The following is a 452,459-nucleotide window of genomic DNA, read 5'->3' as shown; positions in this document are numbered from 1 at the left end:
CATCACCTTTTCTTGTTGCTCTTCCTGTATCTTTCCTACAGAAGGAAACTTAAGTATTGGTTTTCTTCAGTATTTCCATTCCTAGCCCTCTTCTCCGGAGAAGGCAATGGCACCCCATTCCAGTACTCTTGCCTGGAAAATCCCATGGACGGAGGAGCCTGGTAGGCTGCAGTCCATGGGGTTGCGAAGAGTCGGACACGACTGAGCGGTTTCACTTTCACTTTTCACTTTCATGCATTGGAGAAGGCAATGGCAACCCACTCCAGTGTTCTTGCCTGGAGAATCCCAGGGACGGCGGAGCCTGGTGGGCTGCCGTCTATGGGGTCGCACAGAGTTGGACACGACTGAAGCGACTTAGCAGCAGCAGCAGCCCTTTTCTCATCTTACTGCTCACCTGTTTTCCCTAGGGCACTTACTTAAAAATACAGACTTGCTTAAAAACACTTGATAAACTCTATCATGACAGCTCTCTCTTCTGAGCCCCAGGTCTCTATTGTAGTATATAACCCCAGTTAGATGTTCAATGTCATAGTGGGTCCTAAACTCAAGTCCAAAACGCAACTTTGTTCAAGACTATTCTTGCCAATTTTCTGTTCATTTGTTCTATCAAGTATTGAAAGGACACTAACATTTCCAAACATAATTGTGATTTTATCAGATTCTTATAGTTCTATCAGTTTTTGTTTTATGTATTTTGAAGTTCTGTTTTTAGGGTCATAAATGTTTGTGTGCGTACTGAGTTACTTCAGTCATGTCCAACTCTGTGACCCCATGGACTGTAGACCATCAGGCTCTTCTGTCTGTGGTATTTTTCAGGCAAGAATACTACAGTGGGTAGCCGTTCCCTTCTCCAGGGGATCTTCCTGATCCAGGGATCAAACCCCAATCTCCTGCATAGCATGCAGATTTTTAACCATCTGAGCCACCAAAGCCCCATAAATGTTTAGGGTCGTTATTGATCCCTTTATAGTTATAGGATGATATTTTTTAGGTCCCCAGTAATATTCTTCACTCTGAAATTTACTTTGTCCAGTATTAAAATATTGCACATTGCTTTCTTGATTGGTTCTTGGCATGATATATTTTTTGCAACCATTTATACTGTTCGTGTCTTTATGCTTAAACAAGTGTTTCTTATAGACAGCATACAATTGGGTCTTGCTTTAATTCGAGTGTTTGTATCATTTACAATTAAATGTGTTTATTGATATGGTTAACTTTATTTCTTTAATCTGGAGATTTTCAAGGCAGTAAGCTGGGGCAATTGAAGGGCTCATCTCTTTTGTGTCCTGTCTCTCAGAAATCACTGTCCTTTATTGCTCAATACCCAGTATCTTGAAACCATTGTTGCATACATTTTGTTGTTGCCAGAAGGGCACATCCAGTTCCTTACTCAATTTTTGGCAGAAATGAGTCTTTTAATGGTTAATTGAAGTATCTCAAACCTATAAGGTCTTCCTTCTGTTACTGGTCCTATCATACTGTTACATGATTATTAAGCTTAAGAGTGAAGATTGCCCTGAATTCAGAGCAACTTAGGCAACATAGAGTAGTGATGCTGATTCTTACAAGTGTAATTGTGTGGTTTCTGGGACCAACACATTTTTTGTATTTGAGTGTTCTTAATTTTATTTTTAATTGGAGGCTAATTGCTTTACAATGCTGTGTTGGTTTCCTGCTGTACAACAACGTGAGTCAGCCATAAGTATACATATTTCCCCACCCTCATGAGCCTCCCTCCCACTGGAACCAACACATTTTAAAATAAACATTTCAGAAAATCCACAGAGAGAAAATTTATATGACTTTTCAGATCTGGTGAGTATCATAAAATATTTATTTCAAATATAATCCATGGTCATCCCACTTCATCTTTCAAACATTTAATATTTTTCAATCTTCTATTAACAAAAAAATTAACTTTTAAGTTTATGAAGAATATTAGGTATAAGATTAAAATGTGGCAGGAAGTACATAGGTTTTTAAAACCCTTTTAGGATGGTTGTTGTTGAGTCGATAAATCACGTCCGACTCTTTGCAACCCCATGGACTATAGCAAGGAATTTGATCAAATTCATGTCCGTTGAGTTAGTAATACCATCGATGCATCTCATCCTCTCCCCGCCCCCCCTTCTCCTGCCTTCAATCTTTCCCAGCATCAAGGTCTTTTCCAGTGAGTCAGCTCTTTGAATCAGATGGCCAAAGCATTGGACCTTCAACTTCAGCATCAGTCATTCCAATGAATAGTCAGGGTTGATTTCCTTTAAGATAGACTGGTTTGATCTCCTTGCAGTCCAAGGGACTCTTAAGAGTCTTCTCCACAGTTAGAAAGCATCAATTCTTTGGCACTCAGCCTTCTTTCTGTCCAGCTCTCACATCCATATGACTACTGGAAAAACTATAGCTTTGACTAGACGGACCTTTGTCAGCAAAGTGATTTCTCTGCTTTTTTAATAAGCAGTCCAGGCCTGTCACAGCTTTCCCTCCAAGGAGCAAGTGTCCTTTAATTTCACAGCTGCAGTCACCATCCGCAGCGATTCTGGAGCCCAAGAAAATAAAATCTGTCACTACTTCCACTTTTCCCCCTCTATCTGCCATGAAGTTATGGGACTGGATGCCATGATCTTATTCTTACCAATGTTGAGTTTCAAGCTAGCTTCTCCATTCTCCACTTTCACCCTTATCAAGAGGCTCTTTACTTCCTCTTCACTTTCTGCCAGTTAGAGTGGTATCATCTGCATATCTGAGATTGTTGGTATTTCTCCCAGCAGTCTTGATTGTAGCTTGTGACTCATCCAGCCCAGCATTTCTCATGATGTACTCTCCATATAAGTCAAATAAGCAGGGTGACAGTATACAGCCTTGTGGTAGTCCTTTCCCAATTTTGAACCAGTCAGTTGTTCCACGTCCAGTTCCAACCATTGCTTCTTGACCTGCACACGGGTTTCTCAAGAGGCAGGTAAGGTGGTCTGGTATTCCCATCTCTTTAAGAATTTTCCAGTTTGTTGTGATTGACAGAGTTAAAGGTTTTAGTGTAGTCAGTGAAGCAGAAGTAGATGTTTTTCTGGAATTCCCTTGCTTTCTCCATAATCCAAATAATGTTGGCAGTTTGTGAGTTAATAAAAAAAAATTCTGAAAACAGCTGTACTAAATCTGATCATAAATTTTTTGTCCAAAATCTTCTTAATAGCTCCCCATTGCTCTTGGGATAAATTCCAGACTTCTAGCATTTCTTGCTTGTACTTGGAGACTTGGCCGGTCCCTGTTTACTTTGTAGCCTGCTCTGATCACTGCCCCTCTCACTCGACTCTCTAGCCATATTGAACTGCCTTCATTCCTTAAATGTGACACGTTCTGTCTTGACTTGGGCCTTTTGCACATAAATATCTCTTGTCTAGAATATTTCTGTTCCCCTCCCCACAACTCTGAAGTCTTGAGTTAGATATCTCTTCCTCTGTCTTGCTCTGGTAACCCTTTCTCCTTCATTATTACTCACCACCCCCTACAATGTTTACCGTCCACTTGTTTCTGTCCACAGAAAAGCCCTGGAAACAATATCAACCCAGTAGCAACAAGCAAGCCTAACACCCAGACTCTAGTTTCTAAATAGCAGTCTCCAGCAAGAGGAATCAGGACTTCTTGGAAAAATAGCTAATTTCAGGATGGAGGCATGGACAAAGTGACCAGGAATATCTTTTTGTGCAGGGAAGTTAGGAAGTGCTCAGAGAATGATAGGAACATTTCAGAGGGACACAGAATTCACTTAGAAAGAATTTTACTGGCCAAATCTGGAACAGTGTAGTGAAATAGCGATGATAAACAGCGTATATTCTCTGAATAAATTAAGAACCCATCCGTCTATAATGATATAGATAAATGAATGAGTAAATGGAGAAAAAACATTCTTAAATATGTCAACTAATAAAATTCAAAGGATTAATTGAGTTAGATAATCATTATTTGTACACTCTACTATATATAAAATAGTCAACAAGAACCTACTGTACAGGGAATTCTATATAATATTCTGTAATAACCTATATGGGAAAAGAATCTGAAAAATGTGGATATATGTATATGTATAACTGAATCATTTTGCTATCCTCCTGAAACTAACACAACATTGTAAATCAACTATCCACCAACTAAAAATTAAATTTAGAAAAATCCTCATTTGGCAAACACCATAGAAATAATAGATTCAGACAAGAAACATCACTGGATGGTAAAATTCATGGATGAAAATGGAGGATCAAGAGCAGGTTTTATTTATATTGTCTCAAAATAATAATTATACAAGGAAAATAGTAACTTTACAGTGGAGAAACTTGAGGAACCTCTTACTCAAGTGATAGAAGTTAGCATCAATAGTAGTGGAAAAATCAATGTGTATCATCTGATGGATGCAGTAAGCCAACCATAGTATTACTTCAGTAGTGTTTGCCTAAAATGTGTTATCTAAGGATGAGTAAACATCAGGCAAAACCAAATGGAGGCACATTTCAAAAACTATCATTGGTCCATTACCTTTCCTTTGCAACAAATACCCTAAAACCTAGTGGTTTAAAATAACATTATTTGTTGCTGTTGTTCAGTTGCTCAGTCATATCCAACTCTTTGCACCCCCATGAACTGCAGCATGGTTTAAGATAACATTATTTACTTTATTACAGTTTGGGCAGGGCAAGTGGCTCAAACGGTAAAGAATCTGCCTGCCATGTAGGAGAAATGGGTTTGATCCTTGGGTTGGGAAGGTCCCGTGGAGAAGGGAATGGCAGCCCACTCCAGTATTCTTGTCTGAAGAATCCCATGGACAGAGGAGCCTAGCAGTCTACAGTCTGTGGGGTCGCAAAGAGCCGGACGTGACTGAGGGACTAACACTTTCACTTTTCACCTTCAGCAGGAGCAGCTCTTTTCTGCCCTAATATGTCCGCAGCTCCACTGGACCTCAGCTAGAGGTGGTCAAAGGCTGGGAGCTAGAACCATGTGAAGGCTTTCACACATCTCTAACACCTAAACTGAGAGGCTCAAACAGCCGAGAGCCAGGAAAGTTACAGCCCATCTGGCATCTCTCTCTGTGTGTAGTCTCCCCATTACCACAGTTCATGGTACCTGGATTTCCTATGAGTCAGCTCAGGATTCCCAGGGACTATGAGTGTGTCTATGAAAGAGACACACACAGAGACAGAAAGAACTGGTGAGAGCCAAGTAGAAGCTGTGTGACCTTTTCTGTCTAGAAAGTTACAGTTTATTTCTCTGCACTGTATTCATGGAATAAGTTCCAGGTTCTGAAAGAACATGAGAACTGCAAATGTGGTACAATGCTTGGAAAATATAATCAGCTAGTGATCTTAGAAAATGAAGGTCAGTCTGAGGAACTGTTCTAGGTTGAAGGAAAATAAAGAGACATGACAGTTGAGTGAAATATACACACCTAGATCTTTTGCTATAGGGTATTACTGGGTCAGTTGGCAAACTTTGAATACTCCAAGTGAATGGTTTATGGGAGCTCTTTGTACTGTTATTGCAACTTTGCTATACGTTTAAAATAATAAATGAAAAAATAAAATATTCCATAAAATTTGTTGTTTAAAAATCTTTCATGAAGCAACAGATGACGGTGTAATGAAATAACCACCCACATTTGATACAGGTATATTTTTGAATGTCACGTTTTATTAAAGCAGATCACTGAATGCTATTATCATAACTATATTTTTATTGATTACCCCTGCCATGCTCTCTGTCTCAACTATTCTCTCAAATTTTCATTCCTTTCTCTTAGAGTTGAACTGACAGTCTCCTGGTGAGAATTGATTCAGCCAAATCCTGTCTCTTTTTCATCTCTAGGAAAAGGAGGAATACAACTTTTGCCTTTGAAAAGTTTTTAAAATTTCTAATGACGAAAACCTGTAACAATAGTAGTGTCAACTTTAAAAAAAATGCACAACATGAGAGTTGCGAGTTAAGTTTTATTTGAAGCATAATGAGGACTGCAGCCCCAGGAGACAGCACCTCAGAGAGCTCTAAGAAACTGTCCCAAAGAGACTGGGGGGAAGGTCAGTGTATATGTGATTTTGGTGAATAGGGAATACATGCCATCAAGCATATATTTCTTCAGGTGGTTTCTGCTAGTGTTGTGAAGCTTTTGGTCATGAGGAAAAGTCATCACCACGAAGGATTTCAGTGCCTTTGCATATATGAGGAGATGAAAGAATTGGACTCATAAAATTGGCTCCTGAAAATATCTGTCTGAAGACCTGTGCTGCCAGTTTTCACCACCGCCCCTTGCCAGCAGCACGTGACTTAAATATTATAGAGGTAGATGGCAAGTGCCAATTTGTAGTTGACAGTAGTAGTAGTAAATCTTACATAGCACTTTATATGCCAAAGCACTGTTCTAAATTTCTTACATATATCAACTAATTTAATCCTCATAACAGTCCTATGAGATGGATACTATTATCATCAGCTTGTTGCCCTTTTATGACTGAGAAAACAGAGACAGACTAAGGTTATACAGCCAGTAAACCACAGAACTGAGATTCAAACCAGGCCAGCTAGCTGTAATCTTTTATTGTTTATTAAACATTCAAAATATACACTGCCAGACAATCCTCAAAACACACATACCACTTGGCACTTTTTAAAACAGAACAATGGCCCTCTTACCACTGTTTCTTTCAGCAGTTTGCAGTGCGGCACAAATTCACTGGGTGCTTATATATTTGTGTGCATGCGTGTGGCCTCAGTTGCTCAGTCGTGTCCAACTCTTTGCGACCTTATGTACTATAGCCCACCAGGTGCCTTTGTCCATGAGATTATCTTGGCAGGAATACTGGAGTAAGTTGCCATTTCCTCCTCCAGGGGATCTTCCCCACCCAGGGATGGAACCCATGTCTACTGCATTGGCAGGCAGATTCTTTACCACTGAGCACCCGGGAAGCCTTTGTTTATGTATTTAATTGTGGTTTTAAAGGGCTTCCCAGGTAGCTCACCTGGTAAAGAATCCTTGGCTGGTAAAGAATGTTTAGCTGGTAAAGAATCCGCCTGCAATGCAGGAGACCCGTGTTCTACCCGTGTTCTACCCGTGTTCTATTCTTCCATCAGGAATTTCTCCTGGAAAAGGAATAGGCTACCTACTCCAGTATTCTTGGGCTTCCCTGGTGGCTCAGATGGTAAAGGATCAGCCTGCCATGCAGGAGACCTGGCTTCAATCCTTGGGTTGAGAAAATCCCTTGGAGGAGGGCATGGCAAACCACTCCAGTATTCTTGCCTGGAGAACCCCATGGACAGAAAAGCCTGGCAGGCTACAGTCTGTGGGGTCACAAAGAGTTGGACACGACTGAGTGACTAAGCACAGCACAATGGTTTTAAAAACTACATAACATAAAATTTACCATCTTAACCATCTTTAAATGTACAATTCAGTAGTGCTAAGCATATTCACATTGTTGTGCAACAGAGAGACCTCCATAACTTTTTCATTTTGCAAAAACCAACATCCCATTTCTTCCCCGTCTCAGCCTCTGAAAGGCACCATTGCATTTTTTGTTTCTATGAATGTGACTACTTTAAATACCTCATATAAGTGAAATCATACAGTATTTGTCTTTTTGTGACCAGCTTATTTCACTTAGCATAATGTCCTCAAGTTTCAACCATGTTGTAGCATGTGAAAGAATTTCCTTCCTTTTTAAGACTGAATAAAATTATATTTTATATGAAAAATATATATGTATAACTGTTTATCCATTTAACTGTCCATGGGCATTTGGGTTGCTTCCACATCTTGGCTATTGTGAATAATGCTGTTGTTGGAGTGTTCATATATTAAAAACTGAAAATATAAGGATGAAACACGGTAACTCAGAAAATAGCTCACAGTGAGGGTGAAGAAAATGAAGCTCTTCAGGTTTTGGAATGTAGTATGCTTTCGTACTTATACTTTTTGTATAACTGATGATAACACTTTACATGGAATTTTAAAATTTAGGACTTTAAGCTGTTTAAGTATATAAAAATCACCTTTTATAATGTCCATGAATTTAGAGTTCTGGCAATAGGCATCATAATACTTATACAAGTACATGTGTTACTGAACTTGGGGCTACTCACCTGCCACACAGTAGGGGCAATTTATAACACTGAGTTATGGTAAAGGAAAGTACAGTGTTTATTGCAGACGCCATCCAAAGAAAACAGGAAACGCATGCTCAAAGCCTGGAGAAGGAAATGGCAACCCACTCCAGTATTCTTGCTGGAAAATCCCATGGACAGAGAAGCCTGGCAGGCTACAGTCCATGGGGTCACCAAGAGTCATACACCACTTAGGGACTGAACCACCACCACCATGCTCAAAGAACCCGAACTTCCCTATGGCTTTCAGGGAAGATTATTAAAGGCCACATTTAGGGTGAGAGCTGCAGAGTACATGCCTTTCTTCTGATTGGTTGGTGGTAACAGGTGTTTTCAGGAATCTGGATCATCAACTTTCTGGTTCCACCAGTCTGGGGTCTGGTTCTTGTGCTCAAAAGGTAATCACAATCCTCTGCCTTGGTAGGGGTCTTAGTTCCTGCAGAACAACTGAAAATATGTGTCAGATTGTTACCTAAAACAGCTTTATTGCTGAACATTGTTTCTTGATTGCTTTTCCTTTGTTTCCTTCACTTCCTTAATTAGTAACTGCTTGAGTCTGCTCTTTGGAATTCAGGGAAGGCCTAGGAGGACAAAGCTTTTTTTTTTTCCTACAAGAAAGAACTGGGGACATGAAGGGACTTTGTACCATACTTGGGAGGGCCCCCAGGATCCTGCTCAGTTTCAACCCCTCCTTTTCTTTAATACTCCTCAATCTTGAAGGGGATCAGGAATGGGACAAGAAAGGGAATCAAGTTTTGGGTAGAGAGGTTAATCATAAATTTGGCAGGGGAACTTGGTTTTAAAGGATCTCAGTTTCACATATATTATGGGCTTAATTTGTAACCAATAGTTTGCTGTTTTTAAATTCCTACATTTTCTTAATAACAAGCTCTACATTCAGAGCCTGAATCTGAAACAGGACAAAAGAGAGCAGGGTACAACCTTTAGAAGAATGACATAGCCATAGGACATGACAAAACCGAGTAAAACCAACTAGGTCCCAGATGGCAGATTTGACTTCCAATGGAGCTTGAGCCTCATTATATGCTCATTGTGATACATTTAGTTCAGTTCAGTCGCTCAGTCATGTCCGAATCTTTGCGACCCCATGGACTGTAGCACGCCAGGCTTCCCTGTCCATCACCAACTCCCAGAGCTTACTCAAAATCATATCCATCCAGTTAGTGATGCCATCCAACCATCTCATTCTCTGTCGTCCCCTTCTCCTCCTGCCCTCAATCTCTCCCAGCATTAGAATCTTTTCCAATGAGTCAGTTCTTCACATCAGGTGGCCAAAGTATTGGAGTTTCAGCTTCAGCATCAGTCCCTCCAATGAATATTCAGGACTGATTTCCTTTAGGATTGACTGGTTGGATCTCCTTGCAGTCCAAGAGACTCTCAAGAGTCTTCTCCAACACCACAGTTCAAAAGCATCAATTCTTCTACCTTGCTGGCATGTGAAATGAGCATAATTGTGCAGTAGTTTGAACATTCTTTGGCATTGCCCTTCTTTGGGATTGGAATGAAAGCTGACTTTTTCCGGTCCTGTGGCCTTTGCTGAGGTTTCCAAATTTGCTGGCATATTGAGTGCAGCACTTTCACAGCATCATCTTTTAGGATTTGAAATAGCTCAGCTGGAATTTCATCACTTCCACTGCCTAGCAAATTGTGGGTACCCAACTAATAAAGACTCTGTCTGCAATGTGGGGGACCTGGGTTCAAATCCTGGGTTGGAAAAATCCCCTGGAGAAGGGAATGGCAACCCACTCCAGTATTCTTGCCTGGATAATTCCATGGACAGAGGAGCCTGACTGGTTACAGTCCTTGGGGTCATAAAGAGTCAGACACGACTGAGTGGCTAGCACTTTGACTTTTCACTATATTCTCTGTCCTAATTTTTAAAACCATGTACATTAGAACATGACAACAAGTAGGAAAATTTTAACAGCAGAGAACAGGTATATTAATTTCTAAAATATATGCAGCACATTATAATAAATAAAATAAAAATTACCAAGACCTGAGTGAGAAAGGTGCAGACAAAATTCACAAAATAGACAGTTGTTGTTGTTTGATAAGTTGTGTCCAACACTTTTGCGACCCCATGGACTGTAGCCTGCCAGGCTCCTCTGTCTGTGGGCTTTTCCAGGCAAGAATACTGGAGGGGGTAGCCATTTCCTTCTCCAGGGTATCTTCCTGATCCAGGGATGGAACCCTGCATTGACACATGGATTCTTTACCACTGGGCCACCTGGGAAGCCCAAAATAGGCAGTATAGATAGTTAATAAACATGATATGCTATTTTAAATATTTTGGTGTCATTTCCCCAACCTTCTGAAATTCCATAAAATGAGAGAAGAAAAAATTTTAAGTAAAGTATGGCAATATTGGATAAATAGGTAGAAGGTAATAAGCAGAGAAAAAATGTTTCTGACAGGAGTGCAAAGTGACACAACTACTTTAAAAACACTGGCAGTTTCTTGTAAAGTTAAATATACACATCGCATGCTGTGCTATGCTTAGTTGCTCAGTCAGGTCTAACTCTTTGCAACCCCATGGACTGCAGCCTGCCAGGCTCCACTATCCATGGGGATTCTCCAGGCAAGAATACTGGAGTGAGTTGCCATGCCTTCCTCCAGGGGATCTTCCCCACCCAGGAATCGAACCTAGTTCTCCCGCATTGTAGGTGTATTCTTTACAATCTGAGCCACCAAGGAAGCCCATACACATAGCATGCTGCTGCTGCTAAGTCACCTCAGTCGTGTCTGACTCTGTGCAACCCCATAGATGGCAGCCCAGCAAGCTCCGCCGTCCCTGGGATTCTCCAGGCAAGAAGACTGGAGTGGGTTGCCATTTCCTTCTCCAGTGCATGAAAGGGAAAAGTGAAAGTGAAGTCGCTCAGTCATGTCCGACTCTTAGAGACCCCATGGACTGCAGCCTTCCAGGCTCCTCCGTCCATGGGATTTTCCAGGCAAGAGTACTGGAGTGGGGTGCCATTGCCCTCTCCATACACATAGCATACAACTCAGCAATCCTATCCTAGGTAATTGCCCACAAGAAATGAAAACTTTATTTACATAAGAACATGTATGCAAGGGTTTATAGTGACTTTATTGCCAAAATCTGAAAATAATCCAAATGTTTTCGAACTAGTGAATGGATAAACACATACTGGTACATTCATACAGTGAAATGTTACTCAGAAAAAAAAAAAAGCGGGGGTAGGGGGAGGTACACAGAAAGGAACTATAATACAGGCAACAACATGGATGAATCCCAGTGCATTATGTGGATTGAAAGAAATCAGACTTAAAGGCTACATATGGTATGATTCCATTTAATTGACATTTTGGAAAAGTGAAACTATAGGGATTAAAAACATATCAGAGGATCTTCCCTGGTGGTAAAGAATCCTCCTGCCAGTTCAGGAGATGTGAGTTCCATCCCTGATGAGGAAAATCCCACATGTCTCAGAGCAACTAAGCACCACAACTATTGAACCTGTGCTCTAGGGACCAGGAGCCACAACTACTGAAGCCCATGTGCTCTGGAGCCCATGCTCTGCAACAAGAGAAACCACCGCAACAAGAAGCCTGCCCACCACAACTAGAGAGTAGCCCCCACTCGCTACAACTAAAGAAAATCCTGCACAGCAATGAAGACCCAGTGCAGCCAAAAGTAAATATATACATTAAAAAATATTTCTTTCTTTATGGCTATGCTGGGTCTTCATTGCTGTGTGGGCTTTCTCTAGTTGCGGAGAGTGGGGGAATACTCTCTAGTTGTGGTGCGCTGGCTTCTCATTGTGCTGACTTCTCTTGTTGTGGAGCACTGGCTCTAGGCGTGTGAGCATCACTAGTTGTGGCACGTGGGCTCTCCAGCACATGATCAACAGGCCAGGCACATGGGCTTAGTTGCTCCATTGCATGTGGGATCGTGCAGGATCAGGGATCAAACTCGTGTCCCCTGCATTGGCAGGCAGATTCTTTACCACTGAGCCACCAGGGAAGCCCAAAAATAAATAAATAAAATTATTAAAAGCAAACAAACAAACACATCGATGTTTTCCAGGGGCTAGGGGCTGGGTGGGGAGGCTGATTTCAAATGAGCCCAGAGAAGTTTTCAGAGTGATAAAACTATTCCATGTCTTGATGGTGGTTGTGGTTATCCAACTATTTGTGGAAAATGGCTCATATTTGTCAAGACTCATAGAACTGTCCACTAAAATTTTACTCCTCCCCGTCCCCGCCAAAAAAAGCAATTAAAAATTCTGAGGAAACAACAAAAAAAAAAATTCTGAGGAAGATACAGAAGACTCCAGTTCACTATCATATGAATGAAAAGGTAAGAAATCTGCAACCACACACAGTTTTAGGAAGAGACCACTAGATGGCGGTATTAATTTCTTAATAGAACCCAGGAAAAATTTGAAGCTCAAAGACCAAAGGCCTGGGAGTGGAGCAGTTTTTTGAAAACTTTCCTGAAAATCCATAGCTATAAATCCTGTTGTCCAACACTGCAGTGGTTTCTGTGTTTTTCCTCAGGTCGGTCTCCCAGTCTTCCATTGATTCTGCAAGGCCATCAATATCCTTCTAGTAAAGTTCTTTCTCAGTTCGTTTTTGTTTTCTGAAACAGACCAAATAGCAGAACACTTGTTGCTGTCCAACCCTTTGGACAGTCATGTCCAACCCTTTGAGACCCCATGGACCACAGCACGGCAGGCTTCCCTGTCCTTCACTAATTCCCAGAGTTTGCTCAAACTCATGTCGATTAAGTTGGTGATGCCATCCAACCATCTCATCCTCTGTCGCCCCCTTCTCCTCCTGCCCTCAATCTTTCCCAGCACTAGAATCTTTTCCAATGAGTTGGCTCTTTGCATCCGGTGGCCAAAGTATTGGAGCTTCAGCACCAGTCCTTCGAATGAATATTCAGGGTTGATTTCCTTTAGGACTGACTGGTTTGAATCTCCTGGTAGTCCAAGGGATTCTTGAGTCTTCTCCAGCACCATAGTTCAAAAGCATCAGTTCTTCAGTGCTCAGCCTTCTTTATGATTAATTCTCACATCTGTAAATGACTACTGGGAAAACCATAGCTTTGATTAGGTAGACCTTTGTTGGCAAAGTGATTTTCAATACGCTGTCTAGGTTTGTCAGCTTTTTTTCCTAGCAGCAAGTGTCTTTTAATTTCATGGCTGTCTTCACTGTCTGCAGTGATTTTGGAGCAGAACATTAGTTAACCAATGTTTTCTTTGTTTTGTTTTTCTTACTTTTCATTACATAGAATCTTGAACATGTATGAAATAAACAGAATGGTATAATGAATTTCAGTATTACCAAACATCAGTAGTTATTGGTAATCTACCATTCTTAATTTATCAAACCTTCATCCTTCCCAATCCCCATGCAAATAGCTTTTTATAGTCATTTTCCTAATGAGATAAGTTTACATCATTTTGAAATGCACAGTTTTTTAAAACAGGCTTACTTTTTCACAGCTAAATTGAGCAGAACACAAATATATTTCCTACATGCCCCTGCCCCACACATGCATAGTATCCCCCATAATCAACATTGCCCACAGAGTGGTACATTTGTGACATATCACTGTCACCCACAGTTCATAGTTCATGTTGGTGTCACACATTCTATGGGTTTGGGCAAATACATAGTGACATATAACTATTATTACACTATCATACAGAGTAGTTTCACTCTACCAAGCATCATCTGTGCTCCCCTTATTCATTCCTCCCTCTCCCTAATCCCTGGCAAAATGCACACATTTTGATTATATAATTCCCTTTTGTTTTGGATAGACCTAGTTTGGAAGTTTCTAGTAACATAAAGCAAAAAGAAAAGGGAACATTGTGGGAGAATGAAATGGAGCAGGACCCTATGGTCCTTGCTGCCCCCACCCCCATGCATGTCCTCTGCTTGCCTTTGGTCTGTGGAAAAACTTTAGCCAAAGAATAAATTTAATCAGAGAAGTGAGAAAATGCAAAAGCAAAGAAAACCAGTCAGATAGGACAAAACAATAATAGTTTAGTCAATAAGCAAGATCAAGGACCTTTAGTTCTTTCTCAAGGGCTGCAGATAATATTCTGAGCCATATCCCATGAGCTGTCTTATCGATACTGAAAACCTCCACCAAGTGAGATGTTAACTACATGATGACCAGACTGTAGCCACGATATAAGCTGCCACAATTCCAAGAATCGACCACAAAGAAATGGAAACAAACTGACCCTGAACTGAAGAGTAACTGTACTTAAAATTATCAAGACAACTCTGGTCAGACCACGAATGACCAATTGTAAGGTGACTGTCTGAGCTGACTGTGCTGTTTCTGCCTGGAGCCCCCTCCCTCTGTCTGTAACAGCTCTTGTCCCGATTGTTGAGGACAGGCAGAGTCGGCCTTTGGACAGACATGTGTCTCCTCCCCGACCACTACCCTGGTTGTCTGAAAGAAAGCAAATTTTTCTTTTCACCAATCTGGCTTCTTTACTGGCTTTCGAGCAGCGAGCACCCAGACTCTACTTTCAGTAACAAGAAGGCTAAAGAGATAAATCCAGTAGACAACTGGATTTCCAGGAGGAGTTAATGAAGAGGAAAGAAAGAAAGGAAAAATCAAATACATTATAAAAGAAAATTTCCCTAAACTCATGAAAAATTCTAAACTTTGTTCAAAAAGACCTAATAAATGTTGAATAAGATTAATAGAAAAACATACATGGTGAAAATTCTGAACTCCAAAAACAAAGGAAAACTCCACAAGCTTCCAAATGGAAAAACAGGATACCAGCAAAGGAATAAAAATTGATAGTGTCAACTGAAAAAATAAAGAAAGCATAATGTGAGAGCTGTGAGTTCAGTTCTATTTGGGAACTTATTGAAGACTAGAGCCCAGGAGACAGTCGCTCAGAGTTCTGATGAACCACACTAGGAAGAGGTAAGGGAGAGATCAGTGTATATGTGATTTTGGCAAAGTATATGCAATCGAGTAAACATCCGAGTAGAAGGTTGCTGCTAGTCAGGAGGAGCTGATGTTTCCTTTAATGATTTTAGTGCTTTTCTAGATATGAGAACATGCAAGAAATTTGGGTCATAAAATCTTCTCCTGAAAATAGCTTACTATGAGAAGGTCTGTTCTGCCCGTTTTCCCGAGCATAGAGTGCCTCATTCTTGATCTTCACCCTGAACTCCTTTCAGGGTGTGTCAAAGGTCAGCAACTGCAGTGGCTAGGGACTTCATTCTTGTAGAATCAGATGGTGAGTAACATTTTTTTTGTTGGCAAAAGTAAATAACAGGGAATTTCCCTGGTGGTCCAGTGGCTAAGACTCCTCACTCCCAATATAAGGGGCTGGGTTCAATCCCTGGTCAGGGAACAAGATCCCACATGCTACAACTAAATAAATAATTTTTAAAAGTAAATATCAGTAATATAATAATGTTATAAGTAACTTTTTTGGTGTAATTAATATCTTGTTTTTGAGAACTTCAGCCCCAAGTTATAGGAAAAAAGAAATAAAATTTTTTAAAAATCGATATAAAAATATGTTTTTTTGTTGTCCTTTGCTTTTGGATTCCTCGACCATGGATTGAACCCTGACCTTTGGGGGGTTCAATTCACTAGATAGCCAGGGAGTTCCCAAGGTGAACATATGTTTTATGATTAATAGAAAACAATTAAAATAGCATCACATTTTGGTGCTCTCATATTGGTGTACACTGACAAGTTTGAAATACAAAGGTTGATGAGGGGCAAACAGATGCAATTAATCACAGCTAAACATTATGCATTAGTATAAACTTTTTGGGGGACTATTTGGCAATATATTACATTTTAAATATTTATTTTGACCCAGAAATTTAACTTGTAAAATATATGTGTTTTATATTTACATATTTATACCCATTGATAATATTGATATATATTTTACATTTTACATATGTATTTGGGGGAGTTTTGGGAAAACAAATCATCAAACCAGAAGGCTAAATGGTCATCAGTGTTATAAATATGAGCCTGGTTGGTAAATTTTAGCAAATCCACACAACAGACTCTGACAGGCCTAGTGTAGACCCTGTGTTCACACTTAAGATTATTCAACTGTAAGTAATGGAGGATGGAGTGGGGCAATTGAAGGCAATAAAGGATTATGGCTACCTTCAGGAGGGTTTTACATTGGCAGTTTTACTAGCTTTATCAGAACATACCAATCAAGGAAGGCCAGTTTCCCAAAGAAAAGGGAGTTTTACTCCCTTTTACTCTCTACTCACTTAACAGAAGTGAGTAAGGGGCCCTCAGTATGTAAAAAGAGCAGCTGCTCTCGATAGTATTGGCTGAAAGTCCCCCGCAGTAGTGGCCTTATTTTCATAGTAGTGGTGACAGTTGCTCCACATTTGCTGAGCCTGGTGGGGGAGTGCTCCCAGATGTGTAGGAAAATGTCTCAGTTTGTCAGGCAGGAAGACTACCACAAGGCCTTATGATGAGTAAACAACAATTTGGGCATGACTTAGCTGTGGACATCCCTGGTGGCTCAGACATTAAAGAATCCACCCGCAATGCAGGAGATGCAGGTTACAGTCCATGGGGTCGCAAAGAGTCAAAACGACTGAGCAACTAACTGCTGCTGCTGCTGCAACTAACACTTCCACTTGTTTCACTTTAGCGGGGAAGACTTGCCTCTGTTCCATGTGATGGCAGCAAGGGCAGCTCAACCTGGGGCTGGAAGATTCACTTTCAAGATGGCTCACACACAGGGCTGGCAAGTTGATGCTGTTGAGTGGGAGCTCAGCCAAAACTGAGAGCCATGAGCCTTAGTTCCCTTCCAGGTGGTCCTTCCCTTAGTGCATGGAATTCAATTCTAAGAGTGATTATCTCAAGAGACAGAAAGTAAAAACTACCAGTTCCTTAAGACTTGAGCCTGGAAATTATTCCAGCATCACTTAACCTGTATTCTATTGTTCACAGAGCATAGATTCAAGGAAAGGGACATAGATTCTACTTCTCAAAGGGAGAAGTGATAAAGAATTTGGAAGCTATGTTTTAAAACTGCCATATCAAGTTGAGGGAAGACAATAAATGTTTTTAAGATTAGGGTTGGAACCTCTAAAAAGCCTCAAGAGTTTAGATACTTAACGTGAAGTATACATTATGTATGACCAGCTGGCTTACTATACATAATATCTGGCATTATATTACACCTTACTTACACCAAAATTGCACCATATTCTATATCAGAATTTCCTGACCCATCCCTCACCCTCAACATGCTTTTGGTCAGAATTCAGCTTCTAAATGAAAGGAATTGACCAAGACGGCTTTGGACTCTTTGATTCAGTATTATCATTTGAATGTCAGATCTGGATAGCCATGCTATAACGTTTAAACCTCTGGCAGATTGTGGAAAATGGAATAATGAGGACAATCATAAATATCATGAGATGTTTAGAAACTATTTTGTATTTAATTTTTTAGCTAGCCTGTACCTAATCAGGGGACTAAGTATCAAAGATCAGTTTGATCAACTTTAGGTAACCAAGTGGCCTTAAAAAAAAGAGTAATCATTTCATCTTTTCTTTTTGATGGGTTCAAGATGTATTAGCTATTGTATGGCTCTATTGGTTGCCTGAAAATAGTCAGGAGCAATTGTATTATTTTGGATTATTTTAGACAACAAATTAATATTAGTTGTTGGACTTCTTGGTTTGTGCTTCTGTGTGCCTGTGAGTCACAGTCAGTATGACCACATGTTTTAGAATAGAAACTTCTAGTCAGTGTAGACACCTATGTCTGGATCCCTCCTGGTAAGTTTACTGGACTTTAAAAAACAATATGTTACTAAGAGATTTGTTTTGACTACTTAGAAATGCAGGATGACTTGTCCACACTACAGGTCACAGTTGATGTAATAAGTACACGAAGGCCATCTGTACACACAAGAATAGTTCTGAGGGCTTACATTAACAAGACACAAATTTTTTGTTTATAATAATCTACTAGTACTGATTGCTATTGAATTTCTTGGCCTAATGGACTTCAGTATATTTTGTTATGGCATCTGAATATCTAAGAAAATAATTGGTCTATAGCATATTTCAGTAGTCTATGTTTTTTACCCTTGACGTTCCTGGAGTTTCTTTGAGGCTCTAGGAAACATCAGTAACAGTAACAATATCGGTATCAGAGGTACTGAATACAGTATCAGAGTAGGTGTAGGTATTACAGAGTTGGTATGTTGAGGTTAGTTATATTAACAATGATAATATAAGTAGAGTTATAAATTAATATATAACTACTTAATATATGTAACTACAGTTAATATTAACTCTGCAACCTATAGGATTTAGGGGGTAGATGACAAATACAACAGCAAATTATAATTCAAATGATTTATAATACATCAAAGTCCTTCTATTGGTACCTACACCTGAATTAAGCCCAAATTGCACCTTTCCTTCATGAGAATGTCTCAATTTTTAAAACACTTAAAAATCTACAGATAAATTATTACATGTCATTTGTTTTTAATAATACAAGAAAACATCACTGAACTGGAAGATTTTTATCTTCAGATTGAAATGATTTACTGATTCCCAGTGTGACAGATTAAACTATGTTTACAAATCCTTTGACATGCTTCCCTTCAAGAACACTTTACCGCCTGAGCCCCAGGGAAGTCTCCCTTCAAGAGGTGGAGCTTTATTCTCCTTCCCTTGAGTGTTGGCTGGACTTTATGACTTGCTTCTGATGAATGGAATTTAGTAGAGATTTAAAAACAAGTGACAGTAGGTGACATTTGAGACTGAGTCATAAAAGTATTGTAACTTCTTCCTTCCTCTTTCTCTTAGACCACCTGCTCTGCAGGAGACGAACCACCATGTTGGAAAACTATCTCATCAGTGTTACAGGGAGCTTCACATGGCAAGGAACTGGGGCCTCCTTCCAACGGCCATATGAGCGTGCCATCTCGGAAATGGATTCTCCAGCCCCAGTCAAGTGTTCAGATGACTGAAGGCCCAGCTGACATCTCACTGCAACCCCGTGAGAGATACCAAGCTGGAAGCACCCAGCTAAACCATTTCTGAACTCCTAGCCAACAACTGTGAGATAAAATGTTTACTCTTTTAAAGTGCTAAGTTTTGCAGTAATATGTTACTCATCAATAGATAATGAATATAACCAGAAAAGATTATGATTTAGTTTTTAAAAGACAGATCTAGAAATTAGGAAAAAAATCTTAAGTATCAGACAGAAAGAACAAGCTATTTACAAAAGAAATAAAATCAGGTGACTATTTCTTCCTTATCAGTAATAGTAGAAGTTGGAAGTCAACAACTACATTTTTTGAACATGCAAGGATTCGGTTTACCTATACATCCTGTTTCTTAAAAATAATGAAGGAAATTCTCTAACCATATAAAAACTGAATAGAATTTAATCATGATTGTACCAAGAACTTATGGGCAAGATAAAAAGCACACACACACAGACAGCTATTCTGCAATATGTAAATCTAAATGGATGCTGACAATATGAATGGGAATTTGTAATATGTTATAAAATTAGTCTCGAAATAGAAATTATTTCCATTACATACTTACTAGCTTAGTATTAAACTTTCTATTACATAATTCACTATTCAGCAAGTATTTACTTTTAATATGCCTAAGTACTTTAAAAAAAATCCTCAGCAAGTACATAGACCTTTGATGCTCACAAATGGAATTTCGCCTAAGAACTATCATCTCTGCCAAAACTTTCCCAAAACATTACAGAATGTCAGTCTTCAGAAATGCATTATTTGTATAGCTTGGTTTCATGTGTAAACTCTAGGTTACATTTAATAAATGTGTAACTTTTTAATTCAAATTTAACGTCCATCTTCAGGAATCCAAACTTTTTTCCCTGAATAATTTTGAGATAAAGTTATCAAAATTTCAACATTTGTATATGGAAGAGGCCAACAATAAGATGCTCTAAGGTTTGGTATGTTTATCTTGAATTATACATTTTTCTTTCTGGCCAAGCCATGGGGCTTACCAGATCTTAGTTCCCAGCCCAGGGAACAAACCTGGGTCACTCAAGTGAAAGTCCAGAGCCCTAACCACTAGACCACCAGGGAAATCCCTCTTTAATTTTAGGATTTAAGTTTTGTGGGTTTTTTTTATATGTAACCTACTTTTTTATTGGAGTATAATTGCTTTACAACATTAAGTTACCACTGTAGGAAGAAATGAATCGGCTATATGTATACGTATATCCTCTCTCTCTTGGACCTCCTCCCCTCGCCACCCGACCCCATCCTACCCACTTTAGTCTTCAGGGAGCACAGAGCAGAGTTCCCTGTACTATACACCAAGTTCCTACTTCACATGATAGAGTATTTATGTAAAACTTAATCTCCCAATTCATCCCCCCTCCCCTTGCCCCCTGTGGCTACCACCGGTGTTCCACGTCTGCGTTTCTCTTCCTGCCCTGCAAATAGGCGCTACAGGTTGCTCAAGATTAAGTTCTCCGTGATCATTTCAATAACGCACACCTGTTAACAAGAAACAAAATTTTAATATTTGGTTTTTACTAGATCTTTTACAGTAACTAAAAAATAGAACGATAAGGAAATCTTATCATTCCAGTATATCCAATTTAATTAGTTATCCAGACACCAGTTCCCCTAAACTTCTTCCTCCACTTTGAAAAACAGACTACGAAGAAAGCTAGCGCGCCTTGAGCAGTTTCATTCATTCCAGGAATAAGGAGGTAGGTACTGTAAGGAAGCGCTTAGACTTTTAGCCAGGACTCTTTTTTTATCCTTTGGAGGGCACAAAGCGTCTCTGCCTGCTAAGCAAATTCCATAAACTCAGTCCTCCTCCTCACTGTTTCTATCCGGCCCACGAAAGCAGGAGCATCACAAAATACCCAGCCATTGTTTGGACTTTGCCCACCTCCAGCCTAGTGACTAAATCAGTCCTGAATATTCATTGGAAGGACTGATGCTTAAGCTGAAGCTCCAATACTTTGGCCACCTGATGCGAAGAACTGGTTCATTGGAAGAGACCCTGATGCTGGGAAAGGTTGAAGGCAGAAGGGGACGACAGAGGATGAGATGGTTGGCTCGCGTAACCGACTGGATGGACAGGAGTTTGAGCAAGCCCCGGGAGTTAGTGACGGACAGAGGCCTGGCGTTCTGCAGTCCATGGGGTCGCAAAGAGTCGGACACGACTGAGCGACTAAACTGAACTGAGCTTAGTGACAAACCCTCTCTGAGTCGCCCTCTCTGAATCAGAGGTTGCACCGTAGAAACCTTTGGCTATCGGCAAAGGCCTAGCTGAATCCGCCCTCACGTGCCTGCAGGGGCCCAATGACCGAGAACCACGCTTTCCATACCGTCGCATGCGCTCACAGTTCCGGAGCTCAAGCGATGCCCCGCCCCGGCTGCACGGTGCGTTCGCGTTAATCCTCCCAAGAGGTCTCGGCCACTGGGGCTTCAGGTTCCTACTGAGCATTGTTTCCGAACTCGGCCACGAGAGCGTGTCTTGATTGGCTTGCCCTGGAGGCGGGTTCAGGACTTATTTGAGACTAGGACCACTTCCTGAAGCTCTAGACAGGAAGTTATCAGATGTCTATGGTGTCCGGTGGAGAAAGTGCTGTTTGCTGCTTTGGTGACGGCGAGAGAGGCCCGTGGGTCGGCGGGACTGGCCGTTTGGCCTCGCCGCAGCCAGGGGCCCGTTTCCATAGCAGCACCACGGCCCCGTCCTCAAGCCCAGACCCCGGCGCGGCTGCTCTGGGGGCTTCTTCAGGCTCCTTGACGCCGCTCCAAGGGGCACCTACCTGGGTTTTGCCTGGGCCTCCAGCCAACGGACTGGCTCCTGGCTTCAGCTCTGCGGGCCACAGTAAGAAGTGCCCTTATCAACCCGCGCCCTGCCCCGCTCCCTGAGCCATAGAGACCCCGGTCCAGAGCGACAGCCTTGGACCTGGGACTAGACGGATCCAAGACGCTCAGCCCCGGCCCCCCTCAAACGGGGCTCTGCATCGTTTCTGATATGTCACCCCCCGTCTCCCACAAGGACAACAGTCGGCAACGACGGCCAGGGACTTTTAACCACTCTCTAGATTTGAAGAGTGGTCCTCTGCCGCCGGGCTCCTGGGATGATAATCTTCCGGAGGTGGTGGGCGGGGAAGGGGACAAAGAAGCTCTTCTTCGGGATATCAGCACTGTTGATTTCTCAAAAACCCCACGGAGCTGCCGGGCGGAATTGAGCAGCATTTTGTTGTTGCTCTTTCTTTACGTACTTCAGGGCATTCCACTGGGCTTGGCGGGAAGCATCCCACTCATTTTGCAGAGCAAAAATGTTAGCTATACAGATCAAGCGTTCTTCAGTTTTGTCTTTTGGCCCTTCAGTCTCAAATTGCTCTGGGCCCCGTTGGTTGATGCGGTTTACTTTAAGAACTTTGGTCGTCGCAAATCTTGGCTTGTCCCAACACAGTATATATTGGGATTCTTCATGATATATCTCTCCACTCAAGTGGACCATTTGCTCGGAAATACAGATGGCAGAACCCCCGACGTGGTTGCTCTCACTGTGACTTTCTTTTTGTTTGAATTCCTGGCAGCCACCCAGGACATCGCTGTGGATGGTTGGGCGTTAACTATGTTATCCCGGGAAAACGTGGGTTATGCTTCTACTTGCAATTCAGTGGGCCAAACAGCCGGCTACTTTTTGGGCAATGTTTTGTTTTTGGCCCTTGAATCTGCCGACTTTTGTAACAAATACTTGCGGTTTGAGCCTCAACCCAGGGGAATCGTCACTCTTTCAGGTAGTGTATTTATTATGCTGTTAGGTTTATTGTACGCTTATAAATCCTTTCGACAGTGTGTGTTGGAACCATTATTTAATGAACTGGAAATCATATTATGGGAGATGATCCGAGGTAAGTTATCTGTTCTGCTAACATGAGCCTCAGCCAGAATGATTACATTAAAGCAGTCATAATTGATCAGTATTCTGAAGTGAGCAGGGAAAGGCAACTCATCCAATAAACATTGTTGTGTAAGAGCAAACAAAACTCTGAGTCTAGGGATACCTTGGTGCTTGCATAATAATACTCAGGTGCACATTTTTTAAAAGTCTGGCTGGTGTGAACACATGAACCCAGCCTGACTCTATGATTTTCCTTTTGTCTTTTGTTAGATTGAGATTTCTAGCTCCATGTTTTCTAGTCCATTCCTACCCTTACTCTTATACCAAGACCCACTTTCTATCTCATCTACTCTTCTGATGAATGGAACAGGGTTAATCCATTCAAACATTAGTGAGTGGGCTAAGTGACAGTTCAAAGGGCCTTCTGTGACTGAAGCCAGTTCCAGTCCTCAAAAAGTACTTATGAGAGTCAGGCTTTACATTTGCCCTTGTTGAATAAGATTTCATGATGTGGGTAAGTAAAGCTCCAGAAGCCGCCAAACAACCAGCTGAAAATGCAGTGAAGCAGGAAAGTACCAAAAGATACAGGACAGTACATACAGTGTTCCAAATATCTGAAGCAATGGTTTGTGGCATCTAATTTTGGGAAATGGTGCTGAAAGAAAGGTTGTGACCAAATTAAAGGTTGTTGACCAAATTGTTTAGTTGCTACCAGTAAGAGTTTAAAGTTTGTCCTGTATGAAATTGTGAATCCTGTAGGTTTCTCCCCCTTTCTACATGAGCATAATACATGGCCCTGTACTGTTTTCTGGTTTTTTGTTTTTGTTTAACTTTCCTAAAAACTAAGAAACAGTGTAAAATTACCAATATCAAGAACAACACTGGGACTGTAATAGAGTTCTTAATTCTGGTAATGATGATGAATTTAGGATGAATTTAGGATGATTGTCTTTTGAAGTTTAAACAGCTACTTTCTCTCATCTTCCTAGCATTAGGAGATTCCCAAAAGGTAAATGTCAGGTTATGGTGTGTGGTGGGGGCTTCCCTGGTGGCTCAGTGGTAAAGAATCTGCCTACCAATGCAGGAGATGAGGGTTCAATCTCTGGGTCAGGATGATCCCCTTGAGAAGGAAATGGCAACCCATTCCAGTATTCTTGCCTGGGAATGGGCAGAGGAGCCTGGCAGGCTACAGTCCATGGGGCACAAAAGAGTTTGACACGACTTAGTGAACAACAACAAGGTGAGTGGTGAGGGACTTTTAAGGGTTATGACATTCAGGAAAGGGAGGAAGGGATTCACAACTGTGTTTCTGGAATCGTATACACCCCCTCCACCCCCTGTAAGGGACCCCCTTTCTACTTCTTCAAACTGCTAGTGAGCCACCATTACTGATGAAATAATATTAATAGTTATACTTTTCCTCAGTTGGTTTAAGGCTGAACATAGTTGAGTGATACTGCTATGCACCTAGACGGATTTGTCTTTTAGTGTTCTGGGGTAGCATTCCTGCTCTGTGGATAATTTTCTGCTCAGAGATACTTTGTGAATGTGTCATATCAGCACCTTGTTGCTTTTTATATGTTTTGCTTTTTGTTCTTTATTGGGACTGTTCATATCACCAAAAAGGGCTAATAGGATGATGTGTTCCTTATTATGGGAAAGCCTCAGTAGAGAAATCAAGATTGAAGAGGCTATGGAAGCTTAATTACTGAGTAAATTAGAGCTTTCTTGTGTGTTAAATAAGTGACTAATACAATATCATTCCAGAGAATGCTGTTATCCATTCAAGAACCATTATAGCTATATCCTCCCTCGGCCACAACCGTGCCCCTTTGCGAAAATCAGAAATGTACCACTGGATTTTTCTTTACACTGGTTTATTATTTTGAATAGCTGTTTTTTTGGAATTTGAACTGTGTTCTCCAGGAAACTATAAAAATAGCTTACTTTTTAATAGAACTTTTATATCCGTAGTATATTGCTGTTTTGGGTTCAAGCATTTTAATAAGAGTTGAAGAGTTCCTGCTTTTTTCATTCTTCTTTGTACAACTGTACATCCCACATTTATAGTTTTTTTTTTTTTTTTTTTTGCAGAGGTGGGGTAACTTAGAAGAACCATTGGCTTTGAGGAATTTAGAGAGCACAGAGAGACTCATGGAGGAAATACAGTTGCTTAGGTAACAGGAGAGGCAAACACTGAGGTGACTGTTTACAAAGTGAGAAACTTTAAAAGAAGCATAATTTTTTTTTAATTCTGGAGTATATTTTGTGATTAGCACTTTGTTTTGAGCTACAGATACATGGAGATAGAATACATTCGGAAAGAACAGTTTTTACATCAAGCAAGCAGTAATCTAAATAGGAAATTTAGAATGGAAGGATAGGATGAAAATATTTAATAGAATCCCTTAGAAAGAAAAAGTTATGCTGAGATTGGCTTTTGGTACCTTCAGGAATACAGAACAGTCCTTAACCCAGAGGTAACCTTTTGGTCCTGCTCCGTTGGTTTTCAAGGATCTTTAGTAGCAAAACGAGACAGCCTTTTAAGCTTCAAGAAATGTGAGAGTAACCCAGAAGAACACAGAGATTAAAACATAAAGTTTTATGACTTGAAAAGATAAATTTCAGTCCTTTCATTCTTTCAGATGAGGAAACTGGTAAGGAAACTCTTAACTGGCTAGTTAGAGATAGAGATTTACTTATGGCTTAGATTTCCTGACTCTTTATTTGTTGTTTTTCCTTCAGTTGTCAGAAAATTAGGAAAAACTTCAAGGAAAGCTTCAAAACCTAGATATAATATATGCTGATTGGGCTTTTCTGCCAGAGAAATCAGCACTCTGACTGCTGATGTCTAAAAAATCCATCAGCGTGCTCCCAGAATGCCAGATGCCCAGAAGTGACAGATTAAGGGTTTTTTGTTATTTTGTTTTTAAAGCGACCCACATCTTTTTATTTACTCAGCATTGACTCCCTTTTTGATACTGGTCATATGACAGGTATTAAGATTTGATGACTAAAACCTGGCCATTCTCTCCCCACAAGTAATTTGTAGCCTATACTGGAGTTTCAGAGAAGGCAATGGCACCCCACTCCAGTACTCTTGCCTGGAGAATCCCATGGATGGAGGAGCCTGGTAGGCTACAGTCCATGGGGTCGCTAACAGTTGGAGACGACTGAGTGACTTCACTTTCACTTTTCCCTTTCATGCACTGGAGAAGGAAATGGCAACCCACTCCAGTATTCTTGCCTGGAGAATCCCAGAGATGGCGGAGCCCGGTGGGCTGCTGTCTGTGGGGTCGCACAGAGTCGGACACAACTGAAGCGACTTAGCAGCAGCAGCATACTGGAGTTTTGTCAACTAAAATGAGTTGGTGCAGGACTGTAGTTATTGGAGAGGACAATGATGACCTGAAGAACTCATGCCCTTTTAAAGGCAGGTAGGTAGCCTCGGGTCTGGGCTTCTCAGGAGGCACTAGTGGTAAAGAACCTGCCAGTGCAGGAGACGCAAGAGACACAGGTTCAATCCCTGGGTCAGGAAGATCTCCTGGAGAAGGAAATGGCAACCCACTCCAGTATTCTTGCCTGGGAAATCCCATGGACAGAGAAGGCTGGTGGGCTACAGCCCATGGCGTTGCAAAAGAGTCCAACATGATGTGGTGACTAAACAACAACAACAACTGGGGCTACTAGAGTCAGGAGAGATTAAATATTAAAAGCTGGAGACTATACCCCAGAAAGGAGGTCTGAAGCCTTTTTCCTTTTTTAAAACAAAGCAAAGGAGAAATGGTACTAGAAGCTTTCTTTGTCCAGTAAAGAACTGTGGAATTGCTTTTGTGGATGGGGTGCATAAAAGCCAATTTACAAAATACACTGTAAACTAAAAACACATTTGATTTTATTTGGTATATGTCTTATTTGGTATATGTTGAATTTCACTTCTAATTTCATTGAAATATACTTAGAGGCCAGTTGAATTAGCCTTTAGTATGTAAATTTATCAATAAAAGAATTATAGAGCCTCACTAATTACAGTCTCCTACTTTCATTTATAGTATTCCTAAAAACTCTTTATTGGAGAAAGCAAAATAGACTGAGTTAATACAAGATACTCTCCTAGAAAATTAAAAATGAAAAATATAAAACCCCTGATTTCATCTGTTCTTTTAAATACAATTTGGGATAAATCTTGCATTTTACTCATGTTCTTTTCATTATTTTATATTTTTTACTGTGGATTTTATATCTTACACTGTATATATACATATATACATATATATACATATATGCATGTGCATGCATGCCATGTTGCTTTAGTCGTATCCGACTCTTTGGGACTCTATGGACTGTAGCCCACCAGGCTTCTCTGTCCATGGGATTTTCCAGGCAAGAATACTGGAGTGGGTTGCCTTGGATCTCCCATACTCATATCTTGGTATGCTGCTGCTAAGTCGCTTCAGTCGTCTCTGACTGTGCGACCCCTAGACAGCAGCCCACCAGGCTCCCCCGTCCCTGGGATTCTCCAGGCAAGAACACTGGAGTGGGTTGCCATTTCCTTCTCAAATGCGTGAAAGTGAAGTTGCTCAATCATGTCCGACTCTTCGCCACCCCATGGGCTGTAGCCTACCAGGCTCCTCTGTCCATGGAATTTTCCAGGCAAGAGTCCTGGAGTGGGGTGCCATCGCCTTCTCCGATATCTTGGTATTCAGTTCAGTTCAGTTCAGTCGCTCAGTCGTGTCCGACTCTGCGACCCCATGAATTGCAGCACACCAGGCCTCTCTGTCCATCACCAACTCCCGGAGTCTACCCAAACCCATGTCCATCGAGTCTGTGATGCCATCCAACCATCTCATCCTCTGTCGTCCCCTTCTCCTCCCGCCCCCAATCCTACCCAGCATTAGGGTCTTTTCCAATGAGTCAACCCTTCGCATGAGGTGCCCAAAGTATTGGAGTTTCAGCTTCAACATCAGACCTTCCAATGAACACCCAGGATTGATCTCTTTTAGGATGGATTGATTGGATCTCCTTGCAGTCCAAGGGACTCTCAAGAGTCTTCTCCAACACCACAGTTCAAAAGCATCAATTCTTCGGCGCTCAGCTTTCTTCACCGTCCACCTCTCACATCCATACATGACCACTGGAAAAACCATAGCCTTGACTAGACGGACTTTTGTTGGCAAAGTAATGTCTCTGCTTTTAAATATGCTATCTAGGTTGGCCATAACCTTCCTTCCAAGGAGTAATCGTCTTTTAATTTCATGGCTGCAGTCACCATCAGCAGTGATTTTGGAGCCCCCCAAAATAAAGTCTGACACTGTTTCCACTGTTTCCCCATCTATTTCCCATGAAGTGATGGGACCAGATGCCATGATCTTAGTTTTCTGAACGTTGAGCTTTTATCTTGGTATGGGAGATCACAATATGTATTTTATATGTCAGTGTGCATGCTGAAATATTTATTAAGAATAGGGTGCATATTCAGAAAGCAAGATGTTTGTTACCTTCTAGAATTTCTACTTCTTGGTTTGGTGTTAAGTAAGAAAAACTTTTTAAATTTCACTTTTTTCCCTTTACTTTTGAACATGATAGCTGAATTTCAGTTGTTATCAGTTAAAGCCATAGAATACATGATTTCAGCACATCTAAGGATTTCTTTCCTTTTAGATGTTTTATATTGTCTTATGTTTGAGACCTACATTTCTTTTATTTACTTTTAAAATTTTTATTGGAGTATAGTTGATTTACAGTGTTGTGTTGAGACCTGTATTTCTTATTCTTAGCACAGTCATAGAACTTTTGGTAGAACTTTTTCTTGCTTAAATTTCCCACTAGTTTTTAAAAACTTTATTTTAAAATAATTATAGATTCACAGGAGGTTGCAGAGAAATGTTTAGGGAAGTCCTATGTACCGTTTCCCTAGCCTCCACTGTTAAAATCTTATATAACTATAGTACAGTATCAAAACCAAGAAAGTGACATTGGTGCAATGCATAGAGTTTATTCAGATTTCAACAGTTACACATATACTCATTTATTTGTGTATTGTTATATGCAATTTTATCATGTTTAAGCTTATATAACCTCCAAAACCACTATCAAAATACTCAACTGTACCTACACCACAATACACTTTTCTGTTGTTTCTTTACAGCTATGCCCATTTCCTCCTCTCCATCCCTAATCCCTGTCAGCCCCTAATCTGTTTTCCATCTTTATAATTATGTTATTTCAGAAATGTTACATAAGTGAAATCATTCAGCGTATATCCTTTGGTGATTGGCTCTTCTCACTTAGAATAATTTCTTTGAGGTTTGTCCAAGTTGTTACATGGATCAGTGATTTGTTCTGTTTTGTTGCTGAGAAATATTCCATTTTTTATTGACATACCACACTTCGTTTTACCACTCATTTGTTGAGGGTGATTTGAGTAGTTTCTAGTTTTTTGATAATTATTATGTGAAAATAAGTCTTCATTTCTCTCAGATAAGTGCCCAGGAGTACAAATGCTGGTTTATTTGTAAGTGCATTTTTAGTTTTGAAAGGAACTGACCAAATTTTTTCTGGAGTGACTATATCATTTTATCTCCTTACCAGCAATATATGAGCGATTCAGTTTCTCTGCATCCTCGCCAGCATTTCATGTTATCATTATTTTTCATTTTAGCTATTCTGGTGTACCCTGCATCTTCATGTGATAGTTTGGAATGCTTACTGTCAACTCTTTTATAAAAGTCAGAATTCAGCTTTCATCTTACAAAAAGTGATTTTGGGGTGTCAGGATATAGGTTGTACAAAAACTGAATGCAAGAACCTCCTATCATAGCATCAGAGTAGAGATATATATGTATGTTTAATTAATATGGATTTTGTGCTTGACCTGGACATATTTTAAAACATGGAAAAGTAAAAGTGAAAGTTGCTCAGTTGTGTCCAACTCTTTGTGACCCCATGGACTATACAGTCTGTGGAATTCTCCAGGCCAGAATACTGGAGTGGGTAGCCTTTCCCTTCTCCAGGGGATCTTCCCAACCCAGGGATCGAACCCAGGTCTCCCACATTGCAGGCGGACTCTTTACCAGCTGAGCCACAAGGGAAGCTCTTAAAACATGGAAAGAGTGGTTCATTTCCTTCTATTCAGTGATACATGCTCTAGAGTTAGCATGAGATGGGAGCATTGCATCTATTGGTCTCTCAGCTTCAGTTTTGCATCCTGGGCTGAGTTTAATGTTTTGGGACAGTTGCTGCTAAGTCACTTCAGTCGTGTCCAACTCTGTGCAACCCCATAGACAGCAGCCCACCAGGCTCTGCCGTCCCTGGGATTCTCCAGGCAAGAACACTGGAGTGGGTTGCCATTTCCTTCTCCAGTGCATGAAAGTGAAAAGTGAAAGTGAAGTCGCTCAGTTGGGTCCGACCCTCCCCGACCCCATGGACTGCAGGCTACCAGTAGGTCTCTTGATAACCAGACAGCTGCTTATTCTGGTGCTTGATTGAAGAAACCATTTCTTCTACCCCAGAGGAGAACCTAACATTGCTGGAGTTAATGAGAAAGTATGTGATCTCAAACATGGCACCTCTCTAAGGGGTTAGGAAAACTAAAGGATTATGAAGATTTCAAAATTAGCTTTGTGTTTAGTCAATTTTCTATTGCATGCTGTCTTTCAAAAATTCTAATCCTCAAGTGAGATATACTGTATGTATAATCAAAACAGCATTTTCTGAGAGTGTTCTTTGGGATAGATGTTTTGAGCAAATGCTTAAGGGAGTGGTTTGTGACATAGAAGAAAGTTCTGTTTCCTGTTGACACTTAGCTGGTGAGCCAGGGCCAGATACATAGTATTTCTATTTCAGTTTCCTCCATGGTGAAAGTGAGAGCAGTGGACTGATGATAGCTGTCCAAAGTCCCTTCATACTCTGACTTGTGAAGCAGAGAAAGCTGTGCTGAAAGCAAGATAAAAGGAAGGCCTGATGGTAATGTAAAACAGAAACTGAAAGTTTATTTTCCTGCCACTGACTTCTGAAGGACTGAAGTTAATTCCCATAGTGTGAGAGTTAGAGAGAAGCTGTTCTGATACAAGGATGGTTGTTATCAGAATGTGCTTAATTTTTCTACCTTTTCCGATGGTGGAATAGAATGAACCTACACCGCAAAGGGTCTGGAGGCCTGGTCCAAAGCCTTGAAGGTTGACATTTTTTGGAAATCTAATGTTTTATCTTAAAAATTCTTAGAAATTTTACCTTTTCTTTAAAATACATTTTTCATGAAAATATTTCTAAGTTATTGAGTAAATGAACTGTTTAGGAAGATGTACCATGTTTGGTCTACGTACCTTATAATATACCACCCATATGGGGAGATGAAGGTGGGTAGGGGTGAATACAAGTAACCAGTTTAAAAGAGGTTTGCTCAAGTATCTATGTCCCAGACTTCATAATTGGAGCTAAAATAAGTACCTTTTTCCTCAATCCTATTGGTTTGATCGGAAGAGAGGTTACTTGCAGTAGGTGTATCTGAGCATCTGGGTAGTATAATGGGACACATTCTTGTTTCAGAATCAGATCTGAGTTTGAATCCCCTCTCTGGTACTTTCTGGTTTGTGATTCTCTTTCACTGAGTATAAAGTAGGAATAATAATGCTTATCTTAGTGATTTTGAGATTTATTGCACTGTCCTGTTTTGCCCTGGCATAATAGACACTTAGGAGTTGACTGTTATATCCTTTTTGAATACTGGTGAATTGTTGCATAATCTTATCTGCAAACAATACTGAAACCTGTTTAACTTGTTCTTATTAATTTTTTTTCTCTCTCTGCAGTGGGATCAAAGAGTTTAAATTTAGATGAAGATTTTGTTCGCTAAAACTGGGAGAATATACTAAACAAAAATACTATACTAAAAATTTTTGCTGAAAGTAGTATATAACTTAAAACTTTAAATTTTCTCTTAGCATTTTTATAAAGACCATTAATTGAAATTTCTGGTGGCAGTGAAAGTTTTTTTTTCAGGATTTCTTGAATAGCTAATTTAAATCAAATAATGAACAAGAACTTTACCGATGAGAATAAATATTATAGATGACATTCCATAAATGTCATTATTTGTCAGTTTCACAAATGAAATTAAGAATGCAAAAATAATGAACATTAGCCTCACTTAACTATAAGAATAATCTTAAATTGTTGTTCATTGTTTTTGAACTAGGTTTCAAAACTCTATTAATACAAACTAGAAGTTATGTTATGATGTTATTTTAATGAACTTTAATCATAAGATGTGTATTTATTAGTGCATTTTAAAGTGAATACCTTTGCATTTAAGAATCTCAGTTTTTCCTGTTTCCTGTTTTTCTTCTGATACCTAAAATTGATGACAGATCCTTCTCAACTTTTGATGGGGTTATGTCTAGTAAGCCCAGTATAAGCTGAAAATGTTTAAGTCAAAAATGCATTTAACTTATTCTTGCCTACCTTAAACGTGCTCAGAACACTTACATTAGCCCACAGTGAGGCAAAATCATCTAACACAAATCCTGTCTTATAGTAAGGTGTTGAATATCATGTAATTATTGAAACTGTACTGAAAGTGAAAAACATAATGGTTGTCTGGGTACAGAATGGTTGTGCGTTTACCATTGTGATTGTGTAGCTGACTGGGAGCTATAACTTTTGGGTGCTGCCCAACTTCACAGCAGAGGATCATAATGAATATTGCTAGCCTGGGAAAAGATCAAAATTTGAAGTGCAGTTTCTACTGAATGTATATTGCTTTCACACTATCATAAAATTGAAAAATCTCAAGTGAGATCTTCATAAGTTGGGGTCCGTCTGTGTAAATTCCTGTTATGGAGAGAAGAATTCACCTCAGAATACAAATTTCCATGTACGTTTGAGAAGATTTAGCTTTTTTATTTGCGTAATTTGAATAGCGGAGCCTCATTTTTGGTTACGCTTCTGGAGACTAATTAGCCAATTCTAATAGATTCTTTTTTATTTTTTAAAGTTTATTTATTTATTTCATTTTGGCTGTGCTGGGGCTTTGTTGCTGCGCTGTCTAGTTGCAGTGAGCAGGGGCTGCTCTCTAGTAGTGGTACATGGGCTTCTCATTGCTGTGGCTTCTCTGGTTGCAGAGCACAGACTCTAGGGCATGTGCGCTTCAGTAGTTGTGATGCACAGGCTTAGTTGTCCCACTGCATGTGGAAGCTTCCCAGACCAGGGATCAAACCCGTGTTGCCTGCATTGGTAGGCAGATTCTTAACCACTGGACCACCAGGAAGTCCTAGTAGATTCTTAATTCAACAGTATATTAAAAAAAAAAACTTTATGTAAGCAGTACGAAATAATGGAACCCAAATCAGAAGATTTAGGTTCTGCCTCTTAATTGGACCTATGGCAAAGATTTAAATATTCTGAGCTTTTCCTTGTCTCTTATAGTAATAATGCCTGCTTTGCTTGTCTCACATGTTAACTACAAAAGTCAAATGAAATAGGGGGCTTGCCTGATGGTCCAGTGGCTAAGACTCCATGTTCCCAATGCAGGGGCCCAGGTTCAATCCCTAATCAGGGAACTAGATCCACATGCAACAACTAAGACCTGGTACAGTCAAATAAATAAACAAGAATATATATTATTTTTTAAAAAATCAAATGAAATAACATATAAGAAAGGATAATTTTTAAATACTAAGGTGAATTTGGTCTATACCACGAGTTAAGTTGATCTAAATAAGTGATGCTGTCTGCCTTCATCATAAGTGAGGTTTAAACTGTAGTGGTTACCTTCACCGGAGAAGGCAATGGCACCCCACTCCAGTATTCTTGCCTGGAGAATCCCAGGGACGGGGGAGCCTGGTGGGCTGCCATCTATGGGGTCGCACAGAGTCGGACACGACTGAAGCGACTTAGCAGCAGCAGCAGCAGCAGTTACCTTCACCTAGCACAGCAGAGCAAGACTGAATAGAGGAAAACCTTGACTTAAGGAAGGTCTACTGTTTTTGAAAAAAATGGCTAGACTTCATGAACAGTTAGTTGATTGTGTTGCATTAGCAGTAAACTAAAAAGCAAACACATGTGAAGTTGAATACAATTCCAGAATGTTAGAGCTAGAAAACACCTGGGATTTTCTAGGCAAGTCTTCTTACTTTACAAATGAAGGAACTGAGAGAGAGAGTTATACATTAAGTTTCATAGAGATAAAATAAGATGCATTCTCAGGGTAGTTAAGGAGATGCAGGTTTTAAAATGGGTTGTATGAGGCACTGACTTCAAATGTAACTTCAGGCAATGTTTCAGCCTTCTCTCAGCCTGTTTCATCATCTGAAAATTGGGACTGGTAATAACTTCATCTATTGTGTTGTAGTAAAGGGAACGATATGTGTAAAATGCTTAGCACATTTATAGCACATGATATGCACTCAAGAAATAGTGCCTCTATTATTACTATTATTTTTAGCTATTATGCAGAATCTTTCAGAACGTTATTCACTCTCTCTGCTTGTTTGAAATATTGACCAATGGCCCAGCTCTCTTCCACTGAAACAACCAAAAGAATGTGTCACGTTTATGTATCACAGTATTGAAAGAGAATATTATTCTTAAACAGATTAAAAACAAAGTTTAAAAACAAGGCAGAAAGAAAAGGCAGAAAAGAAAGGCAAAAGGAAAAAAGAAAGAAAAGGCAGAAAATTTAATGTAAATGATCATCTGTTTGTTGTCTAAGTTGTCAAAATTTAATGAAGAACTGAAATGATTTAGGTGCTTAAGAAGTATGACTGATAGATCTTATGGGATATGAAAATCATCTCCTGCCCTTAAATAAAATGACACAATAGACTTTTATTTCATTCAACCCACTAAACCCTTCCCTTTTTCCTTGTTAAGTATCGCTGTCTATTCAAAACATTTTAAATTTCAGATTTCCTTTTCTTCTGGGGAACTGTATTTTTGATAACAACAACTTTAGTTGCCCTTCTGAAAAAAGAAAACAAAGAAGTATCAGTAGGAAAAGAAGAAACTCAAGGGATCACGGATACTTACAAGCTGCTTTTTGCAATTGTAAAAATGCCCGCAGTTCTGACATTTTGTCTTCTGATTCTAACTGCAAAGGTAAGAGATTTATAAAGCAAATCCCCCATTCTGGTACAAGTACCAATATCGTGGAATACTTCTGTTGCCTTTTCATAAGTACCTTTCTACTAATACTAGAATTTAACAATAATAACTAATATACTTTATTTATTTACTAAATGTATTTAAAAAGATATGATGATACCAAATCAAACATAATTGCAAACTAAGCTAAATGTCTTAGGATCTTGAAAAAATTATGCCAATTTGAAGTACTTCTAGTCAATGTGAGTGTTTTTAATGAAAGATATTAATGCTTGGAATGGAAATGAATGGCATGAAAAACTAACAGCACTCTGCTATTAGAATGAGTATATACTTAAAGTCAAAGGTATTGAAATTACTTACATAGAATGTAATTTAAAAAGATACGGAAATGAATATTAGAAGATTATTTAAAAATCAGTTGAACTATTTCAAAATGTTAAAAGGAAATATACCATCAAACAAATGGAGGTTTTAGTGACAATTCTGTATGTTTTCTCTATTAAGATGTCTTAATTTTTTATAGTTCTAAAACATTTTAAAGAGATTATGCTAGAAGAAAGGTAAGTATACTTTGTTATAATGAACTGTTGGAATTCGTATTCCTAAAATATGAAATTGGTTACAGGATTTTTGGATTATATATTTAAACCTATCTACATAAACACTTTTATAGCTATATTTTGATAACACTAAAGTAAAAATTATAGTCTTATTGTTTTGAAATAGTGAGTTTTCCCTCTCGTGATAGGGAGGTTTAAGTTTTTAGGAAATTTTAGGAAAGTTTAAACTGAAGGTTCAACTTTAGAAAATGCTAAAAGTTCAAGAAAGTTAATACTATTATAATGGTATTATCTAATTACATCATTTAGACATAACCATTGGTAATATTTTTGGTGTATTTCCACTTTCCCCTATATATGTATGTGCATGCACATGTGTATACACACACTTTACATATATAAATATAATTAATACATTAACTATAGTTACTATACTTATATACACACAAATACTTTAAAAGTGAAATTGTATGTAATTTTTATCTTGTTATTGTCTTATTCCATATTCCTGTATCATTAATATTTGATAACATACTTTTTAATAACTATAAATTGTTACAGTATATAAATGTGCTATAATTTACTCATTTTTTATATTATTGTATATTTAATTTGCCATGTGTTTTAATTACAAAAATATACTAGTGAATATATTTGCGTGTAATTCTTTGGTGTTCTGAATATTTCCTTCCAGTTGATTCTTAGGTTCTTTCCTTCCAATAGATTCAATGAATATGATTGTTAAGTTGCTTTTTAGAAGATTTTATAATTTATACTGTCACCAGCAATATATAAGGAGCTGCTTCAAATACAGAGTCTAAAATTCCATGTTCCCCCTTTAAAGTAAACCTCATTAAAAGTAACACCTCTCCTAACTTTTAACATCATAGATTAGTTTTCCCTACTTTCCAGTTTTATATAAGTGGAGTATCCAGTATTTTTTTTTTATTTCTGGCTCTTGTACTCTTTTACTCAACATCATATTTGTATAATTTATCCATATTGTTATTTATAATAATAGTTTGTTCATCTCATTGCTTATAATATTCCTTTGTAGGAATATACCACAATTTATCCCATTCTATCAGCACATGTTTAGGTTATTTCTACTTTTGGACCATTATAAATAGTGCTTCTGTGAACTTTTGTGTACATTACTTTTGGTGAGCATAGGTAAACATTTCTGCTGGGTAAATACCTAGGAGTAGAATTGCTGGGCCATAAGAAATGTATAGTATATACTCTAAACAGTTTTCCAAAGTGATTGTTCCAATTTTCCCTACCACAAGCACTGTGAAAGCATTTCAGTCATTACACAACCTTGAAACTATAATATTGTCGTCTCAATTTTAGCCTTTCTGGTGGGTATGTCATAGCATCTCATTATGATTATAATTTCTCATTTCCCTGATGACTAAAGAAATTGAGCATCTTCTCATATGGTTATTGGACATTTGAATATCCAGAGTTCCCCCTTTCTTTAAATTTGTAGAATTTTTTTTTTTATATGTCCTGGATATGAGGGTTTTTGTTAGATATGTGTATTAGAGGTGTCTCCTACACCACTTTTAAGTTACGAAGAGAAAGTATGAAATATCTTTGACTTTTAATTTTTTTATGTGAAATTTGCTCTTTGGCTTCATTCTGAGAAAGTATTTGAAGTAATATTTAGCATTAAATTTTTTTTATTTGTATGTTTTCACTTACTGAAAATTTACTTGTATAATTGAAGGAATACCCATATGTTTATCCAAATTCTATAATTAATTGTTAATATTTAGTGCTACTTTTTTATTCTGTAAATTGTGTTATTTTACATAATTCTTTTGAAGTATTTGATAGTAATTTGTACATATCATGCCCTTTTATCCATAAATATCTGAAGTATGTAGTATATCTCCTAAGAATAAGGACTTTGTCTTGCAAAGCCACAACTTGATAAAAAATCAGGAAGTTTAAATTGATACGATACCATTTTCCTTTTAAAAAATTATTTATTTATTTTTTGCTATGCTGAATCTTCATTGCTGCATGCAGGCTGTCTCTAGTTGCAGTGAGTGGGGGGCTACTCCTCATTGCAGTGCATTGGCCTCTCATTGCAGTTGGTTCTCTTGTTGTGGAGCATGGGCTTCAGTAGTTGCAGCACATCAGCTCAGGACTTGTGGCTCACGAGCTGTAAAGCACAGGCTCAGTAGTTGTAGTGCATGGACTTTAGTTGCCCTGCAACATGTGGCATCTTCCTGGACCAGGGATTGAACTCCTGTCCCCTACATGGGCAGGTGGATTCCTATCCACTCTACCACCAAGGAAGTCCAACACAATACCATTTTCTAGTCACAGTCCATATCCAGATTTCACCAGTTATCCCCTAGAGCAGCCTTTATAACTTAATTTTTTCCTGGCCAGCAATCAAATTTAGGATCACATACTGCATTTAGCTGGTATGAGTGTTTCTTTGTTCTTCATGACCTGCTGGACACACTTTTTTTTGTTTTTTAAGATTATTTATTTGTTTATATTTGGCTGTGCGGGGTCTTTTATGCTGCATGGGCTTTCCTTATTTGCACCAAGTGAGGGCTATGTTCTAGTTGGAGTACACAGGCTTCTCATTGTGGTGGCTTCTCTTATTGAAGTGCCTGGGCTCTAGGGTGCTGCGCTTCAGTATTGTAGAGCACAGGCTCAGTAGTTGCAGGGCTTACTTGCTCTGTTGCATGTGGAATCTTCCCAGACCAGGGATTGAACCCGTGTCCGCTATATTGGCAGGGGGATTCTTTATCACTGGACCACCAGAGAAGTCCAACCTGGACCTTTTAAAAAATATTTTATTTTTTTATTTTATTGGACCATAATTGATTTACAATGTTGTATTAGTTTCAGATGTACAGCAAATTAATTCAGTTATACATATACATATATTCATTCTGTTTTAGATTCTTTTTTCATATAGGTTGTCAGAATTTTGAATAGAGTTTCCTGTGCTATACTGTAGGTCATTGTTGGTTATCTGTCTATATAGTGGTATGTAGTGACCTAAACACTTATAAAGAAGACAGGCTGGTTATTCTGTAGAAAGGCCTTCTGTTTATGTTTGTCTAATGTTTCTTCATGTTTAGGTCCATCCTGTGAATATATGTCAGAAATATCACAGAAATAATACTGCGAATCTTCAGAGAATTTTATCAGGAGCCATATCATGTTCCTTTAGCCATTAATTATTGTGTTAACTTTGATTACCTTGTTTAATACATTGCAAAATTACTATTTTTCCTTTTGTAATTGAAAATTCATTTATGGGGAAGTACTTTGAGACCATCTAAATATCTTGTTTCACCTCATACTTTTACCCACTACAATATTTTAGCATTCTTACTCTTTTTTTGTTGCTGTTTTTAAGAATTAATCTAAGCATACCTTTTTTTACCCATCATTTAAGTCAACCTTTTAGATATGTTGTCTCAGAAACTTTTGAAAAGCTAGATGACTTTTTGTTGTCAGTCAGAAATCATCAAAAATGTATATTGTATGTGGCAATGATACTTCATTTTAACCAGATTTTTTTGGAGTCAAAAGCTTTTCTTTTAAACTTAAAATATACAGAGCAATAAGTTTGGACTTGAACACTGTTTATTGTAAGACAGAACTTTTTGAAATGGAAATTTAATTGTGATTAAATTAAACGTATACTTGGAGGAAAATATTTCATGTCATAAATTAAAATATTTTTTGTTTTTATATTGCAGATTGGTTTTTCAGCAGCAGATGCAGTAACAGGACTGAAATTGGTAGAAGAGGGAGTACCCAAAGAACATTTAGCCTTATTGGCAGTTCCAATGGTTCCTTTGCAAATAATATTGCCTCTGATTATCAGCAGATACACTGCAGGTCCCCAGCCACTAAACATATTTTACAAAGCCATGCCCTACAGGTAAAAATGAAATGAAATGAAACCTTACTTAATAAGAGAGGTTAAATGAGGAACAATCATCAGTATTGCTAATGTCTATATATAGAGTTTATATGGAAAAAGGCTTGAAAAACATCTTTAACTTCTGTATCATTTATATGCACTTTTATCTCTTTTAAACTTCCTAACAGGTTTTAGATTCAGGCTTCTTTCATATGGTAGGCACACAGATTTCTGTTTCTGTTATTCTTTTTTAACCTAAAATAGAAGTCAACTCCACCTTTCTTTCTTTCTCTGTAGATTATTGTTTGGATTAGAATATGCTCTACTGGTCTGGTGGACTTCTAAAGTAGAACATCAAGGGGGATTCCCTGTGTATTACTATATTGTAGTGCTGCTGAGTTATGCGTTACATCAGGTAAGCTTGCTGTGGTTTTTCCCAGGAAGTAAACTGTCCTGTGTAAAATAAAGATGTTTTTCTGCAGTTGCCTTAAAATAATGATGATAAATTTTAAGATTTATGCATGAATCGGATACTGAAGAAATTAGTGAATTTAAACCTTGTGGATTTAAATATATATACACACACACACACACATATATATTTATTTGGCTGTCTTGGATCTTAGTTGTGGCACTTGGGATCTTCTCTAGTTGTGGCATGGGCAGCAGAGTATGCAAGCTCAGTACTAGTGGCACACGGACTTAGTTGCTCCACGACATGTGGGATCTTAGTTCCCTGACCAGGGATCGAACCCGTGTTTTCATGTTCCTAAATGGAGGGTTAATTCTTGCTGCTTAAGCACTTTTTGCCTCTCCAGGAGATTTTCCTCTTCAGTTTGTCATGTAAATTTTTAATTATATATAAGAAAGTTATATGCCTATAATTGTATATTCATGTTACCTTTGAATATTTGAGTACTTACACATATAATACATATATACACACATATGATATATCTAGGTATAGTATAAATATGAAATCTTGCTTATTACTGTATGCATCCTTCAGTGCCACCTCACTTGTCATTCTCAATTGAGCCTTCCTTGAATACATGTGATAGAATTAATCTATTTATTTAAGCCCTGATAGCATGATGTATGCACTTCCTCTTTTACAGTATTTACTGCATTTAATTGTATTTATTTATTCCCTGTTTTCCCAGCTTAGAATAAATTCTTCAAGAGCACAAAGGGACTGTATCTTATTCATCTTTGTATTACCGTGACCAGACTTAAAGCCTGGCCTGTAGCATGTGCTCAATAAATATTTGTTGATTTGAATTTAATAAGAGTCATGAAAATTAATTTTCAGATTTGTGCTTCCAATGTTCTTAATTAGACCATATCTTTCTAAAGTTTCGTTGTCCTGAAGATGTTTTATGTTTTCCTTGTAGGTTACATTGTACAGCATGTATGTTTCCATAATGGCTTTCAATGCGAAGGTTAGTGATCCACTTATTGGCGGAACATATATGACCCTTTTAAATACTGTATCCAACCTGGGAGGAAACTGGCCTTCTACGGTAGCTCTTTGGCTGGTAGATCCCCTCACAGTAAAAGAGTGTGTAGGAGCATCAAACCAGAATTGCCGGACACCTGATGCTGTTGAGGTAAGTATGTTGCAATTTTAGATAATAGTAAGCGAATAATAAGATACTAATTTCCTCATTTTGCCTCTAGAGGTACTTCATCTTTTTAAAATCATATCTGCCCAGAGTCTCTAATAGTTTTTTTCTTTCCCATCATAACTGAGGGTATAACATACTCAAATCAGTAAAAGTAGCTCCCTTGGAGTTGCTTCTCAGCAAGGAAGAAACATCTCTACCTTGTGTACCACTGTCCTATACAATAGGAATTTAATATTAGTACATGATTAATAGCTAAGTTTTATAATGATAGAAGAAGGGAAATTCCATTGACTGTTCATGTTACAAAGGGAGCTAAAACTGAGTGGTTAGTAGTTTGTTGGCAAATTATTTCAAAGTAACATTAACCCACTTCTAGAGTAAATTCTGGAAAAGGAAATGGCAACCCACTCCCATATTCTTGCCTGGAGAATCCCAGGGACGAAGGAGCCTGGTGGGCTGCCGTCTATGGGGTCGCACAGAGTCGGACACGACTAAAGCGACTTAGCAGCAGCAGCAGCAGCAGAGTAAATTCATTGGAAATTTCTGCACACTTCCAAATATGAAAAGCTGTATCTTGAAAATGAATATTGTTTACAGCAAGAGCTGAAAATTGTCTTTAATACTGTTAGTAGCATTAGACAGATTAAGATACATTAACTTTGGAGAAGGAAATGGCAACCCACTCCAGTATTCTTGCCTGGGAAATCCCATGGACAGAGGGGCCTTGCAGGCTACAATCCATGGGTTGCAAGAGTTGGACACGACTTAGCGACTGAACAACAACAACAAAATTTTACTTAACATTGTGACATGAGCATGACCGTGTATCCTTAAATACTTCTTGAGTGCATACCTTTTTTCTTTTTATAGTTGTTTTACTTAAATTAGGGTCCATATAACTTCCCTTTACTGTGTTTTATTATTTTGCCTATTACATCTCCTTAATTCTGTAACAGTTCCCTGTTTCCCTCTTTTTGGGGGGTAGTAATAAGAAATATATATAACATTTAAAAAAAGATACATTAACTTGTTTTGTCACTTGAATGAAATGTTTGAGCACAAAAATGTTTTGATTACTCCTTTAAATCACAAAGTAGAAACATATAAAGTGCTGAATTCCATTTTGAAATTGTGGAGTATTTATTATAATTTTATTTTTACAGCTTTGCAAAAAACTCGGTGGCTCGTGTGTTACTGCACTGGATGGTTATTATGTGGAATCTGTTATTTGTGTTTTGATTGGATTTGGTTGGTGGTTCTTTCTTGGTCCAAAACTTAAAAAATTACAGGATGAAGGACCATCTTCATGGAAATGCAAAAGAAACACGTAATGCATTCACTACTGGACATTCTAGGAAGGTAACTCTACTTTAGTTTTAACTCAGAGAGTTACGATAATCAGTGTACAGGAGTATAAAATGTTATTTTAAACAGGAAATTATTAATATAAAATGCCAAATGGTTAAAAATATAGACATCTCTCTGTATATTTAAATATTCTGTTTCCTTACCTTGTCAATGTATTTAAAGTTTACTTAAGTTCAGGGAATTGGTACTAAAACAACTTTTCTGGTCTTGTTATTTGATTTATATCTTTTTAATTTACTGACCAAAGCATGTTTTAAGCTGCAGTGCAGTAGTCATGGGTGATAACCATGCAGTCAAGTATTGTTATCAGTACCTATTATTGAGCTATGTTAAAATTTTTGGTAAAATATGATAAATGGAACATAGCTTGATATTCATGTACTATCCACAGCTAGTCTGGCCTTGTTGTCAGTTAAATCTTATTTTGAATTGCAAATTGGTTGAATTTTATGTGGAATTTGCTGAGATGAGAATGTAAACTACTGAAATACCATTTTAGTTGTTAGCTTCTGACCATAACCACATTGTGCTAATGAATCTGTGTTAAAGACTATTTTAAATGTATTTCCTGCTTTTGTAAACATTAAAGATTTATAAGAAGATTATTCAAACTATTTTTTATAAAAGGAAAGCTATGACTTCTAATTTATTGATTCCCCTTCTCCTCCCCCTTTTTGGAAGCTATCTTGATTCCTTTTTAACTCTTATCCTAAAGCAAACATATGTTTTTTGTCATAAGTACTTCATGGCACACAGACAGTTCACAAGGGCATCGAATTTAATGTTGTATGTATGTTCGTGGCAAAGTTTTGAAAATAAAAATTAAGTGTTTTTCTTCAAGTAGTTTGTTTTTGTTATTGATAGGAAAAAAACCAGTAAAACTTACTGATTAAGTAAAATTTAAATTAATAATACTGTAGTTTTAGAAACTAATGTTTTGAAGAGAGAGACAAAGACATTTTGTGCCTTTGACAGGTTATGTATTGGAAAAACTTCCTTAATTAAGCACTTTACAAATGAGAAAAGATGTCACAATTGCTTTATACCAAATCAGGTACTATTTTTCCACTTATTAAAGCACAGCCTTCTGTTTGTAAACTATAGTTTACAGTGGAGAATTGCTTTCCCAGGAGAATTGTTTTGAGTACTTTAGTAATTTCCAGCATATTATATGTACCTGGTGATAAGGTTCTATGCGTGTTTTGTGTTGTATGGTACTTTGACTCTTTAGAGAGTACATAAATCTTTCAAAAGTTTGAGAAAAGGAGATAGTGAGTTGACTCTTATTTAATAACTATTATCTTTGTGGGAAAATACATACTAATGTTTCATTTTGTTAATTTAATGAGATAGATTGAGTTTTAGGGTGGGATTTTCTTAAGTAATGGAAGAGAAAATGGGTGGGAGGAAATGGCATCTGAAGCATCTGAAGAAACGTAGAGGCATTGGCTTCTAGAATTCATGCATTGCCATTGGAAAGCCTGTGTTGGGCATTGATGTCAGATCCTGAAGAATCACCTGAAAAATCATCCTAGAAACACGCCAAACGATAGACTACAGTACTTTATCTCATGGGTTGTCCATTGTCATGTATAATAATCAAAATATTTACTCGAATAAAGAAAACCGACTTAATCCTCATGTGAAATGTATTTTGATTTTTAACTTTTGGATTAAGACACATCGCCATAATTACCTTTATTTTTTCCCCATATTGTTACAAATTATACATAAACGTACTTTAAGTTTACAGATCATTAGGACTTGAAGTTCTAAAGTGTATTTTAAGCCTTAGCTATAAGGTGAAAGCCATTCTTTGCATTTGCTCAATAAATGAACTCATGCTTTGAGTTATAGTCATTTGGGTATTTGGATACATGCTTGTAATATATGTCAGAAATGACTTGTTAATATCAACGTTTATACACTGATCACTGATGGCATCTTACAAATGATCGACCTGAATGTGAGGATCTGTTTGTTGTAAATCTACTAGAAAATACTATTTTTGTGTATAAGTGTTTTTCCTTACTGATATTTCATGGAAAGATGGGCTCGATAAAGGACAGAAATGGTATGGACCTAACAGAAGCAGAAGATATTAAGAAGAGGTGGCAAGAATACACAGAAGAACTGTACAAAAAAGATCTTCACGACCCAGGTCATCACGATGGTGTGATCACTCACCTAGAGCCAGACATCCTGGAATGTGAAGTCAAGTGGGCCTTAGAAAGCATCACTAGGAACAAAGCTAGTGGAGGTGATGGAATTCCAGTTGAGCTATTTCAAATCCTCAAAGGTGATGCTGTGAAAGTGCTGCACTCGATATGCCAGCAAATCTGGAAAACTCAGCAGTGGCCACAGGACTGGAAGAGGTCAGTCTTCATTCCAATCCCAAAGAAAGGCAATGCCAAAGAATGCTCAAACTACCGCACAATTGCACTCATCTCACATGCTAGTAAAGTAATGCTCAAAATTCTCCAAGCCAGGCTTCAGCAATATGTGAACCATGAGCTTCCAGATGTTCAAGCTGGTTTTAGAAAAGGCAGAGGAACCAGAGATCAAATTGCCAATATCCGCTGGATCATCAAAAAAGCAAGAGAGTTCCAGAAAAACATCTATTTCTGCTTTATTGACTATGCCAAAGCCTTTGACTGTGTGGATCACAATAAACTGTGGAAAATTCTGAAAGAGATGGGAATACCAGACCATCTGACCTGTCTCTTGAGAAACCTGTATGCAGGTCAGAAAACAACAGTTAGAACTGGACATGGAACAACAGACTGGTTCCAAATTGGAAAAGGAGTACGTCAAGGCTGTATATTGTCACCCTGCTTATTTAACTTCTATGCAGAGTACATCATGAGAAATGCTGGGCTGGAAGAAACACAAGCTGGAATCAAGATTGCTGGGAGAAATATCAATAACCTCAGATATGCGGATGACACCACCTTATGGCAGAAAGTGAAGAAGAACTAAAGAGCCTCTTGATGAAGGTGAAAGAGGAGAGTGAAAAAGTTGGCTTAAAGCTCAACGTTCAGAAAACTAAGATCATGGCATCTGGTCCCATCACTTCATGGGAAATAGATGGGAAAACAGTGGAAACAGTGTCAGACTTTATTTTTTGGGGCTCCAAAATCACTGCTGATGGTGATTGCAGCCATGAAATTAAAAGACGATTACTCCTTGGAAGGAAGGTTATGGCCAACCTAGATAGCATATTTAAAAGCAGAGACATTACTTTGCCAACAAAAGTCCGTCTAGTCAAGGCTATGGTTTTTCCAGTGGTCATGTATGGATGTGAGAGTTGGACGGTGAAGAAAGCTGAGCGCCGAAGAATTGATGCTTTTGAACTGTGGTGTTGGAGAAGACTCTTGAGAGTCCCTTGGACTGCAAGGAGATCCAATCAATCCATCCTAAAAGAGATCAATCCTGGGTGTTCATTGGAAGGTCTGATGTTGAAGCTGAAACTCCAATACTTTGGGCACCTCATGCGAAGGGTTGACTCATTGGAAAAGACCCTAATGCTGGGTAGGATTGGGGGCGGGAGGAGAAGGGGACGACAGAGGATGAGATGGTTGGATGGCATCACCGACTCGATGGACATGGGTTTGGGTAGACTCCGGGAGTTGGTGATGGACAGGGAGGCCTGGCGTGCTGCAATTCATGGGGTCGCAAAGAGTCGGACACGACTGAGCGACTGAACTGATAAACTGTATCCTCAAGTATGAACATTAACTCCTCCAGTTAATAAATTATATATTTCAGTTCAGTTCAGTTGCTCCGTTGTGTCCGACTGTTTGCGACCCTGTGTACTGCAGCACTCCAGGCTTCCTTGCCCATCACCAACTCCCAGAGCTTACTCAAACTCATGTCTTGAATCGGTGATGCCATCCAACCATCTTATCCTCTGTCGTCCCCTCCTCCTCCCACCTTCAGTCTTTCCCAGCATCAGAGTCTTTTCTAGTGAGTCAGTTCTTCGCATCAGGTGGCCAAAGTATTGGAGTTTCAGCTTCAGCATTAGTACTGCCAATGAATTATATATTTACTGGCTAATATTGGATATAAATACATATATATGTATATAAATACTATATACACATCTGTTTGCACATTGGTTGCAACATGTTTGAATCAAAGATAAGTTTAAAAAGTTCTTATTAGCTAAGACTAAAACTAAAAACTTCCTCCTTTGTAAATAATTAAACCTTTGAGAGAATTCCCTGGTGTTCCAGTAGTTAGGTCTCCACGCTTTCCCTACTGAGACCCTGGGCACAATCCGTGGTCGGGGACTAAGATCCTGCAAGCTATTTGGCTACCAAAAAAAACCCAAAATTTAAACTTTTGAGATCCAAGCCTATTGTTTGATTTCATCCTTTTATGACAAGCGTTTTTTATCCTAAATAGATGACAGTGGGACCTTGAAACTCCTGTACTGCTTGCAAAACTCTGGATATGTAAGTTTTAATTTTTCTAGAGAGAGTTCTTATTAAAATTGTAAATGGTCTGTGATCCAAAAAATGTTAAAGCCATGGCCTTATTGAATATGGGCTATACTATGAATTTTAAACGTATATTTGAGATAATAGTTGTAAAACTAATTATGTAAAGCACTCTGAAGATAATGGTAAAAGAAAAATCTATGATGAAAATGTCAGCTACAAATTGGCACTTACCAAGAGCATTTCCAGTGACTGAGCAACAAAGGCATTTTGCCATCTGCCTATACAGAGGTTGAGCTCCTGCTGCTATAGCCATTGACCTTCAACAACCCCTGAGGGAGTTCAGGGTGGAATGAGGCACTCTGTGTTCCAGGGAATCTTATGGGACAGGTCTTTAGATAGTTGGATGTTTTTAGGAACAGATTTTATGATCTCAATCCTTTCATCTCCCCATAACTAGAGAAGCAGTAAATCCCTTCAGGGTGACATCAGATCCTGATGACTGAAAAACGTTTTGTAAAATGAGTGTTTAATGGTATTGAACTCCCCCTTCACCATAACCTTATAGATTGACCTTCCCCCACTGCTGCTTTGGAGTAGTCTCTCAGAGCTATCTGAGATGTTGCCTCCTGAGCTGCAGTCCTCATTTTGCCCCAAATAAAACTCAACTCTCAAGTTGAGCATCTTTTTTAGATGCACAAAAACTAGAAAGCCTCTGAGTAGTACTGAACTGGAATCTTGAAGGGATTAGAGCAGACAAGATATTACTGGTAGAAGAAGGACATAAGAATGGATGGGATTCCACAAAAGACATATCTTATAATCCTTTTTTTCCTATAAACAATTTTGCCTTGTTAACAGAAATCTCAAAGAAGTATGTTATTTTATATTAAATGGTTGAGATCTTTATTTAATATAACATAAGACCAGACTTGTCTTTCTGTTTTGGGGGATCATGTCTTTTCACATATTTGAAATAATGAGTAATGTTATATGTCAGACCTTGCTAAAAAAAAATAAACCAACCTGTTCAACATTCTATGCAGATTTCCAAAATGTGTTTCAGTTCAGTTCAGTCACTTAGTCATGTCCAACTCTGTGATTCCATGGACTGAACTCCAGGTTTCCCTGTCCTTCACCAACTCCCAGAGCTTGCTCAGACTTATGTCCATTGAGTCAGTGATGCCATGCAGCCATCTCATTCTCTGTGTTGTCCCCTTTCCTCCCTTCAATCTTTCCTAGCATCAGGGTCTTTTCAAATGAGTCAGTTCTTTGCAGCACGTGGCCAAAGTATTGGAGCTTCAGCTTTAGCGTCAGTCCTTCCAATGAACACTCAGGACTGATTTCCTTTAGGATGGACTGGTTGGATCTCCTTGCAGTCCAAGGGACTCTCAAGAGTCTTCTCCAACACCACAGTTCAAAAGCATCAATTCTTTGGTGCTCAGCTTTCTTCAGAGTCCAGCTCTCACAACCATACATGACTACTGAAAAACCATAGCTTTGACTAAAACCTTTGTTGGCAAAGTTATGCCTCTACTTTTTAATATGCTGTCTAGGTTGGTCATAGCTTTTCTACCAAGGAGCAAGCGTCTTTTAATTTTGTGGCTGCAGTCACCATCTGCAGTGATTTTGGAGACCAAGAAAATAAAGTCTCTCACTGTTTCCCCATCTATTTGCCATGAAGTGATGGGACCAGATGCCATGATCTTAGTTTTTTGAATGTTGAGTTTTAAGCCAACTTTTTCACTCTCCTCTTTCACTTTCATCAAGAAGCTCTTTAGTTCTTCACTTTCTGCCATAAGGGTGGTGACATCTGCATATCTGAGGTTATTGATATTTCTCCCGGCAATCTTGATTCCAGCTTGTGCGTCTTCCAGCCTAGCGTTTCTCATGATGTACTACTCTGCATATAAGTTAAATAAGCAGGGTGACAATATACAGCCTTGACATACTCCTTTCTCAATTTGGAACCAGTCCGTTATTCCATGTCCAGTTCTAACTGTTGCTTCCTGACCTGCATACAGATTTCTCAGGAGGCAGATAAGGTGGTCTGGTATTCCCATCTCTTGAAGAGTTTTCCACAGTTTATTGTGATCCACACAGTCAAAGGTTTTGGCGTAGTCAATAAAGCAGAAGGAACTTTCTTGCTTTTTTCATGATCTAACAGATGTTGGCAATTTGATCTCTGATGCCTCTGCCTTTTCTAAATCCAGCTTGAACATCTGGAAGTTCACGGTTCGTGTACTGTTGAAGCCTAGCTTGGAGAATTTTGAGCATTACTTTAGCTTTGCTAAAATGTTTTTACTTTAATATTAAAGAAAGAAAGTAAACTTGAAAAATAGTTCGTAATATTGGATTAATGTATTTAACAGCCATTTTAGTTACAGAACGGAAGATGTTATACTACATTGTAACTACTTTTTTTTAACCAATGTCTTTGGTAGACAGTAAGGTATTTAAAGTATATATGGTAGGTACTTTTCCACTTTAGTTTAACTTTTGCCTAATTTGACAGTGCTAATTTTATAATGTAATTACTATTTAGTCTGAGATGGAGAGCCATTCCATTTTTTCCCTGTTAAAACTACTATTAGAGTCTTCATTTTAGTCCTCTAAATTGTTAGCAAGGTAGAATGGGCATGGAGATTAGCTCTCCATGCTAATATTCCTTCCTGGAATTCTGTTTTGGTAGAAGCAAGTCCTGTATCAGAGCAGAATAGTTAATGTACAGGACTCATGTCCTCTCCTTTAAGCTAAGAGAAACTTTGTTGGATATTGTTTTTAAGGAGGTCTGTTTGTTGTTTTGTTTTTTACGTTGGAGGGGCAGACATTTTTTTTGGAGAAAATAGTTTTATGTAGGAGAAGGCAATGGTACCCCGCTCCAGTACTCTTGCCTGGAAAATCCCATGGACGGAGGAGCCTGGTGGGCTGCAGTCCATGGGGTCACTAAGAGTCGGACACGACTGAGCGACTTCACTTTCACTTTTCACTTTCCTGCATTGGAGAAGGAAATGGCAACCCACTCCAGTGTTCTTGCCTGGAGAATCCCAGGGACGGGGGAGCCTGGTGGGCTGCTGTCTATGGGGTCGCTAAGAGTTGGACACGACTGAAGCGACTTAGCAGCAGCAACAGCAGAATGAAAATTTTATTTATTTAAATTAATTGTATTTGTTTATTATTTATTTTATTTTTTGGCCACACTGTGCAGCGTGTGGTATCTTAGTTTCCCGACCAGGAACAAACAGACTCCCCCTGCAGTGAAAGCATGGAGTTTTAATCACTGGACTACCAGGGAAGTCCCAGAATGAAAATTTTATGATTAATTATAGTTCCTCTTTTTAAAAGATGTTTAAAAGATCATCTTAATATATCAGCAGTATTAATTTGCATAATTTATAAGAAGTCTTGAAGCACTGAGGAAAAGGTTGCTACATTTTAATAGTTTTCTATTATCAATATAGGTATAACTTTTTATAATAATTTTGTGTGAAGAATAATGATTAAATAGCATGTTTGAAATGAACCAGATTTTGGTATAATTCTTAGGGAGTTATCCTAATTATCTAAAATTTAGCACCTTAATTTCAATAAATAAGTCACTATTGTAAAATTATTATTCTATTTTAATAAAAATTATTATTCTATATTGTTATTTCAACTAAATTGAGTCACTATTATAAAATATGAGTATTAAAGTCTAAATTTCATCAAAGTGACTTTAAATGTTGGGGAAAGTTTACTTTTTATAGCCTTATAGTTAATGAAATTGAAATTTTCTATCACAAGCAACTATACAATTAGGAAAATATAAAATTGGGACAAAACTTTGATATTTTAAAAAGTGAAACATATCCAATAAATTGGTAGATTACCATTGTCAAGTTATATTGATAAGTCTGTATCTATTGTCCTCTGATAGTGCCTTTGCAAGGATTAGTGTAAAATTGAAAAAATTACTCAATTTTGTAAACCACCATTGTTGAGGTTGTTATGTAATCATTGCACCTGTTTACAGTTCTGAGTTAAAAATACACAGTCCAAAATCATTTTAATTATCATTTTCGGAAGATCTAGCATTAGTTTTGATAGCTTAGCATTATTTAAGTACACGTAAAATGTTTATTTGGCTTATTTAATAAAAGGTGCATTAAATTTTGATGTTTGTGCAGTATTTAAGTATTTATAGTACATTTGAAATAAATTCTCCGTATTTTTATTTAAAGAATGATTTAATGCTCAAAATGATTGCTTAGCAATCTCTAAAATATAAAACAATGAAAGATTGCTTTCATTTTTATTAAGTAGTAGGTAAGTTTACCTTCAAATCATTCATGTCAAAATTATACTAGCTTGGCATTATATAATTAAAAGCAAATACAGTGATTTCAAGAGATATACACTTATACTACATTTCTTTTTCTCTGTTTATATGAAGTCAGCCTGCAGTGTTGATTGTAGTGTTAGTAACCCAGGCAAAGTGGAAAATAGGTGAAGGCACAACATTTCTCCTTCAAGAGAAGGTAATATATATGGACAGTTTGAAAATATATAGAATTTCCTTTGACACATTTGTGTATGGATGTGGCTTCTGTAGTAGTTATAGTTTTGAAAATTTCTTTATAGGACAGTTTGGGACTGTAGATAAAATGTTTTGTTTCTGCAGAGTTAGAGCTTTCTGAACAAATTTCTTGCCTGGAAAATCCCATGGATGGAGAAGCCTGGTAGGCTGCAGTCCATGGGGTTGCTAAGAGTCGGACATGACTGAGGGACTTCACTTTCACTTTTAACTTTCATGCATTGGAGAAGGAAATGGCAACCCACTTCAGTGTTCTTGCCTGGAGAATCCCAGGGATGGCGGAGCCTGCTGGGCTGCTGTCTATGGGGTCGCACAGAGTCGGACACGACTGAGGTGACTTAGCAGTAGCAGAACAAATTTTACTCAGACTTGCGACCTGGGCTCAAAGAGAAGTCATGAAAGCTAAATTGTGACTGAATAGATAAGTGAGAAACCATCCAGAATATATTAGTTTGCTAGGGCTGCCCTAACAAAATACTGCAGACTACAGGCTTAAACAAAGGAAATTAATTTTCTCAGTTGTGGAGCCTGGAAGTCTAAGATCAAGGTGGTGGTAGGTTTGGCTTCTCTGGTCTCTCCTTGGAAACTGCCACCTTCTTGCTATCTTACATGACCTTTCCTCTGTGTGTAAATATCCCAGATGTCTCTTCCTCTTACAAGGACACCAGTCTGTTGAATAAGACACCCACCCTAATGACTTAACAACCTTATTTACCTCTGTAAAGGCCCAAGCTCTGGGAGCCAGTGATAGACAGGGATGCCTGGTGGCTGCAGTCCACGGGGTCACAAAGAGTCAGACATGACTGAGCGACTGAAGTGAACTTAACTGAATTGAAAGGCCCTGTCTCTAAATATAGTCATATTGGAAGTTAGTACTTAAACATAAGAATTTTGGAAAGATACAATTCAGTCCATAACACAGATGTTTACATCTCTACTAGGCGCAGTTCAAGGGGGTATGAGAATGAAGACGGTGGAGAGAGCTCTGGGCTGTAAATCTGGAGACACAAGTCTTGTCTTCCCACTAAAGACATATTTACATTCCAAAGGATAAGAATCTAGGATCCTTCCCAAAGGAGAATTTGGTTAAATTAAGGAGATAAGATATATCTTCCTTTTTCTGGAAGAGAGGAGAGCTTCCATACAGCTGTCCTTTATAGGGCCCCAAATTCATATTTTGAAGTTCCTCCTCTATAGTACTAAGCCTGTTGTATGTCAACTTTTATAACTGTTATCAGTCTGGCTCTTATCAGTCACTCCACAGGTGAGAATTGAGAATTGGAGTATGGGAAACCGGTGTGGTTATTAAAAGTAATAATTAAGTCCTGCTCCAGAAACTTTGTGTGTACATTCAGTACAATGTGGATAAATATAACTTAACAGACATGTAAGTTTCTTGAAATTGAAACTTACATGTTTCAATTGAAATTGAATTCTGCTTAATCCATATTTTTTGGTTATTTTATGGTCAGAGGCCTGGGGTTATGAAAACCTGTGTCTTAGAAGAAAGGGTTCAGTCTCAAGTGATTAGATGTTTCCTTTTATGTTTTCATCTAGCCTAAATGGGACAAATTATTTAAGAAATTCAATTTAAGGTTATAATAATAAAAAAGTCCAGTCCTTTAAAGGAAAGGAAATTGTAAATTTATAAAAGTATTTCAGTAGTGAAGTATGAATTGAGGCAAAAATTGTAAGGTTTGTGTGGAAGAAATGAGACCCTGTAAGTTGGAAAATAAAACCTACTACAAAAGCAGAAACAACTGACTGAGTTGAAAAAAAAAAAAGAAATTGATGCCGAGCAGGGCCTTGTGGGGCTCCTGGGCACAGAGGCCTTTTTGTCCCCCATTTCTTAGAGGCAAGACTCCACCCTCCATGATCTTCTCTCCATTCCAAATGGCAGAACAGTTGCTAATGCCAATCAAAGGAGGAATAGCAAGGAAACCACCTGAGGCAAGATTAAAGGACCAGAGAGGCTCCTCAAGATTTGGAGACCACCTTAGGCCCTGCACACACCCTGATCTTGTCAGTAAACTGCCCACCCTTTTAAAACTTTTCGGAAGAAAAAATACAATACGGTTACTGCCTTGATCCTTAGCACATACTCCTGACTATTTTGGTGGCACTAGTGGCAAAGAATCCAGTGCAGGAGACGTAAGAAATCTGGGAAGATTCCTTGGAGGAGGACATGGTGATCCACTCCAATATTCTTGCCTAGAGAATCTCATGAACAGAGGAGCCTGGCAGGCCACAGTCCATAGGGTTGCAAAGATCAGACAGGACTGAAGTGACTTAGCATGCCACCCCTGACTATTTAACCTTTCCCTGCTCACCAGAGAAGGGGGCACAGTTCTTGAGGCACTAGCCTACTGTGTTCCTCCTTTGCCTGGCAAAGTAATAAAGCCCCTTTTTCCTTCTCCATAACCGTCTCCGTATTTCTGTTTGGCATTGGTACATAGCCAAGATTTTGGCAGCAAATTGATGAAGTGATTTCAAAATTGTACTTTTAAAGTTTTTTGAACATTTTTGTTTACTAGGCTTCTGATAAAAGAAAAAATGAGTTTTTAAAAAATTTTTATTTTATATTGGCGTGTAGTTGATTTACAGTGTTGTGTTAGTTTCAGGTGTACAGCAAAGTGATATACATATATTAAGTAGAGTTCCCTGTACTACTTAATAGGTACTTGTTGATTATCTATTTTATATATTACTATATAATTAATCCCAGCCTCCTAATTTATCCCTCCCTGCCACCCACCTTTCCTCTTTGATAACTGTAAGTTTATTTTCTAAGTTCATGAGCCTGTGTCTGTTTTTGTAATTAAATTCATTAGTATAATTTTTAAAGATTCCACATGTAAGTGATATATTCATTTTTCTTTGTCTGACAATATGATAATCTCTAGGTCCATCCATGTTGCTGCAAATGGCATTATTTCACTCTTTTTTATGGCTGAGTAATATTCCATTGTATATGTGTACCACATCTTCTTTATCTATTCATCTGTCGATGGACATTGAGGTTGCTTCCATGTCTTGGCTACTGTAAATAGTGCTGCAGTGAACACTGGGGTGCATGTATCTTTTTGAAGTATGTTTTTTTCTGGATATATGCCCAGGAGTGGGATTACATGATTGTATGGTAATTCTATTTTTAGTTTTTTAAGGAAACTCCATACCATTCTCCATAGTGACTAGACCAGTTTACATTCCCACCAACATGTAGAAAAGTTTCCTTTTCTCTACACCAAAAGTGGAGTGATTTTTAAAAATTCATTTCTCTTTCAGTCCTCACATTTTAAAAAAATTGCCAATCAGATACTGCCTATACTGAGACTGACTTATACATGGATCATTAGGTATATACAGTCAGAGAATACAAAAGCTAAGATTTTACAGACTATAAGCATTGGTTTATTAGTGATTACTTTTTCTTTTTTTTTTCGCCAAGTTCTAGTAAAATGAAATTGGAAGAGAGATCAGTTAAAGGCCTTCATGATAGACAGTCTAAACTAGACTAGTAGCATTGGAAAAGAGGAAATGGATTCCAGAGACTGTGAGGGTGAATTGCAAGGATGGCTGGATGCTATTGGAAGCAAGGACATGAGCTTTTGAGTTTAGATGATACAGGAAATGTGGATGGGGGAGCAGCTTTGAAAGAGAAGGCAATTTTAGTCAGAAGATGATGGTATCAGTGTAAATAGGTACTGATTTTGAACTTTTTTCTCTTCAGGAATTGAGACTTGAGCATTCTCTTGAGAAGAAAGGGGGAAAGTTTGTAGGACAAAGTTCTGGAGAAGTCAGGATGAAGATAACATAGTATTCTTTTTAAAAATTAACATTTATTACTGCAAAGAAATGTAATAGTACATCTTCATCATTCCAGTCCCAATCAAAATAAGAAAAGTTAAAAGTTGGAATTTTGTTATTAAAGCTCATACTCCTCATGGTGAATATCAAAAGTATTTTTTGAGGGGCTCACCATCTATCAGCCTAGGATTGGGCCTTAGCCTTCCAATGGTTCTTCTTACTCTCAGTTCCACTATATCTATATTCCTCATTACAGATATTATAGAGTTCTTCCAAAATGCAATCAGAAATTATGGGGGAAAAAAGAAATCATTAACACCTTTCTTTAGAATAATTGCTTCCCTTAAAGTAATAAAATTCATAATCTTCATGATCTTGTTGCATTTTCCAACAGTCTCTGTTCATTGCATAATTTACATACCAGCCGCATTAAGAGAATTCCTGATTTTTAGAACACTGTATACTCAGTCTTCAAGGTATTCTTCCTCTAAAATTAGCATTGGGCTTTCATTCACTCCCTTGTCCCCAGGACCTCAGCTCATTTAATCTCCATAAAAATCCATAATCTTAAAAGGTAGGTATCATTATAATTCCTATTTTATACAAGAGCAAATGGAGACATGGAGAAGGTAAGTGATTCATTCTAGATGAGACTGCTAGGAAGTGGCAGAGTTAGATTCCAACTGTGGTAATCTAGCTGAGTTCACACTCTTAAATCACTTAAGTGCCAAAACTGTGCTACCAATACGAGCTCACCCAGACCACCTCACAGCTTAACATTGTTCTATGCTGAATTTTGCCTCTCAGATGATAACTCATTTCCTCATGAAAGAGTTAGAGCTCCTCATTCTTGAGCCAATATTCCAATTTCCTTTTTATGTTTTTTGGTTTATGTCATCTCTTATTCTTTAAATACTTTTCCTCCTAAAAGTGACCTTTAATGAAGATAATTATTTGACAGGGATAAGAATTGTAGCCAGATGAGACATATCATTCCATAAACTTGGAGAAAAGAAAATATGAGACAAAATTTAGAATCTGTTGGAGTGGGGACATAAGTTGAACTTTTTCCAGGTATTTTGGTATCGTTGACTAAAAAACATGCACAAGTTGAGAGTTGGGAGTTAAGTTTTATTTGGGGCAAAATTAGACTGCAGCCTGGGAGACAGCACCTCAGATCGCTGCTCCAAATAGGCAGTCAGGAAAGGTCAATATGTAAGATTTCAGTGAAGGGGAAGTTCAGTGCAATAAAATACTTTACCAAAGGTTTCCTGCTAGTCACAAGGAGCTGATGTCACCATCAAGGGATTTAGTGATTTTCCAGATATGAAAGGCTTCCCTGGCAGCTCAGATAGTAAAGAATCTGCCTGCAATGTGAGAGACCTCGGTTTGATCCCTGAGTTGGGAAGATCCCCTGGAGAAGGATATGGCAACCCACTCCAGTATTCTTGCCTGGGGAATTCCATGGACAGAGGAGCCTGAAAGGCTACAGTCCATGGAATTGCAAGCAATTGCACACAACTGAGCAACTAACAGATATAAAGAGATACAAGGATTAGGATCATGAAATCAGTTCCTGAAAATATCTAACTATCTAAAGACCTGTTAGAGATACCAAGGGGACATTTCATGCAAAGATGGGCACAATAAAGGACAGAAATGGTATGGACCTAACAGAAGCAGAAGATATTAAGAAGAGGTGGCAGGAATACACAGAAGAACTATACAAAAAAGAACTTCATCATCCAGATAACAATGATGATGTGATCACCCAACTAGAGCCAGACATCTTAGAATGCGAAGTCAAGTGGGACTTAGGAAGCATCACTACGAACAAAGCTAGTGGAGGTGATGGAATTCCAGCTGAGCTATTTCAAATCCTAAAAGATGATGCTGTGAAAGTGCTGCACTCAATACGCCAGCAAATTTGGAAAACTCAGCAGTGTCCATAGGTCTGGAAAAGGTGTTTTCATTCCAATCCCAAAGAAAGACAATGCCAAAGAATGGTCAAACTACCCCACAATTGCACTCATTTCACATGCTAGCAAAGTAATGCTCAAAATTCTCCAGGCTAGGCTTCAACAGTACGTGAACCAAAAACTTCCCGATTTTCAAGCTGGATTTAGAAAAGGCAGAGGAACCAGAGATCAAATTGCCAACATCTGTTGGATGACTGAAAAAGCAACAGGGTTCCAGAAAAGCATCTGCTTTATTGACTTTGCCAAAGCCTTTGACTGTGTGGATCACAACAAACTGGAAAATTCTGAAAGAGATGGGAATACCAGAAAAATAGTCTGTCATTGTTTCCCCATCTATTTGCCATGAAGCAATGAGACCAGATGCCATGATCTTTGTTTTCTGAATGTTGAGTTTTAAGCCAGCTTTTTCACTTTCCTCTTTCACTTTCATGAAGAGGCTCTTTAGTTCTTCTTCACTTTCTGCCATAAGGGTGTGTCATCCGCAAATCTGAGGTTATTGGTATTTCTCCCGGCAGTCTTGATTCCAGCTAGTGATTCATCCAGCCAAGCATTTCACATGATGTACCCTGCATACAAGTTAAATAAGCAGGGTGACAATACACAGTCTTGACGTACTCCTTTCCCAGTTTGAAACCAGTCCATTGTTCCATGTCTGGTTCTAACTGTTGCTTCTTGACCTGCATGCAGATTTCTCAGGAGGCAGATAAGGTGGTCTAGTATTCCCATCTCTTTCCGAATTGTCCACATTCTGTTGTGATCTACACAGTCAACATTCAGAAAACTAAGATCATGGCATCCGGTCCCATCACTTCATGGCAAATAGATGGGGAAACAGTTGAAACAGTGACAGACTTTATTTTTTTGGGCTCCAAAATCACTGCAGATGGTGACTGCAGCCACAAAATTAAAAGATGTGTGCTCCTTGGAAGAAAAGTTATGACCAACCTAGACAGCTTATTAAAAAGCAGAGACATTACTTTGCCAGCAAAGATCTGTCTAGTCAAAACTATGGTTTTTCCAGTAGTCATGTATGGATGTGAGAGTTGGACCATAAAAAAAGCTGACCACCGAAGAATTGATGTTTTTGAACTGTGTTGTTGGAGAAGACTCTTGAGAGTCCCTTGGACTGCAAGGTGATCAAACTAATCAATCCTAAAGGAAATCATTCCTGAATATTCATTGGAAGGACTGATGCTGAAGCTGAAACTCCAGTACTTTCGCCACCTGATGTGAAGAGCTGACTCATTTGAAAAGACCCTGATGCTGGGAAAGATTGAAGGCAGGAGGAGAAGGGAACGACAGAGGATGAAATGGTTGGATGGCATCACGGACTCAATGGACATGAGTTTGAGTAAACTCTGGGAATTGGTGATGGACAGGGAGACCTGGCCTGTTGTAGTCTGTGCGGTCGCAAAGAGTTGGACACAACTGAGTGACTGAACTGAACTGAACACAGTCAAAGGCTTTGGCATAGTCAGTAATGCAGAAATAGATGTTTTTCTGAAACTCTCTTGCTTTTTCTATGATCCATTGCATGTTGGCAATTTGATCTCTGGTTCCTCTGCCTTTTCTAGTTCCTGAAGGGACAGCTTTTAACTTGTCTATTTTCCACTTAACATAGTAACATGTAAGAATAATAACTGACTTCAATTTGAAATTCTGTCCCTGTTCTTTTTGTTTGATGTAATTCATACATATATAGGTGTAACACATGTGCACACACATACAGAGTATTTGGATGTTTATAATTTTGGACAACAAGATCTTGCAGTTTAATTTGCATTTCCCTAATGACTAGTGATGTTTAACATCTATTTTTCTTCCAAGTAGTATCCAGAAAACATACTCAGATTTTGGATTCTCTGGTTTTGTGTAGTAACTCCATTCTAATATTTCAGTCCTTTTTTGAATCCATTCTTCTGCACTCTGCCGAGGCAGTTTAGCATCTCTGCTTCATTTACTATAGGCTGCCATTGTGTCCTTCCTTTAAAGATCCATCCCACTCGTGTAGTAAAATTGGCTCTAGAAGCTTCCCTGGTGGCTCAGAAGTAAAGACTTTGCATGCCAATGTAGGAGATATGGATTAGATCCCTGGTCCAGGAAGATCCCACATGCCGCGGAGCAATTAAGCCCATGTATCACAATTAGAGCTGGTGCTCTAGAGCCCGGGGAGCCACAACTGCTGAACCCATGTACCTCAGCTACTGAACCCCACAAGCCCTAGAGCCTGTACTCTGCAGCAGGAGAAGCCAGCACAATGAGAGGCCCTCGCACTGCAATTGGCGAGTAGCCCCCACTCTGCAACTAGAGGAAAAGTCTGCACCGCAATGAAGACCTAGCACAGCTAAAAGTATATATAAGTAAAATAATAATAATAATTAATAACCTGGCTCTAGATTTCTTCCCCAGGATGCTCACTAACCTTATATTCTGCTTTCCTGGTTCCACACCTGTAAGATTCACTCTCACAAATGTTTTCCCATCCCCTGCTCTACACTAAAGCCTAAGTTATCTAATTTTCTCTGTGAATAACATCTTTCCACCCTGAGCAGGTTTCGTATATTTCCACTCAGACTGTGCTCAGGTTGGCCTTGTTATTGACCTGGAGGCGTTGAATGGAGGCTGTGCACATCCCAGAGACTTGGCTGCAGCAAGTAAGCTGTAGATGCAAGGATACAGAGACTGTGTTAGGTGTAAACTATGAGGCAGGTGATAAGGTTACTTAATTTCCTGTGTTTGTGCAACAATACAAGTTTACACTTGCTGTCCCAGCAAAATTTATTTTTTTATAATTTTATTTATTTTTGACTGCATTGGATCTTCTTTGTTGCATGCAGGGTTTCTCTAGTTGGGGCAAGTGGGAGCTACACTCTAGTTGTGTGCAAGGCTTCTCTTGTTGTGGATCATGGGCTCTAGGTGCTTGGGCTTTAATAGTTGCGGCTCCTGGGCTCTAGAGCACAGGCTCACTGGTTGTGGCACACGGGCTTAGCTGCTCCTTGAGATGTAGGATCTTCCGAGACTAAGGATCGAACCTGTGTCTCCTTCATTGGCAGGTGGATTCTTTAGGACTGAGCCACCAAGGAAGCTGCCAGCAAAATTATTTCTAGAACTTTGTTTTAATACTGAAAAATGTCATGGTTTTGATCGTAAATTGTATGGTCATCCTAGTGATAGAGAAGAGGGTAAGGAAGTCAATTTCATGATGAGAAGGAAAGTGTAAATGGAAGAAGAGAAAACCAAGGTCAGGTAGGTATAGAAGCATTAGCAAAGAGACACAAACCCCTGATGGTGTGATTCTTAAAACTTCACTGGGGCTATTTTCCAGTATCTGAGATTCCTAGTATGATAATTTTGTGAGGTTCCTTTCCCTCTCATTTCTACCTCAAACATTACACTGGGAGGACTGTTTCTCTTATTCGAAGTAGAGAAAGTAAATCTCTCTTCTTAAACAAGAAGTCAATAAAATAAATATGGTCCTACCACAAAGGCTAAACTTGGGGCTATGTATTAATATAATAAAGATTTTATCTGTATGTGATTTGCAATGATCTGCCAGAAATTCCTTCCATAGACTTAATTGCCAGATTAATGCCCAGAAGTGAAAGTAAACAGTGCATGTAAATTTAATAAGAGCTAAGGACTGCAGTGATAACCCCAGGAGGCAAACATTTCAGAGTTTTACTATCTCATTTTCTAAATTAAGCTTATTACATGATAGAGTGGAATGGCAGAACACTGTTCTATAAATAGGAAAATGCTATAAGAATATTTAATTCTTGAGCTTGATGTAATATAAAAATTACAAGTGACATTGCAGAAATGTATTCATAGTGTCCTTGTCATGTTGGTTGTAGTCTTTAATTCTTGTTTATTTTTTAAATAATTTTATTTATTTATTTATTTATTGACTGTACTGGGTCTTCATTTCTGCATGGGCTTTTCTCTAGTTGTGGTGAGTGAGGGCTACTCTCTAGTTGTGGTGCGAGGACTTCTAATTGAGGTAGCTTCTCTTGTTGTGGGGCACAGGCTGTAAAGTGTTCTGCCTTCACTAGTTTCAGCACAAGGTCCCAATAGTTGTGGCTCCCGGTCTCTAGAGCGCAGGCTGACTAGGTGAGGCCCACGGGCTTAGTTGCTCTGCCACATGTGGGCTCTTCAAGGACCAAGGATCAAACCTGTGCCTCCTGCTTTGGCAGGCGGGTTCTTTACACTGAGCCATCAAGGAAGCCCTGATTCTTATTTTGACTCTTACTTTGATTCAGCGAAGTTGCTATCTTTTCTTCAAAATGTACACTGTGGAAAGAATAGAAATTTCTTGACATGTCTTTTCCTTTAGAGGATCATAATTTACTGAGCAAAAAAAGACTATGAAAAAATTGAGCAGACAGTAATTTTGTTTAGGAGAATACTCTGGAGAGGAGGTTTTATCTTTTATATGCTTCCCACGTCCCCTTTTGAAGGCGAATGCTGTGCCAAGAGCCCCAGGCATAGCAAAGCAATTCTGGCTTTTTTCTTAAGCTTAAGTGGCCATGTTTTTAACCACTAAACCTTGTCATACAGACTCCAGCTGAGTGTGCTAGAGAAGTGAGCCTCTGACTGAAAGCCACTTTATAACCAGCTATCAGTCTATTAGGTGGCTTGGCCTGAAAACTTTTCTTGATAGGAATGATAATGCTTGGACCAATTACAGTTGGAGGTTATGTGGGAGAGGTACTGAGTGTGTTCTATTGTTAAGAGAAATACACGATGAGACAGAAACTGAGTTACTAGGGATAGGTTAAACATTCATAGAGACTAATGAACTTCTGATCCTGAGGAGAAGAGAACCATGTTGGTGGCTGACTCAGTAGAGTTGTATAAGTTCTTGCGTGAACAACTTTTTGGTTTCCAAACTGCATTCCAAACATAAGACCTAGCTAGACTACAGTTACTGATCACTGCCTAATAACTGACTTGAGGTTCCAGGGTTCCTAATTTCTACAAGTATTATTATACTATTCAAACTCCTCCCTCCTACCCTATTTTTTTAAAAAATCAAGTTATAATTTACATGTACTAAAGTGCACAATTCAGTCACTATTCTACAGAAACTTTGCTCCAATATAATTCTGTTCCTTCTCCCCTCCTTTGTGCTATTTTTTTTTGTCATAGAAATATCGTTATATATTATAGGCCCTCAATACAGTTTGTATTATTGCTTTATCCAGTTGTATTTTGAATCACACAGGAGAAGGAAAGAATTAGAAACAAAAATATATTTGTACAGTATCTTATATTTACCTATGTAATTACCTTTACTGTTCTTTAATTCTTCAAGTTACTAGTTCTGCTCTCCCTAATGACTGTAGTGCTGAGTTGGTCTGAAAGAGAATGAGAGGGAATGGAAGGAAGGAAGATGAGGACAAAATAGAAGAGGAGAGAAGAGAGGTAGAGATTTTGCTGTGCAGAAAATGGAAGAGATTCTCTCATATGCGATTAATTCTTGGAAGATTCTTCTCTGTATCAGGAAATACACTCAGCACTGGCTATTCAGTCATAGACACACACTAGTAAATAGACATAGGCCCTGACCTGCAGGCTAATGGGGAAGGAAGAGAATAAAATGGGAAGTCTTATCAGTCCATCAAACTACACATTAAATTTTATGTTGTGTATGGTTTGGGCCTATCTGAGGTAGTGTTTAGAAAAGACCTCTTTGTGGATATGATATTTAAACTGAGGCCTGAAGGATAAGGAGCCAGCTTGATGGTGGTGATGGGCCAGGGAGGTGAAGAGGGAAGAGGGATCAGAACATTCTAGACAGAAGGAACAGTATTTGCAGAGGCTATAAGACAGGGATGAACTTGATGTGTGTGAAGACAGATGGTCAGAGAGGGGACTTGCCTGGTGGTCCAGTGGTTAAGACTACATGCTCCCAATGCAGGGGGCCCTGGTTCGATCCCTGAGCAGGGAACTAGATCCCACATGCCATAACAAAGATCAAAGATCCTTTATGCCACAACTAAGACCCTGAACAGCTAAATAAATAACTATTTTTTTTAAAAAAGGCAGCTAGGAAGCTGACTGTGCTTGAGGCATAGTGAGTGAAGTAGGGAGTAAGAAAGAAAAAATAGGCAGGGCCTTGATTATTTAGCACCTTATGTGTGATCCCAAGGAGTTCTGACATTACTTGAAGCATAAGTGAAAGCCATTAAAGCAGAGGTAATAAACTAAAGGTCTGTAGTCTCTGTCTCAAGACATATCTTATACCCAGCACAGTGTGTTGCCAACACTTATTCTTTAAAATTTTTTATTTATTTTTATTTATTTTTTGGCCACACTGGGTCATTGTTACTGCTCTTGGGCTCTTTGCTAGCTGTGGTGAGCATGAGCTCCTCTCTAGTTGAGGAGTGCAGGTTTCTAATTGTGGTGCCTTCTCTTGTTGCACAGCACAGGCTCTAAGGCGCTCGCAGGCTCACTAGTTGCAGTGCATGGGCTTAGCTTCCCCAAGGCACGTGGAATCTTCCTGGACCAGAGATTGAACCCATATCCCCTGAATTGGCAGGCAGGTTCTTAACCACTGGACCACCAGGGAAGTCTGCCAACACTTAATTTTAATTTCAAAGTAGGATGATTTCATATAAATGGTTAGATTTGCAGCTCCTCTTAAAAAAAACTTGAAGACCTCCCTATACCAAACCCCAAGTGTTTGCTTAAGGTTCAGTATAATCCAATGTTGGGGTTTTGCTGACAAGTATAAAGAAGTCAGAGGGGGATTGGAGTTGAGCCACTCTTCAAGAAAATGATTATAATGCTAAATCATATAGTCTAAGCTGGATAAGATAGGAACTGAGGTCTAGAGGTGGCTGATGAATAGGACATGATGATTCAGTGGATTGCTCAAAAAATCATTGCTTTAAGAAGTATTTTCACAAGTTAACCAGAAGAACAGGAGGTTGTATGGGAGAGTGAGGTGTTAAGGGCTATGATGGCAGGCATGGAAATTTCTGGTGAAAATAAGATCCAGGGTATAATCATGGGAGCGGATGACTGACATGGGATAGAAGGAAAAGTCACCAGGCATGAGACAGTCAGCCACCTGAGAGATCAGAATAATGACAGGAATTGAGATGAAGAGAAAGACTTTAAATTGGATGCTGAAGTTTTCAGTGACTAGGAGAACGTGACAGGGAATCAGAGGATGACAGCCTTGATCACTCCTGACAGTCCTGAAGGGGAGTGGGAGGCTGATAGTTTAGGGAGCAAGGAAGTTAGGAGCTCTTTCTTGATCCTGAGGTATACAGGTGCTTTAGTTATCTCAGGCCACTAAGACAAATTACTGTAAACCGGGTGACTTAGTCAACAGACATTTATTACAATTTCCAAGGCTGCAAAGTCCAAGATCAAGATGCTGCCAGATTTGATTCCTGATGAGACCCCTTTTCCTGGCTGGCAGGCTTCCACCTTCTCTGTGTCCTCACATGGCAGGGAGAGAGGGAACTCTGTCCAGTCTTTTCTTCCTCTTCCTATAAAGACATGAATCCCATCATCAGAACTCTACTCTCATGACCTTATCTAAACCTAATTACCTCCCAAAGATCTCATCTCCTAATACTATTGTACCGAGGGTTAGAATTTCAACAAAGAATTTCAGGGAGATGCAAACAGTCCATAACAATGGATGTGTTAGAAAAATGGGATGAGTGAATTTAAAATCAGAAACCAAGGCTAGAAACTAGGGTGTTTTTGTCAGTGGTCCCATTCAATTTGTTTTCCTTTAACTTTGGATTCTAGGAACATTCACTTTAATATCTAGTTGATTTTTTTTTTAATGTAATTGCACCTCGTTAATGACCCAAGACGGATGGGTCATGGTGGAGAGGTCTGACAGAATGTGGTCCACTGGAGAAGGGCATGGCAAACCACTTCAGTATTCTTGCCTTGAGAACCCCATGAACAGTATGAAAAGGCAAAAAGATAGGACACTGAAAGATGAACTCCCCAAGTCAGTAGGTGCCCAATATGCTACTGGAGATCAGTGGAGAAATAACTCCAGAAAGAATGATGGGATGGAGCCAAAGCAAAAACGATACCCAGCTGTGGATGTGACTGGTGATGGAAGCAAAGTCCGATGCTGTAAAGAGCAATATTGCATAGGAACCTGGAATGTTAGGTCCATGAATCAAGGCAAATTGGAAGTGGTCAAACAGGAGATGGCAAGAGTGAACGTCGACATTCTAGGAATCCGCGAACTAAGATGGACTGGAATGGGTGAATTTAACTCAGATGACCATTATATCTACTACTGTGGGCAGGAATCCATTAGAAGAAATGGAGTAGCCATCATGGTCAACAAAAGAGTCCAAAATGCAGTACTTGGATGCAATCTCAAAAACGACAGAATGATCTCTGTTCGTTTCCAAGGCAAACCATTCAATATCATGGTAATCCAAGTCTATGCCCCCACCAGTAATGCTGAAGAAGCTGAAGTTGAACGGTTCTATGAAGACCTACAAGACCTTCTAGAACTAACACCCAAAAAAGATGTCCTTTTCATTATAGGGGACTGGAATGCAAAAGTAGGAAGTCAGGAAACACCTGGAGTAACAGGCAAATTTGGCCTTGGAGTACAGAATGAAGCAGGGCAAAGGCTAATAGAGTTTTGCCAACAGAATGCACTGGTCATAGCAAACACCCTCTTCCAACAACACAGGAGAAGACTCTACACGTGGACATCACCAGATGGTCGACACCGAAATCAGATTGATTATATTCTTTGCAGCGAAAGATGGAGAAGCTCTATACAGTCAGCAAAAACAAGACCAGGAGCAGACTGTGGCTCAGATCATGAACTCCTTATTGCCAAATTCAGACTTAAATTGAAGAAAGTAGGGAAAACCACTAGACCATTCAGGTATGACCTTAATCAAATCCCTTATGATTATATAGTGGAAGTGACAAATAGATTTAAGGGACTAGATCTGGTAGACAGAGTGCCTAATGAACTATGGACAGAGGTTTGTGACATTGTACAGGAGACAGGGATCAAGACCATCCCCATGGAAAATAAATACAAAAAAGCAAAATGGCTGTCTGAGGAGGCCTTACAAAAAGCTGTGAAAAGAAGAGAAGCGAAAAGCAAAGGAGAAAAGGAAAGATATTCCCATCTGAATGCAGAGTCCCAAAGAATAGCAAGGAGAGATAAGAAAGCCTTCCTCAGCGATGAATGCAAAGAAATAGAGGAAGACAACAGAATGGGAAAGACTAGAGATCTCTTCAAGAAAATTAGAGATACCAAGGGAACATTTCATACAAAGGTGGACTCGATAAAGGACAGTAATGGTATGGACCTAACAGAAGCAGAAGATATTAAGAAGAGGTGGCAAGAATACACAGAAGAACTGTACAAAAAAGATCTTCATGACGCAGATAATCACGATGGTGTGATCACTCACCTAGAGCCAGACATCCTGGAATGTGAAGTCAAGTGGGCCTTAGAAAGCATCACTAGGAACAAAGCTAGTGGAGGTGATGGAATTCCAGTTGAGCTATTTCACATCCTCAAAGGTGATGCTGTGAACTGCTGCACTCGATATGCCAGCAAATCTGGAAAACTCAGCAGTGGCCATGGGGCTGGTAAAGGTCAGTTTTCATTCCAATCCCAAAGAAAGGCAATGCCAAAGAATGCTCAAACTACTGCACGATTGCACTCATCTCACGCGCTAGTAAAGTAATGCTCAAAATTCTCCAAGCCAGGCTTCAGCAATATGTGAACCGTGAGCTTCCAGATGTTCAAGCTGGTTTTAGAAAAGGCAGAGGAACCAGAGATCAAATTGCCAATATCTGATGGATCATCGAAAAAGCAAGAGAGTTCCAGAAAAATATCTGCTTCTGCTTTATTGACTATGCCAAAGCCTTTGACTGTGTGGATCACAATAAACTGTGGAAAATTCTGAAAGAGATGGGACTACCAGACCATCTGACCTGTCTCTTGAGAAACCTGTATGCAGGTCAGAAAGCAACAGTTAGAACTGGACATGGAACAACAGACTGGTTCCAAGTAGGAAAAGAAGTATGTCAAGGCTGTATATTGTCACCCTGCTTATTTAACTTCTATGCAGAGTACATCATGAGAAATGCTGGGCTGGAAGAAACACAAGCTGGAATCTAGATTGCCGGGAGAAATATCAATAACCTCAGATATACGGATGACACCACCCTTATGGCAGAAAGCGAAGAAGAACTAAAGAGCCTCTTGATGAAAGTGAAAGAGGAGAGTGAAAAAGTTGGCTTAAAGCTCAACATTCAGAAAACTAAGATCATGGCATCTGGTCCCATCACCTCATAGGAAATAGATGGGGAAACAGTGGAAACAGTCAGACTTTATTTTTTTGGGCTCCGAAATCACTGCTGATGGTGATTGCAGCCATGAAATTAAAAGACGCTTATTCTTTGGAAGGAAGGTTATGGCCAACCTAGATAGCATATTTAAAATCAGAGACATTACCTGCCAACAAAGGTCCATCTAGTCAAGGCTATGGTTTTTCCAGTGGTCATGTATGGATGTGAGAGTTGGACGGTGAAGAAAGCTGAGCGCTGAAGAATTGATGCTTTTGAACTGTGGTGTTGGAGAAGACTCTTGAGAGTCCCTTGGGCTGCAAGGAGATCCAACCAGTCCATCCTAAAGGTGATCAGTCCTGGATGTTCATTGGAAGGATTGATGTTGAAGCTGAAACTCCAATACTTTGTCCACCTCATGGGAAGAGTTGACTCATTGGAAAAGACCCTAATGCTGGGAAGGATTGGGTGCAGGAGGAGAAGGGGACGACAGAGGATGAGATGGTTGGATGGCATCACTGACTCGATGGACATGGGTTTGGGTAAATTCCGGGAGCTGGTGATGGACAGGGAGGCCTGGCGTGCTGCGATTCATGGGGTTGCAAAGAGTCGGACATGACTGAGTGACTGAACTGAACTGAATGTCCAACTTCCCCCAAACCTCTATTAGAGACACAATCCTTGTGTCTATGATATTGTGGGAAATTAAGGGATGGGCAGAGAATCTAAGTATGCTTTTCTGTGCCTACTTTACTGGCATAAGCAACATATCTATGGAGTTCTCAGAGGTCACCAGCAGCAAAATAAGCAGGGTTCCTTGGTGGAGCTACTCCAGAAAAATGTTAAATTTTAGTTAATCTGCAGAAATCCTGGGGCAGGCACTATATTCTCACACCGATGGTTAGTGGAATGATGCTAAAATATTACTGAAAAGACATTTCAGAAATCTAGAGAAGTTAGAGACACCCAGGTGACTGATATCTGGGGTACAGAAAATAGACTTTGGGGTGGAAACTAGGGAGAATGGACTAGTTATCTTCAACTAGGACAGTTAGAGTGGGAGCAGCAAGGATGTAAGAGATATAGGACATTAGAAAAGCAAAGGAAGCAGAATAAGGCACATAATTGCCCATTGTCTTTCTTTTTTTCATTTATTAAATAAAGCTATTCAAAATCTAATATGCAGAGCTTCTGTTTTTACATGACAGAGTGATTAAAGATTTTGGTGGTAGTGTATCTTTTTTTTCTTTGGATTTTCCCTTATATCATTTATGTTTTTCCTTCACTGGAAATGTATAGGGATTTAGGTGATTTAGCTGATTGTCTTTGTTGGGGTCAGTGTTGTGGTTAAGTGCACAGACTGAGCCAGCTGGCTGAGTTGAATCCCAGCACTACAGCTCAGCTCACCACTTCTTGGCTTGGTGACCTTGGCTGCTGGCTTAACACTTTCTAAGTACTTCCTCTTTAAAACTGGGGTTAATAACAGTGCCTATCTCATAAAGTTGCTATGAGGATCAAAAGAGTTACTATATGAAATAAAGTATTTAGGACAGGGCCTGGCACATAGTAAGCAAGATCTAAGTGTTAGCCATTGTATTTACTTTCTATTGGCTACAGTACTCAAGACAGTATATTCCTTGCAGGCAATCCTTATAATATGTGTTATTAGGGATACAGCATACTATTTTGATCTTTAAAGGTAATGATAATATATGCATAAGCTTAAAAAAAGAAAAAAACCTGTCCAATATGGTAGCCACTAGCTAGTTGTGACCATTTAAACAAATTAAAAATTAATAAAATTAAAAATTCAGTTCCTCTGTTACACTAGCTACATCTCAAGCACACAATAGCCACATGTGGCTATTACCTATGAAACTGGATAGTGCGATACAGAACATTTCTGTCATTGCAAAGGGTTCTATTAGAGCTGGTAGATAGTGAAACCTCCCTCCCATTCCTACTACAATCCCTCCACCCAGGGGCCATCCCTGTTACAGCTTTCTTGCACAACTTCTCATGGCTCGGACACAACTTTTTTACACAAATATAATTTGCACTGTACTGTGACTTTTTTTTGTTTTAAAATACACTAACTGTATTGATTTTTTACGGATATATAATTGATATAGCATTTCTTAGTTTTAGGTGTACAATGTAATGCTTTAATATATGCATACTGTATTGCAAAACAATTACCACAGTAAGTTTAGTATGTCGGCTCCCTACATTTAATCATAGATTTAGAGCATCTGATATTTAGCTTAGGAAGCAACTGTGACAACTTGAAAACACAATTCACATATAAGGAATACACATTTTAATATATTTGGGAGCAGGTGTAAGAATGGTCTACTTCAGTTTTCTCTCTTGTGTGGCACAAGCTACCTACACTGCTCTGAGTTAAGCGAGTTGAACTGATCATCTCCCATCAGCATGCCCTGTAATCCTGCAGCTCGCATCCCCGAACGACAGAGATCTCTTGCGCTGTGGGAAAACCTCGCGTAAATACTGGAGAATCACTGTAAAGACGTCTCCTAACGGACCGGGAGGACCGCCTACAGCAACTTCTTGGTTGCTGAGAACCCGCCCCGAAGGTCGGCTCGCGCGGCGCCCCCTCTAGCGCGAGGAGCTTGGATCCCGCCGCCCACCCGCGGAGAGCGGCGCCCCCTGTCGTCCGGTCGAGGAGGCGGCGCCGGCTCCCGGGAGGCCGGGAACATGGCGGGGCAGCCTCCGGCCCCGGCCACACCGCCGCCCAAACGGGACGGAGCAGCGCCCAACGTGGTGGCGCGGATCTCGCAGTGGGCCGACGACCACCTGCGCCTCGTCCGGGTACTGCAGGCCGGGCGGTGGTGGGCGCGGGCCGCTCAGCGCCGGGCTGAGGGAGACGCGTCCTGGGGGAGGCCCGGGCAGCGGCGGAGGGCCGCCGGGTCGGGGCAGCGTGTGCGGGGCGGCGGGGGGCGCGCAGCCTGGCGGGGCTGCCTCGGCCCCATTACTGCCCTGACTGTGCTGGGCCCCGGGATGCCTCCGAGGGGAAGCTGCAGCCCAGCGCGGGGCGCCAGCGGGGCCTTTGGAGCAGTTGGGGAGGGGCGGGCAGTTTGAAAAAGGCGGGGCATCGCAGGCGACCAGGGGAGAGAAGATTGCGACTAAGACCTGGTGTTGATTTCTTTCTTTATAACAAAGAATCAAGGGGGCTGCCTGCTTCGTGGATGTTGTGTAAATTGCTGAAATGGAGGAGTTGGGATAAATGATTTGTTGGGGAAATCTACAGAGCTTTTTGCAAAGTGAAATTGAAGATGCCTATCAGACTTCTACATGGAGATGTGTAAACTTGAAGGTGGTCATTAGACTTCTCAACGTAGCTTAGGTGTTCTAGGCAACTGGATACAGGAGTCATGTCTTGAAGGGAGATTAGAACGGGAATCTGGGAGTGGGCTGCATAAACCTTAAGTATTTAAAGTGTAAATAAACCTTATAGTATTTAAGTATTATTATAGAAAACTTGTAGTATTCAAAGCTTGGATGACGTTTTCGAGCGAGTCAGAAAATCTCCTGAAAAAGCTCTAGGACTGAGACCTGAGAGCCTCGCTAACATTTAGAATTTGGAGAGTGAAAAGGAGGTCAGCAAAGACTCGGAGGGAAGAGACAGAGGGGAAGAGGAGTATCAGGAAAACCAAGTGTGCTAGAAGCCAAATGAAGAGAATGCTTTCAGATGGAAGAATTCTGCTGGGAAGTTGAATTCCCAGCAGTAGGCTCATCAGCTTTGCAAATACTTTGCAGCCAAAGTGCCAGGACCATGTCTATTTTCATTCACCAGGACTGCAGCTCAGGGGTGAGACTGCAGCTCACTCACCTGTAGCTCAGTCCTGAGAACAGTGCCTGCCACTTAGTGCTACATAAATATGTTTAACATTAATGAATTGTATACATATATGTGTGTGTGTGTGTACACAGAAACACAGATGTTAATTGACAAGGCCTTGGTTCTTCCAATTAAGCAGGAAGAGATGCATGGGTTAATTTCAAATAAAAAAATAACCTCATCAGTATTGGGAGAGGAAACAGTATTTAAATTAGTGCATGGATGTTTTATTCCAAATAATCCAATCACAGAATGTATTCTTGTATATATTTTCATCTCTTACATGCTTAGTTGTATTTATTGAAGGAAAGCATTTTAGATTACCACTGTTGGTGAGGGAGTTGCAGGATCCTTATTAATTAAACTCCTTTAGATCGATTTCAGTTTAAATGAAACACTTTAAAAACATCGCTGTGATTTTCCCGACTGTTTGCCATATCTGTTTCCCAAGTGCTGTGTTTTATGGTATTGGTAATAAAGTTTTCTACTAAATACTTTTAATTCCACCTGCAGACTTAGGGTTATGGAGTTCCAATGGGCCTTGCACAAAAAGTGTTAATATTAGACTGATTCATTCAAGGAACTCGTGGTTAAAGCAATACAATCAATAGAAAACAATACAATATTATGTATATAATTACTGTGTGTACCAGATTGTCTGGGAGAAAAAGGGGAATATTAATGGGCTGGTGGGAAGTTGGTCTTTTTTGGAAGAAGTGGGCCTTTAGTTGAAGGATATGCCTTATTTGAGCAGTTAGGTATAAGGGATGAGTTTTTTTCCCACCTTCTATTTAGTACTTTCAGTATTGTGAATAATAATTAGAATTAATCATAAAATCTCTTTCTAAAGAACATCAGCACTGTAATGGCCATAGCTGGAGTACTGTTACTTCTAAGAAGTATTCGACTGGTAAGTTAAAAAATTAAGACATTATGATAAGCACTAGACAGCTAATTTCTCTCACTTCAGATGATTTTTATCTCAACATGGGTATCATTTTGTTATTCATATTAGAAGCTTTTAAATAACATTTTAGAACAGTGAACGTACTTTGAGATGTTGGTTTAAAAGTAACACATCGGCAGGGTTTTATGGAAAGTAATTGCACAACCTGTCTTTCCATAATGACTTTTCTTCATGCTTGAAATAAATAATCACTAAATTTGCATTTCAGATGTTGAAGAATATCTCAAAAGTGTTTTCTGTAGCGGTTTTAGGTTTAAATTGAAATTGAATTATGTCCCTTTGAACTAAGTAATTTATGCTTATTTAGTGTGTTTTTTTGCCCTTTCAAAAGTATTTTAATAGCAGACATTTTGGAAATTCATTTGATAATTCAGGATTTACAAGTACTTTTTAATATACCTGATTGTTGCCATGGGATGTCATTTCATGTTATGAACTGGAATAGATATATTGCTTCTGTATGTATTTATTTCCTATACTTATCTCTATATTGTTTTGTATTATCATTGACTGCACCTTGTTACCATACTACATCTTTTCCAACTGTTGCCTTTACACCCAGACTCCAATTTCAGAACTTTTGTCTTTTTTTCCTTCTTTTTTTTTTAATACCTTGAACTCACTTTTTTTTTAAGCTGAGATGTAATTGTCCTACAGCACTGCCTAGGTTTAAGGTGTCCAGTATAATTTGACTTACATACCTCAGGAAATGATTACCACAGTAAATTCAGTGAACATCCATCATCTCATATAGATACAAAATTAAATAAATAGAAAACAATTTTTTTCCTTATGATGGGAACTCTTAGGATTTACTTTCATGTATAACATACAGTAGTGTTAATTACATTACTCATGTTGTACGTTACACCCCTAGTATTTATTTATCTTATAACTGAAAGTTTGTATCTTTCAAGTTCTCCCTCCCTCCATCTCCTACCTCTCATAACTGCAAATCTGATCTCTTTTTCTATGAGTTTGTTTTTGAAGTAAAATTGACCTACAACACTATGTTACTTCCTGTTAGACAACATAGGGATTTGATCTTTCTATACATTTCAAAATGATCACCACAAGTCTCTCACTCTACAGAGATTCTGCATAATTACTGACTGTATTCCCCATGCTGTACACTTCCTACCTGTGACCCACTTATTTTATAACTAGTCCCATAAAGACTTTATAGTGTACTTGCTAAGAGCAGGAATACTTTCCTCCATAATCACATTAACATTTTCACATTTAATAAATGTAACATTTTTGTAGTAATTTCTAAAATCCAGTTAACATTCATATTTATCTCCTGAAAATATCCTTTGTAGCTGTTTTTTCTCCCAGTCTGAGTTTCAGTCAAGGATCATGCACTGTATTTAGTTGTCATATCTCTTTGGTCTCCTTTAATCTAGACTTTTACGCCCACTTTAATTTTTGTCTCTCATGACACTGTGATTTTGAAGAGGCCAAGTGAGTCTTAGAGAATCTCCCACAGTCTGGATTTGTGTTTCCTCCGTAGATTTAGTGTGAACAAGAAGGTGATGGAGTATGCTGATTCTGTCTGTCCTAGAACATTATCACATCTAACATAATTAACAACCTCTTAGCATCATCTAATATCCAGACAATATTAAGAATTCTTTGATTGTCTCAATGGTGTCTTTTTTTTAAAAAAAAAAGATGATCTGTTCATAGCAGGATTCTAATGGTCCATATATTGTATTTGTTTGTTATATCTGTCTCATTTATTTTATAACAGTCTATACGCCTACTCCCTTTTTTCTCCTCCATAAGCCATTTATTTTTTAGAATAACCAAATCATTTATCCCATTATTAATGTTTCACATTCTGGATTTGTCTGCTATAATATTTTTCTTGTTTGGAAAAAAAATTTTTTAATGTTTAGACCAACTTTACTGTCTTAGGAAGTTGGTTACTAATTTATCTTTCTGCCTGTATGAGGCTCTCACCCAGCCATGCTTATGAATTAAGCTTGTTCCTATAGTACTGTTAATATAAAAGACAGGTATAAAATGTTGAGTAACTCCAAGGTGTTAGGTATTTAAATAAATTCCTAATGTTGGCCTTTTTGGAGGGGCGTTTTTCTCCTATGAGATTGAAAAATAAGGGAAAAAACTTGTTGATTAGTAGTCTAACTTAAATTGCCTCAGTTTTGGCTAGGTTCTCCTAGCAGTTGCTGCTGTTGCTGTTTAGTTGCTAAATTGTGTCCAACTGTTTGCAACCCCATGGACTATAGCCTGCTAGGCTCCTGTGTCCATGGCATTTCCCAGGCAAGAATATTGGAGTGGGTTGCCATTTCCTTCTCCATCTCCCAGAGTACCTGCATGAATAGATGGTACATTTATAGAATGAGATAGTAACTTAATCAGTAAGTTAACCAGTAAGATAGTAAGTTTAACCAGGTTTGTGTAGTGCCAGGCACAGCTGTATACTCACTGCTTCTTGATAAATTGTGTTACATTTTAAGGATGTAAGCTTTTTTAAAAGTGAGGAGTCTGTTTAATGTTCTGTATATAGTAGCCTCAAATAGTAAAATAATGACTAAAGGTTTCTAAATAATGTGCTTATAAACACTTCTGTTAAGTCTTTTAAAAATATTAATATAAAATTAAGAACCAAATTAAAAATGTTCAGTGGTTATTATGTCTTCTTTGAAATGTTTAGAGAATATAACATGCATAATTTTAAAATGAAAATAGTAATAAAATGTTATACTTTTCTCCTTGTAAATCAACAGACATCAAAATTCACCCGTTCTTCAGATATTCCAGGAGAATTTATAAGAAAGAATGTTAAACTACGAGGACGACTACGCCGAATAACTGAGAATGGTTTAGAGATTGAACATATTCCCATTACTTTACCTGTTATATCTTCATGGAAAAGTAAGTAAGGCACAAAAGTAATAGCACTAAATAACTATTTTAAAATTCCTTTATTAGAAGTTATTTATAAAATAGCAAAAAAAAGTCATTTTAATTTTTAATAACTCTTCATTGTCTATGAGAGAAAGTCCAAACTCTTGACTTAAACAAATGAACTATTTGTTTATTAATTAATTAATTAATTAATTAATTTTAATTGGAGGCTAATTATTTTACAATATTGTGGTGGTTTTTGCCATACATTCACATGAATCAGCCATGGGTGTACATATGTTCCCCATCCTGAGCCTCCCTCCCACCTCCCTCCTTACCCCATACCTCAGGGTCATCCCAGTGCACCAGCCCTGAGCACCCTGTCTCATGCATCGGACCTGGACTGGAGATCTATTTCACGTATGATAATATACATGTTTCAATGCTATTCTCTCAAATCATCCCACCCTCACCTTCTCCCACAAAGTCCAAAAGTCTGTTCTTTACATCTGTGTCTCTTTTATTTTCTCACATATAGGGTCATTGTTACCATCTTTCTAAATTGCATATATATGCATTAATATACTGTATTGGTGTTTTTCTTTCTGACTTACTTCGCTCTGTATAATAGGCTCCAGTTTCATCCACCTCATTAGAACTGATTCAAATGCATTCTTTTTAATAGCTGAGTAATATTCCATTGTGTATACGTACCACAGTTTTCTTATCCATTCGTCTGCCAATGGACATCTAGATTGCTTCCATGTCCTGGCTATTGTAAACAGTGCTGCGATGAACATTGGGATACATGTGTCTCTTTCAATTAAATTCCTTGGGGTGTATGCCCAGCAGTGGTATTGCTGGGTCGTATGGCAGTTCTATTTCCAGTTTTTTAAGGAATCTCCACACTGTTCTCCATAGTGGCTGTACTAGTTTGCATTCCCACCACCAGTGTAAGAAGGTTCCTTTTTCTCTGCCCCTCTCCAGCATTTATTGTTTGTAGACTTTTTGATAGCAGCCATTGTGACTGGCGTGAGATGGTACCTCATTGTGGTTTTGATTTGCATTTCTCTGATAATGAGTGATGCTGAGCACCTTTTCATGTGTTTGTTAGCCATCTGTATGTCTTCTTTGGAGAAATGTCTGTTTAGTTCTTTGGCCCATTTTTTGATTGGGTTGCAGCGATCCCCCTGGTGGATGTCAACTGTCCAGGATCCCAGGAAGACTTGGTTAGCAACTGGGAGCCTGCTCGCAGTTTGGTAGAGGATGCTGTCTCTGGGGCCAAGTTTGCCCCTTGCCTTCTGGCTTTGGCTGTCGCTCACCTGCCTCCCTGCCTCCGGCGGGGGATGGGCCTGTCCGCTGCTGGCTAACTCTCCTCTGGTATTCACTCAGTCCTTTGTTTGTGAGCAGGCCCGGCAGTGCCTTAGGTGAGAGCTTTTCACGGGAAAGTTCTCTCTCTCTCTCTCTTTGCTCTTTTTTTTTTCTCTCTCGGGCTATCCCACAGTTTGGGTCGCTATTTCATGTTAGCCCCCTCAAGATTGTCCTCAGGGCATTCAGGCCCGGTCCTTACCCTAAGCATTGCAGCCTGCGCCTCCCTGTTCAGCCCCCGCTTGCTGGTGGCTGATGCAAGTGTCTGGGCTACTTCTCTGCTGGGAGTTGTGGTTAGGCGTGTAATCTGTGGGTTTTATTTATTTTGTTTTTTCTCCCGGTTATGTTGCCCTCTGAGAGTCCAAAACTCCCCACAGACCCACCGGTGAGAGGGTGTCCTGCTGTTTGGAAACTTCTCTTTTATGACTCCCTCCCCAGGACGGGTCTCTGTCCCTAACTCTCTTGTCTCTCTTTTATCTTTTACATTTTGCCCTACCTCCTTTCGAAGACAATGGGCTGCCTTTCTGGGTGCCTGGTGTCCTCCTCCAGCATTCAGAAGTTGTTTTGTGGTATTTGCTCAGCGTTCAAATGATCTTTTGATGAATTTGTGGGGAAGAAAGTGGTCTCCTCGTCCTATTCCTCTGCCATCTTAGGACCACCCCCCACAAACGAACTGTTTAATTTGGTTCCAGATTTCTTTTCTTCCTTCCCTCCTTTCTTCACTCAGCTACTAAGGCATTCAAACATTTATCCCACAAATACTGAACACATATTATGTTCTAGGTCCTAGCTAGCTGTACATGCTGAGTGAAACAAACAAGACCACTCTACCCCTTGGAGCTCACAGTCCAGGTGGAAGATGGGCAACAAAAAAGTGAAAAATTGTCCTAAGGGCTATGAAGAAAAGGATCAGGGTATAGGATGACCATTACTGGAGCTTGTATGAAGAGGGAATCTACATATATGGTGGTCAGAGAAGGCCTCATCAGAGGCCTGGAGAATAGGAAGGAGCTGGCTAGGAAGAACATGCATGGGGGTGAGCCTGGCTCTTTTGGTAAGACACGTGAAGGCTCATGGCTGGAGCATAGGGGAGAAGGGGACAAGAGACACCAAAGAGGTTGGAGCATTGGGCAGAGTCCAGAGCTTGCTGCTGCAATTCCCTTTTCTCCCTGCTTTTCAGCAAAGACCACAGCCACACAGACCTTCCTGCTGCTTCCATGTGTTCTCCTGCCCTGGGCATAGATCTTTGCCCAGAGTGCCTGAGCTTCTGTGGATTCTTTTTGTTTGTTTTTTCTTTTTCTTTACTATGTGGCATGTGTCATCTTAGTTCCCCAACCAGGGTTTGAACCTATACCCCCTCCACTGCAAGCATGGAGTCTTAACCATTGGACCACCAGGGAAGTCCCAATCTGTGGATTCTTTAGGATCTAGCTCAAACGTCAGCTCTTTTGTGAAGCTCTCCTTACCTCCCAAGCAGAACTGGCCTCTTTCTTTCCTATGCCCCAAGCAATTTATACATACTGCAATTACAGTACTAAAACACATTTTCCTGTAATTATGTATCTAGGTTTATATCCTTCTATTGAACTGTGAGCCCCTAGTGGGCAGGGAACTTTTCTTATCTAATTATTCACAGTCCCTAGAAAAATAATTTTTAGCCAACAGAGACTTGGCAAAATTGTCAAATGATTTAACTGAGTCATATTTAAAGATCTCCTTAATATTATTTTAATGTTGTAAAGAAAGTTCTTATTTCTTTACCCTGAGATGAATGAATATCACTGTTCAATTGACATATGAATATAAAGGAATAAGATTGATTGTTTTTCCCTCAAGCACACCTGACATGATTGATTTTATTTCTTAACAAATCAAGCAGAACTTACACAATTTGAATTACTGTTGTTCCCTAAAGAAAGATTACTTGGGATGTTTATTTGTTGGCCATTTTAGCTCTAGGAATTGTTTATACTTCTAAGTTGTTGTAATAATGCAGTAGTAATTTAAATCTCTCCTGTTGGAAATAGTAATGATTTTTTAGTGCTAAGACAGCAAGGCCATCACTTGTGATTGTCCAGGTGGTACACTGCACAACTCCAGGGTTGGTATTCATAGGGTATCTGTCCTGGAAGGTGTGCAATGCCACAGCACTCTAATTGCTATATATACATATTATTATTAGTGTATTATTAGTATATACATCAAATAATAATGTTTATCAATTTGGTACAATCAAAATTTTAAAGCTAAAAGAAAACTTACTTCCCCTACTTATTTTAATATTTTCTATAGAAGTTAAAGGCCATGTATGCAGCCATCTCCCTAACAGTTGATGGAATTAAAGTTAGAAAACAGATTCTTTGCTACCCAGTCCACAATTTTGTGTATTGAGTTGCGAAAATGAAAGAAACAGACACACCGACAGATGCTAACCAGTACAAATGTAATGATAGTGTTAATACTTTTTGTAACTGACATAAATTGTTCATTTAAAAAAATATCTATTTGGCGACGTCACGTCTTAGTTGCAGCATGCAGACTCCAGTTGAGGCACATGGGCTTAGTTATGTGGGATCTTAGTTCCCTGACCAGGTATCAAACCCATGTACCCTGCATTGCAAGGCAGGTTCTTACCAGAGAAGTCCCCAAATTGTTCATGTTAAAGAGATCAATTTGCATTTACATTGGCTAAACCTGTTTACCTATAAAACGGTTATAGAATCTAGAAGTTGCGTTCCAAGGACTATTTTGAATGACAGAGTAAGATGTTGAGCATAATCTTGTTCATTTAAGAATAGCTATTAATTGGAAGCCCCTTATATTCCTTTCACTGTTTTTTGCTACCTAGTCTATAGGATAGAGATGGGCTTTTGATTTTATTGTAAGGAGGGCTAAGATTTAGGCCCCCCAAATTGAGGCCATTCTAACCAAATGGTTCAGCTCAGATAACTGTATCAGAGTAGAGTCTGTGTGGTGTAGTCGAACATGTTTGGTTCACAGAGAGCTTGTGTTCTGTTTCCAGTTCAGCCAATGGTTTCCACCACTATCAAACAAGAGAATCATAACATTTCCAAGACTCCTTCCTCATGAGTATTCTGTGATATCCTTTCCTTCCATGATCATATCTTTGGTGTATATGATGAGGCAAACACACACAGAGCTGAAAATTTTTATGAAGTGAAACTCTTAGAACACTTCATTTCTTTAGTAGATGTTTACTGAACACGTGCTCTTTTGCTGCAGTTTCAGTATACAGTGGCAAACAATGGATGTGAGCCTACAGTAGTCAGAAAACCTGCAGTCTAGTGATATTATTTCAAAGCTTCTCCTATTCCTAATGGTAAAAAATAATCTTTCTGATATATGTGATATACCTATCTCATGAAATTGTCCACTGTCATGAATCCATTTATAATATTTGTTTATTCAGTCATATATTAGTTCTGTTGTGAGGTTGTGGGATCTGAGTTCCCAGACCAGAGACTGAACCCAGGCTTCCATAATGAACGTGCAGAATCCTAACTACTAAACCACCAGTGAACTTCCTGATTTTTAATATTCTATAAATCTAGGGGATGAATCAGTTTTGGGATCAAGTACTATCTTTCTAAAAACCTTAGGAATATTAAGTTGTGAAGTTTCCTACCCATCTGATAGAACATAAATGTAACAAACTCCTTAGTGGTGGTTTGCTTCAGTATTCATCTTATGTCTGCAGCTTTCTCCAGGTACCCATGGTCTTTCCCTTACTTGTGTGTTTACTTCCTATTCCTCCCTGTGCCTCTCTCTGTTCATTCTGCAAAACCCAAGCCAAATACAATATTGTAAAGTTAAAAAATAGATAAATAAACTAATTAAAAAAAAAAACAAAAAACCCAAGCTGTACACTTTTCATGGAGTGCTGTTGGGCTCCTTCACTGGAGCCCATGTTGCTGTACCCTTATAATCCTTGGCATTGTGTCATCCTATCCAGTATGAATTAGGCTTTTTAAAAGTATATATGTAAAAGATTTATTGAAGAGCTGGAAAGACAGGGATTCACACAAAGCTAAAATTAGAAATCATAAATATTAATAGTAATCTCTCCTTTTTCAAGAAAACATCAACTGTTTGGGCAAAAATATTTGATGGATATAACTTAGCTTATTCAGTAGATTAGTTTCTGGAAAATTTATGTTTACATTGGTATTGACCATATCATATTTTAAATGCTTAATGGGGACTTTGCTAATTTTAAAGGAATCCCATGACCTTTGTTGAAGTGAAAAATTAGGGCATTAATACTCAAGGTTGATAGTATTGATGAGATTCATGTTTTTGGTCCTAAAGATTTGGTCTTAAAGACTAGAGGATATTTTATTGAAAGACAATTGGTGTTGATGGCAGCATTAAAGGACTGAAGAGAAACCTCAGAGTCTTTAGGCTTCCCTTCACTCATTGGGTACCAGTGATTTGATTTCATCTAATCTTTATTATGTGTGTTCTGCCTTAACTAATTTGTGAATATACTGTATCACAGAGTTTTCTAAGGACATAATCCTCCTACTTATACCTTTGAAACTTCTCTAACTGAAACTCTAGGACAAGTCTCAAGAAACCCAAGCCTTAAAAAAAATGGTTTTCTATCATCAAATAATATCATGACAAACTTCTAGGATATCTTTCTGAACTCAAGTGTTACTTTTTCCCTAGCAATTAAATGGACTAACTTTATACTTTCAACTACCAATACTTGTATGAGTTTAATATATGTTAAATGTATAATTTCTTTTAAAAAAGGCATTAATATATATATATATATTTTTGCCAGCCATTTTCCCTTTTTGGAAAGTTGTAGACTTTTTCTAAAATAAGATCCTGTTATTAAAGTTTAATTGGTTAACATTTTATCCAGAGTTTGCCCAAACAAACTTTCTTAATGCTATGTTGTTGTTCAGTCATGTCCGACTCTGTGACCCTATGGACTGTAGTATGCCAGGCTCCTCTCAGTTCAGTTCAGTTCAGTTGCTCAGTCGTGTCTGGCTCTTTGTGACCCCTGAAGTCCAGGCTTCAGTCTGTCAGGCTCCTCTGTCCTCCACTGTCTTCCAGAATTTGCTCAAATTCATGTCCATTGAGTCAGTGCTGCTATCTAACCATCTCATCCTCTGCTGCCCCCTTTTCCTGTTGCCCTCAATCTTTCCCAGCATCAGGGTCTTTTCTACTGAGTCAGCTTTTCTTATCAGGTGGCCCAAGTATTGCAGCTTCAGCTTCAGCATCAGTCCTTCCAATGAATATTCAGGGTTGATTTCCTTTAGGATTGACTGGTTTGATCTCCTTGTTATCCAAGGGACTCTTCTCCAGCAACATGATTTGAAAGTATCAATTCTTCAGTGCTCAGCCTTCTTCATGGTCCAACTCTCATATCCATACATGACTACTGGAAAAACCATAGCTTTGACTATATGGACTTTATTACTTGGAATATAAATTGATAAAATCCTATCTGGAAATCAGTTTTATAAACTGTATAAAAATAATATTGATATTAATATTTTTTGAGTTGGGAAAACAGCCTCAGTAAATTAAGTGAAAAAGCAGTTTATATGGTTTTATTGATAGTAGGAGCCTATATTATTGAACTACATGACTTGTAGCATTATGTGTATGTGTACATAGAAATAAATCTGGAAGATTTTTTCTTTTAAAAAAGGTAAATTGGTTAAACCCCACATGCTGTTCTGGAGCTTACTGAAATGAGTTTTTGAAATTATTCCATCTGTTACCTACTTGTATTGTTTTAAAAGACAAGTTGACTATAGAAATAAATGGATCTACATCTAGAGAGTCTGGGTAGTTATAAGTAACATATCCAGTTGTGTTTTGGAGCGCAAATGACTTTGGAATTTGCTTTTGCAATTGTGATATTAAAGGTAAACTCTTTTCTAACCTTTTTAGAAGAGCCGTGTGGTGTTTTGCTGGTTAAATTGGCTGGAGTAGAACTTACTGAAACTGGGAAGATGTGGTTACAAAAAGAGCTAAAACATTCCCAAGTACTATGGTTCCAACTTCTCGGAAAGGAGAATTCAGCACTCTTTTGCTACCTTTTAGTGAATAAGGTAAGTAGTGTGAAGAAATAACTAGCAATATTTTATTCTTATTGTTTATGCATAAGTAAAAAGTGAAAGTGTTAGTCATTCAGTCATGTCTAACTCTTTGTGACCCCATGGACTGAAACAAGGACATGGAAAAATGAAGTAGTTAAAATGTTAATATGACAGAATTTAGAATTGTTTTTCTTATTTACATCATTATGACAGTATTAAGGGTAGTTTTTCTTTTAAAGTTCTTTATTATACTACAAGTGAGAATAATCTGAAGAAAAATAATAATCTCACATTAAAGTGATTAGAATTGTAACCATTTTAATTATTAAAAGCTTTTTGAATTAATAGAACACCTAATGAAATCCATTAATTTTTGCATGTCCAGGTCATATTCAGTTCTTTCAAAATAAGAATTATCCAACCTTGATTGGTTGAAGCATTTGTATTTAATTAAGTTGATAATACAAAATTATATAAAAGATCCCAAAGGCCTTATTCAAATATTAACTTCTCTTTTAAGTTGTGGAGTATGTACTTTTTATCCTCAAACCCCGCTATGGAATCATTTTATTCCCACTTAAAGGTGGGACTCTGAGTAACCAAGTGGAAGAGCTGGTATTGAAGTCCAGCTCCTTGGGGCTCCTGAGCCGGAACTTCACCTTTTCTGTCTTTACTTTATACCAGACTATACGTGTATTTCAGTGATTTACTTCTCCTGTTCAACTTTTCTGTAGTGTGAGGTTGAATTTTAATTATTCTGATTTTAGTTCAGCTCATTAAATTTAAAAAGATTGAGACAAATATGATATACCCTTTAAAACTATATTTATTAGCTGCTTATCATCATGTACCAAAAGTTACTACATTTAAAGGAACAAAAGGTTCCTTTATTTTTTTAGATAATCTTAGAATATGTTTCCTACTTTAAACCTTTAGTTTTCACATTAAAACATTTTAACTGTGAATTACTTGTCTAATGAAGCTATAAAGTTACTAACACCTTGTTAAAATTAATCTTGTTAAGTTAAAATCCCACAGGGACTGTGGAAACAACTAAGCAGGATCTCTTTTACACTGTAAATTAGTAAGGGGAAAAAAGTTCCCATTTATCTGGTTTCACTAGGCAGTGAGGTATAACTAAAATTTCCTGAAGTTTGAAGATTCAAGGGCCAGGGCTATTTTTATGTTCATTATTTTATGGGCCATCTTTTAAAAACATTCTTACATGCCAGGCCTTGCTAAACACTGAAATTCTGAACATAATTTAACAGTTCTGTGATGCTTCAGTTCATTTTGCATTTGTCTACTTTTTAGTTTTGTTAATTTCTTTTGCTGTGGCCTCCTGTCTTTTTTCCTAACTGGTGTGTGCTCCGTTCTCTCTTCAAACATCAACCAAAAAATCAAAAATCTCTCTTCATACTTTATCGTTTCTACACACTTTTGAGTTAGGGGACCAGTGAGCCTGTGGAGAACTATGTGTTATAAAAGAGTCAGTTGTCTTTGAGCAAAGGTATCATCTAGTAATGAAATTCTTGGATTTAACATTAGCTGTTTTAAGCTCTTAAGGACCCCTTTGCATATGTATGTATATGTATGTGTGTGTGTAAATATATATATATGTATATATGTGTATGTATGTATGTATATTTTGTGGCCATACCACATGCCATGTGGGAGCCCTACCAGGGATCAAACCCGTGCCCCCTCCAGTGGAAGCATGGATTCTTAACCTTTGTACCACCGGGGAAGTCCCATCATTTATATTTTTGGCTTTTCTCTGGACGACTCAAATTGCAGATTGACTGATTTTAAAGTAAATAATAGATATATTAGTAATTTTATTAAATAATTGGTTTGTGTTATTTTTTATTCAAGGGTAGATTTTTTAGTGTGAGTCTGAATGAAGAAATCCTGAGAAGAGGTCTTGGCAAAACTGTTCTTGTTAAGGGGTTAAGTCATGATTCTAAAATCTATTGGAGAATTCACAGAAATTTACTTAAAGCTGAATTAACAGCCCTAAAAAAAGGAGAAGGAATATGGAAGGAAGACTCTGAAAAAGAAAGTTATTTGGAAAAATTGAAAGGCTCCTGGAGAGAAATATGGAAAAAAGACAGTTATTTAAAAAAAAACGGATCAGATTTCAACTTGAAAAAAGAAAGTTATTATGACAAATTTAAAAGGTCTTATGAAACATGGAAAGAGAACATGAATAACTCCTCCTTAATACTGAAGTTCAGAGAACTTATGAGTCGTATACACTTTCGTAGAAAAGAGTGAAATATTCCAAGAGGTCTGGAGGTGACATACTCCCAAAAGAATAAAACGTGTAATTATAATGGATATTTTTCATTGAGTTGAAATGGGAAATTTCCCCAGAAGATCAAAGTTGCATTCTAATGGTATTTAAATATTTAAGAGATGATTCTTTGTACATGTATAGTATGGTTTTAAGAAGAATGAAATACTCCATAAAAGTTACAGGTTGGGCTTCCCTGGTGGCTCAGTGGTAAAGAATCCACCTATCAATGCAGAAGAAAACCAAGCCTGTCCCACACAACTACTGAGCCTGTACTCTAAAGCCCAGGAGCTGCAACTGCTGAATCCCTGCACCCTGAGCCTGTGCTCCACAACCGGAGAAGCCACCACAATGAGAAGCCCACACACCACAAATAGAGAAAAGCCCAAGCAGCAATGATGACCCAACAGAGCCAAAAAAAAAAAATTTTATTAGGTTGAAGGAGGTATACATATAATGATAGTATATGAAGAGAAAGTTTAACTATTGGCTGTTGTATTATTTTAGTCATTTGGGGCAGCCATATTTAGCTTTTGTTGAAAGACAGTATTTGTTTATTTTGCCAGTTTTATCAACTTTGATTACTTATAATAAAGGAACTCTTTAGGCAGCATGTCTGAGGCTGCTCTTTCCTCTCCACTGATCTCTAACTGCTTGTGAGTTTGGGGCAAAGCCATAAGAGAAGGTCACTTAGACCATTTCTAGTAATAAAGAGTGGCTTATTTCCACCTGTTGTTAGATGAGGGGGAGAGTCCTGAGAACAAAAGCACAAATGTGCTGAGGATGGCGGCACATAGACGGGAAAGAACAAGGATGCCTTCTGACATTGTCGAGACCCCGAGGACTTGAACTCTCTTGCCTCCCAATTTCTCATTATGCAAGATAATACACTTCTTTATATTTTAGAGCCAGTTTGAGTGGCTTTGAGGATGTGACATACAAAAACACGTACTTGCTGCTAAAATCATCTTGACATTATAAGCTTCTTTCAGAACACTAGCAATGATCCACTCACGGGGTCTCCAGAAGTTTTTCCTAACTGGTTGTAATACTGACAGAGTCAGAGGAATCATCTGGTCCTCTTCATTCTGACTCCTATCAGAACCAGTGATTCAGAATGGGAAGTTTACTGCTGCTGCTGCTGCTGCTCCTGCTGCTAAGTCGCTTCAGTCGTGTCTGACTCTGTGCGACCCCATGGACTGCAGCCTACCAGGCTCCCCCGTCCATGGGATCGTCCAGGCAAGAGTACTGGAGTGGGTTGCCATTGCCTTCTCCGAGTTTACTGCTGTTACCTGATTAAAGCAGGAAACTGCTGCTTCCGGGATAAAATATAGCAAAGTAGCACTTGCCTGCCAATGTGGGGAACGTGGGTCCATCTCTGGTCTGGGAAGATTTCACATGCTGAGGGGCAACTAAGCCCCTGTGCCACAACTACTGAACTTGTGCTCCACAGCCCGGGAGCCGCAACTACTGAAGCCTGCGACTGAAACAAGAGAGGGGCCCTCACTCACCATAACCAGAGAAGGCGCTCACACAGCAATGAAGGCCCAACACAGCCAAACTGAATAAATAAATACGGTTTTTTAAAAATAAATGTAACCTCAAAAAAAATAAAAATAAAAACCACAGCAAAGTAGATTTCCCAACATTTTCTAATTAAACAACATTAATTTTTAGTGAGGTTTCAAATCTTCTAAAGTTCTTTTTGTGTGTGTGACTTTATTTCATCATCTTTGGGGTAGGATAGGAAGTTATGTGGTAGATTTTGTTCCCTGGATCTAATGCCTCAATAGCTTTCTATTTTGTTTTAAGGGAATGTGTTATTTTTATTTACAGAGATGTTAAGATTTTTATTTACAGAGATGTTAAACTAGTTTTGTGGCAAGCTCCTGAGCCTTTTTCCCCCTCAGTTTGCCTCCGAGTGATGTCAGATCTCATCAGAGTTATCACAGGAATTAGTTCTGATGACCTCTGCCAGCTCAGCCAGTCACTGTTATCTTTCCAGTTGAACTGTGTAAAGGCGGGGCTGGTGAAGCCCCTCCTGGGGACTGTGTAACCTCGTCTAATCTTTTCCTTGAAGAGATAGTAGGGAACACTGACTGGACCAGCTTGTTTGGTCCAAGGGCAAGATGAACTAGATAACTGCAGAGAGGCTAGATCTTTGTCATTGGGGATGGTTATAACGGGACTATCTAAAAATGTGAAAAAGTCCATTTAGGCTAAATTTCTGACCAAAGTCCAGGTTCTTTACCTTTTTCAAATAGAGGATTTACTACTACTTTTTAAAAAAATAATTAATTAATTAGTTTTTGATTGTGCTGAGTCTTCGTTGCTGCATTTGGGCTTTCTATAGTTGCAGAAAGTGTGGGCTACTCTCTAGTTGTGGTGCGAGAGCTTCTCGTGCCAGTGGCCTCTTTGTTGCGGAGCACAGGCTATAGAGCGTGTGGGCTTTTAATACTTGTGGCACATGGGCTCAGTGGTTGTAGCTCCTGGGTTCTAGAGCACAGGCTCAGTACTTGTGGCACACAGATTTAGTTGCTCCTTGGCATGTGAGGTCTTCCTGGACCAGGGATTGAGCCTTTGTCTCCTGCATTGGCAGGTGGATTCTTTACCTCTGAACCAACAAGGAAGCCCAAGGATTTACTACTTCTTGGCCTCTTGACGGGCCATGACCACCTTTCCCCTTGGCTTTCTTTCCTTTTGGTATTTTGGGTATGTAGGCCCCTTTACTTTTTAAATATATTTCTATGACATGAATTTAGTTCTTACTGTATTTCTAAAGGATTGGGTTTTTATGGTCCTTTTCAATCTATTTTGTCTTAGATCCACATTTCCTTTTGGGGGTTTTCTTTATTTTTCGTTTTTCAATCATACTTTCTAAAAAATATATATTTATTTATTTATTTGGCTGCATCAGGTCATAGTTGCAGTGCACAGGTTTAGTGGCTCTGTGGCATGTGGCATAGGGGATCTTAGTTCCCCAGCCAGGGATCGGACCTGCATTGTGGATATTTAACCACTAGACCACCAGGGAAGTCCTCATACTTTTTATATATGAAATGTTGATAGTACTACTAGCTTTATCATAATTAACAGTAAACAAAACTTGAGAAAAGAGTGAAAACTATTCCCGTATATATCATTCAGCACTGGTCATTATTGGCAGCTAAAAGCATATTCCAGCAATATCCAGAGGAGGAAAACAGACATCCAAGGGCTCTTTACATGTGGCTTTCTGTTTGTGATGCTAGTATTTCTGTTAGTTCCATCCATGAGACAGACAAGTTCTGACTCTTCTCTAGCACACTGGGTCACAGTTACCGTTCAGTGAGGGGTCTGTAGGGTTTTCTGTCATTGTCCCTAGGCTTGGGAGAATCTTAACTCTTCTTTGCCCACTCACTTGACTCCCAGTGCAGTCTAGTTCACAGCCTTTAACTGCTTGATTCCTACCATCTAGGATGGGAAGGGCATGTGGGTTTGTTTTGGAAGGTGACTGGGCTTAGTCCACTCCCTGTGTGTGTGGGGGGGTGGGGTGGGTGGCGTGAGGGGAGGAGGTACCAGCAAGCCTGATCAGTCCTTCCACTTTCTATGATGTCAGCCCAACTTATAGGAAACTCCTGAAGTCACAAACTGACCCCAAGGCATTTCCTCTTTTGCTTCCCTCCTTAAAAAAAACATACTTATTTTTGCTGTGCTGGGTCTTTGTTGCTGTGTGCAGGCTTTCTCTGGTTGTGGTGAGAGGGGCTACTCTCTAGTTTTGGTGCACAGGCTTCTCATTGCAGTGGCTTCTCTTGTTGCAGAGCATGGACTCCAGGCGTGAAGGCTTCTGTAGTTGTGGATCTTGGGCTTAATTGCTCATGGCAGATGGGATCTTCCCGCACCAGGAATGGAACCTGTGTCCCCTGCATTGGCAGGCAAATTCTTAACCACTGGATGACCAGGGAAGTCCTCTTTTTTGCTTTTTGTTTTGCTTTTTAATCATGCTTCTTTCTCCTTGTCTTAGGAAAAGGAGGTCCAGTAGCTTAATAAATGTTAGGAAAGAGATAATCACTATTTTCCAACTTAGTGAAAACAGGATATATGGCACCTTCAGTCTTGTATAAAGGGGAGTGAAGTACTAACGTGAAGTCTTCCTCCCCTGTGTAAATAGAAGAGGGCAGGGGTAGTTGCTGCCTGACAGACTACCTGCCCAACTCCCCCTTACTCTTAAGACCTCCTGTGTCTCCTGTTCATGGAATCTTCCAAATTAGCTTGGTCTTTCCCACCCTGGGGAAAGCCTGGGCAATCGGCTACCTGAAATGCCATCTTTCAAAAACTTGAGTTGAAGAAAAATTAGGGCCACTGATCCCAACAGTTTTGCTGTCTCTCTTTTCTAATAAATCCAAGTGTGGTGAAGATCCCAGTCAGCACCTCATACCAACCTGGTACTCTTGTAAAACCTGCTTTAGGAGAGTTAGCTGCATCTGAAGCTGGCAGGCAGTGGTATGCCAAGAGTCATGTCCTCTTCTGGATTTCTGCAGCATCATTTGTATCTTTTATCAGATTCTATATTTAAGTGGTATCATATGATATTTGTCTTTCTCTGTCTGACCTTAGTGTGCTAATCTCTAGACCCATCCATGTTGCTGCAAGTGGTGTTATTTCATTCTTTTTTATGGCTGAGTAATATTCCATTATATATGGAACCACATCTTCTTTATCCATTCATCTGCTGATGGACATTTAGGTTGCTTCCATGTCTTGGCTTTTGTAAATAGTGCTGCAGTGAACATGGGAATGCACATATCTTTTTGAATTATTATAGTTTTGTCTGATATATGCCATGGAGTGGGATTGCAGGAGCATATGGTAACTCTGGTTTTTTAGGAACCTCCATACTGTTCTCCAGAGTGGCTTCACCAGTTTACATTCCCACCAACAGTGTAGAAGTGTCTCCAGTATCATTTGATTCCTCACCAACGTGAAGTTTACAGCTTTGAGATATGTGTCTCTCCCTGGAGACATGTAATTCCATGTGTTGCCAAGGGGCATATGTTGACAGTCTATCCTAAACCCAGTGGTTGCAGATGGCATTGATTTGAAGACAGTGACTTTTTTTTTTTCCATAAGAAGAGAACATATTTCAAGAAGCCAAGAAACAGCATGTCAGAAGTTCAGGGCACCACCAGAACTATTATTGCTTGCTGCTGCTAAGTCGCTTCAGTCGTGTCCGACTCTGTGCGACCCCATAGACGGCAGCCCATCAGGCTCCGCCGTCCCTGAGATTCTCCAGGCAAGAATACTGGAGTGGATTGCCATTTCCTTCTCCAGTGCATGAAAGGGAAAAGTGAAAGTGAAGTCACTCAGTCGTGTCTGACTCTTAGCGACCTCATGGACTGTAGCCTACCAGGCTCCTCCATCCATGGGATTTTCTAGGCAAGAGTACTGGAGTGGGATGCCATTGCCTTCTCCATATTATTGCTTAAGTCACCATTAAAAGAGATGGCAGACATACCAAGGAGATGTACCTGCTGCTGGGACAGCTAGGGTAGAGATAGCTTTTCCGGCTCTTTGTGGTGTGAGGAGGCAGAAGTTTTCCTTGACCTTCTGAGGGTCTCTGGCTGGGTTTGAAAATTAAACTGACAAAGATTAACAAGAGAAAAGCACACAAATTTATTTAATACAAGTTTTATGTGAGGAACTAAAGACCCAAAGAAATAGATCTGAGTACTTTATGGTAGGCTTGATAGAAGAGTATGTAGTTGTGGAGGAATATGATGGGAAAGGAGTGAGGTAATTGTAGTACATTTACTGGGGGAAATTAAACAAGTCTGTTTGTTAGGATTCCTCTTGGCATCCCTTTGTGTTTGGAGATAAGGATGCTTCTTTCCTCCAGCTATAGAGAGGGCACTTCTCATGTGAGAATTTAAAAAAAAAAAATTTTTTTTTTTTTACCACATCACTCAGCACGTGGGATTCCCTGGCCACATTACCTGGGCACAGGATTGAACCTGCATCCCTTGCATTGGAAATGTGGAGTCATAACCACTGGACCATCAGGGAAGTTCCATGTGAGGCTTTCATGTCCTGTTCCAGGGAAGAAGGGGGAGGAAAGAAGGTCAGAGTGAACCTCTGCTTCTGCTGCTTTTTCAAACTCCTTCAGCTTAAAATATTCAGTATACTAAGGTACTAAGGTGCCATATTTTGGTGTGTGTGTGTGTGTGTGTGTGTGTGTGTGTGTGTGCGTGTGTGCTCAGTCATGGCCGATTCTTTGTGACCCCATGGACTATAGCCTGCCAGGCTTCCCTGTCCATGGAATTTCCCAGGCAAGAATACTGGACTGGGTTGCCTTTTCCTTCTCCAGAGGATCTTCCTGACCCAGGGATCAAACCTGTGTTTCTTGCATCTTCTGCATTTTCAGGCAGATTCTTTACCACTGTAGCACCTGGGAAGCCCGTATTTTGGGGGTAGCATGTCTTGAACCCCAGCGGTGGTTTGGAACTTTTCTAATATTACCAAGGTAGCTATTTCAATGAAGGCAAACCACAGGAAGAAAGTAATGCAAATTTATGAGAAGACTGAAGAAAATAAAAAGCCCAGGATTAAAAACTAAAACATCAATAGATATTTAAAAGTAAAATAGTAAAAGAACTTAAGAAATGAACCATATTTCTATTCCAAGATGGTTCTTGAGCTCACTCATTTAACTTCTTTTCAAATTATGTCAAAATATCAAACAAAGAATGGAGAAAAATGGTATCAAAGTTGGAAAACTGTATTAAGGCCATTAATTAGCTAGATATTTTGAAGTTTTGCAAACTATGATGGAAAGAGTTTGACTGAGATACTGATGATTCTAGGGTTCATTAATCCTCAGGAAAGAAGGTGAGTTCCCTCTGGGAAGTAAGTCCCTGCCCCAGTTTGGGGTCTCTGAATGATGTGAATTCCTTTTGCTCAGGTCTTGAGGTGGGCTTCCCTGGTGGCTCAGCTGGTAAAGAATCCACCTGCAATGCAGAAAACCTGGGTTAGATCCCTGAGTTGGGAAGATCCCCTGGAGAAGGGAACGGCTACCCACTCCAGTATTCTAGCCTGGAGAATTCCATGGACTGTGTAGTCCATGGGGTCGCAAAGAGTCAGACACGACTGAGCGACTTTCACTGAGGAAGTTCCTCATGATCTGATAGCCTAAGGCCACATGTCAGTTCATCCAGTGTATAACACAGAGGGAAAATAGGATGTCAATAGTTTCTAGCATATGTTCCAACCTGCTGGACAGGGATAACAATGCCTCCCAGTCTTGGCAATGTGGACATTTCTTAGTCAATCTGGGTGCCCAGTTCTGCTCTCTGGAAGACTGCCTTTACCTTTCATAGCTTCTTCACAAGGGGGAGGATCTACCCTTTGAGGGCTGGACAACTTTAGAAGCTCCTTTCTTTTGCTGTGGGTTCATGCTCATGGTTGAGCAATCACATGCCTTTTTTTTTTTCTCCCAGAGGTTTAAATCTTTATGGTTTTGAGATCTATCAGTGTACTGAAAACTACTGCTTTTCCTTCTTTTCATTTAAAAGAAAATTATTTATTTGGCTGCTCTGGGTCTTAGTTGCAACCTGGGGGATCTAGTTCCCTGACCAGGGGTTGAACCTGGTCTTCCTGCATTGAGAGTGCAGAGTCTTAACCACTGGAAGGCTAGGGAAATCCCTTCTTTTCACTTTTAAAGAACATAGCGGAACCACATTTTTCAGCTGTAGGTCATGAACTCTAATTAGTGAGATGGACATCAATTTAATGTGTTGTTACTAGCAATTAAAAAAGATAAAGAAAACAATATATGAGTGCATGGCACATGGCAAAAATAAGTGTTTTCTTTGTGAAGAAAAATTTTGTTTTACAAATATGTTTGAATGTGTGTACTGGCTTGGAATGCAAAAAAAATGGATTACTGAAAGTCACAAGAGAAGCTCTCATTCTCCAACATGCTCTTCTGAAGAATCCTAATCTGTAGATTTATATAACTAAGTTAGGACTACAGCTAATTCAGGCAGAAGTGAGATTTTTAGAAACTGAGGTACTGGGATCATTATTTCTATTTTCTGTTCTGTTTTGTTATTAAAACACAGCTTGTAGAGACCTTGTCAGTGAAATTAAGTAATTAGCGCCCTCTTCTGTTCTTTAACACCACTGTACATATCTATTTCAAAGAATTCCTGGTGATTCAAATGGTAAAGAATCTGCTTGTGGTGTGGCTCAGATGGTAAAGAATCTGCCTGTGATGCTGGAGACTCAGGTTTGATCCTCTGGGTCAGGAAGATCTCCTGGATGAAGGGAATGGCTATCCACTCCAGCATTTTTGCCTGGAAAATTTCATAGACAGAGGAGCCTGGCAGGTTACGGTCCATGGGATCATAAAGAGTTGGACACGACTGGACGACTAACACTTTTTGCACATATTTATTTTAGCACTTGACACATTATATTAATATGTAGGTGATCTACCGGGTCTTCTTTCACATCTGAGGTATAGTGCATCCCGTTATTCAAACCATCCCTTATAAATTTTGGATCATTTCTGCTCCTCCACTGCATTTAGCTTAGTTGCTTATTGGGAACTCTATAAATATTCATTTAAAATAAAAGAACCAAATAAGGAATGAAGTGGACCATTACAGCATTGCCTTCTCATTTTGACCAAAACTTGTTTTTCCAGTCTAATTTCCCCTTGTACCTCTCATGATCTTACACCAAGAAAATTGATTTGCCTTAAATAGTCTGAAGGAACATTTTTTAAGCTAGTCAAATTTGAACATGATATTTTGAACAGATCAAGCCCCCAAGTACATATTTAGTTTAAATATGCAAGTAAATGAAACAAAAACTAACATATGGTCTTTAAAACACAGTTTTTCCTCTCACTATGTTTGTGTGGGAAAACCTAACCATTTGTTGTCTGGTTTAAAAAAAACAACTGTTACTAATAGAGATTGCATGTTTCATTAGGATTCCAGATAGTCCTGGAAATAGAATTTTCCTCGTGGTGTAAATGGCCTTCCCAGCCCCCAGCTTTCAAAGTTTTGGAATTTGTATTGTCTTACCAGTTTTTTCATTTTTCACTCTACAGTATGATTTGCTCCTGTGCCTCAACTTTTGTTCAATGACTATAAAAATGATTCGTGTATTAGATGACTGGTCTGCAATTAGATTTTGATTATATTATGGGATTTTTCTTTTGATTATATTATGGGACTCTGCAGGAATTTGTAATGGTGTGGGAGGGGGAAATCCCAGTATATTCCCTAAGGGAAATATGTAATGTCAAAGTTTCAGTATTATTTCTTAGGCTGTAGGAAGTACTTCAATTATATGTCTGTCCTGCCCAACAGGCTCTGGCCATCTTGAAAAGCCGTCGATATTGGCTCTATGGGAGGTCTTTTTGGAAACAAAACACATAGGGCTGAGTTGTGAAGCTTTAGGAGAAAGGAAAGGGGGCTCTGTCCTTCTCTGACACTATTGTTTCCTCAAAAATACTTCCTTCTGCTCCCCAACTCCCAACAACAACACAAGTTGGGAAGAAGCAGAAGATGGGGAAAGTTCACATTAATTAGCATACTTTCTTCCTTTTACAAAGTATTCATTCTGTCCTGGGAACTGAAACTCTTGAGATGTGTAACTGGTTATAAGAAAATCTTAGTTGAATTGAAGGACTTAGGCAGGCATAACTCGGCTTTTTTACCTTCATCCAGCATTCACAGGATGGATCTCTTTCCCAAGGTATTAAAATAGAGAACCTAGAGTTTAGAATTCAGATATCTAGTCCAGACTCATTCTTGATCTTGATAATTTAACCTATATTTTTTTCCTTATCTGTAAAGTGAAAATTGCATTTGCTTGTAATATTTTTGACATTTCTATATAAAAGGGGAAACAATTATATAGGCTTGTTATAGAAAAAGCATATGAATAGCCTATTTAAAAACGGATCATTTAAAAATGTTATTTACTGTCTGTTGGTAAGGAGTTTGGGGGCTTCCCTCATGGTTCAGACAGTAAAGAATCTGCCTGCAATGCAAGAGACCTGGGTTCGATCCCTGGGTTGGAAAGATCCCCTGGAGAAGGGAATGGCAACCCATTCTAGTACTCTTAATAGGAGAATTCCATTGACAGAGGAGCCTGGCAGGTTACAGTCCATGGGGTTGCAAAGAGTCAGACACAACTAAGCAACTGAACAATAACAACAAGAAGAAGGAGTTAAACCTTAAAACATTTTTTCCTTTTGTAGGCAAAATATGTTTCAGTGTGTAGTTTGTTAGCATTTAAAAACTTGAAATGGGTTGCCAATAATAACAGTAAAGATAACTGACATTTTTGAGATCTAATTTTGTACTAGATCCTTTGCTAAGAGCTTCACATGTATTGGTCTTCAGTTTAGTTATTTTGGAGGCATGCATTTCTTTCATTAACTAACATTGTAGAACAGCAGAAATGTGCTTATTATCAATCTAAGTGTTCCAGTGAATTTTTCACATTCCTGAATAGATAAAAGATTACCAAAATATTAATAATTGTTGAAACTGGATAATACAATACCTAGAGTGTCCTTATACTATTCTACTTTTGGGTACGTATGAAATTTTCCACAGTAGAAAGTGAAAAACACAAACTGAAACCCACAATACAATCCCATCACCCAAGATCATCCATCCTGCTTATGTTCCTGTCTCTCCATCTCCTGCTCCACATGACGGTTGGCCACATATGTGGATACAGGTCTCTCAAGCTGGGGAGGGAAAGACCAGTAACACCCTGGTCTGCCCACTACCCCCAACCCCATCCTTCTTGATGGACTTAGGAAGTTTCTCTTCTCATTTTTCTCCCTGTCATACAGGTATGATTCTGTACAAAACATATGCTGTCTTTCTTTGGTGGCACATTCAGGAGAGGGTACTTAGGGGACACCTGCTCTTTTCATCTTCCAGATTCCCCTCCTAGCCTTGTTTAGGAAGAGCAGCCCCTTTCCTATGGTGAGCAAATCCTCCCCCAAGTTCTGGTGGGGCTGTTCCTCATAATATTCCACCCAGCCCTGGGGAGGCATGGGTAATCTAGTCAGGAGTGGGACACATATATACTCTGTTGATGACCAAAATAATTGATCTATAGATGGACACCTGACTTGAAGCAGGTCAGTTAGAATCCTTTCAATCTTATTTACAGATGGTAAAAGCAGGAAGGCCTCCCTCCCCACCCCTCCGCCCCCCCTGCCCTTCAGGGTGTTAGCTGAGATGGTTGAAGCCTGGAGCTGTCCCTGGCCATGCTCACCCCCACCAGCCTATAGAGGACGCTCATGAGAAGAGAATACAATCAAAACTTTGGGAAAAGGCAGAGAAAGAGTAGCAACAAAAGTGAGAATGAGCATAATGATGACTGAACTCCAGGATCCAGTCATTACTGCAGCCCTTATCCTTTCTCCTGTCTTAAGTTAGGAGTCAGTACATTGCCTTTTGCCCTCAAGCTAGTTTGAGTTGGGATTTTTATCTAAAAGTCTTGATCAATACAGGGAGCAGAGCTGTGACAACTACTGCTATGTATTTCAGGAGTAGTATCTATATTCCAGCTAAGACCTCAGCAACACCTGGTACATGGCAAGTGCTTCAGACATAAGTGTTGAAGGCTCAGTAGGTCCATCTTGATAGTTGTTAAGCTCTTTGGTCATCCTCTTGATTTCTTGGTGCATTGATTAAAATAGAGAGAATATTCATCTCCTTCACTCTCTTGTTTCATGCTGGTAACTTAAAGATTTAATTTGAATCTCTCAAACACAGCTATTTTTGCAACTGAAAGCATGATTTTTTGCACAGCTAGAGAAAGCTATTTCCAACACAGATTTCTAGTTCAGTTTTCTAAGAACTCCTTAAGATTTGCAGCACAGTGGGCCCACCGCAAGGCACATCAATCATCTCCCGTTTATCAGGTGCCTTTTACAGGATTTTCTGTGATCCTGGTGTCAATGCACACTGTGTATCAAGGCAGAGGTGATATGGAGGAGTCTGGCAGCTATTTAGAAGGGAGGCCGGCAGTGCCGTGCCAGTATAATTAATGAGAGTCATCGCTCTGAAAGCCAGAGGAGAGTGGGGGTTGGGAAGGATGTCTTTCACCAGTCAATGGCATTTAAGAAAAATTGGTGCTTTCATAGCCCTTTTACTGCTGTGAGGAGGTTAAGGCAAAGGACTGTTGTAAAGGGCTTTCTGTAACTCCCTGCGAGGATGGAGGTCCCTATGTATGGGGAAGCAGGGAGAATTCAACCCCAGATTTTTCAGCAAGGCTGATTTCAACCTTGAATTGAGCTCCCAGCAGGAGTTCCTTATGCTTCGAAGTCCTTACTAAAAGATTATAGCGTACGTGACCAAGAAACCAGTCAAAAAAGGTACTTTATTGCTATATAGGACTTATGTTTTACCTGCCCAAAGAAGTGTTAACCTAGATCCCATTTTCTCCAATTCCCTTGTAACCAGTGAAGGAAGAATGGGGTGTTATTTGGTTTGTTTTCCTATGGACCGTTCGGTAACCATGGAAGGGTTTGTGTAACCTAGAGAGGCTGTTTACTACCCACTGTCTAATCCCTTTGTAATTGTTCTCCTTGATTGTCACAAGCAGGGAAAAATAGTTCTGTCCTGCTTCTAAAAAGTTAGTGTAACAACCACATTTTCTTGGTTTTAGTTGGTAATTTTTCTCTGATTAATGGTGAAAGAAAGACTCAGAGGGAAAAGCTACATTAAAAGATTTATGGATATATACACTTAAGACCATGATGAAGTATGATTCACACCAACTGCAGAATGATTGCCTTTGAGGAGAAAGGGAGGGAGAAGGGCCACGAGATGGGGTTTTAGCTGTATCTGGAATGCTTTATTTAAAAAACGAAGGGGTGAAGGAATGAGAGTATGATTTCGGTTGTTTGCCTTATTTTTGGTAGGTTTGAAATATTGTATAATTTAAAAAAATGTAATGTTCTCAAAATTATGGTAATTGATTAAAACTATCAAAATAAAGGATGCATAGCAAACGAGTGCCCTTGTTATGAACATTTTTATGCGTTTATTTCACTATTTGTCTTTTTCCTATCTGAAAAACAGCAGATGCAAACACAGGAGGTTGAGGGGGGCATGGATAACTTCTGTGGTTGTGTGAGGAGTTGTCTTGGGTATCTTTCTCCCCCTTTCTTTTTCTTGGGGGAGGGTGCTTCCTAATCACCAGGGAGATTAATAGTCAAACAACCCTCCAAAAAGCGACCTAGGGCTGGAAGGAGTATCTGTGTAATTTATTTTAAGCTGGCAATTTGCAGCTGGGCCTGAAAATTTGGGACAGTGTCTTTCTATGGAGCCAAAGGACCTTCTACATCTTTTCCCAAACTGATTTCTTCCTGGTACTCTTGGCAGGAAGAAATCCAAGTAACTATTCAGGTGGCTTTTTCCTTTTTTCTGAGAGTCCAGGATCGCCTTCGGGGATAAAGTTTCTTCTTGCCCATGGTGCTTTGCTGTGACATTGTAATTGCCTCTGTAGAATTGAATAATACAAATGGGTTGTTTCTATGGTATCGGCTAAGTGGGATGAAAAGGTGAAACCCTAGATCTTGCGCTGGGAGGTCACGGTGCTACCAACCCCCCACACTAACTGTCCGTCAAAGCTGACCGGCAGCCAAGCCCCCAGTTCTCCGAGCTCTGGCGCTCATTTGTAACTTCCTGAGCAAATTCACGCTTGACAAAGAAAATGACTTTAGTTTATGTTGTCACTAAGCCCAGAAAATCCCTGCCAACCCCCAGCTGCCAGCTTTCCTAGGACCTTCTTATTGGTGGAGAATTTTAAACTGAAGGTGAGTGAGGAGCCGCGTCTCCCAGTCCCTCCCAGCCAGGCTTTGAACTAACAATAGGGCAGGTTGAATGAAGGCTGATAAATGCAAATCCCGGAATGCCGACGCCGGATCACAAAGCGACTGCCTGGGTGCCCGCTCCAGCAGCCGCAGCGACCTAGTCACTCGCCACGTCGGGATGCTCAGTAGATTGCATCGTTTCAGCACCATTTGAGTGCCTACTGCTTCCCTCCGCAGGCCCGTGCGCTCATTCTTCGCACGTGGGCCGCTGGAGTCCCCCGGCCACTAAATTGATCTGATTGTATAACTGGCATGTTAACGCTTAGGAGAAGCACCTGGGAGAGGGGGCGGGGAAATAAAAGTGGGCTTAACTACCCTCTGTTGCTCAGTTTTAGCTCCCCTTTACTCAAAGCAGGTTTCCTTGGTTGTAACAGCATAAGAGATGCTATTTTCTTAGAATGGTAAAAAACAAAACGAAAAACAAGAGGGGAGATAAGATGAGCAGGTGGGAATTTTCCTTAAGATGTACTTCTGGCACTTTTTACTTCGGTGCAAACTGCCCATAGTCCCTGCGCCCTTCTTCCCAGCTTCATTTCGCCAGACTCCTTTACTGTCCTACTGCGGACGCTCTTGAGCATCTCAGCCCCGAACTGAGTATCGAGAGGGTTTCCCTAGGTTTGGGACCCTTTGAAACTTGAGGGAGAAAAGAAAACAAAAAGAGTTCATTTCCAGCGCTCCTGGCCCTTGCCTGCCGGGGAACTCCTCAAGGAGGTGTAAGCCCTGGGGTCCGGGCCCAGCGCTCGGGCCCTCGCACCCAGTCCCTGGGTCCCTTGGCGGCGGCGCCAGCTCCAGTCCGCTCTCCGCGGCTCCAGTTCCTGATTTCCGCGGGAGCTGCGGGACTGGCAGGGAGGGGGCTCCGGAGTGAGTATGAGGATTTGAATGAGAAAGCAGGTTGTGGCGGCGGCGACCCATTCTGTCCTGCCCGTCTCTGGGGTTCTACAGGCTGGTGTGCAGAAGTGTCCTTCTGGGGGGCTTTTCTGCTCCTCCACAGGGTTTTGGAGTTGGAGTTACAGGGACCAATAACTCCTCAAGCCAGCACTTCGGACGACTCAGAGGAATCCGCCTCTGGAGCACTCAAAGTTGAGCAGGTCAGTGCTTTGGGGGGAGTCGGGGTGGGGGGCGGGGGACGACAAAGAAGAAGGGACTGGTACTGCAGTCCAGGGGTGCAAGTGAGCGGGTGGCTCGAGCTCCCCTCTCTGCAGTTCCGGCTGGGGCACGCTCTTTAGCACAGTGTGAGGTGTGGTGCGAGTGGGGATCCCTCAAACCCGCTGGCGGAGAACTGGACCACAACTGGTCTTGGGGTCCGGTCATTTAGAAGGATGGGTGTGTGAGCCCGCGCCAGGATTTAACTCTCAGGTCTCTTGTGGTGAGTGGGGGTTTATGCACGGTGAGGTGTAAAGCACCGCTCACTGCATGGAGCTTCACCTCTAGGCGGGACCCCTGTCTGAACCGCAGACGCCGCAAAGAGCAGGTCCGCTTTTCCCAGCAAGGGGAGTGCGGTGTCCATTACATTTGGAGTCTCACGAGCTCTTCCTGCGCCCAGTGACCCCACTCAGGACCCTTTCAGAGAAGACCGGGTGCTCTCAGCGCGGGGAGGATTTACTCCATTGCTCTTTCCTGGAATAAACCCGGGGCACCCGAGCGGCGCAAGGCAGGGCGGTGGAGGCTAGTCTCGGACACACAGCCGCGCGCTCTACGCTTGCGCGGGGTTCCCATGGCGACGGCGCCGCGAGTCCGCAAAGCCACCCGGCATGCCCCAAGCCCTGTTCCCTGTTGAGCGTCTGCGGAGCTCTCTCCCGCTCCCGCAGACTTTATCTTTGTTATTTGTAACTCGGAATAAGTTTATGATCTCATTTTGACGTTAAAAGTTCAGCATTAAAACAATAACCAGGTAAAATTTAAAAGAGCCCTCCCACGTCCTAGGGCAATACCGCTTTGATCATAGACAGAAGAAGAGATGAGAAATTGCTTATTGGGACGGTGTTTCAGTCCCCCCCCCCCTTCTTTTAGCCCATGAAAGTGGACCTGAATAAAATATTCTTACTAGTTAAGCGGTTAAAAAAAATCGGTCAGGTGTTCTTGAGCGTTAAGGGGACAGACCTGTGCCGCTTTTCCGCAGGTGGAGAGGCGGGCGTGTACAAACTAGCAGCACCTGTGTCCTCCTTTTGGCTTGTTTATGAGAACTAAAGGCGATCCGAAATGGACCAACGTAAAATGCCAATGAAAAGAAACAAAGGCTTTCCCAGAAGAAGTGATTGTTTTTCCATTTGCTCAGGCGTTTTGATCACTTCTGGGGTTAATCATCTGCAGGGAATGTTTCAAGAAACTTTGACACGAACCAGTCAGATCCCTCAAGCTTTCTATTGAGAGAGGCACCTTTTCTTAATATTGAGTCTTGACAACTCCATTGTCCTTTAAGGGTTTCAGTTGTTTACGCATAGGTTAGCATTTGGCAAGGGTACACATATTAAGGGTTATGTAGAAGGAGCTGTAGCTTCTTGTAATACACTTCTTCTTAAGTTACATCAGTATTTGGCAGCGTGATTGGTATACTTAGTTGCTATTAAATAAACATTGGTTAGAATTAACTGCTGATAAAAGTATGAAAATGGAATTACTCTTTCTGGGATAACGTACGGCATAAAAAATACCATAAGTGCAGTAATACGTGAGCACTGTCTTGCTATATCCTATTTTTAAGTAATTTGCCTTCAAGAATAGCAAATGTTTATTAGTGGTAGTATTCAGACAATATCCTTCCACCATCAGCAAATGAAGTCAACGGTAATATGACTTTTCAGATGATTAACAAATAACATGCTGTTAAAGTTCTCTTTCCCATCCCATTCATTATGAATGCCGAGACATTATGCAATCCATCTGGCTCAAACGTTTAGAAGTGTCCAATTAAGTTTTTTTTTTATCATTAAAAATATAAAAACTCTTAATTTTCAGGTTCAGATACTTGGTGACCCTATTTGGTGGCTTGTAACTGCCTCCAATTCCCTAATTCTCAGTGACATGTGTTTCTGCTGGTTCCAGGAGGTAAACTGCAGTTTAGCAGATCATGGGATAATGAGACTGGGAGTGCTTGGAGGAAGGCTGGGGAGAGGCGATGGGATGAGACAAAGGGAGGGAAGGTTGATGGGCAGAGCCAGGATTTATAGCTGCACCAGATTATTCATAAAAGCTGTTACAGTCATTGCTTCTGTTTGATACATTTCCCCACATCATCAATTAAACTTATTTTTAGAATCAGTCTTCTGAATAATTATAAAGACAGTTACAGAAATATAATATGATAAAAGTGGTTTATATTAGGGTGCTATAATATACTGGGAAAACTCTTAAATACTTCCTATTTAATTTACTCATTTAGTCAACAGTATTTATTGAAAACCAGTTATATATAAGATATACAACAAAGTGATATATAAGATATAGATAAGTAAACCTAGATTTCTGTTCTCAACTAAGAATTGTGACTTCTGAAATAATTTTAATCCTGTTTCAGGTTTTCAGGACAAAGATGCCATCTGTGGCACTCTTAAGGAGAGCGCTTAAATAAATGCCAAGCAATCAGACATCTAGATTCAGAAACAAAGGCTTAAACTTTGATTTAAAAAATCCTGAACCTTGTTTTTGAGCATTTTAGTTGAGTCATATATACGGTAAGAAACATTATGTGCATCTATCTTTTTACATTTTTGTAATACAGTCTCAACCAAGTCTAAAACCTGTAGTCTTGGCAGGTACAGCTCTGAGTTTGGGAGAAACAGAGAAATGCTGTAATTCTCAGGTTTCTTAGATGAAGATAAGGTGAGTGATTCAGTAGTCCTTTGTTCTGGCTCTGTGTTTCATGACATAATAAACCTCCTGCAATAGTTCTGGTCTGCATGCTTGAAGGATCATGACGATTATTTGTCTGAGAAAAAAAAGATATAAAATTATGGTAGAAGGTTAAAAGGAATACAGTAGGGCGTGTGAACACTTTAACTTTTGAACGGGAATAATTTCTAGGCATTTTTCATGCATTTAGACTCCACTGAATTCCATTAGAGTCATGACAAACCCTGGCATAATAATAACCAAGGTTGACAAACGTTTCCTCTGGTCACTCTTGGGACACAGAAGATGAGGGAGACTGTAGCCTCCTTTTCTTCATCCTCGTGAGTCTACTGAACCTTATCAGCTCAGAGAAGCTTGCTGAAGAGCATCGCCATTTGGTTATTGCTCTTTGTTTCAGAAAATCAGACTCGGCTGTGAACTGTGGCCCAAGTGGTGCAGAACTCATTTCTTTGAACAATGCCTCCTCGGCCTGGGAAGCATGTTCTCTCTCCTCACTAGTAGGGGCTTATTCCAGGCTGGCTTTGCTCACAAGGAAAATCATTTAGACACAGTTCAGTGGACACTCACTCACATCTCTTTGATACCCGTGACCATTTTTGTTTAAGGAGAAATCCATGACTGCTGTGGAAGGGTGTGCTGAATTAGAAGTGCATTTTAAGAAGCCGTGAAGAAGTTTACACAGCTTTGTGTTATTATCCTCAGGGTCTCTGTCTTCTATGCTTCAAAGTAAAAGAGGGCAGGATGGACACAGAAGGGACAGCTAAGAAAACTTTTGCAGCAAAGTTAAAGTCTCATCAAGTTCTGCATTTTCGATGCATTAAACCAAATGCTTGTGCCTCGTGATCTGTCATGTTACAGAGCAGAAAAATATGTCTACTGTGTTTATTGTATGACTCAGGAAGCCAGAGCCCAAGGTTGCCAGAGGATTTCTTAAAGTCCTACAGCTAATAAATGAAAAAACTGGGGTGAAAATGTTGATTGCTAATGATGCTGCTGTTTCTAGGAAATCTAGGAGGGCAGATATGATATCCTTTCTCTAGACTTTGGTGTTTGTAACCATATGAACTTGTAGTTATAAAGTGGTCAAACACCAAGAGTGTTTTATGATTTAGTCTAATTTCACTGAGTGGAATTGACAGTGGGCACCTTCTGATTTAAATATTTGGTTATAAGCAAGTGTATGTCATGAGAATGTGTATGGTTCATGTGCATAAATGAGAAAGAGATCTTTTTTAATATGTATTTTGGCCTGAAGAATTCTGCCATGATTAAGACAATGTAAGGGTGAACGGTGTTTCTGGTTATTATCCAGTAAATATCTTAAACAAGGAGTTCTGGAAGAAAAGGAGGAAATGAACATTGATATAGTCCCATCATGTGCCTGTGCATTTACTTTAGTTCAACTTTAAAATCCATAAAGAGATTCAGGAATTATTATCCCATACTACTTAATGAAACAGACTTGGAGATTAGTTTCTTGCCCCAAATCTAAGTGAGTATGAAAGAGTCTTGGAATTAGAACCCAGGTCTGTCTGCCTCCATGTTCTGTTATGTCATGTTGTCATTTAGAAAAGCAAGGCTAAATTTATGAATAATACTGAGTTTTCATTTCAAACTTAGCATGCCATCCAACATACAGACATTTAGAAGTTTTTCTGATAAGCTTTCTGGTGAGTGGAGACGCTGCATTCCCTGTATGGAGTTTAGGAGGTTATAAATCCAGGTCTGGTTCCAGAAAAACATTCAAGGCTTTGTTTATAAACTGTGTTGGCTATTTGTTTAGAAGTGAGTGGTGTTTAGATTCTCTTGTGCAAATGCTTTTCCACATCAAAGTGGCCCACTTATCACTTTGAGATTGTTGTCAAATTATGCTGGGTCTAAGAGGACCCCTCATGATTTTAATGTGTGTTTTCTGGCATCCCAAGACTTAGATGTTGATTTTTATCTTGTGTAAGCTTTGCTCACTTATTTTTCTTGAAATAATGACTTACTGCTGGATGGGATCAGATGGCATGTTTCTGTAATGTTTTCAAATTGGAGACCTGAATCACCTCGGACAGTTGCTGAAAATTTCTAAACTTTGGCCAGAAGCTGGAGTTTTGATGTTTCTGAAACTACTCTGGCCATGGTGTTGAGACTATACTGAGCTGGTTTCAGATTCGCAGTGTGTTTGAGAGGGTTTACCCAGGAAGAAACTGAGGCTCAGGGATGTCCACCTCAAACAGTTGGGAATTGAACCTTGACTTGCCAGCAGATACCTGGTCTAGTGACCTAATTAGCACACCTCGCCTTAAATGCACCCCTTTCTCTCCTGGGCCTTCTTTTTTTCCCTGTTTCTCTGGCTCCATGGGAGAAGAAAAGGTTGAGGGTTTCGGAAGACTGGATGCCAGACTTCACTTTGGAATTCAGCCCAGCCTCACTTCAGGCAACGCAAAAGACCCTGGGGTGTGTTCTGAGTTTCCCTCTGTTTCTCTGTGTCTTACCCTCCTAGCGGCCTCTTTTCTCTGTGGCTCCGTCTTCAGAATTTAGCAAGGGCTTAAGAACCTGTCCAGCCATTCAGGTGCCCATGCGTTAGCTATTCTGTTGCCACTGGAAGGCAGAAAGATCTAGTTTGGTGCTCTCACTTGTGAGTTACTGATTAACTGATCTAAGGCAATCATGGTTTCTCTTTCATCTGCCTTCGCTTCCTTGTTGCTAGCCCACAAGAACCAAACATTTGAATTCAGCTTCCTACTTCCCTCTTCTCTCCATCTTCAATTTAACTGAAGGAGCCACTGGATCTTGGAACAGGTCTCTGTGGAGTGCTAGCAGAACCTCTGGTGGGAACTTTGAAGACCTGTTTGTTTTTTCCAGGGGTCAAAATCCTGGACCAGAAATTAAGTGAGTGGATTTGCTGTTTGATTGCATGTAATTTAGTTCTCTAGACTTCCTATTTCTTTTTGCCAAACAACTCTCTCTTAACTTTGAGTGATATGGGATTGAAAAGAATTTTTTTAAAAATGATTTCTTTATTAAAAAAAGGAGTTAGGGTTATTAAAAGATCCTTTGATTTTTATTTCAATTCAAAGACTGTTGGTTCCAGACAACCATTTGTGTAAAACAGAAAGAAAGGGAGGGATGGGAAAAGGTTTTCTTCTATGCATATAGAATACCTATGGAAGGGTACACTAGAAACTAATCATGTTGGTTGCTGGGAGACATACCAGAGGTAAACTCTTCACTGTATACCTTCTTATGCCCTTGGATTTTGAAACTTAATGAGTAAAATTAAATTGAAAAACAAACAAACTTGGGTTTCAATATTAAAGAAACAAGTAACTATCTCCTGGGACCTAAATGATAGAAATAGGAAACTGGGAAGCTATTTGAAAGAAAAGAAATTCTTTTTTCAGCTATCTTTTTAAGCCTCACCAGAGTTCACATTTGGTAATTTCTTTTGTATTTAGTAATTTTTAAAAGCAGTGTTTTTCAATACTGGATTTCAATAACAGGGCTTGGGGAAGCTTTTTTTTTTTTTTTAATTTTCATAGTTTTCTTTCCTCTCATAAAGCATCAGCTATTGGCTGCTCTCAGACTCAGTGGGCCAATGAGAATCTGTTCCATTCCTGAGTCACTAAACCTGTCTGTCTTCTGCTGGCAGTGTGTTTATGGGATGAAGCCTAGAAAGCCCTCTCCCCAACCCACTCATCTCCCTGCCCTGTTTTTTTCCCCCATGGAGAAATCCCTGTAACGTGATTATTTTATTTTCCTGATCAGTGTCTAAATGCGAATGTTAGAGGAATCTTTTCTTCTCAAATTGAAAAGGGGGAAAAAAGCTTATACAACTGTTTTATTCTGAACCACAACTTTTCTTTTTGAAATAGGTTGTGAATTGGAAGTAGTTTTCTGTTTACTGGGTAAATCTTGAAAGTTCAATCTTGGAAGAGAGTGAACACAAAACTGTGTACCAACTTCTTTTTCACTCATCAAAAGAGAAGTGTGAAATGTATTATTTAGTGTCCAAGTTTCAATCAAAAGCAAAAAACTCAAGTCAGGGTCAGTTCTCAACACTTTTTGAAAATTCCTCATTGAAAACTGAAGTTAATAAGACATTCTTTCCTCACAGAATTCTTATTACTCTGTTACTTTTGTTAGAAAAGAATAACTGAATAGGTCGTACATTCTCATGTTTAAATTTTTTAAACCTAAAAGGGCATTTAGTGAAAATTGTCTAACCTCTGTCCTTCAGCCATTCAGTTATTTCTTTAATAGACCTATAGTTATTGGTTTCTTCTGTATTAAAAAAAAAAAAATATATATATATAAGCAAATGAATATGGATGCTTTTTGCCTTCTTTCAAAAATCAAATGGTAATGCACCATGCATATGAATCTGCTTTTTTTTTTTTTTACTGTAATATATATTGTATGTCATTCCATATTAGCATATAGGGCTTCTTAATATTTTTTCTTTTTACTTAATTTAAATTATTTTTTGGCCACACCATATGACGTGTGAGATCTTAGTTTCCCCAACTAGGGGTGGAACCCACACACCTGGTGTTGAGAGTGTGGAGTCTTAACCACTGGACCACCAGGGAAGTCCCCTTTTTATTAATAGCATACTTTAAAATAAGCAGTTTTAGGATCACAGCAAAATTGAAGCGAAGGTATAGACTTTCCCATGTATTCCTGCCCCCACCCAGTGCACAGACTCCCCATTACCAACATTCCCTGCCAGAGGGGTACATCTGTTAAGATTGATGAACCTACATTGAGACATCATAGTCATCTAGAGTACATGGATTATATTATAGTTAACTCTTGGTGTTGTGCATTCTGTGGGTTTGGACAAATGTATAATGACCTGTATCCATCACTATGATATCATACACTTGTGTTTTCACTGCCCTAAAAATTTCATGCTCTGCCTGTTCGGCTCTCTCTCACCCTTCAACCCTTACCAGTCACTGACCTTTTCACTGTCTTGCTAGTTTTGCCTTTATCAGGATGTCCTATAGTTGGTATCACAGTATGTAACCTTTTCAGATTGGCCTTTTTTCAGTTAGTAATGTGAAAGGATTCCTCCAAGGCTTGATAGCTCATTTCTTTTTAGTGCCAAATAATATTCTGTTGTCTGCGTGTATCAGTTTATCCATCCATCTATTGCAGAATATCTTGATTACTTCCAAGTTTTGGCAATTATGAATAAAGTTGCTCTACACACTCACGTGCAGGTTTTTGTGTGGACGTAAGTTGTTAACTCCTTTGAGAGTTGACAATACCAAAGAGCACAATTTTTGGATCATATGTAAGAATATGTTTTGTAAGAAACTGCCAAACTGTCTTCCAGGGTGGCTGTACCATTTTTCATTCCCACCAGCAGTGAAGGCGAACTCCTGTTGCTCCACATGCTCACCAACATTTGGTGTGTTAGCTGGATTTTGGCCATTCTCATAGGGGTGTGGCGGTATCTCATTGTTTTAATTTCCTGATGACATATGATGAAAAGAGCATCTTTTCATATGCTTCTTTGCCATCTCTGTATCTTTGGTGAGGTGTCCAGGTTTCTGGTCTGTTTTTTAATTCCAGTTTTGTGTGTAGGTGTTTTAAGAATTCTGTGTATATTTTGAATAAATCTTTTATTAAACATCTTGCAAATATTCTCTCCCAGTCTGTGGCTTGTCTTCTAATTCATTTGGCATTGTTTTAAATTTTAATGAAGTTCTGCTTATCAATTCTTTGTTTCATGTATCATCGCTTTGGTGTTGTATCTAAAAAATCACCACCATGCCCAAGGTCATGTAGATTTTTTTCCCTATGTTATCTGTCAATTTTTTGTGTTTTAAATTTAGGTTTGTGATTCATTTTGAGTTAACTTCTGTGAAGGGTATGGTTAAATTCATTTTTTTGCATAGGGATGTTCAGTTGTTCCAGCACCATTTGTGGAAAACTGTTGTTCCAGAACCATTTGTTGACAATTGTTTCATGGTGTGCCTTTGTTTGTTTGTAAAAGATCAGTTGATTTCCATTTATGGGGTCTGTTTCTGGGCTATCTGTTCTGTTTCACTGATTTATTCATTTATTCTTTCTTCAATACCACAGTCTTGATTACTGTAGCTTTAGAGTAAGTCTTGAGTTGGATTGTTTCAATCTTCCAACTTTGTTGAATATTGTGTTGGCTATTCTAGATTTTTTAAAAAGGCTCCATATTTTCCAATGTATGGATATATTAAATTTAACCAGATTAATGCACAATTAGGTTGTTTCTGAACTTTTGAAAACAGTGATGTAGTAGATAACCCTGTACATACTCTGCATGCTCAATTATGGCTATAGAATATATTTTTGGAAGTGGGATTGCTAAACCAAAAGTATACACATTAGTAACTTTTATGAATAATGTCAAATCAACTTTGATGGAATTTGTACAGTTTTTGTTCTTATCAGAAATGTATCACATGATTTCTCCTCGTGTTCACCAATACAGTTTGTCATCACACTTTTTGATTTTGCTAATCTGATAGGTAAAAAATTACCATCTTGGTATAGATAAAACTTGCTTTTCTCATATTCACTTATGGGTGACTTTGCAAATTTCCATTTTGAGCAGAGTCTCAAAGTAGAAAGTGTCACTTCATTCTATTACAGATGAAAAAAAAATCAATTTTGAAGAAACAAGTGAATAGGTTTCTGATCACTGCCTGATAGAGGATCAGAGTCAGCACACTTACTTTTCTTAAATGATAAGCATTTAGTTGCTTTTCACACTTCCTTCCAAGCCTCAATATTTCACTCCTCTCCCCAGGTCTGGGAGAGTTGATATCTTTGATATCTAAGAGCATCTCCATTCCTGGCAGGATGGTGTCAACAATGGGCTCGGCTGTGGCACTGCTTGTTACCACTCCCTGGTTTGGAAGCTAACTTGAATTCCTTATTGTCATTTGTGGCTGCACAGGTTCTTGTATCCTAGCATTACTGAAGGAAAGAAGAAGTGGTGAACGTTCAAACTTCGGTGGGTTCAGCTGCTGTTTGTTTGGACACTCAAGAGATCCCTGCTCTTCCCTGAACATGGATGAGATGCTGTAGGAATAATGGAGAATTCTGAGGGTGGCAGGGAACAAAGCCCTGGCTACAAGAATATTGTGCCTCACTCTGGTGTCCATGATTTTAGTGTGAACATATTAGATATTCAAGGGAAGGAAACTATGCAGGAGAATATAATAGGAGAAGACAAATAGGCCAGTGACAACCAGGAGTTAGTTGCTGTGTCTAAAATCTTGTTTGTGCTAATTTAAGGAAAAAACACCACACTATAAATTTCATTTGAGGAATTTGTAATACTGTTTGGTTTTATTTGCCTATTTTGTCTTGTTAATGCTTTCTATGACACCTTTCTTCAGATGGCAACTTTGGACAAGCTGTTTATTAGTTAGATTTAAAGAATCAAATACTTATAAGCTTGACCAGGAAGTATGTTAGATGCATTTAACTTGGGCTGACTACATCAGCTTCAGATTTTTTCCTCAGAGCTGCTTAATAATTAAGAATCCAGCACATGAAAAACAAAGCTGAGTTTCCAAAATTTAAAACATTTGGCTAGATTTTTTGATGTTCTTTTGAGCTTGAAAATTTTTATAATCAAATTAGGTTTACTATTCCATCTTGTTCTTAACTGCTTTGAGGACCTTTAACCTTTCCTTTTACAATTTCTGGTGTCCTAGTATTTGCATTGATATAAGTTCTCTATTGAACATCTAGAAGATTAACATCTCTGCTGGCTTTAGAGAAATAAAATTCTAAGTCTTTACCCCCATTATCTTAGGCTGAAATCTTTGCAAAACTGGTCTTCATGATCACTGCTGTCGTATTGCTTAGTCACTAAGTCTTGTCCGACTCTTTTGCAACCCCATGGACTGTAGCCCACTAGGTGCCTCTCTCCATGGGATTTTCTAGGCAAGAATACTGGAGTGGGTTGCCATTTCATTCTCCAGGGTGTCTTCCTCACCCAGGAATCAAACGGCGTCTCCTGAATTTTAGGCAGATTCTTTACCACTAAGCTACCAGGAGGGCCCTTTATGATCACTACTAGCCTTTTAAAGAGAGGTGAGGTCAATCTCAAGATTTAGATTCTGAATAAGTTGTTTAAGCGTTCTTAATGATATGTTATTTTTGCCAGTGTCCTTCTATGTACTTTGTTATATTACATTATATTTAAACAGCATATTAACAATGTACGTGAGTCATTTTTACTTTGGTAACCGAGAGCAGTATTTGGAGCATCTACAGTGCCTTCCCACTAAACTACCCTTCCCATTCCCCTCCCTTCTCATCTTTTTTAAACCTACTGATCTTTTGACATCTAGCTCTATCCTCCCACCCTACAGGAACTCTTTCCTGACACCCTTGGTTTCTTTTCTTTGAACCATTACAGGATGCTTAATTTGCCAGGTATCATGTATTCTGCTTTTTTCTGTGCAAGTTTTATATAAATTTTTTGGGTTTATCTATGCATTATTCTCCCATCTCCATCATTAGTTTATTGATAACTGGGACAGTGTTTAGACATCTCTCCATCCCCTCAATATTTATAGCACCTGTAGTAAGGCTCAGAGCATACTTGTGGGTTATTTGATTCATAAATTGGTTTGACTATAGCTTTTTGCACCTTAAGGGGTCCTGAACTCCTGTTTTTGAGCACAGATCAGGGACCACTTCCCCTACTTACCCTGCTGTGTTGTCAGGAAGGAAAGAAGGTATTAACTGGAGGTTTAATTGCCCAATCAAAGGCAGATCTCTTGTTGGAGCTGCACATATTGCTGAGTGGAAGGGGTAGGGAAAGCAAGCAAAGGTGAGAATCCAATACATCCTCTGTGATAAGCTGTCTTTCTCACTGGTGAGTGGGCAAGTGGATAGGAGAAAGGGTGAGATGAACTTGGGAAAGCTGGGAGATGTGCTTTTCTCCAGGCGTTGCCATTTCTGAGACTGAATTTTGGACATCCTTATCTATGAAAGAATTGGGAGTAGAGCTATTCTGAAGTCCTTCTCTAGTTTTTAAAAACTATGGAAATCACTGGTTTAGAGATAACCAGTATAAATCGAGGGTTTTTTTTTTGATGTTAGACCTGGACAGAAGCAGATGAAATTAGAATTGTGACAAAAAAATGTTTGCTGTTACTGTGTCATCAGGAATAGTCTTCAAATATGATCAAAGGTATTAATATTGGGCTGGATTTTGAGATTGGCGGCCACTGAGAGTTGAAATTTAATTACATAACAGTCATTCCTTTGGGTGTTTTTTTTTTTTAATGTAGTTTTAGTTTCCAGTCTGTATTTTGTGTCTACTTTTAAAATTAAAGAATATGCTTTTAAAAAGATGAAAATATCTCAGCCGTGACATGAGCATAGGGAATTAGGAATGATTGTACATTGAAAAGTCTGGATCCTATTACTCTGCCATACCTAGTAGTGTGTTCTCTCCCTCTCTCTTACTGTCTTTTTTTCTCTTCCTCTTCATTATTTATTAAGTAAAATTACATAGATCTTAAGAGTGTAATCATTGAAGTTTTTATTTGTGCGACATACTAGTGCTGTCACTTAACTATGGGTAATTACCTAAAGGTAATTACTTCTCTGTGCTTCAGGTTCTCTATCTGTAAAATGGGGTAATAATTTTACCTAGCCCTTAGGATCACTGTAAAGATGAAAAAAATAATACTTGTGAAATATTTATCAATATACTTGGCTCATAGAAAGTGCTAAAAGTATCAGCAGATATTACAAAGTAGCAGGTCCTGAGCTAATATGCTTTTGGGTTAGATCAGGTTCTGATTTGGCCATCAGACTGCAAGGTTCTGTGGCGTTGAATGTAAATCTCCAGGGATGAATTCTGTTTCTAACAATATAATTCATCAATACTCCCGATGAAACAATTTGAAAACGTTAGGTACAATAGAAAGATTATTTTCTTAAGTGAAATACTCATAAGAAAGTAATGACTACTCAGGCTAAATGCTAAGTGAAGAGGGGTCTACTGAGCACTGAAGCTGGCTTTTTGCCTTGAGGACAATTGCCAAACCGGGTTAACTTGAACTTCTCCTTTCATGGCCTGAGGGCACAGAGAACAAGAGATAAAGTAAGACATCTGGGAGGGACCCTTTGGTCTTAAACCTAGGACTTCAAGGGGCTTCTCACTCTTTGGAAAGATGAATGAGAATTTTTAAACACTTAAAAATTATCTACCTTCTTTCTTTCTGGTCTTCCCAGATGGCTCAATGATAAAGAACCTGCCTGCCAATGCAGGAAATGTGGGTTTGATCCCTGGGTCAGGAAGATCCCTGGAGAAGGAAATGGCAACACACTCCAGTATTCTTGCCTGGGCAGTCCCATAGACAGAGGAGCCTGGTGGGCTATAGTTCATGGGGTCGCAAAGAGCTGGACATGACTTAGTGACTAAACACAAACCTTCTTTCTAACCCTATAAGTCTGTAAGGAAAATCACTTATCAATAATCTTGGTTCTGAACAGATCCTGATTATTTGGTCCTAAGAATTTGTGATTTTGAGTCAGCTCTGAAACAGATTTGCATCCAGAATCACAGTAACAAAGTGGTCAGAAAAACCTCAAGATGTTTTCTTTCTGGCTTACTTCACTCTGTATAATGGGCTCCAGTTTCATCCATCTCAATAGAACAGTCTTACGAACTCTGAGGGAGAAGGTGAGGATGGGACGTTCTGGGACAATAGCATTGAAACATGTATATTATCATATGTGAAACAGAACACCATTCCATGTTCGATGCATGAGACAAATGCTCAGGGCTGGGGCAATGGGATGACCCAGAGGGATGGGATGGGGAGGGAGGTGGGAGGGGGGTTCAGGATGGGGAACACATGTAAACCCATGGCTGATTCATGTCAATGTATGGCAAAAACTACTACAATATTGTAAAGTAATTAGCCCCCAACTAAAATAAATAAATTTATTAAAAAAAAAAAAAACCTCAAGATGAAAACTTTTAAGGAATTCCTACATTGCAAGTGTCCCTGGTACCGAGGGACCAGTTTCTCCTTTCCTTTGGAGGAATCTATTTTTACCCTAAACTTCAAAGAGTCCCCATCAATGAAATTGGAACGAAAATAAGCATCTCATTTTGGAAAAAAAAGAATCTCTAAACACAAGGTATGAACTGAGAATCAGAAACTCCAAAGACTAACCAAGCTGATTTGAGAAAGGACCAAACAGAACTTGGGAAAAGAAGAGAGGAGACTTCCCTGGTGGCTCAATGGTAAAGAATCTGCCTGCCAATGCAGGAGACACAGATTTGATCCCTGGTCTGGGAGGATTTCACATGCTGTGGGGCAACTAATCCTGTGTGCCACAGCTATTGAGCCTGTGCTATAGAGCAACTACTGAAGCCCATACACCCTAGAGCCCATGCTCCGCAGCTAGAGAAGTCACCGCAATGAGAAGCCTGCTCACCGCAGCTAGAGAATAGACCTTGCTCGCTGCAACACTACAACCAGCCTATGCAGCAATGAAGACCCAGCACAGCCAAAAATAAATAAAATTATTAAAAAAAGAACTCAGTGAATGGATTTAACAACAGATAAATCCAATCTGAACAGGGAAATTGTCAGCTGAATAATAGATCTGAAGATAATTTTCTAGTGGCAACAGAGAGGCAAAGCAATGTAAAACCCAAAAGAAAGGTTAATCAATGTGGAAGATACAGAATTCAGACTTAAGGTAAGTTTAATTATAATTTCAGAAGCAGAAAGACAATGGGGAGAGGCTACATTTAAACAGGTAATGACTGAGTATTCTCAAGGACCGATAAAAAGCATTACTTTAACATATTCATGAAGTCATCTGAATTCCACTCAGGATAAGGAAAAAGAAATCCACACAGAGATAAAATATAATTAAATTGCAGGACACAAAAGATAAAGAGAAGATCTTAAGCAAGGTCAGAGAGAAGAGGCAGCTTATTTTTAAAGACATGACAAATTATCCTGACAGTGTGGCAATAGAAGCCAGAAGACCAGTAGAATATTAAATTTTATGCCCTGATAGATGTTAATTATCAGCCTAGGATTCAGTTTTCATTAAAGATATCTTTAAAAAGCAAAGACAAAGGCTTTCAGACTTAAAAAAAAAAAAATCCTTAGAGTTCTAGCAGATCCTCACAAAAAGAATACGTTTCAGGCAGAAGAAAATTATTACCAGATGGAAGGTCTCAGAAACAAGGAGTGAAGCACAAAGAAAAGGAAAATTTTAAGTAAAACACACATTGACTGTATATAAGGTGATAATGATGTCTTTAGTGGAAACTAGATAAAGGAAGTGACTTAAGTTGAAGAAACAAAAGGAGTCAATGTTTTCCAAAGTTTCTGTATAGTTTGGGAGGAGGTTAAAGATAGATTAAATTTGTACTTTGATAGATCAAGTGTACGTGTTAAAATTTCTAAGGCAACCACTAAAACTTAGTAAAAGAATGAATACCTTTCTAACTAAAGGGGAAATTGAAATGAGAAAACTATTAAATATGAAGGCAAGAAAGTTGAGAGAAGAGATATAGAATAGGCAAGACAAGTAGCAAACACAAAATAAGATGTAGAAGTAAAATGAAATGTATTAGCAACTATGAAGAAATCAAAGATTGTTAGACTAGATGAAAATTTAGCTATTTGCTGTTTATAAAAGACATATCTAAAACATAAGAATATGGAAAGGTAAACAGGTAATTATAAACTAAAAGCTGGCAATTCTGACATCTGATGAAACAGACTGTCAAGAAAGCATTTTTAGAGATAAAAGAATGTGATATTGATTCAAAAGTTTGAACTCTTCAGAAAAAACTTTTCTGCATCTCGTAACGTGGTCTCAATGTATATTATGCATGTTATAGAAAAATTGAGAGAACTGCAATGGGAAACACATATATTCCCAGTGATATTGTAATGTACTTCATCAGTACTCGATAAAGAGGGGAAAAGATCAGCTACCACATACAATATTTGAGCTATACAGTTAGTAAGTTTGAGCTGATAGACATGTGAAGGCATTGCATCTCAAAACCACAGAATGCACATTTTCAAGCACATGAAGAACACTTATAAAAAGTGACCTCAGACTTGGTCATCAAACAAGTCTTAACCGCGAACAACGACTGATTTCATCCAGACCAGATCTGTGACCACAGTATAGTTAAACTAGAAACTGATAATAAACAATGACTATGAATAATTATAGGAATATGTTTCAAAATGACCCTTGGATCAAAGAAATTGCAATGGAAATCAGAACCTATTTTTAACTGGATGATTACAAAAATATAGGTAAAGACTTGGGGTAGGGGTAAGCAGCTAAAGCATGTATAAATGTTAAAATTAGAAAAAAGAAAGCCTGAAAATTAGCTAGACGTTGAAGAGTTAAAAAAGATGCAAAATAGAGAAAACAGATGGAAGGAAATAATTCTGTTATTCAATGGAGAGGATCAAAAATGATACAATTCGGTTCTTAGTAAAAGCTATTAATGTTGATTAACACCTGGTGAGATCAGCTTCAAAAGGAAAGAGAGGCGCAGTATTCCTAAGCAGTATTAGGAGTGGAAAAGCAGATGTTGTAGATATTAAAAAATATTATGAACTACATGATGCTAATACATTTGAAAGCTTAGAGGAAATGAATATATTTTTAGACAAATATAACTTACCCAAACTAGAAAAAATAGGCTGAATAGTTCTTAATTTTTAAATTAAATAAGCTATTCATCAAATATTTCTCCGTAAAGGAAGGTCTAAATTTAGATGGGTTTATGACAAGCACTCAATGAAATAATTTCAAACTTGCATAAATCATTCCAGGGAATAGAAATGCATTTTTGAAGCTATGATAACCTCAACGTAAAAATTTGTCAAGAACAAGAGAAGAAATGGAAATTATAGTACAAACTTACTTAGAAATATACATGTAACAATCATAAAACCTGAGCAGGCCAAATCCAGCAATGTGTTAAAGAGGTAATACATGGTAAACAATATGGTTTTATCTTGGAATTGCAGGGTTGATAAAATATTGGAAGATTCATATTAACAGATTAATGAAGACTTCCCTGATGGCTCAGATGGTAAAGAATATGCTTGCAATGCAGGAGACACAGGGTTGATCCCTGGGTTGGAAATTTCCCCTGTAGAAGGGAATGGCTACCCACTCCAATTTGCTTGCCTGGAGAATTCCATGGACAGAGGAGCCTGTTGGGTTACAGTCCATGGGGTCGCAAAGAATCGGATACAACACATGATATTAAGTAGATAGAAAATGTCTTAAAATGTTTCATATCATATTATGCAAAAGCTGTTCAGAAAATCAGAATAGAAGGAGTTTTCTTAACATAATAAAGAATATTTGCAAATAACATGACAAACATTACACTTAATGGTAAAATATTAAATGTACTTTGTTTCTTGTTAAGATCAAGGTCCATTATTCTATGCAATATTGCTTTTGATGGCTTTATATCATTGTATCTCATTTTTTCACATAGTATCATGAGCATTTTCCATGCTCCCTTACAAAGTTTTTTTGCAAACAGAAGTGTTAATATCTATTCTATATTGACGCTACCCTAATAGCTGGCTATTTAGTGTTCTATCTTTTCTGCATCATGAAAAATGATGCAATGAATATTTTCTCATGTATACATTTTTGTCTGTATTTTTAGTGACTTCTTTTTGATATATTTCCAGCAGCTGAATTACTGAACCAAAAGGTATGAACTCTTTGAAGCACTGGATACATATTATATACTTGAAACCAGTCCTTTCAAATGAAGCATCGCCATGTCTTTGGAGAGTGATTGTATCTCACTGTTCAACTTAGCTCAGAGCATTTGCAGATCCTGATTGCTTTAAAGAAAAGAAAACAGACGGAGAACTTAGGGTTTAGTGATGTCCCCTGTGAGCCTTACAAAATGAACAAAGTACTCTTTTATTCCTTTCCCTGTGTGTACATAGCTGGGAGGGGGCTAGCTATGGAATTAGGCTGTTTGCAGAGCCCTGTAACAACCAGTTTGGCAGTGCTTGGAAACCCGTGGGAAGTGGGGGGAGGGAGCTTATGAGGGGGAGGGGAGGACAGTGACATGCCATCTGTGGAGTGGGGCCGCTCTGACCAAGTCCCTCTGAGCCAGGCGTCTGAGCTGCTTTAGAACCTGTTAGTCTAGGCCTGGCCAGGGGACAGGAGCTGTGGCCCCTCCCACCCCATCCCTTCACTATGTAATTCTTTTGATTTTTTTTTTTTGTCTCAAAATTAGTGGAAAAATGAGAGAAGCAGCAGCTGTCTCTGAAACCTTAGCTTTTAACTGGACTGAGTTTGAATTTTCAACCTTTAGGGAGACCTTGGTGTGGCAATTCCCAAAAGTGTTGTGTCAGAGGCTATGAGGTGCAGGACACAGTTTGGGGACCTTTTTCCTGCTGCCTTCCTGTTTCTCAGTGCTTCTCGGTTTATGAATATTGCTGTCAGAGCCGATTAATTATGTCTTTGTCTCTCAGCAAGGCTTAAGGAGAAGGAAATCATTCCTCCATATGAGTTAAAGGCTATACTAATGGGAATTAACTCTGTGGTTTCTCAGGGCTATTTTAATTTATAATTAAAGCTGTATGGTTGGGGATATTAGTGGGGGGTAGGGGTTGCCGACAGCCCTTATTGAGTAGAATATTAAGTTTGGAAGCTCTGAGAGAGCATCTCACTCATCACCACTCCTGTTTTGTTCCTTAGATGAGGCAGCCCAAGCACAGGGGAGTGAAGAGATTTACCTGACACTGTTTAGTCAGAGGATCAACTAGGTTGGAACCCTGGCCTCTTGACAGCCAGTCAGACATTTTTCCATTGTCTCTCATGTCTTACTACCTCTCATGAACTATTTCCTCCTTTTCCAACAACAGGGTGCGTTTACATATTTTAATCTCTGGCTGTAGCCTTCTTCCCTGTTGTTAGCAATTTGGAAAACACATGAGCCCCTCAGACAGTTTTCACAATGATTTCTGGCTCAAAAATTTGGCCTTGGTGTTTCTGAACTTGGTCCAAGTAGCTCACTCAGATTTCATTGCAAAGAAACCTCCCACTATTTGATTCTCAAAGGACTGACACTTTGCTCTGATCCCCTCCAATCTGTATACTCAAAAGGCTCCTGGATGGAGGGACAAGGTAGGTGTTTTTTTAGTAAGTAATGTTTCATTTAGTCATCTCCCCTTCTCCTGGCTCTTCTGCTTCACTGGCTGGCCCATAGTAGAGTTGGATTGAATGGTGGAGGTGGGAAGAATTAATCTTAATCATGAGTAATGCAACTCTACGCTCTTTCATAGGGAAGCAGAGGTCAGGGAGGAAACACAGCTGGATTCAGTGTAACCTTGGGACTAGGTCAGTGGGTTTGGAGTCAGAAGACATGAATTTGCAACCTACTGTTTCCTATTAAACTCTTTGAACTCATGCTTACCAATACATGACTTACAGGGCTGCCATAAAGATCATTTTTTAAAAAGACAAGATATAAATGGAAATATTGTATAAACCATAAAATGATTTACAAATAATATATTTTTAAGAAAGAAAGAATGTAAAGGAATGGGAGTAGAAGTGTTGGTTTTTATGGAAGAGGGGTGCCAGAGGAGGATGGGCTGTGATGGTGGCAGTCACAGTAGATGAAGAGGTGGAGATAGTCAGTATATAGTAGACAAATCCCTGTATTTAAAATATAAGTATACATAGAAACATAAATACATTCCCTTTCCCCAAAGTTCTCTTTTAACATTCTCTTATTCCTTCTTTTCCTTTGGCACAGTGTTAGAACTCTGTTTACCATATATGAACTTGAATGGTTTGCTTTTTATTAAGCCATTCAAGTGGCTTGAACATGTTTGTTGTGTTCCATAAAACTCATGTTAAAGCAGTAATATAGATTTGCCTCACATGTAAAAATAGCTAAGGAAATGCTAAAGAAAAGATTTCAGGGTTTGCTCTGCTTAAATACACTTCAAGGGGATTGATGGAATCCTTTACTACTGGAAAAAAGAACTTGAATACAGCATATCCTTAGGGAAAGCCCAAGTAAATACAGAGTCATATTTTTGAAACTTAGAGGACCAGCTAAAAAAATTTGCCAAGGTCTCCCCCCTGCCTGTGAGTCAGTTGTTACAGGTGAAACCAGAATAGCGAGCTCATGACTACCAGCCAGGTGTCTCTTGATACTATGCTTTGCTGACATGTTTCATCAGTCAGAACTCTTTGGATGCAAGTGACAGAAAACCAATGTGGCTTAAATAAAAGTAAACATAACATAGAAAGAAATGTACTGGCTCATTTACCTAAAAAGTACAGGAAGAGATCTGACTTCAGGTGTGCCTTAAATGATACCAGTAGGACCAAGTTTCTCTTCATTCCTCTTGGTTGGATCCCGTCTCATAGATTTTTTTTTTTTTTTTTACCCTTGTAGTGGCAAGGAGTTCTAGGTTTCCAGGCTTCACAACTTCATAGCCTCACAACTTTGAGTCCAACAGAAAAGAAAGTTTCTCTTCTCCAACAGTTCAAACAGACTTCCATGACTGACTCTCAGTGGTGCAAACTGGGCAATGTGCACCTCCTGCTTTATGGCCTGAGGGAGGTGGTGCTCTGAGCTGCCAGGCTTTGTTAGGTCCCCACCTGACTTGAGATGGAGCTGACACCAACTGAATCTCATGGACAGAAATTGGGAGAAGGCGTTTCTTAGAGGACAACCAGAGGAAGCAGAGGGACAACCAGCAGATAGCTGTCACTGTGAGCTTTTTCTTAGTGCCTTTCTTTAAAATGAATGGGTGTTGGTGTGAAAACTTTCTCTCTCTTTTTTTGTGGAGTTTTAAAAGCATTGACGGATGCTTCATAATCATGTTTCTGCTTTTCTTAATGAAAAATGTCCTTGAATTTCTAATGTTTCCTTGGGCTTCCTTGGTGGCTTCAACATTAAAAGAAGTCTGCCTGCAATGCAGGAGACACAGGGTTGATCCCTGGGTTGGGAAAATCCCTGGGAGAAGGGAATGGCTACCCGCTCTAGGATTCTTGCCTGGAAAATTATCACAGACAGAGGAGCCTGATAGGCTACAGTCCCTGGGGTTGCAAAAGAGTTGGATATGACTGAGTGACTAACATTTACTTACTTTCTTGGTGGTGTTCTGCTTTCATAGTTTTATGTCTGGCCTGTAGTTTGACACTGGCAATTTCGGTCATGTACCTACACAGAAAAATGGTAAAAATAAATGTATTAATAGAATGATTATAAAAGTTACTAATCATTTATGAAATGAATTTAGGAACATTTTGACTTATTCAGTTCAGTTCAGTTCAGTCACTCAGTTGTGTCCGACTCTTTGCGACCCCATGAATTGCAGCACGCCAGGCCTCTCTATCCATTACCAACTCCCGGAGTCTACCCAAACCCATGTCCATCGAGTCGGTGATGCCATCCAACCATCTCATCCTCTGTCATCCCCTTCTCCTGTGCCCAATCCTACGCAGCATTAGGGTCTTTTCCAATGAGTCAACTCTTCATATAAGGTGGCCAAAGTATTGGAGTTTCAGCTTCAACATCAGTCCTTCCAATGAACACCCAGGATTGATCTCCTTTAGGATGGATTGAATGGATCTCCTTGCAGTCCAAGGGACTCTCAAGAGTCTTCTCCAACACCACAGTTCAAAAGCATCAGTTCTTTGGTGCTCAGCTTTCTTCACCGTCCAACTCTCACATCCATACATGACCACTGGAAAAACCATAGCCTTGACTAGACAGACCTTTGTTGGCAAAGTAACGTCTCTGCTTTTAAATATGCTATCTAGGTTGGCCATAACCTTCCTTCCAAGGAGTAAGCGTCTTTTAATTTCATGGCTGCAATCACCATCAGCAGTGATTTTGGAGCCCCAAAATATCAAGTCAGCCACTGTTTCCCCATCTATTTCCCTTGAAGTGATGGGACCAGATGCCATGATCTTAGTTTTCTGAACGTTGAGCTTTAACCCAACTTTTTCACTCCCCTCTTTCACTTTCATCAAGAGCTCTTTAGTTCTTCTTCACTTTCTGCCATAAGGGTGGTGTCATCTGCATATCTGAGGTTATTGATATTTTTCCCAGCAATCTTGATTCCAGCTTGTGTTTCTTCCAGCCCAGCATTTCTCAGGATGTACTCTGCATACAAGTTAAATAAGCAGGGTGACAATATACAGCCTTGACGTACTGCTTCTCCTATTTGGAACAAGTCTGTTGTTCCATGTCCAGTTCTAACTGTTGCTTCCTGACCTGCATACAGGTTTCTCAAGAGACAGGTCAGATGGTCTGGTATTCCCATCTCTTTCAGAATTTTCCACAGTTTATATAGGCTTTGGCATAGTCAATAAAGCAGAAATAGATGTTTTTCTGGAACTCTCTTGCTTTTTCGATGATCTGGCGGATATTGGCAATTTGATCTCTGGTTCCTCTGCCTTTTCTAAAACCAGCTTGACCATCTGGAAGTTCACGGTTCATGTATTGCTGATGCCTGGCTTGGAGAATTTTGAGCATTACTTTACTAGCATGTGAGATGAGTGCAATTGTGCGGTAGTTTGAGCATTCTTTGGCATTGCCTTTCTTTGGGATTGGAACGAAAACTGACCTTTTCCAGTCCTGTGGCCACTGCTGAGTTTTCCAAATTTGCTGGCATATCGAGTGCAGCACTTTCACAGCATCATCTTTCACGATTTGAAATAGCTCAACTGGAATTCCATCACCTCCACTAGCTTTGTTCATAGTGATGCTTTCTAAGGCCCACTTGACTTCACATTCCAGGATGTCTGGCTCTAGGTGAGTGATCACACCATCGTGATTATCTGGGTCGTGAAGATCTTTTTGTACAGTTCTTCTGTGTATTATACTTTTAATCCATCTCATGAATCCTGTGGTTCTGGGTTCAGTCTGTTTGCCCTCTGATGCCCTCTCTCAGCACCTACCGTCTTACTTGGGTTTCTCTTACCTTGTATGTGGGGTATCTCCTCATGGCCGACGCTCCTGACCTTGGACGTGGGGTGGCTCCTCTCAGCCTCTCCTGCTGTGCTCCTGAATCACGCAGCTGCTGCCTGCACTGCAATCACAGACAAGTAGCCAACCTGATCACATGGACCACAGCCTTGTCTAACTCAATAAAACAAAGCAATGCCATGTGGGGCCACCCAAGACGGATGGGTAATGGTGGAGAGGTCTGACAGAAAGTGGTCCACTAGGGAAGGGAATGGCAAACCACTTCAGTATTCTTGCCTTGAGAACCCCATGAACAGTATGAAAAGACAAAAAGATAGGACACTGAAAGGTGAACTCCCCAGGTCGGTAGGTGCCCAATATGCTACTGGAGATCAGTGGAGAAATAACTCCAGAAAGAATGAAGGGATGGAGCCAAGGCGAAAACACCACCCAGTTGTGGATGTGACTGGGGATAGAAGCATGGTCCGATGCTGTAAAGAGCAATATTGCATAGGAACCTGGAATGTTGGTCCATGAATCAAGGCAAATTGGAAGTGGTCAAACAGGAGATGGCAAGAGTGAATGTAGACATTCTAGGAATCAGTGAACTAAAATGGACTGGAATGGGTGGATTTAACTCAGATGATCATCCCTTATGACTATACAGTGGAAGTGAGAAATACATTTAAGGGACTAGATCTGATAGAGTGCCTGATGAACTATGGACAGAGGTTTGTGACATTGTATAGGAGACAGGGATCAAGACCATCCCCAAGAAAAAGATATGCAAAAAGGCGAAATGGCTGTCAGGGGAGGCCTTACAAATAGCTGAGAAAAGAAGAGAAGGGAAAAGCAAAGGAAAAAAGGAAAGAAATACCCATTTGAATGTAGAGTTCCAAAGAATAGCAAGGAGAGATAAGAAAGCCTTCCTCAGTGATCAGTGCAAAGAAATAGAGGAAAACAACAGAATGGGAAAGACTAGAGATCTCTTCAGAAAATTAGAGATACTAAGGGAACATTTCATGCAAGGATGGGCTCATTAAAGACAGAAATGGCATGGACCTAACAGAAGCAGAAGATATTAAGAAGAGGTGGCAAGAACACACAGAAGAACTGTACAAAAAAGATCTTCATGACCCATATAATCACGATGGTGGGATCACTCACCTAGAGCCAGACATCCTGGAATGTGAAGTCAAGTGGGCCTTAGGAAGTGTCACTACGAACAAAGCTAGTGGAGGTAATGGAATTCCAGTTGAGCTATTTCAAATCCTCAGAGATGATGCTGTGGAAGTGCTGCACTCAATACGTCAGCAAATTTGGAAAACTCAGCAGTGTCTACGGGACTAGAAAAAGTCAGTTTTCATTCCAATCCCAAAGAAAGGCAATGCCAAAGAATGCTCAAACTACCACACAATTGCACTCATCTCACATGCTAGTAAAGTAATGCTCAAAATTCTCCAAGCCAGGCTTCAGCAATACGTGAACTGTGAACTTCCAGATGTTCAAGCTGGTTTTAGAAAAGGCAGAGGAACCAGAGATCAAATTGCCAACATCTGCTGGATCATGGAAAAAGCAAGAGATTCCAGAAAAACATCTATTTCTGCTTTATTGACTATGCCAAAGCCTTTGACTGTGTGGATCACAATAAACTGTGGAAAATTCTGGAAGAGATGGGAATACCAGACCACCTGACCTGTCTCTTGAGAAACCTGTATGCAGGTCAGGAAGCAACAGTTAGAACTGGACATGGAACAACAGACTTGTTCCAAATAGGAAAAGGAGTACATTAAGCCTGTATATTGTCACCCTGCTTATTTAACTTGTATGCAGAGTACATCATGAGAATCATTGGGCTGGAAGAAGAAACACAAGCTGGAATCAAGATTGCCCAGAGAAATATCAATAGTCTCACATATGCAGATGACACCACCCTTATGGCAGAAAGTGAGGAACTAAAGAGCCTCTTGATGAAAGTGAAAGAGGAGAGTGAAAAAGTTGGCTTAAAGCTCAACATTCAGAAAACTAAGGTCATAGCATCTGGTCCCATCATTTCATGGAAAATAGATGGGGAAACAGTGGCTGACTTGATATTTTTGGGCTCCAAAATCACTGCTGATGGTGATTGCAGCCATGAAATTAAAAGACGCTTACTCCTTGGAAGGAAGGTTATGGCCAACCTAGATAGCATATTTAAAAGCAGAGACGTTACTTTGCCAACAAAGGTCCGTCTAGTCAAGGCTATGGTTTTTCCAGTGGTCATGTATGGATGTGAGAGTTGGACGGTGAAGAAAGCTGAGCACCGAAGAATTGATGCTTTTGAACTGTGGTGTTGGAGAAGACTCTTGAGAGTCCCTTGGACTGCTAGGAAATCCATCCAGTCCGTCCTAAAGGTAATCAGTCCTGGGTGTTCATTGGAAGGACTGATGTTGAGGCTGAAACTCCAATACTCTGGCCACCTGAGGTGAAGAACTGACTCATTTGAGAAGACCCTGATGCTGGGAAAGATTGAGGAGAAGGGGACTGCCGAGGATGAGATGGTTGGGTGGCATCACTGACTCAATGGACACAAGTTTGGGTGAACTCTGGGAGTTGGTGATGGACAGGGAGGCCTGATGTGCTGGGGTTCATGGGGTCGAAAAGAGTTGGACATGACTGAGTGACTGAACTGAACTGAATATGAATCCTGTCTGCATACTTACTTGGCTTCTTTTATTTCTTGTTGCTGCTTTAGAGTTTTTGGAGTTGGGAGATTTTGAGTAGAGTTGATTACAATTTCTTATTCAAATTACATACATAATTCTGTGGAAGTATGTTTATTCATATGGCTAGAATGCCACAATATATTAGTAAGTTATCAAGTGAAAAAAAAAGGCTTCAAAAAATAGAATTTAGTTTTTGTTTAAAAAAAAAAGGACCACAGTGTCTTTGGCTGATAAGTGATACTACTATATAAGTTCTTTTTTGGTTTTTCTACTTGCTTCAAGCACTAAAAATGGATAAAAATAAATTGTTAAAGATAAATACACACATATAAATACTTTCTGTGACTTTTCCATCCACTAAAAAAAATTCAGATTAACCGTGTTTCAAAGGTAGAATTTGAAACTAGTTTTAATGAGTTGTTTCTTTACGTGATATTCCTTAGTCACTCTCATTATTAATTTTTTAATAAGGATTGGAGATTTAAATGTTGTATAGAGTTCCAAATGTAACATATATTAAATAGCAAATATTAAATCAATGGAAGTGTATTTTAGTAGCTATTTTCACCCATTATGTTCACACAAATGGGATCACAAAACGCTCAGAAGACTCCTGCTTTGGGACTGCTGAGCCTGGAGTTCCTGCTAGCTTTCTTGAGTAGCTAGCAGTGCCATCTTGCAAGTTACACCTACTTTCCTTCTGGCTACACTGTATGAGATTTGGCTGAGCTGCTTTCTAAGGTCCCTTTCAGAAAGTTACTTCTTTCTCAGTCAGCACCCGGCCCCTGGCTCAGCTAATTCCGGTTGTGGCTAAGGTTGGCTTTGTTGCATAGTGGTTGCTCCCCCTGCTTCTGCCCTACTGATTCCATTCATTACCTCCACCTCCATTACCTCTCAATTTTTAAATCATTTGCTCTGACTCTGGAAGCCAGAGTGGGCACTTCCTCTCTTCAGTCTCAGACTGGAGGGAATTCAGGAAGTGGGGCGTATGACGAAGGCATCACTCGTGTTTACCAAGGGCCTGTAGTGTGTGCACAGCTCAGGCGAAGCTTACTGTCTGCTCTTCAGCAGCAAACAGATGCCAGGGGAGGTAAGACATGCCAGTAATTAACCGAAATAGGGAACACACAGCCTGGAGACCATAGTGTTAAATTACATATCTTTGTGTTCTAGTTTAATCATTTAAACTGAGTCCCCTTCTCTTAAAAACACCTACCCAGCAGAGCTCGTCATCCAAACATACAAGTCCCATTGCTACTCACCCTGGCAGCAGAAGTGAGTCACTTACTCCAAGGTCCTCATCTCTCCTTTCATCTGATTAAAAGGAAGGGCCAAATGAGGGTCATGTAGGTGTGTGTATGTTTTAACTACATACAAATGCACTTTTTTTTTTTCATCATCCCATCCCACTAATCTTGCTGCTGCTGCTAAGTCGCTTCAGTCGTGTCCGACTCTGTGCGATCCCATAGACGGCAGCCCACCAGGCTCCGCCATCCCTGGGATTCTCCAGGCAAGAATACTGGAGTGGGTTGCCATTTCCTTCTCCAGTGCATGAAAGGGAAAAGTGAAAGTGAAGTCGCTCAGTCGTGTCCGACTCTTAGTGACCCCATGGACTGTAGCCCACCAGGCTCCTCCGTCCATGGGATTTTCCAGGCAAGAGTACTGGAGTGGGGTGCCATTGCCTTTTCCACTAATCTTACTTGGATTAAAAATGAACAGAGAGAGCAAAATAAAGAGTGACACACCAAAGCATAAGATCAAGTTAGTAAGGAAAAAATAGCATGAATACAGACAGAGCTCTCCTTAATTCTGGATAACCTAAAATATTTCTAATATAAATCATGAATATACTTTTGTAGGAAATAGTTACTACTGGTATTACTGAAAATTATTTCTAGTTCTTAAAAAAAGGTATTCTTATTAAAAACAATATATACATGTATGCAAAATTGAATACATGGATATATATAGAAATGAATATGCTGTGCTTAGGTGTTCAGTCGTGTCCAAAACTTTGCGACGCCATGAACTGTGCAATGCCAGGCTTCTCTGTCCATGGGGATTCTCCAGGTAAGAATACCGGAATGGGTTGCCATGACCTCCTCCAGGGGACCTTCCCAACTCAGGGATCAAACCCAGGTCACCCTCATAGCAGGCAGATTCTTTACCATCTGAGCCACCAGGGAAGCCCAGAAATGAATATATGTATAAATAAGTAAATGCATAAAAAGACTGGAATGATGCACACCAAGCCAAAGTTATCATTCCAGGAAAGGGACATGAAATGAGGCAAGTGGGGATTTTGGATGAAAATATTTTTGATGTATTTCAGTATTGAGTTTTTTAAAAAAAATTGGTGAGCATATCTAACTATATAACTAGAATACTTAAAAAAAATCTTTGTAGTATGGTGTATTGGGTGGGGAGAGGGCAGGGAGGGTTGTCTCCATAATCATTTGTTTTCTGTCCTATTTTACAGCTGGTTGCATGGGTGAGTTTATCTTGGTGGGATGGGACTCATCTTCAGCCTGAGGGAGTGGGAGAAGCAGCCAGGTTTAGCCAAGTGTCTGCTTAGTCCCTCGGTTGTGCCCGGCTGTTTGTGACCCTTTGGACTGTAGCCCACCAGGCTCTGTCCATGGGATTTTTCAGGCAAGAATACTGGAGTGGCTTGCCATTTTCCTCCTCAGGGGATCTTCCCAACCCAGGAATGGAACTCTTGTCTCCTGTGTCTCTTTCATTGCAGGCAGATTCTTTACCTACTGAGCCTTTGCAGAAGTCAGGTGGGGGTGGGGTAAGAGGCGGTGGGGAGTTAGGCCTGGAGCCAGAGGAAAGGTAGGTGAGCTTGTGGTTAGGGGAGGGAGGAAGAATGAGCATCAGGGAGCCAAGGAGAAGCGCTGGCAAGAGCTTTAGGGACCTCTACTAGCTGTGGTTCCGTTAATGAATAGGCACAGCTCTGATCGTTTATTTTCATCAGCACTCACTGACTGCCTTTACAAAAGTCTAGATTGCTTTAATAGGACAGATGACAAATTGTTTCCCACCTGTGGGTTTTCCTTCAGGCCAGCCTTGCTTGGTTTTCCCTGGCTTTATTTTGCGCTCAGAAAAGAAGTTGGAATTCTCAAAAGTTGCTTTAGCCCAATGCTGGGAACAAAGGGAACCTTGTTATGCACATCAGCTTTTGGAGGGGTTTAATTCATCAGCTCGGATCTCTGCCTTTCAAGTCCTTGCTCTGGTTAGCACTGTGTTTCTGTCCGTGGAGGGGCAAACCTTCTGGAGAAGCCAGACCCACTGCTTGTGTACCCAGCTCTGGTTGCACAAGTAAGCTCAGTCTGGTCAGAGGCAGGCCCTAGTGGTCCTAAGTGGCACCCGTAGTGAGTCCAGAGGAGGGAGACAAGCTTTGTTACTACATTTGCCTGACCCCTGGCTACATGGACGCGTTATGGTTTCTAAGATCTCCATGGACGGATCATAAATGTAGTCCTCCGGAGTGGTGTTGACTTAAAAAAGTCAGGAACTGGAAATAGCAGGTCACCCTTATGTTATCACCTCCCCTCCTGCAATTGAGCTTTCCTGAAAAGCGACCAGCATGGGCTGGTTGGAGTCCTGGCTGAGTGGGCGAGGCCTGGAGCGCAGACACCAGTCTTGAAACTTGTTCTTTGATGGTGGATTGGTTTTCCCCCAGGACAGCGGTAACTTAGAGCTCTGTAAAGCGCTATTAGAAAAAGCTCCAGCAGTGGTGTGTTAAAGGACCTTCTCCTGGGTGGGAAAACTTTTGGGGAATTTCTTGGGGCCTGGGGGGTACCAACTCCCCGTGTGGAGGAAGTGGGAGCCCTGCGTGCTGTCCCCAAATGCTTGGGGACTGAAAGCATCAGGCGGCCAGTGTGGGCATGCGGCTGCCGCTTTCTTCATTTTTTTTGTCTCATTCTGTTTCCCTTGACAGGGCAATTTGGTTTTGATGCTGTGCCAGCAATCTTCTGACAATGAGTTACTGGAACTTGGAGAAAAGGAACTGTGTGCAGTACCGTAGGCATTTTCTGGTGGACAACAGTCCGTTTCATGGTGAGTTGCCTTTTCTACTCCTGTAGTTGGATCTTTTGTTTCTGACAGCACTTTTATTCTAGCACTCCGGATGCAAATGTGGTATAATTATTAGGTTGAACCAAGAGCTTGAGTTAACTTGCTGATGAAAAATCACCCAAGAAGCCCCACAGGACTCCTTGCCCACAACTGGAATTGGCATGCCCCACCTCAACAACCACAACCACATCGTCACTTTCTACCTTGAAAGTTAGTTTATGTCAAGGCCTTTCCTCCTCTTCTATGCTGTCAACTCCAGTCGTACTCCTTCCTTTCTGATGTTTGAAATTTGAGGGGCTAGACCCACAGGTAGTATTCAGTTAATATTGGTGGATCATCAATCAGGGCTTATAACCAGCCTGGTGTGTGCGATCTATCAGGCACCGTACAAAACGGAGCAGGTCACGGCACGTAACCGTAACAGGGTGGATGAGTGCAGCTGTAAATCAGAATGGTCAACATTAGTCATTTTCATGTAACAGGGTGGACGAGTGTGGCTGTAAATCAGAATGGTCAACATTAGTCATTTTCATGACAAGCTAAGATGAATTGCTGTTACCCTGCTGCTGTATTTGTCTTGTGATGGACAGTTAGGAGTAAGCTCTGTCAATCCTGATACCAGGATGCCCTTGGGTGAAATTGACTCAGGAGTCGAGGCGTGCGTGTTGGCAGGATTTGGGGAGTGATCCCCATCAAGAGCTAGTGCAACTGTGGCGAGCAAAGAGATTTCATGAGGAGTGGAGTGCTGCTGAACAGAATCCTTAGCCTAAGCTGCCTTCCACTCTGTCAGTTTGGTTTTTCTTCCTCAAGTTAGTGCAGACGTAATGTTTTTTATTGCTTTAGATTAACTTTAAGATAAACTTAACTCTACTTGGTCAAAGCATGCTTTGCCATGTTTTTTTCACATTCATTATACCACCTTGCTATGGAACTTTGCTAGATAGAGGATGCCTTCATTTACAGGTCAAGAAAGGGAGGAAGAGAGGAAAAGACCAGCCCAAGTTGGCATAACCAGTTATTAGCAAAGTCAGATCTAAAATTTTAGCCTCTGCCCTTCCAGGCTGACTCTCTCTCGGCATTGTATTGGTGATGAAAATATTGTAACTTGACACTTTGGCACTGAGTTCTGCTTTGTTTTCCTGTGAGCCTCATCTAAGGACCCTGTTCCTAGCTTCATCTCTCACACAGTGTTTGCTGTTAAAAATTTACAAATTTGTTTGCTGTTACAAAGTCTGGTGTTTTCTGTTACAAATTTACTTGTAATAAAAAAAATGATAAGGAAACACAGTAGTTAAGAAAATTGCATTCTTTTTCCAAGTTTTGTGCCAGTTTTGAAAAAGTTCAGGTTTTATTCATTCGTTATTTTAGAATACCTTTGTCCAGACATCTAAAGGCTATAACAACTTAAAAACAATTTTCTATGTATTTTTATAGTTGTGTTACCACTTAGTGAATTACTGTATTGCTGGTAGTTATGCTGATGACTTGAGAAACATGGTCCTACCGAATTCTTTTAACACCTTTGCCATAGTTATTATTCATCACATTTTATGGATGGGGAAAGAGGTTTGCGGAGGTTGCAAAGTGGTGATCTAAAATCAAACTCGTATCTGCTTAACTCCAGAACCCCACTGTTTTCTTCCAGGCTCCATCTCCATTTTAATAGAGCAATTAACACTCTGAGAGGTTGAAGCTCTATTCAGCTGTGTTTGCTCGGCTATTAACTAACCATATCTGATCTTGACCAAGTTATATAATCCTTCAGATCTCAGTTTTCTCCTCTGTGAAATGAGTGTGCCACTCTCCATAATTTGTTAGGTTCTCTCCAGTTCTAGTCTCTGAGACTCCATTGAAGTATTTCTGAGGATTACACTCGTATGTGTTTCGTGAGCCGTCTTGTCTCTAAACGTGAGATGCACAAGGGGGCAGCAGAATACTTAAAATATGAGCTGGTTCCTTCTTACGTTGAAGAATTACTCTTTTGAGAGGATTTAGAGATAGCAAATCTTCTCAAGATGAAAAAGATTAAAACCAATCAGAATTATGATTCTCTTCGTTTATAATAAGGCAGTAGCCTTAAGTATTTCTGATAGTATAAAAGATCATTTTGGGTCTCTGTGCCAAAGGCTGTGTAATTCAGGAGAGAATGACATTCTGCTCTTGCTCTGTGTTTACCTCTGCAGAAAAGTGATGCCTCTGAAGACAGGAGTTTGTTTAACTTCATGGAAAATTGTGAGGATTCTTAGTATATTTTAAGCCAAGGGAACACTAGGGATATGATTTTTACAGACAATGTCTGAACATTTCTGAGAAAAGATAGGGGACAGGACGGGTTGAGTTAGAAAAGTCAGATTTCTTTTAGAGGGGCTTCTCCAGGTCCTATGGTAACTCTCCTCACATAACCAAGGAAAACAAAAAGAAACAAAACCCCATTCATTATAAAGAGAAAAGAACCATTTCCTCTGCAAGATAATAGACGATTAGAATATGCATGCTTAAGTAGTATTCCCAGGAGAAAGGAGCCACTTTAGAATGAGGACTAGGTGGGCTGCCCTGGTGGCTCAGTGATAAAGACTCCACCTTGAATGATGGAGATCTGGGTTGGGAAGACCTCCTGGAGGAGGGCATGGCAACCCATTCCAGTATTCTTGCTGGGAAAATCCCATAGACAGAGAAGCCTGGCAGGCTATGGTTCATGGGGTCACAAAGAGTAGGACATGACTAAAGCCACTCAGTTCAGTTCAGTAGCTCAATCATGTCCAACTCTTTGCGACCCGATGGACTGTGGCATGCCAAGGCTTCCTTGTCCATTACCAACTCCTGGAGCTTACTCAAACTCATATCCATCCAGTTAGTGATGCCATCCAACCATCTCATTCTCTGTCATCCCCTTCTCTTCCTGCCCTCAATCTTGCCCAGCATCAGGGTCTTTTTCAGTGAATCAGTTCTTCGCATCAGGTGGCCAAAGTATTGGAGTTTCAGCTTCAGAATCAGTCCTTCCAATGAATATTCAGGACCGATTTCCTTTAGGATTGGCTGGTTTGATCTCCTTGCAGACCAAAGGACCCTCAAGAGTCTTTTCCAACACCATGGTTCAAAAACATCAGCTCTTTGGCACTCAGCTTTCTTCACCATCCAACTCTCACATCCATACATGACTACTGGAAAAACCACAGCCTTGACTATACGGACCTTTGTTGGCAGAGTAATGTCTCTGCTTTTCAATATGCTACATAAGTTGGTCATAACCTTCCTTCCAAGGAGTAAGCGTCTTTTAATATCATGGCTGCAGTCACCATCAGCAGTGATTTTGGAGCCCAAAAAAATAAAGTCTGACACTGTTTGCACTGTTTTCCCATCTATTTCCCATGAAGTGATGGGACCAGATGCCATGATCTTAGTTTTCTGAATGTTGAGCTTTAAGACAACTTTTTCACTCTCCTCTTTCACTTTCATCAAGAGCTCTTTAGTTCTTCTTCGCTTTCTGCCATAAGGGTGGTGTCATCCGCATATCTGAGGTTATTGATATTTCTCCTGGCAATCTTGGTTCCAGCTTGTGTTTCTTCCAGCCCAGCATTTCTCATGATGTACTGTGCATATAAGTTAAATAAGCAGGGTGACAATATACAGCCTTGACGTACTCCTTTTCCTATTTGGAACCAGTCTGTTGTTCCATGTCCAGTTCTAACTGTTGCTTCCTGACCTGCATACAGGTTTCTCAAGAGGCAGGTCAGATGGTCTGTATTCCCATCTCTTTCAGAATTGTCCACAGTTTATTGTGATCCACACAGTCAAAGGCTTTGGCATAGTCAATGCTGCTGCTAAGTCGCTTCAGTCATGTCCAACTCTGTGCGACCCTATTGACGGCAGCCCACCAGGCTCCGCCATCCCTGGAATTCTCCAGGCAAGAATACTGGAGTGGGTTGCCATTTCCTTCTCCAGTGCATGCAAGGGAAAAGTGAAAGTGAAGTCACTCTGTCGTCTGACACTTAGTGACCCGATGGACTGTAGCCTACCAGGCTCCTCCATCCATGGGATTTTCCAGGCAAGAGTACTGGAGTGGGGTGCCATTGCCTTCTCTGTGGCATAGTCAATAGAGCAGAAATAGATGTTTTTCTGGAACTCTCTTGCTTTTTCGATGATCCAGTGGATGTTGGCAATTTGATCTCTGGTTCCTCTGCCTTTTCTAAAACCAGCTTGAACATCTGGAAGTTCATGGTTCACGTATTGCTGAAGCCTGGCTTGGAGAGTTTTGAGCATTACTTTACTAGCATGTGAGATGAGTGCAATTGTGTGGTAGTTTGAGCATTCTTTGGCATTGCCTTTCTTTGGGATTGGAATGAAAACTGACCTTTTCCAGTCCTGTGGCCACTGCTGAGTTTTCCAGATTTGCTGGCATATTGAGTGCAGCACTTTCATAGCATCATCTTTGAGGATTTGAAATAGCTCAACTGGAATTCCATCACCTCCACTAGCTTTGTTCTCAGTGATGCTTTCTAAGGCCCACTTGACTTCACATTCCGGGATGTCTGGCTCTAGGTGAGTGATCACACCATCGTGATTATCTGGGTCGTGAAGATCTTTTTTGTACAGTTCTTCTGTGTATTCTTGCCACCTCTTCTTAATATCTTCTGCTTCTGTTAGGTCCATACCATTTCTGTCCTTTATGGAGCCCATCTTTGCATGAAATGTTCCCTTGGTATCTCTAATTTTCTTGAAGAGATCTCTAGTCTTGCCCATTCTGTTGTTTTCCTCTATTTCTTTGCATTGATCGCTGGGGAAGGCTTCCTTATGTCTCCTTGCTATTCTTTGGCAAATTAGAGTTCGCCATTCAGGCCTTAACAAAAGTAGACACTTGTGTGTAGTTAGATATAAACTTTATTGTGAGCTGGTGAGGCAGACTTACTCTATAACCTTTTGGTCACATGATGTTCTTTCTTCATCTCTTGGAGACAGAGAAAATTCTCAAAGCCTCAGTGAAATGCTTTTTATATCAAAATTAAGAATTCATTATTTTTACTCATCTTCCCCCTTTACTCATCTTCTTTGTTTCTTCATGATGAGCATTCCGTTTATAATCTGTTTATTGAGCATTCTCAATTTACTGTAGCATATACACAAAGTTTTTTTTATTTTTCACCAATTACTAAAAGATAAAACAGCTTCCCTGGTGGCTCAGATGGTAAAGAACCTGCCTGCAATGCAGGAGACCTGGGTTTGGTCTCTGGGTTGGGAAGATCCCCTGAAATGAACGACGACCCACTCCAGTATTCTTGCCTGGGAAATCCCATGGACAGAGGAGCCTGATGGGCTACTGAATCATAATGGAATCTCAACAAGTTGGACATGACTGAGCGACTAATACTAACATACACAGAATTGTTTTATTTTTCACCAATTACTACTTTGAAAAATAATCTTTGCAACATCTTGGGCAAATTCTATTAATACTTTTTGGCTACTTTTGGTTATTGAGGTGCTGTGTGCTTATGCGTGCTTAGTTGTTCCTGACTCTTTGTGACCCTATAGACCCACCAGGACCCTCTGTCTGTGAAATTCTCCAGGCAAGAATACTGGAGTGGGTTCCATTTCCTACTCCAGAGGATCTTTCTGACCCAGGAATTGAACCAAATCTCCTGTATCTCTTGCATTGGCAGGTGAGTTCTTTACCACTGTGCCACCTGGGAAGCCTAGTTGAGGGTCTAATCCAGTTTGAAATGTTGAAGTCAAACTCATTAAATCCTGTCCCCTCCCTTACCCCTGGCTCGGGGCTGAGGGTGGGCATTCTTCTGGCCCTGCTATAGTTCTTCCCCTTGAAGAAGAATTCAAAATCATCAGATTTTGGTACTAGGAAGAGAGATGGGGGAAGCAAAGGCCTTTGAGCCACACCCCAGCCCCTATTTGTTTGTCGTTGGTGGTGAGATGATCAAGACTCTGGTTCCATCTTCTGTGAATATTTGGTTTCACCCTGACCCCTCTGTCACCTAGGATTCTGCACAGAGGACCTGCCGTCTCCCTTCAGCCCCACCCAATGTCCATTTCTAATTCCCTCTGGCTGAGGCCTGGCTTCCCTTGCCCTGAGGACTCTTGGTGAGGGGGAGGGGGTGATTGCCTGGTCCTTGCCCTTTCTCTTATCTCTGTGTTTCTGCACATGGATTTCTGTGAGCTCTGGAGGATGGGCCGGGTATGAAGTAGCTCCTGTCCTCCTCCCAGACCTGCTGACCTCCGTCTCTGTCTCGAGAACACTGTTATGGACTCTACCCCCATAAGCCTTAGGAAGCCTCTGAATTATCTGAATTATTCTTTTATAGAGACATTACCTTGCCAACAAAGGTCCGTCTAGTCAAAGCTATGGTTTTTCCAGTAGTCATGTATGGATGTGAGAGTTGGACTATAAAGAAAGCTGAGCGTCGAAGAATTGATGATTTTGAATTGTGGTGTTGGACTGCAAGGAGATCCAACCAGTCCATCCTAAAGATCAGTCCTGAATATTCATTGGAAGGCCTGATGCTGAAGCTGAAACTCCAATACTTTGGCCACCTGATGAGAAGAACTGACTCACTGGAAAAGACCCTGATGCTGGGAAAGATTGAAGGCAGGAGGAGAAGGGGACGACAGAGGATGAGATGGTTGGATGGCATCACTGACACGGTGGACATGAGTTTGAGTAAGCTCTGGGAGTTGGTGATGGACTGGGAGGCCTGGCGTGCTGCAGTCCGTGGAATAGCAAGGGAGTCGGATACGACTAAGTAACTTAACTGAACTGAAATGAGCTCTTCCCCAGCTTGTCTCTGGGAATGATGTGTGCTCTGATTTTAATCCTCAGAGTATTGTCTGTGCTATTCCATGTGCCTAAGCTGTACACATAATAGGGACTCAGGTCATGTGATTTCAAATAGATGGAATCCCACCCTCCTTACCCCTGGCAGTTCTCCTTGGTCCTCTCTAGAGCCATGTCAGGCCGGTCTGTGTCCACTAACATTTTGGATTCGAGTGATGTCCTTTTCCCAAAGGTACTGATGTTCTTTATTGTGCTTGCTTCTTGCAAGATTGTGTAGCTGGACTAATCAGAACCAAGCAACGATCAGATTTATAAAAATCCATGGTGAGATGTCTCAGCTTCTTTTCCCATTTGGGAATCGGATTCAGTGGGCTTCTGGGGGGTGACTGGACCCACTGTGTTCTCTCTTGTCATGCTTTCCATGTTGAGGTCATTCACATTCTGTAATAATGGAGTGCATGAAAAGACCCAGGTGGAGTGTGTACAAAAATGGAAAATTGAAGATCTGGACACCTGGGAAGCCCTGGTGGATGAGAAGTGAACAGTGTTCAGTCTTTGAGGCTTTAGTTGTTGTCTGCAATGAGCCTGTTGGGTTAAGTGATATCCTTGGCTGGCCTTTCCCAATAATCTCTCAAATTCTCTCAAACCTCTGGTCCCTGGGAGTCCAGCCAAGTGGCAGGCTACTGATTGTTTTATTCCTTTATGCTTGGGAATACCAATTTTCCACTTACTAAGTTAGAAAGAAGAACTATATCTAATAAACAGTCAACTTTTCCTTCTGATTTGCAGACTTCTCACATTTTAAATGGTTACTTATGAGAATTATGTCCCCTTAGACCTCTGTTACAAATTTAAGCCTTTGTTCTTTAAGCTACTTTTCCATAATTATAATTAATTTTCCTCTGCGCTCTCATTTTCCTCATTGTCTTTCCTACTCTGTGCCTAATGTATGTGCAGAGATTGATGGGAGGATGAAATGTCTTTCCACAAGCAGATTCAGCCTTCTTCCAGGGCAGCATAATTATTTAATTTAGTTATACAAAAGATCCAGATATTTTTTCTTTGACCAAAGTGATAATTATTAGTGATTGTATTTATAATCACAAACAAAGATTGAAAATTCCAGTTTGGTCCTTTACTCTGTGTACATGAAAAGTCATCCAACTGAATGGTGATAGTTTATATGTTTTTTAGGGCTCGTTCCTTGAAGCAGGTATGTTTGGGGTTGTTATAAGTGCACACTGTTGATTTCAAAGGGATATTCAGACTTTTTTAAAATTGGAAGCCCATAGCCTAGTGTATTTTTCACCCACTCTTGAAGCTTCAGTTCCCATCTGTACATCCATAGCTCCAATCAGTGTGTCCCTGACTTAGACGGCTCCTCTCTGCACCACGCTCAGATGTCCATCCTCCTACCTAATGGCTCCACTGATGCCTGCCGGTCCTCACACTCAGTATGTCTGGAGGAAAACTGCCTCTTCCCACTGGTACCTGACTGCCTTGCCAGTCTTCTCTTTCTTCCCCTCCTCCTTTGCACCACAGCTATGCTGACTTTCGCATTCCTTGCCCACAAAACTAAACTCCTTCTTTGCTTGGCTGTCTGCCACTCCATCCTTCAGAGCCCAGATAAAGGGTCCCCTCAAGAGACGCTTATACTGACTTCCCAGACCAGATCAGTCCCCCTTTTATGCTACCCTATCACCCTGCATTGCTGCCTCATTGCATTGTCCGTGTTGTAGTAAAACAGTTTTGTGATAACCAGTTTAATTTCTGTCCTCCTTGTATTCTAACTCCCAGGGTAGCAGAGACTGTTGTGACTTGTATCTCCAGTACACACAGAGTGGCATTGTATGTGCATGCTTGTGTGCCAAGTCACTTCAGTCATGTCCAGCTCTTTGTGACCCTATGGACTGTAGCCTGCTAGGCTCCTCTGTCCATGGGATTCTCCAGGCAAGAATACTGGGGTGGGTTGCCATGCCTTCCTCCAGGGGATCTTCCCAACCCAGAATTGAATCCTCATCTCCTGCATTGCAGGATTCTTTACCGCTGAGGTGTTTGTTAAAAGTTGCTGAATGAATTTACTCATTTTAATAGAGAAAATAAGAACCACTTGTTTCATTATTTTTTGCACTCTTAAGTTTGGCCTATAATCTTTGTGCCGTGGAATGCATCAGTTCTCCTGCCGCACGCTCTCTTCTCCCTTTCACCCATGCTTTTGGCTTGGAGAACAAAAGAATACACTTAATACACCTAAACCATTCCTTCTTGGGACTGAGAAGGAAAAGGCCGGTCTGCTGAGAATCTTAGTATGCTCTAGAAAAGATGATTATAAATGTGTAATGCCTCAAAGTGGAAAAGGATGAATCTATTTCTTCAAAAGAATTTCTTAGACATTTTGAATTCATTTACTAATACCCTCCAGAATTTCCCTGTTGGTTATATATACTGTGACAGGAGTAGGTGGACAGCCAAATGGAGGGCGATTTAATCTCTCCTTGGCTTCCCAGTTGGCACAGTTCCAAAGAATCTGTCTGCAATGCAGGAGACGAGGGTTCAATCCCTGCGTCAGGAAGATCCCCTGGAGAAGGAAATGACAACCCACTCCAGTATTCTTGCCTGGAAAATTCCATGGACAGAGGACCCTGGTGGGCTACAGTCCATGGGGTTGCAAAGAGTTGGCCACGACTGAGCATATCAGCATAGTACAACTATGAAAATAGAGATTTAGTCCGTGTAAAAATAACAGTTAATAAAATCTGTTTAATTGCAGTGTTTTACATACTATTAAAATTCTCTGCTGCTTGGGTCTGGAAAGTCTTCAGGCACAGAAGTGAGTGTTATCTGTGGGCTAATTCTTACCCTAGAGAGCCGAGAATAGACCTGCACCAAAACCAAAGCACCAGTGTCCTCAGTAAGGGAGGAGGAAGGAGGCCTGGGGGTGCACGGTGAGAATAATCAAGCACGACAGAACTTCTTTAAAAGTTAAAGAGATGCACTTTTATTTCAGATTTACAAACAAAAATGGTGAGCATCTAGGCCTTTCACCTGAGAATCTCAGGCAACATGAGAGTACGATTCTGACTTCTAGGTAGCAAAGTTATCCCAAGAATAATACCTACTTGGGTAGAATAAATGTAGAATCTGTGAAAACATTTTTTTTGTTGTTGTTGAATTTTGTCTTGTCCACATTCCTTTCTTGGTCAGAATGTGTGACTGACATATAACAGTGATTTCAGAACTTCTTGCGTTTAAATGTGGAATATGGTGACTTATTCCCAATTAAAAAGGAGAACAGTGAACTCATTTATTATTTAGTGTGCTGTTTTATTCCTTGGAAACTTGAAATTGAATATCAATGCATATCCACAGTGACCATTTTTTGAAATTATACCAGTGTCGGAATTTCAAGGTATTGTGCTTTCAAGCCAGTAGAAGCTTATCTCTAGAGACTTGTATTAATTAATTCTTTAAGTCAATGGTTCCCAGCCTTGGTTGCAGGTTGGAATCACCTGGGGATATTAAAAAAAAAAACAAAAACAAAAAACTGTGGGTCCCAGCCCAGAGGTTCTGATTAATTGCTCTGGGTTATGGCCTGGGCCTGGGGGAATTTTTAGAACTCTGCACATAATTCCAGTGGGGGCAACCAATTAGATTCTGGTGGGTTGAAAACCCCAGACTTAAGGTGGCAAATACATATCCTCTCATCGGAACTATAGAATTCATGAATTTGATTATGATTATTTTCTTGGATGATAGCCTATTTTATACTGAATCTTGAAGGTATAGAAAGAGGGGACGTCTCATAAGACTATGGATTCAAGTATGTGTTTGAATATAGAAGCAGAAAATATAAAAGAGTCATTTATGCTTGGTATTTTGTGGTTTTCTATTAATTTTTATTCACAATTTTTTCTGATAGCAATACAGGATCACTGTTGAAAAGCTGGAGAGGACAGGAAAGACTAAAGAAATAGGAAGAAGGAGGCTATAATCTCAGTATGTGATTTAAGTCTGTACTTGCTTAAAGTGATTTAAAAATCAAAGACTAAGTAGTGATTCTCCACTCTAGTTATACATTAGAATCTGCTGAGGTGCTTAAAAGATACTGGTGGTTGGGTTCTACTCAATCCTGGTTAAATCATCTCTGGGAGTGGGATGAGTCCTCCATCTTCATCCTTTCATTCCTTCTGTCTGTATCTTTCCATCTAACTTTGGATGATTTTGATGCATTGTGAAGGGTGATACTCATTGGGCTAAAATTGTTTGTTGTTTTACTTAAAAAAAGGTAATTTTATTTATTTATTTATTTTTGGCTGTGCTGTGTCTTTGTAACTGGGAGGGCTTTTCTCTTCATTGCAGTGGTGGGGGTTGCTTTCTAGTTGTGGTGCCTGGGCTCCCCATTGTGGTGACCTCTGTTGTTGCAGAGCACGGGGTCTAGGCACACTAGCTTCAGTACTTGTGGGCTCCCAGTCTCTAGAGCATAGGCACAATAGTTGTGGTGCCTGGGCTTAGTTGCTTTGAGGCATGTGGGATCTTCCCAGACCAGAGACAGAACCTGTGTCTCCCGCATTAGCTGGTAGTTTACCACTGAGCCACCAAGGAAGCCTTAAGATTGTTGATTTACTAAAATATTGATCTAATCAGTAAACTAAATTAAATTAATTTACTGATTGAGAACAGTGTGTAATTATTTGCTAGTGTGAACAAAAGTGATGCATGAAACTTTTATGCAGAGAAGTGGGAGAGGCAAGTGATATGCTCACCTTCATATGGTCATTTTTTCCTAACAGATTTATTTCATATTCCTTCTAATATTGTGCTTTCTTAGTGCCCTTTTAGTGTGATTTGTCTTAACTTTATAGCTGAGATATTTGTTGCATGATACACATATATTCCCTTTAGTGTTAGCTGACCTCACAAGGTTATCCATAGCCTCCTGATGGTGAACAGAAATACTTTGGGAAGATTCTTAACAACAAGAAGCAGAATGTATAAATGTTTTGCTTTGGTTAATCTATAACGAGGACTGCACAGTTCACAACTGGTTAGTTTAAAGGATGGATGCAGAAATAAATGTGAAGCACAGGCATTGGGAGAACAGTATCATCATTTGGAGTACAGCAGATTAATCTTGAGTATTATTAGAACTGTGTTTATCTACTCTGGAAAACTAAGGGGTACTTAGAGATTGAGAGAGGTGCATGCATTTTGTTGTGGAAAGCAAACTTTTTAGCCCCTGTAGACATTTGTTCTGCCTCACTTCACTGTGAGAAGGCTAATTCTCAAGGTCCCTGTGTTGTTGCTAGAAGTTCAGAGTTGTGAAGGAGAAGAAATCTTGTCTTCTCAGATCATTCTTGTTTTGCATGATAGTTCGTTCTTTGCACATTGGAGTCATATGGGGGGACACAAAGAGGATGTTAAGATATTTAAGTTTAGACCTTGTCAGGAGGAATTGGTGAAGTCTATATTCCACTATTCTTGGGGTATTTCTATATCAGGAGAGGTTAGGGCTGATGCTGAATCAAGGTTGTCATTAGGACTGGTGATGCTGGTTGCTTTACTAGCATTATCTTTTAAAAAAACTTTATTGAAGTATAGTGGATTTGTAATGTTGTATTAATTTCTACAATATAGCGGAGTGACTCCAGTCACACATATATATTCTTTTTCATACTCTTTTCCATTATGGTTATCACAGGATATTGAATATAGTTCCCTGTAGTATACAGTAGGACTTTGTTGTTTATCCATCCTATATATAATCAACAGGACAGTTTTAGAGATGAAACTAAGAGAAGTGAACATTGTGCCCAAAACCACATTGTTAGATTATGGTGTTCAAACCCAGGTTTGTCACCCTAAAATCCAGAGTTTTTCTACTATTGTGACACAATGATGTATTACACATAGTTTTTTTCTTCTAAAGCAGTTGCGGGTTGGGGACAGGTGGGGTGGATTTGAATGTTTTAAAAGAACTTCAGACCTTTTAGAAGTCACTTGAGAATTTCACAGGAACACCATGGTGAGCTGCCCTTGGGCTGAGAAGGGGGCTTAGGGAATTGGGCTGGGGGTTGAGAGGAGGCATCTACTAGAATGGTCCCTCAGAGCTTGTTAGAAATGCTGACTCACAGCCCTGCCTGAACCTGCCAAATTGGAATCTGCATTTTCCCCAGATCTACAGGTGATTTGAGTGCACAGTAAAGATGGGGCAGCACTGCTCTGAGAGAGGTACTGAGCTTGGGTGTACGTCCACATGAGTGAGGGGTTAGTCCTTATTCTTCAAGGAACAGGTTAGAAGAATGGGGTTAGAGGAAGAGAATGACCTCCACCAACCAACACACTAAGAGGATGGAAACGTGTGTGTGTGTGTGTGTGTGTAGTTAAGGACATAAGCAACACCCCAGTCTACAGCATGCATGGCATAGCAGAGCTAGAAAGGATTTGAGAAGCCATCTCATGGGGAATTCTAAGCAGAACCTGTAGCTGGGCTTCAGGACATTGTAAAATCTCTGAAAACTTTATTCCAGACACTCTGTGTTTATATGCATATACATTTGTTCATTGCCCTCCTATGAACAAAGTCCTTAGCTTTCATCATATTTCAAAGTGATCTGTTACTCCTTGCCCCTTCTGAACACTGTAAACTTTTGACTAAAACCACTCTCCTTCGGAGATGAGAAAGCATATTCATATTTAACCATCTAGTAGAAGGGTTAATTCTAAAGCCAACATTCTGCCAATCCAACTCAACTGGCCTTTATGATCTGAACTGAGTATTATGCAACTCTAAGTGGATTTTCTGTGAGATAAATCTTGCAAATCTCTGTAGTTTCTAATTATTGGAAACAGTTACATCTTTTTAACAGCATTGGAATATTGGACATGAAATCAGTTTTACATGAAAACATATTAAAATCTGTGTGTTGGCCAGGTGAGCATGAAGTGTTCATTGCAGGGCTGCTGGAGGAGGGCCTGAGCATTGCCTTGGTTCCTCCATCACTGAGGGCAGCAGGGCTCCGTGAGATAGGCCTCTCCTCATCTGGGGACATCCAACTGACTTTTTTGTGTCTTCATGGCTAATAAATGGTTAGTAACTCTCTGTGGGGAGCCAGGTGCTGAACTTTACAAATAGTCATATAATCCATGTAGCGTTTAGATCAAGTAATGATTTCACTATCTGGTAATTTACTATGTGGTAAAGTGTTGACTCCATGAATCCAAAGGACATTGAGAACATTTTTCATTTCTAGGGATAAAAATTTTCAAACTACCATTTTGTAAAACCACAGATGAATAGCCTTCAGTTGTGGAAGTTAACTCTTTAAAATGGTCCCTCTTTAGTACTTCCCTGGTGGCCCAGTGGTTAAGACTTCACCTTCCAATGCAGGGAGTGCTGGCTTGATTCCTGGTTGGGGAGCTAAGATCCTTCTTGCCTCAGGGTCAAAGAACCCAAACATAAAACAGAAGCAATATTGTAACAAATCAATAAAGACTTTAAAATAGTACACATCAAAAAATCTAAAAAAATAAATAAAAGGTCCCTCTTTGCATCTACCAAGAAATAGTAAGAGTGTCCAGGTCTTTGTGAATTATGTTAGTGGATGGTTGTTTTTCAAGGACAAATACTCAGTCGATGTATGTGCCTATGTTTGCTCCTGAGAACCCATCTGGGAAATAATATTCTCATATGTCCTTACTTTGAGCATTTTGAATCTCATAATTATATTTTTTTATCCTCTATCCCTTCCCATTTCTCCTAAATTATATAAATCAGTGTGGATGTTTAATATCTGGCAACTGTAGGTACCATGCTTCTGATACTAGTAATATAAAAATTTTTCTTGGCTAGATAACAAGTCTGCATAAATCATGGTACTAAATTATTTCTAAATTAGATTAATTTATATAAAGTGATAAAATGTTATTGGTTTCCTATTTTATCATCTTTAGTATTCATGAAGGAGCAATTCTTTCCTCTTTTCTCCAAGGTCCTTAACAAAATTAGCCTTTGTAACCATTTTTGTGCTAGTTGACTGTGAATGAGGAGGACTGATGAAGCAGAAAATTAAAATACTTTTGATGTTGTAATTTTAATACTAATCATTAATCTACACTTCAAAGTTATTTTTCTCATTGATAAATTTATTGCTTTTAAAAATGTATTTCTATCTTTATAATGTTTTTTTCTAGCTACCTTGCCCAGTTAGATTTTTGAAATTCTCGATATTTGTATAACTTGTCAAGGAATGAGAATTTTGGCAACTAAAATCACCTTGATCATTTGCAGAAGGCTTAATTATATATGCTCTCAGGCATTTCCCTGCCTGTGTGTACAGATTTTTAAGTTATGAAACATAGGACATCTTGGGTGTATTTTCACCTTTAAGAGAGCATGCATTTGTTATGAGTTCTTCCGAGAGTGGTTAAATTCATTCCTATTTTTGAAGTAAAAAGCCCCAGAATTTTCGTATAGAATTTTCAGGGTTGGAAAAGACCTCAAGAAGTCATTTAGTGTAGTCAATTGTGAGATTCTTTCCAGAATGAAAGCTTTAGAGAGCAGGGAACATGACTTGAGGGCCTGGCGTATGGGAGACATCCAGTAATTACTTGGTGAATGAGTTAGTAACCTCCCACGTTTTATCAGTGAGGACCCTGAGGCCTAGGAAGGTTAAATGGTGGGCCCAAGGTGAGTCTAAGTGAACTCTTAGTAAGCCAGTAAGCAGTGAGAACCAAGGCCCTGGGCAGTGCAGTGTGTGGTATACACCATGTCACACCTTGTGGCTGTGGTCTCATTCTAAACAGAGGCAGTTCGCTGATTCCGAAGCACTGCTGTAAGCTATCAGTCATTCGTCCTTGCTCTGAGCCCTCATTCCCCATGGGATATTGCCCTTTTCTCCTTCCTGCCTTAAATATTTATTGACCTGGGTTCTGTGCTAGAGATTCAGCAGTTAACAAAGAAGAAATGTGCTGCCATCTAAACAGAGCTTCAGTCTTGCCTCTCTTTGCTGTTACTCTTGTTCCCTCAAAGCTCACATGGGACCTTTACTTTTCCTTTGGAAATAATTTATCCTCATAGAAAAGTTGCAAGAATAAAAGTTCAACAAAGAACCTCCATATATCCTTTACCCAGATTTATTTACTGTTAAATTTTACCCTGTTCGCTTCATCATTGTGTGCTTGCATACCCCCTCTCTATCACCACACACACACACACACACACACACACACACACACACACTTAGTTTTTCTGAATAATTTGAGAATAAGTTGCATACTTAGTTCTTTGTCCCTAAACACCTCAGTGTGAATTTCCTAAGAATAGGAATATTATTCTCTTATATAAGCAGGGTACAATTATCAACCTAAGTAAATTTAACATTGATAAGGCCATTTACTTCTTTTTAAGGTTCTTTATTTTTGAAGAATTTTTTTTTTTAACTGTTATCTACAGGGAAACAGATGTGGGAGATGGAGAATAACAAACATGGAGAAAATGTTATAGCATCATAAAACCTTCCAAGCTCTTAGGGTGAGGGCCAGCTTCACATGCATGTGACCTGTGCCTTAGAAGGGCCCTGTGCTTAGTTTAAAGCTCTGCTATGGCTGTCTTGGTCCACTGGAGAAGGGAATGGCAAACCACTCCAATATTCTTGCCTTGAGAACCCCATGAGCAGTATGAAAAGGCAAAATGATAGGATACTGAAAGAGGAACTCCCCAGATCAGTAGGTGCCCAATATGCTACTGGAGATCAGTGGAGAAATAACTCCAAAAAAACGAAGGGATGGAGCCAAAGCAAAAACAATACCCAGTTGTGGATGTGACTGGTGATAGAAGCAAGGTCTGATGCTGTAAAACGCAATATTGCATACAAACCTGCAATGTTAGGTCCGTGAATCAAGGCAAATTGGAAGTGGTCAAACAGGAGATGGCAAGAGTGAACATTGACAGTCTAGGAATCAGCGAACTAAGATGGACTGGAATGGGTGAATTTAACTCAGATGACCATTCTATCTACTACTGTGGGAAGGAATCCCTTAGAAGAAATGGAGTAGCCATCATGGTCAACAGAAGAGTCCAAAATGCAGTACTTGGATGCAATCTCAAAAACAACAGGATGATCTCTGTTCATTTCCAAGGCAAACCATTCAATATCACGGTAATCCAAGCCTATGCCCCAACCAGTAATGCTGAATAAGCTGAAGTTGAACGGTTCTATGAAGACCTACAAGACCTTTTAGAACTAACACCCAAAAAAGATGTCCTTTTCATTATAGGGGACTGGAATGCAAAAGTAGGAAGTCAGGAAACACTTGGAGTAACAGGCAAATTTGGCCTCGGAGTACAGAATGAAGCAGGGCAAAGGCTAATAGAGTTTTGTCAAAAGAACGTACTGGTCATAGCAAACACCCTCTTCCAACAACACAAGAGAAGACTCTACACATGGACATCGCCAGATGGTTGACACTGGAATCAGATTGATTATATTCTTTGCAGCCAAAGATGGAGAAGCTCTATACAGTCAGCAAAAACAAGACCGGGAGCTGACTGTGGCTCAGATCATGAACTCCTTATTGCCAAATTCAGACTTAAATTGAAGAAAGTAGGGAAACCACTAGGCCACTCAGGTATGACCTTAATCAAATCCCTTATGATTATACAGTGGAAGTGAGAAATAGATTTAAGGGACTAGATCTGATAGACTACATGATGAAGTATGGACAGAGGTTTGTGACATTGTACAGGAGACAGGGATCAAGACCATCCCCATGGAAAAGAAATGCAAAAAAGCAAAATGGCTGTCTGAGAAGGCCTTACAAATAGCTGTGAAAAGAAGAGAAGCGAAAAGCAAAGGAGAAAAGGAAAGCTATTCCCATCTGAATGCAGAGTCCCAAAGAATAACAAGGAGAGATAAGAAAGCCTTCCTCAGCACTCAATGCAAAAAAACATAGGAAAACAACAGAATGGGAAAGACTAGAGATCTCTTCAAGAAAATTAGAGATACCAAGGGAACATTTCTTGCAAAGATCGGCTCGATAAAGGACAGAAATGGTATGGACCTAGCAGAAGCAGAAGATATTAAGAGGTGGCAAGAATACACAGAAGAACTGTACAAAAAAGATCTTCATGATCCAGATAACCACGATGGTGTGATCACTCACCTAGAACCAGACATCCTGGAATGTGAAGTCAAGTGGGCCTTAGAAAGCATCACTACGAACAAAGCTAGTGGAGGTGATGAATTCCAGTTGAGCTATTTCAAATCGTGAAAGATGATGCTGTGAAAGTGCTGCATTCAATATGCCAGCAAATTTGGAAAACTCAGCAGTGGCCACAGGAGTTGAAAAGGTCAGTTTTCTTTCCAATCCCAAAGAAAGGCAATGCCAAAGAATGCTCAAACTACCACACAGTTGCACTCATCTCACGCGCTAGTAAAGTAATGCTCAAAATTCTCCAAGCCAGGCTTCAGCAATACGTGAATTGTGAACTTCCAGATGTTCAAGCTGGTTTTAGAAAAGGCAGAGGAACCAGAGACAAATTACCAACATCCGCTGGATCATTGAAAAAGCAAGAGAGTTCCAGAAAACATCTATTTCTGCTTTATTGACTATTCCAAAGCCTCTGACTGTGTGGATCACAATAAACTGTGGAAAATTCTGAAAGAGATGGGAATACCAGACCACCTGACCTGCCTTTTGGGAAATTTGTATGCAGGTCAGGAAGCAACAGTTAGAACTGGACATGGAACAACAGACTGGTTCCAAATAGGAAAAGAAGTATGTCGAGGCTGTATATTGTCACCCTGCTTATTCAACTTATATGCAGAGTGCATCATGAGAAATGCTGGACCGGATGAAGCACAATCTGGAATCAAGATTTCTGGGAGAAATATCAGTAACCTCAGATATGCAGATGACACCACCCTTATGGCAGAAAGTGAAGAAGAACTAAAAAGACTCTTGATTAAAGCGAGAGAGGAGAGTGAAAATGTTGGCTTAAAGCTCAACATTCAGAAAACTAAGATGGCAACTTGTCCCATCACTTCATGGGAAATAGATGGGGAAACAGTGGAAACAGTGTCAGACTTTATGTTTTTGGGCTCCAAAATCACTGCAGATGGTGATTGCAGCCATGAAAATAAAAGATGCTTACTCCTTGGAAGGAAAGTTATGATCAACCTAGATAGAATATTGAAAAGCAGAGACATCACTTTGCCAACAAAGGTCCGTCTAGTCAAGGCTATGGTTTTTCCAGTAGTCATGTATGGATATGAGAGTTGGACTGTGAAGAAAGCTGAGCACTGAAGAATTGATGCTTTTGAACTGTGGTGTTGGAGAAGACTCTTGAGAGTCCCTTGGACTGCAAGGAGATCCAACCAGTCCATCCTAAAGGAGATCAGTCCTGGGTGTTCATTGGAAGGACTGATGTTGAGGCTGAAACTCCAATACTTTGGCCACCTCATGTGAAGAGTTGACTCATTGGAAAAGACCCTGATGCTGGGTAGGATTGGGGGCAGGAGGAGAAGGGGACAACAGAGGATGAGTTGGACTGACTCATGGACGGTCCATCACCGACTCGATGGACATGAGTTTGGGTAGACTACAGGAGTTGGTGATGGACAGGGAGGCCTGGCCTGCTGTGATTCATGGGGTTGCAAAGAGTCAGACACGACTGAGAGACTTAACTGAACTGAACTGATGGCTGTCTTGAAATTCTTTATTATGGGGGAAAAGCCCCATATTTTCATTTTATACTGAACTTGTAGATTATGTAGCTGGTTGTGTTTAGAGTCCTTCTGTACTGGTCTAGGACCGTTTGTTCTTTCCATTTGTTGTTGTATGTCCTGTTGGAGATGAGGAAACTGAGGCTTAGAGAGGCTCAAAATAACTTGGCTTAGGTTGTTGAGCCACCTGGTGGAACCCAGATTTGACCTCAGGTCTTTTTTTGTAATATTTATTTTTATTTATTTGGCTGTGTCAGATCTTGCTTGTGGCATGGAAACTCTTAGTTGTGGCAAGTGGGAACTAGTTCCTTGACTAGGGATTGAAACCTACATTGGGAGTGCAGTCTTAGCCACTGGACCACCAGGGAAGTTCCATCCTCAGGTCTTTTTGATCCCATATCCAGTGGTCGTCACATTGCTTCCAACCACTCCATGCCTGCAACTCTCCCTGCACGGTGATATTTCTAGATTTGGATTTGACCTGTCCTTTCTGTTTTTCTCCTTAGGTATTCTATTTTCTTTTTGGTACCACAGGCTTGCTCTTTCATGCTAAGTTCCTGGGGAAAGTGTTAACTAGAAGGCCATTTGGGAAACTTAAGTAAGTTGTTAATTTTTGTCTCAAAGGAACTGCCTATGAGTAGTTTCTATATTAATCTTCTGCCATATTTGTAGGAAAAAGGCTGCCTGTGGTCACTTCCTCATTCACCCTCACTGTGTATCACAATTCTGGCAACTGGTTTCCTTCATGCTTCCAGCTTTTGGAGTCCTTCTTGGTGGCTCAGATGGTAAAGAATCTGCCTGCAATACAAGAGACTGGGTTCTCTCTCTGGCTTGGGAAGATCCCCTGCAGAGGGGGATGGCAACCCATTACAGTATTTCTGCCTGGAGAATTCCATGGACAGAGGAGCCTGGTGGGCTACAGTCCATGGGGTCGCAAAGAGTTGGACATGACCGAGCGACTACGCACACACACTGTCATCCTTTACGGTCCAGCTCCTGCGTTATTCCCAGTGTCTGCCTGGGAATTGGAGAGCTGTTTGGAACCTGAGTTCCTATGCTCAGGTGGCTCTTCCTGCTCAGACCTTCTTGGTGTCATTAGGCCTAATCCATTCTAGGCCCAGGGATACATCAGTGAACAAGGCAGACACCATCCCTGCTCTCAAGGAGCCTACATTATGTTCCTCTCCATGCTGTGTCCCGTCTACCTGTCAGGATGGTTATTAGGCAGAAAAATAATGTTAGTATCGTTGTTGAGGAAAATAAGGAAAAAGGCTAAAGAAGTGAAGTTATATGACTTGGGGAAGGGAGACAGCAAAATACGTGTGAAAAATGCACTGCTGAAGTTGAGACCACAGTCACTTTCTATCTCATCAAGAAGGAGACAAAGGAGTCGAGTTTTCATTTCTGTGGAGTCATCTAGGTTAGGAATTTAGACTGTTGTGATAGTACTGTGTGTTGTAACATACTGATTGTTACCAGAGGAGCCAGTGCCATCTCTTACTTTGGTTTTCTTCCAGAAAGAAGGGTGATGTCCCTCTGCTGACAGGTGCTATCACAGTATGTTATGAAAATGCCCTCCCCAGCCATTACAGGGTTAGATTTTCAGGGGAGTGCATCTCCTTTCCTGCCCTTCAAGGGGTTTAATGTCCATCTGGCTCTTTCAGAGACTAGCTTCCTGTTCTGTGGAGAATATGTTCAGTTGCACAAAGGCTGACAGCCCTGAAGCCAGCATGCTGTGCTGAAGGAGCCTTGGCTCTGGCCCCTCCTGAGCCAGGCCTTGGCTTGGGTTGGCCTGTGAGAGACTTTCCAGACATGTGGCTGCTGTCTCTCATGCCTGAGCTTTTGTGGCTAATGACTCTATTCTGGGAACCTGAGTTGCTCTCAACTCTGTGCTAAGAAGAACTTTGTATAGAAGGAGGTGATTTCTTTTCATTTTTTGCTGATCACATTCTTCCTTGTGACAGTGGTCAGTATTTTTTTTTAAGGGTTTGATCTTTTTTAAAAACATTTTTATTGGAGTATAGTTGCTTTACAATATTGTGTTAGTGTCTGCTGGCTGCTGCTGCTAAGTCGCTTCAGTCGTGTCCGACTCTGTGTGACCCCATAGATGACAGCCCACCAGGCTCCTTCGTTTCTGGGATTCTCCAGGCAAGAATATTGGAGTGGGTTGCCATCTCCTTCTCCAGTGCATGAAAGTGAAAAGTGAAAGTGAAGTCGCTCAGTCGTGTCTGACTCTTCGCGACCCCATGGGCTGCAGCCTACCAGGCTCCTCCGTCCGTGGGGTTTCCCAGGCAAGAATACTGGAGTGTCTACTCTACAGCAAAGTGAATCAGTTATACCTATACATATTTGTTGTTGTTGTTTAGTAGCTAAATTGCATCTGACTCTTTTTTTAACCCCATGGACTGTAGCCCACCAGGCTCCTCTGTCCATGGGATTCTCCAGGGAAGAATACTGGAGTGGGCTTCCATTTCCTTCTCCAGAGGATCGTTCCGACGCAGGAATCGTACCCGTGTCTTCTGCATTGGCAGGTGGATTCTTTACCACTGAGCCACCAGGGAAGGCCACATATATGTATATTCCCTCTTTTTTGGATTTCCTTCCCATTTAGGTCACCACAGAGCATTAAGTACAGTTTCCCTGTGGGATATAGTAGGTTCTTATTAGTTATCTATTCTACACATGGTCATGTATATATGTCAATCCCAATCTTCCAATTCATCCCACCTCCCCTTCTCCCCTTGGTAACTGTAATTTCTCTACATCTGTGATTCTATTTCTACTTTACAGATAAATTCATTTCTCCCATTTTTCTAGATTCCACGTATAAGCAATATTATACAGTATTTGTTTTTCTCTTTCTGACTTACTTCACTCTGTGTGACAGTCTCTAGGTCTATCCACACCTGTACAAATGACCCAGTTTTGTTGAAGGAGATTGTTTCTTAATCTAAAATCTCCTTTCCCCCCTTTCCCTGCTCCTCTATCCTCAGAGTTGTCTTTATGTCTGCCTTCTTCATGGGACCAGTCTGTATATATAGAGTTCAGAGGTTCAGTATCACCATATAAGGCAGTTGCATGATGATGACCATGCGTGCCTCCCATTTGAACGCACATATTGTAATCCTTCTTAAACTGGCTATAAGCAAAGCCAGGCCTGGAAGATAATAATATTTACCTTTTATTAGACCCAGAGATGTCAGATTGAAGCATGGCAATATTTCCTTTTTTAAAATATCAAATATGCCCAAGCATGGTCATCATAAAAGAAAACAGTCCTCGCTTAGTTGGAGAGCATAAGCACCTAGTGTTTCTTCTTCTAGACTTTTATACTCCAGGTATCCAGCTCTTCACCCCAAGGGAGAAGGTAAAGGCACTTCTCTGTTCAAGGTACAGGTTCTTTGTGAGTGCTACGGGGGAGGTTGAATATGTCACTACTTCAGTTTTGAGAATTTAATTAACGCGTCAGCCCGCAGGGTAGATATTTGTTTTAATATATGTCACTGTCAACAACCATTAGCGATTCCCATGTGCCTACCTATCTCTGGTTAATTCCCCTCTGTTAATGTTATAATTAGCACTGTTATAATATGATCAGAACTGATGGTTGATATCTAAACTGTTGATGCTGATTTATAAAGTCCTGGTACCTTTATTTATATCGGATATAAGTTTATGAAACCCAAATGTCAATTGAATTTTCACACTTCCTGAGTGTCTACCAAAAGCAGTTCAAGTACTGTACACATGATCACTGGCTGCTTTCTTACAGGGCCTGTGAATAAAATCCTGCCCCCGAGGTCTCAGTTGTTTTCATGGATAGCTCAAGCTCAAATTGAGCTTTAAGCCTACCAGGGATTTTATTCTGAATTATATTGACAGTGTCATCAAACTGACAGTGATGTACTTATAAATTTTTATACTAACCTATAAAATTTAAAGTGACATGACCCATAAAGAGTCAAGTCTCTCAAAAAGAAAATGAGAATTTTCTTTTAAAGCTGAGTCTTTAAGAGGAGATCAATAAATCATCAAGGAAGCATCATTTCAGAGAACTGTTGGCTAAAGGGTGGCTTCTTTCTGGCCTGTGAGACAAAGCAAAATTAAATATGGGTAATACTCTGTTTTGGAATTCAGATGTTTGAAAATGTGTAACAATTGCTTCCTACTGAGGTATGTTAGGATTTTACTGTAGGGCAAGTCCAAATTGGTTTATTTGAAAAGCATGTGTGATCTATAGGACATGTTCTACATCATTAGAATGTATAATTATTCTCTCCAATGATGAATAAACAGCTATGTTAATTAAGCCTGATGTCTAAAACCCTTGTTTCTGCCATTTTCAGTATTAGTTTAATAGGCACTGAATGGAAACCTCCAGGTCTTTCTCTACTCTTAGCTGAAATTTTTGTTGTATACTGTGTTTGCAGTTTAAGTTTTTGGTTACACTGTGTTGTCTAGCAGCTAACGATTGCTGGCAATTGTCTGTTAAGCACATACCCATGGTGTGCAGGAAGAGCACGACATTATTATTGAACCTATAGGTACTTTGTGTACACCTTCGTCTCTGGAGAGCCTTAACTCCTCCCTTGAAAATGAACTCACGGTAGCAGTTCATTTTTTCGGTGGAACTGGAGGCAAAAGTTCTAGCAATTTTTTCATCATAGTCCTGACAGCATTTTCTAAGCCTTACATAAAGGCGAGTCCCTCAAATGCATGGTGATGAATAGGCCACAGGCATGTACTGTGCTGGTTTGTTTGAATTGATGTATGATCTCTACTCTTTTAATCTGTTTAACTCCAAATTTGTAGTACTGCATAAGCTTTAGTCTAGTGAGTTGAGTCCATTGTAAATATGAACTGAGAGCAGGTTTTCCATGCCACCCCCTAGATTAATAGACACTCAGAGGCTAAAGTCTCTACACTTCAGTTGGCTAACTTTTTTTTTTTTTTAAAGTCTCTGTGATTCACATAGGCCAAGTAATGGGATGGTACTGCTTCTACTTCAAAGCCAGACACTGCTCAGGACATCTAGTTGAGTACAGAAGGCCCTGAGTAGTCAGGGGATTTTGACGAAGTACTGGTACCCAGTGTCCCCAGGATGACTGGGAACAACAGTTTGGGGCCAAGCCAGGGGGCTCAGACCGGGTAATGCTGGAGTGGGAGGAATCCTCTGGTTTGTGGAAGCAAATGTGTTTGTTCATCCTGGGAACACCTCTGTAAGACATCTGCTTGGGAGTTTCCCCACGTCTAGCTCTTTTGGTTTGTATGTATGTGTAGAATTCTTGTTTTGAGGTTTCATGTGTTTGTGTGTTTACATATGTGACTTTGCCATATACTTACATTGAAGATTTTAGGTTTCCTGTGTAGTTGAGTGCACAGTGAAATTTCCTGAAAGGAATTAGGCTCCAGTAGCTCTATTTACTGTTCCATGAGGCTTTCAGATGAAAAAACAGACAGCAGGATATAAATGACATTCTTAAGATCTCCATGCTACCTTATCTGGAGAAGAATACTGGCTCTAGAGACAGACTGTGGGCATTCAAATCCTATGTCTATCACTCATCTGCGGTGCCAGCTCAGGAAAGTTGCTTCTCTCTGCCTCAGTCTCCATGTCTGAAGCTAGAGAAAGGATAATACCAAATTCACTCCTAGGGACATTGTAAAGCTCAAATAAGACACTGCTAGGAGCAGTGTTGGAAAGGTAGTAAGTGCTTTAGAAATGTTAGTAATCCTCAAAGTTCTCCATTGTTTAACACACCAGTGAGAAAGGATTATCTCCCCCCAGTTGAGTGCTACTAAATTGGCTGCACTTTAAAAAATGTTATTTTTTTTCTGAATAAAAGAAAGAAATGCTAGCTCTAAAAAATTATAGTTAAATTTTATAAGAAAATAACACCTAGAAATCTTTTTTTTCAATTAATTTATTTATTTTAATTGGAGGCTAATTACTTTACAATATTGTAGTGGTTGTTGCCATACATTGACATGAATCAGCCATGGGTGTACATGTGTCCCTAATCCTGAACCCCCCTCCCACCTCCCTCCCCATCTCATCCCTCAGGGTCATCCCAGTGCACCGGCCCTGAGCGCCCTGTCTCATGCATCTCATGCATCGAATAACACCTGGAAATCTTACTGTTAATCTTTTCCATATAGTTTTTCTAATCTTTTATTCTGTATTTCTATACACATATATCTTACATAATTAAACTCAGATATCTGGGTCCTTTTACCACATGGATTGTCAGGCATTCTCTAGGTAATAGCAGTGTCTTAAAAGTATTGTTAATGGCTAGATAGTATTCCAAAGCATGAATATATATTTAATCATTCCCTTGTTGATAGGCAGAGCTTCCCTGGTGGCTCAGATGGTAAAGCGTCTGCCTGCAATGTGGGAGACCTGGGTTTGATCTCTTGGTTAGGAAGATCCTCTGGAGAAGGGAATGGCAACCCACTCCAGCACTTCTTGCTTGGAAAATTCCATGGATGGAGGAGCCTGGTAGGCTACAGTCCATGGGGTTGCAAAGAGTCAGACAAGACTGAGCAACTTCACTTTCTTTCTCTTTCTTCTTTTGTTGATAGGGATTTAGATTTACTTATTCACTGTTATAACTAATACTAAGGAAATATCCTTGTACATAGGTTTTTATATTTCTAGTGATTGCTTCAAGATTGCTTTACAGCTGTAATGATTATTTATCGGCTGTGCTGGATCTTTGTTGCTCTGTGGGCTATCCTCTAGTTGTGGAGAGTAGGGGCTGTTCTCCAGTTGAGGTGTGCAGCCTTCTGATTGGGATGGTTTCTCTCGTTGTGGAGCACGGGCTGTAGGGCACTCGGGCTTCAGTAGTTGTGGTGCACAAGCTCAAAAGTTGTGGTGCACGGGCCTAGTTGCTCCATGGCATGAGGGGTCTTCCCAGACCAGGGATTGAACCTGTGTCTCCTGCATTGTTGTTGTTCAGTCACTAAGTCGTGTCCTACTCTTTGCGACCCCATGAACTGCAGCACGCCAGGCTTTGCTGTCCGTCCTTCACTATCTCCTGGAGTTTGCTCAAACTCATGTCCATTGAGTCAGTGATGCCATCCAACCATCTCATCCTCTGGCAGGTAGATTCTTTACCAGTGAGCCACCAGGGAAGCTCTATAATGATTATTGGCTAAATAAGTACAAACATTTTTAGGAATCTCGCTGCATCTTGCCTGGTGACTAACTTCGTTTAGTTTGTTACGATTTGTGCTCTCAGCGTACAATCCATCAGCAGTGTGTGACAGTTCTGTGAAATCCCCTTTTCACCAGGTTACCTAGGTGCTTTGAGGGAAGGGCCGGAGGACAGGGCCTGTGGAAGGTCCAGGCTGGTCACCACCTGGAGGCCCTTACACTGTGAAGCCACTTCTGCTCTCCACTTACTTCAGTGCTGCTTTGCATCCTGAAGAAAATTGAATAGGCTTTAAAAATTGAATGGTAATTTGGGATTATTTTGGGCTTCTCTGGTGGCTCAGATAGTAAAGAATCTGCCTGCAATGCGGGAGACCCAGGTTTGATCCCTGGGTTGGAAAGATCCCCTGGTGGAGGGCATGGCAACCCACTCCAGTATTCTTGCCTGGAGAATCCTATGGACAGAGGAGCTTAGTGGGCTCCAGTCCATGGGGTCTCAAAGAGTTAGACATGACCGAATGACTGACACTTTTCATTTTGGGTTTTATAAGGTATTTTCCTTTTTAAGCATCTCTGTGTTCTTAATGCCAGAGGCCCATACAACTCTGGCATTGTGTGGGAATATTCTCTAACCGGGAAAAGCAAGGAATTCTGGGGGTAGGTCTGAAATCTTGCAGGTGGTTGCCATGACCTGAAGCATGGAGCTGGTGGGAAGGGCCTGGGTCTAGAGTTGGCTTGGGTTTGGATTTTTGTTCTAACACATCTTCTCTAACCTGTATATGTTTCCAGGGTCTTATTCTATCTCCCTGCAGAAGTTTCATGTAGATTTAGAGAAGGGCATGTTTGTGTCATGGTCTTTGGTGAACAATAGGTTTTATAATCATTGACTCATGAAGTGACGTGGCTCCCATGTTTGTGTTGGAGCTTTTCTAGTTGGACTTGTGAGTCGCAGGGCAAATACTTGCCATGCTTTTGCCCAGAATTGGTTTAGATTCAGAGTTATATGAACTTGTCAGACTGTGGTGTGGGGAGAGAATACCGTCTGCATGTGACTCGATTAAATGCCATTAGACTAAACCAGTGATTGGAGAGGCCACTTAACTTGTAACTGTTGAATATGTATTTGTTTAGGCATGGGGACTTGGCCCTTGGCCTGTACTAGCTCATCTACTTCATAGAAATGCCCTGTGAGCTGCGTACTATAGTCATCAGAAGAGAATATTTAGGCTCAGAGGCTTAGAGAGGCCCTCTCAGTGGGGTGATCAGATTCTAACAGATAAAATACAGGAAATATTTCATGGGACATACTTATACTAAAAAGTTATTGTTGTTTATCTGAAATTCAGATTTAACTGGTCATGCCCATAACTTCCCCAGGGTCACACAGTGAATAGAGGAGAGAGCTGGGACTTGGACTTCCCTCCACCTGAATTTGAAGCCCAGGCATTAACCTGTTTCTCTGTGATGTTTCTTTAAGAAATCAAAACTCGAATGTGAAGGATGAGGAAAATGCCATCAGATGGGGCTTCAGATCTGTCACTCCTTGTAAATTCAGAAGCTGAACACAGAGGCACTTTTCTTTTTGACCCGATTTGTTAGAGATAATTCTATATTCAGTTGAATGACTTTATACACTATTTATACTACGTATAAAATAGAAAACTAGTGAGAATCTGGCTTCTTAGGTGGCACAGTGGTAAAGAATCCATGTGCCAATGCAGGAGGTGCAAGAGACTTGGGTTTGATCCCTGGGCTGGAAAGATCTGGAATAGGAAATGGCAACTCTCCAGTATTCTTGCCTGAAAAATTCCACAGAGGAGCCTGGTGGGCTGTAGTCCATGGGGTTGCAAAGAGTCAGGCATGACTGAGCACCACACACACACACACAAGAAGAACCTACTCTGTAGCACAGGGAACGTTACTCAGGGCTCTGTGGTGACCTAAATGGGAAGGAAATCCAAAAAAGAGCGAATATATTTATATGTGTAGCTGATTCACTTTGCTGTACAGCAGAAACTAATACAACTTTGTAAAGCAACTATACTCTAATAAAAATTAAATAAAAAGGAGAAAGCTAATGAAAATTTATAACTTACTTACTATATGCCAAGTATTGTGCTAGAACTATTCTGAAATAACCCTGATCTTTTCAAATGAGGGTTTTAGTTAATAAATTAGAGATTCTAAAGCTGTCTGATTGTTGAGGTTGTCCATCAGAGGAAGCATCACTCACTCCCCACTCCCAAGGTGTGTTATCCTAGACTTGACATCATCTGTGACCTTCTGCTAGGAGAATATCTGGGGACTAATCAGGGGTGATGTATTATTCACTCACTGCCCCTGCTGACCTTAGAACAGGTGTTTGTTTTATGATTTTTTGAATGGGCAAATAACAGAAGGTTATTTGCTGCTGCTGATATATTGGATATTTAATAAAGAGTGGATATTTCTGGGCTCTCAAATCCATAAGTGTTCCTTGGTGATCAAATGTTTACTCATGGGCCATGACTGCTTTTTAAAAGCCCATCTACCTGCCTTGTGAAACCTCTGAGCACTCACATTGGTGTCTGGCTTGGCCCTTGAGGACGCCCCAGAGGCATGCAGGATAAACTCAGGGCCCTGCCCTTTGCTGCGGTGTTAGGCTCCATATTTAACATATACCCAAGCTTCTCTAGGGAAAAGCCTAGGGAGCTTTGAGCGTGAGAGGGACAGAGAACTTGTGAGGAGAAAAAGATTCCTTGTGGATGAGGAGGGTGAGGAATAGTTGGCTCCCTCCCCTCTCCTGACCCACCCTTCTCTTGGCATCACAAGAATGCCATGGGAGATTTTGTAAGGAAGAAAAGAAGGAAGGTTTTCCAAGCCTGCCTTGGGACCATTTTGGTATCCATTTCTTTCCTGAATTGAGTAGGAAATTGACCTGAAGATGCTTTTTGCTTTTCGGATAGCTTTGGTTCTAGGGAGCTAAAGGAATTAGAAATCCATCACATGGCGCCAGTTTTGTGTTATGGAAACATCACTGTCTTTTTGTATAAGATTATCTAGGAGTATTGTGCATGTGTGTGTCCTAACTGGCTTTAGTCATGTCTGACTCTTAACGACTGTAGCCCGCCAGGCTCCTCTGTCCATGGGATTCTCCAGGCAAGAATGCTAGAGTGGGTTGCCATGCCCTCCTCCAGGGAATCTTCCCGACCCTGGGATTGAACCCAGGTCTCCTGCATTGGCAGGTGGGTTCTTTACCACTGGCACCACCTGGGAAGCCCATCTAGGAGAATTAATCATTTGAATTATTTGACAGAAGTATTTCTGAGATATCTCAAATTTTGCAGTGGCATTGTGTGTTCAAAGTGCTGGTTAGTTAATATTAAACAATGAAATCCAGTGGTTTACTGGGTTAATGTAAAGGATTTCAAAGACTAATAATAGTAGCATAACAATGATAATATAAAACAGTTGTGAGTCTAAGCATTTTTATGTATGAACATTTTGCAATTAATATTCTATTAATATGCTTATTGTACAAATAAGGAAACTAAGGAGCAGAGAATTTAAGTAACTTGCCCAAGGTCAACAGCTAATTGGTGGCAGAGTCAGGATTTGAACCTAGGTAAACCTATATTCAAACACTTAACTGCTGTTGTGTATAGTTGTATATATATATATATATATGTCAGATAAAATCTTGCCAGAAGGATATTTGAATCCTGTGTATCGCCCCCCACACCTTTGAAATTCAAATTTCTCAAGAGTATCTAAGAGTAAATAGTGTGGGCTTCCCTGGTGGCTCAGATGTAAAGAATCTGCCTGCAATGTGAGGGACCGGGGTTTGATCCCTGGGTTGGGAAGATCCCCTGGAGTGGAGATCCTTCCCACTCCAGTATTCTTGCCTGGAGAACTCCACAGACAGAGGGGGCTGGTGGGCTGTACTTCACGGGGTCGCAAAGAGTCAGACATGACTGAGTGACAGACACTTTCACTTTTAGTGGGGTTTGCAAATTAGCTGCAAGGTATGCCGGTTGGGAAACAGGAGACCAGGTCCTGGGGTAGAGAGTGGCATCTTCAAGGAGGGGCAGTGACCAGGTCCTGGGGTAGAGAGTGGCATCTTAGAGGAGGGGGGTGACCAGGTCCTGGGGTAGAGACTGGCATCTTAGAGGAGGGAGGTGACCAGGTCCTGGGGTAGAGAGTGGCATCTTAGAGGAGGGAGAGTGACCAGGTCCTGGGGTAGAGAGTGGCATCTTAGAAGAAGGGCAGTGACCAGGTCCTGGGGTAGAGAGTGGCATCTTAGAGGAGGGAGGGGTAGGTTAGCAGTCCGGGCTGGGTGGTCCTGATGGGAATGGAGTTAGGGACTGACATTGGCATGGGAGATGCTGGGAATCTCAGGGATCACATCTGAAGGTGGGGACAAGAAAATGGTAAGAGGGGTTGATATTCGATAGAGAATTCTGGGAGTAAGGGGGTTAATCCTCAGGATGGAGAGACCTAGTTGCAAGTTTAAACACAAGACTACAGTAACCTGTTTTTGAAACATCTACCTGTCAGTCTATCTAACTCTGTGAAGAAGTTGATTAAAACATGCAAATGATGCTTTTGTATACTTGAGGGAAAAATGTCCTCTGATAACATGCTGGTTCATTCACTAAAAACTTGCTTTTTCAGACCCATTCATGCTACTTACCTTACCCACAGGGATATGCTTTTTACCTGAGAAGTAGCCCTCATTGCCCCAGTATTTTGTAACTGTAGCCTCATTCAAAGTTGGAAGCATTCCAGTCTCTTCTGTGAAATCAGGACAAAAATCAAGGAAAAGCTTCAACACCGTCAGTACGTATGTGCTTAACCTGAGCAGCGCAAACACAGTGTGCAGTGTAGAGGAACACACATAGCTTGTTGCCAGTGGATTGTGGGGTTTTTTTGCCTCGAGTGGAGTGATGTTTGCTTCTGAGTGTGCGTGTCTGTGTGTGTGCTTCTGTGTGTCTCTGTGTGTTTGCATTCATTTTCTGCATTCAGCCTGCGTCACTACCATGGTAATCAGTGTTTCTCAATGGCCTCTGTAGGTGAGGAGGGTTTCTTTGATGCTTAAAGACCTACACTTCCCAGACATCAAATGTGCATAATGCCTTGAGGGCTTTAAGCGCTGCACTAAGCATGCATATCTCATACCCAAAGTAGCCACAGCGCCTGCATTCCCACAATAGCGGCAGCCCTGAGCAGATGCTTGCAGTGTTCTTATCTGGCTGTGCTTTTCACTTTGGGACAAAGTTCTCTACTCACATCTCATGGATTTATTTTTCCACCTTGTAAAGCCTGAATTGTGAAGATCCACTCATACCATTAAGGGCTGCATGAGTCAAGTTCTTGGGACTGCTAAGGATTTCTTTGCCTTTTTTTTTTTTTGCCTCTTTCCTTTTTGGAGATGTGTATCAGGAAAAGGCTTTGCCTTTAGAGAGAAATTTTACTGCTCTTGCCAATAATGTGTAACAATATTAAATTTAATGGCAGACCTTGAAGTGTATAAAAACTTAAGTCCAGAAAAAGGTAAGTCGTACTACCCATTTTAAGGTAAGCATAATAGTCCTAGTAAAAGATGCTGTACACGTCTTATTTTATTTCGTGTTTAAAGATTCATTTGAACTCTTGACAACATACTTGAGATATTATATTTCAATGTGTGATGAAAAGGTAACAGTATTTTTGAGAAGTCTTTTCTTGACAGTGTGTACTTTTATAATGGTAGAATTTGCATGCTGACAAATTGGAAGTGTATCATTATAATAAAGTGGTCAGTGACAAAATTGTTTGTATTCTTTGGTAATAAGTCAAGGAAACAGACATACTTAAAAATCTCATTTGTCTGATACTTACAAACAATTGGTTTTAATTTAAACATTGTGTAGGCTTCTTCAGTTTGAATAATGATGTCTAAAGCTCTATTTTAACTTTCTACAATAATCTGGACAGAATCATTCCCAATTTGTATCAGTTAAAGCAAGTCATGAATAGTGAAAATAATTAGCTTTCGGAATGAAATGGCATAAGTATTCAGCATGGATAAAATGGAGGCAGAATCCATGTATCATGTTTTCAGAGCCTATTTGTCAGCTCCCTGGCTGAAAGAAACATCTTAAAGTATGAGTTAGGAGATCAGGAATTTGTAATACAAGATTGTTTTTGAATTATAAGAAATGTTCCTGCCTGGTCAGACAGAATAAATGACATGTCAGGAAATGTCTTCTAAACTTATCTTGAAACTGAAATTTATCTGTCATTTAAGATTATTCATGTGCGGCTACTCAAATGTGACTTTATTATGTGAATGCTCCATCTGAGAGCCTGTCTCAAGGTTGTTGCTAGTTGATGGTATCAACTTCAATGTACCATGTTCACAGGGATGCTTGCTTCTTATTCAGAATATGAATTAAACTGTGGCTGAGGTTTTTCTGAGTGGAACTGACTTTTCTAAGACTTAAGAAAGAGCTTTTACACAGAAATAGGGTAAGATTTGGTTTACTCATTATGCAGTTTATCAGAAGCATTTTTCATTGAGAGTTTTATCTTTTAATATGTTTCGAAACTTTCATATGCAGAATGTGGGAGTCAGTTGAATAGCATGGCATACTATCAGAATTGTCTTACTTTATACATCATGAAAGTAAGGATAAAAATGACTTCTATTACTTTTATCACATGAAGTAATCTTTAAGATGAAAGTTAAAGTTAAGCATTAATTCTTAAACATAATGGAAATGTGAATGAATTTTTCTAGTCAGATAAGCTTTTAAAATTGACACATGTAAGGTGTCTGTTTGAAGGTAGATGTAGTCACATACAGATGGTCTTACTAGATGTTATTCTTAATGAGCATATACTTCATATTTTACTTAATAGATTTACAATTATTCATTTTAATGATTTATTTTACTGAGTGAAAAATTTTCTTTATTGACTGTCCGTCTTGGTATTAAAATAATCTTAGTGGGTAACAAGACTTTTTTAGAATAAATCTTTTGAATTTCATATCACTGTTAAGTGGAACCTTTTAAATTATATAGATCAACTCCATTTCCAAGTGTGTGGAAATTAATAGACTCTGAATTCTCATGAAATCTGAGTTGCATTATTAAACAGTAATGTTAGTGGAAGTGATTTCAATTTATGGGGATACAAAGTTGAAAAATATTCATCCAGAGCCAGGAAGACCAGAGAGCAGAAACCTGAGCTTTGATGGCATATCCTTAGTCTTAAAATGTCTAGTAAGTGTAAAACTCATGTTTGCTCCTACATTGCGCATATCCTCAGGGAATTATTATTATTGTTATCCTTTGCCTCATAATTTAATGCCAGGTTATATAAACCTCCAAACTAGAAGACATCTTATTGTTTCTTAAAACAATGCTGAATATGTAAGGGACTTGATTTGCAGCATAAAAACAGAAGTCAGAGCAAGCTTTGGGCATGTAAGGCAAGTGTTTTATATTATGTCTAGGAATTCCAATATCCTCTTTCGTAATAAGAGAGAATACTGCTCTCTTGCTTACTTCACAAAATTGTTATAAGAATTATGGGTATAATGTCTCTGAAAGCATTTCAAAGATGGAAAATGATCACAGGTATGGAAAATGAGATAGTCATGGACATAAAGACAATGCATATTTTGTCAACTTTAGTTGAAAAGCATTTGTATTTGTTCTGGAGTGCAAATCAAAAGCACTTTGACCTAGAACCTTGGTACCATCTGCTACTAATTTTCCCCTTGGCTTAGTGTAACCTACATGCCCACAGTGTTCATGCATTGTATGAATGCCTAATGGAAGGGCTGATGTCAAAGTAGGAGTGAGTCCTAGATTCCTAGAGCAGGAAGAAATTATAGCAATGTTTCTCTTTTTTAAAGAGAAAAAAATAGATTGTACAATTTTTTCTAAGACATGGAGCACATCTCTGTCTAGAATTGGACCCTCCAATTCACAGATGATAATGGCCAAACCCACTCTTTTTAAATACACAGATTTTTGCTTTTAGCAAATGCTAAACATTTAGATACTTGTGATCTCTCTTGTGTCATTTGAATTCTTTGTGTAAGGTCATTTATAAGGAGGGGAAAATTGAGAGTTTCTTGGGTAATTCTTAACTGCTAATAAATAATAACCAAATATACCAAATATATACTTTATATACAAGGTGTTGATTGTGGATATGAAAGTGAATAAAAGTATTAATCTATTTTCCAGTAACTCATGATCTAATGCAAAGACATGCCCATATCACTATAACTAGCTACATAATAGAGGAGCATTCCAGTGGTACCTTGAGCTTGGAGAAGTCAGCAAAGTATTTCTTGAGGTGACGTTTGAACTGAGCCTTGAAGGATAAGAAGGATTATATCAGGTGAATAGGAAAGGATTGAAGATGAAGTAGGCAAGGGCCAGGAAAAACCTCATAATCCAAGTTAAGAAATGTAGGAATTATCCAAGAAAAAAAAGCTATGATTATAAGCTGGGGAGAGATTAATCTGATTTGAATTTCAGATCTCTCTGACAACAGTTTAGAGAAAGCTGGGAGGGATGAGACTAGAGCAAAAGAGACCAGAAGGCTGTTGCAGTAAACAGGTGAGAATACAGTGGACCTTACTCAGGCTTCTTAGCTTAGATGTTCTTTTAGGAGAAATCTCTGGACTCTGATGTCCAAACTGGTGCCTTTGCTCTGGTCATAGCTGTCTTGGAACTCGCACAGCTTCTCCCTCTGCATATGCTGTGTATCTAGTCAGTGTCTTGTAGTTGAGCTAAATTAGCTACAAGTAGGTACTTGCCTTGGAGAAGGCAGTGGCACCCCACTGCAGTACTCTTGCCTGGAAAATCCCATGGACAGAGGAGCCTGGTAGGCTGCAGTCTATGGGGTCGCTAAGAGTCAGTCGCGACTGAGCGACTTCCCTTTCATTTTTCACTTTCATGCATTGGAGAAGGAAATGGCAACCCACTCCAGTGTTCTTGCCTGGAGAATCCCAGGGACGGGGGAGCCTGGTGGGCTGCCGTCTATGGGGTCGCACAGAGTCGGACACGACTGAAGTGACTTAGCAGCAGCAGCAGCAGCAAGTACTTGCCTTATATGAAATCTAACATTTCTGCTATTACTGAGTTTACAATCTCTAGTCCATTAGACAGAATTGTGCCTAATGAAATCTCTGCTCTTCTTTTACAGAGAACAAAAAACTATTTTCCCAAGAATCTCAGAGAACCCCAACTCCACATTTTTTAGGTTGCAGGATATTTGTTTCCGTGTTGTCATGTTGCTTGCATAATCAGTCCAGCTAAAATTAGAGTAGGGAGGTCATTGGTCATTTCTTAGTACTTAATTTTGTTTTTGGAGAAAAGGGCTATTTCCTTATTTAATGAAGAAGATGATGTTCATGATGCTGTGTACTTTATTGTGATCCACAGATCTGTCAATGTTTCTTGAACTATCTGTTAGGGCAAGTTCTCCATCATTATTCTTATTCAAAAAATGTTGACTCTTTTCATATATTTTTCTATTCCTGATAAAGATTAGATGTAGGCTGTCTAGCTCCAAGAGTAATTTTGTTGGGATTTTTTTTTTAAGTGGAATTGCATTGCATTTATAAATTAACTGAGCAGAACCATCACTATTAAGACATTGAGTCCCTCCCTTTTAGGAACACAGTAGAAGGCACCGTATTTAGGTCTTTTATGTCAGTGAAGATTTAAGGTTTTCTTCATGCAGATTGTCCACGTTTCTTGTTAGGTTTATTCTTGTGGTTTTAGTTGGTATTGTGAATAGATCTTTTTCAGTTACGTTATTTTGTTTTTGAAAACAGTTAAAATTTAAACACAATAGTATAGAAGAATTAGTACAAAAAGTGTCGTTCCCTCTCTCAGCCCTCTTTACCTCTTTCTCTTTAACTCCTTTACTATTTTTTTTGTAGAGTTTTAGTATTAGTTTCATATCTCTAAATGATGTACTATATTACTACTTATGGATTTTCCATTTTTGATATTGTCTATTGATTTTATTCTATGGTAGATGAGCAATTAACTCACTTTTACCACCTCTGTCTCTGAGTTACTCCATTGCGTACCTTTGTAACTTTAGCAATTACATAGACTTCCGTGTTTCCTGCTCTGCCAAATAGAAATACTCAATTCAGTGATCATAGCATCCCCTTTTACCAATCCTTTCTCTTGGTTATCCCTCCTAACTTTTCTCACATAAAGTAATTTTTCCATTCTTTTTCTGTATTTATACTCAGTCCGTGCTTTGATAATAGGCTGATTTAAAAAGTTTATTGGGGAAACAGTGGCAGACTTTATTTTTTTGGGCTCCAAAATCACTGCAGATGGTGACTGCAGCCATGAAATTAAAAGATGCTTGCTCCTTGGAAGAAAAGCTATGACCAACCTAGACAGCATATTAAAAAGCAGAGACATTACTTTACCAACAAAGGTTCATCTAGTCAAGGCTATAGTTTTTCCAGTAGTCATGTATGGATGTGAGAATTGGACTATAAAGAATGCTGAGTGCCAAAGAATTGATGCTTTTGACCTGTGGTGTTGGAGAAGACTCTTGAGAGTCCCTTGGACAGCCAGGAGGTCAAACCAGTCCATCCTAAAGGAAATCAGTCCTGAATATTCATTGGAAGGACTGATGCTGAAGCTGAAACTCCAATACTTTGGCCACCTGATGCGAAGAGCTGACTCATTTGAAAAGACTCTGATGCTGGGAAAGACTGAGGAGAAGGGGACGACAAGGATGAGATGGTTGGATGGCATCACTGACTCAATGGACATGGGTTTGAGTGGACTCTGGGAGTTGGTGATGGACAGGGAGGCCTGGTGCGCTGCAGTCCATGGGGTTGCAAAGAGTTGGACATGACTGAGCGACTGAACTGAACTGAAAAAAGTTTATTATCAGTGACAAAGTTTATAAACTCTAGTTACATACATTTACATTATTTTGACTATACTAAATGCTCACCAGAGAGAGGTAATTGCTTAAGTTTAAGGGTACTAATTCAGAGGATGAGCTCCCCAGGTGGCGCAGTGGTAAAGAACTCACCTGCCAGAGCAGGAGATGCAAGAGATGCAGGTTTGAGCCCTGGGTCAGGAAGATCCCCTGGAGGAGGGCATGACAACCCACTTCAGTATTCTTGCCTGGAAAATTCCATGGACAGAGGGGTATGGTGGGCTACAGTCACAAAGAGTCAGTGGGCTGGAGTCACAAAGATTCAAACATGACTGAAGCGACTGAACATACACATTTCACAGAATGGTACCTGAGGAAAAGGACAGATTCTGGAGATTTCTGTGTCACATGATGGCATCAAATTTATTAGAGAAAATTGAATGCCTGATAATTTGACAACTAGCAATCTTGATCATAACTCAGGTGAGTATAGGTATCTCCATTTTGGGGGCGAGGAATTAGAGGTTCAGAGAGAGGAAAATAACTTGCCCTAGGTCACACTGTAATGAGTAGAGCTGACGTTTGAATCCTGTTGGCTGACTTTGGAGCCTGACTTGCAGTCACGTTCCATCTTAGTGATGATATTATTGTCCTGGAGGTGCTGAGATGCTGAGTAAAAGATTCTGTCTACATCTCTACAAACATCTCTACAAACATCTCTACAAACATCTCAGTTTAACTTTGCTTTCTTCAGATGTCTTCCCCCAGCCATCAGTTTGGCCGGACATTCCCTTGAGTAAATGGACCTACAAATGGGTACTTCCTGAGTAAGAGACAAGGAGAAGAATGTGGGTAGATTACATGGGGTTGGTATAGGGAAGCAGTGGGGTAAGAATGAGGGCTTCCCAGGTGGCTCAGTGGTAAAGAATCTGCCTGCCAAGCAGGAGATGCAGGAGATGGTCGTTTGATCTCTGGGTTGGGAAGATCCCCTGGAGAAGGGGATGGCTACCCACACCAGTAGTCTTGCCTGGGAAATCCCATGGATGGAAGAGCCTGGTGGGCTACAGTCCATGGAGTCGCAAAGAGTCAGACATGATTTAGTGACTAAGCAGCGGCAGGGGTAAGAATGGTTACGGTGGGAGCAAGTTACACAAGGTTTTTGATATCCCCATGAGGAGTTTGGGTTGGATTTAATGAAGAAGGGGAGAGGGATGGTAAACGTTGGAGTAAATGATTGATATAAAAGCAGTATCTTAAGAAAAAGGTATGGTATTTTAGGAAAAAATAGAGTATCTAGAGAAAAGAAGTGCTGCAAAGGATGGATTCAACAGGCAAAGGTAAACAGGCCTCCAAACTACTTGAGAAATTGGTTCAGGCATATCAAGGCCATGAACCCTAGTCATTGAGGGTTTGACAAATGATCTGTAACTGTCTCTAATTACTTGTCAACAAAACAGAAGCTACCATGAGTGAGCTAGAGTTACTTCAGCAGTCTCTTTGAAGAAAGGTGAGTGATTGTTTCTATTGATCTGTTTAAAGAATAAGTCACGGTGGTTGATGTGCGTAACATAAGGTTTTCGTCTAATCCAGTGACCTGTTGTTTCTCACTTTTCTTTAAAATCACTGTCAGTGTTGTCTGTTTTTTTCCCCAAGGAGGGTATGAAAAGATAAAATTTTAGAAAATATACAAGCAGGAGTCCGAGACATGTCCCCCTCAAATGTACAAATTCAGGAGAAGAGATAAAAGGGATGATGTAAAAGACAGCTACAAAGGATGATTTTGTTAGTTTCTCTTTTATAGTTTCTCATTGCGCATTCTCCTCTCATGTCTTAGCTTTTCATCATTTGCCCTTTTCTTTATTCTTGGTTTTGAATGTCCGAAGTTATACTCAATGACTGTTTAAAAAAACAAGCAATATCGATTTACATTAAGTACTAAGTGAAATCGCTCCTTGCCTTTCTCACTCCTCAGATATAACTGTGCTTGGTATTTTGGCATCTGGATTGCAGGTTTGCATCCTTCCAGGAGTGTGTGCTATTGTATGCATACATATACAGGAAAGGGTCACATCAGCAGGGAAGATTTCCTAGGGAAGTAAATTTTTATTTACTTTTAGTCAACAAGGAGGATGAAAATGTAAATTGTATGGACCATTCCGAAAATCACCTTCCCATCTCTACGTGTTGTGTCCCAGTGTGAACATGAGATAGGGCCTCAGCTATTACTTATTCAGCTAGTATTACTTAGTTACTAAGCCAGTACTTAGTAACTAAATTCCTCTCATACAGTGAGTCTTCTCTTGATATATAGGTTTTAAGGTCGATTTAGATGATTTCATCCTTATTCTCTCATTTTTATACTTTTTATTTACTCATTTCTTTTCTCAGGTTCATATCAATCATTTGAAAAATGAAAAGGTCAGAAAATTGGGAAAATGAAAGAAGGCAGGCATTAGGAGCATAATAAATAGGAATATACAGATTTTGTTGGTGTGGGGGGAGGGGGAGAATGATGTTCCATATTTCTTATTTACCATTTAATTTTCACCTTATTTAAAAATTTTGATTGACAGGTCTTTTTATCTGATCATGGTGTGCAGTCATTCTGAACTTCAGTTCGTTTTCTTTCACTATTTACTTACCTTTTTTCTGTCTCAAATTTATGCCTGTTTTCCCCTGAAGAAGTGGTAGATGGAAACAAGACAGGCACAAAGGAACAAAGGAAGAGTACAGTGAATGAAGAGCAAAGCCACCCCATCCTTCTCAGGCTTGCATTTCTTTTTCTACTCTGGGCCCTCTTGTTGATTGCAATCTCGCCTCTACAGCATCTTCCTTTTGGTTTTTAAACGTCCCTGCCCTAGTGTTCTAATTTCCTTTTTTTTTTCCATAGAAAAAAATTAAGAATGTATTTGATTTATAAAGTCACATACAAGTCAGTGAAGATAAGAATCAATGGTTGGTATTACTCTGACTCAAACATGCATCAGCTGGAATGTCTTGGAGCAGTAACCTACAGTGTGTGTGAAGCTAGGGGATCTTTCTAAGACACTTTCTGTGATTTCTCTCATTCTAAGCTCAGAAGTATTGTGAAGAACAGAGACAAAGCAGCACAAACATTGGCAGACTTGGCAGAAGCCATGAGGATCTTGGGGAGCAACAAACAGATGCAAGTTCTAAAGTTATCAACTGTTAGTACAAATAGTGTCAACAGGCTGTGACTAAGATTCTCCTGTAATTTTCTGGGTGGATGTGGCCCTTATTTGAAGAGAGAGTTCAATTTTGGTCACTGCATTTAAAAAAGGTGAAAGTTGGCATATCATAATGAATACTAACAGTGGAAAATGGATTCCTTTAGGAACAGGTAAAGATTAAAGGGCTGAACATACTGTTCCTTGGTTGAAAAATTCCGTTTTGTAATTCTGTTATTTCTAGCCATTTATCATTTTATACCTTTAAATTTCTTCACTTGACTAATGTGTTTTTTCTTTCTGTAATCTTACTTAATTTTTTAAACTTAAATTATTTTATATTGGAGTATAGTTGATTTACACGGAGAAGGCAATGGCACCCCACTCCAGTACTCTTGCCTGGAAAATCCCATGGACGGAGGAGCCTGGTAGGCTACAGTCCATGGGGTCACTAAGAGTCGGACACGACTGAGCGACTTCACTTTCACTTTTCCCTTTCATGCACTGGAGAAAGAAATGGCAACCCACTCCAGTATTCTTGCCTGGAGAATCCTAGGGACGGCAGAGCCTGGTGAGCTGCCGCCTATGGGGTTGCACAGAGTCGGACACGACTGAAGCGACTTAGCATTAGCATTAGCATTGATTTACAATGTTGTATTAGTTTCAGGTGTACAGCAAAGTGATTCAGTTATAAATATACATACATCCATTCTTTTTCAGATTCTTTTCTCACATAGATCTTACAGAATGTTGAGTAGAGTTTCCTTTGCTATACAGTAGGTCCTTGTTGAGTATCTGTGTGTGTGTGTGTGTATGCATGCTGAGTAGTGTATATATGTTAATGTGTGCTTTTTATGCCACTGTTTTGTGCTACTTCCTTTATTCTTCTGTAACAATTCCAAGTTTGCACTTTCTTCAATGCCTCATTTATTCATTACATAATTTATTTTCTTTGTTCTTTTATTCATATTTCTGAGACCTTCCCACATTTTCACATGTAGGCTGCTGCCTTTTTACCTTTATCACGCCTTTGTTTCTTTGCGCTCCTCAGTGAAACATGAGGGACACTGGTGGCAGGGAGAGCCCTGGAAGTTCTAATCCAGGATTTTCCCAGTGCTGCGGAACACTGGGGGAGAGTGTGGCATTTTGAAACAAAATAGCAGCAAAAAACCAAAAGTTCTTTTTTTTTTTTTTTAATTATTTATTCTTTATATGTATTTTGCTATTCTGGGTCTTAGTTGCAGCATGCAGGATTTAGTGTCCACACCAGGGATTGAACCTCAGCCGCTAGCACTGGGAGCTTGGAGTCTTAGCCACTGGACTAACCAGGGAAGTCCCCCAAACAACCAGAAGTTCTGGTAGAAATTTCTCTGGCACCCTTTTTCTCATTTAACAAATACGAATTCCGTGCATTTCGAAGAGTTGTGAGGATTAAATGAGAAGATGTGTGTCACAAGGTTTGCCCAGTGGTTGGTACCTAGGCCTTCCGTGTAAGTTGCATCCCTCCCCTGATATTAATAATTCGTGTGTGCTCACTGCAGTACCTGTGCTCTGCACACACCCCTCATCTGTGTCCCTGCCTTCCTTTTTCTTAGTGTTAACAACCTGTATCAGTTTCTTTTTTTAAAATTAATTTTTACTGGAGTATAGTTGACTTACAATATTGTGTCAGTTTCTGCTGTACAGCAAAGTGACTCAGTTGCAAATATACATATATCCACTCTCTTTAAGATTATTTTCCCATATAGGTCAGAGTACTGAGTAGAGTTCCTTGTGCTATACAGTAAGTCCTTATTAGTCATCTATTTTATATATAGTAGTGTATATATGACAATCCCAATCTCCCAATTTATCCCTCCTCTCCCCCTTTCTTCCTTGGTAACCATAAGTTTGTTTTCTACATCTATAATTCTACTTCTGTTTTATAAATGAGTTAATTGGTACCATTTTTTAAAGATTCCACCTATGTTGCTGTCCAGTCGCTAAGTTGTGTCCAACTCTTTGTGACCCTATGGACTGCAGCATACCAGGCTCCTTTGTCCTTCATTATTTCCAGGAGTGTGCTCAAATTCATGTCCATTGAGTCAGTGATGTTATCTAGCCATCTCATCCTCTGCTGCCCCCATCTCCTTTTGACTTTAGTCTTTCCCAGCATCAGGGTCTTTTCCAATGAGTTGGTTCTTTGCAGTTCCCACATGTAAGCAATATCATATAATATTTGTTTTTCTCTGTCTGATTTACTTCACTCAGTATGACAATCTCTGGGTCCTTCCATGTCACTGCAAATGTGTTATTTTGTTCTTTTAAATGGCTGAGTAATATTTTATTGTGTGTATGTACTACATTTTTATCCATTCATCTGTTGATGGACATTTAGTTTGCTTTCATGTCCTGGCTGTCCCCAACAGTGCTACAAGGAACACTGGGGTGCATGTACCTTTTGAAATTATGGTTTTCTTGAGATATATGCTAAGGAATAGAATTGCTGGATCATATGGTAGCTCTATTTTTAATTTCTTAGGGAACTTCCATACTGTTCTCCATTGTGGCTGAACCAATTAAGATTTTCACCAACAATGTAGGAAGGTTCTCTTCTCTCCGCACCCTCTCCAGTATTTAATATTTAAATAAAATATTTATTATTTTTTGATGCTGGCCATTCTGACTGATGTGAGGTGACACCTTTTTGTAATTTTGATTTGTATTTCTCTAATAATTAGTGATGTTGAACATCTTTTCATGTGCTTTTCGGCCATCTGTATGTCTTCTTTGAAGAATTGTCTGTTTAGATCTTCCACCTATTTAGATTGGATTTTTTTTTTTTTTTGATAGTGAGCTGCATGAGCTCTTTGTATATTTTGGAGATTAATCCCTTGTCAGTCAATTCATTTGCAAATATTTTCTCCCATTCTGTGGGTTATCTTCTTTTTTTTTAGATGGTTTCCTTTGCTGTGCAAAAGCTTTTAAGTTTAGTTAGGTCCCATTTATTTATTTTTGTTTATCAGTTTCTATTTGTATTTTCCCTCACATTCGTGGTATTTACCCTTTTTGTTTGTTTAGTCACTAAGTCATGTCTGACTGTTTTGTGACCCCATGGACTGTGTAGCCCACCAGGTTCCTCTGTCCATGTGATTTCCCTGATAAGAAGATCGTAGTGGGTTGTCATTTCCTTCTCCAGGATATCTTCCTGACCCATGGATCAAACCTGTGGCATTGCAGGTAGATTCTTAACTGCTGAGCCACCGGGAGGTTCACAAACTTACCTTTTTACTGAACTACTATGTAACCAAACCCCAAAATAAGTCAAACATTGATAAAAGTGTAAAAGAAAACCCTAAGGAAGCAATAAGTTAAACACATTTTAGTTGCTTTATGTAGCAAAACAGCTTATTATTTAGAAGCAGATTACCCATTCAGTTCTGATAGTCATGGCTCACCTACAATATGCAGATTACTTGAGAGTATACTCTAAGAAGAATTAATATTTGATCATCTTTGCTGGTTTTTTTCATGCTAAGTCTTTCAAATTCAAAATTTGCCCTGCTTCTAGTCACTTAGACCAATTGTATAAATTAAGCAGACTGTCAGCTTGAAGGTAACTCCTCAACATTATGTCCTTAGTATCTCCTACAGATGAAACAGGATTTTTTTTTTAATGCAAGGAAGAGGACTAAAAAAAATTATTTAACTGTGTTCTCAAAAAGTGAATGAGAGGGTTTTTTATTTTTCTAACCTGATTGGTGAAGGATTTTAAGAAAAGATCCAGGTCAGCCCAGGTAGGAAATTGGTCACTTTTATATATGGCTAGTGGGAAACTGAGTTATTATTTTGGGAGGGCATTTTGACAGTGGACAAACCTTTTGGCTTATCAGCTTTACTTCCAGGAACTAGTCCTGAAAAAGAACTTGCACATTTGCACAAAGATGTATCTATCAATAGGAATGTTTGTTGCAGTAATTTTTTGTAACAGCAAGAAAAGGGGAACAACTTAAATGTACACTAGGGGATAACTGTTCTTTTTTTTTTTTTTGAAAAATAACATCTATATCGTGGGGGCAATGCAGCTACTCACAATGATGTGAATATAGTTTGATATGAGAAGATCCCCATTGTTATATTTAATGGAAAATACTGTATTTCCATTTTTCTTAAGGCCTAAATATATGTGCATAAAAAGGCAAAATAAGATCAGAAGTTTATGTATCAGAACTGTAATACTAGTTATTTTCGACTATAAGATCCAGTTCAGTTCAGTTGCTCAGTCATGTCTGACTCTTTGTGACCCCATGGACTGCAGCATGCCAGGCTTCCCTGTCCATCACCAACTCCCGTAGCTTGCTCAAACTTAAGTCCACCAAGTCAGTGATGCCATCCAACCATCTCATCCTCTGTCATCCCCTTCTCCTCCCGCCTTCAATCTTTCCCACCATCAAGGTCTTTTCCAATGAGTCAGCTCTTCACATCAGGCGGCCAAAGTATTGGAGCTTCAGCTTCAGCATCAGTCCTTCCAATGAATATTCAGGACTGATTTCCTTTAGGATGGACTGGTTTGATCTCCTTACAGTCCAAGGGACTCTCAGGAGTCTTCTCCAACACCACTGTTCAAAAGCATCGGTTCTTCGGTGCTCAGCTTTATGGTCCAACTCTCACATCCATACATGACTACTGGAAAAACCATAGCTCTGACTTGACGGGCCTTTGTCGGTAAAGCGATGTCTCTGCTTTTTAGTATGCTGTCTAGGTTGGTCATAGCTTTTCTTCTAAGGAGCAAGCATCTTTTAATTTCATGGCTGCAGTTACCATCTGCAGCGATTTTGGAGCCCCCCAAAATAAAGTCTCTCACTGTTTCCATTGTTTCCCCATCTATTTGCCGTGAAGTTATGGGACTGGATGCCATGATCTTTGTTTTTTGAATGTTGAGTTTTAAGGCAGCTTTTCCATTCGCCTCTTTCACCTTCATCAGGATGCTCTTTAGTTCCTCTTCTCTTTCTGCCATTAGGGTGGTATCATCTGCATATCTGAGATGATTGATATTTCTCCAGGTAATCTTGATTCCAACTTGAGCTTCATTCAGCCTGACATTTTGCATGATGTACTCTGCCTATAAGTTGAATAAGCAGGGTGGGTGACAATATACAGATTTGACGTACTCCTTTCCCTACTTGGAACCAGTCTGTTGTTCTAACTGTTGCTCTTTGACCTGCATACAGGTTTCTCAGGAGACAGGTAAGGTGGTCTGGTATTCCCATCTCTTTCAGAATTTTCCACAGTTTGCTGTGATCCACACAGTCAAAGGCATTAGCGTAGTCAGTGAAACAGAAGTAGATGTTTTTCTGGAATTCTCTTGCTTTTTCTGTGACCCAACTGATATTGGCAATTTGATCTCTTATTCCTCTGCTTTTTTTTCTAAATCCAGCTTGAATATCCAGAAGTTCTTGGTTTACATACTGTTGAATCCTGGCTTGGAGAATTTTGAGCATTACCTTGCTAGCATGTGAGATGAGTGCAGTTGTGTGGTAGTTTGAATATTCTTTGACATTGCCATTCTTGAATGTACCCCTTCCTTATTTTGATATATCTCTTGTCTGAAATCTAGCTGGTAAACACATCCTTTACGTCTTTTCTATAGCTGAGTGCAAACAACACCAAATCTGGACACAGGCTGCATCTGTGGCTCTGCATCTCAGTGGCTTAATGCAAGTTTCTTGCAGCTTTCACAGTCTAATAATGCAGATCTTTATGGTTGGGTGACTTTCTTCCAGGTTGTGCTTCATAGACTCAGGTTCTTTCAATCTCGTGGCTCTGCTTTTGTCAACATGTGACTTACAAGGTTACCCTAGGGATGTCTCCTTTCCAGCCAGCTGAAAGGGGTGGAGGAAATAGAGAATCATGTTTAAGAGTTTTTTATAAGGAAATTTTAAGGGGCAAGGCCTAAAGTCTACTGACCAGAACCCAAGCACATGGCTATGCCCAAAGGCAGAGGAACCTGGGAAATATAGTTTGGTATATGCCCTGGAGGATGAGGAAATTTTGGTGAACACATGGTAATTTCTGCCTATTACACAGAAGCTCATATCTTACCTCCACTCTTAGTTGTATAATGACTTAGAGTTCTTTAATTAAGCTTTAGTTTTCTCATTTATAAAATGAAGATAATAAAACCTATCCACTGTAAAGGGTTGGTGTGAAGATTAAACTTTCAGTCATACATGAAATAGCTTCATTATTTATGAAATGTTTTATGGATGCAAGAGGGAAGTATTCATTAACACAGATACGCTTGTTTTGTATTTTGAAAAAAAAATATATTGACCTGGTTAGATTAGGAATAGCAAATTATATTTTGTAGGCTAAACCTAGCCAACTGCCTTTCTTGGTAAATAAAGCTTTATTGGAACATGACCATGTTCAATAGTGTATATAATTTTCTAAAGTTGCTTTTGCACTACATGCCAAGTTGAGTGATTGCCACAGAGACTGTATGGCCTGCAAAGCCTAAAACATTTACTATATGGCTCTTTATGAAAAAGTTGGCTGACCTGTGGATTAGAGGGGAGTGTTTGAGCTCTTATTCATTTGCTATTCAGTGTAGTGTCTGAGATGTAGCAGATGCTCAAGGAATCTTTACCGAGGGGCTGAAAATCCCTTTTTAGAGCCCCGTAGCTGAGAAATTATGCAGCTGGAAGGCAATTTCAGGAGGAAAGATGCTTCTCCGTCAGAGTAGGTGAGTACCATAGGCTCCTTTGCACTCTTTGAATAGCCAAATAGCCAAGATAATCAGGCACCCTGACTGCAGGCCCCGCTGAATCCTCTCTCCTGTGCAGCCTCGGCTAGGTTCTTTTCTGAACAGAAGCAAATGCCCCCTCTAGTCATTATAATTGGTTCAATCATCACACTGTTTATGGTGCATCACTGTTCATCTCATAATCATTGGCAAATACTAAGTGAATGATTATTGCAGGGAGTAAAAGGCAGAGTAAGGGATAGATGACTGAGGAATGCTTTGATTTCGCAAGTGCACAATCTCGTGAATGTTTGGTTCTGCTTGTTATGCAGCCTGACTTTTGCAAGTTTGGAGACATGACAGCCTGAGTAATAGTAGCGCAAATTTATTTAAAGCTGTTCTCATGATTGGCTAATTAAGAGTATATATCAGCCAGTCAGTACACTTTCAGCACATGGAAATATTAAGCTGGATATTAGAGGGCAAGTTCATTGAGATAATATTTATTGACTGCCTAGTAGCTGTTATGCACACACATTGGACTAAGTGCCAAGAAATAGTAGGATAAATAAGCCGTAGTCCCTGCTTGAGGTACACAGCTTAATGGGAGAAGATATAGAAAGAATTGGTAGATCCCTCCTTACCTTTGAGAGAGAAGGATGGTAAAGAATCTGCCTGCAGTTTGGGAGACATGGGTTTGATCACTGGGTGGGAAAGATCCCTTGGAGAAGGGAATGGCTACCTACTCCAGTATTCTTGCCTGGAGAATTCCATGGACAGAGGAGCTTAGCAGGCTACAGTCCATGGGGTTGCGAAGAGTTGTACACGACTGCATGACTAACACTTTCACTTTTTTTCCCTGGGAGATAATATTTTTATAGACATGAATATCTGGAGCAACAGTCTCTTCAACTGGAATAATCAGGAGGTTGAAATCTTTGGATTATGGAAAGTGAGGGAGAGGGGCAGAAAAGGAAAGAGGAAAAGTATAAGGTTTCATCTGTTGGTGTTAGAACTAGGTCAAGATTTACTTCTCTAGGCATATTCTTAGTTACCCAAATCTAACCAAAGGCACTTGTCTAAATTAATTAAATCACACATTAGAGGTGTTTTTACAGCTATGTTTAGTACATACATTTTTGTAGCTTTCTCTCATTTTTGTTTTGCACAGTTATATTTTATAATATAATCTTTGTAGAACTTAACTGTTAAAAAATACTAGGATATGTTACTCCTAAGAAATTTGCAGAGAAAAGATAGAGTCTCATGTTACTTGGAACCCTAGACTCTGCAATAGTGTCCCACATGGTATAGTGGGGTGTGCGTGTGCTCAGTCGTGTCCAACTCTGCGACCCCATGGACTGTAACCCTACAGGGTCCTCTGTCCATGGAATTCTCCAGGCAAGAATATTGGAGTGGGTTGCCATTTCCTACTCCAGGGGTTCTTCCCAACTTAGGGATCGAATCTACATCTTTTTCGTCTCCTGCATTGGCAGGCGGATTCTTTACCACTGTGCCCCCTGAGAAACCCTGATACGTGTTGGGACCTGATAATTGTTTACTGATAAAATATTAGGAATTTTAATTTAATAATCCTTTTAAAAAGAAATACATAGTCACAGAGGCAAAGATCAACGAGTGAATAATTCAGAGTTCTCATTGGGACTGGGGATATTTGTTTGCAATGCATTTTGTGTTCTCTCTGATCTCTTACTTTCTAGTCTCAGTCTTTTTGTTAAAATATATACATGGTAGTTCCTCTAATTACAGTGCCTGTCCCCATGATAAGCTTATACAAAGCAGTAACTTCAAGACCTTTTGTCAAACTATGTGGTTGATGGGCCCCCAGCCAGGATATGGAGATGACAGCTCCAACTTGGGTCAGTTGTTGGGCTTTCCATATTGATTCTACTGACCTACCAAGGGGATAATACTCTCCTGTTCCTCAATATGCCAGTTTTCCTCTTGGCGTTATATTTGAAAGCCTCAGGTGTGTAGGGATTTGGGATATATGGAATGTTCTGCAGAGCACAGCAGACCTTTGTTATTTGGTAAATTTCATATGAAATTCAATTACCTGTGAAGTCACCCTAGGGGAGCCACTCATCCTAAGTTACATAGGAAAAGGAAATTGTCAATTCATTTTCTAACTAGGGATTTCTTTTCAAAAGGAGCATGTTGATTTTCTTTTAATAATGTGAAATCCAAATGCACAAAAGATGAAGCAAAACTCATGAGACTGATAATGGATAAATGAGTAGAAGAATTATTTGATGCCCCTCTACTCACCACCCCACCATTCCTGCAGTAGTTAAAGTAATTTATCTAAAGTTCAGGTGCAGCTGTAGTTCAGTTCAGTTGCTCAGTTGTGTCCAACTCTTTGCGACCCCATGAATCGCAGCACACCAGGCCTCCCTGTCCATCACCAACTCCCAGAGTTCACCCAAACTCATGTCCATCGAGTCAGTGATGTCATCCAGCCATCTCATCCTCTGTCGTCCCCTTCTCCTCCTGCCCTCAATCCTTCTCAGCATCAGGGTCTTTTCCAATGAGTCAACTCTTCGCATGAGGTGGCCAAAGTATTGGGGTTTCAGCTTCAACATCAGTCCTTCCAATGACCACCCAGGGCTGATCTCCTTTAGGATGGACTGGTTGGATCTCCTTGCAGTCCAAGGGACTCTCAAGAGTCTTCTCCAACACCACAGTTCAAAAGCATCAATTCTTTGGTGCTCAGCTTTCTTCACCGTCCAACTCTCACATCCATACATGACTACTGGAAAAACCATAGCCTTGACTAGACGGACCTTTGTTGGCAAAGGAATGTCTCTGCTTTTTAATATGCTATCTAGGTTGGTCATAACTTTCCTTCCAAGGAGTAAGTGTCTTTTAGCTTCATGGCTGCAATCACCATCTGCAGTGATTTTGGAGCCCCCCAAAAAAGTCTGACACTGATTCGACTGTTTCCCCATCTATTTCCCATAAAGTGATGGGACCACATGCCATGATCCTAGTTTTCTGAATGTTGAGCTTTAAGACAACTTTTTTACTCTCCTCTTTCACTTTCATCAAGAGGCTTTTTAGTTCCTCTTCACTTTCTGCCATAAGGGTGGTGTCATCTGCGTAACTGAGGTTATTGATATTTCTCCCGGCAATCTTGATTCCAGCTTGTGTTTCTTCCAGGTCAGTGTTTCTCATGATGTACTCTGCATATAAGTTAAATAAGCAGGGTGACAATATACAGCCTTGACATACTCCTTTTCCTATTTGGAACCAGTCTATTGTTCCATGTCCAGTTCTAACTGTTGCTTCCTGACTTGCATACTGGTTTCTCAAGAGGCAGGTCAGATGATCTGGTATTCCCATCTCTTTAAGAATTTTCCACAGTTTATTGTGATCCACACAGTCAAAGGCTTTGGCATAGTCAATAAAGCAGAAATAGATGGATCACTTCTAATATTAAGATATTAGGATGGAGTATGTTTCCAGGAGCAGAAACAGTGCTGTTTTCCTTTGTGAATCCCTATACTCTTTAGTATAGGTATTGTGCACATACTGGGTTTCCAAAGGTTACTAACTGTTGAAAACTTATTCTGCAAGACCCACTGTAGCTGGCTGGAAATAGCCTTGGAGTTGCTCTGCTGCTGCAATCCCAATTTCGCCTGCCTTCAGCTTCTGCAGCATTGTTAAGAATTTCAGAATTTGTTCTGAGAGCCACCTTAGAGAGAGAAGAGGCTGGTAAAAGTGGCTGTTGCTTTCTGCAAAGAATACAGTTCCCTTGAAGATTGCATGCACAGGTGGCCAAGGGCTCTGCACTATTAGAAAAAGTCTTTGTGTTCAATCTGTTAGACACTGAAAACTGCTGCACAGAGGCAACAGTGCCTTTATAGTCCAAGTGTGGATGACTTGACTAAAGATCCTTCCTTTCCAGAAGACATCTGGCTCCCCCATTCATGGGTATTGGTAATAAATTTAGAGGTAGAAATACTTTCCATGTGAAGAGAAATCACATAGTAGGCACTTGATACACTAGTGTCAAATGAAGCGGAAAGCCTCATTCTCTGAGGACTGACTGATGTTGGAAGAAGATTAAGGGTGAGTGAACATCTCATCTCTGTTGGGTGGTCAGGAGCAATAAAGTATTCTGCAGTTTTGAGTTAGGGAAGTGTCCTTGGTTGTTGAGACATACCCCTTATCCTGATGGACTAAGAACTTAACTGTCCCATGCCCAGTGTCCTTCGGTATCTTCAGCTCCATTGCTTCTTGATGCTTCAAAGAAAGTGGAGAGGCTTGGTTTCCAGTGACTAGTAGGTTGTAATGGACTCGTGTTATTGTTGTTGTTCAGTCACTAAGTTGTGTACAACTCTTTGTGACCTCATGGACTGCAGCACACCAGGCTTCCCTGTTCTTCACTGTCTCCCGGAGTTTGCTCAGACTCATATCCTTTGAGTTGGTGATGCCTTCCCACCGTCTCATCCTCTGTCACCCTCTTGTCCCATTCTCAATCTTTCCCAGCATCAGGGTCTTTTCCAATGAGTTTGCTCTTTGCATCAGGTGGCCAAAGTACTGGGGCTTCAGCATCAGTCCTTACAATGAATATTCAGGATCGATTTCCTTTAGGATTGACTGGTTTGATCTCCTTGCTGTCCGAGGGACTCTCAAGGGTAATGGGCTCTAGCCACCTCCAGGTGGAGGTGATGGGATAGCTAGAGAGATAGTTTGGGTTCGTCTTTGTGAGTGTGGTACTATTACCTTGACTAGTAGATAAGTTAGTTCTATGGTCTACTGGGTAATTATGTTTTATAAGTAAGATTAACTTCTTAATTACTCCTGAAGGAGAAGCTGTAATATCAAACTGTGATTGTTTTTGGCAGGCAGCCAGGGAAAAAAAAGAACATAATTAAATGTGTGACTACTTCTTTCCAAATATGAAAGGCATACTTCTCAGTAGGATTATTTAACCATTAGATAAAAACAGACTTAAGAATGAATACAGATTAACTATGGAAACAGACTTCTTTAAAAGCAAATTTTATTTTTTAAGTGAAAGTCTACTAAATGACTTGTTTTATACTGTACTAATAAAACTTGAGTAAAAATGAAAAATTATGTGAAATATCTTAGATTTTTCTCAAAAGTATAGTTTCAGATTTTATAATTCAATAAATATTTTTGAAATAATATACTATACCTAAGAAAAATTGTATTTCCTACAGTCCTCCTAGGTTCTCTAGCAGAGGGCCCTGTAAATTGGACTGACAAAAAAAGCATACAAATTTATTAACGTTTTACATGATACAGCCTTCATAAGGAAATGAAGACCTGAAGAAATGGTTACACCTCAGCATTTTTATACTAGGTTTGATGAAGAGTAGAAGAATGTTGGGACAAATGGTATGAGCTGAGGGTGGTAAACTGGGGAGAAATTTAGCAAGACCTGTGTATTTGGATTCTTCTTGGCATCCCTCTGTCTAACCATTCCGTGGAAACCACCATTTTACTCTGTTTCTGTAAGTTCAGCTTTTATAGATTCCACATGTAAATGATATGATATTCATTTTTCTCTGACTGGCTTATTTCACTTAGCATAATGCCCTCAAGATTCATCTGTGTTGTTGCAAATGGCAGGATTTCCTTCTTTCTCACATCCAAATAATATTGCATTGGATATATATGCCACATCTTCTTTATTCATTCATCCATTGTTGGACACTTAGGTTGTTTGCATGTCTTGGCTATTGTGAATAATGCTGCAGCAAATATGGAAGTGCAGATACTTCTCTGAGATACTGTTTTCATTTCCTTTGGGTATATACCCAGAAGTGGGATTGCTGGATCATATGGCAGTTCTGTTTTTAATTTCTTAAACTCCATACTGTTTTTCCTAGTAGCCAATTTTCATTCCCACCAATAGTACATAGGATCCTTCCCCCCCGCCCCCCACATTTTCACCAATACTTTTTATCTTTTGACTTTTTGGTGATAGCATTTTAAATACGTATGAGGCAATATCTCACTGTGTTTTGATTTGCATTTTCCTTATGATTTCATGTACCTGTTGGTCACTGCCTATTTTTTAATCAGATTTTTTTGGGTGGCTATTATGTTGAATGAGTTCTTTATATATTTTGGAGATTAACCCTGTGTCAGATACATTATTTGAAAATATTTTATCCCCTTTTGTAGGTTACCTTTTCACTGGTTTTTCTGTTTTGGCTGTGTTTTCTAGTCTGGTATAGTGCTGCTTACTAATTTTTGCTTTTATTGCTTATGCTTTTAGTGTTAAATCCAAAAAATAGTTGCTTTGCCCCCTAGTTTTGATCTAGGAGTTTCACATTTTCAATTACTATGTTTAAATCTTTATCCATTTTGAGTTAATTTTTGTGAGTGGCATAAGATAGGGGTCTAATTTCTTCTGCATGTGGTTATCCAGTTTTCCCAATACCATTTATTGAAAAATATTCTTTCTCTGTTGAGTATTCTTTGCCACCTTGTCAAATGTTAATTGGCCATATAAGAGAAGATTTATTTCTGGGGTCTCAATTCTATTCCATTGGTTTATGGATCTACTTTTCTGCCAGTACCATGCTATTTTGATTACTATAACTTTGTAATATATTTTGAAATCAGGAAAAGTGATACCTCCAGCTTTGTTGTATTTTCTCAAGACTGCTTTGGCTGTTTTGGTTCTTTTGTGTTTTTATACACATTTTAGGATTGCTTCCCCTAGGTCTGTGAGAAAAAAAATCATTGGACTTTTTAGTCAAAGCTACGGTTTTTCCAGTCATGTACGGATGTGAGAATTGGACTGTAAAGAAAGCTGAGCACTGAAGAATTGATGCTTTTGAACTGTGGTGTTGGAGAAGACCCTTGAGAGTCTCTTGGACAGTAAGGATATCTAACCAGTCACTCCTAAAGGAAATGAGTCCTGAATATTCATTGGAAGGATTGATGCTGAAGCTGAAGCTCCAATACTTTGGCCACGTGATGCGAAGAACTGACTCAATGGAAAAGACCCTGATGCTGGGAAAGATTGAAGGCGGGAGGAGAAGGGGATGACAGAGGATGAGATGGTTGGATGGCATCACCGACTTGATGAACATGAATTTGAGTAAGCTCTGGGAGTTGGTGATGGACAGGGAAGTCGGGTGAGCTGCAGTCCATAGGGTCACAAAGAGTCGGACGCTACTGAGTGACTGAACTGAACTGAGAGATTGAATTGAATCTGTAGACCTTTTTGGGTAATATAGCTATCTTAATAATACAAATTATTCTAATCCGTGAATATGGGATGTCTTTCTATTTGTTTATTTTCCAGTTTATTTCATCAACATTTTATGGTATTCAATGTACAGATTTTTCACTTCCTTTGTTAAATTATTCCTGAATATTTTATTATTTTTGATGATATGGTGAATGGAATTGTTATTAAAGTTTCTTTCTCAAAATTTTTTCCTTGGTGTATAGAAGCACAACTAATTTCTATATGTTGATTTTGTATCCTGCAACTTTACTTAACTCACTGATTAGTTCTAACCACTTTTTGGTGGTGTCTTTAGGACTTTTTTAAGTGTGAGGTCATGTCTGCAAACAGATAGTTTTAGTTCTTCCTTTCTGATTTGGATGTCTTTTATTTCTTGTATGATTGTGCTCATTAGGGCCTATAGAACTGTTCTGAATAGGGGTAGTGAGAGTGTACATTCTTGTCTTTTTCATGGTCTTAGAATAAAAGCTTTCAACATTTTACCATTGAGTTACGATGTTGGCTGTGGGTTTGTCGTATAAGGCTTTCATTGTGTTGAGATTCCTTGTATACCCAATTTGTTGAGCCTTTTTTTTAATCATGAAAGGATCTTGTATTTTATTAATTGCTTTTTCTCCATCTATTGAAATGATCATATTATTTTTTTATTATTCATTCTATTAAATGTGGTGTATCACATTTGTGTATGTTAAATCATCCTTGCATCCTATGGATAAATCCCTCTTTATTGTGGTGTATGATCCTTATAATATGCTGTTGAATTTGGTTTCCTAATTTTTCACTGGGAGTTTTTGTGTTTATATTTATTAGGGATATTGTTCTATAGTTTTATTTTTTATAGTGTCTAGCTTTAGTATCAGGGTAATGCTGGTCTTTTAAAATGAATTTGAAAGTGTTTCCTAAGAAGGACTTTCTGACCTTCCTCTGAAGCAGGTTAATAAAATTTTTATGTACGAGGTGCCCATATAACCAGAGGAAAAGAGTTGCTTTATTTCTAAAGAAAAAGGAGCACAGAAGGATATCGGAACAAGCAGGCCTTGCTAGGTTTCTCCAATTAAACCAATTTACCTCATACTTTGTCCTATCTTCGTATTGCTCCATGACTTTCCATTCTTCATAAAACCTAGCATTAAAAACACTCAGTTTTAACCATTTCTTTGGGGCTTCATTTGCTTATGAAGTCTCCTGTGTCATATAAAATTTACATTAAATAAATGTATATGTTTTTGTCTTGCTAATCTGTTTTTTGATATTGAGTTCCAAGTTGAGAATTTACATGGGTAGAAGAAAAAGATATTTTTCCTCCTTTATGCTAAAGTCTTGAAAACTATTGTTTCATATATTTTGTTCACTTTGTTTTTTAAGGTAGGTTACTCCATCTTGGTCAAAAGCAGAATTCCTTTTTCTGAGCTTCTGCTTGTTTATTTTTCTTTACACTAAGAATCACTTTATTTATCTGCAGAAACACTGAAAAAAGAAGGTTTTTTTTTTGTTTTTGCTTATGTATGGGATTTTCTTTCCCATTTTTATCTTCTAACTGATTACTGTATGACTATATGCAGGTTATTTTATTTTGTTTCTTAATCTCATAAGTTTCTGTTTTACTAAATTATTTAAAAATTTCTCTTTGAATGCTTTGGTTTTATAGGTGTGTTGTTGTTTAGTTGCTAAGTCATGTCCAACTCTTTGTAGCCCCATGGACTCCAGCATGCCAGGCTTCCCTGTTCTTCACTAGCTCCTGGAGTTTGCTCAAATTCATGTCCAACTGCTGCATAATCTACAAATAGAAAGTAAATACAATTATATCTAATTTTCATGTTTTTAGTTGCTTTTCTCTTATCTGATTATGTTGGCTAATGCCTCTTCTAATATAATAGTACATAAAGATAATGAGCATCCTTGCCTCATTTCAGACATTAGTCAAATGATTCCAGTGTTTCCCTATTAAATAAGAGGCTGACTTTGGGACTGAGGGACACACTGCTGCTGCTGCTAAGTCACTTCAGTCGTGTCCAACTCTGTGCGACCCCATAGACGGTAGCCCACCAGGCTCCCCCATCCCTGGGATTCTCCAGGCAAGAATATTGGAGTGGGTTGCCATTTCCTTCTCCAATGCATGAAAGTGAAAAGTGAAAGTGAAGCCGCTCAGTCGTGTCCAACTCTTAGTGACCCCATGGACTGCAGCCTACCAGGCTCCTCCATCCATGGGATTTTCCAGGCAAGAGTACTGGAGTAGGGTGCCATTGTCTTCTCCCACAGCCATAATTTCTGAGTGTTTTTTTCTTTTTTGAAATCAGGAATGGTACTGAATTCTATTGGAGGGTCCTTTTAGTGTTTCTAGAGATAATCATATGGTTTTTCTCCTTAAATCTGTTAAGATGGTGAATTACGTTAATGAATGTGTAATGTCTAAAAGTGAACCATTCTTCATGAAGCCATCACAATATTGTTAACTGACTATACTCCAAAATAAATTGAAAAAAAAAGTGAACCAGTCTTGCATTCCTAGGAAAGAATTCCACTTGTTGAAACAATTTATATATTTTTGTTATTCACTTAATATATATGATTTTATGTCCATATTCATAAGTGAGGTTTATAGCGTTTTGCAGTTTTTTTTAAAAGTTAAATTTAGGTATCAGTATTATATCTTTGTGAACCATGAACTTCCAGATGTTTAAGCTGGTTTTAGAAAAGGCACAGGAACCAGAGATCAAATTGCCAATATCCACTGGATCATCGAAAAAGCAAGAGAGTTCCAGAAAAACATCAATTTCTGCTTTATTGACTATGCCAAAGCCTTTGACTGTGTGGATCACAATAAACTGTGGAAAATTCTGAAAGAGCTGGGAATACCAGACCACCTGACCTGCCTCTTGAGAAACCTGTATGCAAGTCAGGAAGCAACAGTTAGAACTGGACATGGAACAATAGACTGGTTCCAAATAGGAAAAGGAGTCCGTCAAGGCTGTATATTGTCACCCTGCTTATTTAACTTATATGCAGAGTACATCATGAGAAACGCTGGGCTGGAAGAAACACAAGCTGGAATCAAGATTGCCAGGAGAAATATCAATAACCTCAGATATGCAGATGACACCACCCTTATGGCAGAAAGTGAAGAGGAACTAAAAAGCCTCTTGATGAAAGTGAAAGAGGAGAGTGAATAAGTTTGCTTAAAGCTCAACATTCAGAAAACTAAGATCATGGCATCTGGTCAGATCACTTCATGGGAAATAAATGGGGAAACAGTGGAAACAGTGTCAGACTTTATTTTGGGGGGCTCCAAAATCATTGCAGATGGTGATTGCAGCCATGAAATTAAAAGATGCTTACTCCCTGGAAGGTAAGTTATGACCAACCTAGATAGCATATTAAAAAGCAGAGACATTCCTTTGCCAACAAAGGTCCGTCTAGTCAAGGCTATGGTTTTTCCAGTAGTCATGTATGGATGTGAGTTGGACTGTGAAGAAAGCTGAGCACCGAAGAATTCATGCTTTTGAACTATGGTGTTGGAGAAGACTCTTGAGAGTCCCTTGGACTGCAAGGAGATCCAACCAGTCCATCCTAAAGGAGATCAGTCCTGGGTGTTCATTGGAAGGACTGATATTGAGGCTGAAACTCCAATACTTTGGCCACCTCATGCGAGGAGTTGACTCATTGGAAAAGACCCTGATGCTGGGAAGGATTGGGGGCAGGAAGAGAAGGGGACGACAGAGGATGAGATGGCTGGATGACATCACCGACTCTATGGACATGAGTTTGGTTAAACTCCAGGAATTGGTGATGGACAGGGAGGCCTGGCGTGCTGCGATTCATGGGGTCACAAAGAGTTGGACACAACTGAGCAATTGAACTGAACTGAACTGATTATATCTTCTTCATAAAATGAAGTTGACAATTTTTCTTCTTTTTGTTTGCTCTTTATATTAACATAGGAGCAATTTTATTCACATAGGAATTATCCATTCCTTGAAGGTTTGATAGAATTTCCCCCATAAAATCACGTTTCTTTGATGTTTTATTGACAGTAGTTTTTTTTTAATTTATTTATTTTTTTAATTGAAGGATAATTGCTTTACAGAATTTTGTTGTTCTCTGTCAAACCTCAACATGAATCAGCCATAGGTATACATGTATCCTCTCTGTTTTGAACTTCCTTCCCATCTCCCTCCCCATCCCACCCCTCTAGGTTGATATAGAGCCCCTGTTTGAGTTTCCTGAGACACACAGCAAATTCCTATTGGCTATCTATTTTACATATGGTAATGTAAGTTTCCATGTTACTCTCTTCATGTATCTCACCCTCAGCAGTATTTTATTTGGGGGAATAATTCTATTTCTTTTATGAAAATTGATGTTTACTATCTGTATTGGGGTCAATATGCAGAAGGTACATTTTTTAAGAAAATTATCCCTTTTATCCAGGTTTTCAGATTTATTTGCTTTGAGTTGGTAAAAGATTGTTTTTTGACATTTTAAACATAACCTCTGTTTCAATATTCTTTTCCTTTTATAGTTTTTTGTTTATTTATGGCTTCTCATTTTTCTTTTTGTTGAGTGGGTCTGGTCTATTTTGTTGGCATTTTCTACCATGGCATCTGCATTCTTAAATTTATTTAGTAATCTTACTGAAAAATTTTTTTCTTTCCTTTCTTTTCCCTTAGGGTTTGCTAGCCTCTCAGATGGTTCCTTTTCTTTCTGAGAGAGATTTTTGTCTGTTTCCCACCACCTCTAGGTCCCTACTGCTACCCTTTTCTTTTTTTTATGCAATTGATGTCTGATTCTGGGACTGGCTGTGCTATGCTGTGTCATATATTTGATCACTTATATGTAGATTGAAATTTCTATTATCCTCTCTGACTCCTATCTCTGCTCTGAGATTGGGTTATAGATGGTATTATTTGCTCTTCTTTGGATGTGTGGATAGATTCCTTAATCTGCAGAGATTCTGAAAGCACAAGAATGATCCAAGTATCAGAGAGGAATAACTACTAAAAAGGAATGTTTTAGATATAAGGCTCTAAGAAGGCCTTTATAGAGGTGACACTCCTCAAAAAAAGGAGTTGAATTCCATTGGAGGGTCCTTTTAGTGTTTCTTTTTTTGACACAAGAAAGTGACACTTTAGCAGAATCCTGAATAAGGTGAGAAAGTGACCACATAAGAGCCAAAGGAATATTAGGACTTGGAGTCAGAGAAGTAGCCGTGGATCAGACCATGGAGTTTAGATTTTTTTCTAAGAGTAGCTGGAAGCCATTGGAGGATGTTAAGGGAGTAGTAACAGAATTCTCTTTAGAGGGACCTCTTGGACTGTACCTAAGAATATGAATTTAATGAGTTGAGAGAAACTGGGAGACGAATTACAATGTTATTGTATGAGATGATGGTGTCTAAACTGGAGTGATCACTGGACATGTTGTATAAGAAGTGATCAGACTCAGAATATGTTTTAAAGTTTTACTGGATGGGACTTCCCGATTGAGAGGATATGGGATGTGCAAGAGAACTATCCAGGATAAATAGTGTGAACATGATACCATTTTCTGAGATGGAAAGTCTTGACTGAAGAGCAAATAATGGTGGTGGTGGTGGGTGTCAGTAACTCTTCTCCAGACATGTTAAGATTGAGATGTTTGTTAGACCTCTAGGTTGAGATGTTGATAGGTGAGAGGCTGTAGCTTTGTAGATAAATACATTTTTGAAATTGTCCGCAAACTTAAAATCACAGTCACTTTCTAAGCGCTGTCAGGAATGAGTGAAAGAAGAAGGGCACAGACTGAGCCCTGGGTTTCTCTAGATTTAGAGCTTAGAGAAAGGAGGAACCAAGCAACAGACCCCAAGGAGGACTGGCCAGTATGAGATGAAAGCTATTAGGGAAATATGGTGGTGCAGGAACCATGGTGGGGCAGCCTTTCAAGGAGAAGGGTGTGGTCAGTGGGTCAGATGCCACTGTGGAGGTGAGTACAATGAATAGTAAGAAATGGCCATTGGGTTTGGCAACATGGAGGTCATGAGCATGCTTGATTAGCATGGTTTCCATGGAGAGGTAGAAAAGTCTGGTTGGAACAGATTAAGAAAAAAGTGGGAGAGAAAGAAGTGGAGAGAGAGACAGATGACTGTTTTTTTGAGGAGTTCTTTCTTTTACTAAAAATATCTAGAGATATGGAGTGGTCACCAGAGAGGAGTGTGGGCTGAAGGGGTGGAATATTTAGGGGACACTTAATGGTACATTTGAAAACTATTACATATTATCTGGTACAGAGAAAACAAAATGATGCAGGAACGAGAGGAAGCAGTGTGTGGACATTAGATAAAGATGGTGGGTGAAATGGGTAATTTCTCTATTTCCTGCATTGGTGAAATTAGGAGCAAAGATACTAGCTGAGAGTGGGAAAGGTATTGGGGATTTCAAGAGAAGAGTTATATAGAAGTCATTTTGGAGTGTGATAGAATGAACTGAGAAAGGAAGGGAGGGCCCATTTGAAAACTGAGAGAGTTACCTTAAAACTGGACCTTGTTCCTGTATTTTGTTCTTGCCAGTCAAGTGCAAGCACAGACGTGGAGATAGGAGCTCACCTGGGCAAGGGATAGTGGGGTGAAGGAATTCCGTGTGGATGCAGGACCGTCTAACTAATGCTGGGTAAAGAGTGCCATGAGGAAGACTATGGACACCTTACAGACAAAAGCTGAAAACTAATGATGGGGTCAAATAACTGGGATAACAGAGGAAGGGAGGAAACAAAATGAAACAGGACTGGTGATGATAGTCTAAGCGGAAATCTCGAAATGGAGGTTTTAGGAATGAAACAGTGGTAACTGTATAATTAGAAGCCTAGGCTGGGACCGTTGAAATGGGAGGCCGAGGTGGGTGAAGGACAAGATTTTTGCAAGCGAGGAAGTCCAGGAACAAAAATGCCAGTGTTGGGTGTGTCTTCCAATTTTAAGTCAGTGTCAGCAGGAATGATGACAGGAAGTAGAGGTGGAGCTGGGTGCAGAAATTGTCAACAGGGGAAGTGCCCAAACAGGTGGCATACGTGGCTGCAGCCAGATGATGTGGCAGGTGCCATAAGGGGAGGTAAGTGCTTTGCTTTTAAGTGTGAGAGGGGGCGTGGTCTGAAAGCAGCAATGAGAAGTAAATGGGATCAAGTACTTAAAGAGATCTTCCTGTGTATAATAAGTACTCTACAAATGGCTGATGGTGTCTAGTCCTAAATGTTTGGTGAATACACGATCTTGAAAATGTAGTGCCGTGTGCAGAGCAGGCTCAGAAAATGTGAATGTGTTCAACAGGGTCCCAAACCAAAAACGAAACAGAACCTGTTTGCTAACCTGAAGGGAGATTTTGGCCTCCCAGAATTTTGAGTGTGGATTTGTCTTACTGACTGTGCAGAACTCTGGTGGATAATAGTCTGTGTCTAGCCATCTAGGCCCGGAGAAAGCAATGGTACCCCACTCTAGTACTCTTGCCTGGAAAATCCCATGGACGGAGGAGCCTGGTGGGCAGCAGTCCATGGGGTCGCAAAGAGTCAGACACGACTGAGTGACTTCACTTTCACTTTTCACTTTCATGCATTGGAGAAGGAAATGGCAACCCACTCCAGTGTTCTTGCCTGGAGAATCCCAGGGACTGGGGAGCCTGGTGGGCTGCCGTCTATGGGGTCGCACAGAGTCGGACACGACTGAAGCGACTTAGCAGCAGCAGCAGCCATCTAGGCCATGTTGGCTTCTTTGTGTACATTAGATAAATGATGCTGTGCAAATGTAGATTATTAGCAAGCTATAAAATGATCTCATGTAAGAAGTTTAATGTGGGGCCTTTTAAACATTCTAGCTGTTTGAAGGACGGAGCAGCATGAGTGATTAAGCTCACTCGCTTTCGTGGCCTCAGTGCTCCTGGAATGCTTGGAAAAATGAGATCATAGGGTTTGATGTAAAGTCAAATAAACGTGAACATCCCACTTGGACTTTGCTCTGTCTTCCTGCTCGTTTAGAATAATTTGATCATTATGTTTGCCAAGAAAGTCAAATTAATAAGCTTGTTCTGCATGGTTAACTGCATGGATGCACAGGCTCTGAGGCATAATTCACATATTTTTAGAGATTCCTGAAGAGAGGAAAGCTTAGGAAGTTGAGCCTTGAAAAATGGAGGCCAACAGATACTCGGATTCCCTTTTAGTTTATCTTAACTAAGAATTGATAATTTCCGAGGACTGATTTAGAAATAGCAGCAGCAATCTGCTTATCTATAAAAGTGGAGGAAGAAAACAGGGATTTCTTGTTAATGTTTCATGTGAGAACAACAGGTAAGTAATTTCACTGAAATTACTGAACTGAAATCACACTGAAGCAGAAAGTGACCCAGAAGTAAAGAGAAATAAGAACAGAGTATATTTACTTGCTGAAGGACATTAAACTCCAGAGGTTCTTTTCATATTATTCTTACTAGTTTAAAAACTTGGTATATGCTTATTACTGGAAATTCTAGTGATACCAAAGTATATGAACTAAATGGAAAAGTCATTTTTTGAGCTAGGCTACTTTGCTGCCCACTGACTATTCAGCCTTTGTAGGTATTTCCAGTTGACCGTTTTGTGTATACCTGTGCACATGAGAACATACTTCATCTTAACAATAAGATGTATGATCTTATACATTGTTTCACTGGTTTTGTTTTACTTCCTTCTCTCTCCCCCTCCCCCCCGCACATACATATATGTTCATGTTGTTGAATACACATCTACCTCATTCTGTTTAACAACTGTGTTTTCAGTAATGGTGGCTGTAGTATATTTTAAGAAACCAGTTTCCTGTTGATGGGTGTTTAACTTTTTTGTTCTTACAAATAGAGCTATGACAAACGTTCATTTACACATGCCTTTGTACCCTTGTGCAGTGTGTAAACTCTAAGCTTTGAAGTGTCAGGTTTAAAGAACAGGAAAATTTTTAGATGTGGCTCGATTTCCCCAGTCTTAGAGAGTGCCTGCTTACCCAGCACTCTAGCCAACAGAGGATGATATCAGCCAGCAGTGGAATATCATTGTTTTAATGTACATTTCTGGAATCATTAGCATTATTGAGCATCATTTCATGTTTCTTTGTAATTTCCTTTTCTATATGTTGTCTGTCCTATAACCATTTTTGTATTGGTTTATCTTTTTCTTTTTTTTTTAATATATTTTATTTTAAATTTATTTTTAATTGAAGGATAATTTCCTTACAATATTGTGTTGGTCTCTGCCACACATCAACATGAATCAGCCACAGGCATACATATGTCCCCTCCCTCTTGAACCCCCCCTTCCCACTCCCTCGGTTGTCACAGAGCCCCAGTTTGAGTTCCCTGAGTCATACAGCTAACTCCCACTGGCTGTTTTACATATGGTAGTGTATATGTTTTTCTTATTGACTTTCTCACTGAATGAGGCAAATGCAGTATCTGTCACATATGTTGAAAATATATTTACCATCTTCTTTTAAATTCTGACTTCAGTGTGTTTTGCCATATCTTCTGTAGTTTAAAAGAAACATTCTAGTTTGGTGACTTAGGGGATTCCCTGGTGGCTCAGATGGTAAAGCATCTGCCTGTAATGCAGGAGACCCGGGTTTGATCCCTGGGTTGGGAAGATCCCCTGGAGAAGGAAATGACAACCCACTCCAGTATTCTTGCCTGGGAAATCCCATAGATAGAGGAGCCTGGCAGGCTATAGTCTGTGGAGTTGCAAAGAATCAGACATGACTAAGTAACTAACACACACACACATACACTTCAGAGACTTGAGGCTAATTCCAAGCTCCCTAAAGTAGCATTTGATGTGTGAGGTCCCTAGCCTCCTGACCATAGCAGCCCCCGCTGCGGGCTTGCCAGCTTATCTCCTCTGGCAGCCTCTCCGAGATAACAGAAGCCCACTAAGTGCTTGTCTGGGGCACTATTAGATTATTGTATCACTTACAGGCAATGTGCTTTAGTGGCAAGAAGATGGGTTTGGATTCAGTCTCTTGGTTTGGGGTTTTTTTTTTTTTTAACCTATTGTACCTAATTGTGTGATCTTTGAGCTTCACTTTTGAAACAAGGATTAAGCCTGTCATGTCTCACAGGACTGTTGTGAGAGTCACATGATACATCCAAAATAAATTGGTTTAAGTTAAAAAGGGCTCTGTGCAAATTTTTATTAGTCATGCAACAGTTTTTTGTTTTTTGCTAGTAAAGAACTGTTTGAGGGGGACCCTAGGAAGCTGTAAAAGTGTGACTCTTCCCTCTCCCATGCTTCCTTATCCTGTGTCACACAGTCTTGGATTTTATTGATTTTGCTTCCTAATAGACTTTAGAATTGTTCTCTTTGTCTCCATTCCCATACAGTCATCCTAGTCCAGATCAAATCTGGGTTAAAGGTGGGTCAGCAGGGTAGCCCTGTGATACAGGAGTGATATGACTAGAAACATGAGATGGAGAAAATGGGTTGGACAACATTATGGGGTAAGAGGTGAGACTTCCGTCTCCCCCCCACCCCCCGATAGCAGGGCTGCTCTGTTCTGTTGCACAGAATGTGCACTGTGCTATACACAGTCTGCATAGCCAGCACACCACATGTGCTGGGCCTACCTAAAGGGTGTGTGCTCGTCAGATGGTCCCCGTCCTCCCTGTAAGGAGGACAAGGCCTGCTCAGTGGCAGGTTTGTTCTGTTGATCAGGGTATTATTTGGGGGCTCTGGAAGACAGGCTTCTTTGCCTCGCTTTCCTCAAGCAGTTGCAGACATGTCTCTAAATCAGCTTTGGACAAATATGTGAAGATTGCTGGTTGAAGAAGACCCCAAATTATGAGCCCGCATAGCTCAGCTCTGCGCTTGTGTCAGTCACCCCTTGTGTAGCTCTGTTTGTCCTCTCAGCCTCACTCTTGTCCTCCCAAACTGTCCTGATCTTTAGAGAAGAGGAACCTCATCATGTCATCTCCCTACTTAAAAGCCTTCAGTGGATTTCCGTTGCTCTTATTATGAAAACTGAGATCCTTAGTGTGACCTAGGAGACCCAATGAGGTCACCCCTGCTTCCCCTCCCATCACGTTGTCCTGGGGCTCTGCCCGCCTCCGCACCTGTGCTGTTCCCTGTTCCCTGCTGCTCTGTCTGAGCTCAGATGAAAAGCCATCTCCATAGAGAAGCCTTCCCGGCAGCCCAGGCTCCATCAGGTCCTGTTGTTGGCTTTCTCTTTACACCCTGCTCTTTTCATAGCACTTATGACAAATATCTGTTGTCTAATTTGCTGTGTAGTGTCAATCACTCTTGCTTAATTCTGTATGTCGTTTTCATTATTGTATCTTTAGTACCTCACAATACATCTTGTACACAGTGGACACTGTTTATTTGTTGACAGATAGAATGGATGAATAACTGAGGCACTTTGGGAAATTTACATGTGACCAGGACTTTCTCCCTGTTGGAAGCTGACGTCCCCCAGGGAAGGGGGGCCTTTGCAAAGGATGAGTCTCCTTTTTCTGGGAAGGATAGCAAGACCAGAAACCTGTAAACTTACCTAGGCTGTAAGTGGTCCCACCTGCTCTTAAGTTGCCTTTTAGTGACTTCTCTTCCTTTCAAGGTTACCAACATCTTATAATGATGGTTCCTCTGCCTCTTCTTTGTTTGTAATCTGACTTGGTGAATATAAGAGGGATGCAGTTAGATATCAGGAAATCTCCAAGAACACCACCCTTAGAGTTAAATTCCTGAGCTGTGACCCTCTGTATAAAGTCTCCTGAGCCAGTATAGTAGAGCTGTCCTCTACTCCTCAGGCTGGGGGATTTTTAGATGACTGTATCACTGATTTGTTATGCTTTTTCTGTCATTTGACCCAAGAGTCAAATTTTCAAACTTTCTCTTTGAGAACATGTACAAATTCTTCTTTTACTGCCTTTGTGTAAACTTGGCAGATTGAATACACAAACTGCTCCTTCCAAGAACCCTGCCAAAATTCCTCTACTACATGTAGTGAGGATGGTCAGTATTAAGGAAATGAAAGAGATCAGCTTAAGTGACCAGGATTTAAGACTCGACCTCTGACTTAGGCTGAGAAATTCTTAGTACTTGACTAGCTATTCCACAGATACTTAAAACTACTTGCTGAGTGAATAAAATAATTAATATTAATTCTTCGGACAATCATCTCTTACCTCAGGAATTTAAATTTTTTTCTTTTCTATTTTTTTAAAGGCATTCAAAGTTCTCATTAAATTTTAAAGTGCGGGCAAGGGATGAATTAAAGTGTCCGCTGATCAGCAGTTAAAACCTTTTCCATGTCAAAGATCACATAGGCATTGCTTTAATAGAAGCCTTTGGATTCAGTACTTTTTTCCCTAAAACTCTGGGTACATCTTTTTTCTCTCTGATCTCCTAAATTGGCCACTTTGTTGATATGCAAAGAAAATGCAATTTCCTGTTAATTGTGTCCTTTGATCTATCTAAAAGATTCTGCAAGTTTGGGAGAAAGCTCTTTAGGAAATGTGCCTTGGCTGAGAGTGCTGTCCCCAGGAACATTCTCGTTAGAGTACTTTTGCATGAAGCCATCAAGCATCTTTCATCCTGGGACTGTTAAAGTGCGGGCAGGGAGTTATTTAAATTGTTAGGAGCACAAATGCTTGTTGTTATGCTGGATGGAAGAGCACATTCATTTTCCTTATTGACTCTCAGGTTAAGAATACATGCATTTTGTATTAGCTCAGCTTTTATATCTTCAGCCTGCTGAACAGGAAAAGCAAATGGGGTTGGCCCTGCATGATACTGCATTTATATAAAGTTATTTCACTCTCTGGAAAGAGTTGTAAATCAAGAATGAAGGTGATGATTAATTTTGCACAGCTGCAGAAGCGTCTCGGCTCCATATCGGTATTTGTTCTGGTGTTGCATTCTAATTGTCGGATATGAATCACTAAGGTGAGGCCGTATCCAAGAGGTGGGGAGTTGGACTTGATTTCTCAGTGATAGGAGTGATAAAGAATTTATGGCTGTGTCTTAAACCACCATAGATATGTATTGTAATGTCCCCTATACACCATGGTTTCACTGAACTGTTTTATGAAGAGCCAGCCCAGCAAAATCGGGTCAAAGACTACTAGAGGCAAGATGTGTTTACGTTTTCAGTTAGTGGCGTGTCAAGGGTGAACTTGGGGCAGGAGGCAGGCTGTGTGGGAAATGAGAGTGTCTGCTTAGGAGGCCGCTCCAGCAAGGCCTTGATTGAGGGTCTCTGCTTTGGCCTGTGTTTCCTGAATTGTGGCCTTTAACCTCTGGGTCATGAGGCCATGGGTTCGCAAAGAGTTGGACATGACTGAGCAATGAACACTTTCACCCTCTGTGTCATCTGAGGGAGTGTCAGGGCAAAAGGGGCCTTTTCTGAGAAGGCTTTTTTTACTCAAAGATTCTGGGGAACTTTAATTAGGGAGCCGAGGATACAATTTCACATGCTTTTTGTAAAGACAGAACAAAGGTCTTTGAAGGATTTGAGCATGGGAGTGAGGTGGTTGGAGCTGCACGCTGAATTGGTCACTATGGTCAGGACTGAGGGAGGGGTGGGTGAGGTAGGACTGGGACGCTGGCTAGCTTCCAGCATATCACTCAGAAATTGGGTTAGAGATGAGGGACTGAGCAGTGAGAGGACCGAGGAGGGAGAAGAGAAAGTGTGTGGTGTGGGAGAGCGGAGGAATCAGTAGTGACCAGATGTCTGGCTTGGGCCAGTGGGTGGCTGGTGACGCCACCCACTCCTGAGACTGAAATCAGGAGGGGAAACAATGTGTAGGAAGGTGTGTTAACCATTTCCTTTTTGTTTTCTGTATTCTGATGCTTCACATCTGGGACCTGACTGACCCTGGGGGACTGTCCCTCCCAGGGTTAGCTAATTCCTAGAGACAAAAACTCACTTGTGGGCAGTACGGACCAACCAGTTGTCACCCCAACCACCTCCTTTATCAGTCTCTTCTACCCACTGTTCACCTGCCTTAATCACTCAACACACAGGTACCAGATAACTATGGAGAGCCCTTAAGCCTCACGGTCTGCTAAATTACTTCCATTCATTTACCGTGCCTGACCTGATCCTTTCTGTGAAACCACAGTAAAGGCTCTTGCCTGCATTTCACCATTACCCCACTCCCACCCCATCCCTCAGCTTCCTGACCGACCCTGCTTGATCCTTCCTCTGCGCCCCCTGCCCTACACTGCCTCCTATTTCCAGGAAGCTGAATGTGTACAAAGTTTATTCCTCTATGATGATATTTCCATATCTATGTGTCTTACCATACATACTAGAATTTTAAAACCAATTCCAGGAACTCTTAAGACTGTGGGACTGATGGGGAGTTTGGTGTTAGAACCTGTTGAGTTTGAAGGGGTCTGGGGTATTAGAATATTTGGATATAGATATCTAGGAGCTGTTAAACATAGCTCCAGGGGAGGTGGAGAAGGAAATGGCAACCCACTGCAGTACTCTTGCCTGGAGAATTCTGTGGACAGAGGAGCCTGGTGGGCTGCTGTCCATGGGTTCGCACAGAGTCGGACACGACTGAAGCGACTTAGCAGCAGCAGCAGCAGCATGTAGGAGGAGGCCTTTGAAAATTATGAAGTGCTATGTCAATAAAAAGTACTCTTATTTTATCACTTGCCTTTAGAATCTGGAGCTGTATACCTTGCTGAGAATAAATGGAATTTTGCCTTATCCCCTTGTTGGCCAATGTCTATTCAGGCAGAAGCTTTCATAGGAGTTCCCTTAGCAGGATGTTGCTGCCACCATACTGGCTTGGGTTTGATTTTTTTTTTTTTAAAAGAGTAGTCTGACAAAAATAGAAATATAGATCAATGGAACAGGTTATAAACCCCAAAATAAACCCATGCACCTATGGTAAATTAATCTATGACAAAGGAGGCAAGACTTCACAATGTCAGAAAGACAGTCTGTTCAACAAATGGTGCTGGGAAAACTGGAAAGCCGCATGTAAAAAAAAATGAAATTAGATTGTTCTTTAATACCATACACAAAAATAAGCCCCAAATGTGAGACAAAACACTATAAAACTTCTTGGGGAAAACACAGGCAGGACACTCTCTGACATAAATCACAGCAGTGTGTTTTTTGATCTGTATCTAAGAATAATGGAAATAAAAACAAAAATAAACAAATGGACCTACTAACTCAAAAGCTTTTGCACAGCAAAGGAAACAATAAACAAAGAGAAAAGACAGCCCACAGATTGGGAGAATATATTTGCAAATGATGTGACCAATAAGGAATTAGTCTCCAAAATCTACAAACAGCTCATGATGCTTAACAGCATCAAAACAAACAGTCCACTCAAAAAATGAGCAGAAGACCTGAATAGACATTTCTCCAAAGAAGACATACAGATGGCCAATAGGCATGTGAGAAGGTGCTTAACATTGTTGCCTATTAGAGAAATGCAAGTCAAAACTACAATGAGGTATCACCTTATACCAACCAGCATGGCTATCATCAAAAAATCCACAAACAATAAATGCTGGAGAGGGTGTGGAGAGAGAAGAACACTCTTATTAAACTGTTGGTGGGAATGTAAATTGGTACAACCACTATGGAGAACAGTATGGAGGTTCCTTAAAAACTAAAAATAGAGCTACCATATGACTCTGCAATCCCACTCCTAGGCATGTATCCAGAGAAAAACATAATCCAAAAGGATACATGGACCCCAATGTTCATTGCAACACTGTTTACAATAGCCAAGATATGGAAGCAACCTAAATGTCCATCAATAGAGGAATGGATAAAGAAGATGTGGTACATATATATGCAATGGAATATTACTTAGCCATTAAAAAGAGTGAAATAGTGCCATTTGTAACAACATGGATGGACATAGAGTTTGTCATACTTAGTGAAGTAAGTTAGACAGAAAAGGATAAATATTGTATGACATCCCTCATATGTAGAATCTAAAAAAAATGATACAAATGAACTTACAAAACAGAAACAGACTTACAGACTTAGAGAAGAAACTTTTTGTTGGGGGGGAAGGATGGAGAGAAGGGATAGTTAGGGATGGACATACACACACTCTTATATTAAAAATGTATAACCAACAAGGATCTATTGTATTGCACATGAACTCTGCTCAATATTATGTGGCAGCCTGGATAGGAGGGGAGTTTAGGGGAGAATGGATACATGTTTATCTATGGCTGAATCCTTTTGCTGTTCACCTGAAATTATTACAACATTGTTAACTGGCTATACCCCAATACAGAATAAAAAGTTTAAAAAAAGAGCAGCTGTCCTAGCAACAGAAGAGGGGAGTATTTGAAAGTGAATACAGTTGGTCCTTGAACAATATGGGTTTTAGAACAATATGGGTATAAGAATCGACTTATACACAAGATTTTTTCAACAAATGCTAGAAATGATCCTCAGCTGAGTCTGTGGTTGCAAAACCACAAATACAGAGGGTTGGCCAACTATGGTACTTGAACAGCTGCAGATTTTGGTGTCCATTGAGGGACAACTATATTTTCCTTTATTCTAATCTAAGGATAGTAATTGAAGGTATGAAATAAGGATAAAGTAAACATGATTTAGCATAAAATCAAGATTTGAATTTCCTTTCTTGGAGATAGTTTTTCTTCTCCTTCAAAAAACTGTTTCTTCTGTATCTACTTTTTGGAATTAGCACTTTTAGATTTATTTAATTCACCTCAAGTTTTTCTTAAATTGGGGATTAAATAGCTCTGGGCCCCAAAGATCACAGAGAGTGATTAGAGAGATCACAGAGACTCTGGGGAGTGGGACCAGGTAACTCCACCCTTCACATCCCTTCCTCTTCCCATAGCTTTGTGCTTGTCACCTTCTGTGCTACAGGGTACTACCTCTGTGATTATACCTGTCTGTTTACATCCCTGGCTCCATCCCAGTGACTCTGGTTTTTATTTGGAATTCAAAACAAAATGGAATAGAAAGCAATTCAGGATGTGATCTCAAGTTAATTATCTTTTCTGGGCTTGATAACAATCAAGGACTGGACAGGCTCCTTCCTGTACAACATGCCACTGGTCAGACAGGACTAGACAACAAAGAGAGAAGAAAATGAAAATCACTCAACTAAATAAACCTTTGTTTCTGACTACACTGTTCCTTCATTCTTCAGTCATACATTTAGTTGTTCACGTATTCAACAACTACTTATTGAACATGCCAAGTTCTGTGGCATTTGTTGTTGTTCAGTCGCTAAGTTGTGTCTGACTGTTTGTGACCCCATGCGATCCCCTGAAGCACACCAGGCTTCCCTGTCCTTCACTATCTCCCAGAATTTACTCAAACTCATGTCTGTGGCATATATTGGGGAAATTCAATGATGAGCACTGTCAGGCAGCTCCCTAATCTCATAGAGCTTATGTTGGTAGGTCTAATAAAATGATAATGCAGAAATACAGTCAGCCCTCAGTACCAGTAGAGTTTGAGTTAGGATTGGTTGAGTCTGCAGATGTGAGACCCACAGACATGGAGGGCTGACTGTACTACACTATATAAGGGACTTGAGCATCTGTGGATTTTGGTATCCATCAGGGGTCCTGAAACCAATTCCCTGTGAATGCTGAGTATAACTAATGAAATAATTTTGAGCAGTTCAAGGTTAATTTCATGGGCACTAGATTACAATACCAGGGCGTTCTGGAGGATTAATGTCAATAGACAAACATTTTATTGTCCATTGCCAATAACAAATTACCCCCAAATGAATGACCACTTATTACCTTTCATGGTTTCTTTGAGTCTGGAATTTAGGAATGTCTGGTTCTGGCTTGAGGTATCTCATGAGAATACAGTCATCTGAAGGTTTGATTGAGATGGGATGTTACATTTTCAGGGTGTTTTCCTTGTGTGATTCTCAAGTTCTTGCTGAGGGGGACCTCACTTTCTTTTCATGTGGGCATCTCCATAGGGTTGCTTGAATTGCTTTGTGATGTTGGTACTGGTTAACCCCAGAGTGGAATAATCCATGAAACCAAGTTGGAAGCTGCCAGGCCTTTTATGACCTAGCTTTGGAAATCACAGGTCCCTTTTGCCATATGCTACAGACTGCCTAGTTTAGTGTAGGAAGAGAGAATACAGCAATATCAGGAGTCATGGTTACTTTGACTGTCTGGCAGGGTAAGTTCCTGTAAGCTGACTCCCATTAAGCCCGGGTACATAACATGAAATTTAAAAAAACAGCACCTTAAATAAGAATTCATTTTTTTACACGTAAAAATCTTGAGGGGAGGCAGTGTAGAGTTATGTCTGTGTTATGTATCATCCCATCTCAATCAAACCTTCAGATGACTGTATTCTCATGTGACACCTCAAGCCAGAACCAGACATTCCTAAATTCCAGACTCAAAGAAACCATGAAAGGTAATAAGTGGTCATTCACTTTGGGGTAATTTGTTATTGGCAATGGACAATAAAATGTTTGTCTATTGACATTAATCCTCCAGAACGCCCTGGTATTGTAATCTAGTGCCCATGAAATTAACCTTGAACTGCTCAAAATTATTTCATTAGTTATACTCAGCATTCACAGGGAATTGGTTTCAGGACCCCTGATGGATACCAAAATCCACGGATGCTCAAGTTATGTCTGTGCCCTTCCAGGTTTCAGGTGTTTTCTAAGCTTCCCTACATTGTTAGGACTTTCGTAAGTATTACATTGCGTGATACAAGGGAGAAGTGGGAGAGAGAAGGGAGAAGGGAAAGACCTAGGTTTCTTGTTCAAGGAAGTCTTGTAATTATAAGATGACTGCTATAGTTCAAGCCATCATAATTTATTCAGATAGCAGGAAGGATCAAGAACAAAAGGGTACCTGTTAACTGAATTAGTCCCCTGTTAGAATACTTTCCATAGAAATCCACTCATAAACTTGCACTTATATCACACTGGCCAGAAACTAGTAATATGACTGCACAACACTATTTTATATAAGATACTTTAGCATCCATGAATTTTGGTATCCTGTATGTGCAAAGGAGGCTGGGAAATGTTTTTTAAGCTAGGCACATGGCTAAAGTGTGCCTGAATAAGCAATGGGCAGTATCTGCTTGAAGTTAAAATATCATGCTGTTTTTCTTCTTGTGTAGATTGATTGTGGACTATCAAACCCACTTGTTTTCAGTAACAAACAATTTGCAAATGTGTTTCTGATCTCTTGGGCCATTATTTTTAGGAAAATACCTGACAAAGCCAAAATGTATAATTTCATGAATGAGGTGATTTCTAGGGCCTCAATGTTAGAACCATTTTACCAGGAGAGTTTGTTTTCCTAACATGCCCAGGGTGTGTTAGTCCATCAGTCATGTCCAACTCTTTGCAACACCATGGACTATATAACCCTCCAAGCTCCTCTGTCCATGGAGTTCTCCAGGCAAGAATGCTGGACTTGGTTGCCATTCTCTTCTTCAGGAGATCTTCCTGACCCAGGGGTCGAACTTGAGTCGCCCTCATTACAGGCAGAGTCTTTACCATCTGAGACACCAGGGAGGCCCAAATACAAATTCCAGAGAGGAAAGATGTTTCTGCTCGGTTTTAAACTGGGGACCTTTCTTGTGTAAGGCGAACATGATAACCTTAGATGTTGGTGGTGGTGGTGTTCAGTCACTTGGTCATGTACGACTCTGTGCAACCTCATGGACAGCAGCATGTCAGGCATCACTGTCTTCACCATTTCTCAGAGCTTGCTCAAACTCATGTCCATTGAGTCGGTGATGCCATCCAACCATCTCACTTCTGTCATGTTGCCTTCTTCTCCTGCCTTCAGTCTTTCACAGCGTCAGGGTCTTTTCTAATAAATTGTCTCTACACATCAGGTTGTCAAAGTATTGGAGCTTCAGCATCAGTCCTTCCAATGAATATTCAGGACTGATTTTCTTTAGGCTTGACTGGTTTGATCTACTTGCAGTCCAAGGGACTCTCAAGAGTCTTCTTCAACACCACAGTTCAAAAACATCAATTTTTGGTGCTCAGCTTTTTTTATGGTCCAACTCTCACATCCATACATGACTACTCGAAAAACCATAGCTTTGACTAGACCGACCTTTGTTGGCAAAGTAATGTCTCTGCTTTTTAACATGCTGTCTAGGTTGGTCATAGCTTTTCTTCCAAAAAGGAAGTGCCTTTTAATTTCATGGCTGCAGTCACCATCTGCAGTGATTTTGGAGCCCAAGAAAATAAAGTCTCTCACTGTTTCCCCATCTATTTGCCATGAAGTGATGGGACTGGATGCCATGATCTTCATTTATTGAATGTTGAATTTTAAGCCAGCTTTTTCACTCTTCTCTTTCACCTTCATCAAGAGGCTCTTCAGTTCCTCTTCACTTTCTGCCATAAGGGTTGTGTCATCTGCATATCTGAGGTTATTGATATTTGTGCAAGCAATCTTGACTCCAGTTTGTGCTTCATCCAGCCTGTCATTTCGCATGATGTTCTCTGCATATAAGTTAAATAAGCAGGGTGACAATATACAGCCTTGACATACTTCTTTCCCAGTTTTGAACCAGTCTGTTGTTCCATGTCCTAACTGCCATGGGATATTGAATGGTTTGCCTTGGAAATGAACAGACATCATTCTGTTGTTTTTGAGATTGCATCCAAGTACTGCACATTGGACTCTTTCGTTGACTGTGAGGGCTACTCCATTTCTTCCAAGGGATTCTTGCCCACAGTAGTAGATATGATGATCATTTGAATTAAATTCACCCATTCTGATCCATTTTAGTACACTGATTCCTAAAATGTTGATATTCATTCTTACCATCTCCTGTTTTACCACTTCTGTATACCTTGATTCATGAACCTAACATTCCAGGTTCCTATGCAATATTGTTCTTTACAGCGTCAGACTTGACTTCCATCACCAGACACATCCACAGCTGGCCGTTGTTTCCACTTTGGTTCAGGCTCTTCATTCCTTCTAGGGCTATTTTTCCTACTGGAGCTCTTCCCCAGTTAGCATTTTGGGCACCTACAGATCCGGGGAGTTCATCTTTCAGTGTTATATCATTTTGCCTTTTTATACTGTTCATGAGGTTCTCAAGGCAAGAATACTGAAGTGGTTTGCTATTCCCTTCTCCAGTGGACCATGTTTTGTCAGGGATCTCTAGCATGACCCGTCTGTCTTGGGTGGCCCTACACGGCATGGCTTATAGTTTCATTGAGTTAGACAAGGCTGTGATCCATGTAATCGGTTTGGTTAGTTTTCTGTGATTGTAGTTTTCATTCTTTCTGCCCTCTGATGGATGATGATAAGAGGTGTGGAAGCTTCCTGATGGGAGGAACTGGCTGTGGGGAATACGGGTCTTGCTCTGGTGGGCAAGACCTAACCACTACACTACGGAAACTTAGAAATGCCCATAGAAATTAAATGCTATAGATAAAGTTCCTGTATATTAACAGCTTTTCATGCGAATTTTTTGCCATTGTTCATTCAAGTGCCTGACATCATCCAAAATGGACATAAAATACTTGTGCTTTCTGTCTGTATTGTAATTGGGTTAGCTAATTATGTTTTTTTTTTTTTTTTTTTTTTTGCCTATTTGCATAAAGCCTTATCTCCCTAAACCAGAAAATAGGATTGTTTGGTCTTTTTTCTATATTTAGTTCTGGTTCCCTGCTTATTTAAAAAGCTAAACATAAATTTAATGTCTAGAAGAGGTAAGGGAAAAGTCTAAATTTTCTACTAGATAGCATGGCAGGCAGTTATTTAGAATAAATAGATTAATCACAAAGGGTAAGAAGAGCTTTTTAGATCAGTGATTCTTAAACCACAGTCCCATAAAACAAAAATTTTGGTGGGCTAAATTCAAGTTAGTTAACATTTGGTCACTGGAGTTTTCCCCAACCTCCACTACACAAACTAGACGAATCTTGTTAGTGGAAGGATATTCTCGTGCATTAAAAAAAAAAAAGGAATTTCATCTGTTTCCACGTGAATACAGACCATTGATAAATAATGGTCTAACTTGTTATTCTGAAAGGAACAGTAATACTAATGGGGACAGTCCAAATAGTTGACCATACTTGATTGATTTCTTTGACATTTTGGCTGTTTGCTGTGTGATGGTCACTGGTATGTGTGATGGAGTTAAGTGTATGGATATCCTTGAAAAGCCTGGGTCATGTCTTCAAAAGAACTCTGTGACCTGCTATTGACCTCCTGGCTTTGGGGGAGATCCTTACTTGGGAAATGCACTTCACCTCTGGGTGCCCTAGGAATGTTATATTGAATGTAATTTTAATACATAAAGTCTTGAGGTTGCCACGTGTTTATACATTTGTCTCTTTAAAATTGCCTATTTAAAACTGGCTGTAGAAACTACTGCCAAGTGGAGTCCCTTAGGCTTTTTTCAATGAAAGTGATGGTGGAGACAGTGTGGAAAAGTCTGCAATTTATCCTGAATATTTTTTCTTTTTCTTTCTGCTTTCGTTGTAATAAAGAATTCAGTGCCTTTTTTTCTTTTTTTTTTTTTAACCCAAGGTAGTATGTGAGTCTTGGAAAGTGACTCAGTGTGGATGCTGTAATCCTATTCTACCACTTGTTGGTTGTGTGACCTTGGGGAAATTACTTGGTTTATTTATGCCTCAGTATCCTCTGCTGTAATATAGGAATAATGATAGTACTACTCATAGGGTTATTTTGATTACTAAATGACTGGAAGCCATGCCAAGCACTGTGAATAGTGCCCAGTGAGTACATGCTAACTACTCAATAAAGTTTAGCTGTTCTTTTTTATTATTCTATTAATATTTTCACTATTCTTAAAACTGGAAAGAACTACACTTGACCCACTTTTTAATATACTACCCTTGAGTAGCTGGCCTTTGAATTAGTGGTTTTATTAAATTTTTGGCTGATAGTGTTTAATAAATTTTCTGCCAGAATAAAACAGATTTTGGGGGAAGGTTTAGTATAAATTTTCTGTTAGCAGGATTTAGATGTCCTAAACTTCAGATTCGACAAAGATTGCCCCTGCCCCAAATTTTGACTTCAGAATAGATCAAACATAGTTAGGGAGTATTTGGGCTTATTAAACAGGTAGAAATATAAGTCAGTATAACATATCTGACCATTTAACTCTAAACAAAATTCTATAAGGACAAGTTATAGAAAACATTGACTTGAATCCTTAACATTTTTTAATTAAAAAAGATCAATTTTAATGGCAGTGAAAAAATCTTAAATATTTGTTTTTGTGATTTATTTTTTAGGATGAAAGTCAGTTTTTAAAACGTGTTCCATGAGCTGCACCTGCTGTAGGTCTTGAGTTGTAGAAAAAGTGAAGTTCAATTTTATTGCAGAGCCATGATGGTCCCCATTTCAGTATCCCACCTGTGTTCTCCCTCTCTCTAAGCCATCTTAACAATCACTATATTTAGAAGTGTACAAAGCCCCCAGTCTTAAGTGATTTAGAAACAACATGTGAAATTAGTAGAAGTATCTGCCACCAAATATTACTATATGAATTCATGTGTTGAAATTACTTTGAGAGACTTAGGAAAGAGAATAACAACAACATTCAGGAAGAAATGTTAGCGACTGCTAAAAGCAGTAGAGTGATATTCTTCCCGGGCGATTCCAAAATACAGCACTATTAAATAATGGAGACTCTGGTGACTTAATCTCTAATCCTAATGATTTAATTACACACTCATAAAGATTTAGACTAACATTCTAATAACTCATTGTGCTGGGGTGACAAAGAACAAGTTTTGTGTTTAGAGAGAGCTTACATAAAACATGTTCCTTTGAAAAGAAGTAGCCTATCTGTTGAAATTATGCCAGCAGGCAGCATTGCACATTAGCATCAGATACTTCCTCGGTACTATGCACTGTTAAACTATCACAAAACCGTCTTCACTGCAGTCTTGCTCCATTGGAACCCATTCTCAGGGTGGTGTTTGTAAAGATGATTCCCAAATATGAGTCACTCTGCTTAAAGCCTTTAAGTGGCTCCCAGAGCCCTCAAAGGAAGTCCAGACCATCACTGCATCCTTTCTCTTTTTTATTCTTATTCTACCCACCATTTTATTACATAGACATCTTGGCTATTGGGGATTCCCTGGTAAAGAGTCTGCCTGCAATGAGGGAGACCTGGGTTCGATCCCTGGGTCAGGAACATCACCTGGAGAAGGAAATGGCACCCACTCCAGTATGCTTGCCTGGAAAATCCCCCAGATGAAGGAGGCTGGCAGGCTACAGTCCATGGGGTTGTGAAAAGTCGGACACGACTGAGCAACTTAACTCACTTGACTATTGAGTCAGCTCAAGCAACCTCACTGATGGCTAGGTGTCACAGGAGATTGGAGCTAGAGTACAGGCAGTCCTGGAGGTCCAGTTCTCATCTCTGTGGCTTTCCCTACTCCCTATTTCATTCTTTTTTTCTGCAGCCTGCCTTCCTCTGCTTTGACATGGAGGAAATGGCCATCTCACAACTCTTAGTTTAGGTCTTCACTGCAAGTGTTCAGCAGAGATGGAAACTAGTTTCTTGGGCCCTACAGCAAGTTCCTGGGAAAGGGAATCTAAAGGATGAGAGAAAGATGGGCTCAATGGTGCACTGAGCCTGGGGGATGGTCCCAGGGGTAGTAGTGGCTGTGAAAACAGGCTGCCATTTTGCAGGTTGGGAGTGTTCAAAGGGCTCCCAGATAAATACGCAGGGAGCTGTTTGAGATATCCCACCTTTGATTCCCTTCTCCAATTATCCTCAGATGTCTTCAAATAGACTTGGGTTTTTGTTTTTGGTATCGAGGACTGTGATTGCCTTTTATGTAGTTTATTTATGAGAAGCCTAATGCCACCAAGAAGTTGTCTTTTCAACCAGGAGATATATCTTGTGTTTTTGAAAATGTATTCATTTTAATAAATATTTATTAGTTATCTAGATTATTTAAATTGCTATAATATAGAGCTGCATGGGATATAATCGTGTCTAGTTTAAAGGCTATTTTTTGAGGAAATTAACAGTATATATTTAAGCTGCATTTACTTGCATGTCCAGGGTTATAATCCTTTATTCATTAATGTTTTCTCCCAGATCTTGTTCCAGTGTTGTGGCAGGCAGTCAGACTCTTTAATCATTTGCCTGTACAGATGCCTCTGATATATGGGAAGTTTTTTTAAACTCATTCTGGTATGTGTAAGAGAAAAGACATATTGGAAAAACAGAAAATTTCCAACAGCTTTGTTGCAGGACATTATGAGTTTGAGATTAACTCAATAACAAGAGACTTTGTATAATCTGAGAGCCTGGAGGATTTAAGATTATGAACATGGCAAATTGCCCAAATCATTTCTAGAGCTGGAGGTAGTTCAGAGTTGAAGACTTCACAAATAAATACACTCAAAGAGAAAAATCAGAAACATCATTGTCTAAGTCCAAAATGAAGTCACAGTCCTACTGGTGGGAGGACTTGTCCATGGTTGAAGATACAACCTTGTATTTTTAAAGTTCAATATGGGAACTGTTGAGGGGTTATATCATGGGACTATTTCTTAGAATGACAGCGGATGAAAAGTAGGAAACCCTTACAAAGACACATGTTGGTGAACTTATTTGTTAAATATTTGAAATAGCCTTCTCCTGCAGTGAGGGAGGGAGTGTCCTTACTCTTGTGTTCTTAAAATTGAATACCTGAAAAATCCTTTGGAGAGCTGTGCCAGGATCACCAATGGGAAACAAATAGGGAGAAGAAAGTGTAGCCCACTAACATGGCATCAGTAGATGTGCTAAAGCTGAGAATGATCCTTACTCTCAAGCTTCAGTCTGAGAATCAGTTTAGAATTCTTTTTTTATTTTTTTGTCTTCCTTTTTTTTTCTTTTGGCTGCACTTTGCGGCATGCAGGATTTTAAGTTCCCCAGCCAGGAATGGAACCCGTGGCCCCTGCAGTAGTGTGGAATCCCAACCACTGGACTGCCGGGGAGTCCCAGATGAGAGTCCTTAACTGTTGGTTACCTTGTTTCCTTTGTGTGCTGGTTAGTGCCCTCAAAGATGTTGGGGAGCTTTTCCTATGAAGATGGTATGTTAATAATTTCATAAAGATACCATTCAAGAGCCCAATTGGAATACATTTTGAGGTGGAATGTTTTCTCAGCAGTTGGTGATTTTCAAGTACTTTAAATGTACTGCATAACCATACTCAGGTAGCTGGAAAGGAAAATTTACTATTGATATGTACTAATTATGGCAAAGGTAGTCTCCTAACCTTCAGCATTAACTATAGGTCTGTCCTTCATGGAGTGGTGCAAGAATTAATTAATGTGAATTCTGTTTGAGAAAAATAAATAGAAGATGATATATTTACAAGAAGATGACATTTTCCATAGGAGAGGAGCTAAAGTGCTAATTGAATGCAGGTGATGTTCTTGTTTGAAGGAAGGAGTGATATGAACTTTGAAGCCAGTCCTTACTGACAGTGGCATTTTGCTTATCCTAAGGACTTCTTTTCATCTTGTGTTGGGATGGGACATAACAGGTTTTTCCAGTAATACTGACCTGCTCAAATTCATACACAGCTCTCTTCTGCTCCCTTTTTACTTGATGTATCCAGGGGCTGGCCAAAGTTAAAGGTCTCGTCTCTTCTGGAACTGACTAGCCAGCAAAGTAATGGACCACTGACCTAGAGCTCAACAGTCCTAGCCAGTTTTATTTTTTTAATTCAATTTTTACATTCAAGTATATTTTACAATGTTCAGGTCACAAATTTAGCTCTCAAAGTCCTAGACCTTAATCAGCTTGAGAGGAAAAAGCTGCTGAGATTTGTTATGCAATTGAAGGTAAAATTTAACTTGTTCTAGGTATAACACTCAAAGTAAAGTTAGACAAGAATGACTATTTTGGTTATTTTTTTTCAATTTTCAGGCCATCATAGACTCAAAATTTGGTAGAATACAATGAAAATCAATTATTAAAAATAAAAACCAAGGCATAAAAAAGACAAGTTCCAAATTTTCATTAGGCTTAACAGATATAACATCTGCCAAATGTTATAAAAGTGCTAAATTCTTTCCGTTTCTGCACTTATCTCATTTTGGACCCATCACAACCAGTTTACAGACCAGTGTGGGTCCTGGGATTACTTTGAGATATTGAATCTAATTATTTAGTTGAAGTTGAAAAGTTGACATCATGGCTAGATGTTCCTATTTAGGAAATCTCTGAGAATTGTATCTTGACTTAAATTTGTTATATCAATATTGTTGCCTAAAACAACTTCCTTTTTTTCTGATAGAGCCTCAATCAGATTAATCAATCCTATTTAAGTGAAATCTGAGCATCTGCTCAGTCTGGGTGAATCTTGATCATATTTATTACTCCACTTTCCTCTGAATAACTGGTTGTAGGCAGGGACATATGACACAATTCTGGCCAATTAGATGTGAAGAAAATCAGGGCACTTGGGAGAAAGTTTTCGTTCCTATTCAAATGATACGGTGAAATAATAGGAGAGCATGATGCCTGGAGCTGCTATTATACATTTGATAACCTATCAGTTTAGGGAGAAACTTGGATTTTATAGTGAATTATTGAACTGCTTAATGAACTAAACATGTTAGTACCTTTCACACTTCCTATGCAGGATTTTAAAAAAATCCTCTTTATTATTTAAGCAATTTGTAGTTGGTCTTTCTCTAGTTTGCAGCCCAAAGCATCTACACAGAGTAATTTAGGAGTAGTTCAATGCATAGATTTTAATAATGAGCTAATTTTTAAGGAAAAACAAAAATTGATTAATGTTTAAAAAATCAGTTTTCCAAGTAGTGCTCCGCCCCTGGGCCTGTTTTTCCATTAGGTGGACACTCCTAGACTTGCAGGTAAAAAAGCCCCAACAACTAAACTGACCTCTGTCAGATTTGCTCTGCAAGTCAGACATTTCAGCACTAGCACATGTCATAAAAACAAGAGGCACCACAGCTGATGTTTTTGTTTGGTGATATAGGGCATTTCTAATATTTGGGGTCGGATAGGTTAAAAATCAAGTCTTCATCTTTTGCTTGGAGTGTGAAGGAAAGCGCACAGAATACATGGTACTCTCAGAGCAGGCTGGAGGATTTGGATTATCAATAACTGCTGGAAGCTCTGACTGAAGGCTTGCACATTCCTTTCTCTCCCCCACCTCTGGCCCTGGGCGCTCTGCTCTCAGCCTTTAAAGTTTACTGAAATGCCCAGATGGAGGAAGAGAGAAGCTGTGCAGCTGGAGAAATACCTTGTGGTGCAAAAAGAACCATTACCAAGCATTTTGGGAGTTTGAGTGTTTGAGAAGTGGTAATAGAGCTGGGAGATTTTAATTTTTAAAATTAGGAAATAAATGGCACTGTAAAATCTGACATTATGTGGCAGGTATTAGTCCAAGCACTTACTCATTTAATCCTCGCAAGAAGCCCACAAAAACAGATACCATTATTTTTACTCTCTGTTACAACAAAGGAAGGGATTCCAGAGAAGTTAGGTCATTTAGAGACTTACAGACTTTACCGTCCATGCTTTTTCCACTGAATCACGCTTTCTCCATATGGAGTATTTCAGCTATACAGATAAAGACAGAGAATGATTTAAGACTCCCCCAGGTATCCAGTGCTCCACTTTCTCCTTTAGAGAGATTTGACATTACAGATACGGTTGGACCTTGAGCGTTTCTCCCTGCTCCTACCCCTCCCTCTCTTTCTGTGGTCTTTCTTTCTCTGGTATGAAGTTTGGTTCAGTTTTTGGTTAGAGGGGCTGAGTCTACTTTCTCCTACCTCCTGGGTTCTGCTTGCTTAATTAAGCAGCAGTTCTGAAGGCGACTGGAAGTCGTTTTCTTGAGCCTTCTTTCTGTAGCCCAGAGCCCCATCCTAGACAGTAAGCCCAGCTCTGGACCACAAAGGGTAATCTTTTAGCCTTCATTTAGTCCTCATTTCTCTGCTGGTATTCAATAACATCCCACTTCCCGCTGTTGGTCCTGATGACCTGCTGCCCCCAAATTTCAGCCCCTCTTACCACCGTGAGCCTTATAGGAAAACAGAAGGTTTAGGAGAAAAGAAGATATTAATACCTTTTTCAGTGCCATCCTGACGTGTCTATTGCTCACTTGCCGGTTATCAGTAGGTGCCGCAAAGGAGCACCATCTTCCCCTCTACATAGAGCGCAGGCGCACCATCCCAGCACTACACACTGCTAAGTCACCTCAGTCGTGTCCGACTCTGTGCAGCCCCATAGACGGCAGCCCACCAGGCTCCTCCGTCCCTGGGATTCTCCAGGCAAGAACACTGGAGTGGGTTGCCATTTCCTTCTCCAATGCATGAAAGTGAAAGTGAAGTCACTCAGTCGTGTCCGACTCTTAGCTACCCCATGGACTGCAGCCTACCAGGCTCCTCCATCCATGGGATGTTCCAGGCAAGAGTACTGGAGTGGGGTGCCATTGCCACACTACGTGTTTCCAGATTGGAGGGGAGATCGGCCAGGCTCTTTGATTTACTATGCATCCTTTTTTTGGTCAAGAATGTCCCATTTTCTCTGAGCTGTTTTTATTCCAAGAAATTAGGTTGATCATTTTGGAAGGTTGGTGAGATTGGTTTAACAGCTCATTTGATATTGAAAGTTTTCCCTCAACCCTATGGTGATAAGCTGTAGAGTGTTGTAGGTCTGCTTAAGGCTTACTACTGATACCTTAGGCAATTCACAGGAATTTGGAGAAGTCATGGCTTTCAGCCCATAACCCCCCAAATATACATTTCCCTTAAGTTAAAAAAATAAAGTCAGGAATGCACCACCATGGAGACTTTGCTGTAATTTGTCTTTTGATTTATTATTTATAGAGTGTTTACTGGCAGGTATATGGGCTTCCTAGTGGCCCACTCTAGTACTCTTGCATGGAAAATCCCATGGACGGAGGAGCCTGGTAGGCTCCTGTCCATGGGGTCTCAAAGAGTCGGACACAACTGAGCAACTTCACTTTCACTGTTCACTCTCATGCACTGGAGAAGGAAATGGCAACCCACTCCAGTGTTCTTGCCTGGAGAATCCCAGGGACAGAGGAGCCTGGTGGGCTGTCGTCTATGGGATCGCACAGGGTCGGACACGACTGAAGCAACTTAGCAGCAGCAGCAGCAGTGACTCAGTGGTAAAGAATTCGCCTGCCAGTGCAGGAGATACAGGTTTGATCCCTGAGCTGGGAAGATCCTCTGGAGAAGGAAATGGCAATCCACTCAAGTGTTCTTGCCTGGGAAATCCCATGGACAGAGGAGCTTGGTGAGCTACAGTCCATGGAGTCGCAAGAGTTGAACACGAATAGCAACTAAACAACAGTAACAAATGGGGAACATAGCACTAGTAAAACAGATGAAAATTCTTAACTTCATGGAACTTACATTCTAGTGGGAGAGACAGACAATAAGGAAAACAGGAAGATTATGACATTTAAAATATGTAGCCTCTTAGGTCATTTACGTTTTTGGACTATGACACATTTGAGAAGGTTCGCATCCGGACAGTAGGAAACTCTTGGTACCACCACCAAACCCCTCTCAACCCTTAAGAGTGATGTTTTTCATGTTCTACCATCTCTTGCCCTTTCTTTCCTCTGGACCAGTCAGTAGAACTGACCACTGTTTAATAAAAAAAAAAAAGGGAGATACATATGAGCTCTTCACACTCAAGGGAGGGGAGACAAAGGGTCATAAAAAATATTTTATGGTAGCTTTTTGTGGTCACTGGCAGTGTTAGCACTAGATGTGAAAGTGACTTTTCTTTTCCAGGAAAGAATTTTGATGTGCTGTCTTAGTGGCTTAGGGCAATCAGGTCTGCCTATGTATCTAGCAAGTTAGAAAGGAGCTTTATACTAAAATCAAGCTTTACATTAAAATTCAAATGGGGGCTGCTTCCATGAGCATTCTTAATATTACTAATAGTATAATATAGGTCATCCGCTGACTGTCCTTTTCTATTTACAGACGATTCCCATAAATCAGATAAAACTATAAGAAAGTCTTCCTTTCCCTCCTTGCTTCCTCTCTTGATTTCTCCCTCCCTCCTTTCCTGTCTTTCTCACTTTAAGTAAATTGCATCAGGGAGTTTATTTTTCCTTTTGTAAGATCTTCCCTTAAGCAGAGCCCTTAAAAATCTTTTGTGATCAAGCATTTTAAAGTGCCTACATGGGCATGGCTTTATAGAGACACAGTTAGATTGACTTCAGTCTAGTCAGCTCAGAATACAGATGAAAAGCAGAAAATTGTATTGTAAAACTGCAGCTTGGACTGGGAACTATCTAGTCAGCAGTGATACACACTGCTTTATGGCTGGTTTGTTCATGGGTATGATGATGGCTCTAGAAGGTAATAGATACTTGATTCAGTTCCCTTGAATAATTCTGAATTCTGGACTAGACCATGGTAATTGATTTAAAGGAGATGTGACTTTTTTTGTTTGGATAGAGATACCGGGAGTAGTGTGTGCTTCCAGTGGGTTTGAATAGGATACTTGATAAATACAAATCAGCTGGTTTCATGGGGTTTTGACTTGTAGCTTTTTCATAACTGATATGTTTATGCCACCAAAATAGCTCTTTCAAAAAAGAAATTGTCATTTGCTAAGATGGCCCTTGGAAGTCACATCCATCATCTGACAGAGTTTATGGTTGGTATGAAACTACTGAAACCTGCTTTAGATGAATAAACCTGGCTAGAGTGGCCTTTAAACCTCAAATCCCCAATTTCAAGAACAAAAGGAAGGGAGCCTGGTCAGAAATACGATTCCAGTTAAATGAATCTTGTTGATTATTTTTATGTGCCTGAATTGAATATTTAAAAAAGAGTCCTTCTGGTTCTTTTATTTACCTAGAATGCACTTGTTCAAGTGGTCAGTAGTAGTGATGGTTCCTAAATACTGACAGATGCTTTTGCATTATTCATCAAAAGAGTTTTCCATCATTAGAATCACATTGCTTTCACAGTGCTGCAAATGTTTTCTGAGATATAAAGAAGATGTGGGCCTAGTTGGTGCTTTTTTAGCTTTCAGATCTGGATTGTGGGGATAAACTGATGCTTGAATTGCCCTTGTTCTGCTAGAGAAAAAGGATTTCTGATGACAGCACTTATTAGCAGTGGGAATGCTGAGTCAGTTGCAAAATTTTAAAATAGCATGCAGACTGGGACGTGATTGTCCTGTGAAGAGATCTTTAGGGAAGCAGCCTTACAGGATGAGGGTCTACAGGTTGTTGACTTCCATACTGAATGTTGTTTCCTAGGGTACGATGAACAGGTGTCCTGGGGAGGCTTGTGTATCTCCTGGGTGTTGACTTATGCTGCTGCCTCAATGCTTTTTTGTGGACTGAAGTCTTGTTGCTCCTGGTGCATGTGTTATGTTTAATATAGCATACCTAGAGTTCTGCCAATAGAACGCAGTGGTCATAGCAAATACCCTCTTCCAACAACACAAGAGAAGACTCTACACATGGACATCACCAGATGGTCGACACCGAAATCAGATTGATTATATTCTTTGCAGCCAAAGATGGAGAAGCTCTATATAGTCAGCAAAAACAAGACCGGGAGCAGACTGTGGCTCAGATCATGAACTCCTTATTGCCAAATTCAGACTTAAATTGAAGAAAGTAGGGAAAACCACTAGACCACTCAGGTATGACCTAAAGCAAATCCCTTATGATTGTACAGTGAAAGTGAGAAATAGATTTAAGGGACTAGATCTGATAGACAGAGTGCCTGATGAACTACGGACGGAGGTTCGTGACATTGTACAGGAGACAGGAATCAAGACCATCCCCAAGAAAAAGAAATGCAAAAAAGCAAAATGGTTGTCTGAGGAGGCCTTAAAAATAGCTGTGAAAAGAAGGGAAGCAATAAGCAAAGGAGAAAAGGAAAGATATACCCATTTGAATGCAGAGTTCCAAAGAATAGCAAGGAGAGATAAGAAAGCCTTCCTCAGTGATCAATGCAAAGAAATAGAGGAAAACAACAGAATGGGAAAGACTAGAGATCTCATCAAGAAAATTAGAGATACCAAGGGAACATTTCATGCAAAGATGGGCTCGATAAAGGACAGAAATGGTATGGACCTAACAGAAGCAGAGGATATTAAGAAGAGGTGGCAAGAATACACAGAAGAACTGTACAAAAAAGATCTTCATGACCCAGATAATCACTTAGAGCCAGACATTCTGGAATGTGAAGTCAAATAGGCCTTAGGAAGCATCACTGGGAACAAAGCTAGTGGAGGTGATGGAATTCCAGTTGAGTTATTTCAAATCCTGAAAGATGAGGCTGTGAAAGTACTGCACTCAATACACCAGCAAATTTGGAAAACTCGGCAGTGGCCACAGGACTGGAAAATGTCAGTTTTCGTGTGGGATCTTCCCAGACCAGGGATCGAATCCATGTCTCCTGCATTGGCAGGTGGATTCTTTACCACTGAATCACCAGGGAAGCCCCTATTCATGCCCATTTTTAAGATTTAATGTCTTTTACATTTCTCTTAATCCAAATATTTCCCCTTCAGTCCTTTTCTTTCAATACCAAGATTTCTTTTCCTTACAATTTGTGTATTAAAGAACTCAAGCCATCTGACCTATAAAGTTTTTCAGGGTTTGGACTTTGCTGATGGAATACATGAATTTGAATTTGAATACATGAATTTGCTGATAAATAAAGCATCACTACAAACAAAGCTAGTGGAGGTGATGGAATTCCAGTTGAGCTATTTCAAATCCTGAAAGATGATGCTGTGAAAGTGCTGCACTCAATATGCCAGCAAATCTGGAAAACTCAGCAGTGGCCACGGGACTAGAAAAGGTCAGTTTTCATTCAAATCCCAAAGAAAGGCAATGCCAAAGAATGCTCAAACTACCGCACAATTGCACTCATCTCACACGCTAGTAAAGTAATGCTCAAAACTCTCCAAGCCAGGCTTCAGCAATACGTGAACTGTGAACTTCCAGATGTTCAAGCTGGTTTTAGAAAAGGCAGAGGAACCAGAGATCAAATTGCCAACATCCACTGGATCATCGAAAGAGCACGAGAGTTCCAGAAAAACATCTATTTCTGCTTTATTGACTATGCCAAAGCCTTTGACTGTGTGGATCACAATAAACTGTGGAAAATTCTGAAAGAGATGGGAATACCAGACCATCTGACCTGTCTCTTGAGAAACCTGTATGCAGGTCAGGAAGCAACAGTTAGAACTGGACATGGATCAACAGACTGGTTCCAAATAGGAAAAGGAGTACGTCAAGGCTGTATATTGTCACCCTGCTTATTTAACTTATATGCTGTGTACATCATGAGAAACGCTGAGCTGGAGGAAGCAAAAGCTGGAATCAAAATTGCTGGGAGAAATATCAATAACCTCAGATATGCAGATGACACCACCCTTATGGCAGAAAGTGAAGAAGAACTGAAGAGCCTCTTGATGAAAGTGAAAGAGGGGAGTGAAAAAGTTGGCTTAAAGCTCAACATTCAGAAAACTAAGATCATGGCATACGGTCCTATCACTTCATGGCAATAGATGGGGAAACAGTAGAAACAGTGGCTGACATTATTTTTCAGGGCTCCAAAATCATTGCAGATGGTGATTGCAGCCATGAAATTAAAAGACACTTACTCCTTGGAAGGAAAGTTATGACCAACCTAGACAGCATATTAAAAAGCAGAGACATTCCTTTGCCAACAAAGGTCTGTCTATTCAAGGCTATGGTTTTTCCAGTGGTCATGTATGGATGTGAGAGTTGAACTATAAAGAAAGCTGAGCACCAAAGAACTGATGCTTTTAAACTGTGGTGTTGGAGAAGACTCTTGAGAGTCCCTTGGACTGCAAGGAGATCCAACCAGTCCATCCCAAAGGAGATCAGTCGTGGGTGTTCGTTGGAAGGACTGATATTGAAGCTGAAACTCCAATACTTTGGCCACCTGATGCAAAGAGCTGACTCATTTGAAAAGACCCTGATGCTGGGAAAGATTGAGGGCAAGAGGAGAAGGGGATGACAGAGGATGAGATGGTCAGATGGCATCAGTAACTCAATGGACATGGGTTTGGGTGGACTCCGGAATTGGTTATGGACAGGGAAGCCTGGTGTGCTGCGGTTCATGGGGTCGCAAAGAGTCGGACACGACTGAGCGACTGAACTGAACTGAACTGAACCTTGAATTTGCAATGATCTTAGCTTGACTGTACCATAATCTCAGCGTGAGGCTGATACAGTCATTTATGTGCAAGGGCACCATCCCATTTTTAAGGCTTGTCATTTGTTTGTTGAGCATATACTCTGGGTCTACTACTAGGCTTTTCTGAATTTACCAGACTTACTAGAATTGTTTTCTGTCTTATGCTTTGCTGTGGCTCTAAGTCAGGCAAATATGACTTAAATATGCATCAGAAAATTTTTAGTAATAAATTTTGGATCAAGTTTGAGGGTTGGGATAAATGACTTCTAGGAATAAAGCAGATATTTTTCTCTTCAAAATTAAAAATTGGAAGTAGTTTTTGTGGTAACTAAAAAAGAATATTTTAAATTCTGAAAACTTTCTCCGTTAAGGCGTTTTTAGTATTTGTCTTTTAAGTTTTAAATCTCTTTTTCAATTCTTATTCCATATGGGCAAATAGCATAATAGATATTAAAACAAAAAGTTATTTTTTAATTTGAAAAATACTATTTAAGTGCAAAAAGAAAACCCAGAAGAAAATGAAGAAGATTATGAATCATCTGTAATTCAGAAACAACTATAGTTGGCATTTTGGTAGTTTTCTAGAGTTTTCTCCTTTTCCTAGGATGTACAATTTACAAACGTAAGGTTGGAGCCTCACTTTCATGTGATTCCCCAGAGTGCAGGAGTCAGAAAAAACCAAGTGTAGATGGTAGATACCAAATGAGGGGATGAATCACAGAAGAACTGAAAGGGCTTCTAAGAATGCTGCCTCATCTATGGTACAGTGAAATCTCACGGACAACTCATGAACAGCTTTAAGAAGTTTACTTATACTGAACTTGGAGTTCTGAGAGAATAAATACTTTGATTAGATGAGTTCTTTGGCCAGCTTGGTGACTCTACTATACTCTGAAAGGTCTAATAAGACACTTTCAATCATATTGTTCATTATTAGCTTAAATGACAACATATTGATTGCCATTTAAGCTAATAGTTGTCATTTCTCACCATTCATATCAACTTACTCAAACCTTAGTTTTAAATGCTAAAAAATCACTGTTCCTGAGATAAATATCAATACAAATCAATCCCAGCTTTTATTCATAAAGTTTTTTTTAATGGCAACAGTTAAGAATTGGATCTCTTTTAGATCTACTCATCAGGAACCACAAAAATCATTAATCCAATGAACAAAAACTTGTGGTGTCACCACTGTGTGCCAGGCACTGTTCTAGGCACAGGGAACCATGAGTGAATAAAACATTTCTATTTTCATGAAGCGAACATTTTAGAGGGAAATGACAAAAAATAAAATCAATGGTTGTTGGTGGCTCAGACGGTAAAGTGTCTGCATACAATGTGGGAGATCCAGGTTCAATCCTTGGGTTGGGAAGATGATCTGGAGAAGGAAACGGCAACCCATTCCAGTTTTCTTGCCTGGAAAGTCCCATGGATGGAGGAGCCTGGTAGGGTACAGACAATGGGGTCCCAAAGAGTTGGACACAACTGAGTCACTTCACTTTCACTTTCAGGAGGCCTCTCCAGACTGGGTGATTAGTATCTAGTCCTCTGGATTACTGAATCTCAGCCTGAATTGCAAGAAGGAGTCAGTCTTGCAAAAATATGGAGAGAAAGCATTTGAGAAAGAAGGAACAATAAGAATGAACTAGGGAAACTTGCGGAGCCCAGTGATCATAGGAAGAGGAGTAGGAGAGGTAGGCTGGAGGGAGATCGTGTAGGCCTGTAGCAAGGAGTTTGGGATTAATTATACTTATTGTGAGAGGCCATTGGATTGTTCTGAAAAGTCTGCTTGACCTTAAAAAGTACCACATTAACAACAAAAAACAACCCAATCACAAAACGAACAGAAGACCTAAATAGACATTTCTTTGAAGAAGACATATCGATAGCCAGTAGACATGTGAAAAAAAATGCTCAACATTGCTACTTATTAGAGAAATGCAAATCAAAACTACAACGAGTTGCCACCTCATACTGGTCAGAATGGCCATCACTACAAATAGTAAATGATGGAGAACGTGGAGAAAAGTGAACCCTTCTACACTATTCATGGAAATGTAAATTGGCACAGCTACTATGGAGAACAGTATGAAGGCTCCTTAAAAAACTAGAAATAGAGCTGCCAAATAATCTTGCAAGGGCTTCCCTGGTGGCTCAGTGGTAAAGAACTTGCCTGAGAATGCAGGAGATGTGAGTTTGATTCCTGGGTTGGGAAGATCCTCTGGAGAAGGAAATGGCAATGCACTCCAGTATCCTTGCCTGAGAAATTCCATGGACAGCGGAGCCTGGCAAGCTACAGTCCATAGGGTCACAAGTCAGGCATGATTCTAAACAGTAACACTAATATGATCTTGCAGTCCTACTTTTGGGCATATATCTGGAGAAAATTCTAATTCAAAAAGATACATGCACCTCAGTGTTCAAAGCAGCACTGTTTGCAATCACCAAGACATGGAGGCAACCTAAATGTGCATCAGAAGATGAATGGATAAAGAAAATGTGATATATATGTACAATGAAATACTGTTGTTGTTCAGTTGCTCAGTCATGTCTGACTCTTTTCAACCCATTAGATTGCAGCACACTAGGCTTCCCTGTCCTTCACTATCCCAGAGTTTGGTCAAACTCATGTCCGTTGAGTCAGTGATGCCATCCAACCATCTCATCCTCTGTCACCCCCTTCTCCTCCTGCCTTCAGTCTTTCCTAGCATCAGGGTCTTTTCCACTGAGTCTGTTCTTCACATCAGGTGGCCAAATATTGGAGCTTCAGCTTCAGCATCAGTCCTTCCAATGAATATTCAGGACTGATTTCCTTTAGGATTGATGTGTTTTATTTCCTTGCTGTCCAAGGGACTCTCAAGAGTCTTCTCCAACACCACAGTTCAAAAGCATCAATTCTTCAGCACTCAGCTTTCTTTATAGTCCAAGTCTCACATCTGTACATGACTACTGGAAAAACCATAGCTTTGACTATACAGAGCTTTGTTGGCAAAGTGATATCTTTGCTTTTTAATGCACTGTCTAGTTTGTCATAGCTTTCCTTCCAAGGAGCAGGTGTCTTTTAATTTCATGGCTGCAGTGACCATCTGCAGTGATTTTGGAGCCCCCCCAAATAAAATATGTCACTGTTTCTACTTTTTCCCTTTTTATTTGCCATGAAGTGATGAGACTGGATGCCATGATCTTAGTTTTTTGAATGTTGAGTTTTAAGCCAGCTTTTCACTCTCCTCTTTCACCCTCATCAGGAGGCTCTTTAGTTCCTTTTCATTTTCTGCCATTAGAATCGTATCATCTCAGTTCATGTGCTGCTGAAGCTGAGCTTGACGTATTTTGAGCATTACCTTACTAGCATACTCCAGTGTTCTTGCCTGGAGAATCCCAGGGACGGAGGAGCCTGGTGGGCTGGCGTCTATGGGGTCGCACAGAGTTGGACACGACTGAAGCGACTTAGCGGTAGCAGTTACTAGCATGTGAATTGAGCGCAATTGTACAGTAGTTTGAACGTTCTTTGGTATTGTCCTTCTTTGGGATTGGAATGAAAACTGAGCTTTTCCAGTCCTGTGGCCATTGCTGAGTGAGTTCTCCAGATTTGTGGCATATTGAGTGCAGCACTTTTAACAGCTTCGTCTTTTAGAATTTGAAATAGGTCATCTGGGATTCACCTCCACTACCTTTGTTTTAGTAATGCTTCCTAAGGCCCACTTGACTTCACACTTCAGGATATCTGGCTCTAGGCAAATGGCCACACCATCATGGTTATCTGGGTCATTAAGACCTTTCTTATATAGTTCTTCTGTGCATTCTTGCCACTTCTTCTTAATCTCTTTTGCTTCTGTTATGTTTCAGTAATGAAATATTACTGTCATAAAAAAGAATAAAATAATGCCACTCGCAGTGACATGGATGGACCTAGATATTATCATACTAAGTGAAGTAAGTCAGGCAGACAAAGACAAATACTGTAGGATATCACTTATATGTGCAATCTAAAATATGATACAAGGGCTTCCCTAGTGGCTCAGTGCTAAAGAATCTGCCTGCCAATGCAGGAGACATGGATTCGTTCCCTGGCCTGGGATGCTCCCATATGCTGTGAAGCAGCTAAGCCCATGTACTGTAACTACTGAGCCTGTGCTCTAGAGCCGGGAGCTGCAACTGCTGAAGCCCATGTGCCTAGAGCCTGTGCTCTGCAACAAGAGAAGCCACAGCAATGAGAAGCCAGTGTACTGTTAACTGGAGAGTAGTCCCCACTCGCTGCAACTAGAGAAAAAGTCTGTGCAGCAACGAAGATTTAGCACAGCCAAAGGTATAAAATTATTTTAAAAATATGATACAAGTAAACTCATATACAAAACAGAAACAGACTCATAGACGTAGAAAACAAACTTATTACCAAAGAGGAAAAGGGGTAGGGGAGGGATAAATTAGGAGTTTGGGATTAGCAGATCAAACTACTATAATAAAATAACAACAAAAACCTATTAAACAAAAAAGAAAAAATACCACAGTAACTATGACTTGGAGAACTTTTATGAGGGGAAGCAGAGACGTCAACTGGAATGCTTAGACATCCAGGAGAGATGATGGGTTGGTTTGGATCACAAGGTTGCCATACTGATGGAGAGAAACAGTGGATTTGGGTTGTCCTTTGGATGAAGAGTTGAGGCTTTCTGAAGCATGGAGAAAGGAAACAGTGATGTTTTGGGTTTAAACATTTAGGGGGTGGGGGGCCATTTACTGAGATGGAGAGGCTAGAGCAAGAGCAGGTGTAAGATTTGTGTGATGTTTAGGATTTTAAGATATCACAGTACTGTGGTCTGGCAGTTGTACATAAAACTGGGACTGAAGGCAGAGGATGATACTGGAAATTTACATTTGGAGTCATCTGTGTGTGGATGGGAATCAATACCCTGGGATTAGGCCACATGACTTAGGGTGACTTAAAAACTCAAGTCCCTTCAACATTTGGAAGCATCTGTATTTTCCTGTCAGAATTTTCAGAGATTGAGAGTCTGCTGACAGTACCCTGAGCTGCTACTTTTTCTGAGCTCTGATATCGTTTAGGAAGAAGGAAAGAAACTAATGTTTGTTCAAGGTGTGACATATGCTGAGAATTGAGCGTGACACTTTTACTTTATCTCATTGAATCTTTACCATGATTCTTGTCTTTAACATGTGAGGTGACTGGCTCAGAGTCAGCCAAGTTGGCCAGGAGACAATGTGACTGAGAAATGAACCCAGGATTTCAGTGCAGGTCTTTGGGCTTGTTTTTTTATTTTTTTCTTCATTCATGTTTGCAATTGACAGAGTTGCAAAGGAGTGGCAATATTTGCTTTTGCAAATTGCATGTGATTTTAAAATAAATGTAACATGTCACATGTTAATTTTTTTTTCAAAGCAGTGCTTGCTCATGGCAAAGACAAGAAAATTCTTTAACAATACAAAAAAACTCTAAGGTGGGAATTGAAGTACCTTTGTCTCTTCCTGTTTAAGTACCATTTCTTTTCCACAAATTATAGAAAATTTCTAAGACTGTATAACATATTTTTCTGTATGTTACAAAACTCAAGTAGAATTGCCATGCTACAAATATTGCTTTGTAACTTTTTATTCACTTAATAATGTATCTTGGACAGCTTTCTGTTTTGGCAGATCTATGATATTATTTTTAATGACATCATAATGTTTTATGGTTAGCTCATTTATTTAATCAGGCCTCATAGACGTTTAGATGATTTCTGGTTTGTAACAATTTCTGGTTTAAACAATTGCAAACAAGGTGGTAGTGTTCAACCATATAATTTCTATTTCTTGCTTTATTATGCTGGTGTTTATCCAGGATAAAATCCCTGATACTGTAATTGCAAGGTCAAAATGGATATTTATTTTAAATTTAGATAAATATTGCTAAGTTGATTCAAATAATATTACCTAATTTATAATCTTACTATTAGCCCCACAACTTCATCCTCAATATCTTTTTTTTCACATTAAAATTTGTGCTTATCTGGTGAAACACTATTTCACTTTTGACTTTAAGATTTTAACCATGGATACTGTTAAGCATTTTTCTATTTATCAGTCATTTCTTGTGTGAATTGTCTATTCTTATCCTTTTGCTGGTTGATTTGCAGGGACCCTCTCAGATCATTAATATTAATCCTTTTTTCTATTATGTCTCTTTACAAAAGTTTTCTCCTAATTTTTTGCTTATTTTGAATGATGTTTATGGTTTATATAGATATTTTTACATGTAGTTACATTTATCATCCTTTTCCATTAAGGACTTCTATCTTTTGCCAATGTTAAAGAAAGTGTAGAATTCTTACTCTAGAAAAGCTTCCGTAAGGACAGACTGTTATATGGCAAAGCTTATGTCTTAAAACTGTGTAGACCATAGTGACTTCCCTAGTGGCTCAGATGGTAAAGAATCTGCCTGCAATGCAGGAGACCTGGGTCAATACCTGGGTCGGGAAGATCCCCTGGAGAAAGGAGTGGCAACCCACTCCAGTATTCTTGCCTGGGAAATTCCCTTGAACAGAGGAACCTGGCGGACTACAGGCCATGAGATCCCCAAGAGTTGGACACGACTGAGCGACTAACACACACACACACACACACACACACACACACACGATGAAGTAGGTCCTGCATTCCATTGACCTACCAATGTCATGTATGACTCGCCCAGTGTTCTGTGTTTCTGCATTAAGATGTCTGTCAGGTATTCAGCAATTTTCCTGTCTACCTCCTATATTTTCTTGGACCGCAGCTCTTTCTTACCCTTTGGTTATTTCTCACTGACTCCCTTCTTCACCATCAAAATTTTTGCTTCCAGTTTCTCCTTCTTGTCCCTGCCACCATCTTGTTTAATATTTCCTACTCTCTCGATCCATGCTGATACCCTCCCTCCCCTCCCTGATGTTTTTTCTGTCCCTTGTCAATTTCTATGTGCTTCCCAAGATTTACCCCAGCAGTCAGAGGGTAATCACGGACACTTCTCAGCCCCGGTTGTTCTTGCTTGGTGGACACCCTTGTACTGCTGAAGAAGTGTGCAAATGTTTGTGTCCACATGAATGTGCTTGTGTGTTAGTGTGGGCAGTTATTTCTAAATGCAGAGAGACTCAAGGAATCTTGTAATCAGATAGTTTGGGTTTTAATGCTGGCCTTCCTTTTTTTTTTTCTTTCTGGGGTTGGCTATTTAGAAAACTTTATAGCACATCTGCTCCAATTATATATGCAAATTTTGCTTAAGAGAAGTTTTTGGGTTTTTTCATTTTTCTCCCATTTTTAGATTTAAGATCTATAGTGCAGTGATTTGAAATATGGACTAATCAAAATGCCGCTTATTTGTGACAGTTACTCAACAATGTTTACATGGTATTTTAAAAAAGGGAAGCTTTTGATATCAGGACCAAAGTTTGAATGGGGACAGAAAATTGTTGAAAAATTGACCTGCATGGATACTCCTAGGCTTTTTCTTTACCACAGGGAGATCTATTTTTATTTTTATTAGCATGGGTTTTTTTCCCCCCACAAAACCACCTGTCACAGAAATAAAGTGCCTGCTTATATGCCATACAACTCGATTTCCAATTGGCTGTGGCTGGAAGGTGCCAGGCCTGCTTCAGATCAGCAGGTAGTTTCTATGAGCCCCTTAGCCCTCCTGAGAAGGAGACTTTGACCTGAAAGCAGCAAAGGCTTGGGGGTGGGGAAGTGCTTTGTTTTCTAGAGAAAAATGTGATCTCTTCCTCCATTGTCCTTTCTTTGACTTGTAGACAGAAAGCCTTACAGGCTCACAGAAGTAGGACTTCTAAGGACAAAATTAGGGCAGTTTGCATGAAATCAGTTGCTCTTTTTTTCTTTCTTCTGTTTTTGGCAAAAAATAATTGACTCTGTGAACCAGTAGTTAGTGAGAGATATAGAGGCTTGAGTGTAAGAATTTGGAAACTGGTGGGGGTTTAGGAATTTGTTTGCATACAAAGCAGACTTTCCTTTAAAATGAAATTAAAACACAGAAGGTAGGTGGCAAGTGTGTACAGTGACTTTGAGAAATGAATGAGACACTAACAACCTCGACAAATACTTCCTCTACTTTAGTGTGTGTAGCCCACTGTGTACATTTCCTGTTAAGGTATCTTTTTAAAGAGATGACTCTGGATGGGATGTAGGTGAAATCAGATAAAATACGGATGGTCATAAGGCTCAAAATTAAGAACGTACCTCTTCCCCACTTAGCAGCTAATTACAAGTTAGGGTAAGGGCTTCTCTGGTGGCTCAGAGGTAAAGAATCTGCCTTCAGTGCAGAAAATGTGGGAGATGTGGGTTCAATTCCTGTGTCAGGAAGATTCCCTGGAGGAGGAAACGGCAGCTCACTCAAGTGTTCTTGCCTAGGAAATCCCATGGACGGAGGAGCTTGGCAGGCTATATAGTCCATGGGGTCTCAAAAGAGTCAGACACAACCGAGTGACTAACACACAAGTTAGAGCGGATCGGAAATTGTCCTGAGCAGCCCCCAAGGGGACAAAAGGTTATGGAGACATAGTCAGTAATGGTTAGTTGAAAGTCAGAATTTCATATCTTTTAACTCTTGCTTTAACTGGGATGTTTCATATTTTATCAGTAGGGGATGAGACCTTGTGCTGATATCCTAAATACAACTAAGCTAGCAAACCTTTGCTTCTTTCACATACGTGACTCTGAATTAAGTGCTGTGCCTGGGAAACAGATTCACTCCCACTGACCACATGCTCAGTGGGTCTGGTGAGTGGTAATGCTGCCTGGAACTGTGATTTCCGTACTTAAATGGGCCTCAGAATTACCTGGGAGAGCTTTTAAAATACAGATTCTCAAGCAACAAGGATTTCTGGAGACGTGTGTAGCAGTTTGTACAAAGAAAGCCGAGTTTGGGGACCCGTTGCTGCCTTAAGAGAAGCTGGATATGTCTGAGGACCACACTTGACTTCTGTCTCCTAATAGCTGTGTACATTTTGACCCATGTACGCATGCATGCTCAGTTGCTTCAGTCGTGTCCGACTCTTTGCAACCCCATGGACTGTAGCCCACCAGGCTCCTCTGTCCATGGGGATTCTCCAGGCAAGAATACTGGAGTGGGTTACCACACACTCCTCCAGGGAATCTCGCCGACCCAGGGATGGAATGCATGTCTCCTGCGTCTCCTGTGCTGCTGAGGGTTCTTTACCCATGAGCCACTGGGGAAGGCCACATTTTGATCTAACCATCGGTCAAATAACAAGCTAGCATTTCGAAGTTAATGTGTAATATAGTCAACTTTTTATTCTTTTTAACATGCCCAGTAGAGATGCTTTTGTGCTTTGACACGATTTTTCTTGTAGAACTAAGAGAAAATATTTTACTGGCTTTAGGCAAGGTTAAGCCTCACTTAAGTCCCCTTGTCCAGTGTCACCAAGGAAACAACCAAGATTAGAAGTAAGCAATAAATGAAACTGGCTTTCTAGTTACAAAGAACAGATGTGTGTGTGTGTTAGTCTTTCAGTCGTGTCCGACTCTTTGCAACCCCACGAACTGTAGACCGCCCATCTTCTCTGCCCATGGAATTCTCCAGGCAAGAATACTGGAGTGGATTGCCATTCCTTTCTCCAGAGGATCTTCTTGACCCAGGAATCAAACCCTGGTCTCCTGCGTCGCAGGCAGATTCTTTACTGTTTGAGCTACAGGGAAGTCCTACTAAGAATAGATACCAAGGTCTAAATTTTTACTGTGGTAAACAGAGTATTTATAAAGTAATCATAACTACTGTTTGCATACTCTTAGTAAAAAGAAAAACAAGTACATGGCCTAGAACAAGAAAAATTTTAAAACTGTATCAAGCGTTCTTATTATGTTCTTCAGGGGTCAGGCTCGAACTCTGTGTCTTGTGGTGTTTACCTGATCCATGCCACATCCTCCACCTTCATTCCTTATTGTCCTTGTTTTATTGTTATTTTTATATACTACTGACTAGAGTTGTCATTCCCACGTGCTAGATAAAGTTTCCGAAAGCTAGACCTAGTATGTTACAGATTTCTAGTATTTGCTAGAAAGGGTCTAAGGAACCAGGAAAAATAGTCCTTGTTTTCATAAATCATAAAACTGAAGGCAAAGCCATTGGAAAGACTTATCAGTGATGAGCCAGTTTGTGGTCTAGATGGGACTTGAAGGCAGACAGTCCATATGATGAAACAGAATGAGAGTTGCTCTAGGGCCCAGAGCACCTGATTTCAAGCCTGGCTCTGTCATATCCTAGCTTTATGACCTCAGACAGGGTCTTCATTTCTCTGACTCTATAGTAAGAGGCAATTAATTATCTCTACCTACTTCACAGAAACGTTAAGAGGAATAAGTCACATAATGTATGTCAGTGCTCTTAACTCTGGATACACAGTAGAATCCTTGGGAAGTTTAAACAAATCACCAAACAAAACAGATACTCAGTCCAGTCCCATCCTGAGAGATGCTAATTTAACTGATATGTGGTGGGGCTTTGTGATCAGCACTTTTAAGAAGGTCCCCAAGTGATTTTAATGTGCTCCAGGGTGGAGAACCATGAAAGAGCCTTGCTGGATGCCAATGATCTTTATAAACACAGGTCAATATTTACTGTGGCTTGGGAATTTTGCTCCCAGATAGTCCGTACAATGCTGTATCACTAAATAAATGACAGAACAGTATCCATAGTCTTTTATATATATATGTGTGTGTGTGTTATGACAAGCCATATTGTTGAATAGTGACAACAACGTCATTTCTGATCTTATGTTGACATAGAAAACTGTTTACATAGTGGTTGAAGCTAAATTTAGAATTTTAAAATTAATTCATATCCCTCTTCCCCATGGGATAACATTGAAACAAAATGAACAAAACTATATTGTTATGAATTCTTGTTTGTGTTTCATTTGTTTCCCAGGGCTAACAGTTTTAGAATATAAAATAGGTCTTATTGAAAAGGAAGGTATCATGTGAAAGGCTTTAATAAAATAGAAAAAACGTTCTGACATTTGAAAAATTGCTGATTAATTCATTTCATCCTTTCTGTGACCTAAATCCTCCCATATGTATTTATCAGCTTTGCAAACAGATTGACTTTGTGCATTTAGAGTTTGCAAACAAGTTTCAGAATGTTACTGCTAACCAATTAGTTCCTAAAAGCCTTTCAAATAATCTTATCGTCTCCACAGGAGTGATTTAGGCAATGAAAAAAAAAAAGTTTGTTCTTTACTGAGAAGAATCATGACTTAGTAAGAGTGGAGCTCGCCACGGCTGTTCGTAAGCATACTTATTCATGAGCTGATATTAGTTGAGTTTAAGGCCTGATTACTGGAAAGGAAGAGCATTTCCAGTTGAAGCCATTCTCTGTGAGAGCAGTTATATTTTGTATACAGATCATTTTTGAAAATTCATATCTATAGTAAGAGATCCGGATGTTAATCAGCTTTTTTTTTTTTTCTCTTTAAAGTTACTCTAATAGGCTTTTGGATTGAACTAGGCTTTTAGCTTATCGAAAGATAAAATAATATTTGTGAAAGCCAGATCAGCTGTTTGTAGACTCATGGAGCTTAGAGGAAAATGCATTTTGAGGGAAGTAGGATAATCAGCTTTTTTCAGTGAGCCTCTGAAGTCCACACAGCTAGTTAGTGACAGAACCCAAACCAGAGCTCTTTTTGCCAGCCCTCCTTCTGCCCCTAAACCCAGACCAACTGTGTCATCCAGTCCAGCAGCAGGGTGTCTCAGGACTCACTGTGTACCAGGTCCCAAAATATGTCTTGGGTCTGTGCTGAGAACTAAGTATACCCTGTACGTCTGCTCTGATGATTTTAGGAAATCTCCCTTTTCCTCCCTTTGATAGAAGCATTACCTGCATTATTTGGCACCTTTTCCACATAGAAATGAAATTGTTTTCAGAAACGAATCCCTTTCAGCCACACAGCTTTACTCTGATCGGTGGAAGCTGGCAAGAAATCAATTCACATTTCTTGTGTAGCTTTTGGCTGAAAAGATTCTATTGTAGAGGATCTGGCCTTTTTTTTTTTTTTTGCCTGCTAATGCAGTTTGTTGATCAGTGTCCCAGAATAGATGTGTTTACAAAAGAGCGCAAGTGATATTTTTGTGTGTCCTCAACACAGACATGGCCATGAGCCTGTGTGCGAGAGACTGTCTCAAGGTGACCTTTGGAGCAGAGAACGAGCAGGGCACCAGGTGAGCTCATTACTGTTGGAGGGGATTTTGCTTCTTGGCCTTTCAGAGAACAGAGCTAGGAAATACATGCAGCTCCACACACACACAAACATACAAATACATACACAAATGCTTGTGTCTCTGTGTATATGATTTTGTTCACTTTTTGTGTTTGTTTTGTCTTGCACTCCTCTCATTCTTATTGATTTAATTTTGAACATGTAGGATCCTACGAGGGGTGTCACTCCTTTTTTTCCCCTCATCACTCAATTCTCTTCCACCCTTATAGGTAACCACCTTCACTGTTTCCTGGGTTATCCTTCCTGTATTTCTTTTTGTAATGATGAACAATATTTATATATTTAAAAATTCATATGCTTTCTGTTACACAAGAAGTAGCATACTATAAATTATATATGCTTGTTTATACTTTGCCTTTTTCACTTATAATTTTAATGTATATAAATTATATCTCAAAGCTATTAAAAGTCACTATCAGCTGGCATGTATGGCATTCCTAACACAATGTGATTTTCTCTGATTTGACCTTGGCTTAAAGAATGAAACCCATTTGGATGCCGTGTAGACTAAGTGGAAATGTTTGGAATCTGCCCTCAAATGATTCTATTATGATACTTTAAATTGGAAGTATATTTTTTAACAGCATTTTCTGCTTGAGGGACTTAGTGAACTGATAACCCCTGAAGAAAGTTACTTAATATTTTAAACTGACTGTGGCAGAAATGATTGATTTAATCCCTCTAAAGAGTTGAATTCTAAAGGACCTTATAGACCACTTTGCTATGCCTTTTATTTTACAGATGAGACTCAGAGAGCTTTAAAACTCTAATTATGTAATAAAGTTAGAAATGCAGTCCTCGACTTATCGGTTCTACTCTTTAAATATTTATACTATTCTGTTAGGCAGTGATTAAAATGATAATTATTAAGACTCTGTAGAAACATGGAAAGCTGTTTATAATACAAATAAAAAAAAGAGCAGCAGGCCAAATGGCTTAAATATCATGACTGCAACCAATATGACAAATTTGTGTTCATATTGAGGTCTGGAGCATAACAGACAAAAACAATATATGTGTTATGTAATGGGTTAAAGGGCATTTCTCCCTTAATGTTCTTGAACATTGCGGCATTGTATCCAACTAAACTTCTTTTCTAAAAATATTAAAGCTACCACAGGGAGAATGTGAGATCAAAGAGATTGTTGGTAGCTGCCTGAATCTGTCACCTGTGTTTGCACTTTTCCTAAGATACTTTCCAGCACTGGAAATGTGTGATGAGGTTCTATTATCCTATGCCTCTGACACTCTTCCATTGTTTACCCGCCCCTGGAATTTTGCCTTTATTCCCTTGTTTCTCACCCTGTTTTATGGAACCTACTGACCCAGCATAGCTGGCGAATGACTTTTATAGCAGGTAGTACCTACTGTTACCCATCTCAACTGAATGCAGAACATAAAGAAATTATGCTGACCCTTAAGTAATTTAGGGCTTCCCTGGTGGCTCAGATGGAAAAGAATCTGCCTGCAATGCAGGAGACCTGAGTTTGATTCCTGGGTCAGGAAGATCCCCTGGAGGAGGGCATGACGACCCACTCTAATATTCTTGCCTGCAGAATTCCATGGACAGGGGAACCTGGAAGGCTAAATACAGTCCATGGGGTTGCAAATAGTCAGACATGACTGAGCGACTAATACTTAAATAATTTAGATAACACTGGGACAATATTTTGTCTCTAACAAGGGTGATTATTACCCAGTGGAATGAGTTGCAAAGATTGAGGGTGCTCCTTCTCTGGTTAGCTGTAAAACTCCAAAGGACCGTCTACTATCAGGTTTGAAGAATGGAGCAATAGGTTTAGATGACTTTCAATCTGGTCAAAAAACAATTTCAGAAATCAGAGCACTCATTCATGGATTCGCCTATCGTGTGGCTGTGATGCCTGAAAAGCAGCCATAAAGAAAAGAAAGTACTGTGCCATGATGAGCCTGCCTCAGTTCTTTGTGGCTTTGGACCCTGCCCTCTGTAAGAATTCTATTTCTGGTCAGAGTTGCCACATTAGCTTAAGCTTCATCTAAATGCAAGTTCACTAGACTTGTTTTTTTCAGGTTGACTCTAACAATATGTTTGTGTGTGTATGCTAGAGAACATCACAGGGAAAGCATAAAGCAGCTACATATACAATTTAAGCAGCACTTTGTTTCAGACCCTAGCTTGGCCAAGAACGTTTGGATCATATATACTAGTTCACGGCAGTGGATAATGCTAGGGTTTCAGCCCATGACTGGCCCATATCGCTAGTGTGATAAATGTGAAGCTAGTAAATATTTAATATACTATTCAAACACACTCTCTCTCTAACGGTTTGGGTCTCATTTTCTAAAATGTTCGGATTTCTTTGGACGATGCTTGCTAAGTGGTACGTGGTGTTAGCTCAACTAACTGATTAAACTTTTATGTCACTGTGCTTTTCCTGTTAAAAAGTTGAGAATATTATATCCATAATGGTTTTATTTCAGGGAAAAGAAATGGGACTGTGAAGAGTCCAGGGAAAGAAGAGGCAGAGTGAACACACTGTCTGATATACAGACAGTCCTTCCTAGAGGTCTGCAGTCCTCACTTTAGGTCTTTGGTGATACAGTTAAATCAACTTTCTGTTCAGGCATAAGCAGTTCATTTTATTCTCCTTTCCCAAGCAGACATCTTCCTGAATTATAACTTTTATGCCCCCTCTCTTTTGCTTGGAAATATCTAGTGAATCTGTTTTTGCCATTGTATTTAAATCTTAGGTGAGGCGTTCCTACCTCTATACATCTAGTCTTATCTGACCCCAAAAATCAAATATCCTGTTATAATACCCTTTTAGGACACTGCATCCTTTCCTATCCTCTGATTAAACCCATACTCTTTCCTGTCCTCAAGGCTCCACTGACACTGTTTTATTACCACCTTCTCCCTACCCCCACATGCTGTATTCTCTTTTTGCTATGGACTTCCATATATTTTTGTCATGGCATTTCAGTTCAGTTCAGTCGCTCAGTCGTGTCCGACTCTTTGTGACCCTATGAATTGCAGCACGCCAGGCCTCCCTGTCCATCACCAACTCCCGGAGTCTACCCAAACCCATGTTCATCGAGTCGGTGATGCCATCCAACCATCTCATCCTCTGTCGTCCCCTTCTCCTCCCGCCCCTAATCCTACCCAGCATTAGGGTCTTTTCCAATGAGTCAACCCTTCGCATGAGGTGGCCAAAGTATTGGAGTTTCAGCTTCAACATCAGACCTTCCAATGAACACCCAGGATTGATCTCCTTTAGGATGGATTGATTGGATCTCCTTGCAGTCCAAGGGACTCTCAAGAGTCTACTCCAACACCACAGTTCAAAAGCATCAATTCTTCTGCGCTCAGCTTTCTTCACCGTCCAACTCTCACATCCATACACGACCACTGGAAAAACCATAGCCTTGACTAGACGGACTTTTGTTGGCAAAGTAATGTCTCTGCTTTTAAATATGCTATCTAGGTTGGCCATAACCTTCCTTCCAAGGAGTAAGCGTCTTTTAATTTCATGGCTGCAGTCACCATCAGCAGTGATTCTGGAGCCCAAAAAAATAAAGTCTGACACTGTTTCCACTATTTCCCCATCTATTTCCCATGGAGTGATGGGACCACATGCCATGATCTTAGTTTTCTGAACGTTGAGCTTTAAGCCAACTTTTTCACTCTCCTCCTTCACCTTCATCAAGAGGCTCTTTAGTTCTTCTTCACTCTCTACCATAAGGGTGGTGTCATCCGCATATCTGAGGTTATTGATATTTCTCCAGGCAATCTTGATTCCAGCTTGTGTTTCTTCCAGCCCAGCGTTTCTCATGATGTACTCTGCATATAAGTTAAACAAGCAGGGTGACAATATACAGCCTTGACGTACTCCTTTTCCTATTTGGAACCAGTCTGTTGTTCCATGTCCAGTTCTAACTGTTGCTTCCTGACCTGCTTACAGGTTTCTCAAGAGACAGGTCAGATGGTCTGGTACTCCCATCTCTTTCAGAATTTTCCACAGTTTATTGTGATCCACACAGTCAAAGGCTATGGCATAGTCAATAAAGCAGAAATAGCATTCATGGCATTTATTTTTAAAAATATCAATAATAAGACTGTAATAATAGCTACCATTTATAGTGTTTATTTTGTGCCAGGCACTGCTTTTGGTACTTTACATGGATTAACTCATTCAGTCTTCAACAACATTTCAAGGGGTGAGTAACATTATTCCCATTTTATAGACAAAAACGTGGAGGCATGTTGTTGTTCAGTTGCTGAACAAGTTATGTCCAACTCTTTTGCGACCCTATGAACTGTAGCATGCCAGGCTTGTCTGTCTTCCACTATCTCCCAGAGTTTGCTCAGATTCATGTTCACTGAATCTGTGATGCTATCTAACCATCTCATCTTCTGCTGCTCCCTTCTTCTGTCTTCAATCTTTCCAGTCATCAGGGATTTTTCCAATGAGTCGCTTCTTCACATCAGGTGGCCAAAGTATTGGAGCTTCAGCATCAGTCCTTCCAATGATATTCAGAGTTGATTTTCTTTAGGATTGACTGGTTGGATCTCTTTGCAGTCCAAGGGACTCTCAAGAGTCTTCTCTAGCACCACAGAAAAAATTGAAAGGATCAATTCTTTGGTGCTCAGTCTTCTTTGTGGTTCAACTCTCGCCTCTGTACATGACTGCTGGAAAAACCATAGCTTTGACTAGACAGACCTTTGTCTGCAAGGGATGTCTTTGCTTTTTAATACGCTGTCTAGGTTTGTCGTAGCTTTCCTTCCAAAAAGCAAGGGTCTTTTAATTTCATGGCTGCAGTTACCATCTGCAGTGATTTTTGGAGCCCATGAAAAGAAAATCTGTCACTGCTTCCACCTTTTTCCCCATCTATTTGCCATGAAGTGATGCGGTTGGATGCCATGATCTTAGTTTTTTGAATGTTGAGTTTTAAGCCAGCTTTTTCACTCTCCTCTTTCACCTTCAACAAAAGGCTCTTTAGTTCCTCTTCACTTTGTGCCATTAGAGTGGTGTCATCTGCATATCTGAGGTTGTTGATATTTGTCCTGGCAATCTTGATTCTAGCTTGTGATTCATCCAGCCCATCATTTTGCATGGTGTACTCTGCATACAATTTAAATAAGCTGGGTGATAATACACAGCCTTAACATACTCCCTTCCCAATTTGGAACCAATCAGTTGTTTGGTGTCTGGTTCTAACTATTGCTTCTTGACCTGCATACAGGTTTCTCAGGAGGCAGGTAGGGTGGTCTGGTATTCCTATCCCTTTCAGAATTTTCCACAGTTTGTTGTGATCCACACAAAGGCTTTAGCATAGTCGATGAAGCAGAAGTAGATGTTTTTTTGGGAATTCTCTTGCTTTTTCTGTGATCCAACAGATGTTGGCAATTTGAGCTCTGGTTCCTCAGCCTCTTTGAAACTCAGCTAACATATCCAGAAGTCCTTGTTTCATGTACTGCTGAAGCTTAGGTTGAAGGATTTTGAGTATAACCTCACTAGCATGTGAACTGAGCATCACTGTACAGGGGTTGGAACATTCTTTGGCATTGCCCTTCTTTGGGATTGGAATGAAAACTGACTCTTTCTAGTCCTGTGGCCACTGCTGTGTTTTCCAAATTTGCTGGCGTAACTAAGTGCAGCACTTTCACAGCATCATCTTTTAGGATTTGAAATAGCTCAGCTGGAATTCCATCACCTCCACTCGCTTTGTTCATAGTGATGCTTCCTAAGGTCCACTTGACTTCACACTCCAGGATGTCCAGCTGTAGGTGAGTTACCACACCATTGTGATTATCCAGGTCATCAAGACCTTTCTTGTACAGTTCTTCTCTGTATTCTTGCCACCTCTTAATATCTTCTGCTTCTTATGGGTCCTTATTGTTTCTGTCCTTTATTGTGCCCATTCTTGCATGAAATGTTCCCTTGGTATCTCTAATTTTCTCGAAGAGATCTCTAGTCTTTCCCATTCTGTTATTTTCCTCTATTTCTTTGCATTGTTCATGTAAGAAGGCCTTCTCATCTCTTGTTGCTGTTCTCTGGAACTCTGCTTTAAGTTGGGTATATCTTTCCTTTTCTCCTTTGCCTTTTACTTCTCTTCTTTTCTCAGCTATTTGTAAGGCTCCTCAGACAACCACTTTGCCTTGTTGCATTTCTTTTTCTTGGGGATGGTTTTGGTCACCATCTCCTGTACAAAGTTATGAACCTCCATCCATAGTTCTTCCTGTACTCTGTCTACCAGATCTCATCCCTTGAATCTATTCACCACCTCTACTGTATAATCATAAAGGATTTGATTTAGGTCATACCTGAATGGTCTAGTGCTTTTCCCTACTTCAATTTAAGTCTGAATTGTAAAAAGGAGCTTCTGATTTGAGCCACAGTCAGCTCCAGGTCTTGTTTTTACTTATTGTATAGAGCTTCTCCATCTTTGCCTACAAAGAATATTATCAATCTGATTTCAGTACTGACCATCTGGTGATGGCCATGTGTAGAGTTGTCTCTTGTGTTGTTGGAAGAGGGTGTTTGCTATGACAAACACCCTTGACAAAACTCTGTTAGCCTTTTCCCTGCTTCATTTTGTACTCCAAGGCCAAACTTACCTGCTATTCCCAGTATCCTTAGACTTCCTACTTTTGCATTCCAATTTCCTGTGCTGAAAAGGACATCTTTTTTTTTCTTTTTTGGTGTTCTAGAAGGTGTTGTTGGTCTTCAAAGAAATGGTTAATTTCAGCTTCTTCAGCACTAGTGGTTGGGGCATCGACTTGGATTACTGTGGTGTTGCATGGTTTGCCTTGCAAACAAACAAATCATTCTCTCATTTTTGAGACTGCACCCAAGTACTGCATTTCGGACTCTTTTTTTGACTATGAAGTTTACTCCATTTCTTTTAAGAGTAGTAAATATAATGACATCTGAATTAAATTTGCCCATTCCTGTCCATTTTAGTTTACTGATTCCCAAGATGTTGATGTTAACTCTTGCCATCTCCTGCTTGACCACGTCCTATTTACCTTGATTCATGGACCTAACATTCTAGGTTCCTATGCGATAGTTCTTTACAGCATTGGACTTTATTTTCACCACCAGACACATCCATAACTGAGAGTCATTCCTGCTTTGGCCCAGCCTCTTCATTCTTTCTGGAACTATTAGTAATTGCCCTCTGCTGTTTTCCGGTAGCATATTGGACACCTTCTGACCTGGAGGACCCATCTTCTGACATCGTATCTTTTTGTCTTTTTATACTGTCCCTAGGGTTCCCTGTGGCAAGCATGCTGGAGGGTTGCCATTAACTCTTCCAGTGGACCACAGTTTGTCAGAACTCTCCACTATGACTCTTCCATCTTGGGTGGCCCTGCACAGCAGGGCTCAGAGCTTCACTGATTTACCCTTGCCCCTTTGCCATGATAAGGCTGCAATTCATGAAGGGGCATGGAGGCACTGAGGGATAAAATAATGAACCTAAGCTCATACAAGCAAGTGGAAGATTTGGAATTCTGTCCCAGGCTGTCTGGATTGAAATTGTGTTCTTAACCACAGTTCTAAACTACTATTTGTAAGTTATCTTTCTAGAGGTTTCATTCTTTTAAAATTTAACTCTTTAAGTCAAAGTCTCCTTGTTCTCTGCTTTACCTCATTATATAAATCTGTGCCTAGAGCAGGAGTGACTCTGTAAATACCTATTTATTGATGTGACCTGATGTCAGAGGTCAAAGAAATTCTAATAGATTTTTCTGGGAGTTTTGACTTGCTTGGTTAGACTTGATGATTTTATCTTGATAAACTGACTGTTTTCTGTTCTCCCTCTAACTGTTGGTATGAGATGGTCAGGGTGACTGTTAAGAATTTAAATCCATGACATTTATTACCTAAATGAATGGTGCTAAGTGGTGGGTAAATTTACTAATGTGTGTGAAATCAAATCTCAAATTTTGTTCTGTGCTTCAAAGTAAACATTTTAAATTTGCATGTTTTTTTCTTCAGTTCAGTTCAGTTGCTCAGTCGTGTCTGACTCTTTGCAACCCCATGAATCGCAGCACGCCAGGCCTCCCTGTCCATCACCAACTCCCGGAGTCCACACAAACCCATGTCCATCGAGTTGGAGATGCCATCCAGCCATCTCATCCTCTGTCGTCCCCTCCTCCTCCTGCCCCCAATCCTTCCCAGCATTAAGGTCTTTTCCAATGAGTCAGCTCTTCGCATGAGGTGGCCAAAGTATTGGAGTTTCAGCTTCAACATCAGTCCTTCCAGTGAACACCCAGATACTGATCTCCTTTAGGATGGACTGGTTGGATCTCCTTGCAGTCCAACGGACTCTCAAGAGTCTTCTCCAACACCACAGTTCAAAAGCATCAATTCTTCTGCGCTCAGCTTTCTTCACCGTCCAACTCTCACATCCATACATGACCACTGGAAAAACCATAGCCTTGACTAGACGGACTTTTCTTGGCAAAGGAATGTCTCTGCTTTTAAATATGCTATCTAGGTTGGTCATAACCTTCCTTCCAAGGAGCAAGTGTCTTTTAATTTCATGGCTGCAATCACCATCTGCAGTGATTTTGGAGCCCAGAAAAATAAAGTCTGACACTGTTTCCACTGTTTCCCTATCTATTTCCCATGAAGTGATGGGACTAGATGCCATGATCTTATTTTTCTGAACATTGAGCTTTAAGCCAACTTTTTCACTCTCCTCTTTCACCTTCATCAAGAGGCTCTTTAGTTCTTCTTCGCTTTCTGCCATAAGGATGGTGTCATCTGCATATCTGAGGTTATTGATATTTCTCCCGGCAATCTTGATTGCAACTTGTGTTTCTTCCAGCCCAGCATTTCTCATGATGTACTGTGCATATAAGTTAAATAAGCAGGGTGACAATATACAGCCTTGACGTACTCCTTTTCCTATTTGGAACCAGTCTGTTGTTCCATGTCCAGTTCTAACTGTTGCTTCCTGACCTGCATACAGGTTTCTCAAGAGACAGGTCAGATGGTCTGGTATTCCCATCTCTTTAAGAACGTTCCACAGTTTATTGTGATCCACACAGTCAAAGGCTTTGGCATAGTTTTTTTCTTAAGCAGTATTTTATTACTTGCATATTTGATATGTCAGATCAAAGGAGTAAGAGCAACCTGTACTTCACCTTTCTTACAATATCAAGTCCTACAAATATATTTAATTTTGCACAGTTTTTCCTTGATTTTTTGGGGGGAAGAAAAGGCTCTTCATGGGGCAAATGGTCAAAGTTGGTTATGTTAAAGTTATTTTGAGAACTCTGTGCATACTGTGTTAAGCTCTGGGACCAAATTCTTTCCTATTTAGTATAATGACAAGTTAGCCAAAGAAGCTGAAGTCTAACATTGAAGTTTTGCTTACTATGTTTCTTTTATCTAACAGCATGCTGCTTGATAAGGTAGGCGCTCAGAGCTAGTTGTTTCTGGTCCTCTAATGGTTACATCTGTGCCTGTGTGTTAGTCAGTGAAGCAGAAGCAGTTTCTGGCTGAGGCAATGAGAAAAGGGCATTTAGAAGAGTATTGTATAACTTGGAGAGCCAAGGGGGAAAACTGAATAATTTGCCAGCTTTAGGAAGGATAACTGTGACAATTGTAACATCTTGAATGTCCAACCAGGAGCATCTCTGAAGTTTTGGCCTTTGAAATGACTCAGTTCCGTTTTCATTCAGTGCTCTACTCAGAATTTCTGTTTCTTGGAAGGGAGCCAGATTTGTTCTCCACTTAAGCCAGGTGCTCATTTCTTGCTTGGGATGGTTGACAGGTCACTGTAGGCACATAAGATGGGAAAATAAGTATTTCCAAAGGAAATGTGAGCACCATTAACAAAGAAAAGGAAATGGACATCAACAAAAGATGCTCACTGCCATCAAGTTTCATTTCAAAACAGAGAGTTTAAATGAAAGCATTAACTTGGATAATAAGTGAGTTGGATTTTACCTGAGTTCAATCACCAAGTTATTTCTCTACTTAGAAAATCCTGGCAGCCAAATTCCTTAACAAATATTTTATATTTGTGTAAACTTGATTTTTTTTTTCTGACCACATTTTAAAATGTTTACTTTGCTGTTTTCAAGCATACACAAAATTATAATGTGAACCCATATGCAACTTCAACAATTGTTGAAACATTTTGCCATTCATGTTTTTGTTAATTGCATTTGGAAGCATTAACATAAGATGATTTTATAGTTGGCTATATAAAAGCTCACGAGATTTAACATTAAGTCTGAAACTTGCTTTATGAATGTATATTCAAGTATCAAATTATTGTTGGTCTTATACCAAAAAGCATGTTGCCAGTTAGAAAAAAAGATATTCTGTTCAATGGTCATGCATTGTTTATCTAGAAGTAGACTTTTATTTCCATCAGTGAGGCTTTTTTCTGGCTTAAGCCTGATAAATCAATTCTTCAACAGCTCTGTTTTCAGGTTACCTCTTCTGAATTTGTCTTCTGGCTCTTGGAGGCTTTAGGGTGTGAATTGGAGGTTTCATTCAACAATGTCTCTGCACAGCAGAATGTACATGAACTATGTGAGAACTGACTGTGCTCCAATCTCGTTTGCAGTTGAAAGATGCATGAGCGTAATGCAGTCTGGGACACAGATGATCAAGCTGAAGCGTGGGACCAAGGGGCTCGTCCGGCTCTTTTACCTGGATGAACACCGGACCCGCCTCCGATGGAGACCCTCTAGGAAGAGTGAGAAGGCAAAAAGTAAGACTAGCTTTTGAATTCTTGACGTGACTTGACCCAGTAACGCGTGGCTTCTATTGGATGGGCTCTGTGGAAGTTGTAGCTTGGTAAAACTTTCATATTTTTACAAGTTTTAGGGGGTCAGTGGTAGAGAATGTGCAGAGACAGAATAAGTGATGACCACTTTTGCTTTTGTTAATTCGTCAGGAACTTTAAATCCATAAAAAGTTTTCTTATCCACTAGTGCTGTTGAAGGTAATATTTATCCTATGTTGAAGACATGTTGTATTCAGTTGGGATATGAGGTTTTATAGCTTGAGGCCTTTTATTTTCCTATAAAAAAGTGAAGCTAGTCATAAATCCAATAGGATTAAACTATTTTGATATATTCTGTGCACAGTTAACTGATGAATGGATTAACAAAATTGTTTCAATGATATCAAGTAAAATAGCTTTGCTCTGCCTCCTCTCCCAATCCTACACTCAGTTTCAAGTCCATGCTGAGTCCCGTGGAGCATCTCTCTCATCTGCTCCTTCCTCCTGTTTTCACAGGGACCTCCTTCATCAAGGTTCTCTGTCTTTCTGGTGGCCTATTGCAATGTCTCCTAACCAAGCTCCATTCCCTAGTTTCTTCTGCCCTGACCAGTGAAAATGCTTTCCTCTTCATGTCACAGATGACCTCCACTAAATTAGGCTTACGTGATATACAAATTTATTCTCACTTTACAAGAAACCCAGAGACTTGCTGGCTCCAGCTGTGGGAAGTTGAGCCTCTAATTCTGTCTCTCTGAGCGCTCTTGGCTCTCTCCCTTCTGCACTAACATTGTAATTGAGGCAGCAGCAACATGGCTTCACAATTGATAGGCTTCAAGAAGATGCAGAAAAGGGACCTTCTCTTCCAGTGCTTCCATTTCAAGAGGGAAGAGCCCCATTCCCCACCCTTCCCTCAAGCAGAATGCGTGTCTCCTTGGTTACAAGTGGGTTATGCTTCCACACCTAAAGCCATTATAGGAGACAGGAGTGGGGCCACCCCACTGGCTTAGCCACACGGGAACTTGCCCTGCAATGGTCAGAGGCTCATTTCCCCATGAGTGGAAAGAAAGAAAAATTGGGACTTGCCATTAAGGCAGAGCAGAGGCATGGATGGTGTTTATGGGCAATCAGTAGGATTACAACTTTCTGATTCATGCCCCCAAACAGGCAAGTGAACAAACAGAACCTAATGTTTAATCCAAAGTAATCCTCTCTGCAAGTGTTCCCCTGACCCGAACCTGCAGTGTTGCTCCACCGGCTAAATAATGCTAATCTCTGCTCTGTCACTCCAGCTCCTCATAATCTAGCCTCTACCTGCCTTTCCAGCTTTGTCTCCTGTTACTCTCCTTCCTGAGCTTTTCAGTCCAGCATCTCTGGAGTGGGGCTAATGTTTCTGTATCTTTATGCCTCTTTTGCCTGATTGCCCATCTTGTTTTCCCCTCTACCTCTCAAGCCCCACTCTGCCTTCATCCTTATAGCTTTCTCTCTATGAATCCAAATCACATTTAGCTATGCTATTTGGTTGCCATCAAATGTTTTTTCCCTTCAATTTTTAACTGCTGTCATATGCATATTGTAAAACATCAGAGTCGGCTCTAGGTCTTTGTATGTTTTCCTTGCATAAATGTGTAAACTATACATTTGATATATTTACATCCCCCTTTCTACCAGTCTTCTTGCCCTGCTGGGCTTATTTGTCTTTCTATCATAAATTTTAACACTTCCTGACCCAGTGCTTGGGAGGGTATTGTCTGAATGCCCAGGAGGGTAAAGTAGTACATGGAGAAGCTTACTAACAGGAAATGATAAAGCTTGTATTGCACATTTGGACTTTTCAATTGTCTGGACAATCCACAGATGATTAATTTTATTTTTAAATCTTAAGATGATTTTACTTTCTTAATCTACACACATATCTTCACCTGCCAGGTAACTGTGCATCTCACTTTCCTCACAGTACTTATTGACTCCATTTACAAAGTCACCGAGGGTCGGCAGTCTGAGATATTCCACAGACAGGCTGAGGGGAACTTTGATCCCAGCTGCTGCTTCACCATCTACCATGGCAACCACATGGAGTCCCTGGACCTCATCACCTCCAACCCCGAGGAGGCCCGTACCTGGATCACAGGCCTCAAGTACCTCATGGCTGGCATCAGTGATGAAGATTCCCTCGCCAAAAGGCAGAGGACCCACGACCAATATCCTCCCTGGAACTTTAATTCTGCACTCTGTATGTGTCTGTGTGTCTGTATGTGGATTAGACTATACTTTTCCCCATAATTTTGAGGCTAAAACCCACTTTTCTTGCTATCTTTTTCTTTACCCTTAGCACCTTTCTGCCCCCTCCTCACCCCCACCCCAAGTAAATGAATGTGTAGAACATGTAGAAACTTAAGCTTATGTGAACTTAGGAGCAGACTTCTATGGAGGAGACTAGATTTAGCTTCATAATCTGCTAGGTCTCGAAATGCAGCATAAAGTTTCCTAAGAGAGATGAGTTAATGAGCAAAATGTTTATTTGAGTTAGAGGAAATCCCACTTTGTTATAGAGTCAGTCTAGTTTAACAAACATCTTTTTTTCGTTTTTCAAATTCATATATTTTATCACAAACTTCCTAGGCAGTGCAGTGGTAAAGAGTCTGCCTGCCAATGCAGGAGACACAGGAGTCTCAGGTTTGATCCCTGGGTCAGGTAGATCCCCTGGAGAAGGACATGGCCACCCACTCCAGTATTCTTGCCTGGAAAATTCCATGGATAGAGAAGCCTGGTGGCTACAATGCATGGGGTCATAAAGAGTCGGTCACGACTGAGCATCCGAGCGCATACATATTACAAAACACTTTTTTGAGTTCCAATTATATACCAGCTGTTAAGTTCTTTCCTGCTTTTTCTCTCTTCTTAATTTATAGTTTGGAATCTGAACTGATTGATCCTCAAGGGGAAGTTATTTTTTACTTACTTATATTTACCCTGTCTAAATTGTTCAAGAAACTGGAGTTTCTTGATTAAAATTCTGATTCTCATTCTTGATTAAACCCATTCTTTGGTCCTGGAGCACTGACAGGATAAATGATTAATGTGCTTAGTCTGCAGGCACCTCTTCTGCTGGGATCACCTGGACACGTAACATTCATGGCCTTTCTGGCCTCAGTTTCCTTATCTGTAAAGTGAGGGTGTTAGACTCATTGACTGCTTTGGCTCCCTTCTTCACATTTTAAATGGTCTTAAAATACATGTTTCCCCCTCACCCCTGTAGGAATTAGTACTACTTTCTTGCTGGCATTGGAATGTGCACCCTAATTTTTTTCCAGAGTAGTGGTAAATTTGTGCTGCTTGAGCTATAATCCTCACCCAGGGTACTGTTGAAGCAGGGTGGAAATATTCAACCCATGAAAGGATGTTGACAGTGCAAAGGTCTAAGCTGATGAGCCATGATGTTTTCATCAATATTCACAGCATGCAGGTAAATCCGACTGGGATTCATAAGTGAACAAAACATAAACATAACAATTAACTTTGTATGCTTTTTGTCTGTTAGTTTGGTTCTTAACTCCTTTACATTTGATAAAAAACCAAATACTAAATGCTTCCTGGTGCAAGACACAGAACCATTCTAGCAGTGCCTCAGACAATAAAGAATATTCATTTTCTCATGAACAAGAAACCTGAGGTAGAGTTAATTCAGTGGCTCAGTAATGTCATTAGAAGAGATCTAGTTTCTGCCATTCTCAGCATTTTGGCTTGGTCCATTAACTGGCTACCCTTTGGTCTAAGAGAATTGTAACAGCTCCAAACACAGAGAAACCCTGCCCAGAGGGAGCAAAGTTTCTTCTCATAAACCTCCCCCTCCTTTTTTTTTAGGAGTAAAGAAAAACTTCCCAGGAGTTTCACAGAAGACTACCTCTCATCATTGGCCAGAAATGCTATTGTGGGCCCATTTCTAAACCAACTCTGACAAGAGAAGTTAACATAATTGGACTTTGATCTCAGGACCCTCTTTGTATTTTTAAAACCTGAAGATTCCAAAGAGTTTTTATGTGGGCTCCATCTACTGATATTTGTCGTATTAGAAATTAAATCTGAGAATTAAAAAAAAGAGCTCATTAAAAATTATAATAAACTATTACATATAAACATTTTTATGCAAAATAACTTTTTCAAAGCGAAACAAATTAGTAAGAAGGAAGGTATTGCTCTATTCTTCTGCAAGTCTTTAAGGTTTTCTACATGTAAGATTGCATCATCTGTAAACACATAATTTTACTTCTTCCCTTCTGATTTGGATGCCTTTTATTTCTTTTTCTTGTCTAGTTCCTCTGGCTAGAACTTCCAGTACTTTGTTGAGCAAAAATGGTGAAGGCAAGCATTCTTGTCTTGTTCCTAATCTTAGAGGAAAAACTTTCAGTCTCTAACTACTGAGTATAATATTTGCTGTGTTTTTCTCATATGTAATTTTTATTATGTTTGGATAGTTTTCTTCTATTCCTATTTTGTTGAGTGTTTTATCATGAAAGGGTGTTGAATTTTGTCAAATGCTTTTTCTGCATCAATTGAGATGATTGTGGTTTTTCTCTTCATTATGTTGATGCAGCATATTACATTGATCAATTATCATGTGTTGAATCATCCTTGTATTCAGGAATAAATCCCACTTGGTCATGGTGTATAATCCTATTAATGTGCTGCTGAATTGTGTTTGCTAGTATAGCTGACCCTTGAACAATGTAAGAGTTGGGGTGCAGACCTCTTGAGCAGTTGAAAATCTGAGTGTAACTTTATAGTTGGCCCTCTGTATTGAGGTTCTGTATCTGTGGATTCAACCAGCTGCAGTGCATGTAGTACTGTAGTACTTATTTATTGAAAAAAATCCACATATAAGTGAACCCACATAGTTCACACCCATGCTGTTCAAGGGTCAACTGTATTTTGTTGAGGGTTTTTCCACCGTTGTAAATAAGAGATAATGGTGTGTAGTTTTCTTATAGTGTCTTTCTCTGCCTTTGGTATCAGGGTAATGCTGTCCTCATAGAATGAGGTAGAAAGTGTTTCCTCCACTTTAATTTTTGGGGAAAAATTTGACAATTTTGTGTTTGTTGTTCTTTAAATATGTGGTAGAATTAACCAGAGAAACCATCAAGTCTAGAGATTTTCTTTGTTGAGAGATTTTTGACTACTGATTCCATCTCCTTACTAGTTATAGATTTATTCAGATGTTCCTATTTCTTTGTGATTTAGTCTTGGTAGTTTTTATATTTCTAGGAATTTGTCCATTTCATCTAAGCTATCCAATTTTTTGGTGTACAATTGTTTATAGTGGTATCTTATAGTCCTTTATGTTTCTGTAGAATCAGTAGTAATGTCCCCACTTTCATTTCTGATTTTAGTACCCTGAGTCTTTTTTTTTTTTTCTCTTTGTCTGTCTAACTAAAGGTTTTTTGACTTTTATTAATCTTTTTGAAAAAACTACTTTTGATTTCACTGATTTTTTTCCCTCAGTTGTTTTTCCACTTCATATCTGTTCTTGTCTTTCTTATTTTCTTCTTTCTGCTATTATTTTAAATCTATTGAGACTTCATGGGTGGCCTAAAATGTAATCTATCCTGAAAATGTCCTATATACACTTGAGAAGAATGTATATGCTGTTACTGTTGGGTAGAGTGTCTATATATGTCTGTTAGATCTAGTTGATTTATTGTGTTGTTTAAATTCATTTCCTTAGTTCTGTCTGGTTGTTCTATCCATTATTGTGGGTGCAGTCTCCAAGTATTATTGTAAAACTCTTTCTCTCTTCAATTTTCTCAGTTTTTGCTTATATATTTTGATGGTCTGTCATTAGACACATGCATGTTTATAATTGGTATAGCTTCTCATTGTATTGAGACTTCTGTTAATACATAATGACAGTCTCTTACAGCCTGTTTTAAGTCTATTGTTTGATGTTAGTATAGCCACCCCTGCTCTCTTTTAGTTATGATTTGCATCAAATATCTTTTCTCATCCTTTCATTTTCAACCTGTTTGTGTCTTTGGATCTCAAGTGAGTTTCCTGTAGACATCATATAGTTTGGTCAGGAGTTTTAATCTATCCTGTCAATCTGTCTTTTGGGGAGTTTAACTGATTTACATGGAGATAATTATTGACAAGGATTAATATGTTATTGTGGTATTTGTTTTCTTTATGCCTTATATTTTTTTTTTGTCTCTTATTTCTTGAATAATAAGAGACTATCTTCTTTTTATGTGTTTTTTTTTTTTCTTTTTTGGTTGCAAAATAAATTCTTTCATTGTTTCCTTTTATGTAAATTCTATAGCTGTCTTCTTTGTGGTTATCTTGAAGATTACATTTTATGTTCTAAAGTTATAATACTCTAGTTTAAATTTATACTACTTTAGATGAGTAGTTTTTTGAACCTGATTTGTTTGTTCATGTTTACTAGCAGTAGAAAGTTTTCATATTTGAGTTAATTGACAGCTGAAGAACTGCATATTTTGAAAATATGCTATCTAGAAAGTGAGCGTACCCTAGAATCACACAGAGGAACCATTTTATAAGAAATATAGAATAGTTGCTATTCATGTCAGTGAGGAAAGAAAAAGAAGCAGGAAATTAATGAATAATGAAGAGGAAGCTGGTGTCAAAAATAGGGAAATTTATGTTGAGTCAGAGAACCATTCTCATAGAGATTTTTCAGGATTTGATAGGAGTTTAGATAATGTCTTACTATCAGAATGACATCCCTGATTAGATGTACATTTAATTACATTAATTGAGGAGAATAGAGCTGAGATGTTCATTATTATTACATTTCAATTAGACCTAAAAATTTCAACTGTGAATGAATAATGAGAATAATGAGTCTTAAATGATTGCATGAATAAAATCCATCCGGTGTAAAGTGAAATTCAGGTTATTTCTGCAGTATGGCCATGTGGAATGGAGGTAGATGTGGTACCTGTGTCTATCAGAAGCAACACAGTGTTGTGGTTAACGACTGAGACTGGTGCTGCCCTGTCTGGGGTCCAGCTCCAAGGCTGCCATGTACTGTGTAACTGGAGGAGTTACTTAAACTCTTTTGCTTCAGAGTCTTGAACATGGTGATGAGGATAATAATGATGGTGCCCACCCTGTCTCATTGTGTGACCATCAAATGAGTTGGTTCTACACAAAGTGCTTTGAATGCTCTCTGGCTCATATTAAGCATTTTATAAATAGTAGCTGCTGCTGTTATTGCTAGAGAGGGATAAGGATTGGCAGACTTTTTGCTTTTCCTATACAGATAGATTGACATCTAAAAACGCAGTGTCCACAGCATACAAAGATGATGATGCTTAGGTACTTAGCCTCACTATATTCCTCCATCAGATCATTCTCCTCTGTGATTCCTCTACCTTACCTCTTGATGTCACTAGGGAAATTATTACCTCTAGAAGACTCCAGGCACTCCTTTATGGATGTTGTCAACTGGAGCCTTATGCTTTCTCTATAAATTTGGAGTTCTGCTTGTAGGGCAAATCTGGCCCTCCCTTTCTGTTACATGGCCTCCTGAGCTAAGAATGGGTTTTCTATGGAAGAAAAAAAATCAAAAGAAGAATAAAACTTTTTGACACTTGAGGTTTTATGAAATTCAGAGTTCAGCATCCTTAAATTTTATTGAAACACAACCATGCCAATTCATTTATGTATTGCCTGTGATAGCAGAGTTGGGTAGTTGCAGCTGAGACTAAATAGCCTGCAAAACCTAAAATATATACTTTGAGGCCCTCTTCAGGGGCCTGTTTACCCACCCCTGAACTAAATAGTACTGTTCAATGCTTGACATTCTCCTACAGTTTTTTGGCTAAAAAATACTAGGCCAGAACTTTTCATTCAGTTTTTACTCTCCTAGTTTTTCTTCATAAAATTGTTATTTCTTTTCTTAAATTTATCGTGTATTGGCTATGAATCATTAATTCAGGGCTTTCTTGGGCACTCGTGTTAATTATGAAGAACAACTTTGGGGTATCAGAATACTTTTACCTTCAGTTGTATCTTATACGTTGTGTACTGTTACTGAGAGAATGGTGTTTCTTTCATAGAATCTTAGAGTTGGAATGGGCTTCAAGGTCATCTAGTTGTGCTCACTGACATTATAGATGAAGAAATGGAAACCCCAAGGGGTAATATAAGTGACTCACTGTCATAGGGCCAGGTCACAATGAAGTCAGAACTAGTGTACATTACTTGTCTGAGTCTACTTCTGTTTCTGTCTTACCAACTCTAGATACCTTAAACCAACAGTCCAGGCCAGCTCGTGTATTGACACTGAAGGCCTCGCAGACACAGGCTCATCCAAAAGGGTTTGTTTCTGCAGAATTTCATGCTTTGGGTTTGTTTGTCCCTGCTTCTTCTCTGGAGAAGTCATTAAGGTGCTTTGGTTAAGAAATTTAGCATCAAAGGATGAAAATACTGCTGTTCTTGGACTCATTTAATCATTTCTTTCAATTCTGACCAAATACTTTGTGGGGCACAGAGCAGTGTTCATGGTCAAAAGAAATAAAGCTCATGCAATGAGCACTGTATGCCTAGAAAACAGAAACAACGAGATTCGGGTTCTAACTAGTAATTGGTCCAAATGTTTTACTCTTGATTCTTCAGTTATTATTCCCTCTGGGTCCTGGATCACGCTTTAACTTCCAGGTATCATATATAATGAGGTCCTACCTGAACTCTATGAGGAACAATTGAATTTGAAAGAACCGGGCTGGTTATTCTCAAATGTTATAAAGGGAACAAGATGTGAAACATATTTACAGTTGAAAATCATTTCTGATGAACTTTGGGAGAAATAAGACTAACTGTCATATTTTATTTTCTTTTTAAGATATAATCTCCTATAATCATAATTTGAATTACCTAAAAATATAAATGTTCTGAGTTACTACTAAGAGGTCAGTTAATATTTTGACTTAAATGAAAATCTCTGTCTGAGGTCACCTGCTTGATGAATATTTTTCATTGACCTCTTCCTTTGACCTACTCCCACCTTCATTCTTTTCTTCTTCATTATCCTTTGAATTTTGAAGCTGAGTTTGGTTTTCTTTTCTTTCTTCTTTTTTTAAAAGATTTATTGATGCGGATCTTTTTTTTTTTTAAGTTTGTTGTTGTTGTTGTTGTTCAATAGTTAATTCATGTTTGACTATTTGCAACCCCATAAACTGCAGCACACCAGGCTTCTCTGTCCTTCATTATCTCCCTGAGTTTGCTCAAACTCATGTCCATTGAGTCAGTGATGCCATCCAACCATCTCATCCTTTGTCACCCCTTTCTCCTTTTGCCCTCAGTCTTTCCCAGTGTGAGGGTCTTTTCCAATGAGTCAGTTCTTCACATCAGATGGCCAAAGTATTGGAGCTTCAGCATCAGTCCTTCCAATGAATATTCAGGACTCATTTCCTTTAGGATGGACTGATTGGATCTCCTTGCAGTCCAGGGGACTCTCAAGAGTCTTCTCCAATACCACAGTTCAAAAGCATCAATTCTTCAGTGCTCAGCTTTCTTTATAGTCCAACTCTCACATCCATACATGACTACTGGAAAAACTATAGTGGACCATTTTTGAAGTCTTTATTAAAGTTGTTACAATATTTCTTCTGTTGCTTATGTTCTGTTCTTTTGGCCACAAGGCATGTGGGATCCCAGTTTCCTGTCCAGGCATCAAAGCTGTACCCCCTGCATTGGAAGGTAAAGTCTTAACCATTGGACTGCTAGGGAAGTCCTTGGTTTTTCAAATATGCGTACCAGTCCTATCTTCTGTAATCTAACCCTAACACCTATAAATCATACATTTAAAAAAAGCCCTCTGCTAAAATATAACTGGGAATTTTAAACTCATCCATTTGTTACTATTTTGTTATGCTTCCTCACTATGTAAAAAAATCCAATACTCATTTTTCTGGGGGCCTTTTAAAATTTCAGTTCACATGGTATAAATCCTTTGCATCTAAACTCATATTCTCGGGCACCTAGTATCTTAACTGAACTTTAAAGCAACCTCTAGCATATCAAGTTATAGTTCCTTTTCCTGCCCTTGATTTAGAAGTTGGGTTTATTATCTAAGAACCTTTAAAGCTAGTAATAAGAAGAGGAACAGTGTAGAGACAGCATTCTGTGTAGGAGAAAATAGAGATAGACCAAGTTGCAGGAGACCTGGGACTGAGATCTGGTTCTTTTACTAATTCTTATCAAATTTCTCCCTCTCTTCTAGTTTTATATCCTCATTTGAACAATAAGGAGATTAAAAAAAACGGTCTCAGTATCTAAATGTAAGAGTGAAACTGAGAAAAGGGAATTGAAAAGATCGTGTAGTGTGAGATATAAGTTCAGTTCAATCGTTCAGTCGTGTCCTACTGTTTGCGACCCCATGATCTGCAGCACGCAAGGCCTCCCTGTCTATTACCAACTCCCAGAGTTTACCCAAACTCATGTCCATTGAGTGAGTGATGCCATCCAACCATCTCATCCTCTGTCATCCCCTTCTCCTTCCGCCTTCAATCTTTCCCAGCATTAGGGTTTTTTCAAATGAGTCAGCTCTTCGCATCAGGTGGCCAAAGTATTGGAATTTCAGCTTCAGCATCAGTCCTTCCAATGAATATTCAGGACTGATTTCCTTTAGGATGGACTGCTTTGATCTCCTTGCAGTCCAACTCTCAAGAGCCTCCTCCAACACTACAGTTCAAAAGCATCAAATCTTTGGTGCTCAGCTTTCTTTATAGTCCAACTCTCACATCCATACGTGACTTCTGGAAAAACCATAGCTATGACTAGACGGACCTGTGTCGGCAAAGTAATGTCTTTGCTTTTTGATATGCTGTCTAGGTTGGTCATAGCTTTCCTTCCAAAGAGCAAGCGTCTTTTAATTTCATGGCTGCAGTCACCATCTGCAGTGATTTTGGAGCCCTAAAAAATAAAAGTCTGTCACCGTTTCCATTGTTTCCCCATCTATTTGCCATGAAGTGATGGGACCAGATGCCATGATATTAGTTTTCTGAATGTTGAGTTTTAAGCCAACATTTTCACTCTCCTCTTTAACTTTCATCAAGAGGCTCTTTAGCTCTTCTTCACTTTCTGCCATAAGGGTGGTGTCATCTGCGTATCTGAGGTTATTGATATTTCTCGCGGCAATCTTGATTCCAACTTATGCTTCATCCAGTCCAGCATTTCTCATGATGTACTCTGAATATAAGTAAAATAAGCAAGGTGACAATATACAGCCTTGATGTACTCCTTTCCAGATTTGGAACCAGTCTGTTATTCCATGCTCAGTTCTAACTGTTGTTTCTTGACTTGTATATAGACTTCTTAGGAGGCAGGTCAGGTGGTCTGGTATTCCCATCTTTTTCAGAATTTTCCACAGTTTGTTGTGATCCACACAGTCAAAGGCTTTGGCATAGTCAATAAAGCAGAAATAGATGTTTTTCTGGAACCCCCTTGGTTTTTCTGTGATCCAGTGGATGTTGGCAATTTGATCTCTGGTTCCTATGCCTTTTCTAAATCCAGCTTGAACATCTGGAATTTCACGGTTCATGTAATGTTGAAGCCTGGCTTGGAGAATTTTGAGCATTACTTTGCTAGCGTGTGAGATGAATGCAATTGTGCAGTAGGTTGAGCAATCTTTGGCATTGGCTTTCTTTGGGATTGGAATGAAAACTGACATTTTTCAGTCCTGTGGCCACTGCTGAGTTTTCCAAGTTTGCTGGCATATTGAGTGCAGCACATTCACAGCATCATCTTTTAGGATTTGAAATAGCTCAACTGGGATTTCATCACCTCCACTAGCTTTGTTCATAGTGATGCTTTCTAAGGCCCACTTGACTTCCTATTCCAGGATATGTGGCTCTAGGTTAGTGATCACACCATTGTGGTTATCTGGGTTTTGAAAATCTTTTTTGCATAGTTCTTCTGTGTATTCCTGTCACCTCTTCTTAATATCTTCTGCTTCTGATAAGTCCATACCATTTCTGTCCTTTATTGTGCACATCTTTGCATGAAATGTTCCCTTGGTGTCTCTCGTTTTCTTGAGGAGATCTGTAGTCTTTTTCATTCTACTGTTTTCCTCTATTTCTTTGCATTGATTGCTGAGGAAGGCTTTCTTATCTCTCCTTGCTATTCTTTGGAACTCTGGGTTCAAATGGGTATATCTTTCGTTGTTTCCTTTGCCTTTCCCTTCTCTTCTTTTCACAGCTATTTTTAAGGCCTCCTCAGACAGCCATTTTGCCTTTATGCATTTATTTTTCTTGGGGATGGTCTTGATCACTGCCTCCTGTATAGTGTCACGAAACTTCGTCCATAGTTCATCAGGCACTCTGTCTATCAGATCTAATCCCTTGAATCTATTTGTCCCTCGCACTGTATAATCATAAGTGATTTGATTTAGGTCTAGTGGTTTTCCCAACTTTCTTCAATTTAAGTCTGAATTTGGCAATAAGGAGTTCGTGATCTGAGCCACAGTCAGCTGCCGGTCTTATTTTTGCTGACTGTATAGAGCTTCTCCATCTTTGGCTGCAAAGAATATAATCAGTCTGATTTCGATATTGACAATCTGGTGATGTCCATGTGTAGAGTCTTCTCTTGTGTTGTTGTAAGAGGGTGTTTGCTATGACCAGTGCGTTCTCTTGGCAAAACTCCGTTAGCCTTTGCCCTGCTTCATTTGGTACTCCAAGGCCAAATTTGCCTATTACTCCAGGTATTTCTTGACTTCCTTCTTTTGCATTCCAGTCCCCTATGATGAAAAGGACATCTTTTTTGGGTGTTAGTTCTAGAATGTCTTATAGGTCTCCATAGAACCATTCGACTTCAGCTTCTCTTCAGCATTACTGGTCGGGGCATTGACTTGGATTACTGTGATATTGAATGGTTTGCCTTGGAAACAGAGAGCATTCTGTCGTTTTTGAGATTGCATCCAAGTACTGCATTTCGGACTCGTTTGTTGACTATGATGGCTACTCCATTTCTTCTAAGGGATTCCTGCCCACGGTAATAGATATAATGGTCATCTGAGTTAAATTCACCCATTCTGCTCCATAGTTCGCTGATTGCTAAAATGTCAATGTTCACTCTTGTCATCTCCTGTTTGACCAATTTGGCTTGATTCATGGACCTAACATTCCAGGTTCCTATGCAGTATTGCTCTTTACAGCATTGGACTTTACTTCTATCACCAGTCACATCCACAAGTGGGTGTTGTTTTTGCTTTGGCTCTGTCTCTTCATTCTTTCTGGAGTTATTTCTCTACTGATCTCCAGTAGCATATTGGGCACCTACTGACCTGGGGAGTTCATGTTTCAATGTCCTATCTTTTTGCCTGTTGATACTGTTCATGGCGTTCTCAAGGCAAGAATACTGAAGTGGTTTGCCATTCCCTTCTCCAGTGGACCATGTTTTGTCAGAACTCTCCACCATTACCCGTCTGTCTTAGGTGGCCCTACATGGCATGGTTCATAATTTCACTGAATTAGACAAGGCTGTGGTTCATGTGATCAGATTGGTTAGTTTTCTGTGATTGTTGTTTTCATTCTATCTGCCCTCTGATGGAGAAGGATAAGAGGCTTATGGAAGCTTCCTGTTGGAAGAGACTGACTGAGGGTGAAATTGGGTCTTGTTCTAATGGGTGGGGTCATGCTCAGTAAATCTTTAATCCAATTTTCTGTTGATGGGTGGGGCTGTTTTCCCTCCCTCTTATTTGACCTGAGGCCAAGCTATGGTGGAGATAATGAAGATAATGGCGACCTCCTTCAAAAGGTGCAGTGCATGCACTGCTGCACTCTGTGCCCCAGACCCTGCAGCAGATCACCGCTGACCCATGCCTCCACCGGAGACTCCTGGACACTCATGGGCAAGCCTGGGTCAGTCTCTTATGGGGTCATTGCTCCTTTCTCCTGGGTCCTGGTGCACACAAGGTTTTGTTTGTGTCCTCCAAGAGTCTGTTTCCCCAGTCCTGTGTAAGTTCTGGTGGCTCTATGGTGGGGTTAATGGTGACTTCCTCCAAGAAGGCTTACGCCATACCCAGGTCTACTGCACCCAGAGCCCCTGCCCCTGCGGCAGTCCACTGCTGGCCCGCACCTCCACAGGAGACACTCAAACACAGTTCTGTCTCAGTCTCTGTGGGTTCTCTGGGTCCTGGTGTGCCCAAGGTTTGTTTGAGACCTCTAAGTGTCTCTGGTGGGTATGGGATTTGATTCTAACTGGGATTTTGCCCCCCTACCATCTTGCTGGGGCTTCTCCTTAGAGATACAGGGTTGACCAAAAAGTTCGTTTGGATTTTTCCATAAGATGCTACAGAAAAACCTGACCAAATTTTTTGGCCAATCCAATAAGTAAGCTTCCTGGGTGATATGATTTGACCCTCATTTCCCAGTGAAGGGAATCACCTCCATGTGTCCTCCTCTCACCATTCTTATTGACACTATTAGTAACTCACTAAGAGCCTGTGGATTTTGGTGTCTCCTCAAAAGGATTTCTTCTCAAGTTTGGTGTTAATGATCAATGTCCTTGTGCATATTCTGTGAAAGTAGTTTTTATTTTGATGACAATGCAAGTGGTAAGTGTGTCCTTGACCTTTCTGCAAGTGGGTGAAGCAGACCTTTGAGGAAGCTGATAAGAATGGCGATGGATTATTGAACATTGAAGAGATATACCAATTGATGCACAAACTAAATGTCAATCTGCCCCGAAGAAAAGTCAGACAAATGTTTCAGGTATGTTTTCACAATGGGATTGACCTTACGTAAAATACACTTTGGACAGTAATGGTATACTGAGATATTTGAAAAGGCTATTTTGTCTTGGTGGAAGCTAATATTACTTGCTGTCCATCGTTTGTTTTACTTTGAAGACAGAGGCATTTTATTTCATCAAAGAAAACTTCCCAAACTTAACATGCCTCCACAATTTCACTTCCTAAAATGTGTTGTTGTTGCCATTTTCAGAGTGATTATAAGCACTTTACCTGACAGTTAAATAATGGGGTAAATGGGATGAAGTCCCTTGGAGAGGATAAGATCTGATCTATCAATCTCATGGTCTGTTATGAGGATCAGAATAAAGACTGCTGCTGCTGCTAAGTTGCTTCAGTCATGTCCAACTCTGTGCGACCCCACAGACGACAGCCCACCAGGCTCCTCTGTCCCTAGGATTCTCCAGGCAAGAATACTGGAGTGGGTTGCCATTTCCTTCTCCAATCGTGAAAGTGAAAAGTGAAAGCGAATTCGATCAGTTGTGTCCGACTCTTCGTGACCCCATGGACTGTAGCCTACCAGGCTCCTCCGTCGATGGGATTTTCCAGGCAAGAGTACTGGAGTGGGTGCCATTTCCTTCTCCAGGGAATAAAGACTAAATAGTGTGAAAAAATAGCACTTGTGGAACTCCTCAAGAGCCCTCTATTTTGTTTCAGAGGAATTGAGGATTTTAGAATCCATAAGATTTAGAAGTGCTTTATCACTCCTGCCATTTAGGGAGCTCTCCAGAAGTTCACTCCACTGCTTGTTGGTATTAGATGAGATGTTCTTTCCCAGTTTGAAAGTCCTGGAGGAAAATTCTTAGACCCAAATTTATCCTGTGTCCCCCAGCTGGGATTGTACTCAGCCTTCTAAGATGCTGAAGTGAGTTCTATTAAGACTGGCACAAAGACTCAATTATTAGTAATTACTAGAACATTAATTTTGGAAAGGCTTTTATTTGAAGATAAGTCATATACATAATCCATGTGTTGCAGTAATTTGCTAAGTGAGTAGGTAGTTCATATTTTCTATGTGTAAAATTAAGTAAGAGGGTTATATTTTATGGTTAGTGTATTTTGTTCCCTTTGTTTCCTGACCTCATGTTATCAGAGGTGGTAAGGGCAGAAACAACATGAGGGGTGAGTTGCAACAGTGAATGGAAGATGGAGGCTCGTTTTGACCTGTGACCTCTTACAGTTACATATCCTGTGGTCCTGTCCTTGGAAGGTGGAGATGGTTTGCACTGTGGGAACTTGGTCCCATTGCACTGAAGAGAAAGGAAAGAAAAGGAAGGAATGAGACACACTATAAAAGGAACTAGAGATGGAGAGAGGGACTTTGGAGGTGAACTGAGTTGTCACAGAGTGAACTGTCTGTAAACTACATGGAAAGGTTCTCCATGTTCCTGGCACTCCGGGTGACACCTAACTTTTGTCCTGTTGTGAGCCCCATCTCCCATCTGTTCCTTTTCATAGATGTTCATTGTACTGGAGAGAGAGCCCTGATTAAATCAGAGAGGGTACACTTATAGAGGGGGGCAAAGTCTATACCTACAAAAATAATGATCTGGGGAGTCCTTTTTGGAAGTAAGAGAAGTAACATAAAATTTTGACCTGTTTTTACTTCTGTATTTTTAACCCTCTTCAGATACCTTTTGTCTCTAATGCACAAGTATTTTGAGGATAAACCATGAAATGTTTATGTCAAAAGTCTTGTGAGTTCAAAGTTAATACTTTGGAGAAATTTTTTTCCCCAAACTTTAAAATTCTTATTTTTTGTATTGAGGTGTAGCCAATTAACAATATTGTGGTAGTTTCAGGTGAACAGTGAAGGGACTCAGCCATACATATACATGTATCCACTTTCCCCCAAACCCTCCTCCCATCCAAGCTGGCATATAATATTGACCAGAGATCCATATGCTATGCAGGTTCTTGTTTGTTATCCATTTCAAATGTAGCAGTGTGCACATGACTTTCCCAAAGCCCCTAACTATCCCTTCCCCCAGCAACCATAAGTTCATTTTCTAAATCTGTGATTCTCTTTGTTTTGTAAGTTCATTTGTACCATTTCTTTTTAGATTCCACATACAAGGTACATCATATGATATTTTTCCTTCTCTGTCTGACTTCACTCAATATGACACTCTCTAGGTCCATCCATGTTACTGCAAATGGCATTACTTCATTCTTTTTAATGGCTGAGTAATATTCCATTGTATATATGTACCACATCTTCTTTATTCAGTCCTCTGTTGATGGATATTCAGGTTGCTTCCATGTCTTAGCTATTTCAAACAGTGCTTCAATCAACACTGGGATGCATGTATCCTTTTGAATCATGTTGTTCTCTGGATATATACCCAGGAGTGGGATTGCCAGGTCATATGGTAGCTCAATTTTTAATTTTTTAAGGAATCTCGATCCTGCTTCCATAGCGGCCGCACCAATTTACATTCCCACCTACAGTGTAGGAAGGTTCCCTTCTACTTTGGAGACATTTTAAGAAAGCATTAAGGTCTCTTTTTGTGACTTTGAATTTAAAGATTGAAAGACTTCTCAAGCAAGGAGTGACTGGAGAAGTAGCTGGGCTTCTAGTGTAAATGTAGATTACTTCTACCATAGATTTTGCATGTTGCTCAGGGTGGAGTAATGGGAGCAAGGATCTTAGTATTATTTTAAGGAACATATTTTTTTCTTTCTTTTTTTTTTTTTCACTGAATTACTAGTAAAGACATTAAATCCTTCCTGGAATTTTCTTTGCCTTCTTGTTGCAGTGCAAAATTCAACTGATTTTTAAAAAGTAATCTGTTAGGGTATGGATAGCTTCTTTTGAAGTCTTTGAGGCTATGGCTTAAAACCTCAGAGTGGTACTGTTCTTAATGGTTTAGGCATTTCCAAGGAAATCTTGAAAAATGTATCATTTCTCTATCCAGGGTTATATATTTTGAAAAAACTACAGCAGAAATATGAACATTAGACCTACTTTCTTAGGATGCAAAGACTACAGCCAAGAGCCTCAAACACCAAAATTGTTGGTATTCTATAGATCAGTCTATCACTGCTTTTAAAATGACAGAAGGAAACAGCAATCAGCCTCAAAAAGAAACTGTGTGATGTAAATATCGGTCTAAGTGTTTGTTCATAGTTGACACAAAGTTAGCAGAGTTTAAAAAAATATATTTTTATACACACTTTGACTTTCAAAGCTGTGTTTAAAACCACATACCAGCTGACTATATGTCACAATATCTATGTATTTCAAAATGCCATTCATCCCCTGTCAGTTTTTGTTTGGTTTTACAACTGTGTTCACTTAGAATAGAGATCATGTAAATGGATTGGTTACTCATTATATACTCCCAGCAGTTTTATGGTTTTATGACAAATTCAGCCAATCAGAAGGCAGGTACGTGGTAAAAGATCCTTGCTCAGTCATTACTAGGAGCAAATAATTTCAACTAGAGATAAGTGCAAATGGATTTTTCAGGCAGAGGGGTACCAGTGATGCTGCTGGCTATAAGAGCAATAAGCTATCTATGTAGAATTAAGAGATTCTTTTATAGGTAAAAATTACATTTGATTGAATCAGTTTAGAAGCTGATAAGAGACTAGTATTTTTATCATATATTGAATGTATTTTCTCTTTTGCTTATGATTAGTCTTCTCCAAAATTTCTCTTATTAGTTTTGTCAAAAGACCAGCTTTGGGCTTAATTGCTCACCTTTGATGTTATATCTTCTTGTTTTCTATTTCGTTTAGCTTTCTTCTTTTGTTTATAATTTTTTTCCTTCTATTTTCCTTAGCTTAACTTTTTAATAGCTTTTGGAGTCGAATTGTTCGCTCATCTGATTTTAATTTACCTTGCTTTCTAATAAGTTGAAAACTTCAAGTTCCCCTCTAACTACCGCTTTAATGTCATCACACAAGTTTTAATACGTGATACATGTGTTTCCTTCTGTTTAATTTCCTATTTAGAAATGGGTTGTTTCCAGACAAAGTTTTTTAAGCTTTCTTTGTTGCTTTATAAATTTACTGTGGTCAGAGAAATTAGTTTTTATAAAGTTGATTCTTTATAATTTGAAACATTATTGTGGCCTAATGTATAGTCAATTTTTAAATTGATCCATGTGTTCTTGAAAAGAACATGTTTACCATTTGCGAAATAGGTATTGGCTTTTTATTGTAAATATTATTTCCTGCTACTGAATTTCCTATTTCAAACTCTTACTGCCTAATTTTTTCTATGCCTCTTTCAGGAAGCTGATACAGATGAAAATCAGGGAACTCTGACTTTTGAAGAGTTCTGTGTGTTTTACAAAATGATGTCTTTGAGACGGGACCTTTATCTGTTGCTTTTGAGCTACAGTGACAAGAAAGATCATCTAACTGTAGAAGAACTGGCTCAGTTTTTGAAGGTGGAACAAAAGGTATCACTAGACTGTTGAACTGAATGTTTACTTAAAAATACTTGTGAAAGATACGTGGGTTTCTCTTGGGGCTGGGTGTAGTTATATTTTAAATATAGGTTAGAGGGATAAATATCACAATTCCAAAAAAATCGTATCTATGAGGTTTTAAAAATGTGTTCCCAGCAGCTTTAGAGAAATTGAATTAGTAAATTGAACACATACATAATTTTTAACCTTAAATATGCATATTTTTCCACAGAGTAGTGACTACTGTCTCATGTGTTTCCTTTTAGGTACTATAGTAATATTTTCGTTATGTTAGTAATATAGCTAGGCATTTATTAACTATGATATAATTCTTTTTAAAAATTATTTATTTGGCTGTAATAGAACTTAGTTGCAGCATGTGGGATCTAGTTCCCTGACTGGGAATCAAACTTGAGCTCCCTGTATTGGGAGCATGGAGTCTGAGCCACTGGACCACCAGGGAAGTCTCCTATGATGTAATTCTTTTCGTTTTTTTTAGTTGGAAGATAATTGCTTTACATTGTTGTCTTGGTTTCTGCCATACCACAATATGAATCAGCCATAAGTATACATATGTCTCCTCCCTTTTGAACCTCCCTCCCAGCTCCAGCCCATCTAGGTTGTCACAGAACACCAATTGAGCTCCCTGTGTTATATAGCAACTTCCCCTTAGCTATCTCTTTTACTTACGGTAATGTACGTGTTTCAATGCTACTCTCTCAATTCATCCCACCCTCTCCTTTCCCCACTGGGTCCACGGGTCTATTCTTTATGTCCCCATCTCTATTCTTGCCCTGCAAATAGGTTCTTCAGTACCATTTTTTCTAGATTCCATATATATGCTTTAATACACGATATTTGTTTTTCTCTGATTTCCTTCACTCTGAATAATAGGCTCTAAATTCATTCACCTAAAACTGACTCAAATTTATTCCATGTTATGGCCGAGTAATATTCCATTGTATATATGTACCACAAATTTTTTATCCATTCATCTGCCCTATGACGTAATTCTTAACTAGCAAAATAGTACTTCATTGGTAAATATCTTCCCTCACACCTTGCCCTATGCATCTCTTCCATATGGCTGTTCCTGAGTTGTATACTTTTTAATAAACTGGTAATAGTAACTAAAGCACCTTTCTGAGTTCTGTAAGTCATTCTCATAAAGAAACTGAGTCACAGGAACTGACAAAGACTTTCTCCTTAACCAAACAAACTCTAGGCAGGCTCTTTGGAGCCATTTTTTCTACTGGGTTCCATCCTTTGGCCTTACCCTTAAGAGTCCAGTTGTAGCAATAATTCTAAGTCGGTTTAACCAGAATCTCTATCCTTGACATCAAGTCACCTTCGATGTCTGATAAAATTCCTCATCTACCACTATTCCTTGGGTGATATTTGATCACCTTGGCCTGCATTTCAGGAAGAATCCTATTAGGTTGGGTTAGCCAAAATCCCCACTTCTGCCTGGTGCTTCCTCCACTGACCCCTACCTTGCTCCTTGGCTGTAAATCCCTACTTGTATTCAAAATTGAATCAGTTCTATACTGATTTCTCTTTTCCCCTTGTGCAGTAGTTACCGATTAAGATCTGTTTTTAGTTTTAACCCACTGTCCAGTTCTGATTATTCCTTGACGAAACTCCCAAATTTGTTAATAGGTCAAGTAGAACTAGGGTAGCCTAAGCATCTCATTTGTTGCTGGCATCTGAAGTAGGGGCAGCCTGTGGGCCTGAGTCTTGTGAGGTCTAATGCTAACTCCAGGTGGTCAGTGTCAGAACTGAATTGCATCATTGGAACCCAGTTGGTGTTGGAGAATCAGAGAGTCGGTGGTGTCAGAAAAAAGACACTAGACCTGGTAATATTTTAGTTTGTTCCATTACCACCATCACATACATTTTAGGCATAACAGATTTATAAATTTCATTGTTGCTGTCCTAAGGATTAAGCCAGATAGTATTAGCAAAATGTTTTATCACAATCAGTTATTAAATTAGTTTGATAATTTGGCAAAGGCTGTGATTCTCCGTTAACAAAGTTAGCTCTAAGACAAGTAGAAAATGGGAATGGGGTAATAGAAGAATTTTTTTCCCCCCAGAGAATATGCCTTTCTAAATCTCTATTACCCTATTTCTTGTAATTATAACTACTCCTGCTTTCTCATCAGAAGAACTATTCCTAGTATAGTGGAAAGACCATTAGACCAGGAGTCTAGAAAGTCTGCATTTCACACCTGGCAAGTTTTTTTTTTTTTTTTTTTTTTACTTCGAGGGTAATTGCTTTACAATGTTGTGTCAGTTTCAGTAAGCTTTATTGGTTGGAGAATCTTGCGCAGGACAATCAATATTGTTTCTGAGTCTTGGTTTCCTAATCTGTAAAAAGGGGAGTTAATACCTACCTTCCTTGTCTCACAGTGTCAGTTTGAAAATTGATAGGTGTGATGAATGTGAAAGCCCTTTGACAGAGATATCTGGAAGCACAACAGTGTGAAAAATTAAAATGTTTAAAGATACTGACTTCAAATTCATTTGTGCTAGCAGAATTTACCCATTCTATCTGAATAGCAGTAGTGGATGTCACTTGCTAAGGGGCATGTGTTTTTTGCTTCCTTTTGTTATATTGACATTCAGCCAGTAAATTTTAGTTGGGCAAAATAGAAGCCAGTGTTCTGTGACTTCTGCTCCTGGCAGAAGATTACCCATTTCCAGTTTAATTTTCTAAACTAGCTTGAAGCTACATGTGGATTTAACACAAAATAAATTTTTAAAAATTATCGTGTATCAAGAGGCATAAACCATAAGGAAAATATTAGTGTCCTGAAACTTTTATATGTGGTCCAATATATCAAACATCATAAAATGAATATCAGTTCAAACTAGGAAAATACAATATACAAAAGAGAGAAATAGTGAATTTCACTAGTGTAGAATGTGTTCTCAAGACTATTGCAGGGAGAAATGAATACTCAGTAGAAAAATGTGCAAAACATTTGAAACATAAAAAATTTTACAATGTCAATAACATTAAAAATGTTCATCCTTCACTAGTAACTAAAAAACGTGAAGTAAAACCAAGAGACCATTTTTCAGCCATCAAATTAATAAAGGTTAAAATATAGTATGAAACATGGTATACATATAGTTCTGGTGAAGTTGTAAAATGATACAATCTTTCTATAGGGTAGTTTTATTATTTATCAATTTTTACATAATACATAAAACTTTGACCAATCCATTTTACTTCTAATAATTCATCCTAAGGAAATTGTTGTGCATAGAAAAAAGTTATCAAGTTGTGCATTTCAGTATTTTTTAACTTAGAGAAAAATTAGATATAATCTAAGCGTGCAGCAGGAGAGTCATTAGTCAAGAGTTTTATAGGGTTTTGAGTTTCGAAATGGGATTTTCACAGTGTAACAAATCTGAGACAATTTGACGATCCGTATGGCAGTAATTCATTCATTTCTGATGGCATCAGATTGGTGTTCAGTTCAGTTCAGCCGCTCAGTCATGTCCGACTCTTTGCGACCCCATGAATTGCAGCACGCCAGGCCTCTCTGTCCATCACCAACTCCCAGAGTCTACCCAAACCCATGTCCATCGAGTCGGTGATGCCATCCAACCATCTCATCCTCTGTCGTCCCCTTCTCCTCCCACCCCCAATCCTACCCAGCATTAGGGTCTTTTCCAATGAGTCAATTCTTCACATGAGGTGCCCAAAGTATTGGAGTTTCAGCTTCAACATCAGACCTTCCAATGAACACCCAGGATTGATCTCTTTTAGGATGGATTGATTGGATCTCCTTGCAGCCCAAGGGACTCTCAAGAGTCTTCTCCAACACCACAGTTCAAAAGCATCAATTCTTTGGCACTCAGCTTTCTTTACAGTCCAACTCTCACATCCATACATGACCACTGGAAAAACCATAGCCTTGACTAGACGGACCTTTGTTGGCAAAGTAATGTCTCCGCTTTTAAATATGCTATCTAGGTTGGCCATAACCTTCCTTCCAAGGAGTAAGCGTCTTTTAATTTCATGGCTGCAGTCACCATCAGCAGTGATTCTGGAGCCCCAAAAAATAAAGTCTGACACTGTATCCCCATCTATTTCCCATGAAGTGATGGGACTAGATGCCATGATCTTAGTTTTCTGAACGTTGAGCTTTAAGCCAACTTTTTCACTCTCTTCTTTCACCTTCATCAAGAGGCTCTTTAGTTCTTCTTCACTTTCTGCCATAAGGGTGGTGTCATCCACATATCTGAAGTTATTGATATTTCTTCTGGCAATCTTGATTCCAGCTTGTGTTTCTTCCAGCCCAGCGTTTCTCATGATGTACTCTGCATAGAAGTTAAATAAGCCGGGTGACAATATACAGCCTTGATGTACTCCTTTTTCTATTTGGAACCAGTCTATTGTTCCATGTCCAGTTCTAACTGTTGCTTCCTGACCTGCATACAGGTTTCTCAAGAGACAGGTCAGATGGTCTGGTAGTCCCATCTCTTTCAGAATTTTCTACAGTTTATTGTGATCCACACAGTCAAAGGCTTTGGCATAGTCAATAAAGCAGAAATAGATGTTTTTCTGGAACTCTCTTGCTTTTTCAATGATCCAGCAGCATATTCAAATTTTACAGATTTACTCGGTTGTGAAATGAAATATCACTGCTGGCCACATATGCTGCCCAGCATTATGGGAGTTCAAATATTGGCCTGTAGGCCAGACATTTTTATTTCACTGAAGCACTTTGAAAATTGAATTGATGACTTTGACAAGTCCAGTTGCTGTTTGATTAGAACTTTCATCCTTAAAATACGATGTGCTCAGAGAAATTCTCACTGTCTTGTATATCCATGAAGAAGTGCCAGTTAGGGAAGAAGCCAGTTGGCTGGATTTTCCCTTTTGTCACTTCCTTGCATCCACAGATCAACATCACACACATCCATTAGTCTGTGGTTCCAGAGTACAAGGGATGGTTGAGACCCTTTTCCAGTTTTTCTACTTTTTAAAATTTAAATATATATATATATATATGTTTTTTTTTTTTAAGTTCTACAGTGTTGTGTTGGTTTCTGCCGTACAACAGTGCAGATCAGCCACAATTATAAATACATCCCCTCCCTGCCTAGACTCCCCCACTACCCTCATCCCATCCCTCCAGGTCATCACAGAGCAGCAGACTGGGCTCTGCCTGTGCTACTCAGCAACCTCCCAGAAAGGGATAGTTCTAGCAGAGAAGAAAGGGACCAGCCATCCATCTTACACCTGATCGTGTATAATTGACGCTACCCTCTTCATTCATCCCACGCTCTCCCTGCCACACTGTGTCCACAAGTCCACTCTCCACATCTGCATCTCCATTCCTTCCCTGGGGCTGAATGTATTTTGTGTTTGATTCTTTTCAGAGTTTTGGTTTAGGAGTAAGAATCTGATTGCATTTCCTCCACCCTCCTTGACAGCCTTTCCTAGCAAGCCTCTACCTTTTTATTAATCCTTTTGCTTCTTGTGTGTTGAAGAGAGAGGAAGAGAAGGCAGGAATATTGAAGCATCTTTATAGTTTGCAAATGCTTCTAGCTGTTAACCAAGAGCAAAGGCCCTGCCATAGATGAGTCAAAAGCAGATTTCTATTTATGTATGGCTTTTTATCTGAAATATGCATGTGGTTGGTTAATTCCAGGGGAATTTTCAGAACTTTTGTGATCCCATGCTAGAAGGCCCTCTTCTTATTGAACTTTATATGACACAGACCTGTATATTATCCCTTTGTGGTGGTTCTAACAGTTGCTCATTTTGCTTTTATGTTTTTTCTGTTGAAATATACCCTTGATTCTTCTGATCCAATTATATAAGTGTCATTTTTGCCTTCTCCCTCATTACCCTTTACCGAATCCAGACTGGTTTGGTGAGAGTCATGGTCATTCTAATATCACCTCTCTTGTGGGAAATAATTATAAATTCTTCTCTGCTAGAACTATCCCTTTCTGGTGTTAGTGTTCCTTTATCTTTTATTTGTAAAGCATTTTCCTCATCATAAAAAGCATTCCATTAAGAGCCTTTCCCAAATCTGTTTCATTCTTCTTAATCATTCACAATTAAAGCAGTTGAGAGACTGTTCAGAGTAATTGTGTCTTGTAATATTTTTTCCCTTGAATACAGTTCCCAAAATACATTTTCTATGAAATAGTTTTGTGTTTAAATGTTTTGAAATTTGTACCTTAATTTTAGGATGAGTTATAGTAGCCATTTTGGGGAGATAAATAGTTATTGCAGTTGTTTTCTTCAGTTGGAAACTTAATGACCATTCACCTAGAGATATTTCTCTGCTCCCTCCTGAAATTGCCCAAAAATATAGTAAAAAGACCCCTGCCCCCTGTAAAACTGCAAGGACAGAGAGAATAGGAGAAGATACAGAAACAGCAAAATCTTGAAACTTGTCTGATCTAAAGGAGACCCCAGAGCACTGAAACCTGAGACCACTGAGCAAGAAACCACAAAACACATTCATTTGCCTGGAAGAACCCAAGAAAGCTCAAGAATGAAATTCACACAATACTCTGAAGACGGGAGAGGAGCAGGGGTTGAAAGCACAAGCATTGGTTGGAAGTCTGATCCAGATGCTGCTAGGGCTTCAGATCCTCTCCCCTCTCTGTGGTGGCAGGGCGGCTGTCCCTTCTACACCCTGGCGTGAAACTGAAAATAAGAACTGGAGGAGGATGGACCAGAAGACTCTGGACTAAGTCATACCAGGCACACCTGAGCGAGGGCACTGAAACACAGGAGATGTGTCAGGTGGTTTTTACAGATGCCTACAGTATTTCCCATGTCCCTGTGTGTGTGCTGCTTTATGCCATGACTTTGCTTCTCCTCCTGTCAAGAAGTGGAGTCTATTCTTCTGCCCCTTGAACCTGGGCTGACTTTGTGACTTGGTTTGACAAAATTGATGTACAAGGAATGTAGGCTTCAGGGAGTCTTGGCAGTTCCCTTCGTGCCCTGTTGGGGCTGTGAGACTATCATGTGAGGAAGCTGGGTACTTTCTCCGAGGAGGAGAGACCACATAAAGAGGCGCAGCCAACAGCAACCACAGTCATGTCGGTGAAGCCATTTTGGACTATATGACTGTAGTCATGTGACTAGCTGCCTGTTTTTACCTAGAAACCCCCAGGTGAAAACAGAATAATTGTGTGGCTGGACCCAGTCCCACTTACCATCCTACATAGTTGTGAACAAGCAAGTGGTGGTGGTTTTAAGTCTCTTAAGTTTTGGAAATGGATAATGAGTACAAAGATTAAGTGAACATTTGTGAGCTGAAGTGTGAGAGCCACAGCCCTCTTCCAGTGTGCAGATCTTGGGTTTATCCCTTCCAAGTAGGATACTGGAAAAATTTCCTTAGAGGAATATTACAAACTTCAGTAGGTTAAATAGTAGCCTGAAAAGATATGTCCAGGCCCTAACTCCCTGTATCTGTAAATGTGACCTTATTTGAAAGTAGGGTCTTTGCAGATGTACTAAAGGGTGTTGAGATGAAATTATCCTAAATTTCGTGTGTGCCCTAAATCCAGTGATGAGTGTCCTTATAAGCAACAGAAAAGACACAGACACACAGAGAGAAGAAGGTGGCTGTGTGAAGATGGAAGCAGAGACTGTAGTTACGAAGCCTCAAACCAGGGTTTGCCAGCAGCACCAGAAGCAAGGGGAGAGAAATGGAATGGATTCTTCCTCCATGTCTCCAGCTCTAGGAAGTAAACTCAAGGGGAAAACCCCCCCTAAAGATATTTACATCAGAAATTTCCTAAGAGTCCCACTGGAGAACTCTACAGTGAAGCTCACTAGTCAGTAAGCTCTGCTCAAGAACACAGAGCTTTCAACCAATTTTTCCTTGCCTTAGTTTTAAATAGGTTTTTAAATAGTTGATTTAAAAAATGAGCTTTAAAAAAATAAAATAAAATAAAAAATGAGCTTTAAATAACCAGAGCTTACCACACATTTGAGGAAATCCTCTGCTATAAAGAAAGAGACAAAGGCAAACAAGTAACTCAAGAAACTTAAGAGGAAAGAGACAATGCAGGGGAAGGAAACTTTAAAAACTGACATTGATACATCAGAGTAATTAAAAAAGTTGCAGCCATGAAGAAAGAGCAAGATGCTATGAGAAGAGAAGTCTCAGAGGAAGAGAAGAACAGGGAACTAAATTTGTTAGTTGTCTTACATAAAGTTGAGAAAATTTCCCCAAAAGGAAGAAATAGATAAATGAGAAAGAAATTATTAGATTAATCCTGAAGGTCCACTATCTGAATGATAGGAGTTACAGAAAAAGATGAGGCAGAAGGGAGGATATTATCAAACAAGTAATAAAAAGATGATTAGTACCAAAAGGTAGGGGTGTCTAAACTGCTGGCGTCCACTGAGTGGCAAGCACAGTGAATCTAGAAAGATCCCCATAGAGATAAATCACAGTGAAATTTTGCAATGCTAAGGTTAAAGTGAACCCCTAAAAGCTTGCATAAAGGGGAAAAAATCCCTTACCAAATTAACAACAACAACAAAAAAATAGGTCCTGTGGAAAGAATTGGAATCAGAATGGCTTCAGACTTCTCAACAGCAATTCTGGAAGCCAAAAAACATTAAGCAATGATTTCTGACCTAGCATTTTTTGCCCAGTTAATTTGTGAACCAAATGTGTACACAGAATAAAAAAAACAGATAGCACACAAAAACACGTACAAGAAATAAATAATTTAATTCTCAAGTGCTCTTTGATAAGAATGACACAGTGAAGTTAGGACAAAAAGCTGAGTGAAATTCTAGAACTCAACCAGCCTGGAAGAAGGAGGACCTTTATAGAGGAGAAAATTAAATTCGTGGATTACCTGTTGCCTTGATGTGGAAAATAATAGTGAGATACCATTAGAGTCACTGGAAAAAATTTGTGATAGCAACATTGCAAATTAAACAGATGGATGGGAATTTCAGCAATTAAATCAGAAAAAAATTCTATAGGAGCTGAAGCGCAACCAGATTATACAATAGACTCAATGTTAACATTTGCATACTCTGGATAATTGTATTAACAGTTTAATAAAAATTAAGGTATAACTCTACTAGGAGGATGGATAGAGGGAGAAAGTTTTGCTGGCCCCAAAGAGCTGTCTTTTTTTAAAACAGTAAAAGGATATAATGTTTAAAGTGTATGAAATAGGAAATAGCATCATATACATAATAATTAGGAAGATAAAGACTTATTCCACAAGAAATATCTAGAGATGTTAGCATTATTACCTCTGGACAGTGGCTCTATATATAGAGAGGAAACTCTGCTTTTAGTCGTAAACATCTTAGTTTTGACTGGCTTAATTATGAATATGTTACTTGGGTAAAAATAAAGGGTAGAGAGTTTAGCCATGTTGACATTCTTTGCAAATTATGCTAGGATTTTGTGTTTGGTGTGTTTGGGGAATCATTCCAATCTGGAATCATCGAAGAAGTCAAATGAATGGATTTGAAAGTTACAAAAATTTCAAAAGTTAAGTTAAAATCCAGGAATTTCAGCTATAATAAAAAAAAAAATACTCATTTTTGAATGTATTTCAGTTTCTCAGTAGAAATAAAGAAAAACACCCAGACAAAAGACATAACATAAAAGAAAAAGCTTTGGACTTGAATTCAGAAAGTTGAAATTTGAACCTTTATTCTGCCTTTTAATGATTGTATGATTGATTGTGTTAGGTAACCATTCTTTGTGTCCATTTTCCTACTTACAAGATGAAGATAAAAATACTAAGTTTACAAAAACTATAGAGATTATGGATGTAAGAACTTTTTATAAACTGCACAACATTGATTACATTATGAACATGTTATCAGGTTTTCCTCAAGTCTTTTTTCGCACCATTTGCCTTATATAGAATAAATGATCATCAGTGTTAAGAGACAGTGAGGGGCACAGATATTGATAGCAAACAAGACTTTCAAGTGAACTCCGTGGGAAAGAGGGAGAAAATGTTTCTATTTCGTCTTATCAGTCATGTCAAATAGCACACAAAACAGGGGGACACAAAAGAGTATTAACGTATGTTGAACCTTCATTCATACAGTAAAATCCCAATATAACTTTCAAAGTGAGGTCTGAAAAACTCAATCGTGTTAAGTGCAGGATTTTGCTCTTGGGAGGTTAATTAAATGAAAGCAAGGCTAGAGGAAGGATGGGAACTGATTTGCTTACATTTCCATTCTCATTGTTATGAGGTTTTACTGTATTTCAGTGAGTTAATCCTTAATAGTTGTATTTTCAATTAGCTCTCATTAATTTTTATATGGTGCTCAGAAAATTGTGGGCTTTCTAGAATGCCTACTGATATTTTCACTAATTTAATGAATACTTTTCAAATACGATGATTTTCGTTAGCAGATTCTTGTGTTTTGAGCTAGTAACATGTTCTCATGGGCAATTAGCTCCATCCTAGGATGCCACGATTTTTTTTTCTTGTTGTTTGTTAGAATTTTGTTTTTAGATCTCACAGGCTCCTGGTAGACTATCTGAGGCTAGTGCAAGGCCCTGATGGCTCTGAACAAATGGCCTCATAAATCAAATAATTGCAATGTGAACTCAGTCTTCCAATGGCACATACAATTCTTTTTTTTTATCAATTTCTTTCCATTTTGTGAGAAATTATTTATCTTTTAAACTGCATGTGGTAAGTCTCTAGCTTATAGCAGATGAATCAATGAGCTAGTCAAAAGCCAGACTGGCTCAGTCAAGTTACTCACAGGTAGCATGATATCATGCTGCTGCTGCTGCTTAGTCGCGTCAGTCGTGTCCGACTCTGTGCGACCCCATAGACGGCAGCCCTCCAGGCTCCCCTGTCCCTGGGATTCTCCAGGCAAGAATACTGGAGTGGGTTGCCATTTCCTCCTCCAGTGCATGACAGTGAAAAGTGAAAGTGAAGTCGCTCAGTCGTGCCCGACTCTCCGCGACCCCATGGGCTGCAGCCTACCAGGCTCCTCTGTCCATGGGGTTTCCCAGGCAAGAGTACTGGAGTGGGGTGCCAATGCCATGATATCATGTATTTATGTATTTTGGGGTGATGTCTGCTAAGGAGGCCTCTGCATGCAGTAAAGACTGTAATATTTGTGCAAAGAATGCAGCTAGCCTTAGGGGAACAAAGCATTCTGTGCTCTTTCAAACATGCAAAAATGGTTGCATTGTAGAGCTTTTTCTTCCCCTGCAAAAATTTAAATGATATTAAATAGATGGTTTGAATTTAGAGTTCAGTAGAACATAAGTATTGAACCTAAGAGGTAATGGAATTTTTGAGAATATCATAGAAATATAAAATACCGGCTCCCAACTTATCTTCTATCGTTATTCATTAGTATATTTAAATATTGTTGTTCAATTGTGGGACTGAATGGATTTTTGATCAAAATATCACATCCTTTGTTACTATAAAAGATTATTCTCAGAGTTTGCTTTTCCTAGTGACACACTAAGCATGTAATGTACTTGCAGCAAAGTGAAAGTGGCTCAGTCGTGTCCGACTCTTTGCAACCCCATGGACTCTACAGTCCATGGAATTCTCCAGACCAGAATACTGGAGTGGGTAGCTTTTCCCTTCTCGAGGGGATCTTCCCAACCCAGGGATCAAACCCAGGTTTCCCACATTGCAGGCAGACTCTTTACCAGCTGAGCCACAAGGGAAGCCCAAGAATACTCGAGTGGGTAGCCTATCCCTTCTCCAGGGGACCTTCCCGACCCAGGAATCGAACTAGGGTCTCCTGAATTGCAGGTAGATTCTTTACCAACTGAGCTATCAGGGAGCAAACTTGAGACTCATTCAGTACTATTAGCATATATAGCTTTTTTGGATACCATACACTTTTCTTAGAATTATTAATCTATTTAATCCTCACAGCTACCTTTTAAGGTAGCCACAGAGAAGGGGAGTGACTTATGTAAGAACACACTGTTACATGTTTTCTTAAGTAAGGCAGTTTATTTGAATATTAAGAGCACATGTTATATGTTAATATGAGGCAGTTGATTTGAATATAAGCACTCTCATTCCAGAGTTCTCAACCTACCTTTTTATTTTCTTTTGCTAACCTTAATGTTCTTGAATCACTATGGCAGATTGCTCCCATGAATTGGTGGAAGGATCTGTAGATATATACACACAGGTGGATTTACCTAGAATGTTATGCTTTAGTAGGGAGTCATTTTCTTTTTACATACAATTTATGATCAGCCAACTTCAGTGTTTGTATGGAAGGCATTATTTTTGCTAGCTAGTAGCTTATAGTGAGTGGATTTTCAGTCATGCATTTGCACTGATTATTGACTTGGTTTTATTAATCTTATTGCTTCATGGAGAACATTGGTCTAATAGTTGAAGGACTATTTTCACTGATTAAATCTGAAAGATGCAGAGGAATACTGAGTTCATAATCATTTTCCAAAGATTAAGTAGTTATGACACAAGTAACCTCAAATACTGCTCATTTCACCATTTTGCATTGTATCAAGAATACTTAAAAAATCATATGCCTCTTTAGCATGGAGGAAAATATTTCATGAAATTGCAGGTACTTTACTATTGTTCTGTTTTGTTTAGATGACAAATGTGACAACAGACTATTGTATTGACATCATAAGGAAATTTGAAGTTTCTGAAGAAAATAAGGCGAAAAATGTCCTTGGCATAGAAGGTAAAATAATTAATATTCTTATTTTCTCATTTCTCCATTCAGTATTGTTAAGTTACCTTCTAGCAAAATTTTTAGGAAAAGAAATCGGGAGATATCCTTGGAATTACAGATGATTCAAACAAAATCCACGACACACACATAATTTCCTACAAATCAGATGTCATGATTTTGGTGTTTCTCTTACTTTTGCAACGACAATAGCATTTTCCACTCTGAGCAAGTCAGCTTGATGCCACTATGTATGATATATGCCAAGAAATATTTTGACTTTTCATAAATGCCTAATTTTTAGAAATAGTCTCAACCTAAGGAAGGAGAATTTGGTCTTAAAATAAATAAACATGTTTCTTTTAAAATGTTGGCAACTAACTTGTTTTACTTAGTTGGTAGTGGTAGAGAGGTTGTAGGAACTGAAAATTTTGTTAATGACTATCTTATTTTATAGTTGAAGAAAGTGAGACTTAAAGAAATTAAGTAATTTGCCCACAGTTCTATACTCAGAATCTAGCTCCTAGGATTTTACATATGAATGAAATAGTATGTATATAGCTGCATGTACTTGTAAGTTCCATGTATTTAAAATACATAGGGAAATGAACTGTAGCCTGCTACCCAAAAGAGAACAAGTCCTAGGCAGAACAGATAATCTTAATTAAAAAAACCACTGGCACACCCCACTGCCCGCAAGAGCGTCTGAAGCCATGGTTTATCTCACCAGTTTTGATTGTTGGTCTCCTATTTCCCAAACAGGCTCGGTGTGGACAAGGGGGTTTTGATACTGTGTGTTTACTTCCAGGGACAGAGGCTAATTAAAATGAAGAGAAATGATTTAATGTTTATATAATTAAAAGCTATTTTAAAAACAAAGAAGATAAACTAGTTTGGACCTTTCTTTACCAATAAATGAATCACTTCCTTGGTGTAGGGCCTTAAGAGATGGAAGTAAACATGCCTTCTAAGTTATGGCCATAACCATGAAGACGAGCATGAAGAAATTCTCCCGAGTATCCCTGGATATTTACTGGTGGTTTTACCACAGGATTTTTGAAGACCTGAAATGATTTACCCTAGTGATCATTTAAGTACTTGTAGGACATTTACATATTTGTTGATGTATGCCTCTCCTACCCAGACACTTATGTTTTTGAAAAACTGTAGAAAAACTGATAGGGTTTTCTACGTAATCTTACAGCACTTTATCAAATGTGCTAGCCATTAGCAGCATCTCCCCAAACCAGCTTCATAGTCAAATAATCATACCCTGATTTTAGGCTATGCCTAATTCCTGACCTTTACCTCCACTATGACACAGACAATACTGTTTTTCAAATCAGCTTAAGAACCTATCAGATTGCTGTTGATCAGTATATCACTTTGAATAAATATGGCTTTAACACTGCATCAGCCACCCGGTAGGTCAAACTGCATACTCACAGCTGGAGCTCAGAAGTTACTGAATAGCTTTGCAATAAGCCTCTCACTCCCCCAATCAAAATTCTTAAAAAGTCTGTTTTTCTTTAGGTTACATTTAAACTGCTACTCCCCAAAGTCACATTGCTGTTTTTGACACTATTTGACCTGGGCAATCCCTTATTGCCTCAGTATTCCCTGCAAAGGTTGTCCTGAAGGTAAATAAGATAAGCACTGTGGACAAACTTTGATCTCTTTTGTACTCGTTGAAGTTAGGGAAGTATATAGGCTTTATTTACTTATTTATTTTGAAGATTTTTTTTTTTGATGTGGACCATTTTTTAAGCCTTTGTTGAATTTGTTACAGTATTGTTTCTGTTTTATATTTTGTTTTTTTGGCCTCGAGGCAAGTGGGATCTTAATTCCCCAACCAGCTATTGAACCCACACCCTCTGCCCTGGAAGGCAGTTTTAACCATTGGACCGCCAGGGAAGTCCCTGGCTTTGAAGCTATAACACTTCCCTTTCTCTTCCAAAGGCTTCACGAACTTCATGAGAAGTCCTGCTTGTGACGTCTTTAACCCCCTGCATCATGAAGTGTACCAGGACATGGATCAGCCCCTGTGCAACTACTACATTGCTTCCTCCCACAACACATACCTGACCGGGGACCAGCTCCTGTCTCAGTCCAAAGTGGACATGTACGCGCGGGTGCTCCAGGAGGGCTGTCGCTGTGTGGAAGGTGCGTGCTTTGTCTGAGCGCCAATGTGTGTTGATGAATATGTCCTTTAGTCAATAAAGTCTAGTGGAAATAATGGAGACCTAAAAAATGCACTCACGCTAATCAAAACCATTTTTCCACTTATTATAAAGTCCTTCTTCTTCTTTCTTTTTTTAAAGAGTGAGCAGGACCTGGTCACTGTCTGTGATCTTTCTTTCTGTTTAAAAAACATTTATTTATTTGGACATGTGGGATCTTCCAGTTATAGTATGCAGGGTCCTTTTTCAGTTGTGGTGTGCAGAATCTAGTTCCCTGAGCAGGGATTGAACCCAGGCCCCCTGCATTGGCAATGCAGTCTTAGCCACTGGACCACCAGGGAAAAGTCCCTCTGTAAAGTCATTCTTAATTCTTAATCCTGTCTCCCCCTTACAGTTCAAGCAGGGAGAGAGATATGTACTAGCAGTTGGGGGGCACACCTTTAGGTGCTGAAAAATTGTGATGAACATGGACGCCATGTCCTAGGAAGTTTTTTGATTAAATAATGGTAAAAATAGTTTAGAATAGCTGTTTATTTTTAAGATACTTAATGATGTGTCAATCAGCCAACATTTATTAAATTTCTAGGAGGTTCCTGGGGGTGAGGACACAGATGTGAGACATAGTTTCCGTCTTTCAGTAGCTCACAGTCTAATAGAAGAAGTGACACTAAAAACAATAATATGGTGTGAGAATTCTACCAGTTGATGTATATGTGGTAGAGAGCGGGTACAGAGAGTGAAGGGATGAGGTAAAATGAGATAAGAAGTCAGTCTGGGAAAACAGATGGGTCTTCGAGAAAGGGTTTTGAGTGCTGTGATAAGGAGCTTCAGGTTTAGCTTTGGGTAATAAGGGTCCTGTGAATTGTTTTAATACCTACAGTGATACGATCACACATGCAGTTTAGAAAGATTGCTTGGGCAGCAGTGTAGGAAGATAATTTTTTTAAATGGTATATGTTTGTAGAGGGGTAAGAGAGGTGAAACTGGGACAAGGAGAATGGTGGGAAAACTATTGAAATGATTCAAAGGAAGGATTATAGAAGATTAGATTTTGAAAGCTTAGACTAAGTAAGAAAGAGGCTTATATGGATATTAAAGAAGTAAACTTGCAGGATCTGGCGAGAAAAGTGAAGGAAGTAAGGCATGCAGGGGAGAGCTGGAAGGAGTGATGGAGCCATCACCTACGCTGGGGCCTGAGAGGAACAGTGTGGATGAATTCAGCTTTCCCTGGGTTGGGTTTATAGTAACTCTTAACATTTACGTAGACATTCCTATCAGTCAGTTAAATAACAATGTGTGAACTCAATAGAAGGATCCAGACAAGATAAAGATTCCACAATTCTGAGTTTTCTATGTGGTAGTATACGAGATCACTTACAGAGACCTTTATGTGTAAGTATATGTGAAAATGTACAAGATCACTTTAGGGCACTGCAATCTCTCAAATATCGCCCTCCCCAAACCTGCATCAACAAATTCCTCCACTATGGTTCGGCCTGAAGTTTTCATTGTTGGAATAATCTACGACTGGATAGCGAAAGTCAAGCTGCTGTTTCTGGAAGGTTTTGTTGAGAAGAAGAAGTGTATTTATCTGGGAGACTTGGTCAGCTTTGTACGTACTCAGCTTCCTGTTTGAAACTATGGTGGTCACCTTGGCTTTTAATGTACTGGGAAGAAACAGGGAATTCACCATGATTTCACCCCCTTTTGTGGGCTAGGTTCTGGTTAATTGCTTTCCATACATTCTCATTTAGTTCTTACAGTACTAAGGAAGACGGAGTGATCTCCTTAAGAAGAGGGGTAGGGTTGGTGACTCAATGTCCCGTAGCTGGAAAGGTTGGAAGCTGATATTTCAACCCAATCTGTCTCACTGCCCCACTTTGCTTCTCCAGGAAGCCTGTGTAGTCTTTGGAAGAACAAGCATTGAATGACATGACCAGCCCAAGGTGAGGTCAAATGCGGGCCATCTGGTCACATAAGGAAGGCCAGAAAACATAATGCAAAGCACAGTGGGAAGGTTGGCTTTAATAGGAGACATTTGCTTGGCATCTAAATATCTACATGTTCCTAAAGACTTAAGAACTTGATAACCTGATCTTTCGTACTCTCCTGACGATTTGTCAGCCCTGTAATTTGAAGATCTTAGCTTACACTTCAATCTTGGGTCCAGAGGCACCAATCTACAGACACCCAGCGGTGCTTTATCTACCTTGGTTCTGGATTAAGTTGTTTTTATTGTTAAGCAGCTGCAGCTAGGATTTAAGGAACCTGATTTATAGAATGTAGCAGGTGGTGGATTAAAAACTGCAGGCCCACAGATAATTTTCTGAAGCGGCTCTTGGCAAGTAGAGTACTTAGAGATGGAGAGTAATGCTTCTGGACAGTTTCTTCATGATACTGTGACCTGAAGAATCTCTCCACTTTCAAGCTTCTGTATTGTTAATATTGTGTTTTCCATCTCTATTATTTCAGTTGCAGCAATGTCCTTGGTCAGGGTGTATATGATGTCTTGAGGAACACTAATCAGTCTTGTTTTTGATGAAGTGAGTTTGTCAGCAAATCACATAGACAACATTTTTTTTTCCTTTTTTGCATGGCCTTTCATTTCCCTTGATTTTCAGCCCTAGTTGCTTAATAAATATGGATGTTCTGTCCGGGGGATTTTCACTCTCATTATGGAACTGATGTTGCATTGCCATTATAATCGGTTTACAGCTTTCCCTGTTATCTCTGGGAGCGCTATCGGGGTGGAACATTTCTAAGTTCCACTGTGAAAAGCTGTCATGTTAACCTCTCAGCTGGCCCTCAGATCTGACCAACTCTTTGTCAGGGTGCTTTTGGGGGCCTCTATTGTGTGGTCTGATTGAAAAAATGGGCCTGGCTATTTCGTGGCTAGGAAATTGGTTAGAGGATTTCTACTTTGCCAACGTTCTCGTCACAGCACTAGCTCTTACAAGGGGTCTTCATGGCCATTTGAACTCAGCTAAGGATGCTAGTCGTTCACATGCCAGCACCATTTGGGAGTGTTGCTTTCCTCATTTAACAGACAAGTAATAAAATAGACCTAAAAAGTAAATGTTAGGAGACCAGCCTCAACTATGCAAATTCTCCTTATTACAAATGTTAGCAAAAGAACACCTTCTTTCATGTGTTAGCAAAAGAACACCACATGACTAATGTGGTTACTTATGAAGAGATATTTTTATGGGTATATGATAATCAAGTTAATGTGGAATGCCTACTACTTTGCATTCTTTTTTCAAAAGATAGTAACTCATTTATGAGGAACCCTGCTGTGCCCTTTTTCTTCTAAGATAGGATATAAATTGGGGTATATTGTTAAGTTACATACTTTTGAAACATCTGTTTGTTTTTTTCATGTCTGTATTCAAAGACAAAGAATATAAAACACATGTCAAAAAATGGATGGAGCTTCTCTTCTGAGAAGATACCTTCATATATTTGACTTCATTCAGGCCCAGAGACTTCCCTGGTGGCTTAGTGGTAAAGAATCCACCTGCCCATACAGGAGACATGGGTTCAATCGCTGGGTTGGGAAGATCCCCTGAGAAGCAAATGGCAACCCACTCCAGTATTCTTGCCTGGGAAATTCCATGAACAGAGGAGCCTGGAGGGCTACAGACCATGGGGTGGCAAAGAGTTGGACATGACTGAGTGACTGATGCTTTCACTTTCAGTTTCTTGTTGGTATTTGAATTTGTGACCCCCTATCATAAGAAAGGGCAACGTCATGAGAGCTGGCAGGGTTATCTATGGGGGATCCTTGTTTAGGATCCAAATCCTTAATTAAGGATTTGACCCTCGATTGGGACTGAAATGAGCAAAGTGAAGGAGGACATGTCAGTTCAGTTCAGTTCAGTCACTCAGTCATGTCCGACTCTTTGCGACCCCATGAATCGCAGCACACCAGGCCTCCCTGTCCATCACCAACTCCCGGAGTTTACCCAAACCCATGTCCACATGTCAGTTGACCTTAAATGAAAGAAGCAAAGACATGGGAGTAGGATTGTATGTGAGGAAGCTTGCCCAACTGGAGGAAGTCTGATAGTTTGGTTGGTAGGAGAAAAAGAAGTTTGACTTGTCAAACAGGAGCTAGGACATTAATTAACTAGTTTCTTAAACAGTTAAGCCTAAAATCCTAGTACCTTTTATTTTTTATGTGAAGTCCAAAATAGTTGTTCCTAATGGGGGAGTCTTTCAGGCAGTGATTTAGGGGTGCAGGCTCTTTCCCTCAGCATCTGTGCCATCTTCAGCACAACTTCCAAATCACAGCAGAAGAGGGAGCATAAATGACTCTGTAAGGCAGGTTTTCATAGACCAGATGTGGAGGTGGTGCACATCACTTTTACCCACATTTCAGTAGCATGTCCTATTGCAAGGGAAGCTGGGAATTGTAGTCTAGCTCTGAACCAGGGCCAGAGAGAAGACAGGATTAGCTTAATGGCAAGTCTCTAGCACCAGAGATAGGGAGGAACCTTGGAGTTAAGCAGGTAGCAGCTTCCATAGACTATTTATTAATAAATTTGACATAATCTACTGAGTACATAATGTGTACTTGATGCTATATTATGCACTGAGTAGGCTTCAAAGCAAAGTAGTGACATGGAGAAAGCAGTGTTTGGAGAAATTAGTCTGGTAGTGGAATGTAAAACAAGGGAAGACAAACTCTAAGTCAGGGAGGATGGTGAGGAAGCTTTTGTGTTTGTTCAACTGGGGACCAATGAGTTTGTCCATACACATAACAGTATCAATAGTGTCAATAACAATAATGATTACTATGTGCCATGCAGGATTATAATCAACTTCACAGGTACTTATTTATAAATCACTCAAACTTATGATTCAAGTCTTGTTCTTAGCTTTCCTTTTATGGATGGAGAAGCAATACTTTAAATTATTAAATCAATTGTCCATGTTCACATAAATCTTAGCAGGGCCTGAAGATTTGAACTTCAGAAGTCAATGCTATTTTAGAACTATTGTAGAATTAACAAAATGGAAATAAATTTAATGAAAACATAATGAGTTTAAGTGAGCAATAATGAAAAGCCCTGGTTTTGATTTGAGAGCGTCATTGAGAATTCATAAAAGAACAGTAAAGTGAATAAGAAGTAAAATTAGAGAAATAATCTGTTAAGAAATATCGCTATCCTCAAGCATCTCAGTTAGATTTAGATCAGTATTTTTTTTAAACTTATTTTGTACTGGAGTATAGCTGATTAACAATGTTATGATAGTTTCAGGTAAACAATGAAGGGATCCAGCTATACATACCCATGTATCCATTCTTCCCTAAACTCCCCTCCCACCCAGGCTGCCACCTAATGTTGACCACAGTGCCCTGTGCTATACAGTAGGTCCTTATTGGTTATCCATTTTAAATATAGCAGTGTGTATATGTCCATCCCAAACTCCCTAGCCATCCCTTCTCCCCATCCTCCTCCCCATTACCCCAGCGACCATAAGTTCGTTCTCTGAGTCTCTTGGATTTAGATCAGTTTCTGATGAGAGTTCTTGGTAAATGCTAAGCTGATTGTATGACCTCCTTGTTAACTATAAACATTCACAGCAAATCATTTATAATCTTTAATTCCTTATCCTGATAAATATGCCAGAACACTCATTTTGGTCTGACATCTTTGTCATGATCATCATAGTGTATAATCTCAAACAATAAACTTAATACTTGTCTGATATTTCCAGAAATATTGGGAAATACCAGAAAGTTTTTGAGTTGTTGATGTGATGTTCTTTTTCCGGCAGTTGACTGTTGGGATGGCCCAGATGGAGAGCCAGTGGTACACCATGGTTACACGCTCACTTCAAAGATCCTCTTCAGAGATGTTGTGGAAACCATCAACAAGCATGCCTTTGTGAAGAATGAGTAAGTCGAGAACAGCGGGGAGTCAGGCTCAGCTGCCACGTGGGACACTGCCTGCTGTAACTTGCCCACCTAGCCACGTGCTTCCTTGGAGGCTACATCTCCCTTTCTCCTGCCCCAGTTCTCTCCCTTCTTCCCAATGAAACACTGAACAAATAATATGGGCCCCACAACCATGCTTTCTTGTGCTCTCTTCATTCCTTACCCCATTTTCTCTCAAGATGCTGCCTCCTTGAAGCATATCCTTCCAAAGAGTGACCTCAAAGTTTCTAAGCCCAGGGTGTACAGTGTCCATAAAGTTTAGAAATGCAAATTACTGTACATAATAAACAGCTTATCAGTATTGTTCAGTTCAGTTCAGTTAGTCGTGCCTGACTCTTTTCGACCCCATGAACTGCAGCACGCCAGGCCTCCCTGTCCATCACCAATTCCTGGAGTTTACTCAAACTCATGTCCATTGAGTCGGTGATGCCATCCAACCATCTCATCCTCTGTTGTCCCCTTCTCCTCCTGCCTTCAATCTTTCCCAGCATCAGGGTCTTTTCAAATGAGTCAGCTCTTTGTATCAGGTGGCCGAAGTATTGAAGTTCCAGCTTCAACATCAGTCCTTCCAATGAAAACCAGGACTGATCTCCTTTAGGATTGACTGGTTTGATCTCCTTGCAGTCCAAGGGACTCTCAAGAGTCTTCTCCAACACCAAAGTTCAAAAGCATCAATTCTTTGGCACTCAGCTTTCTTTATAGTCCAACTCTCACATCCATACATCAGTATTGTATGGCAATACAATAAAATAATAATGTCTTTGTTTCCAGACTTGTTGGATGTCCTATATATACTGCAGTGTCTGATATCTTTATGTCACTTGACCCCTCCTTGGCATTGGATGATGGTGAACATTTTCTCCTTAGTACTTGCTTTTGGGGGGGTCTTCTGTTAAAACACTCTCTCCTCTATTGCTGCCATTGCTTCTCACTCTCTTTCTTATTCTATGGTCTTCTAGTCCATTTTCTCACTCCTTTAATAGTCACTATTTCTGGGACTTCTCAGATGGTCCAGTGGTTAAGACTCTTCACTTCCAATGCAGGGGATGCAGGTTGGATCCCTGGTTGGGGAACTAAGATCCCACATGCCAAGTGGTGTAGTCACAAAACAAAGAAAAAGTCATTATTTCCTAACGTGTCTTTGGTCTACTTCTTGGTTATTTGCCAATTATATATTGAGAATGTTCTCCCTAAGTTTCAGAGATATATTGAAAAATTCTTAGTACAGATTCATCTGAGTATCTCATAGGTACCTGAAAATCAACAAATTTCATTGTTTATTCAGACATTTACTTAGCTATTTAATGGTGCCTACTTTAAGCCAGGCATACTGTAATAGGTGTGGGGAGCCACAGCTCTGAACAAGGATAAAACTCCTGCCAGCACAGGGTCTCCATCCTAAACTGAATTCAGCATCTCATTCTGCCAAGCTTCCTCTTGCTCTAGTTAGGAAGGTAGCACTGCTTACCAATGATTTTATAGAAATTGGGAGTTACTCTTGATTCAGCCAGTCTTGTCAGTTCTACTTGCTAAATTATCTTTTGACTCCATTGCCTTCTCTTCATTTTCACTGCTCTTTGGTTCATCCTCCACACTGGAGTAGTATCTTTCTTTCTGAAAATATAAGCTGATGTTGTAATTCTTCTTAAAGTCTTTCAAAGGCTCCCTGTTGTACATAGACATGCCTTCCGTGCCAGCCTCTTCTTGCTCTTCCATGTCACCTTCTACCATTGCTCCACAAGGATTTTGGCTTCTGCTATCACTGACAGTTTCCGGAGTCCCTAGGGATCCCATTGCTTTCACAGCCTCCCCCCATACCAACCTTCTCGCCTGTGCCCTTCTCTCTATCTGAAATAGTCATCCCCATTATTCCACCCCCCTAATTCTTGCTCATCCTAACAGACTGCTTAGGCATTGTCCCTTTGGCAAACTTACCCATACCACAATTTATTTAAATGCTCCTTTTCTCTGTCCTTAGCACTCTGAGGATATTTCTGTCATATCATGCAGCACTTTCTTGCAATTGCTGGTGACTTGCCTCCTTTTATGTCTTTAGGATCATGAGCTCATTGAAAATATGTGGCTATGTCTTATTCTTAAAAAAAAAAAAAACTTTTATTTTTTGGTGGGGGAGGGAGCACTGTTTATGATTTGTGGGATCTCAGTTCTCTGACCAGGGAGTGAACGAGAAAGGAGGGAACCTGGGCCACCGTAGTAAAAGCTCAGAATCCTAACCACTAGGCCACCAGGAAACTCTCCCTTATTCATTCTGTAGTACCTACAATATACCAGACATTCAAGAAATGACTTCTGCATTAAAAAGAGGAAAATTAAAATTAACAGTTGCATAAAATTAATTTTATAAACCTTAGTGGCCTTTAAAATTTCTAATGTTTGGTCTTCTCATTAATTAAATATGAAGTTAAAATGCTGTTCTGATAAGAGACACTTGCTGCATAGCAGGTTTGGTTTCTGGTGTCTTCCACATGGAAGAGCGCTTCCCTCATAGCTCAGTCAGTAAAGAATTTGCCTGCAGTGCAGGAGACCTGGGTTCAATTCCTGGGTTGGGAAGATCCTCTGGAGAAGGAAGTGGCAACCCACTCCAGTATTCTTGCCTGGAGAATCCCATGGATAGAGGAGCCTGGCAGGCTACAGTCCATGGGGTTGCAAAGAGTCGGACATGACTAAGCAACTTCACTTTCCATATGGAAGAATCTCGAGGATTAAATTATGATGGATCATTTTACTCTGATTACTCCTCAACCTAGCCAGGTTGCTGAAGGATTTGCCCCTGAAGTAGAGTCTTGAGAAGACCTGCTATCTATGTACTCCTGTGACTTGACTGTGCTAACTTCAAGTTTGGGGATCCTTAGGAGAAAAGCACTTCAAATGAAAATAGTCAATTAACTTGTTTAACACCTTTTAAAAATTCAGTCTTTTTCTTAAGTTTTAGTTGCATCTTTATACCAGGGTTTCTCGAGCCTTGGCACTACTGATATTTTGGGCCAGATTATTCTTTGTTATGGGGAACTGTCTCGTGCATTGTAGGACAATGAGTACATTTATGACTATATTCGCTAAACACCAGTAGCAGTCCTCACTCACAACATTGTGACCACCAAAAATGTCTTCAGATATTGACAAATGTCCCTTTGGGAGGGGTGCCACACAGTCGCCCCCACCCCTGTTGAGAAGCAGTGCTTTATACACCAAGCATCATTAGCCACTAATAGACACAGACTTTTTGTAAACAGATTGATAATTTTAAAATTCATTTCTAGAATTCCCTGATGTGATTGCATAGACAACTCAGGGTTGCCAGTTTGTTGTTTTTCTCTCTTTCTAACACACTGGGTGAAACCCATGTGAGGACACAAGAATAAACAAATTATTGTCAGGTAACCAAACCACCCTCAACCAAAGGTTCATCTCTTATATTACCTCTGGCATGAGATTTCCTAATGAGGATAGAATGTAATTTCAGAAGGTCACAGCCTGTATTGTGGAGCTTGTGCTTGTCATATAAGCCCAGAAATAAAACTTTTTCTCCACATAGACATATTAAGCAATTTAAATATTGGTTTGTATGTTATGAAAAAATCTATTGCCTATTACTTCAGAAGATATGTGATGGAAAACTAGGGGGAAAAAATGAGCCTGACTTTATTTTTCTGGGGAAAAAACAAAGTCAAAAGAGGAGTAAGGTCATGTAATCATTCCTGGTTCCTCAGGCTGTCTGTGATAATCACTTCATTGGGGTCTCACATCTCTGCACAGAAACCTGTGTGCTGGAGGAGAATGCCTGCCTTTTTTTTCCTTTCTAAAAGTGAAGACTAGTATATAATACTGTACAAATGACTTTGAAATGCCTGATATAGGACACTATAAAACACAAATTCCATTATGTTATTTTATCCTCAATAGTAATTTTCAAGTTGGGTACTGACTATATATTTTTAGAGTAAATATATGCATTTAATGATAGTGGTCTCCTAGATGTTTCTAGAATTTCAATGAATAAGACAAAATTACATTATAAGTTTTCTTTCTTTATGTTTCTTATCTCTCAAAATTTTCTCTTTCATTTTTTCTTGTAAAAGAGACATAATGTATGTACCGTGTGTGCATATATATGTGTGAGGGAGAGAGATGCAAAATATTAGACTAAGTCATCCCATGTGGATTGTTATTGAGTTTACTCATCACGCCTGGTAAGGTATATTTGGCTAGAGGAGTTTTTTAAAAAATGTGTCTCTCATTGTTTTCATTTTAGAAGCATTTTAATCATCACCTCTTTCACAAATACTGTCCCCAGGCTTGCAAGAACATAATGAACACGGAATGATTTTCAAAAGTCCCTGTGAGTTGCTGTGGTCGATGCCTTTATAATGTGCTGCTGTTTTCTCAGGTTTCCGGTCATACTGTCTATTGAGAATCACTGCAGTGTCCAGCAGCAAAGGAAAATTGCTCAGTACCTGAAAGGAATATTTCAAGACAAACTCGACCTGTCATCTATAGACACAGGAGAGACCAAGCAGCTTCCAAGCCCTCAAAGTTTGAAAGGCAAAATCCTAGTGAAGGTAAGTACCTCAGAAATGCAATAAAAACACTCATGACCTACTAAGCCCTTCCTCTCTCAAAGACTAAAAATGGGTTTATCAAGAGAATAATAGTCAATAATAGAGTCAAGAGTGAAGGGTTGTCTAGACTTGTGCATGCACCTTGTTCCAATTTATTTATAGTCATACCTTTAGAAAAAGCTTATTACTGACTGAACGTGTATTTTGGGGTTTGTTTTTTATGAAGCGAGAACATCAATACTGTGAGCCAAATGTTGAATGTTTTAGTCAGTGGTGGTTCACACTGGAGAGAAGCCTGTGCACGGGAGACAAGCATTACATGAGAGGAGAGGCTCCTTCTGTCCATATCCAGAAGCATTTCTTTCAGATTCTTCTCTCCCATTTCAAGCTCCAATAACTGTCTGTCAAAAAAAGTCTTCATGGTTGATCAGCTTGGGTTATGTAAGTGAGAAGAGCTGGCTTCAAAGTGGAGCACAGGCACAGACATAACGCCCCATAGGATTCGTGTGTGTGCGGAGGAGCAGTAGGCGAATAGAATGACACTTCATGAACAGATCTTCTCAGAGAGGAAAACTACCACCTGAAATGAATATTATTAATACAAGGAATAGCCAGGAAGACGGTTTCTTGAGATTTCAGATTGCTGATGTGATTCACTTAATCCCAGTTAATTTTGCGCATTTTGACTAAAAACATTTTGGATAGTTGTATTGTTTTGAAACTGAAAACCTAAGGAAAAGCAGTAGAATATTGATATTTAAATGGAGTTATATTTTACTTTAAAAGGTGTGTACAAAAACCAAATAGCACAATGGAGGCCTAGGAAAGTCAGAGAGTGTAATTTCATAGTAAGACTGGAACTGGGGTGTTAAGAGAGGACAGCAAATGGAAAAGTTGTATTCATCTTTGAAATGGGTCAAAACCTGTTTTTCTATCAGTTAAATGAGAATTACAGGCTAAATCCATCAAAGAGATGTCATTGGGCATTTGTATGCGTGAAAGCATTTTGAATAAAAGCTCCAATTATATAATGCAAGAAATAATGTTAAGGTCAGTGTTACTCTTGTGGTGAAAACTGGGCTAGAAAGTTGGGTTAGAAAGCTCAGTGTCACCTTTATAACCTTGTAAATGTTTTCAAGTCTTTAGCTGAGCAGTTAGAAGAATAAACACTGAATGAGTCCATTTGGACAGTGGAACCTAAGGAATATTTGATATAAACTCATTGAGTTCCCTTCTGCATAAATGGGCTTTGGGTTGTTGAGCATCGAATGTCTGAGGGCTGATGGGCACCAGGATGAATCAAAGCCAAAAGACTTGAGACACTTATTGGAAAGAGTGGTAGTGATGTGGGCTGTGGGTATTTCAAAACAGCTGTGGTCAATTTGCTGGTAGTAACCTTCTCCAAACTTTAAGGAGATTTCCTAGATCTGTGGGGGCAGAAAACTCCCATTTGAAGCAACAGAAAGAAAACTGATTTTCCTAAGTTCCTTTAGCATCTGAGCAATCTTTAGCATTGCTTAGATGCTAAGATCCTTTAGCTCTGTGATCCCAAAGGCAGTATTTGAATGGCTACTTACTACTTTGGAGATGAGCAAGTTGTTCATTATTATAACTATACACACATGCCTTCCCATATATTTAATACATACCAATATTCTTGCCTGAAGAATCCCTTGGACAGAGAAGCCAGGCAGGCTATAGTCCATAAGATTGCACAGAGTTGGACATGGCTGAAGCGACTTAGCATGCATGCATGCACAATACACACACACACACACATATGCACACATAAACACACACATATATGTGCACACATATACACACAGATACACACAGTAGTCTCTCAGTATCCATAGGGGATTGTTTCCAAATCTGTGATGCTCAAGTCCCTCATATGAATGGTCTAGTAGAGTTGGACCTTTGCATCTGTGGATTCAGTCGACGCTTGGATATGGAGCTGTGTGTGTGTGTGTGTGTGTGTGTGTGTGTGTGTGTGTGTGTGTGTGTGTGTGTATCTCCTGAAAAGTAAATGAAAGTTTGCTTTTGAACAAAAATAATAACAAACTTAGTAATTTTTCCACAGGCCTACAGCTGAAAGAAACCTTATTTAGCCCAAGAATTTTACTTCTGTAGAGATACCACAGAATTGTTAACCACTCTCCTAGGGCCATGCTGCTAGAAGCTAAGAGGTGGCTATGGTTCCAGTTTCTAGAAATTTTTCTACATACCATGGAGGAATCAATCTAATTCTTGAGTGTAACTCCTGCATGAAATAGTATGTAGATCAGAGGGGGACTTTTAGGTCATTCTTTGTTTACAACAGACCACTGTTAAGTTCATAAAATTCTACCTTGCATGTGTGCTGAGTTGCTCATTCCTGTCCAACTCTTTGTGACCCTTTGGACTGTAGCCCACCAAGTTCCTCTGTCCATGGGATTATCCCAGCAAGAATACCTTAGTTTATTCTATAATTTTCCTTATAACACTGTTCATGAGAGGTATTAAGAAATAATGTTCTGTTCTGTTCTCTTGCTTTTCTTCCTATCTGCCTGGAAAATGTATCTTTCAAGGACCAGGAACATTAAAAAAGCTGCCAGAAAATATGGCCCTCCTGTCTTTTAATGAGATAGTAAAAGGAATGAAAATGAGAATGCCTTGTGAATACTCTGAGATGGCAACTTTCCTTACCCTGCACCTACTGCCACATTTAAGTGAAAGGGCTTTGAAGTTTTAGCACTGCTGCCGGGCCTGCCCATTACTACTGCTCATGGTGGTTACATTTTCCTTTCTTTCTTGTGGTATCAGAACGATGTGCAACACTCCAGAATTGCTATTGCTTATTTGGTATCACCTCACACCAGTCAGAATGCCCAACAGACAAATGGATAAATAAGTTGTGGTACATATATACAATGGAATATTACTCAGCCATAAAAAGAAACAAATTTGAATTAGTTCTAGTGAGGTGGGTGAACCTAGAGTCTGTTATCCAGACTGAAGTTAAGTCAGAAAGAGAAATATTGTATATTGACACATATATATGGAATCTAGAAAAATGGTACTGATGAATCTATTTGCAGGGCTGAAATAGAGACACAGACATAGAGAACAGACTTGTGGACACAGCCAGGGAAGTAGGGGGGATGAATTGAGAGAGTAGCATTTAAACATCTACATTAGCATATGTAAAATAGATAGCTAGTTATACAAACCATATGTATAACCCAGAGAGCTCAACCCTTTGGTCTGTGACAACATAGAAGGGTGGGATGGGGTCAGGGAGGGAGGGAGGTTCATGAGGAAGGGGACATATGTATACTTATGGCTGATTTACTTTGTGGTATGGCAGAAACCAACATAACAGTGTAAAACAATTATCCTTCAATTAAAAACAGTTGAAAAAACATTGACTAAGATGGTATTTCAAAAGAGGGAATTGCTGTCACTATGTTTTAAATGTCTTCTGTTCAGCTCCATCTTGGTGTTTGTCATTGTGCTCAAAACAAAGTTGACTGAATAAATTAATTGGTGGTGAATAAATGAAGGAGGTTCATATATTCCTGAATATGTCTGGTCACCACCTAATTGAGTACCTTATTTCTGGTACTGCTATACATATTATCTTAGCTATTCTATGATGCTCTCTAAAATGAAGAGATATAAAACTCATTTTATAGAGACCTTGTATCAATAAGACTTAAAGTAATATATAGACATCAATACCTTAATTCCAAGCTACCTTGTTATTAAAGATATACAGGAAGAAGTGAAAACAATATTTTGCTATTCTAAGTTAGAATCATAGTAAAAATGTATATATATACCCATGTTTATATATCTATGTTATATATATTCTTATGGGAAAGAATGTAGTTTTCACTTTGCAAATAGCACATACAAACAAGAACTGTATTACACGGTGGTATGAAGGCAAATTAAATACCAACTTTTTAAACCTATAAACATCCTTTTGTAATTTGAAGAAAATATTTAAGTATTCAAACCCTGAGTTTGGATTCTTAATATAGATTTTGTTTTCATTACACAAATGATTTAACCAGCTTTGAATTTATCACTATGCCAAGCACCCAAGGCCAAGTGCTTGGGTATCAGGAAAGGTACAGGAAAACTGGGAGGGAGGAGTTCTCTGAAAATCTGATTATGCTGTTGGCTCTGCGGAGGTAGGAGAAGTGGATGAGGGAAAGATCCAGAGTGCCGAAGGTGGGCCAGCCATGGTGTGAAAAGCAGAAATACTAGAACTCCCTGGAACCTGAGTTTAGAAAAGATAGCCTGGTTAGTTGTTTGGGAAGATATTTGGAAATGTATTATTAATTTTGGCTGCCAAGCATTTGCACATCCTTCTGTGTTTAAAGAATTTCCCCCATCTTTGTGTGTTTAGGAATCCCCTCATAGAACTAAAGTTATTAGACATTTTGCTCTTGCTGTCTTCCATTCATTAGAAGGAGCACTAGATCCAGCCCACAATCAAGGAGAAGGAATTCTAGAAGGGCATGAAAACCAAGAGGTAGGAGCCATTGGGGGTATTTTAGAGGCTGCCTACCACTGTGACCTTGGCCACTTAGCCACAGAGCCTGATTCTGTCTCCCCAAACCCCCAAAATTTGGGGAGGGATTCAGTTTCCTATTAATTTTCCTTTCTGCTTGCAAGTATGATGCTTTATCGATACAGATGTTTACCTGCCCTAGAAGCTCTTATCAGGCCGCTGGGGCATGCCTTCTGGTTATTTACTTTTTCTTTTTCTGAATATAAATTTGGAAATGTAGAAAAGGAGAAAATAGCTATCGTCCATAGTGCTATTACCCAGAGATTTGTACTCTTAATAATGGACCATATTTCTTGCCAGTTTTTCCTTGGACTGAGATCATAATGAGCATGTAATTCTATAACTTGGGTTTTCTATCCTTTTGCCATAGGAATTCCCCCTCGTTTTCCAAAAGCCCCTGATTCCTGAAGTATGTTAGTGATTGGTTGTGAGGGGTGTGCTCCAGCTGGGCAGTCATATCATTGCACTATCCTGTCATAAAAACTAGCCTGCTCTGTGCAGAGGGGATCACCAGCAGGAAGGAATGGCACTTTGAACCTGCCTAGGAGAACAGACTTCTCTAAGGACATGGGGTGGGGTGATGCCTATTATGGCAAGTCATATATTCTCAAACAGAAGCCTGATCTGACTTTCATTTGTTAATATAGTACCCCTAATTGTTGTTTTTTAGTTGCTGTTGCGTCCAACTCTTTGCGACCCCATGGACTGCAGCACCCCAGGCTTCCCTGTCCTTCACTGTCTCCCAGAATTTGCTCAAACTCATGTCCATTGAGTCGATGATGCCATCCAACTATCCTGTCCTCTATGGTACCTTTTTCCTCCTGCCCTCAATCTTTCCCAGCTTCAGGGTTCTCTCCAGTGAGTCAGGTGGCTCAGTATTGAAACTTCAGTGTCAGACCTTCCAGTGAATATTCAGGGTTGAGTTCCTTTAAGATTGACTGGTTTGATCTCCTTGCAGTCCAAGGGACTCTCAAGAGTCTTCTCCAACACCACAGTTCAAAAGCATCAATTCTTTGGTGCTCAGCCTTCTTTGGAAGTAATAAAAATGCCTTTTCTTTAAAGTCTCTTCCCCCTTTGTTTTGTCCCTAATTCAAGCAATCTGCCTTCAAGTCAGTCTGAAGTAAGGAATAACACATTTTATTTTCATTTTTCAATTTTTAAAAATTATTTTTAATTGTGGTAAAATACAACATAAGTCTTACCTACCATCTTAACCATCTTTAGGCGTACAGTTCAGTAGTGTTAAGTACTTTCACATCGTCTTGTACAGAAAGCTCTTTCCTTGCAAAACTGAAACTCCAGTCATTAAACAGCTACCCATCCTCCCAGCTCCCAGAGACCACTGTTCTACTTGTTTCTATGAATTTGGCTACTCTGAGTACTTTATATAAGTGGAATCATATAATACTCTGTTGTGACTGGCTTAATTCCTTTAGCCTCATGTCCTCAGTGTTCATCCATGTTGTAGCAAGAGTCAGAATTTCCTCACTTTTTAAAAGTTGAGTAATATTTCAGTGTATGTGTACCACATTTTGTTTATCCATTCATCTGTCAATAGACACTGGGTTATTTCCACTTTTTGGCTATTGTGATTTTCACTTTTATTTTTAACTGAAGTATAGTTAATTTACAACATTATACTAGCTTCAGGTGTATAACATAGTGATTCAATATTTTTATAGATTAGACTCAATGTAAAGTTACTATGAAATAATGACTATTTCCCTGTGCTGTACAATATGTCCTTGTAGCTTATTTTATACATAGTATTTTGTACCTCTTAATCCTCATACCCCTATCTTGCTGAATTTTCATTTTTTAAAAATTTATTTATGGCTGCACTGGATCTTTGTTGCTTTCTCCAGTTGTGGTGAGTGGGGACTACTCTTCATTGTGGCCTCTGGGCTTTTTATCATGGTGGCTTCTGGTGTTGCAGAGCACGGGCTCTAGGTATGAGGGCTCAGTAGTTGCCCTGAAGCATGTGGGATCTTCCCAGAACCTGTGTCCCCTGCCTTAGCAGGCGGATTCTTAACCACAGGACCACCAGGAAAGTCCCTGAATTTTCATTTTTAAATTAGGTGTTTTGTTTCATTTCAGGGCAAGAAGTTGCCTTACCACCTTGGAGATGATGCCGAAGAAGGAGAAGTTTCTGATGAAGACAGCGCAGATGAAATTGAAGATGAGTGCAAGTTCAAGCTCCATTATGTAAGTTACAGGCTTGACCATAATTTTTACCCTCCATGTGCTATAGTAAAAACTGCTGCTGTGCCGGAATATTCACAAATATGGTGGCTGTATTGTAGAAAGGATATGTATTGAAAATCACGTTGTGTGCTGACACACAGGACTCCCAAATGTTTACTGAGTGACTGAATCAAGAATTGTTGTGTCTTAGAATTGGAAGGAATCTTAGTGATTAACCCATCTGACCCTCTCTCCAGGGACCAATTCCCTCCTATTACAACTTGGTCAAAACTCAAATTGCAGTTGGAAATGTCGCTGTCTGGTGAAATAAACTGGCTTTAGCATTGTCTCCCTGCCTCCTGCTAGCAGCTCCACCATGCCACCATTCAAAGCTGGCTCACAGAACCCAGCTGCAAGAGGATCTGCTTCTCTAGAATGCTCATCCCCTCCCTGAGAGAATGCGCCTTGGATCAGAAGATCTCCAAGTTCTTCCAGACAATGAGACTCTTGGTTAAAACTTTAATTTGCCACATGTTAGATAAAATGGCAGAGAGCAGTTTGTCACCTGCATGTTGCTTCAGACTTCTGTCCTAGAACAAGAAGCTCTGTTTTTAAACAGAGCAGCACCATTTAGCCAGGTACTCCAATGGAAATGCAAACCTGGGAGAAATGTAAGGCTTAAAGACCTCCCTATTTCCCATCCCTTCTTGACCTCCCCCACCTTCTATAGCTCACGTGATTTCCAGGATCCTGTGACAATCTGAGAGTAGCACCTGCTCACGTTAATTTGTTGTAGAGTTTACAATTTCATTTCTACAGAAAAGTAATATTTCTCTAGATGTCAGAACTATTATCCTACCTTCTAAAAAAGAAAATATTACACAAAATCTTCTAATTTACATTATTGCCCTGAATTCAATTATTCCATCATTAAAAAGTCTTCTTTCTTCAAGATAATAACGGTGGTGGCTTCCTATAGGTATTAAAGAGAGCTGGTATTATTTTCAAAGAGAACAAGAGCTTAGTGACAACTGAAGTCTCAGTAGATAGTTCTTTCTTGGCTTTAATGCATTTTAGAAGGGATGACATGGACAAGATTCAGCCTTGAAATGAAAAGGAAAAATCACCATCTGTATTAATCTATTGCCTTTTAATAGTTGTTATTAGCTCAATTAAATACCACGAATAAGGCTATGGTTACAGAAAATTAATCTAAATAGATTTACATAAGTGAAAATACAGTTAATATTTTAGTTTCTTCGCTTTTGCTCTTATAGCTACTTGCCATTTTGGTAATTACTTGTGATTATAGGTAATTTAGTTCTTTTTCTAAACTTTATTTTATAAACCAGATTTTTGTCTATGAATTTCAGTATCTTTGCCTCTTGTTTCTGCTTGTTGTCTTGGTTGCCAGCCTCAGAGTAGTCCACAGTTCGGAAGCAATAAACAGAGTGTTTATTTTTATTTATTTATTTGACTACACCAGGTCTTTGTTATGGCTCTTGGGATCTTGCATCTTCACTGTGGCATGTGAACTCCTGGGTGTGGCATGTGGAATCTAGTTCCCTGACCAGTGATCAAACCCGGGCTTCCTGTGTTGGGAGCGCTGAGTCTTAGCCACTGGACTACCAGGGAAATCCCAAGGAAAGAAGAGTCTTGGCCAAGTTATGTGTTTAGGGAATGTAGTTTTTAGTGAAAATGAGTGGTGGAAATTTAGCTACTATTACAATAGTATTTATTGCTCTGAGGAAACCCGTTATTCTAGTTTTTAAATCCACCCAATAGTTTAAAATTTCTTCTAATGTCAGTGAGCCTTCTAACTTTCTAAGTTAAATATCTATAATTACAAAAGAGAATTAGCTGAGGTGTTATGGAGGCAAATCAATTACTTCACTTGTGAAACTATCCATCTGGGTTCCTCTCAAGCTTCATAATCTCTTGGTTGATGTCTAGGCACCCATATAGGTAGACAGTTTAGAACATGATTCCATAAAGATAGACATGATCTTTCACTTGGATTCTTTGATTTGGGCCTAAGTGAATGTGAAGAGCACCTTACCTATAACGTTTTACAGGTGTCTCTTTGTTAGACTTTAGGAGAGAAAATATATGCAGAAACCAACATTCTAGCAGAAATAGATAAGGTTTTTACTCATCCTTTTCAAATCTTTTTTCTCTATTTTTGAGCTCTTCTGAGAAAAGGCAGTACTATATTTAGAAAGCCAAAGCATTATCCTGCAATCAGTCAATTTCTAGTTTAGTTGTCAGCAGAGGGCTCAGATGCCTTATCTGAGTGTTGAATGTAAACTGCTTGATCTAAACCAAGTGATCAGATTTCTACAAAAGCGGATGTACTGTGCATAGTCGGTATGAAACCAATAGTTACCTTAGAGGAAGTTATTAACCTCAGTTTGGAGTTAACAGAATGTGGTTAGATTTATAAGTTATATCTGAATTATTGCAACAGATAAAGATTTTTAGCTTAGCATTCAGGGATACTGGAACACTAGCTGTCATGGGGCTTATGCAAGATTCATGTGCACACTCAACAGATTTTTATGGAGGTGTAGCTAGTGTGCTGTAGATGTTGGGGCACATATCAATGAACAAAACAAAACAGTCTTTGCCTTTGTGGAGTCTGTACCTTGGTGGGAGAAGGGAAGACAGACAAGAAACAAAGCAAATAGGTAGCATGTGTACTAGGCAGTGATAAGTAATAAGGGGGAAAGGGAGAGAAGATATGTGTAAAGGGTCTATGGAAGATTTAGATGTGAGGGCCAGGAAAGGTCTCATAGAGAAGGTAACACATGGGCAAAGACTTGAAGGAAGTGAAGTTAGCCATATTGATATCTGAGGAATGTTCCAGGCAGAGGGCACAGCAGATACAAAGGTCAGAGGCAGGATTTGCTGCTCGCCCAGCTTCACCTTGGGGTTAGAAGCAGGGTGGAAGGCAGGACCCTCATGCTGGCCCTCTTTCTCCTCCTAGTCTGCTCTCTAACTAAGGAATTCAAACCCATACCCACACTGAAAACTTTTGCTCTTTTAATAAATGCTTTCTGTTGTTGAATTGATTGAATCCTTTAGGCATCTGCCCTATTATTTTGAGGCTTCAGCCATAGAGAAAATCTTGCTTATGATGTAATAAGCCATAGATAAAGCTGATGTGTTCAGTGACCCGGGAATTACACAGATCAAAGACTCAGGGGACAATTCCTTTCAGCCACAGAGCAGTAATCTAACAGATGTGATTCAGTGAGGCCAGCTCACCATTATTCATCTTTTTGGGGTCCTCTAATGTCAGTGTGCCTTACAGACTTTCTAGCCCATATTTCAACTTCACTGATTATTTTACTCTTCTGCTGAGTTATTTGATACCTTTTTTCCCCCTGGACTCTCTGAATCTGAGCTCAACCAGTTTCTTAAGCACAAATATCAAACTGTCACCTACATAAAACTCATCCTGTGAACACCAAGCTTTCCAACAAGTTTAAATGAGCCTTTGTAGAGTAACATGCAACCACTTTTTGTGTTATATTAATACCCCCAAATCATATTCACTCTGTGTATGTCTCACAGTAAACACTTTAATAGTCTGCTCCCTTCCTACCACCTTGGATTGAGCTTCTTTCATAAGTTATTCATTGTATGATTTGAGCCATTTTGAGGAGGATTAAGGATCTTGTTGGTTGAAGACTTGTCAGCACTCAGGGAAGGGATGAATTCCCTCAGGATATTGTGAGATCCCTGTTACTCAGTAAATGCCCATGTGCCAGGCTTGCTGTTGCATCCTGGTGACAAAGGGTGAGGAGTGGAAGGTGAGCTGAAAATCCCAGTTATTTTCTAATATATGATACAACTTCTTCCTCCTTGCCCTGACAGAGAGTTAAGATAATGAACATTTAAGGTCTAGTGTACAGTATGTGTTATCTATATGTATATGTAGATATTTCTCTTGTATTTAAAAGGTATTATCTTCTGAAAATTACTATCACTGAGAACTCAACTATTCCTTTTCTTCTTTAATTTTTATTGAAGCACAGTTGATTTACAATGTTGTGTTAGTTTCTGCTGTACAGCAAGTGAATCAGTTATACATATGCATATATCCACTGTTTTTTAGATTCTTTTCCCATATAGATGGGTAGAGTTTTAAGTAGAGTTCCCTGTGCTATACAGTAGGTTTTAATTAGTTATCTGTTTTACATATAGTAGTGTGTGTATGTCAATCCCAGTCTCCAAGTTTATCTCTTTCCTCCTTGTTCCCCCTTGGTAACCTTGTTTTCTACAATTATTCCTTGTTGGTAATTCATCTTCCCTTTTTATTCTAGATGTTCTGTGACTTCACTATCAAATGACTGAGAGTCAGTTTATTTTTCTTAGCACTCAGTATTCACTTCTTACTAGAGAACCTATGTTTTCTTTCATTCTAGAGAAATCTCAACCATTTTTTCTTTGAATATTGTTTTTATGCCATTCATTGTTTCTCTTTTTCTAGCAGTACAATTAGAATTAGGTTAGAATCTTAGTTTATTCTCTGTCTTAATTATCTGTCAATTATTCTTTAATGTTTTCTTTATGTCTCTGCTGATCTTGGGTACTAGCTCTAGTATTATTTTCCACTTCATTAATTATCTCTTTGGCTATGTCTGATCTAGAGTTTACCCCAGCTATTCTTTTAATTTCAATGACTATATACTTGATTTATAAAAATTTTTTATTGCTTTTTCATAGACACTTGTTTTTATTTTACTATTTGGCTTCTTAGCTTCTTGTTCTTTTTATGAGACTATTTCTTTATATCTTTGAGCATCTGAACATACTTCATTCAAAGCAAGTGAGTTTCCTTTTCATGTGTTGATGTTTTTGGCACTTCATCTTAGCATTGGTTTTCCACATGAATTTTAGAATTTGAAGTTGAAGGTTCAGTTTTCAGTGGAATGATTTTTTTCCCTTCCATTCTCCTCCTCTGTCTGTTTAACCTGCTTCTCTAGTGGTATGGTGACTGCTTCCATGTGAACTCTAAGCACCACTCCACCTGGCACCCACACATATAAACACAGCCTACCTGTGCCCCAAGTTCCTAACTAGACCTTACATTGATCGATTGATTGGAGTTCCCCGCCACTGGAGATGTTGAAGATATTTCTCATTCAGTCACGAAGCAAGTGAACATTTTGGTAGTCTTCTTATTTTGATATTCAATTTCGAATCTTCCTCACAGTATTTTTTTTTATTGCTTCCTATTCTAAGTGAGGGGCTTCCCAGGTGGTGCTAGTGGTAAAGAATCCGCCTGTCATTACAGGAGACATAAGAGACACTGGTTCAATCCCTGGGTTGCAAAGATCTCCTGGAGGGGAGGGCATGGCAACCCACTCCAGTATTCTTGCCTGTAGAATCCTCATGGACAGAGGAGCCTGGAGGGCTACAGTCCATAGGGTCGCAAAGAGTTGGACACAACTGAAGCGACTGAGCACGCGTAAGCCCATAAGTCAGGCTCCCATTCCAGTTTTCTTCACTACCTTGGTTTCACCTTGTGAGACCAGCTCTAATCTCCCGAAGCATGTGGAGCACCTTTAGTCTCTATTGTACTATCAGATCTAAATTCTTGGTCATCTTTGCCCTCTGTGAATATGGAGCTCACACATTTATGATCTGCAGTGATCTTGTTTATTTTGACAAACTTATGACTTTTCTCTTTGTTTTTCTATCATTGGAGCAGGGACGATATCAAAGCATGAAGGTACACTGTCATATATAAACCCACATGTATGTAATGTATGTACAGATGTATGAACCCAGGCGTATTCATTTTGAACAGTATTTTTGTTTTTCTTAAAGTAGATAAAGAGTGGTTGCTCTAATAATATTTGAAAATGCATGCTTAATAGCTCTGAAGAAACATTACCTTTTGCTATTTGCCTGTCACTGTACTGTTATTTTTTATACCTAAGCTAAAATCCGCTTTTAAATGTGAACTGTTTGTTGAAAGCTTGTTAGTACCAGCACTATGCTAATGTATATGCACTTATACAATTTCTTTATTCAGGTAAAGGTCAATGGAACTATAGAATAGAAAGTCCAGAGATAAACCACACATCTATGGTCACCTAATCTCTGACAAAGAAAGCAAGAATATACAATGGAGAAAAGATAGTCTCTTTAATAAGCAGTGGTTGGAAATCTGGATAGCTATTAATACATGTAAAAGAATGAAATTAGAATACTCTCTAACAACATACGCAAAAATAAACTCAAAATGGATTAAATATCTAAATGTAAGACTGGATACTATAGAACTTTTAGAGGAAAACATAGGCAGAACCCTATCTCACATAAGTCGCAACAAGATCTTTTTTGATCCACCTCTTTGAGTAATGAAAATAAAAACAAAAATAAACAATGGGACCTAACTAAACTTAAAAGCTTTTGCACAGCAAAGAAAGCCATAAACAAAACAAAAAGACAACCCACAGAATAGGAGAAGATATTTGCAAATAAATTGACTGACAAGGGTTTAATCTCCAAAATAAACAAACAGCTCATGTAGCTCAATGTCAAAAAAAAACAAACGACCCAATTAAAAAGTGAGCAGTATATCTAAAGAGACATTTTTCCAAAGAAGACATGCAGATGGCTAAGAGTCACATGAAAAGATGCTCAACATCACTGATAATCAGAGAAATGCAGATCAAAACTACAATGAGGTTTCACTTCACACCAGTCAGAGTGACCATCATAAAAAAAAACCCTACAAACAATAAATGGTAGAGAGAGTGTGGATAAAGGGGAGCTTTCCTACACTGTTGGTGGGAATGTAAATTGGTGCAGTTCAGTTCAGTCGCTCGTCACGTCTGACTCTTTGCGACCCTATGGTCGCACTGCAGCACTCCAGGCCTCCCTGTCCATCACCAACTGCTGGACTTTACTCAAGCTCATGTCCATTGAGTCGGTGATGCCATCCAACCATCTCATCCTCTGTCGTCCCCTTCTCCTGCCTTCAATCTTTCCCAGCATCATGGTCTTTTCAAATGAGTCAGTTCTTCACATCAGGTGGCCAAAGTATTGGAGTTTCAGCTTCAACATCAGTCCTGCCAATGGATATTTAGGACTGATTTCCTTTAGGATGGACTGGTTGGATATCCTTGCTGTCCAAGGGACTCTCAAGAGTCTTCTCCAACACCACAGCTCAAAGCATCAATTCTTCAATGCTCAGCTTTCTTTATAATCCAACTCTCACATCCATACATGACTACTGGAAAAACCATAGCTTTGACTAGATGGACCTTTGTTGGCAAAGTAATGTCTCTGCTTTTTAATATGCTGTCTAGATTGGTCATAACTTTTCTTCCAAGGAGTAAGTGTCTTTTAATTTCATGGCTGCAATCACCATCAGCAGTGATTTTGGAGCCCAGAAAAATAAAGTCTGACACTGTCTCCCCTTCTATTTGCCTTGAAGTGATGGGACCAGAAGCCATGATCTTAGTTTTCTGAATGTTGAACTTAAACCAACTTTTTCACTCTCCTCTTTCACTTTCATCAAGAGGCTCTTTAGTTCTTCTTCACTTTCTGCCATAAGAGTGGTGTCATCTGTGTATCTGAGGTTATTGATATTTCTCCCAGCAATCCTGGTTCCAGCTTGTGTTGCATCCAGCCCAACGTTTCTCACGATGTACTCTGCATAGAAGTTAAATAAGCAGGGTGACAATATACAGCCTTAACGTACTCCTTTCCCGATTTGGAACCAGTCTGTTGTTCCATGTCCAGTTGTAACTGTTGCTTCTTGACCTGCATACAGATTTCTCAAGAGGCAGGTCAGGTGGTCTGGTATTCCCATCTCTTTCAGAATTTTCCACAGTTTGTTGTGATCCACACAGTCAAAGGCTGTGGCATAGTCAATAAAGCAGAAATAGATGTTTTTCTGGAACTCTCTTGCCTTTTCAATAATCCAACGGATATTGGCAAGTTGATCTCTGGTTCCTCTGCCTTTTCTAAAACCAGCCTGAACATCTGGAAGTTCACAGGTCACATACTGTAAATTGGTGCAGCCACTATGCAAAACAGTACAGAGGTTCCTTAAATCAAAAATTAGAGGTACCATATGATTCAGTTATACATACATCTGTTTTTCAGGTTTTTTTCACTTGTAGGTTACACACTGAGCGTTGAGTAGAGTTCTCTAAGATGTATAGTCCCTGTTGATTATCTATTTTATACATTTTATATTGTGTATCTGTTAATCCCAACCTCCTAATTTATCTCTCCCCCAGCACACCTTTCCCCTTTGGTAACCACAAGTTTATTTTCTGTCTGTGAGTCCCTTTCTGTTTTCTAAATAAATCTGGAAACAGAACTTATTTAGACCTGGACTGTCAGGAAAGTCCCAGGACCTTGTTGTATATCTATATATATCAGTTTGAATCTGCTAATCCCAAACTAAATAAATTCATTTGTATCCTTTTGTTTAGATTCCCATATGATATCAATCAATCGGCTCTGTATTATAAGAGCCTATTGTATCAATCAATCGATACATATGATATCATATGATATTCATCTTTCTCTATTTGATTTACTTAGTATGATAATCTTAGTTCCCTGTGCTATATAGTAGAACTTGGGTTTTTCTTTCTTAATTTTTTTGGCCATGCTGTACAGCATGCAGGATCCTAGTTCCCTGATTGAGGATCAAATCCACGTCCCCTGCAGTGGAAGCATGGAGTCTTAACCACTGGACTGCCAGGGAAATCCCAGGATCTTGTTGTTTATTCATTCTATATATATCAATTTGCACCTGCTAATTCCAAACTCCCAATCCTTCCCTCCTGTTCCCACCAAAGCAAAAATTTGTTTGCTAATTCCGAACTCTCCTCCTCCTCCCTCTTAGCAACCACATGTCTATTCTCTATGTCCCTGATTCTGTTTCACAGATAGGTTCATTTGTGCCATAATTTAGATATCACAATAAGTGATATCATATGGTATTTGTCTTGTTATGTTGCTTGGTATAATTACCTCTAATTGCCTCCATGTTGCTGCAAATGGCATTATTTCATTCTTTTTTATAGCTGAGTAGGAGAAGGCAATGGCACCCCACTCCAGTACTCTTGCCTGGAAAATCCCATGGACAGAAGAGCCTGGTAGGCTGCAGTCCATGGGGTCTCGAAGAGTTGGACACGACTGAGCAACTTCACTTTCACTTTTCCCTTTCATGCATTGGAGAAGGAAATGGCAACCCACTCCAGTGTTCTTGCCTGGAGAATCCCAGGGACAGCGGAGCCTGGTGGGCTGCCGTCTATGGGGTCGCACAGAGTCGGACACGACTGAAGCGACGCAGCAGCGGTATTTCATTGTATACATGTACCACATCTTCTTTATCTGTTCCTTTGTCGATGGGCATTTAGGTTGCTTCCAGGTCTCGGCTACTGTGAATACTGCTGTTATGAACATAGGGTGCATGGATCTTTTCAGTTATAGTTTTGTCTGGATATGTGCCCAGGAGTGGGATTGCTGGATCCTATGGTAATTCTATTTTTAGTTTTCTGAGTAACCTCCATACTATTTTCCAAAGTGCTTCTGCCCATTTTTTGATTGTTTTTTTTTTTTTGGTATTGAGCTACAGGAACTGTTTGTATATTTTGGAGATTAATCTCTTGTTGGTTGTGTCGTTTGCAAACATATTTTCCCATTCTGAAACTAATATAAGATTGTAAATCAACTATACTTCAATTTGAAAAAAAGGAATAGTGACTTCTCCTGGTTGGAAATAGAAGCCATTCTCATCCTCTGCATAAATGAAATTGTTTAACTGAAGGAAAAAAAAAGGAAAATGATTATCATGATGGCTGAGTTAAGTTCATACTCAGTAAAGAACTCAGAACAGTGCCTGGCACATAATTTATACTCAATAAATGTTAGCTGAAATCAGTAACAAGAATAGCAGCTGTGGCATGATTATCTCTAATGTAAGTCCTGAGCAGAAGAAGGTGTTTCAATGGGAGCTAAAAGAGCAGGCAGGAGAGGACAGGAATAATCGCAGAGCCTCAGATAGCTAAGAGGCAGCTGCTCTTCAACCCAAGACACTCAGATGACTGGCTTGGAGAGCTTTAAGGCTGTCACAAAGGGCAGCTAATGTATTATCCTTCCTGTCTGCAGCTCTAGCCCAGAGAGGGGAAAAGACATTTGGGGATGGTGAGATATTCCAGTTTTTTTTGTTTTTAAAGTAGAGACCTTCAACTTTGGCTGCACATTGGAATGACAGGGGAGCTTTCAAAAATCCCACTGCACTGGTCCCAGCCCAGAGATTCCGTGTCATCGGTCTGGGCTGTGGTCCCTGGTGATTCTAGTGTGCAGCCCAGGTGAGCACCAGTGTCTGAGGGAGTCTCTCTTTACGGGGCAGCCCTCTACCCCACCCCCTCCCACTTCTGGCTGCTCCCCAGCCTGGAAGTGGTCAGCCCTCTCTTTTTCCAGTCACTTTTCATATCACACTGGAGATGGAACAAGAATGTGTTTTGTGCTTGCCTTATTTATTTGTGGTCAATATTCCTAGGTCATATTTACTTCTCAGAAATGGCAATTAGGAAGCCTGACTGGGGCTCAGGTGGAAACTACCCCAGACCATATTAAAGGGCTGCCCTCCCTTCTCCCTATTCCTCCTGCAGCATCCTCCCTACCCTGTGGGCTCAGGGAACAAAAGAGCAAGAGGCATGACTTTCTGCTCTGGTCCGTGCAGCAGCTGTAGGGTGGCTGACAAGTCACCAGGTCAAGTGTCCGTTTCAGCTTTCTTTCAGTAGTGCTGTTGAGTTCCGGGGTCAAATGATAATATACTAGTGAAACCTCAGCCACATGTTTATTTATTCTCATGCTATAAATCACAGGGAAGGAAGAGACCAACGGGCAGAGATATCATTCCTTCAGCTGCTCCAAGTGTTGAGAGGATGTGAAATGAATAATTATAGCCTTTGTATTAAGTATTCATTATTTCACCAGCACCAGTCGGCCCAGCTTTGTATTTTTAGCCTTGTTTTGCTGCTGGTGAGTGTTTGGGCATAACCGCCACAGTTCATCTCATTGTCTCCAACTCCTCACATGGCCCTGAGCCAGGGAAGGGAGCTGATGCTTATTGGGGGGTGTTTGTGCGATACTGGGCACACTCATGCTCTTACACACTTTCTCCTTTGGACCTTCCAACACATGTGTTCCCTGCAGACTCTGGGTCACTTGATGAAACGTGTTGGGACTTTGAGACCTGGACTTCCTTTCTCAGATTCATTTCTGACCTTAAGTGAAACCTACTGTTTTTCTCAAGTAGGTTTGTGATGATCTATTTCCCAGGTGTCACAAAGGAATAAAGATTATCTTAAATATGAGCCTGGTCATGATTAATTTCACTCAGGAATTCATCTTTTTCTGTAACAGTATAACTTATCTTTTTCTGCAGCACCGTGTAGTGAAATACACACAGAATTTTGAATTGGAAGTCTTAGGCTCCAACTCACACACTTCATGTTATTTGGACAAGTCATTGAACCTTTCTGCCTCTGCACTCTTATGAGTAAAACTGAACTAGACCTATAGAGCCTTAAAGGGTCTTGCACAGCTCAAAGGAAGCATTGTCATATGACTATGCTTTGTGAGCCGCAATACAATGTATAAAGTCTTAGTTGCTTTATCTGTGTCCCCAGTATTCTTTTGTCCATGTTCATGTGGTCACTAGTTCTCACTGATGCTGTGTTCTATAGGCATTTGCTCACACTGGAATGCTATCACCCTACTCTTTGCCAGATTATCAACTCCTGTTCATCACAGTGGGTTGATTTGTGGCCACCAAAAGATGTGTCTAAGTCCTACTCTTTGGTACCTATGACTATGACCTTAATTGGAAAAAGAGTCTTTGTAGATGTAACTAGGTTAAGAATCTAGAAATGAGATTGTTCTGGATTAACTCAGTCTTAAATGCAGTGACAAGTATCTTTTTTTGTGGGAGCAGCCACCTTTTATTAATGTTAGGAGTGAGGACACATCAAAGGCCATGTGAAGACAGAGGAAGAGGCTAGAGTTCTGCAGCCACAAGCCAAGGAAAGCTTGGCACCACCGTAAAATGGAAGAAGCAGGGAAGGATTTTTCCCCTTAGAGCCTGTGAGAGGCTGAATGTAGCCCTGAAAACAGCTTGCTTTCATAGTTTTGGCCTCTGATGCTGTGAGAAAATAAACATCTCTTGACTTTAAGCTACCAGGTATGTGGTAATTTATTACAGCAGCCGCAGGAACCTAGTACGCTCTTCTTTTTGTTTTTTGCATTTTTTAAAAAAAATTCATTGGAGGATAATTTCTTTACAATGTTGTGCTGGCTTCTGCCATATATCATCATGAATCAGCCATGGGCACACACATCTTTTAAGACCTGGCTCCAGTGTTCTCTGCCCCTGGATGTCTCTGCTGCATTCCCAAGGAACACCCCCCTTGTGTTCCTCCTCCACACACCCATGAAACCCCTTACATCCATCACCCTACTTGCACCTGTTATGTAATTATCCACTGATGTGTCTGTCTCCTCGGTGACACTGAGAGTTCTATGACAGTGGGATTGTGCTTATCAATGCTTTCATCTTGCATGTAACAGCTCAGGATGTGTTTGTTTTATGCAAAATGCTCTCAGACTCGGTCATCTTTATTAAATCCGCCACCAGCACATTGGCCTTAATACTCGTAGTGGGAACTGATGTGCCTGGCTTTTCACCTATAGGTATCTTTCATCTTTCTGCACACGCTGCCTGGTTAATATTATTTCTACAATGTGATCCAGACACTTGTCTACTCAGAGTCTCTCAGCAACTCCATACCTCTTGACTGCTGGATTTTAAGTGTTTCCACGGCCTGGCCCCAAAGTACTTTTTCAGTTTTATCCACCATTACTCTCCTTCATGGGGACTTCCCTGGTAGCTCAGTTGGTAAAGAATCTGCCTGCAATGCGGGAGACCTGGGTTCAACCCTTGGGTTGGGAAGATCCCCTGGAGAAGGGAATGGCTACCCACTCCGATATTCTAGCCTGGAGAATTCCATGAACTGTATAGTCCTTGGGGTCTCAAAGAGTTGGACATGACTGAGCGACTTTCACTTCACACCCTCTTTCATGAACTTCTGCTCCATGAAAACAAAGCTGTTCCTGTATTCATAAAACATACTTTGCTAATATAAAATCTTTACTAGAATGATGGATGATAGGAAAGCCTATCTCTTCATTACTGTTGAAGTTTTAGTTGCCCTACAGCGTCCCCCCTTTCCCCTCTTCTATGAGATCTTTGCGGTCACTCAGGCAGAAATGCCATATTCCTTCTCAGAACCACTGTTGTGTGGTCATTTGTGCTTTTTGCAGGCAACTGTGCAGACCAGGGTTGGTTATTTGAGGACATGCCTTTGTTAGCCTAGTGGGGTCTTGGCTGATGTCAAGGGCCAGCTCTTTTCCATCTCTGCATCACCTGCAGGGCCTGAGGGCCTCCAGTGCCTCATTCACTGGGTATATTAAAGATATTCATACATGTGATGTTAATACAGGGAAATTCAATAACCTATCCTGATGTAGCCTTTTTTTCCCCCCAATTTCCCTTTGTATTTATATTGCTTTGCCCTTACAAGATTTTGTGAAAATGAATGTATTACTGAAAAACTGCCTGTTCTGTATTTTAAGTATAATAACCTCTTAGTAACAAATTTGCAAGCAGAAAGTGGGTCTTAAACTTTTAGTGAGTACTAGGGGAATTGTTCTGGCAGAGGAGTGTTCCTTAACTTTGGATGGGTTGGCCTCTAACAAGTGGTTGAAGAGTTCACAGAAGAATGTTGAACCCTGGGAGAGGGGTTAGGAGCTGAGAAGGAGAGGGGAGGTGAGCAGAGCTTGGGCCATTGGTTTCAGGTAGAACAGGGGACCAAAAAGCTGTGCTGCTAAGCAGACTTCTAGGAAATCTGGGTCCCTTGATCATCTAAAAATTGTACAGTTATCATCTGGACACAGCAGATCTTTTTTACCCAAAACAGTTGAAGTTAGTTGCCATCTTAAAGTAATTACAGTGCCTAGTCATGGCACAGGTCAATAGTGAGTTCTCTCCAATTACACAGTGGTGCAGAGATAGGAAAGAAATTTTATCTCAGAATAATCCTTGCTTCCAGAGATTTCTACAGCATTCTTTTCCCCTCAGTGAAGGAAGTGATTTAAGTAGCATATTCTTGCTCAAATTTGCCTGTGTATTGGGTTGGCCAAAATGTTTGTTCAGGTTTTTCCAGAACATCATATGGAAAAATCCAAACAAGCTTTTCAGTCAACCCAGTAGATATAGAAAACTTAGTGTCTAAAAGCCCCAAGTTTGAATCCTGCCTCAGTTACTTACTAGCTTTGTATCCTGGAGCAACTTATTTAATTTCTCTAAGCATCAGATTCTACATCTCTGAAGTAGAAATGATGATAACACTATAAGGTTGCTGAAAGTTGAATGCAGCCATAGTCATCATTATTTTATGGGATTGGTGGAGGGCTGGCAGGAGATGGACAAAACTGGTACAATAAGCTTAACTCCTTACAGGTAATTGAGAGAGAAATTATAGCAGCAATGCTGGTTTGAGTGAAGGTGTGTTCTAAGAGACTGTGTTTCTTAAGAGACATGATTTCCATTGCTTAATTCTTTGCAGAATAATGGGACCACTGAGCATCAGGTGGAATCTTTCATAAGGAAAAAACTGGAGTCGCTGTTAAAAGAATCTCAAATTCGAGACAAGGAAGATCCTGATAGTTTCACAGTAAGGGCACTCCTGAAGGCCACGCATGAAGGCTTAAATGCACACCTGAAGCAGGTATACAATTCCTTCTTGTACTTGTCCTCGACAGGAAAAAGAAAGCACCTTATGCTTTGTTTCTGATCATCTGTCTTTTTTTGGAATGCTCCAGTTTCTTCCGTTTCTGCCCTTATATTGCTGGAAAAATGAAAGTCTCCTCCTGCAAAATGATGTTGGAAATAGTGAATAATAGATTAAAGTGCATGGGTGGGAGTGGACCTGCTTCACTGGGATCCTTGGGACAAAGCCCCATGTCCCTGCAGTCACCTTCCCGGCGAGTGCTTAGGTGAGGTTGAGGGCTCATTCAGGCGGCCTCCATGCCCTGTTGATCACACTCCTAAATATGTGTCTGTCCACCTCTCTTCTCTATGGCATGTCCACAGGCCAGTGTCAACTCTCACTTAGACTTCTCTTGCCCTCTTGCAATCTAACCTCCTCTCTGAAATCAGCAAGAGATTTTAAAAATTCAAAGCTGATCATGTCACTCCACTGTTCAGAATTTTTCAGTGGCTTCCTGTTATGCTTGGGATAAATGACAGACTCTTTAACTGGGCTTTCAAGGACCCACATAATTGCATTCTCACCTACCTCTGCAGTCTCATATCTCCCTATTTCCCCATCCACCATCATCCACAATTGTCACACTAGCCACAATCCTCTAACTGCCTTTGTCTTCCTCACTTTCCATTTTCTCTACTTGAAACACTCCATTCCCACATTTACTCTAGCTAACTTCTACTTAGGCTTTTAAATTCCAGCATCTATGTGGTATTCTGAATGAGTCCTGCCTTGACCCCTAGATTACATTAGTTATCCCTTTTATATTGTTGATGGTAGTCTGTTGTATCTTCTTTTTAAAGAAGTTTATTTGCAATTTCTTGTTCAATATCTTATCTTCTCAACTAGACTATAAGATCTCATGAAGGCAGGAACCATGTCAGTCTTGATAACCATTATTTTTCTAACGTGTCTAGTGCCTGGGACTTGTTATGACCCTCATACATAGTTGTTGAATGAATGAATGGTTTAGGCTCTGGGTGAGATTTTTATTCTGACTTCTGATAAAGTACAAATGGGCAAGGGAGAGAGATGGTGGGTTTATTGATGTCATCATGGCAGAACATTGAGGGCATGCATTCTGGCTCAAAGGAGATCCATGTGGTCTCTGGCTTAGCTGACAGCAGCCTCCCCTGCTACTGCTGTCTGTCCTCCAGGGCTCAGCATGCCCCAGCAGAGGGAAGATCATTGGATCTTGGATCTGAGTGACCACGCAGCATTGGTGGTTACTTTCTAGACCCTACAGAAGTCCAGCCATTCAAACACCTTGCTGATTCTTAGGTCTGTTTTGCTTCCAAACATAGAAAACCTCATTCAAAGTGGCTTAAATAATGAAGAAAGATGTTGGGTTAGGTAAGTGGCAAGTTCATTTGCAGAATGGCCTTCAAGGTGGGCTTAATTCAGAGGCTAAGCAGGGTCATCAAAGACATGTCTTTCTGTTCTAGCTACCATGTAATTAGCATCATCCCCTGGCTGGTTTCCCCTCTCCTGGTGGTTGCAGGGTGACTGCCAGCAGGCCCCTGAACTACGTGTTTCTTGGTCCAAGCCCAGAGAGAGTGAGACAGTGAATGTGCCTCATCCAAGAAACCAGAATTTGTACTGAGTTCTGGGTGGGCAGCTTAGCTCATGTGATGACCCCTGAGCTGATCCCTGTGACCCTGTGTATGTGTTCTCCTTGGAACAGTAAATCAGCATGGGTATAGGATAACATTGGCTTGCTGATGCCAATGACCACTTATCCCTGGAACTGGCACTTCTGAAACTCCATGCTGGATGGGCAGAACGAATTGTTGGGGGACAAACAGCATGTCAATTACAGCATCACTGCCCTACAGTTTATCATACAGTTTTGCATTTTCTTAAGCATTTCTGAAAATAGCTGTAAGCCTCACCCCTTCCTCCCTGGCCTCCAGCCTCTATTTTCAACCACACAAATATCTGTCAAATCACATTTGGTTTGTGCAGCTTGATTTCTGCTTCTTGTTTCTGGTGAACTTTCTTTGGCTAATCTGGACCAATCACTTCCCCTTATGCTTTTGAAGAAGACTTTGCTCCATCCTAGATCATCCCAACTGGAAAGGCAACAGTAGGTCTTAGAGATTTTTGAAGAGACAAAACAGGTTCATCTTTCTTTTATGGAAGAGATCCTAATGGTAATTTCCTCATCAAGTAAGACAGCAGGGGACTTCAGATTTCAGATATGTGGTAGGACAAAGCTCATCCTCCTTTTTCTTATTTTTTACTCTCCCTTAAATCTGGATGACTGCAAGAATGCATTGTACTTGCATAAAGTAAATGGAGCCTGTGACTTAAACTGACTACAAAGTGTTAAGATTTTTTTAACCCTGCTGTTGTGTTAGTTTTTTAAATATGGTTTTGACTCAGTGGGCAAACAAAGAATAGTTACTGTTGAGAGAAGTCCATCTGTGTCAGATACATGTGCATATGTGAAGCCAAGCCTGAGAACATGCTGTGGGTTTCAGGACAATGCTCACTTCAGCTCCCTTCCCCCCTGGATCAGCACCCAGCAGTGCAGTAGTGTGTGCTGCTGTGCCATCTTTTTCCTGGAGATCCCTGACATAAAATAACAATGAAATCTCATCCTTCACAATGGAAGAACTTAGTATATACAGGAAGGATGCCTGCCTTAAGTCCTTGAATCCACCCCTTTTTTACATCCCAGTTCCAGTATAATATAAACACACACACCCCACTTAGTTTCCTGGAAGGTACCATGTTTACAGCATCTGGCCTTTGTGTTCACACTTTCCTTGGCCACAGCACCCTTGTTTTTCACATCACGTAGACAATGTCTACCTATCTCTGGCTTCAGCTTTTGTAACATGTCCCCTTAGAAGTCCTTCTTAATCCGCCTTCTCTGTCACGAGGCAGCATGCTGAACCTTCCCCATCATAGTCTTGTTCAAGTGTGTTATGATCATTTGTGTCCATCATTAGAGTGCAAGCCCAGGGAGGAACAGGGTCTGCACCTCTCTTGCTTGCTGTCTCCCTTGTATACATGCCAAGTTCTTATCATGATGTCTGATTCATTAATTCAATTAACAGTGTGGTGTTGATGCTCAAGGAGAGGTCAAGTTGGGGAGAGATATTTGTATATACTTCTACATAAAGAGGGAATATAGAGTAGGGGAGAGGTAGCAAGTCAGACAGGAGACAGAACTATACAGAATCCCTGTTTTATCATCAACCGGCTTTGCAACTTTGGGCATGTTATCTAACTTTGCTATACTTTAGTTTTTATTATCTGCAAAACTGGGATTTTAATTTCAGTTGTCTCTAGGGGTGGTTGTATGTATTAGAATTAGAGAATGTATGTAATGTACTTGGTATAGTCCTTGGGCCATAGTAGGTGCCTGTTAAATACATGACCTTATACCTCAACCTGCCTGGGACAGCCCTACTTCATACCTGTTGTCCCAGTGTCATTACTAAAAGTGCCCCATTTTACTCTTCAGAGTCCTGTTTTGGATAATAGATGACATGTTCCCCTACTGAGGGATGAGCTACTAGAACTAGAAAGGAACTCAGAGGTTAATTGGTGTATACCTCCCCCCAAGTCACAGATAAGAGAACTGAGGTCAAGAGAGTGAGTTTTGCCAAAGCCCCTGTGACTGCTTGGTGGCAGAATTGCATCTTCTAACCTGGAGAGCAGAGTTACTTCTATACCACATCTGAACTACTTTCTTAATTCCAGGGCTTTTGAAGAGTTAATGATCAGCTTTAATAGATCTTCAAAGGCGGTCAATACATATAAACCAGCCAAAACATATAAACCTGTAAACCTGCTACCCACCCTTCTCCAACATTTTTTGAACTGCCTCTTTCCCCAACCCAACCTCCTGCTTCTGAATTGCATCTTTAATTAGTTTCTATAGATATATGTAGATGCTCTCCCTGACCTTTTGATTTGAGGTGGTTTTGCTCACCCACATTCTTCCCTTTTATGAGATGATCTCTGTTCAGCTGGAAGTCCTGGGAGGGCAGGGAGGGCCTATAGGTCTCCCCTTAGGTCGTGTGAGTCACCTAATGCATATTTTTAGGGATGGCAATTGGATAAGAGTCTAAACCCTTTTAGCAGGGTGGCTTTCTGCCCCCTGGAGTAGAGACCTCTAGCCTGTGCATGCCCCCCTTTCTGAAGACAGACACAGCACCTGCAGGAAAGTGGAGGGCAGAGCAGGAAGAAATGAGCAGCACTTGCTCGCTGCCCGCCTGGAGGCAGAAGGAGAGGGGGGCCCCATGCCCTTCCACCAGAATTGAGGAAGAAACAAAAACAGAAGAAAAACAATCATATTATGCTTTATTTACTCAGCATCCAGATGCAAAAGAAAGTGGAAAGAAAGCACATGGACGATCCCTCATGACCAACTTCGGAAAACATAAGGTAAATGAATGAAGAGTGATAAGTGTTCATAACTCAGTTAATTTAAAGAGTCTAGAAGGTAACAGGAGAATATCATCATGACCTTGGAAGAGCTGTAGATTCCTTAAACAGGACCCCAGAAAAGGAGAAGATTGGTAGTGAAACTACTTTAAAATTTAAGAACTTCTGTTCATCAAAAGTATGAAAGAGCAAATAGCATACTGGGAAATAATATTTTCACTACACGTATCACACAAAGGACTTATATCCTGAATATATTAAAAAATCTCTACAAATCAATAGAAAGCACCCTAATTTTTAAAAAATGAGCAAAAGACTTAACTGTGCTTCACAACAGAAGATATCCAAGTGACTGATATGGAAAAGGTGCTCCCCTGATCAGTCCTGGGAGATGTAAATTAGAATGATATTGAGATTCTACATACATCCTCCACAATAACACCCTCACAGTATCTACTCAACCGCTCTATGAACCATGAGCGGCTTATCGGTTCTATTGTTAGGTGTGTGTCATGAGACTGAAGCAATGATATTTATAGGGGCCTTATTTGTAATAGTACAAATAGGAAACAGTTCAAATGTCTATCAACGATAGAATGAATAAAAATGATGATGTATTGGTGTAAGAGAATATCAGCAATGAGAATGACAAAACTAGAACTACATGCAATAGTGTGATCTTTGTAAATATGACATTGAGCAAAAGAAGCCAGACCCAGAAGAGTGCATGTAGTTTGAGTCCATTTATATGAACCTCAAAAATAGGCCCCCCAAAAATCTATGGGGTTAAAGTCAGGATAGTAGTTACTTCTCGGGAGAAGGTGATGACCAAGTGGGAGAATCTGAAGACTTTGGGGCAGATAATATTCCATTTCCTCATTTGGGTGGTTTCACGTGTGGAAAGCCATCATGCTGTACACTTACGGTTCTTGTACTTTTCTAAGTGTATGTGATACATCAATAAAAAGGTAAAGCATGTTAAATAAGAAATCAGTTATTAAGTGATGAACTTTATGCATGAGGTTTCCCAAGGCCATTTCTTGTACTTTAAAGAACATTGTATCTAGAATTTCCTGCCCATCAATAGGATAATTTATTAAAAGTTTGGACAAAATAATCATAATAAACTGAAAACAATAAAAATGTTCTCCCATATAGACTGCTTAAGTAAATTATGATTCATTCACACAATAGACAATTATGCAGCCATTGAAAGATGATCTTTCTAAAGAGTTCAACATGCAAAACCTTAAAAAAGTAAGATGAAAACTGATTATATGGTATGCTAATCATGATGTGTCAAAACTTTATATAAAGAAAGCATATCATCGTTTCTCCAAATACCTGTGGTTGATAATTATTACTTATTTCTGCTTTTTGCATTTTATATTTTAAAATGAACCTGAGAAATAGATTTATTATTTTTGTAGCTCTTCAAATTACTAACTATATATGGAATTGAAGAATATTTCATTTCTTGATTACAACTACTCATTTAAATTAAAATTATTTTCTAAAGTAAAGCTTTTAGGGGTTACTTCAGCTACTACAGAATTGGACTTTATTATGTCTTGAGTCATAAGAATGAATGTCCTCAAGACTTTATAAGTTATTTTTTTAAAAGTTAATAGTATTTTAAACTGAAAGTTTATGCAAAGTTTATACAACTTTCCATGCCATTTTATTTAATCATCACAAAAATAATAATCCTTTAAGATAGATGTTATTTTTCTGCCCTTTAGGAAAAGTACAACAGGAAACTTGAGAGATTAACTGATTTATCAGCATGGTGAGAGGCCAGTCTGAAACATGAGCTCATCAGATGCTTGGGTTCCTACTCTAGGTACAATGTGGTCCTCAAGGCATAACCAAGACCTGAGAAGGTTTCAGACTAAATTGGTGCCTTGCTGTCAGTGCAGTAGAGTTGAGTGCATTTATGCCAATAGTATAGCTTGCTTTTTTTGTTGATTATGAATGAGAAAATCTGGAAGGCAATTTGATCCTATGGTAATGTGGGGATGGAGTCCCTTTCCTTTTCTAAGACATGTTCCCCAGATGTCCAGGGTACTTGTCTAAAAGTTTTACCTTTGTTTGTAGAAGCTGAGTTTTTGGTGGCATAGTTTTCTGCAGTTACTAGGGTCCATCCCCATTATTTGTGTTGTTGAGATATGTGTTGTCAAATATTGGGTTTATTTCCAGTGTTGTGGGGATGAAACTGCATCATTGCTAAGAGGTTTTGTGTCTAATAGCTAATCTGTCCAAAGACATCAGGTTAGTCCTACAGTCTTTCAGCCTGAATATCATAGGTAATAACCTTCATTTAGCTCTGGAAATTAAAATAGGTCAAAATCTCAAAAGAACAGTTTGACTTAGATAAGTTTTTGAGTCCATACTGAACAAAAGCAAGAATGGGAGTTATTCATTTAAAAAATTACTGCTTGTCTTTTTTTTTTTTTTAATGAAATCTGCTTTTTATAAGTAATTCAAAAGGAACAGTGAGCTTTCTATATGAGGACACTTTATCCCTTATAATCATTTAAATAAATATTGCAATTTGAACCTACCCCTCATGGAAACCTTTAACGCATGACTAATAGTCTAAGATCTATATTTTATGTGCCTTAGAAGTCAGTTTTACAGCATGAAACTCTCAGTTTTGCCTTGATTATTTTAAGATAATTTTGGCTAAAGACACTCTTGTTATTAGGCTTCACAGGTGGGTCAGTGGTAAAGAAACTGCCTACCAATGCAGGAGCCACAGGAAATGCGGTTTTTATCTCCAGATTGGGAAGATCCCCTGGAGTAGGAAATGGCCACCACTCCAGCTTTCTTGCCTGAGAAATCCCATGGACAGAGGAACCTGGCAGGCTACAGTCCATAGAGTCCCAAATGAGTTAGACATGGCTTAGTGACTAAACAACAAATGCTTGTTGCTAAGGCAAACTGCAATGTTTGGTCAATTATTTTTCTCCAGGTTACCGTCCTTGTGTGTCTGTGTGTATTTTAAAGTTCATTTCCTTTTCTGTATATTGTAGAGGTACCTGATGCAATGAGTTTGTGTTAAGTTTGCTCTGATTTTTCTGGCAGAAAACCACAAAATCACGGTCTAAATCTTATAGTACTGATGAGGAGGAGGACGCACAGCAGAATCCTGGCAAGGAAACTGGCCAGCTGTACCGGTAAGAAAACTCCCCATGTTTCTTACTCAGGTTTCCAGGACCTCTCTATCCCCATCAGCTTGGCTAGTTAGTTGTATATGTCTAGAAAATCAGATCACAAGGTAAAGAGCTCAGTGAAGTGGGATATGTGATCAGGATATGAGATCATAATATATGTAGGGGACTTTTACAGCCTGGTGCACAGTGGGCTCTTAATAAATGCTGGGTGTAACAGGCAAGAATCCCTTGGAAGGATTGGAGTAGCCGTCATAGTCAACAAAAAAGTCCGAAATGCAGTACTTGGATGCAATCTCAAAAACGACGGAATGATCTCTGTTCGTTTCCAAAGCAAACCATTCAGTATCACGTTAATCCAATTCTGTGCCCCAACCAGTAATGCTGAAGAAGCTGAAGTTGAACGGTTCTATGAAGACCTACAAGACCTTCTAGAACTAACACCAAAAAAAGATGTCCTTTTCATTATAGGGGACTGGAATGCAAAAGTAGGAAGTCAAGAAACACCTGGCGTAACAGGCAATTTGGCCTTGGAGTACAGAATGAAGCAGGGCAGAGGCTAACAGAGTTTTGCCAAGAGAACGCACTGGTCATAGCAAACAACCTCTTCCAACAACACAAGAGAAGACTCTACACATGGACATCACTAGATGGTTGACACTGAAACCAGATTGACTATATTCTTTGCAGCCAAAGATGGAGAAACTCTATAGAGTCAGCAAAAACAAGACTGGGAACGGACTGTGGCTCAGATCATGAACTCCTTATTGCCAAATTCAGACTTAAATGGAAGAAAGTAGGGAAAACCACTAGACCATTCAGGTATGACCTAAATCAAATCCCTAACAATTATACAGTGTAAGTGAGAAATAGATTTAAGGGACTAGATCTGGTAGAGTGCATGATGAATTATGGATGGAGGTTTGTGACATTGTACAGGAGTCAGGGAGCAAGACTGTCCCAAAGGAAAAGAAATGCAAAAAGGCAAAATGGCTGTCTGAGGAGGCTTTACAAATAGCTGTGAAAAGAAGAGAGATGAAAAGCAAAGGAGAAAAGGAAAGATATACCCATTTGAATGCAGAGTTCCAAAGAATAGCAAGGCGAGATAAGAAAGCCTTTCTTAGTGATCAGTGCAAAGAAATAGAGGAAAACAACAGAATGGGAAAGACTAGAGATCTCTTCAAGAAAATTAGAGATACCAAAGGAACATTTCATGCAAAGATGGGCTCAAAAAGGACAGAAATGGTATGGACCTAACAGAAGCAGAAGGTATTAAGGAAGAGGTGGCAAAAATACACAGAAGAACTGTACAAGAAAGATCTTCACGACCCAGATAATTCACGATGGTGTGATCACTCACCTAGAGCCAGACATCCTGGAATGTGAAGTCAAGTGGGCCTCAGGAAGCATCACTACAAACAAAGCTAGTGGAGTTGATGGAATTCCAGTTGAGCTGTTTCAAATCCTAAAAGATGATGCTGTGAAAGTGCTGTACTCGATATGCCAGCAAATTTGGAAAACTCAGCAGTGGCCACAGGATTGGAAGAGGTCAGATTTTGTTCCAATTCCAAAGAAAGGCAATGCAAAAGAATCCTCAAACTACCCCACAATTGCACTCATCTCACATGCTAGTAAAGTAAAGCTCAAAATTCTCCAAGCCAGGCTTCAGCAATACGTGAACCGTGAACTTCCAGATGTTCAAGCTGGATTTAGAAAAGGCAGAGGAACCAGAGATCAAATTGCCAACATCCACTGGATCATCAAAAAAGCAAGAGAGTTCCAGAAAAACATCTATTTCTGCTTTATTGACTATGCCAAAGCCTTTAATAAGTCAATAAGCCTTGACTTATTGTGTGGATCACAATAAACTGTGGAAAATTCGGAAAGAATTGGGAATACCAGACCACCTGACCTGCCTCTTGAGAAATCTGTATGCAAGTCAGGAAGCAACAGTTAGAACTGGACATGGAACAACAGACTGGTTCCAAATAGGAAAAGGAGTACATGAAGGCTGTATATTGTCACCATGTTTATTTAACTTATATGCAGAGTACATCATGAGAAACCCTAGGCTGGATGAAGCACAAGCTGGAATCAAGATTGCTGGGAGAAATATCAATAACCTCAGATATGCAGATGACACCACCCTTATGGCAGAAAGTGAAGAAGAACTAAAGAGCCTCTTGATGAAAGTGAAAGAGGAGAGTGAAAAAGTTGGCTTAAAGCTCAACATTCAGAAAACAAAGATCATGGCATCTGGTCCCATCACTTCATAGCAAATAGATGGGTAAGCAGTGGCAGACTTTACTTTTTGAGCTCCAAAATCACTGCTGATGGTGATTGCAGCCATGAAATTAAAAGATGCTTACTCCTTGGAAGAAAAGTTATTAACAACCTAGACAACATATTAAAAAGCAGAGACATTACTTTGCCAACAAAGGTCCATCTAGTCAAAGCTATGGTTTTTCCAGTAGTTATGTATGGATGTGAGAGTTGGACTATAACGAAAGCTGAGCATGGAAGAATTGATGCTTTTGAACTGTGGTATTGGAGAAGACTCTTGAGAGTCCCTTGGCGTGCAAGGAGATCCAACCAGTCCATCCAAGGGAAATCAATCCTGAATATTCATTGGAAGGACTGATGTTGAAGCTGAAACTCCAATGTTTTGGCCACTTGATGCGAAGAACTGAGTCATTTGAAAAGACCCTGATGCTGGGAAAGATTGAAGGTAGGAGGAGAAGGGGACAACAGAGGATGAGATGGCTGGATGGCATCCCTGACTCAACGGGCATGAGTTTGAGTAATCTTTGGGAGTTGGTAATGGATGGGGAGGCTTGGCGTGCTGCAGTCCATGGGGTCACAAAGAGTCGGACACAGCTGAGTGACTGAACTGAATTTGACTGTAACAGTTGTCAGGTAAAAGGTATCTTCAGAGAAGAGAGAAGGGCCACATGAAGTAGCACAGAGGAGCTTTACAGGAGACTGAAGTAGAAGACAGATGATAAGCACATGAGAAGAGCTGGGAATCTGAAATCAGCCAGACTTCAAACTCTTGTTCCTCCAACTTTAAAACGGGGCTATGTAGGCTCCTCATTTGTATCTATTTCATATGGTCATTTTAAGGATTAAAGGATTTCAAATGTTTAGTCTGATGAGCCCTACCCCAATTAACTAAGTGCTCAAAAATAACAGCTGCTGCTTTATTATTTGATATTGAGTCAGTAAGTTATGTCTGACTCTTGTGACCCCATGGACGATAGCCCACTAGGCTCCTCTGTCCATGGGGTGCTCCGGGAAAGAATACTGGGGTGATCTGCCATTTCTTCCTCCAGGGTGTCTTCCTGACCCAGGGATCAAACCCATGTCTCCTGCACTGGCAGGCGGATTCTTCACCACTGAGTCACCAGGGAGGCCTGCTTTATAATTGCCAGTAGAATTTGTGATGCGTAAAAGGATCATAATTTTAGAACTCAAATTGTGATACACAATTTGATATAGGATTTTCTGAAAGACTATATATACAGTAAGTCTCACAAAGGAATCTAAATTATATGCTTCATAGATAGATAGACAGATATACAAACAGGCACGTCCACACACACACCCGTGGCTTTATTGAAAGACTAAGACGAAATTGGAAGCGTAGAGGTCCTGTAGGAAAGAATCACTTAGTGTTGAATTCAGTTTTGTATTTGAGCCTCACTTCAACAGAATGTCCATATATAAGATAGTAGCTAATTAGTAAGGGCAAAGAAGATGTGTATGGTCCTTACCCTTAGGGTACAGAAAATCCAGTATGTATAAATAGTTACACTAAAGGATATAAGAGAATAGAGTCACTTTCCAGGAGACCTCTGCTGTGAATGTTCTCAAATATAAGTTTGGCAAAGGCTCAATCCTGAATCATCTTCCAACACAGGGATCGAACCCACATCTCTTATGTCTCCTGTTTTGGCAGGTGGGTTCTTTACTGCTAGTGCCAGCTGGGAAGCCCAAAAGCCAGGGAAGCCATCACATAAAGTCATGTTCCATGCTTCACTTAAATCACTTAGAAATTTGCCCATAATAGCTATCAAGGCCCAAGCATCTATGATTGTAGCCTTTTGGGACTTCAATAAACTAACTCAATTTTTAGATAAGGATTAAAAAAAGTGAACTGTATGTAGAAATTCTCTGTACTATGGAGTGTCTTGGGGGCTTTACTTGTCATTTCTAGGCATGGCTTCCCTCACATTCGTTTATAATGATTTGCTTTCACAAAACCAGATTTTTCACCTATGGCTACAGAATTTCCTAATTACATGGTAAAGGAAGAACATGGACTCTTTCTTCCCATTGATTTTTATTCTTGTTTGTGTTCAGGTCTTCTTTCTCAAATGAGTTATTGACACATTTTGACCTTAATTCTTTTGTTGAATGTTTATAAATATCATTATGATAAGAATTTTTGTCTGATTTGTTCACTATTTTATCTCCATTAGGTGCTCAGTAAATAATAACAGAGTGAATAAATCTATATCATCACTATCTAATTCCAGAATATTTTCACCACACCAAAAAAAACTCTACCACTAGCAGAGATTTCCCAGCCCCTGATACCAACTAATCTACTTCTTTTTTTTTTTTTTTTTGGCTACATCCTGTGGCATGTGGGGATCTTAGTTCCGACACCAGGGATCAAACTTGTGCCTCCTATATTGGGAGTGTAGATTCTTAACCATTGGACCACCAGGAAAGTCCCCCAACTAATCTGTTTTTTGTCTCTATAGATTTGCCTTTTCTGGACATTACCTATAAATGGAATCCTACCATATTTGGCCCATTTTTGTCTGACTTCTTTCACTTAGTATAATATTTCCAAGATTCATCCATGTTGTAGAATGTACTTCATCTTTTTTATGTTGAATAATATTCCATTGTATGAATATATTGTACTTTATTTGTTCATTAGCTGAAAGATATTTAGGTTGATTTTACATTCTGGCTATTATAGATAATACTGCTATGAACATTCATTTCTAAGTTTTTCTGTAAATGTAGGTTTTAATTTCTCTTGGGTATATAGTTGAAAGTGGAATTGCTGAGTCACATGGTAACTGTTTCATTTTTTGAAGTGCCAAACTATGTTGGCAAAGAAATTGAGCCATTTAAAATTCTCCAGTAGTGTGTGAACATTCCAATTTCTCCTCATCCTTGCCAGCACACATTACTACCTGCCCTTTTGGTTATAGCCAACCAAGTAGACATGAAGTGGTATCTCATTTTGGTTTGCATTTCCTCCATGACTAATGAGCTTCTTGTCATGTTCTTATTGGCCATTTGTGTATATTTGGTGAGGACTGAAGTTTTTAATGATTATATGTTTTCTGGGAGGAGAAAAGTGCTTCTGTGAAGGGAATGTGGTAATCTGTGGAGAATTTTACTGAGGCAAAGAGCAAGTGGTAGAATTTGTAAAGTTGTGGAGGAAAAGAAATCCTAGGAGTGGTTTATCGGGTATATACTGTATAGATATATAGAGAGAGTAAGTGAAGAATATATTAATAGAAATAATATTAATTAATATATTATATATTAATATATTAGTAGAAAAAGCATAAAGAAGAAAATCAAAATCACTATAAATATACCTCTAGAAGATAATGATTATGGAAAGTTTGGTGTATTTCTTGTTAGAGGTATTATTGTTCAGCCGCTAAGTCGTGTCTGACTCTTTGTGATGCCATAGACTGCCATACACCAGGCTTTCCTGTCCTTCACTATCTCTGGGGTTTTCTCAAACTCATGTACATTGAGTTGGTGATGCCATCCAACCATTTCATCCTCTGTTGCCCCCTTCTCCTCCTGCCCTCAATCTTTTCCAGCATCAGGGTCTTTTCCAATAAGTCAGCTTTTTGCAGCAGGTGTCAGAGTATTGGGGCTTCAGCTTCAGCATCAGTCCTTCCAATGTGTATTCAGGGTTCATTTCCTTTAGGATTGACTCATTTGATCTCCTTGCAGTCCAAGGGACTCTTAGTTGTATAATTTGCTTTTTAGTCTAGGCTGGTTCTCCTGCCAAAGTAGAGTGATTCCCTGGTAAACTCTGGTATTACTCCACAGTTGGGTAATGGTAGGAATCCAGCCCTTCACAACAGAACTCATAAATTCAGGAGAAGAGACTGTGGATAAAATCTGGCTGAACAGTGAATAAAGCCATGAGTTGAGTGTTGTGGTGGAGACAGTGCTGAACTAAAAATCACATTTGGGTTCTAATCCTGGCTCCATCAGAGTAGGTAGGGAAGGTGGAGTAACCAAAAGCCCCGACCTCTTTCAGCTCTAAAACGTCATGAGTCCTGGGTGTGTTTTACAGGTTGGGCCGCCGAAGGAAAACCATGAAGCTGTGTCGAGAGCTCTCTGATTTGGTTGTGTACACAAACTCTGTGGCAGCCCAGGACATTGTGGATGATGGTAAGGCCTGAGTATTTTTCCTTCTGGATAAACACTCCTGACCTTTCTTTGTCAATTGTTAATTTAACTTTTGTTAATCGAATCATCAGCACACATTTCTGGAACTGCGTAGAATCCAACTTGAGTGTCAGGAAACTGATTGCTGGAACAATGCTTAGCTCACAGGGAGCGCTCTATTGATCATTTTGTTTGCCTAATTGGCTAGAGGTCAGAGACATTTCCTGCAGGGCAGAGGAGGACTTTATTATTAAAAAGGCAGATGGATCAGAGCAAGGTCTTCCCTGTGTTTAAACTATGGAGACTTGACCTAGTTTGATGGTCAGATCACAGACGGCCATTCCAAGTGTGAATGACTAGAAGAAAGAGGAAATTAATTGGCTAAAATAACATCCTGAAATGCCCCATATTTTCTCATTGAGAGTTTTGACCTTGATGAAAATACTTTAACCCACAGATTGCAGTTGTAACAAAAAGAGCAGACAGTTCAGAAGCATTGGCTCTTTCACAGCTTTTTACCCATCAATTGCCGTATGTGGAGCTGAGAAATCCTAGTCACAACTCTTCTTACCCTGACTTCCTGCTGGCTGCACTTTCTCCTTAGCCTCTTCTCGTCTCACTTGTGTTTTGTCCGGTTATTGAGTGCTTATGAAAATAAACTATGGTCATGTGGGTTTTCAGTGTAATTGTAGTTTCAGTGGAAGTGAAAATTACATCAGAGCCTCCCGTTTTCTCATGTCTCAGTGACGCAAAAACAACATTGTGCTGAGTCTTGTGTCTTCACAACCTCCAGGATTTTTCCTCAGATCTTTCTTTTCTCTTCCCCTATTCTACAAGTGCATACTTTTTTGTCTGAAGATTTTCTTCCCTTTGATGTTGAATCCTTCTTCAAATGATGACAATTATTAAGAAAAATTGAACTTTGTGTGTGAGAATATGAAAACCTGTAGACCTCTGAGAAAGTGAACCTTCTTTTTTTCCAGATTCTTTTCCATTGAAGTTATTATAAGATGTTGAATTTAGTCCCTTGTGCTACACAGTAGGACCTTGTTATTTATTTTATGTATTTTGTTCTTGTTTTTGTTCAGTTTCTTAGTCATGTCCAATTCTGTGACTCCATGGACTACAGCACACCTGTCCTTCCTGATCTTCACCATCTCCTGGACCTTGCTCAAACTCATGTCCATCGAGTTGGTGATGCCATCCAACCATCTCATCCTCTGTTGTCCCCTTCTCCTCCTGCCTTCAATGTTTCCCAGCCTGAGGGTCTTTTCTAATGGGTCAGCTCTTTGCATCAGGTGGCCAAAGTATTGAACCTTCAGCATCAGTCCTTCCAATGAATATTCAGGACTGATTTCTTTTAGGAGTAACGGGTTTGATCTCCTTGCAGTCTAAGGGACTCTCAAGAGTCTTCTCCAACACCACAGTTCAAAAGCATCAATTCTTTGGTATTCAGCCTTCTTTATGGTCCAACTCTCACATTCATACATGACTACTGGAAAAACCATAGCTTTGACTATATGGGTCTTTGTTGGCAAAGTAATGTTTCTGCTTTTTAATATGCTGTCTAGGTTTGTCATAGCATTTCTTCCAAGGTACTTCCCTAGTGGCTCAGATGGTAAGGAATCTGCCTGCAATGCAGGAGACCTGTGTTTGATCCCTGGGTTGGGAAGATCCCCTGGAGGAGGGCATGGCAACCCACTCCAATATTCTTGTCTGGAAAATTCCAGACAAGTCCATGAGGGCTTGGGCTACAGTCCATGAGGGTCACAAAGAGTTGGACTTGACTGAGTGACTAACACTTTCACTTTCTTCCAAGGAGCAAGCGTCTTTTAATTTTATGGTTGTAGCCACCATCTGCAGTGATTCGGGAGCCCAAGAAAATAAATTCTGTCACTGTTTCCATTAATAGTTGTATATATTAATCCCAAACTCCTCATTTATCCCACCTCTTTCCTCTTTTGTAAACATAGGTTTGTTTTCTGTGTTTGTGAGTCTATTTCTATTGTGTAAATGAGTTCATTTGTGTCATACTTTAGATCCCACATGTAAATCATATCATAGTATTTGTCTTTCTTTGCCTGACTTACTTTACTTAGTATGATAATCTTTAGGTTCATCCATATTGCTGCAAATGGCATTATTTTGTTCTTTTATGGCTGAGTTTTCTGTTGTGTGTGTGTGTATGTGTGTGTATGTATGTATGTATGTATGTATACACACACACATACACACACATACACACACACCCCACATCTTCTTTATCCATTCGTCTGTGGATGGACATTTAAGTTGCTCCCATGTCTTAGCTATTGTAAATAGTACTGCTATGAACATCAAGATGCATGTATCTTTTTGAATTAGAGTTTTTGTGTTATCTGGATATATGCCCAGGAGTGGGATTGCTGGATCATATGGTAGCCCTATTTTTAGCTTTTTAAGGAACCTCCACACTTTTCAATATAGTGGCTGCTACAGTTTGCATTCCCAGCAATAGTGCAGAAGTTTCCATTTTCTCCACACTGTCTCCAGAATTTATTATTTGTAGACTTTTTGATGATGACCATTCTGACCAGTATGAGGTGATAACCTGAATGTCATATTCTTATAATAACTGCCTGGTAGTGGTGGTGCTGGTTTAGTCGATAAGTCGTGTCTGACTGTTGTGACTCCATGGACTGTAGCCTGCCAGGCTCCTCTGTCCATGGGATTCTCCAGGCAAGAATACTGGAGGGGGTTGCCATTTCCTTCCCCAGGGTATCTTTCCAACCCAGGAATCGAACCCAGGTCTCCTGCGTTGCAAGCAGGTTTTTTCCTGACTGAGCTACAAGGGAAGCCAGTAACTGCCTACAGCTAGAAAATAAACTTGGGAAGTATTTTAATGGAGTTAGAGGTATATTTGGTTCATAGAAATATAATATCTACTGCATGCCTCAGGAAATCATAATCCCATTAGCTTAATGGAAAATAATATTGAGGATTGTTTAGTTCTTGAACATCACCTATTTTTGTCTTGTGTGTGTGTGTGTGTGTGTGTGTGTGTGTGTCTATGTACACCACAAAGTAATAGATAATGAATGCATGGCTTATCCTAATGCAAAACAACTCAGCTCTATTAATATACTAATTGACATGTGCCTAATTAGCAAGGTCATCTTATTGATGATGTGGTGTGCCTAATTTATGTAGAGAGAGGAAAGAGTGGTACTAATTTTAGTGCTGTTACGTCTGAAGGTGGTTTGTCAAAAAGACTATATTTTCTTTTATTCAGTTCAGTTCAGTTGCTCAGTCGTGTCCGACTCTTTGCGACCCCATGAATTGCAGCACACCAGGCCTCCCGGTCCATCCCCAAACTCCCGGAGTCTACCCAAACCCATGTCCATCGAGTCAGTGATGCCATCCAACCATCTCATCCTCTGTTGTCCCCTTCTCCTCCTGCCCCCAATCCTACCCAGCATTAGGGTCTTTTCCAATGAGTCAACTCTTCGTATGAGGTGGCCAAAGTATTGGAGTTTCAGCTTCAACATCAGTCCTTCCAATGAACACCCAGGATTGATGTCCTTTAGGATGGATTGATTGGATCTTCTTGCAGTCCAAGGGACTCTCAAGAGTCTTTTCCAATACCACAGTTCAAAAGCATCAATTCTGTGGCGCTCAGCTTTCTCCACCGTCCAACTCTCACATCCATACATGATCACTGGAAAAACCATAGCCTTGACTAGACGGACTTTTGTTGGCAAAGTAATGTCTCCGCTTTTAAATATGCTATCTAGGTTGGCCGTAACCTTCCTTCCAAGGAGTAAGCATCTTTTAATTTCATGGCTGCAATTACCATCAGCAGTGATTTTGGAGCCCCCAAAAATAAAGTCTGACACTGTTTCCAATGTTTCCCCATCTATTTCCCATGACGTGGTGGGACCAGATGCTTTTCTGAATGTTGAGCTTTAAGCCAACTTTTTCACTCTCCTCTTTCACTTTCATCAAGAGGCTCTTTAGTTCTTCTTCACTTTCTGCCATAAGGGTGGTGTCATCTGCATATCTGAGGTTATTGATATTTCTCCGGGCAATCTTGATTCCAGCTTGTGTTTCTTCCAGCCCAGCATTTCTCATGATGTACTGTGCATATAAGTTAAATAAGCAGGGTGACAATATACGGCCTTGACGTACTCCTTTTCCTATTTGGAACCAGTCTATTGTTCCATGTCCAGTTCTAACTGTTGCTTCCTGACCTGCATACAGGTTTCTCAAGAGACAGGTCAGATGGTCTGGTAGTCCCATCTCTTTCAGAATTTTCCACAGTTTATTGTGATCCACACAGTCAAAGACTTTGGCATAGTCAATAAAGCAGAAATAGATGTTTTTCTGGAACTCTCTTGCTTTTTTGATGTTCAAAGTATTCCTCATCAACAAGTATGATCATTTTTAGTATGCTTGAGGTATGTAACCACTGCTAAAAAGTTATGTCAATAAGATATATATGATAAGGAGTCTGTATGCAGGAAATCATCAAATTAAACACTGTAATTCTCTAATTTCTTTGCCTCTCACTTGTATTTATGACTGTTTCAAGTTCCAACTCTAGAATGTAGTTGCTAGTCAATTTGGCCAGTATTTGATACCTAAGACTGTATAACCCCGAGGACCACAGGGGCTCTGGGAGACTGAGCACAAATTCATTTGTACAGTCTGGGTATAGTTCTGGTCCAGTAAAACAGTAATTCAACTCTGGTTCATGGGCCATGTCCTTCAGTCTGGGTTCAGAGTACACACTGGAATGAAAATGAGACTCTGGGTAGGTTGAGGTCTTTATCTAGGCTGGTCTCTTCCAACAGGTCCAGGTGAGATTGGGTGGTTATTTTGGGATGAGGTATGGATATTTAGTGAAGGAATGGGAGTGGTGAGGCTTTCTAGATGTGTGGCACAAAAAGACAGAATTGAGAGAAAGGGGTAGGATATTAAATATTTGGAGGTTTACTCCATCATGACCCTCTAACTTGTAGCATCATTGGTCCTAGATTATCCCTATATGATAATGCTCCAAGCAGAAACTTTAATATTGGCTTCCTGTTTTGTTTTTTTTTAACCTCCCATTTTTTTCCCCCATTATTTATAAACTCGGCTAGGTGGATGATTGTTGTTATTTCTGAAACTTTCATTTCTTTATAATATTCTTTTGAATTCTTTTTCTATTATTATTCCTTTCCCCCAAACAGGTTTTGACTGGCTTCAAGATTCTATTCAAATCAACTTTAAAACCCAGTTTTCCTGTTTGGGAATTACTCTTTTCCCTTTATTTCTTTAAGCCGCAAATGCAGTCACTTAATGTGTTTCACATGTGTGCTTTCTAAATGATGCCTTCCATGATTGTCTCCCTTTTATCAGGAATGAGTTGCACAGATAGTTTTATTTATCCTTAGGTGTCTTGCTGTCTGGCAAAGCTATTCTGTTTGAATCAGGCACCTAGAAAATGTTTCCTCTCTACCCTCTTCCTACTAGCCAGATCAACATGAAGTAGGGAGATGAGAGAGAATTCTCTTGAGAGAATATGGGATTCAAAAATAGTTATCTGAACAAGATGCAAAGCTCTGATGTGAAATGGCAAAAGAGTCCTGGGAGTGGGATTTTATAGATCTTTCTTGCTCAGAAGCTGGGCCTCTTCCGGTTGAATTTGCTCTTTTGCTCTGCCTTTTATTATTGGTGTAATCGGACTCAGGATCTTTCACGAGTGGTGTTTTCTTTGCTGCAGTTCTCACTTTTCTGTTTTCTTTGTTAAAAACTGTGTTAGGAACCACGGGAAATGTGTTATCCTTCAGTGAAACAAGAGCACATCAAGTGGTTCAGCAGAAATCAGAGCAGTTCATGATTTATAACCAAAAGCAGCTCACGAGGATTTATCCCTCTGCCTACCGCATCGATTCCAGTAACTTCAACCCTCTGCCCTACTGGAACGCAGGTTGCCAGCTAGGTGTGTATACCTCTGGAAGGAGCGGTTCTCCATGGGTCTTGAGTCTAGGCTTCTATCTTACCTAATTCTCTTAAACTTTGAACTTGCACAGTGGCACTGAACTACCAGTCTGAAGGGCGAATGATGCAGTTAAATCGAGCCAAATTCAAGACAAACGGCAACTGCGGCTACGTTCTCAAACCCCAGCAGATGTGCAAAGGTGCATGTTAATTTCATAGTCGTATCTCTGAATGCCAGAGAACTTTACTGAAGGAGCACTTGGGAAAGCAAAGTGCCTCAGTGTTTTGCAACATGATTTTTAAAAACGAGAAAAATTAAGTATTGGAATGTAAATAAAGGACTCTTTAAAAAAAAAACACTTATTTTTAATCGAAGGTTAATTGCAATATTGTGTTGGTTTCCAGCCATACATCAACATGGATCAGCCATAGGTATACATATGTCCCCTCCCTCCCACCTCCCACCTCATCCCAGCCCTCTAGGATGTCACAGAGCCCTAGTTTGCGTTCCCTGAGTTATACAGCAAATTCCTGTTGATTATCCTATTTTATATATGTTAGTGCATATGTTTCTATGATCCTGTTTCTATTCGTCCCACCCTCTCCTTCCTGCCCCCTCTACCCTGTCCATAAATCTGTTCTCTATGTCTGCATCTCCATTGCTGCCCTATAAATAGGTTCATCAGTACCATCTTTCTAGATTCCATATATATGTGTTAATATACAATATATTTGTTTTTCTCTTTCTGATGTACTTCACTCTGTATAATAAGCTCTAGGTTCATCCACTTCATTAGCACTGACTCAAATGTGTTCCTTTTTAATGGCTGAGTAATATTCCACTGTATATATGTACCACATATTCTTTACCCATTCATCTGTCCATGGGCATCTAGATTGCTTCCATGTCCTAGCTGTTGTAAATAGTGCTGCAATGAACATTGGGATACATGTGTCTTTTTCAGTTATGGTTTTCTCAGTGTTTATGCCCAGTATTGGGATTGTTGGGTCATATGGTAATTTTATTCCTAGTTTTTTAAGGAATCACCATACTGTCTTCCATAGTGGCTTTATCAACTTGGAATGTAAATAACTCTTGTCACCACTGTTTAATAATTCTGCAGCCTTCCCTGGTAGGCTGATATTTGGCTTTCCCCTGTAGCTCAGCTGGTAAAAAATCCGCCTGCAATGCAGGAGACCCCAGTTCAATTCTTGGGTCAGGAAGATCCCCTGGAGAAGGGATAGGCTACCCACTCTAATATTCATTGGCTTCCCTGGTGGCTCAGATGGTGAAGAATCTGCCTGCAATGCGGGAGACCTGGGTTCGATCCCTGGGTTGGGAAGATCCCCTGGAGGAGGGTATGGCTACCCACTCCAGTATTCTTGCCTGAAGAATCCCCATGGACAGAGGAGCCTGGTGGGCTACAGTCCATGGGGTTGCAAAGAGTTGGACATGACTGAGTGACTAAGCCACCCATGCAGTATATTTAATTCTTTAAATGCCAGGCTCCTCTGTCCATGGGTATTCTCCAGGCAAGAATACTTGAGTAGGTTGCCATTCCCTTCTCCAGTATGTGTGCATATGTGTGTGTAATTTCCATGCTACCAACCTTAGATTTTAACCTCTATTTGTCTTAGGTACTTTCAACCCTTTCTCAGGTGATCCACTTCCTGCCAACCCCAAAAAACAGCTCATCCTGAAAGTGATCAGTGGACAACAACTCCCCAAACCTCCAGATTCCATGTTTGGAGACCGAGGAGAGGTAAGCCATGTATGACCAAGTGGTTAATTATGTGATTATCTTATTGTGTTTACATTTCATCTGAGGGTGCCGTGTATGTGTGTGTGTGTTTGTAAATGAGTCCTGACCTCAGCTTCTCAGATATTAACTGACTTACTGGCAAAGTACACACAGTTCCTTCTGGAGTGCAGTGCATCATCTATTTTGGAGGCATGAGTGCAATACAATTCAATTCACAATCCAAGAAGGACACTGGCAGTGCTAAATTGAGATGCAAGGAGCAATTTTGTTATTAATAGAAACATTGAACAGGAGAATGTCTTACCTTCTCTGCATTTTTCATCTGCTGTGACCCTCATCTCTTCTACACGTTGGCCACCTGCTCCCTGGCCACAGGTCACTCACTCTTCCCTTGCTGCACTTCTGTTGCATGATTTTACAATGTCTCCCTCTGTAACCACAGCCTTCACTCTTTTCAGAGCTGTCATTCCATGATTCCCACTATACCTGCTCTTGGCCTTCTTGGTCTCTGTTTCCTCTCTATCTGTCAGCCCCTCCTCTGCTCATGTCCTTCCTCTCAGGAGTCGTCCATCACTCAGGCTATTTGCCACTTCCACCTATTAAACTATCCTTTCTGGATCTTGAATGTCGATGAGGAAACCACATAGCTCTGAGTGGTCTCACCATCAACTCTGTATCTAATGTCTACTGGGTTCTGCGGTGCCATCCCAGCTCCACCTGATCAGCCCCTCCATCACATTTCCCGCAGCGGATATTGTCAACCTCTTCTCTCTTCAAACATGTATTCTCATCACTTTCTCATCTTTAGCAGAAGGCTCCATGTTCTGCCTCTTAAGAAGTGGAGCTTCAGGTGGGGCCGTGTCTTCCGTATCATCTGTAATGCCTCTGGCCTAGTCTCAGCCACCATCAGCTCTTGGCATTTTTGCTGCAGTAGGCTCTCAGCTCACTGGTCTGCCTGCTTCCATTCTGTTCTCTCAGCAGAAAGAATAATTATGTTGGTAGTATCAGAAAGTTTCTCCTTACTTCCTCCTCTTTCCCTTTTTTCTTTGTTGTCTGCAGAAGGGAAGACTTACTTCCTATATTTCCCCCAAACTTTTTGCTTTGAAAAATTTCAGTCCTTAGAAAAACTGCAGGAATAGCGGAATGAACACTGTGTCTTCAGCATCTAGATTCACCAATTAACATACTAAATTTTGTACTTTCGCTTTATCTTCCTTTCATGTGTAAATGAGTATATGGTAAATATACATATACAGTTATGCACTTGAAAGGGAGAGGTAAAGCAAATATAACAAAGTTTATATGTGTGTGTATTTAATTATATATATATATATATACACACACACACACTCATACATATATATATATATATATATCTTTGCTTTTCTTTGGAGAATTATTGGAGAGTAAGTTAACATCATGACCCCAACCCCTAAATACTTCAGCATTTTTCTCTCTCTTTTTTAAATTTAATATAAATATATTTATTTTTAATATTTATTTGGCTGTTCCAGGTCTTAGTTACAACATTTGGGATCTTTAGTTGCAGCCTATGAGATCTAGTTCCCTGACCAAGGATGGAACCTAGGTCCCCTGCATTGGGTGCAAGGAATCTTAGCCATTGGGCCACCAGGGAAGTCCAGGCATTTCTCTCTTAAGGACAAGAAGATTAAGACTTTCCTGGTGGTCCAGTGGCTAAAACCCCATGCTCTCAGTATAGGAGGGGTCCAGGTTTGATCGCTGGTCAGGGAACTGCATCCCACATGCCACAACTAAAGATCCTGCATGCTGCAATGAATACCCAGCACAGCCAAATTAATTCATTAATTAATTTTTAAAAAAGAACAAAATTATCCTGTATAACTGCAATATAGTCATTATATTCATGTCATTAGATATTGGTACAATAATATATTTTTCTGCTATTTTATTTTATTTTTTGTTTCTTTTAAACCCTCAGAACAACTTTATCCATCTTCTTAAAATTTTAAAATACAGTTTTGAAAGATTACTTTCCATTTACAATTATTGCAAAATATTGGCTGTATTTTCTGTGTTGTAAAGTACATCCTTGACCCTATCTTACACCCAAGAGTTTGTTGGTACAATAATTTTATCTAAGATAATATCTGTATTGAGTTTTACCCCATTGTCCCAAAATTGTTCTTACATTATTTTTTTTCTTTTTAGATTCAGAATCCAATTAGGAATCACACATTGCTTTTAGTTGTCACTTCTCTTTGATCTTTTAAAATGTAGAACAGTTCTCCAGTTTTGTTGTCATTATATTGATATCTTTTAAAATAAATGTCCAAGTGCGTTGTGTCCATAATGTCCTTCAGTTTGGATTTACCTGATTGTTCATGATTTAGCTCAGTTCAGTCGCTCAGTCATGTCCAACTCTTGGCGACCCCATGGACTATAGCACACCAAGCTTCCCTGTTCATCACCAACTCCCAGAGATTATTCAAACTCATGTCCGTCAGGGTCTTTTCCAACTCATGTCCAACAGGTCTTTCGCATCAGGTGGCCAAAGTACTGAAGTTTCAGCTTCAGCATCAGTCCTTCCAATGAATAATCAGGACTAATTTCCTTTAGTATGAACTGGTTTGATCTCCTTGCAGTCCAAGGGACTCTCACTAGTCTTCTCCAACACCACAGTTCAAAAGCATCAATTCTTTGGTGCTCAGTTTTCTTCACCGCCCAACTCTCACATCCACACATGACTATTGGAAAAACCATAGCTTTGACTAGATGGACCTTTGTTGGCAAGTAATGTCTCTGCTTTTTAATATGCTGTCTAGGTTAGTCATAGCTTTTCTTCCAAGGAGTAAGCGTCTCTTAATTTCATGGCTGCAGTCACCATCTCCATTGATTTTGGAGCACAAAAAAATAACGTCTGTCACTGTTTCCATTGTTTCTCCATCTATTTGCCAAGAAGTGATGGGATCAGATGCCACGATCTTAGTTTTCTGAACGTTGAGCTTTAAGCCAACTTTTTCACTCCCCTCTTTCACTTTCATCAAGAGGCTCTTTAGTTCTTCTTCACTTTCTGCCATAAGTGTGGTGTCACCTGAATATCTGAGTTTATTGATATTTCTCCTGACAATCTTGATTCCAGCTTGTGCTTCATCCAGTCCAGCATTTCTCATGATGTACTCTGCATATAAGTTAAATAAGCAGGGTGACAATATACAGCCTGGACATACTCCTTTACTGATTTGGAACCAGTCTGTTGTTCCATGTTCAGTTCTAACTTTTGCTTCTGGACCTGCATACAGATTTCTCAGGAGGCAGGTCAGGTGGTCTGGTATTCCCATCTCTTTCAGAATTTTCCACAATTTGTTGTGATCCACACAGTCAAAGGCTTTGGCGTAGTCGATAAAACAGAAGTAGATGATTTTCTGGAACTCTCTTGCTTTTTTGATGGTCCAACAGATGTTGGCAATTTGATCTCTGGTTCCTCTGCCTTTTCTAAATCCAGCTTGAACATCTAGAAGTTCTCGGTTCAAGTACTGTTGAAGCCTGGTTTGGAGAATTTTGAGCATTACTTTGCTAGCATGTGAGATGAGTGCAATTGTGCATGATTAGAATAAACATATTTGTCAGGAATGCTACATGGGCCATGTGTTTCCTTCTCAGTGCATCATATCAGGGGCCACGTTATGTCAGTTTATCCCAGGACTGATAATGTTACTTGGCTAAGGGAGTTTCTTCCAGATGTTTTTCATTGCATAGTTATCTCTTTATCTTTGTAATATATAGTTTGTGGTATTAAAGTAATCTTTTAAATATATGAGGAGTATCTTTATTTTATAGTTAAAATAAAATCCAACCTCTTTATCATGGCTCATGAGGTTCTCTGTCAGGAGATTTTAACTCTTTCTTGAGCCATAGAAAATGATGGTACCAGGTGAGGCCTTTGGGCCCTTTCTCAGTGTTTTTAAATGCATACAATAAACAATAAAGTGACACTTTAGGAAGCTAATTATATTGAAATTCACTTATCAATATAGTAGAAACAAGTTGTGACATACAAATATGTGTGCAATAAATAGCAGGATCTAGAGAGGAGTTGTGGAGAAGGCAATGGCACCCCACTCCAGTACTCTTGCCTGGAAAATCCCATGGATGGAGGATCCTGGTAGGCTACAGTCCATGGGGTCTCTAAGAGTTGGACACAACTGAGTGACTTCACTTTCACTTTCCCTTTCATGCATTGGAGAAGGAAATGGCAACCCACTCCAGTGTTCTTGCCTGGAGAATCCCAGGGACGGGGGAGCCTGGTGGGCTGGTGTCTGCGGGGTCGCACAGAGTTGGACACGACTGAAGCGACTTAGCAGCAGAGAGGAGTTGAATAACTATTAGATGAGTATGAGTGACACATGGAGATTTCTGTCACAACCATAATGGGACTTAAACATCTGTGATTTCTGTCAGACACAAAGTTATAGTACTAATATTCTACTATTTGTGCTTTATGGAAAATGAAAATGAAAATACAGTTTTCCTCTCATCTTGGCTCCTTGAATTCTCAGCCTGTGACCTCTCACATTATTCATTATCTCTGAGAGTAAAATAACTTTTCTTGCTCCCAATCAGAAAATTGTCATCTTTAATTTTCACCTTTTCTTTGCTCTCCACATCTACTCAGTTACCATCTCCTGGACATTCTACCTCCCAAATCTCTCTCTATTCTTGCTGCTACTGTTCAGCTCCATTCTCCTGGCATGTCACCTGGATTACAGCTTGATGAAGCGGATACTGTTTTCTTAGATTTACAGATGAGGAAACTGAAGCATAGATGTTACACAATTTGCCCAAGTCCAGCAGTGTTGAAGCAGGAAGTTGTCCTTCAAGTCTGTGGTGACTGCTGCTTTTTTTTTTCCTAATTAGAGGATGATTGCTTTACAACACTGTGTTGGTTTCTGCTGTACAACAATGTGAATCAGCTATAGGATGGGGAGGGAGGTGGGAGGAGGGTTCTGGAAGGGGAACACATGTACACCCATGGCGGATTCATGTCAATGTATGGCAAAACCAATACAATATTGTAAAGTAAAAAAAAATAATAATAAATAAATAAAAGAAAAAAAAAGTAGACCTATATCTCCTCCCTCTCAAGCCTCCCTCCCAGCCGCCCCCATCCCATGCCTCTAGGTTATCACAGAGCACCAAGCTGAACTCCCTGTGTTATACAGTTGCTTCCCACTAGCTATGTATTTTACACATGGCAGTGTATACATGTCAGTGCTACTCTCTGTGGCGTCTTAAATTCCTTAATTTAGATTTAATTAAATTAAACCTCTTAAAATTCCTTAAAAACAGAAGTTGTATTTATTAGTTGCCCCCAAATCCAAGACCTCCAGTGGTACAGTTTTACTATATGGTTCTATTCTAAGGAAAAACTTCTGGTTTCAAAGAATTAATTCAAAATGTGTAAACTTTAGCTGACTTATTTAGTAAACAAAAATATGTCTATCCACCTATCTCAAAGTGTTTTTCCATCATACCTCTATCTTATATTCCCTGACACTCCCCTTCCAAAACTGTATTCTTCTTAATCTCCAAACTGTTAAAACAGTATTTTCCCAGACTTAGTAACTCCCTCCTTTCTGGGTCCTTTAGGATTTTATTCCTTCATTGCTCCTTATCCAGTACTGGAATGACAAAAGAGAGCTTACAAATGGCCAACAAAGGAAGATGCCTCCCCCAGAGGACAGGGATGTGGGGGAGGTAAAGGGTTTTTTTGGCTGTGCTACCGGCATGTGGGACCTTAGTTCCCTGCAGTGGAACCACTGGACCACAAGCAAATTCCCTCATATTTTTCACCTTTTAAATACTTTAAACTTTGCATCATAGTACTCAATTGATTTAACTATGTTAAATTGCACAAATCAAGTGTGGATAACTTGATTAATTATTATGTACCCTGATCAAGATAGAAAATATCCAGTACCCCCAGAAGGCTTCCGTACCCCCTCCCAGTCAATATCTACTCCTAAGCCTCTGCTCCTTCCATCAAATACCAGCCCAATCACAATAGATTGATTTAGTCTGTGCTTAAACGTTATGTAAATAGACTCTGATGTATATGTAAATAGACTCTTACATATACATCGTTTCAGTCACTCAGTCGTGTCCGACTCTTTGCGACCCCATGAACCGCAGCACGCCAGGCCTCCCTGTCCATCACCAACTGCTGGAGTCTACCCAAACCCATGTCCATTGAGTCAGTGATGCCATCCAACCATCTCATCCTCTGTCGTCCCCTTCTTCTCCTGCCCTCAATCTTTCCCAGCATCAAGGTCTTTTCAAATGAGTCAGCTCTTAGCATCAGGTGGCCAAAGTATTGGAGTTTCAGCTTCAACATCAGTCCCTCCAATGAACACCCAGGACCAATCTCCTTTAGGATGGGCTGGTTGTATCTCCTTGCAGTCCAAGGGACTCTCAAGAGTCTTCTCCAACACCACAGTTCAAAACTATCAATTCTTCTGTGCTCAGCTTTCTTTATAGTCCAACTCTCACATCCATACATGACCACGGGAAAAATGATAGCCTTGACTAGACAGACCTCTGTTGGCAAAGTCGTCTCTGCTTTTTAATATGCTATCTAGGTTGGTCATAACTTTCCTTCCAAGGAGTAAGCGTCTTTTAATTTCATGGCTGCAGTCACCGTCTGCAGTGATTTTGCAGCCCCAAAAAATAAAGTCAGCCACTGTTTCCACTGTTTCCCCATCTATTTGCCATGATGGGACTGGATGCCATGATACTAGGTTTCTGAATGTTGAGTTTTAAGCCAACTTTTTCACTCTCCTCTTTCACTTTCATCAAGAGGCTCTTTAGTTCTTCTTCACTTATATATATACATGTATATATACCCTTTTATGACTTGTTCCACATTTTGGTTATGTAGAGAACTTTGTTATCTTTCCATTGTTGTGTAGTTTTATTAAATGAATATTCCACCACTTATCCATCTTACTCATTATGGACATTTAGTTTGTTTCCAGTGTGCGGCTATTATGAATTCACCTGCTCTGAGCATTTTTGCATAGACAGAAGCTCTCATTTCTGTTGGGTACATACCCTCAACTAGAGTCATAGATTCATTGGATAAAGTTTGTGTAGCATTAGTAGATATTGGTAAATAACAATGTAATCTTTTTTCTTTCATGCCTCATATCTGACTCTGTTGCACCTGATATAATTTCTCTTTCTTAGTAAGCACCTAAGTGGATTGCTGTTGATATGTGACATTTTGGCCAATATTCTTCAATTAACATGTGTAGAAATGTATCAGTGGTAATAACTAATGCTTTTAATCTTTTTATAGATCATCGATCCTTTTGTTGAAGTTGAAATTATTGGATTGCCAGTAGATTGTTCTAAAGATCAAACTCGTGTGGTAGATGACAATGGTAAGATCTCTGTTCACTTTTGATAAAGATGCTCTAGAGGTAGAATTTGCACCGAAAAGGAAAAATGTGTCTGTGCGGGCTTCCCTGGTGGCTCAGATGATAAAGAATCTGCCTGCAATGTGGGAGACCTGGGTTCAATCCCTGCGTGGGGAAGATCGCCTGGAGAAGGGCATGGCAACCCACTCCAGTATTCTTGCCTGGAGAATCCCCATGGACAGAGGAACCTGATGGGCTATAGTCCATGCGGTTGCAAAGAGTCAGACTGAGCGACTAAGCATGGCACAGAGATAGAATTTGCACTGAAAAAAGAAAAAAATGTCTGTGTAGAAGATAAACCAATCTTTAAAATCTAGAACTGCCTTCTGAGATTTGTTAAGACTTTTCAACACTAAAACTAAGTAATTGTGGACTGATGCATGGTATGTTTTGATGGATGTTGTAATCTAGGCTCTCAAGACTTCTGCTTTTGAAGCAAATGTTTTTTCTAATGAAATGAATAATATTTTAATAGGCTGGGTTACAACTTCATGTAGAAAAATGACTCATTGACATTTATGTTGTTTTTATGGTATGAGTTGCCTCAAAGTTCTCATTTGTGAAGCATACATCCTAATGATTTCTTATTTTCTCTGGAGCATGTAAAACTGTAAAGACAAGGGCAGCACACTCTGGCAAGTTTACTTCTTGAATATGTACTTGTGGTGGAGCAGCAGCACTCTTCTCGTATTTTGGCCATAATGTAAAGAAAGCTTTCTTTACTCAAGCCTTATGTATATTTCTTAACAGTCTTCTAAAGTTGTATTTATTTATACATATGACAAACATTGGGCTTCCCGAGTGGCACTAGTGGTAAGGAACCTGCCTGCCAATGCAGGAGACATAAGAGACTTCGGTTTGATTCCTGGGTCGGAAAGATCCCCTAGAGGAAAGCATGGTAACCCACTCCAGTGTTCTTGCTGGGAGAATCCCACGGACAGAGGAAGCTGGAGGGCTACAACCCATGGGGTCGCAAAGAGTTGGATACGACTGAAGCAAAGCAACTTAGCATGCATGCCTGACAAACCTTATTACATACCTGTTTTTCCTCAATCTCTAGTCATTAATACTCTAAAAAAACCCAAAAACTTAACTTCAGTCCTCAAAACATTTGGGAAATTAGAGGTTCCTAGACAGGCTTTCAGAGGAGTTTAAAGAAAGGGATTTGAGGGTTCAAGAGTAGCAGAAACTTGTTACTTAGGAAATAACATGCTTAAAGTAAGTAAGGTTCCTATACTGCATTTTCTTACCAATGCTCAAAGAATTTTTTTGGTCTCAGAAGTAATTGAGATGTCATCACTAAGTCAACAAAAAGTATGTTTTCTCCTTCAGGAGGGACATCTCAATGATTTTCAGTACATAATTAGTTCCTTAGCTAAGGCATTAGGGTTAAGTGGCTGATGCCTCCTGAATACATACATTTAATAACACTAATTTTCATTTTTAGAAAAGAAAAACAAACTTATGGAGTACTTGAATTTTTATCCATTTAATTAATTTATCTGAGAATTTTACCAAGAAATAAATGTTTTTGGCTTATAGAATTTGAGTTAAATTATATGCTTTTCCTATTTATTCTCAGTACCTATGAAAATATATCATCTTTCTTGTATTAAGGTCTTGCTTCATGAGATGCCACTAGGAATCAACAGTGCCTCATCTCACTTGGCTCTGTCACTAGTTTTATGACATTAGGCACATTATTTTCTCTGAATATCTGTTTTCTCAACTATAACATGAGCATTATATTTCCTATGTTAAAAAATGAGCATGGATTACTTGTATATTTATTTAAAAGTTGACATTTTCTAATGTAAAAAAAAAAAGTTACATATTTTTAAAAGTCAGTAATATATATCTTTTCTTAATTGGGAAAAGAACCCCTGCCCTACCACCCTTAGAGGATTGCCATAAGAATTAAATAGGATGGTATATGTATAGTGGGTCTTCCTTGGTGGCTTATCAGTAAAGAATACACCTGCAATGCAGGAGACATAGGTTTGATCCCTGGGTTGAGAAGACCCCCTGGAGAAGGAGATGACAACTACTCCAGTATTCTTGCCTGGGAAATCCCATGGACAGAGGAGCCTGGCAGGGTATAGTCCACAGGGTCATGAAAGAGTTGGACACAACTGAATGATTAAACAACAACAACAACAACATTTGTACAATAACATTGAAACCTTACAGAATGCTTGCTGGTGATGATAACAGCAAACATTTTGGTGGGTGAGAAGCATCGCTTTTTGGGGGTAGGGTACGGGTGGGGGAAAGGAATCATTCTTTATAGTTTTTGCTAAAACATTATTCTTAGATCACTACTATAGATACTTTTTGAGCTTACTGAAACATTCTGAATATTGTCTAAAAGAGCCTTCTCTACAATGCAGTTTTGCTTCAAGGATTATTAGAATTGATGTAATAATTTACAGACAATTTTCTTACCAATTATTCTCTAGCAATGGGGGTAAGTTCCAAGGCTTTATTTCAGTAAGGCATCCTGGGGTGGCTCCGTTGTCTTCACCAGTTTAATAACCATTGCAAGCAATTTTCACTGTCTGCTTTGCAGATGTTGGCGCTAAATCATTTTTAGGCAACCCCTTTTGCTTTTCTGATCTGTATTTTCCTATTTCTCTCAGGATTTAATCCTGTATGGGAAGAAACCCTGACATTTACAGTACACATGCCAGAAATAGCTTTGGTCCGGTTCCTCGTGTGGGATCATGATCCGATTGGACGAGACTTTGTTGGGCAAAGAACTGTGACCTTCAGCAGCTTGGTGCCTGGTAATTCTGGCTGAACTTTTCTCTCTAGACCATTCCTTGTTCTTTGGAAGATGTGATATGTGATATACATGATACATGGCATATATGATATATAAAGTATATGGTATATGATAATGTGAGTGTTAACATTACTATCGTAAAGTCAGGTATTTAATTCTATTTCACCCATGGAAAAGCCAAACATGAGTTCAACTAAAAGCTAACTACTTCTCCTCTTTTATCAGGCTACCGGCATGTCTACTTGGAAGGACTGACAGAAGCATCTATATTTGTCCACATAACAATCAATGAAATCTATGGAAAGGTGAGAATGATCACAGGGCTTAAAGTCACATGCAACAATAATATGGTCCCTAACAAAGTTTTTAATTCATTGCATAAAAGGAACGTAAACCTCGACAAAATTTTTTGACAGGAAACTCTAGGGAAGGCCAGCCCATGCCATGCTCCACGTGCTCTCCTGCCCTGAGGTCCTCATTCATGTGCTCCTTCCTCTGTTATGTGTACATGTCCCCTCCACGCAGTGGCCCTTGCTGGGCTTAACAGGACTGAGAAAACTATTACTCTCTCAGGCAATCATTTGTTTGACTAAAACAGTAAAGTTGGAGTTACATGTCTTGAGTTTTATTTTAATCCTTAAAAAAGACTCAGCTGGCTGCAGTTGGAAATGTAGTCTTGGATGTTTGAATTACCTGTACTAACTGGGCTGTGATTCCAGCCAGTTCTAGGCAGGATGCATTCATTCAAATGTCATGTATTTAACTGGAAACCTAAAAATCATGAATGAATTAAAAGCCACCCACTGAACTTAAAAGGAAGAGACCGTACCAGTGTATTCTGGCTCCCTCCCAATGACAGTTTCTCCACTGTGGAGCTCACTTGAGGTTTACATATCAATAGGCTCTCGTCTGGTAATGCCAAGTCACTGGGGATTTAGTGACCGGAACAATTTTCAGGACTAGATGTGATTCGGAGGGGCTTGGGCCCAGGAGTATCCAGTGCTCTTTACCAGAAGGTCAACATAGTCTGGGACTCCTCCTCCAGAGGTTTATACATTCTCTGTGCTTCTGCTTCCTTAACTGTACCTACTTCATAAACAAATACTTTATCTTTAAAAAGCTGCCTGGCACATAGTAAATGCTCAGAAATGTCAGCTAATATTAATATTAAAAAGACTACAATCTGATTGGTAGGGAGTGGACCAGTTTGGCCTGAAATAGGAAGTATGTATTTATTCTCACATCCGTCAGTTGGGAGGGGTGAGGATCCTAATTTCTAAGAGTGGTAAAGTTTTATGTCTTCTTGTGTTCAGTCCTGGATTGTGCTGCTTGCTGAGATCTCTCCTCTGGCCTAAACATACACAAATATAAATTATCAAAAAATGATTCTTGAATTTCTCAGGAATCCCAGCTGAACTAAGCAGCATCTCTAGCATTTCACATGCTTGAAGGAAATAATAAAATTCAGAATTTGTTTAAAACTTGAGCCAGAAATAACAGGAAAGAGAGTGTGTTCTGAGATGCACAAGCCACAGTGTGGTGGTAGTGAACTGAGCAATGAATGAAACATGCAACTAAAAATTCAAAGTGGGAGAAAGGGTTTACAGAGCATATGTGTTGTATCATCTTCTGTTTTTACTTGTGCAGCCTTCTTGAATGAGCCCCAATTGTGTTTTGTTGTGCTTTTTCCCCCTTGCAGTGGAGTCCTTTAATACTCAACCCCAGTTACACTATATTGCACTTTCTAGGAGCTACAAAGGTAGTTTGTCAGCATGGTGTTTGGTTCTGGCTGGCGCGTTCCTCAGCGGTCATGGCAGCATGCTCTCTCACATCGCTCCATCGTCCTGCTTACCACTTTGAAACTTGCGTCTGTTGCTTTAAGGCGGCTCAGGTTCATAACAGTCTGTTCACTGTGGAAACTTTCTACCACCTTGTCCTATCTTCTTTGGGCAAGAAACTCCTGGGCAAGCTTGGTTGTGAAAATGGGAGGCTGCCTTCCTCCCAAAGTCAGGCTGATGAGACATGCATGACGTAGTGCAAACGTGCTGTATGCTGCCGTTTTCTTGGTTTGAATATTCTTCAGTGGCTGTGAGATTTCATTTTCTATCCATTTTTCACGCAGCTGTCACTTGAGAGGCAAGCGGTTCACACAGTGGTATTTGCTTAACTTCTGCTCGGTCCTTTTGTGTCTTCAGAACAGACAGCTCCAAGGTTTGAAGGGACTGTTCAATAAGAATCCCAGACACAATTCTTCAGAAAACACTTGCAATTACATTCGGAAGCGATCGATTGGAGATAAGATTCTGCGACGCACAGCCAGCGCTCCGGCCAAAGGCAGAAAAAAGAGCAAAATGGGCTGCCAAGAAATGGTAGAGATGAAGGATTCTGTTTCTGAGGCTGCAAGAGATCAAGATGGGGTCCTGAGAAGGACCACGCGGAGTTTGCAAGCGCGCCCTGTCTCTATGCCTGTTGACAGAAGTCTTCTTGGGGCTCTGTCGCTGCCTGTATCTGAAACCGCAAAAGACGCTGAAGGAAAGGAAAACTCTCAGGGTAAGATGGTTTAAGTTTCTCTGAGAATACACCATTTTAAGACACATTTTGGTGTCCCTAATTACCACGATAACATGGTTGGCATTCTGAAAAATAGGTAATTACGTTACGGTGTTACCTTTTAGACCAGATTTTAAACTTTGGTGAGAGGGTGCTGGAAGAGCAATTTCCTAGTCACCTACAGCCTCAAAATAGCATTGACACCTGAAGTTGACCGTGAGGGACCAGGGGTGATGGTGGAGAGCGTATGGGGCTATGAGGTACAACAGAGGGAGGTGAAACCTGCAAAATATGAGCAGAGATCATGGTTTTCTTAGTAGGTACCATAGTTACTGATTTTCTGAGGAGGAATAGAATTATACTGGCTTTTCTGAGGTGTGGTTTAGTTATATTTCTTTCTTACTATGCAACATGTTTCCACAATTGGAAATGTTTATGGAGAAAGAGGAAACGCCAGCTGTTAAAAGTAAGCCGCTTTCTTCACTTGAGAAATCTCTGCTTCCTCAAGAGGGAGCTTATTTGATGTTTTCCTGTGGCTTCTGTTTCCCTCCCCTGGATGTGGGCAGGGAAGGAAGCATGTCTGTAGCTCCTGTCCAGTTATAAACTCCTCAGGCACAGGGACCTGGTGTTAACTATCTTTTCCTCTAATTTGAGCATAATGGTTCACTCATATCGAGATCTTGATAAAGAGTGGTATCTGTTTTTCGAGGTACCCAAGAGCTCTGTCCTTGTATCAGTGACTCCTCCCCACCCTATTTTAGATAATTCAAGTGCCATAACTGTATGCCTTTGATGTCTCTGCAACAGATAAGTTTTAATTAAATCAGAATCACCTCAGTAGAATTCTTTCATCATGCAGTCTAATTTCAGTGATCTCTTTTCTCATGAATACCACTTTGTATTGATTTTTATTGTCAGATATGATAGGAGGACAAATCAATTTTTCAATGGCTTCTTTGAAGGAGAAAAGGGGAGTTTGATATTTGAAATTTTGCTAAGAGTAATGTTGGAGAAGAGAAGAAATACATACTTTAAAATTTATTTTAAAACTCCACTTTAGGGGAAGTAAACTATAAACTCCATTTTGGGAGGGAAATAAAGCAAAAAAATGGTAATAATTAATCCTGTTAAAACCACAATTAAGATGCTAATGCTATTTAGGTGAGTTAGAAAGCAATAGTTGATATTTCTCTCCTGCAATTAAAAAACAGGAACTTTATGTAAGTTATTCATGTATATCATAATATATTTAATAATACATAAAAATAAAACTTGTAAATATAGAACAATACATAACCATGCAATGATTCAAATTACCATGTAGAAGAAAAATTAAGTGGAAAAAAATTCAGAATACAAAATTGTATACATAATTTTATAAAAGCTTACAGTGGCTGAGTGGTAACATCATATAATATTTATATTTTTCCTTATAATTTTTGGGTTAATCAAGTTTTTATGATGAATTTTTTAGTTAGGAAAATAGTTAATAAGTTAAACATATTCTTTTTCAATTTTCATAACTGAAAGCATAAAATTCTATTAAAATAATGTGATTAAGAATATTAGCACACCTAATATTGTCTTAACACTATACTAAACAGGATGGGGTACCCCAAATTAATTTAAATTGTGTATATTTTTTTAAGTTTTCCTTCTTATGCCTAAGATCTTGCTGCCTCTTTTAGGGGAGAATGAAATATGAAATTTATGTATTAAAACTCCAAAAAATATGATCAGTGGGAAATTAGATATTAGCAATGGCATAGAATTGGTGACCAAGTCTTTATTTTTACATTTTAAAGTCAACAGATATTGATATTCTAATGCATTTATTGCACTTTCCAATTTGTTTTAGAAATTAATTGGTCAAATTAAGTCTTTTGCCAAAATGTTTTTCAAAATGATTTGTGGTTTTTTTTGTTTGTTTTTTACTAGCACATGTATGACTTTAAAAGTTTACAGTATCTTGCTTACAGGTACCACAATACTTTGTTTAACAGAGCTGTCTTGTTCTGTTTTTATTGCCATGCTTCTGTGTAGTACAAATCTGAATAGGAAACAACTTAAGGTAATCTTCACTGTAAAAGTATGGTAACTCATTGACATTTTTTTTTACAACGAATATTACATCCTTAGCTGATGTAATAGCTATTCAAAAGGAGGCTCCAGTGAAACTATATAAATATATTTTACCATTTATCCATCACACAGACACTTTATTGCAAATCTATGCAATCCATGATTCTGTCACAATGTAACAGATTTACATTTTCCATTTGTCTGTCTGAAGGCAAACATGAGTGTTTGCAGGTCCTATATAAAGTGATATATGTCACTTAAAATACTGTTTGTTTCATTCAGCAGAAGATAAGGATGTCAGAAGAGATGGGAAGGCAAGTGTAAAAGACCAGCATTTTCCAAATTTCAACAAAAAGTTATCCTCTTCCTCCAGTGCTCTCCTCCACAAAGACATCAGCCAAGGGAACGCTGCTGTTTCTACTGCCAACTTGTCATTCACAGAACAGATAGTGCCAGGTCCAAAGGGTGGGAGAACCAAATCAAACATGTTAAGTGATTGCCGGGAACATCAGTGCCTCAGCAGATCCCTCTCTCCAAGGCAGCATTTGGCTCGTGATCCTGCAGTTAGCCCATCAAAAGATCTATGTGGTGTGAAAACCAAGGAAAATGGAAAAGCTGGGAGCTCTGTGGTAGGGAAAAGCACATTGTCAGGAAGCATCCTTTCTCAAAGCAATCTGGAGATTAAGAAGCTAGAAGGTAACTGGGATAAGGGCAGAGCTGCAACATCCTTTTCTTTGTCAGACGTCTCTACACTCTGTTCTGATGCACCTGATCTACATTCCACAGCAATTCTCCAGGAGAGTGAAATTTCCCACCTTATTGACAATGTCACTTTAACAAATGAGAATGAGCCTGGCAGTTCCATCTCAGCCCTGATTGGCCAGTTTGATGAGACCAGTGACCAGGCTAACCCTACAGTTGTTTCTCATCTTCAGAGCCCCAGTGTGATGTCGGGCCATCCTCCTGTGCCCACCATGGACCTAAAAATGCCCTTCAAGCATGGCTTTTCCAATGGAAAACCCAAGTCATCCTTCCTGTGCTCATCTCCTGAGCAGACTGCATTCTCTGGGCATGAGACCTGTGAATGTTCAACACACACAACTGTTGGTGAAACTATCTGCACTCCTGTCTCTAAAACTAAACTAGACAATGACCTTTCTGGGAAGGCCACAACTGGGGCCATAGAAAACAACCTTCCTCAGTCCTCTAATACTTCTCACTGCTGGTTACCAGAAAGTCCCACCCATGGAAAAGGCTGGGAAATACTGAAGAACCCCAGCCCTGCCACTTCCACTGACTTGACACTGGAAGATGTAATAGCTGCTCCTACTCTCAGTTTAAATTCTGGGGAGAGCAGTCTGGTGGAAATGGACGGAGACTCAGAAAATCTGTCCCTAACAACCTATGAATATAGGAGAGAGGGCACAAGTCACCTCACTTCTCCTTTAAAAGTGAAATACAGTCCCGATGCAGTGGAACATTTTCAAAGAGGCTTGAGAAATGGCTACTGTAAAGAGACTCTCCATCCTTCTGTCTCTGAAATATTCAACAATACTCAAGATGTCAAAAATCAAAATATTTCTCGTCTAGCCTATCAGGGTGCTGGGTTTATGCATAACCACTTCTCAAATTCCGATGCAAAAATGAACCAAACCTCTGGGCCCCTGCCTTATGCTCATGACATGCATGCCCCTGCCCCGGAGCAGTCCACACACTCTGCTCTGAAGCTGTCCAGTCCTTGCAAATCCAAAAGTCTGGGGGACTTAACATCGGAGGACATCGCCTGTAATTTTGAAAGCAAGTACCAGTGTATTAGTAAGAGCTTCGTTACCACTGGCATCAGAGACAAGAAGGGCATGACTGTAAAAACAAAGTCGTTAGAGCCTATGGATGCCCTGACCGAGCAGCTGCGGAAGCTTGTGTCCTTTGACCAGGAAGATGGCTGCCAAGTGCTGTACTCCAAGCAAGATGCCAATCAATTCCCCAGGGCCTTGGTCAGAAAGTTGTCATCCAGAAGTCAGAGCAGAGTGCGCAATATTGCCAGTCGTGCCAAGGAGAAGCAGGAAGCCAACAGGCAGAAGAATGTGAACCCCAGCACTATGGGAGGAGTGGTTCTTCGAAGCAAGCCATGTGCGCCAGCGCCCACAGGGAACCGGCACTCCACCGGCTCCTACATCGCGGGCTACCTGCGGAGTGCCAAGGGCAGCGGCACGGAGGGCCGCGGCATCCCCGAGGGCGCATGCGCAGCCCTGCGCTCCGGCCACGCTGACAGGTTCTGTTCACATCATTCTGTTCTGCAGACCGAACCCAGCAGTGATGATAAACCAGAAATTTATTTTCTTTTGCGACTGTGAATTACATAAAGCTGCGTTTTCACTGTTAATAAGATATTCTGTAGAATGTCTGAGTTTTCAGTAAATGTGGTCCTTGGCTTTGAGATGATTTTCAGATGTATTTTTAAACTCGTGTTACAGCCTCCTTTTGACCCCGTGTGTTCTTTTTGCGCTTGTATATAGACCCGGGTGACATTTCCTGTGTACCTCTGATCTTTCCTCCCTGAGGTGTGAACTCTATTGGTATGATATATGTGCATGCCCTAGATGTGAAACTTCTCAGCAGTTTGGGTTCTTTGTTTCACCAAGACGCTCTTTACTCTGTGCCCTCAGCTCACAGTCACAAATGTTGTCATTTTTACTCTCTAAGAGATTTTTACAAAGGACAAAGGGATGAATTCTTTATTTTAAAGCCATCACCATCTTTCCTAGTTTTCCTTCTTTACTGAGAAGCTCAGATGCATTTTTATAACTCAGTTAAAAGAAGATTAAAAAAGTTACCTACCTGATCTTTCAAGATTTCTCTGCCCTACCCAGAAGGAGAGTTCACAGGAGATGGGTAGCCGCCCTCCCCCACCCATACCCTCTCATTTTAGAGCCAGGTGTGAGGGTCTGAGGAATAAAGCAAACTTCTGTATATAAGGGCAAAATTGTTTGTTTTACATAAATTTTGTTACATATTTTTGCTAATGGCTTTGTATGTGACAAGAACACAGTTGCCAAGCTATTTGTTGTATTTTTGAATTTTCTGATTAAATTATAGGCTGCAAATAATGGCTTTCAGAATGAAGGACTTCCAGCAGATGCTAACAATGACAGTAGCACAAATTGAAAACTTCCCAAAGCTTGCAAGAAAAAAAATATTTTCTCATGCTAAAACCCAAGTGAATATAGATAATTAGAAGAAACCTTTTCCCTTCAGGGAGCCAAATAACTCTATTTTAGTACCAACATACATTATTTTCACTGTGAATCCATTTTTTATTGCATGTTCAGATGTCCCTCTTTGCTTTTTTGTAATGTTAACTGCAATGATGTTCTTCTTGGAATTCATGAAAATATAATTAAAGGAGATTTTTAAACACTTGGTGAATTTTTTTTTTTTTTTTTTCAAATTGAAGTTCATGCCATGACTCTTGAGTTGAGAACCCAGAGCTCTTGGAAATATTTGCCTTTTCCTCTCTTTGCAGTAGAAGAGATCACTTCTATGGGGACAGTTTTAAGCAGCATTTTATGTCCTTGAGTGTTTTCACTCTGCTTTCAAGACCATATTTGCAAGGTGACTTGAGAAGAAATGGAAATGTAATGAGTTACTTTGCATTTAGTGATGATGTTGCAAGTTTAAAAATCCTTCCCAAATCCTGCCCGTGGCAGGAGTGGAGTTGGTAAGCAGGCAATGCCGGCAAGACGCTGTGTTTGACAAATTAGACCACCTGAAGCTTTGCTGTGTGGGAGGAGGCTGGGGAGGAAAGCAGTTGGATCCTGCTTTCTCTCATCAGCCTGCTGCTGCAGAACCTGGATCCTGTGCTTCACCACCTCAGTGGTGGTGATCCCAGCCAGGTGCCCACCCAGCTCCTGCTCATCTTCAGTTCCTGCCGCCACCTCTTGGCACTGCAGCTGCTTCTCACTCCTACGCCAGGACTCTATGGAGTCCCTGCTTCTGGAATCGTGTACAGGATCTGAACCTACCACCATGGCCACTTTGCTCATTAGTCCATTGCACAAGCAGTGAATCTAGCAAGGAGAGAAACTGACCGACACTCAGAAAATAGGTCATTCTGTCTCCCTGGTTATTGAAAGTCTCTTTGTGGCTATGCCTATTCTTTCAGAGTCATTCCTAAGAGACTGTAATGTGGCCGTGATCACAAAACTGCCTTTGACTTGAGTTCAGGGTCTTTCTTTCTCCATCAGTTGGTTATCGGGAATAGGTGTGGCTGAGAGAGTGGCACTGATGCAACAGAGGCAGGTGATATCTCCATATCCATCAAGGCCAACAGTCATATTTTTTGCATCTTCTGGAGAACTTGAGTCTTCCTAAGTCTACTGTTTCTTTCATGTAATAGTTCATTTTTGTCCACTCAACTCTTTCCTGGGAGTTTCTGTTAACACTGAGCTCATGATGGGCAGCTCCAGCTGCACAGTTACTTGATGTGCCATTGTTAGGCTCTCCCGCTTTACTTCAGAGGGTATGGCCCTTCATGTTCCAGACCACTGGACCTCTAAAAATTTTACTAATGTCCCAGGCCCCTTGATCATCAAGGACTTGCTGCCTTCCCTCTGACACATTTGTGTTTTAATAGGACATTTAAATTACTTGACCTGTTCTCCTTATTAGGTCCAATTAGCAAAATGTCAATCAGTGTAGAAGCCTGGCACAATGTACTGAAGAAAAGCAAGATGATGGAGATCAGTATAGACTAGACCCTGACAGACAGCAGAAAATTGATCCAGACCTAGAACGAGACAGTGAAGACTTACTGCTGTCCTTGCAACATGAAGATGAACTGCTTTTGATCCTCTCTGTTGACAAGAATCAGACATAAAGCATTCAGCCAAACAATAGTCACAAATGAAGTGCCAGAGGTTGAGTTGATTTCCTCCCATAAAATTCCTATCTAACATAGAAGCTGTAATTGGAATAGTATTTTAAATTTACAGTAGTCCACTGGCACCCACCATGATCAACATGGTTTTGGGGGGAAGGTCTGGTAGGTGAAATGAACAGATGTATTACGGGAATCACCATCACTGAATCTTTCAAGTCTTTTGGTACTGATTTCTGTGATTTGTCCTGGCAGGTATGGCTTCTGATTTTACTATCTTGGCTTGGATGGAAAGTGCATTGTACGTTTTAAAATCATAATATTCCTTAATTCATAGGTCAGGAAACCAAGGGCCAACTTCTAAGTGTATCTATCCCTTTAGGCATTCAGAGACTAGAGACAGAGCAACAGAGTGGGTCCTTGGAACTAATGGATCCATTGCAAGATGAACCCAAACACCATTTACAATCTGGTGTCTATAAGTCTCCCTTTTAATTGGAAGACCATGGTGGTGATGCGGGTTCTCTAATATTGTCACCTGTGATCTCATTCTAACCATCCTCAAGATGTCTAGGACTTCCCTGGTTGCCCAGTGGTTAAGAATCTGCACTTCCATTGCAGCAGGCACTGGTTCAATCCTTGACTGGGGAACGAAGGTTCTGCATGGTGCAGCAAAAAAAAAAAAAAAAAAGATTTCTGGGAATTCCCTTTTCCGCAGTGCACAATTACTCTGGCAAGTTTGAGGAAAGGTTAGAGAGAAACTTGCCATGTTCTGGTGGCATTGTGGGAACCAAACATTCCCTTTAATCAATGGGCTCTAGCTTTGTGAACTGACTTAGATCTAGTAACTGAAGATCTCAGTTTTCCATCAGTGTCTGACAGCAGCATTATGATCATCAGTTTTCAATTCTTTTTGGTTGTATAAACCAAAAGACTAGTCAGCGGTCTTCAAACTTTAGCATATACCCAAATTACCTAGAGGATTCATTCAAACATAGATTCATTCAAACGTAGATTGGCCCATATCCCCAGAATTTCTGCATTAGCAGATCTGGAATGGGGCTTGAGAATTTTCATTTCAAAGAAGTTCCTAGGTGATGCTAAAGCTGCTGATCTTAGGACCACTAAGAGCACTTTAACTAGTACTCTTAGATGGTGGTTTGACTGTGTTACCTTTGGAAAAACCATCATCAGTTAGAGGTAATAATCACTTTGGGTCAAGGCACTTTGCCATTCTGGCCATACTACTTAGTATGGTAATTATATCCCTCCTGGCTTCTGCCTTTCCAGAATCCCATTATCTCCTTTGATATAGAGCCCAGTGCTCTGCCAGGATCTTCCACCGCCAATCCAACCGGAAGAAGACAACCAACAGTGAGTTTCTCAGTGATGTTTGCTTTCTCACACAGGTGGCATGTTCCTCCTAGAGAATACACTCAGGTGGTGGGTTTGCATGTCTTCATTCTAATATTCTCTTTTTCCTGAGCCTTCTGATTCCTTTCTCACTACTCTGCCAAGTAAGTTCCCACAAACTCACCTCAACTACCTGAGCCATTGTGAATCTAGGCTTAATGGAGTCATCTTAGCTAACTATTAGGACTGGTAGACATTAAATTTTAGTGGGACATTATTAAGACTTGCTGGACTTTAAATTCCAACTTATGGATGAGTTGCCCATTTCAACAAATCTCTCCTGTTCAGTGGTACATTCCAAGTCCACTTGAGGGTCCAACACCCTCAAGATCTACCACCACAGATGTTTCTCTGGTTCTTGCTTGCTGTGTTCATGATATGGTATTACTCCCTGCCTTAAAAGCATCTATGGCTTTCACAAAATGCCTTAAAATGACAGTTACTGGCCAGAACCTATCTAGGATTTCAGTGTCATCATAAGTAGCCAACCACCTACAGAAGTACTAAAATTATTGTTACCCCCATTTATTCAGTTGTTAGAGCTACTTGATATCTCTGGTCTTACCCTAAGCCTCCACTCATCCCAATCAACCCCAAGTGAGAGCATTAGTAATTCACATGCCACAGCATGCCACCTGCTATTACTACCCTACTTCTGGTACAGTTGTCTCAGGCTGGGGTTCTTAGAGAAGACTGTCAGAGGGGATGGCTTTTGTGCTAATGTTTTATTGAGGCCTGGTCCTAGGAAAGCTGGAGTGAGAAGAAAAGGAAAGAGAGGTAAGGAAGTGGGAAAGAAACTATGAAGAGGAGTATAGTAGGCTGGCTGTGATGTCAGAACAAACATAGCTGGTTGCCTGACCTTGTAAGGCGAGTCCAAAGAGGCCAAATAAAATGACTGCCCTTTAGAACAGTCCAGGAGGGGAAGGAAAGACTGCTATCTGCTGACTATTTTCTGTTTCTTGCCTTTGTTTGTTGAATTCTGCCTCCTTAGGGTGTTAACTTTCTCACCTCTCCAGCTATGTTACCCAGCCTTTACCAGCTTCCCTAAGGAAGCCAGAGCTCCGTGGGTCTCATCTGGCAAGTGTTCAGATGTAGTCATCTCTACTTGTCAGTAGGAGCAGTGTGTGTGGAAACTTCCTGGTTCATGGTGGTGGCAGTGGCCATAGTAGTTGGGATGCAAAACTGTGAATCAAGTGTGATCCGTGGCTGGGGTTGTGGGGCTGGGATGCAAGGGAGACAGCCATGGTGGGGATGTTGGCAGGCCAAGCAGCGTTCATATATAAGTTGGCTTTTGCTCAGCGGGTTAGTATAGGTGTCTGGTCATTTGAACACCTATCAAAGGTGTGATTGTGTGCTAAGTTGCTTCAGTCTTGTCTGACTCTTCGTGACCCTATGGACTGTAGCCCGCCAGGCTATTCTCCAGGCAAGACTACTAGAGTGGGTTGCCATGCCCTCCTCATCAAAGGTCTACTGATAAGCAATTTCCATATCGAGACCTAGAAATTAAAAAGAAAAAAGGATTTAGCCAAATTCCTTGACCTTATGAAGTTTACAAAATATTCTGTGAAACAGACATAAAAGTAGATAAGGGAACACAGTGGGCTAAATGGAGTGATACATGCAAACATGGGGAAAGCAAGGTGCACAGAAAGGGGTAGCTAGTTTGGTTTGGGGGGACAGGTCAGAGAAAATTTCTTGGAGGCAGGACCAGTTTCAAGGACACACAACCAGTGTCTCGGGTTCTCACACTCAGAAGTGCTCATACTTGGGGTTTAACACTGTATGGTCCCCTTTTGAAATTCTTAATACTGTAGCTTTATCTTTGATATGTGTGTTTTGTATGAAGGACAATGGGGCACATGCCTGGGGCTTGGAGCCCCAGCTCAGTGCAGTCCCACCTGCTGCCTCCCTGTCTCCCCAGGAGGGGTTCTCAGCAGCCCACCTTCGGCCAGTGGAGCCAGGTAGCAGTGAACCTGGCAGGGAGAGGCCTGCATACTGCCATCACCTTCCATCCCCAGCAGAGACCAGGCATGGGAGCAAGGAGGGTCAGGGTTGGGCTTGTGCTCCACTGTGTCTTGGGTGGGGCAAGATGGCATTTGTTTCCAGCCTGAGTTGGCAGTTCCATAGTGCTCTTGTCTAGGCAGCTCATGGGGGCCTCTCTTTTACCCTCAATGAGGTTCCAAGTATGTCCTGTGCAGAGGCTCCAGTTGCTTGGCTTGGGGTGGCCAACTGTGTGACGAGTGACTGAATAGCCCACGTTTTCATTTTGCACTGGGCTCAGAAAATTATGTGATCACCCTGTTTGGGGGTGATGATGCTGGAACTGATTCTTGAAGGATAAATAGGAATTTTCCTGATATAAAGGGTAAGGAAGGGGCTGAAAGAGTCTCCTAAAAAGAGGAAACAGCATGAACAAGTGTGTGAAGCATGAAATTGTACCACACATAGATACATAGAGCTGGAAATGCTTCTTTTTTTTTTTCTCCTGTTTTTGAACATCTTGATGGATGGTGTTCCATCCCCTGAGATGGGAAGGTGAAGGCATGCATGGGTGAGGGGAGAGCTCCCTCTTGGCCACGTTAATTTGAGATTCCTATTAGATGGAGATGTCAGGGTGACAGGGTCTGGAGTGACAGGCAGAGCTCAGGGTATGGGTTTGGGAATCTGGCACAGCTGACTGAAAGCCATGGGATGGGTGAGGTTGCTCAGGTAGAGAAAGTAGATAGAGCAGAGAAAGGGATCGGGGATACCCTTATTTTAGATGATGGGGAAAAGAGGAGGACCCAGGAAAGGAGATGAGGAGCATCCGATACAGGAGGAAGAAGCTTGGGAGAATGTCATGGAGATGATGATGAAAGTGTTTTAAGAAGGAGGTCTGTACCTAGTTTGAAAGTTTTAAGTAAATACTGGAAAGTCAAGATACTTCACATAAAAATGTAGGTTTTCAGTCTTTCACGAACAATCGGCAAGTCTGAAAACACAGGACTTACAGTCTGCTTGGTAAAAACCAGCTACCGGCCGCCGGAGCCTGAGCTCATCAGTGCGCATGCGCTGTGCATCTTTGCAGTCTCCCACCTACTGCCTCTTGTCTCCCTGACTATCAGGACTTGTCAGTCTGCATTTATCATCATGCTTACATTACTGAAAGTCCCACAGGAGAGAACTATTTCTCTGTCTCCCCATCAAAGCCAGGAAAACAAAAGTCAGCCCCAAAGAGCTGTGTGTTTTGAAAGAAAAGTTGGAGAGAGCAAATTTCTGTGAGGAAGTGATGAATAGTCTATGTGTTTAATAAGAAAATAAAGCCTCTTCAAAAGAAACAGCTATGTTTTACTCAATTATAATCCACTACCTCCATGTCTTCTGCAGGCTTTTGAGTTGACCCTAATTTAAATTCATTTGCAAATTCTGCTTCCAGAAAAAAAATATTTCTCAAATGTTTCATCATGTCATTTTTCATATTTAATTAACCTCAGTGAGTCCTGTTGGTGTCCATAGTGTCTGAACACAGAATATATGAACTGACTGAGGATGTTTTTCAAATCTAAATTCACACTTAGGAGCATTTGTCCACTGTCCTTTGCTGGCTCTCCTCCCAGCTGCCAATTTGGAGCCTAGTGGTACGTGTGACAAGGCCTGACATCACCAGTTCAAATCCTACCCCATAGATCATTTTCTAATCAACAAGGCAGTGTCTGTTTGGCAGGAGGAGTTCACTCTGGTCCCTTCAAGAGCCCTGGCTGGTACAGAGCTACAGGGAGCCTCAGTGCTGGGGTGAGGGGTGTGGGCTTTACATCCTATGGTCTGAGCCTTCTTGTCACCCTTTCCCCCACTTCATCTCTTCATCTTGCCAGACATGCCCTAGTCCATCACCTCCTGGTGACAGGAAGATTCCAATCCTGAGCTCTGATCATATTAAGGCATAAAATTGTATTGTAAATTAGAAGTTTCATCTCCTAGGAGAAGGGAAAATCAGTCTGTTCAGTCAAGTCTTTTGTAAATTCACAGCAGTGGTTAAAAGTTTGTGCCTAAAAACTTTATCTCTGGGCCAAACTGCTTGCATTCAAATTTCATTTTTGCCCCATATACATTTTACCATTATCTGTAAAATAGGAATAATAGTAGACTAATTTCATATGTTGTGAGGATTATGTGAATTAATATGTAAAGTCCTTGATTAATAGTGGTTGGTATTTGGTAAATGTTCAAATTTTTGCTGCTGTACTATAATTATCATCATGCTGATTGTTACCTTATGGCATACTGTCTGATCTTTCCACTTAGTTATTATGTAACCACTGAGTTGATCAGTTTCTCTCTCCCTGAAGTACAATCCATTTTTGGGGGGGGGGCGCAGAATTTTCTAACTTATACACAATTCTATATATCATCCTTTCCTACTTACAGAGACAGTGAGAAATTTCTCTTTATAATTTATAGACACATGCATGCTTAGTAGAAGAAATAGAATATATTCGCCTATAAATACATACAATTTCTAAACAGAAATAGTCAAGGAGGAAATCACTCAGATGTCAAAATTCTTCACTGTGTCCGGTCTCATTTTTCTTAAATCTTCCAAACCCCTCTTCAATCAGTTCTCTACTCTGAATTCCTTTCCATTCATGTATTGAATAAGCGATCATTTTGCCTTGTTCCTCATGCTGTTTCATGATTTTTTTTTTTTACATCGTTTCATTTCCATTTTGTTTTTCACAGTGATACCACAGAGTGTTTTGAACACAGTATGATTTCAGAGAGCCTAGTCAATATTCTGAATTTTTTTGCCCCAATTACTCCCTCAGTATATTCTCTATCTCCAGTTGCTATTTCAGTGCATGTTTGTATAATTCACTTTAAATTATGCTTTGAACTTATTTCTTATTTTGGAATTTTTCATTTTGAGATTAGAGAAGACTTATAAAATTGTTGTAAAAATAACACAAAGAATTCCTGCATACACTTCACCCAGCTTCCCAAAATGTTAATGTCTTACATGACCATAGTATAATGATCAGAAACAAGAAGTTAATATTGATATGTATACTATTAGCTAATCTATAGTCTTATTCAAATTTTATTAACTATCCCACAAATGACCTTTTTGGGGGACCAGATTCCATTCAGTGATCCCACATTGCATTCGGTTGGTATGTCTTCTTGATCTCCCCCCATCTGGGAAGTTCCTTAGCCTTTGTCTATCTTTCATGGCCTTGACACTTTTGAAGAGTCCCAGCCAGCTATTTTGTAGAATGTTCCTCTGCTTTGGTCTATCTGATATTTTCAGACATACTTTTTCTCTATGAGTTCTCATGTTCAGGTATGTAAGATTAATGTAAATAAACAAGGTTTCTCTCTGACTTTAGCATTGTAGATTTCTTTACATAGAAACCTCTTAAGAACTTTTTATTCTTAAAAATGTCTTGAAAGGTTCTACTCCCTATAGTGGGGACTGAATAGTCACCCATGCGTGCTAAGTTGCTCAGTCACGTCCGACTCTGTGCGAACCTAAGGACTGTAGCCCACCAGGCTCCTTTGTCCATGGGATTCTCCAGGCAAGGACAATGGAGTGGGTTGCCATGCCCTCCTCCAAGGGACCTTCTCAATCTAGGGATTGAACCGGAGCCTCTTAAGTCTCCTACATTGGCAGGCAGGTTCTTTACCACTAGAGCCACCTGGAAGTCCTAATAGTCACCCAGATAAAAACAAAACAGCAACAACCACAATGACCTCTCCCTACAAAGATATTTTTCTTTTTCAGATGAATAACTACTTCTGAGAATTGTGTTGAAATATTCGAAAGACTTTCTCACAAGCTAGAGATGCTAGTTCAAGTAAAATGTGAAGAAACATGAAAACATTGACATTTTAAAGTGATTTCTATGATCTGACTTTATGAATAAGGTACAGCATTTAGTGGTCTTATATTTTTTATAAGTCATTCATTTTTACTATGAAATCTTTATAGCCGAAAAAGGCTAATATATCATACATGTTCACTGGTTTCTTTGACTGCAAGTCACAGAAAGCAATGCCAACTGCTCATCCCAACATGAATCTATTGAAAGGATATGGCTTAACTCATAGAACCAGGGGAAACAACTAAGATATTGGCTCAAAAAAAGACAGTTGTCAGAAGGCCTGCAGGAATCTATAAAGCAGGAACTAATGAGTAGACCTTTTGAACAGTTTCTGCCTTCTTGAACAGTTTCTGCCTTCTTGAAGGTACTTATTGTGTGATTCTATTCAGGTTTAAATATAAAAGACAGAGCAAGTAATGCACTTTTACTGATGATCCCAGAAAGATTGGGTCCACACGGGGAGGGATAGTGTCTGTTTGGGTTCCCCCAGAGTCTGAGAGAAGAGTTCAAGAGCAAGCACTTCATTTGGGAGCTGCCCCCACGGAGGTTACTCAAGAGTGGGGAAGAAAGGCAAGGAAGGGGAAGAAGTCAATAAAAGAAATGTTATCAAAGCAGTTTCCATGCTTGGCAACTGAGGTCTACTCTCACAGCGAGAGAGTTTAGAACACATATCAGAGTTATTTCAACTGAACGATGAGGAAGCTAGGATATTTTCCAACCATTTCTCTTTACATGGTTGGTTGAAAGCTTCTGGGACATTATGTTGCTGTTGTTCAGTTGCTCAGTTGCGTCCAACTCTGTGATGCCATGGGCTGCAGCATGCCAGACTTCCCTGTCTTTCACTATCTCCTGGAGTTTGCTCAAGTTCATGTCCATTGAGTCAGTGTTGGCATCAACCATGTTATCCTCTTTGCCCTCTTCTCCTCCTGCTTTCAATCTCTCCCAGCATCAGGGTCTTTTCCAGTGGATTGGCTCATTGCATCAGGTGGCCAAAGTATTAGAACTTCAGCTTCAGCATCAGTCCTTCCAATGAATACTCAGGACTGATTTCTTTTAGGATTGACTGGTTTGATCTCCTTGCTGTCTCAGGGACTCTCAGGAGTCTTCTCTAGCACTACAGGTCAAAAACATCAATTCTTTGGTGCTCAGCTTTCTTTATGGTCCAACTCTCACATCCATACATGACTACTGGAAAAACCATCAGTCAGTTCAGTTGCTCAGTCCTGTCCGACTCTTTGCAACCCCATGAACCGCAGCATGCCAGGCCTCCCTATCCGTCAGCAACTTCTGGAGTCTACCCAAACCCATGTCCATTGAGTTGGTGATGCCATCCAACCATGTCTTCCTCTGTCGTCCCCTTCTCCTCCTGCCCTCAATCTTTCCCAGCACCAGGGTCTTTTCCAATGAGTCAGCTCTTCGCATCAGGTGGCCAAAGTATTGGAGTTTCAGCTTCAACATCAGTCCTTCCAATGGACACCCAGGACTGATCTCCTTTAGGATGGATTGGTTGGATCTCCTTGCTGTCCAAGGGACTCTCAAGAGTCTTCTCCAACACCACAGTTCAAAAGCATCCATTCTTCAGCGCTCAGCTTTCTTTATAGTCCAACTCTCACACCCATACATGACTACTGGAAAAATCATAGCCTTGACTAAATGGACCTTTGTTGGCAAAGTAATGTCTCTGCTTTTTATTATGCTGTCTAGGTTGGTCATAGCTTTTCTTCCAAGGAGTAAGCGTCTTTTAATTTCATGGCTTCAATCACCATCTGCAGTGATTTTGGAGCCCAAGGAAATAAAGTTTGGAACATTAACTCTTGGTTAATTCTGGCTTGTCCTCTGCATGTATCCAGCATGTTATTACAATTAGACAGAAGTTTTCAGGCAAGGAGTCATAGGAGTTTGAAGTGAGCAGCTTTCTGTGAATAGAAGCAAGTGCTGAGAAGACACGGTCAGGGAATGAATATATCTGCTGGAGTGGTTTCCTTAAGCAAAATTGAAATGTTGTTACTAGAAGGTGAAGACTAAAGTCTGAGCAGGAGAAAATGGTAAATAGTCATTTCCCAACCAGTACAATCCTCTCATTTTACAGAAAGAGTTGTCTGCAGGTCAAATTGTTATATATGTTGTATCAGTTAAGATACTTTCAGCTACAAGTAGAAGCATATCAAAATACAAAATACAAGTGGCTAAAAGAATAGAGATTGTGTCTGCATTATAGTATGGTAACAATTACTCATCAATAGCTTTGCACAGCAGAAGTTTATTTCTTACTCATGCAAAATCAGCTGAGGGTTCAGGCAGCTGTCCACAGCAGCTGATTTTTTTAGGCATTGGCCCATCATTCCAGGCCGCTTGAATCTTTGGCAGCTCCACAAATGTACATGTTCCCATGATTACCACTGTAGGAGAGAGTGGTTGGAGTCAATCACTGAACACAAAACACGACACTCCGGTCACACATCATTTCAAGTCACAGAGCCATGCTTTGGTGGAGGAGAGTACTGTGCTGCTGGGGTCCAAAAGTAGAGAAGAACAAGACATTTGCAACCAGAGGTAACAGGTACTCCCAAGGGTTTATTTTTCTCTTCATTAGAAAATCTGGAGGTAGGTAGTCTCATGGTTGTTTCAGAGACTTGGCAGTTGTTGAAGACTCCAGCATTTCCTGTCTTCCCAATTTGGCATCCTTGATTTTCAGGGATATTGTTTTGTCACAAATGACTAGAGCAGCTCCAGAATGTCACATCCTCTCATGTCAATATCCAAAGGCAGGAAGAGAAGGGTGAGGTCTCTTTGCTTCTTTATCAGGTAGAGTGGGGCCTCTCTCTCAATTCCCCTCTCATTCCAATTAGGGAAAAAAAATCTCTCTTTATAACAAACTTCCCATTGTACCACACCAGAACTGACTCACATGGCCTCCTATAGCTGCAGGTGAGCCTGACAAAGTAAGCATTTGAAGTTTTCAGCCTTCCTTATGAGAACCAGGCTCTGCCAGTGTAGAAAATGGGGTAGGGGCATGGCTGTTGGGTTCAGCATCAATGGGATAAGACACAAGACAACAAGATTCTCAATGTCTAAGAACAACAGTATCAAATATTTGCCCCAGATCACCATGCTGTTGAAACACATCCTTCTGAATTCCTACCCTGTGGAGCTTGGAATTACAGTCACTGATGGTAGGGTTGTATTCAGTCACAACCTTTTCTTTCTTGGAAAACTGAGTCTTTCCTGAGATCCAGTATCAAGTAACCTCCTGGGAAAAAGTCTGTTTGGCTGATCAGATGAGAAATGATGGCTCTTGCTCGATAATTCAGAGTAATTTAAAAGAAGCTTCCTTTATAGAGCTTTTTGGAACTCATAATCAAAACAGTAGACTACAAATGAGTAGGAAACTAGGACTTGATTGCAAAAAATTTTCCCTCCTGAAAGACAAACCACAACTTGGCTTATTTTTCTAAGAATCAGCTCTCTGAGTCTAGGCAGCTAGATGAATAGCACTAAATAAACAGTTACTGTGTATTTCAGAATTATACACATCTGGGACTTTAATAAGTTTTTGTTTGTTTGTTTTTTTAAGGAAGACACAGTAGCAGAGACTTCTGTTACAAATAAAAATTGTTTAACAGCTTCCAGTTAACTTGCTATGACAGCAAAAGAAAAAGGTTGCAATGCCATTAAAAGCTAAAACTTAAAAACAATCACAATAAGCTAGGAAGAAGTTCACTAGGTCTAAAACAAATGGAGCTGGACTGAGGAAAGAAATCTTATTTGGTCTTTTGTCCTAGAAGCAAAGAGAGCATCAAAACAGTAGGAAGATACTTTATATCCCCTTTATTGGCACTGGGGAGTCAGAGTCTACATCAACCAAAAATGAACACTGGCTTCTTTAAGAAGATTGTTTCAGAGATCTCACCTCTGCCACCCTACCCTGCACACGGAGAATGCAACACAGCGGTGTGAAAGCTACCCTTCCCAGCATGCAGTGCACCACTGGGATTTCACAGACCAAGCGCTGTGAGCAGGGAACTGGGTAGGAGGACCCCTGGGGGCAGTGTGTTGCTAAGATTGTAGAACTCCTTGCTTTCTCCTGCCCTGGGTATCATGCACAGGATGGGGTTTGTTCATGGGTCCCTGGGGCTTTTGAGACTCTTCAATTTACGGGAGACTCCCCTTTTCTGCCCTCAGTATGTTGAATAACCCTAACCCAGTTTCAGAGTGCTATGGAAACACCATTTGTGAGCATTGCTTGCTGTATGTGCAATATCTGATACGTAACATTTACGGAATACCTACTATGTGCCCCTCATGATTTTAAACACTCTATATGGATCAATAAGTAATCCTCACAATAACACCATGAAGTAGGTGCTGCGATTATTGTCTTACATATATAGAAAATAAAGCATAAGTAAAAGGGGCTTCCCTGATAGCTTGGTTGGTAAAGAATCTACTTGCAATGCAGGACACCCTGGTTTGATTCCTGGGTGGGGAAGATCTGCTGGAGAAAGGATAGGCTACCCACTCCAGTATTCTTGGGTCTCCTTTGTAGCTCAGCTGGTAAAGAATCTGCCTGCAATGTGGAAGACCTGGGTTCAATCCCTGGGTTGGGTAGATCCTCCTGAGAAGGGAAAGGCTTACTTTTTTTTTCCTCTACATATTTTTCTTTTACATATAAAGAAACTACATTTCCTTTGTGTTTTATATATAAAGAAACTAAAGCATAGAGAGGTTAAATTGCTTGCTTGCTCAACTTTTCAGTAAGTGGCTAAAGTGGAATTGGAACCTAGAGACTCTAGGTTCCAATTCCAGACTCTTAATTTCCTTTAGTTAAAGCCAAGGTTTTTCCAGTAGTCATGTACAGATGTGAGAGTTGGACCGTAAAGAAGGCTGAGAGCCAAAGAATTGATACTTTCAAACTGTTGTTCTGAGAGTCCCTTGGACTGCAAGGAGATCAAACCAGTCAGTCCTAAAGAAAATCAACTCTGAATCTTCATGGGAAGGACTGATGCTGAAGCTAAAGCTCTAGTACTCTGGCCACTTGATGCAAAGAGCTGACTCACTGAAAAAGACCATGATGCTGAAAAAGATTGAAGGCAGGAGGAGAGGGTGGCGAAGGTTGAGATGGTTAGGTAGCATCACCGACTCAATGGACATGAATTTGAGCAAACTCCAGGAGAAAGTGAAGGACAAAGGAGCCTATCATGCTGCAGTCCATGAGATTACAGAGTCAGACTGAATAACAACAAATGCTGTACTTGAAATATATGTTCTTCTCTAGTGATAGAGAAGTTGTTTGTATTGGTGTGTGTATTTGTATAGGAATAACCAAATATATACAAACATATTTTCATCAACTGATCGAGATGATGATAGAGAAAATCACCAGCTAATAAAATGGTGAAAAGCAGAGTGGGAATATGTTGTAAGTGAAATCTGTCTTTTAAGCCAGGGACCCCAAAACACAGAGAAAATCGATTAGAAGCCCCTGGTGGAGAGATAGATGGAACAAGATGGGTATTCATATCAGGTAAAACATTGCAGCTGGGAGATTAAGCTCCTGGCTGTGCCTGCATTGTGAGACTATACTCAGTTAACGCCATTACAATCCTAAGGAAGCTACCTCAAGAAGAAATAACTTTCCTGGACTGCTTCTAACTCAGAATTCAGTAAGAGGCATCTCTATTTGTCATCTTCAAAGAAGTGTAGGAATATTGCTCTGTTTTGTTCTATTAGCTGTATATTCTCTATCTCCGTGCCTGCCAAGACCACGAGGTAGGTGATAGAATTTCTCCCACCTTCCTCTTGTCTCCTTTTATGTTCTTTGGAGGTAAACGGGCACATGGGGTGGGAAAGAGATGTTTATCCTTTCAAATATGCCTATCTTTATGTTTGTTTTCAGATCTTAGGTAACTGTTGATAGTAACAGCAATAGAAAGATGTAAATTCATATATGTTAAAACTCTGGAAGGATAGAAATTGGTTATCTTAAAACTTCCAAACTTATCAAAGGGAAAAATGCAGGAAAGAAAATACAACAAATTACCAAACAAGACAAAAGCATGAAAGAACAATATCAAGGGAAAATAAGATTGCAGAGGTAAGTCTGAAGTAGTTATGTATTTATGATAAATTTGAGTGACTCTGAGACTGGATTAAAATCTAAGAGCAATGTGTACATGAGCTGTCTAAGATGAAATGACTTCTAAAGATGGAAAAATCAAGAAATGAAAAATGTATCCCAGGCAAATAGTGGTTAAGCACATGCTCCCTCTCTCTGCCTGTTGCACCTGATTGTAGGGGACCCAGTAGAAAACTGCAGAGACACTCAAAGAAATGCCAGAGCCATCAGGGGTTGTAAATTGTAACCTGGGATTCGTGAACTTGGATGGAAAAAAACTGCATATTTTTCACTAATCTCTAACAGAAATTTAATATTACTTTCAAAATATTACAGTAATATTTCAAAATATCACTTTTGAAATATTACTATGTTTGTTGTAGGCAATAAGCATAGTAATTAGAGGTAATTTCTTGTCCCTTAGAACTCAAATGTATACCACCACCCTTTTTTCCTCAGCCAGAAATCCTCAGAAGTGCAGTAGATAGAAACACAGAACAAAAAATTAAGCAAGCAAGTAAGTAAATAAAAACACTTCCTCATAGAAACAACAGTTAAAAAATAAAAATAAAAATAAATTGATTCCTTTCCAAATCACAACTAAAAATATAAAATGCTTATTTAACCTCTCCTCTATAAGAAAGCTGAAACATTTTGCTGAAGGGCATAAAAAGCTTGATTAGAAAGACAAAGCTGTTGAAGGAAAGGCCCAGTTTTGTGAAACTGTCAATTTCCCTTCCTATTGTGTAAATATAAAATATAATGTAGTCCTGATCACATAACAATGGGATTTTTAAAAAACAAACCAGCAATTGCAGAATGACCTTAAGGAAGAATCTATGTATAGGAGAGTTTATTTTGGGTTTTTAAATTTTGCTGTTTTTTTTTTTCCAGTTAAAAAGAGTGATGAATAGAGTCAAATCTATGTTGATATGTTGAAAGTATTCTTTATCCTTATTTAGTAAATCATGGACAAATTGGCCAACTTGCTGTGTGTATGGGGTGGGGCATAGAGGAACAGGTAGCTTCCAACTTACATTTTAAATCTAAATAAATTCCTGGTGGATTAAAGGTATAAATATAAAAAACCGTGAAAGTTGCAGAACAAAATATAGGTAAATATTTATAAAGATTCAAGATAGAGAGTCAGTGCTCAGATAGACACCAAAGGTAGAAACAGTAAGGTACAATAAATATATTTTATGTCATGAAAACAAAAATCTTCAGGACATTAAAAACACTTCAAAGATATAAAGACAAATGAGCAAAATGAGAGAAAAGAAGAGGTTTTAGTAACATTTATGAAAGACAGAGGATTGATATCTTTAATACAGACACGCTAGTTAGAACAAGGGTGAATACCTTACCCAGGGATCAAACCCAGGTCTACCTGCATAGCAGGCTAATGCTTTATTATCTGAGCTACCAGGGAAGCCCTGTAAGGGAAACAGTCCTTGAATAGTTCATATATTTTTCAACTTACAATCAAAGAAATTCAAAGCAAAACGTGAGCTACATTTTCTTACTATGTTGACAAAAAAAGATCTGTATTTTTAAAATCATAGCCATTATGAGGTATGGTGACCCAAGGATGAAAGAGCAGATAAAACCAAGGAGGGTATTGGGACGTAGGAACAAAAAAACTAGCCCCTTATCATCCTTCCCTCCCCTGTGCTGTAACTATTAATGGAACAGTATAACCTGTCTCCCCTCCTACCTCACAGGGAGAAGGTATTTGCCCCGTTCTTCCCCCACCCAGTATACATGCCTAATCCAATCAGCAAATGACCTGCTAGACCCTGATCCCACTCCTTGTACCCTGGGTATAAAAGTGGACTAAGGACCCCTGTTCAACGTCAGTTCTCCCTTGAGCTGGCCTGCTGTTCCAACAGCATCTCTCATTCTTATAAACTTTATTTCCCTCTCATTCTGTCTCATGTCTGAAAATTCTTTTCCAACCAGTACACGGACCGTGACATGAGGGAGAGAAGATTTTCATTTAATGTGAGTAGACACATAGGCTTCCCAGGTGACCCGGAGTAAAGAATCTTCCTGCCAATGCAGGAGATGTAGCTTTGACTGGGAAGAGCCCCTGGAAAAGGGAATGGCAACTGTGGAAAGCAATTTAAAAAATTCATCCAAAATTATTAATGATAAGAAAAAATATTCAGATCACTTAGCTAAGTTAAGAAAAAGTCATTTATAAAATTATTTACACAGAAAGAACATTTTTATATTTGACTTTTATATTCAATTACACATAATCAAATATAGAACATTTTACAATTAACACAAATTACTCTTTAATGAGAAAAGCAAACAATTTAATAAGTAGTAGTTCTGTAATTATAAACTGCTGTATTTAATGTTGTCTTCTCCCCATGAAAATTTTAAATATCACTGAATTTCCATTACTCATTTAAATCCTGTACATAAATTTCTCTTACTTGCAGACCATTATGTGAGATGTATAATGGGAAATGATTTACTGCAATCTTATGAATATCTCTATCCTCCTATCACTAAGCATTTACCAAGAAGGAAAAAAAGCAGAAGGAGGAGAAAAGATGTATAGTTTTTTAATTTTTTTAATATGTTGTCTAGCTAAAAGCTAATGGAATGTATTTCCAATGTTATGTGCCTTATAGTGTGATATTAAGTTGTATAAAATTGTGGAAGGGCAATGAGACCTTTTTTTTTTTGCATCTTGAAAGAATATAGTTCCTCATTTTGTCTGTTCCATTCCATTTCTCTTGTGTTGGTGTTTCCCCCATGCCTTTATTAAGAATGAAGTTCTAGGTCAACTTAACCTGGATGTATTGAGGATTCTCTGTTCTGTTTTATTATCTCGCCTGACAAGGAATGAGAGAAAGCTTTAAGTTAGCTTATGTGTGACATGCATCATTTAGAGATAGCAGATTGAATCTGTATGAAGCAGTCACTTCTGACAGCAAGCATGTGTGGGTGTCCAGTATTGCTAATTGTTAATTTACTAAGAATTATATAAGCTGATGGGTCAATGAGAAATAAACCCTCATTGCTATGACTTAGAAGGAACCAAGTCAATGGGGAAGTAAGCTGTTTTTCATATGGCAATTCCAGGGGATATGGTTTTTGATGGTTAGTTTATGTGTCAACTTGACTAGGTAACAGATACCTGGCTAAACATAATTTCTGGGTGTGTCAATGAGGGTGTTTCTGAAATAGATTCACATTTGAATTGGACTGAGTAAAGTAGATGTCCTTCCCCAGTGTGGGTGTGTGTCAACCAATTGGTTGAGGGCCTGAGTAGAACAGAGAGGTAGAGGAAGGTTGAATTTGCTCTCTGCTTCACTTCTTGCAGTGGGGCACCAATCACCCTAGGCATTCCTACTTCCCAAGCCTTTGGACTCAGTGTAGAATCTGCAGCTCTCAAGGCTTTAAACTCCACCACCAGTTTTCCTGTGTCTCTAACTTGCAGAAGTCAGATCATGAGGATTTTCAGTCCCATAATAATGTGAGCCAATACATATCTTCTTCTATATGTATCTCCTACTGGTTCTGTTCCTCTGGAAAAGTCTGCCCAGTATGTGGACCAGTGAGAAACAAATCCCAATTTCTGAAAATTAATTTGAGGAAAAACAATAGAAGAGGACAGAACCCAAACTAACCTGCTCATTTAGAAAATACTCCAAGATCTGATTTCACTTCCCACTAAATCAGAAACTGAAGTGGGAACTGAGAATCATTTGAGCCATGATATAAAAAGAGGTGTCTTCTGCTGCTGGCCATTCCATCTGAAACTGGGTCTACCTATCAAGTCACAAATCTAGGTGATGAAATTTCTTATAAAGCTTCTAAATACTAATGTATTATCCATAATTTTCCAGAATAAACTTACTGCAAATTAGTTCACAAATTCCAAACCATGGAGATGCTAATTGTGACCACTGGGTTAACCCGGGCAAAATAGGAGATGCTGGGTAGGGTTGGGGAAACTGGAGGTAGAGAAGCAAGGAATAGAAATGGGGGTGCTCTTGAGAAACAAGGTGAACTGGACTGTCAGTTTCTCAGACTTGTATTTGATATGCCAGGCACACTTGGGCCTCCTTTGAGTTCAGAAGAATCAGCCTCCTTTGTTTAACTACCTCAGATGTTCAGACTGAGTAGTGTTGCAAGTAGATGAATAGGCTGGGAGATCACCGAGGACACATTTTTGAAAATAGATACTAAGTCCAATAAAAGTTAGAAGGATATTAACTGTGTGTACTCCTGAGTGATATTAGACATTGATAAGCTGGCTCAGTTATTGAGTATGACACATTGTCTTGGATATTTCCCTTCTTCCTTCCCACCCCTAGTTTCACCATACAATTGGCATGATTCAGGTACTTGAGGCTCAGATGACCTAACCCATCTGGAAACCTTGAGTCATTAAATTCTTCAGGGTCTTCACCTAAATATTAAAGGAGAAAATTAAGCTCATGTTGCTGCCCAGGACTGATTCTTCTCATTGAGCTTTTATTTGATGGAATCTTCAGAATTCTTTAGGCATTTATATGGGAAAATAAAAGTATTTAGACCTTTATGAATAGATATTTTCTTTCTAAGATAGGGGATTTTAGGGGAAAAATAAGATTTAGGTTTTATCAAAACTTGAAAAGCTGATGGAAATTCCCTGGAAGCCCCATGGTTAAGACTTGGCGCTTTCACTGCTGAAGCCCAGGTTCAATCACTGGTCAGGGAACTAAGATCCTGCAAGTGGTGTGGCCAACTTGAAAGCTGAAGGCAAAAAATGACTTTAGTTTCTGAAATAGATCCTGGGCTTGGGGGGCAGGTGTGATTCTGAAATTTCAACTCTGTGTAAAACTAATATGCTTTCTAAAAGCCTTCTTTCCTGTCTGACTTAATTTGTCTTATTGTACTGTTTGTTCAAAGGACAGTGAAAGAAGGATTTTTTTGTTTTATTTTGTTTTTGAAGAGCATACTTCTAAAGTAGGTGAAAATTTTCACATTTAATTGAGCCCAGCTAAAATGGGTAAATAGGTGAATGATAATTTCTTGGTCTTGCTTGAGTATGGAAGCAAGTAACTGCTCAGGTAACACGAAATAGAAAATTGGCAAGTGGACAATTCATTTTCTGTGCAATTTTATTGACTCTGCTGACTTGTTCAGCACATATTGTTAATTAATTAAAGTTAATAAATTTCAAAAATATTTTCATAATTACTACAATATTATGAGCAAAACTAATTGAAAAACACCAAGAGCATTTGAAAAACAGTCCATTTAAAAGTTGAGTTTTAAGATGCCCCAAAGACATATCTGTATTAAACATAGAAACTTGGAATATAAAATATTTATAGTTTTCATGTAACTGGAGAGATCTATGAATCAGCGGGTGGGAATACAGTTTCCTTGGCTGTTCATTTAGCAACAAAATAAGAACTTGGCAGAGTTCTTTTCTAATTACCACTGGAGGCTGTCTTGTACCAGGGAGATGCTTTACTCTAGGGATTCTTGAACAGAGTCAATGAGTGGGCAGTGTTGTGGGTTGAATTGTGTGATTTCTCCTCCCCAGAAAGATATCCACGGCTGTCACAGAGGTCATCAAATTAAAATGAGGTCATTAGGGTGAGTCCTAATCCAATATGACTGGTGTCCTCACAAAAGGGGGACATTTGGACCCAGAGATAGACACACATAGAGCACAAGCAATGTGAACAGACGCAGGGAGGAGATGGCCATCTGCAGGCCAAGGGGAGGGGCCTGGAACAGCTCCTTGGCTCACAGTTCTCAGAAGGGACCAACCCTGCTGATACCTTGATTTTGGATTTTGTAACCTCCAGAATACTACAAGATAATACATTTCTGTTGCTTAAGCCACCCGCTTTGTGTCACCGTAGTCCTAGCAAACTAATACAGGTGGTTAGCATACAAGATGGTGCACAAGATGTGTGTGTTTGTGAGTGGAAGGACTTCTTCTTTCCCTTCCTCTTCCCAGCACAGGACATATAAAGCACTAGGATAATGGAAGGAGAAAGATTCTTTAAGGAAAGTATAATATTAAACAAATGGGCAAAAATGGATCAAAGTACCACGCTGCAGATTCTGAATGCTTTAGACGCTGGGAAAGGAGTCACTGTTCTCATTCTTATGTTGGAGGAGTGGTTGTATTGGAGACTCCTGATTGAGAAGACAAGGTAAGCCCTGGAGAGATGCCCTTGCACCGCGGTGAATTTTTGTCAGGTCGGGCTCCTCACCAATGCCTCTGTGGGAATGGGGTGGGCAAAATCCTCAATGAGAAGCCTCAGTGCTGTGGGCAGTGGAGGAAACAGGGAAGTGAGCCCTGCTGTAGCTTTTCCAGGACCAGGAAGGCTCTGCTTCAGCAATGGCGTGTCATGTAAAGTCACTGAGCCCCCCAGAGGTGGGTGATGTGTGATGACCTTCTAGGGCTCAGGGTGATGTGTGATGACTTGGGGAGGAGAGAAACACTGAGGGTTCTTAGGGCAGTGCTTCTGCCTCTGATGGTGGGAATAGGGTGACAAAATGAGACCACTGGGTTTGCTACATTCAAGAAAATACTTTCCCCTAAAGGCAGCCCATCTAGAAATTATTTAACCACCAAAACCTTAGAGTTAATTCACTTGACTTTTTGGGGTTTTTTTGAGGGCTAGGCATCTGAATCCTTGGTGATACATTGGTGGCAATGGATTGTTTACTCACTTCCCCCATCCACCCCAGGCACATACCATACAGGTTCAGAAAAAAATCTTAGCAATTTAAAGATTTCTCTCTTAAGTTCCTTCTAATCAAGGAAGACATTTGAGAGCTGTTTACCACCCAAAGTATTTCAGTTGTTTGGGATTAAAAAGTCTAGGAGTGGTCCATTGTCACCCATAGTGGTTGACAACCCAGGATACTTAATAGATGGGTACTAAACAGTATTTGAACTCAATATTCAGTCTGACAAAAGGCCAGCTAGGATATCACCACATTTATAGAATTTGTTTCAAAGTTGCACCTAACCAGGCCTCGGATTGCTCTCCTATTCAGCTGGGAGCTGGCAGAGAGAGTGTCTGCTGCTTCCCAAGAGGCTGACTTGCCTCTCATGAAGAGGTAAGTGGTTTCTACTACTAAGCCAGGAAGAGTCCCCTCTGGGCTCCCTAGGGCTACAGAGAGATGTATGGTGGGAGAGTGACATTTGAATTGAGGGCATGAGCTCAGAATTCCTCCATTCAGATGCATGGAGAGATTTCTACCATTCCTAAACAGGGAAGAAGTACATGCCTTGTAAAGAACTTAATCTGGAGCCAGCATGTCCAGATGGGGACTACAAATGGTACACTGGAAGCAGAGTGACCTAGGATGTGTGTGGGTATGACAGAGGGAGTGCTGGTGGTGGAGCGTTGTGTGTAAGCTCTTGGTTCTAGGACCAAATGGTGTAGGCAAAGTATGTGTGGAGAAACCTCAGATCCTTTTCACCCAGAAGTGGGGAAGGAGGGATACTGACCTCTGTGAGGACTGAGGTTTCCGTGGAGGGGGGCATAGTCGGATGGATCTGTTTTCTCTTTCTCCTGTTCTCATTGGTGGAAAAACACATAAGAACACATTGAAGATGCCCACAGGATTTCTGAGCATTGAAAGTACTTGTCACCGGGAAGCTATGAATGGCTCTTTCCCTCTATCTCTGTCTCTTCTCTTACCCAAATGCCCTACCCAAGAACCATCTAGATGGCATTTGGTGGGGTGGAGGAAGGATTACCAGCACATTAAAAGAGAATATTCTAAAGTTCAAAATTAAAGAGAAATCTTTTCAGTGTCCAAGGAGCCTTGGAGAAGTTAAAAATGGAATAGGAAGGAGGTTTCTCTCCTGCCTCTAAGGTGGTGGCTATGTGGCTGAGTGTCTTAAGGGTTAAGAACTAAGGTCCCACTCCAGTAAAAAGTGGAAACACACAGTTTTATACATTCTTTGGGGCTCTATGTGTCTGATAGGTTAATAGTAAGACATTTTAGATCTAGTCTTTACTACTCCACTCTTTCCACAAGAAGCCAAAAATACTGGGGTTTCAGGAATATATGTGACTTTTTTCCTATGCAGAGGACATAGAGATGAAAAACTGAATATAACTTAATAACTAGTACTGGAGTTCTTTTATTATTCCTTGCCAGCCTGTAATAACGGGGGAGTTGGGAGGATGAAAGTGTGACGACCACCGTGTAGGATGTGAACCTACTATGTGCCAGATTCACATAATAGCTTACTTACCCTCACAAAACTATAAGAGGTGGATATTATCATCTTCATTATCCAGATGAAGGACTTGTATTTCAACACAGTTAAATGGTTTGGCCAAGGATGAGAGTGATTTGACCATGATAAAGAGCCTGTGTACAAATCCCTACTCTGAAGCCCTGTCCAGATTCTGTTCATTTTGTTACCCTGTCTTCTAGAATGTTTATGAGTGTGTCCCTATAAACAGTCCTTTTTTCAGTAGAATGGTGCTACTTCTATGGCGAAAGACTAGATGTCTTTTTCCCTTAGGTCTTCACCTTAGCAGCTTTAGGATAAGCAGTTATGACTGATCCTACCTCTGCCTTGAGGACCCAAATGAGACTTAAAGCTGGCCTTGTCTTGTTGAATTATTTTTTGACTACTTTTAGCAAGTGAGTCACTTTCAAAATGTATTATTCCTCTGAATGTATTCATAGGTGGAACACTGAGTAAATTCAGTGGGAGGTTAAAAGGATTTGGGGGCCTTTACCAGAAATGTCGATTTATATGCACATATTTTCCCAAGTGACATTTGTAAATTATCAATACAATATTTTATTCAATCCCTTTCTTCTTAGTCATGAAAAATATTCTGGAAACAACTTATCTCATTGCATCAAAGAGCAAAGAAAGAGCTCTGGAGGTGATGTTACCAGGTCTGTTTCAGTGAGGGTGGGGTTGGGGAGAATGAAGTAACCTTTAGTGAAATTGAAATCCAAATTACTACAGATGATGGAGTTGATATTGTGCCATTCAGCTTGTTTTGATGATTGCACTTTTCAACATCTCCCATAGTCAACAGTGGTAAACAAAACCTTTGAAAATGTTACTTCACAGAGGTCTTACAGTGACAGGAAAACACTCCGAGTCTAGCCATTCTTGCCTTTGATGAGGAGAGCAGTTTCATTTGCTTATCCATTTTGTGCTGTACCTATAAACATATTTAACAAGTCGATTCTCAATAATTTTTCTTCTTTCTTAATGTAAACACTGATGACTTATATAGGTGGAGATATTGACATTCCTCTGAATTTGGATGGGTCTCTGAATCTACTGTATCTTTCAAAGCTGTGCTTAGTTGTCACACTGTGTTGGAAATGCACAAGGAAGCTTTTCTTGTTTAAGCTTAATGTGCTTTATTTAGTGGCAGAAAGCTAAAAATGCAGTAGATGGTTTCTGAGAACCATGAAACCCATAAAATGTCTCTAAGAATTCTAAAACAAATTATTTTAATATATAATTTGTTGGAGAAGGAGTTTGTTGTTAGTTGCTCAGTTGCTCTTTGCAACCCCGTGGACTGTAGCCCACCAGGCTTGTCTGTCCATGGAATTCTCCAGGTAAGGATACTGGAGTGGGTTGCCATGCCCTCCTCCAGGAGATGATTCATATTAATATCCAATGGGCTCTACAGCTCACTAACAAGAAACTCTGAAAGGGAGAGTCAGTGACAAGAGAACTGGACTATAGTTAGTCATATTTTTCTCTATGTAACCATTTCTTCCCATTTCCCAGCCCCCTGCAAACTCTACCTCTAGTTTTGTGGATAAAATCTATAATCTCCTTAGAATCTAATGCATTTTTCTAGCTTCAGTCTTGCAGCTGACAGTGGCAGCAGATAACATGCAGGAAGCCCTTGTTAGGGCAGTTGAAAGGGCCAGAAAATTCCTGCTCATAGAATGTTTCCTAAACGTTGCCAAGCTGTACAGTTCCTTAGCATATGGCTTTCTTGGTCTCCAGGCCTTTGGTTATACTTGAAGGCATTTTAACTTGCATGATTTTGCCTCACTACCCCACTGCTTTTGAATTTTCCCTGAGGGGGTGGATAGTTACTTCAATAAATATGAAACACTTCTGTGGCAGCCTCCTCATGTTTATTTGCCTGGAATGAATCTAGTTCTATTCAGAATATCTATAACCTCAAAATGCAGGGTTTACTTTCTCTCATGTCTGAGGTTTATAAGCGTTCATATATTAGAAAGGCTCTTCTTCCAGAAGATTTTAAATGATATTTGGATGTGCCAATGTTACATTTTTAAAAGCTTAGATTCTTGGCTTTTAGTTGCTTATAATAAATGCTAAGAAGTGTTCCAAGTTGAAGATGTCTGTTAATTCTCATACAATGCTCCATTTTTCTTCTTTTAGACATTAGTTTTTTTTTTCTCACAATTCCAAGAAAGCAAAATAGGTGGGATTTTTTCCCCCTAACTGTCCCTACTATAACTAGAGTGCACTAAAAAAGAGTTTAGCCCTCTGCCCATCTTAATCCACATTTTTTGTTGGTTACAGCATTCTGCCTTTAAAAAGAAGGAAATATTATCATTTGCAACAATACAGATGGACCAAGAAGACATTTTATGTATATACCACATAGTCTTTATCAGTTTATCTGTCAATGAACATTTGGTTTGTTTCTATATCTCATTTTTGTTCAGTCACTCAGTCATGTCCAACTCTTTGCGACCCCATGGACTGCAGCACACCAGGCTTCCCTGTCCTCCACCATCTCCTGGAGCTTGCTCAAACTCATGTCCATTGAGTCGATGATGCCATCCAACCATCTCATCTTCTGTCATCCCCTTCTCTTCCTGCCTTCAATATTTCCCAGAATCAGGGAAAGATTTTTTTTTTTTAGGGCTTTTTCTAATGAGTTGGCTCTTTGCATCAGGTGGCCAAAGTATTGGAGCTTCAGCGTCAGCAGCAGTCCTTCCAATGAATATTCAGGGCTGATTTCCTTTAGAATTGACTGATTTGATCTCCTTGCTGTTCAAGGGACTCTCAAGAGTCTTCTCCAACACCACAGTTTGAAAGCATCTATTCTTCCTGGGTTCAGTCCTTGGGTCAGGAAGATTCCCTGGAGAAGGGAATGGCAAACTGCTCTAGTATTCTTGCCTGGAGAATCCCATGGACAGAGGAGCTTGGGATTGCAAAGAGTTGGGCATGACTGAGCAACTAACACACATGTGCTATCCTAAATAGACTGGAAAAGAGAATCTTGTCTTTACAACTATACCCTAGTTGAAGCCAAAGGAGGCAGCATAGTTCTTTAAGAACTCCTCAAGCAGCTAGAGTGGACAGGATGGCCTTTTCTATCTGAAGCCCTCCAGAAATCTCCATGTCATTGGTGTTAGTCAGGAGAAGGTAGGTAACACTGCAATAACTAATAACCCTCAGTCACAATGCCACATACATTCATTTATTGCTCATGTCATATGAGGAAGGCAGGTCAATGAAGGGCTTTACAGCACACCATAGAAAGGGGACTCAGACTAAGAGAGGTCTCACTATTCCCAGAGCTGTCCTATGGAAATACATGACCTTCTCAGTCTCTGCAACAGGAGACGAGAGTACTAGAGTGACTTTCACTTGGCAATTAAATACTTTGACCCAGAAGTAACTTGCCACTTCCGTTCATAGCCCATGGCCCGAACTAATTACATAACCCTGACTAACTGCAACCCTGTGTACCCGGAGGAAACATGGGCAGGACTTGAATAAGCACTCAGGGTCTTTATGACACCACCCATGGCAAGGGAAGCAACATGGATCAATGAATGCATGATGAAGGCATTGGACTGGGTGGCTAAATGGACACTACACATGCCCTCACCAGGTGCCATTTTCCCCCATGCGACCCTCTCATAATGCTGAAAAGGGGGACCCACAAGAGTCTCATATCCATGTAAGGGAGCAGAGCCACTAGTATTGACTGGAAGCCATTTGAGAGATCTGGCTCCTTTAGTAGACGTCTGAGGGTAAACGATGATTAGAAAAAAAAAACATGGGTTACATAAACAGTGGAAGCCAGCTAAGGACACAATGCCCCATTTTCACTCATACAGTGGCTTACATAAGCCACCTCACCATCCACACACATAGAATTTAGGTGCGATTTTAGGTAGAAAGGGAGAGATCCTGAATTTATTTGAGAATATCCTAGAAGTGACTAGCCCTGCATTATTCAGGATTAAGTTTCAGCTTTAAGTGGAATGAGAGTTCAAGATCAATGTTATATTATTTTGAGTAAAATCATACTTTCAACCATGGTGTGTATGTATCATGACTGGTAGATGATGATGAGTTACTAAGATAACTGAGTGACAGAAAGACATACCTTTCAAGTGGGGAACAGGATGGGAAAAGTGAAAAAAAATGGGAGAGACACCAGTGCCCAACCCTGATACACAGGCAGAAAATAGGTGTTCCTAGGAGTAGGTAAGAAGGATTTGACCAGGTGGGAGTTATATTTAGCTTCCTTCAGTTTTAAATTAACTTGTTTTGCCTCAGTGCTTTCTTAGGATAAGAACTGGGGCCTGATGGAAGGAAGAAGTTATCTCTGTTTGCAGATGACATGATCATATATAGAGAGAGTCCTAAAGACTCCAGCAGAAAACTACTAGGACTAATCAACAAATTCAGTAATGTTGCAGGCTCCAGAATCAACATACAAAAATCAGTTTTGTTTCTATACACTAATAACAAATTATCTGAGAGATAAACTAAGAAAGCTGTCCTACTTAAAATAGTATTAAAAAGAATAAAGTATTTAGAAAGAAATTTAACCACATAATGAAAGATCTGTGCACCAAAAACTATGAAACATTAATAAAAGAAATTGAAGAAGACACAACTATGGAAAGATATCCTGTGTTCATGGATTGGAAGTATTGTTAAAATGTCCACTACCCAAAGTGACCTACAGATTCAATGCAATCCTTATCAAAATTCCAAAGGCATTTTTCATGGAAATAGAACCAAAACCCTAAAATTCACATGGAACCACAAAAGATCCAAATAGCTCAAGCAATCTTGAAAAAGAAGAACAAACCAAGAGGTATCACAGTTCCTGATTTCAAATCACATTGCAAAGCTATTAAAACAGTATTGTACAAGTATAGGCACTTAGATCAGTGTAACAGAGTAGAGAGCCCAGAAATAAAACCATACATATAAGGTCAACTAATCTTTGACAGAGTGACAAGAATACATAATGGGGAAAGGATAATCTCTTCAATAAACTGAATGACCACATGCAAGAGAATAAAATCAGACCCATATCCAGGCATGCCCTGGATCCAGCAGAAGATTCTAAGCCATGGCTGAGAATTTGGGTTTGATTATATGGCCACAAGATTAAAAGGTTTTCAGCAGGGGGAACATGACTTGATTGATGTTATCAAATACCCTAGCTTCTATGAAGAGACTGTGCTAAGAGAGAGAGTGAAGAACGGATAGCAGGTAGGTGGCCCGCAGGAGAGATGCTGCAGGCCCGGCTCATATGGTGCCCATGAAGACAGGCCAGGTGGGAACTTCTCCAGCTGGTCACTAGCCCTCAGAACCATCCTGCCAGGAAAGTGCTGGTATCCCCCAGCTGAGTGGCTTCTGTTAATGCATCAGAATACCACAGCGGTCTGATTCCCAAGCCCAGCCTTGTCTGCTGTGCTGCCAGCTTCCTACTGCCTTTGGAGACTCCCTGCCCCACATCCATTTCCCTGCTCCTGATGAGAGCCTGAGATATCACTGTTACTGCCAGTAGAAAGAAATTCTTTCTCTTTTTTTCCTTTCTTAGAACATAGGTTCTCGTCCTAGGGTACCTGTGCCCATTCAGCTAGTAGATAACAATCAGGGGAACATCCCCCAGATCTTCACCAGGCTTAGCTGTGACACCTATTTCCTCTGCCCCCTTCCTTCAGTTACCCAAAAAGGGTTAACAGAGATCTGGTAGTCTGTCTCAGGGTTTACTCACCCTTGTCTAAGTCTAATAATGACGACTGAGGTCCATGGATGACAAGCACACAGCCAGTGCACTGAGCCTTAAATAGTCCCAGAAGGGACTTCCCTGGTAGTCCAGTGGTTAAGAATCTGCCTGCCAATGCAGGGGACACAGTTTCGATCCCTGGCCTGGAAAGACCCCACATGCCATGGAGCAACTAACCTTATGTGCCTCAACTACTGAGCCTGCACTCTAGAGCGAGCGAGCCACAGCTACTGAGCCCAAATGCCCTAGAACCTGTGTTCTGGAACAAGAGAAGCCACCTCAGTGAGAAGCCCAAGCACCACAGCTGGAGAGTAGCCCCTGCTCACTGCAACTAGTAAAAGCCTGCAGGCAGTAATGAAGACCCAGAGAAGCCAAAAATAAAATAAATTTTTTAAAAGTGCTGCATTATAACTGAATCACTTTGCGGAACACTTGAAACCAACATGAAATTGTTAATTGACTATGTTCCAATATAAAATGTAGGAAAATTTAAGAAGTCCCAGAAGATTCTTTTTTCCAAACACCAGCTGACAAAACTAAAGGTTTCATGCTCAGTCACCTCTAAAACCTCTCACTGGGAATAAAGATTATCCCTATAACAGGTTTACTTTGTGATTGTGAGAAATAGACTAACACATGGTCTCTTAAAAGCCCATGTCCCTTTCATTATGTTTTTAAGAGAGTCAGAAATACTGGTCCTAGAAGGTATTCATCCTAAAGAATTCCTTGGGTTTAAGGCCAGGTGTAGTAGCCTGCTCCATCTGCTATAATAAAAACTATAGACCAAGTGGCTTAAACAACAGACATTTATTTCCCACAGTTCTGGAGGCTGGAAAGTTCAAGATCCAGGTACCAGCTGACTCTCTTCCTGGTGAGAGCCCTCTTCCTGGCTTTCAGATAGTCACTATCTTGTGTCTCATTCTTATAAAGCCACTAATCGCATTGTGAGGACTCCACTCTCATGACCCCATCAACCCTAATTACCTCCCAAATGCTCCTTATCCAAATACCACCATACTGAGCTTCATGGTATGAATTTTTCAGGGGGACACAATTCAGTCCATAACACCATGTGATACTACAGTTTTGAAGTTGCTGTGCTGTGCTCAGTCCTGCCCGACTCTTTGTGACCCTTTGGACTGTAGCCCATCAGGTTCTTCTGCCCATGGAATTCTCCAGGCAAGAATACTGGAATGAGTTGCCATATCCTTCTCCAGGGGATCTTCCCAACCCAGGGATCGAACCCACATCTCCTATACTGGCAGGCAGATTCTTTACCACTGTGCCACCTGGGAAGCCCACAGACTTGGAGAGCTTTCTCAATTTATATTATTCCTTGATTCTTATTTGTTTCCACATTCCCAATACCCAGGGTGACTTGTAGTGTCAGTGAGGCTAGACTGGGTTCATTTAGTTGGGCTTCAATAAGATACAGGATTTCATAGCTTCTCAAATCAAGTACCACAATCAATTCAGAGACCAGGGGAAACATCAGAGGCCCACAATAGGTTAATTTACCCATTGCATATTCCATGTGGCTAAAATTCCATAAGCTCTCTGCTGAGAGGTGTGAGGAATCTCAGAGAAATTTAGGTTTCTTGTGTGTTGCTTCACACTTCTCAAATAATGAAATGGATGTAAGAACTCAGTCTTCAGATCTCATTATCGAAACAGGTGGTGAGTCGGGTGGAGCAGATTGGACTTCCTGCTTGTCTACAAAGAGGTGCAGGGGGCAATGCCTGAGTTCCAGCCCTGCTTCTGCAACAAATTGGCTGTGGACCTTGACAAGTCACTTCACTCTCCCAAGGCTGCTTCTCGATTTGCAAACAGGAATGATAAGACATCCTCTGAGCACCTGACCAGAATGCTTAGAAGGGCCAATACCAAGGCAGCAATTTAAGACTGTGATGCTGTTATGGTCACATCTGATACTCACCCTCCAGAAATTGTTTAAGGTTTTGGTTTCCCAGAGTTACTATACAATCAGCATTCCAGAGCTAGTGAGTAGAAGTAATCAATCTTTTCTGCTGGTTTTGTGCACATGGTTGTTCCCAACATTTGTTTAAGATCCTCAATATGATGAACAGGAGTAAGATATGTCCCTAAAACCTGAGCTCTCCTCAAAGCACAGGCACTTGTCTCAAATGTCACTTAGGAGACTGTTATCAAGGAACTTTATTTAGCCTTTTTCTCTTCAGAGCAAAAGGTTCTTAAAGGATTGACGCTTTAATGGTAACAAAACAAGCCACTGTTTAGCCCCTTATAAAAGGTTAGGGTAGTTGGCAGGCATGAAGAGAAGGAAAGTTATTCATTTAGACTTTTCCCCTTCCTCTGACTCTAGCTGTCTTGTCTCTCAACCAAATACATCTAAGTAATCTGTGCACCAGAATTGAGGTGATCAGTTCTAGAAAGGGGGACTTTAACAGGTAGGCAGATACAACCAGTTTAGAAAACCTAGCTGGTATGGAAGGCAAACCGTGTGTACAAACAGAAGAGTAAAGCTCTGAAATGAAACCCAAGATGTCAGCCAAACCTGTAGACAGCTTGCCTGGCTTGGTGGGTGTGGTGTGGTGTGGCAGGCTGTGTGGGAAGGAAGGGAAAGGGTGACCAAGGTCCTGCTCTGGGTAGCCAGAGCATCTAGTTCAAAAGCAAAAAACACCAAATCTTAAGAAAAGGACTAAGACAGTCATCAAGCTGTTTAAAGTTTCAGAAGGAAATTCCACTAACAGCTGAGTCATCCCAGGAGTCCAGACTCAGTTTCCAGCCCAGCTCAGAGCCTTCCTGAACACTGGACAGTCATTATGGGACTGGGGTCTCCCTAAAATTAACACACTGAAGACCTAATCCCCAATACCTTAGAATGTGGCCACATTTGGAGATAAGTCTTTTAAAGAGTTAATTATGGCTAAACGAAGTCACAAGGATCAGGTTCTAATCCAATAGGACTGGTGTCCTTATAGTAAGAGGAGAAGATGCCAGGAATGCACACACAGGGAAAGTCCACTCAAGGACACAGCGAGGAGGCACTCTCCATAAGCCAGGGAGATAAGCCTCAAGAGAACTCTCCAGAACAGTTTTGTTATTTAAACCACCCATGCTATCCTATTTTGTTATTGCAAGTCTAGCAGACTAGTGCATATATGTGTGGACTTCCCTGGTGGCTCAGACAAAAAAGAATCTGCCTGCAATCAAGGAGATCCAGGTTCAATCCCTTGGTTGGGAAGATCCCTTGCAGAAGAGAATGGATAGCCACTCCAGGTTTCTTGCCTGGAAAATTCCATGGACAAAGAAACCTAGTGGGCCACAGTTCTGCATACATATGCTACATACTACATACATATATGTAGTGGGGACTAATTACAATCCATATACTACATAGTGGGCTTCCTAAGTGGTGCCAGTGGTAAAGAATCCACCTGCCAATGCAGGAGATGCGGGTTCAATCTAGGGGTTGGGAAGATCCCCTAGAGAAGAAAATGACAACCTGCTCCAGTACTCTTGCCTCCTGGAGAACTCCATGGACAGAGGAGCTTGGCGAGTTACAGTCTATGGGATCACAAAGAGTCAGACACGACTGAGCTCTGAGCACACATACTACATACATATATGTTGTGGGGATTAATTACAATACAGAAAACCATTGCTACTTTATTTTTAGGGTTCAATTTACAAGTAATTTCAATATCTGAACCCCCATATTTTCTTTACCCCAGAGAGGGAATAATCAAATCATAGTCAAGGCATGGAGAAAGGGAGACAAGGACTATATCTGGCCCTTAGGTCTTATGACATCCTTTGTCCACATTGGTCCTTCAGGTGGAGATCTCTGTAAGACTTCAATGGTCCCATTGGCTTAGGTGCACCGTTACATTTTTTTTTTTCTGGAGTCACACCACCTCCCCTAAACACTGACAGAAAGCAAGATCTGGGACCCTTATGCAGGGTACAGGGGACACTCTCTCTAGTTTAACCAGATGTTCACCTTCACAACCAACTTTTTTTGTCTAACAACAATTTCATTGACTGGGGTAAAATCAGAAGATGGGCCTGATACCCTGAGAAATGGGCTACCATCCTTCCATACTCTACTCATAGCTACAGGCTGGAGTGGTCTAGCTTGCTATCAACAACAAGCCAGGAGCACTGGCGTCACCTGGGAGCCTGTTAGAACTGCAATCTCAGGTCTCAACCTAGAATCAGAAGCCACATCTTAACAATACCCCCAGGAGAGTTTTAAATCCATATTAAAATTAGAGAAGCAGCAGTATTGCACCTGATTTTCAAAGTCTAGATGCACCAGAGTCACCTGGAGGGCCTGGTGAAGCCCATGTGCTTGGCTGTACCTCAGACTCTGCCTGTATGTCTGGAGTGGCCTGAGGATTTGCGTTTGTAACAATCTTCCAGGTAATGGTGATACTGCCAGTTTATGGATCATGATTTGAGTAGAATTAATATAGACCTGCAGCAGTCCCCAACCTTTTTGGCACCAGGGACTGGTTTCGTGGAAGACAATTTTTCCACAGATAATGGGGGGGTGGGGTGGTGGTAGTTTTGGGATGATTCAAGAGTGTTACATTTATTATGCACTTTATTTCTATCATTATTATTACATCAGCTCTTCAGATCATCAGGCATTAGATCCCAGAGGTTGGGGACCCCTGGGTACAGAGTATATAAAGATACATTAGTGTTTTATAAGTTAAGAGACCTCAAGTTACTTTTTCTAACTATTTCATTATTAGCTGAGGCAGGCCTGTCAACATTTGTAGAGTTCGGGGCCAGAATACAAAAGGACACCCATGTACCATTTGTATGAATATTTAACAGTCATAAATCAGGCTGAAAGAAAATGGATTTAAAAATATTCTGTCCTCTATCTTGGCAAATACATTTGCATGAAGATGCAGAAGATCAGGTTCAAAGGTAGAATTCTCAGGAGCTCTTAGGATCCTCAGAATTCCATCCCTATCCTTGCCCCAGCCTTCCCCTTTCTTTTCCCAGTCTCATCTCTTTCCTCAACCTGGGAAAAGACTCAAGAACTGGGCTCAGAGCCTTTGGACAAGGAATCATAGCATCTCAGGAATTCAAAGGAATGGGTTTAGAAGGGTGACATAGGCTCCAGGTGGCCATATCACCTACCTCATGGACTCCGCGACCATGGGGAGGAGTGAGGCCAGAGAAGGACCAATATACACAAAAGCACAGAACAGGACTCAACATGGTCAAATCTAAGTGTAATACAGACTGGAGGACTCCAAGAAGCCTATGGTTTTCTAATAATATTCTTCAGTTCAGTCACTCAGTTGTGTCCGACTCTTTGCGACCCCATGGACTGCAGCACTCCAGGCTTCCCTGTCCATCACCAACTCTCAGAGCTTGCCCAAACTCATGCCCATCGAGTTGGTGGTACCATCCAATCATCTGATCCTCTGTCATTCCCTTCTCCTCCTGCCTTCAATCTTTGCCAGCATCAGGGTCTTTGCTAATGAGTCGCCTCTTCACATCAGGTAACCAAATTATTGGAACTTCAGCTTCAGCAGCAGTGCTTCCAATGAATAGTCAGGACTGATTTCCTTTAGGATGGACTGGTTTGATCTCCTTGCAGTCCAAGGGACTCTCAAGAGTCTTCTCCAACACCACAGTTCAAAAGCATCAATTCTTCAGCGTTCAGCTTTCTTTATAGTCCAACTCTCATATCCATACATGACTACTGGAAAAATCATAGCTTTGACTAGATAATATTAGAATTATAAAATTATTTAGCACCACCCAGGAAGTCTGCCTGCTAAGTGGGAGACCTGGGTTCAAACCCTGGGTTGGCAAGATTCCCTGGAGAAGGGCATGGCAACCCACTCCAGTCTTCTTGCCTGAAGAATCTCAAGGACACAGGAGCCTGGCAGGCTACAGCCTATGGGGTCGTGCCGGAGTCCTGCTCCAGCTGGTCCAGGGTTCCCTCAGGATGGACGGCATCGGCGATGCGAATGAGAAGACACAGCGAGTCTTGGTGTTTCCAAGTGTCTTCTGACTTTATTGTTTTCAAGGCAGATTTTATATTTTTAGTGGTACATAGAAACAAATGTAAAATGTAGAGTCATGCCAAATCAGATCATATGGGTCAGCAGTTTTTTGACCCTTATCGGAACCAGGACACTGTTTGTGTTTCTCAGTTACAAAAAGTTTAAAGTTGTTTACATCATCTTCTGGCCTGGAGGCCTGCTAACATCCTGCGACTCCTTTATTGATAAGGGTTGATCAGCCAGAACACTTTTGTATCAGGCACAGAAAGTACCATAGTTACATTTTTTTAAAGAATACAGGCACAGCAGATTATGACAAAGAAAGAATTTATAAACTCAGAGTTTTAAGGTAAAACCTGTTTTTCTGTAATCTATCTTACACCTTGAGCCTAACAGAAAAGAATGTGGTCCCATAAAGTCATGGTGCAGCAAGCTGAAACAATGTAGCACAAAGGTCAGTTCTTAGCAAAATCATCAGCTGAATTAACAATTGTCTTATTATTTGTATTAAAGCTAAACTTCTATTTATATAAATCTCTAACTATTATGTTTTCATTATATAGGCTAAATACGTTAAGAGTAAAAACATAGTGAGACTAAGTAACAGTTTCATAAAGTAATATTTCTTATGTTTTCTAATAAGCCCTTTTTTCCATGAAGGGCTCTGTGCCCATTGGGGCTTTCCGTGTGGAGGCTCTCAATGTTGTTTATTGTTAAGGAGCAGTCAAGCACATTAGCTAAAAAGGCACAGGTACATTTATTAAGCAAACCAATATGTTAGCAAGAGGAATTTAGATTAGTATACCCTATATCTTAGATAATTTTATTAGGGTGTTACCATTCAGGGGCTTTGTCGATTGAGGTTTCAGAAAGCTCTATTTTAGAAGAGAATCAGGAAAGGCCTTTTGTCTAAGTCACAGAAAATAAGAAGAGGTTTATTATAACAAACATCAGAAAGACAGACGTCATCTTTAAGGTGAGCGCCGAGGCAGCCTTCCGAGAATCCCTGAGGCCTGAGAAGCCGTTCTCGATCAGTCCTTATCCTCATGACTCTGTCATGGGTGGGATCTCGTGAGCTGCCTCCCGGCAGGGTCGCAAAGAGTTGAACACAACTGAGTGACTAACACATTCACTTTCACTTCTAGGAAGTCTGCAGGGTTTCCCAGGGGGCACAGCGGTCGAGAATCTGCCTGTCAAAGCAGGGGACGTGGGAGATAACCTGCGTTCAATCCCTGGGTCAGGAAGATCCCCTGGAGAAGAAAATGGAAACTCACTCCAGTAATCTTGTCTGGGAAATTCCATGGACAGAGGAGTCTGGTGGGCTACAGTCCATGGGGTTGCAAAGAATCAGACATGACTGAGCGACTGATCATGCATGCATGTGCACATATACACACACGGGAAGTCTGTAAGATAAAAATTTAAGAGTTGACCTACTAATTTCTGTGACCTTCAGTTTGGTGCCCAGAGCAGCAGCATTGTAATAGACTGAATACGTGTGTCCCTCCAAAATTCGTATGTTGAATTGCTGTGAACAGAATGATGGTAGAGTGGACAGTAAAGGCCATGCTGGTGATGGACAGAAATGAGGAAAGGATTATTAGGAAAGGGACAAAAGGTGATCCTTGTTACGAAGTGGCAAAGAACTAGGCTCAACTGTGTTCTAGTGTTTTGTGGAAACCAGAATTTGTGAACGATGAAATTGAATATTTAGCTGAGTCGATTTCTCAGCAGAGTGTTGAAGGAGGGACTTGGTTCCTCCTGACTACTTTTAGTAAAATGTGAAGGCAGAGAAGAATTGAGGAAGGAATTGTTAAGCAAAAACCAGAACTTGGAGATTTTAAGAATCTAACCATATTACAAAAAGTGAGAACACTTGTTCTGAAAAGAACACAGAACAATCATTTGATAAAGAGATTATGTTGCAACTCATGGACTCACCAGTCATCTCTGAAGAAGTTAGGGATAGAGATAGGATTATACCAGCAGAAACACTGCCAGCTGGAACTAAAAGGGAGAAGGGAAAAAATGGATGAAAGAAGATGGTCAGACTTCTGGAATTCTATAGGCCTAGACAACAGGAACTATATATAGTTGGCAGCTATCAAGCTGCAAACATGTTTTAATCTTCAAGAAAAGGAAAAAATGACCCTGAAGGTAACTGAAGTTCATGAGGCTACTACCCTTACCAGAGGCCCAAGGCCAAGGCTGCGTCTTCCTTGACTTCAAAGGGTAGGGCACTTTCAGAAAGCTGCGGGTCTGATGCCCTGTCAAGTAATAGGGGTGACTGCCTCACTGAGCCATGCTGGTGATCCTGCCACCCCAGTCAACCTAGAAGGCAGAGCATCAAACCAAAGAGGATATTATTGGGACTTGTAAGCTCGTGGATTTGTCTTGCTAAGTTTTCAATTTGCTTGGGATCCACCATATTTTTTTTTTCAATTTCTCCCTTTTGGAATGGAAATGTCTATCGCATGTCTATTCCACTATCGTATTTTGGAAACACATAGTTTGTCTGGTTTCACAGACTCACTGTTGTAGAGGAGTTTTGCCTCAGACTGAATCATATCTCAAGTCTCACTTGAGTTCAGTGATACTTGAACAAGACTTGAACTTTAGACTTTAGAGCTGATGCTGGAATGAGTTAAGATGTTTGGGGACAATTGAGATGTTATTTCTCTAAGTCGAAGATGCTATTACAATTCATTCCTTCATAGAAAGACAAGGGCACACCTTCCAGATCCCTTTTTGGGGAAGAGAGGAAACTCAAGAAACTGGTTGTTCAACGTTCTACACAAGTGGGACCCTGACAGTGGCTTTCATCATCTTTCTTGCTTCCAACCTACACAGGGAGAGGGATGGGGCTGATGAAGGTCAGAGGTGATCATCATGAGCCACTGTGATGATCAAACAGAGGTTAAACCTCTCTGGGGAAAAAAAAAATCTGTATACATATTTGATAGTTTCCAAGCACCGTCAAACAGCTAAAAATCCCCCTGAATCCAGTATTACACTCGAGTTCTTACTTCTTGGAAGAGCTAATTTGCTCTCCTAGAAAAGACAGAAGACCAATGGCCTCCAAGAAACCTAGTTTAAGAAGGGGATGGGTATTATCAAATTTCTCTCTTTCCTTTCAGAAGTGGCACTCCACTAGATTCAGGACATTCCACCTTCTTGAGTGTCTACCTAAGGAAGTCCCAACACAAAAAGTTTTAACCTTTTTGTCTAAAACCACAGAGTTTGTCTGGCCAGTCAATTGAAGGAAGTCTAGTTGACCACTGGCTAAAAGAGGGTCCAGAGAGCTCTGTGGCAGGACTTCAGGAAAGAGAAATCTTACTTATTTTTCCCTGAATTGGAAGGGCAATGCCTGGCTATTAGGAAAACAAGCACATCCCTGGTGCTGGAATTGTAGCCGTTGCCATGGCACCCAGCCAGCCAAAGCCTCAGATGCTGTGGAGGCTCCACGGAGACCAGGTCCTCAGAGCTGACAGCAACAGTAAGATGCAGCTGCTAATTATGTATTAAAGCAACAAGAAAACCCCCTCTGACATGCCACAGATGGTGTCATGTCCTGAAGTAAGCTTTTGGCAAGAACAGAGCTGCCATTGATAAATTCCCCTGTTTGCCCTTTAAAAATGTACAATGCTGGGTCATGTCTAGGGCAGCCAAACCCAGTCTGCGGAACATTGAAAAGATATACCTCCTCTGCCGATCCCTGCAGTTTATGCTGTAATTCTGCCCCTTATTACTTCTGGCACATTAGGGCATCTTTTCTTTTCATGGTGTGATCTTGGCATCCATTTATCCAATTCCTTCATTTAACAGATGAGGAAATGCATGTTCAAAGATGTATATTCCCTTGTCCAAACTGTGTAACTAATAAACAATGGGGCCAGGATCAGAACCCAAGTATCTCTGATTCCAAATGAAACCCATGCATTTCCTCAATCTTCATTGTTTTTCTGGACTGGTGGAAACTTTATTATGTCCTATATCAATTAGGAATGATTTTTAAATATATTTAATTATTTATTAATTTATTTGGCTGGCCAGATCTTAGTTGCAGCACGTGGGATCTTCAGTCTTCATTGCGGCACATAGGATCTTTAGCTGTGACATGGGAACTCTTAGTTTCGGAGTGTGGGACCTAGTTCCCTGACTGGGGATTGAACCTGGGAGTGTGGAGTCTAAGCGACTGGACCATCAGGGAAGTCTCTCAATTAGGAAAGACTTTGACTGCAAGAAACCACAACCAAAAATAACGCAAAACAAATTAAGAATATCTTAAACCACACAAAAATTAAATCTGAACACGGGTAGTTCCACAACTACCTCACAAGCAACACAGAATCAAGACCCCAAGGCAGCGTCTCTGCAATTCTCATGCCTTCATCACATAACCACAAGAGGGTCATTGCGGATGCTGGAATCAGAACCACATGAGTGTGTCCAAGTCTAGATCAGTGGACAGATTAGTAATAAGAGGAAAATGGGAACTATTGCAATGGTCTTTTCTTTCCTAGGGGAGTAAAATCCATCTCAAAATCCCCTCAGTAGATGTTTAAATTTTATTGGATGAAACCAGATTATATGGACAGCTATAGATGCAAGGGAGGCTGGGACAGTGAGGATTTGGTTTTGCTCAACTGCTCTAGTGGGAAGTAGTTAACAGAAGTACCCTGAAGCAGCGGTTAAGTAGCCAAACACAGATGTCTGCTGCAGGTCCTCTCAGGGTCCAGGGAAGCTGTGCTCAGTGGCAGTTCCCTCACTCAGTGCTCTTGATCTTTTTCTAGAACCTCTCTCTCTAAGAGCCTCCTAACTGATGTTCCCTGTCCAGGGTTTATCTGTTTAGTGGAAGGATTTGGCTAAGTTCCAAGTTGTCTTACTCATACCGTCAAGCCTTTTCTGTCACAGGACGTAACTAACCAACCACACATTTAAAACACCAGCATTTAGAGAACTGTTGTTTAGATTTTCTGTTCTGTGCTAAGTGGAAAATATTTTCAGCAAAAATACATCAGAAGAACCTACTGTCTTTCTCTTCCCTGCACCACCGTTCTCGCCATTCTTAGCCCCAGAGGCACTTCATACAGATTCTCCAAATGATCTCAGTCCCAGATGAGCTTGAAATGTACCTTGTCTGAAGGAAGGCGCGCGCACACACACACACACACACACACGCACACACGCTTGTTAAAATCAAGAGTAAGAGTAAGACAAAATCCTTACAGACTTACAAATTGACTACGTGGAAAACTTAGAGGTTTTCTTTTTTGTTTCTTTTTCATATAATCACTTCAGTCTGGTTACTGGTTTTCAAATTTACTAATTTAAAATTAAGTCTTTCCTATGGGACAGTTTATGCTTGTCACTTGATAAAGTCCATGCCTGTCTGAGACCTGGTTTTAATCCCTGGGTTGGGAAGATCTCCTGGAGGAGGGCGTGGCAACCCACTCCAGTATTCTTGCCTGGAGAATCCCATGGACAGAAGTGCCTGGTGGGCTACAGTCCAAGGGGTCACAAAGAGTCGGGCAGGACTGAGCAACTAAGCACAGCACATCTGATTCAAAGGCGTAGACTCACAATTTCATCTTGAAAGGCAAAGAACAATATTTGCATTTACTTTTTATCCATAAACTAAGTGCAGGAATGAAGCATCCATAAGAATACACAGCAACAATGCCCCCCCCCACCAAGCATTATAAACTCCAGGAGTCACTTCACATATTATATGTAAATGCAGCAGCCCCCTTTCCCCCAGAGCTTTGCAGGTGCAGTTCTAACAGTAGCTGCTCCATGAAACGGCAAACGGTACACCAATTAGCCTGAGAGCAAATCTCCCCAAGGTCTATGCTCACAGTGATAAGCCAGTCCTTTTGGCTCTTAGCAGAGCATGTGTGAGATAGTTACACATAGAAATTATTATCCTGATCAGAGTCCAGGCTGATTGCACCTCAAGAGGTACAGCTGCTCCTTTAGTCTTTGTATATGACGTAGAGCTCTTGTTTTTAAATGACAAAAGGAAACAGCCCCCTGGTGTTCCAAACTCCCATCTCCTCAGACAGAATAAAGACAACGGACAGAATAAGGGAATGAAGGTTAGGCGAGGGACAGAGGCCAGTGCCAGGAAGAGACTGAGCAGAACTGGGAGCGCAGAAGCTATTAATTCTCCTAGAGGAAGAATGCAGGTGACTTTTCAATCAGAGAGCATGCCACTTTGGGGGAAGCCTGCATAGTCTGTTGGAACAAAGAAGAGAAATTCCAGCAGTTCGATTAGTCCATAGAGAATCAGATTTAGCAGAAAAAAGCAGTCATGAAATTTTTATTGTGCTTTTCATTCATTCAACAAAAATGTATTGTCAAGTATTCTTTGCCAGACACTGAGACTGGGATTCAGCAGTGGAGGCACCCAAGGTCCTTGCCGCCAGGAAACTGACAGTCCAATGGGTAAGGAAAACATTTAACAAATAATTATACAAATATGTATATGATTTGAATTGTGACAAGTGGCAAAATTCAAGATACACTACCCAAAATATGGCACCTTGGCATAGTAAATATCTCAAGCTGAAGGAATTTGAGAAATGGTGTATGTAAGAAGGGCTTTCTGACTTCCCCCTGAGGCGGATCATTAAACCCTACTGTGAGAGGTGCCCTCCCTATACCCAGACTTGAAAGGAGCATCCTTATCTATCTCTGAAGATGGAGAGACAGAGCAAAATCTGAACTAATAAGCCTTGCTGGGCTTCCTACCATTTACTACACTTAGCTCACCTTTGTCCTGTTACATCTTTCTACGACTTTCCATTCTCCATCAAACCTAGCATAAAACACTCAGGTCTAAATGTTTCTTTGGGTCTTCCCTTTCTTATGAAGGCTCCTGTGTCACATAAAACTTAAATAAATGTGTACGCTTTTCTTCTCTTACTGTTTGTCAGTTTAATTTTCAGACACAGCCAGAGACCCTAAGAGGGTCAAGGGAAATTTTTTCCTCTCCTACATGAGCATTTCAAAGGAAAAATACAAAGTACTAGAAGAGTGAAGAAGAGAGGAACATACCCAGACTGGGCAGAGTACACCCAGGAAAGCGATGTTTAAGCCCATGAAGAATGAGCAGGGTTTAGCCAGTGAAGAAGACAAGTGTTGGAGGCAGAGGAAGGAGAGTGTTGGGAGAGTGTGGAAGAAGCTGGCGCATTTGAGGACAGAAAAGAGGCCAGTATGAGCCAGGAGCACAGAACTGGAAAGCTGAGAGCTCAGATTGGCTATAATGCAACAGGGACTTTTAGAGACCACCCCTCTTCCAGAATCCTCTCTTCACCTGTGATCATATCAAGTCCACCACAAAGGTATCCCCCCTGGTCAGCTCATCAAATACCAGGCAGGAAGCCAAATCTTGCTTTGAGAACACCATCCCCTGCTCTGAACCATCAGCAGAGTATAAATGCATGCCCTAAAGTACTTTAGAGCTATTAGCCGAGTAAGGGGCAGGTCAGGGCAGGCCAATGGCTATTCAATCTCTGATGTTTGGGGCACTGTGTTGGGTTCCTGGGGCCTCCCTTGTGGCAACTGCCAATGCCATCAGGTGGGGCTTCTCAGTTGGCACTAGTAGTAAAGAACCCACCTGCCAATGCAAGACACATGGGTTCGACCCCTGGGTCAGGAAGACCCCTTGGAGGAGGAAATGGCAACCCACTCCAGTATTTTTGCCTGGAGAATCCCATGGACAGAGGAACTTGGTGGGCTACAGTCTGTGGGGTAGCAAAGAGTTGGACACGACTAAGTGACTTATCAGGTGAGGGAACTGGCCTCAGACCAAAGCAGTAGATCCTCTGCAAAGAGCTCCCCCTCCTTCCTGCCTCCTCCCACTGCAGACTAGCAACAGCCCAAGGCAGCCTGGTTCCTGGCTTCAAGAGCTCTTCACATTCATTTCCCAGTATTTGAAAAAGGAAGTCATTTCCATAACGTGAGATTTCAGAATTCTCATTGTTTCAGTCCCATTACCTGAGGTATCAGCAGTCCCTGCCCAGTTGACAGGAGAAGAGAGAAGAGCTGGGCAAGTGGAAGGAGGCTGTCATCCAGGAGTCCTCACAGGCACAGGCTTGACATTCAAAGAGCCAAAAAGAATTTGCCTATGCTAACTTGCACTAAAGTGCTAATGTGGAACCACCCGGAACTCTTCAGATCTGTACACCCCAGAGAGAGGCTGCTCCAGAACTCTCCAGAACAGCCTTGGGCAAAATAGCAAAGTGAAAGTCTTAACTGTAGTCTTACTTTGTTTAAAAAAAAATCACACACACACACAACAAAAAATACAAAAATATTCAACTAAAAGAACTGAGTATTGAGAGATGAAATATTCAAACAGACAATGGCCAGACAATATATAAAATAGAACTCTTACCCACAACCTGCAGCATCCAGGCCAGGAAAACAACTCTTTGCCTACATTAGCCATGCCAGGAAGTCCACAGCTATCTAAGTCAGGCTTAACGGAAGTCAGACAGCTCTCTAGTAATATACAGGAATCCAATCAATAACCCCTGTAACAATAGGCCAAAAAGGCCAGGACTTGGTTAGTAATTGACATCTTCTCATATTTGTCCCTGCTTCCATCTTAGGACCAATTGGAGGAAAGCCTGCCAGACACCCCTAACCAATTCCAATGATACTACCTGCAACATATCTGACACCTTCCCTTTTTTCCACTACAAAGCCTTCCCATTCTTTTGCCAGCCTTTGAGCCTCTGCCTGAATTGACAGTGGATGACTCCTTTGCTAGAGCAAGCCCTGAGTAAATGGCCTTTGCTTGCTCTCATTTGGTTGGCCTGCCTTTATTTCCACATTAGAGTTCTATCTTTTGCTGGGTACCTGATGCCTATCTGATCATCATCTCCAGACCTCATTCTCTTCCTCTATAAAATAGGGTTCATATTGCTAACCTCTGCCTTTTCATAGTATTAGGAAGAAGAAATAAGTGCTTTGGAAATGAAAGCACTGAAGCAACAAAGTTACTACTTTGGGCATCAGTGCTGCCCTTCCATCACCTTCCTCTGCTCTCCCTCTTCCTCTTCTCATTTTCTCATCTTAGTCTTAGTTCAATACTTCAGTTTTAGTATGTAATACATGCAAGAATCCATGTCAATGTCTATCAATTTAAAATGGTAGGAAGAGTGACATGTAGTGTTTTTCTCTAGTGCAATGCCTCTTTTAGCCCTTCTTAGCATCCTTCCTTATCTCTCTGGCCCTCCATCCCATCCACTTTGATATTTCTTCCCCAAGGTATGTCTTTTGAATTGTGAACTTCTCTTTCTCCTTCCTTCCTTTCCTCATTGTTGATGATTTCTGTTCTCTGATGCTAGATTCAAGATTTTTTGATACCTTTCTTTTTTTGAAGTATAGTTGATTTACAATGTTTTAGGTGTACAGCAAAATTTATATATATATATATATATATATATAAATTTGCTGTATCTATATAAATTTGTGTTATACACAGTATATTGCAGAAGGAAATGGCAAACCACTCCAGTATTCTTGCCTGGAGAATCCCACGGAAAGAGGAACCTGGCAGGCTACAGTCCATGGGGTTGCAAAGAGTTGGACACAACTGAGCAACTAACACACACACACACAATTATATATTCTTTCTCAGATTGTTTTTCATTACAGGTTTTTATAAGATATTGAATATAGTTCCCTGGGCTACACAGTAGGTTCTTGTTGTTTATCTGTTTTATAATAGTAGTGTATATCTGTTAATCCCAAACTCCTAAGTTATCCCTTCCCTATCTTTTCCCTTTGGTAACCATAAGTTTGTTTTCTATGTCTGTGAATTTATTTCTGCTTTGGAAAGTAATAATAAAATTTTTTAAATTATAAAGTCCTGCAAGTTTTCCCTATTTGAGGACAAATGTCAATCTGGTGGATCTGAGAGTATTTCAAAAGAAATACAGTTTCATTACTCCCAAGGACGAAAGATAATGCTGGTTGAGAAGGGAATAAGAAAGCCTTGTACTTGAACAGATCAGAGTTGTAATTAGCCTATTCATTGTTTAAATGCAAATTCGGGCTCGCAAACTGATGAGCATTTCCCTTGTTTGTGCTCTTAATTCTATTAGCAAATCTTATTCTTTGAGATGCAGAAAATCCCATTACAGAGTAATATTCATCACAAAAATTAATCCCATGGTCTCCCATAATCACAGCTATTAATCTCTAGAACTGGTCCAGTGCTGTGTTCACATGATTACAAATTTCCACACACAATAACTTCATAGATGCTGTCACAAAAAATGGCTGGCCTTGCTCGTGTGCTCAGAGTGGTGATTCCCCAGGGCACTGTTCTCAAACTTGAGGGTGACTCTGCATTGCTCCCTCTCCCCCTCACCTTCCTGACTCTCTAAGTCAGTAGATCTGGCATGTGCAAGACATGAGCATTTCTAAGAAGTTCCCAGACTGTGCTGATGCTGCCAATCCAGTGCCCACACATAAGAGCTGCTGCTTTAGGTGCATGAGAGATTGGGATAGACTTGAGGCCAGCCAGACCCACTCTGGTCCACTGATGCATGCTTCCAAGTTATGCACTTTCCCGCTGAGACTAAGCCTCCTGTCCTTAGAAATCAAAAGAAAAAAAAAGGTAACCAAGGACTTCAGTTCATACTAAGACACAAATGATTGCAGGGAGGATGACGACAGTAGGCAACTGAGATGGCAGGGCCAGAGGGCAGAGATGAGGCCCTTCAAGCACAGAACAAGCTGGGTCCACACCATCTGTCGGGTCCCAACTGGTCTTCTCAATAAGATCCTCTTCCCACAAGGACATGACTGTTTCTATGTCTGCTGGTTGTGAGTGAAATGATGAAAGGAGAGCCACAAGTCAGGGCATGATTAAATGATTCCGGCTTCTTGGAGCATTCTTACAGTTCTGCCTGTAGTTATTTCACTGTAGGATTTTAGAATCCAAGAGGATGAAAGTCATTTGATGGCTGATGTGTTTGGTTTAGACATAAAAGAAATTGGATAAATTTGTATTGATTCTCCCAACTTGGAGCTGTAAGAAGGCTTCGATTTTTAGGTATTACTTCATTGTGTGTACTGAGCATGATAAGGCAGTAGATCCAGTAGGAATTGGGTTCCCATTTCTCTGAGTGTCTGAGGGTTACATAAGACAAGGCAATAAGCTTCTGTTGCTGATGGAATAACCTGGAGTAGAAGGGCCTGTTTGGGGGATGATGAACAGGCTTGGAGTAAACTGAGGAGCCCCGGAAGAAGGCTAAGTGCAGGCAGGATACCCGTGCATCTGTCACCTATTCATTTTTTGCCCATAGGTGATAGGCTGAGGCCATCTTGATTTCACTGACGTTTTCAGCAAGAAAACCGAGCAATCAAAATACAGTATGTGAGGTCAGAGACGAGTCTTATCGAGAGTGAAACTGCAGGGGCATGGCTGCTACCACAGGGCACTTTCTCAATGTTGGGGACTGTTTAACCATTTTCAACATAATGTTGTATGGACACAGTAGCTGTTAAGACAGTGATGAAAGAACTTAAAAATGAAAGCAATGCTTCCTACATAGGTTCATTCTACTCCTGTAAGTAGACTGAAACTCCTGGATTCATCTTTGGGTTGGTTAATAGTGGACTAAGAATACCTGCTATAAAAATCACAGTCTGTAGGTTGATTATGGAGGAAGGCCAAGGTAGTTGTGAAAAGAGCATAGTGAAAGAAAGTGAAGTCACTCAGTCGTGTCTGACTCTTTGCGACCCTGTGGACTGTAGCCCACCAGGTTCCTCTGTCCATGGGATTCTCCAGGCAAGAATACTATTTCTAAGTAAAATAGTAAGAATCTAATTGCTTCTGTGAAGAATCTTATTGAAAATTGTAGGCAAACAGATCCTAAGGGGTCAAATCCATATTGGTATTGGCTTGATTTTGCTGTGAATATATTTAATTATGATCTTCAGATTATGATAATTACTAAAACAGAAGTGAATGCTGTCTTAATTACTAGTGACCTTTCAAATTTTTTCTCTCTTGGATTTATGTCAAAAACACCTCATTTGATGTCAGTTATGCCATTAGTACTTGAGAAGTAGGCTTCTCATCAACAAATATTTCACAATAGAACAGTCATATGACATCAACCAAAGGTCACTATCAGACAGCAGCTTCAAACCAAAAGCACCAATTAAATGTGAAATAAAATTTTAGTTGATTTGGAAAGCATATGATTAGGAGTGCTATATCAATAATCACATGTGATCCATGACATCCCATTTCTCTGAGCAATGCTGAGACACAGATGCTGTCCATTCTTAGTTACTGCTGGAACTGGGATGTGAACATACGAAAATATTTTCACTTCTTCTTCAACCAAAAATTCCTTCCACTTGCCAACGTCTATCAAGTGGCACACTGTGCCTTTCAAGAGGTGAGAAGTAACTGTACATTTCAGTGGCCAACAAAGGAGATTTCAAGACTACGGCAAACCTTAATGTGAACTCACCACAGTTCTTCCCCAGAAGCTTCTATTCTGAAATGTTAAAAGGTAGCTGAAGAGGAGAAAGGGTGAATTTTTCCCCCAGAAAGCCTCCTCCTCTCTCTCTTCCTGGTCTCTCTCTCTTTCCATGCCTACTTCAATTTTAGTTCTTAGATAAAATCATCTCACCCCATTCACAATAAAACTAAAGGACAATTCACTCAAAAAGTACTAATAATGACAGACATTGTCAGAGAAAAAATAAATAGTATAATCATTTTTTTCCTTGCTTTTGGCAAGAATTCATCTTTAAAGAAAAAAAATGAGCATGTGCTTTGGAAAGTCAAAGTGATTCATCTTATTCTTCCAAGGTGAGGTGACCCACACCATTTCATCATTTCAGACTAGCAGTCATATGAGGGTTCAAAATGAAATGTGATTGCTCAAAGGTAAAAGCCAAGCATACCACAGTGAAAAGTCATAATATTCAAATTTTTCATTTCTCTGTTTTGCATTTTCCTACCCTCCCTGCTTACATCTCTTTCTACCTTGCCAGAATAAGACTATAAAAAAATAATATCAAGCATTCAGATGTGGAACTGTCTGCCTCAATTTCACTGTATGTGGAAGAAGTCCAGTAAGAAATGCCTCAAATATTCCTTTGATCTCCCTAAACATCTCAGGATCTTGACTCATTTCCCAGGAAAGGTCAGAGCCTAAGTCTTACGTTCTAAATAATTATAATCCCAATACTGGGAAGGAGAAAGGCAAATTTGCCTACTATAAGTAGTATGGATTCCTCAAAACATTCCCTCTAATGTATTGGATTTTCCAATTTTCTTACACAAACAATGTAGAATTTTACAAATACTTCTTTGTCCCTTCCTTTTTATTCCTAGGTAACACTTTAAGACTTGCTTTAGATTTTGCCTCTAAGCTTCTCTCTCTCTTCCTCTGAGATGGGTACTCCTCCTTTCTGCTCCCACAGAAAGCTATGCATGGTGGATAAAGTATCTGAAGGCCAAGATTGAACTCTAGTTTTTCCATTTATTAGTTTATAACTTTGAGGGGGAAAAAAGGAAAAAGAAGGTATACTGTCTCAATCTGAGCTTTCTTATCTATAAAACCCAATGAAATAAAGCAAACACAAATAAATGGACTGATATCTCATGTCACAAGCTTAGAAGAATTACTATTGTTAAAATGCCCATACTATCAAAAATGATCTACAGATTCAATACAACTCATAAAAATCAGTTTTTTTACAGAAATAGAAAATCCTAAAATGCATATGTAACCACAGAAGACCCCATCCAGCCAAACAATCTTGAGCAAAAAGAACAAATATGGAGGCATCATTCTTCTTGATTTCAAAATGTGTCACAAACTACAATAATCAAAACAGCACAAAAATAGTGGCTCAAAGCAGACGCATAGACCAATGGAACAGAATAGAGGGCCCAGAAAGAAATCAATGCATGTATGGTTAACTGATTTTTGACTAGTGTGACAAGAATACACAATAGGGGAAAGAATAACCTCTTTAATAAGTAGGTTTGAGAAAACTGGATATCTACATCTAAAAGATTGAAATTGGATCCTTATCTTATACCACACACAAAAATTAACTCAAAATGGATTAAAGACTTCAACATAAGATCTGAGACTGTAAAACTCTTAGAAGAAAACATAGGGGAAAGTCTTGACATTAGTCTCAGCAATGATTTCTTGGATATGACACCAAAAGCACAGACATCAAAAGGAAAAATAGACAAGTGGAATTATATCAAACTAAAAAGCCTTTTTACAGCAAAGGAAACCATCAACAAGATGAAAAGCCAATCTAAAGAATGGAAGAAACTATTTGCAAACCTTATATGTGATAAGGGGTTAATTCCCAAACTACATAAGGAACTCCAACAACTTAATAGCAAAAAATCCCCTCACAACCCTAATTTAAAAATGGCCAAAGGACTTGAGTACACACATTTCTCCAAAGAAGATATGCAAGTATCCAATAGATACATGAAAAGTTACTCAACATTACTAATAATCAGGGAAAAACAAACAAAAACCAGGTAATATCCCCATACACCAGTTAGAATGGCTATTAAAAACAAAAAGGAAAATAAAAGATAAGCGTTGGCAAGGTCGTGGAGAAAGGAAACTCTGATAAACCATTGGTGAAAATGTAAATTGGTATAGGTACTAAGGAAAAAAGTATTGAGGTTCTTCAAAACAGAAAATAAAGAACTATCATATGATCAAGCATATGAAATGATATTCATTTCTGAGTATATATCCAAAAATATCAAAACCAGGATCTCAAGAAGATATCTGCACTTCCATGTTCATTGCAGTATCACTCACAAGATGGACACAATAAAGGACAGAAAGAGTATGGACCTAACAGAAACAGAAAATATTCAGAAGAGGTGGCAAGAATACACCAAAGAACTACACAAAAAAGATCTTAAAGACCCAGATAACCACGAAGGTGTGATCACTCACATAGAGCCAGCCACTGTTTTTCTTAGTACCTATACCAATTTACACTCTTATCAATGGTTTAGCAGAGTTTCCTTTCTCCACAACCTTGTCAACACTTATCTTAGAGCCAGATAATGTGACTTCTTGGAGTCCAAAGTTAAGTGGGCCTTAGGAAGCATCACTATGAACAAAGCTAGTGGAGGTGACGGAATTCCAGTTGAGCTATTTCAAGTCGTAAAGGATGGTGCTGTGAAAGTGCTGAACTCAATATGCCAGCAAATCTGGAAAACTCAGCAGTGGCCACAGGACTGGAAAAGGTCAGTTTTCATTCCAATCCCAAAGAGAGGCAGTGCCAAAGAATGTTCAAACTACCGCACAATTGGACTCATTTCACATGCTAGCAAAGTAATGCTCAAAATTCTCCAAGCTAGGCTTCAACAGTATGCGAACCAAGAACTTCCACATGTTCAAACTGGATTTAGAAAAGGTAGAGGAACCAGAGATCAAATTGCCAACATCCGCTGGATCATCAAAAAAGCAAGAGAATTCCAGAAAAACATCTACTTCTGCTTCACTGACTATGGTAAATCCTTTGACTGTGTGGATCACAACAACTGTGGGAAATTCTTAAAGAGATGGGACTATCAGACCACCTGACCTGCCTCCTGAGAAATCTGTATGCAGGTCCAGAAGCAACAGTTAGAACCAGACATGGAACAACAGACTGATTCCAAATTGAGAAAGGAGTACATTAAGGCTGTGTGTTGTCACCCTGTTTATTTAACTTATATGCAGAGCACATCATGTGAAATTCCGGGCTGGATGAAGCAGAAGCTGGAGTCAAAATTGCTGGGAGAAATATGAATAACCTCAGATATGCAGTTGACACCACCCTTATGGCAGAAAGTAAAGAGGAGCTAAAGAGCCTCTTGATGGAAGTGAAAGAGAAGAGGGAAAAAGTTGGCTTAAAACTGAACATTCAAAAAACTAAGATCATGGCATCTGGTCCTGTCACTTCATGACAAACAGATGGGGAAACAATGAAAACAGTGACAGACTATTTTCTTGGGCTCCAAAATCTCTGCAGGTGGTGACTGCAGCCATGAAATTAAAAGACATTTACTCCTTAGAAGAAAAGCTATGACCAACCTAGACAGCATATTAAAAAGCAAAGACATCACTTTGCCAACAAAGGTCTGTATAGTCAAGGCTATGGTTTTCCCAGTGGTCATGTATGGATGTGGGAGTTGGGCCATAAAGAAGGCTGAATACCTTCTCTCATTGGAGGCAGATTCTTTACCATCTGAGCCACCAGGGAAGCCCAGAATAGATATGAGCTGATGCTAATTCATTAGTACAGAGAAATCTCAATTAACCTGAACATTCAAGTAATCAGGGAGAAAGCAATGAAAAAAGTTAGGGAGAAACAATACTATGAATGGGGGATCCATAATTATATGACACCAGGGCCTCCACTGGAATGAAGAAAACGAAATCTCCCTAGCACGTAATGATTTCAAGAAGTACCTATTGATGAAGCAAAAGAGTTCTTATACTAAGAGTTAAAAAAAAAAGACAATATAGACATAGTAGATTTAAAAAATATACCTGATAGAGACTTCCCTGGTGGCCCAGTAGTTAAGACATTTTACTTCCACTGTAGGGTCACAGGTTCCATCCCTGGATGGGGAACAAAGATTCCACATGCTGTGTGCAGCCAAAAAAATAGAAAAAAAAATTATATAAAAAAATTAAAACTAAATAAAAATATACTTGATAGAAAAGCTTGCTTGAATTAAAAGTACCATTAATAACTAGAAGAAATGTTTTATAATGTATCTAAGAATGTTATGTATCTTTAGATCATTCTAAAATAGAATGAAGTTAGCCTTTAATTTCAGTTTGAGAGTCTAATGTAGGGAGAATGAGAGAAAGGGATGTGTCCTACTGTTTTGAATAGGGATTTATTTTAGTGGATTACTTATTATTAATAAACAATAGTCTCAGTCCAGCACACTAATCCTCCTAGGATGTTCTCCTTTTACTTTGATTTCATTTATGGCTTTTTTGCAGTAAAGCAATTTAACAAAATGAATGTTTTTATTCTTAATGCCACTTTAGACTACTGAGTTACTGATACAGAAATCACACTGTTCTGTGGCACCAACCATTCAGATCAATAAAAAAAAGAGACAAGCCTGTTATTGTAATTCAGTATTTTACTTCTTTGCAATGTACATACAGTTTCTGAACCTGTAACTTGGGTCATAGTAATATTTCTCGCCCTATTAACGGTAATTTTCCTCTTTGGTATGTTCATCCTCAGTAAATAATTTCTGAAAATGACACAGGAATTTATGGTACTTAAATGCCTTCTTGTTCAGAAGAAAGTAACTCTTACTTATGAAAATAGTCAAGTTAATGAAAAGACCAAAGGAAATATTAGGCGTGACCTCTTTATTTGTTTGTGTATTTATTTTTAGTTGCCCCGGATCTTCGTTGCTGCGGGCAGGCTTTCTCTAATTGCAGCGAGCAGGGGCTACTCTTCATTGTGATACATGGTCTTCTCATTATGGTGGCTTCTCTTTTTGCAGAGCACAGGCTCTAGAATGTGTGGGCTTCAGTAGTTGCAGCACATAGGCTCAATAATTGTGGTGCTCAGGCTGAGTTTCTCCACAGCATGGAATCTTCCTGGAGCAGGGATTGAACCTGTGTCCCCTGCACTGGCAGACAGATTCTTATCTATTGTACCATGAGAGAAGTCCTAGGAGTGACCTCTTGATCTTGCCATTTGAGGTAAGAACAGGGTACCTGTCATCATTCGGTTTCACTAAATGAGCTTTGCTCTTTGTCCCTCTGTCACTGCCTCACTTCACTGCTAATATTTATAGGAATGAATTTTGGGAAAAATGATTCTGTCTTAGCTTACAAACTAACCAACTGAAATGCAAAGCTTCCTGCACATGGAATAAAGTGTATTAACTCCTCAGTAAGAATGTTACTCTGCATGGGTGATGATGAGTTTTGACATGGGTATAGTTACTATTCTCTGTAAGTCAGCAAAGAACACTAAGCCTCTGTCAGCCAGGGTCAAGGCCGGGCAGACCAAAGGATGCCTTTCAAGGGCATTAGAGTCACATCAGAAAAAGCCACAGCCCACTGCTTGCCTAATTAGGTTGCCCATGGACATTCCATTTAGCATATTGAATCCCTATTATGAACAAACAGCCGTGTTTGATGTGTGTCTGCATTAGCAGGAGAGGTCAATTGGGGTCAAGAAGAAAATCCTGTGGGTTTGTAAATACTTTGGTGTCATCTAGTCCTGTACTCTTGATGTGCTGCTGAGGAAGCAGAGGTTCTCAGAGGTTAATTGACCTCCCACAAGGTCACCCTAATGCCAGGATGGGCAAAGCTGGGGCTCTCACACATGCCTCCCAAATTTCAGTTCAACTCTATTTCCACTCCATCACCTGTCTCCCCAGATGTCTGCCTTTTGCTTACTTTGCACAGTAAACAGATGCTTGCTCCCACTCTCTCATTTAACGGAATTTGCCATGCTGTATTTTTTGCAAGAATGAACTTGCCTCTCTCCAATCTTCTCCCAAATGGTAAGCATGCTGATACTCAACTCTCAAGAAGGGCTCATGAGAGCATAATGGCTACACTTCATATCAGTCAGTTACAGGCTATGAATGTGCCCTCCCAGGGCACAGACCTGGTGCACAGAACACAGCTGGTTTTCCAGGCACTAAGATGAAGTAGGGAATGGTGTGGGCTCAGCTGAGGCCAGAAGGGTAGCAAGCAGGGAGCTGAGAGTGACAGTGGGCTCTGGAAAATCTCTCTTCATCCTCCCAACTTTTTCAAAGAAAATAATTCAAAGTTAAAAGAATATAGTCACTAGCTATTTTATTACTTTTGAATATTCCCATCAAAACTTATGCTTAAGAAGTTCTTCCAAAAGCTCAGCAAAGTGAGAGTATTTCCAAAGTGGTGGTTCAAAAATATTTTCAGGTATACCTGCGAGGCTCTGGTTGAAAATGTACTGATAGGATAGATCGTGAGACTTTTATTATTGATTCACATCCATAAACATCCAAAAGAAACAGATGGCAAAAGTACTGCTATACATGCAAAATTTTAGAGTCTAAAGATGTAAATACATATCATGTAAATGTGTATATATATATATATATGTAAAAGAATATGGAGAAAAAGACTAGAATGTGACACTTGATTTACCTAGTCCAAATTTAGTATCAGTAAAAAGATATGCATCTTTATTGTAAAAAATGACTTCAAATTAGAAGCAAAAATGATAACCCTGAAAAGCCATGTATTAAATGCATAACAAATAACCATCCCCAACAAACCCTGATCAATAAGAAGGTTGTGATTTGAATGAAGTAAAAAAAAATTCTGTATGGAAAATAATTATATTTATACATAGCAATGGAACAAAACAATTAAAATGTTCACCAGTGTGTGACTTCAAAGATTGACACAGATTGAGGCAAAATTTTAAGAACTTGCTTTTGGCTTGATCAAAATGGAAGTCAGATCTCTTCCTTTCTATAACTGAAGTAATTTACTACTTTCTAGTGGACTAGTCTTCTGATTTATTAATATGGAAGTACAAAAGACAACACAAGGAACCTTTGTTTTTCTATTCTTTTATATCCTAGTTGATAAAGAATGCCAGATATTCTGCAAAAAGGGACTGTATTCATTAATTTATAAGAAGACACTTGTATCTTTTGTTTTACCAAGATGAATATATTTATATAATTTTCCATTTTTATTCTTTATTGATTAATCAAATTTAGAAACCAATCATGTATAATGCATGCTAATTTATTCATTTTTGCCTCATTAAGAAAAATAAAGTAATTATATAAGGTGCAATAGCTAATGGAATTGTAGAGCTGTCTGAGAAAATTCATTTCAAAGATGATGTTCTGAAGTTTGGCGTATTCTAATTTCAGTGTTGCATTTTAATGTAATATTGTATTATCTAAAAATGAAGTGAAGGGTCTGGGACATTGGACATGTGGTTCTTTATCAAATGGGAAAATAATGTGATGTCTGCTCTGAGAATGACTTGGAGCCCGGAGGGGTAATGCCATATCTCAGAACAGAAGGACTGTGAGAATGGCTTGAGGAGGTAGAAGTGGTTGAGCCTCTTGATGCCAGAGGCAGGAGTGGAAATAAAGGGGCTTGGGTGGAAGGGGCAACTGGTATGGGGAAAATGTGGGTAGCATGCATAGGGTAGCCTGGGGGAGTTTTCTTGTTGTATTCCACATTTCCCTGAGCGGACATTGCCTTGAACAAAACCACTGTGAGGAGGGACAATGGCAGGCCAGCCCCTTAGCTGAAAGCTGCAGAACAGTGTCAAGCACTGTGGTCTGGCTGTCAGGGAGAGAGGGTGAGAGTGCAGCTGTGAGCTGGACCCTGAATGTCCCCTCCTTTCCTTGCTCTCTACTGCAAGAACTGGATTATCACTGATGCAGCCACCGAGAAAGAGCAGTGCCTGTAAGTTCTTTTAGAGACAGCATCACTCAATGAGTGCTTGGGAGGAGGTAGATGAAATGGGTAATAACTGAGCCTAGACTGACAAAAAAAAAGGAGAGTAAAATAAGGAAAAAAAAAATTGAAGACAAAGGAAACTTGTCTAATGACCTATAGAAGAAGTGTTTTAGTAGCAACATTAGACACAAAGTATTGAAGGAAGGACACTTCAAAAAATAAATAGTGAGTGTAAAATAAAGATACTCTTGGTCATGCAAGGTCTCAAAAGTGACAACATGGTTGAAAGGGTTATATGTTCTGAAAGAATAAAAACAAACAGACTACTCCAGGAAATAAATAAGTAAAGTGTTTTATCTCAAAAAGCAGTGTCATGTACACATTTATTTACATGGGAAAAAATCTACATGTTCAGAATGAAAGCTGAAGGTAATATTGCATTGCATCCATATATGACATTGTATGCACACACACTGATGCACACACACAGAGGTGCTCACAAATGCCCAGTGTTCACAGCTTTGTGCAGTCTCCTTCTCTACTAAATCTGGACTGGCCCTGTGTAAGCAATAGCACGTTCCAGAAGAGACGCTGTGTGACTTTTGAAGGTAGGTCAGAAGACGCCTGGCGGCTTCTGGTCTGATCTCTTGGAATGTTTACTTTGGTGAAGATGAGCAGCCATGTAGGGAGTTTTAACAACCTGAGAAGGCATGTGGAGACTGTCGAAGCTAGCAGCATGGAGAAGCCAAATGGGAGCAAGTCCTCAGCTATTTCAGTCATGTCAGTTGAGGCACCAGACACGCGATGAAAGGACCCATCTTGGGTGTCTAGCTCCGTTGAGTCTTCAGACCACTCCATTCCCAGCCATCCATCATCTGACTCCGGTAATGACATTACAGACCCCAAATGAGAACTTTTCAAAAGATCTGGTTACCCTACAAAATAAGAAGAGATAGTAGTGAACAGTTGTAAGCCATGAAATCTGGGGGGTTCTTTATTATAAACCAACAGATAACAGAAACAACTGAATGGTAGATGGATTACAAAAATGATCCTGATTGTGTTTCTCTCCCAGTGTCTGTGCACTTTGCGATGTGAATTTGTAGTTCATTTAATCAAGAAGTGGGCTTCCTAGGTGGTTCAGTAGGTAAATAATTCATCTGCAGTGGAGGAGGTGCAGGAGATCCAGTTTCAATCCCTGGGTCGGGAAGATCCCCTGGAGTAATGGCAGCCCACTGCAGTATTCTTGCCTGGAGAATCCCATGGACAGAGGAGCCTCGTGGGCTACAGTCTATGGGGTCGCAAAAAGTCAGACACAACTGAAATGACTGAGCACACACACAATCAAGAGGCAAAGTCTATTTCTCCATCCTCTGAGTCTGCATTGGTTTTGTGACTTGCTTTGGCCATTAGAATTTTGCTACATTAGAATGTAGCAAAAAGTGATACTGTGCTAGTTCTGAGCCAATCTGTGCTGTCTTTTGGAACTCTGCTACCATCATGAAGAAGATATATCCTGCACCTTAACAAAAAAAGCAAGAGAGTTCCAGAAAAACATCTATTTCTGCTTTATTGACTATGCCAAAGCCTTTGACTGTGTGGATCACAATAAACTGTGGAAAATTCTGAAAGAGATGGGAATACCAGACCACCTGACCTGCCTCTTGAGAAATCTGTATGCAGGTCAGGAAGCAACAGTTAGAACTGGACATGGAACAACAGACTGGTTCCAAATAGGAAAAGGAGTACGTCAAGGTTGTATATTGTCACCCTGCTTATTTAACGTCTATGCAGAGTACATCATGAGAAATGCTGGGCTGGAAGAAACACAAGCTGGAATCAAGATTGCCGGGAGAAATATCAATAACCTCAGATATGCGGGTGACACCACCCTTATGGCAGAGAGTGAAGAAGAACTAAAGAGCCTCTTGATGAAGGTGAAAGAGGAGAGTGAAAAACTTGGCTTAAAGCTCAACATTTAGAAAACTAAGATCATGGCATCCGGTCCCATCACTTCATAGCAAATAGATGGGGAAACTGTGGAAACAGTGTCAGACTTTATTTGTTGGGCTCCAAAATCACTGCAGATGGTGATTGCAGCCATGAAATTAAAAAGACGCTTACTCCTTGGAAGGAAAGTTATGACAAACCTAGACAGCATATTAAAAAGCAGAGACATTACTTTACCAACAAAGGTCCGTCTAGTCAAGACTATGGTTTTTCCAGTGGTCATGTATGGATGCGAGAGTTGGACTATAAAGAAAGCTGAGCACCGAAGAATTGATGGTTTTGAACTGTTGTGTTGGAGAAGACTCTTGAGAGTCCCTTGGACTGCAAGGAGATCCAACCAGTCCATCCTAAAGGAGATCAGTCCTGGGTGTTCATTGGAAGGACTGATGTTGAAGCTGAAATGCCAATACTTTGGTCACCTGATGTGAAGAGCTGACTCATTTGAAAAGACCCTGATGCTGGGAAGGATGGAGGGCAGGAGGAGAAGGAGACGACAGAGGATGAGATGGTTGGATGGCATCACCGACTCAATGGATATGGATTTGGGTTAACTCCAGGAGTTGGTGATGGTCTGGGAGGCCTGGCGTGCTGCGGTTCGTGGGGTCACAAACAGTCGGACACGACTGAGAGACTGAATTGGAATTGGATATCTATGACATACAATGAACAAATCAATCAATAAAAATGGTCAACAAAATCCACAGAAAGAAATGTAAATGGGTATCATGTATGTAAAGAGGTGTCCAATTTCAGGAGTAGAGCAGTGCAAAGGGGAACAATAATAAGACCCACTTTACAACCATCAGATTGTCCAAAGTGAGAAAGTTGGATAAAACCAAACGTGGGCAAACAGAAATTCTTGTGTATCCCTCCTCTCAACTCCGTGCTGTGGCAGGGTGGAGATTTGAGAGGGAGCTCAGAGGGGCTGAACCTCTCCCACCCAACATCAATAAAACCAAGCTCAAACCTGGTTTTCAAGTTTCTTTCCAAAAGTCCTGCATCCTAGTAAATTGTTTATGAGATGGGAATAATTTGATAGTGAAAATATTAGAAATTCTAGGTTAGTGCTCACCACCTTGACATAGTGTCTTAGTTGTAGATGCTACAACAAAGTACCATAGACTGGTTGGCTTCTAAACTACAGACATTCCTCAGAGTTCAGGAGGCTGGAAGATCAAGATCATGGCCAGCATGTCAGGTTCTGGTGAGGTTCTCCTGGAGGTTGGTTGCAGGCTGCTGTCTTCCTGTTATATCCTTACAGAGCAGAGAGCAAAGGGAGGAGGCGTGCTTTCTCTTAACTCTATAAAGGCACTAGTCCCACTTATGAGGGCTGCACTCTCATGATCTCATCTAATTCTAGTTATCCCCGAAAGATTCTACTTCCTATTAACATTGCATTATGTGGTAGCATTTCAAGACCTGAATTTGGGGAGGGTTACTAGCAGTCAGTCCATAGCACGTTACATAATCTCATTGACAATACATCACTGGGCAATTTGAGAGTATACCAAGCCTCTCTTTCCAAAAAAAGAGCTCTGTAAGGAACAAAAAAGGCACAAAATGCACACCTCTCTCCAAGACTCTCACAGAATTTCATGTGGCCATCCTCTTATTGTATGTGTGTGTGCTCAGTCATGTGCAACTCTTTGCGACCCTATGGACTATAGCCTGCCAGGCTCCTCTGTGCATGGAATTCTCCAGGCGAGAATACTGGAGTGGGTAGCCATTCCCTTCTCCAGGGGATCTTCCAAACCCAGGGATGGAACCTGCATCTCCTGTGTCTCCTTGCATCTCTTGCATCTCCTGCATTGGCAGGCGGATTCTTTACCACTGAGCCACCTGGGAAGTGCCATCCTCTTAGTCTCACGATGTTAGAGTGGTTCCTCTTCCTATCAAAGCATCATACCCAGAAACTCTGCATGCGGGGTGAAGGGGGGGCATCAGTCTTGGCCCACAGCATTGCATAGAACTTGAGATCCAGTTATAAATTAGTCCCTGAGGGGCATGAGAACATCCCAGTAATTTGTTCTGACAAAAGCTAGATTAAACATTTCTAGGTCATTTGGTGCTCAGTGTGGCTCAATTAGACACACCAGAACCCACAGGCATCTGGCTTGTTGTATTTTTGGGGAGCAAACCAGTTTGGGACAGAAAGTCACCAAGGCAACTTCGTGTGGCTGGGAGACAGGAAGCCATAAACCCTCCTCATCCCAGGCTTTGGGATAGACACCCTTTAGGTACCATTTGGTGCCATCAGCTTGTTAGGTTATGTTAATGGGTATATGCATTCTAAAAGAACATAGATTTGCTTATTTATTTTCTTTTTCATATAGACTTCAAAGTGCCATTATTAATACAAGCACTGCTATGAAAGATGTCAGATCTCATTTTTTAAGATTTTAAATCTCAAATTTGGGTTGTCTTTGCTATTTTATATTCAGAAGCTTTGTGTGATTCATCCCACAGCGTGTGTTATTGGATTCCTTAGGATTTCATATATTCCAGCAACTTGTAATGGTTTGTGTAAACATTATACCTGCCTTGCATTAAATGAAAGAGTTTAGTCATTTTAAATGCAGAGTAGTCCCCATAGGATCTCTATCTTTTAAAATTGATTTTGCTTTTAAGCTAGTGACTTCATTATTTTTCTTTTAAAACTCAACTTATGTAGAACCATTTTCTCGTGTGACATTAGTTTCAAACTAGCTTTTGTCTTGTGTAATTTTCCTGAAGAATTTTTGGTCATAATGGGGGTGGCTGAGCAAATCTGACAAGATAGATACATTTCCCCCAATTTACCTCATTTGAACAGCTTGGTATTTGCTTAGTATTCTATGGTATAAATACGAGGGCTTCCCTGATGGCTCAGTTGGTAAAGAATCTACCTGCAAAGCAGGAGACCCGGGTTCGATTCCTGGGTTGGGAAAATCCCCTAGAGAAGGAAATAGCAACCTACTCCAGTATTCTTGCCTGGGGAATCCCATGGACAGAGGAGCCTGACAGGCTACAGTCCATGGGGTTGCAAGAGCCAGACACTACTTAGCGACAGACAGACCATGGTATAGAACAACAGAAGGATTTTACAAATTGTTTTCAGGTTTAAATTACCTAACAAAGTTCTATACATTTTGTTTTACAGGTTTAATGGGTTTGATAAATTTACCCTTTCAGTTCCTATTTGCACAAAAAAACCAAACCAAACCAAAACAATGTTAGATGTTACAAAGTAGGTGGTAGTGACTTAACCATATGCGTGTTGCCAGGCCCGAGAACCTCTTCCATCCTTGTCAAGGGGAATGCTAACCTTCTCTCCTTTCATGCAGCACCTATACATATTTTTAAAGGGGGATTAAAACCACCAACAGCAACAGTGTTTTAAAGGGGGATTAAAACCACCAACAGCAACAGTGGCAGCTCTTAAACATCAAGTTAGGATACTTGTTGAAAAGTAAAGACGTGGACTAAATGCATCCAGTGTCTGAGTGCACATCAGATGATGAAGAGCAGCTTCCCCTCTGTGGGAATGCTAAAACTATTCTCACTGCATCTCCTTTCCTTGCCTTCCCTTTGAACATTTGCATGGGATATTATTTTAGCACTATATAGGGAGCCAACTACATAATAAGCACTTGTGTAATGCTCTGGGGTTGCCAGGAAGCTTAGCAGTTACTTGTCCAGTCAACCATTGAATAAAGTGTCATAGGACTTTTCCCAGGTTAGAGGATGCCTCTAGAGGGTTAGCAGTTATTGATATCATTTTCTTTGCAATGAGATGGACAGTTTAGGACTCTTTAAGTCAAAGGGTTTTGTATACCCATTTTTTACTGTCAAATACAGTGCTAGGAAATAATCTTATTTTGTCTACCTTGCTTTGAGTTTTCTGTCAAAAGTGAGATTTAAAGAGGTGAATAGCTCTGGAACTCAAGGTGGCAGAGCTTCTTGCTGATGGGATATAGTAGAAAGGTTTTGCTCATAGTTGTCCGGTCTTTGGCAGAAATGCGGTAGGTATTTCAGTAGAGAACAGTAGTAATGGGAAGATGGTCTGGTTCTTTTCTTGGACTTTATTCAGAGCAGAAATCTTGGGTCCATTGTGTCCGTCAATGATAATTCTCTTAATTCACCCAGGATGATGGGACATGAGAGTATTTCTGTCCTCTAGAAGAACCATAGGAAGCAAGTTAGCACAATCTTCTAACAAAGAAGCTTTTTTAAAAAAGTATATGTTTATTTATTTATGGCTGTGCTGGGTCTTCATTGCTGCTGCTGCTGCTAAGTCGCTTCAGTCATGTCCGACTCTGTGCGACCCCATAGATGGCAGCCCACTAGGCTCCCCCGTCCCTGGGATTCTCCAGGCAAGAACACTGGAGTGGGTTGCCATTTCCTTCTCCAATGCGTGAAAGTGAAAAGTGAAAGTGAAGTCACTCAGTCGTGTCCAACTCTTAGTGACCCCGTGGATTGCAGCCCACCAGGCTCCTCTGTCCATGGGATTCTCCAGGCAAGAGTACTGGAGTGGGGTGCCATTGCCTTCTCTACATGTGGGCTTTCTCTAGTTGCAGCAAGCGGGAGCTGCTCTTCCAGTTGTGGTGCGCAGCTTCTCGTTGTGGTGTCTTCCCTTGTGGAGCACAGGCTCTAGGCTTGCAGGCTTTAGTCATTGTGACCTGTGGGCTCAGTAGTTGTAGCACGTGGGCTCTAGCGGTCAGGCTCAGTAGTTGTGTTGCACAAGCTTAGTTGCCTCATGATGTGTGGAATCTTCCTGCAACAGGGATTGAATCTGCCCCCTGCATTGGCAGGTGGATTCTTAACCACCAGACCACCAGGGAAGTTCTAATGAAGAGCTTTGAGCAAAGTTTGTGGCAGGTGTTATATTTTCTCCTCTTGCAATGTATTCATCTTCTGGAAAGGAGGCACATAGATCTTCTTGTAAATAGCTTGCAAGCAATAGTTATGGTCTTATTAACTTCCTTTCGTTCCTCAAGGAAAAGAAAAATAATTCCATAGTTACATTAGATTGTCCCAGGAGCTTTGAAGCTCTCTTCTAACATATGGTTCTTTGATTTTATCAGTTGGAAACCAATGTCTGAGACGTTATTCTTTGATGCATAAAATATCCTCTTATTTGATCTCTTAAGCTAAAAAAGATGGATGATTGTCTGCCTTGATGACAGTGTAAGAATACTAAGACCATAATCCCAAGTCCAATAAATGCTTGGAATTTCTATGCAGGAGTATTTTCACCCTGGCAGTCTGGAAATGACCATTTACAGATTTCAGATTGGTCACAAGTTTGTATACGTATTTGACTTATTGTTTTGCTTTCACTTAGTTTGCAACATTAGGATTCTTATTCTTCCTTTTTTATTTTGCAAATGTAAAAATATAAAGGTTTATGATAAATCTGTAAGTAACAATAGGGAGCAGAAAGATATTGTCTATTGTTTGCTGTTGGTAGGATAAGGAGAGGGGCAAACTTTATTTCAGATGAGCAAAGGAACAACAAAAGACCAAAAAGTAGTAATATGACTATGCTGGGCAGAATGGAGATGGGGCAGTGTGAGTGAGCTCATTTGTGAGAAGAATAGTTAATACAGAAAATTAGTAAATCAAGAAAGTATCAAAAGTGTATTGTTTAGAGATATCAAAGTAACCATCAGAAGAACTATAAACGATATTGGGAGAAAGTGGTTCCTCCTGAGGAGTGAGACTGTTTATCATGAAATCCATACTATTCAATATTTTTATCTACATGCATCTATTACTTTGATGAAAAATTTAAAAAATAACTCTGTGTGTGGTTCAACTTTCCAAAGCTATGTAAAGATACAATTAAATCTCCACATCTCCTTCGCACTTCCTCTCTGCTGAAGTGACTGATGTGTTTTTCAGATATTTACAAGCAAGTATGCTGGTGTGTCATGTATATATTTCCGTTCCATATAGGATTCTTTTTGTTGTGTTATCTTTTCTTATTACAACAAATACATTTTCTAAGTAAGTCTGATCTAAATTGGAGTCTAAAAGCTGAGGCAAGTTTTAATTCACCTCAGTATACTGGATTTGAGGCAGATGTTATGGCCCTAAACACTGTTTATGATTCTTGAGCAGCACCATTTTCCTTCTGTAAACTCGGTATTACCTTAATTACAGACTCTTGGGTATCATTGTTTTTTGCATTTGCAAGGTACTGACTGTAACATAACTCAGCTTCATCTATCTATTTATATCTATTTATCTATCTTATTGAAGTATAGTTGACATACTATTATCAGTTACATGTGAAAAAAGTGAAAGTGTTAGTTTACTCAGTTATGTCCAAATCTTTGTGACCCCATGGAGGACAAGGGTCCTCTATCCATGGAATTCTCCAGGCAGGAATACTGGAGTGGGTAGCATTCCCTTCTCCAGGGAAGTTTCCAGACCTAGGGATTGAACCTGGGTCTCCTGCACTGTAGGTAGATTTTTTACCACCTAAGCCACCAGGGAGGCCCTGTGTGCAATTTTAAACATCATACACTATTTATATTATCATAAAATAATGGTTATATTCCCTGTGTTGGACAACGTATCCTCATAGCTTGTCTATTTTATACATGACAGTTTGCTCCTCTTAACCCCTCACCCATATTGCTCAGCTTATTTAAATTAACACACATGGTTTCTTAATCCTGCTAAGGTTTTTCAGTAATTAGTACTTCAATTATTTTGTCCTTATTTAGTGCCTAATTTATAGCCTTGGTCATTTAAATATAAAAAACTCATTGGAAGTTCAGGTCCCTGTAGCTACTAGAATCAAGCATTTAAATCACAGTTGCAATATGTCCTTGAATTCTGTATCCCTCCACATTCTAGGGCAACATGACTTTCTCAAAAGGTCAAGGTAGGCCTCTGTCACATCCCTGACAGATGATCATCCTTCTTCTTCCTAAACATCCACAGATATAAGCTCACTACCTCCTGAGGCTAAGGGAGTGGATGCTGAAAAATGTGATAAGTGGGTCTAGGGATTGAGAGATTGAGTGTACACTAAGGACAGGAAATCATACTTAAGGACTGGAATCTTAGAGTTTAAATTTGGGTCGTTGAATTATTGGGGATATAGGATATAGGATTTGGGCTACGCCTATATGGATGATCAAAGTGGATAAAGCCTAATAAGGTAACGGAAGCTCAGGAAGTTGTGGAGACAGGAGCCCTCCTGTTGGATAAGTGGATTCCTGTTGTCCAAGATGATGGCAGAGGTGGTTGGGTATAATGGTGTCAAAGAGTCAGTGAATATTGGAAATAAACCTAGAGGTCACTAATTGCCATCTACAAAGAAAGAGAGGAAAAATATCTGCAAAGTTACCATTTCAGGTGCTATTAGGATGATTTCATATTTCTCAGTCATATATCTTTCATAAATCAGATTTATTACTGTGATTCTCTTTCCTGAATGCCATTCTCCTATACATATACTAAGACCTGAAGGCTTTTCCAAGAACAAACACTACTAGAAAAAAGTCATGGTGTGTATTTCCACATAGAAACTGGCAGCAAAAGATTGCACAGTGAGGGTGATACACTCAGAAGTTCTATACACTCAGCCCCTGGAAAAAGAAAACTAAACAACAACAAAAATACCCTTCTCCTACAGAGAAATAGACTTAATTTCACCAAAAAATGAACATGAACATTTTTTGGAGACTGCACCATTTTAGAAAAAAAAAAGATGGAACAATGGAAAAGCTACGCTATGCTTTGTTGTGCATATAATTTGAAAATGTTTGTTAATTACATGATCTACGCCCAGTGATGGGCTTATGTGCATGGCGTCCAGACTATGATATTTTCCAAATCTTGGACCAAGTCTGATAAGAGTGGTGTTGATTTTGTTGCCATCTTTAAAGTTCCATCTTCTGCAAAACTGGGGCTTGGTGTGCTTTCCTTAACATTTTATTCAAATGCCAGGGTGCTCTCTCTTTATGGGGAAAACTGACATGTTTTAAACATAGACAAGTAGAAATTCTTAAACTGTGGAATGTTGAGACCAGGGTACCTGTGTCTGCCTGAGGTTGAATTCCCAAGCCACCTGACTATCCCTGACCTAAGTTAGGTTTTGGTGAGAACTGTATACTCCAAAAGAGGTGGTAATGCTCCCTCATATTCCATGTGCTCCCCTGCTTTGCTGAGCCTCTTTGAAGTGAGGTTGAAAACCGTGTCTGGTTTTGGCTAACAGATAGTGAATAGAAGAGAGATGTGCTTCTTTTAATCAGAGGCATTTCAGAGGCAGTATGAGCTCTTTACCTTTTCTCTTGCTTTGTTCCACAATCCTGAAATCGTGATGGAGGGAGTCTGTATCTCTAAGTCACCATGTGGGAGATAAGTTACCTTGGGGAATTGCTTGCCTGTGTTGGCTTTGAATGACTGGAGAAATAAATTGCTGTCATGTTAAGCCACTGAGATTTGGGGTTTGTAATACTTTGTTAGAACAGTCCAGCTTAACCTGATGAATAAACCTCCTAGCCAGAAGACTCTTATGTGGGAGCTGAAAGCTCAGGAGGGGTATGATTTGAACCTCTTCATGTCTCTTTTAATCTCTGGTTTCCTTTTAGTCCAACTCATCAGAAGATATGCTGGCTACTAAAGATTTGCTGAGGAAATTGGATATTTTTCACTAAAATGAAATTTGGGGCTTTATATATTAGTTTCAGTTATCGACATGATCTTATTACTCGGATGCAAAATTGACTATGAGAAAAGTGAGAAATTTAATTTTTGAGGAGGGTGCAGAGAAATGGAATAGATAATTATATTGAGGCTACATGACTAAAGCATTGCATAGACTTCTTTTGCCTGTAAAAATGGTCAGTCTTTTTATTTTTGGTTAAAAATCTGAGATGTTAAGCAGAGATTCTTACCTATTCTCTATTTTCCTCCTCTTTGTGGTAAGAAGGAATTGCATCAGTCATTTGCATTTTCCCCAGGAAAATAAGGACTCCGTTTCTTTTCCTGAGGATTTGGGCCATAGGCAAGCATTTCACCCTGTCTTCATTGTCCCCTCTAACATCCATCACAGCACTGTGCTGATTCCCTGCATTCATCTGTTATAATCTTTTTTCCCTTCTTATATATTGAAGTATTCAATATAATTGACTTACAATATTCCATTAATTTCAGGTGTATAGCATAGAGATTGGATATTGTTATATATTGCAAAATGGTCACCACCATGAGTCTAGCTACTACCTGTCACAAAGTTTTTACAATATTATTGATTATATTTCCTATGCTGTACATTACATCCCCATGACTTATTATTTTGTAACTGAAATCTGTATCTCTTAATCTCCTTTCAGCTATTTCACTGAACCTCTCCACCCTCTTTCCTCTGGCAACTGCCAAGTTGTTCTCTGTGTCTATACATTTGCTTCTGTTTTGTTATGTTTGTTCAGTTGCTTTGTTTTTTATATTCTACATGTAAGTGAAACCAGACAGCATTTGTCCTTCTCTGTCTGACTCATTTTACTTAGTATGTTACCCTCTAGGCCCATCCATGTTGTCACAAATGGTAAGATTTCATTATTTTTTATGGTTAATAATATTCCATTATTAACCACTTTTCCTTATCTATTCATTTATTCTTAGACACGTTGCTGCCATATACTGGTCATTATATATGTTACAATGAGCATTGGGGTACATATATCTTATCAAATTAGTGTTTTTATTTTTTGTTGAAAAAAAGTACCCAGAAGTGAAACTGCTGGATTGTGTGGTGATAATTCTATTTTTAAATTTTGGGGGTAATCTCCCAAACAATCTATGCTGTTTTCTATAGTGACTGCACCAATTTAATACAATCCCACCAACAGTCCACGAGTGTTTCCTTTTCTCCACATCATCGTTAGCAGTTGTTATTTTTTGTCTTCTTGATAATAATCAGTCTTACAGATGTGAGGTGATATCCCCCTGTAGTTTTGATTTGCATTTCCCTTATGATTAGTAATGCTAAGCATCTTTTCAAGTGTCTTTTTGATCAGGTTGTTTATTTTTGATGTTAACTTGTGTAAGTTCTTTGTATATTTTAGGTATTAACCCCTTATCTGATATGTGATTTGCAAATGTCTTCTCTCATTAAGTAGGCTGCCTTGTCATTTTGTTGATAGTTTCCTTCACTATGCAAAAGCTTTTTAGTCTGCAGTAGTCCCATTTCTTTAGTTTTGCTTTGGTTTTCCTTGCCTGAGGAGATAACATGAAAAAAAAGCAATTCATTCATTTCTAAGAATGACGTCAAAGACCTATGTTTCTTCTAAAAAGTCTTATGGTTTCAGGACTTACATTTAATTTTTAATCATCCAGGATACAAACCTGAGTAACGAGGCTCCAGAATTTGTGCTCCTTACACAGGAAAGGTCATGGATGGAAGGGGTCTGTCTCTCACACATTCTTATAATTGAGATGATTTTTTAATTTTCTCTTTAAAATATTGCTGCCAAAGCACAGTCATTTTCCCCTTTAGACATTTTCAATGACAAACAACTCACTACCTTTTAAAGTAGACTGCCCATCTTCCGAAAAATTCAAATTTTTGAACAGCATCTCTAATTATTGAAATAAAAGCTTTACTCCCCCTGTTCCTATTTCTTTCCCTTGGCACAGGAAACAGCTCCAATCCTTCCTCCAATTGACAGTCCTCTGACACAGGACACCATCTACCATGAGCCCCCTGAATTCTCTCTTCTTCTGATGGTACATCCCTAGCTTCCTGATGGTTGCCCATTTAAGACATGGTTTCACATATACTTGTCCTGGCCTCTGATACCTCTTCTGAAAGTACTCTATGTGCTTCAGTGTTCATCTTTCAACTCAAAGCTCTTCTTGAATTAAGCCTCTCAACTGAACTTCACAAATCATAGTAACCTGTCCACTCCCTTTAAAGTTTCTCACCTTTGGCTTTTATTGTGGTATCTGAATATATTTCTTTTATTTGCTAATATGATGCCTTAGTTAGGTTCTTTTAGGTTTCAAGAAGAAAAGACAAAACTCAAGTTCAGGAGATAAAGAGTTGCAGTAAGGCTATGTGAGGAAATGGGGAGCCGTGGGCCAGGCTGAGGCCACTGCAGCAACTCTGGGCACCGCAGGAATTTCAGGAGGTTTCCTCCGGGAGCTGAGCCTGTACCTGCATCCCCTCTCTGCAGCCCGGTCACTACAGTAACTCAGCGAGTCTCTGGTGTGCACCTCTTCCTCCTGCCTTCTGGCTACTTGATGCTTTCTTCTCTCCTACCTTGGCTCCTACTGCTTTGGAGCTTCTTCCTGCCACTTCTCTTTGTAGTTTTTCAGGTTCACATTAAGACATTTTAGACCAGAAAATGTGTAGGCTGCCCTCCCTCTCCTGATCTGAATTTCAAAGTAAATGCCATACAGAGTTTCATAAGATAAATATAAATAAATCTAGAAAATTTCTGATATTTTTCCTCCATGATGATGAATTTTTTATAAAATAAAATAGCAGTTATTTCTAAAATATTTTTTTTGATACTCTGGTGGTTAGATATGAACTTGGTTTGCATATTTGGTAAACAGAATGTTTTTTATTCCCTCTACCAACTGCTATTTCTTGCTTCTTATTATTTTTTTAATAATGCTGGGGTCTCGAAAGGCCTAAGCAATGAGATCTGATCAGCTTAATTAGGTCACAATTGTGCCTGTTGGGCAGGGTCCCTGAGCCAGGCTTCTCTTCAGTCAGGCATGCCTTCATGGTCCAGCCAGCTGTAACCAGGGTTGCAGGGCCACGTGGTACCAATGAACTAACTGGGTGGGTATGGCTGGAATCTCAGAGCAGGTGATGGGCCTGACAGACAGAGTGCCTGGCTGTTCATACATTTCCTATACACACCACTGGAGGACTTGCTTACTGCCACATGCCACACCATGATCAATTCCTTCACTATGAAATGTGATACACTCAGCAAAGTTCAAACTGTTCCAGGTCGCCAACCTTTCCAGGGACACTGGTCTTCACAGACTAGGGTTCCAGGAAGCCATGTGGCCCTAGCCAGGCCATGTTAGTGTCTGCAGGTGGCAAGGGGGCAGGGGAAGCCACCAGGTTCTCCACCTACATGGACACTTTCACCCTCCTTTCTTCTCCACCTGAGTTTGGGGGGGAGACTGGCTGGGGACCTTTGGAGGGTACTAGACGGAGGAGCCTGGTGGGCTGCAGTCCATGGGGTCTCGAAGAGTTGAACACGACTGAGCGACTTCACTTTCACTTTTCACTTTCATGCATTGGAGAAGGAAATGGCAACCCACTCCAGTGTTCTTGCCTGAGAATCCCAGGGACGGGGGAGCCTGGTGGGCTGCGGTCTATGGGGTCGCACAGAGTCGGACACAGCTGAAGCGACTTAGCAGCAGCAATAGTATTGTTATGGCTTTATGTTGGTTGAAGATTTCAGTGATATTGGATTAGATGTGTCTATTTTTTTAAAAAGTTTTTTCTTCTCTTTAATTTACAATATTGTGTTGGCCTCTACCATGCAACAACATAAGTCAGAAATAGAAAAACAAATTTCACAGACGTCTCTATTTTTGCTCTAATCTTGCCATTGTTTTTCCAAGGAGGTGAGATCAGTGTGTAGAAACAGTCCATGAATTCTCCATGTGAACACAGACATTGAACCACAGGCAGACCCCAGAGAGCCATCTGCTGGGCCCTCATCTTCCCTTGATGCTCCCTTATGCTTATCTGGAGGTCCCTTTGGTGGGCACATTTGAACTCTCCTGATTGCTTCTACTTGGCCCTGGAGGTTTCCCTTCTCCTTGCACTCTGCCTGTGACAGCTGATGTTTGTTGTGGGACAGCCTATCAAATTGCCCAACGGTAAAGACCTTGTTTCCTGAGGTGCAAGGTTGGGGAGGTTGCTGGTAGATTGGGGAGAAAATGTGGACTGTTTTTATTTTCCTGCTTGGGAGTAATTACACGGAAAGGCGATGCCCTGGGCATGTTCCCCACCAGCAGCAGCTGTCACTGGTCGTGGGGAAAGAAGTGCAGGCTCTCCTCCCCTCCCTACTTCCCTTTTCCCTGAAAGCCCAAGGTAATAAAATCAAATCAAGCATTACTCTTTTTTACATTGAAAATGCTCTTGATTTGAATTATGGATTTAAGTGGCTCCTAAACAGAGTCCCCAAGGGGCTCCAAGTGCTGCCAGATGGCAGGGGAGCCATGCAGGGGAGCTGCATCAGCTGTCTCTGACAGAGATGATGCCATTGGAGGGACCCTTCTTCCTCCGTGGGGGGAAACCAGTCACTGCCATCTCCAACTCAAGGTTTTTCTCACCTTACTGAAATTGTATTTTGTATTTAGTCAGATTCCCTTCCCAGGGTGGATTCAGAGACCTTCTTCCACCTTTTGGGCAGCTGGATCCATTTACGGGTCACATACAGGCCCCTGATGTTGAGCCAGGTTATTCTCTTGGGCTTTGAAGACACTAGATATGGGTTTGGGGAAGACTGGAGAAGCTACTGGTCTATAAAAGTCTTTGAGGAAGTGGGAGAGATGGGGAAGAAATGCACAGGGAGAAGAGAGAATCTATCAGAAATTAGATAGAATTTCCTCCCCAGGGTGGGGCTTCCCAGGTGGTGCTTGTGGCAAAGAATCCACCTGTCGATGTAGGAGACACAAGAGGCTTGGATGCAATCCCTGGGTAAAGAAGATCCCCTGGAGGAGGGCATGGCAACCCACTCCAGTGTTCTTGCATGGAGAATCCCATGGACAGAGGAGCCTGGTGGGCTACAGTCCACAGGGTTGCAAAAGAATCAGACATGCCTGAGCACACAGTACACACCTCAGGGTGGCCAAGGCTCTCTGGAGCTGGATATGGGGTTCAATTCTGCCACCTATTTCCAGACTCTGAACTAACTCGCAATTCTCTTTCAGGATTCTGTCAATTTTGCAGTGGTTCAGAACATCTTGCTTTCCTTCAGTGTCCACTGGACATCTGTTCATCATCTCACCCATGTTCCCACCAAAGATGGATCTGCTACTACACACTGATGCTCTGCCACCTGCGTGCGGCATGAGAAAGAATACAGAATCAAGGGTGTGCTTCTCTGATCGGGAACATCCTGGAGTAATCTTCTCACAGAGGTTTCTCCTTGGTTGCAATGAGCGTTTCTCCTCCTGACACATCCTGTCCTCTAAATTGTATGTTATGCCAGTGGTGGCTGTGATTTTGGAGCTATTCCTTTACAGTATTCTAGCAAAATGATTGTGGAGTGTGCTGTCTGTGCCTAAGTCCTTTATTCCGCATCTTAAAATTCACATTCTGCCTCGCAATGTTTAGAAGAACAAATACATTAAATGGATAAACACTTTGGGGAAAAAAACATAGGAGCTATTACCTAGGATGAGGTTCCCACACATGGCTGAGCTCCAGAATCCCCTCAGGAGCTTTTATTATTATTTAAAAAATTTTTAAATATATTTGTTTTTGACTGCACTGGGTCTTCATTGCTACACGTGAGCTTTCTCTAGTTGCAGAGAGTGGGGGCTACTCTCTAGTTGTGGTGTGTGGGCTTCCCATTGTGGTGCCTTCTCTTGGTGCAGAGCATAGGCTCTAGGGCGAGAGGGCTTCAGCAGTTGTGGTCCTTGGGCTTAGTTGCTCTGCAGCATATGGTATCTTCCTGGACCAGGGACTGAACCTGTGTCCCTTGCATTGACAAGCAGATTCTTAACCAATGGATCACCAGAGAAGTCCTCCTCAAGAGCCTTTAGAGATTCAGCATCCCTGGGTTCCACCCCAGACCTATTGAGTCTGAATCTCCAGGTGTGAGGCCTGGGAATTTCTGTTTCAAAAATTCCCCAGATGATTTTGATGTTCGCTTGGCTTTGAGAACTCTTGCGGGTGTGTGTGTGTGTGTGTGTGTGTGTGTGTGTGTGTGTGTGTGACAGTCACAGTCAAGAGGTGGCAACTAAGCTCATAGATAAATGACAAGTGCTAGTTGAACCCCTGAGCAAAGTTCTCTGGAAGCTCACTCCATGCCAGAGGAGCAAGGAGAGGTAAGGAAAGGGAGTGATATCAGGTGAGTTCTTGAAGGATGAATAGTTTTCCAAGAAAGATATAGGTGCAAAGAGATCTCAGGCACTGGAAATACCACTCACCAAAGTGTGGAGGTGTTGAGGAAATGTGGGGAGTTGAGTATGGAAGGAGACTGGGGTACCCTTGGCAAACACAAAGAATGAGTCTGGTATTGGGGCCCATAAGATGTAGTGCGTGGTTAAGAGGAAAGTCTATGGCTTGAGTCTGGCATTTCTATACAGTGCCCCTGGGTTGATGTCCAAGAGAAAATGTGAAATGGTTTGAGATCCAAGAAAGCTGTCTGGGTGGAGACCTAATTTTGGAAACCAAAGCATACAGTTAAGCTGCTAGGCATCTGTGCCGCTGGGTGCTGCCATGAGAGCTGTAACATAACATAGACTCCAGAGGTAGTCCTGGGAAACTGAGGCCTCTAAAACTCTGGAGGGCACCCACCACTTTCTATAGACATAGTTTCAGAGGATTCTCATGTCTGGACAGAGTCCTCTTAAGGTTGACTCTGCAGTGGGTGCAGTTGTAGGGTGAGGTGCCTCATGGGCTGTATCCTGCCGGGCTCCTCCGTCCATGGGATTTTCCAGGCAAGAATACTGGAGTGGGTTGCCATTTCCTTCTCCAGGGGATTTTCCCCACCCAGGAATCAAAACTGTATCTCCAACATCTCCTGCCTTGGCAGATGGGTTCTTTAACTGTAGAGCCATTGGGGCTTCTTTCAAAATATGATCCTCTGCTCTCTTTAGCTGCCCATGATCACAAATGTGGTAAGGCTATTGACTGAACCCCTCTGACCACCATCCCTTCTTCCAACAAAGAGCTGATACCAGAGCACAGGATCTTCTCACTCATGGGTTTATCTGACAAACACTTATTGAGCATCTGCTCTGAGCTAGGCATTGGCTTTGGCTTGGCGGACATGAAGTTAAATAAGACACAATACCTGAGTATACGTCTACTTCTGCCACAGATGCTATTTTTAAAGCTCTGTGTCCCCTCCTGTATTTTTTGTCTCTGAGCAGAGGAGGGTCAATAGCCTGCCATTTCTTACCAAAAAATGTGCTACAGGTTGAATAAATTCCAATGAACAAAGAAAATCTGAAGAATCTATTTTTAACTTATTTTATTCTTCGACAAAGAGTTTTAATATTGCATCTTGGGTATAAGTCATTCCCCTAGGAGAGCTCTTTTTGAGAACAATTGCTTGAATACCGTTTAGTTCTGAATTATCTTTTTGGATAACAAAAACTTTTGGTGAACAATGATGAAAATAATATGAAGAAATAGATGCTCTGGAAGATGCCATGTGTTAAAAGAGGGAGCAAAAATCTCAGACATTTTTAGTGCTATGTCTGGTCTCTATACAAAAACCTGCCAGCTTCATGCTGTTTTTTAGTCAATTTCACAGTGGGGAACAGAGAAAGGCTGATGGCTTAAGAGAAACAAGTGCAAAGTTGGCAACACAATTGCTGAAACATTTCCTCCAAAGGAGAGCTTTTTATTTGTAGCTAAATATATGGAAATAAAAACCAAATGGAAGTGTAGGCATACCTATGGGGGCGGGGTAGAGGGCCAAGTGATGTTTGTGGGAACTACAGCCTCCAGGGAGGGTTGAGGAAAACGGGGAACTTTAGGCACCTAAACTGACTGTAAGTGTGCAGAGTGCAAGCGTTACTGTCCTTCTGGTCTGAGAAAAGGGCATCACCCAGAGTCAGCACCTGATCCTCACCCCAGCTCTGTCACTCCTCAGTACCCTTGGTAGGTCTCAGTAAATATTTATTGAGTGAATAATTTGTTTGTATTTTATTAATGTTAACATGAACAAGTGCTCTACGGCAATGATGGTTCTGGCAGTATTATCATTTTCCCAAAGTTCAGCTATTAGCAGCAAACCCAAGAGAAACTTAATTGAATTACTCTTCATTTCCATGTCAGATTTTTTTTAAGGGAAGGGGACTATTTAAGTTGTAGGAACCAACACTTGACCCTCATGACTACCAAGTGTGCCCAAGGCTTCGCCAAAGGAATGTCACTAAAGGAAGGCTAAGAAGGGAACTTGCCCCACACAGTCTGTCCTGTGTACTGAGGAAAAGCAGCTGTTTGGATCTGACAAAGGGGGCCACATTAAATCTGAGCTGTGGTGTGGCTGGTGAATGACAAAGGGGACGTAAAAGCAGCAGTGGGTAAGGACAAGATATCTGTGGAGGTGTCATTTTTCTTGAAAGAAAAGGAGGCAGGAGGTGTTAAGAGTGTTGATAAATGAAAGCAGGACTCTTTCCTGGCTACTGAATGTCTCAAAAGTCCCTCCTTATGGGAGTCCCTTTCTTTTTTTTAAATATTTATCTTATTGAAGTATAGTTGATTTACAGTGTTGTGTTATTTCTGCTGTGCAGCAAAGTGATTCAGTTATATATAAATATATACATATATATTTTTTCATATTCTTGTCCATTATGGTTTATCACAGGATACTGAAGATAGTTCCCTGTGCTATATAGTAGGACCTAGTTGTTTACCCACTCTATATATAATAGTTTGCATATACTAATCCCAAACTCCCAATCTGTCCCTCCCCCCAACCCTGTTCCCCCTTGGCAACCACAAGTGTGATCTCTATGTAAGTCTGTTTCCATTTTGTAGATAAGTTCATTTGTGTCATATTTTAGATTCCACATATGTGATATCATATGGTATTTGTCTTTCTCTTTCTGAATTACTTAGTATTACGATCTCTGGGTCTATCCATGTTGCTACAAATTGCATTATTTCATTCTTTTTATGGCTGAGGAGTATTCCATTGTATATATGTACCACATCTTCTCTACCCATTCATCTGCCAATTTAGATTGCTTCTGTGTCTTGGCTGTTGTGAATAGTGCTTCTATGAACATAGAGGTGCATGTATGTTTTGAATTAGAGTTCTTTTCTGGATATATGCCCAGGAGTGGGATTGCTAGATCATCAGGCAACTCTGTTTTAGGTTTTGAGGAACCGCCATACTGTTATCTATGGGCTGTCTTAAGTTGCTTCAGTCGTGTTAGACTCTTTGCGATCATGTGGACTGTAGCCTGCCAGGTTCCTCTATCCATGGGATTCTCTAGGCAAGAGTACTGGAGTGAGTTGCCATGCTCTCCTCCAGGGGATCTTCTGGACCCAGATATCGAACCTGCAGCTCCTGTGGCTCCTGCATTGCAGGCAGATTCTTTACCACTGAGCCACTGGGGAAGCCCACTGTTATCCATAGTGGGTGCAACAACTTACATTCCCACCAACAGTGTATGAGGGTTCTCTTCTCTCTACATCTCCTGAGAATCTCTTTCTGATCCATATAATAAATAGGATGCATAGTGTTTCTATCAACCAGCATGTGCGCTCTTTAAAAGTCTACTGAAATATGTTTGAAAATATTTCCTCTTCAGTGATATCAATAAAAATTCTAAAGGGAAAACTGAGTCCATAATCAACTAACAAACCAGTTGCTTTTGTTGACCGTGTTCCTTTGCTGCTCTTTTCTGTATATGTGCATCAAGGATAACTCCTGACAGGCCCACCTGGTCATTTGGATCACATGTGGCACAGATGGTATTACACTGTCACGACACACCTTCCCTCACTGTGTATTACGTGCCTGACATTCCCAGGGCTCTTCCCGGAGGCCAGATGCTTTTGGCTGCCATGTGGACCACACTTTTCTGGTCCTGTGGGAGCCTTGCAACCTACCAGCCCCAGACTTTTCCAAGCCCTGCTTTCACATAACAAGGCTGTTCATTCAAAAGGTTGCATTTTTTGGGGGGTGAGTGAGGTGTGGGGTGTAGTAACTCCTTATTCCTAGCACATGCATGGGAAATTCTATCAAATCTTCCTATATTTTGATTTATTTTAAGGCAATACCATTTTATTGATTTATGCATGCATGCTAAGTTGTTTCAGTTGTGTCCAACTTTGTGTCCCCATGGACTGTAGCCCATCAGGCTCTTCTGTCCATGGGGATTCTCCAGATAAGAATACTGGAATGGGTTGCTACATCCTCCTCCAGGTTATTGATTTATATGATTCCAGAAATCAGTCTATAATATCCTAAAGCACACATATCTTGCTTTGTTTAGTAACTTTCCTATTTGGGGATTGTTATACCACTTCCCCAATTCAATGGACATGAATTTGAGCAAACTCCAGGAGACAGTGAAGGACAAGGAAGCCTGGTATGCTACAGTCCATGGGGTCACAGAGAGTCAGACATGACTGAGCAAGTGAACAACAATGACAACAAACGTTTGTTATCTACTGTTCTTTCTTTTGGATTATTTTCTTATTTAATTAACCTTAATTATTGAGGTTAAGTCCCAGGTCCAATCATGAATCAAGGAACTTAAATTTATTTTGGCTTTTACCAAGATGCAGGTCACTGGGACCTGTCTGCAGCTTACAGTCCTGAGACAGAGAATCGTGGTGAGTCTCTTGACAGATTTTCATTCTGTGGAGTGGGGAGCTGTTTCGCATGTTGATGAGTGTGTGTGTATGTGTGTGTGTCAGGCCAGAGAAGTGATGTGCCCCTGATGTGGGTCTTCTTTCTGGAGCTTTTCATTGAGATTCTGTGAAAACAGATATGAGCATGGAGAATATGGTGTGACTGAAAAAATAAGGCAGCCTGTGATTTATTTTAGCAACACTGAGTCTTTAGGTGTGATGTTTACTAGTCTCTGTGGATTGGTTGGATACCTTTCTGCCTGTGCTGTCATTGGTTTAAATAAATTGGGGGGAAAGTATCTACTTTCCCTCTAGACGTAGTGCTGAGTGAAGTCATTTGCTTGGGTAGCCTATCCCTTCTCCAGTGGATCTTCCCGACCCAGGACATTTGCTTTAATATCATGTTAAATCAACTAGGCGAAGCCTGGGCAGAGAAATCTTCTAGTCGATTCCCTGAGTGGACACAGAGTGAGCTCAGCTGGTGATGCTGTGTCCTGAGGCCTGTGGAAGGTGGTGGAGCAGCAGGCACTCCTCAACTGAGAACAGCGGTGCAGAGAAAGGCAGAGAGAAGGGGAAGCGTTGGCAGAGATGGGAAGCCATTGCCCAGGAAGCTACTCACCTCTGCAACAGAGCCACAGCTGACCCTGGTGACCACGTGGTGGAAAACTCAGACCATCCCTTTTGTTCCACCTGAGGGAGGTGAGTCATCAGAGCGTCCTGAGCAAAAGGCCTCTCTACACACAAAGGATTCACCTTCTTTCTCCCCCCACCCTCGCTTTCTCTATCCTCTGGCTTTCAGAAATAAATGAGTATAATGAAAGCTAGGCTTCCCAGGTGGCACAGTGGTAAAGAATCCACCTGGCAGCATAAGAAATGTGGGTTTGACCCCTGGGTTGGAAAGATCCCTTGGAGGAGGGCATGGCAACCCACTCCACTATTCTTGCCTGGAGAATCCCATGGACAGAGGTGCCTGGGGGTCGCAAAAAGTCAAAGACATGACTGAATACACACATACACACATAACAAAAACTAAAGCCATGGGGAAGCTAGTTAACAGATTATATATATGGAAAGTATTCAAGTAAACATTATAGGTAAATGTCCGTGGTTCAAAGGTAAGAAATCTGAATTTAAAAACATCATCTTTTATACTGGGAATTAAAAACAAAGCAAACAAATGAGATTTCACACCTTGTTAGTTATCTTGTTAATCATAAATTACAGGTTCTTTCACTATGAATCTATAGATTCATGGCAGTGAAGTGAAAGCCTCCTGCACTAGTCTGCTAGGGCTGCCACGACAGAGCACCGCAGATGGGTTGAGTTCAGTAACAGACATGTGTCTTCTCATAGGTCTAGAAGCTACAAGTTAAAGATCAAAATGTCAACAAGGTTGCTGCCTTTTGAGGGCTCTCTTCTCAGCTTGTAGACAGTCGTCTTTACTCTGTTTTCACATGGTACTTCTGTGTGTGTGTGTGTGTGTGTGTGTCTGTGTCTGTGTCTGTGTCCTAATCTCTTCTTATGCAGACCACAGTCAGATTGGATTTGTTGTTGTTTAGTTGCTCAGTCATGTCGGACCCTTTGCAACCCCATGGAGGCTGACTCCTCTGTCCACGGGATTCTCCAGGCAGGAATACTGGAGTGGGTTGCCATTTCCTTCTCCAGGGGATCTTCCTGACCCAGGAATCGAACCCGAATTTCCTGCATTGGCAGGCAGATCCTTTACCACTGAGCCACCTGGGAAGCCCAGATTGGATTAGGACCCACCATAATGATCTTATATAACTTTAATTACCTCTTTAAAGACCCTGTCTCCAAATACAGCCACATTCTGAAGTATTGGGGTTAGTTTATATGATTTTCGTTAGTATGAATTTTCAGGAAATAGAATTTAGCCCATCTCATTTCTTAATAAGAATTTTGAGGAACATTCTTAAAATTGTACATATTTTACTGGAGATAGTAGAGAGGAAAATTATTGTATTTCAGGGGGAAAAACTCTAGTTTGTGATAAAAGCACTAAACTGGTAACCAAAATGAATACTGATAACTGCTTCTTGGGTAAAGGCAAATCAGGTTTTGTCACTAAGAAGGGCAGATCTGTAAAATTTTCTTAGACCCCGGAAAATACAGAAATAGCATTTTAATGTGAGGATGAGAAAAGTCTGCTGAAACCCTAACCTCCTTGGCGTGCCTCACTTGTGCTCACTGAAGTCTCTGGATCGTGTTTCTGTTCATATTTTGCACGTTCTCATCCAAAGTCTAGTGTGAATGGCCTTTATAATACATTTACTCATTAGGTGTTCCACCTGTGAATTCTCATACAAGGAAAAAAAATAATCACTTTTACTTACTGACACATTACTTCCCTCTATAAATTTTAGGGATGCAGGAATGCACTTCCACTGAGAGAGATTAATGTGTATAATACTAGGTGCAAGAGTGTTCTGGTGGTGGGCATTGTGCTATTTCTTTTACAGAAAGAAGAGATAAGGACGATGTAAGTAATAAAAGGAGGAGGTGGAGGAAGGAAAAGGAAATTCAAACTTTCCTCCCACTTCAGTAGAGAGACAAGAACCACCAGATCCTAGAATTTTTGTTCTAATTAAACCCCAAAAAGATGTAGACATGGGTATGGAATTGGTAGGGCTTGAAAAAGAAGGTTGGGGTGGGAGAGGGGAGAGAGCATATTACCTGTGTTCTTGCTAAAATCTACCTCTTCTGCAAAACCTGCCTTGAAAATTCCAACTGATATTCATTTAAGCAAATTGTTATAAATTATCCTTTTCACATTCACATTTTTAAAGTTATCACTCATTTTAACTTACCTTTGAAAAGTGCTTCAGCTTCTCCCCTTGAGTCCCATAGTGGACCTTGCAAAGTTTTGAGCACCTACTCGGTAGGAACTTAAAATTTTTTTAATATCCTCTTTAGCCATAGAAATTATTCCTACCAACCAGACCACTAGCACAGATGGAAAAAAGAATGAATGGACATACTTTCTGAATGCTACAATTGAAGAGTTCTTAGGGAAAAAACACCTCTGGGCCTCAGCGACTGCTAAAAAGACTGAAATTCTCTTACTTAGCAAACATGTTTGTTGAGCACCTACTACATGCTAGGCATTGTGCTAGCTGGTATGGTTAGAAAGGTGAAAAACACACAACTCTACACACAGGAAGCTCACATTTTGGTGGAAGAGATGCTCACACATCTCAATATCACATAATGGGGATGATATTGTAACAGAGATATACAGAGTGATGTAGAAACCCAGAGTAAAAAGTAACTAACCCAGAATAACTAAGTAGCTAACCCAGGTAGCTGTAGCACAGGTTAGCAGGCAGAACTGGTGACCCTTGAGCTGGGACTTGAAGGGCATGTGGGAGTTTACCAGGCAGAGAACAGAGGGAAGGATGTGACAGGCAGGTGACAACATAATGACAGCAGAGAAGCATAAAGTGCACCTGATCAGTACACATTATCACAGTGAAAAATGGAAGCAACTTAAATGCTGGGCATGGCAGGGAAAAGTCCAGGTGTATCACTAAATAGTCACACCAGGTACGTTTACATGATGTTTACAGAGAGATTTTAACATCATGGGGAGGTACTTCGAGTTAAAAGAAAAATAAGGGAATGTAATCGTCTCTACGGAATGAGCTCATCTTTTTTTTTTTTTAATATAAAAGTCTAGAAGAAAAATGTACATATTGTTTTTTGATCCACTATATTTTTTGAACTCAACTTTTTATAAGTTTATGTTATTTTAATAGAAAAATATGAAGTCAGAAAATTAAAGAAAGTGTAGGGCAGATTCTGGGCCTCCCTGGTGGCTCAGATGGTGATGAATCCGCCTGCAATGCAGGAGACCCGGGTTTGATCCCTGGGTCAGGAAGAGCCCCTGGAAAAGGGAATGGCTACCCACTCCAGTATTCTGGCCTGGAGAATCTCATGGACAGAGGAGTCTGTGGGCTACAGTCCATGGGGTCGCAAAGAGTTGGACATGACTGAGCGACTTTCACTTCACTTCACTTCCGGGCAGGTTGCAGAATGAAGACTGAGGGAGGGAATGAAATAATGCCATTTGCAGTAACATGGATGGACCTAGAGACTGTCATACTGAGCGAAGTAAGACAGAGAAAGACAAATAGGATATTGCTTACATGTGGAATCTAAAAAGTGGTACAAATGAACTTATTCACAAAGCAGAGTCACAGAGGTAGAAAACAAACTTATGGTCACCAAGCAGGAAAAGGGGGAGGAGGGATAAATTGGAAACTGGGATTGACATATATGCATATATAAAATATGCTGTTGTGTCTGTGTTAATCGCTCAGTCATGTCCTACCCCACGGACTGTAGCCTGGCAGGCTCCCTCTATCTGTGCAATTCTCCAGGCAAGAATACTGGAGTGAGTAGCCATTCCCTTCTCCAGGGGATCTTCCCAATCCAGGGATCAAACCTAAGTCTCCAGCATTGCAGGCAGATTCTTGATCATCTGAGCAACTCAATGGACAGGAGTTTGAGCAAACTCGGGGAGGTAGTGAAGGTCAGGGAAGCCTGGCGTGCTGCAGTCCTTGGGGTTGCAAAGAGTCAGACATGACTGACTGAACAACAACAATATAAAATAGATAATTAATAAGGACCTACTGTATAGCATAGGGAACTCTACTCGATACTCTGTAATTGAGTCCCATTGACTTAAATGGGAAAAGAATCTAAAAAAGAGTGGATATATGTATATGTATAACTGATTCACTTTGTCATCACCTGAAACTGGCCCAACATTGTAAATCAACTACAGTCCAATAAAAATTATTAAAAAAAAAAGACTGTGGGAGGGCAATGAGGCCAGCGGGCCACACTGCTGTGGTCACTTACTTACCCTGTGGGTAACAGGGAATTACAACAACTCCAGTCTCATACTGAACACTGCAGAGCTGAGTTAAAATAGAAAACATGACTCATAAAGGGTAAAATATTAAGCTTTTCTCACACATTAATTCTTTTGCTTGAGTTACACTGGAGTTGCCTGCTACGAGGTCTGTAAAGACTGTGGGCCTGGTTTTCTGTGACTTCTTTTGCCTTGTGATAAGCCCTACCCAGCAATTCTTTCCTCTAGAATTGGGGTAAATTACTGCTGCTTCTATTGAACACTAGAAGAGGTGCTTGGCTTGTATTTAAATAAATTATATATATATATTTCTATTTTGTCTTTCTACCTGTGTATAACTCAGTTTGCTATAATGGCTTTTCTGGCAAAAAGCTATATACTAATGGACAGGGATTTAGGATTTCTAGGTTTTGAAGGGAACAGAGGGACAAAGGGTTTGAGATGCTTTTTGCCATTACGGAGTGCTTTCCTGGAATATCCTGGGAACCAGGGGGAGACTTTCAGTGTTGGGGTTGAAAGACCACTAGTAAAGATGGAGGGACACTCAGCTCATACATGTGTTACCTGTTTCTCTGTGGTTTTTTTTTTTCCCCTAGGGTTGGAATGAAAATTGTAACAGAGTCATATTGGTATGATATGACATCAGTATGTCCAACTTGATAGATTTTATTCAGGTCAGTGCCCCCTCCCCCCCCAAAAAAAAATCAAGAATGACAAATTCTGACTTTGTTTACACAGAGCTGTTTACTCGAGGCCGGGCTAGTTGCATCAGTCTCCGAGCACAGAGGCTGCTACAGCGCCTTCTCGCTTCCACCCTTCGGACAGCAAGCAGTACCGCGGAGATGATCCCGCAAGGTTCCTCACTTCCGCCCTCTGTCCTCAGTCAGTGGGCGCAAGCAGCCCTCAGAGAGAAGTCTCGAGGCATAGCAGAGAGAGGGGTCTGAAATTGTGTTGATGGTTTACAGAGCTTGTTAGGGGCTTCAGATACCCCAGCAATGAGTTTGCCTGGGATGAATGTGTAGCTACGCAGAGCACATTACTGTCAGGAGACAGACTCCGCTTAAGATCAGACTGCAGGGAAAATACTTCACTATGCCTCTACCTCACTATAGCCCAATTAAGTTTGCAAAAGTTTCAAAAAAAAAACCCTTCTGTTATCAGAATTGAATGAATAAAAAGCCTAGACTCAAAAGTTCAAGGAACTTAACCAGTCTTCTCTCCTCACTGGTCGGGGGCAGAGCTGAGGCTAAAACTCAGCTCCCCAAGTCTCCCTTTGTTGTTGTTGTTGTTAGTTAGTCGTGTCTGACTCTTTGCGACCCCATGGGCTGCAGCACGCCAGGCTTCCCTGTCCTTCACTATCTCCCTGAGTTTTCTCAAACTCGTGTCCATTGAGTCGGTGATGCCATTCAACCATCTCCCCTCTGTCATCGCCTTCTTCTCTTGCCTTTAATCTTTCCTGGCATCAGGGTCTTCTCTAATGAGTCGGCTCTTCACATCAGGTGGCCAAAGTATTAGAGCTTCAGCATTGGTCCTGCCAATGAATATTCAGGGTTGATTTCCTTTAGGATTGACTGGTTTAATTCCTTGCAGTCCTAGGTACTCTCAAGGGTCTCAAGTCTCCCTGCTGCTACTGTTGCTGCTGCTAAGTTGCTTCACTCGTGTCTGACTCTGTGCGACCCCATAGACGGCAGCCCACCAGGCTCCCCCATCCCTGGGATTCTCCAGGGAAGAACACTGGAGTGGGTTGCCATTTCCTTCTCCAAGGCATGAAAGTGAAAAGTGAAAGTGAAGTCGCTCAGTCGTGTCCGACTCTTCGCCACCCCATGGACTGTAGCCTATCAGGCTCCTCCGTCCATGGGATATTTCAGGCAAGAGTACTGGAGTGGGGTGCCATTGCCTTCCAGACTGTACTAAAGATGCTACTGCTGCTTACCTCCATTATTTCTATTAGGAACATGATATCACCCTCATCTTTTTCTCTTTTAAGATAGTGGCATTAATATGTTTGAAATGTTTTTTCCCGTTTGGATTCCAAAAAAGCTGGTGAGGCCCGTTTTTTCAGAGATGCTAGCTGCTGCACACTGATTGAGCAGGCTAAAACTGAAATGTGAAAAGTGCTTTTCCCCAGACAGTTAGAATACATAATGAAGATGGAAATTTCCAAGACCTGAATCCCCAAACCCAGGCTCACCTCCCCTCTCTCCTTGAAATATAAAAGTAAACCAGCAAGATTTTAAAAATTGGACTCAAATAAATATTAATCATTTTCCTTCCTCTATTCTGGGTCCTATGGTGTAATACACAGTGCTCTTTGCATTGGTGTGCACATATTTAAGTGTGTAAGTGAGAAAGTGTGTGTGACAGCATATGTGACTACATGAGTGTATGTGTGAATGTGTGTGTGATTATGAGTGTGTGTAAGTGTAAGTACATGTGAGTGAATGAGTATGTGTGTAAGTGCATGTGTATGAATATGTACACATTTAGTTGCAAATGGGAGCTGAGATATTTATTTCTTTTGAAAACAAGTCAAACTTCTGTAGACCTTTGACACACTTATTTTCAGTGCTTCTTAGATGGGAAATTGCATCCATATTGACAGTACAGTTTTCAGAAGAGTGGTTTTGATAGGTTGAGGACACATCAATGGTATTTAAAGATGTTTGGCAATGTCAGGAAATATTTGCCTTCATTTCTTCACTGTTCCAAGTTCTGATATAAGGACCAAGGCACATGTTAAAGGCCAAGATTTTACTTTCAAATACAGAAAAGCCTTTATTTATAGGAAAGATATCCATGCCAGTCTTGCCTTCTTGCATTTAAAATCTCACACTGCAGCCAAAATGACTTCAAATCCATGACTGGATATGTCACTCTCTACCTAAATATCTTTAATTGCCTCTTCAGAGAACAAATATGGGTTTCCTACCCAATTCATTCCCTGATTCCAAATTCTTTCCTTCAATTGAATGTCCCTACCCTCAGAGCTCAAATCCTGCTCCAGAGAAGGATGCTGAACAACTTAAGGCCATCGCCACCTTCACCCTTTTAATAAGTCTCGTGTCCACAGTCATTGGCTCAAGGCTGAAGTGTGCTCTTAACTGGGGCAACAGAGTGCATCTCAGGACCCTTTTTTGAAATTCTGGGACCTGTCCACATTTTCCTTTGGGATGGAGTCGAGGCAGATGCAACACTAGGAAATGACATCATGAAACCAGAATGCTAGGCAGCTTTGAGAAGACTTGATTTTTCAGAAAGTGAAGTGAAGGAAAAGAAGCTATTACAACAGTCTTGAAACTCACCTACTTCAGGACTCCCTGGGATACTTGAGCATTACTGGGGAGAGTGCCAGTGACCCTACCCCTGCCCTCTCTTGCTCAGCCTCGTTCGCCTCTTGCCTGAAAGCATCTCTAGGTGAGTAGTGGGCCCCAGTCTCCACTCATGCATGTATGCAACTCAAGAGGATGCCTGGCACGTTCTCCTAGGTGTCTCCCTCCCTGTGCTCCTCCTTGGAAGGGTGAGCCTGCGAGGTTCTGCAGCTTGGCTGGATCCAGATAAGGAGCCTGCTGTCAGCCTCCGCTCCCTGCAGGCACTTCTAACCTCCCAAGAGGAGCTCTTTGAGCTCTCCATCCCTTGGTTCCAGAGTAGGGAGAACCAAAGCTCTCTCCTCAGGGCTCTTTAATGCCTTCCTTCTGGATTGCTATTCTGTTTCTTATGCAGGAGGTGGAGGTGAATGAAGGCCTCGGGGCCGGATGACCTTTTGTATCTTTCAGTGATTCTGACAAAATACTCCAACAGCTTCTCTTTAGGGTATGGGAACATTATCACTAATTACCCTCAGCATTGGGACTTCAGTCAAAAATTCTGAGACAAGAAGAAAAATACTATTCAATGTCCTATTATATGTCTCAAGACTAAAGGTACATGTTAAAGACTCTCATTGTGAAAATATTTTTAACGGATACATTATAAATGCACAATGTTTCGTAAACTAATAAAAAGCATACATGGATTTCTAATTAGCAATAAAAAGAACTTTTTCAGAAATACTTTGTTGAGTAAAGAGCGGACATTGCAAATTCAAATGGTTCAGGAAGATAATATAAGTGAAGTGCAATGAGCTGTGTGTAAGGCAGTAGAAGGTAGAGGGGACCATGGTGAGTCAGAGGTACCAGGTCCTGTCTGAAAAGATCAGCTGCCACTCAACTCCAGAGATTTTGTTTCATGAAGAAACATGGTCCTAAACTTAGGAGATCTTATTATTTCTTAGGAGAAGATGTAAACACATTAAAAAAAATTATGTATTTTTATTTTTTTGATTGTGCTGGATCTTTATTGCTCTGTGCAGGTTTTCTCTAGTTGTGGTGAGCGGAGGCTACTCTTTTTTATGGTGTGTAGGCTTCTCTTGTTGCAGAGCACAGGCTCCAGGCACATGGCCTTCAGTAGTTGCACACTGTGGGCTCAGTTGGTGTGGTATGGGGGCCCCAGAGCATGCAGGCCTCAAGAGCTGTGGCACAGGCCCAAACTGCTCAAGGCATGTGGAATCTTCCTGGACCAGGGGTTGAACCCATGTCCCCTGCATTGGCTGGTGGATTCCCATCCACTGGACCACCTGGGAAGTCCTGGAAATCCATTTTGGAAATGTAAGGTGTCCCAAATTTTAAATGATGGCGACAGATTAAATAAAAAAACATACCCATTGGCCCCAACAAAAACCTGGCAACTGGCCAAACTTGGTATTTGGACCAATAATTAACCACCTCTGAGAAAGTGCTATGTAAATGTTGGTTGTTATGATAATGGAGTTGATGGATGCTCTATCAACATTTTGTAAACAATGCTCTAAAATAGTAACCGTACATTTCAGTGATCTAAAAAATGCCAATCTCATCCCATCCTCCCAAAGCTCAGCTCAGCTCTCCAAGGTGGCCTTGCTGGGAGGGCAGACTCTGTGGTGACTGGATGCATGCTGTGTGTTAAGTCCCTTCAGTGTGCCCAACTCTTTGCCACCTTATGGACTGTAGCTCACCAGGCTCCTCTGTCCATGGCATTTTCCAGGCAAGAATACTGGAGTGGGTTGTCATGCCCTCCTCTAGGAGATCTTCCTGATTCAGGGATCTAACCTGTGTGTCTTACATCTCCTGCATTGGCAGGTGGGTTCTTTACCACTAGTGTAGTGATTGGGTGGTGGCATTTAATTCCTAGAGTGGTGGTCCGTGGAGTGACAGGGCAGCACGGCCTTCATCAGAGGGTGGAGGAGGACAGTTCTCCTCACTTGCATATCACTGTCCTTCAATCAAGGAGGTGGGGTAGGTGGGGAAAAGGATGAAAGGTAAATAACTTGGTACCAAATAGAATCTAACCTAACGAATGACTAGGATAGAAGAGTCATGGTTATACTTGAATCCATTTACTTTTATCAAGTGAGTTTAAAATTCAGTCTGATCCATTCATTTTCAGTTCAGTGAACCCTCTGCTATGGAAGTGATTTTGTAAACATCTCTCAGGCCAAGAGGCTTTTGTTTAGGCTTCATGAAGAATCAGCAATGCAATGCTCTGAGAAATTTTGCCCTCCGAGTCAATTTATGTGATGACGTTAGAGTAATTGCTTGGGTGATATGCAGAGAAAGATGCAGGAAGCAGTGGCTTCACATGAGAGCTTTTTGTAAAATACGCGATTCAGAAAGTCCACCAATGGCTTCCAGTAATTCTGCTTGCTGAGGTCCTTACTTGCCATACTGGAATCTGTCTCATTCGTGGTAGGAATATTGCTTTCCTGAGTGTATATGCTTTTATATCAGCTTCTTTAAGGGGCAAAGAAGTGGCAGGCTGCTTCCTGGAGTTTTCCCCTCGCCTTCCCATTCTTGCTTGTCTATCACCTGCTCTTGTCTCTCCCTCTGCAACTCACGCTTGTGTGTGCATGCAGATGTAAACACACGCACATCACACAGCATATACCAACTCTTAGATTCTCACTTCACCTCCAGACTGGTACGGGGAGAGGGTTTTCTTGGGCAGTGTTAGCACTGGCATGAGTGGGGAATAGGGAAGAATAGAGAAAGGATAGATAGCATCTTAACAAAAATCACAGTTCTCATCAAGTTAAAAGTTAATCTATTAGAATCATTCTATTTTACTTAAAAAAATAACTTTTAACAAGGAAGAATGCCTCTGGCTATGTTTATAGCTCTAAAAGAGTAGATACTGACTTTTAAAAAATACTGGTTGACTTGATCACTAATACAGTTATTATTTCTTGAGCCTCTTAAGTGTCAGGTACTGTTCAAGTCAGTGGGAAGAGCACAATAGGAAAATACCCAAAACACCTATCTTTCTGGTGGCTGTAAGTAAATTAGAATAAAGCAGTGAACTTCTCATCAGAGGGCAAATTATCGGTAGGTGACTGGTGAGATCAAGCACCCGTGACTAACGTGATTTGCATTTTAAGTGCACACACACTGTTTTCTATAATGAAGCATAGTTTCTTATTGTTTTTAAAAATAATCACAATCTTAGAGAATGAGAACAGAGATAGGAAACAGAATGAGAACACATCCTCAACTCTATCATATACCAGTGTTAAAAGATAAACTGAGCATTATTAAACACTTTAAGAGTTTATTCCGACAAAAATCAATTTGAATCGGGCAGCATCCCATCTAGCAGATATATAGGAGCTCGGAAAAGCTGTATAATGTTAAGATTTCTGTAGGCAGAAGGGAGAAGGAACAAGGGACTCACAAAAAAAAGCTGGTTGCTTATTGCAAGTTTATTTTCCTTAGGGGGTGGCAAGATCTATCAGGCAGATTGCCTAACTAGTGCTGATCAGGTGATTCCTGATTGACTGGTTTCAGCTTCCATTTCTGGGAGAGCTGAAACTAAACAAAGCTGTAATTAACCTTGGCTTGGTGATGCCAGGGCTTAACATAAACTAAATAGAGCAGGGCCTCCCTGGGGACAGACACCCTGTGTCCCTCACCTGCCTGTTGTTTGCAAAAAAGCTTTAGTCTTCTAGACTTTTCCCCAAAAAACAGATTAAATCAGAGAAGCGAGAAAATGCTGAAACAAAGGAAAATAGTCAAGCAAGACAAAATAATAATAGTTTAGCCATGAAGCAAAGTCACAGGCTTTTAGTTCCTCCTCAAGGGCTATATATAGGGTTTGATCCCTGGGTTGGGAAGATCCCCTGGAGGAGGAAATAGCAACCCAATCCAATATTCTTGCGTGGATAATCCCATGGACGGAGGAGCCTGGTGGGCTACAGTCCGCAGGGTCACAAAGAATCAGACACAACTGAGTGGGCACACATGTGTGCAGTGGCTATAGATAACAGCCTGCGCCATAGCTTTGAGTTGTTTGGCAGATACTAAATCCCCCACCAGAGTGGAAGAAGTTACCGGCATGCTGACCACAAGCACTTAGACCCCAGATAGTTGGAACCACAAGGCTGATAATATTGATTCCCAATTACCGTATCACGAACCAATCAGAAGAATGTTCAGGAGTTGATCAGGCACCCTGCAGCCCTCTCCTCTCACCTTGCCCTTCAAGACATTTCCCTGAAAGCCACTGAGGAGTTCAGGGCTTTTGACCACTAGCTGCCCTGCTTGTTCTCCTTGCTTGGCTCTCCATGCGGTGCCTGGTAATAAACACTGTGCTTTTCTTCACCACAACCCAGTGGCAGTAGATTGGCTTTACAGTGCACCGGCAGACCCAAGTTTGGTTCAATAAGAAAATTATCCTGTTGTCTTGTTTTTAACATTAGCCTTGCCACCTTGGGGGCTTCCCTCATGGCTCACATGGTAAAGAATCTGCCTATAATTCGGGAAGATCCCCTGGAGAAGAAAATGGCAACCCACTCCAGTATTCTTGCCTGAAGAATCCCGTGGACAGAGGAGCCTGGCAGGCTACAGTCGATGGGGTTGCAAACAGCCGGACAGACTGGGTGACTAACACCTTAACTGCTACCTTGGGAAGGTCCCCCTTTTCCCCTCAGTACCCTTGTTTGTAAAATTGAGTTGACCCCTAAGATAACACTCAGGTGGAATTTAGGCAACGTGCTCTCAGGCAAAAGCATTTTATCCATAGTATAGTGCTACAGAGAATATTATTAAGTTTGGATGGAGTTAGGGAGAGTGGGGAAGAGAGAGACATGGCAGGCATAGGGAGACCAGAATTGAATTGGAAACACACATAAGAAGTGAGATGACCCAGAGCAGGGCAGTGGCCATGGAAGTAGCTATTCTTGATCTCGTAGTGACTGAATGAGACTGAGGCAGAGGGAGCCTCTCTGGGGAGACGCTGCCCTCACTAATCTGTATAACATGTGAGTGAATCTGATCGACTTTCAACTCTGGGCAGATACTTAGGAGAACCAGTCTGCCATCCATGTTCATTAACGAGTCAGGAAACACTGGCAAGTCACTGCGTTTTTCTGGGGTTCCGAGTTCCTAGCAATTGCCTGCAAAGCAACATTGGTACTCCCACCAATGGCAAGTTACAGGCGGAAGCATGCCATCTGTCTGGAATAGAAAGCTGGCTGCCCTCCTCTCTGGACCCTTGGAACCTCCCCACCCAATAGTCCACTTTGCCTTCCTTACAGAGTTGAAAGTTTTGGTGTGTGCAGTTTGATATGCCCTTTTAAAAAGGATGTAAGAAATAGAAACTATGCTCTAATGAAGAAGTATATATCAGATTATAAAATCAGAGAGTGGCAGGGGACACTAGAGACCGCCTAATCCAAGTTCCACACTTTGTAGGTAGGGACTCAGGTTGGCAATGATCCTCCATCTGACCTGCCCTACGGGGGTTAGCATCATTTCATCTTTTCTCCACACCCACTCTGACTGCCTAAATAGTCTGTAATTAGAGTGTATCTTTAGCCATAAAGTTGAATTCACATCTGTTTATCGAAAAAGATGGGCTCCCCTGGTGGTTCAGTCGGTAAAGACTCCCCTCGCAGTGCAGTAGACCGGGTTTGATCCCTGGGTCAGGCAGATCCCCTGGAGGAGGAAATGGCAACCCACTCCAGTATTCTTGCCTGGAGAATCCCATGGACACAGGAGCCTGGCGGACCATAGTCCATGGGGTTGCAAGATTCAGACACGACTTAGCGACTAAACCACCATCACCACCGTCAAAAAGAGCTATGAGTTTTCTTCAATTTTTAAGGTTTTTTTGTACTAGTTCACTGAACTCTTGATGTGTGTGTGTGTGGTTTTCCCAGCTGTGTTGGGTGATCTGGTTCACTGTAAATCCCAGTTTATGGGAAAGAGAGCAGACACCCTCCAACAAGCTCAGTGAAAGGCTAATAACTGCACAGCCCCGAGGGTGACCATAAGTTTCCAGTCACTTCAGTTTTATCACAATCTTATTTTAGTATTTGACTAAGTTTCACTCATTTTTAAATTTCAAGTTCAAACTCCTTTTGAAGTTCTCTTCCCCACCCCAACCCCCCGAGGTCATGCCTGTTGATTTTCATGGCTCTGTGTATGTGTGTGTGCGCGTGTGTAGGGAGGAGCATGGTCTGTCCTTTATAAGCCTCACCCCCCTCTCCTAACTCCCCAGCTAAGCTCTCCAGTCCCTGGGGCAGAGGGCGAGGCCCCTGGGCAGGCTCTTCTCTGGCTCATCCAGGCTGTTCTTTCTGGTGCAATCTCTGTGGGGCTGGGGTTCAGTGTTGCCCTGGTGAGCATGGCTGCTGCAGGTCTCCCCACTCTGGAGCTCCCCACCCTGCCTGGGAGAGCCAGCTCCTGCTATGCACCTCCACCCCACCCCTCAGACCCTCCGAAGACTCCCCAGCCCTGGCCCCTGTGCTGGGTTCCGTGCACACCCCCCTCAACCCCGTACCCTCCCCCACCCCCACCCCATGCCCCCCTACCCCCCCACATCCTCCCAACCCCCCCACATCCCTCACATCCCCCCAACCCCCCCACCCCCAGCCCCACCCCCACCCCCGCCCAGCTGGTGCGCATTAGGCTGAGGATTGACCAGGCAGTTTGTGAGCTCAGCTACCATCTGAGGTGACCACCTCATCCTCAGGGAACCCTGACACCCTTGCCATGGCCATCAGAGGGCTGTGGGCTGCTCTCCTGCCCGAGCCACCCCCCGAGCCTGGACCTCACCTCTTGCCTTCTGCTGGGGATGAATCAGCATGTCAGGGGCTAAGCAGACATGGGTGATGATATGGACTGCCCTTCTCTCTTTCTTGCAGACACCCCATCTTAACAAAGGAGTCTCTTGGGGGTTCTCCCCCACAGTGGACCCTGGGGAGAGTCAGCACAGCCTGTCTCCCCACAGGAAGGCTTTGTTTTTCTCCATGGATGCTGACAGACTCCCTCCCTTTTCTTTTCTAACCTGAGTGGGGTTGGATGCTCTTGGAGCTCGGGTTGGTTTTGGGAATCCTCAGGGAGCCTGCAAGTCCTGCTCCAGCTCCAGGTGTCGTCAGCTCTGTGAGCTAAGGAGGGGCCTTTAGTGCCTTTGTTCTTGGTTTTGGGCCTTTGCTCAAACGACCGGAAAACAATCCCTCTTGACATTGTTTCACAGCTTGTTCTGTTCTCTGCCAAAGAGTGCAATTGCGACCCCTGGTGGTGCCAGGCAAGAAGTGCAGTCCAAAATGCCACCTAGACCAGCATATAGTTCAGAGGTACAGGTTTTAGTTTTAATTAGCAAACATGTCTGATTTTTCTCTAGGCCTTCTATTACTGCATAAAGAGCTAAATTTTAAGAAGTTATTTTTTTGTTCTTAATACTGAATAAAAGTTGCCAAAAATAAGATTTTCAGCATAAGTGGAAAAATAGGTAATAACATTTGTTTGATTATTTTAATTTTAATTATTATTTACTTATTAATTATCCAAAAACTCTGTAGCTAGGTCATCTGGCTGGATCAGTGAGTGGCCAGGGAAGGGCAAATTCCAAGGCTTCCAATGCAGGGGCTTTGTATCCCACTAGGGTTCATGGATCCCTATTGCATATCCTAAAGCCAGCACAAGTGATTCTGATCCCCAGCCCAATTTTGTGGTTTAACTGCATGCTAAGTGTACCCCAAACTGTGATTGAAAGTAACAGATCCCCTCATTACAAGGCCCTGAATGACATTTTTTAAAGTTCATGTAATGGTAGGTTAATTATTTTGGCACCAGTGTCTACCTGGAACACATAAGCCAATTGTCAAACTAACCCTTTAGCAATGATGCAAAATTCCTGCAATGATGCAGGATTACAGAAATAATCAATCCAGAGGATTTCAACAGAAAACAAACTTGCTTTTAGTAGTGGTTAAAAATCAAAGCACCCGGCTTCCCTAGTGGCTCAGTGGTAGAGAATCCTCCTGCCAATGCAGGAGACACAGGTTCGATCCCTATGTCGAACACAAGTTCCGTATCCAGGAAGATCCCACATGCCACAGAGCAAGGAAGCACGTGGGGCACAGCTATTAAGCCTGTGCTCTAGAGCCTGGAAGCCACAACTACTGAGCCCACGTCCCCCAGCCATGAAACCTGTGTGCCCTAGAGCCTGTGCTCCTCAGCAAGAGAAGCCACTGCAATGAGAAGCCCGTGTACCACAACTAGAGAGTAGCCCCCGCTCTCTGCAACTCGAGAGAAGCCCGCACAACAACAAAGACCCTGTACAGCCAAAAATCAATCAATAAATAACTAAAATTATTAAAAGAAAAAAAAAAACCCCAAAGCACCATGACTACTCAGAGACAGAGGGGGGAGGATGTTTCCAGTCTTCTGAGCACATGGGGTTTAACCGCAGGATCACTTCCTATGGTCCAGTGTTGGGGAACCTGTTGGACCACACAACACCTCCTTTATTTCATGACCAAAGATGTTTTTATATCTGACTTCATTCACTTTTTGCAGACATATTAATACATGCTTTTTGGGTGACAGGGGAAACAGTAAAAAAAAAAAAAATGTGTTGATAGGAGGAAGTAAATTAGGAAATTACTTCTTCATGGGGTATAAGCAATAATTTTGTTAAAGGACTTTTTCTGCAAAATTAAAAAGACAGACATCTGGTTTCATGGTGGCTGTAATTTCCCAAATCTCTAAAGTGAAGCATAAATGGAATCAGGAAGCCTCATGGTCACGGAGATAAGGCTGTTGATCTTGAAGCAGAAGCAGCTGAGTAAAGGTCAGCCAGCAAGCAGGTGAGCAGGAAGTAAGGACCTAGACAGATGCTTGGAAGCTAATCATTTAGGGACAGTGTGACTGACCATTGTGATGTTTCTGAGTCCCCACATTATACCAGACACCACTTTAATGCCCTGCTTTGTGGGGTCCCTAGATAACCTCTTTGGAAAGAGAGCTGGCCTTATGGACGGCTTACAGAGACTTGTTGTTTAGTCACCAAGTTGTGTCCTACTCTTTGCAACTCCATAGACTGTAGCCTGCCAGGCTACTCTGTCCATGGGATTCTCCAGGCAAGAATACTGGAGTGGGTCGCCATTTCCTCCTCCAGGGGATCTTCCTGACCCAGCGATTGAACCCACGTGTCCTGCATTGTCAGGCAGATTCTTTACCACTGAGCCATCACTTTCAGGGTATTTTCCTTTGCTTTGTTTGGCTGATGCTCAGTATTCCATAGTTATAGATTCAATCTTTTATCTTGTGTGTGCATGTGCATGTGCGTGTGTGTGTGTGTGTGTGTGTGTTTGCTAGGGCCTGCTTCTGCAGGCACCATACTGTGTAGCTTCTACAGGAAGACCAGAGTACTTCTTAAACCAGGGCAGGGCCTGGTCCTTCCATAGAGACCCATCTTAATGGCTTGGGCTGCCATAACAAATTACCTCAGACTGGGTGGGTTAAACAATATGGTTTAACCATATTGAATCTGGAGGCTCGAAGTCTGCAGTGGACTAAATGTTTGGGTTCCCTCCAAAACTCATAGGATGAAACTCCATTCTCAATATGAAGGTATTTGGAGATGGAGCCTTCGGAGGTAATCAAGTCATGAGAATGGAGTTCCTTTGTAAGTAGAAGCCAGAGAGCTAGCTAGCTGTCTCTCTATCCTGTGAGGTTGCCGTGAGAAGTTTGCAGCCAACCCAGCCATGGGCCCCCACCTGATCTTACTGACACAGTGACCCCTGCTTCTGGCTGGTGAGATTAGAGAGCCTTCTCTGACAAAGGGAATGCAGAAGCCAAAGCAGGCTTCCAGCGGGTGTGATGCTTTGCTTTCAGAGCATGAGAGCTGGGGGGCCCTGGGGCCTCAGTGGGGGTTCTCAGAGTCCACTGAGACTGGATGCCTGGGAGAGAGACATTGCCTCCTCACCCGCTCCTTCTTTGGTGCCACCTTCTGCCTGAAAGCTTTTCTCCTGGCGGCTGGCAGGTACTCAGGCCATCCCTACATGTCTTTCCTCCTGAGTGCCTTGGGGGTGCTCGTCCCCTGGAGCATCACTTTTGCCCACAAGATCCACTGCTGGCTTTGGGCCCCAAGTGTGATTATTTTGTCACAACCTCTGTGGCCCTGCCCAGACCCAGCCCAGCCCTCCCTTTCTGTGCAGTCAGATGCAACTCTGCCCACCTGTTCCCAAGATGTATTTGTGGCATCTTGTCATTTCCTGATAGCTCTTCACTCAAATGCTGCAGAGTCCTCAACTCTTGTAGGTCTGGACCATTCCTGGGAACATTTAGAACCTGCGGAAGCAGGAAGAGAACACAAGGACATTGTCATCCTGAATCCTTTTTGGAAACCAGAGTCAATAAGATGATAAGTATACAATTTAAAAAAAATCAAGACACAGGCGGACACTTTCCCAGAGAGGAAACAGTACAGAAGCAAGGCTGGGTTTTTTAGGAGATGCATTTTGCCCTCTTCATTATTTTGTCAAACTCAGACCAGAGAACCCTTTATGTCAGGCTCTGGAGGAAATGTAAGGTGAGAGGCTCCATTTTCAAATGGCAATAACAACAATAACAGCAGTAGCAGCTGATATTTCTTGAGTACTTTGTGCCAGGCTCTAAGTACATTGAGTGTGGTCTCATTTAATCCTTACAACAATACCATGAGACACATTTTGTTAATATTCCTTTTTTATCAGATGAAGATGTGGTGATGTGGTGCTTAGCAGGTTACATGGCTTATCCGTGCATCTCACAGCTCGCTTCCAAACCTGGCTGCCCAGTTTGGGTGTTGCAGTGTGTACTGGGATGAAGAGTGTCCCCCACAATCCATGTCCACCTGGACCCTCACACTGTGACCTTACTTGCAAACAGGGTCTTTGCAGATGTAGTTAGTTAGGATGAGGTCATATTGAATTAGGGTGGGCCCTAAATCTAATGACTGGTGTGCTTGTAGGAGGCCGCATGACAACAGAGAGACGCACAGAGGAGGCACAGGAAGACCGAGACAGAGATGGGAGGGGTGCATCTCCAGGCCAAGGAAAGCCAGGGGTTGCTGACAACCACCGGAAGCTGGGAGATCTTGGAGCAGATTCTTCCTCAGAGTCTCAAGAAGGAACCAACTATGCCAATAGCTTAGCTGCTAACGTCTAGCCTCCACAACTGTGAGGTAATATGTTTTTGTTGTTCTAAGCCAACTGATTTGTGGTTCACTAGGAAAATAATACAATGGCTAAATGGTTAATTTCCCATATTATTTCCTAACTGTTGAAAAGATAATGGGTTTCCAGGTACTCTCCATCTTCCTTCATTTCAAGGTCGTGGATATGTTGATTTGACAAGGCTTATTTTAACCCAGATTATTTCCTCCCTTCCACAATGTCCTTAGTTTAGTTATGTAGCAGTGTGCCATCTAGTGGCAGTAAGTGAGAATGCATGCCATTTTTGGAAATGGCTTAAAGGTATTGACTTCCCAGGTGGCTCAGTGGTCAAGAATCCGCCTGCCAATGAAGGAGATGCAGGAGACACAGGTTCGATCCCTGCGTTGGGAAGATCCCCTGGAGAAGGCAATGGCAACCCACTCCAGTATTCTTGCATGGGAAATCCCATGGACGGAGGAGCCTGGTGGACTACAGTCCACGGGGTCACAAAGAGTAGGACATGACTGAGTGACTAAACTCATGCACACACACATGATTTGAGTGACCTCTGGCCCCTGAAGAGAAGAAAATTCTGCAGTATAATCTTCCCTAAATATCTTTTGTAGTGACACGGGATCATTCAAATAATTTCCCCAAATTATATCTAGGTTTTAAAAGACAAGTAAAATTAAAATATTAATTTTACGTCAGACTTTAGGCAGAATTGAACTTTTTTGTGTGTTATCTGTATAATTCAAAGTATATGAGGCAGCTTGCATTAAAAATACATGAATATTGTGGGCGTATTTTGTCGTCTTATTGGGGGTTAAAGTCTACACAGTTCTCTTTTTCTTTTCTTGTATAATTGGAACAAAGCTATTCGATGGACATTTTTTTCCCATTTGTAAAGATGAGGAAATTGAGCCAGATTAACTTGACCCCAAATAACATAATTAAAAAATAACATCTGCAAAACTCAGCCCAAGTCTGTCTAACTTTTTTTTTTTTTGCAGACTTAAACTTCTATCCATTGGTCTTGTCAGATAAAGCTGTTAATTTAAAAGGCTCAGAGTAATTCATGGCCACACTATTTGGTTACAAATTCCCAGTCTCTGAAGGAGCCTATATCCCACTAAAATATTGTTCCTATGGGAAGAAGTCAAATGAGTTTTACACTTATTTGCAGAAAAATATTCCTATGAAAAGGAAAGATCATACAGTTTTATCTTCCTGGAAGAAAAAAAAATAAAAGTGATTGTAAAGCTCCAATAATAAAGTTCACTCCCTAAACACATTCTTAGAATAAAAATTTAGAGGAAAAGAATAGAAACAATGAACAGAACTATTTATGTTTGTGGGTTTGATTGAGTGGGTGACAGACTTTTATTCTTACTGGTTTATGAATATATCGACTAGGTACATCTTTTGGGGAAGTATATCATTCAAAAAGGGTGGCAAGAGATCACATTTGAATGTTTCATTGATTAAAAAAATTACAAGGTGTGTTCTTAAGGTATTTTAGAATTTAGTATTTCTAGAAATTTCTGAATGAAATGAGTTGGGAAAAATTATTTTAGTGTTTAGAGCTCTTCATTTTAGGACAAGTTAACATTTTATCCAAGTGTCATAAATATTCGTACAAAATCGACATAAATCAGCCCAGTTAGAGGCCAGCACTATCAGCTTCCTCAAAGCTCAGTGTTCTCTCCTAGAAATGTTAAGTTCCTTCAATTTCAAAAAAAAACAATCTGCTTCAGAGGTTCTCCGCCCATCAGCAAGGGGAATGAGCATTTTTAAAAGACACATCTGCTCTATCTGTACTAGACTTTTGAGGGAAGATTGGAGTCAGGACACTGGAGAAGGGATGGATATCTACTCATTAAAGTAGTAGAAATGATTCCCATTGACCTTGAACCCCAGGATCTGAACATGTTTCCTCGATTGTTTAAAAGTTAATTCCCTCTCCAGAAAGACATGATTGAATTTTATGATAGTGCTGAATCTGCTTGGCTGAAAAAAATTAGAAAACATTTTCCATTTTCTTGTGTGCTCTTGACAGAAATATAAGGTAATCTGTTCTGTCTGGTGGGTATACCTAACTTTAAATTATCTTTCAAGGTTTGGATGAAATGTATTTTATTAGCTACTTACTTTTTTTTAAGCAAGAAGTTGACTTCATTGTCGAAATTGATGAGGTGATTCTGAAGTTCATATGGGATCGTAAGGGACCTGGATTAGCCAAAACAATATTGGAAAAGAGCAGAGCTGGAGGACTCACGTTTCCCAATTTCAAACTTACTACAAAACAATGGTAATCATGACAGGGTAGTACTGGAACAAGATTAGATCCCTGGAATAGAACTGAGAGTCTAGCCTGCACATCTGTGGTTAACTGAGTTGTGAGTAAGTCACCAAAACCATCCAATATGGGCATAAAAGTCTTTTCAATAAATGGTTCTGTGACAACTGGAGAGCCACATGTAGAATAATGAAGTTGAACTCTCACATCACACCATACACACTATTAACTCAAAATGAGTTGAAGACCTAAATGTAAGGGCTAAAACTACAAAACTCTTAGGAGAAAACATAGGAGTAAACTTTCATAGCCTTGAATTTGGCAAAGACTTCATGAATACGATACTAAAAACAGAAGCAACTGAACAAAAAATAGATAAACAGTTCTCCATCAAAATTAAAAACAAATTTGCTTCAAAGGACACCATCAAGAAAGTGAAAAGGCTTTCTCTCAGGATGAGAGAAAATATTTGCAAATCACACATCTGATAAGAATCTAGCATCTAAAATAAACAGCTCTTAAAATTTAATAATAAAAAACAAATAACCTAATTAAAACTGGTCAATGGAGCTGAATAGACATTTCTTCAAGGAAGATGTATAAATGGCCAATAAACATTTGAAGAGATGCTTGATGTCATTAGTCCTTAGGGATATGCAAATGAAAACCACCAATAGATATCACTATACCACTATCCCCACTAGTATGGCTAGAATAAAAAATCAAATATTAACCAGTGTTGATGAGGAGGTAGAGAAATCAGAACACTCATTCACAGTGGGATGTAAAAGGGTGGAAATGTTCCTCAAATGACTGAATATAGAGCTACGATGTGACTGAGAACTACTTCTAGGTATAAATCCAGAATAAATGAAAACATGTCTACAGAAAAACTTGCACACAAATGTTTATTGCAGTATTATTCTTAATAGGCAAAATATGGAAAAAATCCTAATGTCCATCAATTGATGAATGGCTAAAAAACAACGTGGAACATACCTGTATACAATGAAATATCATTTAGCCATAAGAAGGAATGCAGTAGTGACACATGCTGTGACTTGTATGAATGTTGAAAGCATTATAAGTGAACAAAGCCAATTTTTAAGACACCACGTATTATATGACTCCATTCACATAGTAGAGAGTAGTAGAACAGAGAGTAGGTTAGTGGTTGCTTAGAGCTGGGAATGTACTGGAGAGGTAGGCGGTGGTAGCTAAAGGGTTTTTGTTAGAGGTGAGAAAAATGTTCTAAAACTGACTGTGGTGATGGTTGAACATATCTGTAAATATACTAAAAAACACTCACTTTAAATGGGTGAGTCATATGCTGTGTGAACTATCATCTCAAACCTGCTTTAAAAAGGCACACTGACATTAATAATCTTAGGAACTGAATCAGTTCTTTCTCTCAATGTATATATGTGTACAGATAAACGTGCATGCACGTATATATACACATGTATGTATGCTTTATAAGATTTGATGTTATTACAAGGAGTGAAATGAAATGAAGTAAAAGTCGCTTAGTCGTGTCCAACTCTTTGCGATCCCATGGACTATACATGGAATTCTCTAGAGAATATTTGATAAAGAGTACTAACAGACTAGTTACATTTAATCTGCAGAAATAGGATAATTTTGCCATACAAAGCTAGAATGAAAGTGGATTATGCTACCTTCAGCACTGTCTCTTTTGGTTGATCCATGAACTAGTTCTCAACATTCCCCTGGGCTAGTCTTCCTGGCAGTACCTGTCACCTCACACCTGTGTGCCTCTTCTGTGCTCTTCTCGGCCTCATCCATCACTGCTTGGTTTATCTTACAAAATGCTGACTCCTTTCTCCTGCCCTGAGCATGTGTGCTCAGTCGTGTCCAGCTATTTTGCAACCCCATGGAATGTAGCCCCCCAGGCTCCTCTGCCTATGGGATTCTTCAGGCAAGAATACTGGAGTGGGTTGTTATTCCCTTCTCCAGGGGTTCTTCCCAACCCAGAGATTGAACTTGAGTCTCGTGCATCTCCTGCATTGGCAGTCAAATTCTTTACCATTGAGCCAGCTGGGAATTCCCTTCCCTTGCCCTGCCAGTGTATTTTTTCCTGTTACTTCTCCAGTTTTTTTTGGAGAAGGGAATGGCAATCCACTTCAGTATTCTTGCCTGGAGAATTCTATGGACAGAGGAGCCTGGTGGGCTACAGTCCATGGGGTCACAAAGAGTTGGACACAACTGAACACTCCAGGTTTTCTCCTCCAGAGCACCATTTGGAGCCCAAATAAGACATTTAGAGGCCCCAGGACTAAGGAGATAATGGTGCCAGCCCCTCCACCCATCTCTCATCTGACATAATTCAAAATAAAGCTTCACTCATCTATAAGTGATACAAGTCACATCTATGTTGAAATGGAAATAGCCCCATTTTTTTTTTTTTTTCACAATTTTGACTTGCAAAATGCTAGATCAACTTGGCAAAGTTTAATACTGGGTTGGCCAAAAAGTTTGTTCAGCTTTTCCCATTAAAAACCCCAAAGAACTTACTGATCAGCCCAATGTTTCTTCTATCTTGGGGCCTCTGCTGCATTTGTATCCTAAGCCAGTGCTTAATTTGCTCCTTTGATCATGCGCCTTGCCAAGCTGATTTTCCTCATTCATTAACCTCTCTCCTTACTCTCCTCCTCCACCGTTGGCCTCACTTTCCCCCGACAAGCGCTCCTTCTGAGCGCTTGGCGAACCTGAAAAGGCATGGGCCATAAACCCAATGCCAGCAGTTCTCTAAGGCCCAGCCCAAATCATGCCTCCTCTTAACCTGACTTTGGTGCTGTCAGAATCAACATGAGTTTTCTGTTCATCAATAACTGAAAATTTGAAAAAACCAGGGAGCTGGCTTTCTATAACAATTCAAGATTTCTTTTTAAATAGTTAATTTTAGAGAATTTATAATCTAAAGGAGATAAACATTGGAAGTGCTATTTGGCTAAACCCAATAAAAAAACCAAGAAAGATTTTCCTTTACAGCTCTCTGTGAGTGACGCATGGTTTGATAGAGCAATCATTTTTAGACTGATAGTGTTTGGCAGAGCTTTCTGTAGGAAATATTCTTGACTCATATTCAATGAATAATTTTTACATTGAAATTCACATCTAAATTATCTGATGTTTCTATTTGCTCAGACATGTTAGCAAACATAAAAATGAAAAATATTGGCATATAATGAAAAGAATATTTTTAATCTGGCACTTTTACTAGAAACACATTATTGCTTTTTCAGACAGAAAAGTCAATTATCCTACATTAACAACAGAATCATTCAAATCATAAAGGATTTTTAAAAAGCATTTAAAAAGAATAAAAATGATTGACATATGGGACTCATTGCATTTACACTATATGTTCTAGCTTACAAATTTTCTGATTTTACAGAAAGATCATTTTTCTTCCATCACTTCTTTCCACATACATAAGCTTTTGGTGAAAAGGGGACAGTTACCCACACTTAACAACATTTGGACATGACATACCTGTTTTCCAATTCTTTGATTGGATTTTCAGTTTCTCCTACAGGCATGTTATATGATGCCAGGAATTGATCAACAGTTGTGGCTGTGGGAAAAAAAAAGGAAAATAAAACCTACTCTGTCATGGTGCTTGCTATAGTGAAAATAGTAGACACTGAATTATTTGTCAGTGGAGATGCCTGTTAACCCATTGCCACGTGCTGCAAGATCTGTAATCTACTTTAATATATTCTCTGCAGATAATGTAAAATGAGTATATGCTAGTTAACACAAGTTTTAAATCTAGGGGCAGAGATTTACACCATGGAGAATCCACATATCAGGGGTAATCAGCTTCTAGACTACAACAGTCTCATATTAAATGTGGCTACCGTAAGTGTTAGTGGTATTTTGAGAAAACCAAGTACCCTTGTTTTTTTTTTTTAATCTAATTATTCTGGTAATTAGATAGTCCGTTAAAACTGAATGTCAGAACTATGCTATTGATAAAAATGGGGACCTGTTGACTATACAGTATATGTTAGAATGGGCTCTTCTTTGTGAACTTTGAGGTGGTTAAGATAAGAGAACCGGTTATACCTCTGGCATGACCAAGTATAAAAACCGGGGAAGGTCTATGGTCTGTGTCCATAAGGAAGGCACCCCAGGCTCATTCCTCACATAATCCTCTGTTCATTGGTTTCCTAGGGTTCTGGTTGCTTAGTGATGTCAAAAAAAACTAACAGAATACTGCCTCTGAAATGTTGTTGTGTCTGCCTTGAGAGAACTTGACAGGTAACTTTAAAGGGATCCAGGGAGCTAGAACCTCTCTGAGTTTACATAGTTTATCAGAGCTGTTTTGTGCTGCTTGCTAATGACTGTTTGCTCAATCCATGCCTACATGCACATTAGTCTTGCTTTTGTTTTAACCTAAATAGCAAGTGTGGGGCATCAATTCACCCTCATCTACCTCAAATTGCTCTACAGATTATTGCTATCTACCAAAAAGGAGAGTCGTGTTTGACCTTGTTGGCTAAGGTAGATAGTGTGTGTGCTCAGCTGCTTGATTGTGTTCGACTGTCTGCAGCCCCATAGACTGTAACCAACTAGGCTGTCCATAGGATTCTCCAGGCAAGAATCCTGGAGCAGGTGGTCATTTCCTACTCCAGGGGATCTTCCCAACCTGAACCTGAGTCTCTTGCATCTCTTGCATTGGTAGGTGAATTCTTTACCACTAGCACAACCTGGGAAGCCCAAGGTAAGTAGTAACAGTATGGAAACCTGTCCTCACCAGACACATTAGCTGAGGGCATGTGTATCATTTTATCAGTCAAGGCTGCTGGTTTGCTAAGCTGGATTGCATTTGGGCATAACCTAATTAGATAGCTTGCTAGATGATGAAATTATGGAAAGAAGTATAGGTTGATGAGGGTTGGGAGAACAAGGCAGGGTAGCTGGCTCCTATGGGATCTTATAGACTATTGTAGGGATTTTTATCT

The 452,459-nt window shown here is 40.2% G+C and overlaps 3 protein-coding genes, 1 long non-coding RNA gene and 2 other non-coding genes across 16 annotated transcripts; 4 read left to right on the top strand and 2 right to left on the bottom strand.

Annotated features, from left to right (window-relative positions):
- Positions 1-8,152: 8,152 nt before the first annotated feature.
- Positions 8,153-21,863, bottom strand: LOC145538485 (uncharacterized). The gene is made up of 3 exons (XR_014076891.1): positions 21,530-21,863; positions 20,586-20,684; positions 8,153-8,586 (listed from the first exon to the last, which is right to left on the bottom strand). It is a non-coding gene; the product is annotated as an uncharacterized LOC145538485 (long non-coding RNA).
- On the top strand, positions 21,760-55,553 carry SLC33A1 (solute carrier family 33 member 1). Of its 4 annotated transcripts, XR_014076889.1 has the most exons (10): positions 21,760-22,960; positions 34,970-35,160; positions 39,470-39,654; positions 39,934-40,051; positions 41,031-41,246; positions 42,428-42,623; positions 47,040-47,089; positions 51,510-51,594; positions 52,592-52,914; positions 55,381-55,553. XR_014076889.1 is itself a non-coding variant. In XM_081570592.1 (6 exons), exons 1-6 carry the CDS (start codon positions 22,186-22,188, stop codon positions 42,593-42,595), a joined length of 1,653 nt encoding a protein of 550 aa, XP_081426718.1. In that variant the 5' UTR covers positions 21,760-22,185; the 3' UTR covers positions 42,596-43,472. The 4 variants fall into 4 exon arrangements, 2 of the variants coding, with proteins under 2 accessions (XP_081426718.1, XP_081426719.1); XR_014076890.1 differs by lacking the exons at positions 51,510-51,594; positions 52,592-52,914; positions 55,381-55,553 and adding an exon at positions 53,504-54,067; XM_081570592.1 differs by lacking the exons at positions 47,040-47,089; positions 51,510-51,594; positions 52,592-52,914; positions 55,381-55,553 and having other exon boundaries at positions 42,428-43,472.
- Positions 55,554-70,441: 14,888 nt separating this feature from the next.
- On the top strand, positions 70,442-93,324 carry MISO1 (mitochondrial inner membrane subdomain organizer 1). Of its 2 annotated transcripts, none has more exons than XM_081570596.1 (5): positions 70,442-70,582; positions 72,463-72,522; positions 75,333-75,480; positions 82,756-82,916; positions 89,001-93,324. In XM_081570596.1, the coding sequence occupies exons 1-5, from the start codon at positions 70,469-70,471 to the stop codon at positions 89,049-89,051; spliced, it is 534 nt and encodes a 177-aa protein (XP_081426722.1). In that variant the 5' UTR covers positions 70,442-70,468; the 3' UTR covers positions 89,052-93,324. The 2 variants fall into 2 exon arrangements, with proteins under 2 accessions (XP_081426722.1, XP_081426721.1); XM_081570595.1 differs by lacking the exon at positions 89,001-93,324 and adding an exon at positions 84,780-85,811.
- Positions 93,325-100,812: 7,488 nt separating this feature from the next.
- Positions 100,813-347,947, top strand: PLCH1 (phospholipase C eta 1). Of its 7 annotated transcripts, XM_081570572.1 has the most exons (25): positions 100,813-100,988; positions 102,612-102,768; positions 129,585-129,703; positions 242,491-242,637; positions 244,607-244,849; positions 257,251-257,381; positions 261,661-261,831; positions 274,444-274,537; positions 276,485-276,688; positions 282,490-282,610; positions 287,058-287,229; positions 293,891-293,998; positions 308,653-308,814; positions 313,183-313,254; positions 316,342-316,433; positions 322,774-322,871; positions 328,654-328,833; positions 328,925-329,032; positions 330,471-330,595; positions 337,932-338,016; positions 340,692-340,838; positions 341,063-341,142; positions 342,537-342,596; positions 343,033-343,387; positions 345,752-347,947. In XM_081570572.1, the coding sequence occupies exons 3-25, from the start codon at positions 129,625-129,627 to the stop codon at positions 347,821-347,823; spliced, it is 5,106 nt and encodes a 1,701-aa protein (XP_081426698.1). In that variant the 5' UTR covers positions 100,813-100,988; positions 102,612-102,768; positions 129,585-129,624; the 3' UTR covers positions 347,824-347,947. The 7 variants fall into 7 exon arrangements, with proteins under 7 accessions (XP_081426698.1, XP_081426703.1, XP_081426704.1 ...); XM_081570573.1 differs by lacking the exons at positions 100,813-100,988; positions 102,612-102,768; positions 129,585-129,703; ... (1 more) ...; positions 244,607-244,849; positions 342,537-342,596 and adding an exon at positions 255,461-255,660 and having other exon boundaries at positions 257,253-257,381; XM_081570574.1 differs by lacking the exons at positions 100,813-100,988; positions 102,612-102,768; positions 129,585-129,703; ... (1 more) ...; positions 244,607-244,849; positions 342,537-342,596 and adding an exon at positions 255,465-255,660 and having other exon boundaries at positions 257,253-257,381; positions 345,755-347,947.
- Positions 194,014-194,085, top strand: TRNAY-GUA (transfer RNA tyrosine (anticodon GUA)). Its single transcript has one exon. It is a non-coding gene; the product is annotated as a tRNA-Tyr (tRNA).
- A 61,512-nt stretch (positions 347,948-409,459) lies between the features above and the next one.
- Positions 409,460-409,585, bottom strand: LOC145540071 (U6atac minor spliceosomal RNA). Its single transcript, XR_014078198.1, has one exon. It is a non-coding gene; the product is annotated as a U6atac minor spliceosomal RNA (small nuclear RNA).
- Between the last annotated feature and the right edge of the window lie 42,874 nt (positions 409,586-452,459).

This window comes from Giraffa tippelskirchi, chromosome 2 (genome assembly GCF_054371585.1).
Source record: "Giraffa tippelskirchi isolate mGirTip1 chromosome 2, T2T-mGirTip1v1.2.pri, whole genome shotgun sequence".
In the NCBI taxonomy this organism is placed as follows: domain Eukaryota; kingdom Metazoa; phylum Chordata; class Mammalia; order Artiodactyla; family Giraffidae; genus Giraffa; species Giraffa tippelskirchi.
Note: the sequence above shows the minus strand (reverse complement) of the source record. Positions and strands in the feature narration are given on the sequence as shown.

Excerpts from the sequence above, each read along its gene's own strand:
- SLC33A1 (XM_081570592.1), top strand. The coding sequence starts at position 22,186 with ATGTCACCCCCCGTCTCCCACAAGGACAACAGTCGGCAACGACGGCCA. Across the intron at positions 35,161-39,469 it reads TTCTGATTCTAACTGCAAAG|ATTGGTTTTTCAGCAGCAGA; the intron begins GTAAGAGATTTA and ends TTTATATTGCAG. Across the intron at positions 41,247-42,427 it reads GGACACCTGATGCTGTTGAG|CTTTGCAAAAAACTCGGTGG; the intron begins GTAAGTATGTTG and ends TTATTTTTACAG.
- MISO1 (XM_081570595.1), top strand. The coding sequence starts at position 70,469 with ATGGCGGGGCAGCCTCCGGCCCCGGCCACACCGCCGCCCAAACGGGAC. Across the intron at positions 70,583-72,462 it reads ACCACCTGCGCCTCGTCCGG|AACATCAGCACTGTAATGGC; the intron begins GTACTGCAGGCC and ends CTCTTTCTAAAG. Across the intron at positions 72,523-75,332 it reads TTCTAAGAAGTATTCGACTG|ACATCAAAATTCACCCGTTC; the intron begins GTAAGTTAAAAA and ends GTAAATCAACAG.
- PLCH1 (XM_081570572.1), top strand. The coding sequence starts at position 129,625 with ATGAGTTACTGGAACTTGGAGAAAAGGAACTGTGTGCAGTACCGTAGG. Across the intron at positions 316,434-322,773 it reads GAAACTGGCCAGCTGTACCG|GTTGGGCCGCCGAAGGAAAA; the intron begins GTAAGAAAACTC and ends TGTGTTTTACAG. Across the intron at positions 343,388-345,751 it reads AGGAAAGGAAAACTCTCAGG|CAGAAGATAAGGATGTCAGA; the intron begins GTAAGATGGTTT and ends TGTTTCATTCAG.